At 33.6% G+C, this 497,599-nt stretch overlaps 25 protein-coding genes and 4 long non-coding RNA genes across 30 annotated transcripts; 13 read left to right on the top strand and 16 right to left on the bottom strand.

Moving 5' to 3' along the window:
- The first annotated feature begins 58,513 nt into the window (after positions 1 to 58,513).
- Positions 58,514 to 68,796, top strand: LOC123664868 (ATP-binding cassette sub-family C member 4-like). The gene is made up of 24 exons (XM_045599270.1): positions 58,514 to 58,584; positions 58,722 to 58,926; positions 59,095 to 59,320; positions 59,532 to 59,629; positions 59,727 to 59,924; positions 60,131 to 60,257; positions 61,012 to 61,161; positions 61,257 to 61,450; positions 61,531 to 61,695; positions 61,781 to 61,918; positions 62,222 to 62,389; positions 62,582 to 62,728; positions 62,808 to 63,031; positions 63,778 to 63,908; positions 63,990 to 64,199; positions 64,740 to 64,970; positions 65,047 to 65,153; positions 66,236 to 66,359; positions 66,549 to 66,719; positions 66,869 to 66,996; positions 67,616 to 67,738; positions 67,872 to 67,994; positions 68,093 to 68,253; positions 68,344 to 68,796. Exons 1-24 carry the CDS (start codon positions 58,514 to 58,516, stop codon positions 68,618 to 68,620), a joined length of 3,897 nt encoding a protein of 1,298 aa, XP_045455226.1. The 3' UTR covers positions 68,621 to 68,796.
- Positions 68,797 to 78,013: 9,217 nt separating this feature from the next.
- Positions 78,014 to 79,123, bottom strand: LOC123664820 (uncharacterized protein CG16817-like). The gene has a single exon (XM_045599266.1). The coding sequence runs from the start codon at positions 78,967 to 78,969 to the stop codon at positions 78,499 to 78,501; it is 471 nt and encodes a 156-aa protein (XP_045455222.1). The 5' UTR covers positions 78,970 to 79,123; the 3' UTR covers positions 78,014 to 78,498.
- Positions 79,124 to 85,594: 6,471 nt separating this feature from the next.
- LOC123661434 (decapping nuclease DXO homolog) lies at positions 85,595 to 88,310 on the top strand. Its single transcript, XM_045596396.1, has 4 exons — positions 85,595 to 86,135; positions 87,330 to 87,588; positions 87,886 to 88,024; positions 88,116 to 88,310. Exons 1-4 carry the CDS (start codon positions 85,595 to 85,597, stop codon positions 88,308 to 88,310), a joined length of 1,134 nt encoding a protein of 377 aa, XP_045452352.1.
- Positions 88,311 to 90,363: 2,053 nt separating this feature from the next.
- LOC123664731 lies at positions 90,364 to 113,565 on the bottom strand. Its single transcript, XM_045599229.1, has 12 exons — positions 113,307 to 113,565; positions 112,115 to 112,288; positions 110,930 to 111,198; positions 110,730 to 110,840; positions 110,506 to 110,597; positions 108,029 to 108,138; positions 107,304 to 107,369; positions 107,111 to 107,222; positions 105,041 to 105,152; positions 104,418 to 104,456; positions 99,788 to 99,984; positions 90,364 to 90,502 (listed from the first exon to the last, which is right to left on the bottom strand). Exons 1-11 carry the CDS (start codon positions 113,417 to 113,419, stop codon positions 99,830 to 99,832), a joined length of 1,353 nt encoding a protein of 450 aa, XP_045455185.1. The 5' UTR covers positions 113,420 to 113,565; the 3' UTR covers positions 90,364 to 90,502; positions 99,788 to 99,829.
- Positions 90,422 to 95,355, bottom strand: LOC123661426. Its single transcript, XM_045596389.1, has 3 exons — positions 95,127 to 95,355; positions 93,223 to 94,721; positions 90,422 to 90,502 (listed from the first exon to the last, which is right to left on the bottom strand). Exons 1-3 carry the CDS (start codon positions 95,353 to 95,355, stop codon positions 90,422 to 90,424), a joined length of 1,809 nt encoding a protein of 602 aa, XP_045452345.1.
- LOC123664900 lies at positions 108,386 to 109,444 on the top strand. The gene is made up of 2 exons (XR_006744959.1): positions 108,386 to 108,618; positions 109,137 to 109,444. It is a non-coding gene; the product is annotated as an uncharacterized LOC123664900 (long non-coding RNA).
- LOC123664907 lies at positions 109,830 to 119,675 on the top strand. Its single transcript, XR_006744960.1, has 3 exons — positions 109,830 to 109,977; positions 117,515 to 117,517; positions 119,666 to 119,675. It is a non-coding gene; the product is annotated as an uncharacterized LOC123664907 (long non-coding RNA).
- A 4,259-nt stretch (positions 119,676 to 123,934) lies between these two features.
- Positions 123,935 to 130,408, top strand: LOC123664804 (uncharacterized protein C9orf85 homolog). Its single transcript, XM_045599265.1, has 3 exons — positions 123,935 to 124,389; positions 124,993 to 125,090; positions 130,229 to 130,408. Exons 1-3 carry the CDS (start codon positions 124,078 to 124,080, stop codon positions 130,362 to 130,364), a joined length of 546 nt encoding a protein of 181 aa, XP_045455221.1. The 5' UTR covers positions 123,935 to 124,077; the 3' UTR covers positions 130,365 to 130,408.
- Positions 130,401 to 138,104, bottom strand: LOC123664695 (golgin subfamily A member 4-like). Its single transcript, XM_045599204.1, has 8 exons — positions 137,801 to 138,104; positions 136,578 to 136,650; positions 136,374 to 136,495; positions 136,101 to 136,208; positions 135,801 to 135,998; positions 135,321 to 135,404; positions 132,104 to 135,238; positions 130,401 to 130,676 (listed from the first exon to the last, which is right to left on the bottom strand). Exons 1-8 carry the CDS (start codon positions 137,882 to 137,884, stop codon positions 130,653 to 130,655), a joined length of 3,828 nt encoding a protein of 1,275 aa, XP_045455160.1. The 5' UTR covers positions 137,885 to 138,104; the 3' UTR covers positions 130,401 to 130,652.
- A 5,417-nt stretch (positions 138,105 to 143,521) lies between these two features.
- LOC123664836 (U7 snRNA-associated Sm-like protein LSm10) lies at positions 143,522 to 146,348 on the top strand. Its single transcript, XM_045599267.1, has 4 exons — positions 143,522 to 143,685; positions 144,284 to 144,457; positions 145,952 to 146,069; positions 146,154 to 146,348. The coding sequence occupies exons 2-4, from the start codon at positions 144,318 to 144,320 to the stop codon at positions 146,298 to 146,300; spliced, it is 405 nt and encodes a 134-aa protein (XP_045455223.1). The 5' UTR covers positions 143,522 to 143,685; positions 144,284 to 144,317; the 3' UTR covers positions 146,301 to 146,348.
- LOC123661420 lies at positions 143,709 to 144,101 on the top strand. The gene has a single exon (XM_045596384.1). The coding sequence runs from the start codon at positions 143,709 to 143,711 to the stop codon at positions 144,099 to 144,101; it is 393 nt and encodes a 130-aa protein (XP_045452340.1).
- A 57-nt stretch (positions 146,349 to 146,405) lies between the features above and the next one.
- LOC123664707 (cryptochrome-1-like) lies at positions 146,406 to 158,977 on the bottom strand. Its single transcript, XM_045599212.1, has 8 exons — positions 158,892 to 158,977; positions 156,011 to 156,195; positions 155,113 to 155,284; positions 151,966 to 152,191; positions 151,571 to 151,711; positions 149,660 to 149,811; positions 148,167 to 148,372; positions 146,406 to 147,136 (listed from the first exon to the last, which is right to left on the bottom strand). Exons 1-8 carry the CDS (start codon positions 158,960 to 158,962, stop codon positions 146,424 to 146,426), a joined length of 1,866 nt encoding a protein of 621 aa, XP_045455168.1. The 5' UTR covers positions 158,963 to 158,977; the 3' UTR covers positions 146,406 to 146,423.
- Positions 158,978 to 168,423: 9,446 nt separating this feature from the next.
- LOC123664756 (60S ribosomal protein L8) lies at positions 168,424 to 170,474 on the top strand. The gene is made up of 6 exons (XM_045599244.1): positions 168,424 to 168,504; positions 168,658 to 168,817; positions 168,894 to 169,050; positions 169,300 to 169,503; positions 169,691 to 169,849; positions 170,321 to 170,474. Exons 2-6 carry the CDS (start codon positions 168,680 to 168,682, stop codon positions 170,434 to 170,436), a joined length of 774 nt encoding a protein of 257 aa, XP_045455200.1. The 5' UTR covers positions 168,424 to 168,504; positions 168,658 to 168,679; the 3' UTR covers positions 170,437 to 170,474.
- Positions 170,475 to 173,642: 3,168 nt separating this feature from the next.
- On the bottom strand, positions 173,643 to 182,544 carry LOC123661413 (centromere-associated protein E). The gene is made up of 8 exons (XM_045596377.1): positions 182,430 to 182,544; positions 182,051 to 182,118; positions 178,348 to 178,515; positions 177,260 to 178,267; positions 176,736 to 177,139; positions 175,748 to 175,898; positions 174,733 to 175,664; positions 173,643 to 174,064 (listed from the first exon to the last, which is right to left on the bottom strand). Exons 1-8 carry the CDS (start codon positions 182,542 to 182,544, stop codon positions 173,830 to 173,832), a joined length of 3,081 nt encoding a protein of 1,026 aa, XP_045452333.1. The 3' UTR covers positions 173,643 to 173,829.
- Positions 182,545 to 183,363: 819 nt separating this feature from the next.
- LOC123664744 (opsin-1-like) lies at positions 183,364 to 185,663 on the bottom strand. The gene is made up of 8 exons (XM_045599237.1): positions 185,508 to 185,663; positions 185,300 to 185,420; positions 185,096 to 185,213; positions 184,727 to 184,940; positions 184,494 to 184,641; positions 184,281 to 184,391; positions 184,023 to 184,189; positions 183,364 to 183,921 (listed from the first exon to the last, which is right to left on the bottom strand). The coding sequence occupies exons 1-8, from the start codon at positions 185,645 to 185,647 to the stop codon at positions 183,798 to 183,800; spliced, it is 1,143 nt and encodes a 380-aa protein (XP_045455193.1). The 5' UTR covers positions 185,648 to 185,663; the 3' UTR covers positions 183,364 to 183,797.
- A 21,771-nt stretch (positions 185,664 to 207,434) lies between these two features.
- On the top strand, positions 207,435 to 209,162 carry LOC123664787 (DNA replication complex GINS protein SLD5). Its single transcript, XM_045599264.1, has 2 exons — positions 207,435 to 208,124; positions 209,050 to 209,162. The coding sequence occupies exons 1-2, from the start codon at positions 207,548 to 207,550 to the stop codon at positions 209,121 to 209,123; spliced, it is 651 nt and encodes a 216-aa protein (XP_045455220.1). The 5' UTR covers positions 207,435 to 207,547; the 3' UTR covers positions 209,124 to 209,162.
- Positions 209,163 to 209,187: 25 nt separating this feature from the next.
- Positions 209,188 to 274,943, bottom strand: LOC123664852 (ATP-binding cassette sub-family C member 4-like). The gene is made up of 25 exons (XM_045599269.1): positions 274,636 to 274,943; positions 274,256 to 274,363; positions 261,038 to 261,283; positions 260,327 to 260,534; positions 259,996 to 260,221; positions 259,549 to 259,705; positions 259,075 to 259,324; positions 258,750 to 258,995; positions 258,215 to 258,382; positions 245,313 to 245,450; positions 238,706 to 238,873; positions 236,038 to 236,175; positions 234,561 to 234,648; positions 233,013 to 233,145; positions 231,084 to 231,419; positions 230,142 to 230,331; positions 229,700 to 229,836; positions 227,301 to 227,441; positions 225,956 to 226,059; positions 225,092 to 225,381; positions 222,170 to 222,292; positions 221,882 to 222,004; positions 213,776 to 213,936; positions 211,054 to 211,159; positions 209,188 to 210,745 (listed from the first exon to the last, which is right to left on the bottom strand). The coding sequence occupies exons 2-25, from the start codon at positions 274,327 to 274,329 to the stop codon at positions 210,560 to 210,562; spliced, it is 4,137 nt and encodes a 1,378-aa protein (XP_045455225.1). The 5' UTR covers positions 274,330 to 274,363; positions 274,636 to 274,943; the 3' UTR covers positions 209,188 to 210,559.
- A 7,283-nt stretch (positions 274,944 to 282,226) lies between these two features.
- On the bottom strand, positions 282,227 to 286,841 carry LOC123664770 (COMM domain-containing protein 2-like). 2 transcript variants are annotated; one of them, XM_045599257.1, is made up of 5 exons: positions 286,772 to 286,841; positions 286,277 to 286,354; positions 286,105 to 286,187; positions 285,824 to 285,997; positions 282,227 to 282,626 (listed from the first exon to the last, which is right to left on the bottom strand). In XM_045599257.1, exons 2-5 carry the CDS (start codon positions 286,305 to 286,307, stop codon positions 282,315 to 282,317), a joined length of 600 nt encoding a protein of 199 aa, XP_045455213.1. In that variant the 5' UTR covers positions 286,308 to 286,354; positions 286,772 to 286,841; the 3' UTR covers positions 282,227 to 282,314. The 2 variants fall into 2 exon arrangements, with proteins under 2 accessions (XP_045455213.1, XP_045455208.1); XM_045599252.1 differs by lacking the exon at positions 286,772 to 286,841 and adding an exon at positions 286,457 to 286,645.
- Positions 286,842 to 289,253: 2,412 nt separating this feature from the next.
- Positions 289,254 to 311,828, top strand: LOC123664884 (AP-3 complex subunit delta). The gene is made up of 19 exons (XM_045599271.1): positions 289,254 to 289,481; positions 289,581 to 289,676; positions 289,883 to 290,152; positions 290,231 to 290,360; positions 290,451 to 290,590; positions 291,681 to 291,754; positions 292,261 to 292,409; positions 294,630 to 294,775; positions 294,994 to 295,195; positions 295,265 to 295,436; positions 297,621 to 297,792; positions 299,893 to 300,089; positions 303,648 to 303,803; positions 304,530 to 304,689; positions 306,023 to 306,152; positions 306,440 to 306,568; positions 309,979 to 310,105; positions 311,063 to 311,442; positions 311,549 to 311,828. The coding sequence occupies exons 1-19, from the start codon at positions 289,386 to 289,388 to the stop codon at positions 311,617 to 311,619; spliced, it is 2,997 nt and encodes a 998-aa protein (XP_045455227.1). The 5' UTR covers positions 289,254 to 289,385; the 3' UTR covers positions 311,620 to 311,828.
- A 1,349-nt stretch (positions 311,829 to 313,177) lies between these two features.
- Positions 313,178 to 351,441, bottom strand: LOC123664720 (succinate--CoA ligase [ADP-forming] subunit beta, mitochondrial). Its single transcript, XM_045599222.1, has 10 exons — positions 351,275 to 351,441; positions 336,207 to 336,404; positions 335,963 to 336,033; positions 334,576 to 334,738; positions 327,550 to 327,690; positions 327,000 to 327,126; positions 326,640 to 326,783; positions 322,442 to 322,569; positions 315,412 to 315,564; positions 313,178 to 314,705 (listed from the first exon to the last, which is right to left on the bottom strand). Exons 1-10 carry the CDS (start codon positions 351,338 to 351,340, stop codon positions 314,526 to 314,528), a joined length of 1,371 nt encoding a protein of 456 aa, XP_045455178.1. The 5' UTR covers positions 351,341 to 351,441; the 3' UTR covers positions 313,178 to 314,525.
- A 2,248-nt stretch (positions 351,442 to 353,689) lies between these two features.
- On the bottom strand, positions 353,690 to 355,160 carry LOC123660427. Its single transcript, XR_006744188.1, has 3 exons — positions 355,085 to 355,160; positions 355,042 to 355,054; positions 353,690 to 353,701 (listed from the first exon to the last, which is right to left on the bottom strand). It is a non-coding gene; the product is annotated as an uncharacterized LOC123660427 (long non-coding RNA).
- Positions 355,161 to 356,512: 1,352 nt separating this feature from the next.
- On the bottom strand, positions 356,513 to 358,314 carry LOC123660415 (transcription termination factor 5, mitochondrial-like). The gene has a single exon (XM_045595506.1). The coding sequence runs from the start codon at positions 358,138 to 358,140 to the stop codon at positions 356,551 to 356,553; it is 1,590 nt and encodes a 529-aa protein (XP_045451462.1). The 5' UTR covers positions 358,141 to 358,314; the 3' UTR covers positions 356,513 to 356,550.
- A 17,766-nt stretch (positions 358,315 to 376,080) lies between these two features.
- On the top strand, positions 376,081 to 377,797 carry LOC123664676. The gene is made up of 2 exons (XM_045599189.1): positions 376,081 to 376,372; positions 376,669 to 377,797. The coding sequence occupies exons 1-2, from the start codon at positions 376,243 to 376,245 to the stop codon at positions 377,013 to 377,015; spliced, it is 477 nt and encodes a 158-aa protein (XP_045455145.1). The 5' UTR covers positions 376,081 to 376,242; the 3' UTR covers positions 377,016 to 377,797.
- On the bottom strand, positions 377,789 to 378,155 carry LOC123664688. Its single transcript, XR_006744868.1, has 2 exons — positions 378,010 to 378,155; positions 377,789 to 377,973 (listed from the first exon to the last, which is right to left on the bottom strand). It is a non-coding gene; the product is annotated as an uncharacterized LOC123664688 (long non-coding RNA).
- A 198-nt stretch (positions 378,156 to 378,353) lies between these two features.
- LOC123660405 lies at positions 378,354 to 379,557 on the top strand. The gene is made up of 3 exons (XM_045595496.1): positions 378,354 to 378,633; positions 378,721 to 378,996; positions 379,083 to 379,557. The coding sequence occupies exons 1-3, from the start codon at positions 378,495 to 378,497 to the stop codon at positions 379,343 to 379,345; spliced, it is 678 nt and encodes a 225-aa protein (XP_045451452.1). The 5' UTR covers positions 378,354 to 378,494; the 3' UTR covers positions 379,346 to 379,557.
- Positions 379,558 to 382,999: 3,442 nt separating this feature from the next.
- LOC123659516 (pseudouridine-metabolizing bifunctional protein C1861.05-like) lies at positions 383,000 to 418,389 on the bottom strand. The gene is made up of 6 exons (XM_045594730.1): positions 418,237 to 418,389; positions 417,600 to 417,830; positions 414,546 to 414,720; positions 411,135 to 411,250; positions 410,480 to 410,594; positions 383,000 to 383,534 (listed from the first exon to the last, which is right to left on the bottom strand). Exons 1-6 carry the CDS (start codon positions 418,387 to 418,389, stop codon positions 383,011 to 383,013), a joined length of 1,314 nt encoding a protein of 437 aa, XP_045450686.1. The 3' UTR covers positions 383,000 to 383,010.
- LOC123662779 lies at positions 404,719 to 407,266 on the top strand. Its single transcript, XM_045597577.1, has 5 exons — positions 404,719 to 404,755; positions 404,909 to 405,117; positions 406,009 to 406,204; positions 406,697 to 406,825; positions 407,031 to 407,266. Exons 1-5 carry the CDS (start codon positions 404,719 to 404,721, stop codon positions 407,195 to 407,197), a joined length of 738 nt encoding a protein of 245 aa, XP_045453533.1. The 3' UTR covers positions 407,198 to 407,266.
- A 29,303-nt stretch (positions 418,390 to 447,692) lies between the features above and the next one.
- LOC123659505 lies at positions 447,693 to 452,561 on the bottom strand. Its single transcript, XM_045594721.1, has 3 exons — positions 452,210 to 452,561; positions 451,734 to 451,918; positions 447,693 to 447,815 (listed from the first exon to the last, which is right to left on the bottom strand). Exons 1-3 carry the CDS (start codon positions 452,559 to 452,561, stop codon positions 447,693 to 447,695), a joined length of 660 nt encoding a protein of 219 aa, XP_045450677.1.
- A 22,149-nt stretch (positions 452,562 to 474,710) lies between these two features.
- On the bottom strand, positions 474,711 to 476,016 carry LOC123659494. Its single transcript, XM_045594710.1, has 4 exons — positions 475,781 to 476,016; positions 475,312 to 475,635; positions 475,045 to 475,250; positions 474,711 to 474,769 (listed from the first exon to the last, which is right to left on the bottom strand). Exons 1-4 carry the CDS (start codon positions 476,014 to 476,016, stop codon positions 474,711 to 474,713), a joined length of 825 nt encoding a protein of 274 aa, XP_045450666.1.
- Between the last annotated feature and the right edge of the window lie 21,583 nt (positions 476,017 to 497,599).

Here is a 497,599-nt window from a genome sequence, read left to right as displayed (position 1 = left end):
CTAATAATAAACTAATTATCTACTTACGACTGCTCCACTGTGTAGAAATGGACTCCCTGCTACTGACTGTCTTGATAACTGTATACGCATACTAAGTGCACTTAAAAACATCGATAGCGCGATTCAGGCTCAGTTCGTGTAATTTCTTTCAGGCTATCCTGATCTGGACCGGACCGAGTCCTGATCCGGTATGCCTTACCATACTTGATTATATTTTACATCAGGCTATCCTTCTCTGGACCAGACCTGGTCCTGATAGAGCTTGCCGGATCTGGCATGCCTCATTCTATCCTGGTCCGGTCCAGATACATGATCTGGTTGAGCCCTACCTTTTTTCTAATCAGGTTAGCTCGGTATTTTTAGTAAATCGTGTTTTCTGGAAATCATATTTAAATACAAATTACATATTTATAAAATATGAATAATATTTTTTTACCAACAATGATAAAAAATATAAATAAATATAAAAAATCAAAAATAAAAAATAATTAAAAAATAATAATGGTAAAATATAATTTTATAAAAATGGTAAAATATGATGTACATACATTATTAAATAAAAATTAACGAGTGCAATTAGAAAAAAAAATCGATCGAGCATTTGAACCATGGTCTCTTCGGTAGATCGCAACTGATCGATTTCCCACATGAGATATAATAACTTTAGTAACATTTGCGAAAATTACCTTCATATTCTAACGATATTTTTTCATTGTCTAAAAACTGGGATAAAACGACATTTTTGAAAAATGAATCCTAGCTAGATTTATCTCCCCCGAAATTTCCTGCATACTAAATATCGTAAAAATCGTTGGAGCCGTTTCCGAGATTCATATTCTATATATATACCAAACATACATAAAAAATATTTATTTTTTAATGTATGCTCGGGGATAACTTCGTCATTTATGAACCGATTTTGATAATTCTTTTTTTGTTGGAAAGGAGATATCCCAAGTGTGATACCATGATAAGGAAACCAGGATCTGATGATGGAATCCCAGAGGAATCGAGGGATATTCTCGAAAATCGTAGTGAAGACTAGTGCGTTTGTAAATTTTTTTCGTCTACTTACGTTGTATTATTTGTCGATGTAAATAAAGTCGGTTTTTTCCGTTTTCGAGCAAACACAATTATTTAATTCTAATCTAATCGCCACGATAGGATAAATGAGGCTAAACGCAATCATTACTTTACAATCGATAATAAACACGGAAAGGATAATGACGAAAATAATTAGAATTTATATAGCTGAGAAAACACTTATTAATATTAACATTTACATATTAAATAGTTATAATTATTTATTTATTTATAGTAATTTACACACATAAAACTTAACGTGTAACGTGAATTATCACCAGAACATCAGTCGTGTTCAACTAATTTAACATAGTAAACTACTTGTAACAAAATCGTAAGATTAAAATTTTAGTTATTTTGATTTGTAGTTTGCTAAATATTTTAATTTAATATACTCTCTTATCTCTAATATATTTTTCCCTGATCATGGGTTATGTTTCTATTGTAGATATATGAAAAAGCTTCTTTAATATGCTTAATCGATCCCCGCCCAAAGTCCGGGTGTAATATATGTGCATTCATTAAAAATACCTAGCTATATCTGTTACTTATAGCACAATTACTAAGTTATCTACCGTAGGAACAGACGACCGTGTGTTCCATATAGATTTTTTTATACATTTATTTAAAATATAAAAAGACCAGAGACCAGAATAGGCCCAAATATATAATAATCAGGTTGATTAAATTCAATTTCCGTTTCTACTAAAAAAATTCAAGCGCGAATCAGTCCACTAACGTCATACTACTGGGTAAATACCCTTTTCCCACATCTCTGTAAAGTTAGAACTTAATCCAACAAACTGAGCCACTACGGGTTGAGCTATTTCCAAATCATGAATAACGATTTCATCAGCTTGACATATTTCGTAGAAACGTTATTAAACGTAATGATTTTACAGATTTTATTTAATCTAAAAGCATAGTCAATGTACCTGACACAATATTGAAAAAATACTTATAGATAAGAACACGAAGTTAAAATTTCCACTTTCATCTAGTATAGATTAAATAATGAACCGGCTTATTTCTGCCTTAATGATTAATAGTATATTATATGTGTTACGCTCAAAGATCGAAAACGCTCATTGAGCGCAAAAATAGCTCACAACGCGATGTGGTCACAGTAAAACATCCACATAGCGAAATTCGTGTTATGGCTCTTATGAAAACGCGCACGACGCGCTGTGGCAATCAAAGAAAGACCAAATAGCGAAATTCGTGTCGTGGCTTACATGCTATTCGATCTCAACGCGTTGTGGCAATAAAGAAAAGCCATGACCCGTATGGAATACTATTTGATTACAACGCACACTACTTTCCGATATAGATCCTACTAGGCCTAGGCTGGAAACGTTTTGGTAGATGTCCTTAAGAAATATTTTTCATTTTAATTGTCATGAAAAAATTAAAACCCTTATCATTTTATGTGAATTATGAGTAATTTACAAATGATATGAATATTTTGTGTTCAGTGATTTATTACTTAATACATTGATTTTTTTAAATATAAAGTAATCTCAATAAATAATAAATATCGTTTCATTTTAATTTATATAATTATATACTTAATCTATTTGATACTGAGAAACACGTTATGCCGTGATTTTATAAAATGAAAAATATTTCTTAAGGACATCTACCAAAACGTTTCCAGCCTAGGCCTAGTAGGATCTATATCAGAAAGTAGTGTGCGTTGTAATCAAATAGTATTCCATACGCGTCATGGCTTTTCTTTATTGCCACAACGCGTTGAGATCGAATAACATGTAAGCCACGACACGAATTTCGCTATTTGGTCTTTCTTTGATTGCCACAACGCGTCGTGCGCGTTTTCATTAGAGCCATAACACGAATTTCGCTATGTGGATGTTTTACTGTGACCACATCGCGTTGTGAGCTATTTTTCCGCTCAATGAGCGTTTTCGATCTTTGAGCGTAACATATGCATTAAAATTTAGCGGGTGGTTAATAAGTTGCTAAGCTAACTTTAGAACGAATAACCCGTTCGGATTATTTTTACTTTGTACATTAATTTTGTAAATTCATTTGCGCATTAATTAAAAAGATTCGGAATAATATCATTTCATCTTCACGCATTTGATACTTTGAAAGACAGACAAATTTCTAATAGGGTTATGAGTTTTAACATTACAAAGTAAATAATTTCTGTCCTTACCAACGGTCGTATACCTACGTCTATTTTTTACACACAAATTTTGTATAAATATATATAGGTTTTGTAGTATATAAATAATAACGCCTATGTGTATGTACACACATTTATTCGGAATGGTCTTGTTATTCCGTTTTGAAAATTTATTGGATATGATACAATACAGTAACATTAAAAGCTTGGCAGAATATCACAGAGATATAAGACGATGGAAATTTTACGCAAACATTTCCAAGTTTCATAAGAGTAAAATTAAATAAAACATTCGGCCCGGTATGTATTTTTTGATTTTATCTACAAACACAACATACCTTTGATTTTAATCGAAAATTTATTTTTAATTTAATCTATGTTATACTAAGAACTTGTAAATAATGTATGCGATTGACAGGAAATTTGCAATTTGATTAATTATATTTTGAGTACCTGGGTGACCGAGCTTAGCTCGGTATTTTTAGTAAATCGTGTTTTTTTGAAAATTATTATTTATAAAATATGAATAATATTTTTTTTACCGACAATGATAAAAAATATAAATAAATATAAAAAACCAAAAAAAAAATAATGATAAAATATAAATAATATTTTTCAATTTTACATACATTATTAAATAAAAAATAACGAGTATAATTAGAAAAAAAAAGAAATAATAATAATCGAGAGAGGATTTGAACCATGTTCTTTTCGATAGCGACCGGTCGATTCCCATCTGAGCTAATAGAATTTACTAACGGTTGCGAAATTTACCTCCGTATTCTAACGATATTTTTTCATTGCCTAAAAACTGGGATAAAACGACATTTCTTAAAAATAAATAAATTTATTTATCTCCCCCGAAATTCCCTGCATACTATATTTCATGAAAATCGTTGGAGCTGTTTCCGAGATTCAGATTATATATATATATATATATATATATATATATGGTCTCTGAAACTGCAGGATCGCCGTAAAATCGATGCATTAGAGATGTGGTGCTGGAGGCGCCTCCTAAAGATCCCGTGGACGGCGTTTCGCACCAACGTATCCATCCTCAGAGAACTTCGTATCAAAGACAGACTATCATCAACTGTACAACTACGAATACTGAAGTTCTTTGGGCACATCTCTAGAAATGAAAACTCGATGGAGAAACTAGTGGTGCAGGGCCAGGTGGAAGGCAAGAGAGCACGCGGTCGGACGCCAACCCGCTGGACAGACGTCATCACAAGAGCTACTGAGTCCACCATGGTCCAGTGTACTCGCGACGCCTCCAACAGAGGGAAATGGAAGCACATCGCCAGGAGAGCTACCCTCGAAAATATTATCAACCCACCAAACACCCCACTATGTACCTCGTCAGCGCAGCCACGACCACTCTGACAAGAGTGTGCGACTAAGAAGAAGATATATATATATATATATATATATAGCTCGTAGGGGTCAGCTAGTATATATATATATATATATATATATATATATATATATATATATATATATATATATATATATACTAGTACTATATATATATATACTATACTATATATATATATATATATATATATATATATATATATATATATATATACTAGCTGACCCCGGAAACGTTGTTTTGCCATAACACAAAATTTCAAATATTTTTCTCAATTTGATCGCAGCACCAACTGTCGGGACAAACTGAAATTAAAATAGAATAATATTTAATATTTGATGCTGCGATGGTAGCGCAGTCCAACGGATACAATGTAAAACATTCCAAAATTAACAACTACTTATAAATGAAAAATTAGTTAAATAAACATTTTCCAGTGGACCAAATTGTGAATCTAAACCATCCTCAAATCCCCTTGAACTCACACAAAAAAATTCATCAAAATCCGTCCAACCGTCTAGGATGAGTTCATTGACATACACACGCACACAAGAAATATATAAAGATACAAGAATTACTCGTTTAATAGTATAAGATATCTAGCTACCGAATTTTTTGTATGTTTTAAAATCAAGTAAAGTAGTTTTTGAATACAAATAATTTAAAATATAGATTGCAGTATTAATGGAAAAATATCCTTGACATTGCCAAGTATATGAAATCTGGGGCAGCCAAATATAGGGTTGCGACGGTAAGCATCTTAATAGGAAGACAACAGACGAATAGATATAATTATGTCACATGCAAATAATTAAAGTTTGTATCAACGAATGGAGGCAAGTAACAGTAAGCCATTACGATTGTGCATCGAGACCATACTTCTAATTTGCACTAATCGCGACGAATTTTTATTACAGATAGATAGCTAACAGACGTTGTCCTGTCTTGCGAACAGTCGAACGCTTGAATTTGAAATAATCGTTACATTTTCTTAAATATCTTCTACAAAATATTAGAAAACTTAAAAAAAAAGTCAAATTATTCCAGCCGTTCTTGATGTTTGAACTTAGCAACACATCATCATCATCATCATTTCGGCCTATTGCATATATAGGCCTCCACAAGTTCGCGCCAAAAATGGCGTGAGCTCATGTGTTTTGCCCATAGTCACTACGCTGGGCAGGCGGATTGGTGACCGCAGGGCTGGCTTTGTCGCACCGAAGACGCTGCTGCCCGTTTTCGGCTCGTATATTTCAAAGCCAGCAGTTGGATGGTTATCGCGCCATCGATCAGCTTTTTAAGTTTCAAGGTGGTAGTGGAACTGTGTTATCCCTTAGTCGACGTATATATGTATACTCTTACGACACCCACGGGAAGAGAGGGGATGGCTATATTCCTACTGCCGTAACAACACAGTTTTAAGTATTCTCCTCCTAAACCTCCCGAATTAGTCCAGCCATTTTCGAGTTATACGCTTAGCAATATTCATTTTTATTTATACAGACTAGTCACCCCTTGTTTATAGTTACAGCCTTATAAGTATGACTAGTTACTATATTATTGCTAATTCGTAAAAAACGCGCTAAAATACGCGAATATTAAAATAAATTTAACTACGACTAAAAGTAGGAGTTTGATCACGTTTCTTCTCAACTTGTATCCCATTCAGAATCTCAAGGACCTATCATCTTGACGTAACACGAGAGAGGAAAGTATTAAAGGGGAAACACTTAATTAATGGTCATCTCACATAAATTAGTAGTCGTTCGTAAAATGGTAATTCTTTTTATCGCAGATTCGTGAATATAATATACAAATAATAAACGTTTAACATTAATAACACTCCACTGAAACAATGCACAATCATTACATTTTATTATTATTTAAATTCTTCTAACTTTACACTGTAACTTTACGCATAACTGTACACATATAATAGGTGATTCATTATTATGAAATTCGCTGTAAGTGACTACATTATATTGGATTAAGAATAAAACCAAAAACAGGCAAGTCGATATACGCAAAGAGCCGGCGCCAAATCGGGCGCCACCGGCTGGTTCCCATCGCTAACGGCTCGGCTTTCCAAGTATTGCTAGGGCTGCTATTACCTAAATTGCAGAAGTTGAGCAAACCTTCTAAAACTAAAAACTTTAGGATGAAGTTTAATTTTTCTGAAAATACCTACAAATAAAGAGAAATGGATGTAACGAGTTACTTATAATATTATCGTAATTAATAACTAGTTTTTATTATAACTAGTTTTTAAAATATCAATATTTGATTGACCTTTAAACACTTTTGAAAATATCTCCCAGGGCTTCAAGAACGATCTGATACTGGACGATATGAGATTAAATCTGGAGAGACCAACACGGTCAGCAACCCTAATTGTAAGTGTAGCCAGTATTAGCAATACTGTATGCAAGTATTACCGAACTATTTTTAGCACAGGCTCCATAGCAGCGCGACCTCAAGCGTCAAAGCCCATATATCCTGTTATCCGCATTAAGCTGACGAGGAAATAAAACGTGTTTAAAAATTGAACTTGAAGAATCTTCCAGATAGTATGTACTTATGCCTTATATAATAGTACATTTACGAAAGTGGCTCAATAAGTCCATCACTTTTTGAATAAAACACAGGTTTTTATAAAAAAAAAGTTATTTTACTTTTCAACATAGTCTCTTTTGAGTTCTATACACGTAGTCCCACGTTTCTCCAATTTTTTTTATCCCTTACAAAAAGTATGATTTGTCGAGGTCATCAAAATAGGCATTTGTTTGTAAGACGATTTCGTCGTTGGAATCAAATCTCTTTCCGCCGAGCCATTTCTTCAAGTTTGGAAACAAGAAATAGTGACTCGGGCTAAATCTGGAAAATAAGGCATATGGGGGAGCAATTCGTAGACCAATTTATGGATTTTTGCCATGGAAACTGCACATGTATGCACCTTTGCACTGTCCTGGTGGAAAAGAACTTTTTTCTTGGTAAAATATGGGCGTTTTTTTTTTAATTCTTCATTGAATCGACCCAATAAATCGGTATAATATTCGCCATTGACTGTTTTCCTCTTTTGAAGTTAGTCAATGTGGATCATACCGCGTGCATCCTAAAAACGGTCGCCATCACTTTATTGGCTGTCAAACCCACCTTTGTCTTCTTTTGCGCCGTTTCACCCCGAGAAACCCACTGTTTTGACTGCTGTTAGGTCTCCTGTATGTTGTAGTGGATCAACGCTTCGTCCACGGTTACGAAACGTCGGAAAAACTCAAACTTGCGTTTAAACAACGCCAAACATTTCTGTAAAACTGTCACGCAATTGAGTTTGTGGTCGATTGTGAGCAAACGTGACACCCATCTTGCGTAAATCTTTCTCATACCCAAGTGACCATTTAAAATTGAAACTACTGAGCCATGTGAGATGCCTATGACCTCATCAATCTCTCTCACTTTCAATCTCCGATCGGCTAAAACCATATCGTGCATTTTTTCAATTGTGTCGGATGTAGAGACCTCAGGGTGTCCAGAACGTTCGGCATCTTCAGTGCTTGTACGGTCACGCCAAAATTCAGTAAACCACTTTTTGGGGGTGGTATCACGTCGGAGTCACCAGTTTGGGGATGGTATCACGTCAGGGTCACCAGTTTGGGGGTGGTATCACATCAGGGTCACCATTCACCATCGCATATCTTCCCATGGGTATCGTAAGAGGCAGCTAAGGAATAACACAGTTCCACTATCACCTTGGAACTGTTAAAGCCGACCGATGGCGGAACAACCATCCAATTGCTGGCTTCCAAAAACACATACTGAAGACGGGCAGCCGTGCCTTCGGTGCGACAAAGCCAGCCCTGCGGTAACCAACCCGCCTGCCCAGCGTGGTCTGTAAATACCTGCACTAAATCAACTCCAGCCTGCCACGAGAGTGGGGTTCCAGAAAAAAAGGACCCGCAGCGGCGCGCACTTTCAGCGGTCCTCGTACGAGATCTCTCACTGCCGAGCGTCGTAAACGCCATGCTCAACGATGAGAAATCGTCGGCAGGCAGCGGTCATCTTCTGTGAAGAAGTGATGATGCAGAAGGAGACCGCGGAGTGGGACTGAGATGAAGACGCCTCTTCTGACCCGTTTCGGTGCAGACGTACGGGGGCAAGGAGGAGACGGTTTGCCTACCTCCTCCCCTCCTCGTAATAGTGGGGTCGCTTTCCGACAGTCGGGGGACTTCGGCCGGCTGGGTAACACGACCCCACACGTCTGAGGGGTGGCCTTCTTTGTGGACCTATTTGGATTACTAGCCACATGTAGGGTTTTTAGCCAGTAGGAGTCTGTCATAACCACTTCGGTGCCCCCGCGGATTGGATTCTCCATACCACTGTTAACCATTGCTCTGGAACAAAGGGAACGAGGAATGAGGCATCAACGTCCACAGCGAATACATCTCACACCTTCGTTTCGCCGCCGATATCGTCATCTTTGCGGAAACGCTGGATGAGTTATGCTAAATGCTGGGTGGCTGAAACGAGTCCTCCCGATGAGTCGTCTCGGTATGAATTTGGACAAAATAAAAGTTGTGTTTAACAACCAAGTCATACCGCAACCGGTATCGGTTAACAGTACTAGTCTCTTTGCCTAGTTTCCCTGCTATAATATATGTTTTAACAATAGAATATGCAAAAATCAAGTGATCGAATTAATTCAGACGTAGCTTATATTACACTTGACACGTATATATGTAAGTAACTTCAATAATACTTATCATTGTGTAACAACGCTGTGCATATAATAAATCATCTAGGCTATTTATAAAATAAACAAATATAAAGTTATAGAAATTTTGCTACAGTTGTATCTGTTGCATTACATTTAGTAGATAAACTAATTTACTGTTTACATAAAACAAATATACTTCGCAAATTTTTAAATTAACGTAGCGTATGTAGTTACCGACTAATAATCTCCGTTCATAAATTAAATAATTTTAAAATAATCGTTAGACTATATTATAGTAGCTCATAAAAGGCAGTCTTCTTCTATTATTTTATTCCTTTTTATTTATACAAAACTTATATACAAGCGTATTTAAGTAACGTTAAAAGTAAGAACGTGAAACTAATTATGTAATTATGGAAATTAATTTTATTTTCTTTTATTTAGTTAATCATATAAATTCGAGTTTATTTTGTAGTGTCTTAAATGAGTATATTGCTATAATAATCAATGCGAATACACACTTATGTAGAGTAATAAAAAGAAATATAAATTTTTTGAAATATAACATATTATACAATGCTAATGCCAAAAATCTATAGCTTAATTATTTTTAGTTGCGAAGTGTAAGCAATCTTGTAAACTTTGAAACCTGAACGACCTGCACGCACCTATTCGTGTAAATATATTTTGTAATCTAAATCAAAATATTAGCCCAAATTTTACAGTACTAGTTTTGTGTGAGGTTCATCAACATATCGCTGTGGTTATGACCTTGTATAGATGTTAATACGCAACATACAAAGTATTAGTTCACACTTAAGCTGATAACATATTTATTATTTAAATACATTTGGAAACGCCCAAGTAAAAAGCAGTCTATATATAGAATATTCATCATAAGTCATGAACACCAATAAAGTAGGTATAGAATTTTACTAATTAAACAAAATCTACGTGAAAGTATTGTAGGACACCTTTTATGTAAATTTTGTTTATTCACCTTGCAAAAAGTTATTGATAATAAAACACAAAGTCATTCAAATGTAGCAGTCATCGCTAGGTATATCTAAATAATAAATTATTTAAATACGGTTGTATGAAATCAAACAGAAACAAATCTAAATATATGACTTCGTGATAGCGTTGTGTTATTAAAGCTTACATTATTCTACTACATACAACAAGCAAAAAAATAATGTTTATCACAATATTTATAATAAAAAACATATTGATCTATCTATTCTAAATAACTTAAATGATTACCTTAAGCAATCCTTTAAGAACTTATTTAAATAGCTGACCAGACAACTTGTTACCGCCATTTTTTTTTTTTGTAAATATATTAATTTTCTTACTTTTCTTTTATACGATCTTGATCTAACAAAAGCGAACATAAAAAAAAAAATATACGCGTAGATACATTTCGCCATTTTTATTATTTTTTTTTTTTTAATAATAAAGGAAACTATTTTGAATGCGTTTAAATTTTGAGACCAAATGATAAATTCCCATTCAGAAAAAGTACGTACGTAATCTAGTCAATTAATGCAATAAATTCATTTCCTAACGTAAAAGTCTATAATTTGTTGATTTCGTTTTTGTTTATCATTTTGTTAATGAACTTATTTCGCATTGACTATTGTCAATTTAATTAACGTTAAAATTTTAATATTACACACTCTCGTAAATTTAGTTTAAACTTTAACTTCGTAGTTGACGTGACATCGGTACGGCCCAGTGAGCATAGTACTCGTAGAATACATATTATACAATTTCTTTTTTAGCCCGACTGGCTTTAATTACAGCTTAACGTTTTAAGCTTATAAATTTAAAAAATGGTCAAGCGAGTTCGCTAAAATTGTTACCAACACACTTTTAAAAAAATTTATATATATATTTTTCATTTGTCAGTATTTCACAAGACATTACGATAGCGATAAAAGTATTTATACAAATTGTACACGTCTAAAAACTTAAAGCGTAAGAAAAAAATAAACAAGCACGTGAGTGGAAAACGTTTTAATATAAATTATCTTAAGAAAACATTATAGATAGGTAATTATGTATGTGTACTGCAAACTTATTTATAAAAAGTATTTATTTATCTATATATCTATAAGCTCACTGAATAATAGAAAAATCATGTGTATCGCGAAAAAAACTATAAATTCCTTTTGAATTTAACTTCAACGTCGAATAACTTTGAAAGGAGTGAATTTAATTAAAAAAGTTGGGATACTTTTTTTTAGAGTATTAAATCTCCTTTAAAAAAGCATTTTTAACCATAAAAATATTGATATTTCTGGTAGTTACAAAAATCCAAAATCGAAACGTACAGTTGAAAAAATAAATTAATGTTTAAGGCACGATTACGAGGAAACGGCTTTTTTTACATTAGTTTACTAAGAAAGCTTTCTTCTAGGTATTTTAATTTTCTTTAAGAATATGTATCGTTCAAGTTTTCAGATTGATAATTGACGAGTTTTGAGTAAAAAAATGTGATTAATTTTAAAAAACCTATAGTCATAAACGATATACACTTAATTAGGCTCAAACTTTCACGGTAATCCTTTTTTATCATCATGAATGATATTTCCACAGTATCATTAAAAAAAGTTTGTTCTGGCCCAGTCTAATATATATAGATTATATAGCAACTATATTATATATACAGATTATATGGCAAATATCTTTTAAAGAATGGAAAATAAAATAAATCTACAGTTCTATTAAATAGGTAATCACTATGTCTATAAATACTTATAGTATTTATAGACATAGTGATTACCTATCTATATTTACTAAATTTACGTAAAATATAAATTTTACCGTAACGAGACTAGGACTACAGAACTCTAAAATTTACCTACATATATGAATGAATATCAACCCATTTGTGTTGGGCGCGGCAACCCTCTTCTAAAGTGATTGTTTTTGGAGCGGAATCCACCGCGCTGCGCCACTACAACTTAGCAGTGGAGTAGGCCTCGGAATTTATTTTTAGAAGCGCGAGCTTCCTAATGTTTCTTTACCGCAAACGTGAAAAGTTGCAACACTTGCCAAGAATGGAGTTAAGACGACGAAACTTATATTTATCAGCAACAAACGGAAGATTACTCTCTTCTTTAACGAAACTGACTTAAAATTGATAGTTACATTTCTAACGGCTTAAATTTGGACATGAGTATGGGATACAGTCATGCTTTTTCACTGCTTTACTAAGTGCTCTTGCTACGTTTTTAATAGATAAAAATATATTACAAATACCTATAGTAGGTACACGTTTAGCTCATTAAAGTGACGTCAAATACAAAATTTTATATACCACTGATCATATTTATTGACTAGCTGTGCCCGCAACTTTATCCGCGTGGAATTTAACAAAAATGTTATTGTTCAGTTTGTAGAGTTATAAAATAAATAAATTTTTAAAACATAAGTAGCCTAAGTTACTCCTGATTACATCAGCTATTTGCCAGTGAAAGTCCCGTCAAAATCGATCCAGCCGTTTCAGAGATTAGCCGAAACCAACAGACAGACAGCCAGACATACAGACAAACAAACATTTTAAAAAAGCATTTAGTAAAAAGCGGTTATTTTAATATTACAAACAGACACTCCAATTTCATTTATTTGTGTAGATTAGACGTGATACAATTTGCGGATATGTTACGCATATTGTTAAGTAACAACATTACTTATTAAGTCACTTTGCTTAGAATTAATTATCCACATAGTTAGTAGAAGTTATGTATTTGCTCATTATTGCAACTTTGGACAAACTACCACTTAAGGTTTTCGATCGCTAGAAAAAAAAACCTTTTTTTAAGCAATTATTATCTATTATATTACAAAATAATATCATATTTATATCTATGTAAGTAGTAATCCGATTTTTTTGTTTTAATCCGAATTTGTTGTGTGTTTGTTACTTTTATTGAAATATCAAAGGAGTAATTTACGTCATTTTCAATTAATATATTTTCACTAGACACACAAGTTTGTTAATAAATTTAATGTGTTATTTAATGTACAAATTTAAAAGGAATAAAACTAAAGCTGTCCTTACTAACGAGTAGGTAAATACTATCAATAAAAATGGTAATTAATTATTCTGCTAACGACGAGTGCGTTACTAATCTTATACTATTAAACGAGCAATTCTTGTATATATATATATATAGAATCTGGATCTCGGAAACGGCTCCAACGATTTTCATAAAATTTAGTATATAGGGAGTTTCGGGGGAGATAAATCTATCTAGCTAGGATTCATTTTCAGAAAATGTCGTTTTATCCCTGTTTTTAGGGAGTGAAAAAAATATCGTTAGAATGCGAAGGGAAATTTTGCGTTTGTCAATTTAGTTGCAATAGCTCGGTGGGAAATCGGTCGGGCGGGATCAACCGAGAAGATCATGGTTCAAATCCCCATGTCCCTGATCAATTATTTTTTCTTTTTCTTTTTCTAATTGCATTCGTTATTTTTTATTTAAATAGGCTGTTCTTATTTTTTATTATTATGTCGGTAAAATCGAAAAATATTATTCATATTTTATCATTATTATTTTTTAATTATTTTTTATTTTTGATTTTTTATATTTATGTATATTTTTTATTATTGTCGGTAAAAAAAATATTATTCATATTTTATAAATAAGTAATTCGTATTTAAATGTGATTTTCAGAAAAAAAAATACGATTTGTTGGAGCGCCTGTCAGTTTTTGAGACGCAATTACTCTCAATCTTGTAATTGTGGTTGACACGCGTTGGGGCAACGGTTACGCCATGGATTGTACCTGTTGCGTTGGCGGTTGCGGGTTCGATCCCCGCACGTGACAAACATTTGTATTGGCCATATAGGTGTTTGCCGTGGTCTGGGTGTTTGTGTAGTCCTTGTGGGTCTCCCCACCGTGCCTCGGAGAGCATGTTAAGCCGTCAGTCCCGGTTGTTATCATGTACACCTGATAGCGATCGTTACTCGCTTAGTAGGGAATATATCCGCCAACCCGCATTGGAGCAGCGTGGTGGATTAAGCTCTGATCCTTCTCCTACATGGGGAAAGAGGCCTATGCCCAGTAGTGGGATATTACAGGCTGAAGCGTTGTAATTGTGTATTTTGTATCAATTTTTAATTTATCGTTATTTTTTATTTTTATTTTGCGTTAATTAGCTATTAATAATTGTGTTTGCAGGCAAACGAAAAAAAAACCAACTTCAATTATATCGACAAATAATACAACGTAGGTATACGAAAAAATAGTCAAGAAATACATATTATCAAAGATTACTCCAAAAGTTGTAATCAGATCTCGATGAAATATGACCACGTGATAAACATCGGCTTTCGATTAAGTTAAAAATCATCAAAATCAGTACACCCAGTAGTATGTTAAGTATTATGTAGTTAATGTAAAGTTATGCGGATTTTTGAGAGTTTCTCTCGATTTCTCTAGGATCCCATCATCAGATCCTGGTTTCCTTATCATGCTACCACACCAGGGATATCTCCTTTCCAACAAAAAAAGAATTATCAAAATCTTTTCATAAACGACGAAGTTATCGCCGAACATACATTAAAATATATATATAGCGACCCGCTCCGGCTTTCCACGGGTATAAAATATAATTATAGCCTATGTTATTCAATGAAAAATGATTAAAATCGATCCAGTAGTTTTAATTTATTTATTACTGCCCGTGGCCCGCACGCGTTAACTTTAGAGTAAAAGCCGGCCGGAACTGCCGCAAACGCTACGTATTATTAGTATTATTATTAATTTTTAAATCTATAATATCTTCAAAAATATTCATTTAAATCATATGCTATAAAGGGCCATATAGATCTATATTAAATCAACAATGTATTTAAAGTATTTAATTAGATTAAGATTAATGCTGTATGGTTAAAATCGCATTAAAAATTAGCCATTATTTGTCGTAAAAAGTAAATGACAAAAAATGTTATTGTGGGATATCCATAAGAGATAGACATATACCATAGCGGAGTTTTCTGTACTTCTCAATGTGTACTTAGTACATTATTTTGATAAATCTCGTAGGGTTCAGGCTGCGTTTCCAATGTAAGCAGAAAAAATGTAATTATTTACGACATCACATTAGAAACCTCAAAAATAACAGTATTTCTCCACTATTTAATGGATGTTATTATACATATAAACCTTCCTCTTTAATCACTCTATCTATTTAAAAAAACCGCATCAAAATCCGTTGCGTAGTTTTAAAGATTTAAGCATACATAGGGACATAGGGACATAGGGACAGAGAAAGCGACTTTGTTTCAAACTATCTAGTGATATATATCGCACCTTCGGTGCAACAAAGTCAAAACAGCTCATTTCTTAATTTTACAGGAGAGGACTTTTAATTTTTTTTTTTTTCGCTTTTACTTCCTCATTTCTGGATTACTATTTATGGTAGGTTTGAAATCTTTATAAAATTAATAGTTTACTTTTTTTGCTATAGTTTAAAAATCTTATATTAAACTAGCGACCCGCCCCGGCTTCGCACGGGTGCAATGCTGATACTAAATATACTACAGAATGTCTTTATTTATAGTATGAAGCTAGCTTATGACATGGTTATTAACATAATAATAACATTCAAATATGCGTCGTTAGATTACACGTTGTTACAGAATGTGTTGAAGAAATAAAGGTTCACTGCTCGTTCCCGTAGGTGATAGCGTGATAATTTGTAGTCTATATGTTGACCCGACTTCTTAATAATATTCGTGCCAAATTTGAAGTAAATCCATGCAGTACTTTTTGAGTTAATCCGGACATACAGACAGACAAACAGACAAACAGACAAAAATTATAAAAACTATATTTTTGGCTTCGGTATCGATTGTAGATCACACCCCAAGTATTCTTTTAAAAAAATATTTAATGTACAGTTTTGACTTACCTACCATTTTATGTATAGATTATCAAAAAGTCTTATTATTAGACATAACAAAAAAGTGTCCTGAATTGTGACTTTGTTGCACCGAAGGTGCGATATATATATATTGAGTTTTCTTCAGCCGAATTGAGTAACCTCCTCCTTGTTTGAAGTCGGTTAAAAAAGACTTCATCCAAACCGGCAGCGAATCATTTTAACTCTCTCTTCTACCACTAATCCTTCACGATTTACTAAAAATACCGAGCTTAGCTCGGTCACCCAGGTACTAAAAAATAACACATAACAATTATAGAAATGTAAACAATTTATAGGTCAATATATAGAGTATACACACTTTATATAATATAAATTTTCAATAATAGACTAATAATACGTAAGCTATGAGGAAATTTTAGGTGTAATATTTGTTAGTTATGTGTAAATTTGTTGACGATAGTTGTAAAAATAATCGGAATAAATAAAACCCCTTGTAAGCTAATAGTTACGGCATGTAGTTACGGCAGTGAAGTATATAGCCACCTCCCTCTTCCCGTGGGTGTCGTAAGAGGCGACTAAGCCACCTTGGAACTTAAAAAGCCGACCGATGGCGGGATAACCGATGATCCAACTGCTAGTTTTGAAATGCACAGGCCGAAGACGGGCAGTAACATCTTCGGTGCGACAAAGCCAACCCTGCGGTCACCAACCCGCCTGCCCAGCGTGGTGACTATGGGCAACGCATATGAGTTCACGCCATTTTTGGCGCAAACTTGTGGAGGCCTATGTCCAGCAGTTGATTGCGATGAACTGAAGTGACTTGTTAGCTATGGTCAAAAAGTCTGATTTACCCTTTTGAGATATAACAAAATAGTGTATGTAGAAATGCAGTATCGAATTGGAAAGCTATTTAAATTTATCAATCCTTATCAATTTAAATACTTTAAGCATTTAACTGAGGTAGGGCACAGCAGGAATTTCTTGCTCAAAATATGGAGCAGCCCGACTGGGGTAGTACCTCGACCTTACAGAAGACCACAGCTAAACAATACTGTTTTCAAGCAGTATTGTGTTCCTGTTGGTGAGTAAGGTGACCAGAGCTCCTGGGGGGATTGGGGATTGGGTCGGCAACGCGCTTTCGATGCTTCTGGTATTGTAGGCGTCTATAAGCTACTCTTACTTACTACTACTCTTACTCTTACCTCTCAGGTGAGCCGTACGCTTGTTTGCCGACCTGGTGATATAAAAAAAAATTCATGCAATGATGCATATTATAATAATCCTTCACACAAATTAATTTAAATGAATATCTTAGGAGTTATCATCACCTAAAACATGCGAAAATTAATCTAAGCGCGAGCCTTACGTCGATAGCGGGACTCGCTTGGTCCCTCTGTCGCAAAAATATTATAATATTTTACTACCCGTGCCAAGTCGGACCTAGTCGCTAGTAAAAATAAATACCTAGTGCAATATAAACCACACACAGTACTAAATACTAAGTAATAATTCAAAAAACAAATGTACCAACTGGTACACATACACACCCCACACACACCCCAGTCTATCGCAGTCCACTTCTGGACGTAGGCCTCCACAAGTACGCGCCAAAAATGGTGCGAACTCATGTGTTTTGCCCATAGTCACCACGCTGGGCAGGCGGGTTGGTAACTGGTACACATGTAATTTGTGAATGATAGTTGAAGTTTTAAGTCACAGTTAGTACGAAGTTGAGAATTTAAAAATGGATGACGAATGATTACTTTTAATTTACCATTAACTGAACATCATTTCTAAGTCTTTTTATTTAGACTCACTGATTAAGATATACAAAATATTTAATGTCTGATTAATTTTTCGTTGTAGCTAGTAAGCCGTCGAACTTCAGCAGAACTTAATTTATGATTTTATGAAAATACTAGAGATCTTTTTCGTTGCGGCATTATTAATAATAATACTCACACATCAAAACAAATCAGATACAATGTTAACTCCGAAACGGCTGGACCGATTTTTATGAATTTTTGTGTGCATATCAAGTAGGTCTGAGAATCGGCCAACATCTATTTTTCATACCCCTAAGGTATAAGGGGGGGATTAAGGGGGTTAATAACATATATGGCAAAACAACGTTTGCGGGGTTAGCTATTTATATTTATATTAGCTTATAAATAATATAATAACTTTTGTTGTCAAAGAAAGAAACGAGTTTTACATAAATAGATTAGGATTAGTAAAAATATACGGTAAAGTTAAAAAACAAAACGTTAACGATAGTAGCATATAAGGTACACTCACATATTCATATAAATATCATATAACATGTAACATACACACACGGTCGTCTGTTCCTATGGTAAGCAACTTAATGCTTTGTTACAGGTAACTGCCGACTGTTATAAATATTTTTTTTGATAACCATACATAGAAATAATACATATATAAATACAAATATTATATTACACCCAGACTCAGGAGGGAATCGAACCCGCAAACCGCAGAACAGAAAGCAGGGCCACTACAAACTGCGCCAACGGGCTAGTCAAATATTAATGATAATAATACATATTTTGTGTACAATATTGGAAAATATTATAAAATTTTAAGAGCTGAGAGTTTTATGGGATCACCAAAAAGCATAGGTATAGAAGATATATAATATCGTAATAAAACAGTATACTGTAGTAAACGACTAAATCCAAAATGTCGGACTTTTGAATATGGCGGACTAGTTATTTGTCATTCACTCCTACAATATAAGTATCAAATGAAAAGACTGTTGAGAGTAACTCGAAAAATAAAGTGTCGTTACTCTAAGTCCGATATGGCGAACTAGTTATTTTTAATGAACAAAGAAAAATATAGTGAGTTACTCTAAATCCAATATGGCAGACTTCTATAAATGGTAGACTAAGTTTTTTGTGCTTTTCCTACATATAATATGGGTATCAAATAAAAGGACTTGCTGAGAGTAACTTAAAAAATAAAGTGACGTTTCATTAAACTCATATAATATGGGTATCAAATAAAATAACTTGCTGACAGTAACTTGAAAAATAAAGTGACGTTACTCTAAAGTCAATAACTACTACTACTGCGGACTACGTTTTACGTTTTACGTGTTACGTACAAATGGAAGGATTTGCTGGAAATAACAGGCTTCATAGACCTCTATAATAGTCCAAGTCATTTAAAACGCAGAATGTACGGATGAGACCTTTAAAAGTACGGCTTATTTTTAACTGGCGAATAAATAATAACTTATATCATCAATGAAAGACATTAAAGTTGCAAACTTACATACATATATATATATACTAGCTGTGCCCGCGGCTTCGCCCGCGTTGAAATCACTGTGTCACAAAGTTTTCCCGGCAAACTTCCAGCGAAACTCTCATCAAAATCGGCTTAGCCGCTCCGTAAAACTTCCTCTTGAACCGCATGAAAATCCATTCAGTAGATTTTGAGGGAATCGATCACATACACTTTTGGGGACTTTGTTTTATAATACACTAACTATTGCCCGCGACTACGTTCGCGTGGTTATGAATATATGCATTACTATTAAGATGTTTAACGCAAATTATTTTTTTATTTAAGTCACTTGAAATGCTTATCACACTGAGTAACTTTTTAAAAGCACAATTTAGTATAATTTAATAGTTGTATTTATAAAACCTCTCTATACACCACATTCTTAATTTTATTTTCAGGCTGCAATATAAATAACCTATCAAGCGAACTTACAGCTGCTGTATATGTTTCATACAAACTATCAACCGCAATTTAACCCTCTTAGCCGTGGAATATCGCAAAATCCGTTCTTAGCGGACGTCTACTTACTATAATCTACCTACCTACCAAATTTCATCTTTGTCCATCCTGGATGGATTAAAAACCACGTGATGGTCCCAACGATTTTTGAGTTCTCGTGATGAGTGAGTCAGTGACCTTTCTCTTTTATATATATAGATTACGATACATTATTTGGACACCTCCTCACCATCTATAGAGCATACATTTTAAATTTCAAGTCTCTTACTCTAAAACATAGGACTTTCATATAAACTTGCAACCCCCGTTTTATCCCCTTAAGGGTCGAGTTTCGTAAAATTAGCTCTTAGCGGATGTTTACGCCCTATAAGGAACCTACGTGCCAAATTTCAAATTTGTAGGTGTTATAGTTTCGGAGATTTCGTGATGAGTGAGTCAACCTACCATCCCCCGTATTAACCCCAAGAGGGAGTTGATTTCTAAAGATACGTTATTTGGACACTTTCTCATCATCTATAGAGCATACATTTTAAATTTCAAGTCTCTTACTTCAAAAACATGGGACTTTCATACAAACTTCCAACCCCCGTTTTACCCCCTTAGGGGTCGAGTTTCGTCAAATCCATTCTTAGCGATAGATTACGCTTTATAAGGAGCCTACCTGCTAAATTTCAAGTTTGTAAGTGTTATAGTTTCGGAGATTTCGTGATGAATGACCTTTCGCGTTTATATATATTATAGATATAGATAGATATATATATATATATATATATATATTCCGATATATATATATATATATATTTCCGATTTTCAAATCTGTGATCATCACGGTCTGACTTAAATAATAATAAAATAAAAATAAAAATAAACATGGGACACCAGGTAGGAACGAAGTTCCTTTGGATAGTATAGAAGCAACACAATTTGAAAAAAAAATTGAATTTTATGTATATTTTCTGGTCTTGATTTTGTTTTTCTTTTTTTAATTTTGTTGAATGGTTTTTAATTAAGTACATAAAAGTATTTAGGAAATTTAGTATTTTAGAAAATAATAAATACCGTAAAATAAAATAAATCAAACAAAATAATAATAATAATAATAATAATTAAAACTATTAAGTGAAATAAAAAAATATGTGTCTTTATTTATTTTTGTCAACAATATAAAATTACATAAATGATTTTAAAAAAAGTTAACTAGTAATATTTTAGTTTTACAAACGTCATATTATACAGTCGTGTGACTGATATTACGTCGCTTCCTTTATATATTTTTCTTACGGTTTTAGTATCACATTTTTTTCAGTTCGCTCGCCCAACCAAATGTCAAGCCTGCCGTAAGGAACTTCGTTCCAAAAATAAAAAAATATCATTTAAGTACCTAAACACTACTTGATATGGTTAAATAAATAGTAAATTTAGAATATAAATATTAATATATATTGTTTTAGTTTATTAGATCATAGTATTTCATTCACATAGTAGTCGTTTTCTTAGCAAGAACCCTCTCAATGAAAGGTAAAGACCTCCTCCAGAGATGACCAGTACTCTCTATTCTCTGCCGCTCGCAACCATTAAATACCTGCTACTTTTACGATGTCATCTACCCAGCATGCGTTTAGTCTTCCTCTTTTTCACTGACCTAGAGCACCTGCCCATGTTGTTGTCTTTTTAGTCCAGCGATTATCGCTAAGTCTCGCAACATGTCCATCCCATCGCCATTTAAGCTTTTGTGAATAGCTGAGGACGTCTATGGCTCTGGTTTTTTGTCTTATATCAGTATGGCGGATCTTTTGAATTTTCCTAATTTTCAAAATGCTTCTCTCCATATATATATATATATATATATATATATATATATATATATATATATATATATATATTCTCTCCTTTGGCAGGACGTAATTTTTTTTTTGTTTTTTTTTTTGGTGTTAGTTTGGCATGCATATGTTAATGAGGAGGCAGGTGTTCATGACTTTAGCGGTCACGGTCTGACTTACAACATGTAAAATGTAAAAAAATAGTTATTCATGTATGTCTATTATATAAAAAAACGCAACGAAGTTGTTTTGGTCTCCATTGTATTTTTTCATATTTTTAATGCGCTTGTCTATAATATAAAAACTATAAACATAATAAACAAGACCCTTGAAAGGAAGGCGAATTCAATGAAAATTAGGAAGTTTGTAGGTTAGAGGCCAATATAGAGGATTTGTTAATTACTTAAAAATAGTTTCACATGTGTGATTTTCTCATTATTTATTTTATTCTTGACGCTATTCAAAACTATTCAAATAAGTTAATTTTAATATTTCTTATATCCTACAGTAACTAATTGTAAATTAACCATAATATATGACAGACCCACCATAATATAGAACACACTATAATGTAAAATATGCAATACCTAAGTTTCAAACAATCATTTTGAATTTCATTAAAGAATATGAGAAAATGTTGACTCATTGTACTGCAGAAGAGCCGAGCTCGTATCGTCCGGTGAATTGTCAATAAAGTTCATTATGCATTGTCAACACTCAGTGTGATGACCCAACTACAGACAACAATGACGTCTCAATACAATGCTGCACAGACCACCGGAACTCGTAGTAAGTGCTAAACTACTTGTTTATTGGAAATTTTTCCGTTCAAACGTAATATTTTACATTTATATGACAGGTGAAATTAAATCTGACATTGATTTGAAACTATGGTGAAACGGAATTAGGCATTTTCTTAAAACATTTACCATAATAATGTATTTTTTTTTTTACACCATTTGAAAGCATAGATTCCAACGAACAAAAAGCCCACCGTTTTTTATAAAAATCTGATACATATGTGACGTGGACTTTTCGATTGAGGGTGCTTTTTCGATATTGAGGTCTAAATAAAATGAAAAAATAAATATTTCAAATAAAAAAAAAATACAGTGTTTGGAACATAAAAAGGTGTTTTCTTCAAATTTTTTTTTAAAAAATGTAAAAGATAAAAATGAAAAACAAAAGACTTGAATTTTTGCATTTTACTCATGAATTTTGAGGTTATGTGAAAAAAGTGTAAATACAAAACTTGAATTTAGAAGTAAAAGAGAAACTGACAAATGTTTACGCACTAATATACTTTCCTTAAAAATAAACTTAAATACAAGATGTATTAAAAACGTCCGAAAATGATATTAAATTATTTATTTATTTATTTATTTATTTATTTAAACTTTATTACACAACTCCAAAAAAAAACAACATAACAACACATCAAGATAACACGTTGTACAGCCTTATCTACCAGTCAACCTTAAGGCGTAAAAAAATAGTAAAATAAGTGTTGAGGTAGGACTATAAAACAATATAAGCAAAATAAACATACGCATATAAATACATAAATATACTTATATATATACATATATACATACTACAAACAAAATATATAAAAAAAAGAGAAGAAAAAAAAATAAATAAAAAAAATACGTTCAAACAAAAGTAAACACACGAAGAAATGTCATGACATGAAGTTATATTTAGTGTAAGCCTAAGATGAGGAGAGTAAAAAGATAAATAAGGAGGGGCTATTGACAGAGTTTTTTTAGGTACCACTTTTTAACCTGGGTTTTAAAAGAAAGTTGAGAAGGAGAGTTCCTGATGTTGACCGGTAACTCATTCCACAGTCTGATGGCATTAACTGTAAAAGAATTAGACACAAAACCAGATTTATGAGAAGGTATGCATAGAGTAAGGTTAAGAGAAGAACGAAGATCCCTAGAATGAGTGTTAGAGAGAAAATTAAATTTAGATTAGAATTAAAATTAGAAATTATTTTCGCCTTTCTTTAATCGGCAGCCATTGCAGTTGAGACCGGTAGGACGAAATATGGTCGTATTTGCGCAGCCCATAAATGAAGCGAATGCAAGTATTTTGCAGTCTTTGCAGCTTGATCAGGAGCTCCTCGCTTAAGTCAGGGTAGCAAGCATCGCCGTAATCAATAATAGGTAAAAGAAAACAATTTACTAAATCAATCTTGGCCTTCGCGGGAAGAAAATTTTTAAAGCGCAAGATAGAATGAAAGAATGCATAAAACCTGCGAGATATCTCACGAACCTGATCTGCCCAACTGAGAGAGCAATCCAAAGTCACACCCAAACCCTTAACCTTAGAGGAAAACGGGATAACCACGTTATTGAAAAAGAGAGGTGATGTAGGTTGTTGAATTTTTGATAGTTGACGAGAACTCCCAACAATCATAGCCTGACATTTAGAGGGATTGACATTAATTCCAAAATTTTTGGTCCAGACCGAGATACGCGAAAGATCATCATTAAGCTTAGCAATGGTATCATCAAGACGGTCGATGCTAGTTTGTGCATAAAGCTGCAAGTCATCAGCGTAAAGGTGGTACTGACAGGAAAGTATAGAAGTAATAGAATTAATGAATAGTGAGAATAGTAGTGGGGAGAGAATTCCACCCTGAGGAACGCCCGCAGCAACGTCGCACCAATCAGAACGCTTAGAGCCAATGCATATCGCTTGCTTGCGTCCCCAAAGATATGAAGAAAACCACTGAAGAGCAACGTCAGAGATGTTAATTCGAGATATTAGAGTGAGTAACAAATCGTGATCCACCGCTTTAAAAGCGTTACTAAAATATATAAGTGTTAGAATTGTCACGGATTTGTTCTCCATCCCCTCTCTTATATCCTCGGTCACTTTAATCAGAGCAGTAGTAGTGCTGTGGCCTACACGAAATCCGGATTGAAAATGATCCAATAAGTTGCAAGATAACAGATATTCAGACAACTGGCTGTGGACGATAGATTCGAGAATTTTGGAGAGAAACGGGAGAACAGAAATAGGACGGTAATGATTTGGAAGGGATGCGTTAGAAATTTTTGGTAATGGGAGAACCAGAGCCCGTCGCCACAAATCCGGAAAGGTAGCTGAAGTTAGAGAAAAGTTGACAATGTGAGTAACAGCAGGTAGTATAGATTCCAAAATATGAATAATCATTGTGCGACCAATTTCATCACAACCTAGAGCCTTGGATTTAAGTGACAACACACGTTTCCGTACATCGGCATCACTTACTTGTGAGAAACTAAATGTGGACTTTTCATATTTTGGCAGACTTAGGATCGTAGATAAAGTGTCATGTTTGGTGTTATCATCAAAAACATGAGAAGTATTAAAGTGGCGGCTTAGGTCATCAATATCTACGGAAATGTTGTTATTAGAGCTAGTGTCTTTGCCTATACCTAAAGATTTAAGAAATTTTAAAGTGTCTGTAGTTGAGGAGTTACATATTTTATCCGAAATAAATCGGCGCTTGTAGTTCCTGCACATTTGGTTACACCTATTCCTGGCAGCTTTTAGCAATTTAAATTATTTAATCGTTCCTTTGATATATGATTGTGATATATGTTTTGATTATATTGATTTCCCATAGTGCCAAGACAGTACAAGGACATCACCAGTATCACTATTATTTCAAAACGTTAACTCGAATTTACGAGTTCCTACTGCCACCGCGACCTGAAAATGTTACATAGGGCGTATTTACATAAGATTGGTAATGTCAAATACCTCCGGATGAAAACAGTTTTGTCGTCTTAGAATTTTCACGAAGATATTTTTAAGACAAATGTAATGTCTTTACAAGTTAGTTATGCAACACGCACCATATTCCACAAAAATATTACAGCGTTGTACTGCGTAAATGCTATTTACGCAGTACAACGCTGGCGAGACCTCGAGAGAATGGAGCTCCCAGCAGACTGCCAGACTATTCACTAAAAACCCATGTTTCTCTTTTTTTTTTCTCATCTTTCTGATCGCTTGCTCATACTACCACGACGCCCCGTTGTACGCTCTCTGGGCGCCGTCGGAATGGACACTCAGACAGTCAATTCCCCCGCCGGAGCGGATTCGGATTCAACACTAGATTTGCATCGAGTATTCAGTTTTAGATAAATGACTCGCATTATACCACGAGGTTGCCAAAAAATATATAATGCGCCTAATGGTAACCAATTACTGCAGCTTATGGACACCTGCAACACTAGATTCATCCCAAATACTTTTACGACCCTACCTTTGAACCTTTCTAAAAGTTCTGGCCATCTTACTCACCACAGGAATGCAACTTGAGTATTATTTGACTATGATCTTGTATAAAGTTGAAGTACTACCCCGATAAAAGGCCAGTGGCGTAGCTAGGGGGACAAGGGCCCTGGTGCATAGGGAAAGAATCGGGCCCTCCTCCCCTCTTTCCGCGTTGTTTGAACTTGTATTGGCCTTTTTTTTTTAATTTATTTTATTTTATTATTATTTTTTTTTCAAAGCTGAGGTTAGAGGGCCCCCTGAGCTCCGGGGCCCTGGTGCACTGCACCACCTGGCCCTATGATAGCTACGCCACTGTAAAAGGCCGGTGATGCACACGCAGCTTTTCTAATTTTGTAAACGTCCATGGAGGATGGTAGCATTTTAACATCTTATAATACCGTCTGCTCATTTTCCCTCCGTATATTATAAAATTGTTTCATTCAACTGGTTTCGACTCGAATATGTCATAAATTTTAAGCGTGTTTTATTTGATAATTGAATATTCGCATTCGCGTTCGCGAATGTTATAAATCCAACATTTGTTATATCACTACTATACAAATGTCCGCAAAATTATGTTTGAAGTAACTACATGGTAAATATTTATTTTATAAGACAATGGTTAATAATAAAGCTATGGAAATGTGAAGGAATGTATATTTAATTCAACTAGATTCTTCGAGTTCTATTTATAATCATATTGCGCTTATCTCGTACATTTCGTCTCGTTCATTGAGCCCTAGTGTACTTAAAAATCAAAATACACTTAAATGCATCGCCAAAATGTATGTATATATGGAAAATTATTTTTTGTATTTGTTATATTGATATTATATTGATACTGACAAGATTATTTTAAAAGAAAAGCGGCAAAACGCTTGCGATGCTTCTGTAGTGCAGGCGTCTATAAGCTACGGTAATCGCTTACCATCAGATGAGCCGTACGCTTGTTTGCCGACCTAGTAGTATAAAAAAAAATACTAGTACTTATAAAAAAAATACATACAAAGTTTAATTCACATTTACATCGACGAGAAATAAAATGAGATGGGATCTAACTATTTCTGAAGATAACGAAATAGTTATTAATTAGGCTATTTTGAATTAAACTTGAAAAACAACAATAACATCTATAGTAAATAAATTAAAGTATAATTCCAAAAAATATTATAATAAGTCCGTACAAAAATTACTACAAACCAGTAAGTTATAAATTATGTACTTATGCTTATATATTAGGACTATGTAACAAAAGACAAAATAATATAGTTGTTACTGACATCTGGCACAGTGGAAGGTAGGTAATATAAATAGGGATACACTGAAGTTGCGGGGTGGCTATCGATTAGCAGTGCTGTAGAGGTGTTGAGATGAGATAGATGTATTGAATATAATTTATTTTCAGCTGAGTTTTGTTGAGCTATGCTTGGTATATTTATTCTTCATAAAATAGTGTTTTACTTTACAACTACTTAAAATATTTCATTACTCAAATCGCTTCAGCCTGTAATATCCCACTGCTACGCCTCTTTCCCCATGTAGGAGAAGGATCAGAGCTTAATCCACCAAGCTACTCCAATGCAGGTTGGCGGATATATTCCCTACTATGAGTAACGATCGGTATCAGGTGTACATGATAACAGCCGGAACCGACGGCTTAACGTGCTCTCCGAGGTATGGTAGGGTGACCCACAAGGACTGCACAAACACCCAGACCACGGCAAACATCTGTATGACCAATACAAATGTTTGTCATGGACTGAACCCGCAACCGCCGTGCAACAGCTAAAAATCAGTGATGTGACCGTTGCGCTAACGCGTCATTATTACAATACTTAAAAACTTATCTATAATTGCCAGGAGTTCTTCTAGAAATTCTTCACATAATAAAAAATCCTCAATTCTTACACCATCACCTCTTATATTCATTCAAATTTAAAATCAAAAACAACTTTATTTAAAGAAGCCTCAAAGCACCTTCAAATCGCCATATTACAAATTAAAATTTTAATTATTGTCAAAAGTAAAGCTACCACCGATTAAAACACCTTAAAATTTTAATTTGTAAAATGACGATTCGAAAGTGCTCCTGGGGCCTATTTGAATAAAGCTATTTTTGATTTTGATTTTGACTAAATACTCTATTAGGGGGTATAAAAGAATGTCCTGTTACTGGAAAAATAAGCTCAACTTCTTTTAATGAATGCGGAAAATTGCTACTTGATTATAAATTTTAACAAAAATTTTGAACTTTAGGACTTCGACGTCAATAATTTATTTTTATTGATCAAACACTAACACACTAGATAGTTCGTTACGTCACTGAAATGATAAAACCCCGCAACTATTATAGGGTTTTATAAAATAAATATAATTGCTAAGAATAACTTTGTTCTGGAACCTTTAGTAAAGGTTGATTTTTCGCTACAATCAAATTACAACATCTTTATTTTTTAATATCAGTATCCTGTACGAAATTATATATTTTCACTCATAAATATTCTTAACAAATTACACAATCGTTAATTCAGACGGTAAGTATATAACCGGTGAAGTATCGACCTTCAACATAATAACCTAATTTTTTTTTTACAAATACAATTATGGCCTTTTTAAAATTATATTTTTTTGGATTTTCTATCGCCTTCGAATCTTTCTGTAACCATTAAAAACGTTTCTTTGTGCTTCCTTCATCTCTCTTGATCGCCTTTTTCAGTAATAAATCAAGAACCCGCGCAAGGCCCAGTCCTTCGTTATTTAGAAAATTTCAATGAATATTGAATTCGAATTGGTATAATTAATAAAAAAAAGTACGTGCGTACAAAGTACACATGTCAGAAGTGAAACTTTTTTTGCAAACTAATTTTTAAGTCTCGTTTATACTTATTCAAATCTAAAGCTTTAGATTTCCGTTGCAGCGCCATCTAGTTATTTGTAATTTCTATAGTACACGCTAGGTGGCTCTGTTGTAGTCTGTTGTTTGACAAAAACGTTGCACATCTTCGTGACACTCATCCGTAAAAAAATTTACCCTCATGCGCCTAAATAAGTATCAAGTTTCAAAAATATTAAAAAAAAGTGTTATTATTTTAATGTTTTATGATATACAACATCCTTAGTTTTTTTCCTTACGCGTATATAAATAGTTTTGTTAGTATTCTGACACGGGAACATTCGCCATATAACTGGCTATGTGAAAAACATGGATTTTCAAGATTGATGCCACAAACACTTAGCGTCTGCCCTTGAGATTTATTTCTCAACATTGCAAATGCTAGCCGCACTGTAAATTGCAACTGTTTTAAGTCGAACTGTCAATTTTATGTCAAACGTCATAAAGGCTACGTTAAAAAAGTTTATATTGTCTAAAGCGCTAAGTTTAGATTAGAAATAATTTTATATGGTGGTTATTATTCTTTTATTTTCTAATTTTCCGCGCAATTTTCTTAATTCCTTTCATAAGAACCTTCTTCTGAAATAACAAATATTACAAAAAAAAATTTACCAAAGTCGGTCCAGACGTTCAAGCGTGATACGTGACCAAGGGAAATAGGGATTCATTTATATAGGCTATTTTTGATAATTGTATTTGCTCTCAAAAGTAAAAAAAAAAACGACTTACGACGACGAATTTAATTCGACAAGTAATACAACGTAGGTGATGGAATAAGTAGTCAAATACGCAAAATGAAGTATAACTCAAAAAAACTTGTCAGATCTTGATCAAACTTAAATAGGACCCTACGATAAGTACCAGTCGATTAAAAAAATATCTAGATTTGAAAGAATTGAAGATGTTGATAAATCAGTAAACCCAGTAAAATGTTATGAGTTAACACGCATCACTTCTATGGTCTGTGACACACATGAAGAAATGAAGTCGAATTAAGAACCTCCTCCTCCTTTTTTTAAGTCGATTAAAAATAAGGACCGAATTATAGTTAAATTTTTAGGAATTACAATATAACAGATATTATTAAAAATAAATTAAGTAATTCTCAATCGATAAAAAGGTGATCTCAAGTAGAAGCGTATGATAAATTTATTTCAACAGTTTCAATTTGGATATGACTACTTTTAAAAATAACTTCCTGAATATCATCATAGCTCCGACCTGCGAGATATATCTTTCAAAGTAGTAGTGTAAATAAGGCAGTGAAAATTAAGTGCCACCAGTGAAAAAGAAGCTGACGCCGCTTAATCCGTGCGTTCATATAAATGTGAACGCAGCGCGTACTCCACTCAGTGGTAGGAGGCTAGCGTTCGGTCCGTGTCGTACTCTTCAAGGCGGTTTGCGCTCGCGCATCCTAGCCCTAGCGACAGCCCCACGAGTTATACTGTTCTACAAGAATGTTCATTGCACTGTTCTAATTTTTCATCAGGAAGGTGTAAACGTGGACTTTTTACACTGATTTTTTTTTCATTTCGTTTTTATATTTATTTAAAATAAAATTAAAATTAAAATGGTTAGTGGAAATAAACATCCCGACGATCCTATGAAAATACCGCCAAAAAATCGTGAAAAGAAGACAAATAACTACGAACGGGCAAATATATTTTCAAAAGTATGGTTCATGTGGATGATGCCAACCTTCTGGCGCGGCTTCAAGCGGGAACTCTACGACTCTGATCTCACTAAACCCAAAGACAACCACCTCTCAGACAAACTCGGTGATCGACTTGAAACGTGAGTAATATTTCTGTTTTATTAAGTAGAATTCATAGATTGTACACTTGATGTCTTTAACCGAACTTGAGAGGTCCAGTCTAAGTCAATATTGTTGATCGTTCTTACAGCTGTTGACCCTATGTTTATATATAATCAGCATCCCGACCGGCTTCGCAAGAGTATTTAACAAAAATTTCAAAAAAAAATTTGCAATTTTTTTTGAAAATATAACATAGGCTATTTCACCCGCGGATAGTGTAGCTTCCCAACGGTGAACGAATTTTTGATATCGGTTCAGTAGTTTCGGAGCTTACTCAATGCAAACAAATAATCGAATGTTTCCTCTTTATAATATTAGTATAGATGTACCAATATATGTCCTATCATGTATAACGAAATAAAGTTTTTCTTCTTATATTTCTTTTATGTTATAATCTTTACATCAATATACTGTAATGTCATATTGACAAATAAAGGCGATGTATAATAATAAGATTTGGTTCTTAGAATGAATATAAATTATATTAGAATAAGATTATTTTATTACATATCTAATATATAAAATTTTCGTGTCGCAGTGTTTGCTGCCAAACTCCTCCGAAACAGCTGGACTGATTTTTATGAAATTTTGTGTGCATATTGGGTAGGTCTGAGAATCGGCCAACATTTGTTTTTTATACCCCTAAATGATAAGGGTGACACCAAATGTAATTTTAACCAACAACCTAATTTTTTTTTGTTACAAAATATTTAATTTTAATTATATTATGATTAGGCATTGAAAAATACCCCAGATTTTCACCCTTCTACCACCAACCCCTATTTTTAATAGCGCTTAGCGGCAAGACAACGTTAGTCAGGTCAGCTAGTAAATTATATATTTTTCTAAAAAAATTAAACGAAACTTAGTTATTTTTAATACAATAACTCTCCAATAAAAAAATTTAAGATATTAGACTTCAACATAAATGTATATATTATATCAATAAAATTCTATTAAAAAAGCGTAGTATTAAATGGTAACTCAAGCAGTAAATTTTACTAGCACTAGTAATTGTATTATTATTTAAATGACGTACTCGTATTTATTATTTTTCAAAAAGATTTATTTTCGTTCATTAATAAAGAATCTTTATTGATCATTTGAAAGTTAAATGAAATCCAATAAAAGTTTTAATAATTCATATTTCTTTAACAAGCAAATAATATCGTAACAAAATAATACGTGAAAAGGTGTTTAAAATTTTTATTTTTACTCTTATTGCTCACGTTTTTTTCGTACCAAAAAATAACCAAATTAATTTTTTCGGTGTAATATTACAACTAGACATTTATATTTGTATTGTAAATATAAACTTGTCACATATTGTAAACTTCACGAGTACTATTAAGATTTAATCACACACAAGACAGTGCAATGAAAAAGCATTTATTACAAAATAATAAACATATATTTCCCTTTAGTATATTAAAAAAGTAGAACATCAACATTATCCAGAGAGAGAAACCGTCGATATGAAATTCCACTATGCATCCACCACACACTAATCAAGATAAAAAAAAGTGAAACACCTACCTAATGTAACCGAAAAACCAGCTTTCCAAATATTCCCTAATTGACATTACAGTGAATGCCAGTAATACGAGTGTGTTAACGATAACAGCATCCTAATAGTATACGAGTACATACATCAGATTCTTTAAATTAGAAAACTATCAATAATATTAGTATAGTAATAATAATTACAAAATAATGTAATTAAAATTAAAAAAACAGTTCTCCGTTCAAAAGTATGCTAATTTGTTCAATTACTTTTTTAAAAAGCTAAACTTAAAGTTATAGAGTGCATTGATAGCCTTATTATCTTGTTCCCGAAATGATTTCCTTTTGCCAGTTAACTTTGTATAATAATAATGTTGTATTCATAACTTTAGTTATGTTTTATTTTTTGTATTTTTTCTAGCTGCTAAAAAACATGATTGAAACAAAATAATATTTTTGGATCGACCCGTGCCCAAACACCTCAAATGTTCTGCATTAAAGCCCACAAAAATACATAATCATATACATATATATATATACCAACATACAGCAGCAACAAATATTTATATATTTGTTTAGAGCCAGTTCAAGTTATGAGTATTTATTATGTTTCCAATAATATTTCAAGTACCTACACATTAAAATATTAAATGTTCCTTATGAAAATAACTATAAAATATTTTCACGTATTAACCAATATAAAATGAAAAGAATGCATAAGTAACGATTGTTACAATTTTTTGATTGACAAAATTTGATATACTAACATATAATATCACACATATATTCTTGTCTTTATTAATTGATCTTAAGACTAATTTGTAACGCAACTATTATTTTTAATATTATAAAAAAAATTAATACCAAATATTATTTTTTCGATAAGACCATTACTAAACTAAGAATGTAAACTTTAAATTTCTACTTATTTAAAAGCGTATATTTTTAGTTCTAATCTGACCAGTTTTGTCAAAATATTTATAAAATTAAACGAAAATACAAGGAAAGAACTTTCATTTTCGCATGGGAATAATAACCTATTAAAACTATGGAAAAATCTGGAAAAGTTTTATTTTAATAAAAAATTTCCAGTTTTTTCTACATTTTTATAAATACATACCATGATCATATAGTTAACATTAATGCTGTAAATGCTTTGTTTATACCTACCTACCTTAATATGTTTGATGTGTGAATTATCGTCTATAACAAGTAACGTCAAGTATATTACTTAACATAACACTCCGACGAGAAGTAAGAACACAGTTTACCTATAGCATGCATTCTCGTTCATTTTTTGTTAAATAATATCACACAATACTTAAATCAGCCTTTGTCTTAAAGCTTACAATGGAAAAGTAATCCATAATACTCATATCAAATTTAATGAAAAAAAAACGTGACGTTTTGATATCAATTATAATAACAGTTTTACACACATATACAATTATACATGTATAGTTTTTTTTTATGTACAAGTACACTGTATTCAAGAAATTATCTTTTAATGATATGTGAGATTTAAAAACATCTTTCTAATATTTTATGGGCAAAAAAAATGCATACAACCTTAAAGGTAACACCAGCCAGTTAACATTGAAAATAACTTGCTCGAATGAAGTAGAAATAAATAAATAAATAGATAAATAAGCCTTTTATTTCTTCCAGAAAATGTTAGTTTACAATTAATATTTAATGTATGTAATTAGAATTAATATTTAATGGTTAGTACCTAGTTACAGTTTTATATAATAACTAGCTGACCCGGCAATCGTTATCTTGGCGCTAAACGCTATTAAAAATAGGGGTTGATGGTAGAGGGTTGAAAATTTAGGGTTGTATGTATTTTTTAATGTTGTATCATAAAAAAATAGAAATCAAAAAAAAATTCTAAAAAAAAAAAAAAAAAATTAGGGGTGGACTACCCCTAACATTTAGGGGAATGAAAAATAGATGTTGGCCGATTCTCATAGATACCGGATAAGCAAAAAAAATTTCATCAAAATCGATCAAGCCGTTTCGGAGGAGTATGGCAACGAAAACTGTGACACGAGAATTTTATATATTAGATAATAATAATAATTTTGTTGATTGGATTTTAATTAAGTACATAAAATTATTTAGAATATTTAGTATTTTAGAAAATAGCAAATACCGCAAAATAAAATAAATCAAACATAATAATAATAATAATTGAAACTATTAAGTGAAATAAAAAAACATATGGCTTTATTTATTTTTGTCGACAGAATAAAATTACATAAATAATTTCAAAAAAAGTTTACTAGTAATATTTTAGTTTTACAAACGTCATATTATACAGTCGTGTGACTGATATTACGTCACTTCCGTTATATATTTTTCTTACGGGCTTAATATCACATTTTTTTCAGTTCGCTCGCTCAGCCAAATGTCAAGCCTGTCATAAGGAACTTCGTTCCAATAATAATCTTTATTGCACACCTCAGTTGCACACCATCAAAAGATACAAACAAAAGTAGTACAATTAGAGAAAGATGTACAAAGACGATCTTATAAGAGCGATTTCTTTCAGACAACCTTTGGGTATAGGACAGGGCATAGAAAAGCGGTTAGGAAGTGTATAAATATTTTTTATAGAAAATAGAATAAATTACAATAGAATATAAAATTATACATACATACATACATTCTTTAACATACACACACACACACACACACACATATATATATAAACAATTCATACATATTTATATCATGCAAAGGTGAAAAGACGATTTTTTTTTAAACCGTATCCAATTTCTTCTGCATTCTGGAGGCGCTCTAGCTTATTCAATTGCTCCTCATTGAGGTCAAGATAAAAGGTATCAGTATAGTCAAGAATCGGTAGAAGAAGTGACTGTGCTAAGGCAATTTTAGTGGGCAATAGAAGGCAATATGATGAAGCCTTCGAAGTGATCCGACGGCTGCTAAAAGCTTGCGACTCAACTCGCTCAGTTGAGGTACCCAAGAGAGATGGAGAGAGATATATAAAGAATTTTAGATACGTTATTATCATAGATATAGTATATACCTATTTTTAATAAAATTATTCTGTAAGAACCCCGCTGCAGGTGAAGGCCTCCAAATTGAGCCAGTTTTCTCTGGATTGTGCTGTTTATGTTCAGTTTGGACCCGCTATGCGTTTGGTTTCGTCCTCCCATCTGATGCATGGTCGCCCTTTCTTTCTTTTTCCCACTGGCCCCTTCATTCTGTCATTCTTTTTGTCCACGTTTGATCTTGCAGACGCGCTATGTGTCCGGCCCATTTCCATTTTAATGGAACAGCTTGTGCTAAACCGTCTGTTGCTTTTGTGATGTTACGTATTTTTATATTTTTTATTTATTATTTGTATGCTTAGCATACTCCGCTCCATTCCTAGTTGGCATGTTATAATTTTCTTTTTAATATTTTTGTTAAACTTCCATGTCTGACAAGCATAGGTCAGGCACGGTATAAGGCAAGAATTCATAACCTTTGTCTTCAGTTTGATTGACATGTTGTTCTTAAATAGTTCTTCAAGGCTCCGGTACTTATTCCATGTTAGCTGGGCTCTGCGCTTAATCTCTTAGTAGTTGTTTAGTCTGCCGAAGCTTATTTGCTTGCCTAGGTAAATGTATTTATCAGTTTATTGAAGATGCTCGTTGTGTACGTACATTTTTTGTACCTTGGTGTTGTTCGTCATTACTATAGTTTTAGATAGGTTCATCTCTAGCCCGGCGATTTTACTAGCTTTCTTCTCTCCCCTACTCTACCATGTACTGTAATTGTTTTCCTTTCTCTGATATAAGCACCAAGTCGTCGGCAAAAAGTAGGTGGTTTAAAATACTTATTTTTTACTTTTATTCTGCATTCATTCCAGTGTCACTTGCTTATTATCGACTCTAATGTGGCTATAAATAGTATAGATGAATGCGGGTCCCCTTGTCTTGCGCCTCTATTTATAGGGAAACAGGGACCATTACTAAAAGCTTTTATTTCAAAGTTAATTTATTATTATTATTATTTCTTCAAAATATCAATACTGATGTTATGAAATGTGTCCTCAAATGTAGATTAAAACAAAATATATGTACAAGGTTATAAATAGCTATGGAATCATTGACCATTGAATAAAAAAATCAACATGTAAATGTTTGTAACTTCATATCGCACGTAAATAAGAGTCGGCATCAAATTATTATTTCAAACAAAACCTCTTTTGCTTTTAGGTTTTTCTATACTAAAACAACCTTCTTTGAATATAGATCTGTTCCGTGCTTTTATTTTCATTGCTATACAAATTAAACCATTCTTAAAAAGAGTAAAAAATTGGTAATAATGGTGTAATTTGTTTTATTCCTTTATTAATGATTACAGAGAGTTACATAATATGTTAACAACTAGCTATGCAAGCGACTTCGTCCGCGTGGAATTAAAAAAAATATTGTTCAGTTCGCAAATTTACTAAATAAATAAATTTCTAAAATAAAAGTAGGCTAAGTCACTACTTATTGCAGCAGCTATATCCCAGTGAAAGTCTCGTCAAAATCGGTCCAGCCGTTTAAGAGATTAGCGGAATAGACAGACAGAAAATAATTGTAAAAAAAGCTATTTAAAAAGCGGTTATTTTAATATTACAAATAGACACTCCAATTTGATTTTTTGTATAGATAAAAAATTACATCATTAAAATAACCTCCAATCTCTCTTAGTCAAATACAAAATAAATATAACGTCAAAACGTAATTAAAAGAGGTGGAAAACATACAAAATTAAATAAACAGATAAAATCTAGTTATTTGTGTAGTATCTAATAAATAAAAATAGCTACTTCGCACTTTATTTAGATAAGAATTAATATTAATAACGTACGTCATTTTACAGTTTGGTTAAAATTTACTTGAAATTACAATGTTATTGTAATAGTCCGTCTTTACTATTCTATCAAAATAATAAAAAAATATTGTGAACAAAAATTTACGATTTATTGCATGTTTGCATAGTTTATGTATGCATTCTAAGTGAATAAAGTGGAAAAAACATCGATGATCACTATTTTCGTATTATAGAATCTATTCTAATAATCACTATTTCTGTTTTTTATTTTGTATTATCTTTTCTTTTTATATACGTTATAAAATATTATTTTTTTTTATAAGTACTTTTATCATAAATTTATAGTAATTTCGATTCGTATTTTAACTTTTTATCTTGTATATATTTCGAATATAAACAACAAAAAAGGGTTTTTAGTCTTTCATTTTAAGTATACAAAAAATTATAGAAGAATCCCAGGTTAGATATAGACTATATGTCTATTATCCGTCAACCCGCATTGGAGCAGCATGGTGGATTAAGCTCTGATCCTTCTCCTATATGGGGAAAGAGGCCTATGCCCAGCAGTGGGATATAACAGGCTGAAGCGTCATATGTCTATTTCTTATTATATTACAAGTAGGTACATTACAATGCCCACTAACGACATTTATTACGTTTTTTAACATGTTTAAATTTTATCTCGACAGCCATATATTACAATCATCTTCTGATTTTATCCTGTCAAATGGATTTTAAAATCATATTATACTTTCTAGATTTACCATGCGTACAAATTTGATAATTTTTGCAAAATATTTTGTGTGACTGATTAGATAGATGACTGTCGAACTGATGAGACAAAATCCTTTAAATATTTATATTAAGCAAAATTTAGATAAAAAAAAACAAAAAGATTGTTAAAGTAAAAGTTTTCCAGTGTTTCTAATGTTTAAAACGACTGACGCAATACAACAAGTTTCCTGTTTAATTTAGCCGGCTTTCCGGGTAATTGTGATTATATGCCAATTTATTGGGTAATGTAGATGATGACAGCGGCGCTTCGATAACGTTACTGTACCACACAGGAACTGGAGGCTCATTAGTCAATTCAAGATTGTACTTTGGACCCGTTTAATGGAACGCTTTACAGAATCTTAAAAAAGCAACCAAGTAGATACACGCTTGCACACAAATAATTCTGCATAACTTCCGAACGACTGCACCAAACTGGATAAATCTTTTTTTTTTCGTTATTTTGAGGTCACAGTCTATAGATTGTATATAAAATATATTTTTTATATATTCAAGAAAAAAATATGCTGGTACGAGTTTCGCAGTTGTATCTATGAGTAATATCAAACGTCTACCTTTCATGAATCAAAATTATAGTCTCACTAGCTGTGCCCGCGGCTTCGCCCGCGTTTAAATCAGTGAGTCACAAAGTTTTCCCGGCAAACTTCCAGTGAAACTCAAAATCTCATCAAAATCGGCTTAGTCGTTCCGTAAACCTTCCTCTTGAAGCCCTCTCTCCATTGGTAAAACCGCATGAAAAGCCGTTCAGTAAATTTTGAGAGAATCGATCACATACACTTTTAGGGACTTATTGTTTTAATACACTAACTGTTGCCCACGACTACGTTCACGTGGTTATGAAGATATGCATTACTATCAAGATGTTTAAGCAAATTATTTTTTTATTTCAGTCACTTGAAATGCTTATCACGCTGAGTAATTTTTTATAAGGCACAATTTAGTAATTTATTAGTTATTTTTATAAAACCTCTCTATACACCACATTTTTAGTTTTATTTTCAGGCTGCAATATAAATAACCTTGCAGGCGAACTTATAGCTGCTGTATATGTTTCATACAAACTATCAACCCCAATCAAACGCCCTTTGCAGTGGAATATCAAAAAATCCGTTCTTAGCGGACGTTTACTAACTATAATCTACCTCCCTGCTAGATTTTATCTTTGTCCATCCTAGATGGATGGACCATCCAGCGGTTTTTGAGTTCTCGTGATGAGTAAGTCAGTGACCTTTCTCTTTTATATATATAGATTACGATGCATTATTTGGACTCCTTTTCACCATCTATAGAGCATACATTTTAAATTTCGTCTCTTACTTTAAAAACATAGGCCTTTCGTACAAACTTCCGACCCCCGCTTTATCCTCTTAGATGTCGAGTTTCATAAAATTCGTTCTTAGCAGATGTTTACGTCCTATACAAAACCTACTTGCCAAATTTCAAGTATGTAGGTGTTATAGTTTCGGAGATTTCGTGATGAGTGAGTCAACCTACCATTCCCCGTTTTAACCCCAAAAGGGAGTCTGTTTCTAAAGATACATTATTTGGACATCTTCTCACTATCTATAGAGCATACATTTTAAATTTCAAGTCTCTTACTTCAAAAATATAGGATTTTCATACAAACTTCCAACCCCCGTTTCACCCCCTTAGGGGTCGAGTTTCGTAAAATCCGTTCTTAGCGATGTCTACGTCCTATAAGGAGCCTATCTGCCAAATTTCAAGTTCGTAGGTGTTATAGTTTCGGAGATTTCGAGATGAGTGACCTTTCGCTTTTATATAATTATATAATTATATGTAAAGATAGATAACGGAATGTCAACGGATAACGAATTTCTAGTCCCTTTTGGTACGGAATACTCAAAACGAGTTTTACGCCTAAGGGACATCTCTCTATTTGACTTAAAAGTTTATGATTTCATTTTCCATAATAATGCTTTAAAAATATAAGATTGTGCAATAATAATTAATAACGTCAATAACCATTTTAGATACACATGTATTTTTCTTAGTTAAATACAAAGTATCATCTAATTAAATACAATTTATGTTATTCATCCACGTCCTCGCTAGTTCAATACGTATGTAATGTTTAAATGTTATTATTTACAAAAAACTTTATTTAATTATTAATTTTCCGACATATTCTTTTATACAAATCCTTGCTTTTTTATTATAACTAAATTAATATAAATTACTATATTACCATTTCTTCATTTATTAAAATGTTGACTAATTTGTTGATTGTTCCACTAATTAGTCGGGTTTTCGACAACACTATTTGAAAATGTCATTTTTGTAACAAAAGTTCAATGTAGTCTAGTGCAATTGGACAGAACAAGCCCGCATCAATTGTAGTTACGTATGTACCTATTCCATTCTCGTAACAAAGCGCAACTGTGCTACACAGTTGAGTAGCTGAGACCATGATAAAATTATCCTATATCTGTCCATACATATCATATAAATTTTATCTGATTCCTTCTAAGATTCGGTAATTACTTTAAAACGATGCAATCTTCTTGGCAAACAATCATGACAGGACTAAATTATATTGCATTGGCTCAAACACAACAAAATATAAAATTTATTTACTAGTCACTTAAAAAAATAAGAGAACGACACTGAAACACATTTAGCAGGTAGCAAAATTGAGCGTAAATTGTTGAATTGTCAAGATGCTCTTGACAGATTTGCTGAAACTGCATAAAAGGAAATAGTTACAAAAATCCAGAGGAGGTGTATCGACATGTTCAAGTGCACGTGCAACCAAACGCCAAGTTTGCCTCGGTAACATCTTCACTGTATTTAAAAACGCCGTGTTCGTGACACAAAGGCCTAGAATCTGTGCGAATGGGAAGTACTAATCAAGGCGACGAGCGACTTGTTAACGGGCACATTATGTATACACAGTACCTATACATTATAGCATGCTTCTCTTGACTTAGTCACACTGCACGTAACATTGACTTGTACGTCTCTTCAAGCAATTATTAAATAGCATGTGATACGGGGTATCGTAATCGGATTCAGATCATACAGCACGTTTAAAATTATTACAATTTTAAATTATTTCAACGTTTATTAAGTAAATTCTAGAAACAGAAGTAAATTTTATTACCTACATGAGTAGTAGCAGGTGTTTGTATTATAATTAATCTACACATATATACAAATAAATAAAATTGGAGTGTCTGTTTGTAATATTAAAATAACCGCTTTTCAATAAAAGCATATGAATGTATACACGGTACATATACATACTGAAATAACATTCTTTACAATTTTTTACTATCTGTCTGTCTGTCTGCCGGTTTGTTCCGACTAAACGTTCCCGTTCCCTAAAACGGTTGGACAGATTTTGACGGGACTTTCGTTGGCAGATAGCTGATGTAATAAGGAGTAACTTAGGCTACTTTTATTTTTTAGAAATTTATTTATTTTATAACTCTACAAAATGAAAAATAACTTTTTGTTAAATTTCACGCGGACGAAGTCGCGAGCACAGCTAGTCAATACATATAAATAAAATTGAAGTGTCTATACGTGATTTAAAAAAAGCTGAATTTTTTCAAGTGCGTATAGTTATTTACAGGATACTTAAACACAAACAAACGATTTTTAAATATTTGTCCCTCTGTCATTTTGTTTGTTTGGACTAATCTCAAAAAAGGGTGAACCGATTTTTAAGAGATTTCCACTGATGACAGTTTTTAAAAATGAAAAAGAAATATTTAATTAGTTTTTGTGGAGATTTTCCCGTTTAAGAGTAAAATAGGTGTTGACATTTTCTACGGAAAAACTAAAATTTAATAATGTATACAATTTATTTTTGTTCTACTGATTAAATACGTGTTTCTTGCATTTTTAGAAATTCTATCCTTACAGGAGTGATATAAGGAACGAAAATTTGTAAATAAATTCGTCACTTTTGGTGTTAGGTGTATTAAACTTTCTTTCAAAGGTTTGGTATTAAAAATAAATAAATACAAGTATCAGATTTTTCGGAAATTCTACCCTTTTTTTATATCTTTATTACAGACATACAAATACTTAAAGGGCGTGAATTAGGAAAATTTGAAGCTTTTATAGAAGTCCCTTCGGTTGTTTAAAAAGTTTTTTCGAGCTGCTGATTCAAAATGAGTAAAATGTTTTTCAGATTTTGTGGAAATACTACCCCTGAGAACCTGTAAACCAGATGTTGATAAGTTAATAATAATTGATGATTAGTATACAGGTTTATGAGAAAGTGCGCCTTTTCAGGAGTTAAAAGTACGACACTTTATCCTTAGACTTTTTTATGACAAATACATTAACATTTATTTCATTATTTTTTAAAGTTCAATTTCTAATAGGGACAATCAAGGCTACATATTACTATGTATCAAAGTACATTTTTTTCTTTACAGTTGCATAAACCTTTATTTTTGGACTGCTTTTGATGTTATAGGTACCCTTATTATTAGATGTACCTTTATTATTAGACGGTTGGGTACTGATTAATAAATAAATAAGTATTCCAGTCTTAATCGAATTTTATCACGTCATATCTAAAAGTATGCCTGTCATATCAAAAGTTAGAAGCAAGTTTTTTTTTGGGTTTTAATTGTTTGCACATTGGTTGCATTGCATAATAAATTACTATTCCATCTTTTGCGTAAATTCCTGATGGTAATATACGGGATTAGTTCGTATTACTGAAATTACCTATGAAGATGAAGGATGAAGTATAGATCTAAGGTGAGACTGTTTTTCGTGCAACTGCTTTATCAACGGTGATCGAAATTAACCTCTGCGAGTAGTCTGGTAGTTCTAGGGCACGAAAGTAGAACTATAAATGCGGTATACAATGTAGGTTTTAAATTATTGTAATATTGTAATATAAACTTACTTCTTTAGCACCTCTTAGTAAATATATTCGATTTCTAACACTAGTTCCGAAACAACTAGTTTCGAATATAATCTATTTTATTGACGTTCTTGTAAATATTAGATGGCACTAAATATTGTATTATACTAGCGACCAACCCTGGCTTCACACAGGTGTAATGCCGATGCTAAATATACTATTTATAGTTGTCCCTGCATTTTAACTCTGTAATATGTTCGAAAATATTCTATTAGGTACTTGATTGAATAAGGATTAATACTGTATTGCTTAAAATCGCTTAATAAATAAGTCATTATTTCTCGTAAAAAGTAAAGGATAAAAAAGGTTATTTTGTAGGTTATCCCTCAGAGACCGTTGCGGACTTGTTTGTAGACCTTTTTAACCGACTTCCAAAAAAGGAGGAGGTTCTCAATTCGACTGTATTTTTTTTTATGTAACACGTGGTTCAATAAGTCCCGAGACTAAGTACTAAAAAAAGGTCTTTTTTATAAAATTAATTTTTATTCATCAACATAGTCTCCTCCAAGAGCGATACAGTCCCCAACGCTTTTCTAACTTTTCTATCCCATGTGTGTAGAACGATTTGTCTTTGGCTTCAAAATAAGCCTCCGTTGCTGCGATAACTTCACTATTTGAGTCAAATTTCTTACCCTGAAGCATTTTTTTGAGGTCTGCAAACAGCCAGTTATCGCTGGGGGCCAAGTCTGGCGAATAAGGGGGATGAGGAAGCAATTTGAAGCCCAATTCGTTAATTTTGGCCATCGTTCTCACGGACTTGTGACAAGGCGCGTTGTCCTGGTGAAACACCACTTTCTTTTTGTTCATGTGAGGCCGTTTATCCACAATTTCGTACTTCAATCGCTCCAATAAGCACATGTAATAGTCACTATTTATATTTTGCCCCTTTTCAAGGTAGTCGATGAAAAGTATTCCATGCGCATCCCAAAATATAGACGCCATAACCTTACCGGCCGATTTCTGAGTCTTTGGACGCTTCGGGCGGCTTTCACCAGCCGCTCTCCACTCCGCTGCCTGCCGATTGGATTCCGGAGTGAAATGGTATATCCAGGTTTCATCCATTGTTACATACCGACGTAAAAAATCCTTTTTATTATGATTCATCAGCGCCAAACATCGCTCTGAATCATTGATACGTTGTTCCTTTTGATTAGTTGTAAGCAAACGCGGCACCCACTTAGAAAAAAGCTTTTTAATGGCCAAATTTTTATGTAAAATAGTGAAAACACTACCAGTTGAAATCTTCACTATCTCGGCTATCTCTCGCACTTTTACCTTCCGATCTTCCAATACGATTTTGAGGACTTGGTTAATATTTTGTTGAGTCACTGCTTCATTTTGACGACCTGAGCGTTCCCCATCATTGGTGTCCATGCGACCGCGTTTGAAGTTGGCATATCACCGACAAATGGTTGCTTTAGAGGGAGCTGATCCTGCATAACATTTTATAAGCCATTGCTATGCTTCAACGGTATTTTTTCCCATTAAAAAACAATGTTTTATCAACACACGAAACTCATTTTTTTCCATTGTATCGAAATTACAACCGTAGCGTCACTTAAATGTTTCAAAATCAATAATTTTATTGTTCCATTTTTAAAAATTTGACACATATTCTTGTATTGATAGCCAGTACTTTTTAAAAATCAAAAGAGTTTTTAATATATGCGCAATTTCCAGGTTAGTCTCGGGACTTATTGAACGATCTAGTATGTTACATCAGAACTTTTGACCGGGTGGACCGATTTCGACAATTTTTTTTTAATCGAAAGGTGGTGTGTGCCAATTGGTCCCATTTAAATTTATTTGAGATCTAACAACTACTTTTCGAGTTATATCCAATAATGCGTTTTTACTTGACGCTTTTTTCGTCGACCTACGTTGTATTATACCGCATAACTTTCTACTGGATGTACCGATTTTGATATTTCTTTTTTGTTAGAAAGGTGATATCCCTAGTTTGGTACCATGATAAAGAAACCAGGATCTGATGATGGGATCCCAGAGAAATCGAGGGAAACTCTTGAAAATCCGCAATAACTTTTTACTGGGTGTACCGATTTTGATAATTTTTAATTTTATCGAAAGCGAATGTTTATCATGTGGTCACATTTAAATTTTATCGAGATCTGATAACTACTTTTTGAGTAATCTTTGATAACGCGTAGTTACTTGACTATTTTTTCGTCGATCTACGTTGTAACTCGTCGATGTAATTGAAGTCGGTTTTTTTTTCGTTTGCGAGCAAACAATTATTAAGGCGTACAATACTGTAGTAGTAGTATTATTTCGATCTATCTCGTAGGGTTGGGCCAGTTTTTTTAATGTAAGGTCAAAAGATGTGTTTATTTACGTCATCACATTAGAAACCTCTAAAACTATCAGTGTTCCACTACTATATTATCCATGTATTATAAATATAAACCTTCCTCTGGAATATCTCTATTTACTAAAGAAAACCGCATCAAAATCCGTTGCGTAGTTTGAAAGATCTAAGCATACAGACAACGGGAAGCGACTTTCTTTTTAACCGACTTCCAAAAAAAGAGGAGGTTCTCAATTCAATTTTTTTTTTTTTATGTATGTTATATATTATGTAGTGATTAAAAATTAAAGTTTACCGTACAGTTCTATCGTACAATTCCTAAGGATAGCAATTATTTACCATACGAGTAAGGTTTTGATAATAATAAATGAAACTTCGGTTAGGTTTGGATACCGTTAAAAATATTACTTTAAAGTAGGTAAAATTAATTCGAACATAAGCTTTTTCCGACCGCACCCTAAAATTATAAAAACAATGTCCGTTGAAATTTCATAATTGAGAAAACCGCGACAAAATTAATGAGTACCTACCTACCTACTTTCAGGACAACCACTGTGCGGTAAAATATTATGCTATTTATAACAATATATAAAAATGCTGATAGCTTAGTCCTAAATATTTTCAATATCTTTTTTTTTTTTTTCGTACAATCACTAGGTATAAAAGCCACAAAAATCTCTTTTTATTCTAATTGAGTAGTTCACTAATTGAGTGTCATGAACAGAATTTGGGAAATTTCGGTATTTAAAAATCCGGGACAACGTACGTATAAAGTACCGGAAGCCGCTGAGATTCTGAGATTGATAGGAATAAAATTATCATGTAGTAAATATTTCGAAATTAATGAATAAAATATTAAGTTTAGTTAATTGGTTTATTGTAAATCAAATTAAATTTAAATAAGTATAATTGTTTATTGTGTTAATTAATACAAATAACATGGCAGTGGGTAAAACATTTTTAAAAAAATTATAGACTCTTGTGCATCTTGACCTAAAAGTCCTGGAATACAATATAACGAGATCTTCTCTCGAAAGAGACGCCGCATTGGCGCATCGGTCACAGCACTGGTTTGTTACTGTTGCGCTGGCGGTTGTGGGTTCGATCCCCGCACATGATGGCCATACAAATATATGCCATAGTATGGGTGTTTGTGCAGTCCTTGTGGGTCTCCTCACAGTTCCTCGGTGAGCACGTTAAGCCGTTGGTCCCGGTTGTTATCATGTATACCTGATAGCGATCGTTACTCATAGTTAGGGAATGTATTGACAAAACCGCATTGGAGCAGCGTGGTGGAAGCTCTAATCCTTAATGGGGAAAGGGGCCTATGCCCAGCAGTGGGATATTACAGACTGAAGCAAGATCTTCTATGACAGAGAAACTCTAGAATGAAAGAAAAACACAAATTTGAATTAACAATAAAGTTTAAATAGTAAAGTTTATGTTAATAATTATTTTACTATTAATAATGTAATTGGGTTATGCATTGTTTCTCATTCGGTCGTTACACATATTTAATTTGAATATATTTGAATATATTAATAATATAATAAATTTAACCGGTTTAGTTTATCATAGACTGTTCTCGTGATAAGTGACACTCATACGTCACTTTTTACTTGGCGTATGGCAATCATTATCATATCGAGTTATAAACATCCAAACTTGATTATCTTTTAATATTCATTTGCGACCCTACACTTGTGCTACATTCTATGATATATTTAAGATAGTTATTACCTTAGTGCTGGACTGTCCAATTATTGAGGTAGGTTTAAACGCTATTGACTGTACAATTCACAGTAGCAGAACTGTAACAATCATCACAATTCAGAGTTAATGCGGATAATACTGTGCGACTTATCTAGCTATAATATTCACATATCCAAATACAATGCTATCATCAACAAAAAAATCATGTACGGATGTTAGAATTAGGCTACAATCAATACTTACACATTATACAATAACACTAACAACGCATGCATTGAACAGAGTAATCGCGCTAACAGGGGTAGCGGGGACGGGGGAGAGTATTCGAGTGGAAGCTATGACACATTGCATCGTTTATTCTATCATCGAGATTGGATCTCAAGTTTTGCTCGAATTAAACTGTTTCGCTGGAAGCTGAAAACATTTTGTTAATATAAGTAGAGACGACTGTCTTAAAGTAGTGATGAACTACTGCGGCTTTATTCCCGGACCGGACATTTGTGGGTGGGGTTGTAAGGTTGTCAGTACCAGATAATATTTTTTATAAGATTTGCCTGGCGATTAGGAAAGGCTGTTTCGGTTGAGCTAAACAAAGGCGTTATAGTCGTTGCTTTCAGATGATCTCCTCGCTGTCTTCAGCAATAGCAAAAAAGAGCAAATTCTCTCAGTTTTTCAGATAGCCCTGGCCTAATAAATAAAATATTTGCAATGAATTGCCCTTTGTACAGATTACGTATGCAAAATAACCGTAGTAACGAAACGTAGGCATAACTTAACTGTGTAGTAGTACGTAGGTATACTACAAGTCTGTTACATAAAGTTATAAAGTAAGATTTTAGATTTTACGGCCCCCAATTAAACGGGACTTGCCGCGACTTTATACGAGTACCTATAATATCTTAAATTTCAAAATAGTACTTAGGTATTAGTGAAAATCAAAAAAAAAACTATTTAAAAATAAATTAATAAAATAGGAAAGTTTTTTGTTTGCCTCTTAAGACACCTACGGGAAGAGAGGGGGTGGATATATCCTATACTTTCGTAGTCCCACAGCAAGGTTCTATGACAAGCATTTTATTTCTGTTGTCTACACATTGGTGCGTAATATGCTTAGAAGCATATATGCTAAAACGTTTGTACAATATTAATAGCATTATGCCATAAGTTACCAGATTGCACTTCATTATATTTCTTTAAATTTTAGCATTTTTGTCGTAAAAGTATGTTTTTTGAATAAGGTTGCACACTATAAGACTTCATGTTATGACAAGAGGAACAATAAGTAGCAATTATGAAGTCATATTATCGATATAAGTAATAAGAGTATTACTCAACTTGTGCTCGACTTACAGACTTGCCGTCTACATATTTAAACAATGTTTTTGTCAGATATATAACTTTAAAAGAATAAACAAACACGAATAAAAATTAAACACTAAAACTTAATATTTAACTATTTCGTTAAACTCAAAAAGTTATTTATATTTTGTATCATTCCTTTTAAAACAATTTTAATAATATACATATCAAAATTGTGAGGAAAGTAATATTATATGTATCTTAGATCATTTATTTATAAATTTTAACTTAAAGAAGAACGAAATTAAATATAGGTACGCAATACAGGTGTGTTACTGTACACAAACACGCAGTCACACACATACACATACGTATTAATAAAAGTAATAATTAATTTATTTTCGAGTTATTAGCGCGTTAAAAAATGTTTAACTGGTACAATATGACATTACAGGTAACAATGACTACGTTATCTTTATATTAATTATCTTACATTCGAATATTCAAAAAAAAATATTATTTACATTATTCTTTGACGGTTCGTGTGTGTCCAAGTGGAGTCCACTTTCCTGCGAACCGTCAAAGAATACTTATAACAAATGGACACAACGATAAATAATTATTTACATTCATTTATCAATGTTATTGTTCCACGCCATTTAGAATTTATCACTAAGATAAATTAGATTTAACTAAAAAACCTTACCTATAAAATATACCTTTATATATATATATATATATATATATATATATATATATATATATATATATATATATATATATATATATATATATATATATATATATATATATATTTAAGGTTTATGTATACATAATATAATAACTAAAAAATATTATTAAAAGGAGTCCATTTAGACAAGGTTCCAAAGATACTGGCAGCGTTCCCCCTTTGAATAGGTAGACTAATTCTTTGTCCGAAGTAGCTGCCAACTCTTCAGTCTCCTGTGACGTCGAATAACCTTTTTGTTATTTCCTTAAAACGTCTTATAGTGCTAGGACCCCACGGACCAAGGGTCTCGACACCGAATGGGACAAAATCATATTCGGAGCCTAGAACCCTGTATTTGTATGCTTTAACTTTTTCAGCCACTTCACAAGCCGCACCAGCTCTGTTGTTGGTTCCATGTAGATGGAAAGGAGCCAGCGTGTCTGAACAGGTTGCATCACATACCAGCACCCGGCCCATCTTCCACGAAATCAAACTCATACCGTCCGGTCTCTTGCCATCGTCTCTTGCTATACTAGTCGGCTCAAGTAGATTTGGCACGTTAACGGTGACAAGGGACCGGCGTATGATATCGTTAAGTGCAGCATGTCTCGAGAAGCGGCCTGCACTTTTATGGCATGCTAGACCATGATGTCCTAGCTTGTCGACATCACTGCCACAGGGACATTTATGAGGAGCGCAGACCGGAACCCCAAGCCGTAGACAGGTTGCGATTCGGAGCGTGTTAGGCTCAAGAAAAGTTCCCGTATTGTTCCTGACGAAGGATACGCGTGAAGCCAGTACCTGGCCTCATGCCCCACGGCCAAAAGCCTAGAACGCGCCAAATCTGTACTACAGATTAAAAGATTGTCATAAGTCAATTTGCAGTTTATGTCGTCCCAGCTCCTCTGTGAATTTGGAGAAACTGGAAAATTTTGACCTGGGCATACAATTAAAAAAGCGTTTCTAACTTCTTGCAAACCAGCAATCTCAAAGTTTGAAGAGGATGCCCTTTAAAACTTTACCTATGAGATTTGCTGAACTATGGACAGAAGATAGGAAGGCTGGTAAAGCGACACTGGAAATTTTGCGAATCCCTAAACCACCATAACGGATAGGTAGGGATGCTTGGGTCAAAGACTGCTCGTTCAGTTGCAAATTAAGAATCGATTCTAAGCTAATTTTGATTAAGTCGTCTACTTGTGTTAAAAGATCTGGGTGATTTTAAAAGGAGCAAAAAATTACATATATAAAATTTAATAAAGCGGCTATAGTTTAAAGCCATCGTTAGCATTTACAGTTCCGCAATCCCTACAGTACAATCATTACAGCCTATACAGTCCACTGCTGGACATAGGCCTCCACAAGTTTACGCCAAAAATAACGTGAACTCATGTGTTTTTCCCATAGTCACCGCGCTGGGCAGGCGGGTTGGTGACCGCAGGGCAGGCTTTGTCGCATCGAAGACGCTGCTGCCCGTCTTCGGCCTGTGTATTTCAAAGCCAGCAGTTGGATGGTTATCCCGCCACCGGTCGGCTTTTTAAGTTCCAAGGTGGTAGCGGAACTGTGTTATCCCTTAGTCGCCTCTTACGACACCCATGGGAAGAGAGGGGGTGGCTATATTCTTTAGTACCGTAGCCACACAGTACACTACAGTAGTCTACTTGTGTTAAAAGGTCTTGGTGATTCTAAAAGGAGCAAAAAATTACATATATAAAATTTAATAAAGCGGCTATAGTTTAAAGCCATTGTTAGCATTTACAATTCCGCAATCCCTACAGTACAATAAGAAGGGCGAATGAAGTAAATAGTAAATATACTATACAAGCTGTGCATTTAATACAATATAGCCTTCACAGACAAGTCATTTGCCACATCCTTATTTACATTGTAAAAATATATCGACTATCATTTCTATATACAAGTGTATTTTATAAATATATATTATAAATAAAGGTCAGTCAGATTTAACTGAATATTTGTAGCTTACTTACAATACATTTCTTTGTTCTACATTTTTATAACTAAACTTAACATTTAAAAAAAAAATCTTATTTGCACATTCAATTTTTCTTTAAGAAAACAACTCTTTTAGGAAAATAGAAAATATTCTGTATGCTTATATAATCTTACTGTGTACAGTTAATAGACGTGTGTAAGGTAAAAAACTTATTTTTATTTAAAATAATTAATTTTTCCTTGCACATCAACACGAAGGTATATTTACGAGTATAAATGAGGAATAACAAAACAAACAATTTTTTGTTGAGTTTGTACTAATTGTAAGTAAAAATAAATAATAAAAATCCAGTAGAGTTTTGTGTTAAATTTTGATATTACTTTTGGAATTGTTATAAAATTAAAGATTGGATTTAAATTTTTGCCAATCATTAAATTAATTTAATGTGTATTTTCTTTATAAAGTAAAATGCATTGCTGTTCAATATGCAAGAAACGTTCTGGGATGTGCACGCTGGCTGCTGAACCTTGATCTCACAAATGCAGCACACGTAGTTAGTCTACATAACCCATGAATTCCCGACTTTCTCTCGATAAATGATTTAATATATTCAATAATTTGTAAAATCATCAATTTGAAAGAAAAAAAAAGAACCTGTGAAGTAGACACGCAAAATATTTTTTATTAATTCAAACTGACATCGGAAATTTATTTTATTGCTCGGATGTCTCGTTTGTCAAACATTATTATCGAGCAAGACGCGGGTATGTTTATTCGATTTTATGTTACACATGCTCTAAAGTTCGCGTCATGATCTAAAGTTTAAGCTTTTTTTATATTTTTAACGAACTATTTACAGTCACCCACGCATTGTTGTTGTGTTTATGGTACATGATTCGCATTAGTTAACTTTAACATGATTGGTTCCTTGGAATTGACGCAAATATTAATAGATACGGAGAAAAATACTTAATCTTAACATACTTCTTGCTAACATCGTATTTATATTACATGCACTATGCATTGCTAATGTATAGAATAAATGCATGGTATCAAAGACTGTGTGGATGTACAAAATAGTTTTTAATATTTATTGGAATAGCGGAAAAAGGTCAGACTAAGGCATAGCTCTGACAGTAATAACGTAGTAATAATTAGATAGATTGTGTAAACCATCGTGTCGGAGCAAAACAGGGACAAGGCGAAGCAACGGTCGCTATGACGCCACAGCGGCAAACGTTTAATAAAATAACCAATGCACTTAACATAAGTTTACATTTGACTTATAGTTACAGCTTAGGTAAAACTTGATCACATTTTCTTTTTCCCTTGTGTAATACGAATGAGTAACGAATTTTCCAAACAGCCAGAGATCCGATACCGCAACTGTAATATGTTCATAAACATTGCTGCACTCTTAATTCAATTACGTAACGCAATATGATAACTTTCAAGTAATGGAAAACAAATTAAATTATATGAATAGTGCACAATCAATGAAAAACGAAAATAATTTACATAAAGCCGTTGTAATAGTGAATATTATTACACGAAAAAATAATAAAATGTTATAAGTAGTATTTTTTATGCTCAATATTCTATGATGGCTCATACAAACTACTAAGTCATAATATGCGAGTAGAGTCAACTAACCCGCGTCTTAAATACATTACACAGTCAGCCAGACAGTACATAATAAGACAGTCTATAACAATAATAGTAGTTACAATTTTTTTTTACATTAAGTATTTTTAATGATTCAGTTACCATACATTTTTATAAGTAGCCTATATGATATTTTAGCGATTTTTTTTAAATCATTCAAACGTGTTTCTCCATCATGCTTTTTCAACTAGTTAGTTGAGTTACATATACGGCCGATATACCGGTTTTTCTTTACTAAGTACACCATATCTACGCTTTCTCTTATGCTATAAGTATTTACATATTATTTTTCGGTAAACTTAACATGGAATAATTTATCTCAAAACTGGCATAACACGAACAGAATGTTAATCTAACATTATAATGTATTACTTGTCAACTGAATAAATATATAAAATTGAAAAAATAGTTCATGATTCAAGTGGGCTTCAAAAACACTTTTAAATCGTCACTTTATAATGCATATTAAATTTTTCCATTAATTAAATATGTTTAAATCAACCATAAGTCAACTATAACCACCAGTGCATATGTACTCACTAACTACTTTCCTTAAAGTATAGATTTTTCTTACTACAGATTAATTTTAACTCCGACTCCTTACGTATTGTTACATAATTTTATTGCAAATTAAAGTTCACTATAAGTTTACTATTACTGTGTTTCAAAATAAAAACCGGTTGTAAGCAATACTAGCTGTGCCCGTAACTTCGTCCGCGTGGAATTTAACAAAAAGTTATTGTTCAGTTCGCAGAGTTATAAAATTAAAGTACCCTAAGTTACTCCTTACCATATCAGCTAGCTACCAGTGAAAGTCCTGTCAAAATTAGTCCAGCCGTTTCAGAAATTAGCCGGAACAAACAGACAGATAGACAGACAGACAGACAGACAGACAAAAATTGTAAAAAAATATATTTTCGTATATGTATTGTGTATACATCCATATGCATTTAGTAAAAAGCCGTTATTTTAATATTACAAACAGACACTCCAATTTTATTTATTTGTATATATATATATATATATATATATATATATATATATATATATTTTATGTGCTGTGTGGCTACGGCACTAAAGAATTTAGCCACCCTCTCTCTTCCCGTGGGTGTCGTAAGAGGCGACTAAGGGATAACAAGGTTCCACAACCACCTTGGAACTTAAGAAGCCGACCGATGGCGGGATAACCATCCAACTGCTGGCTTTGAAATACACAGGCCGAAGACGGGCAGCAGCGTCTTCGGTGCGACAAAGCCCGTACTGCGGTCACCAACCCGCCTGCCCAGCGTGGTGACTATGGGCAAAACACATGAGTTCACGTTATTTTGGCGTGAACTTGTGGAGGCCTATGTCCAGCAGTGGACTGTACAGGCTGTAATGATGATGATGATATATATTTTTTATGTATGATCGGGGATAGCTTCGTCGTTTATGAACCGATTTTGATAATTCTTTTTTTGTTAGAAAAAAGATATCCCAAGGGTGGTACTATGATAAGGAAAGCAGGATCTTATGATGGAATCCCAGAGGGAACGAGGGGAATCCTCGAAAACCGTAGTGACGACTAGTGCGTTTGTTTTTTTTTGTCTACTTACGTTGTGTTATACAACGTTGTCGATGTAATTGAAGGCCGTTTTTTTCGTTTGCTAGCAAACATAATTATATTGTTAGAAATCACTATGCGATATATCGTCTTGTTATCATTTGTGTCACATAAAAATTTTAAAAATAGATATTATCCTGCTTGTAATTGTCAAAACCATTCAATTCAATTTATTCACAATTTCACCTACGACAACATTTGAAAGGAAATTCGTTTGTAAAAGCTATTTTTAAAATAGGGGCAAACTTAAAATTATGTTAAATGATAAAAAGTAAAACATATATTTGCTTCTGGTCCGGGTGTCTTGTCATTGTGGATCACCCCCCGGTGACTCGAAAAGCACGTATAGCTTGTTAGTCCCAGTGGTTTTCATCAACCTGATAGCGATCGTTACTCATACAAGGGAATATATCCGTCGACCAACATAGGAGCAGCTAAATGCCCAGCAGTGGCATGTTACATTCTAAATGAGACTTGTCACTTGAAGTATTTATTTTTTCATTTATCTGCAGGAAAAAACAATATGAAGACAAAACTTCTTTGACAAGCAAAACTATGAATAATTGCGGTGGTGCTCTTATCAGTTTTGCTTTAATCACCACTTGGTAAATTCCTGTATCGACAACACTTATGTACACATTATTTAGCTATGGTATAAGGAATCCTTCAGTTCCACAACTTCAGTTTATCAATTAATTTCTGATTGTATAACCGATACACGTTAAGTTTAGTAATTATATTAATTAAAAATTAATTTTTCATTTACTATTATTGTTTTTAAAGATTAATTTATAAATTCAATTTACAGTAACAGTTAATAAGATTTATTATATGTTTATTTTTACAATTCATTAACCTTAATACTACCAATTATTATTACAAATCATTAATTATCTATACAAATAAATAAAATTGGAGTGTCTGTTTGTAATATTAAAATAACTGCTTTTAACAAAATTCATATGTATACACGGTACGTATACCAAAATAACAATTTTTTACATTTTTGACTGTCTATCTGTCTGTCTGTCTGTTTGTTCCGGCTAATCTCTGAAACGGCTGGACCGATTTTGACGACACTTTCACTGGCAAATAGCTGATATAATAAGGCGTAACTTAGGCTCCTTTTATTTTAGAATATAATTTATTTTAAAACTCTGCGACCTAAACAGTAACTATTTTGTTCAATTCCACGCGGACGAAGTCGCGGGCACATCTAGTTTATTAATATGATAGAATTAAGAGGACAATAAAAATTTTACATTCAAACTTGATATAACTTAGGGTTCCCTTTTTTTATTTACAGTGCCTAACTGAGACAATAAGGAAATTAACGGGTTAGTTTTTATTATTTAAATTAACTTTAAAAGTTTACTACGAACATATTCCATTCGTAATTCTTAGTAATTATTTTTTATAAGGACTTTAAATGTACCAATATGTTTTCTAAGCTCCAATTCTTGATACACAATGTACCTACAACTTCTTAAAGTGTATAAAATGGTTACAAAAAAGTTTTAATACGTCATGCTATAATTTATGCTAATTACTGTTAAACTGAGATAAATCGGAAAAATGATCCAAGAAAGCATAGTATCAATATATCTCTGTTAGATTAGATTATAAATAAATAAATAAATAAATAATCTATCTTGTAGTAGTTATCTTGTCGTTAATTCACTATTTATCTTTACCAACATTTTCCTGTGTTGTCCTAGTTTGAACCAATGCCCTTATAATTAAAGGTTTCGTAAACCGTTTTATTAAAGAATGTGATCAAGTCAACGATCACGGCCTCAACCGTGCTTATTACGTAAAATATAAACAGCTCAATCGATGGTAGGTTAATTACCAGCGCGTAATAAATAAGTAGAAATTAGATAAACTGATACATGTAGATACCTAACTATCAGAAATTGTATAAATTTGGATACGGATTCAGATATTTTAGTAATATTATTATCGGTTGCGCTTACGGATAATTATTTCAGATTTCGGTTAGTTTCAGATAATTTCGAAGATTACATTTTTTTAGATCTTACCAGTTTATTTATTATTTTGTATTTATCCGAAATTATCCGAAACTTTATATTCCATACTGTTACGATCACCAATATATTTTAATTTCGGATATCTAATAGTTTCGATTACCATTACGGAGCTAGATAACAACCTTAGTATGGCTCTATCTTGGCTTTGGCTCCATTACTAAGAGAAGAAAGTTTTTCTGAACGGTGGATTATTATGTATTAGGTAGGGAATGTGCGGAGGGGTGTATTAGTGGTTAGAAACTGTAACAGGACAGAATATGGAAAATTAAAAAAAAAAAACGTAAAAAAATACTTTACTGCAGGATGTCTTTTTCCTATTTATTTATCCCATTTGTAATAATTAAAAAAAAAACATTGATAATGAACATGAGATTGCGCCAATAAATTCTTATCGATTGCTCGATTTAATATTCGATGCTTAACGCTGAATTAAATATGTGTGCTACATTTGTTCACAATTTTTCATATTAAATTTATTATGTAAGAACAATATGTTGTTTAGGAAAACAGGTTAAAAGGGTTTTCCCTCACTTGAACTTAGCCACGTGTATAATGTACTCGTACAAGTTGCCGTTATTACTATGCAGAGTGGGATCATCGCGTTGCTGCGTCTGCATCATACCTTACTCGTAATTATGAGATTAACGTTTAAGGTCAACCGACCATCATACCAGCTTACATATTTTACATAAAAAATTATTTAATAATCACAAATTACATTCAGAATTGTTTCTATTAATGTATTTTTTAATTAATTATTTATTTCACACTTATTGTAAAATATGTTTTAATAATATGTATATACAAATATAACGTATATGGTGTTTAAAAAAATTTAAATTTGAGTCACTGGCTAAAGAATGGAAGAGACAATAGCGAAAACAATTATATTAAACGATTAATGTTAAATACGAGATTGATAATATTATAACATGATGAATCATGTTATAGCATTGTGAACATCATTTAATATCTATAATATAATACTGCCACCTACACGTATTTTATATTATGTTATGTGTATTGTGCTGTAATAATACTAATAATAATAAACACATAACTTACAATCAACAATAGCTGAAAAACTATCTAAATAACACACATAACTTACAATCAACAATAGCTGAAAAACTATCTAAATATACCGAATTAAAAAATGAAATAACCCGAATTTGGCATTAACAACAAGTTACAATAGTCCCAATAGTACTTTCCACAACAGGAGTTATACCTACTCAACTACATACGTCTCTACAAACACTAAAATTACCAGCGAGCACTTACCAATTATTACAAAAAGCAGCAATTCTAAACACATGCAGATTGGTAAGAAAATTTCTCCAAACTGAGCCCAACCCATCCGACTAAAGACTAACACTTATATAAACTGTAACACTACCCGGCTTAATGGTTACTAGCCGAGATTATACAACGTAGAAATAATAATAATAATAATAATACTCTTTATTGTACACCATTAAAAGAAACAACAAAATCTTAAAATATATAAAATTCTCATGTCGCGGTGTTTGTAGTTAAACTCCTCCGAAACGGCTTGATCGATTCTTGTGTGCATATTGGGTAGGTCTGAGAATCGAACAATATCTATTTTTCATCCCCCTAAATGTTAAGTGTAGTCCACTCCTAATTTTTGTTTTTTAAATTTTAGATAAATTATTTCACAAAATCTTCTTCAAATATTGAGATATTTCTATCTACGATTCTTTCACAATTTTCATAAATAACACAAAAAAAATACTTTTTTGGCTTCAATGTTGATGTCGATTCGATAAAGAAAATTTTCAAAATATCTTCAGTAAATACTAAACTTGACCTGATATAGTTTTATTATGAATACTAGCTGTGCCCGCGACTTCGTCCGCGTAGAATTTAACAAAGAAGTAGTAAAGTTTTGTTCAGTTCGCAGGGTTATAAAATAAATAAATTTCTAAAATAAAAGTAGACTAATTTACTCCTTACTGCATCTGCTATCTGCCTGTAAAAGACCCGTCAAAATCGGTCCAGGCGTTTTGAGATTAGCCGAAACAAATAGACGGACAGACGGACAAAAATTGTAAAAAATGTTATTATGGTATATATACCGTGTCCATATACCAAAATAACATATCTATATTCATTTAGTTAAATAGCGGCTATTTTAATTTTACAAACAGACACTCCAATTCATTATCTGTATAGATACTATATGTAGATACAACAACGCGTGTTCTGTATTATTCAAAATTCATATTTTGTTATTAGGAAATGGAAAGAAGAAATATCGTTAGCGAGCAAACAGGGACGGAAACCATCGCTTCTTCGTGCGATGACTAAAACCTTCTGGTTAAGTTTTGCTCCTTCCGGCTTCATGTTTTTTTTACAAGCGGTCGTTCTCAAGTAAGTTTTCAACACAAATATGTTTTTGGTATTTTTAAATCACAAATGAAAATTTTTAGTTTCTATTGAAAAAAAATTGACTTTAAGAAATCAAATGACTGTTCAGCCGTTAATCAAATGTCAATAACAATTTTTAGGCCGTTCCAGCCCGTGGCGTTGAGCATGTTGCTGACATACTGGGAGCCGGGAACTGACATGACATATAAACAAGCCGTGTATTGCGCTTCCGCTGTCATAGTCATTTCTCTGTTGATAGCATTCCTGAACCACCATGGAACATATTCCACTCAACAATTCGGCATGAAAGTCCGCATCGCTGCCTGCTCCTTGATATACAGAAAGGTTATACTTTTTCTCTTATTTACATTAACAATAACGTAATTTTAAAAAGCTGTGATATTGTAAAGTTACTGTTTAATTCTTATATATTTGAATCAGAATGGTAGTCTAGATAAGTAACGAATTGTTTATACTCCTAATCTAATTTAACATTGAGATATTATTGTTTAGGTAATGCGAATGAGTTCAGGTGCCTTGGCTCAGACGACAGCTGGACAAGTGGTAAATCTTCTTTCCAATGACGTAAATCGGTTCGACTACGCCTTCATCTATACACACTTCATCTGGCTGCTTCCAATACAAGTGCTTCTTGTTTGCTACCTGATCTACATTAGAATTGGCTATGCTGCTATAATTGGGGTCGTCGGCATCGTAGTACAGACTATACCAGTTCAATGTACGTTAAGCTTTATTGAAATAAGTATACAAATATTTAGAATACATATATACATGTATAGTCCATTATCATGATCAATAAAGTTCGGATCCAAATGAGCAAAGCCATCTGATATTAGCGTAAATTTATTGTTACTTTACGATAATAATAAATATAGTAAATACTTCAATATGACGTATAATTTTAATGTAATAATATTTATTTTATACAGCATATATGAGCAAATTGGCGGCAAAATTACGTATGAAAACCGCTTACAAAACCGATGAACGTGTGCGCATTATGGACGAAATTATTAGTGGCATGCAGGTAAATTGTTGTTCAATCATACAATTCCTTTTTTAATAGAAATCAATGAAGTACAAGTTTAATGTATACTTACTGCATTTAATCATTTTTACACTAGGTTATTAAAATGTATGCTTGGGAAAAACCGTTCGAAAAGATTGTAGCAATGGCTCGTAAGAACGAAATAAAATGCATCACCTCCGCGTCTTATCTCCGAGGAGTCTACCTTAGCTTCATGGTTTTCACTGAAAGACTCACTCTTTACGTCACCCTTTTATCGTACTCTCTGTTCGGATTTCAAGTTACTGCTGACATTGTAAGTATAGTTATTTAATTTTATTAGTAAGTATTGTGTAGTATCAAGGCCTCCGAAAATTCATTCATTGAAGATAAATGTAATTGAAGGAATATTACCAATCGCTTTAATTACAACACGTGTACACCTATTGCGTAAGTCGAAATTACATTTTTATTTTGGCGTGCAGGTGAGTAACTCCAAACCATAACATAATTTTATTACAGGTGTTTCCCTTGGCGCAATTCTACAATACACTTCAGGGCACACTCTCAATTATAATGTCAAATGCTGTATCATTTTTGGCAGAAGCACTGATTTCAGTCCAACGCCTCGAAGCGTTCATGCTGTTAGGTATGTGAGGCCTAGTGGCCTCGATGCATGCCTTGACTAAATGATAATATAAAATGATAATAACATGATACGCAATTGGCATGTCATATTTTATTTCAAAAAATATAAAAATATTTTAAGCACATAATGACTAACGCATCGCAAATACGAGTATTTACTACTGCACGGCTATCAGACCAATTAATCAAGACTTCTAGTTATTTTCTCTTAACCAAAATGATGACAACTATTTGAAAATTGGTGATTTTCACAGGCTTTCCCGTTGGCTCAAATGTTCAATATTCTTCAGGCCTCGTTATCTGTTTTATTACCGATGTCTCTATCAATGATGTTAGAATCATATTCTTCTATTCTCCGAATACAACATTTCTTACTTTTGGGTACGAGTTTAAATATTACTTTGTGAGTGGCTCTTGTCCAACGTTAAAGGTCACAGTTGCGTTAAATAAGCTATTCGTTAATTTTATGTTTGCCATACTTTAATACTAACGAAGAGGCTTGTGTGTGTTTGCCGCATGTGAGTACTAACTGTAATGGTGGCGTAAAATAGAATTAAAAAACAAGAACTAACAAAGCTTTATATGTTTATAGCAAGGTATTTGTTATCTAATGCAAAAGAAGTTTTGAGTTTTTATTTTATCTTACTTCAAAAAATATATGATGTCAACGCGTTATGCGTTACTATTTCGGTTCTTTTTCTAAAAAAATATCAAATAAAAAAGATAGATATATATAATGGAATTAATATAAACAGATGAAAGAGAAGATCTACGTAGCGTAGCAGATGTAGACATCGCTAAGCTTGTAGAAAACGTTAAAAACAAAAAAAAGAAGAATCTCTGTGAACTAGACACTCGCTCGAATACATTCAAGACAATAGATGAGGAAGGAATCTGTAATCCAGGTACAGTACTTCGTCCGAGGTAAAAATAAATAAAAATATTTATTCACCATACTTTCTTAATAATATTAATTCTAGGATTACTATTTATTTTCTAGGTTTTGACTACAATGAAAAGGGTCTTATGACTAAAGTAACAAGCTCAATTCCGGTACACTCAGATATTGGTTTATCGATTCAAAATGTGAATGCTAATTGGACAGAAGACGGCCCTGTAACATTACGCAACATCAATTTAAATATTCCTAAAGGGAAACTTTGTGCAATAATTGGATCGGTCGGATCTGGCAAGGTGCCTTATATTCGTGTTACTTAATTGTATAATAATAATGATAAAAAAACAGAACATTTCTAACTTAACTTACTTTTCAGAGTTCGATATTACAATTATTATTAAACGAATTACGCTCAAGTGCTGGAAAAGTATATCTTTCTGGGCCTTTATCTTACGCTTGTCAAGAACCTTGGCTATTTGTGGCTACCGTGCGTCAAAATATTTTATTTGGCTTGCCATATAATCATAGAAAATATAAAGAGGTATTACAGCTAATCTATTTTTAAAGTTAATCGCTTCGTTTACTTACTATGTATTTATTATACTTACGTACCATGTGAATTTCAGGTTGTACGAGTATGTGCCTTACAAAAAGACTTTCAACAGTTTCCACATGGTGATCAAACTCTAGTCGGGGAAAGAGGTGCTTCATTGTCTGGAGGTCAACGAGCACGCATAAATCTTGCCAGAGCTGTGTATAGAGAAGTAAGTATACCAAGGGATTGCTCTGGTTTACTTTTCCTAGATAGTATTTTCATTTATTGAGTATTAAATTTTTTAGATTATTTAATTAAACACTCCCAAAACACGCATCCAGATTGTATATACGATCTATGTACTTGAGTAAAGAAAATCAAATCACAATTCTATTCTTTCAAATATACGATATTTTTATTTTAAATTGAAATAGCACGGTAATCAAACCTATTTTGGTGTAATGTAGACTGGCAAATTTAAATATATTTTTTTACGTTTATTTTTATTTTTTTCTATGTTAAATTATTTTAGGCCGACATTTACCTCCTTGATGATCCATTGTCAGCTGTGGACGCGCACGTGGGACGGCAACTGTTCGACGAATGTATCTCAAGCTACCTACGCCACACCACCCGCGTGCTTGTCACTCATCAACTCCACTACCTCAAAGCTGCAGATTATATAGTCATCATGAACAATGTAGGTATTCTTAAGTGCACAAATTTAATTACATTTAGTTTTAGTAGAATCATTAATTTGTATTATTGTTTCTCCCATTTTGCAATCTTATGACAGTCGAGAAGATTCAAGTCTCCTTTAAAATTGCCTTACCGACTTGATATTGAAAAAACCATACATGCACAGATTTTATTTAAAAAATGTGTTTGACAGGGTTCTATCGAAACTAAAGGCACCTATGATGAATTATCGACATCAGGAAAAGACTTCGCTAAGTTGCTACATTCCGTTCAAGACGACAATAAAACCGACGCGGAAAAAGAAAAGCCTCCACCATTACCACGGCGATCATCTTCGAGAGTAAATATTTTTGTGACTCGTAATATATGTAATGTATTTGTCTAATAGCAATACCAAACCAGATATATTTACGTTATAGTTGTCAACAACGAGACGTCCATCTCTGGCAGAGTCTATGACAGCATGTGAAGCTCCTGCTCAAGAAATGGAGGAAGAAGTAAGAGAGTCCGGCACGATGGGTTGGCGGGTTTACGGAGCCTACTTAAAGGCTGGGGGACGAGCACCTAAAATAATATTTATGGTACTGCTTCTTGTGATTGGACAACTTTCTGCAACTCTCTGTGACTACTGGGTCACTTTTTGGTACGTCAATAATTTCAGTATCTGTTTATGTTAATGTTATAACTCATAAATATATAGCATACTAGCTGACCCCGCAAACGTTGTTTTGCCATATGTGTTATTAACCCCCTTAATCCCTCCTTTTACAAGTTAGGGTATGAAAAATAGGTGTTGGCCGATTCTCAGACCTATCCGATATGCATACAAAATTTCATAAAAATCGGTCCAGCCGTTTCGGAGAAGTATGGTAACTTACATTGTGACACAAGAATTGTATATATAAGATAAATGTATTTGCTCGCAAACGAAAAAAACCGACTTCAATTACATCGACAAGTAATGCAACGTAGGTAGATGAAAAAACAGTCAAGTAAATACGAGTAATCAAAGATTACTCAATAAGTTGTTATCATATCTCAATATAATTGATGAATAATTGTGACCACAAGATAAACATCAGCTTTCGATTAAATTAAAAATCATCAAAATCGGTACATCCAGTAAAAAGTTATGCGGTATAATACAACGTAGGTCGACGAAAAAATAGTCAAATAACAACGCATTATTAGATGTAACTCGAAAAGTAGTAGTTAGATCTCAGATAAATTTGAATGGAACTAAATGACACACACCATCTTTTAATAAAAAAATTTTTTGTCAAAATCGGACAAAATTTTTTAAAAAAAATACAGTCGAATTGAGAACCTCCTCCTTTTTTGGAAGTCGGTTAAAAAGATATATCCCTACTGACACATTAATAATTGTAGGACAAATGAAGTAACGCTTATGAAAGAAAGAGAAAGCAACAATACTGTTGAAGACTACGATCAAGTCATACCTGCGGTAAATACGACGTTTTCCCTCACAAGTTACTTCTCCGGCATCGACCTAGAACCGAGTAAGATGTTTAGTTTTTTTTTTACTTATTTTTTCCTATTAAATTAAACGATTTTTATGCTGATAAATACTTACGTTTCAGATTTGAATTTATATTCTTTAATTGGACCACTGAATACGTCTCAATACCTTTACGTGTATACGGCTTTAATCGTATGCTGTGTCTTGTTTATCATGGCTCGTGCATTCATGTTCTTCAAAGTTTGTATGACGGCATCAAGAAATCTACACAATGATATGTTTCACTCTATGCTTCGTGGGGTTATGCGCTTTTTCGACTCTAACTCATCAGGTAATATGGTTATAATTAAAAAAAAATAAATGAACAATGGTTGAAAATACTGTAGGTACCTACTAAGTATTAAAAAGACAACCAAATTTAATTAATTTCTATGGTGTATCTAAATATATATTTAATGTATATGATATTTTAGATACGATATGTTGATGTTAATCTTCATCCTGTAATATCCCACTCCTGGGCATAGGCCTTTTTCCCCATGTAGGAGAAGGATCAGGGCTTAATCCACCACGCTGCTCCAATGCGAGTTGTCGGATATGTTCCCTACTATGAGTAACGATCGCTATCAGGTGGTCATGACAACAACCGGAACCGACGGCTTAACGTGCTCTCCGAGGCACGGTGGGGAGACCCACAAGGATTGGACAAACACCCAGACCACGGCAAACATCTGTATGGTCAGTACAAATGTTTGCCATGTGCGGGCATCAAACCCGTAACCGCCAACGCAACAGCCACAAACCAGTGCTGTGACCGTTGCGCCAACGCGTGGTCACATAGAAATGTACATAATGTAATTTATATTTTTAGGTCGTATTCTGAATCGGTTTTCAAAGGATATTGGTGCACTAGATGAATTGCTGCCACGTTTCCTCCTCGAAAGTATTCAAATTTACCTCGTAATGTTCAGCATATTAGCACTTAATGCAGCTGCCTTGGTCTGGACATTGCTGCCAACGACTATAATACTTACGCTTTTCTATATCATACTACAGATTTATTTGAAGTCTGCGCAATCTATAAAACGATTAGAAGGAACCAGTAAGTAAAAACAATGTTAGAACATTTACTTTGTAAAAGTAACCCATATACGTTAATTCTTACATTTAATCAACAGCAAGGAGTCCTGTGTTTTCACACATGTCCGCAACATTGAACGGCATCAGTACCATCCGGTCAGCTGGAGCTCAGAAACGCCTCATCCAGGAGTTCGATCACTATCAGGTTAAAATTTTACTTTTTTCTATTTTTAATTACGTGTCAGTAAAGGACAAGTCCACAAGAGACAAAGAAGCAAATCAAATCAAAGAGGTTTTTTTTTTTTAATTTAAAATTAACATCCACGAACTCAAAATGCCCATGCCTTTTGTTAAACATGCATTATAATAACACCAGCGATTTACAAATACAAATCGACAGTCTTGTGACTGCCTAGTAAAACTAGAACGTTGTCCACCGCTGTATTTTTTTTTTTTTTTTTTTGATGAAAAGTATTCTTTAGCGGCATTGTAACCTTTTTTGTGATGGGTAAAAAATGTTAAGCTCGCGTAAGGACACGTGACCTGATCGAAAATTCGTAAGACGGAGGGAGATAAAATTCGTCTATATAAAATGTTTAAAATATGAAAATTGAACAAAGTGCATCTATTAATAAAAAAAGTAACGAATAAATAACGAAAGATATTGAGTGAGTACTTTATGAATATACTAGATGAAAACCCGGCTTCGCTCGGATGAAATGTGACTCATAATACACATAAAGGTACAAAATGTAGGAAGATATTTCCGTAGTTATCGGTTTTTAAGGACTACTAAAGGCAAAGCAAGGCAAGGCAAGTGCAAAATTATTCCCTAACCATTCCAAAATATCAAAAATGCACAATGTTAATATTCAAGTTTTCAATTCTGCTGGCACTCCTGGAGTGTAATAAAATATAAAATATCACATTATGGATTCTGTACAATTGAAACTCATACAAAACAATGGCTATATAGCAATGGCAGATTTGTACGGCTCCTTCTTCTGCACCTTGATGGAAATATTTGTTAGAAAAAAATCTTAAAAAGTATTCATAACTCTGCAGAAGACTTAAAATAATAAATCTTTATAACCCTGTAGAGCTCTAAAAAAGTCAAATACCTAGTCTCTGAAATTTCGGACTTTATTGAAGAGTTTCCGTTTTAAAAACTGTTATATAAATTTTTTGTTTGAAAAACAGTTTTTCAAAGAAATATTTCCACCGAGGCAATCCTACTTTTATAATTATTAAAAGGGAAATTTAAACTAAACTCACTCTTTATTTTAGGACATTCATACCTCTACATGGAGCAGTTATCTGGCTAGTGGAGTTACTCTTGGTTTTTGGCTCGACTTTATTTGCGTCGTCTATTTAACAATTGTAATTGTTGCTTTCCTCGTCATTGACAGCAGTGAGTATCTCAACTTCACATACACATTCGCTAAAAAATTGCTTATTAAAATTTTTGTTATGTACTTAGATTGAAATGTAGATACATATTTTTTACTTAAATTCCTTTACAAATAATTTACAAATACCGAATCTGTTCTATAAACGATTTTAGTATCTTTTATACATGCACGCTGTTCTTTTGTTGCAGAAACAATATTCTCTGGCAATGTGGGACTGGCGATATCGCAGACTCTCATCTTAACGGGAATGCTCCAGTTCGGAGTGCGGCAAACGGCGGAAGTGATCTCACAAATGACTAGCGTGGAACGAATTCTACAATACACACATATTGAACGAGAACCGCAGTGGGAAAAAGGAAGTAAGATAAATTTCATTTCGAACAAAGAACGTACTTACGTGTAACAATATTTTTTAACCCTTTACAGTTAGTTTTACACAACGCTCTTTTTAAGAATGTCTTTAAAGCGATGTGATAGTGAAGCCTTAAAAACTCAATATGCGTTTCAGCTAAAGAAACCCCTAAAGGCTGGCCTTGGCGTGGCCGCGTTGAGTTTCGCAATTGTTATATGAAGTACACGCCTGACGATTTACCCGTTTTAAAAAATTTGAATTTAGTTATTGAAAGCGGTTGGAAGGTAAGCATTTGTTTCGTAGAAATCATTTTTATTACATTAGTTACTAAATATTTTTGTACTGAAAAATCTTCAACTTAAAAAACTTAAAGAACTTCGTAATACCTGTAAATCAAAGTAAAAAGTCCAGCTACAATAAATTAATCTTTAAATATTTAACAATTAAAGTTTTTCTTAATGATAATATAAACACAAATAGAATTCGCTTTATTACAATCAAAACAGCCTTTTTTGTAAATAGCCTGCTACTGTACTGCTGCTGTACCCTGCGCGCGTTTGCTATGACTTTTTTTTGACGTGACAACGTCGAATAAATCGATGAACGCTGGCGGCATGCACGAAAAAGGATGACTCATTTCGTTATGCTCATTATCCCGATACGCTCAGTGATAGTCACACGATTGGTCTATACGTCCAAGGAGATGTTTTGTTATGACGTCGTCACGTCAAACTATCGTCCGTAAACCAACTTTACAGACAACCAATTTTTTTTTGGTCGTACCAACTCAGAAACCTTTGTGGGTGAGGTGTAGATTGTGCTGAAGATAATGATCAAATGCATAGTTTACGATTCTATAAAGGACATACAGACAAACATTCATTTTTATATACATGTCCGTAGGTTGGCATAGTCGGACGAACAGGCGCTGGTAAATCATCACTAATATCTTCCCTATTTCGACTATCTATATTGGAGGGAGAAGTTCTCATTGATGATGTTGATACTGCATATCTTTCCCTTCAGGTACAATATTTAAATATTTTTATAAACGATAGTATAAATATTTTCACAAGTGAATTATCACTGAATACTTTTATACCATGAATATTTTTACGCATTTATCAAATCAAATTTACATAATATTTATATCTTTTAGGAATTACGCTCTAAAATATCAATTATCCCACAAGAGCCAGTACTGTTTTCAGCAACTATTCGATATAACCTAGATCCATTTGACAATTATGATGATGAACAAATATGGAAAGCCTTGGAAGCAGTATGTATCTCACGTTTTCCTCTTTACTTTTGTTACTTACACATTAGAAATATTTCTGCTAATTTATATTTGAGCTGATTTATTTTTATCTTTTTAAGGCTGATTTGAAAGCGGTTATTCCAGCGTTAGATTTTAAAGTGTCCGAAGGAGGTTCTAACTTTTCTCTTGGACAGAGACAATTGGTCTGCCTTGCACGCGCTATTCTTCGCGGGAATCGTATCCTTGTGCTAGACGAAGCTACTGCAAATGTGGACCCAAAGTAAGTTATTCATTAAAATCAATTGGTAACTATAAAATTAATTTGTAATGTAAGATTTTTAATCTTATTTACAAAATGTATAAATTTCAGAACCGATGAATTCATTCAGAAAACCATAAGGAAACGTTTTTCGGATTGCACAGTAATAACGGTTGCCCATAGATTAAACACTATAATGGACTCAGATCGTGTAATGGTTATGGACTCTGGATGCCTGGTTGAATTCGATCATCCTTACAAGTTGCTTAATAAACCTGAGGGTTACTTTACAAAAATGGTTAAGGAGACCAGTGAAAAGATGTCAGCACAACTATACGAAATAGCGAAGAAAACATATATTGATAGTGGCGGCGTTGTAGATATATAAAATGTATTATTGTTTATTTTAATATTGTAATTAATATTCTAAGTTTATTGTTTTGGAATGATGCAGTTAGGTACTTAGATTTTCTACTAGTAGGAGATTCGAAATAGAGACGAACTTCGCCCATCTTATCATTTCAGCCTATCGCAGTCTACTGCTGGACATAGGGCTCCACAAGTTCGCGCCAAAAATGGCGTGAACTCATGTGTTTTTCCCATAGTCACCACGCTAAGCAGACGGATTGGTGACCGCAGGGCTGGCTTTGACGCACTGAAGACGCTGCTGCCCGTCTTCGGCCTGTGTATTTCAAAGCAAGCAGTTGGAATGTTATCCCCCCATCGGTCGGCTTTTTAAGTTCCAAGGTGGTGGTGGAACTGTGTTATTCCTTAGTCGCCTCTTACGACACCCACGGGAAGAGAGGGGGAGGCTAATCCTTTACTGCCGTAGCCACACAGACAAACTGCTTAATGGATGAAAATTATCTTTTATTTAGTACATTAGAAAAAATTGCGAAAGCATTGGCTGAAAAGTTCTGACCAGGCTGTTTACTTCAGAATTGAAAAATTTATTTTTATTTCAAAATACAATGTATTAAGACTGTAGAAAATGCAAACGTTGGATTGTATTTTATTTTGCTGGCATAACTAGTGGATTAGATATATTTATATATATTGCTACTAGTTAGTTTCACCTACATGTTTGATTAATAAATCTTACATCAAAATGAGCGCTGTTTCATTGCGAATACGATGACTTAGCCGATGGTTGCCGAATATAATAGTCAGAAATTTTCCAGTCAACCCTTTTACAATTTATCTTTAACATACTATAGAAGATAATTTTTTAATTTTTATCTATTAAGCAGGTGGGTGAGTATAATATGGTATGTTCTTCAGAACATGTCTAGTTCGGATCTTAGACTATATTGTTTGATGGCAAGAGTATAAGCAACGGTGAACCATAATAACCATATAATTCACAAGATAAAAATGGTTGACATAATTACAATCAAGTTAAATATTGACCAATTATAATAAAGATTTGTCCTCAAAACTTATTTAAAATACTTTTTACATTTCGATCTCTAATTAAAAATAACGTGAAATGGTAATTGTATATAGTGGTAAATCACATTATAATAGCCTAACCAGACAAACTAATCATAGCTGACATGATATCAAAATTTATTTGAAAAAAAAACATGTTATATTTAAAAAAATGGATTTTTCTCACAATTAGTGATGTGCCGGATCGTCAACAATTTATATCTGCAGATACGGATCTGGATACCGATATTTAGTGTCAGTATCCGCGGATACGAATACGAATCTTTATTTACACACTCAACCGGTGTCGGCGCGTGACTTTGAACGATAGTTGACGTTACGCCGCAATGACGAGCAGGATAGGTTTTGACTTGCATTGCGCGCGTATTACTTTTGCTTAGCATCCAGGTCCAGAAAACCTCCGGCATCTAAAAAACTTAATAACACATGTATGTATATATATATATAAAATAATAATAAAATCCGAAATAGTTGTTTCTATAAAAAAGTTATTTATTTTTCATTTTCAAAGTAATGTCATAACTTTCTATGTGTGTAATAGTGATCTCATAAGATAGTTGATTTAGTATTTTTGAGCTATTATACTATTAGTATGGTAACTTACTAGAATATATGTTTGCAATTAAAGGTGCCAAATGTTAAATTTTAAGTATAACAAAAAACAGTTGAATGGATTTTTCTTTAATTGTACTACTTAATCACATAATCTAAGTTATAATGCAGCATTTTATCCTCTCAATTGAATTTCAAAATTAATAAAAGATCCGCGAGAAAAGTGACGAATACGGATACGTACCTCATTTGAGTATGAAGCGTTTATTTATTTATTTATTACTCCCGTGGATATCCGCGGATACGGATACGGATATCCGGAACATCACTATTGATTGATTACGAGAATCAGCAACGCTAAAAAACTATGACTAACTATAAATCATTTGAAACCTCATATATTTTTTTACTGTGAATACAAAATATTTGTGAACTACAAAGACCTATCTATTTAGTAATTCTTGTTAGCGAATATTGGTACATGACTGATCCAAATATTCTACAACGTTACCATTATCATAGTTATATTACTCGTAACTTCACCGCCTGAATATCAATCGCAATACCATAATGTACATAAGGGTATGTTATTCCAATAAGGACTGAGTGATGAATGAAAAAAGTAGTTATTAAGAAATGCTCGAAAATGTTATTTATTTTTATTGAAATATTTTTAAGAGGAAAGGGTACCGAAGAGACTTTTCAAAAATAGGTATTTGAATAAAATGTTTCTGTCGCGCTGCATGCCGCTACCGCGCCCCGCGCCATCTCCGCTCCGTTTTTTCTATGTGTGACTGTCGTGTTGTTAGTGTGCGTGCGCCGGCTATTCAGCTATTAATTGTTGACGATATTTTAGTATTCGCATCTTTCGTTTGTGATTGACTACGAGTACATATAGCGCATAGTGCTATTTTTCTGAATTTGGCTTGTTTTATTGAATTTGTTCTGCATCGTATTGCTGTGACTCGGCTTACTATTATTGAATTTCGTAAACTACTTATTATTATGTTTTATTATTTTGACTTGGATACTCTTTGTGACTTGATACATGTCTATATTTTTGTGGGTAATTATCGAAATACTTAGGTACTTTATTTATGAATTAGGTATGTAATTACATGGTTGAGGTGTGTGTAAGAATGGGTAATGAAATACATACATAATTATAGTGTATACATGTAGTACATTGTATAAGTGTAAGTATAGTATATATATGTAATGTAGTACATACACAGTATAAAATGTTTGCCTTAGTACCTATATAATTTGTAATGTCTCATGTTTGTCGCAGTTATTAATACATAGGTATAGGTTATATATATTAATTAACATATAATTGCGGCGATATAACAATGGTTAAAAATAATATTATAATTAAAAAAAAAAAAAAAAACAAAAAAAGCCGCCTGCGTGAAGAATAACTATTAGAAAGTCAATTGAAAAGGCTGGAACAAGATAAAAATTCAATAATTACACAAAGATAGCTAAATAAATCACACTAATTTCACACATTATGTACTGTACACTTACAAAAATCATGAAGGCGACTTTTTCAATTATTATTTTATTTATGTTTTTTTAGTTAGGCAAATTACGTAATCGATTGAATTTTTTTAAAGAGTGGTTGATTAACATGACATAACATAACAATACACTTTATTGTACACCAACAGAAAATAATAATACGTATCAGATTGATTTTTAACCGACTTCCAAAAAAGGAGGAGGTTCTTAATTCGACTGTATTTTTCTTTTTTTTTGTATATATGTTACTTCAGAACTTTTGACTGGGTGGACCGAGTTCGACTTGTACGCAAAGGAAAAAAAGCCGACTTCAATTACATCGACATGTAATACAACAAAGGTAGACGAAAATATAGTCAAGTAAATACGCGTTATTAAAGATTACTCAAAAATTTGTTATCAGATCTCGATGAAATTTAAATATGACTACACGATAAACATCAGCTTTCGATTAAATTAAAAATCATCAAAATCGGTACACCCAGTAACAAGTTATGCGGTATAATACAACGTAGGTCGACGAAAATAGTCAAGTAAAAACGTATTATTTATATTACTCGAAAAGTTGTTGTTAGATCTCAAATAAACTCAAGTGAGACCAAATGACACACACCACCTTTCGATTAAAAAATTTTTGTAGAAATCGGTCCACTCAGTCAAAAGTTCTGAAGTAACATACATAAAAAATACAGTTAAATTGAGAGCTTCCTCCCTTTTTGGAAGTCGGTTAAAAATAGAAACCGATTTTACACGTCTATAGAATTCCTAAGTCGACAAGCTTGAACAGTGAAAGATTTAGTATAAAAGAAAGAGGAGTGAGAGGGAAATTCAAGAAGTAAGCTTTCCTCAGAACGAAAACTGCGTTCATTGGAATCACTAAGTAATTTAAATCGTCGTTTTAGATAAGCAGGTACAACAGGGTTAAAAAGAATAGAGTAAAGTAAGTTGAGAATATACGTATTCCCGAAGTAGGGAATTGGGTGCCACTCAGGGCGTAACTACTACGTAGTAACTACTGCCGTATCAGCCGTATCAATGATACGGGGCCCCCTATTTACAGGCCCCTAAGGTATGTAAGCAAAACTTAGTAAAATGTTATCCACAATGTCACTTAATCTTGTGCTTCCTGGAAAAAAGAATAAAAAAACTGTCATACATACCTAAAGAGTTTTAACTTCAGAAATGACTGAAGTCTGAAAAGCAGTCCCCTTTTATCCGAGTCAAGCGTGCGCCCAATTGTTGATAACATTCTGTATCGTTTATTTCGGGATTCAGTTAATCATTATGAACAATGAATTAATCTTTTTTATATAAGAATGGGGCACACAAGCAGACGAAGCCATCTGATTTATAAAGGCTACCGTCGCCCATGGCCTTTAGAGAAAAGATGTAGACACTAGACACTTTAAAACCCCCAAATTTTAGCAAGGTCATTCCACACTTTGAATGTACGCGGAAACATTGCGCACGAAGCTCGCACATTGGTTGCAAACCACTGGTGGATACAATTAGCACCACTAGACTTCTTGACATCGAAAGAATGCAGAACACGACAAACGACACTGCTCATAGTGCACATTACGCATCGCGTGTTCGCACCGTGGAATGCTCGGTGGTGCTTTTCCCTCATCGTCAAGAGTTGAATTCGACGCAAAAAGAGTGCAAAGAATTTCGCTTACTTTTTCGCATAATATGCCAGAGAGCCTTCAGGTTCGCGCAATGATGAAAGTGTAGACTAAAAAAAGTTACCTTCGACAGCTTTTGTAAGAAACAAAAGGCACGGGTTCCATTTGGAAAGCCCAATAGTCTCTCGCCAATTCTGTTGTGTTTGAACTTTGCCCTAGCGATTTACTACCTGTAAGACCTGGAGGCAGCGTTGAATCTCTTCTTCAGGTTATGCGCCTGTAAATCCCCCATATAGATGCGGAAGATTCATAGGAATTCGCTAATAGTATTGGCCTCACAGGCTGAAGCGAACGATCCCCCGCATCTATTGCTGCAGGTCAAGGCTAATAACTCTCCAGCTTTGAACTACAAGCTCTTTAAATTAGCTTAAAATCCGAAATTCAAAACATTCATTCCATTAAAGAACTCATGGAATTATTACTGATAAAATTCAATAGCCTTGCATCCGATTTTCCGGAGGTATTAACTTGATGTTTTTCAAAACTAAAACTGATAAAAAATTACCTAAGGATTTCGATGGAACAGGAACAGCTACAGCAGACTACACTCACTATTGTCTATTCTAGGAGGAAGTTATAACTTATAATCAATAAATATTTATTTTAATTCAATGCAAGCATTTTTTGTGAGAAATCTTTACCCATCATTTGCCTGCCCCCCCACTAATTTTGATACAGGGACCCAAGGTTCTCGGGGTTCCAAGGAATGCTACGCCAGTGGTGCCACTTGAGTTTTTTACGCAATTCAGAAATATGATTCTATTTGCGAAGTCCAAATACGAATCGCATAGGTACATAGATTCGACCAAATTTAATAATCTGCTCCTCAGTAATGTCAAGAAAACAACTAAGCAATTTTTTACCGATGAAAAAAAACAGAGGAGGTTCTAAAGTCACCACGTACCTATATTTATTTACCATGCATAGCTTTTTACAGAGTATTCCGAAATTGATAAAAAAAAATATATTGGAAAGAGTAAACCCCGAAGTTGTTTTTCGCCTAGGAGGCGAGGAAGAAGCGCGGCTCGCAGCTTGCTTGGCATAGGCATGGGAAAGAGCAGTCCTAATTTTTTAAACTTTCTTATTGTATTTTTTATTAGTATTACGGTAATAATAATCATAATATACTTTTTTGAAATCCTTGTATTGAGCCCTTTAATTTGATACCAAAAACAAACAACACAGTTATTTACCATAATTATCATTGTTATTTGTTAGCGAAACCCTTCGTTAGCCCAGGTTTGCACAGTTTTACAATAAAAACCGCATATACAAATACGGTTTTATTGTAGTTATGAAAAGAGAAATTATTTAATTTTGTTAATACGAATTTTAGAAAATATCGACTAAAAATTACATCACTAGTGTATCGATATAATTGTCGACTATGAGGCATCACTTCGCTGGCGTATATACGTATTGCTTTGACCCTTCCCTCCCCCAGACCTATCCCCCAAAAAGCAAGAAAGGGACAACTGCAGCTCAGACCGTTTTAGGTATATAATTTTTGACCAAAACAGTGTTTCGTAGTCGACTGTTTTCTCCTCAAAACATGGCAATTTTTTTTTTAATTTTTTTTAGAAAATAAAAGAAGACTTCGGCTATGCCCCTATGTTTTCATTTTTTTGAAAATATGCATATATTTTTTTTAATGAGTGTCTGAAAATGTACAAAAAATTATGCAATATTTCGAGTTTTTGAAGTCTCCTAATTCCTATGATAATAAGAATATGAAAAAAATCAAAACATAGGGGCATGGTCATGGCAGCAAAGAGTTCTATGTCACAAAAATATTTGATCTAGTGTCATTATCCAGGGAGAAAACAGTCGACTACGTTTGTATGGAGAAAGACCCGGTACCCTTTCCTCTTAATGTAGTCGATATAGTAACATAAATTAAATTAATATTAGAAATTATGAACTGTGACGTGAGATTTATATTCTCATTAAATAAAATTAACTTAACATATGTTTGTTTATTTTTGCTACTTCAATTTAAAGTTTAAGTTTATGTTCTGCGAACAGAGGATAGCCTTAGTTCTGGGGGCACTAGCACTTTCCCCGAGTGGTAGTTTCATGGGGGCGCCAAATCCTTGAGACAAGAATTTGAAATATCGAACAAGTAAAGCCGCTTTTCCTACAATCTCATATATTATTAAGTAATAGAATCTTAATATAATATTTTTGAAACACAAACTCTTGTATATCCTTACGATAAGAAATTTTTTACAATTGAGCAATATTTTAACAAACAAAATAACCGTATTTATGCTCAAAGCTCAAGCTTTTAAGGAAGCTTCCCAATTATAGATATAATTAGCTGTGCTCGCGACTTCACCCGCGTAGAATTTAACAAAAAAGTTATTGTTCAGTTCGCAGAGTTATAAAATAAATAAATTTCTAAAATAAAAGTAGCCTAAGTTACTCCTAACTACATCAGCTACAAAACATGGACTATTCGCCAATTTTGTGAAGAAAATAATGAAAAAATATGGATTATTGGAATGTGACCTAACAAGTTTTTACAGCAATGTAACTATTTCATACAATTCCTGTCACTTCTGCAGAAGCTGAAAAATCATTTAGCAAATTAAAAATTATAAAAAACTATTTGAGGTATATGGGCCAACCTCGACTCCGACATTTATCTCTCATAGCAATCGAAATCAAAGCCGCATGAAGTTTAAATTTAACCGGTCATTTATACATTCGCGAAAACTAAAGATTGGAAATTATTTATAGATAAACTAAACTTAAGACTTTCATATAATAACTAGGAGATGCTTTATAATAAGTTACCTTAAATAATAAGTTTACCTTTGTAAATGACATCACGACATAAATTGTTTTTGATGTTTTATGTACAATAAAGCAAAATAAAAACTTTTTGAATGAAGTACTTAGTTTTATTTCTTTGTACCAATACCTATATTAATTAGTTTATATTATACAATTATTCATTTCTAAACTCTACGTGTAGAACCAGGACGTGCTCTGTTGAACACAATAAAAGAACCGATAACTGATTTTAAAGTAGCTTTGCATCTTTGAAAGTTATTTTAATGTAATTAGATATTTATATCCCGACGATATAACCGACGCTGCGTTGGCGCAACGGTCACAGCCATGGATTGTACCTGTTGCGCTGGCAATTGCGGGTTCAATCTCCGCACATGACAAACATTTGTATTGGCCATACAGGTGTTTGCCGTGGTCTGGGTGTTTGTACAGTCCTTGGGGGTCTCCCCACCGTGCCTCAGAGAGCACGTTAAGCCGTCGGTCCCGGTTGTTATCATGATAGCGATCGTTACTCATAGTAGGGAATATATCCGCCAACCCGCATTGAAGCAGCGTGGTGGATTAAGCTCTGATCCTTCTCCTACATGGGGAAAGAGGCCTATGCCCAGTAGTCGAATATATATGGGGATTGGGTCGGCAACGCGCTTGCGATGCTTCTGGTGTTGCAGGTGTCTATAAGTTACGGTAATCGCTTACCATCAGGTGAGCCGTACGCTTGTTTGCCGACCTAGTGACATAAAAAAAAATACTATACTTTTTTGAACGGTAACAGGGAGATATTCTCTTTTATTTTCATTAAACAGTTTTAGTTTGTTCATTAAACTAAGTTAGAATTTGTCATTTTTGGCGCGAACTTATGGAGGCCTATGTCTAGCAGTGGACTGCGATAGGCTGAAGTGATGCTTTGGTTACCTAGCTACGCCACTAAATATTGGTATCAAATTAAAGGGCTTGTCATGAGGATTTTAAAATGGTATATCATGAACCTATTTTAGTGGCTTTGTAATACACTTTACTCATACAAGTTATCATTTCAAAACTCAATACTTTAGAGATATTGCTGGTTTGCGGTCTTGGCAAAATAGTTTTCATGGTATGCACTTATAAGTGTTGCTAATGACCATGAAATTTTAAAAACTTTATACACCTGTATCAACAATCCAAGAATAACCTAAAATGTATATTCAATATTAGAGATGTATACAATTTTTTAAATTTGTAATTGTACTAAGATAAAAATATGGCAAAAAATAATTTAATTGAACTTTAAAGTAAATAAAAATCTTAGGTATGTTAGGTATTAAAATTAAAAAATTAAAGAATGAAAAGTTTTTAAAAAACAAAAACGATATTAAGAAACAAAAAGTTTAATTTGAATATTTGGTGCAAAAAAAGTCATACACAATATCAATTACATGAGAAAAATTTTAACATAAAAATTTAAATTCAAGACCTTCATGTTCTGAATGACTTTGCAAACAAGTTATTAACTACATTTTTATTATAATACCACAAGTTAAAAGTTTGCAGGAAAATAAAGGATTCATGAATATGCCTCATTTAATTTATACCTGTGTACAAATAATGTAAAGTTTACTACAAGGACTAGTAGTACATTAAAACTTACAACATATTATGTTTTAGGCCAGGAAATTTAAGTTTCAAATTATACATATAAATACAGCCTTTATTTGCCCATTCCTTAATTACAACTTAAAATATATGTACCACAAAATGTGATTTACAAATGTTTAAAAACAAAATGGAATTTTTAATTTTAAGATCATGATAATACATAACATAATAAAATGCTAAATAGTATAATGTAAATACAATATTTTTAGAATGACCATACAATTATATACAGCACAATGATAGGTGAAAAGATTACTGCAATAATAATCTTTTTCAATCACATGCATATAATATATAAAATAATACATTAAATATTCGCAATTATATGTATCACTTAATAAACAATTTGTTTATATGGTAATGCTTAAAAATATATTAATTTCATCATAATATATATTTCTCACACAAAATATCGCACACTACTATGTTTCATCATCCAAATATTACAGAACTCAATTCTTAACACTTCTTAAAATAATAACTTAGATTCAGATCCTAATTCTTGAAAGCATTCTATCCTTTTTCAAGTAGGTATAAAAGCATGTTTTCATTGTTAATTTCATGATTTTACACCTAAAATTTATTGTTATATAATTAACTATAATTTTGCATAAGTTCTTTATTGTACATCTGGTAAATCTTCTTCGATGGAGCTTGAATCATCGTTCTCGTATTCGTCTCCAAAATCACCGATTTTATTTGAGAACATGTCATCAGTCTCATCGCACTCATTACCACTGTCTTCTTCATCCTGCCATCTATTGAAGTCTACTCTGAGCCAATGATGTTTCTTTTTATCACTAGTCAAAGAAGGCCAGTACGCCTCATCCGGGCGCTCCTTGACTAAAACAACCTCAATCAACCTGCCCTTATTAACATGAGTACTCTTCTCTGGATCTATTTCTGAATATAAAGGTATTTCAACTTCGTACAACTTTTGATCAGGTGTACAAATTCCTTTAAACGAAATTGATTTTTTTTCTATTTTAATATCCGGCTTCTCACATTCAATATTAAAAGTTAAAAACACGCATGTATTTCTTTGTGCCCACGACACGGAAGGTGGGGTGGAAATTGCTTCCGTAGTCATTGTATTTAAAATCAATACTTAGTTTAATTACGATGATTATAACAAAATTGTTCCCTTGTACCCTCAATCCTTCTAGTACTAATAAAATACAATACCTCCGGTATAACAGACTAACAGTACTACAAATTGTTGGGAACAATGCGTCTAATGTCACCAAAGTAAAATTTTTACTCTGTTTGATCTCCAGTGTTACCAACTCTAAATTTGTCTCGGAGGTAAATATGGGGATATGTTCCGATAAGGTTAATGAAGTTGGCACCCAGAATTATGACTTTATAATTTATAATAATTTAGTTTTATTAATCGTCTGCGCGTTAAAATTTATGAAAAAAAGGATCAATAACATTTGTTTGCGCGTGTCCTCGTTTTTGAGAAAAATCAAAATCAAAAATGGGTGCTACAACGCCAGCACCCAAAAATGAAATCCACTTTTGGCTTAAAAATGGCAGTATTTAATATTTTTATTTGGTGGTGGCGTGTCTTTTTAATAATGAATTAATTTACAAATACAAAGAATTAATTTACAAAGACAAAAGCTATAATAAATTTTTTAGTTGTTGATGTCATGCCGGTAGATTATCCATAATCCATAAAATGATATAAAATTTATGTGGATTATTTGTGAGGTTTTTTTTCTAAAAAGGGAGGCAAAAATTTTAACCTTAGCGTATTAATATATATGATGATTTAAAAACACACAGTTTATTATTATAAGTCATATATATCAGTCATTTAAAGATACTATATATATTATTTGTTAACATTGAGGCGTACGTGGAGCTCGGATTAAAATTTCTAATAGGCATAAAAGTAAAAAAAATGTCAGATATAAATTAATATTCTCCCTCTATCAGCAATGTTTAAGTATAATTATGTTAAGTTGTGCTAAAGTGCCCGCAATGTGCAAGGATTTTTATACAAAAATTGACTACATAAGCGCGCGAACACACCAAAGACAAAATCGGAGTTGAATGCAGTCGCCGTGACTGTAATCAGCCGAGAGGAGAAGTATTAATTATAATATTATTTATTTATGAACCCGTTGGAGGATTGGATAAAAAGAAAGATAGATTGATGGAAAAAAATTGAAGGCATAAATACCACTTTTGTGAATATAGAACTAATATTTTTTAAAGATTTGAAATGTTTCTAGACTTTTTTTGCATCAGGAATTTAAGGTAAACTTTAATATTGTAAATATTTTGAAATAATACAATGATACAAAAGGTCAATTTGTCTTAATTTTATATTTTTATATTGTTTTCAAATGTTTAAAGAAATTTTTATCATTATATTGAAACATTTTTTCGGAGCTTATCGCGGTTTATTAGCCAGAACACATACACAATAACCACATACAGACATATATATATATATATATATATATATATATATATATATAGTATAAAGAATAACCGACAAATTTTAGAGATGCATATGAAATATATTAAAATACTAGCTGACCCGGCGAACTTCGTATCGCCTAACAGTCGATTCTTTAATTTTATTAATTTTTTTTGTTTTTTTAGAATTTTTCTCTCCGTAAGAACCATCCTCGTACTTCAAGGAATATTTTAAAAAAAGAATTAGCGAAATCGGTCCAACCGTTCTCGAGTTTTGCGCGTTTTTGCGTTAGATTATACGGAGCTGTCAATTTTTTCACTAGTGTTGGCAGAGCTGCAGCGGAGTACAGGCGTATTATTTTTTGTTGCCAGTATCATATTTTTAGCTAGTTTGGTACAAGGGTTTTATGGGTATAATATTAATTTGGAAGAGTTTTTTTGAGTCAAACAGTTGTTCAGTTTTTTTTTGGGTGGACCACCTTTTTCAGTTGTTCAATGTAATTTATAGTTAAAAACTTGATTTTTTAAATTTTTGGTGTACGATAATTGTTCCGAAAGTACGATAATTTCACGGCAATTGGTCGATCAGACAAGCAAAAATTTCTGGTAGCACTGTTAACAGGCAACTTTGATCCGTCGAGTTGTGAACAAAAAATATCGGAAGTGATACGTCAGGGGATAGAGTACTCCATTCCATATGCTGATGTATCACTAGATGCCAAGATCCCTAGGTGGTACAATGCAGAATGTGTCGAAGCTGCAGCCCGTAAGGACTCAGCGTTTGCAGCGTGGGCTGAAGCCCGTACCCTTAAATCTCCGGACATCACTACGAGGAAGAGAGCGTTCAACTCTGCTGCCAAGTCCTACAAAAGGGTTCTTAAAAAAGCTCGTTTCAACCGTATTAATCGCTGCGGAGCCAAATTAGCTTCCCATCCGCGCGGTAATAGAGCGTTTTGGCCACTCTCTAAGTCGGTTGAAATGAGCTTCTGCCGTCCCTCGCTGCCTCCTCTGCTGAAACCAGATGGATCGCTGGCCTTTATTGCGACAGACAAGGCTAACAAAATAATTCTAAATTCACTCCTTGATGCAGGTAGTGCCTCACCGCCCAGACATCCACCTTACGACTCTGTTATGTCAGAACTACGCATTCGCCAAACTGAGGTTTTGAGAGTACTCCGTAACTTGGATGTGAATAAGGCTAGTGGCCCTGACGGGATACTAGCAAGAGTACTTAAACACTGTGCTCCTGAGTTGTCTCCTATTCTGACGCGCATGTACCGCCTCTCCCTAAAATTCGCCCAAGTTCCTAAAGCATGGAAGATTGTCAACGTACAACCTGTACCTAAAAAAGAAAGTCGTGCCGACCCGGCTAACTATAGACCTATCGCGATCACTTCCATACTGTGTAAAAGTTTGGAGCGTGTACTGAATGACAAGCTCCTAGCATACCTCGAGTTGAATGACCTCCTGTCGGACCAGCAATACGGATTCCGCCGTAACGGGTCCACGGGGGATCTTTTAGTGTACGCCTCGCACATCTGGGGCGAAGTCTTGGACAAGCACGGTGAGACGCTAGCTGTCTCACTTGATGTATCGAAGGCATTTGACCGGGTCTGGTATGAGAGCCTATTGAGCAAGCTTTCAGCTTACGGAAGACCCCCGAGCCTGTGTGACTGGATATCAGATTTCCTGAGTGGGCGATCATTTCGGGTGGTCTCAAATTGCTCCTCGTCTGACTTGATGGCGGCTAATGCTGGTTTCCCTCAGGGATCATTTCTCTCTGCAACCCTCTTCTTGATTCATATTAATGATCTCCTCAGGCCCGGTATCTTTGGATACGCGGATGATAACACTGTTACGGAGAGATACGTATCCGGTCCCCGAACTGGTGGGGTTAAAACTCTTGAGCATAGAGAGGCTCTGGTTGAACGCGTGAATTTGGCTTTGAAAGAGGTATCCGATTGGGGTGACGCCAACCTAGTCAAATTTAATGCTTCCAAAACGCAAGCGTGTCTTTTCACCGCTACACGGAGTCCATTCCCATTAACTCCAACTTTTCGAGGTCTATCTGTACCGATCACCGATAGTATTGATCTTCTAGGCATAAATATTTCGTCTAATATGAACTTCGAACAATGCATAGAATCCAAGACAAAAATTTGCTGGTAAGAAACTTGATATCCTCAATAAAGTCAGACAGTACTTCACACCGGAACAGCTTCTTACTCTGTACCAAACACAAGTGCGATCGTGTATGGAGTACTGCAGCCACTTATGGGATGGCTCTGTCAAGTACCAGCTAGCTGCTTTGGATTCTGTGGATGGACGCGCCAGAAGACTCATCGGTGACGTATCGCTGGTTTGCTCTAGACTTCAAAGTCTCGAACTTCGGCGCAAGATTGCCTGTTTATCGGTATTTTACAGGTTATATTTCGGAAAGTTTGGTCTGGAACTATACAATTTGGTTCCACCATCAACTTTCTACCACCGAACTGCAAGACATCGCATGAATCTGCACCGCTATGTGGTTGAAATCCCACGATCTCGCACTAAACGGTTTGCTTCCTCGTTCCTAATACGCACTGCAAAAATTTGGAATGCCCTTCCGGCTTCCGTTTTTCTAACAAACTGTGGCGACATCTATCACGCGAAATACGAACGACTACGAAACTACGTAATTAGAGAAAAACTGACGTATGCTACATCGCGCTATCAGAGTTTTCAAAGTAATTAAGTATATATACAAGAACCCGACAACAACCGTCTGGGGCGTTAGCCCGCCAGACACAACTTCCGTCTGGTCGGAGGATCCTCCTTTTTCCGCACGCTACAAATTGGTGACCCCAAAGCATGAACAGCAGCGCAACCTTCATCGTCATCATCACTTCAAGCTTCAAGCAGCCAGCCAGCATCCACGACTACTACGGGTATCCTGACCATCAGCATGCAGCGAACGCGCATTCCTGGTCATCACCCACAGCCTTCTTAGCGACTTTGGCACCGCACACTGCACTTCGGCCGGTCACAAAGCAGAGACGCACTTCTCTCCCTGTCGACGTGTCAGTCAGCCACTACGCATCACCGCAGACAGTTCCGACGCAGCATGAACTACGCGGCACCTGGTTCCGACTTGTCAACACAGCATTCAGCCACTACGCATTACCGCAGACAGTTCCGACGCAGCATGAACTATGCGGTACCGGGTTTCGACGCCTTGAACCATCCAATGGCCCGGCAAGCATCACAAGACGTCAAATCTGCTATCGACCTCCGGTCTCGGAGGGGAGTGATGTGGCGACATCTATCACGCGAAATACGAACGACTACGAAACTACATAATTAGAGAAAAACTGACGTATGCTACATCGCGCTATCAGAGTTTTCAAAGTAATTAAGTATATATACAAGAACCCGACAACAAACGTTGGGGGCGCAGTAGTCCGCCAGACACAACTTCCGTCTGGTCGGAGGATCCGCCCTTTTCCGCACGCTACAAAACTATAACTTGGGTATCTTTAAATCCAGAGTGAATAGGCATCGTCTATGCAAGCGCGCACTACCTTAGGCTGCATCTTCACTTGCCATCAGGTGAGATCGCAGTCAAGCGCTAGTTATATTTAAAAAAAAAGAACTTTAACCTTCGTTCAGTCGCGCATTTTTTGTTTACGCGGTTGGTCGCGTGGGGTCTCTCAAGACCCCAAAAATAAACAGCCTAAAAAACAACTATCTAATTAAATTTTCTTAACTATCTTAGCAAATTATTGGTAATTAACTTAATTACAATATAACTACAACGAGTACGTAAAAATATTCTTTTGTTTCTGCCTTCAACTTACAATCTAAAAGTAGGAACCTAAATTTCTCTCCTCGAGATCACAATCACAAAAAAAAAATGTTTTAATGTAACTAAATGCAGGAACTTCTCCTTTTAATAAATTTATATACAATAACACTAAAATAAAAAAAGACAGTTACGTAAAATTGGGAAAACACCAACAAAAAAAAACATAAACTTTTACCAATTGAAGTCAGTCATTTTTTTTACCGATTATCTTTTTGGACACAGTCGGTGTATACCGTTTTAATACGTGTTAGGCATATGTTACCCTTACAATAATGGCAAACAGATTTGAATTTTCGATCTGTTGATCTTGGACGATGAATGCAAAGGTGTCATCCTCAATTTTTTTTATGTCACTGCATTTATCAATCAATTTGCAACTTATTTTGTAGGTCCCATTTCTCTCCCTCTTTTTGACGATGAAAATCTTTTGTGACGACATATTTATCAATGGCTCTTCATTATCATCTCTATCCGAACTTTTCAAATCTATGTGTTGTTTATTCGATCCCAAAAACACATGCTGTTCGTCCAACGATTCCAGAACCTGACGATGCTCACGCAGATTCTCAATTCTCAAGCAGTTTGCCCCGAGATACCTCATGTTATTCTGTAGATTCATCTTCACATTTCTGCTCAGAATCAGTGTTATGCTTACTCCTTTTATCCGGATATATACCGCCTTCACCATCTTCATCATTACTACCACCGTAAACATCGTTATTTTCATCATCTAACCAGCTTGATATATGACGTTGTTGTTCTTCGTCCATTTTACCAGTTAACAAAATTTAAAATAACAAAAAAATACATAAAAATATGTTACAAATGAAATCTTAACTAAAAAAATCAATTAAATTTTACTTACGCGGTTAGTCGCGTGGGGTCTTTCAAAGCCCGCACGCACAAAACACGTTTGTATCTCACGGCACTTACGCACGAACTGAAGTTAATGGGTATACGCAGCAAGTATAATCCAAATTAGGAGGGTACCCAAAATATTGAATCGCTGAGATGGTTTTCAATATTAAAATTTTACATTTCTGTAACACCTGGGCTTTCAAAGCCACGCGACCAACGGAGGGTTAACAGACAAAGTAAAAGTAATACAGTATACTATCTGTAAGTATTACTATGCTCTGTGACCTACCCCACCCCAGCTACTACACAACTACATAGGTACTAATCGAATCGGTGGCTGAAAAATGAACTATAATTATGTACAAGTTTTTAAGGACAGGTGGGCTATGCTTTAGTACGTAGCGATCGTTCTCTTTTTCTCTATGCTCCATGATGTGTTCTGTGATCTGTGATAGACGTATGACGTATTACGTCACAGAGTACAGTAACTAGTAAGTACCGGGAATCAAAGAGTAAAATAACTTGCTTATACACCGGGAATATTACGTATACAATATACATGCAAATAAAACTATAGAAAATGAGCTATTATAAAAATTATAGAACAACAAAAGGAAAGAGACGAAAAAATGAAGTTCCTTATAATCAACATAATCATCACAAAGTCCTCGGTAGACCATTGATAATAGGTTACATGAGTGTTGATGGTAATCGCCAATATTGTTCTAATTTATCACAGCTGAAGTTTTTAAACAATAATTCAAATATTTCAACGTCATTGGATTTAAATCATAATATAGATGCAGCCATAAAGCGTTCAACTGATGAGAATAATGAGAAAATTGACCTCTTATTGCAATTTCTGTTGCATCAGAATCAGTACATAACTTCATTTTATAAAGGTCTTGATTTTATTACATACCGAAGAACATTAATAAGTGTCATGTGTAGCGCCTTCACCAGTTCACAACCAGTTACTGTAAAAGCTTGTTTGTTTCAAGATAAAATATATTTATGTTCCGTTGAAAGTGCCCAAGAACTGCTTAGACGACAGGCTCGTACCAAAGATGAAGAGATGTATTGTGCTTGGGGTTATAAATTTGAACAGTATCTGCTCTCAGGTATATTATAGTTAAATATATAATACCTTGCAGCTACTGTAATTATTTACTTGCAGTAAATATAAAATGTTATCCTTTTTCTATTTTTAACAGACGTCAATAAAGGAGGAGGTTACTCAATTCAACTGTATATACAGGATGTCCAGTAATTAATGGATAACCCCACAGGTGCTTATGGAGGAGCACAGGGTGAACCCAGAAAAAAATAAAAAATAAATCTATCTACAACGGTCTAGGATTTATTTAAAAAAAAAAAAAATTAAGTATGAAATTCGATACTTTTGTTCAAACTTTTGGGCACTACGCCTGCAAATTCAATACTAACGAATTGATTTTCTCTGGAAATAGCCTCTAGCCCTATTTTTCTTATAACCAAAACAAATAATAAAATAATTGTATTAGCAGCAAACGAAGAAAAACCGACTTCAATTATATCGACAAGTAATACAACGTAGGTAGACAAAAAAAATGTCAAGTAAATACGCATTATCAAAGATTACTCCAAAAGTTGTATTCAGATCTCGATGAAATTTAAATATGACCACAAGATAAACATCGGCTTTCGATTAAATTAAAAATCATCAAAATCCGCATAATCCGCATAAGTAAAAAGTTATGCGGATTTTCGAGGGTTTTCCTCGATTTCTCTGGGATCCCATCATCAGATCCTGGTTTCCTTATCATGGTACCAAACTAGGAATATCTCCTTTCCAACAAAAAAAGAATTATAAAAATCGGTCCATAAACGACGGAGTTATCCCCGAACATACACAAAAAAAACATATACGGTTGTACGAATTGAATAACCTCCTTCTTTTTTTGAAGTCGGTTAATAAGAAGTTTTTTTCGAAAATCAGTGAAAGTGCATTTTAGGGTGGTTGGGGGTGTTATTAATTTAAAACCAGCCTCGCCTGCCCAACGTTGTGACTATGGGCAACATTCATGAGTTCACGCCATTTTTAGCGCGAACTTGTGGAGGCCTATGACTGCAATAGGCAGAAATGACTGATGACTGAATAAATAGTTTACATAGGTATGTTAAGCACATTTTAATTTTACTGCTGCAGTGGTGGTCTTGACATAATTAGTTTTTTACAGCAGTGTATAGTACTTGTGGGCATAAGCTTTAGTAATCTTAAATAAAGAATTTCTGAATATTACTCTACCTAATAATATATAAAAAACTATTTACAGATCAACCTGATTCAAGTCCTAGTACGGAGAAACCTGTTGTTGAAAATGAAGAGTTCTCATTGTTTTATTACAATACACTAAGTGATCTCAAACTTTTGTATGGAGCACAAATTGATGCATTGTTGACAAACAAATCTACAACACAACCTCCTAAAACAGATGATTTTGAAACAAACTTAAATTATTTAAAAAATAATGAGTTTGCTGAATTAAAAACGAATAGGGAATTACAAAACCTTAAACAAGAAAGAAATTTTAAGTATGTATTACTTAAATTATAATTAAATATAATACATAGTAGGTATTAGTTAAGAATATATTTCATCTCTTATTGCCTCCATTGATGACATGAGGACTGGTGCATTTTTTGCCCAGTGATTTGGTATTATTATTCAAACAGGAAATGTCAATCTTGGCACCATTTATACGAACTTGATTTATACCGCAATTTTCTGATAAATAAAATTAGTGCTTTAGTTGTAAATGTATAGAATATTATGAAAACTTAGATTAATGAAAAAAATTAATGTTTCTATTATATTTGCCATATTTTCAGAAGATACAAATTGCTTAGGTGCTGGTGTCAATGCATTTTAGCAAATTTAAGTGGTTTATTTGTGGGTTTTCGAAATGACCAAGGCATTGTCCAGAGGTTACATTGGTTTAACACTCAAGATTTAGTTAAATACTGTAAGGTATGTATTGCAATTATTTGCAATGTTGTTTTCAGTAAAGTGTAACAAAAACATTTTAATTTTCATTTATTTCTATACATTTTTGTTATAGGATGAATGGAATCCTCAACAAGCTTTAGACTATCTGCATTATTTCCTTTCACACGTCAAACAATGTTTTGAACCATACAAAACTCAAATGGGACCGGTTGTAATACAATTTGAAATTGCTGTTGATAAGAAAATTACTATAGTTGAATGTGGTAACGATATATTACCTTTATGGTTTGTAGAAAAAAAACAATAATTGATAATGGAATATCCGAATACTCCACTAGACATACTAATAGGTCCATATTGACGTGTTTGATATGTCTATATAAAACCTTAATCTATTTAAATTTACATTCTTTTAAAAAGCAACAAGTGACAGTATGTAACATTAAAATGTCATAGCAGGAAAACTAAAACCAAATTTATAAATTTTCAAACCATGATTTCTTATTCCTAAATTATAAATTATGTAAAATATATATAAAAAATATGAACAAACATGGAATAAACACGACAGCAAATTTCTTTAACATTATTAAAAGAAAATGGGGCATATAGAAGAAAAAACGTCATCCCTAAAGATGGCTAAAAGCTCTTCTGGAGTGAAGAAATCAAATGCAAGAACTACAAATACACAATTGACAAAAGAACCTATAAACTTTTGTGATCCAAAAATACAAGGAGTTTTGCTTGTAGGACTCTTAGCTGTATTGGCACTTGCTCTCTGGTTCGGTTTCACACGCGGTTGCTTAGGAACGCGACGTCGACGGAGAAGACGATCTTGTAGTTGGTAAAAGCAATAATTTTCTCCTACATTTATACACCTCAGCCTGTAATATCCCACTGCTGGACGTATGCCTTTTTTCCCATGTAGGAGAAGGATCAGAGCTTAATCCAACACTCTGCTCCAATGCGGGTTGGCGGATATAGTCCCTACTATGAGTTACGATTCCTATCAGGGGTACATAATAACAACCGAGACCGGCGGCTTAACATGCTCTCCGAGGCACGGTGGAGTGACCCACAAGGACTGCACAAACACTCAGACCACGACAAACAGCCATATGGCCAATACAAAACTTGATCACGTGGGGATCGAACCTGCACCCCGCCATCGCAACAGCCACAAAGCTATGACCCTTGCACCAACGCGGTGTTGATACATTTATAGAATTAATGAAAAATTGATTGTTTGAAAAGATTCATCAGAGTATTCCTACAATAACACACGCAGGTACCACTGAAAAGGATGCTTTATGTAAAATGATTTTGGACATGTTCTATTGTTATCCTGCTTAATCTCCCAAGATATTTAACGAAATATAATATTAAAACCTATAGTATAAGAACTTTAATCACAATTAGTGACAGTAAAATTATCTATAATATAAAAATGAGTCGCTGAATGTGTTGCTAAGCGCAAAACTCGAGAACGGTTGGACCGATTTCGCTAATTCTTTTTTTTAAATATTCCTTATAGTACGAGGATGGTTCTTACGGAGAGAAAAATTCTAAAAAAAAAATTTTAATTTCCTGAAAAAGTCTAAAAACAACACTTTTCTATACTCCCATACAAAAGATTTGTGATAATACTTAAAAGTCACTGTTAGGCGATACGAAGTTCGCCGGGTCAGCTAGTAATGAAATAAAATTCAGTTATCACGACTAATCGATATATATAAAAACGTATGTTAGTCTGTATGTCCTTTATAGAACCGTAAACTATGCATTAATCATGTCATGCAAATTCACTTTTGCGGGCTCATGCGTTGTGCACTTTGCTAAAAGTGCACAACGCAGGAGGTTTGAGTTGGTACGACCCAAAAAATAAAAATAAAGCGCAGCAACGCGCGCAGGGTACAGCTAGGTAACAAAACTTGGTAGCTATAAGGTAATATATAGTATGACTAGCCCGTTGGCGCAGTTTGTAGTGACCCTGCTTTCTGCTCCGAGGGTTGTGGGTTCGATTCCCACCCCGAGTCTGGGTGTAATCTAAATATTTATTTATATATTTATATATGTATTATTTATAAGTATGTTTATCGAAAAAAAATATATGTAGCTATATACCAGTCAGCTGTTACCTATAACACAAGCATTAAGTTGCTTACTTTAGGAACAGACGACCGTGTGTGTGTTGTGTAAAAAAAAATATTAAATCCATGATTTTCATGCTTAACAGCCCAAAAACAATATAAGATGTATTTTTGGTACACTTAGGCAATTCCTGTTGTATTTTATATTCAAACAACTACATAATTTAGAAGACATGAATCCTAGTGTATAATTTATTAATAAAACAATTGTTTTTATTAAAATTGTGTATTTTACTGATACAAAGTAATAGAGAATATAATTTATATTTCAAGAGCTGATGACCATGGATGGGGATCGGCAGTCCAAGTTCAAAAAACCAACGAAAAACTGCACATCAATGTTGAAGATCTGAAAAATAAATACATTTAAATTGTTCTTTTTCTGTTAAATATAACTACTACTAATTCTTAATTTTCTTTTATTTGCTAACTTTTCATAAATATATTTGAATAATAATAGGTAACTAATAGTTTAGTTTTACACTTCAGACTCACTGTACAGAATATTATTCAGATTTTTTAATATAACCAGGGCGATAAACAAACGTACGGACCGCCTGATAGTAAGCGGTTACCGTAGCGTATAGACGCCTGCAACATCAAAAGCATCGCAGGCGAGTTTCGACACTCCCCTCCCCAAGAGCTTTAGCCAGCAGTGGTAAATAGTGTTATTTAGATGATATTAGGGATGCCCAAAACGATATGATATACGATACGCTGCGATGTGTCGTATTCCTATTCAAATATCGTATCGACGTACCACATTAAACTATGACAAAATTTTGTTTAAAATTAAATTTTTATGGATCACATTACTCAACTCTACCACCGATATCATTTAAATGTAATGATTAGTAATACAAGACATCATTATTAAAATGATTGCAACTTAACTATAAATATGAAACAGAGAACTCCGACATATCAAATTTTATTTAAAAATGTTTAAATAATTTGAGATATTTATAAGATTATCTGTATTGAAAGCTTTGATTAAATTTAAAGCTCATTGCTTGTGTTTATTATTATCGAGTAATACTGCTTTGCGTTATATTATGGCACTATCAGTAAAGTAAATTGTGAATTGCATTAGATCGCAAATAATAATAAAAAACACTTGTATATATCGTTTTTTTTTTTTCAATTATTTTCTATTGAAATCATTTCTGGGATGAAGTCATGTCAATTTTAAATTTAAAAAATCTAATGAATTTGGAATTACCAGATATAATATAGCGTAACACTTAGCGTTTAGGTTACCATGGTAAGTGTTACGTCGTTATCCGTTTTTAAAGTAACGCCAAACAATTGACTTTACTGGTTGTGCCATTAACATATCTAATTTTACGAAGTCAAAGAACAATATTTACCGGGTCAAATATTGTTAATTTTATTATTAATAATTAGAATATAAAATCCCTCTCATTTTTTAACTTATTGTCCGTCAAAATAACCACCAAGCAAAGCGCTAAGAGACCAGACTAAAAAGCTACAATTTCAAGTTTATAATTTCGTAACAAACGTAAGCGATCCAATACGATATATCGATACAAATTACTTCTTTGACTAGCTGTGATATTCTTTATGGTTAAGATACTTCACAGACGGGCTACTCCAGATTTTAAGCAGGATATACCCTGCTATGCTCTACCTCAGTATAAATATATTTAAATAATAATAGGTATGATTGGTTGCTTTCCATTTACTAATAGAGGCTCTCTGCGTTAAACTGCGCAACACTGCCAAACATTATGTAGAAGCGTTAAATACACAGCGTAGTGTCTGATAACAACACTAGAGGGCATTTTATCGGTCTTAAATTCTTAATCAATATTTATTTAATTTAAAACATAACCTTTGAATAACTTTTAGTACTTTCACATTTAGGTTTAGGTTTAAAGAACTTTATTTCTCATAAGAATTTAACATTCACTTAAAATGAGATACAATGACATTTTTATACATTTGCAAGAGAACAGTTTTAACATCTGGGCCGTTGGAAGGCTTTCTTATTTACTATAGTGAGGATATAATATGATTTTTTAGTTTGGTTTTAAATATGTTCATATTATCACATAGTTTTATTACATCTGGTAATTTATTAAACAGCTGTACTCCCTCAAACAGAATTGTTTTTTTACCATAATTAGTTCTTACATTATCAATATGTAGTTTATATTTGTTTCTTAAATTCGAAATATGCGATCTCTCATAAATACTCATTTCCGACTGCACGGAACCTGATTTAATTTTTTTGATTAGAATGCATGTATTGTATATGTAAAGTTGTGATATATTCATTATTTTTGTGTTATTATAAAGTTGTGTCGTTGGAGTAAAATAGTGATAGTTATATAGAATTTTGATTATCCTATTTTGTATTCTTTGTAAAGTATTTAAATTTGAAGTAGTAGCGGATCCCCAAACCTGTATTAGATATTCTAAATGTGATTTTACTAATGAATTATACAAAATGTTTCGGATTCTTTTTGGTAGACAAGTGGAGATCCTGTTGATTGCTCCAAATATTGATTGTAACTTTGTTTTAATATGGTTAATATGTATCTTGAAATTTAGTTTGTCGTCTAAACATAAGCCAAGGTATTTTTCATGATGAGAGCGCTGTAGTATATCGTTGTTTATCGTCAGCGGAGTGAAGTCAGGTATCTTTTTATTTTTAGCAGAGAAAATAATAAATGAAGTTTTAGCTGTATTGATTGTTAGTAAATTGTGTTTTAGCCATTCATTTATCAAATTGAGATCATTTTGTGCATTGATTATAATTTCATGAATAGATTTATGGAAGTAAAAAAGACAAGTGTCTTCTGCATATAGTGTAAGGTGGCCAGTCAATCCTATCTTTTCTATGTTGTTTATATAAATTAAAAATAATAAAGGTCCCAAAATAGATCCTTGAGGGACACCGTACATGACATTTTGGGAAGCACTAGAAAAGTTATTAATTTTAACTACTTGCTGTCTATTTGTTAGATATGACTTAAACATCGCTAACGCAGTACCGGTTACGCCAATGTTACATAATTTGGATAAAAGCTTTTGATGACTTACTGTGTCAAAGGCCTTTTTTAAGTCAATAAAGATACCTAATGCAATGTTCTTTTTATCAATGTTAGTTTTAATTTTAGTAATTAAGTCTACAACAGCTGAGAGAGTACTCGACTTTGGGCGGAATCCATATTGACGTTTGCTTAAAAACTGTTTTTCAGAAAAGTACGCATTTAAACGATTATATAAAATACGCTCAAATATTTTCGACATAACTGGCAAAACAGATATTGGCCTGTAATTACTTGGATTAGATCGGCATCCAGATTTAAATATAGGACTGACCTTTGCGATCTTGAGTGTATCGGGATAAACTCCTTGTGCAAGACATACATTTATACAATTTGTAAGTCTTACAAGTATTATACTTTTAAGACATTTAATTGCTTTTGTGCTAATTCCATCCAATCCCGTGCTTGTATTACAGTCTAGTTTATCAATAATTTTAGAAACTTCATCTGTACTACAAGGTGTAAAGTTTGATAATGTAATGTTATGCGTGTAACTATCTTCATACATGAACATGTTCTCTGTACTTTCATGGTATGGTTGCGGTATTTTAGAAGCTAGCTCCGTGCCAATTGACGAGAAAAAAGTATTAAAAAGATCACATATTTCGTTACCGTTGGAAATAATTCCTGAATCTGACATCAGTTTGGGAGGATCAAAGCTATCCTTAATCTTATTTAAAGCTAATTTATTTATTACTTCCCACATCTTCTTTGGATTGTTATTTGTCTTATCGAATAGATTATTATAATATTCTTTTTTATGCGTTTTAATGAGTTTCGCTACTCTGTCTCGTTCTGTGTCAAATTTTTTATGTATGATTTGATTCCCAGGTAAGGCTTTCACTTGCTGCCACAGGCTATTGCGCACATTTATTGAATCAATTATATTTTTATTTATCCAGTCCTTTCGAGGTGGATTAAGTATTTTCGTTTTATTGATTTTATTTTTCACTATGTACTTCGATATAAAATTTTCTAAACGATCGTAATCATCAGTTTCATTATTGTATGTAGCGGCTAATGCATCATTGTATAGTTTTTTATAATCAAGTGCCTGGTAGTCTATCTTTTTATTTCTTTGCGGTGGTAAACTGCCAATTTCAAGGTATATTTGCTTGTGGTCAGACAAAGCGGATTCAATTATTGATATGTTAAATGAATGATTATTAATGTCAGTACATATGTGATCTAATAATGTACTGGTTTTAGTGGTTTCACGGGTATTGTGTTTTTTACTTATTTTATTTATAATTTTATATCCAGCCTCCTGAATGTTGCTTAAATATTGCGTAACGTTTGTTCCAGTACTTAGGAGGTCGATGTTAAAGTCTCCTAAGATAATCGATCTTTTTCTTTTATTTAGTTGTGTGATGTATTTGTTTAGAAAATCTTTTAAGTTAGTTTCCCCGGGTTTGTAAATAGCGCCAATATTGAGCGATAATTTATCAATGCTTATCCATAGGTAGTGATTGCCATTTTCTTCTAATTCTTCTGTAACGTCGTATTTTATACTATTGTGTATATAAATTGACACTCCGCCTCCCTTACTATACTTTCTATAATTGTATATATGTTTATAATCAGGTAAATAATATAATTTTGCATCGGATTCCGACGTGATCCACGTCTCAGTGAATATACATAAGTGCGTAGTTTTCGGAATCGCTTTAAGTATACATTTTATCTCATCGAGCTTACCATGTTTACGAATGCTACGTACATTGGCATAAAATAATCTTAGTGATGACGAGTGTAAGGGAATATCTTCGTATTTATTAATAATGTAGTGATTTATTTCTTTTATTGGTTTTATGTTTTTTAATGTTTCTGCGTTTTGTTTTACTGTACTTGTTAGTTTTTTTTTATTGGCTTTATTAGTAATAATAGTGGGCATACCTTTAATATATTTTATGATGAGATCTTTCTCGCCATTAGCAGTTCTTTTTTGCAATTCGTCCCTTAACTGTTGCATGAATAGTTTTTGCGTAGGTGTCTGATCAGAATATATTTTTATGGTTTTCGGTAATTTTTGCTTGTTGTAGACAAGGCATTTTGGGATGTCCGTATTGTTAAAAAATACTTTTATAGGTCGCGATTTATTAGGAGTATATTTTCCCAGGCGCATTATTTTGATTGGTTTAGGACAATTAACATAAAGTGGTGATATTAGTTCCATTAATTTATTCTCATCATGTTCGCGTCTACTTTTATAGTTGCTATCATTTTTTTCCGAAATACCCACTATTATGATGTTTTTTTCGCGTTCGAAACGATCCTTTACTTCAAAGATTAGGTTTTCATTCACGAGCGGAAGCGAGTTTGGTGTTAAGGTACATGTGCACCTTTGATTTTTAATTATTGTTATTTCATCTTCAACAGCTTTAATTTTATTTTGAGTTCCAGTATAATTTAATTTCATTTTTTCTATTTCCAAATTTATTTGATTTAATTGTTGTATAAGGTTTTCGTTGCTAGATTGGATAATTTTTATTTCATTTTTTATCGTGTGTATTTCTTCTTTTATGATAATCAAGTTTTCGTTTTGAGTTTGGCCGAATTTTTCTAACAATGACATAATTTCCTTATGAAAATTTTGTTGGTCTTTTTGGTAATTAAATATCTCAGTGCGTTCATTGCGCTTTCTTAGGTTCACATTAATGTATGGATCTTCGTCGTCATATGTAGATAAGTTGGGTACTGACCCGCTCCCGCTTTCGCTGCCGCTTATCAATACTTTACTGGGCTGCGTTCGCTGTTGTTGGCTCATCGTATATTTTATCAATAGGAGCGACCAAGATCAAAAATAGCAGCGGTACTCTTTACTCGAGGTGGTGAGGGGAGCTGCACTGACGCCGATGCACCGTAGCGCGTTCTTCGGTATAAACGCAATATTATATTGACACTGATAATATTTCACACAAAAACACTGTTTAAATCTTAGACAATTAGTAATACTTTTGGCTAACGAAATTTTCAATGATTTAAAATATTTTTACGATATTTGCAAACACGTCCACTTCCAACGATCACCAGAAACAACCCATTCACCACCAAACATTTCGGAGGGAAATAAATTATAATTTTATAATAGTAATAATATTGATTAGTAATAATTAGTCCGGCCGCTCTAAGAATGCGTTTCTGACAGATCGTGATCGACTGAGCGATGTAACATTGAACTGGCGTACAATTTACGGTAAAATTTTAAATATCTTTTATTTACCTTATTAACGAGTGATAAAATTAAAAATCGAATAACTATGCTAACTTACAGTAAATGTATTAATTTTGGGCTAAAATTATTACAATTACTTAAATAACTAATATAAAAACAATAACTTTTAAAAGTCAATCCAAGTCAAACGGCGCTGTTTCAAGGTTATGTCGACTGTTTGTTTTTGTAGTGATGTGACAAAATAACGAGGCAATTGTAATCGAATATTTTTGTAATCTTAATATAATCTGTCGTAAACGTTACGTGTTGTACGTGTAAAACGTTATAATTTTATAATATATAATAGTTAGTTAATAATATAATAAAGCTGGTACGTCCAAACAAAACTTAAGAAAATTAGTGTCATAATAATTATCAGTCAGATGAATAATAATTGTGTTTGCAAGCAAACGAAAAAAAGCCGACTTTAATTATATCAACAAGTAATACAACGTAGGTAGAAGAAAAAATATATTTTTTTAAATATCACTAGTTCGGCATACAAGCGTATGGCTCACCTGATTGTGAGCGATTACCGTAGTTTGTAAACGCCAGCAACACCAAAGGCATCGCAAGCGCGTTGCCAATCCAATCCCCCCAGGAGCTCTGGTCACCTTACTCACCAACAGGAACACAATACTGCTTGAGAACAGTATTATTTAGCTGTGATCTTCTGTAAGGTCGAGGTACTTCTCCAGTCGGGCTGCTCCATATTTTGAGCAGGAAAGTCCTGCTGTGCCCTACCTCAAAGTCAAGTAAATACGTATTATCAAAGATTACTCCAAAAGTTGTAATCAGATCTCGGTGAAATTTAAACGTGACCACATGATAAATATCGGTTTTCGATTAAATTAAAAATAATCAAAATCGGTACACCCAGTAAAAAGTTATGCGGATTTTCGAGTTTCCCTCGATTTCTCTGGGATTACATGATCAGATCCTGGTTTCCTTATCATGGTACCACACCAGAGATATCTCCTTTCCAACAAAAAAAGAATTAACAAAATCGGTTCATAAACGACGAAGTTATCCCCGAACATGCATAATATATATATATATCCCTACGTACAGTATCGAAACTGAAAATTAACGATTTTTTTATTGCATGAAAAAACTACTTTTTACAACAAAACCTACTTTTTTTAAACTACTTTTGTATATTTTCATAGAAAAAAGAGAAAAAGCTATAAAATACATATAAAACCACATTTTTCATGAGTTTATACTCAATATAGATACTTAACAAATCATTCAGCGTAAAAAATCGAATGTTTAATTTCGTTACTATACGCGGTTACAAGCGTGCGAGCAGGACGAAACAACCGCTTTCTTGCGTCTTCTTCCATCGCGTTTCTACCGTCTTTGTTTTATATAAAATCGTTTAAGAATATCATTATTTTTCTTACCTAACAGTTCAGAATTTACAGGCCAAGTATCGAAACGTGTTAAATACTTTAACGTACTGTATTGAAAGTGACACTTCCGATAATTTACTAAGTAATATATATGTATATGTACAACGTAAAATGTCGAAAGAGTCACATTCGATAAACTTTGATAAAATTATTCTCAAGTACATCCTGTTTCGATTGTTGACACTAATCGATGAACGTAGTAAAGTATTGAAACTATCATTTCTCAAAAACTATGAAGAATTTTGGATAAAATGACATATACATTTAACTGTCGATAAAATTTTTGCATATATCTGAAATTATTTGCACATAGCATAATAAATGATAATCACACAATACGGGCAGTCGATATATATATATACGGTCGAATTGAGTAACCTCATCCTTTTTGAAGTCGGTTAATTAAAAAACGTTGAAAATAAAATAACTTTGATTTTGAAAAAGATGAAGATGCTTTTATAAGAAGCATACGAAAAATTCACAATAGATGATTGGATGAAGGTGCTTGAAAAAACTAAAAAGATTACAGATATTTGATGACTTTGATCACGATATCCGTATAGATACTATGATTGACAATAATTTGATTATACTCGTTAGTGAAGATGACTGCAACTTCTCAAGCAAATTGGAAGATTAAATTGTTTGACATAGTCTTCATTGTTTAAGACTTAAAGCTGTGTATTTCATAATATACATTTTCCAATTAATAAAGCATTTCTATTTTTTTTTTTCTTCCTCTACATTCAGAAATTACGACTCAATTTAATTAACTGATTTATTAAAAATGTATTTACATTGTGAATATTTATTGAATCAAATTGAATAAATAACAAATGCAATAAATAATGTTACTAAAGCTATTTATTTTACATCACTCAGAAAATCTCTCATCGTCAGAAACGCATTCTTAGAGCGGCCGGACTGTACTAGTGGTTGCCCGGTGGTCGAAATTCGACCATAATTAAAAATTTTAATTAAAAAAATATAATGAAAATAAAGAACGAAGAAAGAATAATTTTTTTAAATTTTTCAATTTGACTACAGACTGACAATCAACAAAAGAGTATAATATATGCGTGTGTGCGTTATATACATGGTTGTGTGTGTCATATACATGGTAGTGTGTGTAGTGTTTTTTTTTTAAATTGATTTAATATATTTTTATGTATAATTTAAAAATATATTAGCCGTCCGCAAAATTTCATATAATATATAGACTTCAGTAATTTTAATGTAAGTATTATAGAATTAATGAAATATAGCAGACGTTTAATCTAAGTAATAATTTAATTATCATCATCATACTTAATTCAGACTATCGCAGTCCACTGTTGGACATAGACCTCCACAAGTTCGCGCCAAAAATGGCCTGAACTCATGTGTATTGCCCATAGTCACCACGCTGGGCAGGCGGGTTGGTGACCGCAGGGCTGGCTTTGTCGCACCGAAGACGCTGCTGCCCGTCTTTGGCCTGTATATTTCAAAGCCAGAAGTTGGATGGTTATCCCGCCATCACTCGGCTTTTTTATGTTCCAGGGTGGTAGTGGAAATATGTTATCCCTAAGTCGCCTCTTACGACACCCACGGGTAGAAAAAGGGGCTATATATTCTTTTCTGCCGTAGCCACACAGCTAAACAAGCAATAATAATTCAATTATTGTAACGAATTTTTTTAGTATTTGGTAAGTAAAACACTGACAGTGTTTTACCTACCTAATACTAAAAAATTTCGCGACTCGACTTTTTCGAGTGTTGAAAAGTGTACATATGTGTTCGACAGTGTCGTTGAGGGAAAGCGCTTTGTCGAACACTGCGTTACACAGCGTCGCTTTTTGTGTTTTTGGAAAGCAACCGTTAATAGTGTACTTCTTACACTTGATAGATTTATTGTACTAAAAATTATTCAGAAATTTTAGATATCGTACCTGCTTTATCTATAATGTGAACAGTATTGTACACATTTCAAACTATTCTTCCTTCTCTTCTTCTTTCGTTTCGGTTTCGTCCCACTTTTCTTCTCCCTGACCCCAATCATAACTCTCTTCACCCTCAGCCTCACCTTCTGCCTCACACTCGCCTTCACCTTCTGCCTCACACTCGCCTTCACCTTCATCTTCGTTTACTAAAAATAATTAAATTATTAACCTACAATTAATTATTTGAAACAAATATAACTTTAATTTGTAAAATGACGATTCAAGTGTTTTTGAAGCTCACTTGAATTAAGTAAAGTGCTTAGATATTTGTAATCAAAGTGTAATATGCACTGTAAAGTGTTTGGCACTACGAATGCGATTGAAATTACGAAAAAAAAGTATAGTCATCTGTTCCTATGCTGTATATATATAATGCTGGTGTTATAGGTAACAGTCGACTGTTATAGCTATTTATTTATTTTATGAAAAATGTACATAGAAGTAATACATACATAAATAAATACAAATATCAGACTCAGGCGAAAACTCGAAACCACAACCCACGAAGCAGAAAGCACTATAAACGCGCCAACGGGCTAGTTGATATAAATAAACTGGTCATCAAAAAAATCGGCCCACCTGCGTTTTTACCGATAATCACGTTTTTTTAAACAAATCACAACAAAACTTTTTAGTACTGAATAATGTTTTATTGAACTTGTTTATTTACAACAATTTAATCACAATTAAAACATCAAAATGTTTTTTTTTTTAAGATTTTGATTTAAAAATCAGAATCTTTAATTTTACACGATTTTTTGATTAATTTTTAATACGCTCTAGTTTTTTAGTCTTAAATGGTATGCATACAATTGTTGCAATTTAATATTGCGTATTCCCTCCTCTTGCTCGAATGACGGCCTGCATCCGCCGTTTTAATGACCTTATCAAGATTTTAATGGTCTCTTGAGGGATTCGGTTCCATTCTTCCCTAATGGCGGTTTCCAGGTCTCCTAATGTTGTAGGGACTGGATTACGGGCTCTAACCTTTTGTTTTAGGGTGTCCCACATATGCTCTATAGGATTGAGATCGGGGCTTCTTGCTGGCCAGGACATTACCCGAATGCCAACCTCTTGAAGGTAATCGGTGGTGATGCGCGCTACGTGTGGTCGTGCATTATCATGCATTAATTCAAAGTTTTCTCCAATATAGCCGGCATAAGGCATCACATGGTCTTCTAAGATCTCTGTGATATAGCGTGCAGCAGTTAAAGCACCTCTTCGTATGAAAACCAGCTCCGTCCGTCCAGTCAAAGATATTCCACCCCAAAACATTACAGAGCCCCCACCATAACTGACAGTTTCCCTTATGCAACACTGGGTATAACGTTCACCTGGCCGTCGCATGACATTACGGCGTCCATCAGAACCGTGTAAAGTCATTCGACTCTCATCACTAAAAATAACTGACTCCCATTGGCCTATGGTCCAGTTGATATGATTACGTGCGAATTGAAGTCTGGCTTGTCGATGAGCTGTGGTCAATTGTGGTCCTGTTGCTGGCTTATGTGGTCTTAAATTCTGCTCACGAAGTCTCCTTCTTACAGTACTGTCACTTATAGCCACCCCCCGATCTTCGCGTAAGCGTCGCTGGAGATCAACACCAGATAGGTGTCGATTCCGTAGAGCTGATAACACTATAAAGCGGTCATCTCTTTGAGTTGTCACTCTATGTCTTCCAGATCCAGACCTTCTTCGATACTGCCCAGTCTCCAGAAACCTTTGGTAAACTCGCCGAACTGCAGAACGGCTCAGATTTAACCTCCTGGCCACGATACGTTGACTTATGCCTTGTTGCAGCAAAGCCACAACTTGGGCCGCCTCAGCTTCTGTAGTGTTCATTATTTTTAGTCAAAATGAATCAAAATACAGCCACAGTAAATAAACTTAGCGTTATTAACAAGTAATCCCTACAAAGGGCTCTTCCGGAATCAAAAAACGATTCGAATTTGTTACGATGTAAAACCATCAAATCAGTACTCAACAGTGTTTCTGTATAAGAAATGGTTAAGTACCTTCAAGTTCAATAAGATTTACGACAAATAAGATGCCAAACATCGTAACCGACCCTCAAAATAAAAAACAAACGTGTGAAACAGCTTATCTGTGAAACAATCGATAAATATTAAACAAAAAGTGGGTGGGTCGATTTTTTTGATGACCTGTGTATATATTTCTTAGTGTAAGTTGGTAGGACTTGATTAAGTTTCACACAGTCAGCTAATAGATAAATCACTAAATAATTTTACATCACAAGAATCTTGGAATGTAAAAATCATGTTAAACAGGTGTTCGTGTAATTTATCTTATAGGCATAATAATAAGGTCAATAATCGTTAAACTTTTGAACGCCAAAGTCACCTATACTTGACAAGGGCTTGCGAGCCCTGTGCGCCAACGACATCTATAGGCGACGAAAAACCCGGACCAAAAAAAAAGTAGTAAATAAAATTATTAAAAAAATATTTCTAGTATTTGTAATTCAACATTTCTGAAAATAGAATATCCCAGCAACGTTTGAGTATAAAAAAAAGTCTTTTGGAGCTACACGTACTGAGAAACATTGAAATAAAAACATGCATTCTTATTCCACGTAAATGATATGTCCAGAACGCTGAAGTCGTCTATAGTTGACCGCTAGGGATGTGACGCAAGAGGTATAAATAAATAATAAATAAATAAAAAAATATTTACAACATACACACACGGTCATCTGTTCCTAAAGTAAGCAACTTAATGCTTGTGTTATAGGTAACAGCAGACTGATGGTATAGCTATATATTTTTTTTATAAACTTACATATAAATAACACAATAACATAAATAAATATATATTACACCCAGACTCGGGGTGAGAATCGCACCCACAACCCCCGGAGCAGAAAGCAGGGTCACTAGAAACTGCACCAAAGGGCTAATCAAAATATGTATGTAATGTTTATACATATGTATGTAATTATTATACGTATGCAATATTTGTTTTTTATTTATGTTATTGGAAGTATATATAATGAGTGCAAGATAACACAAGAAAAATATTGAAAAAATAAACCTTCCTAGATTAATAAGTAGTTATTTATTGCATAAAAACCAAAAAAAACACGTCACTATGTGGTACTCGATAACGAGTCTTGGCAACACTATTTTTTTCATAGGTATTTTTGTGTATTATATGCCTTGGCGTACAGGGCACGGGAATGGATTTGAGACATGGCGGTCAAAAGGTTAATATTAGTTTTAATTACTTTATTAGAAACATTTCTATACTTAGGGTTTATTCATAAAATACGTTAGCTAATAAGAGGATCGATATATGACAAGAAAAAGATCTTTTATGTATCTTAGAAAAAATCAAATGTTTAATCTCTTCTATTTTTAAGGACGAAATCATTTATGAGGGAGGGCTAAGTAATCCTCTAAGGGTGACTGACAGTGAAGCGTGACAAAAAAGGGAGAGAGATCCAAAACGGTAAAATTCTGTGTAACATATTATATGGGCAGTCTCTTATTATTATTATTTTTTTCCCTTTTTCTCTTCTCTTGTTAAATAAGAGAAGGTAATAATCTGCCATATGGGCCTTAACCAAGTATGGTAGATGGTTTTGCGTTGGAGGTGATTGTCGAGGCTGTCAGAAATTTTCGAGTGATACGGCAAGTGTTGAGAACTGTTGCTTTTTGTAAGGTGTATGTTAGATTGGTAGTCATGTTTAGAATTTTTAAACTGTTAGTAAGAGTTTTAGGTATGATTCCAGTTGCGGAGAGTACAATGGGAACAATATGAACAGTATCTGCATTCCACTGTGTTTTAATTTCTATTGCGAGGAGCTTTGTTAGTTTGTCCGATGTGGTTGTTTGGATATTGTGGGTGTTTGGAATAGCGATGTCTATTAGATAGACTGTTTTGTTTCGTTTGTCGTGAAGAGTAATATCTGGTCTGTTGTAATGCACTGTTCGGTCCGTTAATATAGTCCTGTCAAAGTAAATTTTGTAGTTTCTGTCTTCTAAAATTACATCCGGTTTGTATTTGTAGTATGGTTGTTTTTTGACTATGAATTTGTATTTATGTCCGAGTTCTTGGTGAATGATGGATGTTACTTGGTCATGTCTGTGTTTGTAGTCGGTCTGTACTATGCTTCTGCAGGAACTAGTTATATGTTGAATAGTTTCGGAGGCACTATTGCAATGTCTACATGAGTCATTAGTCTGATTGGGGTCTTTTAAAATATGTTTCCTGTAATTACGTGTAGCTATTAATTCGTCTTGTATTGCTAACATGAAGCCTCGGTCTCACGGAACAGTTCACCCTTCCTTAGCCATTCGTTCGACTTATCTTTGTCGACGTATGTTTGGCATAGGTGGGATCTGTGTTTCCCGTGGAGGGACTTTCTAGCCCAGGTAGCGATTTTCTGTTTTGGGTCCGTTAGTTTTTCATTAATCTGTGGTTGTCTGTCATGTAAGTTTAGCGGTGTAAGTTTAGTAACTTTTTCGCTTGCATACTTGTGTAGTGCTGAGTGTTTTGATTTAGTGTGAAAGTATTGCCGGAGTGTAGTTATTATTATTATTAAAATGATATTTTATACCTTCCATAGAATTTTCTTCGTTCTGTTTCTCCTGCAATCCTGAAAAAAATAGTGAAAGACTCAGAACTAGTTTACTCTAAATAAACTTGCAAATCTAAAGTAGTAATTTTTTTCTTCTTTGTACTGTATAAAATCATAAATAAAATTAATCAGGCTTAACTTGGTTAATTTCTAAAACTAACAACTAAAGCTTTTAAATGTAGTTTTTAATTATGTAAACATTCATAATTTTAATAAAAAGCTATTACGAAATATCATCATTCTCCCATATTGAGAGAGAGGCATATGCCCAGCAATGGGAGGTCACAGATTGAATTGTAGTAGATAAGTTTCAATTTTGTTTCCTTGTATACAAAATCGTCCTCCGCCCCGTTGGACCGACGATCTACGTAAAATTGCCGGTGTAGGCTGGATGAGGATTGCGGAAAACCAGAATGTCAGGCGCGAACATGGGGAGGCCTATGTCCAGAAGTGGACTGCAATAGGCTAAACTGACTGACTGACTGTATACAAAATCGAATAATATGTTACAATGGAACAGTTTCACTAAAAAGTTACTTATTTTCAATTTTGGTGCAGATTAAAGTGTTAAATAAATAAAATAAAATCTAAATTCTCCTCACCATCATTGCCTCCGCTAGTCTTCATCATTTTTAAAATGTATTGCTTTTCTTTCGCTAGATGTCGCTTGCCGTTCAAATGCATTGTCATTTGTTCCGAGCAAGTCACTGATGTCTAGAAAACAAGAAAAAAAAGTGAAAAAAGAATTTTAGTAATCTTCATACTATCATACACATTTGATATGTGCAAAATACGACATGTTTTTATTAGGTTACTTATAACATGTCTTTGCAACATATTTTGCCTTGTAATTTAGTTTTATTATTTTAACTAGCGCATCTTAGGAATGGTATTATAATATGTATTAGTTAATTGGATCAGAATGTAGTGAGTTTTTATGTATTAATATTTCAAACAGACACTGAGCACAGTTACGAAGAGATACATCTCCAACCCCCATGCTAGTGGGGCTGAAACTCTTGAGCATAGAGGCTCTGATCAAACACATAAATTTGGTTTTGAAAGAGGTATCCGATTGGGGTGACGCCAACCTAGTCAAATTTAATGCTTCCAAAACGCAAGCGTGTCTTTTCACCGCTAAACGGAGTTCTCATTAGCTCCGACTTTCCGAGCTGTATCTGTACCGATCGCCGATAGTATTGATTTTCTAGGCATATATGTCTCGTCTAATCAGAACTTCGGACTATGCATAGAATCCAAGGCAAAAACTGCTGATAGTACTTTACACCGGAACAGCTTCTTACTCTGTATCAAGCACAAGTTCGATCGTGCTTGGAGTACTGCACCCATTTGTGGGATAGCTCTGCCAAGTACCAGCTTGCTACTTTGGATTCTGTGGATCGACGCGCCGTAAGACTCATCGGTGTCGAATCATTGGTTAGTTAAACCCAGACTTCAAAGTATAGAACATCGGCGTAAGGTTGCCTATTTGTCGGTATTTTAGAGAATATATTTCGGAGACTGTGCTCAAGAACTACAAGAAAGTCACTATCTTAAACTGGAGACGACATGAACGAGTTTTTGTTCTCTATTTATTTTTAGTATATATATTTTTGTCGATTATGACTTTTATTCAACATATATCCTTATTATTATATTTTTAAATATATTTATACAAAATGCAGACCGTTTCAAGCAACACTGACTTTTGAATACGACCCTTTATCCAACAGTCAAGCGAGAGTTTCTTAAGGTGTTGGTCGAAACTTTTAACAATGAATACAATAAAGTATAAATAAATAAGGGTTGTCTGGAAGAAATGTGTAATTAGCCATAAGTCCGCCCATTGTACTTCACTGTTTAACTATCTTTAAGCTTTGTTTTTATATATTTGTGGTGTACAATAAAGTATTAAAAAAAATCTTCACAATTAGGTTCTTCTCTCTTTCTACCGCCGAACCGCTGTTTGCGGCAGACCAGCTGTTATCTCGACGGAACATTTAGTTCCCCTGTGGCCGTTAGGGTAGCTATGATGATACATCAGCGAAACTAGCGGATTTTCAATCCATAATATATCTCATTCCACAAGATGCACAGAGCTTTTATAATGGTCTCATTAGTGATGATGAAATAGAAGACGACATAGATGGACTAGATACGGTGGATTTCGAAATCCAATTTGATGATAACGTCGAATAAACGTATCTATATGTATGTATAATTCAGAAAAAAAAAATTGGTAATTAAAGCTATATTACGATATTATAATGTATATATATATTAGTATTAGTATATATTAGTTTCATATATATTAGTTTCATTTGTATCCCTGAGGTGTGGTTCTTTTTTATATATGAGAAAAGCTATCAACTAGTAAATGTTAAAAAATTGATATACACATTGATATGACCAAATTGGTATACACATACTTTAATTAGTAATTTATCCAGGAATTTAAATAAAATAAATTTTAATTTTACTTCATCTAACCGAGCTGCACATGTTTTTGTAAATCCTTTGATATCTCAGAAGTTCGCATTTGCTGGGTGGTTCCTTTTTGCATAAATATGGACAAGTATCGAATAATCGCATATTTTCGAAGAAAATCAGTAGAATAGGCCCATGCTCGGCTCTCTTGTTATCACGCCAACTTACATTATTAATAATATTACCTTACAAATTTCACAATACAGATCTGGCTGTACAGCTTTTGTCTCTCTCTCAGGCACCACTTCCTCTTCGACAGCTTTAAGACTTTTCTTCTCACGACGGATTAACTGCTCCCTAAAATAACAGTGATGTTTAGTTTTTGGTTTTTACTACAATTATTAAAATTTTCTATACAAATATGATTATAAAGCTTACAATCGTTGTTCCATTCCTGGTTGAAGCAAAAACGGATTTCTCGGATTCTTGCGCCCTTCAACAATCCTGTACAAATTATTTAAATTTGTAATTCTAAGTAAATATTTTCAAGTATTAAGTTTTTTAACTTACCAAAAGTATAATGAGCACACAAGTGAAAAAAGGCAGACAGACATAATTTTTTTTTAATTTTGATTTGACTTTTTTTGCTGACATAATGGTCTCTATTATAATCTCATATGTACTAAGTCTGTTTTCCTTCAATACCTCTTATGTCCAGAAACCGGCCGGCTACATTTTTTTTTTTTGTATACAGACGATAACTCTGGAATAAAGTCTAGTCCAGACGATGTCGACATCAACAAAAAAAAGGATATCTCAGAAATACCAAGTACACCTGAATTCCATATACATTAGATAGCCTGCGACTTCGTTCACATGTAAATTCACATTGAATGTTGTTATCCTGTAACATACTGGTGCTATCCCATGTGCTTCCGTACATGTTTTACGGTGTGTTATTATTTTATGTTTAAGAGGCTAAATACTATTAATTTCAAATTAAAAATGACAGAGCATCATGCAAAGTTTCATCCCTGTTTCTTATTGTTAGTTTGTATGCCTTTATAAACGTGTAATTCGAAATTAATTAATCGATTTTGACAAAATCTAGGTAAAACAAATACAGGTTATAATAATTATTGATAACAGTAGCTTTGACATACGCTCGGTGTGGTTTTCCTGCGTAATGGGAATCAGAGTGAGTTTTCGACGTAATATGAACGTCGCAAAGTTCACAGTAGAGCTCACGTGCCTTCAGAGGTAGGTTGTTACTCTGCAACACGATTGTTTAAATATAAACGATTGTTTGTGTGTATATATATAAATGATTGTATATAAATAAATTTGTCATATAGGACATTAATTATGGCTAAATTTAAAGTGTAGCGACGTATTGAAGACTTGAAAGAGTATCTGTTGAGTTTCTGGCTGCTTCTACTCAGCAGAATCCACTTTACGAATCAATGGAAGATTCACATTAACTATAGTTATTATTTTAAAATAAATACTTATACACCTCAGATTAATAAACAAATAGCAGATGGAGCGCGCCGAACATGCGAGTGAAGCCACCAAAGCGAATACAAAATCAAAAGCGAATACAAAGTCGCAGCAGTGCTAAAGATAGCGTCGTATTGTTTAAACGTATCGAGCGATTCATTATTTTGTGTCAAAAAATGCCGTCTTGTGTTATTAAACATTGTGAAAGTTGTTCCCAAAAATAAAAAAAAGAGGATGGAATTTCATTTCACAGGTAACTATAAATTATTTAATTGATTTTATTATTTATTCACTCAATAAATTATATGGTTATCTCGGAACACAAAACCTCGACATTAATTCAACTGTGTTGCCAGTGTTCGGCAAAATGTTTTTCCCTTCAATTGGGGAAACTACCTGATGGTCTAGGCGTTAGTGAGACTGACTTTTAAATGTACGGACGTGTATTCGATTCCCGCACGTAATATCACGCCTAAATAGTTATTCCGAATTTAGATGTATTTTTATCTGTTATTACCATTTACATTTATTACATTCGGTCATTAATATATAATGCAGGAGCTTAAATAAAAATGTATATGGTTATCAATTTAGTTCCTTATATATATATATATGATAATGATGAAGTAATTTACATATATGGTATATTTTGTTAAGTTGTGAGCAATAGCCAGATTATAATATTAGTGGAATTAATGGAAGATGCTAGATATATTTAAAGAATACATATTGTAATTAGTGTCAAGTTTTATTATTTAATTATTTTTGCAGATTGCCGACAGATGTTATGCTACGAGAAGAATGGGTTTCTATTATTCGCCAAAGCAGGCAAGACAATAATTGGCAGGCTTCAAAATTTTGCGTTGTGTGTTCATTACATTTTAAAGAGGATGGCTTATGCTTTACTGAAAAATGTCGTATGTTGATAAAAAAAAAATCCAATGTAATTATTTGTCTATCTAAATTTTGGTCTACTCTTTAAGTTGTCTGTAAATCGATGTATGGTGGGTGTGTGAATAAATAACGATGATGACTATTATTATTATTATTATTATTATTAATAAATATTTTGAATTATGTATGTTTTTTTTTTTAAATCTGTCTAATGAAATAAATATGATACTACTGAAAAACACTAAAGTTTTATTATCTAGTGTTGTAAACTGTGTAAAGTCCATTTAAACCTTGTTAAACAAAAACAAAATTAATATCCGAAGCAAAGTGTGGACGGACCGTTAGTTATAAAAATTTTGACATATTACCTATTTCTTTTGTTATTTTAACGAAACCTTTAATTTAATACAACACGAGATCTCTTGATTTCCGCTCTATGGCGTTTACAATGTACATGAAAATCGTTCAATCCAAATGCAAACTCAAAGTATTTATTTAGTTATAAATTCATGTATCCAAATAAAACTTTAGAAACTATTGTCGTAAAAGGACATTTAAAAAAATGCAGGGAGTTTTTTTCTTTTTATGGTATCATTATACACACATAGATGCACGTGTTCCTACAGTGCCATTTCTAGTCGCCACGCACACATGAATAAAAAGTGGCTTCATACTTTTTGTTGCACACGCTCCATCTGCCTTTTGTTTCTTAATCTGAGTTATACACCTACATACTTTGTGAAGTAACAATTCGAAATTGCTTTTGAAAACTACTTGAATAGATTTTAAAATCTATATGTTAATCTCATATTACTTTTAGCTTCGCTTTACAAATTTAAAATCGATAAAAATTATTTGTTAAAAAACACCGAATACGAAATGTATGTAAATAAATTGTAGGTATACGGTCACTGTCATTCGTGATGAATACGATTCATCCTAAATGGCATTTCTATATTTTAACCGAGACCAGTTGCATATATTTGTTTATTAAATATCGCGTCAGTGATAGCATAAAGAAAGACAATTTGTATCAATATAAGTTTCGATTTTGACGACGGTGTTCACATAAATTTCACTTGATTTAGTTGAGGGCAGCGCAATCTTGTTATATAGGTACATGTTTCTCTATTCGATGAATCTCAAGTGAAAATAATATTTGGCAGCAAATTTAATATTTTTTATGTGAATCGAAAAGTCGCCAAAATGTCTACGGAAACATTACGTTGACAAATTGTCCAGTTACCTCTCTGGCGCGACGGAATCCTATCTCAGATTGTTGGGATAACCATTTTTTCTGATTCTTCAAATGGTTTTTGGAAATGTAATGTATGCGAGCTGTAAACAGATTAAAATATTATCACGTTTTTATTATTTTGCTTTTATAGCAAAAATGTACTAGTTTATGTATTCGTTTACTAATAATTATCCTGCAATTTCTTTTATTTAACTTCTGTTACTATAACTTACACATGGAAAACGAGTCAAAACCTTGGGCGCAAAGTCCACAATACTCAGGTTCAATCAGTTTCAATAAACCATGTGGCAAATTCTTAAGGTGCTCTTTTGCAACACCACAACCTGTTAAAATAAAATTACGTCATTATTTTATCATCTTGATCATCTTTTTGTACTTAGAGAGTAGTGATTTCTTTACATATTATACTTACGTAACAGGTATTTTATAGTTTTGTCATCCACTGGCAGCCTACGGTTTGGTGGACCATCGGGGCCAAATCCTCTTCCCCACATGAAATGTGATCCCGGTGGCCCTTGGGGCCCCGGAGAACCATGATAGAACATAGGAGGGCCACCTGGCATAGGAAACTGGCCACGAGGGCCAAAATTACGCTGTGCTCTAAAATTGTGCCCGTATCCACCCCCTGGTGGACCATAGCCACCGCTGTAATCCCCATAAGCATTGTTGTAGCGGTCATTCCTACAACAATTAAACATTATATTACCATCTGATCATTGTTTTTGTAACAAGACACTGCTACACATATACACATTACACATGTTACAGCTGTGAATTGGTAATATTTATTTTTGTACTAAAGTAAACAAGCATTGCCAAAAAATGTACTATATATTTATTAGTTAAGTATAATATCTATACACTCATTTCATCGAGATTAATATCAACTGCATAGCAGTAACTGACAGTACAATTACTCTTTGTTATGTACATAAAAACATTTTTTTGTGAAATTGAAATGATAATAATAAATGTTTGAATAGTAAACAGAAAAAGCATTGAAACAAGCAAAGCCCTTGTGCAAAATCTTTCGACTAAAGGACACACAAGCGAAAGAGAAGAAATTGAAATGACAATAATAATTCAAATTATAATATAAATTAAATATCCACCTCACACTCAATGACAGTACACAAGCAAAAATGCCCGTACCATAGCAAACTAATGTAGGGCACAGTAGGAAAATTCCTGCACAAAAAATGGAGCAGACCAACTGGAGTAGTATCTCGACTTATAGAAAATCACAGCTAATTACTACTGTTTTCAAGCAATGTGGTGTTCCTGTTGGTGAGTAAGGTGACCAAAGCACCTATGGGGAATTGGGGATAGAGTTGGCAATGAACTTGCGATGCTTCTGGTGTTGCAGCCATCTATAAGCTACGGTAATCGCTTACCATTAGATGAGCCGTCGTATGCTTGTTTGCCAACCTAGTTATAATATAAAGAAAACACCTATATGGCCGACATATTTTTGTTGTGAATGGGGATCGTAACTGCTACCGTATGCACAAGAACCAGTACCAAGCCGCTTCGCAAACACTGGCAACGTATCGTCTAAAACTCTAAAGAATTATATTAAACGATACATAGATCTAACCTATAATTATTTCGAAATTTTTTTGGTGGTTTAGTGGGTTTTTGATGTTGCTCTTCACCCTCATCATAATATTCTTCTTGATACCTTTCACCATAACTCTCATCTTTATATTGATCATCAGCTTCATATTGTTCATCACCTTCATTATTGATCTGATCACCCTCTTCCATCATACTAGAAAAATATATATTACACTACATTAAGAATTAATTAAATTTTATAAATATTATTAGAAAATTGTACTGTTTCAAGTATAGTTTACATAACTTTTTAGTCTTATAAATGGATTAATTTTGAATTAGTTAGCCCTGTATTTTTATATTAAAATAAAATGCCAGTAATAATTATAACAAACACTATGAATTCTAGACATGTAGCGTGATCCAAAAGTAAAGCTAATAGAAATAATACAAGTTTAGGTAAAAATTATTTATTTATCCTAAATTTTCGACACTAAGCTAAGAGTTCAGCAGACGTAACTTTTCTACATAAAGGTCGAATTTTATTTGTTTTTTCATTGAAAACTTTAAATATCATTATTTATGGTAAGCTTTTAAGTATTTAATGTAATCATTACTTTGGATCACACCTCGCATTACTATTGTTGGATAGCACAATATATATATTGTGATTAAAATTATAATTTAAATAATTAGTATAAAAAGTGGCAAATTTTATTTTTAAAAATCATCACAAAAAATTCTCACATAGCTGAAAGGTTTTTAATCGTAAGCCTTTATAACCTTTTTTATCAAAGATTTTATATGGATAGGAAGATTTTCACAAACTTTAGTAACTGTAGTGTAGTGATTCTAAATAGAACCTTCATTGATATAAAATGGTCAAATAGTAATTTAACAAGCATCTACTATGATTTTGTTCTCTGGTTTCTATTAAAGCAATCAACGCAATTTTTGTAGACAACATTTCGATTATCAAGTAAAAGGAAGTTAGTTTAAATCATTTACACTGTTATTAATTTTACTATTTATTAACTAATATAGTTTAGTTAAACCAAAATAATTAAGATAAATCAGAAACATACAGGCATAAAAATAGTTAAACATCTAAGCATATAATTTTAACAAAATAACAAAAAAATATATATAAATATATATGATTGTAATCTGTAACTTCAAAATATAAAACAGATCATAACCTTATCACAAGATCACATGAACATATTACCTACCTAAGCAAACAACTGGACAACCCGTTAATCTGTTTTAGTTTGTGAGTTTGTGACAATAGTTTTTGCGAATTCTTGAATTGGTGACTGTGTCTTATTTTATTGGTAGGGACCATGGCTGCCAGGTGAAAAAAAAGTGTGATCGTACGCCAACTACAAAAAAAATCGTATGCCAAGGAAATTTTGAAATAAATTGATCGTACAGCCTTTTAAAACTAAGTACTAATTTTTTATTATAAATTATAAAAATTCGTTTAGTTTTAGAAAATAAATGCTATCCAACTATTGGTTACACTCATACAAAATTTGTGGTCATATTTTTTAACAAAAGAATTTGTTGGCTTAAACCTCGTATAATCTTCGTTTCTTCTTATAAATTGCTTAGCTAATAATGTGCCCTTAATTTTGCCCTTAATTGTATCATTGCAAAAACTATTTATAAGTTTTGTTCTGATTAAATTAATTTCACTGAATGCTCGTTCATAATCTGCACTGTTATGGGAAAAACATAACAAATTTAAAGCAAATTGAGCCAGTGTTATAATTTTCAAATTGTTATTTATTTAAAAATGCGTTTTTTTTTTTTCAAGTCGCAATTATTACCAAAAGAGAAAATATAAGTTTCGTTAGAGAGCAAACAAATACAGACTCTGAACAGAACTGAACTCGAGTTTTTGCGGAGCCACGTGTCACGGAAACCCGCTATGATAAGTGACCACAATTAACCTCCATCCACGTGTCAGAAATAATTCGAACCCGCAGTGTAGTTTAAATTAATATTAGATAAATCAAAAATGTATTTCGGTCTATAGTGTAGATTTAAAATAATTTCGGGTTGTGTTAAACTCGTTCGTTTAATCCATATAATTGTGTTTGCTCGCAAACGAAAACAAAACCGACTTCGATTACATCGACGAGTAATACAACGTAGATCGACGAAAAAATAGTCAAGTAACTATGCGTTATCAAAGATTACTCAAAAAGTAGTTATCAGATCTCGATAAAATTTATATGTGACCACATGATGAACATCAGCTTTCGATTTAATTAAAAATTATCAAAATCGGTACACCCAGTAAAAAGTTATTGCGGATTTTTGAGAGTTTCCCTCGATTTCTCTGGGATCCCATCATCAGATCCTGTTTTCCTTATTATGGTACCACACTTAGGATATGTCCTTTAGAGATAGAGAAGATAGAGAAATCTAGGATCCCATCATTAGATCCTGGTTTCCTTATCATACTACCAAACTAGGGATATCCCCTTTCCAACAAAAAAAATTATCAAAATCGGTACATCCAGTAGAAAGTTATGCGGTATAATACCACGTAGGTCGACGAAAAAAGCGTCAAGTAAAAACGGATTATTAGATATAACTCGAAAAGTAGTTGTTAGATCTCAAATAAATTTAAATGGGACCAATTGACACACACCACCTTTCGATTAAAAAAAGATTTGTCGAAATATACAGTCGAATTGAGAACCTCCTCCTTTTTTGGAAGTCGGTTAAAAAGAAAGATAAAGTTGTTTGTTCATTCAAATTTGTATTAAGCTTAAAATTGTGTTTCCTTGTATTAAATTACTTTCTACATTACGCTAATTTAGTTTTGTTCTCCAATCCAATCTAATCGCTAACTTTTTTTTTAAATATATATTTACCTCTTTGTGATTTAGTTCGTCACGTTAAGAAAGAATTAATATTCTCTTATTCTATGCTCTTTTAACTTAATTACATTTACATATATTTATTACATTTTTTTTAACGCGCGACATACTGAAGTATAAACTTTTATTGTATACTTATTATTGGAACGAAGTTCCTTACGGCAGACTTTACATTTGGCTTGGCAACCGAACTGAAAAAAATGTGATACTACAACCGTAAGAAAAATATATAACGGAAGAATGTAATCAACCGCTGTGAATGGCATTTGTGGACTACGAGAAAGCTTTCGACTCTGTCGAGACCTGGCCAGTCCTGGACTCTCTGCAAAGATGTCATATCGACTGGCGATATATCGAGATACTGAAATGTATGTACGACGCGGCGACGATGACCGTTCATGTCCAGAACCAGAGAACAGGACCTATTTCCCTCTGGCGTGGGGTAAGATAGGGAGATGTACTATCACCGAAACTGTTTACCACTGCGCTGGAAGACGTCTTTAAGACCTTAGATTGGGGAGAACGAGACATTAACGTCAACGATGAATTCATCTCTCACCTTCATTTGCCGACGATATTGTCATCTTTGCGGAGACGTTGGATGAGTTAGGCCACATGTTGGCCGGCCTAAACGAGTCCTCCCAGCGTGTAGGTCTCTGTATGAACATGGACAAAACGCAAGTTATGTTTAACAACCAAGTTATACCGAGACCGGTATCGGTCGATGGTACCGTTCCCGAAGTTGTTCAGGATTATATTTACCTAGAGCATACTATCCAACTAGGCCGCAACAACTTCGAAAAAGAGGCCGACAGAAGGATTCGGTTGGACTGGGCGGCGTTTGGCAGGTTTCGTCGAGTCTTCACTTCGAAGATTCCGCAATGCTCGAAGACAAAAGTTTTCGAGCAATGCGTCTTGCCTGTGTTAACATACGAACCCGAGACGTGGACACTGACGAAGGGACTGGTCCACAAATTTAAAGTCGCTCAACGTGCAATGGAACGGGCTATGCTTGGGGTTTCTCTCAAAGATGGGATTAGAAATGAGACTATCCGCGAGAGAACGAAAGTAACCGACATAGCCCACAGAATTAGCAAGTTGAAGTGACAGTGGGCTGGTCATCTGTGTCGCCGAACCGATGGCCATTGTAGACGGGTCCTGGAGTGGAGACCGCGTCTTGGCAAACGCAATGTGGGACGTCCTCCGGCCCGTTGCACCGACGATCTACATAAGATTGCCGGTGTAGGCTGAATGAGGATTGCGGAAAACCGGGATGTCTGGCGCGAACTTGGGGAGGACTATGTCCAGCAGTGGACTGCCATAGGGTGAAGTGTTGATGATGAAGTGATGTTTTTTTTTTATTTTCTTAAATTGACAGTAATTTTCTTTTGTATTTAAAATAATACCAGCGATGGATAAAATAACCATATATTACCAAAATTGTAGGGGTTTGAAAACAAAGTTAGACACATTTTATGCTAATGTTTTTTTCGGAATGCTACGATGTAATAACCTTATCAGAGACTTGGTTAGTCCCTCAAATCAGTGATAGAGAATTCATTGACTCCCGTTATACAGTTTATCGTTGTAATAGGGATCGACTAGCGACCGGCGGGAGGGTTGGAGGCGGTGTTCCCATTGCTATGAGACGTGAATTGCAAGCAAGACAATGTTTTTTAAGCGTTGATATTTCTTCATCCTTGCCCTCTATTGTTGACTACGTAATCATTAACGCAAGATCTAGTGTTAGGGGTAAATATTGTCTTTTGTATGGATTATCCATTCCTCCCGGACAGGAATTACATGTATATCAATCTGTCTTTGATACTTTTCAGAATGAAATATTAAGTAATAATATTGATGTTTTTTGTATTGTCGGTGATTTTAACTTACCGCTTTTGGTGTGGGAGCCCACTGATCAATTGTACTATTTACTCTCATCTTCAAGTTGCTTGGATGCGAAAGACAACTTGTTTTTTAATTTTCTGTCAACTATTGCTGGATATCAATATAATATTTTCAAAAATGATCAGGGCCGCACACTTGATCTTTTTATAACAAATAATGAAGCTTTTCATTACGATCCCACCCCATTGCCTCTGGTCCCCGTTGACAGCAAACACTCTCCATTTTTGGCTACTCTTAACTTTAATCTACATTATAAACCAATGGTACGGTCATCAACAAATACATTCTGTTCTGTAGAGGGTAAGTATGAATTTATTAACCTCGAAATAAATGCAATAGACTGGGGATTTCTCTCAACAGAGGTTTCAATTGAGGATGCCATTAGTCTCTTTTATGAGAAAATATATGCGATCATTAAAACTCACATTCCTGTAACTCTCAAGAAATCGAGTAAGTTTCCTCTTGGTTCTCAAAACCACTTATGCACATCTTTAAAAATAAAAAAGGGCATGAACAAAATGAAAAAATTTGGTAATAAACTGGACTATAAAGAATTTTCGGATTATCGTTATAAATTTAATTTGTCGAAGAAATGTTACAATAATTATATTGAATCAGTTGAAAAAGGGCTTCGGCAGGATGTTAATAAGTTCTGGAAATTCGTCAATAGTCGTAAATGTAAATCAGGTATTTCTAATGATATGGTGTACGGTAATGAACGCTCAGCTATGATCCCCGATTTGTAATCTCTTTTCAAGCTACTTTGGTTTAGTTTTTGAAGAAAGCTATTCTAATGAATTTAATTTTCATAATTTGTCCCCAGCTCACCCAAACTATAAAGGAAGTGGGTGTCAGGAAACTGGGGGTTCACCGTACGAGTTGCACATTCACAGTACGGGTTGCACGTCCACCGTACGAGTTGCGTATTCACCGTACGGGTTGCGCATTCACCGTAAGGCTTGTGCATTCACCGTCCGAATTTAGGACTACGGCTGGAGAACTACCGTTGCACGTTCACCGTACGTCTGAAGAACTACTGTTGCACGTTTACCGTACGGCTGGAGAACTACGGGTTGCAAGTTCACGGGATCTAACGTCCTAAGATAAGTCCCCAGCGCACATAGTATTTTTTCCCCTTTTGACCAGGAAATTTTCCTGTGCCGGGAATCCTCACCCCGAGAGTCATTTTAATAGTTAGTCTGTAGTGAATTACTCGATTTTATTTATATATTTTTTATTTATATAAAAAATTGTATAATAAATTGTTGTAATAATTAATTGTGTTTTTTTAATCTGTACCTGCCGTCAGGCGGCGTTACAGGCTGCAACTACCAATGAAGATTTTTTGCAGATTCAAATTTAGCAACATCTGAACCCTGTGCCATATTTAGGGTATTTATTTGAAACGCAGGCGAGCAAATCAGAATTGAGTGTTAAATGTATAAATGCTATTAGAAAATGGTGCATCGATTTTAACATTAAACTAGTAAAAGAAATTCAGCAGAGGCTACCAAGCAACTTCACCATATTAAATAAAATGTCTCATTTTAGTGTTGAAAATACACTTCGACAAGTAAAAGACAACTGAATTACAGAACTAGCTTCAGAAATGGGTGTAGATGCTGGATGCTGTACCAACTGATAAAATTTTGCAGCAATGGCAGACTGTAAAATGGCATAATACAAAAAAATGTTAATAGTTTTTGGGCTGAAGTTTTTGAGTATAAAAATGCTAATGGAATAAATAGTTTCCAAGAACTAGCTGATTTCGCAATTTTCGTGATATCTCTACCTCACTCAAATGCTGCAGTAGAAAGAATTTTCAGTACTATGAACATCATCAAAAGTAAGTTAAGGCGCCTCCCCGACCAAAACGCCGCGCTAGCCGTTTTTTGTGCACTTTTTTGGAGCTATCTACTTGTTAATGGAAAAAAGAATCAAACTAATAAAAACACAGTTAAATTCTGCATAATTTTGATTATACAATGGTAGATTTTTTTTTTTTTTTTTGAAGGAATAGATGTTAAATAATCTCCTTACAACGATACCACAAAAATGAGAAATAGTGATTGATAATATGCATCTCCTCGTAAAGTAAACATTATTTTATTTTGCAACCGACACCAATTGATAGACAATTGAATACTGAACAATACGTAAGAATTTTTTTTTTCAAAAGACCCAAATTTGAATTTTTATAGATTTTTTTCTAAAATCTGGGCGTATTCACTGCTGTAACTCAAGCACAGGGTATCGGAATTCAGTCTGCCGCAAGGTTTGGAGGGAGAAGCTTGTGTTGTTTGTCACCGTGTCGGGTAGCGCACGCTCAATTCACAATATCAATTAACAATAATAAATTTATTAGCATCTTGTTAGCATTTATTGTTGAAGTTTATTTTAATTAGTTTTTATCTATGATATCTTGATGATTATCTATGATAATAAAATTTACTTTGTTTTTATTTTATTTCTCTACTTACACTGTCTGAATAATAAAGATAGATTGCTTTTTAACCGACTTCTAAAAAAGGAGGAGGTTCTCAATTCGACTGTATTTTGTTTTAACTGACTTCCAAAAAAGGATGAGGTTCTCAATTCGACTGTATTTTGTTTTAACCGACTTCCAAAAAAGGAGGAGGTTCTCAATTCGACTGTATTTTTTTATGTATGTGGATATCAGAACTTTTGACTGGGTGGACCGATTTCGATAAAAAAATTTTAATCGAAAAGAGGTGTGTGTCATTTGGTCTCATTTAAATTTATTTGAGATCTAACAATTACTTTTCGAGTAATATCTAATAATGCGTGTGCTGTGTGACTACGGCACTAAGGGATAACAAGGTTCCACAACCACCTTGGAACTTAAGAAGCCAACCGATGGCGGGATAACCATCCAACTGCTGGCTTTGAAATACACAGGCTGAAGACGGGCAGCAGCGTCTTCGGTGCGACAAAGCCAGTACTGCGGTCACCAACCCGCCTGCCCAGCGTGGTGACTATGGGCAAAACACATGAGCTCACGTTATTTTTGGCATAAACTTGTGGAGGCCTATGTCCAGCAGTGGACTGTATAGGCTGTAATGATGATAATAATGCGTTTTTACTTGACGCTTTTTTCGTTGACCTACGTTGTATTATAACTTTTTACTGGATGTACCGATTTTGATAATTCTTTTTTTTTTTTGGAAAGGTGATATCCCTAGTTTTGTACCATGATAAGGAAACCAGGATTTGATGATGGGATCCCAGATAAATTAAGGGGAACTCTCGAAAATCCGCATAACTTTTTACTGAGTGTACCGATTTTGATAATTTTTTATTTAATCGAACCTGATGTTTATCATGACATTTGATATCATCATATTTAAATTTTATCGAGATCTGATAACTACTTTTTGAGTAATCTTTGATAACGCGTAGTTACTTGACTATTTTTTCGTCGATCTACGTTGTATTACTTGTTGATGTAATTGAATTTTCGTTTGCGAGCAAATACAATTATTAGCAATAAGATCGCCTAGTTGAACAATTTGTTACCATAATTGCTTGTTATGTAAATTTTGTTCTTTATTTACATGTGCAATAAAGTATATTATTATTATTATTATTATTATTATAGATCTCGCCTTCAATCCAAAAAGTCAACACCAAACGAGTATCATGAATACTTATACTTCACTACATAGTATAAAACAAAGTCGCTTTCCGCTGTCTGTATGCTAAGATCTTTAAACCTACGCAACGGTAATATAATAATGTACTAATATATAATATATACATAATAATGAAATACAATATATTTTTTATATATTAGTATCTTTTCATCTATATATATATTTTATATTTAGTATCAGCATTGCACCCGTGCGACGCCGGTACGAGTCGCTAGTATTAGAATATAATTGTGTTTGCTCACAAACGAAAAAAAAACCCACTTCAATTACATCGACAAGTAATACAAAGTAGATCGACGAAAAAATAGTCAAGCAACTACGCGTTATGAAAGATCACTCAAAAATTAGTTATCAGATCTCGATAAAATTTATATGTGACCACATGATAAACATCAGCTTTCGATTAAATTAAAAATTATCAAAATCGGTACACCCAGTAAAAAGTTATTACGGATTTTCGAGAGTTTCCCTCGATTTCTCTGTGATCCCATCATCAGATCCTGGTTTCCTTATCACGGTACCAAACTAGGGATATCCCCTTTCCAACAAAAAAAGAATTATCAAAAGCGGTACATCCAGTAGAAAGTTATGCGGTATAATACAACGTAGGTCGACGAAAAAAGCGTCAAGTCAAAACGCAATATTAGATATAACTCGAAAAGTAGTTGTTAGATCTCAAATAAATTTAAATGGGACCAATTGGCACACACCACCTTTCGATTAAAATAAAATTTGTCGGAATCGGTCTACCCGGTCAAAAGTTCTGATGTAACGTACATAAAAAAAAATACAGTCGAATTAAGAACCTCCTCCTTTTTTGGAAGTCGGTTAAAAAGTTGAAAGTATTCATTATGAACGTAAGTGTAGTGACTGAATTCATTACTAAAATTATTTACGCACCAAAAAAAAAAAATTAATTTACTTTTTATTGTATACAGCAATATATTATATATTATACTAATATTAAATAACACATATTATATATATATATATATATTAAAAAAAAAATTTAATGAATGCCATGTCTACGGATTCCAAGATCTATATTTTTTACGCATATTCGTAAGTTGTTTACCAAATGGCGCTAGTAGTGTTTTACGAAGTATTGTAGAGGTGGGGTGCGGCAAAGAGGGAACGAATGCTCAAGGTTATTTGGTCAGGGTAGCGCCTTAAGAAACAGGATGAACATTAGCACTTTGAATAGCATTATTTTTATTAAAAACAGACTGAAAGTTGTGAATGAACAATGCTTAACCTACGAACTCCCAAAAGAACTAATTGTGGAAATAGAAAAAAATAAAAAGTATCCTTATAAATATTCAAAAGATTTTACTGCCGTCAACATCATCATCGGTAGGTCAAAATTTGATGGACGAGACGGACATGAATGGTGAAGAATTATTATCAATTCTTGGCTACTGTGAGGATTTTTAAAAATAAATATGTTAAATACCTTGATTTGTGACTTACTTCATTTTATGAATAATATATTAAACAATCACGATTTTTGTTTTTATTTTTTGTTTATGACCACTTAATGAAAATTATTATTATTAATATATATTTTTTTAAATAAAATTATGCCGAATAGGATCTAGGGAATTTTTAATTTTTAAATTCTCACTATCTAGCGAGATTTGATTGTATTTCTAGTGACTTGTCTAAATTGAAGGTGGCAACACTGACCAGACGATAGTCTATTTCACCTTAAAGGTCTCTAGCTCTTTGGTCTCTAGATACCAGGCCATAAACTCAAAAAAAAAAGTTTATTTCACGTAGGATGGGTACGGTGACACATGTCAAATTAACTCTATAGTGAGGTGACCATGCATAATTAATTGATGTAATTCGATTATCGAGTACAAATGCGGTTAACCTTTAATCGATTATATAAAAAAAAATTATAACTGCTTATTAAAAATTAATCATCGCTATAGTGAATAAATAATATTTTAAGGGTGGTGTTAAACGCGAGAAATGAGTTATCGACAAACCCATTAACACAGCTCACGTGGCAAATTATTAGTCGTTCGCCTTTACCCTCCGGTACTTTAGTCGAAGAATGAACAGTGTCGTCTGTCCATACTTTGCCAACAGTATGATTGGCGTTCAACCATGTCTAGTCAAGGAATACTACGTTGTTCCAATCCGTAATGTTTTTCGCCTTTTCTAAGAATGTCACAAAGTTTTCACGCACTTTTCCGTTTGTTAACTTTTTTTATTTTATGGAAATCCAATTTTATTTAAAAGTCGCCATGACGATGTCACACTTCCATTAAATAATTTAACACCTTTCAAAGACATTAATTATTGTAAAACTGTGGGCAACTCATTTCTAATAATCATATTCAACCTCAACGACCAAACATTTTTTTCCTTTGCCTCTTTTTGGGAGTCGATAACTTATTATCTTACATATTGATTTCACCATACTCTTCTTTACTTATTTTTGACACTAAGCTGTGTGGCTACGGCAATAAAGAATATAGCCACTAGCGTCTCTTCCCGTGGGTGTCGTAGGAGGCGACTAAGGGATAACACAGTTCTACTACCACCTTGAAACTTATAAAGCCGACCGATAGCGGGATAACCATTCAACTGCTGGCTTTGAAATACACAGGCCGAAGACGGGCAACAGCGTTATCAGTGCGACAAAGCCGGCCCTGCGGTCACCAACCCGCCCAGCGTGGTGACTATAGGCAACACACATGAGTTCACGCCATTTTTTGGCACGAGCTTGTGGAGGCCTATGTCCAACAGTGGACTGCGATAGGCTGAAACAATTTTTGACACTGTATTACGCCTAATTTCAAGTGCCTGTGCAACTCGATCCACTATGTGGTTGACAGATAATAATGGACCGCTATTTTCTCACTCCCGTTCAAAGTATTCCCGAAAGCGGACAACCAATTGACCGTTTGAAACGGTCTTCTTTTGTTCTTTTCGGCATTTTAAAGAACAGAACACACACACAAAATGAATAACTAAAAAAAATAATAACAGAACTTAACAACAATAAAACAGCAACAAATACAACTATAGCAACTGGCAAAACCAAAACACGGGAAGCATACAAGAGACAGAAAGTACTGATTGAGAATTGAGATATCTCGAGTCAGTGAGATGACGCGATTCACGAGATGGCCGTTACGATTATTTATTTTAGCCGACTACTACGTGTCAATCCCTATCATTAAACGTTTCGTTTCATGCCTGTAATTTTAAGTTATCATTTTTTCTGTAACTTTTTTATTTTGTTTAAATTGTAAAAACGCATATATAAATACAATTTCAATCTAATCAAGCATTATTATTTGCTTTGGAAACTAATTGGTGATTTTTAAAAATGTATATTTATCCGATTTGTTGAAAATAGTGAGCGTGTATTGGAACATATCAAATGTCACCGTACCCATCCTATGTGAAATAGATTATAAACTAATCTTTGTTTAACTTTTACACATACTACATAATACTACATAACCTAACGTAAATCGTAGTGTTAAGTTAACAATTATCATCTGAAAATGAGTTGCTCCCGAGGAAATAACGCTAGAACAAGGCCTCAGAAACATCAAAATAAAACTGCGTTTAAGAACAATTTGCATGACACTAGTAAGAAAACAAAATTTTTAAATAGTTTAGAAGTGACTGGAGTCTGCGAACGTTGTAAAGAAATAATAGAATGGAAAATAAAGTACAAAAAGTACAAACCTCTCACAGCTCCGGCAAAATGCGTGGCTTGCGAACAAAGAAATATTAAACATGCTTACCACGTTATGTGTATTAATTGTGCAACTGAAAAAAAAGTTTGCACCAAATGTTGTAAATCATCAGAAGTAAGTAATCAATTTATTTGAATTTTGACTGTGTAATGTCCAAATATTGCTGTCCTTACTTTAGTCCATTCTCACCTAATAACAGTAAAGATTTTTCTATTTCCTTAGTCTTCATCAAAGGCTCTATGTCTTAATTTGAGAAATGCCGACTATAATATTCATTTGCATGGAATAGCCGCAGTCCTCATATGATTAGATCATCACTATTTCAGGGAGATATTTACATCACAATTTGTTTTTATTAAATCACTTAAAGTTGCCACTTACACTAATCACAGAATTTGTTGAATTGTCAATTAAATGAACGCTGATTTAGATTTCTTTTTTTTACAAAATATCCAATTATAAAATGTTTCATCATGATATTAGCGCACTAGAGATTGCAATATACTGTTTATTCAGATTATTAAGGAATATAGCCTACTAAACATTATGATACATCATTATTTACAAAATTTATAATAATTCATCACTTCGGTTTTTTTTTTTTTTATTAAAGTAATTTTTAAATATAATACATGAATATAAAATATAAAATCTATATCTAAGTTTACACATTCAATATATTATATGTTTTTAATCTAAATCATTTTATTTTTTTAGGCAATTGTTGACAAAAAAACAGAAATAGTTGATAATGAGACAAAGTTACAGTCAATCATAAAAAACCTACCTGAAAGAAAAAAAAGGACATTGTTGAGGTATGGTATTATAAATAAATAAATATGCTTAAACTACACCCATGGTCATCTGATCCTAAGGTAGGCATAATAAAAATAACAGCCACCTGAGTGTCGTGTGTATATTTTTTTGAAATACATGTACAGGAGACTTTCTTAACATCATTGACATCTATTATAATAATAATATAATACTCTTTATTGTACACTACAAAGAAACGTTACAAAAAGGGATACATATGAAGAAAGATGTACAAAGGCGGTCTTATCGCTAAGAGCGATTTCTTCCAGCAGTGGCGTAGCGTGGTTTTCGGCCGCCCGGGGCGGAAAAAAATTTTGCCGCCCCCTTATTTAGGTATTTCAATTTAAAGTATACTAAAACTTACTTAGCTGAGTGACTACGATATATAAAATTTAACCACCCCCTTTCATCCCGTGGGTATCGTAAGAGGTGACTAAGGGATAGAAAAGTTCCAATAATAATAGTAATAATGATAAAGCTTTATTTAATTCCATACAAAATTCATCAATCCTTATCTCAATTTGCCCAAATCAAAATTTCAATCAATTACAAAAACAATACAAAATAATTAATACTACTTATTAGATTTTATTAGATTAGTGATCATTATTAAGACATACTATTTCATGCAAAAAAAATAAATTAATCTAATATATAAAATTCTCGTGTCGCGGTGTTTGTAGTTAATCTCCTCCGAAACAGCTTGACTGATTTTCATGAAATTTTTTGTGCATATTGGGTAGGTCTGAGAATCGAACAACGTCTATTTTTCATCCCCCTAAATGTTAAGGGTAGTCCACCCCTATTTTTTTTTAATTTTTAGATAAATTATTTATTTTTTTATGATACATTAAAAAATATATACAACCCTAAATTTTCAACCTTCTACGATCAACCCCTATATTTTATTTGTTAATTCATCATTACAGCCTATACAGTCCACTGCTGGACATATGCCTCCACAAGTTTACGCCAAAAATAACGTGAACTCATGTGTTTTGCCCATAGTCACCACGCTGGGCAGGCGGGTTGGTGACCGCAGTACTGGCTTTGTCGCACCGAAGACGCTGCTGCCCGTCTTCGGCCTGTGTATTTCAAAGCCAGCAGTTGGATGGTTATCCCGCCATCGGTCGGCTTCTTAAGTTTCAAGTTGTTAATTAAAGATTTAATTTATTTGGCAAAATTTTATTTTTATTTTGTCATGACTTAGAATTAAAAAAAAATCATATTTCTCTTAATTTTCAACCTTTCTACGATCAAGCCCTATTTTTCCATCGCAATTTTTATTTTATTTTAATAATTTTCTTTAATTATGATTTTTTTCTCAATTCAATTTGATCTCCTGCCTTCGCCGGTCGATTACTATCAATCAATCAGTTATCCCCGCTAGATGTCTACATTACGTTGTCACCTCTCATCCAGCAAACATCACGGAGTAGGGATGAGAATAAAGCCGGTCTTCTGTCTTACTCACTATACCGTTTTCATCCATTTTTTATGGTTTTATTTGTGTATCGATCGTAGCAGTGACTGTTATACGTATTATTTTAATTTTTCTGTGCATTAAATAAAGCATACTTTCATTGTCTACAACACTTTCGATTATAAGTAAATCCCCGCACACTTATATTATAGTAGATAGTTTATTGGCAAAACAACGTTTGCTGAGTCAGCTAGTTAATAATATAAAATAGCAAAGTTCCAATACCACCGTGGAACTAGTGAAGCCGACCGATGGCGGTATAGCCATCCTACAGCTGGCTTTTTAAATACACAACCGAAGACGGGCAGCAGCGTCTTCAGTGCGACAAAGCTAGCCCTGCGGTCACCAACCTTCCTGCCCAGCGTGGGCAAAAAGCCCCATGAGTTCGCGGCAGAATTTTAGGCCCTCAGTTCCCGGCAGCCCCACTATTCCCGGCTACAGCAACGGCCGCGGTAACGGTGGGGTGAAGGGTGCTGAGAATCACCGAGTTACGGGAGACTGCCGCTCAAAACTACACGTACCCTTTGAAGAGAGGGTGAGGACACGATGATCTTGGACTTCGGGTACTGGTTCTACTTCCGTGAAGGTGATGGGTTTTCTCAAGGTGGCGTCGATTTTCTGGTCCACAAGATTCTCACTAACAACGTTGTGGAAGTCAGCAATGTGTCGACCCAGGTAGCGTACCTTGTACTTAAACTCACTGACAGGTACTCCAGTAAAAGTGATACAGGTCTATACGCCGACCTCAGCACACTCTGACAATGAAGTCGAAGCCTTGTATTACGATATTTCTAGGGCCATGCATGGGACTACTTCGGCTTTCTACAACGTTGTTATGGGAGACTTCAACGCTAAAGTGGGAATAAAAGACCGCGAAGAATCGAGGATCGGACCACACGGGTAGGGGCGCAGGGTTCGCAGGGGGCAGATGCTCGTCAACTACTACGAGTCAGAGGGGCTCTTCTTGATAAATTCAATTTTTTGAGAAGAAGCCCCAAAGGCAGTGGACATGGCAAAGCCCCGATACTATGACGAGGAACGAGATAGTTTGATCATAGCGGATAAAAGGCATATATTCAGAGATGTCTTCTTGGTTAATTGGTTTAACACTGGCAGTAACCACCGGCTATTGCGGGGCACTTTGAATATATGCCTCCGAAAAGAGCGGGCCCGCTTAATGAAATCTACTCTCCGACCTACGCTGCCCCAAATACTATGTGGCTCCGAGCAGTTCCAATTGGAACTCCAAAACCGATTCGATTCGCTGGAAACTACTGGCAACGTGGAAGAGATGACCGACAACGTGGTGAAGACGGTGTGTACACTAGGTCGTAGGCACTTTCCGTCGACGAAGTCAACGAAGCAGTCCAACTCTCTTCAGAAGCCTTAGATCTAATGTGGCGGAGGCGCGAGTTGCTCACTGCTCAAGCAGTTTCGACAGAACAGAGGGCTATTTCCAAGAAGATACGAAAACTTGTACGCCGAGACCTCCACTGCTCAAATACGAGAGAGATTGCTACTCTGATTGAGCAATTGCATTAGTATTGTATCAAGAAAGCTGAAGGAAAATGACATGCCGATAAAATATGCTGACCTTCTCAAGCATTGCCTTACATCTGGCTACATGTTGTGGAATAATCAGTTCTACAAGCAAGTAGATGGCGTAGCGATGGGCTCACCAGTATCTCCCGTTGTCGCCGACATATTTATGGAGGACTTCGAGGAGACTGCTCTGCGTACCTCGCCCATAACACCCAGGCTCTACAAACGGTATGTAGATGATACATTCACAATATTACCATCTGATAAAGTATCCATATTCTTACACCATCTTAACTCCATAAATTCCAAAATTCAATTCACAATGGAGTTAGAGGCAAATAAATCTTTAGCTTTCTTAGATGTATTAGTCAGTCTGCGAGACAACAAGCTTCGGGTACCGCGTCCTCATCACAGTGAACGTGTGAAACCAGCCACCGTCGAACGAGTACCTGCTGTGCTACCTTTTATGAAAGGGGTCACTGACAAGATTGGCTTCATCTTAAAGCGAGCTTCTATAAAAACTTTTTTCAAGCCGCCAAAAACGATAAGTCAATTTTTACCATCTGTCAAGTGTCATATACCCTTACAAGATGCAGGAGTATACAAGCTTGATTGTGACTGTGGTCTCTCTTATATAGGACAAACAAAACGATCAATCAAAACTCGCGTTAAAGAACATATAGCTGACTTGTAACATCGTCGCTATACTAAGTCCGCAATCTGTGAACACAGTCTAGACACAGCTAGCCATTATATTAGATTCGATAAACCACAGATCCTCGCAAAAGAACACCGATTCCAACCAAGGATGATCCGTGAGGCTATTGAAATTAAAAAACATCCAAATTTCAATAGAGAAGCTGGCTGGCAATTACCACCTGCTTGGGACCCCATTATTAATATAATTAAATCAAAAACCAAGCATAATTTACCACAGATTAAAGACTCAATTAGCACATTCTGCGTAGATAGGACTAAATAAAATATTGACGTATGTCACGTAGTTTCGAATAACTTTGTACAGTTAGGACCTCTGACACCTCAGTCCTCCCGTGACCATGGTTGCTGTAAAGTATCCGAAACGTCGGGAATCAAAGTTAGTAAACCGCGATAAAATCCGAAATAAGTTGTTTCATTAAGTTTAACAACCAAGTCATTCCGAGACTGGTATCGGTGTATAAAACCCTTCTCGAAGCTGTTCAGTATTATATTTACCTAGGCCATACCATCCAACTAGGCCGCAACAACTTCGAGAAGGAGGCCGATAGAAGGATTCGGTTAGTCTGGGCGGCGTTTGGCAGGCTTCGTCGAGTCTTCACTTCGAATATTCCGCAATGCTTGAAGACAAAACTCTCCGAGTAATGCGTCCTGCCAGTGTTAACATACTGAGCCGAGACGTGGACACTGACGAAGGGACTGGTCCACAAGTTTAAAATCGCTCAACGTGCTATGGAATAGGCTATGCTTGGGATTTCTCTCAAAGATAGGATTAGAAATGAGATTATCCGTGAGAGAATGAAAGTAACCGACATAGCCCACAGAATTAGCAAGTCGAAGTGGCAGTAAGCTGGTCATCTGTGTCGCAGGACCGATTGCCATTGGAGCAGGCGGATTCTGGAGTAAGGACCGCGTCTTGGCGAACGCAGTGTAGGACGTCCTCCGGCTCGTTAGACTGACGATCTACGTAAGATTACCGGTTTGGACTGGATGAGGATTGCGGAAAACCGGGATGCGGTATGGCGCGAACTTGGGGAGGCCTATGTCCATAATATATCATTAAAAGAAAGGGATTCCCCGACTTCGCCTCAAAATAAGTAATGAAAAATTCCGTGCTCCTTTCAATCGGTCCGAAGTTGTAGTTGCGATAAAAATAATATAAAATGATTCAAATATTTACTCATTTTTACTAGTTTTTATTATTTAAGTGTTGTTCAATTTTGCCGCCCCCTAAAAAGTGCCGCCCGGGGCGGGCCGCCCCCCCCGCCCCAACCACGCTACGCTACTGTCTTCCAGACAACCTTAGGGTATAGGACAGGGCATATAAAATGAGAAGCGGTAGGGAAGCGTATCTGTTTCTTTTAAGACTAAAAAAATATTTTCTTATTCTTACAGGCATATAAAGAAAAAAGAAAATGAAGGCAATGAAGTCACTACCTCTGATATAGACACAATGTTAGTAGAAATAGGAAAACTTGAATTAGATAATGACTCAAGTGAGGATGTAAATTTTTTTGATTTAGATGATTAGAAAGATAAACAAAATAAGAGTAAATAATAAACTATGTTATCAATTACATGTTTTTTATGAACAATTCTAAATTTTATTTTAATTTTTCCTTAATAAAATTGCTAAGATTACATTCATGCCTAATATACATGGAACAAATTGTACAAAATGGCAACATTATAGTTTTATATAATTATAACATAATAATTCACGTTATTTAATGTCTGTACAAAAAATAGAATGTGTTAACCTAAAAATAAATAATATTTCATTTAGCTTTATAATTAGAAAGAATTAAAATTATCTATATCAAAGAATACGAAGTTGATGCAACTGTAACAAAAAAAAGGGTTTTATAATTACACTAATTTTTTCACTATAATAATAATAATAAGTATTGTACAACAAGAATGAGCATAATTACAAAAAAAAAAATGACATAAGTGCAAAAGGCGGCCTTATCACTAATGAGTGATATAAGTAAATAGTGACTACAATGTAGACAGCACAGTGTCATCCACATTGTAATTTATTTTTGTACCTCAATGCCTTAACAAACTATTATAGTTTTATATAAAATAGATTTTTTTTTATTTGACTAAATATTCCTGAGAGACCAGCAGGCTTACTCTTGAAACTCGATCCTATTTGAAATTTAGGATTGGGATCGAGAACTTGTCAATCGGTACTCTTGAACACTACACTAGTGCACGATTTGACTCAACTACAGTGAAATTTTATGTAACTAATAGAAATTGGGATTTCTCGATCTTATACATTTTTTGCACTCTTGACAATATTTTGACGTTGACTATCGACTTGGAAATCGTGTTTGGGATCGAATTTACTCGTTTCAATAAAGTTAACTTTTTAGTGTTCGATTGTGTATCTTAAAGTGTTTTTTATTATGATAATGGCGCGACTGGCGCTTATTTATATTATCAACAATATCACAATCACAGTATTTATTAAAATAAAACTAATTACGTAATAATTAGTCTTTTATCCTCTTTTAACCTAAGGTAGCAATTTTTAAATATAAATCACAGTATTTATATCTCTTATATTTAAATATAAATCACAGTATTTATGTTTCTAATATTTAAATAAAAATCACAGTATTTAAGTCTAATATCTTTTATTTTAACTATATTAATAAACTTTTGTATTCACTAATTTAAGCTTAACACTGGTAAAATTGCAGAAATTATTACAGAAGTAAATAAAGAAAGAAGATAAGTTAATTATAAATATTAAATTAAGAAAATACGTAATTGAGATCATTTGAGAAGTCTCAAAATTGCGTCAGCCATGAGCTTCTTTTTAACAACAACACACATTACGCAGAATTTATATCTTCCGCTTTTATGCTTAATAAAATCAGTTTTAGGTTTAATTTAAGGAATTACAATATAAAAGATAATAATTAATTATTGGAGACACATTATAATTTAAAAAACATAAAATTTCATGAATTAAATTTTATTTTCTTATTATTTTTTATTATAATGGCTACACCAGAAACCGATCGTCAATTCGATTTCAATTTCAATTCAATTGAAAGCTCGATCTGGTCAAGAGTACCAAAATATTACAGATTGGAACTGGAACTGTATTGAATTCGTATTTTTGTGAGATTGGGATTGAAGTCAAGAGTAAGCCTACAGCACCCAAGAATACAAAGTATTGTTGAAAAAAAATTACTCTTCAGGTAATTAATTTCTTATCAAATGTTATGAAAAAATTTGTTAAAAACTTACCAGGCTTTGTCTTTCCTTCTCCTTCTCTAGTACTATTTCAGTTTGCTTGGCGTCAAACTTAACTACTGCTGATAGCACCTTTGCTAGAGTCATGGAATGTGTACCTGAACCTGTTAGGTATTCATATAGAATATTTCTCAAATATTCCAACTCAGTATTCTCTTGTAATGAATGCAGATGTCTTAAGCTAACAAGCGCTTCATCTAATCTCCTTTCGAGCTTTTCATTAGATAGCCTTAATTTTTCATTATTGGCTTGCATTTGTTGCATGTCGCTATTAACTGATTGATTAATTAATTCCATATCATGTAATTTCTTTTCCAATTTATTTTTTGTTTCAATTGCATTACTGTACTTACGAACTATATCATCATTTTTTTCACTGTTGTTATCGGTAACTAAGTTAGAATTAGTATATGTTTGTGATTTAATTTGGTCCTTCAATTCTAGATTCTCCTCTGCAAGTAATGAGTTTTCTCTAATTAAGTTATCTATTTTATCTTTTCCAAGTTGAATTTCACTTTTAAGACTTTCTAAATCTTGAATTAAAATATCATTTTTCTCAGGGAAACCATCATTTGTAGCAATTATTTCTCGTAATTTATCATTAAGTTGACTATTTTCTTTTGAAACTTTAGTCATATAAGATTGGAGGCCTTCAATGTCTGACTGCAATCTTTTGTTCTCTTCTTTTAGAGAGTTAAGCTCAATTACACGGCCATTCTGATTTAATAAACTTTCTTCCATTTTAGTTAAATCTAATTTGTTATCCTTAATTTCTTCAGATAATTCATTGTTTATGCTTTTCAATGCCTCTATTTCTTTATTTAATCGTTCAATTTCTTCCTTGCTATCATTAAGATACTTTTCGTTTAAATTATCTGTTTGTGTATTTTTAGCATATACATCTTTTTCTTTTTTAATATTACTTTCAAGTTCACAAATTACGGAGTTCAAACGATCTTTTTCAATTTCAATTAGAGAATGAGATTCACGCTCTTCCTTTAATTTGTGTTCAATATCTGTAAAATTTTTTGAAATAGTTTCAGATAATTTCTTCAATGATGTATTTTCTTGGTTAAGACTGTCAATTTGTTTTTCTAAGTTAAGGATAATATCTGTTTTTTTCTTATAGTCTTCTTTCATTTCCAATAAATCACTGTGTTCCTTAGTTAATATATTCAATTTATTAAGTACATCGTCATATTTATCAGCTATTTTTTTAAATTCGTTGTGTGAAGTTTTCTTATTCGTTTCAGTTTCTTTTAATGAAATAAGTAATTCATCATTTTGTTGTTTTAAAGTGTTAATTTGTTCTTTTAGAGACGCCTTTTCAAAATTATAATTTTTCGATTCTTCATTTAACTTTTCTGAAATTTGTGCATAATTATTCATTTCCTTAACGTTATTTTCGTTTTGATTTTGTAAAGCTTGTATTTTTTGTACCTGTGAAATGTTTTCAGCTTGTAAATCATGTATGCTTGATTTTAATTCATTGTTTACTGTTTCCAGCTGATTATAATTGCTGTTTAGAGTTTTGTATTTATCTGATATTTTTTGAACATCACTTTGTAAAGAAGCATTAGTTAAACGTAAATTTTCGGTTTCATTTTCTAACCTAGCAATTTCTTTTGTAGTTATGTCATTTAATAACGTCACTTTTTCCTTAACCACATGGAGTGTTGTATTCATAGATTGCTTAAAAACTTTTGATTCCTCTAAAGTTTTAGTTAAGAGTAATCGTAAGTGGTTTATTTCTGTTTTTAATTCTTCGCAATGGCTTTTTATTTTATCACTTTGAATAAGTTTAGTTTTTAGGACAGTTATTTCTGACTTTAAACTAGCTACTGTAATTATCAATTGTTCATTATGATTTTGTATAGATTCGTGATTTGATAATAGTTTTTCGATTTCTGACTGCAACTTTTCAAGTTCCACTCTCTCTTCTTGAATTTCTGATTCCAGGTTATTACATTTTAATTTCCACTTATTTACTTCTTCAACATAATTTTGTTCTTTATGTGACTTTTCTAATTCATTTTTATTTGAAGAAACTACCTCAAGTTTTAACTTTTGAATTTCTTTTTCTAAATTGCTGATTTGTGAACTTTTCTTTGTATTCTCTTCAATTAATTGTGTATTTCTGTTTTCTAAATAAACATTTCTATCTATCATTGCTAACTTTTCTGCTGTTTCTTGCTTCACTTGTAGCTGCAGGCAGTTGTATTCTTCATCAGCCTTGCTCTTCATTTGTTCAAGAGATTGGTATTTTTGGGTAAAAATTTCCAATTCTGCTTTCAGCTCGCCAATTTTAGCTTTATCAATATTTAGATCGTTAATTTCATTTCTTAACTTAGAACGCTCATCTTCCAATTTACTTATGTTATTTTTGTAATCATTTATAATTATATTAAGTGACTGGATTTCATCATTACTATTTGCTACACTATCATTTAATGATTTGATTTCGGCTTCCTTACTTTCTAACTCTTTGTGAATGCTAAGTTTATTTTCAGCCAATGATATGGCATACTCTTCTTCTCTTTTACTTAAAATTTCAATTTTTTTATGTAAGTTCTTAATTTCCTCTTGTGCATTTTTTAAATTAATTTCCAGAATTGACAATTCTTTATTTTTCGAAAATTCAAAGGAATTGTTTTTATTTTGTAAATATTCAATGTTTTCATTTAGTTCTTGAATTTTTTCCCTAGCTTCTGTTAATGATATTGTAGCAGCTTGAAGTTGTTCATTTTCCTTTATTTTTGTTTCGAGTTCTGTAGATACTTTTTGTAATTCCGTAGTTAACTGTCCATTCCTTTCTTTAGTAGATTTAAGTGATTCTTTATATTTATTTAATAATTGCTCCAACTTTTCAATTTTATTATTTAAAACTGTAGTTTCTGAATTATCTTCGTTTGTTTTTCTTTCATTATTTAAATCATCAGTAGCTAATTTTATTAAAGGCGCATAATTATCGTTCCCATTATTTGTATCTTGTACTTTATTATTTTCTATACTGTTATTCAATCCAATATCTGTATTACTATTCTGTAAAAACATCAACTTTGTGTTCAGTGTTTCTATTTTCATATTTTTCTCCTCAATTTCAATACGCAAAGCTTTCTCGAGATGTGCCTGAATAAATTAAAAAATATATAAATTACATATCAAGCCTTAAAATAATAAAAACACTAATAAAATTTTACAAAATACTTACTTTAGCACTTTGTTCCAGTGAACATTGTTCTTTCAATTCTGATATCCTTCTTAAAGCTTTATCCTGAGTTTCAACTAAAACATTCTGAAAAAAAAAGACAATCCACTTAAATTCTTCTTTAAAACATTTTATATAAATTTTAGATTCTTTTATTTTGTTTATATTCTACAAATTTAAATGTTGATAAACTATTCTTCATAAACCTGCATTAGATAAATTGGAAATATTGTAAATTAGTTCCTATATATATATAACAATTCAGTAATAATTCTTCTCTTTCTTATTTAACAACTATAAGGTTCAATTTACAATGCCACAGAACTGACCAATGTGAATTTTTTGAACACAAGATAATGAACCCTTTTAAATGAGTAACACACAAACCAAGCCTAATGATGTATATTCGCTGTTATCAAGTGTTATCAGAATTTATTTAAGAATGAGTTTGAAGGAGCATTTTTGTGTTTACTAAATACTAACTCTTGCTTTTGCATTTTCCCTCTCCAAAAGTTTGTAATGACGGGCAAGATCCGCATACTGAGTTTTATATTTAGTACAGCGATCTTGCGTTCGACGATATGCTGCATACAACTGTTCTTTAGTTACTCTATCCAGGTTCACTGTGCTTCCAGAAAATCCTTTTTCTTCAGCCTCGCTCGCTGATACCTCCATATCTGACTTCAATTGGAAGATATTTATTACCACAAAATTCAAATAACGAAATGTTAGTAATGTTATTTTTTTAACTTTTTAATATGTGTGACTTATTACAATACTTACTTGCAAATGATACATTAATGGGCTTTCATAGCTTGGGAGGCGGAAAGATATATCACTAGCAAAGGAACTGTTGGATAGTCTTCTTTGCCTCTGATTTTCTTGGTTCATCTAAATAACAAAAAATATATATAATGAAAATAACATAATAAAAGAAATTATCTAAATATCGTCAGATAATTTTTTTAATTATTAAAAAGTTTTTGAAATTATCATGATTATATAATAACTAAAATAATAATTTCCTAAACCAGAAAAGCTTTTGATTATTTTTACCTCTAGATTGATTTGAAAGTCTGAATCAATATTTTGTTGATTACTTCCCGGCTGCTTAAGAGACACTTCTTGAAAAACGATCTGTTGATTATGAGATGGCGTTTTAACTTTACTGGAAGAGTCTAAAAAAGTACAATAATAAAAATAGAAATAATCATAACATTAAATATTTGTATCAATAGCCAACATTATTTTAACTCTTACCATTATCTCCAATAGAAAATAAATCATTATTTGTTATATCAGATATGCTACTTGATGCAGATGTCACAGCAGCCTGAAAATAATTTAGGATAAATTATAACATTAAAGCACATGAATTCTCAAAAATTAAAATTAAAAAACCATAAAGGATCTGTATGAAGCCTCTGATATATACAAATATATGATAATAATATGATATGATACAAAGGAGAATGGGACTTTTGGGCCAAAATGTAATGAGTAGAGATATTGTTTAAAAAATTGGTCATATTTTTTTATTTTAAAATATAAAATATCAGCTCAATTCTGAATCTAGAAGCGGAGAAAATTGAGAAAGATAGTTTTCATCAAATTATTTGGGTATCGATTCAACTATAATCGATTACAGAATTCAAAAAAAAAAAGGTTTGCACTAGTTAATTAATTCAAGATATTTAGATGCACAATTAAAGCTGTAAACAATAAAGTGCATTTAAATAAAGTTTTAATCGATTTAAAATAAATCATATTTTTAATGACAGTTTTGAAAGCTGACTACTTGTGACTAACAATAATACTGTGTCCGTCACTCGTTTCGTGTTTACTGTTTTCCGATGCATTCTGAGTCCATTCCTGATATTTATTTATGGTTTCAAGTGTATATCAATATTCGTAGTGAGTTTTCAAACAGTCTTCACTAAATATAATAAATATTAATGCTACAAGAACTTAGTGATCGCGTTTTTTTATAGACATTGTAACATAACCTCACTTTTACAAAAAGTCTTAATAACTCAACTCTCAGATAGCCAAAATATAAATAATTTTCAGCGAGGAAGCAATAAGCCTAAATGCATTAATTGATACCATTTTCATTTCATTACATTTTGGCCCAAGAATCTATGGAATCGTATCATTCTCCTTTATCAAATTCAGTATCCATGAAATTATCAATATGCTTTTGTTAAAAGGCAGTTTCTTTAATCATTAATAATTAATTTTATTCCGTCCTCAAAGTAGTAAAACCTGATTTTAACATATTCAAACTAAGTTCTTAGCTTTACGGCATTAGGAACTATTTGTCATATAAATCACACTACATATGAAAAAAAAGAGATATATTAAAGTTAACAAACTTTACATGTATTTTTCTGAAATATGACTTGACACACTTTAAATGACTTAATAGTTGAATGTATGTTTATTCCAGTAATAAATAACAAAAAACGAGTACAACTTCATACCTGGGCAGCTTGTGCAAACTGTTGTATCCTTTGAGGAGATGACTTCACTTCCTCAGCTAATTTGTCTTTAAATTTTTTGAACATTTTTCTTACAAACAACTAGCACTTCCAAATGAATATGACACAAATTGAAAAACAACTTAATTAGTTATTAAATCCAACACACCTTTTAGACATCATATATTATTAAAGAAAACGGAGTAAATTATTTGATACAATTTACGATAAATATACGTATATTGTGATTGTCGTATAATCCAAAGAGTATATAAAGTATGGATCAAGTTTTACTTCGTCCTAAAGGTAGTATCTGTAAGTATTACTATGCTCTGTGGGACCTACCCCACCCCAGCCTGCAAAATAATGATATTTGTAATAAAATAAATACTAATTGATAGATTTTGAATAGCTCAATTCAACTACGTTGTCCTTTTAAATTGCTCACCTCAAATTATATAATTAAAAATCAATTTTTTTTTTAAATCAAATATTTTCAAACTCCTATATCTTTTGATGTATACAATATTTTAAAATTGCTCAAAGTGTTAAAAAACTGCTCAAGTTGCATTTATAATTGCTCAAGTATAGTTTGGAACAGATCCACTTTCCTTAATTTTTAAATAAATATAAATAGTTTGAACAAATAAAATAATGATATTTGTAAAAAAAAATACTAATCGAAACATTTTCAATAGCTCAATTCAACTACGTTGGCCTTTTAAATTACTCACTTCAAATTATTTAATTAAAAATCAAAAAAGTCAAATACTTTAAGGTGAGCAATTTAAAACGACAACGTAGTTGAATGAGCTATTGAAAATCTATCTATTAGTATTTTTTTTTTACAAAATCATTATTTTATTTGTTTAAACTATTTATATTTATTTAAAAATTAAGGAAAGTGGATCTGTTCGAAACTATACTTGAGCAATTATAAATGCAACCTGAGCAGTTTTTTAACACTTTGAGCAATTTAAAATATTGTATACATCAAAAGATATAGGAGTTTGAAAATATTGATAAAAGAATATTTTTCAACGACTTTTTTGATTTTTAATGAAATAGTTTAAGGTGAGCAATTTAAAAGGACAACGTAGTTGAATTGAGCTATTGAAAATCTATCGATTAGTATTTTTTTTATTACAAGTATCATTATTTTGCAGGCTGGGGTGGGGTAGGTCTCTGTGGGTAGTATTATCATCAAATCAAAACGTCATTAAATTCTGAACACACACAGATTCTGAATTTCTAACCATTGAGGATAGACAACGACGTTTAAAAAAGAAAAATAGATCGTCAGACCAAAGAGTATATAAAGGTAGGTCATAAAGGTATCGTCAGACGGTACCATAAAACGGCAATATATGGAGTGGGGATGACAATACAACAATAATTGATAACACCGGTGATACTTGTTTATAGGAGTATTTCAAAACCATCAAATAAGTCCTAACATCAAAATCTAAAAAAAGAATTTTTCACACAAACTAAATAAGATAAATATAATAAAATTTTATTACATTATGTGTAACTATAGGTTCACTGACCTGTTATGACGCGCGGTGACAGAATTAACTACTCGTTGGTTTGTTTGATCGGTGATAGTAGCTTACTAAATTTTTAAATTCTTGATATGTTCGCCATGAATACTGATGCATATATTATAATTATCTTCTTATAATGTTATTTATTAATTTTGACATGATGTCGACATTGGCGGCCATATTTTTTATTTTATCAAAAGCTCTAATAATTCTACTTTTTAACTCATCAACTGTATTTACATCTGTTAAGTACACGCCGCTTTTTATAAAACCCCACAGAAAATGCGGAATTAAGCATTGATTTTCCTGTATCCTCGGAAAAGCATTTGTAATAGTGCGGCCATCGGTCGGACAAATACGGGTGTTCCCATATATCTCTTCCTAATTTTTACTATTTTGCAATTAGTGTTCAGCGTTATCTATTAAACTATGTAATATATTTAGATGACCACTAAATAATAATAAATAATGATACCAGCCTCGACCAGTCTTATTCGATTGACATTCATATTTTATACACGGGGAAATCATGTACCTGCAAACTTTGTACAAAATTAACCACGTACCAAATTCCCCAAAACGTATTTTTCGGATATTTTAAAACATTTCAAGCATCCACAAATGTTAAACCATTGTGTAATTGTATGAATTGCTGAAGTAACTTTTGTGTCTACTTGTAGCACCACTGTTTAAAGAATGTTTTCTGCTATAAATATTAAGAAAACTTAACTACGCATCAAAATATCGACCATAAGGTCATACACATCAAATCTGCAGATGAGTAGCAAACGGTTAAATCCGAAATAACTGATTGCTACTCATTTGAAGGCACAAAAAGGCAAATTTAACAACAATATGTATGATTTTAAGAAGAAAAATGAGTCTGAAAATACAAAAGATGAGGCAATGGAGGATGAAAGTGGAAAATAATGTTACTTTAAGAATGTATGTGAGTCCTGATAACTAATAAAAGTAGGTAATTATTTTAATTATACGAGGAAAGTATGAAATCTGCCTTTTTTTACTTTACCTACTGTTTTCTCCTGTTTTTTAACCCACTTCCAAAAAAGGAGGAGGTTCTCAATTCGACTGTATTTTTTTATGTATGTTACATCAAAACTTTTGACCGGGTAGACCGATTTCGACAAATTTTGTTTTAATCGAAAGGCGGTGTGTGTCAATTGGTCCCATTTAAATTTATTTGAGATCTAACAACTACTTTTCGAGTTATATCTAATAATGCGTTTTTACTTGACGCTTTTTTCGTCGACCTACGTTGTATTATACCGCATAACTTTCTACTGGATGTACCGATTTTGATAATTCTTTTTTTTTTTTGTTGGAAAGGGGATATTCCTAGTTTAGTACCATGATAAGGAAACTATAGGATCTGATGATGGAATCCCGGAGAAATCGAGGGAAACTCTCGAAAATCCGCAATAACTTTTTACTGCGTGTACCGATTTTGATAATTTTTAATTTAATCAAAAGCTGATGTTTATCATGTGGTCACATATAAATTTTATTGAGATCTGATAACTACTTTTTGAGTAATCTTTGAAAACGCGTAGTTGCTTGACTATTTTTTCGTCGATCTATGTTGTATTACTTGTCGATGTAATTGAAGTCGGTTTTTTTTTTTCGTTTGCGAGCAAACACAATTATTAATTTAAAGAGATGAGTTTTAGAAGCGAAGCCTATCACGAGTAAAATTTGCTTAGCTATTCGTATCACATTATATAGGGTATTTATTTAATTGTGTTTCTTTTAGATAACCGTAGGCTTTCTTTTACATATTTACAGAACTATTGTCAAAGACATTCTAATATGACAATACGTGTTAATATTATACTTATTTAATACTTTGACGACACGTAGGCGCAATAGTCATACCAACTGAAAAGTGTGCTATCGGTTGCGGGTTCTCGCACATGATTGATGTTTCTGCCTACCTACCTCTATATCTTATTGTCAGATAAGTTTTATTTTGTTAAGACCAGCTTTTTTACACGCATAGAAAGAAACAAAGGTACACCTGCAAACCTAAATACAAATTCTTCTCCAACAAACTTTTTCGTTTGCGAGCAAACACAATTATTTATTGGTAATCTGCTGTTTTTTAATTTCTTGGGGTTGGCACCTTTTGAAACCCATGTCCTTTTTTATTTCTAAAACATGCTATTTTTTTTTAATTAAGGTTTATCTATAAGTTCTTCTACTTTTTCGTTTGCAATAACTGATCGGGACGCAGACGTCGTACCCGTCGACGAAGATCTGGGCGTAGGGAAATCACGCGCACGCGTGTAGTCGTCTTCCATCTTGCCGTGCGACTGACCAACTAAGTTGGATAGTCAGCGAGCTTGTATAAGGTAACCGTGCTAACGAATAGTTGGACAACTTTTTAATTGTACGTCGATCGGAAGTGACTTTCGATTCTAATGCGATCGGTATCCAATTAATTAGTTGGACAATTTAGTTGGAGGAATGATGTGCGGGCTTCCATATGTCACTATACCTATTAGTATACTCTGCGATTTAGTCGGCCAACTTACAATTGTATGTCTGAGGGAGCACTAAGGGCGTATGCGTTTTGTTACAGTGAGCGGGGGCTGCCCTCCTCCGCGCCTCCGGCTTCTAAGGAACAGTCTAGAACAGACCAGTGTTCCAACTCTTGAAAAAATGAACCGAACCAATGAAAAGTTAGACATTATCGTACTAATCTCTCACCATTGAAATTGAGCTCAGTGTTCTGAGTTTCTGACCTGTATAATAAGACCGTGCTCTCAAGTAGGGTATTTTTTTAAATATCGGATTCTCGATATATCGATATTTTTAAATATATCAATATCGGAGTTTGATATATCGAAAAAAATATCGATATTTCAATATATTGGTTTTCTTTTATGTGATTTCATCGGCTTTGTTTTAAAAAAAAATCGTAAGTTGGCTCAAAAATAATTTACACAGTTTATAATTCAATATATTTGTTAAACAAATTAAATTATAAGTGTATTAAAATGTAAGGTTTTAAGTAATTATTCTTTAATTTTAATAAAACAATAATGCGTACAATATTCAGTAAGAGTTTTTAAAAACACTCGTTGTTTTATATGTTCAGTTGTTTAACTGTTACGATTATTAGGCACTAAAAGATTGATTATAGAAGCAATTCGTTCAGATGGAATGCAGATGTAGCAGAAGAAATCAAATATTTAACATTTATTTCTGATAGAACAAGAGTGAAATGTTTACTATCAATCTAAAATTTTAGTGTATTTAATGACCTTAAAATATTTGGTTGATCTAAATACTGCTTTAATTCAGCAGGCATTGTAACAAAAAATTAATTGGCATTACACAAATTTTTCAAGAGCATATCTTCATGTCTGTCGCATAATGATGAAGTTGTTTCGTTTTCTCTGCGTGGAGGATTACCTACGAAAATTACATTTTATTTTAGGATAATTACAACTAATATTTTAAATGTGAATGTGTTTGTTTGTTACGCTTTCACGCGAAAACTACTTAATTGATCATCATGAAACTTTGTAATTATTATTATATTCTTTGAGGTATTAAAAGTAACAGAGGATAGTTTTTATTAAAAAAATATATATTTTACGAAAGATAAAATGCCTCTACTTATTTAATGGCTTCAGTGCGAGCGAAGCCGCGGGTAAAAGCTAGTATGTAAATAAATAAACTAAAAGAGGAAAAAAATAATGTAGTGTAAATAAAGATCAGTAGATTAAGTTTATGATGTTCTCTCTTCTTCAAATAATTAACGAGAAAAAATAAAAAAAATAAAGTTACTTAAAAAAACTAGTAAGCGTAAGTTTAGAGTAAGTAGTTTGAGAGTAAGTTTCACTAACTTATGTATCAACTTCTGATCGCCTCACCCGATCACACTTTTTGTTACACTCTCATCACATATTCACCAGCTTACTCCCCAAGACAAGCGCGTGTAAAGAAGTTTTACTTCAAAATATCGAGTGTCGATATTTAAATTTCAATATCGAACTATCGATATATCGTCTCGAAAAATATTAGTAATATATATCAATATTTCTAAATAATAATATCGATATTTCGAGATATCGATATTTTATCAACAGTCCTACTCTCAAGTCTCACCATTGAAATTGAGCTTAGTTGCATGACCTATATGTATTATACCTTTATATACTCTTTGTCTTTGCTGTATATAAGACCGTGGTTTTAATAATTATCTGTGATGATTATTACGTTTATGTTATAGGTTATAATCAGTTATAATCCTTTTACATGTTTTCTTTAAGTTGTTATTCAAATATAAAGATTTACTTTTTATAAAGGCAAAAAGTAAGTGTATTTTGCTGTTTATTATGACTATATCTACTAGAGGATTAGTTCAAATCGCTGGATGGGGTGGACTACTTGTCGCTACAACTGGTTTTTATTTACAAAATAAACTTGTAGATAGAGTGAGAAACTTTGAATATTACAAAGATGCTTTAAAAATATTACGGAAACATCCAGGAGCAGTTTACTATCTTGGTGAACCCATAAAAGATAAAAAAATTAAATTGAGTGACACTCAAAATAATTTCTCAGATGGTGGCACTGCAAAATTGTGTGTTCCTGTGACTGGACAAAAAGACAGAGGATTTTATTACTTTTGGGCTGAAAAATGTGATGATAAATGGTCAATTGTTAAAGCAGAATTAGAGCTCAAGTCAAAACCTGACGAAAGACTAGTTATAGTGAAGCAAAATTAGTTTTATACAAAATTTTTGTACCAGTAACATATCCATTGTTGTAATTCTGAACAACTTTCATATCTGACTGGATCTAGTCATGCTTTCTTATGTAAACAACAACAAAATTTGAGGAATTGTAGTTGTGTTATTATTTTGGACAACATAAAATTAAATAAAAATTTATTTAGGGTTTGTTTCAGTTTTTGATTTTTAAATAACAAATTAAAAATAACGATGTTTATTGGAACATCAAGGGAAAAGTTTTTCTATCACAATACATTATTGTGTCTAGTTAAATCATTGCAAGATAAAAATATTACAGTTGATCTTCGAAATGATTCTTATGTCTGCGGTCAACTTATACAGGTTGATGGGTAAGTCAGTGAAAAACATAATAACAACCACATACCTCCCTATATATATATATATAATTTTGTAATATTTTAAGTAGTATAATAATTATATTTACTTCTTAGCTGTGCCTGCGACTTTGTCTGCATGGAATTTAACTAATAAGTTATTGTTCAATTTACAGAGCTATAAATTAAATAATGTTCTAAAATAAAAGTAGTCTAAGTTACTCCTTATTATATCAGCTATCTGCCAGTGAAAGACCTGTGAAAATCTGTCCAGCCATTTCAGAGATTAGCCGGAAAAAACAGACAGACAAAAATGGAAAAAACGTCATTTTGGTATATGTACCGTGTAAACATTCATATATATTTATGAATGAATTTAGAATTAATGGTTTTTTCTTGTGCCGAATAGCACAGATGATTTCACCAATGTCATGTTAGATGGAGAAGACATTGCATTTATAAAAAAGTGGTTATTTTAATATTACAAACAGACATTTCAATTTTATTTATTTGTTTGGATTATGAGGAATGAAAACTATTGTTTATATGATATAAGTTCATTTAACATATTTTAGTTCATTAAACTATCAGGGGGATATTATTAAACTATGATGATATGGCAAAGATTCTTATGTAGACATAAACATAACCTTAATCTATTAGTTGTTATTAAACAAAACAGTAGTAAAAATGTAATTTTTTTATATTAAATAAAATAATAAACATTTTTAAGACTAAAAGATACATATTAATAAATACATTTTAAAACCTTAGGTATATCACCTACTGAATGAATTTTAGAAATATTATCAATTTTTAAAGATAATCCTTTGCAATGCAAATGCAATAAACTTTAAAGCAAATGAAAACTGGATTTTGTGGATTTAGAGCTTTTTGCCTTTAAATGTTAGGATTATTAAATAAATTTATAGATTTATAAATTTTTATTATAAGATTATAGAGAATATTATTTATAGTATTGTAATAGCTCCTTCATATCTATATATATATATCTCATAACTTTTAAGATTATCTCAATCAAAGGATATGTTTTGAGACTCATTTCATTTTGGCCAGGCTAAAAAACCATCCTGTCTGGCTAGCTTGGTTTTATCAATCAATATATATATATTTAGCATCATGCCCCAGCTTCGCACGGTTGTTAAAATTAAAAATTATGATACACACACATAAACCCATGACGACGATGATGATTATGATTAATGAACTTCTTTGAATGATTTTATTTATTATTATTGTTGAAAAGACTATTATTGCTAATTTTTTACACCTTGGGTTACATTATTGGAGTTTTAGAAAGGATCGCTAATTTTTCAAAATATAATATAGCCTATGTCACCTGGGGATAGTGTAGCTTCCTAACAATGAAAGAATTTTTCAAATCGGTTCAGTAGTTTTGGAGCCTTTTCAATACAAACAAACAATCAAATATTTCCTCTTTATAACATTAGTATATTATCTATAATTAAATCAACACTGTGATTTCAGCTACATGAACCTTTCTTTTAGTAAAGCAGTATACTGTGATAGACGAGGAAATGAATATTATTTTGAGAATTTGTTTCTACAAGCTCGAAATCTTAGATATGTTCATATACCCGAGAATGTAAGTTAAAGGAAAACGCAAATAATAATATATATATTTTTGTTTTTAAATTGTTAATTTGTTGACAAAAATTTCTCTATTCAGGTGTCCATATTAGGAAACATTAAAAATGAATTTAAAAAGGCAAATAAGAAAGATAACGACAAGGATGATAAACCGATTTTGAAATCACGAAAAGCAAAGAAGGCATTACAACAACATATGAAAACTGTGGCATCATTAGAAAATTAATTTTTTTAATTATAATATAACCATTATTAAACTACTTGTAAACTATTACCTTTGCATTTCATAAAACATCCAAGAGATACTAAATATGTAAAATAAAAAACAAAATCGAAATTAAAAATTAAATTATTTATTTGTATCTGTTGTACGCTTAGAATCAGATGGACTGTTGATGTTCATTTTATTTTCATTTTCAACATCTTCACTTTTTACATGGGCCTTTATTTCATTTCTGTTATAATTATTCCCATAGTTAGATGTAAAATTTTGATTGGTATCATTGTGAGGGATTACTCCATTATTGGTAAAAAAGTATTTAGGCTTGCTTGTGCTGTATTCATCAATTTTGACATCTTGGTCATAATACTCGGTCTTGTTAGTTTGTTGGTTTATATATACCAATGGATTGTTACAAAACTTTTTACTACCACTGTTTATAACTAAGTTCTTGAAATCATAATTCTCAGATTTTTCAGAGTTCTGCATAGCATTATTATTTATCTTAAAAGACTTATCTGCCTCTCTATTGACACCATTCATATCATAATTGTTTTCTGCAGTATTTTGTTGTACTCTTGAATTTTGTGCTTGTTGCACAATAACAACCTGTTTGAAGAGTGTATTCCTGTTTGCCATTCCAGCTCCTCGAATACTATTTTTAGTAGGACGAAGAAACATGTCATCTTCTTTGTATTGACTTGAAGAAGATGACTGTGGTGCCGGATCTGGCGCCTGACTACATAAATAGTTGGACTGATTTATACTGGCTATTATGGAGGTTGGACTTGGGGATGATTGCATAACATTCGGCCTTTGCAATACTTGTGTCATTGATGGACCTGTAACAAAATCAGTTAATAACTATTTGAAAACAAATATTATTTACAACACTTCTATACATATTGTCACTGGATACTATTTAGTAGTTTCGAATTTTTTTAAGGTAAATAACTAATTTTTTTTAAATACTTATTGTAAGTAATGAGACATTTAGGACTCTCAAACCTATTTTTTTTCCGACTTCAAAAAAAGGAGGAGGTTACTCAATTCGACCGTATATATATATATATATATATATATATACACATATATAATGTATGTTCAGGGATAACTCCGTCGTTTATGAACCGATTTTGATAATTTTTTTTTTGTTGGAAAGGAAATATCCCTCTAGTTTGGTACTATGATAAGGAAACCAGGATCTGATGATGGGATCCCAGAGAAATCGAGAGAAACCCGAAAATTCGCATAACTTTGTACTAGGTGTACCGATTTTAATGATTTTTAATTTCATCGAAAGCCGATGTTTATCATGTCATGGTCACATTTAAATTTCGTCGAGATCTGATTACAACTTTTTGAGTAATCTTTGATAATGCGTATTTACTTGACTATTTTTTCGTCTACCTACGTTGTATTACTTGTCGATATAATTGAAGTCGGTTTTTCTTTGTTTGCCTGCAATCGAAATTTTTTTTATTTATTTTATTTAGGAAACAATTATTACTACAATTATTAATCTACTAAAATAGTTTGTAGAAAAATGTATCGATTTTTAAACATTCAGCAGAACTATTATATTGATTTCTAATTGTATAATTAGGTCCTTCCGTGGCTATGGTTGCTGTTAAGTATCTGAAATGTCAGGTCGTCTAAAAAACTCAATAAACTGCAATAAAATCCGAAAAAGTTGTTTCGTTATGAGTGAAATTCGCGTAAACATCAGAAAATAATAAATGATTATCAACACTAAATTTATAGCTAATTTACATTGTAGTAGTGTAATTTAAAATTTATGATTTTTAAGTTGAATGTGAGGAGTGAATGGAATGTGAGGCGTTTATTATTTATTATTGATATACTAGTCACCTTGCTGCGGCTTGTACTTGGCGAGCTGCGCATAGACCTGCTTGATTCGCTCAATGTTAATCTGCGATGCCTTCGCGTGATCGACCATGGGTAGAGGGTAGTCACGTCCGATGACACAGTTGGCCGCTTGTTGCACTGCCTCTGGAGCCACCCAGGGCTCATGGATGTACCGCGTCGGCAAGTTCTTCAGCACTGGAATGTACTTCCTGGTGGGGAGAGCAGGGGATGATACTACTTCTTTACAGTGGCTTTTGTGGGTTGTTTAGTGACGTAGCGTGGGCAGTCACATGTGAGGCGCTGTCAGTATTATTTTTACTGGAGCCTAATTCAATAAAGACAAGACATTGTTCCAGTAAAAAAGTATTTATTAGTGTGCTAGCTGTACCCTGCGCGCATTGCTACTCTTTTTTTCTTTTGTTTTTTTTTTTTTTTGGTCGTACTCGGAACCTTTGAGGGCAATCAAATGCATAGTTTACGATTCTATAAAAGACATACATACAAACATTAATTTAATCATATAAATTATTATTATAGAGATTATTAAACATGTAGAAAAGGGCTTTAGGCCAGCTCCTTGAAAAATTAATATAATCAATTATAATCAATAGTAATAAATTAATACAGTTATTTAGTCGTGGCTTTTAGCATTTATCATCAAGTTTGGTCTTTAAAGGGCTTCCGGAAAAGATCCATTTGAGCACCAGGACACAAATCTCCGTTTCATCCACATTTAGCTACATCACTAACGTTACGTGTTTTTTAGTAAAAACCATTACAAATATTTATAATAAAGATTTAAAAAATAAATGTTGATGTGTTTATTCAAGTGATTATCGTTACACATTTTTGAGATATTTTTTTCATTCCCTTCATCTAAGAAAAAAACTCTTAAAAATTCTTAGTTTTACACAAAATTTAATCAGAAACCGTGACCACAAAAATCTTTGTAGTTTATTAAATCTTTGTAGAAGAACAGTCGAAATCCTACCAAATATTGGAAGATGTCAGTTGTCATTATTTATTTCTTAAACTCCTTTTTTCACCCTTTCTCTGAAATTGCAAATGCGTAAATTAAAACAAAATGTAGCCTTAAAATTAATGACACAAATAAGTAGGTACAGTAAATTAGTAAAAAAATAAAATGAAAAATGTTGTGTGCACGTAAACAATACGAATACAAAAAAAAATATCCCACTATAGAATCAAGACTGACTATTTGTGTTTGATGAAATTGTTAGAAAATGTTACCATTATTACAATGATCATACAAGCATAAGAACTTCTAGCTTAAATATATGAGGCTTAACAAAGTACCAAGCTGTGGCAATACTAAAACCAGAAAGTAATTTAGATCTAGAAGCTAAAAGTACCGAGTCTCTAGGTAATTACAATGATGCATGAATACTACGTGATGTGATTAAAATATACGATGCACAATAATATGATACTTCGCAAAATTAATTTGTTATGGATACTTATATTGAGTAAAATACCTAATAAAATCGCCATTAGGATCAGTCTTTCGACCGAATCGCACGGGGCAGTAGCAGTGGAAGAACTGCTGGAAGAAGGACGAGCACGAGAGCCACATCCACATGCCCGCATTCACCGACCAGTCCGCGTCCAGTAACAGCTCATCAAACACCTGCCACAGACACATACAAGTTTTTAGATCACTAGACTAGAGTGGCAAATAAGCGTACGGTTCGTCTGATGGTAACCGGGTACCATAGGCTATAGGCGCCTGCAACCCCGGGAACATTCCAAAGTAGTTACTAATCCTATACCGACCCTTTAAAGCACTTTGACTACCTTACTGATCAAAGTAACACAACACTACTTGATAGCAGTAATATTTGTCTGTGGTACGGTTGGTAAGAACTTTTCCAATCGTACCAGCCATTTTGACCAAGTAATTTTTTGCTATGGCCTCAATAGAAAACAGTAAGTAATGTCTATCCTGGACTATGAAACGACACCGTTATCGTAATCATATTACATTAACATATTTAATTTTAGTAATCTTCAATATCTTCAAAGGTGTAGCAGAATGGTGGCATTATGACACCATTTCATTAGTAGATTATCAATCCTATTAACATCACTATGATTTTGGTGACCATTAACAGTTACAACGTTCAAAATGACCTTGTAACTGTTAAGGTGAAGCATCAACGCCTAATCCTCTCAAAACTTCTGTAAAGATGTTAAAGTTTCTTCAAGACGTTTATCGTCACTACCAAGCATGAGATGAATTTTAGACACATAGATACAGTATTTTATAGCTTAACAGTACTTGCTGGATATGACCAGGCCTCTGTTTATTTTAACACATGTGACCGGTACGGGGCTATTTTAAGCTACTGTTTGATAACTCTGTAAGTGTACCAAATTTTTGGATTTTGTATTAATTAAAGTCAGTTACTTTATATACTGGTGCAGTGCACTACCACTCCAAATATACGATTGAAAAATAACACAGATAATTTGAAATCCTATATTTCTTAATATTATATAGTATACTGTACTACATTAAATTATGTCTATTCTACTATGCCCATAAAATAGTGCCGTAGTGTACGAGTTGAGCGCCCTTGATTGCGTTCCAATGAAACGAAGTTTAGTACGATTCTTAGCACTGTATTCAATGAGTGCGAAAGAGACGTCGAAGCGTGAAGTAAAAAGATTTCATATCAGAAATTAGCCTTATCTGGAGCACCGCTCACGCGCGACGTTGCTATACCTGCCGCATGTTAGCCGTGTGGCGTGCGGGGCGCGCGCGCCGCGGGGATAACTTGCCCAAAACTATCCGCTGTTGCCGTTCTTATGTATACAAACAAACGTGTCGGCTTCTTCAGTTATTTTATTTAACGGTTTTTCTTTTTAATAAATAGTAAAAATAATTTGTGCGTGACATTTTGTGTTTAAAATGGAACAATACGGTTTATCTTTTACTAAGGTGTGTCAAAGAGTCAAAATATGCCTCGAACTAAAATTGTATTTACTACTTACTCAAAAATGTAGTACGAAAACTAAATCTTATACGCGTGTTTTTAAATCTGAACAATATTTCAACACCTGTGTGTTGGATGTGAAGAAAGCAATAAATGATTTTGTTTTCCGTGTCTGGTGTTTGGAAATGGCGCCTACAGTGATGGTGAATCTGCATGGACGGAATGGATTTTCTATACAAATAAATAAATGGTAAGCTCTAGTTTTTCGTTTATTTTTTTGGGAACATCCCATTGAAAAAATGTCACGAGCCGCCTCTGCATTTATTTTAACGACTATTGTCTGAGATTTAAAATAGTAGCATCAAAAATTGTTTACATATTATCCATATATCCAGTAAATTCCTTCCTACGCGTAATATGATTATGATATCCTTCAAGCTATTAACTAACCTTCATGCCCTCTTCCCAGGAGATCCAAAGGTCTCCTCTAGTGAGGAAGCAAGCGACCGCATGTCGAGCTAGGTGGTGGATCCAGCCTTCTTCCCGCAGTTGGGTCATTATTGCGTCTATCCATGGAAAGCCGGTTTGAGCCTGAAATTATTTATAATTTTAATATGTATCTCAAAAAATACACCATCTTAGAAGGGATGTTATGAAAACACAATAGATGAAACTGAACATCACATTTCCTACTATTTTTTCATACAAACCTTGTTGTGCATATTACGAAGCCGATTATAAAATTGATCCAAGTCGGCCATCTTCATGAGATGATTTTTTATACATGCGACATGTAATTCATATTAACACATTTAACATATATAGGTAATAAAATTCTTAATTACATTTGCCCACTTGGCGAGAGCGTCTTGATTTTTCTTCCAAGGGATCTGTACACATATTGGATTTCCTTCCATGCGATCAAAATTCGGATTCCTTGTCGCGGCGCAATAAAAAAATTCCCTCCAAAGTATTTGTCCGTGTAAAGATAATGGCGGTCGTACACGTTTAATTCTTTTATACAGCTCAGTCAACTGATAATAGAACAACCTTGTGGATAAGCAACCGAATCTGGAAACACGGTAGCAATTTATTTCCATGCTAACATGCAGCAATAAAAATCGAAATGGTTATCATTCTGCCGCCTAATACGGACTTTTTAATATTATAGTGCTGATTAAAAATTTATCAAATCATAAAATTAAAATGCGCCATTTAAATTTTTCAAACAGCTTTTAAAACACATGTAAGGTCTGTTTTTTTGGAATTGTCCTAATTGGTAAACAAATATGGCGTACTTATGACCACAGACAATTAGAGTATAGTGTAGCTTAGTGAAGTGACACAAAGAGCAAATGAATGAACAATATCAATAAGCCATAGACAAAGTAAAATTAATTTTACATCGAAATATTTAATGATACCATATTGCTAAAATTATTTCAAAACCTAATAATATATTGAATATTTTTGCTAAGAATTAGTAGAGGTACAGAATTACGAAAAAAAAAAATATTAATCGAGCATCGAGCATAAAAGGCAACAAAGGGGACTGTCCATTTTGGCCCAAGGTGAACAGAATTCATACAAAAAAACAAATATACCAATAATTTTCATAAATTAAATCATGTTTATTCGTGAATTGCAGTTTTATCAATATAAACTGATGAAAAGTTTATTTAATAAGTATTTTAATTCATTAATTATATACTTCTAGTTTATTTTCGGTTGGTGATTTGATTACAACACGTTGCCAGTCTTAAAAAAACAATTATTATTAACGAACAATCGATTTTAAAATATTTTTAAATCAATTATTTGTTAAAATCGATTAAAAGTATTGTTAAATCGAATTAATAAGAAAAAAGTCTAAAAAAAGTCTATAAAAGTGTATTTAGTAAAAAAACATTTAACTTTGGTGAAAAATAAACTATTTTAGAAACATTGTTATTGACTAAATAAAAAGCAAGCAATTAATTATATTAAATTCGATTATCGATTTAATCGATTTATTTGTTTATTGAAAATATTATTTATTATGGCAACCCTAAACTACAGACTTTTGCTTCATACATTCATTTGACTTCGATGTTGCTTTCATGGTGATATAGCAACCTACTGTAAGGTTTTCCGTCAACCGAGAATTCATCACTACTGCGACGTAAAATACACAGTAGGCATATTCATAAGTAGGAAAATATATTTTGTATTTATTTTATATGTAAACAATAAAGGTCAGGCAGAGAAGCCATAAAAAAATATTATTGCAACTGCATGGTTGGTCGACGGACAGTAGGTTGTTGTGGCCATGTCATGAAATTATTTGGTTTTTGGGCTGAAAAAGGTTTCAAGATTTTATAAATCTACCTGCCTAGTTTTTAGATAACATTCTGTTAACGTACGAATCCGATTAGTAAAACAAAAATAACAAAACAATGATTTTTTATTTCAGAAACCTTCTTGTAATTATCCACAAAAAAACAAAAAATGAAACACCTGGATACAAAACTATATCATTTTTCTAATTCATACTTGTTAGTACTACTAACTTAATATATAATTATTATTCTCAGTGACTGTCCACTCGGGGCCGAAACCCCCATACAAAGTGGACAGTCCCCTATATATTTCGTTTATGTGATATGGTCGGTAAAAAAAAAAACCAAAAATAAAATTTACAACAAAATAAAGGGGCCGCCTGTGTCTAAAAAAAGTCGACCCTATTAATATTATTGTCACATTATTTGTATTTACTATGAATAAAAAACCTTGCGCCGGCGGCACACTCTCTCTAACATCTAAAAAAAGGACTAATAACATTGTACTCCACGAAGCTCTCATTGGGTAATCTTAAGTCTCATCCTAAAGTCTCAAAATTTTTTCCTGTGAACTACAGTAAACGTTTATGCCGTTGCTATGTGGTATACTTTAATATTATATGGGATAGCATTAAAAATGTTCAGGATGAAATTGATATTCAGAAATATTCATAATATAAAATAAAACCTTTACAATGAACACTTTACCATAAATGATTGACATTTGCAATATTTTGTAAGCATTTTTTTTTGTGCGCTCAACATAAAAAAAAGAAGAAAAAAAAAACAATTAATAACAAAATACAAATAAATAACAAATCGCTTTACTGTAATATTATTTAACAAGTTATAATTCGTGAAATTTTAAAATATAGTTAAAGAACATGGCCTATTTTATCGCTCATGCTGTTCATTTACTTATACTCATTCACTTCTAAAAATATTATGACCACATCCCTATTTGCCTTATAAAAAAAGATATTGAAATGTCATATTCGAAAATATTAGTTATCTGTACTCTCGGAATTCGTATTTTGTAGTTTTTATGTGTTTAAAATGATAAATTGATATTTGTTTTTAGTGAAATAAATAGTAAATGGAGTTTTACAAATGTCCGTAAGCTAATATTTTGTGAAAGTGAGTGATAAATGCGGAAAAAACGTGAATTACGATTGACAGCGGTTTGTTTACCAATTAGGACAATTCCAAAAAAACAAGATATATATATAATGTCTGATAGTTTTTTAGATTAGGGAAATTTTTGTAGAAAAATTGTTTTTACTCTAGGACAAATACACACACTAGTACTAGTATTCAATTCTAAGCTTTTTAGAAATCGGGTTAGATTAATATTTTTTTTGTTACATATAATGGAACAAATTAATACTATAAAAAGAACTATAAAAGTCGGTCTGTATAGACGAAGACATGTCATGCTGCATAGACCTTTATTTTCTTTGGGCACAAGGGGGTCATAAGGCCCCGGGCGAATACAATAATCCGCAAAATAAAAAAATGTTGGAAATATCAAATGGTTTTCGAATTGCCGGAGGGAGGGGGGGGTCGAATTGGTCACTAAAGATGTATTGGGCCCCGGGCGCGAATTAAACTCGCTACGTCACTGCTTACAGAATGACAACAGACAGATGCTCTCAACAAACAGATGCTCTATACCTTAAATAAGGCGACAGTCCTGTCTGACTAGCTAGTAGAGACTGTGGTGTCATTTTTGGACGTCCGAACGATGCAACCCACGCTTTCCTCTCCAAATGCCTTTCCAGCCTTAACAGCGCCTCATTTTCACCTCCGATCCAAACTGGAGGCTTTAGTCCTTCTGTTTCAAATCCTAAAAAACATGCATATATATTAAATTAATACAAATTGATAGCAATATAAAGCCAATTAAACAGATTTTAAAATAATTTTATCTATATAATGTAAATATTATGTTATATGACTTAAAGAACGATTTTTATGCTCAATAACAATATAAGGCATAACATTACGAAATCAACCTTCATAGAAGCTACCCTAGTAATGATCGGCACGTGTCCGCACACGCCGAGCGAAACGTATTAGGCAACAAGGGAAAACTTTTATTTATGTTTTTGTTATAAAGGAAAGTAACAGAACAATACTGTAGATGAAATGAATTATTTTTATCTCAAATATATATTATATATATATATATATATTAGCACATTTAACATATATATATATACTAGCTGACCCCGCGAACGTCGTTTTGCCATATATGTTATTAACCCCATTAATCCCCCCTCTTATAACTTAGGGGGTATGAAAAATAGATGTTATTCGATTCTCAGACCCACCCAATATGCACACAAAATTTCATGAGAATCGGTCAAGCCGCCGCGACACTAGAATTTTATATATTAGAAGATTATAATTTATAGATATGTTTACATACTTATAGATTACGAGCTGAAAAATGCGTAATCAAATTATATATTTGAATGTTTTTTTTTTTTCGTATGCGTGTATGTACAGTCTTTGAATTCAACAGTTACACACATTAAATAGGGTATTATGTAGTAGACAATATACAGACCAAGTTCTTCGAGAGTGGGAACGCCGAAGCGATCGTCGTGATCGTCAGAAAGCGGCGTGATGGCTCCATTTAACATCCGCACGGATATGGCGGCCTCGGCCGGGGGCGGCGGGGGCATACTCGCGATCAGCGCTTGGAACTGGTGGTATGTTAATGGTGCCTTCCCTCCATTACGTTCTATAATACTAAAAACACGCACACTATATTGATTTCCGTGTACTTCTGCAAAAATTATATCACTTCAATTGGGCACTTTATACCAACTGCTTTCTAATCATGAATTTTGACAAAAAAAACCCTAAAACCAGTAAACTTGGTAAAAAATTATTTATTATTTTCTTTGCCTTTTTTTTACACTAAAACAGCACGTTTTACAAATGCTAAAAGCTTTTCATGGCCAGTGGCTTAGCGTGATGGGTGCCATGGCTCCTGGCGGAACACGAAAGGGCAAAATCACCACGATTTTTTCAAATGTCACAAAAAAATTATCCAATCTTTTTTTTTTTAAGTCGATTAATGAACATAATGAAAATTGTGTTTGCAATGAGTGTGATAAATTAATTTGGAAACAAATTTTAAATAAATTGGTAGGGGCAGACAATTTTCGATGGCCCCGGGCGGCAAAAACCACGCTACGCCACTGTTCATGGCACTCGATTCTACAGTTAGTATAAGGCATTCATTTAATTAAAGTTTATTTATTTATTTTTTATTTTTTTGCTTTCATTTTTTAAATTTAAATCACTGAAATTAATGATATTTTAATTTTGGATCCTAGTTTATACACAAGAACGTAATATGAATGTTATTTAGAATCATAATACTCGATTATTCATCATTATTCATCGCATACTTGTAATGTTCGAGCCATTGCCATTGCCAGTGCATACAAAATATAACGCCTAGAATTTTCTGAAACGTCCGATAGCATTTTATGAAGAACTAGCTTCTGCGCGCGACTTCGTCCGCGTGGAACAGAGGCGCGCGCAATACTTGATTATTATTATTTTGCTGCGATATTATTTAAAAACTGCGATATCTCCTGAGATACTCATTGAAATCGAATTAAGTAAAAGGCTATTTTGTTTTAAATCAAATAGTTGTGATGAATAATGTATTTATTTAGATAAGGATTAATATCATGTTTATAAAAACATCGTCGCAAATAATACATTATTTTAGAACAAACTTGGTTAGCTTAAAAAAGGTTATAGTGAGCCAACCTTAAAAAATAGATATATGCTGTCGCGGACTTTTTTTTAGAACTTTTAAAGAGGATCAATTCTGTCATACATGATTTTTGCGAAACTTTAACTGTTTTCACAGCGCACGCAGCGGAAGCTCTCAAAAGGGAAAAAGAACCCCCGATTTTGAACATTCTTCGTTGGTGCTCCGCTCCTTTTGGTTTTAGCGTGATGATATATAGCCTATAACCTTCCTCGATAAATGGACTATCTAACACTAAAAGAATTTTTCAAATCAGACCAGCAGTTTCTGAGATTAGCGCGTTCAAACAAACAAACAAACTCTTCAGCTTTATAATATTAAGTATAGTTAAGAAAAAAGTATTTTCTCTCTTTTAATATTATTTGAAAATGTTATTAATGTTATTGTTAGCGCTACTTACAACAAATTCCTAAAAGTCGTAGTATTTGCACAGACACTGAATTTCTTATTTTACCGATCACGAAAAATAAAAAAACGACCAAAATTATTCAATTATTTACAAGTTGTACCATAAACTAAATTGCCGAAGAAGAAAAACAACTCATCGAAAATCATTTCAATCCGAGGACATTTGGGTGAAATTTATTTATTTGAACAAGTTTATTAAACGAAATTTAAAAAAGCGCTTTTTCTTTAATTAACCATGTATTTGTATTCATAATGATTTTTCATTCCACAAAACGTGTTATTGTTAACATAGACCCTTGTCAGAAGCTTTCCTGTCTGCTACAAATTCGAACGAATGCGGGAATGTCAACCACAGTTATTTATAACCGATAAAAAAGTTTCTATACCACATTAAATTTGAAGACGACTTCGTCTCAAAGGGAAGCAAATAATATAAAGCAAGAATCTCTTAAAAAAACTATGTAATTCAAGAAAATTTAAAAATGAAGAAAACCGACCTGTTAACTTAAATACTATTTCCTATTTAATAACTAAGCATTTTTTATTCTTATTATAAATAATTAGATTTCTATTGCATTGGCTTCAGGTACGACTTAGGCAGACCACTACACGAAAAAAAAAATTAATGGTAATAATACTAGCACATAATCTAAAAAGTACGACATTCATTGACATACACATATTGATATACACATCTATCTATATATTAATACGTAAAGCAAAAACTTTGTACCCCTTTTTACAAAAATTGCGCGGACGGAGGAGCATAAAATTTCGTATACTTATGGTTTATATAGAGTGCAGAATGCTATTTCTTTTTAGTTATGCATAAAAAATACATTAAATCAGTAAAAAAAAACTTTCCACACACTACCGTGTATTTGACACACACGCATACATATTATATGTTCAATGTTCAAACTTATATGAATTTCGACTACGGGGCGACCACTAGATAAATATTTGTCAATTAGTATACGTAACTTGAGTGTTTTCTTGTCTCATATTCAAAACTACCTTATCTCAGTACACCTACCTTAAGTCTAGTTACAAATTTTAGTTCTAATTTTATCGTAGTAGTATAAATATAGCAAAAATCTGCAATTAATTTGTACCTTTATTACGATAATAATAGTATCGTATTATTACCTTTATAGGTACAAAACTACAAATTAATTGCAGCTGTCGTTAATTCAGCAGATCTAAGCATATAAAAATTAAAACACAAATGAAATAAAAAACGTACTTGTCCAATTTGTACAAGGTGTGCGAGACCCTGGACGTTACAGTGATGCCAACTTCTCGGCACTTGGTCATAATGTTGTGGTCACGGACTCGGCCATAAGGCTCGGGGTCCTCTTCAAAGGTCAGCGCAGTGGTACCCCATTCCCGGAACAGTTTTGGCAATGCGTCTGCAGGCTGGCCTCTCACGACAAATAGCCGTGAATTTAACTTTTTTAGATTGCTGTCTAAATCTTCAAGGCATTGTAGAAGAAATCTACAATAGCACCGTATCTTATATAAATAAAAATAAATCGCCGATATATATCTGCGCTCATAATTTCCCGTTATTAGACGGTAGAAAAATCGCCGGGCCAGCGAGTTAGATATAAAATAGTTAGATGGTACAAGGTTTAGAGCCTGCTGAAAAGGTTGCCGATAAAGTTTATCTCGCACTTAAGCTAATGATAGGTTTTATAAGCAGGAGGTAAAACATCCTTAGTGCCTGTTTCACTTCATCTAATAAATTTCTTGGATTAAAAAGTTACGAAAAGAAATATCTGACAGATAAATTGGAGTTTTAATGATGAAAATTGAAAACATGTCATAACCTTTTATCTAGTACATATCGTCATCACATCACATCAGACTTTCACAGTCCACTACTGGACATAGGTCTCCACAAGTTCACGCCAAAAATGGCGTGAACTCACGTTTTGCCCATAGTCACCACGCTGGGCAGGCGGGTTGGTGACCGCAGGGCTGACTTTGTCGCACTGAAGACGCTGCTGCCCGTCTTTGGCCTGTGTATTTCAAAACCAGCGGTTGGATGGTTATCCCGCCATCGGTCGGCTGTTTAAGTTCCAAGATAGTAGTGGAACTGCGTGTTATCCCTTAGTCGCCTCTTACGACACCTACGGGAAGATAGGGGGTGGCTATATTCTTTAATACCGTAAGCCACGCAGCAGCCAATGTCGTCATACGTCAGATTAATTCTTTAATAACCTGTGAAATAGGCTTTTAGGCCACTCACCACTCACGTAGGGCCTGATTATCGCCATTTTATAACATCGTAATCAGGACAATATAATTATAATGACTAACAGTAGTTGTTATACAATACAATAAGCTTCGCTCGTGATCTACGACTTAATCGCCAAGTAATCTTAAAGTGGCGTTAGTTAGAATTATAATGACATCTTGAACTCAAAATATATATTAGATACGTGGCGCAAAGCGAATCATTACATTCTGACAGTGAGTATGTCGGCAGTAAAAATGAAGTTCCTGTTTGTCTATTATAGTGAGTAAACTAATTTCCACGGAAAAATCTATAAGATCCAATCAATTAACCAATTTTGGCTGCTACTAACATAATAGTTAATACTTAGAACTTACTTTTTTAAACTGTGGGTTTCATCACGATTTCCCAAGCCAAAATAGTTAGATACTTGACGAAATTATTACGAATGATAAAGGACTCAAGAAAACCTGGTTTACTATATAAAAAAAACGATACGGCCTGATCATAAATAGTTAAATGTTTCGGTTGTGGATAAAGTTTACCCTGAAATTCACGAATATTTTAAAAACAGGATATAATAGGCGATTAGGGCCTGTTTCTCCTCAATTAATAAATTAAAAATTTTAGATACATTTTTGCAAATAAAAATATCTCCTAAAAATAAAGGCAATTAATGCTGAATAGCATTATCCACAACCGGTGAAACAGGCCCTAAGCCTTTTACATCAGACAGAAAAACTTTAGTCAAATTAATATTAATACATGTTATTATTACACTACATTATTATTGTCTGTAGATAATTAATTACCTCCATTTGTTGATTCCAACATTGGACGAGCTCGCGAACCAAGGATCGATAATGAAGACGCATCTAAACGTCGCAGCATCGATGAGCCCCTCACGTAGGGCCGGGTTATCATGTAACCGTAGGCCCTTCCTGAACCAATGCACGGTGTGCTTCCCTTGCGGACGAGACGGTATCGAGGCTCCGAGGGCCGTGACTGGAGTCCGCTTGCTCGTCTCCGCGGCCGACATAGCTACGTCACCGACATCACTGTCTAAAATCACATGTCTTTTTTTTAAAAAAGACAATTGATTAATAAAACATTTATTGAAATGGTTTTATATGGCCTTGCATTGATGTTACACAATGGATCTTCTACAAAACAATTACAAGCTTACAGAGCTATTGCATGCTCTCCAAGGTAGGGTGGGGAGACCCACAAGGACTGCACAGACACCCAGACCACGGCAAACATCTGTATGGCCAACACAAATATTTGCAATGTACGGGGATTGAACCCGCAACCATCAGCACAACAGCCACAAACCAGTGCTGTGACCGTTGAACCAATGGGGTGTCAATTGATTAATGAATAATTAAAATACAATAAATAAACTAAATTACGTAAACATAGTTATTTGAGTAATTTGTTTGTCATATTTTATAATAATAAAGTTTTTGTTACCACAAAAAGATAAAACTGGTTTCGTGCTAGAAATATGTACACTGATCCAGAATGCTTTAAAAGGATAGCATCAATTTCATTGTTTATAATATGTTACTAATTAGACCGACACCTATATGTGGGTAAGATGAATCCCCCTTAACCTGTAAAGAAAAATAGGCCCAAAAGTTTAATACTTTAAATAATTTATCTATGCAATGAATGCACGAGTAATTTTTCATTTTATAAATCTAAGAAACAAAAGTTTAAAAATTATTAGAATCAAACTACATATTCTAGGGCAATAAACCTAATAAAAAAACTAAATATTATCAAAATGACAACAATAATATACAAATATAACAGAACTTATGCATATTTACATTTTCATAATTAATTAATTTTTATTTTACCCATGTTCATAATTTAATGAGCTAAGGCAATTTGTTCGAGTTCAAAAAATCATTTGACACCATATACATATTTCACATATACATTTTACTTGATCAAAAATGTATTTATAATTAAACTTTTGGATCATGTAATAAATAATTTACAAAGCATAAAAAAAATTAAAAATAAAGGACTATTAATAAAATTTGGCTCCTGAAAAAGCTCCAATTGTTTTCAAGCAACTCAACAATACCAATAAGTTTTTTAATTTTATTTAATCAGATTGAAAAAAAAATTCTAAATTTTGTATTTTACATATTTTTTAATATAGAAAATCTTATCCAATCCATGTTTTTTTCAACACTATAGGTATATTAAAACATCTCAGTATATTCATGTATAGATTTTGTAATAACTTCTGATGACTTCTATCAATTTATTATTTAAGCAAGTAATTGTACTTTAGTCTTAAACTTATCTTAATTATATATTTATAATCGCGTATTTCTCACCTTGTAATTTGTTCAGCAGTCGCGCTCAGCATTAAGCCTCCAGAGTAAAACATTATCTTCTCTATTTTAATTATAAAGTCACCAATAACAAAACAATTTGTTGTGTTTATAAATCACATCGTCATAAAAACTTTATTAATGTTATATTTTGCTTTTGTCTTCTTTGCAATTTTGATATATGAAGCACTAACTCACAGTTTTGAGTAATTTAAGCAGATATAATTATTATCTTAAAGAATAATCTTTCAATAACATATAACTATCCACAATTAAAACAATTGTATATTCTAGAATAATTGCATTGAAAACTACGTTCATACATTTGAACAGAAAAGTGGCAAACTCAAGCTTAATGTACAGATTACAGATAGCATGTCACAAAGAGTATATGAAAGTATGCCAGAATAAGAAATCAGCCACGCCGCTTGCAACGTGACTTTTATATACATGTACCTATAAATTATATAGTATATTATACAGTAAATACCATGGACGTAATATACTGACAGGACCGATTACTCTGTAAATTTGTAAATACGAAAATGAACACTAATTCAACGCCTTAAGTATTATATTCTGTAATCTGTTGCGCATTATACAGAGGCTAATCCGAGCCGAAAGAGAGATAGTCACAACGGAGGCCGTGTGTCTCTTTCTTTCATATTGTCAGCATAAAAATGGTTTCGATCAAAAATTATGGCTGATCTAAAACTCCATTGAAACAATTGTATTTTATCAAAGAGCAACACGGACTCCGTGTTGCTCTATGTATTTTATTTATTTGCATAAATATAGTCAAACCCTTTTACGTAGTTAAAAAAAGGAAAAAAAAAACAGCAGTACACAAATAAAATTAAACAAAAAGTAGTTACAATGATACCATGCAAAGGCGGTGCTTTATGCAATCTTTTCCAGACAACCCCAGGTAAAAGAAGATTATTAGTAAAAAGTGCGGGATTGTGCAAAAGTAGATAAATATAAATAGAATTATAAATACATAAAAGCCTATATACACATACATATACATCTTAATATATATAAATCTCGTGTCACAATGTTTGTCCTCAATGGACTCCTAAACTTCTTAACCGATTTTAGTCAAATTTGCACACCGTGTGCAGTTTGATCCAACTTAAAAGATAGGCTATATTTTATTTTGATATATTATGTTATTATTATATTTCAGAAAAAAATAAGGTGATACGAAGTTCGCCAGGTCAGCTAGTAAGCATATATATATATACACATATAGAATAAGATAAACAAAATTATGAGAAAAAATAAATTTACGTAAACCATACGTAAGAATATAGGTACACATATTAAACACGTACAACATACACCCAAATACATACATACATATATACAAACATACATAAATACATACATACATATACAACATAATTACACAAATGAATAAAACAAAATAATTAAATTAATTTCTTTAAATATAAAAAGAAAACATAAATTATCATTTTTCCTATATTTTTTTTCTTATGGTAAGCCTTGGTAAACGTCACGGTGGAATGTGTTGTTTACAATTTTTTTACACCGTAATAAAACAGAATATAATACTTAATTCGTTGTGTTAGTGTTCATTTTCGTGAATTCCAATTTTCAGAGGAATCGGTCCTGTTATTTAATAGATATAATTATTGCGTTCATGTACAATTATTCACTTTTATTGATACTTATGATATTTTTGTGTTTTAAATACTGTTTGTTGTACAAATAAAAATAAAATACATACATACATACATATAATAACGCCTCTTTCCCGTAGGGGTAGGCAGAGACCACTTCTTTCCACTTGCTTCGATCCTTACATACTTCTTTCACTTCGTCCACTTTCATTATTCCCTTCATACATGCTCTTTGGTTTAGAGTACTCTTGACCTGGCCTTTTTTCAAGACGTCCCTTATTTGGTCTTGGAACGTCCGCCTAGGTCTACCCCTTCCAACCCTTCCATTCACACTCGCCTTATACACTTTTTTCGTCAATCGTTCTTCACTCATTCTCTCGACATAGCCGAATCATCTGAGCATACCTTTCTCAATTTTTGTCACTACATCTTCTTTCAGACCACAACGTTTCCTTATCTCACTATTTCTTATCCTGCCACTCAGTTTAACTCTTATCATACTTCTTAACGCTCTCATCTTAACTGCATTTATTCTGCTTTCATGTTTCTTCTGCCATACCCAACTTTCACTTCCGTACATGAGTGTTGGAACTAACACGCACTCATGCACAGCCAAACGAGCCTCGTTAGACACCTTCCGACTGCTCATAAAGGAGTGCAAAGCTCCATTCACCCTGTTTCCTGCATTCACTCTTCTTTCAATATCACTCTCACACTTTCCATCTCTTGTAAACTTTGACCCCAGATACACAAACTCATTCACATTGTTCATCTCCAATCACGATATTGCAGTCTGTCACTGCCTCATCTCTTTCAAACAACATAACTTTCATCTTCTTTACATTCATCTTGATTCCCTTTCTTACAAAGGCTCCACTCATATCAGTTACCATCTCCTGCAACTCCTCGGCCGACGACGCAAGTAATACTTGGTCATCAGCATAGAGAAAACATTTGACGAGTAACTCATAAATTCTTAACCCACTTTCATTCTCTTTTAAATCTGTCAAACAATTGTCCATGAATAGATTAAACAGCCACGGTGACGCTACACATCCCTGTCTAACACCTTTTTCGATATTAAACCATTCAGTGTATGCCCCATTTATCCTCACACGAGCACTAGAATCCCTATAAAGAGATTGCAATGCTCATATGAGGACACTGCTCACACCATTCACGGACAATGCTGACCACAGTCCATTTCTCATCACTCTATCATAGGCCTTTTCTAAATCCACGAACGCGTAATAGACTTTTTTGTTTTTGGCCAAACACTTTTCGGCTATGCACCGCAAAGAAAAGACCTGATACGGACATCCCATTCCCTTTCTAAATCCCGCTTGTGCATCCCATACATTTCGTCTGTTTCATTCACAATCCTCTCAATCAACATAAATATATTATTATTATTATTATTATTATTATTAATAATTTGCATAAAATTTACCGACGACGCTGAGGAAGCTTATACCGCGGTAATTTATGCAGTCCTGCCGTGACCCTTTTCCCTGCACAATGGGACGATTACGGCTTTGCACCAGTCTCCCGGTACTTGCCCATTTCGCCAGCACAAATTGAAAATGCGGTACAGCTGGCTAGCCACTATGCCATGTCCAGCCTTCATCATTTCGACGGTACTCCTGTCATACCCTGCAGCCTTACCTAATCTCATACTTTTCAAAGCTTTCACTATTTCATCCATGCTTATCTCACTTTCAACACCATTTATACTCTCTTCCATGGAAGGTGCCGTATGTTATACCTACGCTTCCTCTCTTTCAAACAAACTTTCAAAATATTCTTTCCATCTCTTTAACACACATTCTTCTTCTTTTATAATGCTCCTATCTTGACTCCTGATTGTACTCAGCTCCGAGGTAGAGGTTTTTCCTTTGACAGTTTTAATGGATTTCCAGCAAAACTTGATGTTTGACTGGAAATCTTCAGTGAGACTTCTATCAAAATCATTCTTTCGTTCTTCTTTCTTTCTAGAAACAACTTTTTTCGCCGCTAATTTCAATCTTTTATACTTCGTTCTTGCTTCCTTTATCTCGTCATCCGTTGCCTTTTGAATTTTTTGGTTAGCTTTTGTCGCTAACCAATCCAACCACGCTTTCTTCTTTTCTTGCACAGCCTTTTGTAAATCTTTACCCATCCACACATTATAATTCTTTCTTCCTTTCCTTCTTTTAGCTACCCCGCATATATCAATGGCAACATTCACGACCCCTTTCTTAAATGTATCCTACAAATCTTAAATCACACCTACTCTTCCATACATTTAAAACTTTCTTTGAGTTATTTTACACTCTCGTCTTTCTTTTCCTTTTCTTGTAAGTTTTCCACTTTCACTCTGTCCAAAACACTCGTAAGCTCGGCCCTTCGGTGTTGCCACCGTTTAAAGAGGCCACGCATTCGGGCTACGACCAGGAAGTGGTCTCTGTCGAGGCCTACACCGCGGTATGCCCGAGTGTCTAGCACTTTATTCCTCAGTCTTTCATACGCTATTACAAAATCAATCATACTTCTAGACTCACCCTCATCTCTTCTATACAAATTGATCTTTTTGTGGTCAAACATTGTGTTGGCCACGCAAAGATTCTGTTACTAGCATACTTAAAGCAGGCTTCTCCCATTGTCATTTTTTCACTCGTCCCCAACCGTACCCAGAAGTATTTCATACCCATCACGCTTTACTCCAACCCTGGGTGGGTAATGTCCCTTAACATCACGATCCGATCATTTTCTCCGCACTTATTCGAAACATCTCTCATGCTATCCCAAAATTCCTCTCTCTCTTGTTGGGCCTTTGATGACCCACCTCTGCGCAGCTCTGTCAGTGCATAGACCACAAGGATAAAAAAGTGAGTGAGTCCGACTTTTAGCCTGATCCAGAGGAGTCTTGGGCTTACACAATCATGCTCCATGACACCTTCAACCATTCGAGAGGAAAGAATCACACCAAATCCCTGACAGCCTCGGCTGGTTTGGGGGTCTCCCGACCAGTATGCCGTGTAGGGATCATGAACTGTGGGGTCAAATCCTTTCCTCTTCATTTCGTTTTAGCTTTTCTTTTCGTACTAAGGCTTAAAATAATGCTAATAGCATTATTTGAACTGTATTTACTTGGAAAACTGTAAAAAATGTAGCATTAAGGCTAACTAATAAATAAATAACTTGTAGCCTCGTTCTTTTTGTATTATTTACTAGCTGTACCAGCGAATATTGATTTTTGACAGCATTTTTTTAAATAAATGTTTTGGTTTATTTTGGGTTATAAACACCGTCGTTTGGGTATTTACATGTTCAACGTGATTCTTTAAATTGAGATAGCTTATTTATTTATGAACCGATTGACATGGAACAAATGTTAAGTGAAGCCTACCACAATATATCAGTGAAAACCACATCTAAATCAGATAAGCCGTTTCTGAGACAAGCGTGCACAAACGGACAGACAAATAGACAAAAATTCTAACAATTCTTGTTTCGAGTGCTATTTGCGTTCATAAAGGTCCCAATAACATTTTCCTCACTTATCGTCCATGTACAGACAGTGATCTGTTACATTTTTATTATATGTATTGGTTTTGTAATCAATCCCTTGTGCAAAACTTTGTTTTTCATGTGTGTAAGTGGTCAATACTGGTGTCAGATTTTTCAAGTTTCCAAATCTTATTGTCACCCTATAAGAAAGTGACACGCGGCTTCTTTACTATCTATCTCTGTCGGCTGGTTTTTCAGCTTCGAGTACTCGGTCCTGTTAGTATTAGTAATTAGTATATTAATGTATGTCAATGCAGTAAACCTCCCTGAACCTGGCGGCTGAAAAGTTATTATTACTTTTTTTTTATATAAAAATCATTTGTTTATCGTCTGTTCTTATTTATTTGTCCAAAGTTATTATTTTTTTAAGTGATATTTATTTTTAGAAATTAAATAAATTTACCTTTTAATATTTTTTAATCGATACCTTTTTGTCGTTTATTTGATTAATTAAACTATTTGTTCGATCGTATTAATTTTTTTTAATTGGAAAATTATTAAATATGTTGATTTATCTTTAATGTTTATTTTAAAATATGTTTATTTTAATTTAAGCAAGAGATGAAGATACGGTACACGGTTCAAGACACGATACGGGACACGGTATCGAATACAAAGTATCAATACTGTACTCATGAGTAGTATCGAAAACAAAGTATCGTACTCATAAAAGTATCGAAATAATAGTATCGATACTTCCAGTTATCGAGCACAAACACAAAAGTCTTCGATACCTAGACGTATCGATCTTCGACTTCCAAAAAAAGGTCATCGCTTCAAATAATCTTAAAAATACTGAAGAACTATTGTATTTTCAAGTTTGCGTAGACGACCAAAAAACAAATGTCAGTCAACCAAAAAAACCAAAGGTAATAAGTACTCATTTAAAACTTTCGATACACTAAAAAGTACTCATTGAGTAAAAAGTATCGAGTACAAAAGTATCGGTATCGAAGGGTAATGTACTCGATACCATAAAGTATCGATACTTTTTTCGTGCCCCTAATTCTGGGTTAATACTTAACGTCATTACGTCAAACTCTTTTTGAAGTTTCCCTCATTGAAAATGTACGTTTGAGTTTAGCGTTAGATTTATCCAATTTTATCATCGTGTGTTTGAGATAATTTCTTAATATTTTTTTGGAATTATTGTGTATAAAGTATTTAATTATAACATGTTTGTATTATTTTTTAAAGATTTTAACGAAAAGATACTTTCAGTGAGGGTTGACGAGACGTGACAATGGGTCGTGTAATTCGGGCTCAGCGTAAAGGTGCCGGTTCGGTCTTCGTATCACACACCAAGAAAAGGAAAGGAGCCCCAAAACTTCGTTCCTTAGACTATGCGGAACGCCATGGTTATATCAAGGGCGTCGTAAAGGTATGTTTTAACTTATATGATGATTTATAGCCGAATCACATTTTATCACTCTTCTATTAATATTACTCTGATTTAGGACATCATCCATGACCCTGGCCGTGGAGCTCCGTTGGCCGTCGTGCATTTCCGCGACCCTTACAAGTTTAAGACGCGCAAGGAACTTTTCATTGCCCCGGAAGGTCTTTACACGGGTCAATTTGTTTACTGTGGAAAGAAAGCTACCCTAGAAGTTGGTATGTTTAACATTTCAAATTTATCTACTAATTTGTATACATGTATAAGGACTATATGCTAATTGTAATTTTATTTTTATCGCATTGTTGTCTAACCTCTTGAGACATAACCTTTAGAACTATTATTTTATTTGAAGTATTCATTATCACATTTTTATAAATGTATTTTTTATGACAGTTATAAGTTATAATTAATTTTATACTAAAATCTTCATGTATTACAATAATATTATTTTGTTTTGCTTGTAGGAAATGTGATGCCAGTAGGTGCTATGCCTGAAGGTACAATTGTATGCAACCTTGAAGAAAAGATGGGTGACCGAGGTCGGCTGGCCCGTGCATCTGGTAACTTTGCTACCGTCATTGGTCACAATCCTGATGCTAAGCGTACAAGAGTCAAACTGCCTTCTGGTGCCAAGAAAGTTTTGCCTTCTAGCAATAGAGGGATGGTTGGTAAGTCAACGATCTTTTGATGATTTAATTTTATGAAGTTGTGTACATTTTAATTGTTATGATGACTTTCACTTACCTACTCTGAATGTTTTATGATTACACAGAGGCTCTTTCTGAGTTAGAACACTTACATCTTGGTAAGAAAAATTAGTTTGGCATATTCTAACAAATTATAACCACATTTCAGGTATTGTTGCTGGTGGTGGACGTATTGACAAACCTATCTTGAAGGCTGGTCGTGCTTACCACAAATATAAGGTTAAGCGTAACTGCTGGCCATACGTCCGAGGTGTGTCCATGAACCCCGTAGAGCATCCTCACGGTGGTGGAAACCATCAACACATTGGTAAGTACTATTGCTTTACTCTTATTATTTTTACCTTAGTTAAAATTTATTATTATTTCTGTTCTAGTTCTTGTTCATGTTCTTCTTTTACAGTTTTCTCTTTTAATGAACTTTTCTGAAATTTCATTGATAAAATTCTCATTATTTTCATATGTTTGGCCTAATCATATAAAAAGAATTAAATTTTTAAATTACATTAAGTAATTTAGTTTGTAAAGATGATATTCAGTATTGCAATCAGTACATTTTTAATTAAATTTATTGGATTGGTAGATTTTAATGAATTATGGTAGAAGATATTGCTCATTGATTTAATTTCACTCAAATATTACATGTTTATAAGTTTCATTTAAAACTAAAAAAATCATAAAAACTTTAAATGTTTACTGTATTTGTTTATAATTATTGGCTTCACTTTTAATAATTCAATGTATATATTGCTTCACTATAAATTTCATTTACAATTTATAGGTAAGGCTTCTACTGTCAAGAGAGGTACATCTGCTGGTCGCAAGGTTGGTCTTATTGCTGCTCGCAGAACTGGAAGAATCCGTGGTGGCAAGACAGAGGCAAAGAAGGAGACGTAAACGTTGTTTTATGCAAAATAAAAATAATAAAATCATAATGTTATCTTTTATTTGTAAAGTACTAATTCCATTCATTTCACACCAAACATATTATTATTTCTCTACGATTATTTTACGCTATTTTTGAATTATTATCTAAACTGGTAATATTAATATCACACATTAAGGAGGGCGGGGGGGCGGCGGTCGACGAAGTGTGACGTGGTGAAGGGGGTTCCATTTTGTGACATTGCATTATATTATTGTTAATATTGTCGTAAGAGGCGACTAAGGGATAACAAGGTTCCACAACCACCTTGGAACTTAAGAAGCCGACCGATGGCGGGATAACCATCCAACTGCTGGCTTTGAAATACACAGGCCGAAGATGGGCAGCAGCGTCTTCGGTGCGACAAAGCCAGCCCTGCGGTCACCAACCCGCCTGCCCAGCGTGGTGACTATGGGCAAAACACATGAGTTCACGTTATTTTTGGCGTAAACTTGTGGAGGCCTATGTCCAGCAGTGGACTGTATAGGCTGTAATGATGATTGTTAATATTAAAACATGATATTGAACTAAAATTGCAGTTGATTAAAAATATTTAAATGGAAATACAAATAATGTCGAGACTGATATTTAAATTTAATTCTAGGTTTTGTTTTAATTTGTAGTTCTAAGATTGCAAAATATGTGACGTCACATTAGGTAGGGGGGTCTTATAATTGTGACCACGGTCTAATATACAGATCATGCAACGGAACCCGATTTTAACGGTAAGAGGTTAGTACGATAGGGTCAAAACTTTTCGTTCGCGTCAACGCCGCTGTACGTCACTGCTATCGATGGGTGCGGTGCGCAGTCTGCACTGCGTACGCCGGTTGAGTGACGTTTCATTGTAATTAGAGATGTTTGCAACAGCTATATATAAATAACACGTTATAACGATACGCTACTTTTAAAACGACTGTCCTTTATAGAATCGTAAACTATGCATATGATCATGTCACGATCTTCAGCAAAGTATTGTGCATGAGCCCACAAAGCTTTCTGAGTTGGTACGATAAAAAAAATATACTACTATGATTTTGACACTTCTTTTTTTGTTGGAAAGGAGATATCCTAAGTGTGGTACCATGATAAGGAAAACAGGATCTGATGATGGGATCCCAGAGAAATCGAGGGAAACCTTCGAAAATCCGCATAACTTTTTACTGGGCGTATCGATTTTGATGATTTTTAATTTAACCAAAAACCGATGCTTATCATATGGTCATTCAAATTTCATCGAGATCTGATTACAACTTTTGGTTATTATGTACAATATAGGTAGATTTTTTTATCGGAGGTTAAATTTTTGTTAAACCCCGCTGTAACCTTTAGGGTTAGAGTAACGCTTGGCTCCGGCGCTGCGGGAAGTGCAGCCCTTCCGCCCTTGCGTGCAAAAACGCGCGAACGAATGCGTAGAGGAGTGGCTGAGGCTGGTCGCCGAAGGCGAGAACCGCTGCGGAACGGAGCATGAGTAATAATATATAATAACCTTAACGTTTTTTATTTGGAATTTTCAGCAAGGATTTTACGTTTCCACGACAAATAGCATTATAAATTAATATTCATAAAGCGCACAAAATCCACTTTGTATCGGTGTATAATATGTATACAATTTTCTTATAAAGAAAATAAGAAAACTCGATCAAAACATAGAGCATAACGGTACATAAACGTCAGACGGAAGTGAAGACTTTAACCTGTTGAATCTTGCTGAATTTCTATGAAGAGTAAATGAATGTTTGGTCCAATTGGTGTCTAATATCGTTCTCAATGTATTAAAATACGGCTGTATACACTATTAAGCTCTATTTTTTTGTCAAACGTGGTTAAAAAATGACTTAGTCATCTGGGGTTGAATCAAATGGGGTTAAAACCGCGGTAAACTGCGGAGACAGAATTTGTTGTGTGAACCCAACCCCGCGGGAGACTACAGAGTACAAAACTTATGAGATCGTGATATATCGCAGAAAAATAATCAGGGGTTGATTTCAACCCCACGGTAAACAAGTCATTAATATACTTAGAATGATTACTTACTGACAAAGGAGCACAACTTGGCAAATATCGGTATACTCACGAATTTATTCACACAGCTATATCATTATGTACAAAAAGTATTTTCGTATAAAGCTATATCAGAAAACCTGAGAAGGACCAAAACAATTGGTTGTCTGTAAAGTCGGTTTACGGACGATAGTTTTACTCGATAACGTCATAAAAAATCATTGATGAAACATTGCATAATTTTATATATTGAAGTGAATTATTATCACTGAATTATTATTATTTTGTACACCTAATACAAAGAAGGACTTAACTAAAAATTATAATGTTTTCGATAAATTAACATTTATTTACACTTACATTAATTCAAATATTTTTTTACTTAAATTAAACAGATTAATTTCAAGGACCAATCTGCTATTAACAATTTATTTACAACTTATATAACATGTGTTATATTTAAGATCCTCCAATAACGTTTCAGTAGCAGAAATATTCGAACTGCTAGCTCTGACGTCAGGCGAGAAGAGAGATAAATGTGTCACAACATAAGTTCCTTGGTCACAACTCACAAGTTAACGCTTGGGACGACCGTGCCTCTCTATCAAGTCTATCGTTTGTTTCTCTCTCGCTTGCACGCTCAGGCTCAGGCGGAACGTGACACTTATTTGTGCGTGCAACCGATGTTCATCGATTTATAAGACGTTACCACGTAAAAACTCGTTATTTTAAATGATACTGCCCACTATCACATCACAAAAAGTGTTATAACTCGACTTCTATCACTTATCACAGGAGGCAAAGAATTAATCTGCACAACACTATAGAAAAAAATCTCACAAGCCTCATAAAAACACGGATAAATGCAGGCCAAATTATATTAGACATAGATCTCATCCAACCACCAAATTAAACTACTAATAGATCTCATAGCCTCTCATAAGTCGGTATGAGAATTTGATTTGCATTTGTCCATGTTTTATGAGGTTTACGAGATTACTTCCATAGGAAAGTGTGATGTTTATTTTCATTGGCACTTTTTATTACTTTTCTTAAGTACAGTAAGTATAATCAAAGACATAGAAGTGTATATTTTTTTATTATGTATTCTTTATTGCATTAAGTAATTTTACAATAGTCATTATAATATAGGAAGTTGGCAAGGGCGAACTTATCTCCAACAGAGATCTCTTCCAGTCAACCCATGATGTGAACGCGGTTTTTATTATAAGTAAAAACACTTACACCTAACAGGATATAACATAATTCTTGTTATCAGTTACTGCTTCATTAATCAAATCTGAAATTTCTATTTCACTATCATCTTTTTCAACATGTCTTGGTTTTACTACAGTTTTATTTTACACTGGTACGCTGTCTGTATCATCAAGGATAGAACTCCCGAGGCTAGTATTACTGCCACCAAAACTAGTTGCTTTTTGTATCGGCGCTGTCAACACATCAACTCCACCCACAAGAGTAGTAGAAAGAGACGGGTTACGACGAGTAAGTTGAGACTCTATAGACCCTTTCAGTTCAGCAATTTTTGAAGTAATTTGCACTTTGACAGTCGATGCTGGTTGTTCATTTTCAATGCTGTTGAAAATATTTAGTGTTACATTTATTTTTATATCAAAATATAAACATAAACATTCAACCTGTAACATCCCACTGTTGGGTATAGGCCTCTTTCACCATGTAGGAGAAGGATTGGAGCTTAGTTCACCACTCTGCTCCACTGCAGGTTGGCAGGTATGTTCCCAACTATGAGTAACGATCACTATGAGGTATTTATGATAACAATCGGGACCGACGGCTTAACGTGCTCTTCGAGGCATGGGAAACCCACAAGGACAGACATCCAAATCGGAAAGGAATACTTGTACAAACACAAATATCCATCCCGAGGGAGAATCGAACGTGCAAACTGTTGGTGCTTTAGACGACTACTCGCACCACTATATCTTCACTTATATTATAAAGAGGTAAAGTTTCTAACTTTGTTTGTTTGTAGGGGGTAGTCTGATCCGATCATGAAAATTCTTTCACTAACAGAAAGCTATATACAGGAGTGATATAGGCTATATTTTATAGTTATTGAACATACAATTTAGTGAAAAATAATATTATATGTAAATCGAGTCGGAGAAATGCGAGCGAGATGAAAACTTTACTATATATTTGCATCACAAAAATAAATAACGCCCAACGAAGTGGGCATGGGTCAGCTAGTCGTTTTATATAATTGTGTTTCACATACATACCTGGATATATCCCATTCTTCGTTGTCTAAATTTACAAGGTTGGATTGAATTTTATCGTTACTATCAATTTTCTCTGTAACACTTTGTGATGGCGATGCGCTCACAGACTTCATTTGTATTGCGTCCATGTCGAACAAAACTTTTTTTTTATTCAAAGAAGACGTAGAAGATGCATTTTTTAAGACTCCTTTCGTTTGCTTCAAATTGTTTATATTTTCTTCAGAATAAAATTTTCTTGGTGATGAGATCAAGGATTCCACGTCATCACTGCTATATTCGTTATTTTCTAGCAGTGTTTTTTTGTTCATTTGTATTACTTCCAAATTGTTTTCATTTAAATCTTTGACTTTAGTAGTTGATTTATCATTATGATGAGCAAAAATGTTATGTTCCGATAGATTGCGATTTAAAGACACATCAGTTGGATGTCGTACTGGGGATTTAACAATCTTTGAAATTTGGTCATCAATAACGTCTTGTTCAGATGCTCTAGACGTCGTGTCATCACTTGTATCATTAGCTTGGAAGGTTTCGATTTTTTTGTGTTGTGTAAAAGACTTGGAAGGTTGATATTTGACATTACTTTTTGATTTTGAAACTTTTCTTTCAGACTTCTTCGGTGAATGAATGTCATATTGTTGCGTTTTTCTTATTGGACTGACAGTGACTGAACCCGGTGGTGTTTTAAGTAGAGCCATAGCCCTCTTTGCTATGTTATTGTAGGATTGATTTGTGTTGTTAACAGTTTCACTAGATTTTACTAATGACAAAGCTTTTGTTTTAACGTTTGTTAGAACGGAAGAAAGGCTAAACGTTTTAGGTGACTTGTTTGGTGAGATATAGTCTTTTTTTTTAAACTCATTTTTGTCGATTGTAGTTTCATCCAAATGAGCTATTATTGAATGTAATATTTTCTCTCTTACAGGAAACTTCTAAAAAAATAACGTAACGGTAAGCTATTTCATATAACTTAAAATGATTCAAAAATATATATTTTAAATAGGTTACATAAGACCTTGGCTTTAGTGTCTTGTTCTTTTTGCAGAAGCAGCCGTTGCTTTTGAAAATTATTTCGAGGTAAACGGTTTCTCAAGGGATCTACTCCAAGAGATATTAGGCGTTGGTTTACTTCTTCCATTATTTTAGCTCTTAGTACTTTCACGGGACTGTAAATGATTAAAAATACTTTATTTTTTTAATTAACAATAACTAGTATTAATTATGTTTGCTCGCTTTTGCTACAGTCTATTGCAGTTCATTGCTGAACATAGGCCTCGCCAAGCGCACGTCAAACAATCCTGTTGTTCGTAATACTCATCCAGCTTTCGCCGGCGACCTTATGTAGAAAGACGGTCGGGTGGCCCGGAGGACATGTTTTTGCTAACAGGTAGTTTCCAGTCAGTTAGTGGTTTAGTTCAACTTGCTGATTCTACGGGCTATGTCAGATACATTCATTCTTACTTAGATAGTCTCATTTCTGATCTTATCTTAAAGGAGAGACAGCATCGTCACACCTCGATCGACAGAAATTGTGAACAAATGCAAAACGTATTGCTCAAAGACTTTTGTCTTTAAGCATTGTAGTGTTAAAGACTCAGCAAAGTCTGCCAAATACTGCTCAGCTGAATCCACCAAACGACTTCTTTCGTGAAGTTGTTTTGACCTAGTACTAATTTTTTTTTACACAACTAGGTCGGCAAACAAGCATACGGCCTACCTGATTGTAAGCGATTACTGTAGCTTATAGACGCCTACAACACCAGAAGCATCACAAGCGCATTGCTGACCCTACCCCCAATCCCACCTAGAAGCTCTGGTCACCTTACACACCACAGGAACACAACACTGCTTGAGAGCAATGTTATTTAGCTGTGATCTTCTGTTAGGTCCGCGTGTGTCTGTCTCGGTACAAATTGTTTATGAAGATATCATTATTTGTGTATTGATTTTTAATTTTTAATATGTTAAGGCAAAATAATATTTAATAAACGAAAAGTATGTACCTGTTTGGAATATGGGCGTAACCATTTTCTTTTTTTGATGCCATGTTTCTTTCTGAATTTGGTTTGTGTTTTGGTTTTTTAGTTTTGTTTTTATTTCTTTTTAGTTTGTTTATTTTAGAAAAACTTTGAGAATTAGTATGTGACTTTTCCAAATGTTGTTTTGGAACACTATTTTTTTCATCATTTTCATCATCCGATTCGATACTTACAGACTTTTTGATATTAATGTTTTCATCGTTAGTGCTAGAACTTTCGCAAGTACTTGTCTCGTTCATATTAAGGAGCTCCTGTGTCTTTTTTTGAAGTTTAGAAAGTGTAATTAAATCTGCTGTAACTAATTTTTGAGGGGTTTTTGCCGTTTTTACACGTTCGATCCCATTTATTTCATCAACTCTTTCTGCGTCCTGAAATAACGAACAAAAGTGAGAAAATACAATAAAAAAATTTTAAACATTAAATTATTTAATTAAAAAAATTATTTTGTCGATTATGGTTTTAGTATTTTCCCTACTTTAAATGCTTACTTTATTTAATTTTAACCGTTTTGATTCTTTTAGTGGACTTTTATTTAAATATTGATTCAATATGTCTTGTAATTTAGACGATTTTTCTTCTTCTGCGTCAGCCCTAAAACGATACTCGCGTGCTTCATTCGTTACTTCATTAAGTTTTTGTAATAACACTTTATACTCATTTGATTGCTTTTCAGCCTGTTTAATCCAATATGTCATTTGAGTCTCTATCTCTTTTCGTTTCTCTTTTTCATTTATTGCACCATTTAGAAGTTCCTTTTTCAATGCTATGATTTCCAAATTCTGTTGTTTGATTGTTACCTGTAGTTGTTCCATAATATTTAAATCATTTTTAATAGAAGAATGTTCTTGTTTTTCTTTATTACTTATTATGTCAATGATTTGTTTCCGTAAAAGAATTATTTCTTGATTATACTTTTCATATTCCTCCTTTTTCCAGTTTTCGATTTTTTCTAGTAACTTACCATCTTCATCGGTCAAGACCTCGGCATCTTTCATTTCCTTAGCCTTATTTTTATTGCAAATTGTTTTTTGGTTTTCAATGTCGCCATTTTCTTGTAAATCATTTTTTATTTTATTTTGATCACTAGAGCGGGTGTTAGTTATCTGTTCCTCCATTTGTTTTAATTTTGCTTTAAGGTCTTCTATTTCTTCATTTAACTTAGAATTTGTATTTTCATTGAGTGTTAGCTTATCCGTTACATCTTTTTGCGGCATCTCTTGTAAATCTGGGTGACGTCTTGAAATATGACTTTTCAAATATAATTGATTTAAAAATACTTTTTCACAATAGCTACATTTATTGTATTGATTTACACCTGTATGAGATGTTGTGGTAAAAATATCTCCATTGGTATTATTTAAAGTCTTTAAAAGCATTGTAGCTAAATTTTCATTGCCATATGATAAAGGAGCACGTAATGAGTGTTTCGATTTTCTTTTCAGTTTTCTTATTTCTTCTTCTTTTTCTTTTAAATTTCTCCTCATTGATTCAATATCCTGGAAATAGATGATTTAAATGTTTAAAATTATTTTTATTTATAGAATTTTGATTTAAAATAAAGTAATTATTTTACTACCTTAAGCAGTTTAGTTACTTCCTCTCTCAAAACATAAATGCTTCGGTCCAAATAATTTCGACAAAATTGTTGATATTCAACAGTTAATTGCGACAAACGAAATATCTTCAGAACACCTTCATCTAGGATTCTAACATCGAATTCCGATTCCAAGACGCAGCCCAGTATCTGTTAGATTGATGCATAGTTTAAATACGATTTAGCCCATCACATCCCACTGTCGGGCATAGACCCCTTTCTCCATGCAGGGGAAGGATTTTAGCTTAATCACCATGCTACTCCACTGCGGGTTGGCGGATGTATTCCCTACCGTGAGTAGCGATCGCTATCAGATGTAAATGATAACAACCGGGACCGATGGCTTAACTTGTTCTCCGGGGTGAGATAATAGCCTACCAGGACAAAGTAAACCATTATAGCTCATTTTATTATAAAGGTCATGGAATAGACTAGAATCACAAGATTTAAGCTTGCATGCTATACTTAAGGTGGGTACAGATCTGCGAAATTTAGCATGCAATATAACATGCAATGAAAGAATTTACCGTCCACATTGTCGCAATATATCATGCAATGTAACAGAATTCCCATAGTGTGGATGGCTTTCGCGCACGAACAGTGCTGACTACGCGCATCTTTTCATGTTACATTGCATGCTACATTTCGCAGATCTGTACCGCCTTTATATTATTACTAGCTGACCCCGCAAACGTTGTTTTGCCATATATGTAATTAGCCTCTTTAATCCCACACCTTATAACTTAGGGGTATGAAAAATAAAATAGGCCTACCCGATATGCACACAAAATTTCATAAAAATCGGTGAGGAGTATTGTAACTAGCATTGTGACACGAGAATATTATATATAAGATAGTGTTTTTACGGTGGTGTATATTTACGGGGAACCTGTTGTACCTAGGCTAGTTTTTTTAATTTTTTTAATTATTAAAATAAATAGCATTAACTACACCTGCCTAGCGCGCATTTATGTAAAGATCATTTTATTAAGTAAATAATTTATGTATGTAAATTAAAAAAAATGCGACCACTAACCACTTGAAAAAAAGGAAAACTGTCTAGGAACAACAAATCAGATGTACCTTGGATCTTGTCTGTTGTACTGGGAGATAGCAGCTTAAGCCGAAATAAGGACTTTTATTAGGTATAATTTATTTGTTTTCTGTTGAAATAATATTAGTTAAAATTGCTTAATCATATTAGCATTTGCAAACAATAATAATTATAGTAATTTACAACGATATTTAAGTAAAAGATTTTTTTTACCCATCTATTTAGTGTTAATTTTATTACCGCCAATAGCTTAGCATCGAATCACATAATTTTAACTTGAAACCTAGCTGTTGTTTATAAACTCAAACAAACAAAACATCTGTTAAAATTGGTGGCTTAGACAAAAATAAACTCAATAAGTTCATTGTAACTACCCGAGTAGAAATTTTTTCGTCTTCCTTAGAAGGACCGGACCAGGCATGCCTGATTAGGACTAGATAAGGCATGTAACGCAGATGATTGGTCTGGACCTGATCAGGATGACATGAGATTTCCTGATCGGGTCCAGATCAGGAAATCTCATCTCATCCTGATCCGCCGGTTCGGTCCGGTCTTTTTAAAAAACACGAATATATATTCTAGAAAAAAATGTTTAATACAAAAGCGAATTGATATTATAAATATGTTACTTAACATAATTATTATTATATTTATTTCCGTTTATTTTTTCCAATGTATTATTTATTTATGTTTTTACTTTAAATATTAATTATTTTTAATAATTTTTATCTTACTAATTAATTATTCATCATCATCATCATTACAGCCTATACAGTCCACTGCTGGACACAGGCCTCCATAAGTTTACGCCAAAAATAACGTGAACTCATGTGTTTTGCAATTATTATTGTTAATTAAATTTTATATAATAATTAACTACTAATTATTTCCTATTACTTACGACTGCTCCACTGTGTAGAAATGGACTCCCTGCTAGACTGTCCTAATAACTGTATATATACTAAGTGCGCTTAAAAACATTAGTAGCGCGATTCAGGCTCAGTTCGCGTAATTTCTTTCAGGCTATCCTGATCTGGACCGGACCGGGTCCTGATCCAGTATGCATTTTTTTATGTCACTAGGTCGGCAAACAAGCGTACGGCTCACCTGATGGTAAGCGATTACCGTAGCTTACAGACATCTGCAACACCAGAAGCATCGCAAGCGCGTTGCCGACCCAACTTGATTATATTTTACATCAGGCTATCCTTATCTGGACCACACCTGTTCCTGATAGAGCTTGCCATATCTGGCATGCCTCATTCTATCCTGATCCGGTCCAAATACATGATCTGGTTGAACCTGACCTTTTTTCTAGTCGGGTATTTTTTGTTTAATTTTATTTCCGTACTGCTGTTTTTTTTTTCCTTTTTTTTACAATGTAAAAATGTTTGATTATATTTATGTAAGAAGTAATAAATAAATTAAAAAAAAGTTCTAACAAAAATAAACTTAAGAAAGTATAAAATAATGTCAGACTAAGACTGCTAATTACTACATTGATATTAATTATACCTAACTTATATTCAAACTATAGACAGGGCCGTCTCAAGCATAATATTCCGCGCCGGGGTGCGGCTAATCAGCCTGCGCCCCTGCTGTTGTAAAAAAAACGCATAAATTTAATCTTTTATTTATGAATTTCTTACAACTCTGTAATTAAAAAAAATGGACAAACAATATTAATATTATACATTTTTATATTATTATTTAATAGGTAAACAAGTACCATACCAACTTAAGCAATATAATTTTAATCTTTCATTTATTAATTTTAAGAAAGTTCTGTAATTTACCAAAAAAATGCACAAACAAAAATCAACATTTTAAGATATACTCGTATTAATATTGTATATTTTTATATTATTATTTGGGGTAAAAGAAACTTTATTCTCAAAAAGAATAAATATATTCACTTATATGAGAACATTAAATTAAGTTTACAACTAAAATCGTATAGCGATGTGCTGGCGATACATAATTTGGTGTTTGCTCGCAAACGAAAAAAAAAAACGACTTCAATTATATCGACCAGTAACACATCGTAGATAGACGAAAAAACAGTCAAGTAAATACGCAATTATAAGAAATAGTTCAAAAATTACTTGTTAGATCGCAATCAAATTGACCACACGACACACACCACCTTTCGATTAAAATAAAAATCATGGAAATCGGTCCACCCAGTCAAATCTTCTGAGATAACGTACATAAAAACAGTATAATCGAATTGAGAACCTCCTCTCTTTTTTGGAAGTCGGTTAAAAATGGCGGCAGCGGCTCCCGGTGCTGCCACACCTAAGAGTGGAGGCGGATTACGAGCAAAATTTCAAACTTGTCGGATCGCCAACGAACTTACTATGTGGTTTTAAAGTACGCATACTTAGGGTGACACACTAGCGAAAAAGGTCGTCGAGCCACAAGTTCGCGAACTTACTCGCACGTCTATCACCCCCTAAACATTCGGCGCCCTTCCCGTCTATTACAATGTACTCTGTGCGGCGCCCCCTAGGACCCCGCGCTTGGGTGCGCTGCTCCCCTTGAACGTCCGGTTAAAGGCGGCCCTGACTATAGAACTAAATTGGTTTTAGTCTTGTATAAATTGTAAATAATTATCAATAAGCAACTTACATCATTAATGTGCTGTTCAAGTATGACAAACTTTCTGCCTTTTATTATAGAGTCTATATCGATTAATTCTGAAAAAAAAAAAATTTACGACAGCTTTATATAAAAGATTAAAAACGTAAGCATATTATAAGCACATATTTGTACACAATTCTACACAATGTAACACAATTGTTACAATTTTAATAATCTTATTTCAAATGTGCAATAAAATGTTAAATAAATAAATAATATTTAAAGTTACTTCATCATAGTATAATATATACATAGATAGAGCAAAACGCATTATGATCGACAATGTATATTATTTTATAAATGTTGAAAATCCATTAATATTTGTATATCTAATATTATATTCGTGATAATATTGTTAGTAACTTACTTATTTTATTCCACTCTATTTTCACGCATGGCTTATGTGTATTGAACGTAAAACCAGATTCTTCCGCTAACTTTGGAAAGTTATGATTGAGTTCAAATGATGCTTTGTAAGTCATATTGATATTTTACTTTTGTTATTTAATTTTACTGAAGTATAATTATCATTATCCTATTTCTTCTAGTTTTAAATAACTAATTTTCTATGTAAAAAAACTTTATGTTAATGTATTAAAAATTAAGTAACTCTACCAATGTTTGTAATTCAGTTGCTAAGCAACGATCACCATTTGAAAGAGGACTGGTAGGTACCATTTTAATGCAATAATTTTCGAGTTATGTATTATTAATATATAAACTAGAAGTCCCCCAGTGGTCGAAATTCGACTATAATTAATTTAAATTATAAGTTTGAACATTATTAAGGTTCTGCTGTCAAAGACTATAACTTCTATCATCATAAACAAAAGAGTATACATGCGTGTGTGTATCAAATACAAGTTAGTGTGTGTAATGTTTTTTTTTTTACTGATTTAATGTATTTTTAAAAAATATGAGTATTAGGCATTTCCTTCTCAACATAAACTATAAGTATGAGAAATTTCATACTCCTGCGTCTGCGCAATTTTCGTAAAAAGGGGTACAAAGTTTTTGCTTCACGTGGGTATTAATATATAGAAGAAGATTTAACAGTTAGTAATACTAAAATCCATACCGCTAGGTAGATTCATATATACTAACTTAGTATCGCTATGGATTAAGATGTTTTTATTAAAATTTAACAATTTTCAGATTATTTACCTTTAATATTTTTAATAAGATATATAAATATACCTTCATATTATAGGAAGGTTAAACTAAGCTCATGTTATAAAAAGTAAAATATTAAATTTTCAATAGCTTAAAAATAAAAGGAGAGGAAAAAATTAAACAGTTTGTTTATGTGGTCATAAACCACTTTGCCAGTCATAAACTTTATTTGTCCAATATACAATGCATCTTGCCGTCGTTAAGATTTCGTTACGTCACCTAATTACTAATGGGAGCAGTCTCGTGGTTCACGCGGCGGCCTAGCGACATGATTCCCTTTCTATATTTTTTTTGTATTTTTTATGCCGCCGGCCATTGATACAAGCGAAGGCGTAAGAAATGTGTGCAATGTTCAAATAGACGCACAAAACGCGAACCCAAAATAAGCTAGAGTAGGTAACAAACTTAAAATATTAAAATCCGAATAATTTATAGAGCTCGCGCTCTGTGCTCGTTAACTTTGTACAATAAATTTTCACGTATAAAAATAATAAAGAAAATCGCATTAGCAGAATCAGTTTCCGTAGGAATGTCTGGTAGATCGGTCTAGTCGTCGGAGTGTTCACGCCGAAGGTTTCTCCTCGGTGGCGGTGGCCGCGGAAGCTACTGAGCCGTTTTCTTCAGGCGAGGGCTGGCACGCGAGGGCTGGGAATCTCGCGTACAATGCCGCGCGGTATTTCGGGTGGCTGTAACAGAGACAATTATCATTGTATTTTATCAAAAATAAAAGTAGTATTAGAATTATTAATTCTGTTTTTATCAAACAAGTAAAAGTAAATTTTCATACCTGATACCATATACAATAGGATTATAGACGGCATTAGCCTTGGCGAAGACAGAACCCCAGATAGTGGCAAGTGGCGTGATCGTGGCAGTTTGGAAAATGCCAGCAAAGTTGATGATAAGGTAAGGAGTCCACGCCATGAACCATAGTGAAATGGTCATTAAAGCAACCTAGGATACGTAAATAAATTTTAGAATAGCTAAACATGTTATATTGATTTCGGTAATACCAACTGGATGTATGTATGTATTACTATCTTACCTTAGCCAATTTGCACTCGGCGCTCGTGTTGGCTGCATCCGATGACCTGAGAGAAGCAACGTTCATTTTCTTGGCCTGTTCCCTCATGGCCTTCTCGTGAGCTGCTACAGCCTAGATTAAGAATCAAAAGAATAGATTAAACAGTTTGTTACCTTCCAGTGTTATCGATCAATGTTGAATTGAATAAAAGAATAATTTTAATTTTTTTTTTACCTGAACAATGAAGAAGTAGGAGTAGATGATGAGGGCGAGAGGCAGGAAGTAGCAGGCAATCGCGTAAAGGACGATGTAGCTGCGGTTGCTGAGGGACTGGTCGAAGTAGTCAGTTCCGCAGGCGGTCATGTTGCCCTCAGGTACATATCTTTAAGTATAAAAATAAAAAAACTTTTTCAACGATTCGATTACAATTTAATTTCCCAAATATTATTCAAGAATACAAAGTTTACCGGCCCCATCCGAATAATGGCGCAAGAGTCCACGCTAGCGAGAATAACCAGACGCCGAGGACTCGAAGCAGAGCGCCGTTGATCGTCATAGGTTTAGCGGCAATGCCCTTTACGATCACATTGTATCGGTCGAAAGCGATCGCTGTCATGGTCCAGATGGAGACGCATCCGAAAAGCGAACCGCCACAAGCATATAGTTGGCACGCTAGTGGTCCTGTAACCATTTTTGGTAAAATTTGGATAAGACTATTATAGAGATTTATAAAAAATTAAGAAAATAAACCATCGTCAAACAGCAAAACTAGTTATTTGATCGGTTGCAGTTTGTTGAATATTATTATGATAGTTTAGTGACAAATTTTTACTTACCGAATACCCATGTTTCATTGTAACAGTTGATTATCATCGGGGGTGCCATCATTGCCATCATGAGGAAGTCCGAGAACGCTAAGTTAACGACGAGGATGTTAGATGGCGTTTTGAGATTCTAAAAACAAACAAAATTTAAATATACGAATTTGTAAAACCCTGCGTAAATAGTAAATCAATTTTAACCATATATTTATTGATTACCTTTGTGGTTGTGAAGATGTAAACGACCATTCCATTGCCTGTGACGGAGATGAAACCCATTACACACATGAAGAATCCGAGGAGACCGTGCCACAGCGGATTCATGGGTGGGAATTGATACCTATAATTTTATGTGCATATTTTGGAGTAAGTAGTTGTTCAATTCGAATAAAACAATGCATATCTTTTGTAAATACATATTTTTTACCAATGTGGGTCAATTAAGTGCAGCATTTCGGGAAGTACTTTGTCGACAACGGTTTCATTGCTGCCGTAGGCTGCCATCTGACCGCCCCACGCCTGAAGAGCGGCAGCACCTGGTCCGGGGTCCAAGCTTGTGATAGCCATTTTGTTTTATAGGTCTAAGTGCTTAATCTAAAAAAGAATGATACATATTATTATGTTTATCTATGTATATAAAAATTAAAGTTTTAAATGTTAAAGTTAATGATATTTTTCGAATGAAATCTACACGTGTTTTAGCACCAACATTCAACAAGTCCTTTGTTTTAGTAATTCAGGATTCGTTATATAAATCGAATGGTGTTAAAACAAGTTATTCCTTTATGACTCACTAAATAGGGGTTACTGTGGGTAGGTCGCCCCGAGATGGTTAATACCAAAAATACTGAAGAAAATCGCTTGACGAACTACTCCAGTCTTTAGTTGCTATAACCAATCTCTGGCGAGGATGCCAAGGCGTTGCGGAGGCTACTCGTTCTTTTCGAAGCTACACTTGTCTTTTATAATAACAGAAGAGGGATTAAAATATCGTCATAGAGAAATCGATATTCATAATTAGATATAGGTAATAGGGTGAATACATTACCTGCTAAGTGTAAATACAGGGAGGGTGTTGTAATAACTCCACAAAATATGGCATAAAAATTATTTGTATTTAATGTTAAAATCACAATGTAAATCCAAAAGAGTACTAGGTACTTTTGTGAGTACAATTTGGGTTTTCGCTACAGTCAGGATTTCTTTCCTAATAAAATGATCGCAGAAGATACGAAGAAATAGTCATTACTACAATTGTGAAGTGATAATACTATCGGTATCTATGTGTAAATAAAATAATAATTAAAAAAAAAGCAAAACCCGTTTGCGTGAAGAACAACTAATAGAAAATCAGCTGAAAAGGGGAACAAATATAGATAAAAATTAGTAATTACACAAAGCCAGCGAAATATCAAATGTACATTTAAAAATATTAATACGGTAGTCCCTCGAAATTTTATGCGATATCGTACATAACATGCAGTCGGAAACATGCACCAAGAGAGAATGATTTGATATCCTTCAATTTCATATCGAAAACTTGGGCTGCTAAAACGAATTCAAGTCGCGAGTAAATAGGCTACTTCTAGGTAAGCGTGTTCCATCCTAGACCACATTCTCACTTAACATCAGGTGAAATAGTGGTCAAATGCAAGCCTATCTAATTATAATAAAAGAAAATTATCTAAATCCGTTCAGCGGTTCTGGAGATAGGGTACACTTCCTTTGCAGTCGGGCAAAAAGTATCTATCTAGTAAAAATGTTTAGTTTAGTATACAAGTTAAGCTTTTACGTTACGGTTTTTCTGTTAATAAAAAACTACGCGAGTTTGCGTAGTCAGAAAAATAACATTCCGAGAGTCTACGAGATCTCTTATGCTCTCATAACTCGGTATGAGAATTTGGTCTGCATTTCTCAATGTTTTATGAGATTTTTTCCATAGGGTAGGGTAGGGTTGCGAATAAACCCGTGTGCTTGGTGTGATACTTTAGGACATAGTAATGATATCGTGTGGCGTATCAAACTTTTAATGTATATCTCTATATTTGTGCACCGTATTTTAATAACCATTTGGATGTCCGTAAGCTTTTGAAAAACTTTTGGTTTACATATAATAAATTATATGTAATATTAGTAATTTTAGTATTGAAAACTCTAAGGTAAAAAAAAATAAAAATTTAAAATTAATAATTAATTATAATAAAAAAATGTAGATTTGTGTAACATAAAATATAGACAATACTAAGCTACTCACTTCAAGAATACATAGGTGCAAACAAGTAAAATATTAAGCACTGCTTTCAAGCATTGTTGTGTTCCTGCTAGTGAGTAAAGGTACGGTAATCGTTTATCGTTAATATTTAGTTATATATATATATATATATATATATATATATATATATATATATATATATATATATATATATATATGTATGTATATTATGGGTAGTACTTAATCGACGAAACTATTCTAAATATTTTTAAAATAATATTAATAGTAATTTTTAAATAAGTTCACCCCTGGACGTCTTAAGTCTGCTAATATGGTTATGACACCACTAAGTTTAAGTATATGGAAATATAAGTATGTTAACAAGATTATATACATCGGTAGGACAAATGTCGCGATTGCCCAGTGAACAGACTGTTGTGGTTTTGAAACATTGACTTCAGGTTCCGTTCTGGATTAAAAAAAAAAAACACAACAAAAATGTAAAAACAATTATTTCTAATAATCACACTAGTATAAATATTTAAAGTACCTAATCAGATTATTCCTGTTCTCTTCGTTCTTCTGATATGAGATTCTTGTGATAAGAAAATTATTAACAACTTGAAAAAAAATCGTCATAATGCGTTTTTTTATTATTTTTATCTCGTAATAATTATGAAAAAATGCATTCAAATTAATAAAATTTTCGGGGATTTACATCTATACTAATATTATTAAGCTGAATAGTTTGTTTGTTTGTTTGAACGCGCTAATCTCAGAAACTAATGGTCCAATTTGAAAAATTATTTTTGTGTTAGATAGTTCATTTATCGAGGAAGGTTATAGGCTATATACCATCACGCTAAAACCAAAAGGAGCGGAGCACCAATGAAGAATGTTTCAAAATCGGGGGTTCTTTTTTCCTTTTGAGAGCTTCCGCTGCGTGCGCTGTGAAAACAGTTAAAGTTTCGCCAAAATCATATATGACAAAATTGATCCTCTTTAAAAGTTCTAAAAAAAAGTCCGCGACAACATATATCTATCTTTTAAGGTTGGCTCACTATAACCTTTTACCAAGTTCGTTCTAAAATGATGCATTATTTGCGAAGATGTTTTTATAAACATGATATTAATCCTTATCTAAATAAATACGTTATTCATCACAAGTATTTAATTTAAAACATAATAGCCTTTAACATAATTCGATTTCAATGAGTATCTCAGGAGATATCACCGTTTTAAAATAACATCGCAGGAAAATAATGATCAAGTTTTGCGCGCGCCTCTGTTACACGCGGACGAAGTCGCGCGCAGAAGCTATACCTAATAAAAAAATTAGACACAGGCGTTTGGAATTACTTAAAGAATACAGGTTTTTACTAGCTCCAATATACGAACAAATTTCTTTGGGCACGCGTGGTGCCTGTATTTCCTGGTCATTTGATGGTAAATTCAAACTTGAGGTTCTAGCTTTAGATGAAAAATTGTGGGCACCGTCAAACCCTTTGATTTGACAAGTCGCAGAGCCACGATATTATCTATTTCGAAGCTCGAGCTGTATTTAGGACCAAATTCTATTTGCTACACATGTTTTGAAATTCACGTTTTTCATGCCACACTGCGACACATTCTCTGACGATCCGTTCTTTTTATTTTCGTAGTTACTATATTATTATAATCATCATTTTACGTATCGTACCGTGGTATCTTCGGAGCGGCTGAACCGATTTTTTTGGGATAGTCATTAGAAGACAAAAAAGATTGGGGGGCAAACATAGGCTCCTTTTTATTCCGAAATTTTCACTAAATCGGGGTTTTACGCGGAAAAACCCATGTTTATCGTGTCCGAGTACCTAACGCCCAGATAGATATGAAATACCCAAACATTTTTTATTAAATACGACAATTTTTTGCAATCAAATTCTTTTTGTTTCGATAATTGTGTTGAGTTTTTATGGGACAATCAATAGAAGATATAGAGATATAGTGATGAAGGTTATAGGCAACTACTTTCATCGAATTAACGCGGGTGAAACCGCGGTGCACAGCTAGTGTATGATATAACTGAAACTGTGTGGCTACGGCAGTAAATAACATAGCCATCCACTCTCTTCCAGTGGGTCTCGTAAGAGGCGACTAAGGGATAACACAGTTCCACTGCTGGACATAAGCCTCCACAAGTTCGTGTCAAAAATGGCGTGAACTCATGTGATTTGCCCATATCTGAGACTTTATCTACAGCTTACTCTTCCGTACCAGTTCTAGCTGTAATGCTTCTCGTTCTTTCATGCCTCATACAAGTTCTTTCTTTCATCCATCCACATTCACACACTGGGTAGATTCCCACATAAGCTATATCTACCACTCTATGTCCTTATGTCATACACGGGGAAAATAAGTGGGGATGGGAATAATTTTTTTATTTACATGTTTTCTTGCTCTTATTTATTTCTTATATTTTAATTCGTATTTTTGTATTTACAGGGTCTTACAATTTATTATAATTCTTTATTACTTTCTTATACACAGTTTTAAGATCTTAAATCTAGTACTAATATTCCTACTTACATAATATCTAACATTCTAGAGCTCAATCTATGGAGCCTATAGTTTAGGTACTTATATCATAATTATCTATTACATGTATGGCTTATCTATACAACTTAATTACATTTCTATGCAAAATCACATTAATTTTTACATAAAAACATACCAACTTGTTACTAATACTATTTTAGATTCCATTTGTTAACCCTAGAAGCCCAATCATATTTTGTTATCCAAAAAGGTCAAAATCATAGGTCAAATTTACCCACATCGGTAAATACCACATATAACTTACTTTTTCTGTTAAATTTATTATTTTTTAACCTTATTTATTTATATCAACTATTTAGGAAATGAAAAAAGTATAATTATAATAATATTTATTTTTTAGACTTTGTAAAAACAACTATAACTAATTAATATAAAAATTTGGTACAAAGAGATCCTTTCGGTTTTTTTCCTTCTTTTAAACTAAAAATATAAAAAAATTAAAACAATATATTTTTTTCTACTAACAAATCAATCTTTTATAATAATGAAATAGTTTAATATAATACTTATTTATTTATAAGCACTTTTCACACACATCAATATTGTGCTCACGACGTATTGCCTTTTTGCATTTTATGCACTGTGTTGCAATTTGTTTTCCGCCCTTTTTTAACCGACTTCCAAAAAAGGAGGAGGTTCTCAATTCGACTGTATTTTTTTTTTTTTTTTTTTTTTTTTTTATGTATGTTACATCAGAACTTTTGCCCGTGTGGACCGATTTCGACAAATTTTGTTTTAATCGAAAGGTGGTGTGTGCCAATTGGTCCCATTTAAATTTATTTGAGATCTAACAACTACTTTTCGAGTTATATCTAATAATGTGTTTTTACTTGACGCTTTTTTCGTCGACCTACGTTGTATTATAACGCATAACTTTCTACTGGATGTACCGATTTTGATAATTCTTTTTTTGTTGGAAAGGGGATATCCCTAGTTTGGTACTGTGATAAGGAAACTAGGATCTGATGATGGGATCCCAGAGGAATCGAGGGAAACTCTCGAAAATCCGTTATAACTTTTTACTGGGTGTACCGATTTTGATAATTTTTAATTTAATCGAAAGCTGATGTTTATCATGTGGTCACATATAAATTTTATCGAGATCTGATAACTACTTTTTGAGTAATCTTTAATAACGCGTAGTCGCTTGACTATTTTTTCGTCGATCTACGTTGTATTAGTTGTCGATGTAATTGAAGTCGGTTTTTTTTTCGTTTGCGAGCAAACACAATTATATAGGAACAATATCCACAGTTACGATGCTTTTTCGGTTCTGGTTGTTCTGGGACGTCCTCTGGTACTGGTTGCGGCTCATTTTGAATAACATTCATTATATTTTCACGTACTGAACGTTTTAAAGTAGGGGCTTCCAGCCGCTGTTGCATCCATGGCGTAGTCAACTCTGTGATAATTTTTTTGATGAAGTTCTTGCGACTTAATGGTTTTTCTTTTCTCGAAAGCTTGTTGTGGCAGTAAATAATATAAGAATTTACAAAAGACATATTAAGCATGCCGTAAAAAATAGTCATAGGCCACCGATTTGTCTTCCTGTTTGTCGACATCGAGGAACACATTTGATCGAAGGAATCGACACCTCCTTTTGTTTGATTATAAAATAATATAATGTCTGGCTTTCCATTAGTATTGTCAACTACGCCGTCTTCGTCACACGATGATAAGAGGTACACCATCTTAGATGACTTGGGTTTATAAGATACTAAGGTCAACGGACCATCGAAACAAAATATAGACGATCCCACGGGGCGAGAACGCGTATTTTTTAACGCTTCTGGAATTTCCCTTTTATTTGATCGTATAGTTCCAACCATTGTGCATTGTCAAATTATATGGACTTTTTAGTAAGGTTTTTGCCAGTGGTACGGAAGTGAACCAATTGTCACACGTAATATTTCGATTACTACCGTGTACTGTTTTTGTCAACTCCTTAACATAAAACTCGCCAAGAGGAAGGCCATTCGTTTTAGTACTCTTACCAATGTAAGGTATCGCATTTACCATATACTTTGTTGCAGCGTCACATAACATTGGGAATTTTATTCCATATTTATTAGGCTTATTCGGTATATACATCCGAAATGGACATCTACCTCGAAAACCTAATAACTGTTCATCTACCGTTAAGTTTGTTCCTGGTGTATAGTTCAACCTGCATTGATCGATGAAAATATCCCATGCCTTTCTAACAGGTAAAAAAGCATCATCTTGTCTAAGAGTCGCCCGTAATGACTTGTCATCCATTCTTAGACATCGTAGAAAAAACTCAAACCTTTCTTTACTCATTACGCTAACGTATCGAGTACCAGAGAATGAAGCATCGAATAACTCATCGGTAGACAAGTGGTTGTCCTTCATTACAGCCGTCAATGCAAGTATTCCTATAAGTGCCCAAATCTCTGTGACATTAGTATTTCTGTAAGTTGCTGAAATCTCTTTTATATTTACACGTTTCCGTAGCATTTCTTCATTAGTCTATTGCACTATCTCTTCTATGATTTCGTCTGTGATGAAAAGTTGAAAACAAAGTAACGGTTCGACGATATTCCGGCACATTCGAGTAGGTCCTCTGTTTGTACGTACTATATTAATTGAAGAAGTCCTCCCGCTCGATCTACCTTTCACAGTACTCCAAACATGGTTATTCTTTGAACGTAATGAACGGTATGGTAATACAATGATTCTGTTTGATGATGAGTGAGGTATATCTGTAGTAGTTGATTTAATAGACGCATTTTCATTTTGAACAGCCTCTTGGCTAACTGGCTGGCTTGAACACTCAACGTAGTCAACTACCTCGTCTTCCACATCACTTATATCTTCTTCTTTTGAGTTTGTATCACATATCTCTGAGTCACTGTCATTTTCTAAAATGGCCGCTATCTCGTCGGTTCTTATCTGTCTAGAGGACGCCATCTTGTTTTTTCTCTAAAATAATATTGATTCATTATTAAGACAATAAAATACAACTTTAACTCTCTTGAAATAGCTCTTTTTAAAAACTTAAAATAAATGTAAAAGTTACACAAAGCCTAAACGTGGGTCAAAATGACCTACAACAGTACGATAACTCCAATATGTAGGGACTTACCAAGACAATACCGCCGTCTCCTATGGGCTCTTAGCAGATACTAAGTTAGTTCGATCAATCACGACGATCGAATGAAGTGTGCGAAAGAGAAAGCAGATATTTGTTTGCGTGTGGGTAAAAATGACCTAGATTGGGCTTCTAGGGTTAATATTATGCTAAATATATTTAGGTACACAATATTAAGACAACATTGTTTACTAGGTCTTATTCTATTATTAACTACTATTGTTACTTTTTACAGTACTGCAGAAACAGTTCTCTGCTATCATTTTCTTGAATAACTTTATACATATTATTGTTTTTCTTTGAAAGGACATGGCCAAAAAAGTACATTCCACGTACAGGTACATATAAATATGTACTAAATATTAAAAAGAGAAAGATGAATTATGACGCAGTTTTTAACCTCTCTGAAATTGTCAGTTTTTATTTCGAAAAAAAAAAAAAAAATAAGCATTACAAGATGAATTCGTCAACTTCCGCCATATTTTACTATAGAGAAGTCTATTCAGGGCTGCCAGGTGCACAAAAAGTGTGATCGTACGTCAACTACAAAAAAAATCGTATGCCAAGGAAATTTTGAAATAAAAAGATCGTACAGCCCTTTAAGACTAAGTACTAATTTTTTATTATAAATTATCAAAATTCGTTTAGTTTTAGAAAATAAATGTAATAAAACTATTTGTGACACTCATACAAAATTTTCCGAGGTCATATTTTTTAATAAAAGAATTTGTTGGGTTAAACTTCGTAAAATTTTCGTTACTTCTTAATTGATTGCTTAGCTAATAATTTGCACTTACGTGTATCATTGGATAAACTGTTTCTAAGTTTTGTTTTGATTAAATAAACTTCGCTGAATGCTCGTTCACAATCTGAACAGTAATGGGGAACACATAACAAATTTAAAGCAAATTGAGCCAGTGTTTTATAATTTTCAAATTGTTTTTTATTTCAAAATGTGTTTTTTTTTTTTCAAGTCGCAATTAATACCGAAAGAGAAAATATCTATATTATATATATTAGTTTTGTTAGAAAGCAAATAAATACAGCTCTTATAAAGATCTAGGCACGCGTTAAGTAGTTGGGGTAGTTCTCCTAAATTCATGCTTGCCGGTGGATGACGTTTTTTTAATTATGAAATGCTTCCAGGTAATAGGAATATAAAAATCGTACATTGTGTGGAAGATCTTGGTCTAGCGATCGTACATGAGTAAAAATGCAAAAAAATCGTATGAGTACGATTTAAATCGTACATCTGGCAGCCCTGAGTCTATTTAAAATAATGGACGTTCCTTACCATGCATATTACTAATGTGGACACGTTTTGGATAACAAATGCTTTTATTAGGATCATTTTATTCATATCGAAACTGTCTTTAGTGATAATTTTTCATTCAATAAATGAAAAAAAAAACAATGTATTAAAATAATAATGTTAATATGAGTATTATTTAATTTCATTCCCACATTCTGCAACATAATACATAAAATGGAATGTGTTTACGTGCTTGACAATGTGTCATAGTCTATGTCAACCGTCAATGTTATGTTATGTTATGTTATTTGTTGTATTGTTATTTGACTGGATTGCCGTTCGTTTCTTCGCTGCGCTTGCGTTCGTTGTACCGTATGTACTGTGTTTGTTTTGCGATTATTCTCTAATATTTTTGACCCGTTCTTTTGCCTATGTTTTATTTGACACTGAACATAATAGTGATTCTGTCCTGGAAGCTATTTTAGGCTATCATTGTAATTGCCTTGTAGGGAACAAGACTGCTGGTTGTTGTTGTCATGTAATGACTGTAATCTGGTACTTTGGTTGGGCATGGCACCAAAACAATATTCAAGCTGCAGCAGGATTTTTATACAACATACTTATAACAGTTCAAGAATATTAAAAATAAAATAAATATCCATTTTTACTCTTTTTTATTTTGTTTCCCTTACCTTTGCAATAAAAGGGATACGACCGATGAAAAGGTGGCCTTTACCTTGTTTAAATACCTATTATTGCTAAAACTATATCAGTTTAGTCTATAATAATTCGAAACTGTTCACTGTTTGAAAGCGCCGTTTTTTAAATCATAACCTATACTCTTACATGTTAACGTCTATATAGTCTATTGTAATGACAAGTTCTGTGAGTTTGATAATTATAACAATTTAATGTGCCTATTATCACGAGTTTATAACACCAAAAGTTATCTGTGTACACTAAGTTCGAAAGCCCATACAAAAATTGGCCATGTCATTTTACGCCTTTTTGACTTTCCAGTTGCAACCTCTCATGATCGAAGATCGGGCACCCCAGAAGGACGTGGAAGACAGATTCTGGACGCCCAGGCCAGATGGTCAGCACTCTCATTCCCCTCTAGTAGTGCATGGGCTTTGATCCAGAGAAAACTGACACGTGTGTCCTGGAGCGGAGACCTTCGCAGATATCCCCGCGCCTCGACGGACAGGGGATGGAGGGCTTTCGGATTTAGGCTTTAGAATAAGAACCGCATTTTGAAGTTAGATAGGTTAGGGTTATTTTTTTTTGTAACCAAGTTATATTGATAAACGGTCAAATTTTGAGCTTAGATAATTCGACGGTTCTCAATCTATAAAGCCTTACCCGTATTTTTAAGCGTGAACAGTGCCGGTGAAGAGTCGGAGTTAGTATGTCCCGACTGATCCGACCAAGTGGATCGCGGCTATCCGCGCCTTGGTTACTTAAGTAATAGAAGAGAAAATATTCGGCATATGAACCTCTAAGAAAGAATTTGTGCATACATATATATATATAAGTAATTAAGTAGGTATATATACAAGAACCCGACAACAACCGTCGGGGCGCAGTAGCCCGCTAGACACAACTTCCGTCTGAGTTATCTGTTCTGTTATATATATCCGACGGCCGGATATTCGGCTATTCGGCCTGGTGGTTTTAAAATTGTTATAAGTTAAAAACTATATATGTATATATTACCAATGCATTTCGGCCAGAAATTTCAAATATTTTCCTCTAAATCCTAACTAAAGCGTCAATCTATTACGACATTTGTGATTGTAGTTCATTATAGTCAATCACTGACATCACAATGTTAGGTTTTATAGTTTGAGTATTTATTTTAATAATTTTTTTTTTTTTTTTAACAAGTCTTATACATCCACGGGCTTATGAACCCATGTCCTTTTTTACTTTAATACATGCAAATTTTTATTTTTATTTTTTTCTCTATTTCAAGGTAGGCGTTAGTCAACAACATCGCTGTTCAAGTCAGACTATGTTTGTTTTTAATGTCTCCAAAAGAGACGTGAGTCCACCGACCGGTTCTTAATCTAATCTATGGTACAATTTTTTTTTTTTTTTTTTTTTTTTTTTTTTTTTTTTTTTTTTTTTTTTTTTTTTTTTTTTTTTTTTGTATTATTATTATTTCCTTATAATACTATACTTATATCTAGCTAAATCTTACATTATTTACATGCGTAATAATCGTTTTCTTAGAAATATATTTTTTAATATTGTCTATATTACTACCAAACTTACTCCTCCCAAGCAAAGCAACCTATTCGAATTTTATTTTGACATCTCGAGAATACTCTCAACGACGGCAGTGTCTCTATTATGAATCGCCATCTTGAGACTATGCTCGAGGATGTCTTTTTCCGTAGCCTCCGCCGCCCTCCCGACGAAACGACAGATCGCGTCATCTCTGTAGTCGGTGTAGTAGACACAGGCCTTGGTGTGTCTAGTCACCGCGACTATCGCGTGCGAAACGCTGTCATGTATTCGCAGCCTCCCACTCCTCGTCTGGATGACGATGACACTCTCACTCGTCTGGCCCTGCGCCTCGTGGATAGTCAAGACACGCGACCCCTCCCCTTTCCCGTATCCCCGGTCCACCAGCAACTTCTTCTCTTCCTGCGTGAAGACCAGGTATAGGGTCCAGTTCTGTTTTGCAGAGATTTGCGCGCCCGTGAAGCTTTCCACGCGCAGGGAACGGATTATTGGGCTTGAGCTATAAATATCTTTGTAAACCTCGCTGATGGCGAAGGCGACATCCTTGGGGTTTCGGTGCGTACAAGACAGCTCCCACGATATGCCTGTTATTAGGGTTAGTCTGCTGTACCGCATCTTGAACAGGTTTTCCCTGTCGATGTACGGCAGCTGGTTAATATCTCCGATGAGGACCACCTTCTTGGCCCCTGATAGTCGGGCTGCCATCACTATGGCCCCGAAGTGGTTCATGAGGGCTTCATCTACCGTAAGACGGCTGATTTTTGCGCCCCCTCGAAAACCATTGACCAGTACGGAGGCCATAGTGCGCACCTTAGATTTGGCTTTAACGCCATAGCGGTGTGCCAGCTTCTCCTTAAGTTCTTTGGCAGCCTCGACTGTGGTCGTAATGACGACTTCCTCGTCCTCATCGAATTCCCCGACTATGCGAGTTGTCTTGCCACATCCTGGAACCCCATTTATCCATTCCAGTGAAGGTAGCCCCCAGACCACGGAAGAATCATCGGCGTCACGGTCCCCCGTGATGGTTTGAGCCATCCGGAGTATCCGATCATCCAGCATTACTCTCGTGCATCTGGCCACTACCACCACCGGGTCCCCTGGTGGTGTATTGAAGATCTGAGGCTCTTGTTCCTGCCCCTCAGACTCGACCGCGCTCACGAAGCCTGCTGTGATGTTATATGCAGCCATATACCTCCCCGACATATTTCCTTTGAGTATCTGTCGAGTGTCGTTGTTGTAAATGGCTGCTTCGGCTTCTTCGAGTTCCACCTCCAGTAACTTTAGGTTGTTGTACTGGTAGGTCTGCATGATCTTATTGCATGTGGCCAGGTTCACCTCTCGGTTTGCCTTTGTTATGGCCAGGAACTCGGTAAGGGCATTTTGCGCGTGTTCAGACGGTGTGGACGCTGGTCGAAGTTTTGGTGGTGTTACTTGCCCCATATCGGCCCTTGTTCGAACAGTTGGTGGCGCCTCCGGGTGCTTCGAACTTTCGTCCTCGGTGAACCTTTCCAACGCCTTAATTTGCCGCTCTCTTGTATCGACCTGATTGGGGGACAAATGGGGCGGTTTTTTGCCTCGTTTTGGGGAGATCGTCGATTGGATAAACTTCGCCATCGACATCAGGCTCGGTTTCGGTGTGGCTTTTGTCCGATTGCTTAACTCAGCCTTTTGGGCCTCGACCTGTTTCTGTAGGCGCTCCGATCCGCTGGGTGTGGGCTCTTCAAGAGCCGGCGATGCGGGGGGTTTAGATGTGCTGATCTTGGGTTTTAGGTAGCCTAGATCCTCCCCCCTGTCTTCGTATATAATGACCTCGTTGTTCAGTGAGGCCTTTAGACATCCGTACCTGTCTGATACGTTGCCTTTGTCATACCCGACTCTCATTGAGTCCACACTGATCCTTCCGGGAGCCCCACCGGAGGCCTCGTCCAGCCGCTGTAGCCACAAACTTGACTGCGCGAAGGCAGACCTTTCTCCTTCCTCGAAAAGCACGATTGTTTTATTTTTCAACCGCACCAGACGGTAAATTAAGTCGTCCTTCGGTTTTTGCGCAAGCGCCTCGATCTTAGAGCGCTTTATGCTTGTGTTTTGCGTGCTACCTGTCATCAGCAGGGCAAGCCCCGGCGAGACCACCAGACGATCCTGACCTTCGGAGCGACAAAAACTCATTCCGACTCTCTCCGCTTCGCTGTCCATAAACAGAGCCACGCATCTGGTCTTTATTCCCACTTCACCGCTTCCTTTCCATTCTTTGAACAAGGCCACTGGTGTTTTACTGTGAGTAGGTTGCGGAGGTACGTTTTTATTGGCTCTCTTCTGGAACAAACTCTGCAGAGAAGACGGTGTGGTCTGTGTTATTTGGCCACGCAGCGTTTGGGTATTCAGGGGCTGAGAAGCAGTTGCCCCAGGCTGGTAAACGGTATATGGGACACGGACCTGAACGTGTGTCGGTGTCTGTGTAATTGTGTTTGTGTTTGTGTTGGTAGTTGTTGTGACGGTACTGGCACTATGTGGTATGAATGCAGCCTGTGGTAGAGCGGTCGTGCTATTTCTTTTTGCAGCCAAGGAAGCGGCTTTTCTCGCAAATGTCAGGAAAGACGTTCTGCCCGGTTCATTTTCCAAGATGGTGCGGAGCGAGGTCTGGTCTAGTTTTGTCTGGAGTTTGAGTTCCAGAGCCAGCCTTTCTCTGCCGAACCTCGGACATTCCAGCAGAATGTGCAGAACTGTCTCCTGACAGTTTGAGTCGCAGATACACGAAGGGCTGTCCCTAAGGTGGAATCTGTGTAGATACGCCGCAAATCCTCCGTGACCGGTCAGTACTTGTGTGTCGACAGGTGTTAGTGCCGATTTTCTTACCAGCTTGTAAGCGGTCTTTACGTCTGGTAGAAAGATTTTCGTGACCGAGCCAGTTACCGAAGAATTGTATCTTTCTTGCCACAACTCGACAGTCTCTTCACGTATCCGCCTTCTGACATACGACACTGGAATACTATTTTAATAATTTAAAATAATTTGATTATCCCAATACATAAAATTATTTAATAATTTAATATAACTTACTCGCACGTCTATCACCCCCTTTAGGGTATCGTTATTTCATAAATAGCGCATTATGCTTGCCAAAAAAATTAACGTTTACGGATTTTTAACGGTATTCCAAGTAGTGATGTGCCGGATCGTCAAAAATGTATATCCGCGGATACGAATCCGGATACAGATATTTAACGTCAAGATCCGCGGATATGGATACGGATACGGATCTTTATTTAGTCAGTCAATCAGTGTTGGTGCGTGACCTTGAAACGATATTTGATGTCACGCCTGCTGCAACGACGGGCAGGACTAGAGTTGCCAGATCGAATAACCCTATTATTGGGGGGAATTTTTTTTTCGGGATATTGGTCGGAAGTAACAAAAATAAAATTAAATTTAAGTTAATACAGTATATATTTTTTAAGACAACAACATTTTTTATGGATGAAAATCTGAAATAAATTATTATTATTATTATTATGTAACGCTGCCGATACAATAAATACTAACAAAAAAAAAAACAAGATTATCAATGATCAACGAAATTGAATAAAGTAATTAATTTTTTAGCTTTCCATATGTACTCGTACTTTTCATAGATTTTACCTCAAAGTTGAGTGAAATTATTACCTCTGTTTTTAATTTTTTACCTCATTGCACCTACTAATAAAATATTATATATTTTGTCATTAGACATATTCATTTTTCTTTCTGAGAGGTGATTTAAATGAAATGTTTCTTTTAAAGAACAATTCATCATTATTGATGTCATTAGAAATGTTCAATTTTTCTGCTAGATCCAAGAGCTCATTCCATGAAAACAAAGTCGCCTTTTTAGTGAAAATTGGGAGTCTTTTATATAAGGAGTTCTCACTAAAATTAAATCTTTCTTCTAAGTACTTAATAGCTCGTTTGGAAAACTGCTCTGCTTCCTTATAAAATTGTTCCTTTTCAGCATCGGATACTCTAATTGCTATGGATCTGTTTTCTGTGTTCTGTTTTTTTTTTATACAACTAGGTCAGCAAACAAGCGTAAGGCTCACATGATGGTAAGCGATTAACGTCACTTATACCCCCCACATACCCTAGCCCCAATCCCCCCCCCCCGCAACTTACTCACGACAGGAACACAACACTTTTGAAATCAGTATTATTTAGCTGATTTACTTCCCTTGTCGGGCTGCTCCAGATTTTAAGCAGAATATTTCCTGCCGTGCTCCACCTTAGTTTCTCCGCCAACAACATGCCAATACTGCCGAAGCGCCGAGCGGCGAGGTTTTGTTTGATGAAAATTTGGAACTTAAAATTAATGTTTTCTAAAATGAAGTTGTTTTTCGGGAGATTTTTTTCTTTCTCAGGAGTCGGGAATCTGGAGGGTTTGCAAAAATTCGATAGAGAGTCCTGCCAAATCCCGATAAAATCTGGCAACCATAGGCAGGAAAGGTATCAACTTGCATTGCGCGCGTATTACTTCTGTTTAGCAACCAGGTCCAGGAAACGTTGGGCATCTAAAAAATAACCGCGATAAAATACGAAAAAGTTGTTTCAATAAAAAAGTTATTTGTTTTTCATTTTCTTATATTTATAAAAGTAAGTTTGCAATTAAAGGTGCCAAATATTTTTTAATTATACTACTTAATCACATAATCTGAGTTATTATGCAGCATTTTATCCTGTCAATTGAATTTGAAAATTAATAAAAGATCTGTATAGGATCCGCGAGAAAAGTGACGGATACGGATCTCATTTTTCCCGCTGATATCCGCGGAAACGGATACGGATACAGATATCCGGTACATCACTAATTTATGACTAATTTCAAGCTCTGGCCTGAATCAGACTGCTCATAAAAATTAATAAACGAATTTCTTCATTTATATTTGCATCCTGTTCTAACATTGTATGTAATTCGAAACATAACTGTTAAAAATAATTAGGATTATTTTTAATGTTAATTTTGTTTAGAATTAAGCTTGGATCTAAACAATAGTGGCAATATTTACTGTCAAACAATGTTATTTTAGCCGCGTTCCACTAAGCGTCCTTAACGCCCGTGGCGTCCATTCTATCGTTCAATATAAAGGCTAGTTTACACTTTGATTTGATTACAGGTTGCAACACGGGTACCAGATATTGCCATACAGCCAATTGCCTGGACCTTCTGCTGACTACAGATCCAGACAGACACTCGGTCTCAGTATCTGCCCCTCTAGGATCATCCGACCATTGTCTGGTGAAATCCATATCGACCGCCTCTTCTCCGGACAACTGTCCAAGGGGCACAAGAAGAGTGTGGCGATATGAGTTAGCGGACTGGGAAGAGATGCGGCATTTCTATGCATCTTTCCCTTGGCGGCATGCCTGTTTTTCCTCGGGTGACCCCTCGTGTTCGGCTGAGGCAGTTGCGGGCGTGATTCGACAGGGAATGGAATACTTTATACCATTCTCCGACATATCGCTCGACCACAAATCCCGACCTTGGTACAATGCTGAGTGCACCCATGCTGAAGCCCTTAAAGAGTCTGCTTACAAAGCTTGGGTACAAGTCCGCGATGCCAAAGTTGGAGCGCGGAGGGTTCGCACGAGGAAGAAAGCTTTTAATTCAGCCGCCAAGTCCTGCAAACGGATATTACAAAAGGCCCGATTCGACCATATCCGTCGTATAGGCACTAAACTTGCCTCCTACCCCCCTGGTAGTAAACAATTCTGGTCTCTGTCGAAGGCAGTAGAGTCCAATTTCTGCCGCCCTACATTGCCTCCTCTGCAGAAGCCTGATGGTTCGCTAGCTCACTCGGCAGTGGAAAAGGCAAACTTGTTTGCATCTCTCTTTGCGAGCAATTCGCGTCTTGACGCTAGCTCTACACAACCACCATCCTTGCCTCGATGTGACTCTTCTATGCAAGAGATCACGATCCACAATAAAGAGGTCCGTAGAGTGTTGCTGAACCTTGACGTGAATAAGACTAGTGGACCTGATGGTATACCTGCGCGCGTCCTAAAGGCCTGTGCACCTGAGCTGTCTCCTGTTCTCACGCGCCTGTACCGCCTCTCTCTTCAAACTAGAACGGTGCCAAAATCTTGGAAGCTGGCTAATGTGCAGCCAGTGCCCAAAAAGGGTAGCCGAATGAATCCCTGCAACTACCGACCAATCGCCATCACCTCCATGCTCTGCAAAGTCATGGAAAAGGTACTTAACAGCATGTTGCTGAACTACCTAGAGGACAATGAACTCCTCAGTGACCACCAATACGGCTTTCGTCAGGGGCGGTCTACTGGAGATCTTCTGGTGTATGTCACACACTGCTGGGGCGAAGCCATTGAGAAACATGGTGAGGCGCTCGCTGTATCACTAGATATCTCGAAGGCCTTCGACAGGGCTTGGCACGCAAGTCTCCTTAGCAAACTTCCTGCTTACGGCATCCCTGCTGACTTTTGTAGCTGGATTTCAGACTTTTTGAGTGAAAGGTCGATCAGAGTGGTCGTGGACGGCTGCTCCTCTGACCTGATGGATATAAACGCCGGCGTCCCTCAAGGTTCTGTTCTCTCTGCAACTCTTTTCCTGCTCCATATTAACGACATGCTACGACCAGGCATTGTTGGATACACAGATGACAGTACGATTGTTGAGAGATATTTGTCCAGCGCAAAAGACAGCAGGGACGTAATACGTTCTCAGAGAGAGACCATGGTGGAACGAACAAATTCAATACTGGGGCAAGTATCCCAATGGGGTGATTGCAACCTGGTCACGTTCAACGCCGCCAAAACGCAGGCCTGTTTATTCTCCACCAAACGGAGTCCTTTCAACTTGACTCCTACTTTCCGTGGTACACCTGTCCCTGTGTCCGATACCCTCGACCTCCTTGGCATAGAGTTGAATTCTAACCTCAACTTTGGCAATTACATTGAGTCCAAAGCGCAAACTGCGGCCAGAAAGCTTGGCATCTTAAATAAGGTTAAGCGATATTTCACGCCTAAACAGCTTCTTACGCTATACAAAGCTCAAATCCGATCGTGCATGGAATATTGTAGTCACTTGTGGGATGGCTCAGCTAAATATCAACTCGCCACACTGGACTCAGTGGAACGCAGAGCCAAGCGGCTTATCGGTAATGCCAGTTTGGTGAAATCTCTTCATACTCTGGCTCACCGAAGAAAGGTTGCCAGTCTAACGGTCTTTTACAGGTTGTACTTTGGAGAGTGTGCCCTGGAGCTGCACGAGCTCATACCCCCATCTCCTTTCTTCCATCGGACTTTCAGACGTACCGCAGGCTTTCATCCCTACCTGATTGATATACCTTTCATACGTACAAAGCGCTTCGAATCATCTTTTTTAATGCGCACAGCCAAGGAATGGAATTCCCTGCCGGCGTCTGTATTTCCGAGTTCATATAACCCGAACATGTTTAAAGCGCGAGTGAACAGGCTTCTTCTGGGCGAACTCGCTCCATCTTCGACCTCGTCTGTGCTCTAGAGCTAGACTGAGGTCAAGAGTAAGCCCATATCGTAATAAAAAAAATAAAATAAAAAAAAAAGATTTGTGCGAGTGCAGGTGTTTAGCAATTGCAAATAAGAGTGTAAGTCCTTAGCACTAGTTGTGTCCAATACTGTTTAGCTCCTGCACTTAGTAAAATTCAACTGTAGGGCGTCGAACAGCAAGTACAGACGAACAAAAACAAGCGCACTTCCTATTGCAAGCGATAATTAAAACAAATATTAAACGCGATAGTGTATGAAACTGAAGACCTCTCGGGCTCATTTAAATTTATATTTAGGGTCTTTACAATTATAAAGACATTCATGTTTTACATAGACCTGTACAAATTTATAGGTCGTGTCTTTGGTCCACTTCGACATTTTTCCTTTTGAATAATTTCATAGTATTTATTTCAAATATAGAAAAAACACAGCGGGTGTCCTCCAAGCCACAATGGGAAACACTAATCACTTAACAAGCATCTCCAAACGTTTACAAGCTAGACAAGCTACGAGTCAAGAGGAAGGAAGGGCATAATAGAACACGCTTCTATTCAAGTGACTACGCTGATTACTAATCACTCCCACTAACCAGTTGAGTCCACAAGTGTTTTGTACTAATCACTAAGCACTCTCACTAAACACATGCACTCGCACTTATCAAAGTGTAAACTAGCCTTAAGGCCTGTGGTCGTCGCGAGCGATCGTTTGACATCATAGATGACGTCACTATTCGCGACCACTTCGCCCACAAAATATGGGTGGGTCAGAGTAGGCTTTCATCAAAACGTGGCGGGAATTTAAAAAAAAACAACTGTTAATGTCAAATTGTGAATGTTATCTTTCATTCGATTTAGCAACTTAGATACAAAAACGCAACGACAAATTCCCAGGAATCCATGTTGAATTAATTTTTACTTCAATCCATGCGAAATATTAACTCACAACGCTTACAGCTGCATGTTTTCACCATGCCGCCATATCGCAAGCACACAGGTGACACCTGACACTTGACAGCGCCCAAATATACTTTCCACTTATAAAATTTGCCCACAACGGCCGCGGCGTTTTTTACGTTAGTGGAACGACAATTTGAGATTTTGAGCGGTCGTCAGCGTGACCAGATTTAGTAGATTTCTACTTTTTTGGTAGATTTCGAGGTACCGGTAACAGTATCTAGTAGACAAAAAATATTTGGTACATTTTGGTAGAATTCACGCTTTTCAACTATTCTGGTACATTTTTTCCTTCATACGGCAAACCTCTCGAAAAAATGCGGGGTATTCCCCTTTTCATCGAATGGATTGTAACTATCACTTTCTAATATTCATTATTCGAAAGGGAAAGCTGTTGGGAGGAATCTCACATGTATTGAAAAAATTGATTAGGTAGGTATATCTTTAATTTTTATTCTTTTCGTCTGTATGTAAAACCTGTTACCGATTTATCGGTGGAACTCGCGATTTTTTTGGTGAACAAATATCGATAAAACGATTTTAGAGTGTATTCTCCCGATTTACTCTATTTTAGCACATGAAACTTAAATTATACAAGTTTTGAGTTTTGTAACACTGTTTGTACCTAAATTTAATTTTACATAAATGGTACTTCCCAGAGGCATTTTATATGAGCCTCTTATTAAACAAGCCAATTTGAGCTGTATTTCATAGGTACTAAGGATTGAATATTATTGTTCTTGGAATGTAGTGGCTTCCCGTAGTTATCAATTCCGAGTGAAACACAAGTAGGGCTTTCAAATCAAATAATGGACTCAAAACAACTTTATGACAATGTTAACCAACATAAAGAACCGATCATAACTCGATCACAATTTAAAAATACCTATATTTTTGTAGATTTTAATTTTACGTAACAAACATTTATTTATCTCTGATTGATTTATAATGTTTTCTTTGTTCATCTTATTGGTTTATCGTTATAATCAAGAGGACAATATTATGCTTTTTCGTTGTAACACAACAGCGAAAACATGTAATAGATTTTTAGTATTTTCTCGTTCCCTTTTGATAGAATTTAGTATTTTTTAACCTCTACAAGCAGTAGATTCATTAAATGAAATATGGTCACTCAGGCGATCGTGGTCAGTGAAATTGTGGGCCTCAGGTGGAACGCGCCCTTTGTGTAGACGTGGGCTATAACAGGTGAAACATGTTACCTGTTATATCTGTTACTGTTATGGAAAAATAACAGATATCAATACCTGTTATAAAATAACAGCCTGTTATTTAAGTTTATGCGGATAACGAATTTTGTTCTTGTACATTGTAAACTGAACAATTCCCTTCATCAACCGACTTCCAAAAAAGGAGGAGGCTCTCAATTCGATTGTATTTTTTTTTATATATTACATCAGAACTTTTCACTGGGTAGACCGATTTCGATGTTTTACTCACTTTTTTATTGAAAGACATTTTTATGCCTAAATAGGTAAAAATTTTACACCTAAACCTAAGTCCTAACAAATAATAAGAAAACAAACTAACAATACACTATTTTTAATCGAAATCTAAACTATATAGGTATACAATGAATATAAACACTAACTAAGTAACTAACTATTACTAACTAACAACACTGACTAACTAACTATTAAACTAATTTTAAAAACAAGAAATACAAGAATCTTAAAATTTCTTCTATCACTTCCAATATTCAAAACGCTTTGTAATTTGTTCCATTATGAAATTTTAATAAAGAGGAATTTCAAAATTTAAACATTATCAATCATAATCACAAATGAATATCATTCTTATTATTTATGTCGTAAAGTTGAATTTACAAGGTTAATTTATTAACCAATCATGTCAAACCGGGATGAGCCAACGTTTGGATACACAGCATGATTTCAAACGAGTGACACATATTTTATTTAACAATATTTATATATTAAAATACTTATATTTAAATAATAAAGTTGGTTTTACAGTACTTGATTCATAAAATATTATTTATTAGTAACACACAATATGGCACTACAATTTTTACAATGTATCCGAATAAGAGACAATACATAACATGACCACATTTGGGAGTTAATATTTTTGGGGTAATAAATACTAGGTGCTTCCCTTTTTGGCATGGTATAGGCATTGCAGTGCAACTGAGAGGTAAATATGTGTATTGTGTAATAAAATACTAGGTGTTTCTCTATTTTGCAAGGCGCGATACTTATGAGCTAGAGTGAGATAAGAAATGTTATTCGAGAAATAACAGACTGCTAATAACAGTTGCGGTAACAAGTAACAATAGTATTTGGTATAAGTATTTGATATTTACGTATCTGTTACTTAATGTTATTTTAGATAACAGTTATTTCAAATTCAGAATAACAGTTGTTATTTGTTACTTTCAAATACCTGTTATTTTTATCTGTTCCAATAAATACGCCTCACATCTACCTTTGTGTCAACTGTCGTTGTTCTGTCAATTATGAATTAGATTGTAAAAATTGTAATTAAAAATTGTTCGTACTCAGTGTTGCTTTGTTGTTATTGCTAAATAAAACTGATATAGCTTATGGATACTGAAGACATAGAGTTAAGTGAAGATGAGGAAGAAATTACAGCAGAAACAGTGTTAAAAACCCTTCAAAACGCTTGGCAAAATGAACGTTTGGCACCAGAAATACTTCCCCATCATAACGATATGGTCGAATGTATGTTAGGACAAATACAACATATGGAACGAAACATTAATAAACTACCTAAAACAGATCTACGTTCGTGTATCCACAAAATGGAATTAAATAGAATTAAATACATAATTTGTAATTATCTGAAGACTAGGTTAAATAAAATAGAAAAATTTTGCATTGCTATAGTTAATGAGGAGAAGCAACGAATAGAAGCTGGTACGAATTATTTAACTCCATCTGAATTTAGATATGCTCAGGAATACATTTTAAACATGGAGAGTCATTTTAAAAGTACAGTATTGAATCATGTCCCGGGGAATATGCAATCATTTGAACTGAATAAAATGGCTATATATCCTAATTATCAATCTCATGTATTTCTTAAGGCTAACGAAACTGTTAATGGAATTATACTAGAAGATCTATTGGGTGATCAAGATGAAGAAATAGATATAGAAGGTATAATCATCAATGAATATGTTAATCTTATGTTAAAGATTTGTGAATTTAGTGGTTGTGTATGTCATACATGATTTTAATATTTTTATAATACTACTCATTTTTTTAAAAGAATGATCATAGTTTCTTGCCGATTTTTCTTGAATGTAGATTCTTCTTGCAGAATCTACATTCTGCGTCACTGGCAGCTTAACTTTTAGCTTTAATTAGTTAATTAAAACTAATATAATTTTAATTCATAAATGAATGATTCAAAAGTGAGTAAATTGAAGTGAAACTTCTTTATCGGCGTTGGAAAAAAAATTACCGTCACATTTTTTCAGTTACGCATCACATTTTTCAATTATGTGCCATCTTTTTCTTGTCCCTACCACGGTTGATTCGAAGAGTACTTTCTTCAGAGGAGTAGGGATAGAATGTTGTTTAAGCGGACTTACTCCCACCACTAGACTTGTCCATTTTTCTATTGCACCCTTATTTATTTCTAACACTATAGTGACGTGATAAATGTTCATATTTCAGTTACCATAAGCTATTAATAACAAAAATATATAATAACGATAACAATGATAGTAATAATTCTATTACAATTAATGAAATGCTGTAATAATCTTAGTAGTAATAAGGTAAAATGAAATAATTGTATTATTTGTATTCATGTCTACGATAATAAGTCTTTTGTTAATCTTTATCTAATTTAAATTTAATAACCAATTTCTGTAAAGTTGCATATAGTAGATCATTTTTCGATAAATAAGGTCATAAAGAAGTTTCACTTCTTACGTGTGCACACTAGTACACGCACACATTTTTTTTACTTTGATTAATTTTGGTTAAATCACTTATCTTGAATACCATTAAAGTGTGATTTAAATATTCTTATTAAACTTATTATTTTCCTTACAAAGTGTTCCTTTTTTTCCAGAGGGTTCCCAGCATATATTACAATACAAACCAATTGCGGATTTAGTTAAAAATGGCAAAGTTCAACTTGTTTAAATTTTATATTAATAAAAATAAAAATGTTGCATTATTCAATCAATCTTTCAATGAGACAACCATATAAAATTATATTCTTTATTATAATGAAATATTCACTGATTTTATACATTTATATGTTCAATAAATAATTAATTTTTTAAACATACTTTATAAGCAATCCAATTATTCAAAACATTAAACTATTCTACTAATATATAGAATTAAATAAACAAATATTTAATTTGCTTACAATCTACTTGGTTTTTTAAGAACATTACAATGTTAACACTTAATAAGTAACATATTATATAACTAATATCTAATCAAATTCTTAAATAAAACAATCAAAATCTAATTGTAAATGCACAGCTCTAAAGTTTACTGTAAGTAACAAAATAAAAGTAAAGGAAACTGTAAGATAGACAAAAGAAGGAGTCATAAGGAATAAAACATTATTGGTTTATTATAAAAAATTTGACATTTTTAAGTACTTAGAATAAGTAGTTTGTGACATATAAGCCTAAATTATTTTGGTCTTCTGTGACTCAAGCATGTACACAGTATATATAAACTAAATAATTCAAAATTACACATACAAATATAATTAATTGACAAGATACATATGTGATGCTTTTGCCTTTTTCATAGCATAAATTATACAATATAAATGCATGAAACCCATTTTTATTTTACTTAGTTATTCGTTTGTTTTCTTAAGAACAGCTAAATTAATTTGGATGGGAATTTTCTAACTAATGGGTGGATAATAACCTGCATGGTATATTGAGTCCTACTTAAAACCACAAAAATATTTGTAAAAACAATGTTTATATCGAACCTTATGTCAGCATGGACACAAGTATACTGTATGAAATAGTACTACACTTATAATTCTACATATAAGATGTATTTATTAATATAAAAATATTTTAAGTAAACTTTGTGAATCACCTGTCTCTGAATAAAAAGTAAATAATTATGTATCATTCATACACCATTTGTAATATTTTAAATATTAACACACTACAAAAACATCGAAAATTCTCTTGAGGTATTAATGTTATATTAGGCAAATCTTATGTTTTGTTTGTTCAATAAGAGCTTCTGCTAAAAAAAATTGTAGTTCCTATGCCTAACATTAAAGTATACATTCCAAGGCACATTCATAAATTTCCATTTAGTTCATTAAAATCACACTGTCACTGTCGTAAAATTCAGCCATAAGCAAAAGCTTTGCTTTATAAAAGTACTAAATATAATATAAATTATTAGTATTTACGTGTTACGGGGTCTATAATTATGTCAAGCTTTGTAAAGAAAATTCGCGGATTCGCCGTCGTAGGGCGCGCGATCGTCTAGTTAGCTTATGACAACAAAAGATTTGATTGTGTCGTAAGTCACCCTACCGTAATATTACACCCGTAACACGTAAATATGCACTTTATAATTGCAAGTTATTGCGTTTGGTCGTCGGCGTCGACGTATTTTATATGTTGTAAATAAGCGTTATGCGCAGTTTCGCGTAGACTTTGTTCAGAAGCGGGACCCAACTGATTAACCATTTTTGTAAAGTGACCATTTTCGTTTTGGAGCAAATCGTGAGGGTGACCACACTCTACAATTCGACCTGCCTCCATTACCTGCGAAAGAAACATTATAGTACTAAAATTTTACATAACTATGCATTATAATATTTTTAATCTGATAATATTAATTTTAGGAATTTATTTAGGACGTTTAGGATAAATGTTCGAAAAGAATATAAATTTCTTTTTTATTAAACCTATGAAGATAATAATTTATTTTTACGTTAACAGTCGTTTACGACTGCGCTCGCGAAGATCTTTAGTCCAATTTGTCTGTACAGTAGTATTATCAGAAAATTTTAAATATTCCTTTATTAAATAAAAGTCCTGAAAAGGATATGAGCTCAAAAAAGATTACTTACAACAACTCGGTCCGAATCCGCGACTGTGTGCAAGCGATGCGCTACTGTCAGCACAGTACAATCAGAGAAAAATTTACGTATTGATTTTTGAATCAGGGCGTCAGTGCTGTAAATAAAAAAAAGGTTTATTGACGTTATTGCGTAAACTGTAGCGGACAATTAATGGATACTCAATAGACATTGTTACTGCTAGCTTTTAAGTAAATACCGTTAAATCTGGCGTAAGAATAATTATTATTATAAATATCTATAAAATTGTAATACATCAATGAAGATCGCCTTACTTAGTCCTGTGATTGAATTTGCTTTGAGTATAAAAAACAATTTTTTGTAATAAAATAAAACCTTGATACAACAAAACTGAAGGAAATTAGATATATTAGTTGTACCGAAGTTTTTGTTACAATGACGTTGGTTGTATACAAGGATTGTTGGTCTATGATACATTTTAGCAAGGTAAGGAAACATTTTTGACACCATTAGTTACTTTTTAAGATCAAATTTGTTACACATTTTACCATGTTATGTAAACGTTATAATTTAACGTAGTTTGTTATAAACAGGTAAATTATTGTTTCAATGTACAGTACTCGGCCATAAAGAAAAGGAAGGTGGTGCTTGTCATATAGTTCCACTTAAATTTGATCAAGATCTGATGAGTACTCTTTAAGTTATCTCTAATATGCATATTTAATTGACTGTTTTACCAGCAGTCTACCTACGTCGTATTCTTGTCTTGTCGATGTTATTGAAGTCGTTTTTTTTCTCGTTTGTAAGCAAACCAGTTATTGTTAATTTCGGTATACCACATCGGCTTAGAGCTAATCGGTTTTATAGAGACATTTATTTATTTATTTAATACTAGCGACCCGCTCCGGCTTCGCACGGGTATAAAATATAATTATAGCCTATGACATTCACTGAAAAAATGATTAAAATCGATCCAGTAGTTTTGATTTATTCATTGCTGCCCGTGGCCCGCACGCGTTAACTTAGAGTAAAAGCCGGCCGGAACCGCCGCAAACGCTACGTACCGCGATTTTTAAATCTGTAATATCTTCGAAAATATTCATTTAAATCATATGCTGTAAAGGTCCATATAGATCTATATTAAATAAAAAATATATTTAAGGTATTTTATCTACACTAATGTTGTAACATTCTACTTATGTTTCCAATACTTGACTTATAATTACTACTGTTATAGCGCAGACAACAAAACACTCAATTTAAGCAATTTCACATGATGGTATAATATCCACATCGATATCGTAAAATCTCATTATAACATCGCGCGCATGCGCGCAGCTGCGCTCTCATTGGTTAGATTTTAATGGCGGCAAAATCACTGTGACAATACACGTACGCGTGAATTTAATTTAATAAATTAAAAGTTAAAAATAGATAGCGACGATGATATTTGTACGCCTCCGGATATTCTAGAATTGGCAACAAAATTAACTCACAATCTTTTGCCAGAAAAATCTAGAAAATTATATGAAAAAGAATATAATAACTTATTCCGACTCCGTCTACGAGCTCTACTGCTTGCCCCGCGACCGCTACAGCTGCTGGATCAATAATTAACATTAACTTTCAAAATTGTACCATCCAAAATTTGAACAATTATTATAAATAAACTATTGTCAGCTTTTACTCTTGTTGTTTGATTAATTGCATTAGTGAAGATAAAGTAGTGTATGCAACTGCATATAACACGGGTATTAAAACACTCGTTACTATTATGAAACTCGCTGCGCTCGTTTCATAAACTCACACTCGTGTTTTAATACCCTTCATTATATGACAGTTGCATAAACTACTATAATTGGATAAGGATTAATGCTGTATTGGTTAAAATCGCTTCGAAAATTAGCCATTATTTGTCGTAAAAAGTAAACGACAAAAAAATGTTATTGTGGGATATCCATAAGAGATAGGTATATACCATCGCGGAGTTTTCTGTAGACCTTTTCAATGTGTACAATACTTAGTACATTATTTTGATAAATCTCGTAGGGTTCAGCCTGCGTTTGCAATTTAAGCGAAAAAAAATAATTATTTACGACATAACATTAGAAAACTTAAAAATAACAGTATTTCTCCACTATTTAATGGATGTTATTATACATATTAACCTTCCTCTTGAATCAATCTATCTATTAAAAAAAACCGCATCAAAATCCGTTGCGTAGTTTTAAAGATTTAAGCGTACATACATGTGCAGGGACAGAGAAAGCGACTTTGTTTTATACTATGTAGTGATTTGGACATCCGTTTTTAAAAATATACTAAAAATGTGAAGATACATATAATCGCATTTAAATCACAGAACACGAAAAATATTGTTGAATACTTAGAATGACTGGCAAAGGGGCACAACTTGACAAATATCGATATTCACCAATTTTGTCACACAGTTGTATCATTTTGTATGATCGTTTTACCGACTGGCTGCGTCGTATAACTTGTCGATGTAATTCAAGTTTTCTTTTCGTTTGGGTGGGTATATAATGTCGACGATTCAACCTGTAACGTCCCACAACCGGGCATAGGCTCCTCTCTCCATGTGGGAGAAGGATCGGAGCTTAATCCTCCACGCTGCTCCACTGTGGGCTAGTGCGCACATAATTTAGTTGCGCACGTGGCGCACATAATTTAGTTGCGCACGTGGCACACGCAGCAGTACACCGGAGCGGTACACGCGGCGCAGGGGACGTACTTGGGGTCGACGTTGGCGGTGGCCTCGTCCAGCACGAGCAGGCGGTTGCGCGCGAGCGCGGCGCGCGCCAGGCACAGCAGCTGGCGCTGGCCCGCGCTGAAGTTGGCGCCGCCCGCCTCCACGGCGGCCGACAGCGACGACACCGACTGCTTCAGCTCCACCTGACCCGCAATACACTGTTATTGAACTGGTGTCCGTCCGTGTAGGTCATCTAGAGGCATACCGTAGCCAAAAACATACATGAAAAAAATTAAGTGGTAGTAAGTATCATCACCACCAGCTCAATAATGCGTAAGTTTGAAATCGACACATTTGTAAAAAAAAGATGGGAGGAGACATGCGTAAATAGGGCTAATAATAACCAACTAAACGTTAAAACTCATGTGATTCGGTCATTGATACGATAATAACGTACACATGACGCTAATTTTATAAATAATAACTATTTATTAATTAATTTTATTACAGTGTTAGGGCAAATAAATTGAATATTTAGATTAAATCAATGCTAATATCGCAGTTAAATGGAAGGACGCCAGTTTAATACGTTGTACTTATTTGATTCTTGCGGAAACATTACTTTTTCTGGCCAATCGTTTCAATATACCTAAGACTAAGTACAATTATAAGTACCATCGTATATCACCGGTTTTCACTTTAAAGGTATATATATTCGAGTTCCGTTAGTTTCACGGTATATAAGCCTTCGACGGTAAAATAATCAGCTTAAGTACTATCAAATATATTCTCGAATATCATATCAAAAATTGACCGCTCCAGCGGGATTCGAACCCGCGTCTTCGACATACCGTGTCGACGCTCTAGCCAATTAAGCTATGGAACGATATACCCGCTAGAGCGAAACTTTTGACATGATGATTTTTACTTTCGGTTTAAGCGCACCGTGGCGCCGTCTATAGTGAGTTCTTTACAGAGACTCGTAACTATTCAAAGTTTCATATTACAATGAAAATCTTTGACAGGAGACGACACCATGCTATTTTTAATATGTACGATTTTTATTTTTGTGTTACCCACAATTAGGAATTTTAAACATTTTTGAATATCATATCAAAAATTGACCGCTCCAGCGGGATTCGAACCCGCGTCTTCGACATACCGTGTCGACGCTCTAGCCAATTAAGCTATGGAACGATATACCCGCTAGAGCGAAACTTTTGACATGATGATTTTTACTTTCGGTTTAAGCGCACCGTGGCGCCGTCTATAGTGAGTTCTTTACAGAGACTCGTAACTATTCAAAGTTTCATATTACAATGAAAATCTTTGACAGGAGACGACACCATGCTATTTTTAATATGTACGATTTTTATTTTTGTGTTACCCACAATTAGGAATTCTAAACATTTTTGAATATCATATCAAAAATTGACCGCTCCAGCGGGATTCGAACCCGCGTCTTCGACATACCGTGTCGACGCTCTAGCCAATTAAGCTATGGAACGATATACCCGCTAGAGCGAAACTTTTGACATGATGATTTTTACTTTCGGTTTAAGCGCACCGTGGCGCCGTCTATAGTGAGTTCTTTACAGAGACTCGTAACTATTCAAAGTTTCATATTACAATGAAAATCTTTGACAGGAGACGACACCATGCTATTTTTAATATGTACGATTTTTATTTTTGTGTTACCCACAATTAGGAATTCTAAACATTTTTGAATATCATATCAAAAATTAATAATTGTGGGTAACACAAAAATAAAAATCGTACATATTAAAAATAGCATGGTGTCGTCTCCTGTCAAAGATTTTCATTGTAATATGAAACTTTGAATAGTTACGAGTCTCTGTAAAGAACTCACTATAGACGGCGCCACGGTGCGCTTAAACCGAAAGTAAAAATCATCATGTCAAAAGTTTCGCTCTAGCGGGTATATCGTTCCATAGCTTAATTGGCTAGAGCGTCGACACGGTATGTCGAAGACGCGGGTTCGAATCCCGCTGGAGCGGTCAATTTTTGATATGATATTCAAAAATGTTTAGAATTCCTAATTGTGGGTAACACAAAAATAAAAATCGTACATATTAAAAATAGCATGGTGTCGTCTCCTGTCAAAGATTTTCATTGTAATATGAAACTTTGAATAGTTACGAGTCTCTGTAAAGAACTCACTATAGACGGCGCCACGGTGCGCTTAAACCGAAAGTAAAAATCATCATGTCAAAAGTTTCGCTCTAGCGGGTATATCGTTCCATAGCTTAATTGGCTAGAGCGTCGACACGGTATGTCGAAGACGCGGGTTCGAATCCCGCTGGAGCGGTCAATTTTTGATATGATATTCAAAAATGTTTAGAATTCCTAATTGTGGGTAACACAAAAATAAAAATCGTACATATTAAAAATAGCATGGTGTCGTCTCCTGTCAAAGATTTTCATTGTAATATGAAACTTTGAATAGTTACGAGTCTCTGTAAAGAACTCACTATAGACGGCGCCACGGTGCGCTTAAACCGAAAGTAAAAATCATCATGTCAAAAGTTTCGCTCTAGCGGGTATATCGTTCCATAGCTTAATTGGCTAGAGCGTCGACACGGTATGTCGAAGACGCGGGTTCGAATCCCGCTGGAGCGGTCAATTTTTGATATGATATTCAAAAATGTTTAGAATTCCTAATTGTGGGTAACACAAAAATAAAAATCGTACATATTAAAAATAGCATGGTGTCGTCTCCTGTCAAAGATTTTCATTGTAATATGAAACTTTGAATAGTTACGAGTCGCTGTAAAGAACTCACTATAGACGGCGCCACGGTGCGCTTAAACCGAAAGTAAAAATCATCATGTCAAAAGTTTCGCTCTAGCGGGTATATCGTTCCATAGCTTAATTGGCTAGAGCGTCGACACGGTATGTCGAAGACGCGGGTTCGAATCCCGCTGGAGCGGTCAATTTTTGATATGATATTCAAAAATGTTTAGAATTCCTAATTGTGGGTAACACAAAAATAAAAATCGTACATATTAAAAATAGCATGGTGTCGTCTCCTGTCAAAGATTTTCATTGTAATATGAAACTTTGAATAGTTACGAGTCGCTGTAAAGAACTCACTATAGACGGCGCCACGGTGCGCTTAAACCGAAAGTAAAAATCATCATGTCAAAAGTTTCGCTCTAGCGGGTATATCGTTCCATAGCTTAATTGGCTAGAGCGTCGACACGGTATGTCGAAGACGCGGGTTCGAATCCCGCTGGAGCGGTCAATTTTTGATATGATATTCAAAAATGTTTAGAATTCCTAATTGTGGGTAACACAAAAATAAAAATCGTACATATTAAAAATAGCATGGTGTCGTCTCCTGTCAAAGATTTTCATTGTAATATGAAACTTTGAATAGTTACGAGTCTCTGTAAAGAACTCACTATAGACGGCGCCACGGTGCGCTTAAACCGAAAGTAAAAATCATCATGTCAAAAGTTTCGCTCTAGCGGGTATATCGTTCCATAGCTTAATTGGCTAGAGCGTCGACACGGTATGTCGAAGACGCGGGTTCGAATCCCGCTGGAGCGGTCAATTTTTGATATGATATTCAAAAATGTTTAGAATTCCTAATTGTGGGTAACACAAAAATAAAAATCGTACATATTAAAAATAGCATGGTGTCGTCTCCTGTCAAAGATTTTCATTGTAATATGAAACTTTGAATAGTTACGAGTCTCTGTAAAGAACTCACTATAGACGGCGCCACGGTGCGCTTAAACCGAAAGTAAAAATCATCATGTCAAAAGTTTCGCTCTAGCGGGTATATCGTTCCATAGCTTAATTGGCTAGAGCGTCGACACGGTATGTCGAAGACGCGGGTTCGAATCCCGCTGGAGCGGTCAATTTTTGATATGATATTCAAAAATGTTTAGAATTCCTAATTGTGGGTAACACAAAAATAAAAATCGTACATATTAAAAATAGCATGGTGTCGTCTCCTGTCAAAGATTTTCATTGTAATATGAAACTTTGAATAGTTACGAGTCTCTGTAAAGAACTCACTATAGACGGCGCCACGGTGCGCTTAAACCGAAAGTAAAAATCATCATGTCAAAAGTTTCGCTCTAGCGGGTATATCGTTCCATAGCTTAATTGGCTAGAGCGTCGACACGGTATGTCGAAGACGCGGGTTCGAATCCCGCTGGAGCGGTCAATTTTTGATATGATATTCAAAAATGTTTAGAATTCCTAATTGTGGGTAACACAAAAATAAAAATCGTACATATTAAAAATAGCATGGTGTCGTCTCCTGTCAAAGATTTTCATTGTAATATGAAACTTTGAATAGTTACGAGTCGCTGTAAAGAACTCACTATAGACGGCGCCACGGTGCGCTTAAACCGAAAGTAAAAATCATCATGTCAAAAGTTTCGCTCTAGCGGGTATATCGTTCCATAGCTTAATTGGCTAGAGCGTCGACACGGTATGTCGAAGACGCGGGTTCGAATCCCGCTGGAGCGGTCAATTTTTGATATGATATTCAAAAATGTTTAGAATTCCTAATTGTGGGTAACACAAAAATAAAAATCGTACATATTAAAAATAGCATGGTGTCGTCTCCTGTCAAAGATTTTCATTGTAATATGAAACTTTGAATAGTTACGAGTCGCTGTAAAGAACTCACTATAGACGGCGCCACGGTGCGCTTAAACCGAAAGTAAAAATCATCATGTCAAAAGTTTCGCTCTAGCGGGTATATCGTTCCATAGCTTAATTGGCTAGAGCGTCGACACGGTATGTCGAAGACGCGGGTTCGAATCCCGCTGGAGCGGTCAATTTTTGATATGATATTCAAAAATGTTTAGAATTCCTAATTGTGGGTAACACAAAAATAAAAATCGTACATATTAAAAATAGCATGGTGTCGTCTCCTGTCAAAGATTTTCATTGTAATATGAAACTTTGAATAGTTACGAGTCTCTGTAAAGAACTCACTATAGACGGCGCCACGGTGCGCTTAAACCGAAAGTAAAAATCATCATGTCAAAAGTTTCGCTCTAGCGGGTATATCGTTCCATAGCTTAATTGGCTAGAGCGTCGACACGGTATGTCGAAGACGCGGGTTCGAATCCCGCTGGAGCGGTCAATTTTTGATATGATATTCAAAAATGTTTAGAATTCCTAATTGTGGGTAACACAAAAATAAAAATCGTACATATTAAAAATAGCATGGTGTCGTCTCCTGTCAAAGATTTTCATTGTAATATGAAACTTTGAATAGTTACGAGTCTCTGTAAAGAACTCACTATAGACGGCGCCACGGTGCGCTTAAACCGAAAGTAAAAATCATCATGTCAAAAGTTTCGCTCTAGCGGGTATATCGTTCCATAGCTTAATTGGCTAGAGCGTCGACACGGTATGTCGAAGACGCGGGTTCGAATCCCGCTGGAGCGGTCAATTTTTGATATGATATTCAAAAATGTTTAAAATTCCTAATTGTGGGTAACACAAAAATAAAAATCGTACATATTAAAAATAGCATGGTGTCGTCTCCTGTCAAAGATTTTCATTGTAATATGAAACTTTGAATAGTTACGAGTCTCTGTAAAGAACTCACTATAGACGGCGCCACGGTGCGCTTAAACCGAAAGTAAAAATCATCATGTCAAAAGTTTCGCTCTAGCGGGTATATCGTTCCATAGCTTAATTGGCTAGAGCGTCGACACGGTATGTCGAAGACGCGGGTTCGAATCCCGCTGGAGCGGTCAATTTTTGATATGATATTCAAAAATGTTTAGAATTCCTAATTGTGGGTAACACAAAAATAAAAATCGTACATATTAAAAATAGCATGGTGTCGTCTCCTGTCAAAGATTTTCATTGTAATATGAAACTTTGAATAGTTACGAGTCTCTGTAAAGAACTCACTATAGACGGCGCCACGGTGCGCTTAAACCGAAAGTAAAAATCATCATGTCAAAAGTTTCGCTCTAGCGGGTATATCGTTCCATAGCTTAATTGGCTAGAGCGTCGACACGGTATGTCGAAGACGCGGGTTCGAATCCCGCTGGAGCGGTCAATTTTTGATATGATATTCAAAAATGTTTAGAATTCCTAATTGTGGGTAACACAAAAATAAAAATCGTACATATTAAAAATAGCATGGTGTCGTCTCCTGTCAAAGATTTTCATTGTAATATGAAACTTTGAATAGTTACGAGTCTCTGTAAAGAACTCACTATAGACGGCGCCACGGTTCGCTTAAACCGAAAGTAAAAATCATCATGTCAAAAGTTTCGCTCTAGCGGGTATATCGTTCCATAGCTTAATTGGCTAGAGCGTCGACACGGTATGTCGAAGACGCGGGTTCGAATCCCGCTGGAGCGGTCAATTTTTGATATGATATTCAAAAATGTTTAGAATTCCTAATTGTGGGTAACACAAAAATAAAAATCGTACATATTAAATATATTCTCATTGATTGATTGTGAAGTTTCGTCATCGTATACGCTAGCACATGACGTTCGGCTTTGGTAAACGATCTAAAAGTATTGTCACGATCAGCCATTGCTTGCTTACAGAAACCGACGGAGTAAGATGGCCTTTGATACTTCACCTGTCACTCTGTTTTTGTTATTTTTTTCTTTATTTGAAAAGTTTGTAAATTTTATCAAACCTATATAATATATATGTAATACACAATCGGGATAACTTTGACAGATCATTACTATATTTTTTTATAGCTTACTTTGACAATGTTTCTGATAAGGGCAAATCCGCAAGGGAGCTATTTTAAGAATAAGAATAAGAATTTGACAATGTTAAATATGAGACACAAGAGTTAATTTAATATGTGCTTTCTTGTTGGTTTTCATACTCTCAAGTTATTTAACGGCTATAAAAATCATAATATGTATCAAAAACTGGCATTTTTTTTAAATATATAGACTAGCGCTTGACTGCGATCTCACCTGATGGTGTGATGAAGTGAAGACGCAGCCTAAGGTGGTGCGCGCTTGCCTAGAAGATGCCTATTCACTCTTGATTTAAAGATACCCAAGTTATAGTTTGTTGGAAAAACGGAAGCCGGTAGGGCATTATAAATTTTTGCGGTGCGTATTAGAAACGAGGAAGCAAACCGTTTAGTGCGAGATCGTGGGATTTCAACCACATAGCAGTGCAGATTCATGCAAATTGTATAGTTCTAGAGCACACTCTCCGAAATAAAACCTGTAAAATACCGACAAACAGGCAACCTTGCGCCGATGTTCGTGACTTTGAAGTCTAAAGCAAACCAGCGATTCATCACCAATGAGTCTCCTGGTGCGTCAATCCACAGAATCCAAAGCAGCTAGCTGGTACTTGGCAGAGCCATCACATAAGTGGCTGCAGTACTCCATACACGATCGAATTTGTGCTTGGTACAGAGTAAGAAGCTGTTCCGGTGTGAAGTACTGCCTGACTTTATTGAGGATACCAAGTTTCTTACCAGCAGTTTTTGCCTTGGATTCTATGCATAGTCCGAAGTTTATATTAGACGAAACATTTATGCCTAGAAGATCAATACTATCGGTAATCGGTACAGATACACCTCGAAAAGTCGGAGTTAATGGGAATGGACTCCGTTTAGCGGTGAAAAGACACGCTTGCGTTTAATTTTACTATGTCAAAGTTATAACCCCTGTATGGGTAACTTTGACACAGATGAGATTTTAAGACACTGGCAAAATTTTTGAGTTATCTAAAAAGTTTACGACTGAAAAAAATACAAAAATTGCGCGCGGAACTTTTAGCAATGTTTTTGACATTAACTTCGTTTGATAGCTTCTTTTTTTTTTTCAGAGATCATTTAAGAAGTTTGTTAAGTAAACAAATTTTATAAATTTAATTTTACGCACTAAATGTGGACCACGTAAAAAATAAAAAATAATTTTGCCATTGGACTGTCAAAGTTACCCTTGTCAATCAAAGTTACCTCGAGTGACCGTAATTATTACAGTTTTAGTTAACCCCGCCTATTTCTGCCTATTTTTTATCGATCCTATTAATGTGATATTTTTTTGCTTACATATCTAGATCGATATTATTTTAAAACGAAGCCTGAGCATCCTTTTCATGTCTTCAATTTAAATTAAATTACCAACTACCTATTGATTACTTTACCTGTTCCAAAGCCATCCATATTTCGGCATCACTATATTTGTCGAAGGGATCTAAATTGTATCGCAGGCTTGCTGAAAACAGCACTGGTTCTTGGGGAATAATGGATATCCTGGATCGCAGATCCTATAAAAACAAACATTTCTATAAGTCGTTATCCTAAACATTAATATGAAAAATGATAAACAACTGCTATATTAATAAGAGTGATTGCAGGGGCTTCATTAAACGCAATAGTTAATTAAAATTATTAGCTGTGTAAACACATGTTTGTAATTCAAGAATGTTAACCTTGAGAGCTATTTCGCCGGTGTCGACATCGTCGATTAACACGTGACCGTCGATCGGCGCCAGACGGAAGAGAGCAGATATAAGCGACGATTTACCCGCTCCGGTACGCCCAACCACGCCAACCTGACAAATATATTATTATTTAAATTATATTATATTGTAATACACTCTCTCAAAGTCTCACAGCCTGTGAGACCATACATGTACACAGTATTAATTACATAGATATCTACAATGAAAAGAAAAAAAAATAAACACAACAATTTATTAATCATTTCAATAACAATACATTGTGTTAAAATTATTATATTCTAAACATATCCACTTTCAGCTACACTTTATCGATGTATTTTACTGACAGATAAAATGATCGTGTTATGTTAAAGATTTAGATTTAGATATTTTAGATATTTAGCTTGTTGCGATTTTGTCGCTTTTTAACCGACTTCCAAAAAAGGAGGAGATTCTCAATTCGACTGTATTTTTTTTTTAATGTATGTTACATCAGAACTTTTGACCGTGTGGACCGAATTCGACAATTTTTCTTTTAATCGAAAGGTGGTGTGTGTCAATTGGTCCCATTTAAATTTATTTGAGATCTAACAACTACTTTTCGAGTTATATCTATAATAATGCGTTTTTACTTGACGCTTTTTTCGTCGACTTACGTTGTATTATACCGCATAACTTTCTACTGGATGTACCGATTTTGATAAATCTTTTTTTGTTGAAAAGGAGATATCCCAAGTTTAGTAGTTTAGTATAGTAGTAGTTTAGTATAAGGAAACCAGGATCTGGTGATGGGATCGCAGAGAAATCGAGGGAAACTCTTGAAAATCCGCAATAACTTTTTACTGGGTGTACCGATTTTGATAATTCTTTTTTTGTTGGAAAGAAGATATCCCTAGTTTAGTGCCATGATAAGGAAACCAGGATCTGATGATGGGATCCCAGAGAAATCGAGGGAACTTCTTGAAAATCCGCAATAACTTTATACTGGGTGTACCGATTTTAATAATTTTTAATTTAATCGAAAGCTGTTGTTTGATGCTGATGATCATGTGGTCACATATAAATTTTATTGAGATCTGATAACTACTTTTTGAGTAATCTTTGATAACGCGTAGTTACTTGAATATTTTTTCGTCGATCTACATTGTATTACTCGTAGATGTAATTGAAGTCGGTTTTTTGCGTTTGCGAGCAAACACAATTATAATAGCAATATATAATTCCGTCGTGGATATTAATTAGCGAAGAAAATTACCAATATCGTAGAAAATATCTATATAATATTTAAAATTTTAAATCTCAGTGTTTAATGAACAAAAGATTTCATTATTCGTTCGATTTTATTTCGCAATTCAATCTACTAAAATGTATCTATCTGATGATAGTCAGACAGATATCTCTTACAGTATTTTATCAAACTGACAGGTTACAGGAAAATTTATCTGTATAACATACATCTGTACAATACGGTTTTACGTACTTTATCTATACTACATCATGCTTACGGCGGCATGAAATGTGTAAACGTTATCACTTATCTTAAAAATCTGCCCTACTTGTCTAGACAGGTGACACATGAACTCCTTGAATTATGAAAGAAAACGTTAACGTAATGTATATTATAAGCTTTTCCTATGTTTACAAATCTGAAACAACATCAACCAAAATATCTTAATAAAATATGTACATATTGAAGCGAACAGGTTCTTCTTGATAGACCATTAGACATTTGAAGAAGAACCTCGATTGCTCTCCTCAGGCCTCATCGCCTCTCCGTCCTACCTGTATAATGTATATGCAAAGAACATATAAACGTGGAAACCATGAGGATTAATGACTGGCAGATTTCTTGTCTGCTTATTTATAAAATGTCTAAAAAATACATCTTTTTTATTACTATATCTACATTATCAATCACTCTTAGACAGCTGTAGCACTGATTCAACAATCCTTGAACGTCTATCAAAATACGATTGTACAATACAACGAAATAACAGGTGTAAAAATAAAATTTATCTTATATTTAAAATTCTCATGTCACAATGTTAATTATCATACTCCTCCGAAACGACTGGACCGATTTTTATGTAATTTTGTGTACATATCGGATAGGTCTTACGTTATAAGGGGGGGGGGATTAAGGGGGTTAATAACATATATGACAGAACAACGTTTGCGGGGTCAGCTAGTGATCATACAAAAAGAATCTAAGGAAATTTTAGAAGAGAGACTTTAGGGAAATAGTATCTTTCTGTGAAGTTTGTTGAACTGTTCTTTCCAGCAACTAAACTACCTATTTTGTGCAACTAGATAAAGAAATAAATATAATTATATCCTACAACTTTCTCAATATTTAAAAACCAAATTCTTAGTGATATTTAGGGGAAAATTTTAAAAGCCGATCATCACTAGTAAAAGAACAACGAAGTCATTAATATACATATACAAATAAGATTATGAAAAGTTGGGCAAGGTCTCGCTCATAATAGGTTTTAAGCCATAAAACAATATTTAGTTTTCGGTTAGGCTTTATTGACTAGGCCGTATTCAGTGGAAAATATATCAACTATCCGTGCATCCACAGTGTTTCCGTCGGTACCTACCCTACGTTTTGTTTGTTTTTATAAGACTAGGGACTGACAAAACAAGCGTATAGTCCATCTAATGGTCAGCCGTTACCGTGGCTTAAGGAAGCCTGCATCACCAGAAGTACCACCGCGTTGCCGACTCTACCTCCGACACTCCCCAGGAGCTCTGACTACCTTACTCTCTACAAAACATTGACTGTGATCTTCTGTATGGTAGAGTTAATTCCCCGGATGAGCTGCTCCAGATTTGGAGTAGAATATTTTCTGCCGCACCCTACCTCAATAGAACGGAACCACAAATAAAATAAGCCAGTGTCCTCACCTTCCAGCCGCTCTCGATGACGATGTTCAGGTCCCTGAGCACGGGCTCGGCCTCGCGGTCGTAGCGCAGGTACAGGTCCTTGAAGACGAGGCGCGCCCGCGTGGGCCAGTCGCGCGGCGCGGGCGGCCCGGCCGCCGCCTCCTGCGGCAGCTTCGAGAACTGGAGCACGCGCTCCACGCTGATCATCTGCGACACCACCTCCGTCATCATCTTGATCCCGTGCTGCACCATGTTCACCAGGATGAGCCCCTGGCTGATCGCTAGGCCGACGTTACCGGATTTTGTTGTTCCTAATAAAGTTTACATTTGTGTCACTAAGACATTCGAAGCACTTTGACATTTAAATAAAATAATCGTCAAACGGGTTAGGAAGCTTTTGAATTATGAATTTTTAAAGCGTGATTGCCTTCATTGATACCGATATTACTTATTAGTTGCGAGGATAGCGTATGAGTTCGCTTCAGCCTGTAATATCCCACTACTGGGCATAGGCCTCTTTCCCCATGTAGGAGAAGGATCAGAGCTTAATCCACCACGCTGCCCCAATGCGGGTTGGCGGATATATTCCCTACTACGAGTAACGATCGCTATCAGGTGTACATGATAACAACCGGGGCCGACGGCTTAACGTGCTCTCCGAGGCACGGTGGGGAGACCCACCAGGACTACACAAACACCCAGACCACGGCAAACACCTGTATGGCCAATACAAATGTTTGTCATGTGCGGGGATCGAACCCGCAACAACAAACGGTACAGGTACAATCCATGGCTGTAACCGTTGCGCCAACACGGCGTCACGGTACGGTACGGTAGCGTATGAGTATTGAGATTTATTATAGGTATATTATTTTTTAAGCTTACCGTCATCGAGAAGTAAGAATGTGTAGGATACGACCACAACGTACAATGCCGAGATAAGACTCAGATATATTGAAAACGCAGTGTTGGTGATCAGAGTTAAATACCTGTAAAAAATGTATTCCTATTTAATCGCGTCATACTTTTTTACTGTAAACATTTTTAATACGCTCGTAGGTATGATAATTATACATTTATTAACAGGTCTTGAATAAATTCAACTATGAATGTTATTATTATTACACATTAACAGTGTCGTAAATTAATATTATCATAAAAAAGTAGCTCCGATTTTTTGAGATATATTCTCTTCATAATTCTTTAGGTAGTCTGAAGTTTATTAAAAGACTTGACAGTTGACAGAAACTACTTATCGCAGTTTTTTAATGAAAAGTCCCAAAAATTCTACAGCAACGGAACCCTGTCACTACCTACGAGATGGCAGCAAGTTATAGAACAAAATGGTATATATATATTATAATTAATGTAAATAAATTTGGTAAAATATTACCTTGAATTTATATATATAATACGAAACTTTTTCCCTAACCTAATATATTGAAAGAGATTTCCATTGATTCCCAAAGCGGTCCGTAAAACTTTGAGTGGTCTATGAAAAAAAAGTTTGGTAATCTCTGGTCTAATGTTTTGCATCATCGGGAAGAAGCTAGTTATAAGTATATACGTTATATACTTATATCTAGCTTCTTCCCGCGATTTCGTTCGCGTGGAATAGAAACAATTCTATCATACATGATTTTTGCGAAACCTTTAACTGTTTAAGCAGCGCACACAGCGGAAAGGAAAACAAATTCCGATTTTTAAACATTCTTCAATGATGCTTCGCTCCTATTGATCTTAGCGTGATGTTGTATATGTTGTATAGTTTATAGGTGTTACCACCTGTAGGTGGTAATCTTAAACAAAGTTAAAAACTTTACCTCTTTATAATATTAATATAGAAAATGTATCTTGAAAGATAAGAATGGTCAAACAGACTTTATATTGTAAAAAAAACCGTACATATACCAAGGAGCGCGGGAAAAGTGAAGGGCCAATTATTGAGGTCAGATTTAAAGCTATCGTCACACGCACGAGAGAGTGTCAAAATAACTTAGCAAATTATCATTTCGATGTACATTTACGCACGTATATTAAAACGATTCTATGCCGGGAACGACTTAGGTTATATCAAGTAGGTGGACTAGATACCCAATTTTGTTAGGCAAAGGGGGGCACATAGATATTTTGAGATGAATGCAACGTGAAGTGTTATTTTAATAAACGATATACGAAAGAACATGAAGTTCGAACATCAGCAGCTCCTGCGCGTGGCGCGCGTACGCACCAGGCGGAGGTGTGCACGTCCTGCTTGTCGTCGAACTGCGCGCGCAGCAGCTCCTGCGCGCCGCACGCGCGCACCGTGAACAGGCCCGCCATGCTGGCCGACACGTGCGAGAACACCGGGCTGCGCGCCACGCCCTCCACCCTGCCACGTCACCGGCGTACAGTCGCGCTCATAATACGACTAATTATGTCATCATTATCATCATCATTACAGCCTATACAGTCCACTGCTGGACATAGGCCTCCACAAGTTTACGCCAAAAATAACGTGAACTCATGTGTTTTGCCCATAGTCACCACGCTGGGCGGGCGGGTCGGTGACCGCAGTACTGGCTTTGTCGCATCGAAGACGCTGCTGCCCGTCTTCGGCCTGTGTATTTCAAACCCAGCAGTTAGATGGCTATCCCGCCACCGGTCGGCTTTTTTAATTCCAGGGTGGTAGTGGAACTGTGTTATCCCTTAGTCGCCTCTTACGACACCCACGAGAAGAAAGGGGGTGGCTATATTCTTTAGTACCGTAGCCACACAGTACAGACTAATTATATTATCATTTATTAATTATTATTCCATTCTCATTATGTCAATATTTAATTGGTTGATATATTGAGTCTGCATCATCCCACTGCTGGGTACAGGCCTTTTTCCATATAGGAGGAGTAGAGCCTAGGTTTAAACCGAGACGCTGATCTGCGGGTTGACGGATATATTACCCACTTACTATGACTAAAGATCCATTGTGTATAATTAAAACCGGAACCGACTGTGTTTTTATACAAATTTGGTATCTTGCATGAAATACAGCGTCACATATGTACAATATGTGTAGAAATTTTGAATATTAACATAAACTATTAAAATTCTATAAGTATATGGTGTAATTAATAAGTACTATAATATACTCGTAAGGATACATTGTGAGGAATCCTTTTGAAGGATTCAGGCATAACGAAAAAAATTTACGTTTGTACAGCATTATTTCATATGACAAAATAAAATTTATATGTACGTACATTATATAATATGCATAAATAGAACTTGATTAAAAATATGATTTTAACCGACTTCCAAAAAAGGAGGAGGTTCTCAATTCGACTGTATTTTTTTTTATGTACGTTACATCAGAACTTTTGACCGTGTGGACCGATTTCGACAATTTTTTTTAATCGAAAGGTGCCGTGTGTCAATTGGTTTCATTTAAATTAATTTGAGATCTAACAACTACTTTTCGAGTTATATCTAATAATGCGTTTTTACTTGACGCTTTTTTCGTCGACCTACGTTGTATTATATCGCATAACTTTCTACTGGATGTACCAATTTTGATAATTCTTTTTTTGTTGGAAAGAAGATATCCCTAGTTTAGTACCATGATAAGGAAACCAGGATCTGATGATGGGATCCCAGAGAAATCGAGGGAAACTCTTGAAAATCCGCAATAACTTTTTACTGGGTGTACCGATTTTAATAATTTTTAATTTATACATGTTTGTGGTCACATATAAATTTTATTGAAATCTGATAACTACTTTTTGAGTAATCTTTGCTAACGCGTAGTTACTTGACTATTTTTTCGTCGATCTACGTTGTATTACTCGACGATGTAATAGAAGTCGGTTTTTTTCGTTTGCGAGCAAACACAATTATATTGGCTTTGATTCCATTTCGCACCAACATAAATTGATCCTTATATTGACTCGCGTTGATAACTTGATACGACTCACATGCAAACAAAATACCAGTTCAAATATTGTTATTGTGAGAATTTGCATTCAAATAACGACGCAATGCAATTCCATGTGTATTTCAAACTACATTTTCAGTCAAACCACCACAGGTCCACTCAATTTGAGGGAAAAAAATACAATCGTATTGAGAACCTCCTTTTTTTTAAGTTGGTTAAAAATAGACTATATTTTTACTCAAATTGGATATGGGTTTTCTAATTCAATGTTAATTAAATGGTCTTTCCACTAATTAATTCTTAAAAAAGTATATTTCAAAGTTTGCATTGTATTGTTTGATATTTACCCTACAAATACATAGTATATCTTTTGATTCGTTTGAATGATAAATGTCTATTACTCAGATACCAGCTGTTCAAATACAGACACTCCACAAAGACTTTCCATGTTTTAGATAGATTGATAATGAGTAATGTATATTTAGACAAAAAATATATTTTTTTTTTAATCTTATGTTTTTTTTAATTCTACCAGTTTGTTTATAATTTTCAATCTTTTAAATTTTTACAAAGAAAATTACGCAATGCGATAGCATAGTTCATGACATCGCTATCAGTAATATTATAAGACAATAATACTGTCAAAATAAATATAAATACAAGTACCCGTTTCAAGCGGAAATCGAATCTGGAATTAATAATAAATGTATTTAACTTACCTCTTTATCGCTTGCGCTGTATGCAAGTAAAGAATACTCCACAAATACATACAAACTCCACAGAAAGCCGTGGTCAGCAACATGTAAGGATTAACAATGGCAACCATCGCCAATATACCGATCATCACCATGAACACCTACGAAATGAAAAGTAAAATTTATTTATTATTTATATCACAACTTAAGAAATTATTATTTGACTTCTATCTATACTAAGACTGTAAAGACGAAATTTAAGTCTGGGAAAGATTTTTGTTTGTTCCTTTGTCTGAACTCATAGAAGTGGAACAGTAAGTATAATTGACGAAAAATTTGATAGGCGCCAAAAATTAACACGGGCGAATCCATATATATAGTTCTACTTTTTTCTTTAAGCTGCTTAAAAATTATTCGTGCCACATATGGATATGTCGATTGATCTAATATCGTGATCTATATATACCTGAATACTCTCCAAAGACATCCTCGGAATGATCTCGTCGATGACTCCCATATCCTTCGAGAACCGATTGAGTATACGCCCCGACGGATTGGTGTCGAAGAAGCGCATCGTCGCTGACATGATGCTGCTGAACATCTGGTTATGGAGCTTGACGGAGCTTCGCATGCAGACCCACAAAAACATGAGCGATCTAAAATCAAACGCACATCTTTAGAATCGTGTTCGCGCTATAAGAGTACTATATACTAAGCATTGTAATTTATGAAACAAAGTAAATTTAAATAAACAAAGATCAAAAGTAAATTCTTTATTTTATAGTAGCTGGTACACTGGTACACAATAGTGCTGAAATATCGAGAACTCAAAATTACCATCGACAAACATGATTAATATCCCGTTCTATACGTAATACTGCTTATTTCATAAAAAAGAAAAAATGAAGTATAAGATTTTGGTTAAAATTATGGAAACAAATAAAAACTCAAAATTAATGTATTTTTTTCGATAGTCTGTTTATTAAAACACTTGTCTGTAAAACATTAGACAAACAATATATGCGGCGCAGTATATATAAATACTGTCAAACCTAACCCAACTCAATGAACGCGAAAATACAGATGAATAAGACGGAAATAATAAGGTACCTTATGATATTTCGTTACGAATTAATACTACAGCAGGCAGGAGGAAAAATATACAAAGCGTATTATGCTATGTTGCGTAGCAGTAATAAAACACGTTATAGCGTTATTTATTAATTAGCATCAAGTTTAAGAAATCGTTGAATTTTCTTATTTTCTGCACAATTTTCAAATTTTTTCTTTACATGAGAACTTTGTACCAAGTATTAAATAGCTTAACAAATTGACCGAAATCAGCAGTTAATTTCAGATATATATTTATAGAATAGAAGAGAGAAATGATGATACAAAAAAAAATTACCTTCCAGTGGTGAAAATGACGCAACCTAAAATACCGGTTGCCCAGACGTACATGTATATTGAATGATCAAATGGTGCTTCGTTTGACGTCATATTATTCATTGCCATAGCTGTCTTCACCATGGTGCCGATGACCGTGAGGTTAGGGTTCATTGTGGTGCTCGATACCAAGCTCCCCAGAGACGAGGTACTATTTAAAGTGTCCAAAACTTCATCGTTACTTAACGAGCCGTTACTGAGTGAGTTGTTACTGCGCGAGCTGTTGCCGATCAAACTTAAGTTGCCAGTGTTTTCTCTTTCTTTAAGTCTTGAGACATTATCCTCCACAGAGTTCATCCTGTAATATTAGGCACTTACTAAAAATAAATATTAATGTTGGCTTTTTTATAATATTTCCTAATAACTTTGTTCCAGACATTCGGTTTGTTTTTATAAAATCATAAATAAAATTATTGAAACCTGGCTAAGGCGTAAGATTAAGAGTACCGGCCGATAGTCAGGGGACTTCGGCCGGCCGAACGACACGACCCCACGCGTCTGAGGGGTGGCCTCGTTGTGAACAAGGCCACCCTACCATTGTGCCGGGGCCCGGAGGCTTTGTCCGGGCCTACCGGCGGGGCGAGGTGGCGAATGCTAGCGCGACCCCATCTCGCCCCATCCAGGCGGTCAACTGCTCACACGTGGTGGTTTTTAGTCAGTAGGAGTCTGACATAACTCTCTGGCGCCCCCGCGCTGGATTCATGATGGATTTTCCCCACGTAAAAAAAAAAAAGCGTAAGATTAGAGTAATGTCAAGTCCTGGATGTGTAACAAAAATATAAAATGAATAATGTAAAATAGTCTATCAAATATTTTTTGAAGATCGAAGTTCAAAGTCCTAAAAGTAACTTTTTTATTTGTCAATCACAAAGCGAAAGCAGATGAATTATGATTATGTTGAATCGTATAAATGGTTCACATTAATGTTACTTTTCAAAATATTGCTATCGCTTGTACAAGAGATATTAAAACCTAACAAACCCAGTAATACCTTGACACATTTTCGTTATCATTATTGAGAGCTAGCTAACCCGACGGACGACGTCCTGTTTTACGAACTGTCAAACGCTGAACTTTAAATAGACTTTGTTTGCTGAAATTTTCTATTGTCTGCGTTATAAAGGGGTCATTCATTCATAACGGCAGTCTCGAAGGGGGCTAAGTAGGCTGTAATGAGATATCACGTGTTTTTTTTTTGTTCGGACCATTTATACCAAACAAAACGAACACCCTGCAACCTTAATAGCCTGGAACTTTTTACGACGATAATTTTCTAAAATTTACTTAAATTTATCTGTATTTATAATAATATACTGAGGATTTCTTGTTTACATTGTTAAAAAAAATACACATAATTTTTGAGTATATAATAGACGACCCCATCCCCAAAAAGAATAGATCAGTCGTTCTCGAGTTTTTGATAGATGACATGCAAGTACAATATTTTATAATCTATTCGATATCTTATCAAAACCCGCTTTTATTGTTATCAAGTCATTGATCGATAGGTACTTGAAGTGAATTACTTCAAAATATATCAAAAACTGTTATAAATAATACAAAACAGCAGTCGTTATAATCTCCAAGCGATAGCTATCGTTACATTATTGAATTGTTGTTAACGTTAAAATAGTAACCAAGGAACCATAAGAAACCATATATGAATAACTATTATTTTTAATCTTCTTATACTCGTACATATACAAATAAAAATGAATGTTGCTACGCGCACTCGAAAATGGCTCGACCAATTCGGCAATTTTTTTTGTGTTCCTCCAAAAAAAAAAAATGAAAAAAAAAAACATTTTTACTATTAAATTTTGACAGCACGAAGTCAGTCCGGGCAGCTAGTCGATAGTAAAAACTTTGACGAATAAAGAATAGCGCATACCAATATGTGAGCCACAGATCGGTCGCAGAGGTGACGATCTGAGCAACAATGATTGAAATGATGGTAGTTGACAGCAGACACCAACCGGTGCCGGCGCGGAAGTATTTCATGTACACTTTTCCTGATACTCGACCTACAGATAAAATTGGTTTTATTTATTTGAAGTCTTTTTATTTATTGCGTACAATTATAATATGGAGAAGATCTTAATTGTAGGGTTGTCAACTGTTATAATTACCGTTTAAGTTTACAATATATATAATTAATTATAAAGACAATCTAGTATATAACTACAAAATAGTAAAACACTATAAAGTATTGTCACTGTCTACACGAAGGGATGTTTTGGATCTTTGCTTTTTAAATAAAATTATAAGAGATATTGACTGTCCCAATTTGGTCCGAAAATTAAAACTGGCAAGCCCTAGAAAATCTATAAGAACTTCCAGGTCAAAACAAACGTCGTGAGTAGATTTGCTAGAATCAATTTAGGCATCAATACATGCTTAAATAGAATCATAAAATTGTATTAACCTGTACCTACACATTTCACTATATTTTATATCAACTGATTTCTTATACCCCTAACCGTTTTTTTCACTTATGATATTGTTTGAAATTTTTGTCATTTGTTGTCTTTTTACAAGTACCTACATTTTTTTACAATTTTTTCTTTTAAAATATTTTTTTAATGCTTTAGCATGAGTTTTAATTATTGTACAGTTTTTAGACTTTTTTATACTTTTACTGTTGAGTTAATTTGTTACAAGATTAATATTTATTGTTAGCATAAGTTTCGAAACAGCTGTTTATTGTGTACTGCATGCTGAGTTAGCCTAAAACTGTGGTGTATAGTATAAGAAGTTCTATGCTTAACTTTGTACAAATGATAAAAACCACTGTATACTGGTTTCCTATATAGATAAATAAATATAATTACAAAAATATTAAAAACGAAATAGGTTCGTCATCAATTTACCTAATGAGCAAACTAAATAGTGAAAGGCTCCTTTTTCAATGAAAATATTTAAAAGGCATTATTTCTGTCTTTGGTATTTTTATTAAAGATCCAAAATATAAGCTCTAAATTGACATAATTGTACCTAACTTACACGTAGGTACGTGTGTAGTAAGGTATATGAAATAAACAATCTTGTATAAAATGGCCAGAATGTGAAGAAATGTAATTGTATATTGTTTTAAAATACCTTATAGGTAACTCATATACATAATATGTACTTATTTTTGTTATTGCAATATATACCTAATGTGCTGGATATTCGAGAGTAGGTTACGTGTACTCGTATAAATAAAAATTATCAAATGCTCCAAGAGATATTGCTGATTAAGTCTTGTATGTAGTATCTTCTTATTTTTATATAATGACATTTAGAGACAGGTTTCCAAAATATGTAAACATATATTTATTAAACAGTTGTATAAATATGTAAAACAGCGTTATATGTTACAAAATTTAATAAAAAATCGAAATAAAAAAAAAATATTTACAAAAACTTGTGTCACACGTGTAATGCGTGTTACTGTTACCTTTTTCCATCAATTCAGAAGTTTCCTGGGCTTCTTCTTCCAATTCCTCTGCCGCGTTTTCCGCCGTCGTACTGACGCTTGAGTGTGACTATAATTATTTAATATAGGTAATAAAAATATTACATAATTTATTATACAAAAAACCTTTTATTATACATTTATTCCATGTGGCTCTCGGCTACACGCGTTAATTTGAGGAAAATTAGCCTTGCTCGGTAAAATGGGCTATCCAACACAAAAATAATTTTTCAACAAAAAACTTTAAAAATAAAGTGATTTCATTCAGTTCGTTTCTCACGAGTGATTTAAAATAAAAACAAAATATTTAAAATATTCCTTAATGGAGTAAAATATGGTAAAATAGAAGTTTGTGTACGAGATTCGCAATTTCTGATGAATACAAGTGTGAATATTAATATATATTTATGTACATTTTTCGATATATCTACTGCTACCTACTTATTGATATATTTAAAATAAATCATCTAATATATAAAATTCTCGTGTCACAGTTTTCGTTGCCATACTCCTCCGACGCGGCTGGACCGATTTTAATGAAATTTTTTGTGCTTATCCGGTATCTATGAGAATCGGCCAACATCTATTTTTCATCCCCCTAAATTTTAGGGGTAGTCCACCCCTAATTTTTTTTTTTATTTTTTAGACAAAATTTTTAATTTCTATTTTTTTATGATACAACATACAAAAATACATACAATCCTCAATTTTCACCCTTCTACGATCAACCCTTATTTTTGAATAGCCATTTTTATTTATATGGCAAAACAACGTTTGCCGGGTCAGCTAGTACTCTATAAATATTTGTTTGATCTTCACGAGATTTACAAATATATTATAAGTAACAATTATTAACAAGTCATAGGCTCTTAAGCTGAATTATCTTTAAAAAAACTTCAAATAATGCTCCCTCAGAGTTTTTGCTAACCTAATTGTAAGCTGATAACAATCTGCACACATGCTGCTTACATGGTTAGTAAGGCGTCTTACAAGTCGAGTTTATCGAAGTGTTCTATACACACTAATATAAAGTTTTTTTACCCCGTCTGCCTATTTTTATAACTTGCTAATTTTTTCATTGTAAAGCATTTGAAATAGAGAAAATATATACCTTATAATAATTGTATATCAATTTTCTTATTTCAAATCCACAAATTAAAAAATGCCTATAATATACTTACCTACCTACTTAAAAACTCTTTCATTTTAGACATAGGAACCTACATGTCTACTAGACGAAACCTAATATTATAAATAGGAAAGATTTGATGTTTGTTTGCATTGAATAGGCTCCGAAACTACTGAACCGATTTCAAATATTATTTTACTGTTGGGAAGCTACACTATCCGCGAGTGGCATTGGCTATATTGTATTTTCAAAAAAAAAATAGGGGAAAATATTTAAATATTTGTTAAATACGCATGCGAAGCCGGGGCGGGATGCTAGCTTTAAACTTACCTGAATAGACATAGTTCGCTGTCTCAGTAGCCGACCACGATTGCCAGCGTCTTCCTCGGTCTCTTCTTCTTGAAGCAATTCTTCGAACAACTTAGTTTTTGATACTTCATCGAAAGTACCTTGAGTATCAATTTCACCCTGCGAAAAAAAAATTATTACTATTATATAATAGCGGGCCCGGCAAGCTTCGTAACGCACAATATTGTTTTTTTTTTTTGTTTCACTGTTCTGTCAATAACGAACAAAAAAAAAGTATAAATAAATTCCATGCCATCGTTCGGCAGTTATGCGCGTACGTACATTTTTAAGATTCGTCTTTATATAAGTATACGAGTATAGTTCAACATACTTTCTATCCTAACTTTATTATTATATATCTGTATCAATCGTAGTCTCACAAAAACGTCTAAAACATTAAAAGTTCTATGGTCAATTAACGATTTTATTTATTTAAAAATACCCTCTTTATCTGCTGAGATGTTCTCCATACTAACAGTAGGCTCTATTTCTATGTTATTAAGTTTTATGTATCAATCATTTGTAAAAGACGTAAGGCCCTTAAAAGTAATGTTTTGAAATTATTAGAATACCAGCAACCTGCCCCGGCTTCTCCCGGGTGCAATGCTGATACTAAATATCACTACATAGTATAGAACAAAGTTGCTTCCTGCTGTCTGTATGCTTACATCTTTAAAACTACGCAAAGAATTTTGATGCGGTTTTCTTTAATAAATAGAATGATTACATGCATAATATAGTAGAGAGGAACACTGATAGTTTTAAAGGTTTCAAATATGATGTCGTAAATAAACACATTTTATTGCGTATATATTATATTTATTTTATTTTTAATATCAGCATTGCACCCGTGCGAAGCCGGGGCGGGTCGCTAGTAAAATATAAAATAAATATTTGCAACGTAAGCGTTCTCTGTGGGTTTATCTTTGCCTAATTTAAATACAATTTAAGCTATCTTTTGGGAAAATTTCACCCAAAGCTGACGTCAATTTTAATCTTTGAAATAAAATTATATTATAATAATTATATATAATAAAAACTATAATCCAATGATTACTACAAATAAATATCACAGTGTGTTATAATCATGTACAGCCATTACATGTATTGCTAGCGACCCGCCCCGGCTTCGCACGGGTGCAATGCTGATACTAAATATACTACAGAATGTCTTTATTTATAGTGTGAAGCTAGCGTATAGCATGGTTATTATTAACATAATAACAACAACATTCAAATATGCGTCGTTAGATTACACGTTGTTACAGAATGCGTTGAAGAAATAAAGGTTCACTGCTCGTTCCCAGTAGGTGATAGCGTGATAATTTGTAGCCTATGTGTTGACCCGACTTCTTAATAATATTCGTGCCAAATTTGAAGTAAATCCATGAAGTACTTTTTGAGTTTATCCCGGACATACATACAGACAAACAGACGAAAATTCTAAAAACTATATTTTTGGCTTCGGTATCGATTGTAGATCACACCCCAAATATTCCTTTGAATATTTAATGTACAGTTTTAACTTTCCTACCATTTTATTATATGTATAGATAATATATGTGCCAGTAGGTAAATGTAGCCAGTACATGTATTATTGAATTTACAAATATGTAACAGCCCGTAATATCACACACTACGATTTAAAATGTACTAATTCAATATAACAATAAATATAAAGGATTATCAGGTCAAGTAAATAGTGCCATGATTGTTTTTATAGAATGTGCTTAAGATAAGGACAGCGATTGCGACAATACGACTACAGTAAGTAATCCTCAATATACACGTTTTATCAAGAATAAAGCGATTAAACGTCTTTATTGTTGAGATTAAGTTTTCATCTGAATGCAAACACACTGAATGTTTATTATTTAGTTATGCTCATCTAGGTATTGTATAAATTTGTTAAATTACGCATGTAATCAGATAAAACGAAATAAGTCGTATTATGCTGTAAAAATTAAAGCTAATTTTATATAACAGATTTAAGATTTTTTTAGAGGAATATTTGTAATAGAAAGTAAACTGCTAAATTGGTTACGTCACAGGTAGCAAAAATCACTGAAGAATCAAAATGTAAAGTCAAATGACCAAAAAACAAAATATAGTATGTATATATATACATATGAATCAGTGTTCATAGTAGAATGTTGTATGTGAACACAGAGGGTAGTAACAGACATGTCTATGTATACTCTATATATGCCTATTTTAATCGCATGCGGTGTGTGAGGTCTACAGTAGGTACAGTAGATAGGTAGGTAAATTAGTACTTCATTCGTTACACTTAAATCGTAATAAACATAAGTTTTACCATACCCTTGTCTTCAAAAATAGTTACGTATCTTTTTAAAGAATTTTTGAGTCTAGGAAGTAATAAAATTATATTTTTTATTGAATTCATGTTTCCAGGTTATCGCGTGCTGTAATTGTTTATATCTACATTTATAAACATAGATATTGTCAATATTTTGTCACAATGATTGATAAAAATGATTTATGAAGGGTAGACTTAAGCTAAAAGCTACATATAAAATTGTTTTTATAAGTGACTACATATAAAATTGTTTTTATAAGTGAAGCTCGCCGTATTATTTGTGCAATTTAAAGACGTTTTATAAGTATACGTATAAAATATAATACTCACATTTTGCAGAATCACAATCTTATCAGCGCTCTTAAGGTGGTGCAATTGATGGGTGACGAGAATTCTCGTAGAGTGTCGTAGAAGTCCCATCACGCATTCAGATACCAAATGTTTGCCGACATGAGTGTCTACAGCTGATAACGGGTCATCCAAAAGATAGATATCGGCCTATTTAAAAAAAATAATTCCATTGAAAAAAGTAGGTACTTTTATATATTAACTAACTGTGCCCCGCGGATTCACCCGCGTTAATTTGAGGAAAAAAATATTACTAAAATATTTTTAAACCATTACTGTGCAAATTGGGTGACTTATACGCTCGGCGCAACGTGGCGTCGTTTAATTAGCAAAATTTTGCTTTTGTGTTGCAAAAAATTACCATCTTGATGAAGTATTTTTCAATCGCAAGGATACATATAGTTGGCTAATAATAATATTGCAATAAAAATCACCTTTTAATTTTTTGTGATCATTGATTCGTTGCAGAGTTATTTTCACACTATGATATCTTAAGATATTCATTGAAATCAAATGATGTCAAGGACAATTTTGTTCAAAAAGAAATACTTGTGATGGATAACATATTTATTTGGATAAGGATTTATATTATGTCTATAAAATCACCGTAACACATGCATTATTTTAGAACAAACTTGATTAACGTTAAAAAAGATTATGAGTTAACCTTTAGACCTGCCAGTTGTCGATGACTTTCTTAGGACTTTTAAAGGCGATCGATTCCGTCATACCTACATAGTTTTTGGGTAGGTTTAACCGTTTGCGCAGCGTACCTACGAAACAGAAGCTCTCAAAAAATGTTTCCCGTTTTCGTAACATTTCTTATGTACGATCAGCTCCTATTTATTGGTCGTAGCATGGTGTTATATAGTCGTTAGCCTTCCTCGGTGAATGAACTATCCAACACAAAAATAATTTTTCATTTCGAACTAGTAGTTCCTGAGATTAGCGCGTAGACAAACAAACACAGTCTTCCGCTTTATCATCTTAATACATAATTATAAATTACGCATTACGTTGTTTGTCCGCGATGGACTCCTAAACTACTTAACCGATTTCAATCAAATTTGCACACCGTATGCAGTTTGAGCCGAGTTGAGGGGTGTGAGTAGAGAGCCTCCTCGAGTGACGATACATTACTGATCGTTCGGCGCACCCTGGGCAGTCAACTTTAAATCCATCATGTTGACTGGCTAATCCCTACACCACGGCATGAAGAAGATGCATCACGATGATCATCTCCTTGCCCATTAAACGCAGTGACGCGCCGCATCGGCCCTCACGGTGTAATGCGCTAGCGTAAGCGTCCTCCGGGTGACGGACGGAGGAAAAAGTCGGTAGTACAGCTTAGCTACGCTTCCGGCTAAGTCCGGTGGACTCGCTGTCTTCTGACGGGTGTGGTCCTCCAGCAATATGGGGGTTGTGCGGCGGGTTAACGCCCCTCCCACGCAAAAAAGACCAAGTTACGAAACCGAAACCAAGAAAGAAACGATCCGATCCCAAAAACGACGACCAATGGCACGAATTAAAGGACTTCCGAATTGCTTCGTGGAATGTGCGTTCCTTGTATAGACTCGGGGCTATCTACCAAGTTAATAAAGAGCTGTATCGATATAATATCGGAATAGCAGCTCTCCAAGAGGTAAGATGGCCGGGCCGAGGAGAATGCAATGTTGACAACCAATCAGTGCTCTTTTACAGTGGTGGGGAAGAAGGAGAACATAAATACGGTACGGGCTTCATGATCGCTAAGAAATTCATGGGTAGTGTGCTTCGGTTTGATGCAATATCCGATAGAATATCAATACTACGAGTAAAAGGCAAATTCTCAAATATTTCAATATTGAATGCATACGCGCCCACTGAACTTGCTGAAGATGAATTTAAAGACAGCTTTTATGAACATCTCGAAGCGGTTTACGACCAGCTACCCAATTATGATATTAAGATAGTCCTCGGTGACTTTAACGCAAAAATTGGCCGGGAAGAAATTTTTGTGCCTACCATCGGGCGACACAGCAAACACGACCAGTCTAACGATAATGGTCTGAGACTAATCAGTTTTGCTACAGCAAAATCAATGGTTATAAAAAGCACAATGTTTCCCCCATAAAGATATATACAAAGGTACCTGGCGATCTCCTGATGGCCATACCGTTAATCAAATAGACCATGTTGCAATCGATGATAGGCACAAAAATACAATCCAAGATGTTAGGTCGTACAGAGGCGCCGACTGTGATAGCGACCACTACATGATTGGTATTAAATTAAAATGTAGAATAAAATCAAATAAGATAACTACAAAAGTACACACACCATTATTAAACATAGACAATTTAAAAGATAAACGACACAGAGAGAAATTCCACATAGAACTAAGCAATAGATTTAAAGACTTGATGATTGAGGACATAGAGACGGGGTGGGATAGAATAAAGAACACGGTAAAAGAAGTTGCAACAACGGTAATTGGTACAAAGAAGAGGAAGAGAAGAAAGAAATGGTGGAATCAACAATGTGAAAAAGTGGTGGAACAAAGAAGAAAATATAAAATCTTAGCAAACCAGGAATACAGATGGCAGACCAAATATGACGAACTGAGGATAGAGGCCAAAAGACAAATAAAAAGGGCTAAAAGACAACATCTTAACGACATCGTTCATGACATGGAGCGACTTATAAAGGCAGGCGAGACCAGAAAGTTCTATCAGGAGATTAGAGAAGTGAGGAGGGGATATCAGCCGGATACACAAATGCTAGAAGACGATCATGGTAACTTAGTCACAGACAAAGATGTCGTTAAGTGCATGTGGCGAGATTACTTCCAACAGCTGCTCAATTGCCCCCCACCGACAGAGCCGATTATCCAACTAGCCGATGACAATCAGGAGGAACTGGGACCGCTCACCTTCTTTGAAGTTCGTAGGGCGATAATGAGGCTTAAAAACAACAAGGCCCCAGGTGTGGATGGAATACCAGCTGAATTATGGAAATATGGTGGAAGCGCTGTACAGTCCAAAATGTTCGAACTCCTGGAAAAAGTGTGGGACCTTGGAGTACAGCCCCAAGAATGGAATTTGGGTATTATTTGCCCAATTCATAAAACGGGCTCCAAAAAGAAGTGCGCGAACTACCGAGGTATTGCTATGCTCCCGACTGCTTATAAGGTCTGGTCATACATACTGCTGGAAAGGCTAGAACCATATGCGGAAAAAGTCTTAGGGGACTATCAGTGTGGGTTCAGACGCAATCGTAGTACGGTTGACCAGATTTTTCTTCTTAAACAACTCATGGAAAAGAAATGGGAATACGCTCAGAGCATTCACTCATTGTTCGTGGACTTCAGGAAAGCATATGACAGCGTGGATAGAATTTCCTTGTATGCCATTTTAAGGAATTTTAATATTCCAAGAAAGCTAGTGGACCTAGTGGTGGCGGCTACCGGAGTGAGCAGGATGTGTGTAAAGGTTGGCGGCGAGCTGAGCGACGAATTTCCTGTTATTACCGGTCTAAAACAGGGCGACGCCCTGTCACCAGTGCTCTTCAATATTGTCTTAGAGCATGTAATTAGAGGATTAATGACACTCGATCTGGGGCTTGACCTGAATGGAAGGCATATGGTGATAGGCTACGCTGACGATTTGGCCCTGTTGGGGGAGCACATTAACGATGTTGCTTTAGCCGCTATGACACTCGAAGAGCAGGCAAAAAAGGTTGGTCTCTTGATTAACCATGATAAGACCGAGTACTTCCACATGAAGCGATATAAGAATATTCGCGAAGCAAGACAAGACCTCCATGTTGGAAGTACCACATACAAGGGAGTGTCGAAATTTAAGTATCTTGGCTGCACTGTAACCGATACGAATACACGTGACGAAGAAATACAGATCCGTATACAAAACACCTTGAGGTGCAGTGCAGCCCTGCACAAGGTCTTGGTGTCCAAGCTTCTTAGTAGGAAGACAAAGATCACAATTTACAAAACCATCATTCGTCCAATCCTAATGTACGGTTGTGAGGCTTGGACACTTACGCTCAGAGAGGAGAACAGGCTTCTGGTTACGGAAAGGAAAATTTACCGTAAGATCCTAGGACCATCTAAAGGGCAAGATGGCAGCTGGCGAATAAAAACCAATGCTGAAATTGCAAACCTGGTGTCAGAGCCAAACATCATTGGAGTTACCAAATCCCATCGGTTGCGGTGGCTCGGTCATGTCGAACGCATGGGGGAGGATCGAGCAGTTAAGAGAGCGTATCTGGGTCGACCAACTGGGCGTAGACCGGTGGGTCGCCCCAGGTACCGCTGGAGAGACATGGTTGAAGCAGACTTGAGTGAGATCCAAGCCAATAATTGGCGGGAAATCGCGCAAGATCGTGCAAAGTGGAGAAATCTTGTTTCGGAGGCCAAGACTCACTTCGGGTCACTGAGCCAGTTGAGTTAGTTAGTTATGCAGTTTGAGCCAACTTGAAAGATAGGCTATATTTTACTTCGACATATATAATTATTATATTCAAGAAAAAAAAATTATAGGGTACGAAGTTAATATTAGTTCATCATTTCAGCCTATCACAGTCCACTGCTGGACAAAGGCCTCCACAAGTTCGTGCAAAAATGGCGTAAACTCATGTATTTTGCCCATAGTCACCACGCTGGGCAGGCAGGTTGGTGACCGCAGGGCTGGCTTTGTCGCACCGAAGACGCTGCTGCCCGCCTTCGGCCTGTGTATTTCAAAACCAGCAGTTTGATGGTTATCCCGTCATCGATCGGCTTTTCAAGTTCCAAGGTGGTAGTGGAACTGTGTTATCCCTTAGTCGCCTCTTACGACACCCACGGGAAGAGAGGGGTTGGCTATATTGTTTACTACCGTAGCCACACAGTAGTTAATATTAGTTAGTATTAGTATTTATTGTACCTTACCTAAGAACATTTTATACAATTGTTAAATAATTAAGCTAGAACGATAAACAAAGCATATCTCTTATATATACGGATGGACAGCGAAGTTTTAAGAATTGCATTCCGTTGGCATTCTTTAAAATAAAATGTATGTTCGTACAAGTTACCGAAAGGAAAAAAAATAGTGGCATATGTCTAATGTATATATCTATATTTAAAATTTATTTTAATAATATTTTAATTTTCTAGATTTTGCCTGTTTGTTATTTAAATATCACAAAACCTGTCCAAATATTAACACAGTAATCTATAATTCTATAAGTTGCTTGACTCACTTAACTGACACGTCACCGCACAGCTAAGCAAGCGAACGAACGGGACTGATATAGGATATGTTTTATGTGATTGAAATTCTAATATCATTATAATGCTATAATACTTTTTAAATATTATTGTGTTTGCTCGCAAACGAAAAAAAAAAAAACCGACTTCAATTACATCGAAGAGTAATACAACAAGATCGTCAAGTCGTACAACGTAGATCGTCGAAAAAATAGTCAAGTAACTACGCGTTATCAAAGATTACTCAAAAAGTAGTTATCAGATCTCGATAAAATTTATATGTAACCACATGATAAACATCAGCTTTTGATTAAATCAAAAATTATCAAAATCAATCGAAAATTATCAAAATCAATCAAAAAGTTATTGCAAATTTTCGAGTTTCCCTCGATTTTTTTGGGATTCCATCATCAGATCCTGGTTTCCTTATCACGTTACTAAACTAGGGATATCTTCTTTCCAACAAAAAAAGAATTATCAAAATCGGTACACCCAGTAAAAAGTTATTGCGAATTTTCAAGAGTTTCCCTCGATTTCTCTAGGATCCCAAAAGTAGAAAAAAGTAGTTGTTAGATCTCAAATAAATTTAAATGGGACCAATTGACACACACCACCTTTCGATTAAAACAAAATTTGTCGAAATCGGTCTACCCGGTCAAAAGTTCTGATGTAACATACATAAAAAAAAATACAGTCGAATTGAGAACCTCCTCCTTTTTTGGAAGTCGGTTAAAAAATATTTAAAGTAATAATACTTAGTATACATCTAAAATGTATGATCTAGGTATCGCCTAAGTATAAATAACAGAGATGAAGTTTTGTATTAATATTTTAGACACTGTTAGGTACTTTATTTATTTTTTATTGTTTATCTATACCTACATACCTATTATAAATAAAATTGAAGTGTCTGTCTGTTATTTCAAAATTATTATGTTTTATCAAGTGCATATAGTTATTTACACGATAATAAAACACAACAAACGATTGTAATATTTTTGTCTGTCGGTCTGTCTTTCTGTTCGTCCGCGCTATTCTTCTAAATAAAAAAACAATTTTTGCGAGCAGATCTATAGATCTACACTAATATTATAAAGTTAAAATTTTTATTTGTTACTTTAATTATTTTGTGTTACTTTATACGCGCTAATCTCTAGGAACTAAGTACTGGTTCGAAGTGAAAAATAATTCCTGTGTTGTAGATTTGATCTACTGCCCCCAGTATAGACTATTTTCTTCAAATTAACGCGGGTAAAACGGCGGGGCACACTCAGTAAAGAATAAATTTATATTTCATTCGTGTTTATTCCACGCGGACAAAAGCTAATAATAGATAATACTCACATTTCTATAGCAAGCTCGCGCGAGTCCAATACGCGCGCGCTGTCCCCCACTGAGGCTTATTCCTCGCTCTCCAACAAGCGTCGCGTCACCGTGCGGTAGTTGCTCGAAATCGCGAAGTAAAGCACACGCGGTCACCACCTACACGTACAATTACATAACAGCTTTAAATGGCATGAACCTTTTCTTAAACCAAACTTTTTAGTTGTAAAGAATGTAGCAATTACTCGTCTTGGCAAAACTATTTGTATATTAAAATTAATTTATTTACAAAATTAATATTAAAACAAAAAAAGTAATAAGCTGATCAATCCTATTTAAAGGTTTGACAGTACATTTTTGTTCTATCCGTTCATTAACATTAATTTGATTGACAAAATAAAAGTTGACTCTTGCAATTAACTGTCTAGCTATTCAATTGGTCTGAATTAATAATGCCATAGCGTAAACTTGTTTTGCGAACATACACAATTACTGACGTACGGGTACGATGCTACGAATAATAAAAGTTATGAGATATTACAGCTTATCAATCGCATATCTTAATAGATATATAAGTAGTTTTTAATAAAATTACTAATTACAAAAATAAGAAATAAAAATTGTATTTACACTATGTAATCAAGTAATAATAATAATAATAATTTATTCGTAATATAATTGTGTTTGCTCGCAAACAAAAAAAAACAGACTTCAATTACATAGACAAGTAATATAACATCAAAAAAAAAAAAAAAATAATAACAAACGCACTAGTCGTCACTACGATTTTCGAGGGTTCCCCACGATTTCTTTAGGATTCCATAATCAGATCCTGGTTTCCTTATCATCAAAATCGGTTCATAAACGACGAAATTATCCCCGAACATACTTAATAGATATATACGGTCGAATTGAGTAATCTCCTCCTTTTTCTAAGTCGGTTAAAAATACATTTACATACAAAAATGAGTACCCTGGTAATTGAGACAGGCAAGCCTGAGTCAGAAGGAACCAGAATGATTTTCCATTATCTATGCCTTAAAGCAAATTATACATAAAGAAAAATAATGCAAGATAAGGATATTGTGACTATCTGTTTGTGTGCGTGCGTGCGTGCGTGCGTGCGTGCGTGCGTGTGTGCGTGCGAGCGTGCGAGCGTGCGTGCGCGGGTGTGGATGCGTGTAGGATCATACGGGTGCACTTATTTTGACGATTAATAGACTATATTATGAACGATTGCCTAACTTTAACTTTGATTTCTTATACGAAATCTGTAAGTTTTAAGTTTTTTTATTTTTAAGCACCTTTGAGCGCTCTCAACTAATATGATATAGGATTTATTTACAGGCCCAGACAACTACGCAATAGCTTAAAATGGATTATACCTGTATATCAAACGCAACGCAAAATATCGAGATCAACTACATCTCTGAGTTTCTTGAAAAAAATCCAATTAGTTTGCGAGTACGCATTGCTAATAACCCTATATGCTGGCGCCAGCCAAGCTTATATCTTCCAATAAACCAAAAATTAATACAACAAAATACAATCACTAGCCATTCGTATCGGTAAAATTGCTATTGAATAAAGCGGTTTTTGATTTTGATTTTGATTTAAAGTAAATGCCCGTATAACATTATAATTATACTACGTCCTACATAAACAGCTAAAAACGTTATTAGACGTCACTCAGCGTCATTGAGCGTCAACGTCACTGATCGTCAGCGTCAGTTGTTTCTCACAATTTTAGTCCACTTTTTCATAACACGGGTCTTAAGTATATCGTTTCCTAAGGAGTAAACACTATTAATAAGTAGTTTAATATTTTGACAAGATTAGTTGGTATCTCCTGATACCTATATTTTTTTTTTATTCTGGAAAAGTAGATTAAATTAGCTCAAATAATTGTTGAATATGTTAATTGTGTGTATGTAGTTATTTTAACGTTAAATATTCGAGTTTTGATAAAATGCGTCAAATTTAAATACTATCTAGAATGATAAACAACTTTCTGGGTGACTATTAAAATGTTAAAACATTTGTGAAACAGTTAAACGATGAGTTATAATTTCACGATTTTATACTTAATAGGTACTTTAAATTTTAGTAATCGAAACAAAAACTTAAAACACATCTCAGATCTAATTCGATAATTATTTACAAAACACATACATTTTATTTTGTTTTATCAAATGTTTGTCAGGCACCAGTGTATTTTTTTTTAATTTAAACATTATAAGAACAAAATAAAGATGAAACAAAAGAAATATTTGTTTAACATAAAACTAAATATGTATTTACTACTTAAAAATATAAACAAAGTAACACTAATCCATGTAAAAATATTTTAACATAATAGTAAACGTTCTTTAGGCATGCATTTTGTCTATTTAAGAAACAATGTCCTCATGTAAATACTTCTTGAAGTTGAACGACATTCATTTACTGTAGATAATAAATATTGTAAGATGCGGAAGATAAAAAAGTAAATATACGTTACTTACACATACACATTGCAATATACAATATTATAGCGTGACTAAAATCTTTATATTTTTACAAAAAAAAAAAAAAAAAATTGCGACTATTGGCTGTTTGCAACGGTGGAAGAGTGTACTTCCTGTCAAGACCAAAATATGATTAACAAATGCATCACTTCTTCTACCGCTTTAAGATTATGCAGACTCTTCTTATCCAGATCTTTCAGAGGAATTGCTGAACAAACTTGAACGACTTCAAAACCTTTGTATACGTTTCATATATGGATTACGTAAGTTTGATCACATATCCGAAACCCGAGCTAGACTCAAGTGGTTACCAATCAGACTGCGCCGTAATCTACACTTGCTCTGCCTTCTTTACTCCATTCTTTATAATCCCTTATATCCTTCTTATTTAAAAGAACATTTTGTATTTCTTGGTTCAAATTCTGACCTTCACCTAAACCTTCGATCACGTAGAGACAATCGGCTGAAGATGTTTGTTTCGCAATCGCAAGTGTACAACAACTCTTTTACGATTAAGGCTGCGAAACTATGGAACAGCCTACCTAGAAAAGTTCGTCATTCTGATTCGTTATCAATTTTTAAGAATCGCTTATACAAACATTATCTATCGCTTTAAATGTTTTTACCCGACTGCCAAGGAAGGGTTATGTTTTTCGAGCGTATCTTGTTTGTATGTATGTAATATTCTTTACTACCTCATATTTCTAGAACCACTGAACGGATTTACATAATTGAGGTATGAAATTGAAGGATAAGTCAACTCAATCTCTCTTTGTGCATGTCTCCGACTGCATGTTATGTACGACGTTGCATAAAGTTTCGAAGGACTACCGTATTAATATATTTTAAATGTACCTACAGCACAAAATGTTTGATATTGTTTCTATTTATTTCGCTGACTTTGTGTGCATATTGAATTTTTATCTTGTTCCAGCTTTTTCAGTTGATTTTCTATTAGTTGTTCTTCAAGCAGGCGTTTTTTTTTTTTAATTATTATTTTATTTATATTATTTTGTGATATGCATTTGTGTAATTATGTTATATATGTATGTATGTATATGTATCTGTATGTATGTATTTGGGTGTATGTTGTAAGTATTTAATATGTGTACCTATATTCTTACGTATGGTTTATGTTTATTCTCATGATTTTGTACGTTTATCTTATTTCTTCTATATGTGTATGTATATACGCTTATGTGTATGTATGTGTATATATGCTTTCATGTATTTATAATTCTATTTATATTTATCTACTTTTGCACAATCCCGCACTTTGTTACTAATCTCCATTTACCTGGAGTTGTCTGGAAGAGATTGCTTAAAGCAATAAGACCGCCTTTGCATGTTGTCATTGTAATTACTTTTTGTTTTATTTTACGTAAAAGTGTTTGACTATATTTATGCAAGAAGTAATAAATAAATAAAAAACGTCTTATATATTCGTAATTGTTGTAACACTTTGCAAGCCTGAATGGAAAATACCATGGCATTGTCACTTGTATGGCAATTTTTTTTTGTCCAGTTCTAGATTGATATCCAATTCAGTTAGTTACATATTCGTTATCAAAAAATTATTAAAAATGTTTGCATAATATCACGTAAGAAAAGATAATATTGTTAGTCAGTAGTTACAAACATAAACATTTTAAATATCTAAACAAAATGAAAGGCAGAATGCTGTATAACAGTTATTTTGTGTTTAATTTTTTTTATTTTTGTGTCAGTCGTATCACTAAACAGACTAGTCTCAAGATATTTTTAAAGCCTATTTAGGGGATGTTACAGGCTATAAAAAATCTTCCTACGACCTTTAGGAACTGGAAAATTATAAACGCGTTTTATCGTTTCGTGAATGTTGAGACGAGCAGCACGTACTGTTTACATAGTGGCAGCCGATGACGTGTTATCACAGTTCACACTCTAAAGTATTCGCATTTTTATTTCACCGCATACGATGATAAAAAAACGGTGGTAGAATATAAATTATTTTTCGCCTTATTGTTTTTAAAAAGGACAAAATGTATGACTTTAATTTGTTTCGTTTTATAAAAAATACTTTTTGTTATTTAATGATGGCGTACTTATTTATTTATTTATTTTTTGTTATTAATGGCGGTTACAATTTTCTTTTTAAAAACAGATTTCTATTACTTGAAAAATACTGTTCGTAAAACGTACGGAAACGTATCTAAACATGTTCATATTACGCAATATTTACCCAAAATATTATTCATAATATGAAACATTTAATTGAATTTTCATATGCCGTCAATATTTTCGTACTTGTCGAACAAAAACATTATTTTTTTTGTAGTTGAGTTTATGTAACTTCTTAAATCCTATAGGTATACGTCTAACCAAAAGGTAATTATGTACAACCCTGGACACTAATTTATGGGGTTGGGGGGGGGAGGAGGGTGGGTTTTCACCCCTCCGGCAGACTATTTTCGTGTAAACCCCGTTGTTACAAAGACATCGTGGTTAATGTTTTAAGGTTAAATTATGGGGTTAAGGGAGAAAAGGGGGGTTGGGAGGGGTAGGAAGGGTGGGTTTCTACCCCCCCTAACCCCCCTGGCAACTATTATCGTGTAAACTCCATGGTTACGAAAATATTGTGGTTAAAGTTTTGAGGTTACAATACCTTAGATTTGATTATTACAATACCTTAGAGCTCCGTGTCTGACTCTAGCTTAATTCCAGTGCTGCGGGAAATGCACTCATGCTCCATTCCACGACTTTCACACGTTATTTTCAAAAAAAATGTACGTAAAAACGATCTCTATTGCAAAATCAAAATACGATACGAACTGATCTTTAACAACTGACAAATAGAAACTTTTAAACAAAATAACGCGTCACTTAGCATTACTTTTAGAAAAAATTTAAACACAAAATCATTATTCTTATCTAAATAACTGTACATAAAATAAAAACAGTAACAATTATTAAAAATACGATACGAACTGACGTTTAACGACATAGACAACATAAACAGTTCTAAAACAGACTATTAAACAAAATGATTGTAGTGTATTTTATTTTAATTTCATGTCATACTTTTTACTGAAATATATTTTTATTTTTATTTTAATTTTTGTCATTGCAAAAAAAAAACAACCATAACGTATCTAATTTAAAATTATCATATACATATAATTAATATTATATATAAAATTAATTGCTATACTTTATATATTATATATAAAATTAATTAAACATTTATCGACAGTTTCGTTTAACAAAAAAAAAAAAAAAAAAAAACCCTAACCTATCTAACTTAAGAAGTACGTTTAACGATAGTTTCGTTTAACAAAAAAAAAAAAAAATAAAATAACCCTAACCTATATATCTTAAGAAGTACGTTTAACGTTAACAAAAAAAAAAAAAAAATAATAACCCTAACCTATCTAACTTAAGAAGTACGTTTAACGACAGTTTCGTTTAACAAAAAAAAAATAAAAAATAACCCTAACCTATCTAACTTAAGAAGTACGTTTAACGACAGTTTCGTTTAACAAAAAAAAAAAAAAAATAAATAAATAACCCTAACCTATCTAACTTAAGAAGTACAACGTTTAACGACGTGGGGGGAAGGGGGGAGAGGATGGGGAACGCTACCCCTGGTACCACTGTCACACCTCAGAACCCCATGGTTATGGAGATATCCATGGTTAAAGTTTTCAGGCTAGAAGAAGAATTTCGAAAGTTAGAGGAACGCTTGGCTCCGGCGCTGCGGGAAGTGCAGCCCTTCCGCCCTTGCGTGCGACAGCACGCTCACTCATGCTCCGTTCCGCGGGCACGGCGGGCGAGGGCTGCCCTCCCTCCGCGCCTCCGCGGCACAAAAAAAACACTCTAGGGGTAGGACAGACCAAGACCACGTGGACAGTGGGGTGCTCCGATTCGGTTTTGGGTATTTTTCGAATTTCTAAACCTATATTCTAGCACGCAATGTTAAACTATCTCAAAGTATTTTTAATCTATTTCTATCTCTGACTTATTTATGGATATAAATTTAAAAGTACTTTAAGAAAAGAAAATTACAATTATTTGAGATATTAATAATAAATAAAAATTGCTTAGATTATTAAATCTTAAAAATGATTTTTATATAATTTATATTATGCATTTAATAATCTGTCCCAGAACTCAGTTTATGTTGTCTATGTCGTTAAACGTCAGTTCGTATCGTATTTTTAATAATTGTTATTGTGTTTTAAATTATCATTTTATTTCACCATTAGTTCGAAAAATAACGTGTGAAAGTCCCAAAACGGAGCATGAGTGGACGTCCTGCAGAACAACTACGCGTTATTTTGTTTAAAAGTGGCGTTATTTTGTTTAAAAGTGTCTATTCGTCAGTCGTTAAAGGTCAGTTCGTATCGTATTTTCATCTTACAGTAAAAATCGTTTTTACGTAAATTTCTTGGAAAATAACGCGTGATAGTCGCAGAACGGAGCATGAGTAAACTTACCGCAGCACCAGAATTAAGGTGGAGTCAAAAATAACAAAAATTTAACCTTAACCTTATCTCTGTAACAACGGGGTTTACACGAAAATAGTCTGCCGGATGGGTGAAAACCCACCCTCCTCCCCTCCCCCCCAACCCCCTCTTTCCCCCCAACCCCATTAATTAGTGTCCAGGGTTGTACATAATAGTCGTCTATTTTTTTTGGAACAGTCTTATTTAGTAAACAAACCTCTGTCAATACGTAATTCACGTTATTTCCGCATTTATCACTCACTTTCATTACAGACATTTGTAAAACTCCATTACTATTTATTTCACTAAAATGAAATTTCAATTTGTCATTTTAAGCACAAGCTATTAAAATACGTATTTCGAGAGTACAGATAATTAATATGACATTTCAATATCTTTTTTTAAAAGGCAAACAGGGATGTGGTCATAATATTTTAAGAGGTGAATGAGTAAGTGAATGAACAGCATGAGCGATTCTTTACCTATATTTTAAATTTTCGCGAATTATAATTTGTTAACAAGTTATACAATAATGTGTCAAGCGATTTGTTATTAAGTTTTATGTTTTTTTTCTTTTTTTGATTTTGAGCGCAAAAAAATACTTACAAAATATTGCAAATGTCAAACTTTTATGGTAAAGTGTTAATTGTAAAGGTTTTATTTTATAGTATGAATATTTCTGAATATCAATTTCACCCTGAACATTTTTAACGCTATCCCATATCATATTAAAGTACAGCACATAGCAATGGCATAAAAGTTTACTATAGTTGACAGGGAAATTTTGTGTGACTTTAGGATGAGATTTAGATTGAGACTTACATGAGATTAGATTACCCAATGAGAGCTTCGTGTGAACAATGTTATTAGTAAATTAGTCCTTTTGTTTAGATGTTCGAGAGAGTGCCGCCGGCGCAAGGTTTATAGTAATACATAGTAAATACAAATAATGTGACAATAATACTAACAGGGTCGACTTTTTTTGTGACGTCTTTTTTACCGATCATTTTACATAAACGAAATATGAATATGATGTCTCTTATAAAGATACTCGATTAATATATTTTTTTTCCTCATTCTGTACCTCTACTAATTTTTAGTATAAATATTCAATATATTATCAGGTTTTGAAATAATTTTAGCAATATGGGATCGTTAAAGATTTGAACATAAAATGAATTTTAACTTCGTCTTTGGCTTATTAATATTATTCATTCATTTGCTCTTTATGTCACTATCTATCTCAGCTCTTTATGGCTCTATTAAACTTACAATATTACTCTATTGTCTGTGGTCGGAAGTACGTCATATTTGTTTACTAAATAAGACTGTTCGAAAAAAATAGAATATAGATATCTTACTTCTATTTAAGTACTCGTATATCAATATACGATAAGTGAATATATAAATATAAACATAATATTGCGTGACATGACTATTAACTTTAAGTAGAAAGTTGCAATCTTTATTTTTAATAGTAGGTCCATTTTGGTCCATTGTAGGTCGAAATTTATTTGTATTTCCTTTTGATAAATGGCAATGGGCAAGTAACTGTCAGCACCGGACTAAAAATGTAGGGTAATTACGAACTGATGAATATTTAAGTATTTATTATAAATAACAAAATATAGGAACCAAAGAAGACTTGTTGCTAGTTAACATTTAATGCGAAACTAAGTTACCTCATTAAACATAATAATTTAATACAATCATATTTCGTAGTACCCGCACTAGTCGGTACTTACATATATATCACGAACAAACAAACTAACTTCATTTATGTATAGGTATCTCCGGCTTTTTTTTTCCCTAGCCTAAATTACCAAGTTTTGGTTTTTTTACTTTTCTTTAAAAACAAAATTCTCGAAATTTGGTGATAACTTGCCTTTTTATGTCCCAAACACACTGTAATTGTTTTAATTTAAAATATTATTTTTTTCCCCTTACTCACTAATATGTTTTCTTACAGATCTACATCTGTGAGACATATCAGCTCCTTACCCTTCCCACCAGACTGCCAGTGACTGTCTGATATCGGTTATTGTTATTGATATCCAAAAGCCAGGCGGCCATATTTATAATACAACGTACAGTACCCACCTTTGATTTATTAAATAAAAACTTTTATCCCAAAACTAGTATTACCAAGATTTTATTCTCTAAACAAATTAGGTACGTACTTCTCGCCAATGTTAATGTTCTTTTGATGACAATTATGGCACGATTCTTGCTAATTACCCTCAACGTTATCTTATAAGTACTACCTTCAGAATTTATTGTATCTTCTGTTGACATAAATTAATTGATATGATAATAATTGTGTTTGCTGGCAAACGAAAAAAAAACCGACTTCAATTACATCGACAAGTAATACAACGTAGGTAGACGAAAAAATAGTCAAATAAATACGCATTATTAAAGATTACTTCAAAAGTTGTAATCAGATCTCGATGAAATTTAAATGTGACATGATAAACATCGGCTTTCGATTAAATAAAAAATCATCAAAACGGCATAATCCGTATAAGTAAAAAGTTATGCGGATTTTCGAGGGTTTTCCTCGATTTTTCTGGGATCCCATCATCAGATCCTGGTTTCCTTGTCATGGTACCACACTTAGGATATATCCTTTCAAAAAAAAAAAAAGAATTAAGCATCAAAATCGGTTCATAAACGACGAAGTTATCCCCGAACATACATAATATATATATATATACGGTCGAATTGAGTAAACTCCTCCTTCTTTGAAGTCGGTTAAAAACTATTAAATATAAAACTGGTTAATTAGCATGTACATATAAAAATCGTTATGTTTTCCGTATTTTACTTGTATGAATTTTAATTGTATGAAGTTGTCGGTTAGATAAATTATTGTATTGAATGGATAACCTATTTAATTATTATAATAATAACGGTATATCAATCTTGTGTAATATGTAATAGGATAGCATCAAACCTAACTTGTTTCGCTAGTAAAATACAGTGAAGGTCTATGATTTTCTAACTTGTCGACCTACCTTGCACCTTGACGCTTCCTTATATGTATTTTGGTATTTTTTTAAAATATATTATTATAATAATTTGACCCTAGAAATCTTGTTTCAAATTTATATTTCGATAAATAAAATCTATTTCACAAATATATAACGCGCAATCTTTGATTTTTTTGCTATCTTGCAAATTTATAAAAGAAAAGCAACCGAGAGAAAGCACAATTGCGATTTTCTAATAGTCGTGCTAAAATAAGGGCTATTCGAGAATTATCTCTCAATACCACTCCTTATAATGAAAACTCATAAACATTCTTGCATTAGTATAATAAGAGATTAACCTGCACTCAACAAATTAATTTATCATAAATCAAACAGATAACGACTGTAAATAAAACGCTTTTCTTCCACAAATATGTAATAATCTTGTGCGACTATATCATTCTAAAATAACATGCTTGAGATGTTTGAATTATTTAAGATATTTTATGAAACCTAACTAAACTTCCCTATGGAAAAAGTCTCATAAAACCTCATAAAAGGTGGACAAATGCAGACCAAATTCTTATACCGAGTTATGGGATCTAGGTTACGTGTTTCTTTGTAAAAATTCAAAAAAAAAAACTTCGTAAGTAAATTTTAGCTAGGACTATAACATTTCAAACTATACATTCCATTTATATTAAAATAGCTGTGAAATAGTTTCTAAATATTCTAATAACATTACTTGATTATCTTGTAACTCCTGCCCTGTGCAAAATTATCGTTGTTAAAGATCAATAAAAATATGTACATGCGATATCACAACTGCCCTATTAATTGCTTTAAATAACACGAAACAACGAATAAGAATGAATAAATTTGACTTTCCGGTTGCTTTTAAATAATTATACGAACAACGTTTGCCATATTATAATTAAAAAATATTCTAAAAGTAAAAAATTATTTTAATTAAATAACTTATCGCAACGGGGTAAAACAATTAAAATATTCTCTTTATAACAAATATAGTCGACGATATCAATGCATTGACAACAAACGAACGACAAAAGCTATGTTCAAAAGCCATTAAAAACATGTATCTGAACAATTTAGTTTTAAAATGATCGCCTGAATAATACTTTAATAAATACTTTATCCTCGTTATGTAAGTCAATTGTCCTCAACTTCTAAAATACACAATTATACAATCTCACATAGGGATGCCCGACACGTTAAGATATATCGAAATATCGATTCAACACTGTATGATATTATATATACGATATTAAAAACATATCGTATTCCTATAAAAATATCGTAGCGACGTATCGCATCAAACTATGACATTTAGTTTATAATTAAAGTTAAGTGGATCACATTACTTAACTACATAATCCCGTATCATTTAAGTGTGATAAAAAAACATGTGTGCTTTAGACCACACGACTGAAGTAAAACTTCTGCACAATAGGCCTACACTGTTTTGTTGTCTTGTGTCTCGCAACTCTCTCTCTCTCTTGCTCCGTTCGCCTCACCCGATCACACTTTTCGTCACGCTGTCACCAGCTTACTGCCCAATTCAAGCGTGTGTAAAGAAGTTTTACTTCCATAATAAAATTAGACAGTTTTATAACTAAACATGAACCTAACAGAGAACTCAACAAGCCCATATTTGTTTACATTTTGACAAATCGCTTGTTCGATTTTTAAATTTTATGTCTTTTTTGGGTTAAAATGCCCTCAAAGACCTTGCTATCTAAATGATAACTAAATAAATATAATAGAATAATAATTTTTATTATTTCGCAATGATAAAACATCAAAAATATCAAATGTATCCATACAAACGCATGTGATAGATACATCACGATACGATATATCGATACCAATAACTTTTTGGACATCCCTACATTCTTACAATGCAATGAAGGCTTCGACTTCATTATTTGAATAACATACCTAAAGAACCGCTTGAAATTACGTCATTAAATGACAACTATTGAACATTAAAAATTAAATGGTTACCATTTATATACCTATACAAAGACAATTTATATATACAAGGACTACTTTGTGTGAATTTGCTAGTATTTTAAAGCTAAAGTACCAACCTAAAGTAATTAGGTATATAAAATGTATTCGATAAACAGCAACTGTTATCTTCCCATGTTAGTGTACGAGTACACATATTGTAACATTTTATTTTAAATTGATATCGTAATTATTATTGTTTTATAAGTAATCGTACGGGTACATTACGAGTGGTAATAATTAGTTCAATTGATTGACCATTTTCAAAGTTAGATAAGTCCTCTTTATGTAACACTGCCTTAACCTTGTTTATCAGGGTTAGCGCTACTATATCGATTTGAGATTTTGAACACTGCGTAGGGCCGGTTTATTACTTCTTGATAGAAAACGATATTTCAGTTTCCATGAATATTCGTAGAATGACAAAAATATTCTTTCATTATTACGTATTCTTTAAAAAAACCTAACTGGATATTAAAATGGTATATTGTTGTATATAACCGCTTTAAATTATTAGCAGTAACAATATAATAAATTTTGTTTTACCATTGTATACGGAAAATTTGTGTCTCTACATCAAATACGTATATAAAGGTAACATCTTTATAAACTTATAAAAAAACTTCAAACTAAGCTTAATCTATTAAACGTCAAAGTGGGTAGGTAGCCGTAAATTGATAAAATTACATTGTCGTCTCTCCAAATCTCAATTTGTATTGCTGGGTAAGAATAATATTAACGCGTGACGACAATCTAGAAACGAAATTAGATTAGGGTACGATTGCCTTTACGCAAATAGCATATTCATTACTTTTAGAAGGTACCTGGTTACCACATATAAGTAGGAAATACAATGCCGCCAGGTTCTTCCAGATCAGACCTGTTTTATCAGAAACGTAAAAAATTAACAATAGATAACTTTATGTTACCTTCTTATATCTCAGTTTGTCGTAGGGCAGACCGAATAGTATGTTCTGTTTGACGGTAGCTACGAAGAGCCACGGTTCTTGACTCGCGTATGCGATGCGGGCGCCTCCGATACTGATCGTGCCTTGTGCCGGTGGCAGCTCGCCCAGGATCACTTGTAGAAGGGTAGACTGGTGGAAGAAATTGTATCATTAATAAAAAAAAACTATGACACTACTTCTTCCTGCTAACTACTACTTCCGACTACATTGATATTACTTACGAATTTAGATGATTTTAAATATTTAACAAGATCATAAAAACTTTGGTTCTTAAATTTTTCTAGGACTTTCAGTTTAGAATTCATGCGTACATCTACTGGTTGAGGTAATGTAAGCCATCAACCTTATTAAACATATACCATAAAACATATATTACCAATAAAATCATAATTTCTTTTTAATAGATATTCCTTTGGATCAAATCTTCTGAGTGCTATAAAATTTAAGTAAAAAAAAATAATAGTGATTTTTATTCTTAAATATAACATATTCTTACTTTGCCCGAACCCACTAGGCCAGCGACACCGACGAACTCGCCGGGGTGGGCGGTCAGGGAGATGTTCCTCAGCGTGTGCACGATAGGGTTGGTTTGCCAGCTGGCACTTAGGTTCGACAGTACCAATGTCGAAGGTTTGTATTTACTGTTTACGTTATCTTTTTCAGATCCGTTGCTTAAGATGTTAGGAGTTATCCCGACCAATTTTGTCTCTTCTTTATCCAACTCTTCGAGTAATAAAAAGTCCTACAAATATTTTTTATTACACCAGATCGAATAAGAAATAATTGTATAAAAACAAAAAAAAAAGTACTCATTAATTTACCTCGAGTCGTCTAATGGAAACTCTAGATTCGGCTGCCATCGCCAGCGCCAACGGGAAGAAAATGTTACAAGCCATTTGCAACAGATTATAGTATTGAACGAGAGAAAAAGTGATGCCCGCTCGAATTTCTCCTCCTAACACTACGAAAGTAATCACAGCAGCGAATAAAATGAAACGTTCTGTGAAGACGCTGAGGGCTATCGAAAAACCTTTGATGTACGAAGTACGTAGAATAAACTTAACTTCCCATCTGTAACAAATGATTTATGTCAAATTTCTTTTTAGCGACCGAAATTTTGATATCATTTAAATTAATTGAAACCATGAAACCAATAAGTAACCTAATAATAAATTGCTATTTGTATTTGAAACTTATTAAAAACATAATTTAAACCAACATTTAACATATTTGAAAAATAGCTTGGCTGAATTCTTAAATTACAGTTATGTTACTATTACAGTATGTTTACTCACTTTCGAAGTTTATCTACCAGCTTCTCGAACGGCTTTTCCCATGCATACATTTTAATTACTTGCACGCCGTTTACTAATTCGCTCATCACTTTAACTCTTTGATCAGTACGTTTTGCTATTTTCCCTCTAAAAGTACCTTGACTTCTACTTAGATAAGCTAAAAAAATTAATAATAAGAATATATTATTAGATATTGTGTTATATACTTTATTGCACCAAAAATTGTCCTCATCTTAATCAACGCCCATACATACATTTCACTCATTTTCAAGTTATAATAAGTAGAGTCAAGATATTACCGAATGGGGCATTGACGTAAATAGTAACGTGACTTTTACTATAATCTTGAAACAAAAAAAAAATTATAAAAAAAAAACAATAATTAAACAAGTCAAAAAATCTCCATAAGCGAATATTTTTTGGTTAGGAAATGTGTTTTTAATGTACCTTGTATTACTACAGCTTGTATGAATATGACGGCGAGAGCAGATAAGGTCGCAACCCCGATGTGTTGCCACACGAGATAAGAGACCAACGGCACTAAGATTGGCATCACCCAGATGTAGTGCAAATATAAAGCAGCTTGATCGAAACGGTTTACGTCGTTCGACATCAAATTGATGACTTGTCCAGCTTCTGTTTTACTCAAACCGATCCGGTTCAGCTTCAAGATCTATAGGAAAATAATATAAATATCTCTTATCATAATGAGATTTGTTACAGTAAATGATGCAATTAATATGCATATGTAATTGTTTTAATATAACATGATACTGACCTTTCTGTATAATATTGAACAAGCTGCTATTCTGACTCTCATACCGACACAGCTCTGGGTTAGAGTCGCGTGGCTAAACATTAGAGCGGTCAAAATCGATAAAAAGTTCAGTACAAAATTATAAATATGTGCATTTTTATATGTTTCGGGCGTCTTTTCCCCAGCAAAATATTCTATAAACAATGCTAGAACGAAGGGTATCATGGGCCTGAAAAAGATTTGACGTTTGTTTAATAATAATAAAAGTATATATAAAATTGTATATATAAAATTGCAAATGTTTTTAATTTTTTATTATATTTACACATACATAAAATATTTTATAATCATCATGATCGTCAAAATTTGTACGTTACCAAATATACCTAGTTACTTGAATATTTAGAAATAGGTATGTTACAATTTTATTTAAACACATGGAGTACAAGATTAATAAATTAAAGGTATTACATAAAACTTAAAACACGCTAGTATTTAAATGTGTTAAAAAGAATGTAACGAACTTTTCCTTCCAATCTCTTACTATCGACATTACATACTTTATATGACATAAAAGCTTGTCGCAACATTTAAGCGGAGACCTTGAACCGGCGAACCGATAAAGTAATTGGATCGATAAGAATTACTCTCGTTTGCCAAAAAACGGAAATGCTCATTGTAAATCATAGTATAGTATTATTAAGAAATAAACAAAGGTAAAGATAAACTTACCATAAAATAACGACAAGCAATCCTACTAATAATCCACACATCATATAGTCGACCCAGAAGCAGCTTACGATTGCTCTGGTGAGAGAAGGTCTGTCTTTTTTGTTTTTACATTTTTCTACTTCCTTTAGCCACGACTGCTCGAGTCGGTCGCCCAAGCGACCAGAATGATCATTATTGCGGGCTTGGAAGAGATCATCTATCGTTAGTCCTTGTTTGTATCCTCGTTTGAAAAGTGGTATGCTCCACCTGTAACAAAGAATATTTTTTCTTCTTTATTTATCTCCTTGACATAGCTATAGTGTAGTAGTGCATGTACCATGTAGGCTCTCACAACTCCTATACCGGCGATTTCGGGATCGATATTTTTTTTTTTTATTTATTCAAAAATACAAAAAACACATACTTAACACTTATACATAAGCCTGCCACGAAAAACTCACAAGAGCTTATCCGGACAAACCGATTTTTGTGATTGTATTTGTACAAATATTTCTTTCTGTTCTGGTTGTCTGTCCTTGTGGGTCTCCCCTGCGTGCCTCGCAGAGCACGTTAAGCTTTCCCCGGTTGTTATCATAGACAACTGATAGCTATCGTTGCTCATAGTAGGAAAAATATTCGCCAATCTGCAATGCAACAGCGTAGTGGATTCCCTGATCCTGAATATTTGTTTATGTACCTATAATATAAATGTATATTTGTGAGGTTAATAATTCAAGATTTTCTGTGTAAAAAACATTTGACGCATGCGTGTTGTATTACGAAGTTTATATCAGTTCATACCTATATATCGTATATTATAGAGAATGTTTTTAGCATTAAGCCCACCTTTTGTACTATTTTTTAATGTATTGTCCAATAAAGTAGAACTTAAGAGATACATCAATAACTTGACTTGCCCAGCTGAGAGAGCAATTCAGTCTCACCTAAATCTTTAACATTTGAAGTATACGGGTTCCGACTTCAAAAAAAGGAAGAGATTACTCAATTCGACCGTGTATGTATATATATATATATATATATATATATATATATATATATATATATATATATATATATATATTATGTATGTTCGGGAATAACTCGGTCGTTTAAGAACCGATTTTGATAACTCCATATTTGTTGGAAAGGAGATATCCCTAGTTTGGTACCATGATAAGGAAACCAGGATCTGATGATGGGATCCCAGAGAAATCGAGGCAAACTCTCCAAAATCCGCATAACTTTTTCCGAGATCTGATAACAACTTTTGGAGTAATCTTTGATAATGCGTATTTACTTTTTTTTTTGTTTACCTACGTTGTATTACTTGTCGATATAATTGAAGTCAGTTTTTCTTCGTTTGCCTGCAAACACAATTATTATTTTGGTAAAACGTTTTTATTTTTGGAAACCGTATTTGAATACGAATTACATATTGATGGAATATATATCTATACAAATAAATAAAATTGGAGAAAGTTTATTATACCTATTAGAACAACAATTAGAGCCAATTAATTTTGTAACACTATTATCTTATAATTTTGCATAGGTGGTTTTAAAATTTATTTGTAGCTGGTTGTTAATCGATCAATATCATAAAATTAGAGCGTCTGTTTGTAATATTTAAATAACCGCTTTTTACTAAATGCATATGGATGGATACGACACACGGTACATATACCAAAATAACATTTTTTTTTTATAATTTTTGTCTGTCTGTCTGTTTGTTCCGGCTATCCCTAAAACGGCTACACCGATTTTGACGGGACTTTCACTGGCAGATGGCCAGGGCTCGATACTTGGGCCTTTGCTGTTCTTGATTATGATAAACGACCTGCCGACAGTCATCGCTCAAAGTAAATGCCTACTATACGCTGACGAGTTAAAACTCTTCGAGGAGATCAAATCAGAGGCTGACTGTGTTGCATTACAGAGGGACGTTGACTCCATTGTCCAGTGGAGTGACAAGAACAAAATGGAGTTTAAGACGAATAAGTGTTACACGATGATATTCGGTCGGGAACGGGATCCCCTAAAGTTTGATTATAAAATTAAAAATCATGTAATGAACAGGGCAGACACCATTAAGGATCTTGGCGTTGTATTCGACGCGAAACTAACATTCCACGACCACGTGATGTCCTTAGCGAAAGAATTCCATAAGCGCCTTGGGTTTGTGCTTAGGAGTACAAGACTTCCATTCCATCAGTGTGTTGCGGCTGATATTCAATGCACTCGTGCGATCCAAGCTGGAAACAAGTGCCTGTGTATAGAATCCCTACCATATTACTTACAATCTTCTACTGGAAAAGGTACAAAAGACCTTCCTGCCATATCTTTATAAGGGGGCGTTCATAAAACGTGAGATGTTTAAGGCGGGGAGGGGGTCGAGTCAAATCTCATCTAATCTTACGTCGGTGAGAAGAGGGGCCTCGGCAAATATCAGACAATTGTTTTTCTGATTGAAACAAAAAAAAATATACTATTTTGGTTTAAATCCGGATTGTACATGCTTAAGATTTAATCTTAAGCGTAATCGTAATACGATTAAGATCATTACCTCGTTCGAAAGAAAATAATTTCAATAACAATCCAACGCGTGTACGTAAGAAACCCACATTTTGAAAAAACTCACGTGAGATTGTGGGATGGGAGAGGGGGTTGAATAATATCCCACGACATCTTACCAGGGGGGGAGGGAGTGACAGAAAATTTAAAGAACACCTCACGTAATTTATGGACGCCCCCTAAGCGAGTTAATGGATACCATCCCTACTTGTATCCAACAAACTTTCTATTGGGTTCCCTAAATTGTAATTCGTTAGAGGTCTGACGGGACACTAGTCGCCACTACGATTTTTGAAGATTCCGCTCGGTTTCTCTAGGATGCCATCATCAGAATCTATTTTCCTTACTATGGTACAAACCTTGGGATATCCCCTTTCTAACAAAAAAAAAAAAGAATTATTAAAATCGGTTCATAAACGACGAATTTATCCGCGAACACATAAAAATCATTTACATTAATACACATATCTATTAAAAAAACACAAGTACCAGGAATAAGTGAGAATATAGATGTTACAGGATCAGCTGATGCGAGTTGGGCGCCGCCATATTGGCCCTACTCCGTGGCCAGCTGTAGTGCGACATGTGACCGATAAACAAGATGGGGCGATAAAATAATTAAAGTTTCACTTTAAAAAATACAATCGAATTGAGAACATCATCCATTTTCGGAAGTCGGTTAATAATAAAAATTCAAACTATAATCTTTATATACCACTAGCTATGCCCGCAACTTCGTCCGCGAGGATTAAGTTATTGTTCAGTTTGCAGAGTTATAAAATAAATAAATTTCTAAAATAAAAGTAGCCTAAGTTACTCCTTTCTAAATCAGCTATTTGCCAGTGAAAATCCCGTCAAAATCGGTGCAGCCGTTAGAGAGGTTAGCCGGAACAAATAGGCAGACAGACAAAAATTGTAAAAAATGTCAATTTGGTAGGTATATGTACCGTGTCTATATCCATATGCATTTAGTAAAAAGCGGTTATTTTTAACCGACTTCCAAAAAAGGAGGAGGTTCTCAATTCGACTGTATTTTTTTTTTTTTAATATTACAAATCGACACTCCAATTTTATTTATTTGTTAAAATAATAATGTTAAAATATTTGTTCCGTTGTATTTGGTTTGATTTTTTCGTGCTCTATTATTTACGTCATACGTGAAAACCATTCTTCATTCATCATTCCACCAGAATGGTGTTAAGTTGATAATATATTTTGGCTATTACGTACATAACCGGCCTCTAATTTATGGCAGGTTAAATTTTTGTTATTTCTGACTCTACCTTAAGTCCGGTGCTGCGGGAAGTGCACTCATGCTCCGTTCTCTACTGTAAGATCAACATACGATACGATTGACCTTTAACGACTGACAAATAGACACTTTCAAACAAAATAACGCGTCAGGCATAATATTCTAATAAAATTAGTAACATTGCGTGCTAGAATATAGGTTTAGAAATTCGATAAATACCCAAAACCGAATCGCAGCACCCCACTGTCCACGTGGTCTTGGTCTGCCCTACCCCTAGTGTTTTTTTTTTAAGCCGGAGGCGCGGAGGGAGGGCAACCCTCGCCCGCCGTGCGAAAGCGCGCGAACGAATGCGTAGAGGAGCGGCCTTCGGCGACCAGCCTCCGCTGCGGAACGGAGCATGAGTGAGCGTGCTTTCGCACGCAAGGGCGGAAGGGCTGCACTTTCCGCAGCGCCGGAACCAAGCGTTATTCTAACCTCAAAGGTCACCCCCTCTCCCCTTAACCCCATAAATTAGTGACCGATTTAAAAATTTAACCTCAAAACTTTAACCACGACATCTCCGTAACCACGGGGTTTACACGATAAGTTGTCCGGGGGGGTAAAAAACGCTGTGTTCACTTAGTTCAAAATCTAAATAAAAACGTTATAGGTATCATACCGCCATAGAAAACTAGACTTAGTTACGTAAGTAACATTAGTAAATACTATCAGAACACGCGCAGTTCATGTTAGCACAGCCTATGAAACATGTTACGCTGTGTGTCAAAGTCAAGATCACAAACAAGTCTAAAATCACCGAAAAAATTAGTTTCATATATCCTCATACGATACCTTTTGTTTTTTATCTTCATTTACTTTACTACTAACGACCCGCCCCGGCTTCGCACGGGTGCAATGCTGAGACTAAATATACTACAGAATGTCTTTATTTATAGTATGAAGCTAGCGTTTGAAAACAATTTATAGTAATTACTTATTAATTTTTAACTATCCTAATTTAAATTTAAAAAAAAATGAAAGATGTAACCGATTTGGAAATTTTAATATCTCTGTCCTAACTTCTATAGTCTCGGCCCAGTGGATGTCAGGGGGGGCCGACCAGACGCTGAGTTTGCGTCTCTTACTTATTCTCTGAATTTTATTTATTGTATCTTATTCTATGTACCTTATCCTATGTATTCTATTCTATGTACCTTAATCTAGAGCGGATGGAGTCGTAATTATAACTCCTCCATCCCTAAGAGGAAAATTATCGGAAGGATCGATTTGAGATTTATTCCGGTAATTTTACTTAAATAATAAAAAAATTGCCGATTTTAGCCACATTAAGTATATAAAATATAAAAAGAAGACTTAAAATTACTAGAACTAATGTTACGTATCTTAAAATTTCACTGAAGTTATTGTCTTTTTTATCATTCAAAACACTTTTAATCACTGCACTATGTTTCAACAAAAAGGCCATATGTTTCATTTCATCTAAACTTATTCCTTCATGTTGAGTACACTTGCACTAGATAGAGTCATATCCGTTTTTAATTGGGATCTTCTTAACGACACTTGATTCTCTTAGAACTCGGTGGTGGAAGGGAACTCCGTGAATTTCTAGGTCACAGGGTTCATCGATAGTCATCAAGTAAGTGCCAAATACAAATTGTTTACTGACCTCAGGACCACATTGCTTGGTCAGCGTTGTCTGAATTGCATAGGAATTGGTCGCTGGTCGACAATGAACAGCACGGTTTTACAACTGGTAAGTACTTTATTCCTTTCGCCAAAAGGTAAGGATATTTGGGAATAATGGTTACAGATTTGTTTTCTGGTTGATGAAAAATTGGTAATGAATATAATCTAATCATTTTCCGGCATACTTCGCAACTATTTATAAACTGCTGTAATTGTCTCTTGCATTCTATCCCAATAGTAATTTCTACGAATCCGAACTAAAGTCCCCTTAATGCTCCGGTGGCATGTTTTTCCTTCATGATGTTTACTTATGATAGCTCTCTTCTTCTTCATCTTCAACACATACTACTTGTTTTGTGCATTCATAGAAATTAACTAAACCTTTTTCAAAAAGTTGAATAATTATATTACTGAATAATTTTCGATGTTCCTCTTCGTTAAAATAAATAAAATACTTTGGATTCCCTGATACCCTGGATTCAAGTCTGAATGAATCGTTGCCGATCTACTAGACTCTGATCGCACAGGATAGCCATTTTCATTTAAATTTTCATTAGGAATTTCTATAGAACTAGCTGTTGCTGTTTGACTTAAATCTGATATAGTCAATGCTGATGAATCACCGCAATCTAGGCTTTGATCAACACTAACTACTTGTGACTGATTTTCTTCATCTGAATTTAAGGCGTTAATTTTTATCCTAGACAGAGCATCAGCATCATAACAGTAATTGATATCTTTTGAACATTCATTGTCGTAATAATAATGTTCATCACAGGGAAAATTCTCTTCATAGTTAGTCATGGTTAATTTATTTAAATTAAATTCTTGTTGCATTTTTGGCTGAGCTGTCCTCATGGATACATCATTGGTTTGTTGTTGAGGTTGTGGTGGCTTGTAGCCGAATTGCTGAGGGGTTCGTACCCTAGTTGTTGTGGGGGCTTATACCCGAATTGCTGTGGGGGCTTGTACCCAACTTGTTGCGATCGGTAACCTAACTGAGGTCTATAACGGAACGATGGCCTTGGTAGTGGACCTTGACTCTGAATTTGAGATGCCTTTTGAGAATTATTAAAATTAAATGAATAAAAAGGTAAGCTGGGCTTGTGACCAAATGGTTGTGTAATCGGTGGCCATGAATCCATAATTTGGCTATTACCATGTACACGATTACGCATTTTATATTGCTCCAAGAAGTTTACTTCCTCGAGAACAATACTTAAAGCTGCTTCTAAAGTTGTGGGTGATTTAAGCTTAACTATACGCACCATATTTTCCGGGAGGTTATATAAAAACACATTTAAAGCTGTATTATTATAAATAACCGACTTCGCAAGTTTTAAATCTGGATCATGGATTGAATTGACCTTCGACATTAATAACGAACGAACACCTTGTATTCTGTTATAAAATTCGAGAAAGGTTTCACCTGGGTTAATTTTTAAGGATTCTAACTCGATATTAATGCACTCTTCACTGCGAGGGTCTCCAAAATGTTGGATTAACAGAGTTTTTAAAGTGGACCATGTTACAATATCCTCTCGTTCAGATAAAAGCGTAGCTGCATCATCTCTTAGTCTACTCGTTAAAACATGAAAAACGTAAAGATTTTGTTCCTCGTTACCATCATAACGCTCAATCACGTACTGACATTTTTGTAAATAAAGATTTAACTGTCTTTTATCACCACTATATAGCGGAATTAGATCTAAAATTTCTTTTGGTATTAGTGATACGGTTGTGGTTGTCATGATTATAGAGTAATGAAATGATCAGAGGATGCAACTGTCTTAAATATAAAACACCTTCAAACGAAAGAAAAAAAATCACACATACAATAAAAACACACAATAAAATAAAATGATAATAAAAATCAAATTTAGAAATTAACAAAAATTGTAAAGCATAATTTGTAACTTTATATAATATTATATTGTAAAATCATTTAAGTATTTATTAGAATTTAAACCTTTAATATAAATTGAAACTTATTATATGTTTCATTATATAACAATTTAATACTTATTTAATTTATTTAATTCAATTCAAAATTTAATTTTATAAAATTATGCATCATAACACTTGAATATTATAACAATTTATTAATTTAATTTATTTAAAATTTATTTAATTCAATTTAACATTTTATTTTCTTAAATAAAATATCATAACACTTTATTATAACAATTTATTTATTTAATTTATTTAATTCAATTCAAAATTTAATTTTAGTAAATGAAATATCATAACACGAATATTATAACAATGTAATATAATGTAATTTCTTTAATACAATTCGAACTTTAATTTAACAAAGTATCTATGTTCCTTGGTATTTGGAAAGAACATTTCGATGAAATATCCAAAATTAAAGGAATTTGGTATCGCACGATTCAAAGTCAGCCTCCTCCCGTGCCCTGATTTAACCATTACAAAATAAATAGATCTTATATTATAATAGCTCATCGTCTTAGGTCGGGACATATTCCATCAAAAAGTTTTGGATTCCTTATGAAAAAAATTGGCTCTCCTAATTGTGATACATGTGGAACTAAAGAAGATTTATATCACTTGTTGATGTAATGTATCAAATTGCAGACTCAGAGACAAGTATTGTTTAGGAACTTAAAACTTTGTTCGTTCGATGTTGGGGCAGTGCAAAGTATTCTAGCGGATCCCTTATCAGAATCTGCTAGAATGATTTTTGATTTTTATAAATTATCCTTTGTTTGATTTATGTAACTAGATTTTAGTAATTGAGGTATTTTTGTTTAAGTTTTTTGTGCGTGTTCCGATTATTTTGTAAAAGTTATAATGGGACTGGCATGTCCTTACAAAAGTCCCTAAAATCAATAAAAGAAAAAAAAAAAAAAAAAAATCTATGTTCCTTACTACTCTATGTTCCTATTCTAAGAAAGATAAGACCGAATAATTTCATACGGAGATATCAATTTCACAACGTTATAGTGAGCAAGGTTTGATCTCAATAATAACAATAACTTAATAACTATATGAAAAATACAGGAGGATTACCGAAACAAGGATTGGCGAAAAGATTGACTCACCAAATGACCGCTATTCCCATATTCTGTTTTCTCTGCTTCTCGAGACACAAAAGAATATTTATTTGGTTCGAAGGATCTCTGCTCACGTAGAATATTCGCGTATTTTTTGGAAAACTACGGAGGCTATAAGAGAATCCTCACCGGCTGCGCCACTTTTGGTTTCGAAGCGTTTTGAAAACAATTTATAGTAGTTACTTATTAATTTAACTATCTTAATTTAAATTTAAAAAAAAATGAAAGATGTAACCGATTTGGAGGTTTTATTATCGCTGTCCTAACTTCTAGTCTCGGCCCAGTGGTTGTCAGGGGGGCCGACCGACGAGACGCTGAGTTTGCGTCTCTTACTTATTCTCTGAATTTTATTTATTGTATCTTATTCTATGTACCTTATCCTATGTATCCTATTCTATGTACCTTAATCTAGAGCGGATGGAGTCGTATTACAACTAGCTAGCTTATAGCATGGTTATTAACATAATAACAACATTCAAATATGCGTCGTTAGATTACACGTTGTTACAGAATGCGTTGAAGAAATAAAGGTTCACTGCTCGTTTCCGGTAGGTGACAGCGTGATAATTTGTAGCCTGTGTTGACCCGACTTCTTAATAATATTCGTGCCAAATTTGAAGTAAATCCATGGAGTACTTTTTGAGTTTATCCCGGACATACATACAGACAAACAGACAAAAATTCTAAAAACCATATTTATAGCTACGGTATCGAAAGTAGATCACACCCCAAGTATTCTTTAAAAAAACATTCAATGTACAGTCTTGACTTTCCTACCATTTTATATGTACTAGCTGCTGTCCGCGACGTCGTCTGCGTGAACGCTATACAGCACCAAAAATACCTACGATTATTTATACCTTTTATAATTGTGTTTGCAGGCAAACGAAAAAAAACCGACTTCAATTACATCGACAAGTAATACAACGTAGATCGACGAAAAAATAGTCAAGTAACTACGCGTTATCAAAGATTACTCAAAAAGAAGTTATCAGATCTCGATAAAATTTATATGTGACCACATCATAAACATCAGCTTTTGAGTAAATTAAAAATTATCAAAATCGGTACACCAAGTAAAAAGTTATGCGGATTTTCGAGAGTTTCCCTCGATTTCTCTGGGATCCCATCATCAAATCCTGGTTTCCTTATCATGGTACAAAACTAGGGATATCTCCTTTAAAACAAAAAAAAAAATAATTATCAAAATCGGTACATCCAGTAGAAAGTAATGCGGTATAATACAACGTAGGTCGACGAAAAAAGCGTCAAGTAAAAACGCATTATTAGATATAACTCGAAAAGTAGTTGTTAGATCTCATATAAATTTAAATGGGACCAAATGACACACAACACCTTTCGATTAAAAATTTTTTGTCGAAATCGGTCCAAACAAAGTTCAAACAGTAACAAAAGTTCCGATGTAACATACATATAAAAAAAAATACAGTCGAATTGAGAACCTCCTCCTTTTTTGGAAGTCGGTTAAAAATAACATTCATTTACCCGTTTCTTCTTTACATTTCATATCTATAGAAAAATCTCATAGATGGCGCTGCTTTAAAATTGTCTTGTCTACTTATATTCATTTAATTATGTTTAGCGGTTTAGTTACTTATATTGCGTGATTTTTATAGTGTGAAGCTAGCTTATATATATATGGCATGGCTATTAACATAATAACAACAACATTCAAAAATGCGTCGTTAGATTACACGTTGTTACAGAATGCGTTGAGGAAATAATTGTGTTTGCTCGCAAACGAAAAAAAAACTGACTTCAATTACATCGACGAGTAATACAGCGTAGATCGACGAGAAAATAGTCAGGTAACTACGCGTTATCAAAGATTACTCAAAAAGTAGTTATCAGATCTCGATAAAATTTCAATTTGACCATTTGATAAACATCAGCTTTCGATAAAATTAAAAATAATTTTTAACAAAAAAAAAAAAACCGACTTCAAACAGGAAACTAAAAAGTGAAAAATAAATTTACTTAGTACAAAGTAATTCGTATTTTGATTTAGTTAATCAGAAATGATTAAATAAATATTTTATAATTTTGAAGTCGGTGCCAAGTAAAACAATAACTACTCTAGTATCTACTCGTAAGTTGTATTCAGTTTTCTTTCATAATTTGTTTCATTGTCTATTAGGTTGAATACTGTTATTATTCTGTTATTGTTTTGACATATCTAATAATTTTTTTTGTACTTGTTTGTTGTGTGTGTGTTGTTTGTATTTGTTATTGTAGCCAGGTTGTTGTAGTATTTACTTGGCACCAACTTCAAAATTATAAAATATTTATTTAATCATTTCTGATTAACTAAATCAAAATACGAATTATTTTGTACTAAGTAAATTTATTTTTCAATTTTTAGTTTCCTGTTTGAAGTCGGTTTTTTTTTGTTAAAAATTATTTTATTTTATAATTTTTAGTGATGGGTAGACCTAACAAAGATGCTTTTTCTCTTGTGTCGGGGGTCCAGAAACACACAATACACAAGCACAAACACCCAGACAATGACAAACATCTATATGGTCAATACAAATGTCTGTCGTGCGCGAAGATTGAACCCACTAACGCCAGCGCAACATCCGGGCTGTGACCGCTGCGCTAACGCGTCGACATACTATGAGTAGAGTTCGCTATCAGGTGTACGTAATAACAACCGGGACTGACAGCCTAGCGTGTTCTCTGAGGCTAGGTTGGGAGAACCACAAGGATTAACAACTAGACCGAAAATAAATACTTGTATAAACATAAATATCCACTCCGGGCGGGAATAGAACCCGCGACCGTCGGTGTTTAGGCGCCGCCGACACGGCACATGCACCATTATATCAAAGCGGTCGTCAAACAGCAAAAGCTAACTGCTGTAAATTGTTGAGAAATTCCCTCGAGTGTTTATGGACTCCATCATCAAACCTGGTCCTGCGACACAGATGATCACACAGCAGGTAATTGCTATAAATCGTTGAAAAGTTCCCTCGACTATCTTTCGTCTCCATCATCAGACTGAAATGGCACTTATAACTCATACATATGCAAAGTTCTCATCAATAGAAACGAATTAAGTTCAAACAGCTGGTAATTGCTATAAATCGTTAAAGAGTTCCCTCGACTATCTTTTGTCTCCATCATCAGACTGTAATGGCACTTATAACTCATACAGGTGCAAAGTTCTCATCAATAGAAACGAATTAAGTTCAAAAAGCAGGTAATTGCTATATATTGTTGAAGAGTTCCCTCGACTATCTTTCTTCTCCATCATCAGATCGACTCCAGACCTTTATTAAGTAGTAGTGCTTTATAGTACTTAATAAAAACATGATTAAATTTACTAGTCACCCTTACGATTTTTGAAAGTTTCCCTCGATTTCTCTCGGATCCCATCATCAGATCTTGGTTTCCTTATCATAGTACCAAACTATGGATATCTCCTTTCCAACAAAAAAAGAATTATCAAAATCGGTTAATAAACGAAGAAGTTATCTCCGAACATACATTAAAAAAAAAAAAAAAATATATATATATATATATATATATATATATATATATATATATATATATACGGTCGAATTGAGTAACCTCCTCCTTTTTTTTTGAAGTCGGTTAAAAATTTATCAAAATTGGTACACAGTAGTAAAAAGTTATTGTGGATTTTCGAGAGTTTCCCTTGATTTGTCTAGGATCCTATCATCAGATCCTGGTTTCCTTATCATGGTACCAAACTAGGGATATCTCCTTTCCAACAAAAAAAGAATTATCAAAATCAGTGCATCCAGTAGAAAGTAATGCGGTATAATACACGACGAGAAAAGTGTCAAGTAAAAACGCATTATTAGATATACCTAACTCGAAAAGTAATTGTTTGATCTCAAATAAATTTAAATGGGACCAATTGAAACACACCACCTTTCGATTAAAAAAAAATGTCGAGATCGGTCCACCCGGTCAAAAGTTCTGATGTAACATACATATAAAAAAAAAATACAGTCGAATTGAGAACCTCCTCCTTTTTTGGAAGTCGGTTAATAAAGGTTCACTGCTCGTTCCCGGTAGGTGATAGCATGATAATATGTAGTCTATGTTGACCCGACTTCTTAATAATATTCGTGCCAAATTTAAAGTAAATCCATGCGGTACTTTTTGAGTTTATCCCGGACATACATACAGACAAAAAGACAAAAATTCTAAAAAATATATTTTTAGTTTCGGTATCGATTGTAGATCACGCCCCAAGTATTCTTTTAAAATAAATTCAATGTACAGTTTTGACTTTCCTACCATTTTATTATATGTATAGATAGATAGATTACTTATCGAAAGCGGCCTATAGTCATTTGACAGACTGACGTACATACGAATGGACAAACGACAAACTTATTATTTGTAATAAGCTGTTCCTAGCTAAAAAACCCAAAAATAAGCAAACGAACACAATATCAAATATTTCCAAATCCAATAAGAGTACATATCTAAACGATTTAAACAAAACAAGAAGTAGGTAGATTAGATTTTAAATGTGAGAATTTAAAAGCTACGGTATAAAGAAACTTGGCAGTCTTAATTTAATATATTAATAAATGCTAATAAATATTGGTTTATAAAAAATATATAGCACAAAATTAATAAAAATGTTCTTACCATAAAAATACTTTTGATAAAAAACCTGCTTGATCATTGGGGTTTTTCTCCGTTAGCACCACTTTTGAGTCCATGTTGCAGGATTAATTTCACTGTACGAAAAGACGTCTATGCAGTAACAGAAAATATTAGAAAATGAATTGTAGGTATCTATTTTGTAACTTTTGATATTTACTAGATACACTACTGGTAGTTGAATAAGTACAATATTTAAGTACGTTAACGAGCACCAAATACACTTAATGTACACAACAATATATTATAATTAAATATAATATATTATATTCGCAGACTTTTGAAATCTGCATGTCGTAATTCTGGAGGGTTAACACAAAAAGTGTTAAATCATATATAGCTAAATATTTACGAAAGAATATTACATTGAATTAGGATTCAATAGCCTTTATACGATTCCACGAAAAAACTAACCGCACTCACGTCCCCAGGGCCACTTTTTTATCACGACGTTAATAAATTCAAAATTTTATTTATAATTAAAACATGTAAAAATATTAAGTACGACGAAATTCTGAAGTCAATAAGAAGTGTATCACAGATAGAATGGTAAGCGGTGGGTCCGTGCGAGTGCTCAAACAAGAGTGCACAACACCGTTCTGCCACCGAGTCGCCGACAAACTGAACTACTGACAAACGGCAGGAACGACGTGCGCTCGCATCTCTCGCTCTACACTCCGCATGATCCCGATTTCTGCTGAATCATTGCCGGTTGTCGCTTGTTGATATAAATAAGTATTGTATTAGCTAGCCTGTTTAAATTGATCGAAATGTTTTTGACCAAAACGCTATAATTGCGCTCGTAAAATACAAAACATTTAGCGCTAATATTGCATTATTATTATATACTAGCATCCGGTTCAGCCTTCGCACGGGTATTTAATAAAAATTTCAAAATATTTTTTCCCTTAATTTTTAGAGTTCCGTACCCAAAGGGTAAAAACATCTGTCCATCCGTCCGTCCATCTGTTCGTCTGTCTGTCACCAGGCTATATCTCAAGAACCGCGATAGCTAGACAGTTGAAATTTTCACAAATTATGTATTTTTGATGTCGCTATAAATACTAAAAACAAAATAAAATAAATATTTAAGGGAGGCTCCCATACAACAAGCGCGATTTTTTTGCTCGATATCAATAAAGGCAACAAGTAAGCACTTGAAATATTCACAAACTACTCAGTTGTATTAGTTGGATTGTATTAGTTTAATAATAAATAATAAAATTAAAATAAAAATAAAAAATATTTACACGAAATAAAAATTGTCTAAATATTTTACCTAGTCAATGGTACGGAACCCTTCGTGTGCGAGTCCGACTCGAACTTGGCCGGTCTTTGAAAATATAATATAGCCTATGTCACCCGCGGATAGTGTAGGTTCCCAACAGTGAAAGAATTTTTCAAATCGGTTCAGTAGCTTCAAAGCATATTCAATGCAAACACACAAACAATCAAATCTTTCCTCATTATAATATTAGTACAGATAACTCAACGCAACATTAATCACTTGTTGTGATTAATAAGCTTATCGTTAGGTATAATATAAATTTATACTAAATTTTATGCGTTTTTAAACAAATGAGCGGCATCACACCCTCGACCGCCAACACAACAGACAAAATAAAGAGGGTTATAGACGTACGAACTTAAGGAACGCGGTTTTTAAAGGTATGATTCGGATCTGGGCAGTCGCGACCCGGCAGCCGCGGCCCTGCAGCCGCGACCGCGGTCGCGACCCACCGCTTCGTAGGGAATTGTATGCAATAGTAACCAACGCAAGCGACCGAGCAGCGCGGCCGGGGGGCGTGGCCTACGCGCGGCCTTGGCAGCGCCGCCGAGCCGCTCTGGTGGCAGTAGGGTCGCGCTGCCCGTTCGCAGAGAATTTCTTTTCCTTTACATTTAAGTGCCGTTTTATCAGGATTTGATAGGTGCCTTCATCAATTCTAGACGTATATAATGAATCGATGTTATTCCTCTTTGATGATAGCAAGATCAACATAATTTCATCATCCTCTTCTTCGTCTTCTATCAGTCTCTTCACGAGTTCTCGCTTTCGTATATTTAAATAGTCAGACATAGTGAATATTTTATACACGACTGGAATGCACAAGCGTTCACACTGAGTGCTGTTTGACTAATGCACGCGGCAGTCGCTGCCCGGGTCACGGACGCTGCTATCCGTAAGCCTCTAGCAGCGCTGCACAGCAGCGACAATGGGTCGCGGCAGCTGGTCGCCACTGCCGGGTCGCGGCTGCCCAGATCCGAATGCTGCCTTAAGATCGCGGCTCGACGTCGGTGACTCACGTGAAACTTACTCATTTTCAAAGAGTAAAATAACTTGCATAAACAGCTCATTCTGGGTTGCGATGTCGTCGACAGAAGAAGCTTTGTGTTATGTAGGAATTGTATCGTATTACATTTTAGAAACCGATAAAAGACGAAATTCGGAAATAATTCATTTTAAGTAACTTCACAATCAAAAGTAACAAAAATTATAAATACTTACACTATAAAAAACAACAATATTATAGATAACCCAGAATTACACAACTAATTAAATTTAATGTACCCACTAGGTTCTTTCGTAATTTTGCACCATTTTATATCCTACCTTGACATAGTAATTATCGTCGAAATTCCTTTATTTGCAGATCACGATACGATTAATACACAGCACTACACGATTTAATGACTTTTTGTGCGATCATGGTGATGTTGATGTTTTTCTGATTAAACCTTACTTTATCAGACGATTGGTGACCACACAATATTTCTCTTCCGATAGCTAATAATGTCTAAGCAGTTTAATGATCCAGCTAAGTTTTCAAACCATCCTAAGTTTAAATTTTGTTCTACTCAAACTAGCACTCTTATTAATCTAGCACTCTTTAGTTGTTAATTGTAAAAACTTCTAAATTTTAGTTTTTAATTGTATTTTTTAATTTATGTATAGCTGTAAGTTTTTCTGAATAAATAAAATAAAATAAGCGTTGCGCGTCCACGGACTGGCGAAACATAATTATGTTAGCTCGCAAACGAAAAAAAAAAAAATCAGACTTCAATTACCTCGACCATGGTAGGTAGACGAAAAAACAGTCAAGTAAATACGCATTATTAGATATAACCCAAAAACTACTTGTTAGATCGCAATCAAATTTAACTGGGACCACACGACACACACTATCTTGTGATTAAAACAAAAATCATTATCTATTAAAGTCTTTTATTGAAAATAGATATTGTTTATTTAACTCATCAAGGGTGGCAATAGAAACTCTATCTTGTTACGTATATTGTTGAGTGCGACTTATAGTATACTGTATATGTGAATAAAAATGTCTCCAAAATATACCTTCCAGGTTTTCAAGTAGAAGGGATAATTTGAGGACAGTCCGCAAATTATACTTCCCTAAAAACTGTCCTCAAACCATACGCTTAATATAAAGATACTTTGAAACCAGTCTCCAAAGTATACAAATGTCCCCACACCATACGTCCGCTCGAAAGACTGTCTGCAAACCCTACGTTATGCATTATATATATATATATATATATATATATACAGGGTGGGGATGACAATACGACAATAACTTTGACATCGTATATGTAATGATATTCCAAGCCCACATACAAAAAATCAATAAAATACATCCAGTAGTTTAGTCAAAAAATATGATTTTTCATTTTTTAAAATTACTACGTGTTGTATAACATTAATAAACGGTCACCCGCAGGTTAACGACCCTTTGAGCGCGACGGTACAAACATAATATTACGCGTACGCGTAATTTAAAAACGTGCAAAATTGTTATCTATTTTGGTAGGTCAGTGTTAGACGTGGGCTATAACAGGTGAAACATGTTACCTGTTATATCTGTTACTGTTATGGAAAAATAACAGATATCAATACCTGTTATAAAATAACAGCCTGTTATTTAAGTTTATGCGGATAACGAATTTTGTTCTTGTACATTGTAAACTGAACAATTCCCTTCATCAACCGACTTCCAAAAAAGGAGGAGGCTCTCAATTCGATTGTATTTTTTTTTATATATTACATCAGAACTTTTCACTGGGTAGACCGATTTCGATGTTTTACTCACTTTTTTATTGAAAGACATTTTTATGCCTAAATAGGTAAAAATTTTACACCTAAACCTAAGTCCTAACAAATAATAAGAAAACAAACTAACAATACACTATTTTTAATCGAAATCTAAACTATATAGGTATACAATGAATATAAACACTAACTAAGTAACTAACTATTACTAACTAACAACACTGACTAACTAACTATTAAACTAATTTTAAAAACAAGAAATACAAGAATCTTAAAATTTCTTCTATCACTTCCAATATTCAAAACGCTTTGTAATTTGTTCCATTATGAAATTTTAATAAAGAGGAATTTCAAAATTTAAACATTATCAATCATAATCACAAATGAATATCATTCTTATTATTTATGTCGTAAAGTTGAATTTACAAGGTTAATTTATTAACCAATCATGTCAAACCGGGATGAGCCAACGTTTGGATACACAGCATGATTTCAAACGAGTGACACATATTTTATTTAACAATATTTATATATTAAAATACTTATATTTAAATAATAAAGTTGGTTTTACAGTACTTGATTCATAAAATATTATTTATTAGTAACACACAATATGGCACTACAATTTTTACAATGTATCCGAATAAGAGACAATACATAACATGACCACATTTGGGAGTTAATATTTTTGGGGTAATAAATACTAGGTGCTTCCCTTTTTGGCATGGTATAGGCATTGCAGTGCAACTGAGAGGTAAATATGTGTATTGTGTAATAAAATACTAGGTGTTTCTCTATTTTGCAAGGCGCGATACTTATGAGCTAGAGTGAGATAAGAAATGTTATTCGAGAAATAACAGACTGCTAATAACAGTTGCGGTAACAAGTAACAATAGTATTTGGTATAAGTATTTGATATTTACGTATCTGTTACTTAATGTTATTTTAGATAACAGTTATTTCAAATTCAGAATAACAGTTGTTATTTGTTACTTTCAAATACCTGTTATTTTTATCTGTTCCAATAAATACGCCTCACATCTAGTCAGTGTTGTGTTAAGACATATTAAAAACATTTGTTAAATAGTTTTAATATTCAGTATGATTCTAATAATTTTCTTTTTATAATTTTTGTTTTTTAAAAATTTATTGTTTCTTTTAATGCTTAAATTTTAAATTCTGAAAATCTAAATTCTGAATCTAACATAGTTTTTGCAAGTAGGTAATATCACGGGGAGCACACATGGCATATCAACAATATTTAATAAATTTAAGTATTTCATTGACTATTTTTATTTCAAGATCAAAATATTCGCGAAACTTTTGCTCGAGCAGTTCAACAAATGCGATAAAGACAACAAATAACAATAACAACAATTATTAATAATAAAATACCACGTTATTACATTAAAATATTAAATCTTGCAACAGCTGAAAAAAAACAACGTGGCACGTGTGTTGCAATGACCCTGAGAACGTGTAACGGTGTAAAGGACAACTGGCTGTGCCAGGGCTGCTAGAAAAATTTGTCACACTCATACAAAATTTTCTGTGGTCATATTTTTTAACAAAAGAATTTGTTGGCTTAAAATTCGTATCATTTTCGTTTCTTCTTATTAATTGCTAGGCTAATAATGTGCCCTTAAGGGTATCATTGGATAAACTGTATCTAAGTATTGTTCTGATTAAATTAACTTCGCTGAATTCTCGTTCACATTACAGATTGCACTGTAATGGGGAAAACATAACAAATTTAAAGCAAATTGAGCCAGTGTTTTATAATTTTCAAATTGTTTTTTATTTCAAAATGTTTTTTTTTTTTTCAAGTCGCAATTATTACCACAAGATAAATTATAAGTTTCATTAGAAAGCAAACAAATACAGCCTTAATATGATTTTTCAAAGAGTCCTCATTCATATAAAAGTGGTAGGTTCATTCAAGTAAGGGAAATTAACGAAATTCAAGCTTGCCAGTGAATGATGTTTCTTTAATTATGAAATGCTTCCAGGTAATAGGAATATAAAAATCGTACATTTTGCGTATGATTTTAGTCTAGCGATCGTACATGAGTAAAAATTAAAAAAAAAATCGTATCGATTAAAGTCGTACATCTGTCAGCCCTGGTGCGTAGGCTAGCGTAAACAAAACATGTTATAACCTGTTTTTAGTTTTTCCCTGAGTTGCCGCGTACGCGACAAGCGGCCAGTGGTCTCTGTGCCGTTTATTTAGGTACTCATGTTTCTTGATGTCATACGCGTTGATTTGTCAATTTTCTACATATGCGCACGAGTTTTGTTCGTTTTAATTAATTATTGGATTATCTCGAAAGACTTGGAGTGATTGTGCGATATTTTAACGCTTTATTTTTATAGTGACAAGAACATTAACGTAGAATAAATGCCTAGTTTAATAGTTATTAGGTGAATTGTGCGAAATTAGGCGCTAGTGTTAATAGTAAGAATAGTTTTTATTTTATTTACAATGCCACGTTATAATTACACAGCTTCGGAGTACATGATTTGTGTTTACGGAGAATGCCACGGCAAGGCTAATTTAGCAATACAGAAGTACCGGGAGAGATATGGGAACACCCGTATTTGTCCAACCGATGGCCGCACTATTTCAAATGCTTTTCAGAGGATACGGGAAGATCAATGCTTAATCCCGCATTTTCTGTGAAGTTTTGTAACAAACGACTTGTACTCAACAGACGTAAATACAGTTGATGAGTTAAAAAATAGAATTATTAGACCTTTTAATAAATTAAAAAATATGGCCACTAATGGCGACATCATGTCAAAATTAATGAATTAAATTATAAAAAGATAATTATTTTAGATATAATTTAAAAATTTAGTAACCTACTATGACTGACCAAACAAACCAACGTACCTAGTTCGTAGTAGTTCGTTGTGTCACCGCGCGTCATAACAGGTCAGTGAACCTATAGTCACACATGTTGTAGTATAATTTTATTATATTTTTCTTATTTAGTTTGTTTGAAAAAATCATTTTTTTGATTTTGACGTTAGAACTTTTTTGATGGTTTTGAAATACTCCTATAAACTAGTATTACCTATGTTATCAATTTTTGTCGTATTGTCATCCCCACTCTGTATATATAATGCAACGAAACATTGAGCTACAATTTATAATAGTTTAGTTAATTTTTAATCGTTTTTCAAGTAGATTTATACGATATGCAAATAAAATTTCATAAAAATCGGTCCAGCCGTTTCGGAGGAGTATAGTAACTAGCATTGTGATACGAGAATTTTATATATAACTAGCTGACCCCGCAAACGTGGTTTTGCCATATATGTTATTAATCCCCTTGATTAATCCTTTTAACTTAGGGGTATAACAAAATAAATGTTGGCCGATTCTCAGACCTATCCGATATTCACACAAAATTTCATAAAAATCAGTCCAGCCGTTTCGGAGTCGTATGGTAACTAACATTATGACACGAGAATTTTATATATAAGATAAAATTGAGTGAAAATTAATTTTAATTACTGTATTTTTTGGATTAAGTACTTGTTTTACTTAAATTAGATTAAAGCACTGCAAAACGATTACATTTTACAGTTAATAGGAATAATACTGCTGTGTGGTTACATCGGTAAAGAATATAGCTGCACCCTCTTCCCGTGGGTGTCGTAGGAGGCGACCAGGGGATAACATAGTTCCACTACCACCTTGGAACTTAAAAAGCCAACTGATGGTGGGATAACCATCCAATTGTGGGCTTTGAAATACACAGGCTTAAGACGGGCAGGAGCGTATTCGGTGCGACAAAGCCAGCCCTGCGGTCACCAACCCGCCTGCCCAGCGTGGTGACTATGGGACAAACACATGATTTCACAGCTATGACAAATAAATAAAATACTGAAATATTTACTTTTTGTATTAAATTAAATTAAACATTACATAGCTATTTTAATCGAATACAGTATAAATACAATATATTTTTTACATTATAATGCTCTTTGTACTTTGCGTATATGCTGACTTTTAGACTCTTTTAAAGCTTCTTCTAGCCTGTTTGTTAGGTGTACTAAGTTGGAAAGATCAGATTGTAGAAGAATGTGATTTATAATATGCTGGCATTGACTGGCTGTCTTGGCGTCTTGTATTGACGACACTATACTACTACAGGGTAAGCTATTTTTTTGTTTTGATGTTATATGTGCAAAATCATCACTTTGACCAAAGTTTTTAGGAGTTGTTAGAACAAAATCCATAACAACCATAGGCTTTATTTCTTCTTGTGAACTCTTTGAAGCCACCTGCAATGATTATTGTAATAAGAATATTTTTAAATCTTTAATTTTATTAATAAATTAAACAAAAATCACATAAATTTGCATTAGCAATTATTTATATTTATTACAGTTATTAACATTCGCTTATTTTGTGTTAATAATTTAATAATTATCATACAATAATAGTAATGAAATATAGTAAAGTGTATAATGTAGTAAATGATACAAAATTGTGTGCATAGTATGTAATTGCGGATATACGAAAATTTTGACAAAACGTACACATGCTAGATAGTTTGCTGTGTACAGTCGGCCAATAAAGTGGTGTACCAGTTTTGATTTAGTTTTCTGGTCATCAAAAATTACAACAAAGTTCGTTATTAAAAGATATTACTTCTTCTTCTTCTTTAATTTATGGCATGTCAGCGTCGCAACTATTCGTTGTGCAACATTCTGCCAGTGTCAAGTATGAGATTATGTAAATTACGGAGGAAACTAGTTTTTGATGCAAGAAAGAACAATTGTTTGGGTTTTGTTACCTGCAGACAAATATAACAAATATTTTAGTAATTATCAGAGAGTTATACATCTAGGGTAGGGTCTAAACATAATTCTACTCTACAAAATGTAATATAATTATTAATATCTAACCATGTAATATAATTATTTATTGCAATAAATAGCATACAGTCTTTGCCTCAAATTCATAAAAATTATAATTTAATGTTATTAATGTTAATAAATTTGGATAGGAGAAATACCAATTCGGGGTTGTTGTAAAAGTTTAGTAGAGAGGAAACATTCATAGGAAGAGGGATGTTCAATTCAGGAAGAAGATTGTATATAGTGAATGAGTTGTTACGACAGGCGAAGAAAATATGGTCGAGGGACCCCTCTTCAAAACCACACTCGCACAGAGAGGAGTCTCTTATTCTAATTTTATTTAGAAAGACTGGGGTACAGCAATGGCCTAAACGAATTCTACATAAAATAGAGACAGATTTTTTATTCAATTTCTTGAACTTTGAAAACCATGGTTTTCTTGGAATAATGGGTTGGAATGAGGCATAAAATCTTCCTTTTATTTTGTTGGTCTTATCCCAGTCGTCGTGCTGTGTGGCTACGGCACTAAAGAATTTAGCCACCCCCTCTCTTCCCGTGGGTGTCGTAAGAGGCGACTAAGGGATAACAAGGTTCCACAACCACCTTGGAACTCAAGAAGCCGACCGATGGCGGGATAACCATCCAACTGCTGGCTTTGAAATACTCAGGCCGAAGACGGGCAGCAGCGTCTTCGGTGCGACAAAGCCAGTACTGCGGTCACCAACCCGCCTGCCCAGCGTGGTGACTATGGGCAAAACACATGAGTTCACGTTTTATTTTGGCGTAAACTTGTGGAGGCCTATGTCCAGCAGTGGACTGTATAGGCTGTAATGATGATGATGATGATCCCAGTCGTTCTGCCAAGATTGGTATGCTTGTCTCTGAGGAAGATTGAGGATATCGTAAGTTTGATACCTGTAGTATTTATTGTCCACCTGATGGAAAGTAGCCTGCTTCGCAAGAGAATCCGCTACCTCATTACCTCTAATGCCTGAGTGTCCTGGGATCCAAACTAAAGTAATGTTTAGGCCTTTACTTGAACTTTTGAGTAGAGAGTTTCTAATATTTAAGATGATATCACTGTTTAATTTATTATAAATAGGGTTGATAATAATGGATTCCAGGGCACTTTTTGAGTCAGAAAAGATGACAGCGCTAGATATATTATGGCTCTCTATAAATAGACAAGCCTCTAATATACCCACACACTCACCAGTAAATACAGATGAATGGGGAGGACATTGAAATTGAAAAGATATTACTGAAAGAGACATATCATAATGACGTAAGCCTAATTGATAAGTATTCATACCTACGTCATTATTATAACTAGTCTGGCCATAAATACTGTTACAAAAAAACTTTTCTTTTTTTCAACTTTTTAATTATTTTGAAATTGAAACACGTATATTATTTTTAATTCTTCAAAAGCTTGGTATCAGCCGTAGGTTCGTATATCGTACTATCGACAGATACAGCAACACTGCGTCTGTCGAAGACCAGAAAAGATCGGGGCGGTCGCGTGTTGTTAGAACTACAAAGGCTGTTAATGCTGTTAATACTGTTAATGATGTTAAAGTCAGAATTCGTTGAAACCCCATTAGGAAGCAAAAAATCTTATCGCGAGAAATGAAGATTCTCGCTAGGATTTTGTCGCGTATTATAAAACAAGACCTGAAGCTCGGTGCTTATCGCCGATATACAGGAAATTTACAATTAAATAGAGTGGATCGATCAAAAGTCTTCTGTCACGATACGCAGGTGAAAGGCACAGAAATATCCTCTTACCGATGAAAAAAATGGCCTGCTCTAAACGACACGGCGACATTGAGTCTTTTAAAAAATCTTTGGAGCAAGCAGTGGCAAAATTTCCCTTGGAAACAGTGCGTAAATCCATAGATTCGTGGCCAAACAGATTAAAGGCCTGTATAAAAACTACAGGTGGCTATTTCGAATAGAATATTTTTTATTTTTTGCTGAGACGTTAATAAATATGTAGGTATAAATTTTAATAATATTACATTACTTCATTTTAAAAAAATGCATTTTCATTTGTAACAGAACTTATGGCTGGACTAGGTACATGACATTTTAAGCTCTATCTATCGGGGGACTTCGCCCGGCCGGGGGACTTCGGCCGGCCGGGGGACTTCGGCCGGCCGGGCGACACGGCCCCACACTTCTGAGGGGTGGCCTTGTTGTGAGTGATGCCACCCAACCATTGTGCCGGGGCCCGGAGGCTTTATCCGGGCCTACCGCCGGGGCGAGGTTTCGAATGCTAGCGTGACCCCATCTCTCCCCACCCAGGCGGACAACTGCTCACACGTGGTGGTTTTTAGTCAGTAGAAGTCTGACATAACTCTCTGGCACCCCCGCGCTGGAGGGTATCTATGATGGATTTTCCCCACGTAAAAAAAAGGTTATCAATAATCAGATAAAGACAGCAATAGAAGTTGTCAGATCGATCTGCAAGTGAAACTAATCTTTATCACCTATGAATCTGCAATTGGCATTCAACCTTAGGGTGGTACACCACTTTCTTGGCTGACGGTACCTTGCGTTGATGAGCCTTGAAAAAATAAATAAAAACTTCACTTTTTAAAACTTAAAAATACTACCTGCACTTCAAATCTCCAAGTAAGATCCAGGTAACTGGGGTCTTTCTGTTGAAGTAAGTTTATAGCTCCTGATATTTCTGCTTTTTTAGCATTATGTAATTTTACTAGAACTTGTTGTTGTTCTTCAGAAAACCCAGCTAGAGCTAGAGATGATCGAAAGTTTGGTTCTGACAACTGGAATAAATATAAGAACAGATAGTTGTGAACATTTATAGATAGAAAATATTAGAAATACGTTTCATAAATTTATCACAGATTTATTTCAGAAATATGTTACCTACATTATGTTTACATCCTTCTACAATTAAATAAGCCAGTGCATGGATAAGATTTTGTACTACTGACACTAGAACATCTAGTTTTTCTGAAAAATAAACCTTATTATGATTAATTTTTAAATCTTTAAAAGCAAATACTTAATAATTATAAGTATGTAAGTAAACATATTTTTACCTGCAGCAATAGCACACTTTTTCTCATTCATGCCATTATTAAGATAATCAATAGTAAGTTTACAAAAATCTACTAAAACTGTAACAAGAAAAGATTATTCGATTAGACAAAAGAAAATTAAGAACGAAAAGAAGAAAATAATAATGACTACTAAATTTTATTTAGTTATGTATACTTAACCCTGAATAGAGTGTTGATGTAGTAAATTCAGGTGGTCTTTTTGTAACTCACTCAAGAATATTATCATTATGGCAAGTTTGAAACAAATAATTTCACAAATTGTACAAACTAATTAAAATATATATTTTTAGTGATTTTTAGTTGCACTCTTTACTTGATCTCTTTCAAATAAAAGTTACTGGAATATCAACAGCTTAAATTTCTGTTGTAAATTGATTTATAATTATAGTGCTGAATTTTCAGTTTAAATTACTTAAAAATAAATTAGATAATAATATACAATTTAATAATATCATTTTAATGCATGAACCCTACTTTTTATATATTAAATAGCAATTTAGTAACATAATGTCTTGAAACAGGCTTGCACACAGTGTTGCAAAAGTGTAAAATAAAAAATCGGTATATATGCCTCCGAAAAATCGGTAAAAATCGGTAGATTTTTACTCGGAGTAAAACAAAAGTATTTTAAGTCAATAATGCGTTCATTTATTTAAATTTGTTCCGTTAACATAAATCAAATTCTTTATTTGCATGAATATAGTTAATACATAAGGTGTTATTAGTTACAATGTCTCATATAATCTAGCTTAAACGGCGTGCAAATTTTTGTTCCATTTATAATTATAATTTTTTTACATTACAGAAAAAGAAAGTACTCAAAAGCAATACGTTTTATCACTAAGAAACATTAATTATAGAAGTAGTCCATACAAGCATCATAAATACAAACAAATCAAAGATAATAATTGCATAATTTCAGTCTTCGCAGCAACTGCTAAATTGCTAATAATGAAACAGATTATTAGTATTCCCGACTTCCCGTGGGTGCGATAGAATAGCACGTTGCCGCGAAAGAAGTATGAATTAGCGATGAATTCGCTTAACACTTCACAAAATTTCGCAACTACATTTAATTTGTTAAATGTGAATTGAATACTAATCCTAATCCATCGAAATAATCCAAAAATAATCTATCACTAGTCCTATACCTAATTCAAGAAACAAACCCGAAGAAAGTTATCTTCAGGGATTTTCCCTTGTATACTCACCAGACAATAATAAACTCTATTATATCACGTGTTAGTACAATTTGTTTTATCTACACTAATGTTGTAACATTCTACTTATGTTTCCAATACTTGACTTATAATTACTACTGTTATAGCGCAGACAACAAAACACTCAATTTAAGCAATTTCACATGATGGTATAATATCCACATCGATATCGTAAAATCTCATTATAACATCGCGCGCATGCGCGCAGCTGCGCTCTCATTGGTTAGATTTTAATGGCGGCAAAATCACTGTGACAATACACGTACGCGTGAATTTAATTTAATAAATTAAAAGTTAAAAATGGATAGCGACGATGATATTTGTACGCCTCCGGATATTCTAGAATTGGCAACAAAATTAACTCACAATCTTTTGCCAGAAAAATCTAGAAAATTATATGAAAAAGAATATAATAACTTATTCCGACTCCGTCTACGAGCTCTACTGCTTGCCCCGCGACCGCTACAGCTGCTGGATCAATAATTAACATTAACTTTCAAAATTGTACCATCCAAAATTTGAACAATTATTATAAATAAACTACTGTCAGCTTTTACTCTTGTTGTTTGATTAATTGCATTAGTGAAGATAAAGTAGTGTATGCAACTGCATATAACACGGGTATTAAAACACTCGTTATTATTATGAAACGAGCGCACTCGTGTTTTAATACCCTTCATTATAATTATGACAGTTGCATAAACTACTATTAACACATCGCGAATTTGAACGGTCATATTCGACGTGGTGGGAAGAATTTCGGGAAGTCCCCGTGCATTGATTTTGTGTTACCCTTTTCTTTTAGTGTTACCGCATTAAGAATATTATTTTACCCTTTTTTTAGAAAATTATTTTACATTAGTTGAAAATTCAAAAATTCGGTAGATAGCACTGCTAAATCGGTATATCGGTAGACAAGGGCCAAAATCGGTAGATCTACCGATAAATCGGTAGCTTTTGCAACGCTGCTTGCACAGAGCAGACTTGTTAAAAAAGTATCGATATATCGCTATTTTTAATCCGAAATATCGATATTTTTAGTCGATATATTTTGATCCGATATATCGATATATCAACACAAAAATTCCATCAAAAATTCACAAAATATCCAATATTGAAAATTGTATCAAAAACAATACTTAAATATATTTTTTTATGTAACTAAATACTGACAGCGGAGCATTTAAAGAGCAGAGTTTTTCTACTTTCGTGTCGCCACCGGATAAACATTAGTTTGCCTAATATAACAAATAGGTTTAAAAATATTAGTTAGAAGATAGTTTTTTTAGTTTTTGATATTTTTATTATTTTATATATTTATTGTTGCCTGATAAAAATTACATATCACATTATATTGCATAGTTTGTAATGTAGCTGTATGTAAGATTTTGTACCGAACCTATACTGTACCAAGGTGCCACTAAAAATAGACAATTATTCATTAATAATTTAATATTAAACTGAAGACAACTAACATGCTGCAAATATTACTTGATCTCACGCCGTTTAATAGACTTTAAACAAATTAGTAATCTTCTGTGAACACATTTTTATAAACATTATACAGAGTGATAGGTAATAGATATAGATGTAAAAGATCTGGAGGGGCTAAGCTATAGCTCATATCCTATATCTATGTATAGAAAAGCCTATTCAAAAACTGTCAAAAGTCGCTGGCGCAGTTGGTGATGAATAAATAAATCGAAATACATGTATAAATAATACTAGCAACATTGGGGCCAACATTGCATTTGATAGATTGTCAGTTTATTTCTTTTTGACGTTGTTCGATAATTCTTAATTTCTCTGTTATCATTTTAACAATTTAAGGTCTATGAAGTTATGAGTAAGGAAAAAGGAAATACAAAATGGCTTTAAAAAAAGTTAAGGGTAACTTCGAAAGAATGTTTGATAAAAATCTAACTGACTTAGTTCGTGGGATCAGAAATAACAAAGATAATGAGGTACTTATTATATGTTTTTAATCAATTAATGTTCATAAAAAGTTAACGAAGTAATATTAAAAACTAAAATTTCATTTTAATTTTATTTCAATAATTCAGGCAAAATATATAGCGCAATGTATGGAAGAAATAAAAGTAGAGTTGCGACAAGACAACATCGGAGTGAAAGCTAATGCTGTCGCAAAACTAACATATGTAAGTAGCCAAGTTTACTTAGTATTGGCGATTTGGTATTTATATACAAATGACTAATCCTTCGGTTCAATCTTTAAAATTTTAATCCTTGAAATTGAAAATATTTTAGAAGCTGTATTAATGACCGATATTTTGTATTGTTTTTATCCCAATTAAAATGTAGAAATTTGAATTATGATTTAATTTTTAATACTACTTATTTTCAGCTCCAAATGTTAGGATATGATATATCATGGGCAATATTTAATATAATAGAAGTGATGAGTTCAAACAAATTTACTTATAAACGTATAGGTTACTTAGCTGCTAGTCAATCATTTCACGCTGATTCGGAATTGCTCATGCTTACCACTAATATGATAAGAAAAGATCTAAATGCTCAAAATCAGTATGAAGCTGGGCTAGCACTCAGCGGGCTAAGTTGTTTCATATCCCATGACTTAGCGAGAGATCTTGCCAATGACATCATGACACTGGTTGGTATAATATTTGTCAATATATCAATAATCAAATGTGTTGTAGATAAATTAAACAAGCATGTGATAATGTTCTAGATGAGCTCAACAAAGCCTTACCTCAGAATGAAAGCTGTACTAATGATGTACAAGGTTTTCTTAAGATATCCTGAAGCCTTAAGACCAGCATTCCCTAAGCTAAAAGAAAAATTAGAAGACCCTGATCCTGGTAAATGTTTTGTAAATAACTACCCTTTTCTATTAAAATATGTTCCAATATTGGATAAAGTATGTCATTGTGCAATTTTTACTTCTATAGGTGTACAGTCAGCAGCGGTCAATGTCGTTTGTGAATTAGCCAGGAAAAATCCCAAGAACTATTTGTCCTTAGCTCCTGTATTCTTCAAATTAATGACTACATCTACTAATAATTGGATGTTAATTAAAATCATAAAACTGGTAAGTTAATTATTTCTTTGTCATTTAGTGATAATGATTAGGTTATTTTGTAGTCAATATTTATTGTCTTCTAAGATAATAACTATTTACTATAAGAATTTCTTTGAACATTATTTTGTTAAGTGCTTATATTTGATAAATGATTATTGTGCTGGACAGCACCATTGCTGGTTATAAATGAAAATTAATAGTTAGTTTATGGGTTATAGAAGTGGTGTGCAGAGGTAATTAAAATTTAATGTCCAAATTTTTTTCAACTGATAGCAATATCTAAAAATATTTTCAACTAAACAAATGTCCTTTTAAGAAGTTTAATTTTTGTATTTTGATATTTATTATTTGTATAAGTCTCTGATATTAAATCATTATATTTATGGCTATGTATATGACACATTATTATATTCTTTATAATATTGTAAAGAAATTAGAAAACTTCATATTCTTTAAAAGTATTAATTTATTGTACCAAAAAAATTCTCTAATCTCTTATTGTTGATTCTTCACAGTTTGGTTTAATGACTCAATATGAACCCGACATTGGGAGAAAAATAACTCAAAGCCTCATAGATCTAATTTGCAGGTACCCTAGTAAAACTAGAAAAAGAAACAAGTTAGCAGCTAGATCCATCCACTACACCTCACTGGATTGTATTGAGTAAAACACATTTAAAATGAGGCTTCTTTCTATGTTGCAGCTATTTGCGATTCTTGTTTGCAACATAATCAATCTTAGCAGTTTGGTGTGTCAAGCTTACTACATTATAACATGGAGGATGAACCACACACATTGTTATTACCGTTCATTAATATTACACATGATATTAATTAAACGGATTTATCAAAAAACTTGCAATCGGCTCAATTGTTTCCCACTCAAACACAAAGTTTACACTAAATTGGCATGCCACACGTTTTATGTTATTTTTTTGCTGCTGTTGCAAATTTTGCCATGAAAAAAAAATGATAGGAATTTTTAGGTTCTCAAAACTGAGCTGTACACATGGCAAATATTAATATCATTCTGGTACAGAGGATCATTAATTCAGCTCGCATAAGCTAGTTTTATGTAGCATCATTATATTTGTTCCAGTTTGGTGCCTTAACCCCATTAGAGCCCCGACTTGGCAAGAAACTGATAGAACCATTAACTAATTTAATACATAGGTGAGTCAGAGTCACGGTACCGCCTTACAAAACTGTACTATTTATGGTCTCTATGGGGGCAAGGAAAGCTAAAGCGAAGATAAAGTTACTAGTGACTCTGTCTGTCTAGTCTTTATCTTTCTTCAAGACAACTATTTGCCCATTTTGCGTAATCTTAGAAAGAGCTTAAATAGCTTCTTTTTATGGTATTGTAACAGTGCTTTTTTATTTAGTAATTAAATAGGTGTAGTGGCTTCATTTACAAAGACCATTTTCCAGTAAATTATGATGGTTAGAGATTTATTAAGGTATCATACTCACATATACAACATATAGAACCATGCTTATTTTTTCATTTACAGTGCACTTTTACTGAGTTACTTTTGTTCACCTAAAGTCACTTGTATTTAAGTTATTTTAACAAATATCGTCTAAATTTTTAACTTCTCAAATCGCTTTCACATAGGAAATAGAATATTAGTGTAGTAAAAGTGCAATAACTATAGCATTGTTTTCTCTTTGGCCAGCACAACGGCTATGTCCCTGTTGTACGAGTGCATCAACACAGTGATAGCAGTGCTTATCAGCATCAGCAGCGGCATGCCTGGTCCCGCAGCTTCTGTGCAGCTCTGTGTGCAGAAACTGAGGATACTTATCGAGGACAGCGATCAGAACTGTGTGTTTATTCCTACATCACATCTATATTTTAAACATTATGTAAACATAAGTTTTTTGCCTTTAGTTTGTATTTGTGAGATTTAGGTGTCATTAAGTTGAGTGAGAGAGAGAGTCAGTGAGAGAGAGAGAGAGTCAGTGAGAGAGAGAGAGAGTCAGTGAGAGAGAGAGAGAGTCAGTGAGAGAGAGAGAGAGAGAGTCAGTGAGAGAGAGAAAGAGAGTCAGTGAGAGAGAGAGAGTCGGTAAGAGAGAGGGAGAAAGAGCTAGAGGGAGGGGCGGAACACCGACTCAATTCTCCTGTACTAAATAGTAAATTTACTATAACTGGATTTTAACTGTATCACCCAAGAACCAAAAACCTGCATAATGCATTATGCATGTAGTGTATATTTAAAATTTTAATGTCAACATTCTTAGGTCTACCTAACCAACAATTTTATCCAACAATTTTATACAACCTAAACAAGTCCCCACATTATACAAATTTTTACTACATAAATCTGAATGTTATAGATACATTTACTGTCGGATTTTTATTTCTGTAGTACATTTTTTGGACACTATTGTAATGATTTTTGATTATCATTCATTTTTTTTAATTAGCGTGCAATATATACTTTATTTTAATTAAAATATAAAAACTAACGACGCGTTGGCGCGTGGCTTTTGTTCGGGCGCTCGCGGGTTCGATCTACGTACATGATAAACATTTGAATTGGCCATACAGATGTTTGCTGTAGTCTAGGTGTTTGTGCAGACCTTGTGGTTTAGCACCTGCCCCAACGTGCATCAGAGAGCACGTTATGCCGTCGGTCCCGGTTGTTATCATTTACACCTGATAGCGATCGTTACTCATAGTACGGAATATATTTGCCAAACCACATTGGAGCAGCGTGGTGGATTAGGCTCTGATCCTTCTCTTACATGGGGAAAGAGGCGTATGCTCAGCAGTGGGCACACAGGCTGAAGCAAAGCATATAAAAAATAAACTTAAATTAATTTGTCCTTTAAAAGTTTCGATATAAATTGACATACAATTTAAATTTCAATAATATTTAAAAAAGTTAAAGATACAATTAATTTAATTACTCGTGGTCTGGGTGTTGTGTTTGTGTATTGTATGTGTTTCCGGCCCCTCAACACCGGAGAAAATTCTACTGGGGAAAACCGTTGAGTGTGAAGCATTTATTAATGAATAACAATCCGATAATAATAATAAATAAATATCCATAACATACAAACACGGCTGTCTGTTCCTATCGTAAGCAACTTAATGCTTGCGTTATAGGTAACAACCGACTGTTATATTAAATATATATATTTTTTATGAATACATATAGAAATGATACATATTTAAATAATAACGGGTTAGATTAATAATTTTTATTATACTACTTAATTTACTTTATTAAGTACTATGAAATGTTAATAGAAAACAATGTAATTGTAATTGTATGAAATATTATCAACAACAATATTTTCTAAATTAATATAATTTATTGAATTATTATAGTATTATTTCGGATGCGATAGTAGACAAATAAATATTTCTATCTACGCTTATTAGCGTAAACAAGTCTGGTCACTATTGTAATTATTATGCCTTATCTGTTATGTATAGCGTAATCTGAATGTTGAAAAAAATATATATTTTTTAAATATATTTATGTATCCTTATGTAGGTAGTATTGAATTATTAATATATTCACTAGGACTATTTTCGCAATTTTTTTTTTTCATATTGCTAGGCCCTTTGAATTTGTTAAAGTTGTAACATAGCTAGTACATTCTTTATATGTACGGCCAAAGAATGGAACTCTCTACCAGCGTCTGTCTTTTCGGAAAACTATAACCTGGGGATCTTAAAGTGGCGAGTGAATAAGTTACATCTAGGTAAGCGTGCTCCATCTTAGACTGCATTTTCACTTATCATCAGATGAAATAGTGGTCAAACGCAAGTCTATCATTGTATAAAAAAAAGAACATAAAAAAACCATATTTAAAAATGTTATTTATGTAAAATAATAAATCAATATATATTTATAAAAAATAAGAAATTAATTTCGTTAAATAATATTGAAGTACATATTTATAGTGCTATAAGAGGCGGCATCTTTCCTAATGCATATAAAATTATTAATATTTAAAATGTTCATTAAGGTGGAAATATTTAAAAAAAATATAATATTTTTGTTTAATGCTTGTTTTTACTTATTTACAGTAAAATACCTGGGCTTGCTGGCGATGTCGAGAATTCTCAAATCTCATCCGAAATCTGTGCAAGCTCATAAAGATTTAGTGCTGGCGTGTTTGGACGACAAGGATGAATCCATTAGACTCAGAGCGTTGGGTCTTCTATATGGAATGGTACGGATTTTATAATTTTAAATTACATCAAAGCAAAGCCACGCATTATTTAAGAAACTTCATGTGTCTTATTCGATATAAAAACAAATACTATCGTTACAAATGTAAATGTTTGGTTTTTATTTAATGATTTTTTTAATCTCATTTTACAATTATTATTTTTTAATTTCAATTGACAATTTCAATGTAGAAACCTAAAATTGCCCGTTTCCGATCAGGTATCGAAGAAGAATCTCATGGAGATAGTGAAGAAGCTGATGGTGCACATGGAGCGCGCGGAGGGCACGCTGTACCGCGACGAGCTGCTCACGCGCATGATCGAGATCTGCGCGCAGAACAACTACCAGCACGTGGTCGACTTCGAGTGGTACGTCACCGTGCTCGCCGAGCTCACCGAGATGGAGACCAGCGCCAAGCACGGTACGGGCCAGGACACCCGCGTCACAGCGCGGAGCCGCGGGCGCACGTAACCAGTGCGGCTTGTCGCAGGCTGCATGCTGGCGGCGCAGCTGACGGAGGTGGGCGCGCGCGTGGCGCAGACGCGGCCGTTCGCGGCGCGCGAGTGCGCGGCGCTGTGCGCGCGCGCCGCCGCCGCGCCGCCGCGCGCCGCCTCGCGCGAGGTGCTGTACGCCGCCGCCTTCGTGCTCAGCGAGTACTGCGCGTGAGTCGCTCCCTCGCTCGCACTGCGACTGTCACTCGTGACGGAATCGTTTACATCACATAATTATACAGGTGGCTGCTGAACTACTATCAATATTTTAGGAGAATACTCGGTACATGATTCTCATTCGAATTATGTAAAAAAATAGGTATTTATTTTTTTTACAAATTTTCATAAATTTCAATTTTAATAAATGACGTATGGTAGGTACATTTCTAGCCATGTCGGCGGCGCGTGCGGCCTTGGTGTAGTACTGTGCCGCTTGCCATCCGCAAGGCCGCAACCCCGCGCGGCCCGCACTGTCACTAGTTCTAATTCCCGGTAATACGATTAAATAGGTTAGTAGGGCGAGTGCCGCTGTAAGGTTCGTACTTTCGATTTTCTGCGCGCGCGCCTAGCGATCGATCTTACCCGTATACCTAACCCGTCATGTTTGGCTTATCAATTGAGAAATGCAGAGTACTTAGACATGGTTCGTGCTTATGCGCGTGCGAATGATAGCTTGCCGTGTGCTATCAATTTGTACCGGGAGATGTTCCCCAATCGCGAGTACCTACTGCCAGCGTAATCTTAAACGCTAATCAAAGACTACGGGACTTTTCAGTTCCGTATGGACAGTTTCGTATTTTAACACATGCCCATGGACGAGATGGAGCGGCATACCCTGTCTCCCTACAAGAAGACATTCTTAGAAATTAGATAAAGAAGAGATTAGATAGAGAAAATAGAAATAAATTTCATAGAACAACCCAGAAGCGAGTACTCAAAAGGCTGCTAGAAGATTTGGGTGTATGGTGTATCTCTTGGCTTGCACACTTGAGCTAAGGAGAAAGTGTGCCCTTATGCTCCACTAATACCATTTACTAAATAATAAAATAGATAACCCTACGACACTGGGGGCATGTGGCATATGCGCACCGCGCTGTACAGTCATGATGCGCTCCCGGCCGTTGTTCGCGGTGGAGTGTGTGAAGACGCAAGTCAGCGCTTCGCTTAATTAATAATATGTTGGCCTCCAATAGTAATATTGATATATTCGCTATGAATTCGCCTGAATTTGTGTTTCTGTTTGATATATTCGCTATGAATTCGTTTGTGTTTCTCTTAAATATTGATAGTAATTCACTAGTCACACTGTATAGGTATAGTTAACTGAGCGCGCCAATGTGTCGTCGATTCGATGACAGCCTAAGATTGCTACTAGAGAGAATAATTCTAATTCGTCACAATTTATTGACAGTTTGTTAAAAAGCTCACTCGCTCGAATAATGAATGAATTATGCAAAGGGTTTAATTACACAAAAAAAAAATATTGACTTCAGACTGATCATTCATATATCAGTATAATCCGTGTTTTAAGGTGGGGAGCTCGGGATGTTTATTAAAACAAGTTAATTGTTTCACGTCCAGTTTATTAATGTAATAAATTTTACTGTCGCCTAATGTTATGTATCTTAAAAGTATTCAGTATATATGTATATTAGTATATCGTCACATATATTTTATGTATACCTTACACAAGGTACTATGCTATATTAGTATATAGCATTTACTTACACACTACAATGTTAAGAATGATCAGCCAACCTCCCCTATGCTACAATTTATAATTTCGATACGAGTTCTATATGAAGGGGTAGGTATCTTTACAATAGGTACAATCATACAAAAGTAATAAAACGTAATTATGAGATGCTGAATATGAAATTAAGAATATGTGAGTTAGTTTGTGTATGTTGAGTGTAAGTGTATGTGTGTGTGTGAGCTAGTGAGTGTGTGCAAGTGCTTACAACTTTGTCAATTTAAACTAAATAAATACTAAAACAAAACAATATAAGTATACGTAATATATAAGTATATATACATATAAATAATAACAGTACAATATATAGTACAATAATATAAGTAAATATAAATTATAAGTAGTATTAGTAATAAACTGGTGTGTTCGGCAACCGCGAACTGAACCGCTAACTATAGTGTTTTATATGTAAAAGTCTCGTTTGATATTTGTCTGGAATTTAGTGCAATGTAGGTTTAGTCGTAATCTAGTTCACGGATACAGTCGAACCGGTCCCCGGATCGGTTCGACTGTACCCGTGGGTTAAGTTAGCCGGCTCCGTCTCCGTCCCACATAATTGTCCAGTGATTTATTAAGTAAAGTCGTGGACCGTGTCGCCGCAGCGAGGAGGACGTGATGCGCGAGTCGCTCCCGGCGCTGGCGCTGGCGGCGGGCGCGGACGCGGGCGGCGCGGCCATGCGCGCGCGCGCCGTGTGCGTGCACGCCGCGCTCAAGCTGGCGGCGCGGCTGCTGCGCGCGGCCGAGCGCAGGCGCGACCGCCGCGCCGTCGTCGCCGTGAGTGCGCTCATACTGTAGGAGCACGTGACGCGCCGTGTGCGTGCACGCCGCGCTCAAGCTGGCGGCGCGGCTGCTGCGCGCGGCCGAGCGCAGGCGCGACCGCCGCGCCGTCGTCGCCGTGAGTGCGCTCATACTGTAGGAGCACGTGACGCGCCGTGTGCGTGCACGCCGCGCTCGAGCTGGCGGCGCGGCTGCTGCGCGCGGCCGAGCGCAGGCGCGACCGCCGCGCCGTCGTCGCCGTGAGTGCGCTCGTACTGTAGGAGCACGTGACGCGCCGTGTGCGTGCACGCCGCGCTCAAGCTGGCGGCGCGGCTGCTGCGCGCGGCCGAGCGCAGGCGCGACCGCCGCGCCGTCGTCGCCGTGAGTGCGCTCATACTGTAGGAGCACGTGACGCGCCGTGTGCGTGCACGCCGCGCTCAAGCTGGCGGCGCGGCTGCTGCGCGCGGCCGAGCGCAGGCGCGACCGCCGCGCCGTCGTCGCCGTGAGTGCGCTCATACTGTAGGAGCACGTGACGCGCCGTGTGCGTGCACGCCGCGCTCGAGCTGGCGGCGCGGCTGCTGCGCGCGGCCGAGCGCAGGCGCGACCGCCGCGCCGTCGTCGCCGTGAGTGCGCTCGTACTGTAGGAGCACGTGACGCGCCGTGTGCGTGCACGCCGCGCTCAAGCTGGCGGCGCGGCTGCTGCGCGCGGCCGAGCGCAGGCGCGACCGCCGCGCCGTCGTCGCCGTGAGTGCGCTCATACTGTAGGAGCACGTGACGCGCCGTGTGCGTGCACGCCGCGCTCAAGCTGGCGGCGCGGCTGCTGCGCGCGGCCGAGCGCAGGCGCGACCGCCGCGCCGTCGTCGCCGTGAGTGCGCTCATACTGTAGGAGCACGTGACGCGCCGTGTGCGTGCACGCCGCGCTCGAGCTGGCGGCGCGGCTGCTGCGCGCGGCCGAGCGCAGGCGCGACCGCCGCGCCGTCGTCGCCGTGAGTGCGCTCGTACTGTAGGAGCACGTGACGCGCCGTGTTCGTGCACGCCGCGCTCAAGCTGGCGGCGCGGCTGCTGCGCGCGGCCGAGCGCAGGCGCGACCGCCGCGCCGTCGTCGCCGTGAGTGCGCTCGTACTGTAGGAGCACGTGACGCGCCGTGTGCGTGCACGCCGCGCTCAAGCTGGCGGCGCGGCTGCTGCGCGCGGCCGAGCGCAGGCGCGACCGCCGCGCCGTCGTCGCCGTGAGTGCGCTCGTACTGTAGGAGCACGTGACGCATGCGGCCGAGCGCAGGCGCGACCGCCGCGCCGTCGTCGCCGTGAGTGCGCTCGTACTGTAGGAGCACGTGACGCGCCGTGTGCGTGCACGCCGCGCTCGAGCTGGCGGCGCGGCTGCTGCGCGCGGCCGAGCGCAGGCGCGACCGCCGCGCCGTCGTCGCCGTGAGTGCGCTCGTACTGTAGGAGCACGTGACGCATGCGGCCGAGCGCAGGCGCGACCGCCGCGCCGTCGTCGCCGTGAGTGCGCTCGTACTGTAGGAGCACGTGATGCGTGCGGCCGAGCGCAGGCGCGACTATCGTTGTTTATCAATAGTGGCTACTTTACGATTCAGCCTATTACATCCCACCGCTAAGCGTAGGCCTCTTTCCCCATGTAGAAGAAGAATTGGAGCTTAATCCACCACGCTGCTCCAATGCGAGTTAGCGGATTATATGAGTAATCGCTATCAGGTGTACGTGATAACGACCGGGACCGACGGACCACGACAAACATCTGTATAGCCAATTAAAATGTTTGTCATGTGCGGGGATTGAACCCGCAACCGTCAGCGCAACACCCATAAACCAGTGCTGTAACCGTTGCGCCAATGCGTCGTGGCATTCTAATTTACTACGATTTAATTAATGACTCACTATTTTCTTAACATGAATGAAATATAGTAATAGCATTGTAGCAATAACAATAATTTATTTATTTATTCCTTATTTCAATGAGGTTGAAACCTATAATTTGATATTATTTACTTTTGTTATTTCCATTTTTGTGCACACAAATAAATAATTATTATCTAAACTATTACAACTAACTTCATATATGATTCTAACCGGCGTCCAATTGTGATGACATTTCCCGCAGGTTTTGCACGAGATCCTGGCAGGCATGCGGCCCCTCCTCAGCAGCGAGGACATGGAGGTGCAGGAGCGTGCGCACAACACCACGGCGCTCATGTCCATCGTACTGCATCGTCTGGAACCCACCGACCCCGCTCTGCCGTCCGACCTGCCCGACCTGTCTGACTTGCCCGACCTAGCGCTAGTCGACCACCTGCAGAGGTCAGTCAGTCAATCAGTCATTTAGTTCAGTTCAGCCTATTGCACTCCACTGGACATAGGCCTTCTCAAGTTCGCGTCAAACATCCCGGTTTTACACAATCCTCATCCAGCCTACGCCGGAAATTTTATGTAGATCGTCGGTCCAGAATAATAGGAAATGTTATTTATTTATTTTATTTATTTATTTTATTTATTTATTTAAAAATATTGGAAAATATTGGAATTAGTGGTGATTTGTTTAGGTGGTTTGAGTCTTATATTTCTAACAGATACCAGGCTGTAGTTATCAATAATTACATATCTAGTTGGGTTGTTGTTCCTAGTGGTGTACCCCAGGGTTCCCTCTTAGGTCCACTGCTGTTTTTGATCTTTGTAAATGCTATTGAACCATGCTTTATACACTCTGAGTTGCTATGGTTTGCTGACGATATGAAAATTTACAAGACCATCTCAACCAGATCCGACGTACTCGACCTTCAGTCGGATTTATTAGGTTTGAGCACTTATTGCGAATTAAATAAATTGGATCTTAATCCATCTAAGTGTTCACTTGTATCATTCTGTCATCAGTCAGCTCACATTCCATCTGAATACCAACTAAAGGGTTAAAATGTCCAAAGACTTACGAAGGTGCGGGATCTTGGGGTGATTCGTGATTCGAGGCTAATCTTTGATGAGCATATCGACGAAATTATTAAAAAAGCCTCAAAAGCACTGGTACTCATCATGCGAACCTCAGAAAATTTTAAAGATATCAAATCTATTAAAATTTTATACTGCACGTTTGTTAGAAGTATCCTAGAGGATGGATCAGAGATCTGGAATCCCCGTTATAAAAAGTACACAAACAGAATCGAGCAACTACAAATGAAATTTGTTAAGTTTTTGTGTTATCGTCTGAAGCTACCTTATTCCTCTAATATTTACCAAAATCAATGCGCACGATTCCACTTGCTTCCTTTATACAGACAGCGTGAAATTGCTGATATTGTTTTTTTTTTTTTTTAATAAATCTAATCTATAATCTATAATCTATAATCTATAATATATATAAAAGCGAAAGGTCACTCACTCATCACGAAATCTCCGAAACTATAACACCTACAAACTTGAAATTTAGCAGGTAGGCTCCTTATAGGACGTAGACATCCGCTAAGAACGGATTTTACGAAACTCCACCCCTAAGGGGGTAAAACGGGGGTTGCAAGTTTGTATGAAAGTCCTATGTTTTTGAAGTAAGAAACTTGAAATTTAAAATGTATGCTCTATAGATAATGAGAAGGTGTTCAAATAATGTATCTGTAGAAATCAACTCCCTTTTGGGGTTAAAACGGGGGATGATAGGCTGACTCACTCATCACGAAATTTCCGAAACTATAACACCTACAAACTTGAAATTTGGCAGGTAGGTTCCTTATACGGTGTAGACATCTGTTAAGAACGAATTTTACGAAAGTCGACTCCTAAGGGGGTAAAATGGGGGTTGGTAGTTTGTATGAAAATCCTATGTTTTTGAAGTAAGATACTTGAAATTTAAAACGTATGCTCTTTAGATGTTGAGAAGGTGTCTAAATATGTGTCTTTAGAAATCAATTCCCTTTTGGGGTTAAAACGGGGGATGGTAGGTTGACTCACTCATCACGAAATCTCCGAAACTATAACAGCCACAAACTTAAAGTTTGGCAGGTAGGTTCCTTATAGGGCGTAACATCCGCTAAGAACGGATTATACGAAACTCTACCCCAAGGGGATAAAACGCGGGTCGGAAGTTTGTATTTATAAAAGTCCTATGTTTTTGAAGTAAGAGATTTGAAATTTAAAATGTGTGCTCTATAGATGGTGAGGAGGTGTCCAAATAATGTATCTTTAGAAACCGACTCCCTTTTGGGGTTAAAACGGGGGATCGTAGGTTGACTCACTCATCACGAAATCTCCGAAACTATAACAGTTACAAACTTTACATTTGGCAGGTAGGTATTTTATAGAGCGTAGACATCCGCTAAGAACGAATTTTACGAAACTCGACCCCTGAGGGGTTAAACGGGGGTTGGAAGTTCGTATGAAAGTCCTATGTTTTTGAAGTAAGAGACTTGAAATTTAAAATGTATGCTCTAAAAATGGTGAGGAGGTGTCCAAATAATGAATCGTAATCTATATATATAAAAGAGAAAGGTCACTGACTCACTCATCACGAGAACTCAAAAACCGCTGGATGGTCCATTCATCCAGGATGGACAAAGATAAAATTTGGCAGGGAGGTAGATTATAGTTAGCAGACGTCCGCTAAGAACGGATTTTACTATATTTCACCGCTAAGGGGGTTTAATTGGGGTTAATAGTTTGTATGAAACATATACAGCCTGAAAATAAAACTTAAAATGTGGTGTATAGAGAGGTTTAATAAAAATAACTATTAAATTATATAAAATTATGCCTTTTAAAAAGTTACTCAGTGTGAAAAGCATTTCAAGTGACTGAAATAAAAAAATAATTTGTGTTAAACATCTTGATAGTAATACATATCTTCATAACCACGCGGACGTCGTCGCGGGCAACAGTTAGTGTATTATAAAACAAAGTCCCCAAAAGTGTATGTGATCGATTCGCTCAAAATCTACTGAACGGATTTTCATGCGGTTTCACCATGAGGAAGGTTTACGGAACGGCTAAGCCGATTTTGATCAGAGTTTCACTGGAAGTTTGCCGGGAAAAATTTGTGACACACTAATTTCAAAGCGGGCGAAGCCGCGGGCACAGCTAGTTACTAATAAAATTAACTCTCCGGAACTTCTTTCTAAAATTAATTTTACCGTACTATTGAAATCAGTACGGCATTATACACCTATTCAACTACCTCTGGTATCCATAAATTACTGCCAAAATGCTTTTCTGTGGTGCGCCAGTAAAGGCTTAAATAATCTGTGTAGACTGGGCCATTTTGATGTATTCAGTTCGGGTTTGGTGGCAAGGCGAGTATCGAGCCAGTTTTTTTTGCATTATTTAATTGATATAATATATGTATTGTTTAAAAAGGTTATGTAACACCTTGACGTGCAATTACTCTGTCCGCATGATATGTTTATTTATATACTACTTCTTATACGTGAAGACCTATCATTAGCCAAATGTTCTTTAGTTCAATTGCTATATATTGTTATTTGTGCTGTTGGTTTTACGAATATTAAATAAATAAATATATTAAATAGCGCTGTGACACATGACGCGTACTATGAGACCGATCTATTGGACATATTGGCATCGCCATGTATAATGAGTGACCTTTCAACCTGCGAAATGAATTTTGGTACTCTTTATAATAAAGCGAGGTACAGGAACGAAGTAACCGTATTGTCGTACAATGGCTTATACAAAATTGACGCTCGTGCGTCTTTCGTGATTAGTTCCTTTCCCGTGCTCTAGAGCTGCTTTCGTTTGTCTTAGTTGTGTTGTTTGAATGTTCAATCACAGGTTAGATCAAAAGTCTAAAATTACTTGAAGTGCTACCATCGCTTTTTTGTTTTTTTTTTTTTAAATCAATTTATACTATTTTATTTTTAGTAACGGATTGGAAGACAATGAAAATGACGAAATCAACGGAGAGGAATCTACCAAAAGTTTAAGTGGAGGTCTTATTGAAGAGCTTGCTAATCTCTTCGAAGGAGAACTGAAACCGGTAGCACCAAAAGCACAGAAAAAAGTACCAATGCCTGCTGAGTAAGTATATAATTACCATTATTATTGTGTAATTATTAAGTTTCAGTTACAATTGCATAATGCATTTTATTTTGTATTTATCATTTTTGATTAAACTAATTTGGAAAACTGTTACAAACAAAAATTAAATTAGAGGAGTTTGCTTAAATTCTTTGAAACCAGGATTTATTAATAAAAGGTATTTATGGGTTACATAACATAGTGGGATACGTACTGATGCCGATTACTTCGACTGGATTTAACTGAAGTAGGGCTCAGCAGGAAATTTCCTGCTCAAAATATGGAATAGCCCGATTGGGGTAATACCTCGACCTTACAGAAGATCACAGCTAAATAATACTGCTTTCAAGCAGTCTTGTGTTCCTGTTGGTGAGTAAGGTGACCAGAGGTCCTGGGGCAAAGTGGGGATAAGGTCGGCAACGCTCTTGTAACTGCTCTGGTGTTGCAGACGTCTAATAAGCTACGGTAATCGCTTACCATCAAGAGAGCTTTTTTTTGTTTGCCGACCAAGTTATAAAAAAAGAAGTATAAAAAAAGAAGATAAAACGATATGATACAGTTTTGAGAATCGCATAAAGGTTAAATTGTGTTTTTAATCCACGAACCCGTCGAAATGTACACAAGAAATTTGAACCCCATTCGGTCCAGCCGCTTAGGAGAGGTTACAACACGACGAACACGCGCACAGAGAACTACATCCATTAGATGAACGTACGCTTGGCACAGCTTGGACCTGGCCCGCTGGCTGAGCCGGCCGCGCAGCTCGTCGGCCAGCTCCAGCTCGTCGCGCTCGTCGGGCGAGGCGGGCGAGCCAGGCGCGGCGCTGTTCGCGGCGCCGCGCGACGAGCCGCGCGCCGCGCCGCTGTCCGCCGCCGAGCTGGACGCGGTAGCTGCCTCTAGCGCCTCTAGTGCCTCTAGTGCCTCTAGTGCCTCTAGTGCCTCTAGTGCCACTAGTGCCACTTGAGCCCGGTTCCTATATTCCAATCATTGTGTTTGTGAGCAAACGAAACTCGCCTTCGGCTTACATCGAATATTACAGCGTATGAAGTCGCAAATAATAATCTATTAAATGCGGATTATTAAGTATAAATTTAAAAATATACGTCAGATATCGATAAAATTTTAATGGGACTCCGCGACAGAGAAACTGGTTTTCTAATAAAAAAAAGAAAAGAATAATCAAAATCGGTACAGAGGTAAAAGGTTAGGAAGTAACAACATAAAACAAAAAAAAAGAGAGTCGAAGTTTTTAAATCAATTAAAAACATATCGTTATTTCCGGATTTTTTGTGAGAAAAACGAACGTATTTATAGAATACCTGTATAGTCGGTTAATAAAATATATCATGAGTTGATGGTTGAATATGAATTACTCATTTCCTGATGTCATGAAGGAGAAACAGGGGATGTTTAAATGTTCTTCTAATATTTGACTCATCGCACGTAATACAGCTATAGTGACTATTTAGAGCCAATCTTATATGGGGTTTACTCTGGTTCTGTTGTCAAACGAGATTAACAACTAAGCCTGGCTTAGTACGATGTAAAGAAATTTATCTGAAATTACAAGTGTTGAATTTTACACCGGTTCTTCGCAACAACCTTCAAAGATCTTTTTAACCCTTAAACCGGTAAGCCATGAAGGGAACATTATTTTTCCTTAAAAATCGATATTAAAGTGGAATTAGGGATGTAATTTACAAATATGTACTATCAAAAGAAAAAAATATATTTGGAAAGTAGGTTTTTTCAATATCTTACTTCCTTAGATCTCGACATTGTCCGTTAAAAATGACGCGTAATATTTTTCCTAAAATTATTATAAGTTATATAAAAAACGAAAATTTGTCAATAAAATATAAATAGCTAAACTTCCATTTTTTTTTTTTAAATAACAGCTGACCAAAGCAATTTTACAATTATTTCATACCTAGTTTTGTAGGTAAAGCCGCTGAGCCGACTATCTTGAAATTGTCAATATTTAAAAAATATGATTTTACTGTAAAAATGTATAAGAGTACAGTAAAAAATGAGTGCTAAAAAGAGTATCATCTTTCTACTTCACATTTCTTTAAAGAAGGCATCCGGTGACTCTCTGGAGATCAGGCAAATTTAAATTATACAATTGTCCTATAAAACGAACAATTGTACCCTTTAAAACTGACTTTAGAAGCTAACTCGTTTAAAATATGTATGTTTTAATTTAATTAAAATTTTAGGTCCGCGAGGCGCGCCGCCAGGAGCAAGCCAACAACCCGCACTACCTGAAGGACGACTCGCCGCGCTCCTACCAGCAGGACGACGTGCCCATCGCGGAGATTGCGTTGGAAGTGCCGCTGCAAGTGCACAGTGAGAACTCGTTTCGTACTAATGATGAAAGCCACTATACTAAACATTTTGAATATTCACTAAGAGAATAGTGTATTTTGGTTAAGCGTAAACTGTAAGTTTAATTTAAAAAAAAAAGTAATTTTTCGAGTGCTACACATTTCATCATCGTGACGCTCTGTCAAATGCTTAGTTACTCAAGTTTCAAACATTTTCTCTATAAAAAATTGCAATTTTTTTTTCTTTATACGGTTTGTTTTATAAGTAAAATATTTACATTTATACGAATATTATATTTTTGATTGCAGCTAAACGATCTGATAAGTACTTAATTTCAAGAGAAAATTCAAAGAAGTCCAAGAAAGAGAAACGGCCAACTAAGAAACGAAAGAATAAGGTTGAGAGACATTCGTCAGAGTCTGATAGTGATGGTAAATGTTAATTTGTGTAATTTTTTTCTCCAATCGGTTTTTAATAGAAATTCTCAGCAAATAACGTAAATTACATTTAAGGCTGTAAGTGATTATCGTAGCTTATAGACGCCTGCAACACCAGAGGCATCACAAACTTGGTGTCGATTCTACACAGGAGCTGGCACCTTAATTACCACAAAAACACAACACTACCAAAGATTATTTCGCTGTGATCTTGTGGTACTTTCGCAATTGGCCTGCTCCAGATTTTGAGCAGAATATTTCCTGCAGTGCCCTACTTCAATGAAAAGTTGAGTACTGAAAATGTATACATAAATATGGGTTAAATATAATCTTCTTTTTCTTTAGGTTAAAATGGCTTTCAATGGTGCCAAATGAGCACAGATGATTTCGCCAATATCATGTAGAAAAAAAAATTTTTTTTTTTGGTTAGTTGAAAGACTAATTTTATATCAAAGCGTTCAACCTTACTCGTAATTTTAATAGCAGTGCACGTCATTTTTTCTTTTTATCTACTATTACAGTGTGTTAGTTTAACACATTGATATTAAACCATTAAAAATATACAAAGCTTATTTGAAGTGGACTCCATTAGCTGCAACACAGTCCTTTAAATGTTGTGGCCAGTTATTAATAGAAGCACGGACTCTTTCCATGGGAAAATGCTTCACAGCCAATCATATGGATTGTTTCGGTTATAATCCAGCGGATTAAGATCAGTACTAGATGACGGCCAGTCTTCAGCTCTGATGAAGTATGGAACGTTGGTTTCTAACCAAGATTGGGTTAATCGAGCTTTATGAACCGGCGCCGAGTCTTGCTGAAAGTACCATTCTTGGCTATTAAACATGATGTTGTTAAGGGGCTTAACTATCTTCTCAAGAATAGTATCTCGATATACTTGTGCCGATGTTTTTATATCCTTTGCACAAAAATATGGCTCAGTCTCTCCTTCATAGCTAACACCCCACCAAACTATCACTGAATTCGGATAATGCCCACGTTGTACTCTGTTGATTAATTGGGAAGCTTTATTAGAGTTTTGAACATAAATAAGGTCAATTTGTTTGTTAAAATATTGCTCAGTTGTAAAAATTTTCTCATCCATAAACAAAACTTTTTAGTATAGGATCCCGATATAAAACGATCCGAGTCTATCCTGTCCAGAGATCCACCTTCACTGAGATGCTTATTTGATAAAACGTATTTTATATTTAATTTAATAAGTCAATAAATATATTGCATATAGGTTGCCTAAAAATTTTCAGTCTAGGATATGATTAGTTAATAATTAAAAAAAATTAGATATGTATAAATAATTTTAAATACATAAATTATCAAATAAATATATCGGGATCTTAGACCATTTCTGTGACTGCCCTTCGCGTACCGCTTAAGTAGTTGGTTTGATTTTACCAACCTATCCTATTTTAAACTATCAATTAAGAAATGACCAGTGCGTCTCTTATAGGCTGCAAATCCTAAGTCATCTTTTAAATAAATGCGATATGACTCTAGGTGCCGTCTTTATCTCCCGAGATAAAATTCTTTTGCTTTCGGACAGGATTCTTCGAATTCTTTCCCTTACTATTTTGATCGCCTTTTTCGTACGAATGCTACGTGGACGGGCAGATCTTTTTCTGTCATAAATAGAAGAGGTTTAATTGTACTTATCAATAGTCCAGTACACAAAAATTTGACTATTACCAAGCATATGGAGAGCTTTAAAAATTATATTTGGCTCCATAGCTACAGCATTTCGGTTCTCTTTATCACGACAATCCATTTTAATGTAATGACGCGAAAATGATAAAACAACGAACAATCATATAAGAATGACAGATTCCAAATTCAAATTTAATATTTTGTTTATTTTTAACCGACTTCAAAAAAAAGGAGGAGGTTACTCAATTCGACCGTATATGTTTTTTTTATGTATGTTCGGGGATAACTCCGTCGTTTATGAACCGATTTTGATAATTCTTTTTTTGTTGGAAAAGATATAATCCTAATTTGGTACCATGATAAGGAAACCAGGATCTGATGATGGGATCCCAGATAAATCGAGGGAAACTCTCGAAAATCCGCATAACTTTTTCTTGGGTGTACCGATTTTTATGATTTTTAATTTAATCGAAAGCCGGTGTTTATCAAGTGATCACATTTAAATTTAATCGAGATCTGATTACAACTTTTTTACTACAACAAAAATTTATCTGTAGATTGTATATTCTGGACAATACGGTTTTACGTACTTTATCTATGCTACATCATGCTTACGGCGGCATGAAATGTGTAAACGTTATCACTTATCTTAAAAATCTGCCCTACTTGTCTAGATTGGTGACACATGAAGTCCTTGAATTATGAAAGAAAACGTTAACGTAATGTATATTATAAGCCTTTCCTATGTTTACAAATCTGAAACAACATCAACCAAAATATATTAATAAAATATGTACATATTGAAGCGAACAGGTTCTTCCTGATAGACCATTAGACATTTGAAGAATAACCTCGACTTCAGGCCTCATCGCCTCATCCTCACCTATCCTCTCTTTATTCTAGCGCAATGAACCGGAACACGCCTGTTTAAAAAGTTGATGCCAATGTGGGTGTCATTTATACATACTGGGGCATTATATTGACTATACAATTATATAAATCTACAAAACCTAAAAAGATAAGGGTTGTCATCCTTTTGTCCGATTTATTTGTGTTTCGTAGGCCATCCAGGGCCATACAAATGAGTTGTTAAAATGATGATAAAAGAATATATATTTTCGTATGAACTTCTAAAGTTCTAAAAATATAAAAGATAAATAGTTGTAGGTAATAAAACACTCGATAGATGTCTAAAATCATATATATTAAACCACACATATATGTGTGTGGTTGAATGTAATGTTTCACAGTTGTATTCGTCCTACCTGTATAATGTGTATGCAAAGAATATATAAACGTGTGAAACCATGAGGATTAATGACTGGCAGATTTCTTGTCTGCTTAATTTATAAAATGTCTAAAAAAATACATCTTTTTTAGTACTATATCTACATTATCAATCACTCTATCAAAATACGATTGTACAATACAACGAAATAAAGCCTGCAAACACAATTATAATTGTAACAGTATTAATGGCCAGACTATGTATTTTATATTTACATTCTCCTTTTTATTTATTTATGTATTTTCTATAAGTATTAGAATGTAGACATTTATATGTAAGTTTATTATACAACTACACCACCTACCCAATTTAGATAATACGAGTAAGTTTCCTTTTTATGTCGGGGTCGTCGGGAAGAAATGGCTCCACACGGCCACAAGTCTGCCTTGTACTTCACAGGCTGCGACTCTTTATGCTTTGTTTGTAACGCATCAGTGGTGTAGAAGTGTAACCCCAACAGGGCGCAGCGCGGGCGCGCGGCCGGCGGTGGCTGCGGGCGGCGAGCTGCCGGACGGCGCCGCGCCCTCCGACGACGAGCCGCCGCCGCGCGACGACCCGCACCGCGCGCTCGACCTCGACCTCGACCTGTGCGTACCGGGCCGCTCGTTATCGCTGCTGCGCGCTCACGTCAGATAACTATTTAACATTATCACAGCGGAGCTGGATGCGCTGGTGGTCGCAAATTCGGTCACCGCACGTAACCATGTAACCGACCAAAAACCATGGTTTGTTGTAAGCCACGGTTTAGATACACATGTTTTTCGTAGTCTGGGTTTTTATAACTATGTTATGTGGTTCCATTCCCCTGACAAATTCACATCGTGAGGCTATAAATTGTGGAGCATTTATAATTACTTAACTAAACTGACCTCGACCTGTTTGTCGACATCATCGCAAACTTCTCTATCTGTTGGATATCGTCATACGTAATAGTAGATTAGTAGCCAAGGGCTGTAAGGCATCAATTGCAGCCCGAGATATTTATAGTTCGAGGGTGCAATTGATGCTTACACCCGAGTTAACTATTCTGCTTTACATCTCGATTGAGAGGTAAGTAGAAAAAAACCGGCATTACAATAATAAAACATTTTATCATTAAAAAGAATCAAGTAAAAAACTTTTTAATTTTTTTTTTCAAGATAAAATTGAGCTTCGCCGTTCGATATTTAACATTGATGACTATTATACTCACACGAAGACAAGGCTGAATAGCAAAGCGACCTCTTTGGTCATTGGGCTGAATGCATGATGTCTATTGCCAGTATGATGGTTAGATGTACACGAACTTTTTGAAAGAAAGAAATGTTTTTGTTTTTTATTTACTTACCGCCCTAGGGCTTTTCTAGTTACATTATTACCCTAGAGTGCTAATTAGTCACCTACAAGCCCCATTTGGAGGTAATAAGAACCTACTTACCGAACATGAGAGATGTAAAATAACTTTACCAGCAAATATCCTTGAGTAGTAAAAGAAAACCTTAATGTAACTTGTACACTTTATTTTTAACGTTGCTTTTACTTAATTACACTTTTTCTGTTTATAGACCGTTACGCGAAGAAGAGTTGTTAACATCTAGAATACAACAGTATCCATTACCGGAAACTGGTTTATTGAATCAGAAAAAGGAATCGAAGAAAACTAAATCGTCAGAAAAAAGACCAGAAAAAACTACTCATAAGAAGAAAGTTAAAAAATCTAAACACAATAAGAAAGTAGATTTAATGTTACCTGAACTCGCGAATGATGTAAGAGATAATTTACTGATAGAAACCGGAGATAACAGTGACTCTAAGAACGACCTTGCAACCGCCGACGACGCCTTTAATAAGAAACAACCGGAGACCATTAAAACTGAAAAGCAAAAGAAGTCGAAAAAAGATGCGAAAGACAAGGATTCGAAGATAAAGAAATCCTCCAAAAAAGGTTATAATTTTATTTTTACTATGTACTATTTCCACTGTAAACATTTCATAAGTTCTCCGTATTGATCTTTTTAAGTTTAAACAAAAGTATTTTATTTTTTTTACAGATAAACACGAAACAAAGATTGGATATGAAGAAGCTTTAGGTATTTCCACACCCAGCAAAGAAGTTATATAGTGAATGGCATAAAAAAGTTTTAAACATATTTCAGGATTCTTGTCACACACTCAGTGCAATTCTTTATTTGAAAAATTTGTTATAATATTATAGTTAGTTTCATATATAAATATATTATAGGCAATGTTTTCATTCATCTTAAAATGAAACGTGTCCATTTAAATAAACGTATATTTCTATTGATGTAGACTAATAAATATATATAATCATGTACAGTTTTATTGAAAGTTAATTTAAAAAAAAAAAACATTAAAATAAAAGCCATTTATCTACACTTGAGAATCTATTTTTAGTTAAATTCCGCTAACATAATTATTTTATATAGGTATAAAAAATAAAAATCAATAATATAAAAATACTTATCAAAAAGAATGTTCAAAATATCATTTTCTTCAACAATTGGTTCATTTTTGACATTGCGAGTTGCCACCTTTTGAATTTCTTTTAAAAGTAAGGGCCACCTATAAATAATTGATATTTTAATAAAGGTCTGCATATATGATATACTTTGGGCCCACTTAAAACAAGTATTGATAATAGTGATTATATGCAATAATTTTGGAATCCTGTGACTTGTGTCCAAATAAGATAGTAATAATCGTAAGGACTCACTCACTTCAGCCTATTGCAGTCCACTGCTGGACATACATAGACCTCCACAAGTTCGCGCCAGAAATGTCGCGAACTCATGTGTTTTGGCCATAGTCACAACGCTGGGCAGGCGGTGTGATGATCGCAGGGCTGGCTTTGTCGCACCAAAGACGCTGCTGCCCGTCTTCGGCCTGTGCATTTCAAAGCCAGAAGTTGGGTGGTTATCCCGTCATCTGTCAGCTTTATAAGTTCCAAGGGGGTAGTAGAACTGTGTTTTCCCTTAGTCGCCTCTTTCGACACCCACGGGAAGAGAGGGGGTGGCTATGTTTACTGTGATATTGTATGTACAACCCAGAGGGCCCATATTTAGTTAAACCACATATTCTACATACCAAAAAGCTACATACAAAAAATTGCAATACGGTAATAGATTCCTATTTATATTCCTAAAAAAATAATCGGTAAATAACGACGAGAGTAAGTTACATAACAACACTACATGCAATTTCAATCAAAAATTACTTGGTTTGAATAGCTTTTTGAATCGTTATTTTATAATTAAAATTAAATTTGTTTAAATTAATTAATTATAGGGATGTTGATCCTGCAGAGTAATCAGCAAGTTACACTTTAAAAAAAAGGTGATTTATTATAAAATCGGTGAATTCTTGGATGAAATACACTAAATCCGCATACCTTTATTATTACGAAAAATACTAAATTTAAGTGCATAGTAATATTATTTCAATGTTAAATTTATTGTTTCACTTGTGTACAAAATACTTTTGCCTAAGTGTTATCTGTGCTAAAAGTTTATAATGATATTTATAATAACTAAGTTTTACTTATATTAATGGCTTTACTTATGTTACTTCAGATTCGTGAATTATATTTCTAAAAAGCGTACTATTCTAATTCTTGACTATTCTAAATACAAATAATAAAGCGTGGGGAAAAAACGACATTCGATAGTTGAATTAAAGTTTTATTTACTGTTTAACCACTGTTAACATGTAATAATATCACTTGGATAAATCAAAACAACTTATTGTACTTTTAATACCCATTGACAAATACACACATGAACTAAGATGGCAGTTCACTATATACAAAGGAACATATTATGTAGTACGTATTGTACTAATACACAATTATTGCGCTGATACACTTTTAAGTATGTATTTTACATGCAAAGCTACATTCGTAAATTAAATGTCAATTTTATCGATGCTTAATATAGCTTATAATAGGAGGTAACATCAATACTATATATATTCGTGAAGGCTAAATAAATTTTAAAAATATAAATGAGGTTGAATTGAATCAAATATAATTTTTTTAAAATAAGCTCAACAATGAATGTTTGATTTACTTAGTCTAATAAACTCAATAAATAAATTGTAAAAAGAGCAAGCTTTATACAAAAATAATTATTTTATGGTATTAATATTGTTTGGCATTTTAGAAAATTAATTACATTTGAAACAAACATGATGCATTTAATTTCATATGTAAATATTTTCATAACCATGTTTATGGAACTTAATATGATCAAGATCAAACTACCATTAATTAAATAATAATAAATATATCAATTAAAAAAAATAAATGAAACATTTTGTTTCTACTATCTACATGTTCTAACATGAATAAATAACACAGATCACGTAATTCAAAATTAATACAAGACTAACAACACGTGACTAATTAAGAATAAACAGAAGTTTTATTCGCAGATAATAATTGAAAGAATGAGATTAATAGGCTATATTATATAGATAGGTTAGCTATTTAAATATTCTACTTCAGAAAACTGAAATTGGTGCACAGATTCTCTTTTTGTTTTTAATAAGCCAAATGTTGTTTATTAGTAGTTTTTAACTACTTTAATAAAGCAACACTAATACAGCCTATATTATTATTATACTTAATTTATTTATAACTGATTTAACTAATTCATATAAAACAATACTGAAACTCATATCAAATTATCTTCAATTAATGTTTCTTTCTATCCTAGGAATCGTTTCCTTTTTAACTTCTGTCTTTTTGTATGATGTCACAAAAACACACACGCAATTGATGCGATTTTCATATTTATGTTATTGGTGATCTTATTTACAACATGGGATTTTATTTTTATTTAGACCCTCGGGAATTGACATTCAAACAGTTGGAGAATAATTGTTAAAACAATATTACCGATTCAAGTAACAAAAAAATGTAATAATCGAGGAATCGTTTTATTTTTCTTAACATGAGATAAATAAGCTATATATAATCTGTGCACCAATATCCGGCTCCCTAGAAGAGCTTTACTTCTCAAGCATGTACTTGGGGATGTCGAACTTGACCTCGACTCCTGCGTTCTTGGCCAGAGCCACGATCTCGGATAGCTGTACGACGAGTTTGGCGGCCTCATCGAGGTCGTCGCGGGGCACGATGCGGAGCCCGGAGTCCGCGATCAGCTTGCGGGCTTCGTTCACTTTCGTACCCTTTTTTATAAATTAAATAATTATAAATATTATTTCAAACCATATATTCCTAAGAAGATAAAATCAAGGGCATATGGGACATCAAAACTTTCATGCAAATTACGAATATCAGCTAGTAGTATAATAAATAGTAAGTAGTATAATAAATAGTAAGTAGTGTAATAAATAGTAAGCTTTCATAAACTAAACACATTTAGGGCCTGTTTCGACAACGCGTTACGTAACATTATTTTTTATTTAAATTAAAAAAAAAACTAGGGTATTAAAATCTCCCAAGTTAGCAACCCTTTTCGTTTACACCCTTGGCCTTTTTTGTATATCAATATATATTTATAATTACCGCAAACGCGATTAAAACAATAATAAAAGTAAACAACATAGTTGTGACATTTGGGTAAAAATGTTGGGTGTTACGTAACGTTTACGGGGGGGCAGGAATACGTTCATCAAAATTTGCGTTACGTAATACTTGAACGTCCCCTATAATATAAAAGCTACTTTGTGAGCGAAGGTTAATTATCATAACTCTATATACAAATACTACCAAAACAGCTAATTTGTTCTTAATCCATCAATTAAAGAAACATATATGGCATAACTTTCTTAAACATTTGACAACGGAAAACACAAAGTATATAATGTAAAAGTATTATACAAGCGCTTCATTTTAATAGGAATATTGTATTCTGTAATAATAGAAAAATACCTGAAGACGAACAATAACGGGAATTTGGATATTTAGGTTTTTCGCTGCGTTAATGATTCCCTCCGCGATGACATCACAGCGCATGATGCCTCCGAATATGTTCACCAAGATAGCCGTCACCTTCGGATCCGATAGAATAATCTTGAAGGCTTCCTGCAAGTAAGAGAGACTTGCTATATATTATTTATTTTTTAAATCTGCTACTAATGAGGAAAATACATAAATCTGCTGCGACATCGTAAAATTTAAAAAGTTTATTTATTCAAAAATATTTTTCTTTTACACATATAAATTTCAAAAAAAAAAAAAACGCAAACATATAAATCAGACTTATCGTTTTAAATAGTACTATATAGTGAACATTTTATTGTATTTTTATTTGGTACTATAAAAATACAATGGATCATACTAATATATAAAACGCCACGATATCTTTTCTCTTAACCAGGTTTCTCTCTAACCAGAGTTTCATGTATAGTAGAGGTTTAGGATGACTTTGTCTCATTCACAGAGGTGAAAGCAAAAAAGCATCAAAGTTATTTGAAAAAAAATCCTTTAATTTAAATTAAATTTCTGTGTTAACATTGTCAATGTGCGTTTCTAGCGTTACTTTTTTTCAATTATGGTTGGATCCATAAAAGCTGCATATTAATATTCAGCGGTTAACAAATAAGTTTGTATGCACATTTGGATATTTGAATCGAAGAGTTTTCGTAATTCAAGAATTAGCTATTAATAGCCAATGTTAACTATACGTTCACCTTTCGCTTATAGAGGTTACAGGCAAGTGGCAATCTAACTTACAGAGGTCAACGAGTGAAAAAATTATTGTCAATGAGATACTTCTACCTCAAAACAGTTTTTTTGTTTGTGACTTCGAAAATATTCTCACTAACGGAGTATTCTTGTATATCGAATTCTCACTTAAGTTTGACTACTCTATATTTTAGAATAGTAGTAAAGATGAGGGAAGTATAATGTAGAAATAATATTATAATAATTATGTAAAAAAGTGCTGTGTGGTTACGGCACTAAAGAATTTAGCCACCCCCTCTCTTCCCGTGGGTGTCGTAAGAGGCGACTAAGGGATAACAAGGTTCCACAACCACCTTGGAACTTAAGAAGCCGACCGATGGCGGGATAACCATCCAACTGCTGGCTTTGAAATACACAGGCCGAAGACGGGCAGCAGCGTTTTCGGTGCGACAAAGCCAGTACTGCGGTCACCAACCCGCCTGCCCAGCGTGGTGACTATGGGCAAAAAACATGAGTTCACGTTATTTTTGGCGTAAACTTGTGGAGGCCTATGTCCAGCAGTGGACTGTATAGGCTGTAATGATTGATATGTAAAAAAGTAATTTGTAAGCGAAATAATTATTTTTGTATGTAGCATAGGTTCAAAATACTTTTAATTAAAATATATAATTTATACATTTAATAAATATAATTTATGTATGTATACATGATGTTATTTTTAAAAATGGTCATCTACAACTAAAGTTTTTGAAGTTGAGAAACAACTTATTTGCTTTGAAATCAATCCTAATATGATGCAAATAATAACACCATTTTAAGTTTGTTCCTTTTTAACCAAGATTGGTGGATCTTGGTTGTTTATTTAAATAAAATAGGCGTTTATAAATGAATTTTACAAATATTATCATAGGCGAAGTTGTGGATAAACATGAGTTGACTGTTTTTAAAAATTCTCTCTGAAATATATGAGTTGAGGTGATTTGCTTAGAGAGTACACTACACAACATCTAAACAGTTGAAAATATATGTCATTAGTCATTTACTGCTTTCAGTGATGCATTGTTTTCTAATTACGTTACGATGAAAGGGTTAAAAGGAGTTCTACTTCAACGAAAAACTACAACGAGAAGCTATTGAAATAATTCTAGCATTCGATTAGTGTATTATTTTTTATAGTTTGTGAAATTGTGTGTAACAAACTAAATGTAACTCATGTAATCAATCATTTTATTTCAAGTCATCAATTTATCGGAACCAATAACTTTTTTCCCGTTTCCATTCGTTTTGATATACGACAAACAAGGTCGACATATATATCGATATAAAGATCTCTTGTCAGATTAGTTATATTTCGAGTGTCACGATTTCGTAGCATAAGTCTATAACGTCATCTGAAATCTTGTTTTAAAATAATCGATCAGATTTAACAAAAAAAAAATTGAAATTGTGTGACACATGATAAAATCACGACAGCCGTATCGCATAGTGATAAAGAACATTGTAATAAATAACTATGATAAGTAGGAGACTTCAAAAACTAGAAATATTGCCTAAATTTTTGTACATTTTCTCACTCATTAAATATATATATATATATATATATATATATATATATATATATATATATATATATATTTACAAAAAAACGAGAACATAGGGGCATAGCTGAAGGCTTCTTTTTTTTTGAAAAAAAAAATAGAAAAAAATTGCCATGTTTTGAGGAGAAAATAGTCGACTACGAAACACTGTTTGGTCAAAAATTATCTACCTAAAACGGTCTGAGCTGCAGTTGTCCCTTTCTTGCTTTTTTTGGGATAGGTCCGGGGAAGGGAAGGGTCAAAGCAATACGTATATATGCCAGCGAAGTGATGTCTCATAGTCGATAATTATATCGATTCACTAGTGAAGTAAGTTTTAGTCGATATGTTCTAAAATTCGTATTAACAAAATTAAATAATTTCTCTTTTCATAACTACAATAAAACCGTATTTGGATACGGTTTTCATTGTAACACTGTGCAAACCTGGGCTAACGAAGGGTTTAGCTAACAATAACATATGATAACAACAATGATAATTATGGTAAATAATTATGTTGTATGTTTTTGGTATCAAATTAAAGGGCTCAATACAAGGATTTCAGAAGGATGACTATTATTACCGTAATACTAATAAAAAATACAATAAGAAAAATTAAAAAATTAGGACTCTGCTCTTTCCTATACCTATGCCAAACAAGCTGCGAGCCGCGCTTCTTCCTCGCCTCCTAGGCAAAAATCAACTTCGGCGTTTACTCCTTCCAATATATTTTTTTTTTTATCAATTTCGGAATACTTTGTAAAAAGTTATGCATGGTCAAACATAAAAAAATATAGATACGTGGCGACTTTAGAACCCTCCTCTGTTTTTTTTTCATCGGTAAAAAATTGCTTAGTTGTTATTATTACACTTGACATTATTATTAAACTTGATCGAATCTATGTACCTACGCGATTCGTATTTGGACTTCGCAAATAGAATCATATTTCTAAATTGCGTAAAAAACTCAAGTGGCACTAGTGACGTAGCATACCTTGGATAGCCACCTTGGACACCCAATTCGCTTTCGCAGGAATACGCATATTCTCAACTTACTTTACTCTATTCTTTTTAACCCTGTTAAATCTGCTTATCTAAAGCAACGATTTAAATTTCTTAGTGATTCCCATGAACGCAGTCTTCGTTCTGAGGAAAGCTTACTTTCTTGAATTTCCCTCTCACTCCTCTTCCTTTTATACTAGATCTTTCACTGTTTAAGCTTCTCGACTTAGGAATTCTATATTAATTGTAATATCGCTTTCTATTTTTAACCGACTTCCGAAAAAGGAGGAGACTCAATTCAACTGTATTTTTTTATGTATGTTACTTCATAACTTTTGACTGAGTGGACCGATTTCAACATTTTTTTTTAATCGAAAGGTGGTGCGTGTCATTTGGTCCCATTTAAATTTATTTGAGATCTAACTACTACTTTTCAAGTTAAATCTAATAATGCGTTGTTATTTGACTATTTTTTCGTCGACCTACGTTGTATTATACCGCATAACTTTTTACTGTGTATACCGATTTCGATGATTTTTAATTCAATCAAAAACCGATGTTTATCATGTGGTCATTACATTTAAATTTCATCGAAATCTGATAACAACTTTTTTAATAATCTTTGATAACGCGTATTTACTTGATTATTTTTTCGTCTGCCTACGTTGTATTACTATTTAAATTTTATCGAAATCTGATAACAACTTTTTTAATAATCTTTGATTACGCGTATTTACTTGACTATTTTTTCGTGTGCCTACGTTGTATTACTATTTAAATTTTATCGAAATCTGATAACAACTTTTTTAATAATTTTTGATTACGCGTATTTACTTGACTATTCTTTCGTCTGCCTACGTTGTATTACTATTTAAATTTTATCGAAATCTGATAACAACTTTTTTAATAATCTTTGATAACGCGTATTTACTTGACTATTTTTTCGTCTGCCTACGTTGTATTTCTTGTAGATAGGTAGGTAATTGAAGTCGATTTTTTTCGTTTGCGAGCAAAAACAATTATAAAAAAGGTTGTCAGAAAGCATTTCATTTATGTATGTATGTATGTACTTATTTGTATGTGTTCAAGTAAATATATTCACACGCTTATTTCACAACTTGTACACCTACACCGACACAATACCATCTCCTCTGCCTCTAGATTGCCAAGTAGAGATCGCTATTCAGCGATAAGGCCGTCTTTGTACCTGATGATACTTTGTTAAAATGCTTTGATAATGTTTTAAATTAATTTGATTTATTTAGCTGTCTTTGTGTAATTATTAAATTTTTGTCTTGTTCCAGCCTTTTCAGTTGACTTTCTAATAGTTATTTTTCTTAAGATGCGAATACTAAAAAATATCGTCAACAATTAATAGCTGAATAGCTGGTGCACGCACACTAACACCACGACAGTCACACATAGATAAAACAGAGCGGAGAGCGCGCGGGGCGCGGTAGCGGCATGCAGCGAGACTTTATTCAAATACCTATTTTTTCAAGTCTCTTCGGTACCCTTTCCTCTAAAGCAACGTCGGGCGCGGCCAGTACTTGGATGCGTGAACGCTTGGGAACATCGTGTGACGTTGGCTTTTTGTTCTTTTTTTTCAATTCGTTTTTTTTTTTTGTTTAAATTAGTTTGCCAAAGAAGTTTCAATTCTGACATGTGTACTTTGTACGCACGCAATTTTTTCTTTTTTTTTATCTTCCTACCAACTCAGAAACCTTTGTGGGCTCATGCACAACACTTTGCTGAAGATCATGACGCAATCAAATGCATAGTTTACGATTCTATAAAGGACATACAGACAAACATTCAATTTTATACATATAGATTTCATTTTCATTAATTTCATTGTAATTATATTGTATCAATTTTCATTTTAATTTAGGGGGCGTCCATAAATTACGTAAGGTGTTTTTTAAATTTTCTGTCCCTCCCTCCCCCCTGGTGAGATGTCGTGAGATTTTTTTCAACCCACTCCCCCATCCCCCAATCTCACGTGAGATTTTTCAAAATGTGGGTTTCTTGCGTAAACGCGATGAATTGTTATTGTAAAAAGAAAAAAAAATTGCTTTGTGCTTTTATTTACGACTAGTTAAGACTAAAATCAGACAGTCAGTAGATGTATAACGTCGAAGTATGAATGAAATTATTTTCTTTCGAACGAATTAGTAAATGATCTTAATCGTATTACGTATATATTTTTTTTTTGTTTCAATCAGAAAAACAATTGTGTGATATTTGCCGAGGTCCCCCCTCTCTCCAACGTAAGATTAGATGAGATTTGACTCGGACCCCCCCCCCCCGCCCCCCTTAAACATCTCACGTGTTTTATGAACGCCCCCTTATCGCATTGATTTTAATGTCGTTGAATTTATTTATAATTTATAAATTTATAAATTATTGTGTTATTTCTAATCTTTTTTTAATTTTATTGTAATTAAAATTAGATTTTTTTATTCTTAACGTTATTGTAATAATTTTATTTTCATTAATTTAATTAGTATTGTATTATGTAATTTTAATATTGGATTTTTTGTATTTGTATTTGTATCTGTCTGTTTTTGAAATGAAATACTCTCAAATAAGCTGTATGTGCCTACAATTGAAGTAACACTCAATTTGTTTGTACCCTGGTGTTAATTATTGTAAATGTATTAGTTTCTTCCTTGTTGGCGCATTATTATAAATAAATATATAAAATGAAAATAAAAAATTAAATCTGCAGCAAGCAAAATCGCTGATACTTTAAAGAGACTATTTGACATGTACATTTAGTTTTCCGCGACTTTGAATTATAATCGAAAATGTAATAAGAAAATCAGTATACATTATAATTGGCACTTATAGGCAGCCGTTGACATGCGTATTTTAAGCTGCCAATTTCCAACCATTCGTTAATTGATTGAAAGATTGTCAATAGTAGATGATTAAATGAAATCAAAAGTAAAAGAAATACAGGAAAAACGAATTCGTTACACTGAGAATTTTGTTAAGTAAGAAAACTTCTGCTTACTGTTATACTGTGCATAACGTTTTATGTACTAGTTATAGATTTACAAAATCTAAATACAGTCGACTCTCGTTAATTTGAAACTCGGAGACTCGAAAAATATTACGAATTATCGAGTGTTCGAAATATCAAATGGTTCGAAATTAGTAAGTGCTGGAAAGTAAGATGTATCGTGTTGGGGTATGTAATGTAAAGATTGTGTGGTGAAGCCATCTCACTCGCCACTTGGAAAGAGCGGATCCAGCTTTGGCACCAAGGGGGGGGGTCACATAGTCGTGGTCAAGTCACAAGAAGTTATAATTTAATTTTGAATATTATGTTTAACAATTTGAATTAGTTGTCCACCTAGGTCCTGGACCCAGCCCAGGAGGAGGTCATGACCCCCATCCCCTGGATCCGCCCTTGCCACCTGGGTAATAGAGTGGTCACAGTGCCCGTGGGTGCTCTTTAGGTGAAGGCGGCCCGCCTAGGCAGGCCAACCGTCGCGGTGGCATGGTAGGATGCGAAAGCGATCCCGTGGTGCCCTGCTAAGACGATGAGGGTACCGCTGGGTTTTAGTAGGTATTCTGGTTCGTTCTGTCCATGCCGGGAGCCAAACACTCTTTTGCGTCGTCAGTGGGGTGCGGTAAAAGCATTTTCCAGCGATAAAAAAAGTATATTGTGTGGTGAAGGCGCTTACCGCGACAGCCTGCGCGGTGGCGCCGCCGCCCACGTCTAGGAAGTTGGCGGGGTCGCCGCCGTACAGCTTGATGATGTCCATGGTGGCCATGGCCAGTCCCGCGCCGTTCACCATGCACCCGATGTTACCTGCATATGAGTAAAGAGTAATATATCGTTTACTTCAGTGCGGTTTCACTCGCGTGAATGTCTCTATAATCTCTATTAATTAGTTTTTTTTGCACATACAAGTTCTAATTCGAATTCAATGTCATGTATTTTCGCCATTCCACTGGGAGCCGTTCAATATGAAGCGTTTTTTGTTTTTTTATTCATATTCATTATTTTATCACATTGTAAGAGGCCTGGCATAAACGGTCACGGTTCAACTGCTTGTCTGATCGCCAAGAAATTTAGCAAGCACATAGTGTGGGAAGACTAAAAGTCATAGCCTACCTTTCCTGCCTAGCTTTGCATGCATTTCCTGGAGAAATCCATAATTCCTTAGGATTTCGAAAAAGGTCTGAGTACCTCTGCTGCCACTCTCAATGCAAGCGAAGAGATTTAAAATTAAGGATAAAATTCATTAACGACCTTAAAAAAATTATTTAACGTTTTGTATGTAATTTCTCATGTAAGAGAATTGTATTCTTTTAAGAAAAAAAATGATCTTTAAGCTTAGTAATAGTCTGGCCATAAATACTGTTACAATTAAAAACAAACAAAATATTACATTTGAATTTGGAATCTATCATTTTTATTTGTTCATTGTGTTTTCTCATTTTCGCACCAATACATTGTAAAAAAATTGTGATCTTAAAATGGAGTGGGGTGATAAAGAGAATCAAATCGCTGTGATTGCATTACACAAAGTAGGTATGGAGCCAAATACAATTTTTAAAACTCTCCATACGCGTCAAATGTTGTGTACTGGGCTATTGATAGGTACAATATGAGACCTCCTCTGTTTGTGACAGAAAAAGATTTGATCGTCTACGTAGTGTTCGTACGAAAGAGGCGATCAAAGCAGTAAGGGATAGGATTACAGGAAATCTTGTCCAAAAGCAAAATATTTTATCTTGGGAGATGAAGATAGCACCTAGAACCATATCGCGTATTTTAAAAGATGACTTAGGACTTGCAGCCTATTAGGGACGGACTGCCTATTAGAGACGGACTGGTCATTTCTTAACTGATAATTTAAAAAAGAATAGGGTGGTAAAATCAAACCAACTACTTAAGAGGTCACAGAAATTTTTTGTTTACGGATGAGGATTTTTTTACAATTGAGCATGACTTTAACAAACAAAATGACCGTATTTATGTTCAAAACTCTAGTAAAGCTTTCCAATTAGTCAACAGAGTAGAACGTGGGCATTATCTGACTTCAGTGATGGTTTGGTGGGGTTTTAGCTATGAAGGAGTGACTGAGCCATATTTTCGTGAAAAAGGCATCAAAACATCGCCAAGCCCTTTAACAACACCATATTCAATAACTAAGAATTGTCCTTTCAGCAAATCTTAGCGCCGGGTCATAAAGCTCGATCTACCCAATCTTGGTTAGAAACCAGCGCTCCAGACTTCATCAGAGCTGAAGACTGGCCGTCATCTAGTCCCGATCTTAATCCGCTGGATTATCATTTATGGCCAGATTAGAGAGTATGGCTTGCTCGAAATGTCATGATAATTTAGAGTCCCTAAAACAATAATTTCGACGCCGCGCAGGCGCAGCGGTCACAGCTATGGATTGTACCTGTTGCGCTGGCGGTTGCGAGTTCGATCCCCGCGCTGATAGCGATCGTTACTCATAGTAGGGAATATATCCGCCAACCCGCATTGGAGCAGCGTGGTAGATTAAGCTCTGATCCTTCTCCTACATGGGGAAAGAGGCCTATGCCCAGTAGTGAGATATTACAGGCTGAAGCGAAAACAATCATTTTACAAAATTCAAAACAACATTTTCCCATAGAAAGAGTGCGTGGTTCTATTGATAACTGGCCTCAACGTTTTAAGAACTGTATTCCAGCCAATGGACCACTGACCACTGATAAGACCACTTCGAATAAACTTTTCATATTTTTAATGGTTTTATATTTATGTATTAAACAAACATACTGTAATAGTAATAAATGTTACGTACAATAAAAAAATTGCGCGCGTACAAAGTACACACGTCAGAAGTGAAATTTCTTTGGCAAAGTAATTTTTAAATCTCGTTTATATTTATACAAATCTAAAGCTTTAGATTTTCGTTCCAGCGTCATCGACAAAAAATGTGGCGTTTCATCAAAACATAACCGTTTCATCCGTAAAAATTTTACCCTAAAGAAGTTTCACTTCCAATTTTTTTTTGTTTTTGTAATAATATTTAGCATAGGACTATGTATGTTAAATAAGTTTTCCACCGTTCCTGGATTACGGGCAAATAGAGAAGAGTGTAGTTAAGGAAAGAATGTTTTTTAGGACGCTTTATGTAGTTTGTTCGAGAGCGAGCTTTGCTAAGCTGGCAAGTGGTTTTAGCGCACGAAAGTCAAACCTTAAATGTAAGTGTTCAAAGAGGCCCTATTAAACGGAACGTAATATTTTAAATTAGTTACTTTATTTTAGAAACTCTTTGTAAACATAAATAATTTCTACACGGGCAAAGCCGTGGGCAACCGCTAGTGCTTTACGTAAATAATTTTAATTTAATGTATTTTTTACCAGATGTTTTTAATAATCACAATCATAATTCATTTATTCTGACTACAAATATTTGATACAGCCGAAATGACGGGTGGTACAAGAAATATAAAATTTGGAGATTTGTTACTTTTGATGATGTAGACTCATTAAAAAAACCTGTTTGAAATTTCGATACCTCATGCTTACAAGCAGAAACCCGTTAGCATTAGATGTGGTAGGATTAGGAATCTATTACCGTATTGCAATTTTTTGTATGTAGCTTATTGGTATGTAGAATATGTGATTTAACTAAATGTGGGCTCTGGGTTGTACATACAATATCACAGTAAACATATAGCCACCCCCTCTCTTCCCGTGGGTCTCGTAAGAGGCGACTAAGGGAAAACACAGTTCCACTACCCGGTCCCTGCGGTCATCACCCCGCCTGCCCAGCGTGGTGACTATGGGCAAAACACATGAATTCGCGACATTTCTGGCGCGAACTTGTGGAGGTCTATGTCCAGCAGTGGACTGCAATAGGCTGAAGTGATATGATGATGGTGAATAACTTTGTAATTTGAATAATATAAATTTTTAATGTTAAGTGGGCAAACGAACCGAAGGGTCTATCTGATGTTAAATGGCTACCGTCGCCCATAAAGAGAAGAAAAGATATCTATACACTCAATACTTGAAAACCCCCAATTGTAGCTTTCAGGGAAGCCTCAGGAGGAAGGTCATTCTATAGTTTGTACGTACGCGGATAATTGGAACTGTGTTTAAAATTGAGACTTCCTTGAAACAGGACTCTTAATAGAGAGAAAAGTATCTTCGTCCAGTTTAATCTCTCGAAAACAAATTTGCGCGTTTACGATTTAGCCTGTAACATACCACTGCTGGATATATCTCTCTTTCTTCATGTAGGAGAAAGATAAAAGCTTAATCCACCACATTATTATTCCATTGGAGGTTGGCGGATTTATTCCCTACTATGAGTAACGATCGCTATCATCAATATTTATGATAACAACCAGGACCGAAATCTTAACGTACTATACAAGGCACGGAATATTTCGTTAATCGTCCCTTAATTATAGCGCCCAGTTTCCACAATGAGTACTGGGACCCTTCGGATTGACATAAGCTATGCGGTATAGCAAAATTCTAGGGTAATATAGAAAACGAAGCTAAAATAGCTGGTAAAAAACTCTGTGTTTTAAATAGCGGAGCGGTTTTTGCTTTATAAAGCTCAAGTCAGTCCCCATGTAGATCAGCTAATGGGCAGGTGCCCCCTTTTATCCCATTGACTGCATTCAACGACTTTGTTATCATTTTCAATTATGTAATGCAAAACGGGACGTTGACTTTCTTTGCATTATCACCATTAGTACAGTGGGGAGTTTTCAAACTGTTTAACTTGGCGCCATCGTTAAGCTTTTACCGTCGCAAACTTCGAAGCAGGAAGATTAAGAGTTGTTGCCTACCTAGTTTATGAATTTCATGCTTTTTTGCTTTGAGTTTGGCATTGCTGTTTAGGAGAATAAATTATTATTTACCATCGAGAGCAATGTAGTTGAGTTCAAACTTGGCAGCTTCTATTTCCTTTGGGTCTTCTTGTGTAGTATCTCTCAGTTGAAACAGCTCCTTTTGTCTAAACTGTGCATTGTCGTCGAAACGGAATTTTGCGTCTAAGCAATAGACTGAAAACATATAAAACATGACATATAACATCAGAACAGAAAAATGTACCAGTAAATAGAAAATAAACACAAAACCTCTGACATCATAATATAAAACCAAAATAAGCTTATGTAATATTTACTCATAGTTATTCTTTCAAGTTATCATTTACAATATATATCTTAAATTTTAATAACTGATTTCATTGAATAAAATAAAAAGATGAATAAGCTTACATTGCCCGGTAACTGCGTCTTCTGCGTAAGGATTAATTTCGATAAGCAAAGCGTCTTTCTTTAAGAATAAATCATACATTTTCTTAATCATATCGGTGGCTTCACTGGCGTGATCTTGCAGACCAATCTGTATAGAAATAATTATTTCTAATCTGTATTTTTTCTGTCGGATGTCTGTACATAAGAGGTATTTAGAAAAAACAATTATTTACTGTCTTCAAAAAAAGGAGAAAGTTCTCACTTCGGCAAAGAATGAGTGTTACAAAATGGTGCTAATTATAATATCACAATTTAGCTGAAAAAAGAAATTACTTTTGTCATTTTTTTTTTTTTAATATTCACCTCACAAAAAATACGTATTAAAATCGAGATCTGACTGGAGACCAAACTTAAATTTTTTTTATAAATGGAAAGTATAGTGTTGTTGTATGTTTATAAAATGAACGCTAATCGTCCAGATATTCATTTAAATTTTTTATATTACTCATTTTTACCAGTAGTTTAACAATCGGTTACCGCATTACGTTTTAAATAACTGTTTCTAATTTACCTTTTCAATAACACGCGCTATTTGATCCTCGGTGATGCCGCTGACGATGTCGATCGGTTCATACGTGATGGCGTCCGGGTTCTCCGCTGCAACATCTTCAATGTTTACACCACCTTGTGACGATGCTATGATGACGGGGCCCTGGAGACATGTTCAATAAATAATTTATTTGAATTTACTTATACATAGTAAATATGTTAAGTTTGCGTAAAATCAAATACCTCATCTTTGTTGATTACAATTTATTTTTTATTTTATTCATTAAAATTCCTTAATAGATTGAGACTATGCAAAATCGTTTAATACGATAAATACTATTTCGTATATATAAAACCAATGAAAATAAAATGAAGTTTATTTATTTATTTATTATATTAACAACATCAACGGACTCTTAGTTGCCATTTCATCATCATCTTCATTTCAACCTATCACAGTCCACTGCTTGACATAGGCCTCCACAGGTTCACGCCAAAAATGGTGTACCCATAGTCACCCCGCTGGGCAGGCGGGTTGGTGAGTTGCCATTTGTACTACATAAAATATTAGTTTTATTATCAGCGTGTGTTTCTTTATATTTTTACTTTAGACCAGCAGTTCTATAACTGGTACGCGGAGGGACAAGAGTAGTGAGAGCATGCCGTGAGTATTTATTTGGAACTCTGAAGGTTATTTTACAAAGCAACATTCTCATGTTGCTTTGTAAAGTCCAAAAAATCATATCTGAGAAAAGACTTTCTATACATGATTTGGTCAGGTCGATCAAATCTCTTTTTGAATTAAGAGTTACCATGTTAAAGAACGGAACCTTTCTTTCTAAAAAACAAGACTTTTGCTCATTTTCACTGAGTATGATAGATGCAACATGAGTTTCTTTTGGATACGTTGTAGTTCTTAGGTTGTGGGCGGCGGAAGAACGATGCAATACTCCAGGTGACTACGAACAATGGCGTTGTAAGGAATAATTCTTGTTCTAGGTTGTTAAAGGATTGACTACGACGCGTAAGAAAACGTGACATTTTCGAAGCCTTATCTATTAAAGTGATCAAGATGTCAATTTTCGGTCTAATATGACAACAAAATCTTCTATGGTCTAAGATCCGAACCTAAATCGATTTTCACCGAGCTGATAATAGAATGAAACATACTTTATAATAAATTTAGTATATAAGATAATATATTAAAAATGGTTTGCCTAAAAAGCCCCTGAACAGACTATTTTTAAATCTTTTTTAAGAAATTATTTTAAACTGAAAATTGCAATACCAAGATAATAAGCACTTTTAAATACCGGTACGACTCTTGCTTGTTTCCAGATAGCTGGAAAAGTTTCAGAAAATCAAGAGGCGTTAAAGATTAGACATAAAGACAAGGGTTTTTATTTAAGAAAACTGGTTACATATTATCCGGTCCGAGTCCTTTTGTGACGTTCAGGTTTTTTAATTGTTTCAATATATCGCTTTGACTAATAAATCTTTGCGACGTTAGCGATATCGTCTAGGTGAGAGATTTTCCGTTAAAAATTGGTGACTGAAGGAAACTGATTTAAAAAAATACATTTCATCTCCACCCGTAGAAGTTCCCGTAGAAGAACTCCATTATTCATAACGGCTGGATATGAGTTAGAGTCTGCACGCTCACTGCTTAGGAATATCCAAAAGGCTTTAGAACTTTTCAAAATTGTGCCTCGAGTTCGTTATTATACTTTGCATAAGGCTCACGAGTAATTTTGTGACATTAATCACTTAATACTGTCAACTCCATTTCATCCATTGCATTATTATATTTTTTTAACCGACTTCCAAAAAAGGAGGAGGTTCTCAATTCGACTGTGTTACATCAGAAATTTTGACCGTGTGGACCGATTACAACATTTTTTTTTAATCGAAAGGTGGTGTGTGTCTATTGGTCCTAATTTGAGATCTAACAACTACTTTTCGAGTTATATAGTTCGCGTCATGTAAAAAGAACGCTGAAAGAAACTGGAGGGGGTGCGTTTGCGCATGGGTATACTCGCGCACAAGTACTACTGTTTTATTTTTTAATTAGGCTTTCACTCGCGGCTTCGTATAATGGTTATTGGCAGGTACATTAAAAAATACTAGAAATACAAGTGCGAATAATTCGGACTAAATAAGTATAATAATTATCACTTTACAAAATCACAATTTTTTTTTTAAACAAAAGCAATAACAAATTTTTTAGTTATTGAAATGTCGTATTCAAAAATAATAATTATCTGTACTCCCGATATTCGTATCTTAATAGTTTTTATGTGTTTAAAATGATAAATTGATAATTGTTTTTTAGTGAAATAAATAGTAAATGGAGAATTTTGTAATTTAAAACTTTTGTGCGCGATAATATTTTGAGTCGACGTCGAACTGTCAACCGCTGTCAACCAATAGCACACCGGCGAGCATGCGACACCTGATAAACACTCCCGTCCCCCTACCCGTACCACCAAATAGACCGATAAATCGCTTCTGCGCAGCTTCAAGGCCAGCGTTCTTTTTACATGACGCGAACTATATCTAATAATGCGTTTTTAATTGACGCTTTTTTCGTCGACCTACGTTGTATTATACCGCATAACTTTCTATGTGTGGATGTATCGATTTTAATAATTCTTTTTTTGTTGGAAAGGAGATATTAGTTAGTTAGTAGTTTAGTACCACCTAGTTTAGTACCATGATAAGGAAACCAGGATCTGATGATGGGATCCCAGAGAAATCGAGGGAAACTCTTGAAAATCCGCAATAACTTTACTGGGTATACCGATTTTAATAATTTTTATTTAATCGAAAGCTGATGTTTGTCATGTGGTCACATATAAATTTTATTGAGATCTGATTACTACTTTTTGAGTAATCTTTGATAACGCGTAGTTACTTTTTCGTCGATCTACGTTGTATTACTCGTCGATGTAATTGAAGTCGGTTTTTTTTTTTCGTTTGCGAGCAAACACAATTATTAAATGTTGTAGAAACTTATGTTTCTCGTTAATTCTCTTTTGTCGTGATTTATCCATGGATAAAGAGTACCGATTATTTTCGACTTTCATGGGACATAGTCTTAAATTGCGGTCCTATAATACCTCTTAGAACATCCTGATTATTTCGTCTACAACATCCAACTTTAATCATTCTTCTCAACCAATTTCACCTATATTTTGATGATTTCTATTAGAATCATAGTCGGAATCATCTTATAAAAATTATATCGCTCGTATGTGGTATTAGTTGTCAGTATGTCTGGTTTAGTTTTTGGTACATTAATTTCAAGGGAAGGGTGCAATTGGTCAACGTTACTAATGGGATTATAGAAACTTATATAACATAGAGTACACAAATATGTCCACAAGCACCAGATCAAGTATTCTCTGTGTGTTATTAAGAATAGAGTTCCATTGAGTGATTTATTGTCACAAACTATAACCAAATTTGCACTGTTGCAGAGTTGTTACAGACAAGCAAAGAAGTAGCCAATATGCATTCCAGGCAACTGAACCTAAATTAAAATCTCCTACAACACATGTAAACTTGCCATGTTGCTCAAAAACCCTATTACAATTACCCAAAAAACACTAATAACCTTTTGTTTACCGGTGATGGCAAATTCACTATAGTGTTGTGTGTCATGTTAAAGTTTTTATATGGCAATATATTATTTAATGTATTACATAGTCATTTAAAAAATTGTAATTGTAGCTGTCATTTTTTGTGTCATGTTGTTTTGCGATTAAAGGTTTACATTTTTAGCAAGCTGTTCAGGCGTGAAATATCGCTTGACCCTGTTTAAGATGCCAAGCTATCTTGCCGCAGTTTGCGCTTTGGCCTCAATGTAATTGCCAAAGTTGAAATTAGAATTAAACTCCATGCCAAGTAGGTCGAGGGTATCGGACGAAGGGACAGGTGTACCAAGGAAAGTAGAAGTCAAGTTGAAAGGACTCCGTCTGGTGGAGAACAAACAAGCCTGCGTTTTGGCGGCGTCGAACGTGACCAGGTTGCGATCGCCCCATTAGGATACGTGCCCTAGTATTGAGTTCGTTCGCTCTACCATTATTTTACCCCCCTCCCTTACTCCCTGTTGTCCTTTGCGCTGGACAGATATCTCTCAACAACCGTACTATCATCTGCGTATCCAACAATGCCTGGTTGTAGTGTGTCGTTAATATGGAGTAGGAAAAGAGTTGCAGAGAGAACGGAACCTTGAGGGACACCGGCGTTTATATCCATCAGGTCAGAGGAGCAGCCGACCACTCTGATCGATCGTTTACTCAAAAAGTCTGAGATCCAACTACAAAACCAGCAGGGAGCTTGCTAAGGCACTTGCGTGGCAAACCCTGTCAAAGGCCTTTGAGATATCGAGTGATACAGCGCCTCACCACGTTTCTCAATGGCTTCGACCCAGCAGTGTGTGACATATACCAGTAGATCTCCAGTAGACCGCCCCCGACGAAAGTCGTATTGGTGGTCACTGCCTAAAGCAAAGGATTAAATCCCACTCATTTTAAGAAAGTGTATTTTAACGGATTTCTTAAAAATAGGAAGGGATTGAGAACGTCTAATCCACAAGGGCAAAGAATTCAAAGTCGAGCAGCTTGTACGGTGAAGGATTTGGTGTAGAAAGTAGAGGAATGAGAAGGAAATTCAAGAAGTAGATTGTTGTTCGACCGTAAACTACGTTCATGTAAATCATTTAGATATTTAAACCGCTCTTTCAGGTAAGATGGAGTTGCCGGATTAAACATAATGCAGTATAATAGCCTGAGAATGTGAGTATTCCTGCGAAGGCGAATTGGGAGCCACTTGAGTTTTTTGCGAAAATCGGAAATGTGATCATATTTGCGGAGACCAAATATGAATCGGATACATAAATTTTGAATGCGCTCAAGCTTATTCAATTGCTCCTCGGTTATGTCAAGATAGCAAGTGTCAGCATAGTCATAGATAGGTTAGAGAAGACTATGTACGAGCGCAATTTTGGTGGACGTAGGAAGGAAATTTTGCAGCATGCGAAGGGATCCCACAGCAGAAAAAACTTTTCGACTTATCTCACAAATCTGTGGACACCAAGAGAGGTTTTGATCAAATATGATTCCCAAATTTGTTACTTTTTCGCTATATGGAATTTCAACACCGTTAAAAATTACAGGGGATAATTGTCTTATTTAAGCGAGGAATAAGTGTAGAGCTTCCAATAATGATAGCTTGTGTTTTTCTTGGAATCATTGTTAAGCCAAAAGATTGACTCCTTCTTGATTGACTTTTTTTTTGGTATCGCAGGGGAACCCATTTACGGGTGATATCCAGGACGCCCGGGTAGGCAGTCCTAGACCGTATGTCGGCTTCAGCACTTGGGGGTGCTAATACCGACCAAACCCCCGCGGGAGCCTTCAGCCGCTTTAATTGGAGGGTCCCGGATCTGCAGGCAACAGGATCCCTCCAGCGGCCGGCTGGCCTCGGCGAAAAGGCCAGACTTCTCCTCCATGGGGACTGTCTGGCTCACCTCTGAACAATCCCGATGACGCCATGTCTAGCAGAACCGGGTTCCCATCCCGGCCCGGCCCGGCCCGACACGAGCACAGGGGCGTTACTGGAGGCGCATTAAGTAGCGCCTCCGCACCTCCGCATTAACGCTTCTTTGCCCCATCCGGCGTACCCGTAGGATCCTATCCAACGTGGGGTTCTCACCGAGAGCCCTCCTACCCGAGACGTATGAGTAGGTCTCGGCAAGGACCTTCGCCACGAACTTCCACGGGGAGTCGCCGGCTAAAGATGATTGACATTGATCAATGTAAACAAAACATAATTTATTTTATTGACGTTCAATTAAAATGTAAACACGACAGTAGCAGTCCATTACTTAAATTGCGTACTATAAATTTATAGCTTAAATATAAGATCTCAACGTATTTTAATTTTTTTTTTTTTTATGTCACTAGGTCGGCAAACAAGCGTACGGCTCACCTGATGGTAAGCGATTACCGTAGCTTATAGAAGCCTGCAACACCACAAGCATCGCAAGCGCGTTACCGACCCAATCCCCAATCCCCCCAGGAGCTCTGGTCACCTTACTCACCAACAGGAACACAATACTGCTTGAAAACAGTATTATTTTGCTGTGATCTTCTGTAAAGTCGAGGTACTACCCCAGTCGGGCTGCCGTTAATATTTTACTATTGTTAATTTTCCTTTAAAACAATTGACATAGACTTCAAAATTATGTGTAATTAACATGTCCTAACAAATTATGTAATAGACTTCAATAGTCATTATCATCCTGGTTCATACGATAATAATAAGGAAATATCGTATTATTAATAGACTTCAATAGTCATTATCATCCTGGTTCATACGATAATAATAAGGAAATATCGTATTATTAGTCATTTTGTCATATGCTAAGTGATACCCTCCCTGGCTTAGCACCAATACAAATTAAGGAATAGGTAAGCCGTGCGTAATTTGGTTATCAATTTTTATATGAACTATTTTATATTATATATAAAATGCAACTGAATTATCATTTTAAAAGATTAACTAAGATAAAAAAGAAATAATATTAATTATAACTGATAATGATATAATTAATTTTAATATTCGTTAAATGGAAAAGATAAATGAAAAAACCTTATATTTTTAACTAAGAGCTATAATTAGCATTTAAACTGTAACGGTCTAGAAGATGTCACGATAGGTCTTGATGTAGGCCTATGAAAGAGTATAATTTATTTAGTATAGTGTACTGTATGATATGATTGTGTAACCACTCTGGTGCAGTGGCGCGTGTGTCATGTATGGCCTGAACACCGGCGGTTTACTTATTCGATTCCCACTCGGGATGATATTTGTATTCGTACATATATTTATTTCCAGTTTGGATGTCTATCCTTGTGGGGCCTCAGAGAGCACGTAAAGATGTCGGTCCCATTTGTTGTAATATATCAGTGGGATAGTACAGTACTGTATTGTATCAGTGTACTTTATATGTACATTATAGCCTTATTTTCTAAATACATACGTTAAAACTGCGCTCCATCATAATTGCAACATAGAATTCTCGTCGAGGGAACTTTCTCTCAGTCACCATCACCATGTTACAGATTCTTCCAGCAGCGCCTGTCTGTTTTGTTACCAAATACTGTTTAAGCATTTTCCCCACTAACTCTCCAGCAACCTCGGGTCTAAAACACAGAATATAAATAGAAATGTATAAAATTGCAATAATATTATAATAATTATAAGTTTGTGTAATTTTAATGTGTATTTTGATAACATATTTAAAAGTTTAACTCAAAAATTTGATTTAGTGTATACATTTTTATATTTGTGAGTTATATAATTATGTAACAGTAAATTTTACTCACAATAGAAGTTACACAAAATATTTAACCAACAAGTAAATAAAAATTACAAGAAAACTCCTTTAAGGCAAAATTAAGATGGTATAGTTCGCGTCATGTAAAAAGAACCCTGGCCTTCAAGCTGCGCAAAGGCGATTTATCGGTCTCTTTGGTGGTATGAGATAGGGCGCGGGGCGTGTGTATCACGCGCTGCATGCTTGCCGGTGTGCTATTGGTTGAATAGGTCGACTCAAAATACTATCGCGCACAAAAGTTTTAAATTACGAAATAGTTTTACATAGAGAAGCGAGAAAAATAATTTATAACGTATAATTCGCGTCATGTAAAAAGAACGCTGGCTGTCAAGATGCGCAACAGAGATTTACAGTGGTGCCAACTCTTGAAAAATCTTTTCCCTACTGTCAATTTTTTTGGAACAGTCTTATTTGGTAAACAGACCCCTGTCAATCGTAATTCACGTTTTTTCCGCACTTATCGCTCACTTTCACAACACATTAGCTTACGGACATTTGTAAAACTCCATTTACTATTTATTTCACTAAAAATAAATAACAATTTATCATTTTAAACACATAACAACTATTAAAATACGAATTTCGAGAGTAAAGATAATTAATATTTTTTTTTAAATATGACATTTCAATGACAAAAAAATGTTATTGCTTGTTTAAAAAAAAATGTTATTTTGTAAAGTGATAATTATTATTTTGTGCGAATTATTCGCACAGGCATTTCTAGTATTTTTTAATGTACCTACCAATAACCATTATACGAAGCCGCCAGTGAAAGCCTAATTAAAAAATAAAACAGTAGTACTTTCGTGCACGAGTATACACATGCGCAAACACACCCCCTCCAGTTTCTTTCAGCGTTTTTTTTTACATGACGTGAGTTATAACTGAAATTAAACATTATATAACATATTTTAAGCATAACATATATGTAATATAATGATTCAAAAGTGCTTTCAAAGCCTACTAAAATAAAGAGATTTTTGTTTGAAGCATTAATGAACAATAGGTACTAAGAAACTTGAATCCTTACTTGTCAACCATTCGAACACCACCTTTCAAGCCATTTTTAAATGCACCCTTTCCTCTACCCCCAGCTAGTACCTAAAATTTAAACATACTTATATTACAGTTAAGTTCATATTTTTAGTTCTCTACTTTCTAGTTAATATATTTACTCAATAGGTACAATAGGTATATTATTTAATTATTAAAAAACTTTGCTATTGTCTAAAATCAACATAATATAATATTTTAAACTAAATTTTTAATATTACCTGTGCTTTTAATACAATGTCTTTGGTATTAAGTTCTTTAGCGAACTTAACTGCCTCGTCCTGAGTCTTGGCGATGTTAAACCTCGGAACAGGAATGCCGTGGTCCCTCAGTAATGTGTAGCTCACATATTCGTGAACATTTAGGTGCCTGACCTGCTGTTTAGTTGGCAGGTTATTTGATGCAGATGCTCCCAAAAGCTAAAATTTAAAATTAGTTTTAGTAGTCTACTGAACTGTCAATTTAAAAACAGTGAAACTATCTGTCAATTTAAATTGTTGTTACTAACTAAATAAGTCAACTTTTATATTAGGACCAGCATAAATAATTATAGTAAAATGAATATATTATATCAGTCAAGGACAGATTACAAAATAGGATAGAACCTAATAGACAGAATACAGGTAATAACCTGTATTCTGTCTATTGATTAACCCCAAATTTCAAGGTGGGGCGCGAAGCGGAAAACTAAAAAATGTCGATGTTTCCGATTTTAGTAATTTTCGAATATGTTATACTTATATATGCCCTCAATACATATGTGTAATATTATCATGGTATATTGTTTAATTAACGAGTTATTAGTCTTTAAAGTGTCGAGTACCAGCAGGAATGCCCTACTGTTAGTGCCTATACTAAGCATTTAAAAGTTATTTTGAAGTAAACAAGATAGAAAAGTGTTTACGCGATGAAATGAGCTTTGTAATGATATATTTGAAATTTTATATATTTTTTAGAAAAAGATCCATTTAAATTTTTTAATATATTTTTTTTCAAACTGACCAACTAATTTTATTTTTTTTTTTTTCTCAAAATAGTATATAGAAGATACTTGCAAAGTTCTAGAGTGGGCCAAAAAGTCGTTTAGGAGCTAGATCAGTTGTAGTCTTGAGCACAGTAGCCAGTGGTCGCCGTCCGGCCTACATCAGCCGCACAGTATCATTTCACAGAAGAATTCCAAAGTACCTTTGATTGAAATATTTGAACATATGTACATATTCTCTAATTTTAAGCAATACTCTGTGGTCTATATGTAATAATCAGTATATATTTATCACAGACACTTACTTGTAAATAAAAGAAATATTGTTATGATATTATAATAGATCCTACATATACTATACGTAATATACCTGTGAAATTGTCATTTTTGATGAAATAAGTTAACGCATTTATTTTTATTAAAAGTAATTACCCATGGAATCAATGCATTTTTGGCAACGTAGTGGTAACTTATTGATGCCTTTCTTGAAAAACTCTGCTGGACGGGATTTAACAAACTCTTCAAAGGCATTTTGTACTGCCTCTCGGCTATTGATTTTTTTCCCGCCAAAAAGTTATCCAAATTCTGGAAAAAGAGGAAGTCTGTAGGGGCGAGATCTGGTGAGTACAGTGGATGACGGAGTACTTCCAATCCCAGCTCTTGTAACTTGGAGACCGTCTGCTGTGCAGTATGAGATCGCGCGTTGTCGTGCAAAAGCAGCAGAGCCGAGCGATTGACCAAAGCTGGTTGGAAACTTGCCAGCTTCCCCATTATTATGTTTAATTATTCACAGTACACATCAATACAAATCATCATAAAACGCTCATGCCGTTTGGTAAGAAGCTGTGAATTACACCGGCGCTAGACCACCAAACAGTTACCATCACTTTCTTAGGGGGTCATTTTGGCTAAGATCTAGATTAGGTAAAACCGAATTAGAAAAACCGAATTATGGGGTTTTTGGGTGTGGAGGGTGGAGGGTGTAGGGGAATCTATACAAGGTAACACTGTCACACCTCAAAACCCCATGGTTATGGAGATATCCATGGTTAAAGTTTTGAGGTTAGAAGAAGAATTTAAAGCTATTATAATACCTTTGAGCTCGTACTGTTTGCATTGTGTGACAAATCGACACTTTTAAACAAAATAACGCGTCAGACATAATATTCTAATAAAATTAGTAACATTGCGTGCTAGAATATAGGTTTAGAAATTCGAAAAATACCCAAAACCGAATCGGAGCACCCCACTGTCCACGTGGTCTGTCCTACCCCTAGAGTGTTTTTTTTGTGCCGCGGAGGCGCGGAGGGAGGGCAGCCCTCGCCCACCGTGCGAAAGCGCGCGAACGAATGCGTAGAGGAGCGGGTGAGGCTGGTCGCCGAAGGCGACCAGCCTCCGCTGCGGAACGGAGCATGAGTGAGCGTGCTTTCGCACGCAAGGGCGGAAGGACTGCACTTCCCGCAGCGCCGGAGCCAAGCGTTCCTCTAAATTTCGAAATTCTTCTTCTAACCTCAAAAACTTTAACCATGGATATCTCCATAATTATGGGGTTCCGAGGTGTGACAGTGGTACCAGGGGTAGCGTTCCCCACCCTCTCCCCCCCAACCCCCCACGGTCCCGAAATTCGGTTTTACCTAATCTAAAGTTTTACCGTCATTTTTTGTATAGGGCATTGTTTAGGTACTGAACCAGGATCTAAAATCCATTTTTCGTCACAAATAACAATGCGATTCAATATGCCTTTGTTTGTGTGTCTGTAGAGCAGTGCAAAGTACGTCTCGACGCGTATTTCGCGCTGGCGTTATTCAATTCGTGAGGCACCCATTTGTCATGCTTTTTTACCTTGCCAATTTGACGCAAATGGACCAATATTGTTTTAGTGCTAACTTCGAAAGCTGCTGCTAATTCAGCTGTAGTTTGAGAATCATCAGCCTCCACAATCGCCTTCAATTCGTCATTGTCGACCACCATTTTCGGCCGACCAAGTGGTTCATTTCTTACATCAAAATTTTCGGAACGAAAGCGAGCAAACCAATAACGGGAGGTACGATCGTTAGTAGTGTTCGCAACGTAAACGTGGTTGATGTTACATGCCACTCCTGCCGCTTTGCTACCACGACGGAACTCATACTACGTAATAACTCGAATTTTTACATATCCATGATGATGAAAAACGTACAAATGCGATGTAACATAACGCCAACCATTAAACAAATAATTAATTATAAATAAAAAAAGATTCTATATTTTTAAAATAAAAATAATTTGAAATTCCGAGTTCTTAGCGATTTTTTTTTTAGTTTTGAGATAACGACGAAACGGCAATTTTATAGGTTTTCAGCTGCACATGCTTTCTTTTTCTGTAAAATAGTAAAAATGTTTTATTAATTTATTTTTGTGACAAATGAATATTTAAATATAACGATGAAATGAAAAAACAAATGAATGAAAACTGATGCTCATCTGACGCCCGGTAGCTGCAAATCTATCTTTTAGTAGTAGAGAAGCCCACGATGCTAAACGGGGATTTACTCGAGCGTCATAGAGACCTATTCGGTTACAAAGCTTAGATGATAAGAAGAAAAAAATGTTATATAATATATACGTTTACATCGGTGGGGGAAGCGGCTATAGATTTTTAAATATGTAAAAAAAATACTGTTGCATGGACATACTCGAGCGCGTCAGATATTGATAGCATCAATGTCCTACGTATTTTTAATAATGTACGTATGTTAATCTGATCGTTTGCACGATGCGGGTGGTTGTACGTAGGGTTAAAAATGAAGAAAAAAAAATATAATACGCAAACTCGTGGACATTATTATAATGTGTAAAAAAAAATATCGCCATTTTGAAATACTCAAGCGCGTCAGATTAAGATATATATGGTTCATTTTTATGTTTTAGACGTGCTGTCTCATAATCTGATGATTATCTAGAGGTATTCGCCTAATCTTACATCAATTTTTTTTTTTTTTTAATTTTTTATAATCATTGAACTTCATTTATTGAAAAGCTCAGGAAATAGCATGTAAATAAATGTATGTTTTTTTTAAGTAGAATACTTGTATTTGTGAGAAAATAATTTTTAAAAAATGCTAAAAAATTTAATTTTTTATAATTAATTGATTGATTAATCATCATCTTCATCTTCATCAATAGATTATCCAGTAGATTCCTCAGATTGCGTATCTGTTACAAAAAGTTATTAAAATATTTGACTATATTTTTTATGGATAACGTGTTTTTTTAATTATTGGAGGAAAGAAATACCTGATTCCGGAGTATCTTCAAGAATATCAGATGTTATGACTCCATCTTCGTGCTGTTACACGGGTTCCCAGTGAAGAGTTTAAAAAAAAAAGATTTTTAGAAACTACAAAATTTATTTATGGGATTGAACAATATTTATCTTAAATTAATAAAATAAAATACACGAGAACTGGTATAAAAAAAGATATGTGACCGATATGAGGGATCCGAGCAGACTGACGCGAGGTTCTGTCCCTACTGCTTTGTTGGAGACAAAATGCTGATGCAGCATCTAAGGCTTGCATCACAGCGCAAAGAGGTGCATGTACTAGCTATAACAGTACGCTTTCGACAATTGATCACCTGCAAACCAGATCATTTTGAATTTTCCGTCGACAACATCCATTTACTATTGGAAACTTTATTGATTATTGTACTGTTTGTTTCCTAAATAAAATAAATAAATAAAAATCCATAGTCCATTGGTAAAAGATTAATAATTTTTGCATTATGTGCATTACTCCAAAAGCATGCAATGAATTTTGTGCGTAACACTTGCTGGAGTAACTCCGATTCACAGGGTGGCAAGTTGCACGCATCGTAATTCCGGACACTCAAGGAAAAGGGTTGTGATTTGTCTTTTACTTGTACGTCCTATTGAAGATGAAAATGCTGGCTTGATTGACATCGTCTAACTTTTTCAACCCATACAAGTGGTAAGACTGTATGATAGTAAAAGAATACTGTACATTATGCTCCTTTAATCCCAAATCCAGAAATGCTTCTTGGAAAATTTCTGAATTCATCAGATAATGCAAAGGTTTCTTTTTCCCTTGTCGTTACAATGCTGGGTTGAAATCGCAACCAGTGAACGCATGCAAAGCTGAAAGCGCCTTCGAAATTTTCGGGCCTAATTTTTTGTAGAGAAAGAATACGTCGGTGTATTCTTAGTGTAGTGTATTTAACTATACTGATTCTTATTCAGACCCGTCTTTTTTTGCAATTTCTGTGATGATTAAAACGTATTTGTGTGAAAATTTTGTATGGGGTTATATAATTTTTATGGTGTTACTCTGGAGATGAATATATTATCTTTCATTTGACACCAAGACGTCCTCGCGGGGTTACTCCTAATTAATTAAAACGATACCTGAAAAACACTGATATTTGTAGAAAAATGTGATAGCGTCCTTACTTTAGCATCGAATTTTTGTTATTTCGGCTTGCGGAAATCGTCAGATTATGTATTTTTCGTTATCCTTGAATTATTTCCTTCAAAATAAAAAAAAATATATCTACGCTCGAGAATGTCGAGATGACGTTTTTTTTTACAACTTTGCTGCCCTCCCCCTTCTTTACGTCACTCTCAAATTGTCAGATTAGTGGAATATACACTTTTTAGCATGTAATTAACTCACCCTACCTTAATCTGACGCGCTCGAGAATTCTTGATGATCAATTTTTTTTACTAATCTGATCCTTTATCCTACACGTTCGGCTTTATATATGAGGCTCATATTTGGTGGAGGTACTGAACCGGGTACATGGTATCCCATTGTATATTAATCTGCCGCGCTGTAGTAAATCCCGAAATCCCCGCTTGGGCTCCCTACTATAGAAAACATCTGTTTGCTTCAATGTCTTCTTTTGATACGTACAAAAAATTTACTTGAGGCATTGATGTTTTAGCCCATTCGTATAATCTTTCAGATGTCAATATAGGTGTGTTTATCTTTGATTGATAACTAGCTCAAGCCGCTAGACGTTTTAAATTGCCACCGAGACCATGGCAAAGGGACATGTGATGTGGCGTGAAAATGAAATTCTGCATCTTTACTAAAGTCCTGCTAATAATAGAAAATATTGATGAATTAAATTTGTTCTTAAAATGTTGCGGTGCTACGTCAGCAATAAATATATATATATATATATCTATAATATATATAAAAGCGAAAGGTCACTCACTCATCACGAAATCTCCGAAACTATAACACCTACAAACTTGAAATTTGGCAAGTAGGTTCCTTATAAGACGTAAGCATCCGCTAAGAACGGATTTTACGAAACTCGCCCCCTAAGGGGGTAAAACGGGGGGTGGAAGTTTGTATGAAAGTCCTATGTTTTTGAAGTTAGAGACTTGAAATTTAAAATGTAAGCTCTATAGATGGTGAAAAGGTGTCCAAATAACATATCTTTAGAAATCAACCCCCTTTTAGGGTTAAAACGGGGGATGGTACGCTGACTCACTCATCGCGAAATCTCCGAAACTATAATAGCTACAAATTTGAAATTTAGCAGGTAGGCTCCTTATAGGTTGTAGGCATTCGATAAGAACGGATTTTACGAAACTCGACCCCAAAGGGGGTAAAACGGGGGTTGGAAGTTTGTGTGAAAGTCCCATGTTTTTGAAGTAAGAGACTTCAAATTTAAAATGTATGCCTTATAGATGATGAGAAGGTGTCCAAATAATGTGTCTTTAGAAATCAACTCCCTTTTGGGGTTAAAACGGGGGATGGTAGCTTTACTCGCTCATCACGAAATCTCCGAAACTATAACACCTACAAACTTGAAATTTGGCAGATAGGCTCCTTTTAGGGCGTAAACATTCGCTAAGAATGAGTTTTACGAAATTCGACCCCTAAGGGGGTAAAACGGGGGTTGGAAGTTTGTATGAAAGTCCTATGTTTTTGAAGTAAGAAACTTGAAATTTAAAATGTACTTTCTTTAGATAGTGAGAAGGTGTCCAAATAATGTATCTTTAGAAATCAACTCCTTTTTGGGGTTAAAACGGGGAATGGTGGTGGTTTTTGAAGTAAGAGACTTGAAATTTAAAATATATGCTCTATAGATGGTGAGGAGGTGTCCAAATAATACATCGTAATCTATATATATAAAAGAGAAAGATCAGTGACTCACTCATCACGAGAACTCAAAAACCGCTGGATGGTCTATCCATCCAGGTTGGACAAAGATAAAGTTTAGCAGGGATGTAGATTATAGTTAGCAGACGTAGTCCGCTAAGAACGGATTTTACGATATTCCATCGCTAAGGGGGTTTAATTGGGGTTGATAGTTTGTATGAAACATATACAGCCTGAAAATAAAACCAAAAATGTGGTGTATGAGGTGAGATGTGGTGAGAGGTTTTATAAAAATAACTATTAAATTATACTAAACTGTGCCTTTTAAAAAGTTACTCAGTTTGATAAGCATTTCAAGTGACTGAAATAAAATAATAATTTGCGTTAAACATCTTAATAGTAATACATATCTTCATAACCACGAGGACGTAATCGCGGGCAACAGTTAGTGTATTATAAGTCCCCAAAAGTGTATGTGATCGATTCGCTCAAAATTTACTGAACGGATTTTCATGCGGTTTCAACATTGTAGAGAGGACTCCACCATTGGTAAGAGGAAGGTTTACGGAACGGCTAAGCCGATTTTGATGAGAGTTTCACTGGAAGTTTGCTAGCAAAACTTTGTGACACACTAATTTCAACGCGGGCGAAGCCGCGGGCACAGCTAGTGTAATATAAAAGTATTGAAGAATCGAGAATTTTAAAAGATAAATAATCTAACAAAGGAAGCATTCCACTACGATTGCAGTTTCCAATTAAATTAGACTTTAGTTTTACAACTAACAAAGCGCAAGGGCAAACTTTAAAATATTGTAGCATCAACCTCAAAGAATTCTGCTTCTCTCACGGTCATATGTAGCTTGCTCAAGAGTAGGAAATTCGAAAAATTTGTATATATATAGCCCGGACAATAAAATGAAAAATGTTGTTTATAAACAAGTAGTGTAAATAATGGGAAAATGTTTTCAATATATTTTTTTTACTTTTACGTCATAGTTTATTTTTTTATTTCAACTACCACGTAATCTCATATCAACTCCCGAGCGAAGCCGGGTATCATAGCTAGTATATATATATATATATATATATATATATATATATATATATATATATATATGTATATATACATATATAAAACATCACATATATATTTATATTTATAGGTATATTATAGTCCTGTAGATGTTGGTGCAAACATTTTTGAAGACTGAAGAAACATTATTATACGTAAACACTGACCGATCCGGAATGTAGAGACTGCTCAGAATAATCGGCAAGATTAACAGCTACTTTTTTTTTTAATTGACAATAACGTACATCTATCTGCCAAGACCCTTATTCTCAGGAACGCGTAGGTATCAAGCTGTAATTCATATCCAATACTCAGGTCTACTGTTCTTTGGAGCTGTGAAAAAATCACACTTCTAAACAAACGCAATCACTGCACATTTTTGACACTCGCAAGGGTTCAGAACCTTGCGAGTCGTGTACTAGGGTACTTCCCGTGAACTCAGAATCTTGAAATTTGGTACGAAGCATCGTCTTATAGCACAGATAAATGAGATATTGCAAAAAGCATACAGTTACATCATATACTAAAAATATTTTTAATAATTTTGTTTGTACGAAACCCTAGGTGCGCGAGCACGACTCGAACTTGGCCAGTTTTTTTTTTCATTCATATGTCTTGCATAAAATCTAGCGCTACTAAACCCACGCATATCTTTGTTTTTAATATAATGTTGTACTAAATATTGTATATATGATACTTAGTTAAAATCAATCTGATATGTATTATTTCTGTTTTGGTGTACAATAAAGTGTATTATTATGTTATGTTCAATAATATCCTACGGTATTGAAATTCTATTTAATACTAGCTGAAATTATTTACCTTACGAGTAATAATAATTAGCCTATAAAGTAGTATAAAAGAAACTCATACGTTTACGTTCTGGTGCTTATACTGTGTTTGATATTGTTTTTCTCAAAATTGAATGATGTTTTTACGGATATGTTATAAACATACTACATATTCACAAATAATTTTAATTTAACTGCAGAGCTTCATCACTCATATACGAATAAATTCGGCTAGTAAAGAATGTATGTGTGTCTGTGATAAATATATACTGATTATTACATATAGACCACAGAGTATTGCTTAAAATTAGAGAATATGTACATATGTTCAAATATTTCAATCAAAGGTACTTTGGAATTCTTCTGTGAAATGATACTGTGCGGCTGATGTAGGCCGGACGGCGACCACTGGCTACTGTGCTCAAGACTACAACTGATCTAGCTCCTAAACGACTTTTTGGCCCACTCTAGAACTTTGCAAGTATCTTCTATATACTATTTTGAGAAAAAAAAAATAAAATTAGTTGGTCAGTTTGAAAAAAAATATATTAAAAAATTTAAATGGATCTTTTTCTAAAAAATATATAAAATTTCAAATATATCATTACAAAGCTCATTTCATCGCGTAAACACTTTTCTATCTTGTTTACTTCAAAATAACTTTTAAATGCTTAGTATAAGCACTAACAGTAGGGCATTCCTGCTGGTTACTCGACACTAATAACTCGTTAATTAAGCAATATACTATAATAATATTACTCATATGTATTGAGGGCATATATAGGTATAACATATTAGAAAATCACTAAAATCGGAAACATCGACATTTTTTAGTTGCCCGCTTCGCGTGGAATGTCCCATGTAAGGTGCGTTGGGGAAAGTTCGGAACCGGGGGAAGTCCGGTTAATTCAAATTTCTACTAAATTAGAACACTTTTTTCATTGATGGCAACATCCAGTACGACGCCATTTTGTTGAGCTTGTCTCCTCAGTCCGCGATGTGCGTCCGACGTATAAGAACGTGTTTTATGAGCATTCTTGTGAAAATTGTGATATTTGGCCTTTTTCGAAGATCCGGACATTACCCCTGATATTGCGGTTTATTTTTTTGGTGAGTATTTACCATTTTCAGTTATTTTTTTGAGACCGTGCCAAAGCTTTACTAATTTTTAACAGTTTTTAAAGACAAGGATTTGATGAAGACGCCTGTGGGCTGAGATCCGGTCTTTCCCCATACACGGTTAACATCGGACTAAATATTTCCTGTCAATGTAAATTCAGTGGTTGCCAACCTTGGCCAAAATAATTTTATGTACCTACCTTTTTTTTGTTGTATTAATAAATTACGTCTAAATAACTTACTTGAAATTAATAAAGTAATTATTTGCAGATACAAAATGCCTCGGAACTACAAACGTAAGACTACACGGGCAGCGACATACACCGAAGAAGACTTACGAATAGCTGTAGCAAAAGTAAGGAGTGGTGAGCTTACAAATTATGCGGCTTCTGTTATTTACGGAATACCGAAATCGACCTTGAATGACAGAGTTTTAAAAAAATCTGGTATGTTGAGCAAAACTCTTGGCAGACCACCTGTCATACCTTACGACATGGAGCAAAGATTAGCCAAATGCCTTTGTACATTAGAAAAGTGGGGATGGGGCTTATCAAGGAATGAAGTCCTTGAAATAACATCAATATTCATTAAAAACAATAAATTAAGAACACCTTTTATAAATAATCAGCCTGGACCGGATTGGTTTATTGCCTTTAGAAAACGGCACAATTTATCTATCAAAAAGCCTCAGCCAGTTGAATATCTACGAAAAAGAATGACCGATCCATTTGTTATTCACGAGTATTTTGATTTGTTGAAACGAACCCTTAACGAATTAAACTTGGATGATCCCAACCGAATTTGGAATTTAGATGAAACATCTGTTTCATTAGATCCGAGTAGAACAAAAGTCGTTGGTGCTATTGGCAAGCCGTGTACCCGAACAACTGCAGGAACTGGAAAAGAAAATATAACAATATTAACAACCGTTAATGCTGCTGGCAGGAAACTGAATCCGTTGATTATTTATAAGGGAAAATATGTCTGTCAACAATGGCTCGCAGAAGCGAGAGAAGATTATGAGTTTGAAATAGCTTATGCAGCTAGCAAACGTGGATGGATAGAGACAGATATATTTTATAATTATATGCAAAAAATTATCATTCCTAATTTGGGCGAACAACGACCCGTACTTATGATATATGACGGCCATAGTACGCATGTAAATCCAGCTGTGATATCTTTAGCTGTAGAAAATAATATAACCATTTTGAAATTGCCTGCTCACACATCTCACCTCCTTCAACCGTTAGATCTAGCGGTGTTTAAGTCTTTTAAAAGTATTTGGGATCGTAAGCTAATAGAATGGCAACGTCAGAATGTTGGCACTAAACTACGTAAACAGGCTTTCGCAGAAATATTTGCAGAAACGTGGCACCTAACGAGTTCGAAAGTTATACAGAATGGTTTCAGAAAAGGTGGCATCTATCCCTTTAATGATAATGTTATCCCTACTGAAAAATATGATTCACAAGCATACCGACGATGGTTGACGTCTCAAAAGAAACAGATAGTAGTAAGCAGTTTAAAAAATTTATGTTTAGAAATCTTGAATAGCGCCATAGCCTCAAAAAATCAATCAAAACATACCGATTTAGCAAACACATTTGAAGAACTTCTTCTGAGTAAACTCACTCAGCAGAACCCAGGTAGCAATAAAAAAACAACAAAATTAACGAGAGTTGCTAAAGGAGCTGAAGTTATAACCCGGAAATTATTAGAAGAAAATATAGGACATGCAAACATAATACAGACTGACTTTAGCACCTCGCAGATTACTGGCCCCTCTAATAACACTACTACGGCTAAAAAACAAAAAAATAAGAACGAGCAAAGCTTTACACAGACCGATTTTCAGATGCCCGGACCCTCTAATAAAATCATCGGGACGAGGAAAGTGAATCGAAGAACTAAAACTAATTCTCATGATTATCAAATGCCTCGTTCTTCTAAACTAAAGAAACATAATAATAATAAAAATAAGGTTCTTAAAACTAAAATAAATAACACACAAAGCAATAGACATATTACTAAAAGACATTCAAGAAAACAATCTGATAGTACAACTTCAGAAAGTGGTGATATGAGTACCCATAGTGATTCGGACATTTTTGAACTCAGTGAAAAAGAAACCATAGAAGAGCAAAGCATTGATTTGGATAATAACAACGAGCTGCATACAAATATTTACCATGTGCCTTTAAATGACGAAATGAGTAACGCTAATCAAGATATTAATACACATACAATCGCTTTAGACTCGCCTTCAACTTCTTTTAGTCAAACCGATAATACAACAAAAAATAAAGTTACTATTTTATCTTCCGTACGATTTAAACCTGAAAATTGCAGATTCGTAGGACCGCCCGCTTATAACTCTTTAAATCTAAAACAAATAGATAAAAGTTTTGATGTGTCTAATAATAGTAAACGAAAAGGGACAATTCATAAGATCGATGGGAAAGAAAATACACCAAAGAGAATGAAAAATATAACACATGAACAAAATAATGAAGAATATTGCATTGGTGATACGGTTTTAGTACGTTACTATACAAAAATTTTGGAAGTATTATGTTGGAGTTATAGAAAATATTTCTGTTAAATCTCTTGGATACACGATTCATTACTATAAGTCAGTAGGAAAAAAAGAAAACGTAAAATTTATAAGCCCAAAACGCAGAGATTACGACACCGTACCTGAAAATTTAATAGTTAAGAAAATAGAACTAATACAAATTCGTGAAAATCCGGAAGAGTATACGATAATGAATGACGAAGATAATATTTATTTTGAGTAAGATCTTAAGTTAGGCTTGCAAGTTGATTTCGTTAGCAGCTTAGAGTGCCATATAAGTGAATCATTTAAATAATTCTATAATTATTGATACTGGTTTATTTTTAACCGTTAAATTAATAACATAATTATTGTCATTTTTTATTTTGTTTATTGATCTGATTTGGATTATACTTAAATTTATAATCATGCACGAAATATTAATTACATTTACAGCGTTTATATAAATCACTGTTAATGATCATTACCACTCAAAAATAACTATTTTGAATTCAAAATATTGATGTTTGTGATTGACAATACTAATTTTTAAAAAGAGATAGGATAGTTTAGTTGAAAATACTTCTAACTTTCTTAATTTTAATCATGCAATAAGAGTTCCTAACTAATTTTACGATGTTTGTTAGTTTATAATTGTTATTGTTATAAAATCTAATAAGCTGGTTTCATAATTCTAATCTCGCAAGAGAAGTACGTAAATGATTTTACAAGATTTTTTTTGTTTGTTTTTGATTTTTCCAATACAATTATGAATATAGTTAATCTAAATGATGAATATGCATCTAATTTTGAAAAGGAAAGTTTATTTTAATACTTTTGTTTTCTTTTGTTATTAAATTTACTACGCAAACGAGGTTTGTAATAGTTTCTAGATATTTTGTTACAAACGATGTTAATTATTACTAGTAAAATAATAATAATGAATAAGACTGACAAATCTTAAGTGCCCACTGGCATCAAATTATAAGTTCCTACTTATATTTAAGTTATATTATTATATTATTTGTTGTTTCTATTATTTAATGTTAAAAAAATATTTTTGCCAGAGGACCAAATTGTTTATAAGATATGTATAGAATAGAATAATAATTTTTTTTTAAGATTTATTTTATTATTTATCATCCTTAAATAGAAACTTAATTATAAAATATTTGTTATGTTCACAATGTTTATTTTGTTTATTTAATGGAAATATTCTTTCGTCGGGGAAGTGCAGTGGAAGGTAAATTCGTTTAGCAGCAGGTCAAACATCTGATAATATTTCATAATTAATTAATTGTTAGTATCGATAAAAGGTTGAGAACCTCATGAACGTAAAATTTCTTTAAGTGGGTAAGATCGGACATCCAGAAGGAAAATATATAAAATTGTTGATAATGTATTAAATAATTTTACTACAGAAAATATATATCTACATTAGACTGGTTTTGTAAAGATCGGATATGCGAATTTGATCAGCTTTCCGATAATACCCATAAGGGCGATTTTACAAGATAGTCCGAACTATCCCCACCAAGGTCCGATTTTTCCCTTGCCTTTTAAGAAACTTACCTTTACTTTAGTTGATTACAAATCATTAAAAATTATCCTTAGAGAAACAAGAATAAATGTAAAAGAAATAGAGTTTCATTCTTAATTACATATACACAACTCGGTAACGCTTATTACTATAATTTAATGTCAAAAAAATATCTGCGCAAAGTCTTCCAATTAAACAAAATTTAGTCCGACCTTACCCCAACGCACCTTATATATTTTTTTTTACATTTATCTATACATCCATCCAATGCTTACAATATCATAAAACTTATACATATTTTTGTTTCTAGATCAATTTTAATTCATTTAATTCATGGGACAATAAAAATATTCTATTGAGGGATACATACAAATAATTGTTTAAGTAAATGAATGCTATGTGTAATAAGTAGCCAGAAATAGTTTCAATGTGAATTGATTTTTTAAACATTTAGCAGGAAGTTTGCTTTAAATCAATATGTATTAAATAAAATACAGTAAAACGATACAAGTTCTAACTTAGTGCAAATTCTATTATAATACAGTTTTACAACCATTAAAATAATACAAAACATTGACATAATCATGTTCTAAATAGAAGGAATGTTCAATTCAATTCAAATTGTTAGATTTTGCAATGAAGTAGTATACCTATAACATTTTTAATATATAAACCTGTATAGGAATAAAATTTGAGAGTCAACAATTATAAAGCGTAAACAATAGATCAGCTTTATTAGAGGTTTATTTTAGTATTGCTTTATGAATCCTTGGTAAGATTACCTTATCGGATTACATATTGTTAAATCTTATATAAAAAAAAATAAACATTGAATATTGATGACGTAAGGACCGTGAGCTAAAAATGACAAGGTCAAATTTATTACCTAAATTTACATCGAGTACATTTACGTAACAAAAAGAATTCTCCGAAATTTAAAATTAGCGCGACATTGTACTTTGAAACAATATGTACCTACATTTTATATATAAGTACATAAATAAAAAACATCGAAAAAGCTATTTGTTGTAGTATATTTCGAATAGCTTAAATCTGTTTACGTGTGTAAAATAAGAAAAAATGCATCGTTATATTCTACATCGATAACTTACCTTCGTTCCATTTTTCAAAAAGATAATTTCAGCAAGGCTAAAAGAACGAGGTAGCAAAGTCGCCATTTTCACTACATAAAACAGTATTACCAGTTATGTTGGCAAAGATATAACGAACTAAACGAACTGTCAATTTAACATTAACCCTTTAACCGCCATGTCATAATACGCGTGTATATGTGCCTGTAGCGCCAGCAACCTTTAGGTACAATTTTGCATAGTGTTGTAAAGTATAGTTATCGATAAACAAAGTAATGAAATAAATAAAAATTACAAAATTTTAATAAAAGGTTGAATTTCTTTATTAAGTATAGTACCGCACGTAAATTAATCTTCAAACATACGTTAATCAGTCTTTAAACATACTTAATCAGTCTTGATTGTTATTTCTTTATAAAAAAATTAATACTCTGGAGATGGACACGGGCTGAAAGTCTCTTGATGTCATGTTAAGTCTTTAGCACGAGTATGACATATTAAAATGATGTTCATAATTATACCTATACCTATGACAGACATGGAAAAAAATAACCTATCGATTCAATATCACTCTTCGTTGAATAGCCACTACTACAAATAGCACTGTTTGATTTCTGAAATATATGTAATTTTAAGTGAATGTCTTATGAGAAATAAAGTTCTTTAAAACTATATTTATTATTTCTTCGTCGTCGTATAACATCATCGACAACTACTAGATACTAGCAAAGAACTAATCATAAAGTGTGCACGTATTATCACGGAGACGGCGCCAGCGCAACCGACGTTTATTCAAAATATGACTAGTTGATCTTGAGCCGCACGTAAAATTACAGTGATGGCGTTCTCGGATCGCTTGCACTCCGTAGCGTGCATTTCATATAGGCAGAAAGGCACTGCCTACCTTGGCATGTTACTAAAAATGATATATAAAACATGAACATTACAATTATTTTTGAATACATATTTTTGAAAAAGACAAATCATAATGCAATTTAAAGCCACTTCAAAAAAACCCGCCGTCATATATGCGACATCAGCGCTTCGTGCGCATCGACGACGGGCTTTTTATGAAACTTCTGCCTATAATCGCATAACACATTTTAGCAATGGCAGTAAGACATTATATAATCCTACAATTTTATAATGTCGCGCGTGTCATATGGAATACGAACAAAGTATTGTGTTTTTAACATTGGTCGGCTTAATACCGAAATTAGGCACTGCCTAAGAATAGCCTGTCAAATTAAATTGTCTTGAATTCGATAGCGTTTGTACTAATAATTATGATTTTTGACACGGTCGCGTAATCGCAACATTCCACAGACTAATATTATGACAATTCACTTTTAATTTTTCGTTTGTGCGTTCTTATTATTAGTGAAAATATTAATATATCAGTGATAAGTTCACTTGTGAAATATGTAACGAGACGTGTGTTTGATGAAAGTAAATAGTGCATCGAAATTCAACATGTTCGATTTTACAGATAAATTAAAAATTGTTCAGACGTATCGATTTAACACATAAATAACAATGACGTTATAATTTTTTATTTATTAATAAATAAACAAGTACTTTCATTAAGCATACAATTTCGTAACTAATTAATAGTGTTATCAATGATTTCCTATGTTTGACACAAACGAAATTATCTGAGTGCCGGCCTTATGAGGTCACTATGTCTATCCAGTAACTGATTTGTTTGATAGGTATCAGTTGGTTGCTGTACGTGTATTTGTATGCCTGCATTATTCGTATAAATGCACTTTACGTGTCCAATAATTTACTTGTTTGTTCTTGAAATTATCTAAAAGCCTCTATTCCCAACAAATTGAAATAAATTATAAAAAAATTGTAAGAAAGTAAATGCAGTGTGTTCATATTTTTTTTTACTGCCTACCCTGTCTACAAACTTTATGCACGCCACTGCCTGCACTAGTGGCGTTCTGTTATAAGTCGGCAATTTCTATTTCTTTTTTGATTTCTCTATATTATTTCACTTTAGCTTATTGGATTTTGAATAAAATAAATTAATTATACCTACTCTCTTATTCATTTCGCAATAATATTTTGTCTAATTTTATAATTCATACACCTACTACAATCAAACATTCACAAATCGCATGTCTATAGGTACCTATCACTTCACTGGCGGCGCAGCGTCGGAGCATTCATGTCATGACATGATTAAACTCGAGTAACGTAGGTATAACTAGTGTTCTCACAGTTTGTGTGAAGATAGAATAAATAAGATTACCGTTTCTCACTGCACGAGAAATTTAAATAAAACAATTTAATAAAAGATATAATTACCTCTTCGTCAATATCAAATTCTTCGTCTGGCACAAATTCATCATCGTCATCACCTTCTAGAGTTCGTATTTATTCTTCAGCAGTCGTCATGGTAAATTTCAATTTTAAAAACACGAACGTAAAACTTACTAACTCACTACTTTATCACAAAAACACGCGCAACACTAATGGAATAATGGAAAATTCCATACGGTTGTGACGTCATGAAGGACTCAGTCTAGGGATGGGAATTAGCATTTATAGTTGTTCGTTCAAAAATAGCCAAATCGCTAATTTCTTACAAAATATAGATTTACACAGAGCAAAAACAACACGTTATTAAATAACAATTACATAGGTACTTAATGTACTTTATTATTCAATAACTTGGTATTTAATATAATATTTTTGCTTATGAATATTCCATATCTTATAAATTCTAACATTATGTCTCATCACTACTGTCGGATAAATACGACATAGACGTTGGAAGTCAATACACTTTCTCCGGGATAATATTAATAAATTTACCTTAATTGAAATAGTATTTTATTTTGTTTCTTGATATAGTAAATCTGAATTGTAATACTAATTAAAAGGTTGAATAGATAAACTTTCAAAAAAAAAAAATGTATTTTAGGCTAAAACATCATAATACGTTTAGAAATTGAGTACACAGGGTTTTTTGTCGGAAAAATCCGACTCAGGCGGAATAAGCCCGAAAGTATTTGTCGGATAAATCCGACTCAGGCGGTGAAAGGGTTAAGGTGCAATACCAAGTAGGTAACTATAGGTACTAGGTAGGTATATATTATTTGATTTTTAAAACAAAAATTTGCTCAGCTGATTTCTAGTTTTCGACATTTCTTGAAAATAGATTATAAATAACTCATAGATTAAAATTTTTATTATACAATAATATTTTTATTAGGTATAACAAAACCATTAACCATACATGTTGAAGTTTTCGAGATTTCATTTCTTTGTCTTAATCTTATCCCTCAATACGACAAAATACAATTGAATGGTCAAGTTAAAAAAATCACTAAGTCCATTTTATTGCATTTGAAATAATGCAGTTTGAAACTTTGAAATATGACAGGATGACAGTCTTGATTTTAAATTCTTATCACAAATTCGCAAAAGTAAATTTTAGGAATATTTTTAAATAAAACAACAAAATTATTGATTTCAATTTAGATAATGTACCTACCTAGTTGTGGTGTACAATAAAGTATAAATAAATAAAAAAAAATTCATTTAATTTTATTCAGCCTATCACAGTCCACTCCTGGATATAGGCCTCCACAAGTTCACGCCAAAAATAGCCTGAAGTTATTTGTTTTGCCCATAGTCACCACGCTGGGCAGGCGGGTTGGTGACCGCAGGGCTGACTTTGTAATAAAAATAAATAAATATAAATAAATAAAAATTAAAAAATTATATAAAATTACACATACAAATCTACACATTATTGACCATGGATATTTCACATTTTATATATTTCTCATTTTTATTCTAACTGTGTTTTACTACCTCAACTCAACTTTGTCTATCTTAACTGTGTAATTTAAATAATGTAAAATCCGAAATTGGCTTTTGTTTGGATGCTCTGTATTAGTTTATGAAACATAAAATGTAGCTGTGGATTTTTGTACACATAAATAAATAAATAAAACTATTGGATTCTATTTAAAAATCTTTAGGACTCTTCTCTGCCCAAGGCTTCGCCCACTAAATGTGATATAAATAGACTGACAGCGGGAGGTAGAATATACCTTTCGTGAGCGCAAAAGCACGACTATAATTTACAATGAAAAACATTCTTTAAGAAAAAGAACGACGAATTCATATGCGGTTCTTTAGCAGCAGTTACTATTAGTATTTCACTTTATCAACATTTTTTAAGGCTAAGAAAAATAGTATGGAACGGTTATCTATATACAAATGAATAAAATCGGAGTATCTGTTTGTAATATTAAAATAACCGCTTTTTACTAAATGCATATGGATTTACACATGATAGATATATCAAAATAACATTTTTTACAATTTTTGCTTGTCTGTTTGTTTCGGCTAATCTCTGAAACGGCTGGACCGATTTTGACGGGACTTTCACTGGCAGATAGCTGATGTAATAAGGAGTAACTTAGGCTACTTCATTTTAGAAATTTATTTAACTCTGCGAACTGAACAATAACTTAAAAAAAAAAATGTAGCTATACCTACCAGTCGGCTGTTACCAACAACACAAGCATAAGTTGCTTACTTTAGGAACAGACAACTGTGTGTGTATGTTGTAGATATTTATTATTATTTATTACAAATTGCACGCAGATGATGCCGCGGGCACAGCTAGTGTAGAAATATGTCTGCCAGAGTAGCTTGTATGACAACTTAAATTTAAATAATAATTGTTTGCTCGCAAACGAAAAAAAAACCGACTTCAATTACATCTACAAGTAATACAACGTAGGCAGACGAAAAAATAGTGAAGTAAATACGCGTTATCAAAGATTATTAAAAAAGTTGTTATCAAATCTTGATGAAATTTAAATGTAATGACCACTTAATAAACATCGGCTTTAGATTAAATTAAAAATCACCAAAATCGGTACAACTAGTAAAAAGTTATGCAAATTTTCGAGTTTCCCTTGATTTCTCTGGGATCCCATCATCAGATCCTGGTTTCCTTATCATGGTATCACATCAGGGATATCTCCTTTGCAACAAAAAAAGAATTATCAAAATCGGTTCATAAACGACGAAGTTATCTTTGAACATAGATAAAAATATATATACGGTCGAGTTGAGTAACCTCCTCCTTTTTTGAAGTCGGTTAAAAATGGAGGGATTTTTTTTTCGTGCGGAACGACTAATAAAACTTACAGAACCACCTATTTGAAAGACCGCAGTTAGGAGTTGAACACATTTATTAAAGGTGAGAGTAGAAAAAAGAGGTGGTAGTAGAAAAAACAGCAAATAATCATTTATTTAATTTGTTATATTACAGAAATATTATCTACCACATTGCTATTTGGTGAAAAATCTACAATATTCTTCTTTTTTTCTTCAGACCATACCCCGTTCCCAGTAAAATAATGTTTCTTTTCAAGTAAATACAAAACAAGACTCAATTTTTGAGATTTACTTAATAAAGTAAGATCAATCTGCTCATAATGTTGTAAATTTGGATTTTTAATCAACTTTTTGTCTAATAAATTTATTGTTTCACGAATTTTGTTCCAAGGATACAACAGAATAGGGCAATTTTCGTAAATATCGTTAGCAGAAAAATTAGCACTTAGCTGCTCATAGACATATTTTACTTGTATTAAAGGTATGTTAATCCAAAATGGATGTCTTTTAATTAAACTGCGTACATTAGATGTGTTAAATGAGGTTCCCAATGACTTAGTTATGCAGAATACTAAATCTTTGCCTTTTCCCAGTCTATCGCCTGGTGCTTTTTCAAATGTTTCATAATGAGCTGAACTACCAGATAGTATGTTGAGGCTCAAGCATTTCTTATTGTTACTGTACAATTTCATCAATCTCTTTAATGCTGTTTTGTTATAATGAATCATTTTCAAAAATCTTGGGTGTCCATAAAATGCATTGAATTCAGGAATACTTTTAGCCTTTTCTAATCTGTCTTTTATTGTGGCTGGACTTAATGTGTATATTTGGAAACATTTGATCTGGGCTTCTTTACTTATTCCATATTCTTCAAATATTTTTCTTATTTCTAATAATGTTTGATACTTTATCAGTGCTAACTTGGGATGCATCCTGATTATTTCTTTCATATCTATTCCTCCAATTGATCTGAAGTTGTATAAGATGTTCTTTAAATTTTCTGGGTCAGCATGCACTAAGTACAGATTAGATTTAAGTTTGGGTATTGGCATAAGAATTTCACTTTGTAAGATGGTGAGAGTTTCATTGATAGATTGTAGTGGACGATGACGGATAGTTGGATAGGTATGTAGACCTCTTTTAAATTCATCTGGACTTAGATCTAACATTAGCTCAAGGTATCTTTGTATTATTTTAATTCTTAATGAGTGCAACGTGAAATCATTTACATTTCCATACACTAATGTAGTAAGTGACGATGGCCATTGAGTCATGTAACTAGCAAGTCTATTTTCAATGTTTAACAAATGTGGTATTATTCCAGATTGTTTTAAAGTACCAATTGTTTTTTGCTTCACTAACGTTAAATACGAAACTAAATGTTGGGTCGATATATTGTGCACACCGCATTCTTTTAATACATTAAATCGATATTTCAAAGTAATTGGTAATATACTACAAAGTGATGGTTCATTTAAAAGGATATTTCTCTGAAATCCTAAATCGTACAAGGTATCAGCCAAGTCTTTTATTTGATCACTATCTAATTTTTTTATTATTGGATGTTTCATTTGTAGATATTGTGCTTTACTTTCACTTATTTTAAGATATTTACAGAGAAATTTTGTGTTATCTTCTTGGGTAGAAAAATTAAATCTGATGTGAAATGGTTTCAAAAAGCACGCGTTATAGTGATATAATTTCCCAAAAACCATACATGGCAATCGGAACATTACGTTAGTCGGTTCACATTGATGTTCAAAATAAATAATTGGATTGATTGGTTGGTTTTATGTGATGGTTCTCAGTTGTGCCAGTGGGGCACGGTTAAAATAAATAATTTACATTTTTTACGGACCAAATTAAATAATATCAACATGTCAACGTCAATGTCATGGGGGTTTCAGTCAGAACTCAGAACAGTGTTGCCGCTAGGACAATCTAGATTGTGGCTATATCAAAGAAAAAAGTTGCCAGTTTTGTAAATAAATCACTTTCGAAATTCCGCTAGAAGTGGCTAAAGCGTGGGTTTTCCAATTACAGAGCATAATTTGACTCAGTGGAGCATAATGTTAAATTGTGCTGATGCTTAATTGGAACTTGAATTCGTTTTGAAATACACCTAAAAAAACTACGACGACTTTACTTTACTTTGAATTACTAATTATAATATACTAGCTGTGCCCCGCGGTTTCACACGTTTTAATTTAAAAAAAATGCGTATTGCTTATGCGTAAACAATAACAACATTGCGCTCCGTTTGACATTTTGACATGAGTAGTATTGACGTTATGCAAAACAAACTAGGTTCAACAGCAATAGCAATAAGGTCCATTTTCATTCGATCGAACCTAAATTACGTTAAAGAAAAACATTCATTCGGGAATCCCCCTGCCATAATGCGGACATTATTGGTGCTGCCTAAAATTAACTATGTATTTTAGTTTGGTAGTATTGGTACCGTATGGTGGTATGTATTAGTCGGTAGACTTTTTATGGTAATAAAAATATGTATGTAGTAACAATCTAAAAAGCAGCCAGAAGTAGCTAGATTTATTTTGAGGGCTGAAACGGATTGTTTTTTGGCTAAAACCGTTGAAAATCCGCTAGATCTAGCCACAAAATGGCTAAAACGGCAACACTGACTCAGTAGCATGTCAGAAGAAAACATTAGTTCAGTGTCACGTGACCACAAACTGATCGATTGATTCGATAAATTAACAATAGATGGCATTGTTCTAAATTATTTTTCAAAACATGGTATCAATAATTTTATATTTAGTAAGGGCGACACTACATTGACAATTTTTAAAGCGTTCCTTTCTAAGCAGCACGAATAGTGCCTTTCTCTGTACAATTATCTTCTATCTATAATTACTCTGACAACTTTTTTTTTAATAATCCTTTTCAGAAAAATAATTTTAACTTATTTGAGTTGTTTATGTTACTTTTAAGAGAACATTGGAGTTCAATCAAAATAAAAAGTAAACTGATGATTATTAAAGCGAAACGTATTTGCTATGGCGTCCAAGAATGCCGTTGCCCAGTTGTCAAAACTCCGTAATATCTAAACTAATATGTGCATACTGCATAACTCTAATGCTCTTGTTGTGTTCTTGTTTTCCGCTGTATTTTATTAGATCTTAACTTTTTGGCTTTTGTTTTTGGACTCCGACTCAAGTATTTCCGTAAGATTTTGGCATTGTTTATTGGACTACGACGATTCAGTTATTTCCGTGTGACTTTGGCATTGTTTCCTGGATTCTTGGTTTACCTTGCGAAATGGCAATATTTTTAAGATGGCTCACAAAATCTGTTGTGTTCCGGGCTGTGGAAAGTCACGTAAGTAACTTTTATGTCAATCTTTGTATTTTATTCTATAAAAACAGTCTAATGTAAATGAGCAAACCATTAAAAGCAAGTGATACCATCAATTTATTCATCCTCGTCATATCACATATCTTTATTATATTTTTTGTTAAACATTGTGATAATTATAAAATTTGAATAGAAAGGCGTACCTCAGAATAATCCAAAACATTCTACAAACAAATACATTATGATTTTCTTTTAGGTTCTGATAATGTTTCTCTTCATATGTTCCCTGACCCCGATAATGATGCAGATCGATTCAGAACTTGGTTTTATACCATTGGAGGAGACATTTTGCAACTAGACAACCAAAAAATATTGAAATATCGTAAAGTGTGTGACTGCCACTTTGAAGAAATATATCACACTCGGAGTAAGCGGCTAAGTTCTAACGCTGTTCCAACTCTTTATGTGCCAGGTCAGTTACTAATTACTTTTGCTTATTTTATCTACAGACTAAAAAGGTTACACTAATGCTATTGCTAGCAGTCCCACACTAACATCTAATAATAAATCTTGAACTTGCAATAATACTAAAAATGTTAGTGTTCCTATTATTTTAATTGAACAATATATTGTAATTATTTTAATTGAACTATATACTTATTAGAAGCCATTCTAATAAACAAGTGTGTAAGTCAGCTGCTATTTTGTAGATTGCCATGTAGTGTATTAGCTCATTATAGCGTATTATATTATATTAGCGTATATACATATATCCTAAACCTAAGTATAAATTACGTGAGTAACATATTAATAAAGTAGTCTTACTAAAGCATTCGACATGGTTTGATTTCCATCTCCCATTACAACCTTTATATGGCGACCCTGCCAGGATCCGTCTATGCCGTGTGTCGCGTGTGTGAAAATGAAACTTTATATTATTGAACATTGGACTTAGTTGTGAGCAATTATTGAGTTACATTTTTTTTAATATTTTCTTCTGAGAATGTGCCAGTCCAAGGTTGAAAAAGAAGATGTGTTCATCACTCAAAATTCTGCTGGAGGTGTGATTTCCGCGAACAACGAGATCTTAAAATATCATTTATCGACAATAAGCATCGTGCTGATAGTGATATGTACAATTTTATTTCTGGGAATTTGCTATTTTTTATACAAGCAATACAAGAGTTGCCACCAATCCTGGATTCGAGCGCAGATTTCACGAGATATTATCCGACGTTCCCTGACCAGAAGCAGAGCTCCTGGTGAGATGTACGAGTGGAGCATTCGAGGCAATGATCCCAATAACACCAAATAATACCAGTACCCAGGGTTTGTAAATGAAGAGTGTTATGCGCGCATTTCTATGGACATTATATAACATAAGTATATAGAATTAATTATGTTTACATTATCTTATTATGCAGCAATATTTAGATTTTATGATTATTGTTACTATATTTTATTGTTAATGTTATTAAGACTTACGTTTAAGTCAAATATTTAATATGATATGACTGAATCTGATCTTAATCAATTGTATACACAGTTAAAAGATATTAAGACGTATCTTATTAAAATAGGCCCAAGTAGAAGAAAAGGTGAAATTGTTATTAGAAAAATTAAAGAGGCCGATAATTTGGTTCATAGATTTAATTTAAATTTGGAATTAATAAATAAGGTATCTGATAAATTCAAGGTAGATGAATGTTTAAGAGGAAAGGGTACCGAAGAGACTTTTCAAAAATAGGTATTTGAATAAAATGTTTCTGTCGCGCTGCATGCCGCTACCGCGCCCCGCGCCATCTCCGCTCCGTTTTTTCTATGTGTGACTGTCGCGTTGTTAGTGTGCGTGCGCCGGCTATTCAGCTATTAATTGTTGACGATATTTTAGTATTCGCATCTTTCGTTTGTGATTGACTACGAGTACATATAGCGCATAGTGCTATTTTTCTGAATTTGGCTTGTTTTATTGAATTTGTTCTGCTTCGTATTGCTGTGACTCGGCTTACTATTATAGAATTTCGTAAACTACTTATTATTATGTTTTATTATTTTGACTTGGATACTCTTTGTGACTTGATACATGTCTATATTTTTGTGGGTAATTATCGAAATACTTAGGTACTTTATTTATGAATTAGGTATGTAATTACATGGTTGAGGTGTGTGTAAGAATGGGTAATGAAATACATACATAATTATAGTGTATACATGTAGTACATAGTATAAGTGTAAGTATAGTATATATGTAATGTAGTACATACACACATATACAGTATAAAATGTTTGCCTTAGTACCTATATAATTTGTAATGTCTCATGTTTGTCGCAGTTATTAATACATAGGTATAGGTTATATATATTAATTAACATATAATTACGGCGATATAACAATGATTAAAAATAATATTATAATTAAAAAAAAAACAAGAAAAGCCGCCTGCGTGAAGAACAACTATTAGAAAGTCAATTGAAAAGGCTGGAACAAGATAAAAATTCAATAATTACAAAAAGATGGCTAAATAAATCACACCAATTTCAAACATTATGTACTGTACACTTACAAAAATCATGAAGGCGACTTTTTCAATTATTATTTTATTTATGTTTTTTTAGTTAGGCAAATTACGTAATCGATTGAATTTTTTTAAAGAGTGGTTGACTAACATGACATAACATAACAATACACTTTATTGTACACCAAAATAAAATAATAATACGTATCAGATTGATTTTTAACCGACTTCCAAAAAAGGAGGAGGTTCTTAATTCGACTGTATTTTTTTTTTTTTTTTTGTATATACCGTTACTTCAGAACTTTTGACTGAGTGGCCGAGTTCGACTTGTACGCAAAGGAAAAAAAGCCGACTTCAATTACATCGACATGTAATACAACAAAGGTAGACGAAAATATAGTCAAGTAACTACGCGTTATCAAAGATTACTCAAAAAGAAGTTATCAGATCTCGATGAAATTTAAATATGACTACACGATAAACATCAGCTTTCGATTAAATTAAAAATCATCAAAATCGGTACACCTAGTAAAAAGTTATGCGGTATAATACAACGTAGGTCGACGAAAATAGTCAAGTAAAAACGTATTATTTATATAACTCGAAAAGTTGTTGTTAGATCTCAAATAAACTTAAGTGAGACCAAATAACACACACCACCTTTCGATTAAAAAAAAATTGTTGAAATCGGTCCACTCAGTCAAAAGTTCTGAAGTAACATACATAAAAAATTCAGTTAAATTGAGAGCTTCCTCCTTTTTTGGAAGTCGGTTAAAAATAGAAACCGATTTTACACGTCTATAGAATTCCTAAGTCGACAAGCTTGAACAGTGAAAGATTTAGTATAAAAGAAAGAGGAGTGAGAGGGAAATTCAAGAAGTAAGCTTTCCTCAGAACGAAGACTGCGTTCATTGGAATCACTAAGAAATTTAAATCGTCGTTTTAGATAAGCAGGTACAACAGGGTTAAAAAGAATAGAGTAAAGTAAGTTGAGAATATATACGTATTCCCGCAGTAGGGAATTGGGTGCCACTCAGGGCGTAACTACTGCCGTATCAGCTGTATCAATGATTATTATTAATGTTATTTACAGGGCCCCTAAGATGTGTAAGCAAAAATTAGTAAAATGTTATCCACAATGTCACTTAATCTTGTGCTTCCTGGAAAAAAGAATAAAAAAACTGTCATACATACCTATAGAGTTTTAACTTCAGAAATGACTGAAGTCTGAAAAGCAGTCCCCTTTTATCCGAGTCAAGCGTGCGCCCAATTGTTGATAACATTCTGTATCGTTTATTTCGGGATTCAGTTAATCATTATGAACAATGAATTAATCTTTTTTATATGAGAATGGGGCACACAAGCAGACGAAGCCATCTGATTTATAACGGCTACCGTCGCCCATGGCCTTTAGAGAAAAGATTTAGACACTAGACGCTTTAAAACCCCCAAATATTAGCAAGGTCATTCCACACTTTGAATGTACGCGGAAACATTGCGCACGAAACTCGCACATTGGTTGCAAACCACTGGTGGATACAATTAGCACCATTAGACTTCTTGACATCGAAAGAATGCAGAACACGACAAACGACACTGCTCATAGTGCACATTACGCATCGCGTGCTCGCACCGTGGAATGCTCGGTGGTGCTTTTCCCTCATCGTCAAGAGTTGAATTCGACGCAAAAAGAGTGCAAAGAATTTCGCTTACTTTTTCGCATAATATGCCAGAGAGCCTTCAGGTTCGCGCAATGATGGAAGTGTAGACTAAAAAAAGTTACCTTCGACAGCTTTTGTAAGAAACAAAAGGCACGGGTTCCATTTGGAAAGCCCAATAGTCTCTCGCCAATTCTGCTGTGTTTGAACTTTGCCCTAACGATTTACTACCTGTAAGACCTGGAGGCAGCGTTGAATCTCTTCTTCATGTTATGCGCTTGTGAATCCCCCATATAGATGCGGAAGATTCATAGGAATTCACTAATAGTATTGGCCTCACAGGCTGAAGCGAACGATCCCCCTCATTTATTGCTTCAGGTCAAGGCTAATAACTCTCCAGCTTGGAACTACAAGCTCTTTAAATTAGCTTAAAATCCGAAATTCAAAACATTCATTCCATTAAAGAACTCATGGAATTATTACTGATAAAATTCAATAGCCTTGCATCCAATTTTCCGGAGGTATTAACTTGATGTTTTTCAAAACTAAAACTGATAAAAAATTACCTAAGGATTTCGATGGAACAGGAACAGCTACAGCAGACTACACTCACTATTGTCTATTCTAGGAGGAAGTTATAACTTATAATCAATAAATATTTATTTTAATTCAATGCAAGCATTTTTTGTGAGAAATCTTTACCCATCATTTGCCTGCCCCCCCACTAATTTTGATACAGAGCCCCAAGGTTCCCGGGGTTCCGAGGAATGCTACGCCAGTGGTGCCACTTGAGTTTTTTACGCAATTCAGAAATATGATTCTATTTGCGAAGTCCGAATACGAATCGCATAGGTACATAGATTCGACCAAATTTAATAATCTGCTCCTCAGTAATGTCAAGAAAATAAAACTAAGCAATTTTTTACCGATGAAAAAAAACAGAGGAGGTTCTAAAGTCGCCACGTACCTATATTTATTTATGTTTGACCATGCATAGCTTTTTACAGAGTATTCCGAAATTGATAAAAAAAAATATATTGGAAAGAGTAAACCCCGAAGTTGTTTTTCGCCTAGGAGGCGAGGAAGAAGCGCGGCACGCAGCTTGCTTGGCATAGGCATGGGAAAGAGCAGAGTCCTAATTTTTTAAACTTTCTTATTGTATTTTTTATTAGTATTACGGTAATAATAATCATAATATACTTTTTTGAAATCCTTGTATTGAGCCCTTTAATTTGATACCAAAAACAAACAACACAGTTATTTACCATAATTATCATTGTTATTTGTTAGCGAAACCCTTCGTTAGCCCAGGTTTGCAAAGTGTTACAATAAAAATCGCATATACAAATATGGTTTTATTGTAGTTATGAAAAGAGAAATTATTTAATTTTGTTAATACGAATTTTAGAAAATATCGACTAAAAATTACATCACTAGTGTATCGATATAATTGTCGACTATGAGGCATCACTTCGCTGGCGTATATACGTATTGCTTTGACCCTTCCCTCCCCCAGACCTATCCCCCAAAAAGCAAGAAAGGGACAACTGCAGCTCAGACCGTTTTAGGTATATAATTTTTGACCAAAACAGTGTTTCGTAGTCGACTGTTTTCTCCTCAAAAAATGACAATTTTTTTAAAAATTATTTTTTGGAAATAAAAGAAGACTTCGGCTATGCCCCTATGTTTTCATTTTTTTGAAAATATGCATATATTTTTTTTAATGAGTGTCTGAAAATGTACAAAAAAATTATGCAATATTTCGAGTTTTTGAAGTCTCCTAATTCCTATGATAATAAGAATATGAAAAAAATCAAAACATAGGGGCATGGTCATGGCAGCAAAGAGTTCTATGTCACAAAAATATTTGATCTAGTGTCATTATCCAGGGAGAAAACAGTCGACTACGTTTGTATGGAGAAAGAGCCGGTACCCTTTCCTCTTAAGAATAGAGAAAATAAGTATATGTTTTCTTGAATTGTATGAATCTATCATAAATTTATGTAGTAGCTTGTCTTCTGAAAAAATAAACAAAAATATGGCTAAGTTTGATCTTAAGATTGCTATGAATTTATTACCGATTGCATCTGATGATGAGGTCAGTATCAAACAACTTATTGACAGCATAGAATATTACATGTTAGAACTCGACGAGGACTCAAAGAAAAAATTAATTCACTTTGTACTAAAAAATCGACTCTCACAAAATGCAAAATTAAAATTAGAAACTAGTTATGATAATATTGAAAGTTTAATTCGGGCAATGAAATGTAATTTATTACCTAAAAAGTCCGCACCCTCTATCCAAGCTAAGTTAAATCAGTTTAAACACAATAATTTGTCAATTGAAGAATATGGTAGGCAAATAACAAATATGTTTGTAGACTTGACGATATCTCAGTCGGAGGGAAACGAATCTGACTTTAAAGTTTTAAAACCGAGAAATGAAAAACAAGCTATTAAAATATTTGCTGACGGACTGAGAAACCGTCGTCTCGGAACTATTGTTACAGCTAGAAATTACTCGTCCTTGAACGACGCGGTGCAGGCGGCCCTAGACGAAGACTCCTCATCAGTTCACTCCGGAGACGTTTTGACTATGCGTCATCAAAATTATAATCAATATTATAATTACAGAGGTCGTAGGAATTTTAACACAGGACAATTTAGAGGTCACCGTGGTCACGGCACGTACTTTCAGCATCATTCTCAAAATCCATCTTTTAGAGGTCGAAGCGCGGAACGAGGCTGGAGACGCGGCAATTTTCGAGGAACTTCAAGGCCACATAATAATAAAAGTAAGTTATATTATAATAATTACAATAAAAAGAATCAAGGGTCGAGCAGACAGCAAACCATGCATATTTTGACAAATTCGAACGATAAAAATTCTAATCCTGACAACCCTAATAATTTTTTTCGTGACTAAAAATATCATATTATCATCTAATAGTACTTGTTATGTAAATATAAATTCATCAAACAATTATTCTTATAACTTATTACTTGACACTGGCGCCTCAATTTCAGCTGTTAAGTATAAACATATAATTGCACAGAACATTCCAATCCATAAAGAGAATCTTGTAGTCAGCGGTCTGGGAGGTAAAATCAACGCTATCGGATATGTTTGTCTAGATCTTTTGATTGAGGATCAAATTATAAATCATCAATTTTATGTATTTGATTCATTGCCATGTAAGGCTAGTGGCATACTTGGACATGATTTCTTTAATAAATATTACGCGATCCTGAACTTTAATGCTTGTTCATTAACATTGTGGAATCAAGGTATTAAGATAAATTTACCTATACACATGGGAAATAATTTGTTAAATATACCAGCGCGATCTGAATCTATACATTTTATTCACACTAATATGATTGAAGAATGTGTAGTTAGTCCATCTGAAATTCAAAGTGGAATTTTTATCGCTAGTACCTTAGTTAAACCGACAGACGGACAAATACCTATACGTATTTTAAATACAACTGAACAAGATTTACAATTGAAAATTAATAATTTTAAACCCATTATTTTCTTAGCTAGTGATTTTCATATTTGTTCTTTTGAAAAACCACCTAATAATTCTGAACGAGTTAAAGAGTTATTGTCAATATTACAACTAGATCACTTAAACAAAGAGGAGAAAAGTAGCATTTTATCCTTATGTGCTAAATACAATGATATTTTTTATATTCAAGGTGATAAATTAAACACAACGAAATTATATAAGCATTCTATTATTTTAAAACCTAATACAGTACCAGTGTATTCCAAGCCTTATCGACTTCCCCATTCACAAAAGGAAGAAGTTAAAAAACAAATAGATAATTTATTAAAAGAAGGCATTATAGAGCCATGTAATAGTGAATGGAGTAGCCCTGTTCTTTTAGTACCCAAACGTTCTGACGGAGATAAAAAATGGCGTTTGGTAATAGATTATCGATAACTCAATAATTGTATCGTAGATGATAAGTTTCCACTCCCGAATATTAACGAAATTTTAGATTCACTCTCGGGTTGCATTTATTTTTCACATTTGGACTTAAATCAAGGATTTTACAATATTGAGTTAGAAGAAAATAGTAGGAAATATACCGCATTCTCTTCTGGTCAATATCAAATGACTAGACTTCCTATGGGGCTCAAAACTAGCCCTAGTTCCTTTTCACGCATGATGACTATGGCAATGGCGGGACTCACATATGATAAATGCCTTTGTTACCTTGACGATCTAATAATTATGGGAAGAAATTTAGAAGAACATAATAAAAATTTAATTGAAGTCTTTGAAAGGATTCGGAACTTTAATTTAAAATTAAACCCGTCTAAATGCGATTTTCTTAAAAAGCAACTCCTTTATTTAGGGCACGTTGTTTCTAGTGACGGTGTCCTACCCGATCCTGAAACAATTAGTGTTATTAAAAATTACCCAGTTCCACATAATGTTGATGAGACTAGGAGGTTTGTAGCTTTGGCAAATTTTTATCGAAAATTCATACCAAAATTTGCAGAAATTGCATATCCTTTAAACGCGTTGTGTCGTAAAAATATTAAATTTAATTGGGACAAAAATTGTCAAAAATCGTTTGAAACTTTAAAATATCATATAATATCGCCTCCAATATTACAATATCCCGATTTTTCCGAGAAAAATCAATTTATAATCCAAACAGATGCCTCAGGCTATGCAATTGGAGCTATTTTATCGAATTCAGATAATCGCCCTGTTGCTTTTGCCAGTAGAACCCTAAATAAAGCCGAAAAAAATTATCCAACCATTGAAAAGGAGTTATTAGCGGTGGTTTGGGCTGTTAAGCATTTTAGACCTTATTTGTACGGCCGAAGTTTCAAAATTATTACAGATCACAAACCTTTAATTTATCTATTTAATATGAAAGATCCATCCAGTAGATTACTTAAATTTAGACTCGTGCTTGAAGAGTATGACTATGTTATTGAATATGTGACAGGCAAAGAGAATGCAGCTGCAGATGCATTATCTCGTGTGACTGTGACTTCGAAAGAATTGAAAGAGATGAATGAAAGTATATTTGTGATGACGCGTGCTCAAAGACGAAGAATGAGTGATATGAAAGCACTGAATTCAAATTCCCAAATTGATACTACGAATAACGGCAACACTTGGCCTGATCAACCACGTGTCGTCGATATTCATAAAAAACCCAAAAATTCGGTAGAATTACGCTTTATAGATAAACATAACTTGAATATACTAAGGAATAAGAATAAAATAAATTATGAAAATAGTATTTTTTCGTACGATAGCGCTCACTTTAATTTATTTATAAATCCAGCTTCTCAATCACAAATTTCGCGAGCCGAATTTGCGAGAGAGCTGAGTAAGTTTTGTAAAAAAATGTCGATCGACGAAATATACATAATAAAAAATAAAAATAACTATATATTTGTAGAAAAGCTAGTGAGCGAAATTAAAAACTATAAAAACTGGGAGGGCCCTCGTTTATGTATTTTAAAAGATGTTGAGCGTATTGAAAATATTGACGATAAGAAAGTAATATTAAACGATTTTCATCTGTTGCCCACAAGTGGCCACGCGGGCATCAGAAGAATGATAAATAATATTAAAAAATATTACTTTTGGCCTGGGATTGAAAAAGATGTAACGAATTTTGTTAGTAAATGTTTTAAATGTCAAAAGCAAAAATATACAATTTCGCTGAAAGAGCCAATGTCAATTACTTCTACTGCAAATACTGCATTCGAAAAAGTATTTTTAGATTTAGTAGGACCACTTGATAGAGATAGCAATAATTATATGTTTAATCTCACATTACAATGCGAGTTGTCAAAATATGTATGCGCAATGCCTCTCACGACAAAATCATCACTCGAGGTCGCCCGAGCCTTTGTTACAGATTTTATTCTTAGGTACGGTATACCGAAAGAGATAGCAACAGACAGAGGTACAGAATTCATGGCGGATACTTTTAAAGAGGTATGTAAACTTTTAAATAAGTATTTCTAAATTGAATTCCACAGCATATCATCACCAAAGTATTGGCGCACTAGAAAATAGTCACAAAAGTCTAAATTCATTTTTAAGAATCAATACAGAACAAAGACCAGAAACATGGAGTTATTGGTTGCCGTTCTGGTGTTTTGCATTAGCCATGCGAAGTTTATATCACTGAAAAGAAAAGAGAGATATATATCATTTTGATCTTAGGATATATATCACTCATTTAGCTCTTCAGCTCATTTAGCTCAGTGAAATAATTTTATAAAGCAACCAAAATGCAACCTTATGTGGTTGGAAAAAAATACTTTCTCGCTTGTTCAAAGCAAGACGATTGAGTCTATGACCTTGTGAAATATGAATCGAAAAGATACAGAGCCATAACTAACTATCTCTCTCTTTCGCATGATAAACGCCATCGTCCGATCGAGTGGCTCACTAGCTCAGTCTCGTTTACTCCCGCTCAGTACGTCAGTCTCTCGAAAATGAATCATAAGACTAGTGAGCTGGAGATATATTTGAAACGTAAGTGAGCTGATGAGAGATTAGCTCACTTGAAAAGATATGTTTCATTTGTATCACTCACTCATGAGTTACACAAGTCTATTTTGCATATAATACAACTGTCCACACCTCTACCCAGTTTACGCCGTATGAACTAGTTTTTGGGAAAAAATGCAGCTTGCCAAGTAATCTTACAAAAACTATTGAACCCTTATATAATCATGATAATTATCCCCTCGAACTTAAATACAGATTACAAGTATCGCAAACGGAGGCGCGTAACAATTTAATTAACAGTAAGCTTAGTAGGAAAAAGAAATATGATACTTATACAAATACTTTCACATATAAACCCAATGACAAAATCCTTATTAAAAATGAGACTGGTAATAAATTAAAAACTCTATACTCTGGACCCTACAATGTAATTAGAGATTTATCACCAAATGTAGAAGTCGAAATAAACGGAAAATTAGACATCATTCATAAAAATCGAACTAAGCCTTATTATGAATAACAAAGAAACAAGACTCGATATATGTTTGTATAACTTTAAGTATAATTGTGATTCACTTAACCTTTTGACCGCCACGCCTCAAAACCATTCCCGTGCCCTGTACGCCAAGGCATAAAATAAACAAAAATACCTACGAAAAAAATAGTGCTGCCAAGAGTCGTTATCGAGTACCACACAGTGACTTGTTTTTGCTGGTTTTTATGCAATAAATGACTACTTATATAATCTAGGAAGGTTTATTTTTTAATATTTTTCTTGTGTTATCTTGCACTCGTTATATATACTTACAACAACATAAATAAAAAACAAACATTACAAAAATAATCGTAGTAAAGCACAACACTCTTTTCTATCGCCATGACGTCATTGTCACGACTGGACGACTACGGCCCAGCTGGCCTACGGTTTTGAAACTCTCTTTAGAGACGTGCTGTGTCGCACGCAAGGAAGCCGCAGGCTAAATATCGATTTCGAATCGAATCGATATATACATGAAAAGTAATTTAGAAAAAAATTAACCGAATTCAAATTTGAAATTTTTTAACCGACTTCAAAAAAGGAGGAGGTTACTCAATTCGACTGATTCGATATATATTTTATATTTTTTTATTTATGTTCGGGGATAACTTTTTCGTTTATGAACCGATTTTGATAATTCTTTTTTTGTTGGAAAGAAGATAACCCCGGTGTAGTACCATGCTAAGGAAACCAGGATTTGATAATGAGATCTCGAAAATCTCCATAACTTTTACTGGGTGCATCGATTTTGATGATTTTTAATTTAATTGAAAGCCGATGTTTATCATGTAGTCACATTTAAATTTCATCCAAACCCGATTACAACTTTTTGATTGATCTTTGATAATGCGTATTTACCAGACTATTTTTTCGTCTACCTACGTTGTATTACTTGTCGATATAATTGAAGTTAGTTTTTTCGTTTGCCTGCAAACACAATTATTATCTTATTAGATAACAGTTTATTATCTAAGGTTCATTAGAACAGTATCCACTGTGCCCCGTTCCATAGTGCCCCATAAGGCCAACGTTTCAAACGAGTTTTATAAAAAGTTAGGTTAGTTTTTGAACTTTCCACACAATTGTCTCAAATAGACAAAATGATTAAGATTAATGAAAAAAAAAATATCATTTACCTATTCTTTAAACTTTTTTATTAAAAAGAAAGTACTTTGAAAAGAAATCTCAACTTTTGAACAAGAATTATTGTGTTTGCTCGCAAACGAAAAAAAACCGACTTCAATTACATCGACGAGTAATACAACGTAGATCGACGAAAAAATAGTCAAGTAACTACGCGTTATCAAAGATCACTCAAAAAGTAGTTATCAGATCTCAATAAAATGTATATGTGACCACATGACAAACATCAGCTTTCGATTAAATTAAAAATTATTAAAATCGGTACACCCAGTAAAAAGTTATTGCGGATTTTCAAAAAGTTCCCTCGATTTCTCTGGGATCCCACCATCAGATCCTGGTATCCTTATCATGGTACTAAACTAGGAATACCTTCTTTCCAACAAAAAAGAATTATCAAAATCGGTGCACCCAGTAAAAAGTTATTACGGATTTTCAAGAGTCCCTCGATTTCTCTGGGATCCCATCATCAGATCCTGATTTCCTTATCATGGTACCAAACTAGGGATATCTTCTTCTCCAACAAAAAAAGAATTATCAAAATCGGTACATCCAGTAGAAAGTTATGCGGTATAATACAACGTAGGTCGACGAAAAAAGCCTCAAGTAAAAACGCATTATTAGATATAACTCGAAAAGTAGTTGTTAGATCTCAAATAAATTGAAATGGGACCAAATGACACACACCAGCTTTCGATTAAAAAAAATTGTCGAAATCGGTCCGCACGGTCAAAAGTTCTGAAGTAACATACATAAAAAAATGCAGTCGAATTGAGAACGTCCTCCTTTTTTGGAAGTCGGTTAAAAATGGAATATTTTTCTATTCACAGTTCCATCGTTGTCACGCCGCCATATTTCACTACGTCCTCGTTTGACGCAGGACGCGCTGTAATTGATCGAAGCATGACCACACGAATTAGTGTAGAATTCAAATTTTTATCGACACTGTTTCATAGTGTCCCGTGTTCCATTGTTCCCCAACTCAATAGTTGATCCGATGAAGCAAATTAATATAATCGGTGCGGTCGAGCCAGCCTTAGTTTAAAAGAAATATTTACATGCGTTAAATATTTTTTTGCTTAGGTAGCAAATAGTACTAAAACAGTACTGAGTAAGTAGCAATATTACAAATCAAATATTTCACGACACACAACACGACATGGTTCTCAGAAAAAAAGCTTTTATGAGAGTGGGGGTTAGAGATGATATTGATGCTGCCAGATGATTTTGAGAATGAGAAAGAAAATCGTAATTTTGCTCTTAACCTTAGATAAAAAAATGAAAAAAATAAAAAAAAAATTTATTGGTAATTGTATATTATTAAAATCATCGACGCCTTCCAAATGCGACGATGTTCTAAGGTATCGCTCGTTTTGCACTTCACTAGTTTTCTCGCTATTCGCTTATGACGTCATCAGCGTGTCGTCTATACTTGACAACGGCGTGTAGAGAACGGATTATTGACTACGCGCTAGAGATGCGCCAGATTTAAGATATCAGATTTATTATAGCGATTTGATTGATTTTAGTTTATTTGATTTTTTATTCATTTGCTATTTATGTGTTAGCTGATGATAGTTTTATGTTTTTTACCTTTTGTTTTATTCAAATATCAAATTATTTATAGAAAATGTAACAAGTTTGAGTTGAATTTTGAATAGCTAATTGCAAAAATGACTAGTAATTATGATTTTTTTTAAAGTGCAATAAAGAATATATAAATCATCTATACCATTTTGACTAGCCCGTTGGCGCAGTTTGTAGTGACTACAGGTCAGCAGGTGCTTTCTGCTCCGGAGGTTATGGGTTTGATTCCCACCCCGAGTCTGGGTATAATATATATTTATTTATATGTGTATTATTTATATGTATCCTTATCAAAAAAAAAAATATAGCTATACCAGTCAGCTGTTACCTATAACACAAGCATTAAGTTGCTTACTTTAGGAACACATCGATGGCTCCTAAGTATACTGAGTCAACTCTACTTTTAATAACTTTATTTTTTTGTTTCATAGGTAGATAGGAAATCAAGTAAATGTTATTAATATCTTAAAAAAATAAATTATCAAAAGTTGTTAGTTGACTCAGTATACTTAGGAGCCATCGAGATGACCGTGTGTGTATGTTGTAAATATTTATTTATTTATTATTTATTTATACCTCTTGCGTCACATCCCTAGCGGTCAACTATAGACGACTTCGGCGTTTGGGACATATCATTTACGTGGAATAAAAATGCATGTTTTTATTTCAATGTTTCTCAGTACGTGTAGCTCTAAAAGACTTGTTTTTTATACTCAAATGTTGCGGGGATATTCTATTTTCATAAATGTTGAATTAAAATACTAGAAACATTTTTTTAATAATTTTATTTAATATTTTTGTGATCCGGGTTTTTTGTCACCTATAGACGTCGCTGGCGCACAGGACTCGCGAGCCCTTGTCAAGTATAGGTGACTACGGCGGTCAAAAGGTTAATTATTATTGCATGATATAATTAATATTGACTTGACATTATTTTTTGTATTATTGTTTGATAATAATAAATGATTAAAATGTAACTTTAATAAAGTATAAAGAAAAAAAAAGAAAACTATTTTGACGTAAAATAGATTAAGCATATATTATTGTAACCTATTATAATTATAGTAAATGTGACATTTATTCAATTTTTATTTTAAAATGATATTATTTAATGTTATGTTAGCATATTTTTAACATATTTTATATCCAGGTTACTTGTATGTTAGATTAGTTTAAAAAAAAAAAAAAAAAATGTACTGTTAATTTTTTTTTTTGCTCCCGATGGGAGGTGTAGTGTATTAGCTCATTATAGCGTATTATATTATATTAGCGTATATACATATATCCTAAACCTAAGTATAAATTACGTGAGTAACATATTAATAAAGTAGTCTTACTAAAGCATTCGACATGGTTTGATTTCCATCTCCCATTACAACCTTTATAGCCATCATAACACTTACTAGCATTACCTTTTGTTTAGTTTCATATGAAGATTTTTAAATTGATTTGTTTAGTTTAAGTTTATGGCATAATAATAATATCTTCTGTTCTAGGATTCCGAAAAAGAAAAGCAATGGAAGATATTACTTATCGAAGCTGCAACTATATTGAAGTCCAGCCATCAACTTCTGGTATGAAAGATACCTGTGGTATTAAAGCGACGATGTTCATGTTACTGAGAAAACAGTAACAGAACAGCCAATGACTTCTGCGGGTATGTGCAATCAGCTTTTATTTACTACTATTATAAATCTTAAATTCAGTAACCGATATATATGGTTGGATGGTATGGATATAGATGGTTGTACAATTGCAGGGCATGCTATGTTATGTTATTAACTGCTAATTTGTTGCAAATGACTGATAATAATCCTTTTAAAAACTAATTTAAGTTTCCAATGATAATCACTCTGTATAAATGGGTAAACTTTTTGTTTTTATAGTTTTATTATTGCTGTCCAATAACTAACCTGTAAACTTTTAATATTTATATTCTAGGTCACAAACGAAAGCAGAAACAGAAGTTAATTCACTCTTCTGAGACTAGCCTTTTAATAAGAAAAATAAAGAGATTGCAGAAAGCAAATGAATCTTACAGCAGCAGACTTAAAAAGGCCCTGAACCTGACACAAAATTTAACTTTTCAAGCGGCATTAAAAAAGTTTTCAGCATTTGTTTTTATTTTCACGAAGCTGCAATTCAGAGAAATTAAAAAGAAAAAAAATGGGTAAAGCATATCGTTGGTTATGGAATGTTTTTGTACTCCCATCGCCTTTGACTCTAAGTAGGTTGCTCTCTACAGCTGCACTGAAAGCGGGTATCAACGAGAGTATTTTTGAAAATTTAAAAATGAGAGTGAAAAAAATGAAAAATTCCGACAAGCAATGCATACTAATATTTGACGAAATTGCTATTGCACCTCATTTAGACTACAATAGAAAAAAGGATGAAATAGTTGGATTTGTCAACAAAAGGAAAAGAAATTGTGCCCCTATATGATGCACCACACATTATAAAAGGTATAAGGAATAACTTACTAAACAAGGATTTGTTATATGTAAAGAATGGTGAGCAAAAAAATGCAAAATGGGATTATTTAATTAAATTACACGAAGAAAACCCATCATTTATGGGTTTAAGAATGTTGCCTAAACTAACAGACCAGCATGTTTTACCGGACAAAATTAAGAAGATGAAAGTTAAATGTGCAACTCAGGTGATCAGCAAAGCTGTTGCTGTAGCTATGGGGTATCTCGCAGGTGAGCTTAAATTACATAAAAACTAAATATTTTAAAACTGGGTATTGATTACACACTAAATATTTGCAAAAAAAGGGCTAAAAATTTTTACAAACTATTGTTCATAGAACATTATTGATAAGCATAATCAGCCTATAATATTCCACTTGCTGGAACATAGGCCACATTATTGACCATTTTATTTTATTTCAATATCATTTTTTATGGTTTTCACTTGTGTACTTCTATTTAATAACTGAATTAAATGTAATGTAAGTTAAGATTGTAGTACTATATGATAGTTTTACTTTTTTCAGAAAAAGGAATTTTGCCTGAAGAAGCTAAAGCTACAGCTGAAGTTCTTATTTTTTTTGATGACCTCTTCGACTCTGTTAATGGAAGTTATGAAAATTTTCAAAAACGATCAGGAAAACTTCTTTTGCACTCAGTGACACCAAATTCGACTCACTTCAAAGTCTGGAAAGAAGCCAAGTCTCTAATGAAAACAATGAAATTTGTGACTAAAGATGGCAAAACTTCTGTTGTGCAATCAATCACAAACTGGATAATTAGTCTCGAAAATATTGAATATTTGACCAATAAATTATTCCAACAGCACAATTGTAAATCTATATGGCTCAGACATTTAAATAAGACCCATTAGAAAATTTTTTTGGTTGTATTCGTAGCCATGGGGCAAGAAACACTAACCCCACAAGTGCAGACTTTGAAAATTCCTTTGCTGCTTTACTAATTAATAATTTAAATAGCGTGCATTCCGCAGGTTCTAATTGTGAAAAAGACATGTGCAATGACAGTATGTTTCATACCTTAGGACGATTATTTTTTAATAATAAACCATCTTGTGCTCCTCTGGAAATTGATTTTGATGTAATTATGAATAGTGATCATATCATGTTGAATTTTAAAAACAAAATTCAAGATGCTAAGATTAAAGCTCAAATATCTTATGTGACAGGATATGTCTTTAAAAAATTAAGAATTATATTTAAAAATTGCAAAATATGCAATGCTTGCTTTTTTACAAAAAATAAGAATAATCTAGATTACATACAAATGCGAGATTACTCCATAGAAAATAAATATTTGACATACCCTACTGAAGAAGCCATGGAATGTTTTTCGAAACAGCAGGATATGATCACATATTTAATAAGAAACCATGTTAATGTTGGTCAAATAAAAAATTACATGAAGACTGTTTTAAGCACGGTTTGTGATTATAATTTTATTAAGTGTCTCGAGCACAAAAATTTAATAATAGCCGAAATGCAAGATTTATTATGCAGATTTTTCTTATACAATTGGTGTAAGGACACTTATAAAATTATAAAAGGCATTAGAACACATTATGAAGTGAATGACAGAGTGCAGGAAATGGCCCACCAATATTATAAAAAAAGAAATAAAAAATGATTAAAGTTATGTTATTGTTTTATTTGAAATACATTTAGCTGTTTTCATTACACCATGTTTTATATTGTATGTGATTTACAATACAGATTTACACTAACCCATGGTATAATGGAAATGGCTCAATCAAGAAAAATTGATTTTTAAACAACGAAATTAGCAACAATGTAGCTAGGTACGAAACGAACCTACTTGTTTATGCAAGTTATTTTACTCTTTGGAACCTACTTAAACAGTATACCTACTTAAAGGTGTATTGTGAAGTTTTATAACTCGATAAATTAACAAGAGATGGCGCTGCAACTGAAAAGTCTGACTGATTACTCTATACCTGTATATTCAAAGTACTCTGTGGTCAATGTAACTTTAGTATTACTATGCTCTGTGAACTTTAGTTTAACCGTTAAACTAATTTTGCCGTAAATTGTACGTCAGTTCAAAGTTAATTGCTCAGTCAATTACGATCTGTCAGAAACGCATTCTTTGAGTGGCCGCACTTGTACCTTTGCCTGTCTCTTGATGGGAATAAATGACAGAAAAAATTGTTATTTGTCAAGTTGTCAGTTTTGTTTGGTAATTGGTATTTGGCGTTTGTTCAGTATTGGTTCAGTAGATTTAAACCAAAGTACACACCCATTTTCCGAATATACCACTAATGTCCTTTTTTTTTGTTAGGTAGTTTAAGGCTTTTGCTCGTAATATAAAAATTATGGTATCTAAATCTAAAACAGGGCTGACTGCCCTCGGTTTCTATGGATTTGCATTTTTATTTATTACGATAGCTTTTGTTAGCCCTTACTGGTTAGTAACTGATGGAAAGTTGAAAAACCCTAAATTTATTAAAATAGGTAAGTTAGAAAAATATCATCTTTTTCTTGTTTATATTATTGTCTTCATATTACATATGATAACTTAGTGCTTTTCAACTGTCACAGGTTTATGGGAAGTGTGCTTTAATGGATTTGAAGAAACCCATCATTGGTACGACACAATTTTTAAAGGCTGTTGGTGGATATTTGAAGAAGAATACTATATAATTCATGATATTCTTCTGCCAGGGTTTTTCATTGCTACACAATTCTTCTTTACTATATCTATGTGTTGTGTGTTAATAACACTTTTTATCTCCTATTTGTATGTGAAAAAAGATGAAGACGATGATAACTATGTGACACTTTTATTGACATTTGGAACAATCCTTATTATTGGTGGTAAGTTAAATAAGTATGTTATTTAATTATAAATATTATTATCATATGAAATTACTATACATATGTGTACAATTTTATAATTTTAGGAATCTCAGGAATAATATCAGTGGTGACATTTGGAGCGAGAGGTGATGGAAGAGACTGGATGCCTAATTGGGAGCATAACGATCTTGGCTGGGCATATGCTCTTGGTGTCATTGGTGTCATCTTTCTGCTCCCCGCGGGTATACTATTTCTTATTGAAGCTAGAGTACGCAAGTACAAGAGATTACATGAGATGCAAAGTAGAGAACCTTCTTACAGCATGCGTGAGAGAAAAGCAACTTATCCAGGACATACGGATATTTAAATATATTTAGCTGATAAATATCATTTATGTAAGTTGATAAATGCTACAATAGCAACTTTTGCTGCTAACTAAGTAACAGATGCCGTCCAATCAAAGAATCTTAATTTTATTTAAATACAATAAGTTGTTGTATAACATTAAAGGTGTAAGTATTTCATACAGAATGTTTACGTCTACCAGTTATGTTCAAATACAATTATAATAATGCCTTATACATTTTTTATTTGTTTAGATTTAGAAGTTGATAACAATTTTATAAAATTGTATACCAAAATTGACTTCATTGGTCTTAAGTTATAATTTTAATATGATTTTTTAATTATATGTATATTGTTTGTTTTGTCTTAAATCAGTGACATTGTTTATAAAATTTACTGTATTAGCACCTATTTTATTTGAGTGTTTTAATATTACATATTTGTAGGTTAGGTAATATTTTCTTAAATATAAATCATGCTTGTCTGCTAGATATTAAACGTATCAATAAAACAAATAATTTAAAAAAAAAAGTGTTGTGTGTTAAGCCGGTTTACCGTCGATAGTTTAATGTGATAATTTTTTTTTTTTTTATACAATGATAGGCTTGCTTTTGACCACTATTTCACCTGATGATAAGTGAAAATGCGGTTTAAGATGGAGCACGCTTACCTAGAAGTAACCTATTCACTCGCGACTTAAAGATCCCCAGGTTATAATTTTCTGGAAACACAGACGCTGGTAGAGAGTTCCATTCTTTGGCTGTACGGATTAAGAATGTACTAGCGAATCATGTCATGAAGAAACATTGATGAAAAATTGCATACTTTTTACTGACTTCAAAAAAAGGAGGAGGTTACTCAATTCGACCGTATATATATATATATTATGTATGTTTGGGCATAACTTCGTCGTTTATGAACCGATTTTGATAATTCTTTTTTTGTTGGAAAGAAGATATCCCCGGAGTGGTACCATAATAAGGAAACCAGGTGAATCGAATGAAGGGATCCCAGAGGAATCAAGTTAAACTCTCGAAAATCTGCATAACTTTTTACTGGGTGTACTGATTTTAATGATTTTTAATTTAATTGGAGCCAAAGTTTATCAACACACAATTATATGAATTCCATTGAATTATCATCATGAAATATCATTAAAAAGAAAAAAAAAATGAGAGATACTTTTTATTTACAAACATTTAAATTTTTAATCTTGTATCTAAATAATAAATACATACAAAACAGTCGGATGAGCAACTTGTTGTGAATTGAATAAGTATGCAATTTTGTGAAATGAAATATTTTGTGAATAGGTATGTAATACAGTATGCAATTTTATTCAGCAGTACGGTAGAACATAATTATATTTACAATGAACAGTGAATTCTTTAACTTATTTACAGATTAAAGTAATAGCGAACTTAAATTTTTACTAAAATTAACGTAAGCTCGCTAATTAATACGATTTAATACTTTCTTTTTTAATAAAAAATGTAAATTCACTATTTCATAACTAAAGAACTATATAATTTTGAAAGCTTTTTTTAATGGGCCAATGTTAAAAATTTAAGCTGAAACATTTATTTTAAACGCCAACCTATCGAATACTGTAGTTAGTACAATTGTTGACATCATAAATATGATTGACTCATTATTTTTGGGAAATGCCTATGGGTAAATGAAATTATGAAAAACGTGTTGTATGATTTGTATTTTTATACATTAATTTTATAATTGACTAATAAATTTATAATTATTATATTTGATTTTTATTTTAAAATATATGTTAAGAAAATATTTATAGCGGTTTGTTGGTAAAATGCACAATCAAATTGTTGTAAAAAATGATTCTATAATTATGCAATAAGATCTTTTGTAGTAATAATTATTGTTAGCTGGATTCGATTTTATTTTCTTTTATTCGTGAGTATTTATGAGAAAGGAGATATCGCGTCACTGACAAACTAAAGTGTATTCGCTTTAAGAAAATAGAAACATAACTTAGCCACTCGACCTTACTCGACTTTAGCACTTGACCAATAAGATCAAGGTAAATTAAAAACAGAATTAGTTTAATAAAGATGTTGATGAATGCTCTTAAAGATTCTGATTAAATTTTAAAATTAAACATGAGATGAGTCTCCATTTTTAACCGACTTCAAAAAAGAATGATTCTCAATTCGACCGTATACCTATATATATCGGTATATACACTTGAGAGCAAAGAAATTTCACACCTCTACATTTTCATTTTGACCGTATTTTTTTAATTTAATTTTGTTTGCAAATACAACTTGAATTAAATTAAAGTACACATTGTTAGCTTTCTAAAAACCCATTATGTGTAGCTTTGACCTTCGAAATCATTACAATAGCAAATAATTGTGTTTGCTCGCAAACGAAAAAAAACCGACTTCAATTACATCGACGAGTAATACGACGTAGATCGACGAAAAAATAGTCAAGTAAGCAAGTAACTATGCGTTATCAAAGATTACTCAAAAAGTAGTTATCAGATCTCAATAAAATTTATATGTGACATGGTAAACATCAGCTTTCGATTAAATTAAAAATTATTAAAATCAGTACACCCAATAAAAAGTTATTGCGGATTTTCAAGTTTCCCTCGATTTCTCTGGGATCCCATCATCAGATCCTGGTTTCCTTATCATGGTACTAAACTAGGGATATCTGCTTTTCAACAAAGAATTATCAAAATCAGTACATCCAGTAGAAAGTTATGCGGTATAATACAACGTAGGTCGACGAAAGAAGCGTCAAGTAAAAACGCATTATTAGATATAACTCGAAAAGTTGTTTGATCTCAAATAAATTTAAATGGGACCAATTGACACACACCACCTTTCGATTAAAAAAAAAATTGTCGAAATCGGTCCACCCGGTCAAAAGTTCTGATGTAACATACATAAAAAAAAAGAATACAGTCGACTTGAGAACCTCCTCCTTTTTTGGAAGTCGGTTAAAAACAATATTTTTTCGAAGACAATGATTTGTTAATACGAGGTATTGCCCCCCCCCCCCCCCAGCCTGAATAACCGCTTCCATTCGATTTTTCATTGTAGAAATAAATTTTTAACTCTTGCGGTATGCTGTTCCCATTCTTCCTTGATTGCGGTTTGGAGTTCTCTTAGACGGTGCGTTGTAGGCGGTGCGTTTCTTGCCTTGTTTAAGTTGTTTTTTCGTTTTTAGAAATCTAAATCGTTAAGCATCCAGTTTAGTTTTCTCGTGTTGTTTTATGAAAAATATAATTAACAATACATAGATAGTTACCTCTACAATATGATAATTTTGTAAATCACGTAATAATAATAATAATACACTTTATTGTAGACCAAAAACAGAAATAATACATAGCAAAGAAGTAAAAATTTTAACAATATATTCATTAGGTTCAAAGGGCGGCCTTTCTCGTTTAAAAACGATCTCTTCCAGGCAAACTTAGGGCAAAGGAAATGGTCTAATTTTTTTTATAGCGTCAGCATAGGTGTACAAGCTACAACAAATTTATAATAAATATTAAAATAGTTAAACACATATATACATACATACATGCACACATACATACATACATACATACATACCCACATACATACATACATATAAATACATATATTATAATTATAAATTATCATACTTATTACTTATATTATTTAATAATGTAATACATTAATAATACCAAATATCGTATACAACTTTTTTATAATAATTATATTTTGTAAATTTATCAGGTACCGTTTTCTTGCTAAGCAAAGCATCTTTCGCAGCACAAAACCCGGCCCCAATGCTTTCAAATTCATTAAGACCCAAAAGGAGGCCATTAATAAATCCACTTGAAAAACAATCTCCTGCTCCAGATACATTTTCCAGAGTATTTAAAACTTCAGATGTATAATGCCGGACTTCAATCTTTTTATTATTTTTTGACAAAATATTATTTTGTTCTACTGCTTTGATTGTAACCACTCCTGCTGGACCTCTTGTTACTAACAAAACGTGTATACAATTCAATATGATTTTAGAGAGATTTATAATTTCTTCTAAGTCATTACTTTTATTTATATTGTTGTTCGGTTTCAAATAGTTGGCCATTGCTCTAAGTTCCATCATATTCGGTGACGCGTAGCTAATAAATTGCTGATTGCAAGATAGTGCTTTAACAGCTTTTCTTCGGTCTGTAGGTTCGTAGAAAACTAGAAAAAAAAAAAAATTAAATTAAAAGAATATTTGCTTTAGAATATTTATGTTAGCATTCCCTAAATATAGTATAGAGTGACAACACGGTAAATTGGCCGTTTTCTGACTATTTTGAGGAAAAAATAAAAATAAAGGTGGATGTAATCTACCTAAAGTTATGAATAAGATTATATACCTTACCATATTCTAAGCAACAATAAATATTTAAATCTAATATAAATAAATAATATTAATAAAACGTATACGTAAACGTACACGTGTAATATCACATATTAATAAAACGCAATCATTATCATTATCATTATTTAATAAAACTAAGTTGATAAAATGTGCGTGCCCATAAAACTTAAAAAGGAGTCGATAAAGGGACTTATGATAAAGGGACTTATGTAGTATGATAGCCCTTTTTCCCCCCTCGAACAAGAACGTTCCCGTTTTAACCTAACGGGCTTGCTTTTTAAGATATAAGGGCTTTTCCAACCCTTCAACTTGAAAATTAAGTGTAGTGGCGCCATCGTTTGTCTAGTATTTGAACTTCATTCAGAAAAACGATTATTTGGGTTGTATTTCGAAAGGCGCTGCGAGCAATTGCAGCATGTGTAGTAATGGCGCGTAAAATTCCAATTTCAAGTCTTAAATTACATTTGTTACTATTATAAAGTTATTAAATTTTATGTATTTATACAGCAGTAGCTAACTTATATTTTGGAGTTAAAGCGACATAATATTTGATGCGATGATATTGATTGCGACATATATTGATTCATAAATTGTATTGAGGATCAGCAGAGGCATCTTCCTCTCTGGCCCACTCCGCGGTCTCCTTCTGCGTCATTACCTCTTCGCAGAAGGAGACTGCCGCCTGCCACGATCTCTCGCTGTCAAGCATAGCCTTTACGACACTCGGCAGCGCGAGATCCCGTCCAAGAACCGCTGAAAGCGTGCGCCACTGCGGTTCCCTACTTGATGGACCCTATCGTAATATTTGCGATTCGTTTGATCTCAGCCCAATCCACGCGGGCATATCCGTCTTTATCTCCTGTAGTGAGCCATGTTGTGGATGTGGCAACGTCGCAATTTACTTTATCTGGTAGGCCGATGCGTAAAATAAAAAAATCAGTGGACATGTTCTATCTCAGTATAGTGTAGTGTTGATAAAAAGACTTACACCAATTAGCTGCTTTATTTTTATGGCGCGCACACTTTGAGTATTTAATGCGCATGAATGACACCTAACACAATAAATAATTAAAAATAATTGTGTTTTTAGAAACAGCCAAGAGTAAATTGAAAAGGTAAACTGATGTAATAAAAGTTACAATGAAAAGAGACTACGTGTAACATTATGGTCCATTTCTTTGAAACCACTGAACCGCGATCTTGATGAAATTTGCACTGTACGCTAAGATTTAAAGATTCTTAAGACAATTAAAAAAGATTTTTAGATAAAGATCATCATCATCATTAGCAACCTATCAATGGCTCACTACTGAGCGCAGGTCTCCTCAGAATAGGGTTATAGGCCATAGTCTATCACGCTGGCCCAATGCGAATTGACGTACTTCACATACCTTCCAGAACTTAATGAAGAACTCTCAGGTGTGCAAGTTTTCACGATGTTTTCCTTCACCGTTTAAGCAAGTGTTATTTAATTACATAAACGCACTTAACTTCGAAAAGTTAGAGGTGCATGCCCGGGATCGAACTGCGACCGCCCAAATAACAAGTCACAGTCCAAACCACTAGGCTATTAATGTTTAGATAAAGATAAAGTAGGTATATTAAAAAACAAGATAAAACTTCGGCTAAGATCTAGATTAGGTAAAACCGAATTAGAAAAATCAAATTATGGGGTTTTTGGGTGTGGAGGGTGGAGGGTGTAGGGGAATCTATACAAGGTAACATTGTCACACCTCAAAACCCCATGGTTATGGAGATATCCACGGTTAAAGTTTTGAGGTTAGAAGAAGAATTTAAAGCTATTATAATACCTTTGAGCTCGTACTGTTTGCATTGTGTGACAAATCGACACTTTTAAACAAAATAACGCGTCAGACATAATATTCTAATAAAATTAGTAACATTGCGTGCTAGAATATAGGTTTAGAAATTCGAAAAATACCCAAAACCGAATCGGAGCACCCCACTGTCCACGTGGTCTTGGTCTGTCCTACCCCTAGAGTGTTTTTTTTTGTGCCGCGGAGGCGCGGAGGGAGGGCAGGACGGAGCATGAGTGAGCGTGCTTTTGCACGCAAGGGCGGAAGGGCTGCACTTCCCGCAGCGCCGGAGCCAAGCGTTCCTCGAACTTTCGAAATTCTTCTTCTAACCTCAAAACTTTAACCATGGATATCTCCAAAACTATGGGGTTCCGAGGTGTGACAGTGGTACCAGGGGTAGCGTTCCCCACCCTCTCCCCCCCCATCCCCCCACGGTCCCAAAATTCGGTTTTACCTAATCTAAAGCTTTACCAAAACTTCTTCAAAAAGCAAATATTCTCTTTATTAATAGTTTCTATGAATAATAAAGTAGTCGACTTAAAATCAAAATCAAATCATACTGTTTTTTGAAGTTTCGTACAGTGTTGCTATGATAATAAAATGGCAGCTCCCTACAATTAAGGAAGTACAACCAGAAAAGAGAACACTGACCTTACGAAATCCTGAAAATCAGCATTCACATCAAGGTAGGTACAGATAGATATGCTATTATATGCATGGTTTGACCATGCTCTTGGATAAGCAATGCAAATGGTCTGCGCAAAACAATTAGTAAAATCCTCCTTGTAATAATAAATAAATTTATTTGTAAAAAAAAACATGCTGATCAAGTTAAAATTATACAAAAAAAAAACACATAGTGCATAATTTATAATAGGACAAAGTGAGCGCAAACGAAAAACAAATAAAAGAAAAAATGAAAAGAGATATATAACAACATAAGCTTATTGATTAAAAGTTGACAACACACGTATTGATTGGGATTTTTTGTACATAGCATGGATTTTTAATAAAATGTGAGGGGGATAGAAAACATAACTGGGGTGAATGAAACTTGTCTTCACTAAAATGTTTTAGATGCACTCTCCACTGTTTTATATTAGCGTCTTGTACTCAACCACAGAGTAAATTGTAATAGTAGTACCATGGAGTAGTACTTAACTGACATTGGCCGGAAACCATAGACAGTGTAACCGTTTGTGGCAGATTTCTGCCATTTTGGCAGATTTCGCTCCTAAATTTTGTCTGTGGCAGATTATGCTGACGATTACAAGTGGCAGATTTGGCAGATTTAAAAGATTTCGGGAAAATGCACATGACTTAGTTAAAATTTTCAGTGACTTATCTTTTTTAAAAATAATTACATTTGGTTTATTAATTAGATCAAAATTTATTTCACCGAACTGGCAACATCTATGTCATGGCCTGATAATACGGGGATTTCCCTCTTATTCTGTTTTAAAACAAGTACGTTATATGATTATGAACTGTAATTAAAATAGGAGTGTTCATATTCATATGATAAGAATATGAACACTATTCTCCTTTATTGATTTAATTTTATTTTACGCCTTTCTCGTTTGGTGAGTAATGTGTGCGGTTCTGTGTAACGGATCATAAATTATAAAGAGATAATACGAGCGTGCTTAACTGCTTATCGAACTGAGTGGAACAAGATTACTTGCTTTCTTCCTGAAATAACAATCAAAAAAAGTAGATAACAAACTTCGACAAATTAAATTTGACATAAGTGTAAGATATTATAGTTAGAATCAGGTGGAAGTAGCACCATAAGCACAATTTTGAGAGTAGACAATTTTTTGGGAACGATTGGAAAAATACTGGACGCGAATAGGGTACAAAATATCCAAATATTACAACTTTCGCGAAAGCTTTATTGCCTATGTCAAACGCTTCGTGCGAGAGAATATTCTTGTAGGTAAACCTGAACAAAACCAAAATAACATGTTTCAGCTATAATTATCACAAAAGAGGGGATAAAGGAACACGAAGATTGTATGTCTCCATTAAAACAAGTAAAAATATGTTTAAAAAAACATGTTGTTTAAATCTATGCATACGGAGTATGAAGATGAAAATTTGGAGGCAAATGTTTAATACACACTAAAAATAGTATGTAGTAGATGTAATACCGCTTATTGAAATTGTAAAATGGTTTTTGTGCTGATTAAAGAAATTACGTTTTATTAGTTGTTTTTTTTTTTTTTTTTTAGTTTTAATGATGGCATATTTTTGGCATTTTTGTCCTCAAGTGTGGCAGATTCTGGCAGATTTTTTACCCAGTCTGTGGCAGCTTCGCCACTATTGAAACGGTCACACTGACCACAGAGTACATTGTAATAGTAGTAGGAACCCGAGACTGACTCCACCCTACACGTTAACTGACAACGTTTTGTAATCTATAATAATTGTGTAAATTTAAAAAATACTCAAAGTATTTTAGTGAGACAAAGTAGTATTTGGGCACTTTTAATTCTGAAATAAAGCATATATTAACACACACTTTAAGTGGTAATTAAAATTATTTGTCAAATTGATGTGGTGTTCGAAATACTTGACTGTAAAAGTATAAACAATTTATTAACTACATACATCAAACTTTTTAAAGAAAATCAAATTTTATATCTGAAACAAGACCCATTTAAGGAACTACTGTAGTAAGTACACTTATATTTTTTAAAGTAAGTATTTTATCTTCAACTACTTAATAAAATGCTGTAATGGGCATGTTTTGTTTGCTGTATGCGGACGTGTTTTATATCTTGTTGGTAAAACTTCAGTAACAGTATATAGGTAATTTTTATTAATTAATATTAAAGAAATATAATCGTATATGATTTAAAAGTTAATTATTTAAATATATATTTATTATAAAAAAAAAAAAAAACTACTTGAATATAAAATCTACATAATATGTTTGTAATGTATGTAAAAAGAGGAATGAATTAAGACAAAAATAATGCATGTATTTAAAGTTACCATTTAATGAAAATAATATAACAACTTTATTAATTTTATTTTTCTATCAAAGATTATATTTTAAGAACTCATGATTATTTACTCAGACTATTCATAATTCAATTTTAAACCAATAATACCAAAATAATAAATGTAATAAATTGAAAATATTAGTGTATGTATACTGTAATATTTTTGTAATAAAAATTTTCTGACAACAAATCACTGAACTTTTTTTCAATGTTTTACAGAACATTGAAAATTGAATAAAATATAAATCATCAGACAGGAATTAAGTATTGCAGATGAAATGGTGTGGGACGCCCATTAAATTCATAAAGTCAGTTATTTATAATGTTTAAAAAACAGTAATTCCATTAAGAAACATGCATTTTTATTTTATACTAATTTTTAAACTAGTATAACTTATATTGGTTTTAATACTATTTAAATCTTCTTATATAAATAAAAATGAATCACTAAATGTTTTGCTAAGCGCTAAATTCGAGAATGGCTTAACCGATTTATATGATACTTTGGTAGAAATTTTGGTAAAAATTAAGAAAATTGCGCAAGAAAATAGCAATATATTAGAAATAATTTTAAACTTTGTTGGTGTTGTTTGGCTAGTGTTCAATAAAAATATTGTCGATTGATATATTTATCGCTTATACATAGTCTGGCCGTAAATACTATTACAATTAAAAATAAATACAATTTTTAAAACTCTCCATATGCTTGGTTGCCAAACACTTGTGCGCAAAATAAACAAAATATTACATTTGAATTTAGAATCTGTCATTTTTGTATGTTGTTCATTGTGTTTTCTCATTTTTGCACCAATACATTGTAAAATATTTTGTGATATTAAAAGGGAGTGGGGTGATAAAGAGAACTGAATCACTGTGATTACATTACACAAAGTAGGTATGGAGCCAAATACAATTTTTAAAACTCTCCATACGCTTGGTATTTGTCAAATGTTTGTGTACTGCGCTATTGATAAGTACAATGAAACCTCCTCTATTTGTAAAAGACAAAGATCTGGTCGTCAATGTAGTGTTTGGACAAAAAAGGCGATTAAAGCAATAAGGAAAAGAATGAAATGGAGCCATAGTCTTTAAAGAAGAAGAAGAAGAAGTACAATGAAACCTTCTCTGTTTTTCTTTGTGACAGAAAAAGATCTGGTCGTCCACATAGTTCGTAGAATAGAATTCAAAGAAATCTTGTCCGAAAGGAAAATAATTTTATCTCTGGAGACAAAGATGGCAACTAGAACCATGTCGCATACTTTAAAAGATGACGTAGGACTTGCAGCCTATAAGAGATGCAGTAGTTATTTCTTAATGGATAATTTAAAAAAGAATAGGGTGGTAAAATCAAAACTACTTAAGCGGTATGCAGAGAGAGGTCATAGAAAAATTTTGTTTATGGATGATAACATTTTTACATCATTACAGCCTATACAGTCCACTGCTGGACATAGGCCTCCACAAGTTTACGCCAAAAATAACGTGAACTCATGTGTTTTGCCCATAGTCACCACGCTGGGCAGGCGGGTTGGTGACCGCAGTACTGGCTTTGTCGCACCGAAAACGCTGCTGCCCGTCTTCGGCCTGTGTATTTCAAAGCCAGCAGTTGGATGGTTATCCCGCCATCGGTCGGCTTCTTAAGTTCCAAGGTGGTTGTGGAACCTTGTTATCCCTTAGTCGCCTCTTACGACACCCACGGGAAGAGAGGGGGTGGCTAAATTCTTTAGTGCCGTAACCACACAGCACTAAAGAATTTTATTAAGAATTACATTTTTACAATCAAGTAATATTTTAACAAAAAATAAGCCCTTAATTTCTCAAAAAAAAAAAAAAAATATCAATGCTCAAAGCTCTAAAAAATTCCCAATTAGTCAACAGAGTACAACATGGGTATTATCTAATTTCAGTGATGGTTCGGTGGAGCTATGAAGGAGTGACTGAGCCATATTTTTGTGAAAAAGATTTCAAAACATCGGCACAATTGTATCAAGATACCATTCTTGAGAAGGTAGTTAAGCCACTTAACAACACCATGTTCAATAACAAGGAATAGTCCTTTCAGCAAGACTCGGTGTCGGGTCATTAAGCTCGAACCACCCAATCTTGGTTAGAAACCAACATTCCGGACTTCATTAGAGCTGAAGACTGGCTGTCATCGAATGGTTTTATATTAACTAGTGGTCGTCCAGTGGTCTAAATTTGACCATAATTAATTTAATTTATAAGTTTGAAGATTATCAAGGTTTTGTTGTCAAAGAGTATACTTCTATACTTAATAATAAACCAAAGAGCGTATATATGCGTGTGTGTGTCAAATACATGTTAGTATGTGTAGTATTTTTTTATTGATATAAGGTAATTTCTGCACTCCTACTGTATATAAACTAATAGTGAACGAAATTTCATACACCGTCGGCGCAATTTTCGTTAAAGGGGGTACAAAGTTTTTGCTTATTAAACTAACACACTGTAATAGTAGTAAATGTTACATGCAATAGAAAAAAAAATGTTTTTTTTTCTTTGTAACAATATTTAGGGCAAGACTGTGTAATTGTATATGTATATTTGTAACTTTCAATATAAATATCCATTTCTTTAAATTACTAAAAAGTAATAATTGTGTATGCATGCAAATGAAAAAAAAAAACAAAAACGACTTCAATCACATGAACCAGTAATACAACTTAATATATAAATTCACATTATTAGAGATAGCTTAAAAAAGTACTTGTCAGACCTCAATTAAATTTGAATAGAACCACATGATATGAACAAGTTTATGATTAAAAATATTATCATCGACATTGGTACACCCAGTAAAGAGTTGAGGTAGGTGTAATAAAACGTTGGACGGAGGACTTGGCTTCGCCAGTCCCCGGGCAGTGGACGGTGGACGCAGTGAAGCCGGTCCTCCGGAAGTGGGTGAGGCGGCGGTTCGGGCCGCTGACCTTCCGTCTGGTGCAGGTGCTTTCCGGACATGGGTGCTTCGGTAAGTACCTGCACCAAATCGCGAGACGGGAGGTGACTCCAGCCTGCCACGAGTGTGGAGCGCCAGAAGATACGGCACTCCACACGCTGGAGGCGTGCGCCACTTGGGAACCGCAGCGGCGCACGCTTTCAGCGGTTATCGGACGGGATCTCTCGCTGCCGAGTATCGTAAAGGCCATGCTTGACAGCGAGAGATCGTGGCAGGCGGTGGTCTCCTTCTGCGAAGAGGTAATGACGCAGAAGGAGACCGCGGAGCGGGCCAGAGAGGAAGACGCCTCTGCTGGCCCACTCCGGCGCAGACGTACGGAGGCAAGGAGAAGGCGGTTTGCCCACCTCCTCCCCCCCTCGTAATAGTGGGGTCGGCGGCCGATAGTCGGGGGACTTCGGCCGGCCGGACGACACGACCCCATACGTCTGGGGGTGGCCTTGTTGTGAGCGAGGCCACCCCACCATCATGCCGGAGCCCGGAAGCTTTGTCCGGGCCTACCGCTGAGGCGAGGTGGCGAATGCTAGCGCGACCCCTCTCGCCCCACCCAGGCGGATGACTGCTAACACGTGGTGGTTTTTAGTCAGTAGGAGTCTGACATAACCCTCTGGCGCCCCCGCGCTGGAGGGTATCCATGATGGATTTTCCCCACGTAAAAAAAAAAAAAAAAAGGTGTAATAAAACGTAGGTAGACGAAACAATAGCCAAGTAAGTACGCATTATTAGAGATAACTCCAAAAGTAATTATCGAATTTCGATTAAAATTAAATTATACCATTTAACACCACCTTTCGATTAAAAATTTTTTTATTGAAATCGGTCCACCTAGTAAAAAGTTATGGGGTAACAACACACACAAAAAAAAATACAGTCTAATTGATAACCTTTTACTGGTTGGACTGATTTCTATGATTATTGTTTGTAATGGAAAGGTAGTGTTTACCATGTAGCCCCATTATAATTTAATCGAGATCTGTCAAGAACTTTTTTCATCATCATCTTATCATCATCAACTTACTTGACAAGTTTATGCCTAAATATTTTGTATTAGCTGGTCGATGTAATTGAAGAATAATTAACGATTGTTAATGACGCAGATTATCGCGCTTTAATTCTACCTCAGATGTATCCTAAAGCTGTCGGTCCCGGTTTTTATCATCAAAACATAGTTATAAAATAACTCTTGATTGCGAAATTATTTTCTAACTATTGAGCAGTATGACGGATTAAGCTTAAATCGTTCGCAGACGTATATAACTTTTTTTAGTAACAATCCATTACAGGCTATTTTTTTTGATAAGCAGTATTTGTTTATTATTTTATTACTTTTACTTGACTACACTTCTGATATCAATTTTTTTAATAAAAAATGAACTATATTTTAAACGAGTTTAAATTTTGAATAGTCATGATAAATAATACTTGTAATATTTTTCGTACAAATATTTAAAAATCTTCCATAAAGTGTCTGCGTTATTATCCTTCAGAACAAAATTGTAATGCTTTTCTCACAGTAAACAGCGCGTGTGAACTTTTTAGCATTGTGAGAATGTAACAAATGTTTGACTGCTATTCATTTAGTAAGGATTGCGAAATTTTTCATGTTTGTTATTCATCGCAGTCTCATAGCCTTGGGTTTGAAGTTAAATAAATCACTGCTTTACCTAGCACCATTAATGGTGCGTACCGAGGCTGTTGCTCCAATTTGATTTTGTTTTTTGTTGTCGTGTTATACCGAAGTTTCTATATTGTCACACTTGTTCAATACAAGATAAACTTTTTAGTTTATACATATAGTCAACAGTCACAATAATAAATTAATAATAGGTCGGGAAATAAGTCTTTTCGTATTTTCTAGTAAAAACAATAAAATCTTTTTGGTTCTATTGTTTGTATCGTGCTGGTTTTGATACCAATGAAATGAAATGAAATCATTTATTTCGTCTTAAGGTGATATACACATTTAACGAAAGTCAAAATAATGTCATTTACAAAAATAATAATACAAATAAATTTAAAAAAACGACAATAATAAAAGAAAGTTAAGGTAGCAAAAAATGAAAGAATAAAATAAAAATTTATATCTTAACATTGGGTACATCACAAACTTAGGTAATATACCCAGTGTTATGTGCAACCTTAACTTCATCAAAATAATCAAATTATTAAGTTAGTTAAAATTTCTAATGTCTCGGTAGACATTACCTTTCTATTATGTCCCCGGCTTTGTTAAATATTACAATAAATAAGATAATCTAATCTCCCTAGTGTAGGCTGAGAGAAAAAAAAGCCAGAGGAAATAATTGTGTTTGCTCGCAAACGAAAAAAAACCGACTTCAATTACATCGACAAGTAATACAACGTAGATCGACGAAAAAATAGTCAAGCAACTACGCGTTATCAAAGATTACTCAAAAAGTAGTTATCAGATCTCGGTAAAATTTATATGTGACCACATGATAAACACCAGCTTTCGATTAAATTAAAAATTATCAAAATCGGTACACCTAGTAAAAAGTTATTGCGGATTTCCAAGAGTTTCCCTCGATTTCTCTAGGATCCCATCATCAGATCCTGGTTTCCTTATTATGGTACTAAACTTGGGATATCTCCTTTCCAACAAAAAAAAAATTATCAAAATCGGTACATCCAGTAGAAAGTTATGCGGTATAATACAACGTAGGTCGACGAAAAAAGCGTAAAGTAAAAACGCATTATTAGATATAGCTCGAAAAGTTGTTGTTAGATCTCAAATAAATTTAAATGGGACCAATTGACACACACCACCTTTCGATTAAAAAAAAAATGTCGTAATCGGTCCACACGGTCAAAAGTTCTGATGTAACATACATTAAAAAAAAGAATACAGTCGACTTGAGAACCTCCTCCTTTTTTGGAAGTCGGTTAAAAAACAGTTTCCCGCCACTTTTTATTAGTTTTTCTCTCCACTAAAATGGGCGAATCCAATGATTCTTCATTCGGTACATTTTAAAGTTTTACTTTAAAAAAGAGGAAAATGCGACTCAAGCAGCGAAAAAAAATTGTGACATTTATGGACCTAATGCACTGTCAGTAAAATTAACACGAAATTTGCTTAAGCGTTTTCAGTCAGGAAATTTTAATGCCAGAGATGCTTTTCGCTCTGGTCACCGAGTTACGGATAAACGTGACGACATTTTTGAAAAAGTGGGGCTAGATCGATATTTGAGTAATTAATCATTTATACAATGATCTTAGTTTAATCCTCTAAGGTGTGATAAATACGATAAATTTTTCATGATTCATATTATTTGAAATTTTTACTATTCAATGAATGTAATCAAGCGCAACTGGAGGCTATTTATGTAATTTATTCTCTGGTAGGTAATTACATAGAGATCTATCATTACGTAAAGATCGAGAGGTCTAATTGTTAGCGGAAGAAGCTGATGGGAAATCTAGAGTATGGAGGTCATTGTACTTTTAATTTATCTATATGTTAAAAATTGTTTTTTTCAATATTTGTTGCAGAAAAAATGAAGAAAAGAAGCTTAGCCGGTAACTGTGGGATTATCGTCTTTGTTATTGCCCTTGTAACTGTGGCAGTGTCATTTGGTACGCCTAACTGGCTTGTTAGTGACAATAGAATACGGGGAGCTAAACTTGACAGGTGAGTTTTACTTAGACTAAAATGTTGAATGTAATTTCTTTTATTCTTCGATTGATATTTCGTCGACGGAGGTTGTATATGCCTACAAGCTAAATTATGATTTGATTCACATTCCCTTTAAATAACTTGTAGATTGGGATTATGGAGTCACTGCTTCAGATCTCTCCCGGATCCATTAGATGTAAATCAGAGGCGATTTTTCGTCGGTTGCCGTTGGGTTTACGATCCTTTCACAACTGGATACGACAAGATACGTGGATATTTACTACCGGGTTTGTATTTATATATATATTGTCTTTTTGTTTTTATGATTACCCTCCGGCGTGGACGAGGTCCCCGCGTTCTGACTACTCGCACGCGCCTAGGCGCGTACCGCTCTGGTGTAGTAGTCGTCTATAACACCGACGGTTTGCGGGGTCGATCCTGTGCGGGTTTGCTATTTGATTTGTACAAATATTTATTTCCGGTTTGGATGTCTATGCTTGTGAGTTTCTGCACCGTGCTACGGAGAGCACGTTAAGGCGTCGATCCCGGTTGTTATCATAAATACCTGATAGCGATCGTTACTTATAGTAGGGAACATATCCGCCAACCCGCAGTGGAGCTACGTGTTGGATTAAGCTCCAATCCATCTCCTGCACGGAGAAAGACGCCTATGTCCAGCAGTGGTATGTTACAGGTTGAAAGCGTAAATGACGGAATAGCTATTTGTTGGGTCAGATGTCAAGACATGCTAATAACTATCTCAATGAATTGTGAGTTTATTGTATTATTAGATAATAGAAATATGCACCAATTTTTATTTAAAATATTTTTGTTTCAGGATTCATGCTGGCAACTCAATTCTTTTTTACTGTTTGTCTAATTGGGGTTCTGATTTCAACAATATTAGTCATATTTTTCTTCCTATGTAGCGATCCAAACCAACGCAGACACATACTTCTAATTAAAGTCATAGGATTCATAATGTTAGCTGCAGGTAAGAAGAACAATTGTTATAATATATTAATTGTAATAAGAAGAAAGACTGTTATATTAAAAAGAATTACAGTCGACATTCGTTAATTCGAAACTCAGGGGACTCGAAAAATGTTACGAATTATCGAGTGTTCGAAATATCAAATGGATCGAAATTTTTGAGAGAAAATAAATAAAACTCCGAATTATTAAGTGTTGACCAATTATTACATACAAATTGATTAACTGCTATTCTTTAACAATGACAATAGTCACCATTCTTCTCACCTCCCTCTACTTTTTCGACTTACTTCTTCTTTTCAGCAATCGTCAAGCATTTATACTTTTTAGGACTCATAACTAACACAAACTTAATTTGTATACAGCGAAAGAGTAACAGTAACTGAAACATAACTAAACAAACCAATTCGTGTGGAAGCGTGTGGCAAACTAATCATAATAAAAAAAAGATTCGTGTACGATGATACATGTATGTACAGCTTTCTGTTTTTTTCTTTCTGCAAATTTGAATTGTCGAGTGTTTGACGCCGATGAGTTCGAAATAACGCGTCGTTTTGTTACGTGGCAATGGTTTTTTCGTTCGAATTACCAAGTGTATAAAAATGTATGGATTTAGTTCGAAATAGATAGATAGTAGATTTTCTAGGGAACTCGTGATGACTTTGAATTATAGACAGGTTCGAATTATCGCAGGTTTGAATTAACGAGAGTCGGAGAGTCGACTGTATTTAACTTTTAAATTTAATTTTATATAATAAAAATAATATTTTTACAGGAATAAGTGGAGCAATAGCAGTGATAGTTTTCGCATCTTTAGGAAATACAGATGGATGGATGCCCGATCACACCAACAACTATTTAGGTATTTTATATTATTCTTTATCACTAAAAACAAAAAACAAAAAAATTATGCATCTACCAATTAACAATTGAAAAATATAATTAAAAAAATTCATTTCATAGTCGTGTACTATTTTTTTTTACCATGAGTACTATGACTGTGCTAAGTTTAATTGACGCTAAGATGATGCTGTTACAGTGCAAGGTCAGCTTTAAGTGACTACCTTTGTTATTAGCGAAGCGTGAGTGCGGTACCGTGTAAATTACCCTTTTTTTTGTAATTACACCTAAATACTCGTGTAACTATTTGACTGATGTTTTGTGTTCTATGTGGACAACTTGACGATTATCAATGATGACAGTTCATCATTTAATCAATCTCCTTATTAATGACGTGAACATACTATAATTCGAATGTTACAATTATTATATTAGGTACGAGCCGATCTGGCTTCGTCTTCGTAATTCGTACCGCCTTTTTTTTTAATATAATTATATATATATAGGTATATATATATCGAAATGGAATATAGCCTATCTTTCCAGTTGGATCTGCAAATGGTTTGCAAATTTAAATAAAATCGGTTTAGTAATTTAGGAGTTCGTCGCAGATAAACAACGTAACGCGTGATTTATATACTTATGTTAAGACTAGCTGATTCAGTGAACTTGTTACCGCCATATTATTTTTAACGAGTATACCGTATTTGGTTTAAATTTTTATTCATACATACCTTGAAGTGATAACCAACACAAAAAAAAGAATTTTCCAAGGAAGTTATTTATTTATTTTATTTATACACACTAATACAAGGTTTTAACAGCATAACAAATGATATATAATAATAAAGTTACATGCGTACCTACATACATTTTAGCTATTATTTTTCTATTAGTATAAATTTTTCCTTCGATCTTTGTGAAATACAAATATATTTTATCAGATACATTCAACAATACATTTTTTTTTTACCTGCTTGTTTAAATATTGATATAGAATACAGCTCGAAAGTGTAACAACATACACATTGTTTTAAATAACATAAATTTCTTTTCTATTTTCAAATAGTATCTAAAAGAGTATACTGGCATGTAAATTACTATTTAAATTTTTTTTGACCTTCACGAGTTCACGGTATATGTTTTGTTTTATTTGAATAATGTTTTTGTTCGTATAGAACTCGGTTTTAATTAGTATACGTTTACTAATTTGCTACTATGAAACTATAACCTACTCCGCCCTCCTAAAAAAAGCCGGTCGTTGATAGAGGTTTTATTATTGAACGTTAGTATTATCATTAACTATAACTATGAAATTACAATATTCTAAATTTGTTAAATTTTGAAATGACAAATGTTTTGATGGTATTGTAATTTACTTTTAATTATTTTTCGGTTTAGTATGAATTATTGCAATTTTACTATTGTTCCACCTGCATAATGTCTAATCTTGTGGCAATGAAAAGTAGCCTATGCTTTGTTCTGGATCGCCAGCTGTCTACGTATTATGTAATTTTCATTACAATCAGTTGTGTAGTTTTTGCGCGAAAGACTTTTAAATATTTATCCTCGAATCTATCTTCACAAGCTATGGCTTTTATAATTTAATAGAATAGTTTTCTTGCACAGTTGCACTAAGAATTGAGAGTGGATTGGTAAAATAATGAGTTTAAAGCTGATAACGTTTATTTTATTTTTAAGGATGGTCATTCGGCGTTGGTGTTGTGGGTGTAGTAGCTTGCATCGTCACCGCAGCCTTATTCCTCACCGAAGCGAATATTCAATTGAAAAAACGCAATCGCTTCAAAGAATCGCAGGCGCGATTCGAATTGGAAAACGAGTCAAAAGCGTAACGATTTAAATATTTCATTAGTTCAGTCAATCCAATTTACCCAAAACATATTAAATTAATTTATACAAAAAACATTCAGATTAATTTATAAAAAATAAATTTCAGTCACCTGAATCAATTGTAAAAAAAATATTATTTTTAATTGAGTATATTCTCTTTTTAACCGACTTCCAAAAAAGGAGGAGGTTCTCAATTCGACTGTATTTTTTTTTTTTTTTTTTTTTTTTTTTTTTTTTATGTATGTTACATCAGAACTTTTGACCGGGTAGACCGATTTCGACAAATTTTGTTTTAATCGAAAGGTGGTGTGTGCCAATTGGTCCCATTTAAATTTATTTGAGATCTAACTACTACTTTTTGAGTTATATCCAATAATGCGTTTTTACTTGACGCTTTTTTCGTCGACCTACGTTGTATTATACCACATAACTTTCTACTGGATGTACCGATTTGAATAATTCTTTTTTTGTTGGAAAGGGGATATCCTTAGTTTGGTACCGTCATAAGAAAACCAGGATCTGATGATGGGATCCCAGAGAAATCGAGGGAAACTCTCGAAAATCCGCAATAACTTTTTACTGGGTGTACCGATTTTGATAATTTTTAATTTAATCGAAAGCTGATGTTTATCATGTGGTCACATATAAATTTTATCGAGATCTGATAACTACTTTTTGAGTAATCTTTGATAACGCGTAGTTGCTTGACTATTTTTTCGTCGTTCTGCGTTGTATTACTTGTCGATGTAATTGAAGTCGGTTTTTTTTTCGTTTGCGCGCAAACACAATTATTTTATTAGCGATTTATATAATTAGGGGCCATCCTTAAATAACGTCACACGAATTTTGGACTGTTCCTTCGTCCGTGTCACACAATTTATGACACCCCTATCTAAGATTACGTCACATATCTTGCATTATTATTTAATAAATTAAATCATTATTGCGGATATAATTTTTATTTCCATTTAACTAAAAATACATGTATTATATTTCGAATAGTAATGTCACAAAATATTGGAACTCTTCCGACCCCTTGTCACAAAGTATCACACTTCGTCAACCCCCTAACGTGTGATGTAATTTATGGATGATCCCTTACATATTTCATGCTATTTCTTTCTTTCATGTATGATATAGTCCAGTGTGTAAATTGGATTGAATAGAACTCGTGCTTTAGAGAATAAAGTGCTTTAAATTTTTTTAACTAGGTATGATCTGATAACATTTTTAATTCCAAGTCAATATAAAGTCCGTCCTCAAAGTGTTATTTATATCTTTAAGATAACCAATATCATTTTTACAACGTAATTAAGATTGTATATACTTTAATTAATTAATAATAATAGTAGTAGTAATTGTAATGCTTTTTTATAAATTGAAATATTGCTATAAATTGTAAATTTTAGCTACTCTATAAAATAATGTACTATACTTAATTTCAATTATTTAATATCTTTTAAATTGTTGTTTAAAAATTATATAGAATATGGAAAAATTTGTTTATATTCAGAAATAAACGACAAAAAATGATTTAAAACTGTTCATATGTGAAATAATGTTGTTTACAACGAGTTTTTTACAATTTTAGCTTAAACATCACTTCACCAAGTTATTTTTAACAGGTTTTTATTGTCCATACTTTGAGTAATTAAGGTTATATTAAAAATATTACCAAAAACTGATAGTTTTTATTTGCGCGTTGACGTAAGTTTTATCCATTTTGTTAAATTTGTTAACCACCACCGTTTTGTTACCAGCGCCATAATATGATTGTCTTTAAAGTTATTTTGTTCATTGCAGCTAAGTAATTAGTTTTTATATTTACTTGATGAAAAAGACTATTTGATTTCCGTCCATTTTTAAGGTATTTTACATGATGCTTTTATATTAAGTGTAGAATAAGTATGAATAAAATTTATGAATGTTTTATTTTTTAAATAATTTACATGCACACTATCTGTACTAAGGATCTTATATAATACGGAATGTGTTTAAACATGTTTGTTCGATACAGGGAAGCAATGCAAATAAGCAAATATCATCCATGCTTTAAAATGACTTATAAAGCCCGTAAAATATTTTTATCATAAAGACAGTTCTTTTTGGACGTGTGTTCAATTTAAATTTTTGTGTAACTTTCTATTATTGAAAATGATTATTATGTCTATTTTTATGAAAATAGCATTAAATCTAGTGCGACAAATATTACTCTAAAAAGATTGCCACTATCGGTCTTACTTATAAACGTTTCTTAATTTTTAATCAATTGCTTAGCAACGGATTAGCAAAAACCTCACTTATAAACACTACTTAGCGTTAAGAAGTCGTTATGTAATGTTTAAATAGCCGCCAAATTTAAACACTGCCGAGACATAGTTTAACTATGGTTTAACTCCTGCTAAGCGGCAAGATGGCGGATTTCACATAAATCAGCTGTTCTATTGTGACGTTTGATCTACTTACTTGCGTGTGTTTGTTAGAGAAAAAAATTTATCATTCTTTGTTCGTTTCTTAACTAAGTAACAGCTAATCAACGTTTATAAGTAATCAAAAGTTAAACATGGATTTATAGCTTAAGAGCGGTTTAACTAAGCGGTGGCTAAGTATTGCTTAGCGAGATTTTTATAAGTAAGGCCGTTAATGACATACTAGTATTATATAAATATGTACGTATTAGTGTAATATTTTATGAGGCACAATAAAAAATAATAAAGTTATTAAAATATAGGTACTCGGTTCATAATTTAACGTATCTAAAGAAAGTATATAGAATATTTTATTGTGTCATTTATATGAACTTTATGAATAAATATCAAGACTTTAAATTTTGTTTTATTTTATCTTAAACTGTTTTTAGTAGTATTATCTTATTAGTTAGTTTATTCTTTTAGTAGTATTTATCTTAAGCTGTTGTTAGTAGTAGTTTAGGAGTCCGGGAGCCAGGTACAAATTTGGTTAATTATTTCCTCCCAGTCGAAACTTCGTAAATTATATTATGATGAATATTTGCGACCGTCAGCTACGACTTCGCCGGCAGGGGCAGCCTCCCACGCAGGAAGAAAAAAAGTTTTTTCCTCTCACTTTAAAAATTTGTCAGATTATAGTTTACGTAATATCTTGAAGGAAAAATAAAGTCAGATGACCATATCATGGTAGATTACACGTCAGCTGGCTGCTTGAACATGAAAAAAAAAAATTTCAATGGTTTCCTCTCCACTAAAAATTTTGATAGATAGATAGATACTCTTTATTGTACACAACAACAATCAATACAATAACATATTACAAATAAAAAAACAGTGTACAAAGGCGGTCTTATCGCTAGAGTAGCGAAAAATTTACCTACGCTTACGCATTCAGTCTAACATCCCATTGCTGGGGATGCAGGATCAGAGCTAAAAAAAACTTACTATTAATAACATAGGTTAAAGTTAAGTGTATATTGTAAGTAGGCCACGTAGGTCATAAGTATACGATAACTAGAAAATAAGTGTGCACATATTGTAGATAGCAAGTAACTGTATATAAACGAGTAAACATAGATCATAATAATAATAATGACAATAATAATTAAGGTAAGGTGCATAATAAAAAATAAAAAATTATAAAAGAAAAATAACATTAAAAAAAATATCTAAATCTTTTTGGATGTATCGATGGCTCCTAAGTATACTGAGTCAACTCTACTTTTAGTAACTTTATTTTTTTGTTACATAGGTAGATAGGAAATGAAGTAAATGTTATTAATATCTTAAAAAATGAAATTATCAAAAATTGTTAGTTGAATCACTATACTTAGGAGCCATCGGTATGATGTCAATTAAGTTAGCGTAATTTTGGACTCACGTCTGCATTACGGATATGTACAAAGCTTAGAATAATGGGTTTTCTTGAAGTAAGTTGCAGTTGTGTAAGTACCAAGTAACGATTATTAACAAAATAAAAATTGGAATAGCAAAAGTACGGGTATTATAGGCCTGTGGATATATCTTGATAGGTATATAAAAAAAAAAACTATCTTGCTGCACCAATGCGGGTTGGTGGGTATATTCCTTATTATGAGTAACGATCGCTGTCAGGTGTACATGATAAAAACCGGGACCGACAGCTTAACATGCTGTCATGCTCTCCGGGACACGGTGAGGAGACCCACAAAGACTGCACAAATACCCAGACCACGACAAACATCTGTATGGCCAATACAAATGTTTGTCATGTGCGGGGATCGAAACAAACCAGTGCTGTGACCGTTGCACCACGCGTCGAATTATTCGATTTAAGTATGTTTCGAACATTTACCTGCTGATAGTTTATATGCTACTATGAATAAAAATTAATGTCAGCTGGCTGTATCTCGGTGGAAAGTTCGTCAGTTGGTACCTTGAAAGGGGTAACAAAGTATTTCCCTTACCGCCCCACGATGGAGTCGCAGTTGACGGTCGCGAACTCACAGTATAAATCCCAAAAGCATTTCACGAAGTTTCGATTGGGATCGAATTGGCCATGAAAATCTGTCACGGGCTCGGCCCAGACTATAAGTAAACGTCCAACACGTTTGTTTAATAGTTAGTAGATAAATATTCCTTTATTATAAAATGTAATGGATTAATTATGATCGTAAGTAAATTGTTGTGTTTCATGTTTGATCTTATTTTTTAAATTATTTTTAATGTAATAAGTATAGAATGAAACGAAAAAAAGTTATATAAATAATAATTTTGTTTGCAGGCAAACGGAGAAAAACCGACTTCAATTATATCGACAAGTAATACAACCTAGGTAGACGTAAAATTAGTTAAGTAAATACGCATTATCAAAGATTACTCAAAAGTTGTAGTCGGATCTCGATGAAATTTAAATGTGACCACATGATAAATATCGGCTTTCGATAAAATTAAAAATCATTAAAATCGGTAGAGCCAGTAAAAAGCTATGCGGGTTCTCGAGAGTTTCCCTCGGTTTCTCTGGGATTCCATCATCAGATCCTGGTTTCCTTATCATGGTACCAAACTAGGAATATCTCCTTTCCAACAAAAAAAAAAAAAAGAATTATCAAAATCGGTTCATAAACGACAGAGTTATTCCCGAACATACATAAAAAATAGTATATATACGGTCGAATTGAGTAACCTCCTTCTTTTTTTGAAGTTGGTTAAAAATGTTATTTAAAATTAGTCGTATTTTTAAAATGTGGCTCTATTTATTTTGAATTTCTGGTCAGGTTAATAATTACATGGTATTTTTTTAAGGTTATATTAGGACTAATATGTAACGTCTCATCACCAATATCGTTAACTGTCGACTTTTTTTATACATTTTTTATATAACTAGGTCGGTAAACAAGCGTATGGTTCACCTGATGGTAAGCGATTATAGTAGCTTATAGACCCTATGCAATACCAGAAGCTTCGCAAGTGCGTTGCCGATACTATCCCTAATTCCTCCCAAGGGCTCTGGTGACCATACTCACCATCATGAAATTTCCTGTTTTGCCCCCTCAGGCCCAGTTAGGTAGTAAAGTCCCACGCATCGTACAAAGTCATGAACGCCAAAATATTATTTTGAAGTAGTATCAGTAAAGCAACCGTTTGGATAAAATTCATTTCCAATCTTTATTTTTTTAACATTTGTGTTTTACGACCGTTTTATTGGAGTTGGGCAGGCACGGTTACGTATATTCTGTGAGTCGCATACACAGAGAATAAATTTTGCTTAAATGTCAACAGAACTAATTAAACCGACAAAAACAACAACTGTCATCTTCAAAAAGTATCTAAAAGGATTCTATATAACTTATTTTTTAGTTAAATTAAGTGAAACAAATAAGTTTGAAAACTATTAATTACTGAGAAAAAACAGTAGGACGTTCACATCAGTATGACGGCGGCTGATAATGAATATCCGAAGGCTTCAAGTAAGTTGATTGTGGGCACGCCCCTTGCGGTTCAGTTTTTTGTTTACAATAAATATTTCTTTTATTTTTTAAATCAAAGATACATTAAAAAATTATATGTTTGCTCAGATTGTCTGCGAAAGTTCTTATAGAATTAAATTTTTGTTGTTACAGATGCCACCCTAATAGGAGCAACTATTACTTACGTAGCAGGATTATTTCTCTTGTTGTCATTTGCTGGACCGTATTGGATTGAGTCATATTCAGGGATGTTCTCGTCTTTTAAGCACATGGGGTTATGGGAATATTGTTTTGATCGTTTTAGGTTCCCATCGTTTCAGTATGATAAATATTTCGATGGATGTCACTATATTTTTGGTCAAGTAAGTCAAATGTTTTTAATTTTAGTACTATTTAAATCAATTGAGTTTTTTTTCTGATTCTTCCCAAGAGGAATATTTATCTATGATAAATTTATAAAGAATATGTATATGTAATTATAATTTGTAAAATGAGAACTCAAAAGTACTTTAAGGACCTATTCCAATATAGACATTTCTGATTTTTTATCAACATTCATTAAACGATTAGGGTTGGATATAGAATTGTTTGGCACGAATTGAAGGGTAATAAGGGTGAGGGGGCATGGGGGAGCCCCCCCAACTCCACAAACCACTCGTGATACGTGATAATGCACCATTCTTGAAAAAAAAAATCATCTCCAGCGCTACGGAAGCCCTTCGTTTTTGTGTCAAAAAACAAACGTAGACACGTTTGTAACAAATGCAACGGTCATTTTTTTTTATTTGGAAGGATCGGATTGGATTGGAGAATCTAACGGATATTGACTTATCCCCTGACTCCACGTAGTCTTGTTTGCCCTACCATTAGAGTACTCTTTAGAAGCTGGAGGCGCAGAGGGATAGCAGCCCCTGCTCGCTGCATCAGCCGCTCTGGCTTGCCTGGGTGGGAGGACGGAAGGACAAAGGGGCTGCGGCTAATCTCTAGATTACGGGGCCATCAATTTACAGGGTTTTGGGGGATGGAGGGAAGCGCCGGAGTTACGGAACAAAATTATGCCGATGAATGGTCTAATTTTGAAGTTATGTCTATGGGATTTTTTTTTTCGAGAATAGTGCATTACCTTGTATTGCGAGTGGTATGGGAAGTTGAGGGGGACTCCCTCCCCGGGGGAATTCGTGCCAAACGACTCTAAATTTTAACTAACTATAAATTTTTTATTATCTTATAATATTATTTGTTATTGTTTTCAGGAGTTGTATGTTATTCGTGAATATCTATTACCAGGATGGTTGATGGCAGTACAGACATTTGTGACTCTTGCATTAATGCTCTCATTTATGGCACAGACACTATTGGCTTTAGTGATAATTCGTATGCCTCTCAGAATAGTACTAAGATATGAATGGATATTTGTATCTATTTCTTGTATTATGGTTGCAATATCAAGTAAGTGTTGTATATGTTTTTTGCCATCTAATTTATGTATTTTACAAGTAAATTTGAGATATATTTTTAATAATTCCAACATCCTTATCAATATATTAGCAGATCCGACAGACTGTCCTATCCTGCGAACTGTCAAACACGTTTTTTTTGTAAATTTTCTAATTTTTAGAAAATTATTTATAAATTTTCCTTCTGCAAGAATCTTCTACATCCACCAACCCGCATTGGAGCAGCATGGTGGATTAAGCTCTGATCCTTTTCCTACATGGGGAAAAAGGGCCTATGCCCAGCAGTGGGATATTACAGCCTAAAGCGTAAGAATCTTCTACAAACTATTAGAAAAGTTAGAAATAAATAAACTATTATTCCAGCTATTCTCGAAAATGAAAAAAGAAAAAAATATCATGGTGGAAATAAATAATTGTAAGGTATTTGTACCTTAAGGAACAAAGTTGTCAGTCTCAGTCTATTAATACATTTTTTTATTTTCAGGTGTATTCCTTTTTTTTTCTGTTGCTATATTTGGCGGTAATTGCTACCGTCGTGATTGGCTGCTCTACCCTTCATTTAATGTTCTTTCTTGGTCTTACGCATTTGCTGTTATTGCCTTCATATTGTTTGGTAAGTTAACACATTTAACTTAAATGTTAGTTCATTAGTGTGCACATATCAATTTTCATTACATGAATTAACATACAGAATATAGAAGATTTATTATACTTAATTCTCTAAAAAATTCAATTGTAATATTTTCAGGTTTATGTATTAGTACTCATAATTTAAGTACTTTATAGAAATAATAATGGAAATATTTTTCATTTTACAGGTTTGGCAGCGATTTTATTATTTTTAGAATCACGTAAATTGTATGAATTGCGCCTGGAAGCTAAAAACCTCGTAGCCCAAATGCAACACAGTCAGCCTGAGCATGCTCTGCATCAGTTGCGCGACCAGTTGCATCAACAACAGCAACTCGGATACTTTAGAAATTAAACTTTATAATAATACACTATAAATAAATATTGTTTAATGGTGAAGAAATTACAAAATTTATGTACACAATTATACACAGTTTTTTGAAAAATATGATAAAACACTTCTACACATTTCTTAACAATTTCTAAAGAACAAGAATGAGTTGAATTATAGTAAAATTAAAATTATGTATAATAGATCTATATATATAAATCTCGTGTCACAATGTTTGTCCGCGATGAACTCTTAAACTACTTATCCGATTTTAATCAAATTTGCACACCGTGTGCAGTTTGATCCAACTTGAAAGATAGGATATATTTTGTTTTGATATATGTAATTATTATATTTAAGAAAAAAAAAATAAGGCGATACGAAGTTTGCCAGGTCAGCTAGTAGATCTATATATAATGATAGTACTGAAGATAGAAAATGACATTAATTAATTTGAAAAAAGATTATTTTTTTTAAAGAATGAATGCATAAAGTTAAAACAAAATATTAATTATCTAAAGGCCTAAAAAATATATTTTTAAAAATATAATAAGAATATTCCATCCATTTCACATATTTAAGGCTTGTTACACCTATTGTGGATAACCTTTAATTTGATGGCTGATGGTATCCGATGATAAAAAGTTCTTGTTTCATTATTCTTTGTCCCAATTGAATTCTACTATATTTGAGATATTTCTATTTGCATATATATCTTATATGCAAATAGAAATATCTCAAATTCATACATATCTTAAAGTTGTAGTTTATTCATTAAGAAGAAACAGGTCCTAATGGCTTATTCTACATCTCGTCCGAGTTCTTGTATCATCATCCGTCAAATAGCGTTATCCACATCAGTTGGTGGAACAGGCCTTAAGTATTATTAAGAAATTTATGATGAAGAAAAAAAATTGTGATGCTATTGGTATATTATATGAATCTCATTTTGAAACAAAATCCGTCCATGAATTGTAAAAAGTTTTTTTTTTTTTATAGTAAATTGTAACCCTCACATTACATATTAACAGCTTTCAATATTTATATACACTATATTAAATGACAATAAATTTCATTTATTCAATTATTGAATAGTATGATATGGGTCTTCATTAGTTTTCTTATTAGTTTAACATACTATATTGATTCTGAATAAGTTTTAATTGTAAGGTTTTTTTTTTCATCTTTTTTATTACAATAAGAATATATTTGCTTTACGAATAATTCATTTTATTATAATATATTATAATTTAATTTTTTATTAAAATATAAAGCAATAACAATCTTTAGTTTATAACCTCATATTTGTCTTCAATTGATAAAGTCTTCATAATCTCAGTATTACAAATTCACAATACTTAATGTGTGTGTGTACCAGGGATACATACACCTTATTTACTTTCATAGTTAAAGAAGCCAGTCTTATAAAAAACCAAGCATTATCAATAAAAGCAAAAGAACATTACAGATTCTTCATTTCAAACGATGGCTCACAGATTTTGTCACCCTCTGTTACTTCTCCGAATCATTTAAAACCGAAATACATAACGTTTTATTTCGGTATTACAGTTTAATCGGTAACCGTTTTATTACGGTTTTGGAACCGAAATAAAACGGTAACCTTTCAATCGGTAACCGATTCATACGGTAACCGTTTCAAACGGTTACCTTTATGAATCGGTTTGGCGAACCCTGGTAAATACAGTACAATATTTAAAAAAAATTACTTCCATTTAAATTAGATTTTTTTTTACCAAAAATTAATTATGTTGGATGGAAATGTTACAACTAATTACCGGTTCTGTTTTTTAAATTTTAAATATTAATTATGAGAGCCAAATAGTTTAAATGGAAAAACTCGTTTACCCCTGATGCATAGTTTTTAGACAAGCATTTTGCTTAGCTTCGCGAAGGCAGATGTCTACAATATTTTGCATATTTTATTGTTTAAACAATCATAACTTCTCAGGTGTAGTAATATTGTAAGGACCTATTTTACAGTTTGTGTATAAAATCCTATAAATAAGCTACGTATAGACTAACAGCAGGAGGTAGAATAATTTCTCATAAACTACGTAACTTTATCATAAACTTTTATCTTTTAGATATTATTATTATTGTTATCCGTCCAATAGCGTTATCCACAACCGGTGAAACAGGCCCTAACTAGTTAATAAAGCAATATAATACACAAAAATAGTTTTTATCAAAACTAAAAATGCACATTTACTGTATAAGGTAAGTTTTTTCTATTAAAAGTATACTTTTATGTCACCTGGTTGTTGTTATTTATAATATTCAACAGTAAGAAACAATTTATTATATGTGTTTTTTTGCATCACTAGGGCGTCAGGCAGGCGTGAGATCTTTCCCCTACTATTACAATGTACTCAGTGGATCCGTCTAATAGTAAGCGGTTACCATAGTCAACAACCGCTGACAATACAGCGCATTCGATCTTTGGCTACCTTACACACAACAGGACCACAATAATATTCGAGAGCAGTATTATTTGGTTGTTTTTCTGTAAGGTGAATGCTCCAGAACAGCTCTAAGATATATTTATATTTATAGGGCACAGCAGGAATTTCCTGCTCAAAATATGGAGCAGCCCGACTGGGGTAGTACCTCGACCTTACAGAAGATCACAGCTAAATAATACTGTTTTCAAGCAGTATTGTGTTCCTGTTGGTGAGTAAGGTGACCAGAGCTCCTGGAGGGATTGGGGATTGGGTCGGCAACGCGCTTGCGATGCTTCTGGTGTTGCAGGCGTCTATAAGCTACGGTAATCGCTTACCATCAGGTGAGCCGTACGCTTGTTTGCCGACCTAGTGACATAAAAAAAAAAAAAAAAAATATTTCTGCTGTGGATAAATTGCAAACTAACGATTCTCATTTTTGAACGGCGTCAGTTTACAATTTGTCTATTGCAAATCGGAAATAGCTTCATGTGGGTAAAAAAATGACGTAAGTTTTGCTTTACTAGGCAATGCCATGGATTATAATACCTAATAAGATAGAAAACTAACAGACAGTCACCTCTTTCACAACGAATTCCTTAGACGGTCGTATTTTAGGTAGGTATGCAACTTGAAAGTGCCCGTGCTTTGGGTATTTAATGACTATTGTAACTAGTTACGTATTTTAGTAATAAATGTACTCATAATTAATTCATATATAAATAGAAATTACACCCATACTCAGGAAACCAAGTCCACAACCTCTAGAACACAAGGATTACTGCCAACTACGCTAACTAGTCAGTTCTATATTTCATGTGGTTATTGAAAAAAAAACATAACTTACCAGGTTTTTCATACTTTTTGCATAGTCTTAAAATATATTCCATGGTAGACAAAGGTAAGTTGCCGTCGATTACAACGAGCGGCGCATTCCTTAAAACGTTTATGTGTCTATCCACCTGTAATAAATATAAAGTTGATAAATTGATTGGTAAAACGATAAAATTTTAATATTTTTTTTTATGGTTGAGATTTTTCTTTTTGTCTATCTATCTAGGTATCTATTTAAATAAAAATGGATGTTGCTAAGCGCTCCCACTGTGTCACTCTATCGGGGGTCCAAAAGTATAAAATATATACTAGGAAAAACAGTCAGACCATGACAAACACCCGTATGACCTATAGGAATATTTGTCATGAGCAGGGATCGAATACGTGACCGCTAGCGCTTCCATCAGTTGGTGTAACGACTGAGCCAGCGCGACGTCGAAATTAATAGAGTATTTACGATATAATTATGTACCTTATACATTAACTCTTATCAGCTACACATAGATCAACAAATCGTGATAGACAGATCTCAGCGCTTCATATTATTGAATTAAAATAGATTTATTAGAATAATATTAAAAAAAACTGTGTTTTTAAACAATGTTTTGTAGGTACAATAAAATATATTTAACACACTTTACTAACTAATTAACTAAAACACTACTCACAAGATCTACAGTAATTTGATTGTGAACGTCCATGTCTCCGAGGCCTAGGGTACATTCGCCTTTTTTGTCGAATATGGCGGCGTAAACTGCTGTTCGTGCGTTTTGTACAACACAACCTGTAAGTACGGTAAAGTGTAAAAGTAGTTTCTCGCTATTATTGCCAAAACTTTCAAACATAAAGTACAATATCTCACAAGAATGTAAAAATAATTATAATTTAAAATCTAATTATTGACATACCTGTAAACCTATAGGTAAGTCTTTATTATACGAGTATATACGAGTAAATTCAAAATACGTTAGAAGTCGTTGCCAGATAAAGTACTTACCTAATTCACAATTACAAACCCAGAGAATGTCAATAGAAGTAGGTAGTTTTTATATTATATATCTACTAGCGACCCGCCTCGGCTTCTCACGGCTGCAATGCTGATACTAAATATAAAATATAAATTAAATATTTTTCTAATGTACCTATGTTGCAAATGACAAGCGCCCGGGGAATGATGCCCCCTCTTGCTCCCCCCCCCCTTCGCAATACCACTGTTTCTATGTATATTTATCAAAAAACATATTTATCTATAACAGTCGGCTGTTACCTATACAACAAGCATTAAGTTGCATAAGTACCGTAGGAACAGACGAACTTGTGTGTATGTCATATGATAATAATTGTTTGCTGGTAAACGAAAAAAACCGACTTCAATTTCATCGACAAGTAATACAACGTAGGTAGACGAAAAAATAGTCAAGTAAATACGCATTATCAAATTACTCCAAAAGTTTATTTTTTATTTTATTTATTCTTTATTGTACACCACATAGAGTAATTTAATACAGAATTGTAAATAAAAAAAGAAGTATAATACACAATGAGGTGGCCTTATTGCTCGATAGCGATTTCTTCCAGGCAACCTTAGGGTTATGATTAGAGGAAAAAAAAAAGAAATAAGTAGGTGTTGTATAATAAACGCATATCAAAAAAAAAATAAGATACAAATAATACAAATAAATTATATATAATAAACTATTCAATATTCTTATAGGTATAAATATACACGTACATAACAATAAAATATAAATACACGGTAAATAATACACACATACATATATACATACATACAAACATTAATACATATATACATATACACATACATATATAAAATTAAGTCCTATTAAGAGACAGATAATGGCCTTTTACAAGTTTTTTAAATGAACCAATTCTTTGAGCTTTGCGAATGTGTAAAAATAAAGTACCTATTCCACAAGATAATATCCTGAACAGCAAATGAACCTCGATAATATTTGGTCTTATGTAAAGGGCATTCTAAGCGTAAGATTTCCAGACGAACGAAGTACCTTACTGTGATCTCCAACGAATTCAAATTTGTTCTTTAAGTATAAAGGACTAGTTGGTTTAAATAGTACACAATACAGAAGTGAGAGAATGTGTAAATTTCGGCGAAGACGGATAGGAAGACACTTAAGCTTAGAGCGAAAGTCAGAAATGTTAACGAATTTGCGCAATCCAAATATGAATCGGACAACATTTTGAAGCCGCTCAAGTTTATTAAGTTGATCTTTAGTTAGGTTGGTATAGCTTGCGTCAGCATAGTCAAGAACGGGCAGTAGTAGGGATTGTGCTAACACAGTTTTAGTGGAAATTGGAAGAAATGACTGCAAACGTCTCAACAAGCTTATGGCCGCGAATGTCTTTTTAGTCAGTTCTTTTATATGATTGCTCCATGACAAGGTTGGGTCTAAGTAAATGCCTAAATTCTTTACAGAGGTGCAGTAAGGTATTACAGAAGAATTATATGTTACAGAAGGAAGGCTACCCCAATCAACTCTCGACATGATATTGGGATTACCAATGACAATGACTTGTGACTTGCTAGGATTAACTTTAAATCCATATGATTTACTTCATTGGTATATAGTTGCCAAGTCATTGTTAGTGGCAACCACAGCAGAGGATAGGTTATCGAGACTTGACTGAGTATAAATTTGCAAATCGTCAGCATACATGTGGTAGAGAGAAATAAATTAGTTGTAATCAGATCTTGATGAAATTTAAATGTGACCACATGATAAATATCGGCTTTCGATTAAATTAAAAAAATTTCAAAATCGGTACACCCAGTAAAAAGTTATGCGGATTTTTCAGTTTTCCTCGATTTCTCTGAGATCCTATCATCAGATCCTGGTTTCCTTATCATGGTACCATACCAGGGATATCTCCTTTCCAATAAAAAAAGAATTATCAAAATCGGTTCATAAGCAATGAAGTTATCTTCGAACATACACACACATATATATATATATATATATATATATATATCTAATATATAAAATTCTCGTGTCGCGGTGTTTTTAGTTTTACTCCTCCGAAACGGCTTGACCGATTCTCATGAAATTTTGTGTGCATATTGGGTAGGTCTGAGAATCGAACAACATCTATTTTTCATCCCCTTAAATGTGAAGGGTAGTCCACCCCCATTTTTTTTAATTTTTAGATAAATTATTTTTTTTATGATACAACATTAAAAAATACATATAACTCTAAATTTTCAACCCTCTACGATCAACCCCTTTACTCCTCCGAAATGGCTTGACCGATTCTCATGAAATTTTGTGTGCATATTGGGTAGGTCTGAGAATCGAACAACATCTATTTTTCATCCCCTTAAATGTGAAGGGTAGTCCACCCCATTTTTTTTAATTTTTAGATAAATTTTTTTTTTTATGATACAACATTAAAAAATACATATAACCCTAAATTTTCAACCCTCTACGATCAACCCCTATATTTTTTTTGTTAATTTTAAGCTTTAATAGATTTGGCAAGATTCTTATTTTTATTTTGTCATGACTTAGAATAAAAAAATTATATTACTCTTAATTTTCCACCTCTCTACGATCAACCCCTATTTTCTATTAAGTAAATCCCCGCACACTTATAGTAGTATATATATAGTCAGCTAGTATATATATATTTATTAAAAGCTTTTATTTATATGTATATAAATACATATTTATTTATTTTTGGTCGTATGTATTTAAGTGGAATCGTCAGGTAGGAGGGTAAGTGACGTCATTCTAAATCTAACATGGCGTCGAAAACCAAGATGTTGAAGTAGTTCTTTTTAATGCACTTCTACAATATGGGTATCAAATGAAAGAGCTAGCGTAGATTAACTCGAAAAACAAGTGGCGTTACTATAAATCGAACATGGCGGGAATTAAAAATGGATGATAGCAAAACTTTTTTTAAATGATAGGTGTATGGATATATGGCCAAAACAAACGTTTGTTATATGAAGGGGTTGAACCCGTGACCATTAAGGCAACAGCCAGTACTGTGACAGCTGCGCCAACGCGTCATCTTTAATTAAAGAAACGTATATTTACCCTCCAATAATAATCCTGGTGCAATATTCTGTAGGTACTGTCCATCTGAGTCGTCACCGATGGCAGTAAGTAGTCGCACGCGTCCATCTCGTAGGCGCCACAAAGCCTCCGCCATATTTCTTGCTACGCCGCCTGCGCACTGCTCCGTCTTGCAAGCGTGAGTGCTACCATCCAGCTGAAATATCAACCACATAAAATTTAAATGCATAAACACGGTAATATGTATTACCCGTAGTATAGCAGTAAACCAGGTGAAAACTTTTTAAGTAATCTTCTTATGGACAATTTCGTCACAAATGACTGTTCTCCGGAGAACCTAATAAAAATTCATTGAAATAAAGGAATTCTGTTTAATTTTCAAGTACTGAATTTTAATGCGATAAATTAGGAGGAACTTAATCTATCTTGCTGTTTCAATGTAGGTTAGAAAATAACTTCCGTTCCTATGTGGAAACGGTACGACTATGTGCTTCCATTTGTTAGCAATTAGTTACTAATGTATTACGTAAAAATTTTAAAATAAATTCCTGTACTTGAATTATATTTAACGCTAAAGTATTTACAATAATAATATTAATAATAAACATTTATTCACACTCACACACATACATCGATATACAGACAAGACAAAAAATAAAAATTACAACAATAATTCTATTAAAATATAACTATATAGATAGTATGACAAATAATTACACTGGAAACAATGAACATAATATACATAAAATTAAAAATAATAATAGTAGGTAACTGGTAACTTTGCCCTTGGATATTAGGATTATCTATACTAATATTATAAAGAGGTAAAGTTTATAACTTTGTTTGTATGTAGGGGGTAATCTTCGCAAATACTGATCCGATCATGAAAAATCTTTCACTAACAGAAAGCTACACTATTCAGGAGTGACATAGGCTATATTTTATTGTAATTGAACAAAAAATTCAGTAAATAAGAAAAAGATTAAAATATAATATCAAAATGGTAAATAAACTAGCGTCATCTATCGCTATTAGAAAACAATTTATTAGTCTTTCGACGTTATTAATTTAGTCTTATTTTAGCCTATCGACGACGTTTTCTCGATTTTGATAGATGGCATTGGAGCAACATATTATTTATTTAAGTGTTATAAAATTTGTCCTTTAAAGTATGTTATTTGGTTCTGTAATTTAAAATAATAAATACACGGGAGTAACATATTATTTATTTAAGTGCTATAAAATTTGTTCTTTAAAGTATGTTATTTGGTTAATATAATAATAATTAATGCCAAACGAAGTGGGCACGGGTCGGTTAGGTTATATATAAACTATTTATACTTAAAATTAAGAATGAAATGAAAGATGAGAAACATGTTGCCGATTTGGAGGCTGTTATATTTCTGACTCTCACACAGTATATTATTATATTCACGTTTCTTAAAAACAAGTCTAGGAATTAATTAATCTCTATGTTTAGTCTTTGTTCTTAATACTATGAACTGCCCGGTGGGAATGCTAAGTCAGCGGAACAGTTTCGTACTAATCTAAGACGGACGGCCGGCGTGCATGGATAACTAACTACCCACATAAAATCAACAATAATAATTAAAAAAAAAGGAAAAAATAAGCAAAATGTATAATCAAAAAAAAAAAAAAAGAAAAAGAAAGAAAGCGGCAATCTGCATAGCGATGCACTGATGGGAGCATTGAAATGGATGACGCTCGGCATTTGTGGGAGAATCAAGACTCTCCAACGCTGATTTTCAGCATTACCCGTAAAGAGATAGGCGGAAAGCAGTTCTTATATAAAATATATTAATAAATCTAGAATAATAATAAATTTTCAATATTGGTACACATAAATAAATAAATAAATAATAAAATACTAAAATTATATACATATGATAAAGCAAAACAATTAATATGTCTTTATTGTAAAGAAAAAAAAAAAAAAATAAAAAAAAAAAAATGAATTGGTGTATTAATTTTTGTTAATATAATGACACATAAAGTAACTCCTTAACAATGACAATTCCAGTTGCTCATATTTCTGTTAGCTTGTTTATACATATTTTAAGGTAGTAAAAGGCCTTTTAGGGTAGTAACCCTACATATTGTTAATTTCTTGTCTCCACTATGAATTGTTTATAGGTATACTCGTATTGTATTGCGATGTACCCAACATATAAATTTTTGTTTAATTTTAGTGTTTGTAATTTCTCATGTAAGTGAATTGTATTCTTGTGAGAAATAAGTGATCTTTAACCTTATATAGAAAAAAAATACATAAAAAAAATAAGAATTTTTGTACATATTATAAGACTCGAACACACAAAGTTGATTTCAATTCAATTTAAATCAATTAATTTTGATAACATACTCATACATACACACACACACATGGCGTGTAAATACTTATTAAATTAGTAAGTGTTCCTGTAACCAATATTTTATAAAGCAATAAAAATTAGCAGTGTATTTGCACATCCAACATGTGTTTTTTAAGTTTAATTTTGAAATTATTAACCGTTTCAAGAAATCGTAATGACGGAGGTAAATTATTCCAGCACTTTGTCGCCATGTACCTGAAACTACCTCGAAATGCTGCTGTTCTGTGTGCGCATGTGATGAGCATGAACGCCGATCTTTTAGTGTTATGATTATGCTGCCTATCACTCGCCCATTGCAGTTTATCATAAAGGTAAGGCGGCGTTCTATAATGAATTATGCCAAATAAAAGAGTAGCAAAGTGTAGTTTTATTCTTTTGTCCATACGAAGGATCTTGGTCTCGTTGAGGAAGAGCGATACATGCCCACGGACAGGTACGTCAAAACGAAATCGGGCACATGCGTTCTGTACTTTTTGTATTAGTTTTTTTGATCGAGAGAGTAGACACGGCCCTATCACGGCATCAGCGTAGTTAAACTTCCACGTTAAGTTTACACGAAGTTCAACAGATAATGAATTTCTTATTTTATATAAAACTTTCAGTCGGTAGTAACAATTGCTTGCAGTTTGTATGACGTGTTTCTTAAATTTTAAACCTTCATCCATCAAGATGCCCAAATTACGCGCCTCAGCTTAATAATTTGCTCGTTTAATATTTGTATGACGGGAGATGAGTACGACATTTTTTGTACTTGAGATCGGGTGCCTAGCAAAATATATTTAGTTTTATTTGGATTCAACGTCAGTGCATTAGCTTGAGACCACTTGGCAATACGGGCAAGATCTTCATTTAATTTATAGACAGCTGTGCGTATATCAGCCAGGCTTACAAGACATATAGAGCTGTATATCGTCTGCATAAATGTGATACTTACAGTGTTTAATGTTCTTGATAATATCAGTATAATACAGTGCAAATATTTATGGACCAATATTGGAACCATGTGAGACACCTCTATATGTAGGGCTAGGGTCAGAGTATACCGTAGTACCATCATGATTTTATACCTCAACCACCTGAGCACGTTCGCTGAGGTAACTGTCGAACCAGGATATCGTGTCAGGACAAAAGCCATAAAACCCGAGCTTTGACAGTAAGAGTGTTCCGTTAATCGTATAAAACGCACGTCAGTAATCCAAGAGAATAAGAATAGTACCCTGAACTTTATCTTGAGCAGACAGCATATTGTTAAACACATCTGCAAGCGCCGTTGTAGTACTGTGCAGCCTACGGAAGCCGGACTGAGTAATGGGCAATACCCTATTCGCATCAAAATATTCAGTCATCTGATCGCATACTACTTTTTCTAATATTTTTGAAGGACACGGCAATATACTAATCGGGCGTAGATCTTTAATGTCAGTGACGTTATTTTTCTTAGACACAGGCTTTACAATAGCCATTTCCCACATTTTAGGAAACGTATACGTAGATAAAGACCTGTTCACTATTCATGTCACGACACCAAGACTGTTAGGCAGCGTCGACAACAATATATCAAACGAGATACCGTCCACCCCTATTGCATTCGATTTTAGGGGTTTTAAAATTCTCAAAACTGTACGTTCGTCTGTTGGTTTAAGTGAGAAATTAGATGCGCAATACTTATTATTTTCGTAGAAGTGAAGAGTTCCCGCTGAGACATATTCACTACCAGGAATATCAAGAATACATTTATTAATTTTCATTGGATCTTTAAGGTGTTCAGACAATTGGTATTCCTTATTTTTCGTGATTGTAATATTTTGTTTTAAGTGTTTCCAAAGAATGCGTAGATTATTTGTATTAGAATTAATATAATTATTAATATATTTACAGGAGCATATTTTTATAAATACGCGAATTCCTCTAGCAAACAACATTCAGTGTTGTATTTACATAAAATATTAAGACATATTTTTGATGTTTGCATTTGAGGGCTTAACGAGTACGATAACAGAATGAAATATACAAACGTAGTCTTTCCCGCTTCGAAATGAAAATCGCATGCAAATATAGGATTTTATTCAAAACAATCTAGGTCCGCTCGTGTTAAGGCACCATTTTGTTATGCCTAGTACCGCGCTAGCATGTGGCGTTGACCGCAGTAATGGCATCAACCCCTGCACGCGATGCTGAAATGCGCTAGTGAATTATGCAATCTTTTTTGCCTCCTTAATAAATAAGTATAATTTATGTTACGTTAAAACGTAACTTACATTACTTTACGAATAAGGGTTAAGTCGTTAGTCTCTTTGAGTGCAGTTAAATGGATTTATGTAAATTAAGCGATGACTTGAAAAACTATTAAATGGTATTAGCTGCCCATAGACTATCTGTTAGCATAAACATTTCATTACAAGCTTTCTTTCAGACGCTGTCCTGTTAAAGCTTTGGACCTTTTTAACCAGGTGCCTTTTTAAAACTAACGTGTTGTAAACAATTGACTGATTCAACATCGCCGAGCCGAAGCTATTGAATTTACATGAATATTAAACAAAATAAATTAGGGGAAAGAATTTCATTTATTTTTGCAGGTTTCAAAAAGGAGGAGATTTTATGTATGTCGGTAAAATTGAGCAATGGGATAATTTGTATGGAAATTTATTAGAGAAAATTTTAATTCCGTGCAAGCTCGCATTTTTGAAGTTAATTGCAGGAAATTTTAAAGTTTCAGTCTCAAATTTTATAGTTAAAGAGTTGAAATAAAATAACGAATATCTCTTTTAACCCAAGTTGTATTATAGATGATGATGATAATGATATTATAGATACGCGTCATCATTACAGCCTATACAGTCCACTGCTGGACATAGGCCTCCACAAGTTTACGCCAAAAATAACGTGAACTCATGTGTTTTGCCCATAGTCACCACGCTGGGCAGGCGGGTTGGTGACCGCAGGGCTGGCTTTGTCGCACCGAAGACGCTGCTGCCCGTCTTCGGCCTGTGTATTTCAAAGCCAGCAGTTGGATGGTTATCCCGCCACCGGTAGGCTTTTTAAGTTCCAAGATGGTAGCGGAACTGTGTTATCCCTTAGTCGCGTCTTACGACACCCACGGGAAGAGAGGGGGTGGCTATATTCTTTAGTACCGTAGCCACACAGTACGCTAGTAGATACGCGTAATCATATATAATCATACATAGTACACGTAAATGTTTTTATAGTTCGGGAAGGAAATTTGTATTTGTACAAATATTTTTATCCGTTTTGGTCGTCTGTGCCTATGTGTCTTCCCACCGTGCCTTGGAGAGAAAGTTAAGCTGTCGGTCTCGGTTGATGTTCGGCGCTAGTTTCTTTGTGTGTTCGTAACAATATTATATAGGTACACTTGATAGCGACCATTATTCATAGTAGGGAGTACTTGTATATCTGTCATCCTATTATAGGATTAAGCTCTGATCCTTCTCCTTCATGGAGAAAGATATCCATGGCCAGCTGTGGGATGTTACGGGCTTAATCATCGTCATACACGTAAATGTGTACACAAAAACATACAGTTTTATGTAAAAAAAAAACAAGTTTCTTAAGATTAGCTACAGCTCTCCACAGCTTATTATACCCCACTTCTGGGAATAGGCCTCTTTTCCCATGTAGTATGAGAAAGATAAGAGCTTAATCTACCACACGTTGCTACAATGCGGGTTGGTGGATACATTCCCCACTATGAGTAACGATCGCTATCAGGTGTACATGATAACAACCGGGATCAACTGTTTAACGTGCTCTTCAAGGCATGGTGGGGAGACCCACAAGAACTTACAACTAAACCGGAAATAAATGTTTGTATAAACATAAATATCCACTCCGAGCGGGAATAGAACTCACGACACCATTACACCAGAGCGGTCGGAGATTAGCTACAGAATAAATAGTATTTATGAACGCTTCGTATTTAATGATCTTATGATGATGAAACGCAGTGCCTTGAGTTCTGGAATGACCTAAATCTATATAGCCTATATAAAAATTATCTAGCCAGAGACAAAAAGCTGTAAGGCTTATATGAACTTGAATACCAGATGAGCTCTCTCGTCTTCAACTCGTTATCGATTCAATTGTTACTATTTTTAAATAATAAAGTATTACCAACCAATTGATCAGAATAATGTTATCAGAATATCGAAAAACTGTTATGACCATATAAGAAAGAAACAAGATTTATAATAATCAAAAATGGTCTGAACAATTTACAATATTAAAGAATATCAAAAATAATAAGGTTCTAGTTAATGCTTAATTTGATGAAACTGGTGTGCTGCATGCCTAATAAAGCGTTATCACGTAGGTATCAAATAACAAATTAATGAGGCCAATTGATGAGCAAGTAACACGCTTTGAACAGTGATTAATGTGCTCATGTTAATGTCATTATAAACATTAGTTTCTATTACTTTTTTTGATTTTCACGCAAACATTATTGTGGTGATGTTTTATAAAATGACATTAAAACACTGACCCACAGCATAAATCACGATAAATTAAAATAAAAAATAAACAAGTCCCTACATATATTTATAACTAGCTGTGACCGCGACTTCGTTCACGTGGAATTTAAGATTATTGTTCAGTTCGCAGATACAAAATAAATAAATTTCTAAAATAGAAGTAGCCTAAATTATTCCTTACTATATCAGCTATCTACCAGCGAAGGTCCCATCAAAATCGGTCCAGCTGTTTCAGAGATCTGCCGGAACGAACAGACAGATTTTTTCCTGATCGGGTCCAGATCAGAAAATATCACCTCATCCTGATCAGCCGGTCCGGTCGGTTTATTTTTTCCAATGTATTTTTTTATTTATGTTTTTACTTTAGATATTAATTATTTTTATTTATTTTTATGTTATTAATTAATTATTATTATTAATTAAATTTTATTTATTAACTTCTAATAATTAACTAATAATTAACTATTTCCTATTAGTTACGACTGCTCCACTGTGTAGAAATGGACTCCCTGCTAGACTGTCCTGATAACTGTATATATGTATACTAAGTGCGCTTAAAAACACTAATAGCGCGATTCAGGCTCAGTTTGCGTAATTTCTTTCAGGCTATCCTGATCTCGACCGCACCGGGTCCTGATCCAGTATGCCTTACCATACTTGATTATATTTTACATCAGGCTATCCTGATCTGGACCGGACCGGGTCCTGATTCAGTATGCCTTACCATACTTGATTATATTTTACTCAGGCTATCCTGATCTGGACCGGACCGGGTCCTGGTCCAGTAGGCCTTACCATACTTGATTATATTTCATTATATTTCACGGATCATTATATTTCATTACTAGCTGACCCGGCAATCGTTGTCTTGCCGCTAAACGCTATTAAAAATAGGGGTTGATGGTAGAGGGTTGAAAATTTAGGGTTGTATGTATTTTTTAATGTTGTATCTTAAAAAAATAGAAATTAAAAATTTTGTCTAAAAAATAAAAAAATTTAGGGGTGGACTACCCCTAACATTTAGGGGGATGAAAAATAGATGTTGGCCGATTCTCATAGATACCGGATAAGCACAAAAAATTTCATCAAAATCGGTCAAGCCGTTTCGGAGGAGTATGGCAACGAAAACTGTGACACGAGAATTTTATATATTAGATATTTCACGGGTCATATTTCTAGTATCGCTAATTTTATGATAAAAAAGTTAAACACGCAATTTTTTTCACAATAACCTGACGAACTTTGTGTCGCCATATTTTTTTCGAATATTTCGATTTTTTTTGTAATTTCTCTCTTCTTTTTCTCTCTTCAGCCTGTAATATCCCGCTACTGGGCATAGGCCTCTTTCTCCATGTAGGAGAAAGATTGAAGTTTTATCCACCACGCTGCTCCACTGCGGGTTGGCGGATATATTCCCTACTATGAGTTACTATCGCTTTCAAGTATTTACGATTCAAGTATTTATCAACAACACAACAATAATCGAACTCTACGAGACATAGTGAAGTGACCCACAAGGACAGACCCCCACAAGGACCGACATCCTAACCGGAAATAAATATTTGTAAAAATAAAAATATCCATCCCGAGCGGGAATCGAACCCGGAAACCGTCGGTGTTTTAGGTGCCTACATGCACCACTACGCCTAAGCGGTTATCATTCCATTCATTCCTTAGTTTAATCTCAAGCGATTGTCCACAAGTTTTCATATAAAATTGAATGTAAGAAGCTATTCTACATTAAACGTGCTTCATCGCATGCATGAAGTGAAGCGTTCAATGTTCAGTAAACGGTGCATAAATTAAAAGGCTTAAAATAACCTGCGCTTTGCGAGGAGTTTAATGTTAGCAGTTCGTCTCGCTTTCGGAATAAGATAGTCGTTAATTCTCTCTAAAGCCTACTCCAGTATGTTTCAGAGATCACTTGACAATAAGTGATCTTTAATAGACAGTTTTGTTCAATTCAGCTAATTTGTAAGGCCTTTGTACGTTTTTAAATGATTTTTTTTTTATGTATTATTAAAATTATAAAGGGAAATATTTGATGGTTTGTTTTTTTTTTGCATTGAATAGGCTCCAAAACTAACCTAACTAAACTGATTTGAAAAATTATTTCACTTTTTGGAAGCTACACTATCCGCGGGTGACATGATTATGTTATATCATAATTTCAAAAAAAAAAAAAAATAGGGAAAAAAAATTTACTTTGAAATTTTTGTTAAATATCCGTGCGAAGACGGGGCGGGGTGCTAGTAATATATATTTTTATAAACGTGATTTACTATTTGTGATTTCTATTAAACAGTAGTATGTATACGTGTAAGAAACATGTCATCATTCCTAGTATTTAGACAAAAGAAATGTATAATATTTCTTATCAACATTCATCACATTGTATCTAATAATTAAAAGAGTAGTATTGGATACTATTTTGGTAGCAAACAGTTGGTTTTTCAATGGTTTTTGCAATGTGGGAGGGCGCTAGGAGGCGGCGGTATCGAGCGTGGGCGCGCCGCCCCGCACCACTGAAGCCCTAGAGTGTAGAGCCAGTCCGCCGTGAGGCATCACACGCGCCCGCCGTTCTTCTCCGCGCTCTCGAAACTTGTTTTAGCCAACCAAAAATAGTGCACATGACAATAAAACTTTAATTTATTATCCAAGCGATATTTACGCTTAACTGTCCCACGGCAGCGCCGCTGTTTTAATGGACTATATCTTTCAAGTTTTCAGTAGTTTCGTCTTTTTGACAGAAGTCGGCAAATCTTAAGCGATTGAGATAAATAGTGCGATATAAATTGAAATGATTTGTGACAGCAGATTAGTGGTTATCGAATAAAATTGGGTGGTGGCGGCGTTGCGTCTACGTCATGCTACGAGGTACGTTTCCTTAAAGAATGTAGTGAGATGTCTTTTCGGACGAGCCTTGAGCCTTAAATAATGAATCTTAATGTAATGTTAAAAAGAAACAAAAACGCACGAATAATTCTTGTTAATTGTAAAAATATTCTTTCAATTTGTACCTTTCTTATAAATCTTTTCTTTACAGATATCATCAGATCAATTTTACATAAAGCGAAATATTATTGAGTGTCCAATAATTTCTAAGAGTCGAGAAAATATTTTGTAAATGAAATTAAAAAAACAAACAGCGTTTTGTTTCTGTAGACATTTCTTAGAGTTAAAATAAATTCTTAAACATTTTTTTCTATTTCAATTATTTCAATTTAAAGTAAATAATTGCAATTTATAACATTTTATAAGTGAATTACATAGTATTATACAAAAAAGAGGACAAAAAAGGTATAGAAAACAAGGTAAAACAAAATTAAATATCTTTTTATTAAAGTTGTAAAAAATATTTTAATGAAAATATTACGTAATAATTTTAAAAGCCTTAATAAAAATAAAAATTAGACTATTTTTTAACCGACTTCCAAAAAGGAGGAGGTTCTCAATTCGATTGTATTTTTTTTTTTTTTTTTTTTTTTTTTTTTTTTTTTTTTATGTATGTTACATCAGAACTTTTGACTGGGTGGAGCGATTTCGACAAATTTTCTTTTAATCGAAAGGTAGTGTGTGCCAATTGGTCCCATTTAAATTTATTTGAGATCTAACAACTACTTTTCGAGTTATATCTAATAATGCGTTTTTACTTGACGCTTTTTTCGTCGACCTACGTTGTATTATACCGCATAACTTTCTACTGGATGTACCGATTTTGATAATTCTTTTTTTGTTGGAAAGAAGATATTCTTAGTTTAGTACCATGATAAGGAAACCAGGATCTGATGATGGGATCCCAGAGAAATTGAAGGAACTTCTTGAAAATCCGCAATAACTTTTTACTGGGTGTACCGATTTTAATAATTTTTAATATAATCGAAAGGTGATGTTTGTCATGTGGTCACATATAAATTTTATTGAGATCTGATAACTACTTTTTGAGTAATCTTTGATAACGCGCAGTTACTTGACTATTTTTTCGTCGATCTACGTTGTACTACTCGTCGATGTAATTGAAGTCGGTTTTTTTTCGTTTGCGAGCAAACACAATTATTAAATATTTATTTATTTTTTATTATAATACAATTGATAAGGGTAAAGATGTTACGAACTATAATGGAGCCGATTCGAGTATTTTACTTGTTATAACTCAAATTAACCCTGTCCCGGAGGTCTACCCAAGGGCGGAAACGCGATCAAAGCAAGACTATTATACTTGTAAAATTTTCAACTGCTTGTCAGGATACTATCATTAATTATAATATAGTGTAACAAGAGAAGCTCTCAGGATCTCACTCGGTAATAATTGGTCCCCGAGAATATATTTTTAGAATGCTTTTATTTAATATACATTAGAAATCGTTTTAAAAAGTCGAGTAAAATTATTTAAAATATTTCCTGATTAAACTACACTCATCACTCATACATCACTATCACTCATTTTCCTGAAATGTATTGGGGCATAGATTGTAAGTATATTGATGTACCCAAGCTTGAGGAAGAGAGATGCAATTACTTTTAGTAAAGAAAAAAAATAAAATAAATATACTAGGAATGTTAGGTAAAAGGAACTAGAGTTTTCAGTTAGATACCTATTTTAGAATATACAGAAAGCGCGACGTAACCGTTTAGAATTGAAATTTACAGTTTTACGTGTTTTTGCTTTATTTGAAATGATATTGTAAAATAATTATATTAACTTAATAGGTAAAAAGGTAGACGAGAGAACGAATATAGATATAATTTTTAGATGATTATTTAAAAATTATATCTATAAAAACTTTACCTCTTTAGCAATTTGCAGATATACAAATTGTATTTATAGCACATATAGTTTATAACTAAATAGCGCACCGGCAAACTTCGTACCGACATTTTTTTTAAATGCATATATAGGTTTTTAAATAACTATTTATTATATACAAACCTTGTTCTGACAACAGCAAACACAACAAAAAAGGAATTATCCAATTTGGTGCAGTCGTTCGGAAGTTGTTCGCATACATACATTTCGAAGATTTATTTTTATATACCTCATGTACATAAATAAGAGCAAAAATTATCTACTATTAAGTCAATTGCATTTTAAAAGTCATAAATACATAGACAAGTCTTGAATTAAAAGTGTAAAACCAGATTTTATCTACTTCATTTTGAACGAGTAGGTATTACTGCATTAGTGACACGAAAATAACTTTAGTATAATATGCGGTACTTGACTACTACATAGTAGAGCGAAATGATAACGATATGACCACTAACAAAAATAAATAAGTGACAATGTACCTGCAATTAAAAAGAACTGTCTGAAGAATTAGCAAACGTAAAATTGTCTAAAAGTAGTTATTTTTTTGATATTATTTGTTATTCTAACAGTTTGTTTTACGTAGCCTTTAACTTTATTTCAGAATTTACTGTTGCAATTTCTGAACAATTTCAATTTGAAAGTTATTTATAAAGTAAACCTTTTTAATCCTTTTCTTTATATTTTACAGTTTCTAATACTTTTTAGAATACTATCCATCAAAGGTTTTTTTTAAATACTTTGTGGTATACATATATAGAGCATTTTTTATCAAGATCCACTTAAAGCAAAAGATTTTAGAAGTTTCAGGTGGTAAATGTAGAGCTAAGAATCAGTTTTAATCTTATGTTAGCTCTAATCTCGTGAGAGTTTAATTTCCTAAAACTCTTACGTATTCCGGAAAGAGGCTTCTAACTACGGTTCGTTACCGTTCTTATTCAAGCTTTCTATTTTGGCCGAGATTGTCCATATTAGGATGGAACACAAAAATCAGGAGTGAGTAAAATGTTTGTACAATTTTTGTTAGGACAACGAATCATGTATTTCTTTTAGTATAGAATACACGAACTCTTAATGTTGTGAAAATTAATGCAGCTTTGAATAATTTGATCGATGTTTGAAGTTTAGAAATGATAAAGGAAGCCTTAATATATATTAATGATGATAATATAATTAATTCCAACACACCTACAAAAAAAAAACGATGTAAAGTTGGTTATAATACGTTTGCTGTATAAATATTTTACAAAGATGATTAAAATGTTTCAGCAAGCAGCTATATACCGTTTTTTAATGAAAATGCACCACCTCGCGTTCGATATATTGGATGATCGGAATACAGTTATCTATTTTAAATTGAACAATCAGTTGCACTTGACAGTTAAACTTGAAAGTATATTCTTATATCTTTAATGACATTTGCGGCTATTTGCTCATCTCTGACTTCAAAAATTTCGATTTGAATATCATAAAATTTTGCGGAATTGAAATAAAATTCGTATTGTATTGTTATTATTATATTTGAGGCACTCGAGTCTATATTACCCTTTATAAATTAAAAACTAAAAATTACAAACATTTATAATTCACGAGGATAAGGTAAACGAGTTTATGAAAAGAAATTTTGAAACACGAATTCTACCTACTACGGCCTCTTGTTGAAAAGTAACGTGACTTATTACAGAGGTGAAAATAAATACAATTGTAATGTATTTTTTGTTATATTCAATATAAACAAAAGCTGCGAAGTAAAAATAATGATGTCGAGGGTAAAGTTAAATCGCAGCAATATTAAATTGTAGTTGTTATAACTGACGTTGTATTATTAATAGGTAGGTAAGTAATGGCGAACACATTAATTGCGTGATGTTGAAGAATGATAAGTTGTTGAAGTTTTATTGCCTGGAAATGCATTGGCCTTATAAATGAAAGATTTAATATTTATAGCAGCATTTTCAGATAAATACTAATATCGTTTTTACGTGAAATATCGTGTCAATAACTGAATGTGTGTTAAGTTTTTTTATCAAATAATCAATTCCTAAAACATAATAAAAAGGTAGGATATTTTATTATATGGGTAGTTTTAATTGAGACTTTCAATATTTTCTGTAACTGTTAAATAGACATGATCGTTTCCACATATACTTTTTTAAATTTACATAATCAGTCATTATATTTTATGTCTGTTAGCAACAACGAAGATACATAATAAAAAAAAAAAATCTTAAAATGGGAAAAAGTGGTAAGTAAATAAAAAAGTTTCAGCTAGGTGTATGTGTGTGTACACGTGTATTGTCATTATGAGTTGAGATGTATTGATAGATAAAGGTCACCTTATCTCCGCCATTAAAGTTACCCGTATGTCAATATAATTGAATCAAACGTATACAATATCTGTGCTGAATACTGTAACTGTAAATGAAATTTAATAAAAACATGTATTTACATGTATCGTGTTGCGTAGCTGACGGCTCCCTAGGGCGCGCAATTTTCCGCCTTAGCATCACGGACGTATATTGCGTTTCTGAACAGTTCAATTGTAAATATTTTAGTAATATACAAATTTTGTTAAAATATAATTTATGTAAATTTGGTTGTTACAAGCTTTATTAAAGGTTATGTGGGTAAATCGTATTAAAATTTGACAAGGGTTTATTCTGTCTGCCTGTGTGATTAATAGTTACTTCATTTTTGTAAATAACAAATGCATTATACAATTCCCTTTTCCATTTACGAAATAAAAGAGTGTCACTGTTTAAACAAAATATTTCACAGACTTTCGAAACTATTACGATATAATACCCTGCTTTAGTATAAAATAAGTTGTACAATATACTTATACAATACTTCTATAATTCTTCTACAGTTTTATGCCAATATTTGTGTCTTGTAAATTATACGAACAAGTTACCTTATGATTAGTATATTTTTGTAATACATTGACGATCGCTGTGGTGTAATGGTGCGTGTGCCGTGACACCGGCGCCTAAACACCGACACCGTTGTTAGTACTTGTGGGTCTCTCCACCGTGTCTCGGAGAGTAAGTTAAGCTCCGGTCCCGGTTGTTGTCGTAAATACCTGATAGCGATATTTACTCATACCCGAGTAGAAATTTTCTCGTGCTCCTTAGAAGGACCGGACCGGGCATGCCTGATCTGGACCGGATAAGGTATGTAACGCAGAAGATTTGTCTGGACATGATCAGGATGAGATGAGATTTCCTGATCAGGTCCAGATCAGGAAATCTCGTCTCATCCTGATCAGCCGGTTCGGTCCACTCCTTTTAAAATCACGAATGTATATTCTTGAAAAAATTGTTTAATAAAAAAAAGCGAATTGATATTATAAATATGTTACTTAGCATAATTATTATGATATTTATTTCCGTTTATCTTTTCCAATGTATTATTTATTTATGTTTTTACTTTAAATATTAATTATTTTTATTTATTTTTATATTCTCAGTTAATTATTATTATTAATTAAATTTTATTTGTTAATTTCTAATAATTAACTACTAATTAACTACTTCCTATTACTTACGACTGCTCCACTGTGTAGAAATGGACTTCCTGCTAGACTGTCCTGATAACTGATCTGGACCGGACCGGGTCCTAATCCAGTATGCCTTACCATACTGGATTATATTTTACACCAGGCTGTCCTTATCTGTACCGGACCGGGTCCTGATCCAGGATGCCTTACCATACTTGATTCTATTTTACATCAGGCTATCCTTGTCTGGCCCAGACCTGGTCCTGATAGAGCTTGCGGATCTGGCATGCCTCATTCTATCCTAATCCGGTCACGATACATGATCTAGTTGAGCCTGACTTTTTTTCTAGTCGGGTAGTAGAGAATACATTTGCCAACTCGCGGAGAAGCGTGGTGGGTAAAACTCCAATAAAAATAAAATAAAATAAAATTCTTCTCCTACTTGGGGAAAAAAGCCCATGCCCAGCTGTGGGATGTTACAGACTGAAGCATATGTAATACGTAATTTCGTTAAGATTAAAATGAAAACACATGAGTTCGAGTTCGAGAAGTGATGAAATAATAATTGTGTTTGCTCGCAAACGAAAAAAAAACCGACTTCAATTACATCGACAAGTAATACAACGTAGATCGACGAAAAAATAGTCAAGCAACTACGCGTTATCAAAGATTACTCAAAAAGTAGTTATCAGATATCGATAAAATTTATATGTGACCACATGATAAACATCAGCTTTCGATTAAATTAAAAATTATCAAAGTCGGTACACCCAGTAAAAAGTTATTACGGATTTTCGAGAGTTTCCCTCGATTTCTCTGGGATCCCATCATCAGATCCTGGTTTCCTTATCACGGTACCAAACTAGGGATATCCTCTTTCCAACAAAAAAAGAATTATCAAAATCGGTACATCCAGTAGAAAGTTATGCGGTATAATACAACGCAGGTCGACGAAAAAAGCGTCAAGTAAAAACGCATTATTAGATATAACTCGAAAAGTAGTTGTTAGATCTCAAATAAATTTAAATGGGACCAATTGGCACACACCACCTTTCGATTAAAACAAAATTTGTCGAAATCGGTCCACCCGGTCAAAAGTTCTGATGTAACATACATAAAAAAAAAAAAAAAAAAAAAAAAAAAAAAATACAGTCGAATTGAGAACCTCCTCCTTTTTTGGAAGTCGGTTAAAAATGAATGTTGCTAAGCGCATAACTCGAGAATGGCTCGACCAATTCGGCTAATTTATTTTTTGTATGTTCCTTAAGGTCCACGGGAGGTTTTATTACTACAAAAAAAAATACTATTAAATTTTAATAGAACGAAGTCTGTCCGGGCAGCTATATATAAATAAATAGAATTGGAGTGTCTGTTTGTAATATTAAAATAACCGCTTTTTACTAAATGCATATGGATTGTATACACGGTAAATTTACTAAAATAACATTTTTTACAATTTTTGTCTGTCTGTTTGTTTGTCTGTCTGTCTGTCTGTTTGTCCCAGCTAATCTCCGAAACGGCTGAACCGATTTTGACGGGAGTTTCACTGGCAGATAGCTGATGTAGTAAGAAGTAACGTAGGCTACTTTTATTTTAGAAATTTATTTTGTAACTCTGCGAAATGAACAATATTTTTTTGTTAAATTCCACGTGGACGAAGTCGCGGGCACAGCTAGTTATAATAAGATACAGATTCTTTGTAAAATAGGTGTGGCATTTACTTAGGTACTGTACTTAGCATTATAGATTATGTTTTTTATTTATCGTGATTACTATGTATCTCAACCTTTTGCATCTTTAGTTTTCCAACATAAACAGATGATGTTTGGTTTTGGTATTACCAGAAGCTGTTTATGTGCTCTGTTATGTCAAGAGTTAGCAGTTAATATAACTTGTTGCAAGGTAAAACTTTAAGCAGACTTGACACTAGTTCACATTTTACAGTTGTTTATATATTATACGTATTCTACTACTTTGAGTACTGGCCGGACATTTAGCGCTACGTTATCCTAATAAAATAGCTTCCTAGAGCAGATTATTACAGAAGTAAAGAATATTATCATTGTAATCAATATATTTTACACAGATTATGATAAAAAATATTATTTAAGTCTGTATAATTATGTAAATGTTATGAAAATGAATTAAAAACAGGTCACCTTCGTGTAATAGAATATTGTCTCACATTGCGCTGATATAAAGCGACAATAGTGTAATGAAAAAACTTTTGAACACTTATATTACACTTTAAAAGGAAATAATTAGAATTGTCACTTCCTAAATAATAGAGTAAAGTTTTATTAGACAATTAGACCAGTGCTTTTTAAGACTTGGAAATGGTAAAAGGTGTAAAAAAAAATAGTAGGATGAAACCCATTGGAAAAGGAGAGAATACAATGAATATGAAAGGAAAAATAACTTACGGGCGATTTGAGGTCGTGTGGGAGGAAGTGGTGAGAAAAGGGGAGGTGTTTAGGGGTAAAAAACGGTTTACCTCGATTTTCGGCTAAGCTACAAGCCCTATGGAAAAAAATTCAATAGCAAAGTTGTAGGTAGTAAAAAGATCTACAACTTTTGTGATTACACTTTTTCATATAACCTCAAAATTCATGTGCAAATTTAAAAAAACCAACTTTTTGGTTTTCATTTTTGTCTTTTACAAATTTTTTTACAAAATTTAGTGAAAGCTTACCTTCTTATGTCCCAAATACTTGTAATTTTTTTTTGTTTTAAAATATTTATTTTTTCACCTCATTTTGACCTCAATATCGAAAAATCACACTAATATTCAAACTAAAATTCTTACTTCAAAATATCAGTTTTTTTAAATAAGTTGTTTAATAATGACGTTTTGTTTGTTGTTTGTTTTGTTGTGAAATTGTTACTAACTGATGATGGCAAAAAAATATATAAATCACTATGGTAAATGCTCTCAGAAAATGCAAAGAAATAACAGGTATTAAGGCTCAGACCCTTCTATCCCCTTCCCCACTTCTCTATAAAATACCTTTTGATTTGCTAAAATTTTCCGCAAGTCACTCAGGTATATAAGTTATCTTAAAATAGCGATAATCTACGCGTATAAACTTTCTCGAAATATTGTAGATGTCTTATTAAATATTCTTTTTATTTTCTAAGCATTTCGTGTACATTTTATACGGTAAAACTTAAATATCAAGCAAAATTAATGAAATTGTTTATTAGTAATTATATAACTAACAAATTGGGGTGTGAAAATCCTAATAAATTTTCACTTGAACAACCTCGAACCGAGTACTTCACACCAATAACTATTTACAGAGATGTAAAATCAATAACGCAACCTCTGCCAAAAAGAACGAGCAACTCAGACAAGAGACAACTTACAATAAATTGAATGTTAACTTAGTGTCTATTAATTGATTGTTTAAAATTTCTAGTAATTATAGTTTTATGTTATTTAATTAAGTTTCCGGTTTTTTACGAGTTTTAATTTAACTAAAATTAGCTGTAACCGCGGTTTAGTTTGTGATTGCCCATTGATATTTGATTAATTTCTTTAAGAATATAAAATAAAGACACGTCAGCTTAAGATGAAATGTACTTTCTAAGGTTTCTATAAATTACTGGTTTAAGGTTAATTGGAACCAATACTGGAGGATTGAATGTCTGTCATTTCTGAACTCGAACCTGACTCGAACAAGACCTCGTAATATTTGCGCGATAATCTTTACAATGACGATTTAAATAACTTATTTTTAATTTTTATTTTGAATGCTTTATTTTTACAAAAATACCATAATAAAGATTAAGTGCAAATCAATTACATGTACTTGTAATTACTTAATTTCCTACTTATCTAGTGAGCTAGTAGCTCATAGTAAGAACTCAAGTTGTGCCTATCTTCACTTACATTAAGTAGTACGATATAAACAAACACACTAACAGACACTGGCTAAAATTATAGAAAATAATAATAATACAGTTTTTGTTTTAGTATCGATAACAGAGTTCTCAAATCATAGATATTTCAAAATATTTACAATTTAGAGTGGTAGTATTAACATCTCTTATATTCTTGATGTAGTAGGTATGTAAATGTTAATAGTGGATTGAAAATATTTTTACCATTAGCACTACGATTCAGCCTGAAGTGCTGGGCATAGGCCTTTTTCTCCACTTCAAAGATCGTTATCAGGTATTTACGACAGCAACCGAGACAGACAGCTTAACGTGTTCTCCGAGGCAGGACTGGGAGATCAACAAGGACAGACATAGAAACTGGAAACAAATATTTGTATAAATACAAATATCCATCCCGAGTGGGAATCGAACCCGCAAACTCCGGTGTTTTCGGCGCCTAGACACCACTACACCAGAGCAATTAGTGTTAGAACTACTGTATAATAAACAAGATTTACTGATGATGTGATAGCTTAGAAGTTGCAATCCAAGGATTTGCAATAAAATGAGTTTGTTAACCGTTTGAAGATTAGTATTCTTTTTAATTCACAACTACGAGTGGCTTAGCCGACAGACGAGTCTGAGACGTTGTATCTTACCGACTGTCAAATACGTGCAGTTGTAACAATCGATAGGTTTTGGAAATTTTCGAACTTTCTCAGCAATTTTTTTATTTTATCATTCCGTTAGAACCTTCTATGAAATATTAAAATATAAAAAAATCTTTACCAAATTACCGAAAAAACCGTATTAATACGATGCTTTTCGAAATTTGCGCATAACAACACATTAAGCTATTCATATTTATTAATAAAGATTTGAAACCGTAAATTTATAATTTAAAAGAACAGACTTTCCTTCCATTGTTAAAATAAAAACTACATTTCATTGAATAAATAAATTCATATGAGCATATTTAGGTCTGGTGTAATTTTGGCACTTAGCCATAACAATGCTTTAAAGTATGAAAATAATTTAGAAACACTTACGTAATTTTGATTTTCAGTAAATGATAACAAAGTTTATAAAATAAATGTAAACGGTGTGTATTGACACATAAAACCAAATAAAAATAATCAAGTAAACTTTAAAAAAAATGGCAAGTATAATAAGTAGTATAAGTTTTAAATCAAAACCCAAACTTATTTTATACAAGTAAGCTTAATGCTAAATTAAAATGTTTTTTATTTTTTATTTTAGTAAATAATTTATAATAGAAGGTTCATCTATAATAATTCTATATATAATGTTTGTTTTTTTAAACGCACTAATCTTAGAAACTGCTGGTTTGAATTGAAAAATTCTTTTTATGTTGTATAGGCTATAATTTCAAATGTATATAAGTTTGTATGTATGTTTGTTTGGGTGGAATCTTTAATCTTTAAACCTAGAAACCGATAATATTTTCGTACGTTTTTTCCTCAAATTAAAGGGTGAAACCGCAGGGCACGGCTAGTAATTTTATAAAACTCCAGTCTAGTTCAGAACCAAGACTCTTTTGTTAGAAATAATAATAATAAGTTATGGCGTTCGCCATTGTGAGTGCCGCAATGAAGATAATATTAAAGTAGCATTCTTCATTTAAATACAGAACGACTCTTAGAAGTTATTTAAATAAATAAAAAATATATGAAACTATCATTCGTGTTGCATTTCAATGTTAAAAATCACATGTACCTTTATATTTACTTTATTGTTTTTCTTAATTTGCTATTAATCAATTACCCAACAAACGTTAAAATAAATCATGTCAAAAAGAACCGAGAAATCGAATTTCAGTGCCGGTTCTTTCGGTACTTTCGGGAATTTTATTTTAATTAAGCAATTGGTTAAAAAGTGAATTAGTGATACAAGCAGGGTATTCAAGTGATGACATTAATATCCTGTCCTGAAAAGAAGGCTGCCATGTTAAAAATATAAAGGCTGAATCATACTCTTCAGACATCTCCCCATTGTATAGATGGTAAAAATTCATGTAGAATTAACGTCGCTATGGAGAGATGAAAAGCTACCTAAAGGTCATAAGAACATTACGAGTTGGAGTTTATATTGTAGGACACATGCAGAGGTGCAAGGAATCGGATCTGTGGTGTGGATCGGAGGTATTGTGTCCCGGGCGCGAGTTAAGCTCGCTCAACCACTGTAGATAACCAACCGTTAAAAAGCAAAATAATACACTTATCAGCTGTGTTATTTCGCTTTTAGATAAGATAAATTATGATTTTATAAAAAAAATAGTTGTCTAACACCATAAAGCTATTCTCAACATTTAAGACATAAAATTTTCAATCACGTGGAAAAAGTCATGTGTAACGCGAAAAAAAAGACAAATTATTTTGAATTTTTATATTCAATTATTTATACTCGTTCGACAACATTTTAATTCTACGGTCATCAAGAAAACTGGTTACCAGATTGTATGAACTTCGGAGTGATCGCACGATGGTTTCTATATCAAAAAAGCTTTATGCCAGACTCGATCAATGGCCTTTCAGATATTAATGTCGAGTGCCATAGCTTCTTCATTACCTTTAATATCGATTGCTGAACGGCGCCAATCACAATGAAACTCAATGGTATTAACAACAATGATGTTCGAAACTGAGAAAAAGTACATCATTATCAAAGTCATACCAGGAGCTTAAACTTTCAGTACCATGGCAGGTAAACCATTTGACCACCATAAGTCACAACATAGTAGCTATGGCAGATACCAGATTAGCATACAAATTTACTTTGCGTTCGCACCCACGGCCAACTTAAATGTTTATAACACATTGATTTGAAACTACCATTTTGCTTTGCTTTGTATATTTCTGGTTCATGTCATGATGTTAGTAAATGCTGATAGGGATAGCTTTCTACTACTTTGCCAAGATACCAAATGGCGCAAGTATGTATTTAAAATGTATCCCAACTTAATTGCCCAATTTAGAGGTAACATTACTTTTTTTTAAATCTCTATTTCAAGATAATAGATTCTTTGTAACCATTGCCGCTGCCTTAAGAAAAAGATAGACATTTCGTGACGCTACTCACAAATTTTGGACTTATTTATTACTTCTAAATACGAGAATAGACTGAGTGATTAAATTCTATTTGTATATAACTTTTCTAGAAAAATTACATAAAATTCAACGACAACTATTTAAATGTGTAATTATAGTTCACTTTTAAAGAATAAAATTTATTTTTTATAATAAAAACTAAAAAGAACCGAAAGAACCAGGAAAACCCGAAAGGCAAAAAACAAAAAGTCCCAGTTCTCAAAAACAGACGGATTTTGGGAACCCTAATCGAGACGCCAAAGATTACTTTTTTTTTAAATTATGAATCCTGCTTATTGTGTTAATCTTTTGCAAAATGATAGGTAAACCAAACGTCTCTATCCCCCTTGTGTAAATAATCAACAAAACGTAAACAACATTTTAACAATTTTTAAAAATTAGAATGACTTAGCGTTGGTAAAGATCAAGGACAAGTCTAATACATAGTACATAGTTATTAATTTCTCATCTTAAGGTTTGTATATGGATAAATATTATAACGTGGGTGTACAAGACATTTATTGTAATGTGTTACCATCAGCAAGCAAAGTGCCGCATCACTGAAGCGACTGAGATGTGGTTTGGCTCCTCGCCAAGCTGCCTCGTTGATCGCAAGCTGTGTGTAACCACCTTCTAGAGTCTTTATATAACAATTATCATCAAGAATATTCAAAGAAATCCCTTGTAAAAGAGAATATTCATAAAATATTTACGGTAAATATCATTAAGTCTAAACATCTGAGTTCAGATATTATAGGGTACTCGACAAGTGATGGGATGACATGATGACATGGGGGCACAATTGATTGGATAAAATAATTTAACATTTACAAAGAAAAAAAAAGATCATGATTAATATGAAGTATTCAAAATTATCAAGATTCCAAATGCAAGAAATTTTCTCATGATATATTGACAATTATAAAGCACCACTTATATATGTAGACTATATAACTAAAGTGGTTGTTTCATATGACTGGGATCTTTGTCATATTAAATTTATTTGTTATAAAAATAAAACAACTTGTTTCCGTATAATAATTATATATTATAACATTATTCTAGCTGTGCCCGTGACTTCGTCCGCGTGGTATTTAACAAAAAAGTTATTAAGTTCGCAGAGTTATAAAATAAATAAATTTCTAAAATATAAGTAGCCTTAGTTACTCCTTATTACATCAGCTATCAGCCAGTGAAAATTCTGTCAAAATCGGCCCAGCCGTTTCAGAGATTAGCCGGAACAGACAGACAGACAGACAGACAAAAATTGTAAAAAATGTTATGTTGGTATATGTACCGACTATACATTAATTAATGCATTTAGTAAAAAGCAGTTATTTCAATATTACAAACAGATACTCCAATTTTGTTTTTTTGCATAGATGGCACAATTACTTCAGGTAGGAATTTGACTAAAGACATCAATGAGTTTAATATGTTAATTAATGCTAGTACAAGAAAAAATTCTTAAAAATGTAACAAAAAATTGCTTGAAAAGGCAATTGCAGCGTTTTGAAACCCATAAATTATTACAGATAGCTAAACAATTTAAGGTGAAATACAGACTGAAGTAAAACATCTGGATAATAGGACAGCCATAAACAGATATTCCAATTTGATATAAAAAAAATCGATTGAGATCAACAAAGCCTTTATAAAGCACACGAGGCCACAATGAGTTATATTTTAAAACATCCTAATTAAAAGCGTGTATGTGAAACGGAAGTGGAAAAGTTGTTCAGAAACAAATTTTAATTCTTGGCACTACTGTCTAATAATAAAAGCTTTTAAAACAATAGCAATTGAGAAAACTCTATCAAATATGTAATGCTTCTTTGACTATTTTTTATTGATTATAAACATACATGTTTTTAATAAATAAAGTAACAAAAGCAGGCACAAGTAAATTTTTTTACACAAATTTAGTTTTTATATGGATTACTTTTAAAATCATTGAACATGCGTCGCTAGGTACAAGTAAGAAAACTTTTATTTGACATATTGATAGAGAAACCCATTCTGTTTCTACATTAAGAAGATGTATGTACATAAGATAGAAACATTTCGGAAGAAAATGACCGGGACCACATGTTATCAGTCACACGATAGATAGATAGATAGATAGATACTCTTTATTGTACACAACAACAATCAACACAATAACATATTACAAATAAAAATAAAACAGTGTACAAAGGCGGTCTTATCGCTAGAGTAGCGATCTCTTCCAGACAACCTTTGGGCATATAGGACACAGCGTAGTGAAAAAGCGGTAGGGAAGTGTATACAGAGAAGTGACAATTAGTGTCACCTAGAACAATATCAACTATCGAGTACAAATACACATACATATACAGCACAATACATACATACATACATAGATACATACATACAAACATATATATATATATATATATATATATATATAAAATACTATACCTACATATAAACGAAATACATATAATATGAATAATAGCATAGAATACAAAATACAAGTGAAGCGATACTCCTACAATATGTTATGCAGAGATAAAAACAATTATGACGTACTAAGTGACAAATAGTGCGCCTTGAGGTATTTTTTAAAGCAAGACAGGGATTGGGCTTGTTTTATAGGAAGAGGTAGAGCGTTCCAAAGTTGAACAGATTTAACTGAAAAGGAATTGGAGTAAAAAGAAGTAGTGTGAGCTGGGGTTTCGAGCATCAAAGTAGACTCAGATCTAAGGGTGCGTTCGTGTGTATTACAAAGATACTTGAAACGCTCCTTAAGGTACAGAGGTGTATCAGAATGAAAAAGTATACAATATAGTAGCGAGAGTATGTGAGTATTCCCGCGAAAGCGAATCGGAAGCCACTTGAGACAACTGCGAAATTCGGAAACGTGGTCATATTTGCGAAGACCAAATATGAACCGTATGCAAAGATTTTGAAGGCGCTCAAGCTTATTTAATTGCTCCTCTTTAAGATCAGGATAGCAAGTGTCAGCATAGTCAAGAATTGGTAGAAGGAGTGACTGTGCTAATGTAATTTTGGTAGGCAAAGGGAGGAAATATTGTAGTCGTCGTAGTGATCCGATAGCTGCAAATAGTTTACGGCTCATCTCACTCAGCTGAGGTGCCCAAGAAAGATGTCTATCGAAGATAATTCCGAGGTTTTTGACTGTGTCGCTGTAACTGATTACGGCGTTGTTATAAACGACTGGTGGTATAAGTGACCAATCTATTCGACACACAAGTTTAGGACTACCGATAATAATGACTTGACATTTTGAGGGATTTATGTTTAATCCGTAGGAGTTACTCCATCTATATATGTTCTTCAAGTCATTATTTAAATTGCTTATTGATGTAGGTAAATCTGTCAACTTAGCGTGAGAATAAATTTGAAGATCATCGGCATACAAGTGGTAGAGAGAAGATATGCGGAGAGTTATTGAATTTATGAAGATCGAAAATAAGAGCGGAGACAACACGCCACCTTGCGGAACGCCAGCATTAACGTTGGACCAGTCTGAATATGAATCCTGGACACGAACGCGCTGCCGACGACCAAACAAGTAACTATGAAACCAATCAATTGCTGATGGAGATATGTTAAGTGAGCACAAAACAGCCAGCAGTAAATCAAAATCCACCGCGTTAAACGCATTGCTAAAGTCCAGCAAGGTCAACACGGTGAGATTCTGACCGTCCATTGCCCGCCTAATGTCGTCAGTGATTTTCACAAGGGCCGTTGCCGTACTATGACCTTTACGGAAACCGGACTGATAAGGATTTAGGAGATCATTGGAAGAAAGAAATAAAGTTAGCTGTTGATGGACAAGACGCTCTAAAACTTTGGACAGGAAAGGGAGAATGGCTATGGCACGATTTACTAGACTTAAATTTTTGGCTTAGGAAACTTTTAAGTTTTACAGTTTTGTGACTTTATTGATTATAAATGAACTGATTATTTTAGTAAACATACATTTACATACAATACATACCTATTAATATCATCCAAACACGATAAAGACAATCATGATCAATGAAAAATGCTCATAAATTGAAAACTACTGAGCCAAACTGAATGAATTTTTTATGGTACCAAATGGCAAATATTCCGCATCGAACAAAATCACGTAAATTATTATTTATTTGACTTTGTGATAAACATTTGTGTTTTACTAATTGGAAGTTATATTTAATTTATTTTAGAAATTAATTTATCTTGTAACTCTGTGAATTGCACAATATTTTTTAAATTCCACGCGGACGAAGTCGCAGGCACTAGCTAGCTAGTCGGTTTAATCTTACAAGATTCAACGTATTTACACGAAGACTATTTCCGAAGATTGGTATGTTCTATTATACGTACAAATACCTTTGTGAACATTAATAAAGCTGAAAAGATTGTATGTTTGGAAACACCAATCTCTGAATCTATTGGCCTGATTAATTAAGGAAGCTCGTAGGCATAAACATTCCGTTACGATTTATGGTTAGCGAAGCAGTTACCATAAGCTCAGATGTAACAGGGTCGGTCTTCTAGTTAATTTAACATAGGTAATAATAATATTCTTTATTGCACACCATTAAAAGATACAAACAAAAGTAGTACAATTAGAGGAAGATGTACAAAGGCGGTCTTATCGCTAAAAGAGCGATTTCTTCCAGACAACCTTTGGGTATAGGACAGGGCATAGAAAAGCAGTTAGGAAGTGTACAAATAATTATTATAGAAATTAGGCTGGCCGACTCGGCCAGCAGGCTCGGAAACGGCTGAATCGATTTTGATAGGACTTTCTTTGGCAGATAGCTGATGTAATAAGGAGTAACGTAGGTTACTTTTATTTTAGAAATTTATTTATTTTATAACTGCGAACTAAACAATAACTTTTTGGTTAAATTCCACGCGGACGAAGTCGTAGGCACAGCTAGTTTAAAATAATTTGAGATCTAACAAGTAGGTACTTTACGAGTTATTACTCGAAAAGTACTTGTTAATTCGTCATAGTGGGGCGTCACGGGATCGCTAACGCATGCTACCGTGATGCCCTGACGTTTGGCCCAAATCTTCACCACCTTCGCCTAACGAGCACTCACGGGAACGTAGTAGGTTTTTGACTGGTGAACACTTTTTATCCTATGGGACTTACCGCGCTTTTTAATTTTGAAACTCCCGATATTTCGACTCATCCGCGACCATGGTGCCCGCAACGACGCTAAAACATCGGAAGTGTCAAGATAAAAATCGCGGTAAGTCCTACAGGACTAAAGTCCTACAGGAATAAAAATAATCATAGTTACCGTGAACGTTTAAAAACTTATATTGAGATTGGTGAAGTTGACGTACAGCAGAAGTTACTATCTGCGTTATGTTATGTCCAACGTTAACATACGTATATGCAAGGCTTTTGCATTCCATTCATGCCATAACAAAGCATCATTCTTCTAACTGTTCCATGAGCATTTTAACTGAAAGCCTATAAGATACCTACACGTAAAAAAGTATTTTCTAATACAGAATACAAGTCATTTATTAAACACTAGCTGTGCCCACGACTTCGTCCGCGTGGAATTAAAAATAAAAATGCTGTTCGCAGTTAAAAAAAATAATTCAAAAAAAAGTAGCCTAAATTACTCTTTATTATATCAGCTATCTGCCAGTAAAAGTCCCGTCAAAACTGGCCCTGCCGTTTCAGAGATTACCCGAAACAAACAGACAGACAGACAGATAGACAAAAATTCTAAAAAATGTTATTTTGGTATACGTAAAAGCGGTAAAAAGCGGTTATTTTAATATTACAAACAGACACTTTAATTTTATTTATTTGTAAAGATGTATAGATTACACACACACAACTTAAGAACTAAATATTTACAGATAGTTATGATACAAATCATGTCCGCGTGGAATAGTGCCTAGATTCCCTGAGCCAAAATTGCACCAGAATGTCTGTATGTATTTTTTTCGATTATAAATGTTTTTTTTTTTTTGACGACGCGTTGGCGTAGCGGTCACAGAACTGCCTGTTGCGCTGGAGGTCGTGGGCTCGATCCCCGCTCACGACAGATATTTGTATTGGCCATATTTATGTTTGTCGTGGTGTGGTCGTTTGTGCTTGTGTATTGTGTACGTTTCTGGACCCCTGACACAGGAGAAAATCCTACTGGGAGCCGTTGAGTGTGAAGCGTTTATTTATTTAAAAGTGTCTTTTGTATTGGCTCTTTGACTAATTAATTTTTCTAACATCTTATGGGTATTCAAGTTACATTATTGTTTACTAGTCAAGAACAATGATAATATATTGTTAATATATTTATTTATTATTATTGGTCCTTTAACTCTACTACAAGAAAAACATTATCTAATCCAAGTAGTAAGTATCCTAAGAAAGCGCTCCGTCCGTAATCTATCGATATCTCATTATCTCGATTGATTCAGGCTACGTCTATTCAGGGGTTTCGTATAAAAATAAGGTTGGCGTGTAATTGGCATTGACCCGATGTCAGTAAAGAAGTGGGTTAGGGGAGCGTCGATGAGCCTACGACGGTCCGCGCCTGCATCATTCATCGAATACATGAGTTACAATTGTGTTTTAGTTTATCTGGGATAAATATCTCTTTAGTTCAATGTCGAGATGTTTGCCTAGTTCTTATAATTAAAAAAAAAAAACACATTTACACGAAGCTTTACTAATATCAAGCTAAAACATCGAAAAAACATATTTAGTTAATTTGTTACAGGAAGGCCCTCAAATTTTTATTTCATATTTTTTTTGTTTGGTATTATAGCGGGCGTGGCATACCATTTTCTGTAAAAGATTGTAAAAACGATTAGAATATAAAGTAGTTGTAAATATAGGAAACTTTTTACTTTATAGCGTATTGTGGTTTAAAGATAGTTTAAAAAGCAATTGCGGTGTATGTATGTCTCACATTTGCTTACGTCACTCGAATGTATGTAGCCATTAAGCATCCAGATAGGAGATGTGGAGCATACTTTCAACAAAGCAGCCAACGCGTGCCGACTTTTTAGATTAAGCTTTCGTTCTTTATTGAATATGTGAAATTACTTCTTAAAATTATAATGATAAAAGATAATTTTAGACAAATACCAAAAATGAACGTAAATTCATTTATTCATCATATTATTATTATGCTATATTAATATTATTATATTATATAATCAACATATATATAAATAGAGATTTTACTAATTTAGAATCTAAACAATTTCAGCGAAAGTAGTTCATTCAAAATGACGACAATTTGCATTAACAATGAAAGACGATCAATCAATAATCTCTGCAAGGTTTCGCTACAGGGACATCAAGGTTTGAATACACAAGAAATTAAGTATATTGGAATAATTTATTTCAAATTGATATTTGTACTAGAGCAAGTTGTATTACAGAAAATACACACAATCTCAATACACAACTAATGGGTATTTTAGATAATTTAGATTTTATAGTAAAATTATTAATGAAAACATTGAAGTAGTTTCAAAGTTTATTGATTTCATACATGTAGTAATTGTCGTTTAGGATAAATGGTAGATAGTTCTTAAATAAAATCATTATCACAAATACATATTATTATCGTTGATAGCGCGTCCAATCTTTTTCAAAGAGCGCCATCGATGTTTTTGTCATCTACGAATACGAATATGAAGACCACGAAGTTGAAGGTACTCGTACTTTGCTTCGTAATATTTGATTTTATACTGTTAAATAATGTATGTCTCATCACTCACGCCCTCATAAATGATTCAAATATGATTCAAGCTGAGTTTCTTAGCATTTTCTTCGTATTATACTTTTTATGTGACCTCATTTGAATTTTTTTCTATTAAATATATTTTCATGTGAGATTTTAAAAAAAAGATTTTACATAATATCTATTCGAAACAGTTAATGTTTATTACCATTAACAGTTGTAATTACTTTATTTCGTGATATCTCTCAGACAATGATAGACTTAGATCTTTACCCATCTTCTTAATGGATAAAAATTAAATAATTATCTTTTTTAATATGTTAAAGATAAATCCCGAGAGGGTGGGCTGGAAAATTCCTGGCTAGGCTATATTATATTCAGCAACTGCTCTTCAAACCAGACTTTTAGCAGACGACCCCATGTCATCGTATTCGCAATGAAATAACTCTCATTTTGATGTAAGATTTGTTTATTAAACTATGGGTGAAAGTAACTAGAATTATATGTATTAATATACCTGCTTATACCTGCCAATTCAGTAGTAGTAATGCCAGAAAAATAATAGATTACCCAACGTAATTACTTCATACTTTCGGTAGGTATTAAATTTATTCTTAAAACTCGTAGGTACATTTGTAAATGAAAATAAAATTTTCAATTTTGAAATAAAAGGTGGCCAGGAATTTTTAGCCTTTTGGGACTATTTTTCTAATAAACTAAAATAAATATAAAATAATTTTTATCCATTAAGCAGATGACATTTAAGGGAAGCTTATAAAATCCAATATTTACTAAATTGTAGCCAGCTTTCCAGATAGATGCCAGATAGATGGATTAAGTTAACATCTATATAGTAACAATTTGTAATAGTACAGTTTATGTAAAATATATAACGTAAGTAAAAACTATGCTAAAGTCAATGATGATACATATATTTGTCAACTCAATGGATAATATATTTATATATATATATATATATATATATATATATATATATATATATATATATATATTTTTTGCAGTTTTGACCTCAAGAAAAGATATAAGGTGCTCGGTACGAATAAAATCGTGTCAAATAACAAATGTTTTAGCTGTTATAAGATATATTAATACGTGAAGCAAAAACTTTGTACCCCTTGTGAAATTTTGCACACTTATAGTTTCTATAGAGAAAAAGAGCAGAATGCTCATATATTTTTAAAATTATGCGTAAAAGTACATTAAATCTATAAAAAAAACATTACACACACTACCATGTATATGACACACACACACGCATATTATTCTTTTTTGTTGATTGTCAAAGTCAAGTTGAAAAATTAAAAAAAATACGGTTCTTTATTTTCATAATTTTTTAGTTTCCTTAATTTAAATTTTTAACTATGGTCGAATTTCGACCTCTAGGCGACCACTAGTAGTTATAATAGTGTATCAGCATTTACTGAACTGATATGATTAGCAAGCGTAAATTTATGATTAGATTTCAGGATTTTTTTTTTTTAATATCACGGTAATCGTTATTAATGTGTAAACTTCAGTCGCCTGTCAAAGCTGACACAAACACTTTAAAGTATTGTAGTTAGGTAAAGGCTATAAGTAAAGTCGGCTTTAATAAAGAAATTATGAGGTCTAAAATAGGGTCGAAAAAGACGTTTTTTCGGGTTAATTTCTATCTCACAGCCGAATAAATGAGACGAGACACGCAACTTTCTTTGTTTATTTTGTGCTGTAATTTGAAATTGGCCGTGTCATGGGGCTTTTTCCGGAGTTCTCCTTTGTAAACTACCAGACGCCTTATCAACATGTTATAAGCTTAATTTGCGGAAGAAATAAAAAAAAATACTTATTTTGTCATTTTATAAAAATCAACAAGGTTTTTAATACTAAATAGCAAACTGTAACAGATCCGTAACTATCCCAACCTTGTATTCTTTATCATGTTTTAATTTAATTGTATTTAGGTTTATAGATAGACTTATAAATATTTTTGTATTGTATAATGATATATTTTTATTTGTAGTTAAAAAATTACAATATACTACTTAGGTTCTTTCTAGTTTTTATACTAAATATCGTATACAAATCTTTGAAAAAAGCAAAAAATGTACAGAAACATTCCATTGATCATCTTAAAATTAAGAATAGTTTGCTCTTATTTATCACAGTCGAAAACAAACGAAGATCCTCAAGAACGATCGAAGTAAGCTTCCCTCTTCATACCGTTTCAACAAAGTTAAACATTTATTTCATACATATTTTAGGTGGTTTTAGTTTGGTGAATGGACGTCGATATTTGGTGGTAATGCTGAAGCTTATAACAACGATTAAAGAGCTTATTGACATACTCTTTTTAACATTATCATAGAATATCAATTTTACATTTTTCAACAATCAGAACCATTCTTTCGCCCTTGATCACAGTAAAACTGTTTATTGTGTCACTACCAGTGATTATGCGAGCTTTACTTGTGTTTAAAACTGATTTTCATCAACTATTGTGTCCAATTTCTTGTCAACGAATTTTTAGCTCCCTTGGCCAGGCCTTTTTAACACTAAAATCACCACTCAAATGTCGAAATCTTTCTCTGCGTAATTTATCTGTTGGAACATTGTCATGTTAAAGGTCTGTAAGAATTATTTGCGCTTGATCGGCACTTTTGTTCAAATTAAAGCAGCAAACTAAAATCTCCCGTATATGCAAAAAACCACAACAAATTTGTATAGATTTAACCCAATAATTTTTTTTAAAACTCCAAGCAAAATTTACCATACAATATATTATTCACAGACTTGTAACCTCCCTGAAACCACCGCATTCTTCTGTCCCTAAACATCATACATGCTAATCGAAGCCATCTTTCAAAAACAACCGAACCAATTTACAAACCAGTACACACAAATATTTATTAATAGTGTACATTAGCGTTCTTTCATAATAAAATTGTAACAAATCCAATTTTGTACCCTAAAGATATGATAAGTTTTTCTGAGAGCTCTGTATATAATCGATATTAAAGTCTGTCCGTATTTGGGTCGCGCACCACGCGGAAACTTACTTGTTTTCAGAATGACATAAAAATTGGTTACGTTTGAGGGTTCACTACAAGCTACAAGCAAGACAACGATCATCAAATCAATGTCATCAATGAAATGAAAATCAATACGATTTCTTTGCTACAAATGGATGATATTCAAAACGTTAGTTTTATTATAATCTAGCTGCGGTGCGCAGTTTCGTCGGCGTAATTTCCAATCCCGTAAGAATTTCGGGATAAAAAGTAGCATATACATTATTCTGGATCTCCATCCATCCATTTATCGAGTTTCATTACAATTAGTTCGTAGCTGTTGCGTGAAAGAGCAACAAATCCACTAACTTTCGCATTTTTACCATCAGTAGGATTATTAGTAGGCTGTCGATTTAGATATCTTTTTAATCATTATTTGATTTTACTATTTCTATTTACACACAATTATTCATAGTGATTTTACTATTTCTATTTACACACAAATTAAATTAAATTATCTGAAAAGTGTCTGTTTATATAGTAGTACTAGCTGTGCCCGCGACTTCGTCCGCGTGGAATTTAGCAAAAATGCTATTTTTTAGTTCGCAGAGTAATAAAATATATAAAATAAAAGTAGCCTCAGCTACTTCCTATGACATCAGCTATCTCGCAGTGAAAGTCCCGTTAAAACTGGTCCAGCCGTTTTAGAAATTAGCCGGAACAAACAGACAGACAGAAAGAACACAGATAAAAATTGTAAAAAATTATGTTGGTATATGTACCATGTATACATCCATATTCATTTAGTAAAAGACAGTTATTTTAATATTACAAGCAGACACTCCAATTTTATTTATTTGTATAGATATAGAGTATTAAGGAATTGAAAATTTTGGACAGAATACACACTACAGGAAATATAATGGAGCCTTGAAGTTTAGGTAACAAATCTTATTTTTAAAGTAGTCAATGTTTCCTCTGATCTTTACATGCCAAAACAAACAAAAGAGGGAAGAGGACGTTAGCTTAACAACTTGGCATCATACAAGGTAAATGTAGGCTTAATCAAATAATGCAATATGCTTAATCGCTGTAAAGCAATAGTCGCATATATGTTACATCCTTATTATAGCTGTATTTATCAATTTTATTATATTATTTATCTATAAAATATGTAGATTATTAATATAAATATTTTTTTATGACACTAGGTCGGCAAACAAGCCTACGGCTCACCTGATGGTAAGCGATTACCGTAGCTTATAGACGCCTGCAACACCAGAAGCATCGCAAGCGCGTTACCGAACCAATCCCAAATTTCAGGAGCTCCAATTCCAGGAACTCTGGTCGCCTTACTCACCAACAGGAACACAATACTGCTTGAAAACAGTATTATTTTGCTTTGATCTGCTGTAAGGTCGAGGTACTACCCCAGTCGGGCTGCTCCATATTTTGAGCAGGAAATTCCTGCTCAAAATATATATTCTAATGATCGTTATAAGCAATCTGCATGTTTTTGAAGAAATTTTGAAACATGCATAAAAAGAGTCCTGCGGTCAACAGTATATATACATACAATACAATAAAATTATAGAACAGGTTAATACAAATGTTCTAAGTTTCGAAGTAAAACTTATAATGAAACTCCTTATTGTTTTAATCGGACTCGAACATGAGACCGGAACTTTACAAATTACTTTTGTGTTGTGAAAAATGACCGTCAATATGTCTTGGAAATGAGTTAATGTTTTTCGTGTTTGTTACTGCGTTGACTTAATTGAAATTTATTGAAGCAAGTGGTTCCTTTATATTATTTTAATGCAGGGGTTCCTAAACTTATTTTGTCTACTGCCCACTAAGAGAATAAATTATTTTATAGTGCCCCCTTTGGGCAATCTTTTAATGAATATTAGTTGATGTTCACAAGTTGACAAGTTGTAGTCGAGAGTTCTTATAGATTAAATGACAAATCACTCCCCAAGCCTCTACAAAACGCCACCATTTTTTTTTCTAGGTCTCTTACCTTTAAAACTGCAGCGCCTACAAGGGGGCATTATCGCCTACTTTGGGAAACACTGCTTTAATGGCACATGGACATTGAAACATAGATTAACACGAATAAAACAAAAACACCCACCTCTTATCTTTTAAAAAAGGTACATCTTTTTTACATTCAAAGTAGAAATAATATTATAAATATGCTTAAAATATACACACGACCATTTGTTTCTAGTGTAGGTAAGCAGCATTTGTTTTAGGTAAAATCGACTGATATAGATAGAGCATGTGTCTAGTCCATCTCCATTAAAGTTAATTAATACATGACAGGATATCTGTTAATTAGTCTAAAATCATTACATAGCTCTTTGACATCTTTCAAGTTCGATGGATCTTTAATATTAACACGACAAATAAATTATTACGACGTGCTCCTAGAAAAAATATAATTGACTAAAAAAATTCGAGCTGAAGTAATACATGTAGGTAGTGATTGACGTCACGTTTTACCAGTGATACATCACAATAAAATGAAAGATGCTCTCCTACATGTATAAGAAGTATGAACACGTAGGTAAATTATTTATAATGAAAATAATATGAAACCGATATTGTTGTTACTTTTTACTAATCATATATATTAATACGCTAAGGTATGTTTGCCTCCCTTTTTAGAAAAAACCTCACAATTAGTCCACATAAATTATATATCATTTTATAGATAATTGCGTGCTTTACCGGCATCCACAACTAAAAAATTTATTATTGCTTTTGTTTTTGTAAATTAATTAATTATTAAAATTATATTTTTTTTTTTTTTTTTTTTATTTATTTATTTATTTATTTATTTATTTATATATACATACATATTTTTATTTTAACAGTAACAATGCCATTAAACCCTTATTGGGTTTGTCTTGGCATATTTACATTCGAAGTTCTATATTTTAACACAATAAGAAAAGAAATATATTAAAAAATATTTGTGTGTGCTACAATCTATAAGTCAAAGTTGCTCTCAGTATTAAGTACAGGAATACAAATCAAAATATAAATAAACAACAATTATGCAGTATATAGGGTAGTTTAACAAAACATTTGAGAGATGCAAGCATAATGTTTGTGCGCAAAATGCGGGTACATGTTCAATACCGTGCGGACAACACGCTCACTGACAGGTTTATACATATACAGTCTGTTTACTGATTCGATATAATTTAAAATAAAAATAAAATAGCTGTGTAACATGGTTTTTTTTTTAATATGTTATTTTTTTTTTGTTTATCGTATATATTTATATATAAAGAGATACATTAAATATTACAATTTTACAATAAGGCAAACTAGAAGTAATAATTATCATAATGATTCAAATTCATTCCTAATATTTTGTGTATAGTATTGTTTTAATTTATATTTTACGTTTGTTACGCTTAGCTTGTTTCTAAAATTCACTGGCAATTTATTATAAATTCTAGGTATTAGATAGCTACACGTTCGCCTACCGTAACAATTCGAAGTTTTAGTGTTCGTGATCATATCTTTCTGATGGGTCCTCCTTGTGACAATTTTAGCATCTAAAGGCATAAGAAACCGCTGAGAGTTAAGGAATTGATAGATCAATAGCGCACACTCAACCTTCTCAAATATCGGCATTACATCACAGTAGCCAAATAAGGCGCGATAGTTTTCCTTGAACTTAATTTTAACCTTATTAGGTACTATTTGTTTAAGCAGTCTAATTTGTAGGTCGTAAATTTTGCTAAGGTATGTTGTATAGGTTCGCCCATAACTTGTAATACCATATGATATAATGGAATCTCCCAGTGAAATATAGAGATTTCGTAAGGTCTTTAGCGACACTTTATTTTTAAGTACACGTATTTTGGATAATAAGGCTCGTAACCTATCACATATTATCTCTATATGAGGAGCCCAATTGAGTCTATCATCCACAACCACCCCCAAATACATAGCGTTTCCGACTTGCTCAATTCTCTCACATCTGCCAGCACATTGTTTACCCTGGCTTCTATGAAGACAAGAGTGATTGTGCGCTATTAATTCAATATTTTTAAGGCCTCGAGTGTTGTAGGCTGACCTTACGTGTATGAGCTTAGTTTTATTAGCATTTAAAACTAACCCAGCATCATGAGACCACATGCTCAGTGCTGTGAAATCTGTTTGTAAGTTTTGCAAAGCTATTTCTATATTTCTGTCCCCACTAATTAAACACGTGTCATCGGCGTATTGGTATATTTGGCAATATTTTAAAACATTTTTTGCGTCGTTTACGTATGTCAAATAATGAAGAGGGCCAATTACCGATCCTTGAGCAGTGCCAATATTAACATTAACAGCGTCACTTATGGTATCGCCAACTTTAACGCTATAACTTCTGTTGGAAAGGTAGTCTTTACACCATTCCAACAAAGGTCCACGTATACCAGTGGCGTCTAATCTCTCCGCTAACTGATCATGTTTTAAGGTATCAAAAGCTTTACTATAGTCTATGAATAAAAGCAACACGTGTTTTTTACTATCCAGGTGAGAGTTTATTGCGTCAGTAAATTCTGTGAGAAGAATCGAAGTACTTTTTTTAGGCCGAAATCCAAATTGTGTATTAGTTAATATGTTATTACTTTCATAAAAATTATAAATTTGTCCAGCAATATATTTTTCAACTATTTTATTTATTATAGGTAATAAGGTTATAGGGCGATAATTAGAGTATTGATCTGCACTACCTTTTTTGAAAATTGGTCTAATCAGTCCACTTTTAAGTTCTGAAGGATATATACCTTGCATTACGCTAACGTTAATTAGTTTTTTTATTGAATTTACAATCTTGTCCCCTATTGCTATGAGGTCGAGGGCGCGTATTTTATCTATACCGGGAGCTTTTCTTGGATTTAGTGATTTAATAATTTTATATATATCTCTGCTCTTTGCTTTCTTAAATAGCATTGTTTTGTCTTCATTAAATAGATAGTGCTTTTTGTCCAGTAGTGGAGTATTGCATTGTGGTACAATGTCATTTACTGATTTTTTAAATTCGTTTGCAAAATTTTTAGCTATTACATTTTCATCAATTGTGTACTTTTTAAATGCTTTTAATATTATGTCGTCTATTGATTTAGTTATTTTACCCATTAAACTATTTAGTACTTTCCATGTTTTTCTTGGATCATTTTTGTTTAACAATATTAAATCAGATATGTACTTATTTCGAGATTTATTAATTAATTTATGTGTTTTATTTCGAAGATTATTGTACTCTAGGCGTAATAGTCTATTGGTGGGATCTTTTAGGCATCTAATAAAAAGTTTATCAGTTTCATTACATTTATCTTTAATTTTATCATTAATCCATTTGTGATGATTACGTTTTGAATTTATGGATATTTTTTTTGTTAAGGTCGAACGTGTATATGCGTCATTAAACGTACTAGAAATATAATTGTATATTTGGTTTGGACAATTCATTGACTCAGTTATTTTCCAGTCTATTTTATTTAATTCATTATTTTATTTTTTTTATATCGATATAAGAAATTATTTTTTCAGCACGCTGTATAGTGCGTACTCCGGTAAACGTAACAATAATCATACGATGGTCAGCCATTACTGTACCCAGCACTGCCGAACAGAGTTCTTCAGCGCAATTTCGGACAAAAATATGATCGATACACGTTTTACTTATTCGACCTTTGGTCGTCTCAATTCTTGTATAATCCGAAATAATGCGCTGAAGACCCTCCTCGGATAGAAGATTCATATAACGTTCCGTAGTGACATCTTTGTTTTTTAGGTCTATGTTTACATCACCAATCAAAATAAAATTTTGGTCATAATAGTGTTTGCCTAGTATTTGCGGGAGTTCCGATTTTAGGAAATGATACTTACTGTTATTAGGGGGTCTATACAGTGCACAAATAGTCACGGAAAGATTATGTGAAGTTGTAATTTTGCCTATTAAGCATTCGGTATGAAAAGTGTGGTGTGTACATACAGAAAAGCAGTGATTTTCGCGAACATATATAATAATACCTCCACCTTTACGTTTTTCTCGTAACTTTGTGTACATTGCATAGCCTTTTATATTAAACATACTACTTAGATGTTCTGAGATATTGACTTCAGTAAGAACAATAACGTCTATTTGATTTTGATTTTTACTGACATGACAAAGTAGCTGAGGGTAATTCTTAATTAGCGATCTTATATTAATATGTATTACAGAGAAATTATTTTTGGGAGGTATTATTGACAAATAGTATCCTAAGTTAGGACAATCAAATATTTCTAAATTAACATTATTATTAGCCATTGGTTACAGAACTTAGTACATGCGGGGGTCAATTAAAATCTAAAGTACCTTAAGATAAAAGTTGAACTATATCTTCTTCGAATCTAACTACCTTTATTTTGCTGTTGTGTTCTTTGCGTACTAATATATTTCCCTCTGCGCTGGCCCATATGAACTTATACGTTTCGGATAATCGCTGCTTTGTTTTATATAACAGCGTCTTATTGTAGGTAGTAAGAGCATGACGAACTAGGACGTTTTTTTGTGCATTATTAGTGTTAGCTTTAGGCATCAATTCACACAGTTTCAACTTAGCAGCTTTGGATGACTTAACCCAAGAGGCGGGTTCGCTGTTGTTGTGTAACTCCAATGTAATAATTCCGTCAGTTTTACCTTTAATGCGTTCAATACTCTTAACGTCCCCTATGTTTTTATCGAGTTTATTTGCTATTATTTTAGTTATTTGGTTCAGGTCTTCGTTCTCCTCGTAGGGTACTCCAGCTATTTCGAGGTAGTTAACGAGGGTTTTTTGTCTATCTTCGTTAATTCTTTGTTCCATAGCCATCATTTTCAAATTGAGGCATTTATTGCTGTTTTCTAGACTTTCATTCCTCTTCTCGAGCACTTTTATCTTAGTTCTAAATGCTGCCATTTCTTCTGCGTATTCATCTACTTTGTTACTGCAATATTCCATAGCTTTTTCTAGTTCCACTAGTTGTTTTTTTACTGCTTTTTCGATGTTCTTTGAAATGTTTTCTATCATTCTGCGGATGTCAATGTTTACTTCCTTAGTTTTAGGAATTTGCTCAATTTCTTCTTCTTGCTCATCATCTTCAGGAACGATAAGTGATGACCTTTGGGGCGATCTGCTCACACAGTCGTCACACGTCCACTCGAGATTTTTAGCTTTGATGACACTTAGCTGTTTGTTGGTGAGACTGGCACATTCGGCATTGGCATGAACCACTATACCACACTTGCTGCAGTGTACTCCAGGATTCTTCTTGGTGATAGATTTATCGCATTGATCACATTTAGTTGGAGCCATTATTGAAGGTAGTTTTAAATTTTTATTAACGAAGCACACACACGTTACTCGTACGAGCGGCGAACGACGAATGTGAATATATGACGGCTTTAATTTTGAAACAACGTCAACATGATCGACGGTCGGTAAATTTTTTGTTCAATTTCTGGCTATCTTTTCCTTCAACCAACGAGGGTGAAACCGCGGGGCCCAGCTAGTACTTACAACTAAAATGTATGTTATTTATTGAAAATGTATTTTTGTCATATGTATATCAGTGAGTTACTAAATTACTATGTTACAAATTGTCAAAAACAAACACCACAGTTTTCGACCGATAATAATTGTTAAATTTTTGTAGCAGTGGTTTGATATTTTATAAAATACTAGCTGTACCGGCGACTTCGTGCGCGTGGATTTCAACAAAAAAGTGTTTTTTCAGTTCACAGAGTTATAAAATAAATAAATTTCTAAAATAAAAGTTGCCTAAGTTACTTCTTATAATATCAGCTATCTGCCAGTGAAAGTCCTGTCAAAATCAGTCCAGCCTATTTAGAGATTAGCCGGAACAAACAAACAGACAGACAGACAGACAGACAAAGATTGTAAAAAATTTTATTTTGATAGGTATATGTACCGTGTATACATCCATATGCATTTAGTAAAAAGCGGTTATTTTAATATTACAAACGGACATTCCAATTTTATTTATTTGTGTATATTTATTTCTTTTGCTAAATACTTTGCTTTTGTAATAATGTAGCAGTCTGTTAAGAATTTACTATTTATTTTTAATACACTGAAACTCCTGTTAATATGAATGTAACGCTTTTCCCTTTCGTGTGCAAACATCACTCTCTGAAAAATTATGAATCTAAGGATCTGTTTTATTATTCTACTTAAATTTGTACAAATAAATTGGAAACACATTACATTCGATAGAAGGAAACCGGATATATCTTTGAGAGCGGACAGACGGATATCCGGTCGGATCATGCTGTACATTGTTCGGTTATTTTTAGCGGACCCTTGTCGCTTATTCGCTTTTATCACATTATAATTTAAGCCCTTTACTCGAGTTTTATGTAGGTCCGTACCACAACGCAGCTGGAAATTTAGAGTAAGCATTTTATCGCTGAGACAGTATTGAATTATTTTATATAAATTGTTATGTCAAATAGTTATAGATTTTATATAGTACATATATACTAGCTAGCCCATAAAGGGGTTTTCCTGTCTTGCAAACAGCCAAACGCGTTAGCTTTATAATAACAGAGCGACATAGTCGCAGTAGCGGTAAAGCTCTTTAATAAAGATTAAAAAATAAAATAAAATTAGTACTTTTCAAGAAAAGTACTAAAACTGTAGATAAAACTTTTTAATAATTAAATGCTGTGTGGTAATATAATGCTGTGTGGTTACGGCATCAAAGAATATAGCCAATACAAATACAAAATACAAAATATATAACAAAGTTCCACTACTACCTTGGAACTTAAAAAGCCGACCCATAGCGGAATCCAACTGCTGGCTTTGAAATACACAGGCCAAAGACGGGCAGCAGCGTCTTCGGTGCGACAAAGCCAGCCCTGCGGTCACCAACCCGCCTGTACAGCGTGGTGACTATGGGCAACACACATGAGTTCACGCCATTTTTGGTGCGAACTTGTGGAGGCTGAAGTGATGATGATGATGATGAAAAATTTATTTTATAGTAGTTAAATAAAAATTCGGCGTGATATAATATATGATCACGTTTTTCTGTCTTGCAATCAAAACGAGAGGCCATTATGTTGTTAAATAAATTTTTGAAGTTAGTTAAGCATGCAAAAGGTTGGATAACGTAATATGGTTTAGTGGCTTGGCAAGCAATCCCGTCTGGTGCACCACTGGTACAGATAATATACTTTTGATTATTATTTTTCCAAAATTTTTGGTAACTTTAATAGAAGGCGTTAAAGTGGGCTCAGTTTTAGTGGCCTCGCTTTGAAGTATCACGTACTGCGGTAAATTGAAGTATAGAGTATGTTTAGAGTTCTGTAGTACGAGGCTTAGAAATGGAGTTCTGTAATTACTTATTAGCTAGACAAGCCAATCCTATTGTTAAGACTCTGCTGAAGTTATTCATTCGTCCTCTGTCTGTTACAGGACTCCTTTCGAGCTATAATAATTATGTCAGAACAGTTGCAGCTTAATCTACCACGCTTCACTACTTCATGTTTGCTATAACATACCAGGAGTAACGATCGCTTGACTAAAATTTTAAAGGGGGCCAAATTCAAGAATAATGTTTATTAAGCGTTTTTTGCTCGACCTTTTGAAACAGTTGCATTAAATACTTTATGATGGTAGAACACGAAGCCTTTCGTGTTGGCGTTCGACTCACACTTAACCATTTTTTATAATGGTCCGATAGAACTTCGTGTCAAATGACAGCTCGCTGTCGGCGACTACAGCAGTCGACAGCATAGATTAAAAATGCACAATACGAATAATATCGCGTGCCAAGACCGCTTTTAAATACATTTTTTTCTCTGCGCTCGTCTTTTGATTGCCTCTGTTTCGTATTTATCCAAAAAAAAAAAAACGAAAACATAAAACAACTAGAAAACGCATACCAGATTTGACTTTCTCATATTTGAGAATCAATATTTTTATGATAGAATAACAACATCTTTCCCTTTGTAAAAATTTTGCTTTATGGCTGTTAATCTGAAATTATTTTAAAGTTGTTGTCACGACTTACTTTTACGAACTTCGTACCCGTGTTTTTATTTTGTGAATATATCGATTTTTCCTAAATTTTCTTTTTTACAAATTATCAATAACGAACATGATGAAAAGAGTTATGTTATTTGGTTGGTAGTCGTTTAGAAGTTTTGCGCGTACATACAAGTTGGTGTTTTATTTTTATTAATTAGATGTATTAACATGAATATGATGAGTCACTTAATATTGAGTACGTTAAACTTTAATAAAACTTGTTTTTAATAATATTATTTCAACTGCTAAAAATAACCAAATAGAAAACGGCAGGTCCATAAAAAAATTCTATGACAGACTAGTTTTCCGACTCGTAAAATGAATGAGACTGTCATGAGCAAATGTCTCAAGATATTAAGGAAACGGGTAGCTCGAAGAACGTATTTCATAAAAGTGCACTCTGAACGCTCCAGCTTTGATTATGTCATTTATTAAAAATAAGTTTCGATTCTATTTTACAATTATATGAATGAAGCTAACTTAATAGATTCAGATAAGAATTTTAAATTATAGTCTAACTTAACTAGTAGTAATATATTCGTTTCGCGATTAAATTATCGTGTATACACCTAATAATAGAAGTTTAATCTACAATTTTAGTACTTTCCAAGAAAAGTACTAAAACTGTAGACAAAACTTTTTAATAATTAAATGCTGTGTCTGTTAATATAATGCTGTGTGGTTACGGCATCAAAGAATATAGCCACCCCATCTCTTCCCGTGGGTGTCGTAAGAGGCGACTAAGGGATAACAAAGTTCCACTACTACCTTGGAACTTAAAAAGCTGACCCATAGCGGAATAACCATCCAACTGCTGGCTTTGAGATACACAGGCCGAAGACGGGCAGCAGCGTCTTCGGTGCGACAAAGCCAGCCGCTTGCCGCTGCGGTCACCAACCCGCCTGCCCAGCGTGGTGACTATGGGCAAAACACATGACTTCACGCCATTTTTGGCGTGAGCTTTTGGAGGCCTATGTCCAGTAGTGGACTGCGAAAGGCTGCTTTGATGATGATGAATAATTAAATAGTTTTATCTACAGTTAACGCTTTCTTTCTCTTCTTCTTTCTCCAAATTCACAGAGGAGCTGGGACGACATTAACTGCAAATTGACTTATGAAAATCTTTTAAGCTGTAGTACAGGTTCGGCGCGTGCTAGGCTTTTGGCCGTGGGTACGCATGAGGCCGGCTACTAGCTTCAGGCGTACCCTTCGTCAAATACAGGAACATTTCTTGAGCCTGACACGCTCCGAATCGCAACCTGTCTACGGCTTGGGGTTCTGGTCTGCGCTCCTCATAAATGTCCCTGTTGCAGTGATGTCGACAAGCTAGGATATCACAGTCTGTCATGCCAAAAAAGTGCAGGCCGCTTCTCGAGACATGCTGCACTTAACGATATCATACGTCGGTACCTTACCACCGTCAACGTGCCAAGTCTACTTGAGCCGACTGGTATTGCAAAAGACGATGGCAAGAGACCGGACAGTATGAGTTAGATTCCATGGAAGATAGGTCGGGTGCTGGTATGGGATGCAACCTGTTCAGACACGCTGGCCCCTTTCCATCTACATGGAACCAACAACAGAACTGGTGCGGCTTGTAAAGCGGCTGAAAAAACTAAAGCATATAAATACAGGGGTCTAGGCTCCGAATGTGATTTTGTCCCATTCAGTGTCGAGACCCTTGGTCCGTGGGGTCCTAGCGCTATAAAACTTTTTAAGGAAATAGCAAAAAGGTTATTCGACGTCACAGGAGACAGAAGAGCTGGCAGCTACTTCGAACAAAGAATTAGTCTAGCTATTCAAAGGGGGAACGCTGCCAGTATCTTCGGAACCTTGCCTAAAGGGACTCCTTTTAATAATATTTTTTAACCGACTTCCAAAAAAGGAGGAGGTTCTCAATTCGACTGTATTTTTTTTAATGTATGTTACTTCAGAACTTTTGACTGGGTGGAGCGATTACGACAAATTTTCTTTTAATCGAAAGGTGGTGTATGTCAATTGGTCCCATTTAAATTTATTTGATATCTAACAACTACTTTTTGAGTTATATCTAATAATGCGTTTTTACTTGACGCTTTTTTCGTCGACCTACGTTGTATTATGCCGCATAACTTTCTACTGGATGTACCGATTTTGATAATTCTTTTTTTGTTGGAAAGGGCATATCCCTAGTTTGGTACCATGATAAGGAAACCAGGATCTGATGATGGAATTCTAGAGAAACTGAGGGCAACTCTCGAAAATCCGTAATAACTTTTTACTGGGTGTACCGATTTTGATAATTCTTTTTTTGTTGGAAAGGGAATATTCCTAGTTTGGTACCATGATAAGGAAACTAGGATCTGATGATGGGATCCTAGAGAAATCGAGGAAAACTCTCGAAAATCCGTAATAACTTTTTACTGGGTTGATAATTTTTAATTTAATCGAAAGCTGATTTTTATCATGTGGTCACATATGAATTTTATCGAGATCTGATAACTACTTTTTGAGTAATCTTTGATAACGTGTAGTTACTTGACTATTTTTTCGTCGATCTACGTTGTATTACTCGTCGATGTAATTGAAGTCGGTTTTTTTCGTTTGCGAGCAAACACGATTATTTTATTAGTTGTTATATTATGTATATATATATAATTTACTATAGTGTATAAAAATATGTATGTTTTAGACATTACAAAATATTCAAATAATACTAACACAAGATGAAGATCTTTGTTTAAATATGGTTAAATAGGTATTTAAATACAAAAAATTTAGCAAAATTATAATGTATTTTCTCTGTTTCAGATTGGAGCTATAGTTTTCGGTTGCTTGGTTCAAAATAATGAACCTTACGTTACAACACAAAACAATTGTTAAGAATAAAGGTATGCCTGTATAATCTATATAATACATGCTTAGTGCTACATTATGATTTCATGCCTGATTGTCGATATCATTTGCATTATTATGAAAATTTTAATAAAAGACATATTTATATAATAGCCCCACAAACGGTTTGATCAAAACATCTCGGAAAACCATGATTACCGTTTAGAGAACAGATTTTGTTAATGGAAATAAGGCTTAAACACAAAACAGACAACAAACAACAAAATAGATAGTTTTAAACTTAAGATTATTGTATATAATCTGTAAGCTTAAATACTATATTATACATTTTCGGCAGAATATTTTGTTTACTATAAGTATAAAATATGAGTACGGTAATAAGCATATATTAAGTATGCAATTACTATTTCCCTACTGTATAAATAATGGTGAAAATGATGAATTAAATATTATTAATGATTATTAATAACTATTAAAACTATAGATTAATGTTAGTAATTGATTGCTCTTTTGATAATTGATAATTGCATTATTATCACATACTCACAACGTTTTAGAATGGATTTTAAAGTATTGACAACAATTTACTATTAATATATTATTAATTAGGTAGGTAGGTATGCATTTGTTCAGGCAGGCAAAGGCTATTTACCCACTACGCTTTCAGAAAGCAAAAGCTCTCTAGGGTAAAAGACACGGAGTGGATTTGACGTTAACGGATTTGAAAATAAGCATACATTGTGGACTTAATCAAAACAATCCTCAACATGATCAAGCCCTCAAAAAACGTTATTTGAATAAAACTCGCTTATAGTTCTTTTACTCTCTTAGTTCACTCATGACATCAGAAAAGTGTTGTCTGAAACTCGAATACATTTTTTTAATAAAAAGTTTGACTTTTATCTGTTCTGTCTTTGGCAAAAACTCACATTACTTTCTTTTACTCTGTTATCACTAGTACTTTGGTATAATTTCTTGTTAAAATTCTCCATAAATTACTGAAAACGACTACGCCAACTAAGTAGAGATGAAACAATCTTGTACTAGGATTTTAAAGTTAATTTTCTGACTGAAACACGAAAGCTTCGAGCGGATAATATTTTAAACAAGTACATTTTCCATTGGCTAAACACTGTTATTTATAAAAATTTGTATAAAATTTTCGTTGAGCGTAAATAAATAGCCCGCTTATAATTAATTAGAACGTAAATTATGAAAAAAGCTGTATTCATGGAACGAAAATATAAATACAAATACAATGTATTGCTGTGTATACTGTATACTGTGCCTACAATATATCTATTACTTGAAACGATTTTACCGATTTCATTAATCTTTATCTTTTAGATCTTTTTAGGAGGTACTAAGGGAATGATTTATATCATGAATATAAAACCACTTCCGCAAATAATGCTACAAGTTTACCTTAAACATATCACGAACTTTTTATAGAACTTTTATTGTCGATCAATTCTGTCATACGTATTTTTTGTGTTGCTTTAACCGTTTAAGCAAAAGAATATTTTTTTCCGTTTTTGTAACATTTCTTATGAATGCTCAGCTCATTTTGGTCGAAATGTGATGGTATATAGCCTTCCTCGGTAAATGGACTATCTAATACAAAAAGAAGTTTTAAATTCGAACCAGTAGTTCCAGAGATTAGCGCGCTTAAACAAAGTAACTAAATAATGTCCAGCTTTATAATGTTAGTATCGATTATTCTAAGAGTGAGAATATAACCGATTTCGCATATACTTAGTATATGTATATTAATGGTTCATAATCACATTTGTTAGTTGTTAGTCGCGTTGGCGCAACGGTCACAGTACGGTTGCACTGGCACTTGCGGTTTCGATCCCCGCACATGACAAACATTTGTATTGGCCATACATATGTTTGCCGGGGTGTTTGTGCAATCCTTGTGGGTTTCCCCACCGTGCCTTGGAGAGCACGTTAGGCCGTCACTCCCGGTTGCTATCATGTACACCTGATAGCGAGCGTTACTCACAGTAGCGAATATATCCGCCAACCCGCATTGGAGCAGCGTGGTGGATTAAGCTCTGATTCTTCTTCTATATGGGGAAAGAGGCAGTGCAGCAGTGGGATATTACAGACTGAAGCGCAGTCACATTTTACATTTTAAATTAGATATGAATACGTGAACAGTATTTCCATCTTTTGTAGTTTCTTTCGTGTCGTTGTTGGTATACATGCATAAAAACAAATACATAACATTCGTACATGCCGCGGTAAAAAATGTAAATATACATACATATTTCTTTTCCCCCTCTTATGCTTATCTACTTTATATATATTTTATTCGGATGTAATGTATGACATATTCACACGATTTGTGTAAAAAAAAAAAACGTTTTTTAACAAGTATTTAACAGCTAACTTATGTGAATGTTTGTGTAACATAACTTTTTACTCATACTTCAAATGTGTCAGTTTGTAAAGATAATCTTATACTATTAAACTAATTAACTGTCGGTAAATAAATATTATTCATATTTTATACATATGTAATTCGTATTTAAATATGATTTCCAAAAAACACGATGTACTAAAAATACCAGCTAAGCCCGGTCACCCAGGTAGGTACTATAGTAATTATTTACACAAAATATTAAAGTTAATTAGGAACGAACTAAAAGTGAAATTACTATACAAACTCAGTAGTATAAACGAATTTAAATATCATAAAAATTTTAAAAGATAGAAAACTAATTTATCCATACTTGTTACAAAATTTCTATATTTTTTTAATTTAAGTGTTGACTTTGTTCAAATTGATATATTAAACATTGATAACACCATTATGTTTGCAATATTGTATCACAAAGGTGAAGGCTGGAGATGTAAACAGGTGCTTATTATTTAGTGTGACAAAGCGCTATCACACGGAGACAGAGACGAGCGGGTTGCGATAAGGCACGAGCCTCGCTATCAGGAGGCTTTTTATCTCCGAGATGCGACCTCGTTTCGAGCTTACTTTTATTCATCCCCCCTTTTAACTTAACATAAGTTTTTTTCAATGGGAAGGCTGAGAAAAATAAAACGAGAAAGCCATGCTTATAAAGTATTTTAACAATTGAAGGCTACATTTTTTGAGGAATATAAATCAAACATCGTAGAGTTTTGAAAGTTTTTACTTTATTCTTTTTTTTTAATTCAAGGTGTTTAAATACGTCAGTACTGTAAACCAAACACATATGTGTATGTATATCCTTAAATTTTGAAATACTAAGTTATTCTAGTTCATGGATTTATTTAGACTTTAGACTAGCTTTCATTAATCATTATAAATTTAGTAAACATTTGTAAATAATAAATGATCGAATATTATTTTATTTAACCGACTTCAAAAAACGAGTAGGCGGCTTAATTCGACCGTATATATTCATGACGTCGATACCTTTTGATGTGTTACCAATTCCCGTGAAACACACCCGCACTATTCTCACTTACTGCACGGCGACCAATGGCTCACTGCCCGTTAAATTTAAAATCACTCGCAGAAAATATTTTGGCTTCTTAAGATCACTGGTGGTCCGCGTAACACTTGTTAGGTACCATTGTTGTATGAGGATTTACGCAAAAAAATTACGCATCAAATAGGGAAATTTCAAAAAAAAGCAACGTTTGTTTCAACATCACGTATTTGACCGTTAGCGGAACTGGACAACGTCTCTCATGTCAGTTCGTAGTCAATACTTTTGAGAAACCATTAACAGCTGAGAGCGATCATTTTTATTTTTACTTACTTCAAAAAAGGAGAAGGTTAGTCAATTCGACCGTATATATATATATATATATTTATGTATGGTCAGGGATAACTTCGTCGCTTATGAACCAATTTTGATAATTATTTTTTTGTTGGAAAGGAGGTAAGGAAACCAGGATCTGATGATGGGATCCCAGAGAAATCGTGGGAAACCCTTGAAAATCCGCATAACTTTTTATTGGGTGTACCGATTTTGATCATTTTTTATTTAGTCGAAAGCCGATGTTTATCATGTGGTCACATTTAAATTTCATCGAGATCTGATTACAACTTATGGAGTAATCTTTGATAATGCGTTTTTACTTGACTATTTTTTCGTCTACTAACGTTGTTTTACTTGTCGATGTAATTGAAGTCGGTTTTTTTCGTTTGCCAGCAAACACAATTATCATCATAATTAGTGAGATAGAATATAGTCTTGAATAAAAAATTGACCGCTCCAGCGGGATTCGAACCCGCGTCTCCGACTGACCGTGTCGGATCCCGCTGGAGCGGTCAATTTTTGATATGATATTCAAAATGTTTAGAATCCCTAATGTGTGGGTAACACAAAAATAAAATCGACATATTAGAATATAGTCTTTTGCATACCACTCAGCAAATATTCACATTAAATAGTCATCTATACAAATAAATATTTAAACATAAATTTAGTAATGTACAAAGGCGGTCTTATCGCTTAGTAACGATCTCTTCCAGATAACCTTTTGATAGAGGAAAATATGCACTGAAAAGGTAGGTTCAGCAGTGTAATAATCTGTATTTGTAAATAAAACATTATGTATGCGAAAATGATGCATTTTGTTCCCTACATAAAACAATACACAAAATGTTGCGTTCCTAATTCGTAGCAGTATATAGTTATGCCATGTTTGCATTATGCTGGTAAAATAGTCTAATAGAGATGAATTTAGTCAGTAAATTTTTCTAAAAGCTCGGTCGAGTACGTTGTGTAATGTAATTTAGCTAGGTCGATGTATTGTGCTCCATTTTTTCGGCCAAGTTAAGAGAATCCCCTACGAACGTCTCTGTTAACCGGGTTTCCGGTTGAACATATCCAAATATCGATTTATATTCAGTCGAGTTCATTTACAGATTCGAAAAATCATTTTGTAAAATGTCGGTCATTCGTGTACTCCGCTTGATCGAGATGAATGACTTTTGAGCAGTAGTTGTGAATTTGTTACTTGGTAAGTGACCGTGAAAGGTTATAAACTTGGCAACTAATTTACTATACAAAGAGCAAGTTCAGATACCAAAAAAACTTATATTTTTTAAATATTTATTTATTTTTAGAGGGTATATTCATAAACTGAATATATCACTCTCATAGGGGCTTATATTAATCTTATCTACGCTTAACTACTAGTTTGTGAAAGTAACATCACTACAGCCTCCGCTGGCATTTGATTGCTCAAAATCACATTACACAGACTCAAATCGAAAATTTAAGGCGTAAACTATGATTATTTATATACTCGTATTTCAAACATGTCAGTTTTAATTATTATTATTAATTATTTATGTTATATATGAATTTCATATTGAAAATAAAGGTAAAAGTTGTTTTTCCCACAAATATTTAAAAGGTTATTTTTAAATCAAACCAATTTCACGTCTTAAAATAGAACTTTGCTGCAATCAAGAAATAAATTAATTTTTAAATGAAATCTCAAATAAAATTGTATAATTTTAACTGTACGGTTTTGAATACTGGAGTGGTTAATGTTATGTTTATGTAATTAGCTGTCGAGATGTTTATACATAATGTGAAGAGTATTTAAAAAGTATAATTATTTATATATTCATAATCTGAAGAATCGGCAATTTATACCTATTTTCTCGGTTACTCTCATAGTGATAATGTGTAAACATAATGTCACAACTTATATTACTTATTACATTATTTATAATCTTAAAAAGCTTATAAAAGTTGATGCAATTTATATTTGTTTATTTTGTTTGTGTGAAATATTTCTAATGTCACCAAATGACTAGAAAATTTTAAATATTGCACGTAAAATGAAAAATTAATATCCAACAAGAAAGAAATATTTTATGAAATTCATTTTTCAGCAACACATTACACAGGCTTTTGTTACTCTTTTTGTAATTGATTGTATGAGCAGCTTAGTAAAACGGCTACCATTTGCAAGACGGCGCGATTATCCGTTAGAAATATCACAGGAAATATTCTTAAGCTTGCATCTGATTTATGTTTAAAATAATGAATCTAAACGACTGTTTTAAAGGTACTATAGTTTTGTTCAAAATTAAAGACACAAATTTTTTTGTGCGAGATAAAAAACCTAAAAATTAGTATTTTAGTTTTTAATTACCTTTTAAATTTTTTGTCACTAAATCATTTTTGTTGGTTAACCTTTGCTGCTTACACACTATTAATTATTATATATAAATAATTAAATATACTATGAAACAATGCGAAGATTGATTTATGATGTTAACTATGGCACCAAATTTGTTATAACACCTGTTTGTCTTCTCTGTAAAGCCAATTGCTTACATATCCTTATACCGATCAATCTTCTTCTTTTATTTTCGGTCCTACGTGATATTGGCCAAATTATCTCTGCTCCTTTGTCACTATTGAAAGTCATCGAACCGTATAAATGAATGAATACATTCTTACATCACATCATCATTACAGCCTATACAGTCCACTGCTGGACATAGGCCTCCACAAGTTTACGCCAAAAATAACGTGAACTCATGTGTTTTGCCCATAGTCACCACGCTGGGCAGGCGGGTTGGTGACCGCAGTACTGGCTTTGTCGCACCGAAGACGCTGCTGCCCGTCTTCGGCCTGTGTATTTCAAAGCCAGCAGTTGGATGGTTATCCCGCCATCGGTCGGCTTCTTAAGTTCCAAGGTGGTTGTGGAACCTTGTTATCCCTTAGTCGCCTCTTACGACACCCACGGGAAGAGAGGGGGTGGCTAAATTCTTTAGTGCCGTAGCCACACAGCACAAGTACCAAAGTACCAAGTAGCAAAAGTACCTTATTATTTCTAAAATAAAACATTTCAGCACACCGAGTTTTACTATAGGGTTAATATTTAACATTTCGTAACTCAGTGGATTAATAATTCACAACAAAGCAAAGGAAAATTCAATGATTTCATAATGTATTGATTAATTTATAATTTTCTTGCCTCTTTACGTACTCTCGTTGTCAACACATCAAACTCAGTTATTTTATCCTCACAAATATGAACTTTTTACATCACATGCTTAATCTTTATTAATACTTGTCATTAATCTGAACATAATATAATTAATTGTATATAGCAGTAGTATGTATTTATTGATTATGTATATAACATATCTAAAAAACAATTATATAAAAGGCACCGTTCGCAGTATCATCCTTGTTGACACTTATGGCAATTTATTATGAGTACTTATTTTATGAGTATTTATATTATGTCATTGGATTTTATAGTCTATACGAACCTTGGTAATTATTTAAAGTAGATATTTCACTGTTCATTGTTTTAAACCTTCTTAAAAAGCTGTCTCTTTACTATAGTTGTACGTACAATTATTTAGTTTACTTAGATGTTAAAAAAGTATTTACCTTAATCAAGTCTACAATTTTTATATACCCTAGATGGAGTCACGCTACGACGCCTCCCATCATGCATATTATTAACAAAGTTATCAAAGACTGTATCTTAAAATATGCGAATAGTTTTACGATGACGTTTTTATGGATAGAGTCGAGATGGCCCAGTTGATAATTCTATCAATATGTGTGAAAATATGTGTTTCAAAAATTTGGGGAATTTGTAAAAAGTTCCGATTCTTCTTTCTTAAAAGAAGCCATGCTTTTACAATATGATTTTAGGCTTACAATATCATTCAGTGTTATTTTAAAAAATGGTGGGTAACAAGGGTAAAGTAAATATTCACACATTAACCACCCGCTCTTATTATTTCTCTTCCTCTTATTGAGTTAGTACATAGTATTGTAAAAAATAAAAAAGTGTTCAATTAACAGTTAGTTATTATTATCTATACTAATATTATAAAGAGGTAAAGTTTATAACTTTGTTTGTATGTAGGGGGTAATCTTCGCAAATACTGATCCGATCATGAAAATTCTTTCACTAACAGAAAGCTACACTATTCAGGAGTGACATAGGCTATATTTTATTGTAATTGAAGAAATAATTCAGTAAATAAGAAAAAGATTAAAATATAATATCAAAATGGTAAATAAACTAGCGCCATCTATCGCTATTAGAAAAGAATTTATTAGTCTTTCGACGTTATTAATTTAGTCTTATTTTAGTCTATCGACGACGTTTTCTCGATTTTTGATAGATGGCGTTGGAGCAACATATTATTTATATAAGTGCTATAAAATTTGTTCTTTAAAGTATGTTATTTGGTTAATATAATAATAATTAACGTCCAACGAAGTGGACACGGGTAGGCTAGTCCATAATATAGGAAAAAAATAACGTTTTATTTAAAAGCAACTATTATTACTGTCTGTTATTGTATCGTTGTAGCATTACTGATTCACGTTTTCGTTCTAGAAATATTGGTAGTTGTTTGTATAAATATATGTAAGTAGGTTTGCTTGTCGACAAAAAAGAGGTCAGGTTGTTTATGACACTCATAAAAAAGTTGTTTGTTGGTTTTAGTTGTCAAAAAATAATTATATTTACGTACTACGTCATACTTTATTTTTATGCATATAAATATTTATGTTGATTAACGCTAATTATTTAAAACAATGAACATTATAAAAATAAAAATTAAGTCCTTTTAAAATAAAAAAAAGTGAACGACGAATTTTTGTTACAAGTAGATATACTAGTCGAGTTAAAAAAATATTAGCAATGTTCTTCTCATATATTACGATTCTAAATATTTAAGAGAAAAACGAGCCAGCCTTTCCGTTCCCAGTCAAGACGAAGAATATTACACATTTGACTAAATTATTACTTTTATAAAAATAATATTAATGAATGAAATTTAACGATCATTTAAAATAATAATGGTGTGAAACCTCACCATTAACCGTAAACCTGAGAACTTTTAGATACACGGACCCTTATGATTATTACAGTGGATTACGTTACCAAAACTGACGATGGGTATATGATAGTTATTTAAATATTACGAAGTAAATTAAGCGGTAATTCTGTGCAGATACTCGAAGAGTCGGAAAATAGACAGAGTAATTTTCTATTTACCAAAACATCAGTATACTACAGTAAATTACTGTTTTGTCAGTACTTATCTTTATTTTTTTCATAATTGATATTCTTGATCATAGGAATGAAGAGTGATTTTGGAATAGGTATAGCGTTCGTTAAAAAAAAAAACATCCATGAAACCGTTTTACAGGCTCTGGTATCGCGTGTCTGTCGATCGAATATTTGGCGTGTTTTGGGGCTGTTTGTGGTTGCAGTATTGCAGTAACAAAGGACGCTTACGGCGTTCTAAAGCTATCTACGAACACTACATCTACAACACATAAAATAATACATAATGGATTGCTATAAAAATGTAGGCATTACAAAGAGGTGAAAAGAAAATATTATATATTTGTCTCTATTTTTAAGGGAATACAGTTTTTAAATCTATGCAAACTCCAGGTGAACGATTCACGTTTCAATCGAATTCGGCGTTTACAATGATTGAATAGAAGCATTCAATAACTTAGATTGCTTGGTTATATCATTCGGTACAAAGTATCCGGCAGACGAAGGCGAATTTGAGTTTATTTTGTTTGCCAAGTTTTCGCAGCGTTTACTTCTGCTTATTTTTAAATACTATACCTATCTGTATTAACTATATATATCTAGTTCCTAACTATATATATATATATATATATATATATATTATTGTTTAATTAAAATATAAAATGTAGGTAGATTTTTCAACTGGGGCGTGAATTTTAATTATATATTTCTCCTACGTCGGAGCCTGATGTTTTATAAACTGTAAACATGTTCCAACTTGGCATTCCCGTGTGTTTTTGTAGTTTCGCTCATTCTGCTTGTACACACTTATTAAAAAGTGACGAGCACGCTTGTTTAATAAAAGAGAATATACTCCTTATCACAATTAATTACAAGTGTGAAATTAATTAGAGGAGATAGTTCCGGTTCCGATAGTTACTCGTGTAAACAGACATATTAATACTTTTAACAACCTTTATCTTACTCCAATGTGATATTGATTTGTTTTTTATCAGTTGTAATTTGATTCGGGCTCAAATTTGAGATTATGTTGGAGTTTGTTGTTATTAATTAGGGTAACACTGATAAATGAAACAAGTGAGTATTTTTTACCGACTTCAAAACAGGACAAAGTTCGACTCAAATCCGACTTTTTTATGTGTATTATAACTTTTTACTGGTTGTACCGATTTTGTTGATTGTCTTTTTAATCGAAAGATGGTGCTTGTTGTGTGATAAATCGAGAAAGAGGCCTATTCCTAGCAGTGGGATGTTACAATCTGAATCCGGTAATAATAATAATAAGAATTATAAATGTTCCCAATGAATGACAACCTACTTAATTTCAATCGTCAACCTATACCTAGTGTCAAATAAGGTGATCTGTGTCTAATTTAATTATTAAGTCTCTACGTTTATTTAATGAAATATTCGCTAAATATTTACTTTGTGATTAATATTTTATTAAATCCATAAAAATATTGCAAAATAAGGAACGTGAGTAATAAAAAGAGACTTGAACAATAGGCGATAGATGAGACTTGAATATTTAATTTATTTATTATAATAACAAAATGCTGTTCTTTTGTTGTATAAGAAAAGTCTTGTCAAGTTATTAAAGCCGTATTTACGTCTTATTTTTCTTTGTTTGCGAATTCGTAATCGACCGGTATCGGCGCCTTCTATCAGAAGGAAGTATAAGCGGAGATAAGAAAAATAATTTACATTATAATGAGAATATTTTAGCCATTTGATATAAAGTTAAATTTATGTTCAAAGTCATTAAATCGCATCGGAAGACAAAATTTATATTCTTTATTAGTGATTCGTAAATTTTTTTATTAACAAGCTAATTGAAAGAATATTTTTGATTGCTAATTATAAAAAAAAAAATATTTCATGTCCATACATTTTTACTTTTCTAAAAACGAAATTTTCTGTCTCTAAATAAAATATTACATCCTGACCCTCTGGCTGGACAATGTTACAGAATTTTCTTATCATTAAAGAAATATAATGAGATAAAATTTCATAGAACTGCCATAATGAGGTAGTGATTTTAGATAATAAGTCCGTGTCCAAATAGACATTTATTAACGTCAGCTTTTCCTTAAGTTCTTCACTTGCACTTTATCAAGCTCAGAGTACTAGAGATAAAAGATTATACACATTTATATTTATCATATTCGACATCGGTTCGTGGAATTACACAGACATACACACATAACAAATGAACGTTATTATTTGAGATAAATCAATACGTCACACATTCTTTTTTACACGCTTTTTATTAGCTTCACCTGTTTGTATGTTTGTAACCGACTCCTTCGCTTCTTAGGACTTCATTTTAACCAACTTCAAATGTCTAGATTTAATTAAAAATTAGTAGACTTATCGAGGACCGATGACAATACACTAGTTTGACAAGATTATATCTTTTTAGTTAGGTATATAGTATGTTATAAAAGCGTGTTTTTTTAGGTCTTTTTTATATCTTAATATATATAAATCTCGTGTCACAATGTTTGTCCTCAATGGACTCCTAAACTACTTAACCGATTTTAGTCAAATTTGCACACCATGTGCAGTTTAATCCAACTTAAAAGATAGGCTATATTTTATTTTGATATATTATGTTATTATTATATTTCAGAAAAAAATAAGGTGATACGAAGTTCGCCAGGTCAGCTAGTTATTTATTATTTTTCTTACAAAGTATATGATTTACTGTATTTTTATAAAATAAAATATACAATTTAGAAATATTGTAATAACTTTAATTCGGTTCCAGATATTTTTGTTTCTCATTTATAGTTATTATGGGAGATGTTCTGTCATTGTTGATACGTATATAACTAAAGCATGCTTCAAGAGTAACGTTGTTAAGTATTTTAATAAAGCTACAATACCCACCTCGGGGGCTAAATGTAATTTGGTTGTCGTCAAGAGCCTCTTCATCGGTGTAGTGAATCCGTTCGCCTAGTAGACTAAGGCGGGCTTCTCCTTGAGAGACAATGCTTTATTTTATTAACAATAGATTCTTTCAATGTCTCGTTTGTTTTAATTTTGACCTTTGCTTATTTCGTTTACTAAGATTTTCATTTACAGCTTGATTTGTTTTGTTTACTAATAATTAAATACTGTAATTACAAGTCGAAAAATTTAGACTTAAAATAACTAAAATCATGAAACACATTTTCATGTTTCAATGACTCATCATCATCATCATCATTACAGCCTATACAGTTCACTGCTGGGCATAAGCCTCCACAAGTTTACGCCAAAAATAACGTGAACTCATGTGTTTTGCCCATAGTCACCACGCAGGGCAGGCGGGTTGGTGACCGCAGTACTGGCTTTGTCGCACCGAAGACGCTGCTGCCCGTCTTCGGCCTGTGTATTTCAAAGCCAGTAGTTAGATGGTTATCCCGCCACCGGTCGGCTTTTTAAGTTCCAAGGTGGTAGCGGAACTGTGTTATCCCTTAGTCGCCTCTTACGACACCCACGGGAAGAGAGGGGGTGGCTATATTCTTTAGTACCGTAGCCACACAGTACAGTACCGTAGCCACACAGTACAGTACCGTAGCCACACAGTACAGTACCGTAGCCACACAGTACAGTACCGTAGCCACACAGTACGTGGTCAATGACTACTAATTGTAAATTCAACTAAAGAATTATATTATTTTTTTAACTGTGTTATCCCTTAGTCGCCTCTTACGACACCCACGGGAAGAGAGGGGGTAGCTATATTCTTTAGTACCGTAGCCACACAGTACAGTACCGTAGCCACACAGTACAGTACCGTAGCCACACAGTACAGTACCGTAGCCACACAGTACAGTACCGTAGCCACACAGTACAGTACCGTAGCCACACAGTACGTGGTCAATGACTACTAATTGTAAATTCAACTAAAGAATTATATTATTTTTTTATTATTTTATATTAATTAAAAAGTAAAGGACTTAAAGCAGTATACATTTTTTTGATTCCAGTGCAAATAGATGTACAAAATTTTATTTTTTATCTCGCATCTTTTTTTTTAGTTTCTCGTAATTTTATAATATTGAATGTGTGTTTTTTTCGTTCTCACGGATTAGGCATCTTAGAAAATGTTACATGACATAAACTTTCTCACTTAAAAAAACTACTTTTCTCATATAAAAAATGCTAAGTTCCTTAAGAATACTGATATTTTTTCAAATATACAACCAACTTATTAGATCTTCGATTTTTTAGGATTGAACATTTTAAGATAGTCAGTCAGGCTATAACAATATATATATATATATATATATATATATATATATATATATATATATATATATATATATATATATATATATATATATATATATACAGATAGTAGCACTATTAAATGATGATTTTTGAGGAAGAGCAGTATCAATATATTTTATTACACATCGGTAGTGTTTAAAATTGACTTTTTTCCTTTTTGCTTGACTAGAAAATAATTCTTTGAAAGATAAGTTCCATCTTTACTATCAACCATACATATAATATTTCTATATTTTATAGTAAAATATAGTTTATAAATATATTATTCCTTGATTATTTTCTTTTGAAATATGATGTTACTTGGTAATACAGTTTATAACCCGTGTTAATACACTAAAGCTCTCGATTTTATTGCTGACAGTGAATAGAGTTAACGTACAGGTAACGAGAGGCGATGTTCACCCGTCGACACCGGAACTCATTTTCATCGGCAAATGAGCTTTGATGACACACTCCACGCTCGAGCACCCTCCCGTATACGTTGCAAGTCTATGATCATCAAGATTTTACTACTAATTAAATTTTTTATCGTTAGTAGTTCGGCTCAGTCTACTTTAATTAATGGATGCCATTCAGTCATATCGTGTACGATGTCACTTTATGATGATATTTTAAGGAGCTTGTATTTAATAGAATAAGTTAAACAGAAGTAAGTCAATAATGATGTCAGACACAAGACTTGTATTTAATAGAATAAGTTAAACAGAAGTAAGTCAATAATGATGTCAGAGACAACGGATTTAATTCTTATAATAATAATAATGCGAAAATTACGTTATTAAATGTATGTTACATGGTTATGCGTATTTGTAGACATTTGAAAAGTTACCAACAAACGTATAAAATATTTAGTAGCTTAAAGTTATCTTCCTCACATAAAAAAATTATAACAATAAAATAAAATTTAATATATATGTTACCGGCCAAACCCGATTTCAGGACAAACTAGTTTTGCCTAGGCTAAACTAGTTCTTCCTATACGTGTTAGGATTAACTAGTATAGCCTAGGCAAAACTAGTTTATTCTTAACCCGATAGGATAAACCAGTTTAGGCTAGTCCAAACTAATTTGTCCTAAGCCCGATAGGATAGACCAGTTTAGGCCAGGCCAAACTAGTTGATCCTGATATAAATACGCACACTTTAGGATAAACTGGTATGGCCTAGTCTAAACATTATAGTATATCAAGAAAGTCAAAATAAATGGATAAAGTGAATAAAATACTCTGTAATTGAAAAAATAATCATTTTTATTAAAACCATAATGATTCGTCGTTAAAAATTATAGATAATTGGTAATACAAACAATTATACTATAACAAATAATAAGTGTTTTTTAATAGAAGCAATAATCATATCTCAATTATTAAAATTGTTATTTATTTTTACATGGTTTACTTTGGTGGCACTTAGAATTGCAGAGTATGAGTGCCTTCTTGCACTGGCATCTGTTTGTGGAACAGTTTTTGTAGCAGCTGCATCTCAAAAAACCTTGGCCTGATCCAACTGAATGTTCCGTAGCTGCAGTCCTTAACGATATTTCAGAGCCTTGGTTTACATCTGCTACTTCTAAAAAAGTTTGATTGCAAATGCCGAATTCTGATCTGAAAAAATAAAGTAAAAACATATTAGGTACTTTAAAATATCATTAATGCTTCAACCTGCAATATTGATTCGTCATTTTTCTGAAGAATAACTCCAATAATGTTTCTGAGATCACCTTTGCCTTTGTCAACATCTGGAATCGGTATAGTCACATTATCTCCAATGTTGGCAGGTGGATGAGACTTGTCAGAAGTAGCTTTCATTTTCTTAGCGTGTTTCACAAGATTTTCTGCTGCAGTTGCTCTAGCTTTATGAATGTCATTTTCAGATGAAGAAACTTTTTCTCGATTACTAACTTCGACAACGTTATCATTTCTATCTTCTGTTAGGTTAACATTACGAGCATCTTTTATTGCCTTCCTTAAATCATCTTCATCCTGAATCCTGATTTATGATTTCTTGCGGCAAAGAGGAAGTCGAAAGTCCTACTCTGGGTTCTTTTCCAAATAATGCCTTGTATGGTAATTATTTTATCCCTGAATGGTAGGCGCGGTTTTTCATGAATTGAACGTATCTCAAACCTTCTGACCCTATCGTATTCTCAATATCTTGATTGGCACGTTCAACTGAGCCCTGGCTTTGACTGTGTCTGGCAAGCTCACTTATAACATTATTTACAAATTCCCTACCGTTATCAGATTGAAGAATGCACGGCGCTCCTATAGTTAGAAATATATCATTCAAATGGTAAGCCACCTCTGCCGCCCTCTTACATTGTAGAACGCGAAGCAGAACAAATTTTGTTAGATGGTCTTGGTAAACCATAATAAATTGTTTTCTAATGTTTACGCGAATTTTACTCATTTAATGAAACAACTTTTTTCGGATTTTATCGCGGTTTATTATTATCTTTTGATTCCCGACGTTTCGGATACTTTACAGCAACCATGGTCACGGGAGGACAGTCCTCAAAAAAGTTGTTTCATTAAACCATAATAAATTTAAAATTTCCATCTGGTTGTGTCTGAAAATCAATCAGATACCTGGCACCTACTATTCATTTCCGAATGAAGTATGAGCTTAGAGATTAATCCTCTTTTCTTCTTTGTTTTATTTTGATGACAGACACTACACATAGGTAAATACAAGCTTATCATTTCTTTTGTGATATTGGCATATTTTTTTTATCCGTCTCCGATCTGTCCCGAAATTTTGTTTAGACTGTTTAGACTAGGCCATACCAGTTTATCCTAAAGTGTGCGTATTTATATCAGGTTCAACTACTTTGGCCTGGCCTAAACTGGTTTATCCTATCGGGTTAAGGACAAACTAGTTTTGCCTAGGTTATACTAGTTAATCCTAACACATATAGGAAGAACTAGTTTAGCCTAGGCAAAACTAGTTTGTCCTGAAATCGGGTTTGGCCGGTAACATATATAAGTAAATAATTAATCATTAAATAACAAAAATTATAACATATTGCAGACGTTTTTTTTTTTATTACATTTGTGTATACGCTTCGCTTCAGCCTGTAATATGCTGTATAGGCATCTTTTCCCGTGTAGAAGAAGGATCAGAACTTAATCCACCACGCCGCTCCAATGAGGGTTTGCGGATATATTTCCTACTACATGAGTATCAATCGCTATCACGTGTACATGATAGCAACTGGTACCGACGGCTTAACGTGCTCTCCGAGGCACGGCAGGGAGACACAATGACTGTACAAACACCCACTATGGCAAAAATCTGTATGACCAATACAAATGTTTGTCACGTGCGGGAATCGAACCCTCAACCGACAGCGCAACAGCCACAAACCAGTGCTGCGACCGTTACGCCAACGCCTTTTTGTGTATACATATAGTAAAATTCTTCAACAAAACTAAATATTAATAACGTGAACAGTAAATAAGCAAAAATTGTTCTGTAGTGCAGGTTGGGACGTGTAGAGTGAGCAAGCGTGCGGGCGTAGCGTGATATGTAGCATGCATCAACGCATCGTAGCTGTTATACTCGTAGTTACTTTATATTGTATTGTCAGCTTCGTAGAATGATACGTAAATATTTATAAAAGTTGTGCGTCATGCAGATGCGACACGTTTTATTATCCCACATCATTTAAAACTAAAAATTTTTTTTTTTTAATATAATTTCTGTTTTGCTTGCTTTTTAATATGGAAAATAAGGTCCACCTAGTGGCAAGTGGATATCGTAGCCTATAAACGTCCTCTCACAAGTTCTTTCTACCTTATCCAACACAGGAATGCACCAATAATTTTTTAGGCAATTTTTTTTGCAACGTATACTATCCTATATATAATGAAAATAAAATCAAAATCTAATGGATTGAATACGAAATGAAATTCGAATACGAAATCGAAAACTTGAACAAATTGGAAAGGACATATAAGACATAAATAGACATAGATAATTTTATATAGATAATATGTGTTCTTTATTTATTCGTTGTTATTTAAAGTCAGAATAGTGTGTTTGAGTCTAAACAAATCCGTTTCTTAAAAATACGTGATTGTTGCAATGATAAACGATGGTGATTTTGAATAACGCCAACATGGGAAGATTGGTGCCAAATGTTGCTATATATTTTACGTCGAGCCAAGGTTTATGAGCGCATCGGCTTACTGTATCTTTAAATTTTCTTATTTAAATACTTTTAAGATTATTCAAAGACTTGTTTATTGTGTAGTCATTTTTAAGGATCTGTGATCATAACACAATTGTTTAAAAATGTTGGCCAGCAAAATTTCCTTTCTAAGTCTTTTTCTTATATCTTATTTTAATTTTATGATTCTTATAAAAGAAAAGGAAGCGAAAACAATCTGTGAAAACTGCCACTTTTCATCTTAAACAGGGAGCGAGTCGAATTAAAGAAAGGTTATTTTTAGTTTTTATATTCGAAAGTTGAAGAAATGCTGGCACAATGGTAGAGGCATCCCAATTGCATATTTAACGAGTTCTCACCAACTAACCGGAAGAAACGCGGGTTCCGAGGCTATAAATACTGTGAATTATTAACTAGAATAAGTTAAAAAAAAACACTTGCAATTCTGAGTTTATAGAGTTTTTAATATTGCTGCTAAATAAATGCAGTCAGCCAACATCTCACTGTATGGCATATGGCTCTTTCTCCATGTAGGAGAAAGATTGGAGCTTAACCCACCACGCTGCTCCACTGCGGGTTGGCGGATATGTTAAATAAATAGTGAAAATTCAACATTTTAAGCGCTAAATCTACGCTTGAAATTAAATTTAATTTAAAATTACGCTTTATTTTTAAGACTTTCTGTACCATTTTTAACCATCTTCCAAAAAAGAGGAGGTAGAAGAGAGAACGAAAGTACATATAGCCCATGGAACCCGCAAGTTGTATGCAAGTGGCAGTGAGCTAGTCACGTTTACCGCAGGATCGATGGCCATTAGAGCAAGTCCGTGTGTAGCAAACGCAAACGCAGCGTAACGCTATTTCCTGCCTGCTGGACCGACGATCTACATAAGATCGCAGGCGGAGGCTAGATGAGGATTGTGGCGAACTAGGATGCTAAGCACGAACTGGAGGAGCTCTACGTCTTGTCGCGGACTGTGATAGACTGAAGTTAAGTAAAGCGAGGAATACATTTTTCATTAAATATGTTGTAAAGTCCTATTCTCTTTAGAGCACTTTCAACCAACTCTTTATGATATTCTATTAGTTAATTTTATTTAGTATTTTTTTCCATAGAAATTTCTAATTCTCTTTTTTTAAAGAAGGGTCTGCCAGCTTCGACCACGTGAATGGAGTTTACTCTTTAATAACGATTACTATGATATTTAAAAATATAGTCATGTCTTTATCGCAAAAGACGTTGCACGCTCACTCTCAAGCGTTAGATCATTTCATTCCCTATATTTTTTTTATATCACGGGCTTTGCGTGGTTTATTAAGGAGTAAACTCCAAAATTTTAACATATGAAAGAGGTCTATTATATTCAGTATTGGAAGCAGAGGGAGTTAATTAAAAGTGCATTAATGATTTGATTTTTGACTTTATAACATACTATCTGACCCGGCAAACGTTGTTTTGCCATACATGTTATAAACCCCTACCCCCCCCCCCGTATAACTTAGGGGGATGAAAAATAGATGTTGTTCGATTCTCAGACCTACCCAATATGCACACAAAATTTCATGAGAATCGGTGAAGCCGTTTCGGAGGAGTTTAACTACAAACACCGCGACGCGAGAATTTTATATATTAGATTTATATATATTTTTTTTGATTTTGTAAGTATGTGTAATTTGAAATGCAATATTCATTACAAAGTGTTAGTATTCAAATGTGAAGAGAAGTGAGGGTGACAATATGGTATCACGATGAACGTTTTTCCTTCAATTTCTTTTACTTTACCATATACCTACGTCACTAAGGAAAACAGTTTCTTCACGAAAAGACAATTAGGAATTTGAATAATAATTAATAGGCCACGAGTGCTATTAGCTCAGGGTCCCACAAATTCATGATCTGCCATGATGCTGCGACTCAATAACAGATATATACAAATAATCTTATAAGGGTACTATTTTCGTGCAGTCGGAATATTGAACCCCAAATGTATCAAAATTGGTTTCTAATTGTTGTTGGTACGGTAAGTATTAAAGCTACAAACATACATGTAATTAAAATGAAACTACCCACGAGCATGTTGTTCCAGTAGTCATAGGAAAGTAGGTCGTCAGATTCTGACGTAAGAGGGTTCGTGTGTACTATTGGGAAGGTTTCCCTCACTTAACCTTTCGATATGATCATTGTACGTGAGAAAAGGCTACTAATTTAATACGCCGATACCCTAACCAAAATTGTATGACCTTTCTTATCAAACCTTTAAGATATTTTCCTAAGAACATCTTGTAAAAGCTAACTAAATTGTAATGTATATATAATTTATAAGTATCTCATTCATTTTTATTCTTAATCTGTGGGCTGTATATAAATTAAAATAATGTAGATATTTTATATGTAATTTAATATTCTGTATTAACTTCTGAAATTATATTAAACGGTGAAATCAACGAAGGATCTCATATTATAAACTGTTTGAATTTTCCCACTTTAATTAGTTTTGTAGTTTCAAAACAAGTTCTGTCATGATTGCGATATTAAAATCCGACCGTACCGCGCGAACCGCAAATAATTTATTACGTCAAAATGGTTCCGACACTGCGGGAAAGCAATGTAGGATGTGCTTTAACTTATTACACTATACACAAAATATTTTAATGAAAATCATAGTTAGTATTGTAAGGTGTTCTGTAGATACAAGTTTATGCAAATTGCGTTGATACGAATATGATTGTGCATGACATATTATGTAAAATTCATCAATCAAATTAAATTTTAATCAATTTAATGGATGAGAAAAAATATATGGGGAAAGTTGAAATGGTTACTGTAAATTATTTAGCAAAATAGTTAATTTTAAAAACATTATAAATATGTTTTATTTATCTTTACTATGATGAAAATAATTCAAGTGTCATTAAATTTAAACTTTATGGCAACCGTAATCATTTCTATGAGATGTAGCGTGTCATTTTTATAGCATACTAGCTGACCCCGCAAACGTTGTTTTGCCATATTATATGTTATAAAGCCGCTTAACCCCCCCCCCACCGTCCTTATAATTTAGGAAAAATAGATGTTGTTCGATTCTCAGACCTTCCCAATATGCACACAAAGTTTCATGAGAATCGATCAAGCCGTTTCGGAGGAGTTTAACTACAAACACCGCGACACGAGAATTTTACATATTAGATTATAAATTCTGCTAAAAAACAGGCTTTCTAAATTTTTTTCACTTGAACGCTTAGATCTGGAGATTAGCACGATCATACAAATAAGTTAATTATTGTACTTTTATGAGAAGACAATGTTTCTTAGAATTAACAAACATGATTAAATAATATTACATCGATGTATTATTTCTCACATAAACCAGCATATTATAACTTTTCGGTAGCTCCGTTTTCGTCTAAAATAATGATATTATATTAGATACTTGATACTTGAATTTAGCTACATGATAATATGAAATATTTTTGGTAAGCCGAAAATACTCCTTTTTGATAAATACCTTTTTTTATATACAAATTAACATCCACGAGCTCAAAATGCCCATGCCTTTTGTTAAACATGCATGTATTACATAGCACAGGCGAGATAAATACCTTTTAGATTGTTACATTTTAACAGAATATGTGTAACTATTGCTCATGTAAGTTATAATACAATTCATTTGTTTGGTACTATTCATTTAATCTTTCGAAAAATTTCTGCCAAAAAACTATTTGAAGTAGCACACAAGCGCTGTACAAAATGTGCAATTATATATTAAAATTTGTTAAAACGGAACACTTGAGCACGTAATGGATGTTAAATGAACTTCAATAAAGAATAAAAAAAATTAAAAAATGACTGAAGATGTCGCTGGTTGGTATGACCTTATTAAATCTTACAATGTGGGAGAGGTTGGTTATCTTCAAAGATATAAATCATGGGGAGGGTGAATCGCGCCTCCTGCGCAAGACTCGAGGGGGCTTGACCGAACTCCATTTATTTTAAATCTACAGTTGAACGTTGTTTTTACGTTTGACACTGCGAACACGATTGTTTCCTCTAGACAGGACTGTCGCCTGTGTTAACAAAGTTCTGTTCCTGTTTTTGATGTATGATTGCATTTTTGAATTCTCGGTAAGAAGTTTTAAATAGTTATTTAATTTAACGTTCTTACTGTTATATTGTTATATTATGCACGATTTAAATATTTATTTTTTAATGTGAAATTTATTTATAAAATATTGTATATACAGACACAACACAACGGTTTGATAATGACGTTAACAACTCATCAGACAGTATAGTCATTTTTTTTTTATTTGAATAGATTACATGTGGACGTATTCCAAAAGTATTACCAAAATCCAATTCGATAGAAGCGTACAGTTTCTTATAATAAATTTCTAAATATAATAAAGGTAACCTTTTAAAACATGTTCTTGAGTTATAATGACGTTTACATAATAAGGTCTGACACCCGTTTTAGTGTAAAATAAAAAGCTACAGAAATAAACAGAAAATATATGTTATAACATAGTAGTTTATTATACATATTCTTCACACATTCATACATAAATATTGACACATTTACATTGTATAATACGTTATTGGTATACAAAAACTACGGCCACATAGAAAAATATTTTCTCTCTTATCAAGAATAATAAATTGCCGTGAGCCTAAAATATAATACTTGATCGCAAGCGGTAAAGACTTTCTTTGCGACTCCAAACCTGATAACGATTGAATGAAAACCGTCTCTTATATAACTGAAGCGGAAGGTGATCTCAAAATATCTTTTCGCACATCTCTAGATATTTATTTTTGTTCCTTATTTACACTGTACGTGCAGTGTGTTTGTGAAAATAAATAATAAATATATCAACTTCGATGTGTTTATATAGTAAATGTTTACTCCATTACTAAAGATGTAACATATAGTTGATAGACGTGTTATATGTATATCAATCAGGCTCGAAAATCTTTTAACAGTTGTTATAATAAATATTTTTATTTGGTTGATTTCTGTGTATAAAGTAGTCTTTATTTGTTATGTTGCGACTATATTGTAATGTTATTAATGAATGTATGTTATACTAGCTGTGCCCGCGATTTCGTCCGCGTGGAATTTAATATAAAACTTATTGTTCAGTTCGCAGAGTTATAAAATAAATAGATCTAAAATGAAAGTAGCCTAAGTTACTCCTTATATCCACAGCTATCTGCCAGTGAAAGTCCCGTCAAAATTGATCCAGCCGTTTCAGAGATTAGCCAGAACAAAGAGACAGACAGACAGACAGACAGACAAAAATTGTAACAAATGCTTTTTTTATTTAGTAAAAAGCGGTTATTTTAATGTTACAAACAGACACTCCAATTTTATTTATTTGTATAGATACCTGTTAAGTGTTTAGTACGTTGTTAATACTGTAACCAAGAAAGCAATTATAACATTATTAGAACGATCATTTTTAAATTAAAATACGAGAAACTTAAGGCTTACAAGAGGTTTTGACTCGCACTAAGTCGATATTTTATATTTTTGAGGCCACAAAAATATATTCATGAAAATTAACTTTTATACATAATTTATCCTGCTAATTTTAATATAAATAAAACGAGAAAGATTAAAAAACCGTCTCGAAAGTATTTTATAACACAATTATTAATTTTGTTGTTTTTCTCGGTATAAGTAGCAGATAATCTCCGCTCGTTTTAGTAGAAAAATAAGAGATTATTTTGATTATAAATTATACTTTACACTATAATAAGAGAATAAAATAAAGACATTTTTGAGTAATGAGCTGTTATAAAAATATAATTCTTAAAAGAAATCTCGAACAAGGCTCAGAAATAATTCTCAACCGTTCATTTTATTGAATGCCATGTTCGTCGTTTATGATTGCGTACGCGATCGTATTCTCAATTACTACAAAACTTTCAAAAACTTTGAGGTGCCATCACGCACATCCAAGTATTTAAAACTACATTCAAAACATGCACATGACACACTATCATAGATATTATCGGTCAAATAAAAGCATTTATTATTCTTTAAAAGGAAGTTTTTAAATTACATACTAGTTTACAAATATATATTGTATGTATTTCAGCCAGAGAACCTAGAACTAACTTGCGTTTCTGAAAAACATTACTTTAATTGTTTAAGGCTGTATCTATAGTATATATGTAAAAATGTATGAATTTTTCAAAAACAAAAAATATTGAGAACAAAATGTTACAGTAATATCACAAATGAGTAAGGATTTATTTGTTTTTTACTTATTAAAAATTTGAGGTTCAAATGTAAAATCGGGTATTGTCGTCGGTTTTCACTGCCAATAAAAATTTCGTTACACGAAAATTCGTTGATAATTGGTCATTTTAGATTTTTTTGTACAGTATTAATGGTTTGAATATATACATGAAGAATTATATATATTTTCATTTAGTTTAAGCAAATCAATTAAACGAGGACATACCTATTAGTAAAATTAATTAATTTTTTAAACAAGGGGTCATTATGCGGTTTTCGTACAGCAAGTCTATGTCGGACACGGTCGCCGTGTCCACATGACACTATTTAAGGCAGGAAATTACACGCTGAAACCGACGTCATTTATGGACTTTAGTGGATTGCACGAGGCACCGATAATTTTATATATTTTCTCTGATAGTTTATTGATATTTTTGTAAAAGCCTAAATGTTTTGCTTTCATTATCTCTCTCAATTTATATTTCAGTTGATAAACTTTTAAGCTATTGAGTCAATTATAACGTCTCTTTCACCATTAGAAAATAATATGTAATAGCTTAAATTGCATTCTATACTATAATTACATTTTAGTATTTATATATAAAAGTTTACACATAGAATGATAGGTCTATTATAAGAATATTAAAATATAAATTGGCTAATACTATTATGTCAGATATAACGTATAAGCCATATTTAATAGTAAATTTGTAAAGTATTTTGTTTAGCTGTTTTCGAAATTTACGTGTTGAATTTGAACATGAAAAATTTGGTGACAATCCCATGGGATCCTCGTTATTTCGACCGTGACGAACACAACAAATACTATCATCAAAATGCCTCATTTCTCCAAAGGTCTCTCTTTATTTTTCATATAAATATATACCTAACGTCTATTACGTAAGCACTAATATATATATGACTCCAAATATAATTTAACTATAATATCGAATATATAATTTTTACATTTGTAAGTTAATTCGATGAGTAACATAATAGTATAAAAGAGTACATAAAAAGACGTACATAAGTTTTAAGGTAAATTATATAGAAATATTTTAATAGTTTCTTAGGCGCACATACAAATAACGTCTAACTTTTATTTTATTTCCGTAGTTTATTTATAGAGGACGGAAAACATCAGTCTATTTTAAGACACGACGCTGTGCTTAATTGCTTTTTGACGTCATGAATAAAATATCACGAATTCTCGATTGGTACATTACACTGAAAGCCCTTTCGAGGGTTGTCGTCCGTGAAAATGTAAATTTTAAAAGTTTTTTCTAGCTTGTTAACAATTATTAAAAACGCCTTAGATCTCAGTAGAAGTCAAGAGACAGATAATAGTGCTATATATTACTATAAATAATAGGTTATTTTCACATGGTTTTACTCGGGTTGACATTTATAGCATGCGTAATATAGACTATACTCGTGTTACACCTAGAAGATAAATTCTTTCATAGGTAAAATTGTATTAAATTTAAATTGTATTTATTTAAAATAAAAAAGACATAACTTTTTACTAAAACAATATCTGTAATATCATAATGTAAATAATTGATATTTTATGCGATCCATTAGCGATATTCAAAATGAATGAATGATGTTTTACGTACCTATCAACAGTGTAATTGCAAACCGAAACCGCAATATTATCTGCAGTTGAGCGTATAAATACTAGGTTTTGAATCCATTAAAATACTACAAAAGAATGTACTATAAGTTTGTGTTAAAATTATAATGTTTCGATATATTAACAGTGAATGCACAAAGTTTTTTTTTTGTTTCTTGTATCTATTATATTCAAAATTTTTGTTACTACATAATTTTGTACTCCTCAGTTGAATAGGTATTTCAAGTTTTGTTATATTCAACTGACCTTTAGATATGGATATACTCGTATTATGCTCAAATTTGGAGCAACCCGACTAATGAACTACCTTAGTCGTTAACCTTACAGAAAATAACAGACAAATAATATTGTTATCAAGCAGTGTTGTATTACTATTTGTGAGTGAGGTGACCAGAGCTCCTTGCGGGGAATTCAGGATAGGGTCGACAACGCGCTTGCGATGCTTCTGGTGTTGCAGACGTCTATATGCTACGGTAATCACTTACTATTAGGTGAGCCATACGCCTGTTAGCTATCTTTAAAGTATAAGAATAAAATAAAAAAATGTATTTTTGCATATATGATATGTATGTTATGTTATGCATAATTATTTATATTATTTTGTTGTTATATATATTATTTAATACAATATTTAATATTGATATCAAGAGAAAATTCTATTTGTAGTAAACAAAATCGATTGTTGAAGTATTAAAGAGCTGCCCATTTATTGAACTAAAGAGTCGAGAAATGCATCCTCAAAATTATGACGTATTTTGTCTCATTAAAATCTCTCGCTTCATATCCTCGCTTATATTCACTGAACTACAAATAGCATATCAAATATAAAAGGTATATGATTTTGTTTTAGAATAAAATGTGTCTATAGTGATTTAATTTATTATTTACTAGATGTGTGTCGTTGTTTAACCCGAGTGCTAGTCCTGTTTAAATCACGTAAAAACCATCTTACACTGTACACCAATAATAAATAAATGTCTATACAATACACACACGGTCGTCTGTTTCTAAAGTAAGCAACTTAATGCTTGTGTTATAGGCAACAGCCGACTGGTATAGCTACATTTTTTTTCGATAAACATACTTATAAATAATACATATAGAATATATATAAAAAAAATATTACAGGTAGACTCAAGGTGAAATCGAACTGACAACCCTCGGAGCAGAAAGCACACAAACTGCGCCAACGGGCTAATCCAGCAATGCAAAGCTAGTAATGCAAAGTTTTATCGAGCTTCTGCAGTTTTAGTGTTAAAATAACATCTATTAATTCAAGCGTATAATATAAATATCTTATAATACGCACTCACGCTCGTCTATTTCTATGGTAAGCAATTTAATGCTTATATTCCAGGTAAGAGCCAACTGTTATAGCTAAGGTTTTTTTTTGATAAATTGTTACACCCAGACTGCAACCCGCGGAGCAGAAAGCAGGGACAATCCAAAGTGCGCCAACGAGCTAGTCAATAAACGAGGGTGCCCTTTAAAGTTCGTGGATTGATAATATTTATTAGAGGGTAGGTTGGCTTGTTATAATTGTGACACGTCAAGTTGCTCCTAATTAGTATATGTCAAGTTTTTTTGTAATCGGATCATTCATCCTTAAATTAACTCAATAGGGAACAAAGTTCAAATTATGGAGAAAAATGAATATCACGTGGTAATAAAATTCTGTACCAAGTAAGAAAAGTCTGTTCAAGCCATACTGAGATATCATTGGTTGACGAGGACTTTTGCCCAAGTAATAAATGGTTTGCAAGTGAAATAATTTGTTTAAGCAGGGCAGTGAGTCACTTGAAGACGATCCAAAGCTAGTTCACCCCGATGAGGTGACCACGTCAGAACTTATTGCAAAAGTAAAAAAATTAGTATCGGAAGATACTCAACTGTAAAAGAAAAAATTTGCAGATATGGTATAAGTATCGGAAAAAACAATTTTCAAAATTCTACACAATTACCTTGGCATAATTAAGCATAGTTGTTACTGGTGATGAAACTTGGGTTCAACATTATGAATCCGACTCCAAACAAAACTCCATGTAGTAGCTTAAAAAAGGTATCTATAGCACCACCAAAGAAGTTTAAGTTGTCATAGTTGGTCGGGAATCTCATGGCGACAGTCTTTTGGGACTCAGAAGGAATTTTAATAATAGATTACATAGTAGATAGAAGATAGTCTTTCTATAACAGGGGAATACTATGCTTAAATTTCGGAACAGTTAAAAGAAGCCACAAATTAAAAAATATTGGTAAAATTGATAAAATGTGTCTTGTTGGTGCACGACAAGACAACCATTCATAAGAGTCATGTTGCGCTGGTGGCCCTGCATAAGGTCTTCGATATTTTATATCACTCACCCTACAGTCCAGATCTGGTCCCGAGTGATTATTACCTTCTTTCCAAAAATTAAAAAAAAAATATTTCATTAATATAAAAACGCTCGTCTCTAAACAAACTGACGCTTTTATTTGTATATTTTCAGACTACATTTAAAATAGGTACAAAGACATAATGTTCTTTAATGGAAGTAGAAGTAAATGAATGCAGTTTATGTGGTAAACGTACCCGCGTGTTCAGGTGTGTTGATGTACTATTAATATTGAGCAGCAATTAGCTGCGGTTTCGACCCGGAAACTTGCAAATGAATTTTAAACACAAGAGTGACATGAGAATAAACGAGATTAAATTTTAATTACAAAACATAACACACTATTTCATTACCAACTTGCCACGTGTAAACTTTGAGATTACATAATAAATTACTTTACGATCATGAATTTATATATTTGAAATATATTTTCATGCTATTAATAACTTCGAAATGAGCTAAAACTTTGCGTTAAGGTTTGCATTAAAATCATTAACTTAATGTGAACCAGGCTTGTGGAATAATTTAGTTCGTCGCTTTTTTGCAAGTGACGCACACATGTTGATACATGCCTCTGAATTTCTTCAGATAGTTACAGGTTACTAAACACGTTTCCCTTCAACGCCAAACACCAGATTTAATTCAGCGGTGCCGGGAATGTACTTTTAGATGAATAGAGATGACCTTTTAGTAAATGTTTGTTGTCGTGTATTTTCAGTAGTTGATTAGATATATACGATATTCTATCTTACGAACTGCCAAACGAGTGCAGTGAAAATAATGGTTATGTTTTCTGAACTTTCATAATTTTTCATTCTATAATAATCTTCTACAAAGTTGACTTAAAATAAATTACCGAATTAGTCCACTCGAGCTTTGCGCTTAGCAACACATAAAGTGATTCATTTTTATTTATGTAGATAGGTTATAGCTAGTTTTGTGTTTATTAATTTAAGATACGAGTATATCCTACATTCTATGGTATAAATTAATCAAATCATTCAATTATTACCGGTAATTTTCAAATAACATATTTGATTTGTATAAAATATTATTAATCTTACATCTATTCGTCAAACTTACGTTTGTGTTTTACACTGATATTCGTGTTAAAGTATGACAAATTGACATTTGAGTTATTAACGATATTTTGTTAAATGAATAATGGTGATTATGTGACACAAACAAATTGAAATTTAGATTTTAATATTCTTTTATATATGTATCTATACTAATATTAATAAAGGTAAAGTTTTTAACTTTGTTTGTTTGTAGGGGGTAATCTTCGCAAATACAGATCCAATCAAAAATTCTTTCACTAAACTTTTTTTAAACTTTCTCAAAGATACACTATTTAGGAGTGACATAGGCTATATTTTATTGTAATTGAATAAAAAATTCAATTTTAAAATTCTTTTGCTGGACTGATTTTTATGAAATTTTGTGTGCACGTGGGGTTGGAAGGTATTATATATATTTAAAATAGTTAGGCCATTGACTCATGACGAAATCTCAAATACCTATGATAATAGTTTATAGTTAATAGATGTCCGTTAAGAACGGGTTTTTTGATAGAGTCAAATTAAAGGGAACTAAGGGCTCCTACAAGTTTGTATGAAGGTCCTTCATTTTTTACGCTACAATCTTAAAATTTGGCAGGAAGATAGTTGATAGTTAATAAAGGTCTACTCAGAAGTAATTTTGCTATAGAACCGTATTAAGAAGGTCTAAGGGATCTCGGAACAATTTATAAAAAATCCTGTTTTTTTGTGTTACCGCCTAGCCCGTTGGCGCAGTTGGTAGTGCTTTGTGTTTCGCCGGTTGTGGGTTCGATTCCCGCTTGAGTCTGGGTGTAATATGTGTATTTATATATTTATATATGTATTATTTCTATGTAAATATATTAAAAAAAGAAAAATTTAGCTTTAACAGTCGGCTTTTACCTATAACACAAGCATTAAGTTGCTTACCGTAGGAATAGACAACATGTGTGTATGTCATAAGATATTTATTTATTTATTTATAAATTGGAAACAGGGGTAGTTTATAGTTAATAGACGTCCCTTGTAAATAGATTTTGTGACAGGACCAGATTAAGGTGGTCTTAGGGCTCACGTAGTTTGTAGGATAGTCTTTCATTTTTTGTGCTACAAGGATGAAATTTGGCAGAGAGATAGGTAATAATTAGTGGACGTTCTCTTAGAGCGGACTTTTCGACTAGGGCTACATTAATAAGATCTAAGGACTGTCGAAAAATTTTATAAAAGAGCTTCACTTTTGTGCTATAAACTTAAAACTTAACAAAGAGGTATTTAATAGTTTGTACACGTCCACCAATAACAATTTTTTTGGGGTTGCACTAAAGAGGTGTAAGGCTTTTGAACATTTTTATTATTATAAATACTACATTTTTTTTACTACAAGCTCTGAATTTGGCAGCGAGATAGTTAACAGTTAGTAGACGTCCACCAAGAACGGATTTTGCGATAGGGTCGCATTAAAGTTAGTAGAAGTCTACTAAGAACGGATTTTGTGATAGAACCGCATTAAGCAGTCTAAGGGCTCCGAAAGATTTTATATGATATAAAAGCTTGTCGCAAGATTTATTTGTCTAGATAAACAAGTAAATTAAATAACTTGATGTGATAAATTTTAACTATTTAAATTTTGAAACTAAGGAAATATGAGTATTTAAATCTCGCGACAAGTTTTTATATCATATAAATGATGTAATGACTATAAATAGATAGTAAAAGTTTTAAAGTAATTTTTTTTTTCATTTTAGCGCATTCAAATTAAAGCTTGTTTTTTAAAAAGGTTTTTTACTTTTATTATTTATATAAATAATCTCGAGGTTTCTTTACCCAATGCTTTTTACTCTCTACCCTAGATTTATCTCGTTCATAACCGTATTAGTATGGGAGATTCTGAGGAACTAAATAATATGATACTTATTAGTGTAAGTACATGGAAATAGGAACTGATAAGATCAGAATATTATATAGTCTAGATACGCTGCAGTGACAATATCTACATAAAGTCGAAAAAGGGAACACATCTTACATTTGCAAATTTCTGGAAAGCTTAAGAGTTTCCATCAATATTCGAAAAAAAAAACTTAAAATATAAATATCGAAAGCTTAAATAATCATTCCTCGACTTAAGGCATATTTAATTTTCTGGAAAAACTTAATTTATTTGAATATACTGGTTTTTACAATTTCAGATTTGCCATCGTTTAATCAAATTCTATGAGGTTAAAAACAACGATGTCGTTAATCATTTTATCCGCAACAATATTATCGTATTTTTTATAGTTATATAACTTTTTAAATTAATAAATTATTTTTTTGCACTCAATACACTTGTATGCACCAATGCTATAATTATTTCAAATGAGCTAATTCAAAAATATTTATTTTCGTTTACAACACAATAAACACAATACAATAAACTTAAGGATCTATTTATGAGAAGTGTTATTATATTTATTTTAAGTTCATGAAATAGTGTCGGATAAGAGAGTGCAGGTTTTAATATTCAATATATTACAACAGTGATTGTTGTATTTACAAAAAATAACAAACATAAAACTAAGACTACATAAATAAAAATAACTGATTAAAAATCTGTGTAAATTATCCGTGATTGTTTGTTTGCAGTTCATTGAGACTGTTCCAACAAACTAAAATATACACAAATATTTTTAAAATCTAAAATATGATTGCGAGGTAAACACAGCTTTCGTCTTAAAAAACAAAACGTCACTAAAACCAGTTCAGAAAAAAAGTCCTTTGTAAGCACAATGCAGATGCTAGCGAAGTATGAAAATAGGTAATATTTAAACATAACAATAGTTTATTAAACATTATACATATTTACAATCCCCAACTTAAGAACTAAATATTTACAGATAGTTTTGGTATAAATCATGTCCGCGTGTAATTGTGCCAAGAATGCTGGCAGCATTTCCCCGTTGAATCGCTATGCCGATTCTCTGAGCAAAAAATGCACCGGCCCTCTTGTCACCCACCAGTGGAGGCAATAAGGCGAGGAGTTATCTCATTTAAAAAAAATTTAGCACTGCTACTCCAAGGTCCAAGTGTTTCGACTGTAAACGGCACAAAGATGTTATTTGGAATTAGTGACGAATATTTGTGCCGTTTAGTCGCTTTTGAGGTTGTTTCCCTGACATGAGACGGAGCAAGTGTGTCAACGCAGGTTGCGTCCCACAAAAGCACCCGTTCCCTTTCCCAGAGAACCAACGTCAATCCATCAGATCTCTTGCCATCATTGCGACTAATTCCAGTAGGCTCCAGGTGGCAAGAGCTGTTTTTATGGTATCGTTCAGGGAATCGTGGCGGGAAAACCTACCTGAACTCTTGTTTCAGGAAAGGCCGTGTAGTCCGAAAGAATCAACCTCTTAAATTAAAATTAATATTTTATATTTAAACTAGTTATAAAAGTCCTGTAAGTACCTACGGAATCAACGGGAATAGTGTGACAGTTTTATAATCGATCAATATTTATTATTTTTATTTTTTTTTTTTGTTTTATTACTCTACGTACAACTTTGTACATGATTTTGTTCGCTCTAATATCACGATACTAGTTAAATTGAGTAACATTTATGGTTCCTTATTCATCCATCCATTTTTTCACATAAGAAGCATTCAAATGCAAATTTTTTTTAAAAAATCGAATCGCAAACTCCTGACATTAACGAATTCGAATACAAAATTATTATCTTTTATTACTTTTTCGATTGTGCTTATCTCACCGTTTCCAGTGTGATTAAAAAAATGTACACGTTAGATATTCCATTTGTTGGAGAAGGTAAAAAAATAAAACGATATCTCGGATATAACCTTTATTTAATAACTCTCAAGCCATATTTTTGTTCGTTCTTAGTCAGCTCATAACATTATATGGTGCAGATTACGCATTGTTATTCTTATTCTAAAGATTATACAGCGGTTTGTATTGATTACGGATTTATAATTACTTACGATTTTTAAAATATTAGTTAGCATAATGATACTAATATACATGAGCAATTCACTTTGGTGTTTATGCCTTTTTTAATACGTTTGAGTAAATCAATGTCTATTAATCAATTAACGTTAATGAAAGTAAGAATTTTGACTTTGTATAAGATATCGCGCTATAACATATAGAAGTACAGACGAGTAAATGCGTGTTTAATCTAATAAGTTTTATAGTCTTACAAACAGCACGTTAAAATTTATTTTTTAAATCAATTACATTGAAACGTTTACTGTTACTTTAGTAATTTTGTATTAAAAAAAGACACTTGTACTGTTTTGCTAAACTTATAATAGAATTAGTTTCTTATGGAATTAGGATTTTATAATTTTAAATTAAAGGTAAGAGAGGCAAATTTTGGAAAAAAATCACATTATACTGATGGTTTAATTTTAGGGTTAAAAATGTTGGCAGTGACTATAAAGATATAGGAGCAATATATAATCCATATAAAGATTTAGGGCAGTTGTTTTTTATAAACGATTGTCAACTTATTGGAAATTTAGATTATAAATATTACATGTGCGTCTAAACCGTAGTCATGAGTGCGTATAACCGTAGATATCATAGTCATCATAATTAAGTATAAATCCTTCATGCTTAAACGCTTCAGAAGTATTCTTAGACTATATTCCTGCTAGTAATAAACGTTAACTTTCTCGGGCAGTAAGAATACTAAAACGATAATATGTAGCCAACATGTTACATTAACGAGTGTACGTCACTATATATTGCATGTTTTTATAGCTGTAAAATAGACCTAAGTAGGTTAGTTAAAATTGAAAGACTTCGTTTTACGAGTTTTTTTAGGTGTATTTACTATAGACACTGGAGGTAGAACACGGGATTAGGTTGCTCGTAAAACATTGTTTACAGAAACCTAAAATTACGAGTAAGTGTCGCTTCGTGTGTAAATCAACATTTATTTCAACTAGGCTATATTTTGGTACAAGTTTAAGGCTGTATTCAGGTGTAAATCTATGACATATACATACAAATACTACTTAATAAACCTTATGGGGTCCTTAATGAAAATCAAAAGAAAGATTTGTAAAGTCTGTGTCTTTTTTGGCGAATCAAAATAGAAATACTATTAATAAAAGGTATAAATTAAACTTATTAATTTATTTATAGTGTTTAAATAAAATAAAAAAGTGTAATTGAGATACATGGTATAAGTGTGCTGTGTGATAAAGAAGTGTCGTTTAGTAATAGATTGGAATAACTTTTTAATTTTTCGTAAAAAAGAAAAGTCTTCTTTACGACCTACGTCTTAATTGTTATGGGCAAAAGTATTTTTATAGTTTGTAAAAAGTATTTTTTTAACATTTCACTTTTCTAGGTATACTTTGTTTACCTTTTTTGAACCTCACTTATCGGGTTTTAGCTGTACTAATTCAACACGCAAGTTAATAAACACTTAAAAATAAAAATATTTGAAAATAAGCTCCTACTAAATAAATACATAATAAGTTATTTTAATTACCTACATTTACTTAGAGTTTTAGAATAGGTGGTAAATATTAAGAAAAGTATTTTCCTATTTATAAAAATAATAAAAGTTTCAAACGATAAAATTATCGTCATCTTGAAAAATTTGGCTTTTGTACCATCAGGTACAGTACAAGAATTGGAACCCTCGTAGTATTCATAACTCGCGTATTATCGTTTACATTTCGAGTACATGTATAAGAAAAGTTTTCTTGTAATTTCTCAAAATTTCATTTCTGTTTCAAACAATACGTTAAATCTTTATTTAACTCTATGTATAACTCTATGTATATTTGATTGTTTATTCTTTTTATTGCAGGAAATATCGAAGGTGTAAGACAACGAGCTACGAAATGCCTCCTAAGTAAGCTTAAAAATTAAATAATAATAATAATAATAATGACTATAACCCGTTTTAACGAAAATTGCGCGGACGGAGAAGTATGAAATTTTGCATATTTATAGTTTATATAGAGAAGGAGTGAAGAATACTAATTTTTTTTTACATTATGCGATATACATTAAATCAATAAAAAAACATTACACATACTACCATATATTTGACAAACACACGTATAAATACTCTTTTGTTTATTATTATAGAAGTATAATAATCTTGCACAACAGAACGTTGATAATGTTCAAACTTATAACTTAAATGAATTATGGTCGAATTTCAACCGCTGGATGACCACTAGTTAGAACAAATAAGTATGTTTTCTAACCGGGAATCGAAGTTGGAGTCAAAATCAGATTATAATGTCAGATTATACTTATAGCCAATATAAGCTTATCTAAAAAGCACTTACTTAAATATAATACTTTTTTAACCTTTTAAAAATAACCTTAGTGTTATCAGGAAGGCTAATAATATAGTGAAATTTTTAAAAGAGAATTAGATTTAAGAAAAGATAAAAGATCTTTCGAGACACTAAGAGAGCTCAATTCGCTCATAAGCGTTAAGTAGTATTTGCAATAAAAATAAAAATTTTATGTTCCATTTTCTTTACAAACGATATGTTCTAGAAGTATTACTCGAAATGAACGACTGTGTATTTATTGTGGTACGGTCCAGCTGTAGCCACATACTGGCTCCATTAGAGTATCTAACATATTTCTTCAGAAAATTATAAATTCGGAAAAATAATTTACCTTACGAAACACATAGTAAATAGTATAGTATGGTAAATAAGGATAACTGAGTCAAAATCATATCGCATTTTCCTTTTTTTCTTATTTTCATCCTTTTATATTTCTTTGCATGTCTGTGTGCAATGTCTATAAATTTTTAATGGTAATCTTGTCTATAATGTTTGCTAACAATCCCCTAAAAAGTTGGTGAGACATTTGTTATATTTTATAACATTTATGATGAATTGTTTAAGTTTTCACAGGAAGTATAATGATAAAGGAGGGTGAATAAGAAAGCGTACGTTTATACATGTAAGATACATAACAACTTGCTTCACAAATCACTGTTTTGACAATGCGCCACGAACTAATAATAAGTTTTGTGATGTAATTTGTATTTGTAGATACAATAAGAATTAAGATTTTATCGATAAAATTCGTCTATATATGACGGCTATTTTTGTCTGTTCAAAAAGTGCAATTATTTTGTTTCATTAAATACTCAACTACTCCAACAAACTCATAGTATAAGTCAATTATCCTTTAAGTGTCGTAGCATTTAATAGTTTTTTTTTATCAGAAGAAAATTATCCTATAGGACATACGATTATATATATTGTTAATGTATAAATCTCTATTTCTTTTTAATCTTATTTTATATATAAAAGAGGTATAGGACTTATATTTATTGATAGTTACGGTTATCTTAGAGATAAATTTCTTGACGAATATTTTCCGAGGATTGCAAAGGTTTTTCCGAAGAAAGTATTTGTCGGTTATTGGTTCTATTATTAGGACCTGAGCGTTAAGCCTTCTATTGTGACAGCCTTCGACACGGTTCGGCTACCAATAGATTCGAACACTTAGTCTTTGAGACTTAGTAAGACGATCCAGTGGCGTTTGTAATTTATGACCAAGTTCTAAGTCAAAAAGTTGGATTTAAAAAGATAAAATTTTAAACTTTGGTTCCTTTTTTTAAAGTAAAACAGAGAAAAATGGCAGTGAATTCTTATTGTAGGTAATCGACTGCAGCTTTGTACAATCGGAAATACCACAATTTCATAGAAAACAAAATTATTACGGTCTACGACGATCATATTCCTTGCTTCCTTCTTCTTCATTTTATTCAGAAAGTATTTACGGTTTAACAGTGCTGCGATTACCAGAGCTCCAATTCATTTCCTACATGGGGAAAGAGGCCTATGCCCAACAATAGGATGTTACAGGCTGAATACAAATTTGAGTACAGCCATTTCTTGCGAGATTTATATTATTAACTAGCCCGCGACTTCGTCCACGTGGAACGTAACAAAAAAGTTATTGTTCAGTTCGCAAAGTTATAAAATAAATAACTTTCTAGAATAAAAGCCTAAGTTACTGCCTATTACATCAGCTATCTGCCAGTGAAAGTCTTGTCAAAATCGGTTCAACCGTTTCAGAGATTAGCTGGAACAAACAGACAGATAGACACACAAAAATAAAATAAAAAAATTTTGGTATATATACCGTGTATACATCCATATGCGTTCGCTGCGTTGTGAGGTCATATTGACCCATAGCGAACTTTCATGTGGTGCGGTGAGCAAAATAGCGTTTATTCCCCTGGTGCCGAAGGCATAACTTTGTGTATTTCTATCGTAGGAAGGAGATTTATTGTTTTAAATTTCCATGGTTCTTAGCATTATTTGAATTCGTTTTTACGGGATTTATACCATGTACCTTTTTATCTTTGAGGCTCCGATGATATTTCGGCGCAGTTGCATGCGCCATGGTCACGGAAGAACTCGGAAGGAGATTTATATACCATTGTTATCGTCGCTTTATAACGTGAAAAATCCAGCATTTTCAAACACTCCTGAGC

The sequence above is a fragment of the Melitaea cinxia genome, chromosome 2 (genome assembly GCF_905220565.1).
Source record: "Melitaea cinxia chromosome 2, ilMelCinx1.1, whole genome shotgun sequence".
Classification (NCBI taxonomy): domain Eukaryota; kingdom Metazoa; phylum Arthropoda; class Insecta; order Lepidoptera; family Nymphalidae; genus Melitaea; species Melitaea cinxia.
Note: the sequence above shows the minus strand (reverse complement) of the source record. Positions and strands in the feature narration are given on the sequence as shown.

What these genes read in the sequence shown, in the direction of transcription:
- LOC123661426 (XM_045596389.1), bottom strand. Translation starts at nt 95,355, where the DNA reads ATGCGCCTGGGAAAATATACTCCTAATAAATCGCGACCTATAAAAGTA. An exon ending in CATCATAAAATATATTAAAG is followed by an intron (nt 94,722 to 95,126) that starts GTATGCCCACTA and finishes ACGACGTTACAG; the next exon opens with AAGAATTAGAAGAAAATGGC. An exon ending in TAAAAAAGGCCTTTGACACA is followed by an intron (nt 90,503 to 93,222) that starts GTAAGTCATCAA and finishes TTTATTTTTCAG; the next exon opens with ATCTTCAACATTGATGTGCA.
- LOC123661420 (XM_045596384.1), top strand. Translation starts at nt 143,709, where the DNA reads ATGACTATATCTACTAGAGGATTAGTTCAAATCGCTGGATGGGGTGGA.
- LOC123664868 (XM_045599270.1), top strand. Translation starts at nt 58,514, where the DNA reads ATGACTAAAACCTTCTGGTTAAGTTTTGCTCCTTCCGGCTTCATGTTT. An exon ending in CCAGAGCTGTGTATAGAGAA is followed by an intron (nt 61,919 to 62,221) that starts GTAAGTATACCA and finishes AAATTATTTTAG; the next exon opens with GCCGACATTTACCTCCTTGA. An exon ending in AAAACGATTAGAAGGAACCA is followed by an intron (nt 64,971 to 65,046) that starts GTAAGTAAAAAC and finishes TTTAATCAACAG; the next exon opens with CAAGGAGTCCTGTGTTTTCA.
- LOC123664820 (XM_045599266.1), bottom strand. Translation starts at nt 78,969, where the DNA reads ATGACTACGGAAGCAATTTCCACCCCACCTTCCGTGTCGTGGGCACAA.
- LOC123664787 (XM_045599264.1), top strand. Translation starts at nt 207,548, where the DNA reads ATGGATACTGAAGACATAGAGTTAAGTGAAGATGAGGAAGAAATTACA. An exon ending in TGAAGAAATAGATATAGAAG is followed by an intron (nt 208,125 to 209,049) that starts GTATAATCATCA and finishes CTTTTTTTCCAG; the next exon opens with AGGGTTCCCAGCATATATTA.
- LOC123664676 (XM_045599189.1), top strand. Translation starts at nt 376,243, where the DNA reads ATGGGTTTAAGAATGTTGCCTAAACTAACAGACCAGCATGTTTTACCG. An exon ending in AGCTATGGGGTATCTCGCAG is followed by an intron (nt 376,373 to 376,668) that starts GTGAGCTTAAAT and finishes TACTTTTTTCAG; the next exon opens with AAAAAGGAATTTTGCCTGAA.
- LOC123664695 (XM_045599204.1), bottom strand. Translation starts at nt 137,884, where the DNA reads ATGTTCAAAAAATTTAAAGACAAATTAGCTGAGGAAGTGAAGTCATCT. An exon ending in GGGAAAATGCAAAAGCAAGA is followed by an intron (nt 135,405 to 135,800) that starts GTTAGTATTTAG and finishes TTTTTTTTTCAG; the next exon opens with AATGTTTTAGTTGAAACTCA. An exon ending in CACTGGAACAAAGTGCTAAA is followed by an intron (nt 135,239 to 135,320) that starts GTAAGTATTTTG and finishes TAATTTATTCAG; the next exon opens with GCACATCTCGAGAAAGCTTT.
- LOC123661434 (XM_045596396.1), top strand. Translation starts at nt 85,595, where the DNA reads ATGAGCTATTATAAAAATTATAGAACAACAAAAGGAAAGAGACGAAAA. An exon ending in TGAACAGTATCTGCTCTCAG is followed by an intron (nt 86,136 to 87,329) that starts GTATATTATAGT and finishes AACTATTTACAG; the next exon opens with ATCAACCTGATTCAAGTCCT. An exon ending in AAACAAGAAAGAAATTTTAA is followed by an intron (nt 87,589 to 87,885) that starts GTATGTATTACT and finishes CCATATTTTCAG; the next exon opens with AAGATACAAATTGCTTAGGT.
- LOC123659494 (XM_045594710.1), bottom strand. Translation starts at nt 476,016, where the DNA reads ATGGTTTACCAAGACCATCTAACAAAATTTGTTCTGCTTCGCGTTCTA. An exon ending in GATATTGAGAATACGATAGG is followed by an intron (nt 475,636 to 475,780) that starts GTCAGAAGGTTT and finishes ATCATAAATCAG; the next exon opens with GATTCAGGATGAAGATGATT. An exon ending in CAATTCTAAGTGCCACCAAA is followed by an intron (nt 474,770 to 475,044) that starts GTAAACCATGTA and finishes TATTTATATCAG; the next exon opens with GATCAACTAGTTTGGCCTGG.
- LOC123664720 (XM_045599222.1), bottom strand. Translation starts at nt 351,340, where the DNA reads ATGGCGACTTTGCTACCTCGTTCTTTTAGCCTTGCTGAAATTATCTTT. An exon ending in TTTTGAAAAATGGAACGAAG is followed by an intron (nt 336,405 to 351,274) that starts GTAAGTTATCGA and finishes TTTAAATTTTAG; the next exon opens with CTTTTGGGAGCATCTGCATC. An exon ending in AGACGCAGTTACCGGGCAAT is followed by an intron (nt 326,784 to 326,999) that starts GTAAGCTTATTC and finishes ATATGTTTTCAG; the next exon opens with TCTATTGCTTAGACGCAAAA.
- LOC123664852 (XM_045599269.1), bottom strand. Translation starts at nt 274,329, where the DNA reads ATGGACTCAAAAGTGGTGCTAACGGAGAAAAACCCCAATGATCAAGCA. An exon ending in ACAAACTGAGATATAAGAAG is followed by an intron (nt 245,451 to 258,214) that starts GTAACATAAAGT and finishes TTGTACGTGTAG; the next exon opens with GTGGTGACCGCGTGTGCTTT. An exon ending in GATCTGTGGCTCACATATTG is followed by an intron (nt 231,420 to 233,012) that starts GTATGCGCTATT and finishes CTAATATTACAG; the next exon opens with GATGAACTCTGTGGAGGATA.
- LOC123661413 (XM_045596377.1), bottom strand. Translation starts at nt 182,544, where the DNA reads ATGACTTACAAAGCATCATTTGAACTCAATCATAACTTTCCAAAGTTA. An exon ending in AATAGAGTGGAATAAAATAA is followed by an intron (nt 182,119 to 182,429) that starts GTAAGTTACTAA and finishes TTTTTTTTTCAG; the next exon opens with AATTAATCGATATAGACTCT. An exon ending in AACGGTTAAAATTAAATAAA is followed by an intron (nt 177,140 to 177,259) that starts GTAAGCATTTAA and finishes TCGTTATTTCAG; the next exon opens with GACGCAGAAAGAGTTGATGA.
- LOC123660415 (XM_045595506.1), bottom strand. Translation starts at nt 358,140, where the DNA reads ATGTTCCGATTGCCATGTATGGTTTTTGGGAAATTATATCACTATAAC.
- LOC123659505 (XM_045594721.1), bottom strand. Translation starts at nt 452,561, where the DNA reads ATGGGTAAAATAACTAAATCAATAGACGACATAATATTAAAAGCATTT. An exon ending in TAACGTTAGCGTAATGCAAG is followed by an intron (nt 451,919 to 452,209) that starts GTATATATCCTT and finishes TTTTATTCATAG; the next exon opens with ACTATAGTAAAGCTTTTGAT. An exon ending in TTGGCACTGCTCAAGGATCG is followed by an intron (nt 447,816 to 451,733) that starts GTAATTGGCCCT and finishes CTAAATCGACAG; the next exon opens with CCTACTAATAATCCTACTGA.
- LOC123664744 (XM_045599237.1), bottom strand. Translation starts at nt 185,647, where the DNA reads ATGGCTATCACAAGCTTGGACCCCGGACCAGGTGCTGCCGCTCTTCAG. An exon ending in CAATGAAACATGGGTATTCG is followed by an intron (nt 184,941 to 185,095) that starts GTAAGTAAAAAT and finishes AAATGGTTACAG; the next exon opens with GACCACTAGCGTGCCAACTA. An exon ending in CCTATTGTATATGGTATCAG is followed by an intron (nt 183,922 to 184,022) that starts GTATGAAAATTT and finishes TCTCTGTTACAG; the next exon opens with CCACCCGAAATACCGCGCGG.
- LOC123664707 (XM_045599212.1), bottom strand. Translation starts at nt 158,962, where the DNA reads ATGACCAAGTGCCGAGAAGTTGGCATCACTGTAACGTCCAGGGTCTCG. An exon ending in ACCTTGTACAAATTGGACAA is followed by an intron (nt 156,196 to 158,891) that starts GTACGTTTTTTA and finishes GCGTGTTTTTAG; the next exon opens with TATTATAGAACGTAATGGAG. An exon ending in CTCTCGCCAAGTGGGCAAAT is followed by an intron (nt 151,712 to 151,965) that starts GTAATTAAGAAT and finishes AAATAATTTCAG; the next exon opens with GCTCAAACCGGCTTTCCATG.
- LOC123664770 (XM_045599252.1), bottom strand. Translation starts at nt 286,523, where the DNA reads ATGATAATATTCTTGAGTGAGTTACAAAAAGACCACCTGAATTTACTA. An exon ending in ACATCAACACTCTATTCAGG is followed by an intron (nt 286,355 to 286,456) that starts GTTAAGTATACA and finishes TTCTTGTTACAG; the next exon opens with TTTTAGTAGATTTTTGTAAA. An exon ending in CTTGGAGATTTGAAGTGCAG is followed by an intron (nt 282,627 to 285,823) that starts GTAGTATTTTTA and finishes TAATCATTGCAG; the next exon opens with GTGGCTTCAAAGAGTTCACA.
- LOC123662779 (XM_045597577.1), top strand. Translation starts at nt 404,719, where the DNA reads ATGACGGCGGCTGATAATGAATATCCGAAGGCTTCAA. An exon ending in GTCACTATATTTTTGGTCAA is followed by an intron (nt 405,118 to 406,008) that starts GTAAGTCAAATG and finishes TATTGTTTTCAG; the next exon opens with GAGTTGTATGTTATTCGTGA. An exon ending in TATTATGGTTGCAATATCAA is followed by an intron (nt 406,205 to 406,696) that starts GTAAGTGTTGTA and finishes TTTTATTTTCAG; the next exon opens with GTGTATTCCTTTTTTTTTCT.
- LOC123664756 (XM_045599244.1), top strand. Translation starts at nt 168,680, where the DNA reads ATGGGTCGTGTAATTCGGGCTCAGCGTAAAGGTGCCGGTTCGGTCTTC. An exon ending in ATATCAAGGGCGTCGTAAAG is followed by an intron (nt 168,818 to 168,893) that starts GTATGTTTTAAC and finishes ACTCTGATTTAG; the next exon opens with GACATCATCCATGACCCTGG. An exon ending in GAAAGCTACCCTAGAAGTTG is followed by an intron (nt 169,051 to 169,299) that starts GTATGTTTAACA and finishes TTTTGCTTGTAG; the next exon opens with GAAATGTGATGCCAGTAGGT.
- LOC123664836 (XM_045599267.1), top strand. Translation starts at nt 144,318, where the DNA reads ATGTTTATTGGAACATCAAGGGAAAAGTTTTTCTATCACAATACATTA. An exon ending in CAACTTATACAGGTTGATGG is followed by an intron (nt 144,458 to 145,951) that starts GTAAGTCAGTGA and finishes CTGTGATTTCAG; the next exon opens with CTACATGAACCTTTCTTTTA. An exon ending in ATGTTCATATACCCGAGAAT is followed by an intron (nt 146,070 to 146,153) that starts GTAAGTTAAAGG and finishes TTCTCTATTCAG; the next exon opens with GTGTCCATATTAGGAAACAT.
- LOC123664804 (XM_045599265.1), top strand. Translation starts at nt 124,078, where the DNA reads ATGAGTTGCTCCCGAGGAAATAACGCTAGAACAAGGCCTCAGAAACAT. An exon ending in AATGTTGTAAATCATCAGAA is followed by an intron (nt 124,390 to 124,992) that starts GTAAGTAATCAA and finishes TTATTTTTTTAG; the next exon opens with GCAATTGTTGACAAAAAAAC. An exon ending in AAAAAAAGGACATTGTTGAG is followed by an intron (nt 125,091 to 130,228) that starts GTATGGTATTAT and finishes TTATTCTTACAG; the next exon opens with GCATATAAAGAAAAAAGAAA.
- LOC123664731 (XM_045599229.1), bottom strand. Translation starts at nt 113,419, where the DNA reads ATGGTCCCTACCAATAAAATAAGACACAGTCACCAATTCAAGAATTCG. An exon ending in GCAGGAAAACCACACCGAGC is followed by an intron (nt 107,370 to 108,028) that starts GTATGTCAAAGC and finishes TAATTTGTACAG; the next exon opens with GATTGTTGAAGGGCGCAAGA. An exon ending in CGAAGAAAATTCTATGGAAG is followed by an intron (nt 99,985 to 104,417) that starts GTATAAAATATC and finishes AATTATTTTTAG; the next exon opens with TAAACGAAGATGAAGGTGAA.
- LOC123660405 (XM_045595496.1), top strand. Translation starts at nt 378,495, where the DNA reads ATGGTATCTAAATCTAAAACAGGGCTGACTGCCCTCGGTTTCTATGGA. An exon ending in CCCTAAATTTATTAAAATAG is followed by an intron (nt 378,634 to 378,720) that starts GTAAGTTAGAAA and finishes CAACTGTCACAG; the next exon opens with GTTTATGGGAAGTGTGCTTT. An exon ending in AACAATCCTTATTATTGGTG is followed by an intron (nt 378,997 to 379,082) that starts GTAAGTTAAATA and finishes TTATAATTTTAG; the next exon opens with GAATCTCAGGAATAATATCA.
- LOC123659516 (XM_045594730.1), bottom strand. Translation starts at nt 418,389, where the DNA reads ATGTGGGAAATGGCTATTGTAAAGCCTGTGTCTAAGAAAAATAACGTC. An exon ending in AAATTATTAAGCTGAGGCGC is followed by an intron (nt 414,721 to 417,599) that starts GTAATTTGGGCA and finishes TTGATATTTCAG; the next exon opens with CTGGATGGTAGCACTCACGC. An exon ending in ACCAGGATTATTATTGGAGG is followed by an intron (nt 411,251 to 414,545) that starts GTAAATATACGT and finishes CCGTACTTACAG; the next exon opens with GTTGTGTTGTACAAAACGCA.
- LOC123664884 (XM_045599271.1), top strand. Translation starts at nt 289,386, where the DNA reads ATGGCTTTAAAAAAAGTTAAGGGTAACTTCGAAAGAATGTTTGATAAA. An exon ending in CTGTCGCAAAACTAACATAT is followed by an intron (nt 289,677 to 289,882) that starts GTAAGTAGCCAA and finishes ACTTATTTTCAG; the next exon opens with CTCCAAATGTTAGGATATGA. An exon ending in CTCGACCTCGACCTCGACCT is followed by an intron (nt 310,106 to 311,062) that starts GTGCGTACCGGG and finishes TTCTGTTTATAG; the next exon opens with ACCGTTACGCGAAGAAGAGT.